At 40.2% G+C, this 409,056-nt stretch overlaps 11 protein-coding genes and 2 long non-coding RNA genes across 35 annotated transcripts in view; 8 read left to right on the forward strand and 5 right to left on the reverse strand.

Moving 5' to 3' along the window:
* LOC134205282 (uncharacterized) overlaps window positions 1-5,505 on the forward strand; it is a 29,546-nt gene extending 24,041 nt beyond the window's left edge. The window contains exons 2-4 of one of the 2 annotated variants that reach the window (XM_062680405.1): window positions 934-1,043; window positions 2,635-4,916; window positions 4,976-5,160. In XM_062680405.1, the coding sequence (XP_062536389.1) occupies window positions 934-1,043; window positions 2,635-4,916; window positions 4,976-5,016 (2,433 nt within the window). In that variant the 3' untranslated portion in view covers window positions 5,017-5,160. Of the gene's footprint in view, window positions 1-933; window positions 1,044-2,634 lie in introns of both variants that reach the window. The other variant, XM_062680404.1, reaches the window with a different exon arrangement.
* A 6,893-nt stretch (window positions 5,506-12,398) lies between these two features.
* On the reverse strand, window positions 12,399-30,686 carry LOC134205280 (structural maintenance of chromosomes protein 3). Its single transcript, XM_062680399.1, has 7 exons — window positions 30,530-30,686; window positions 30,355-30,469; window positions 16,801-16,940; window positions 15,007-16,738; window positions 13,577-14,231; window positions 13,278-13,509; window positions 12,399-13,183 (listed from the first exon to the last, which is right to left on the reverse strand). The coding sequence occupies exons 1-7, from the start codon at window positions 30,542-30,544 to the stop codon at window positions 12,467-12,469; spliced, it is 3,606 nt and encodes a 1,201-aa protein (XP_062536383.1). The 5' UTR covers window positions 30,545-30,686; the 3' UTR covers window positions 12,399-12,466.
* A 3,026-nt stretch (window positions 30,687-33,712) lies between these two features.
* On the forward strand, window positions 33,713-36,171 carry LOC134207448 (uncharacterized). The gene is made up of 2 exons (XM_062683169.1): window positions 33,713-34,239; window positions 34,335-36,171. The coding sequence occupies exon 2, from the start codon at window positions 34,405-34,407 to the stop codon at window positions 35,485-35,487; it is 1,083 nt and encodes a 360-aa protein (XP_062539153.1). The 5' UTR covers window positions 33,713-34,239; window positions 34,335-34,404; the 3' UTR covers window positions 35,488-36,171.
* Window positions 36,172-44,245: 8,074 nt separating this feature from the next.
* On the reverse strand, window positions 44,246-49,390 carry LOC134207456 (uncharacterized). Of its 2 annotated transcripts, none has more exons than XR_009978372.1 (3): window positions 48,709-49,390; window positions 48,357-48,507; window positions 44,246-44,332 (listed from the first exon to the last, which is right to left on the reverse strand). It is a non-coding gene; the product is annotated as an uncharacterized LOC134207456 (long non-coding RNA). The 2 variants fall into 2 exon arrangements; XR_009978370.1 differs by having other exon boundaries at window positions 48,723-49,363.
* A 2,965-nt stretch (window positions 49,391-52,355) lies between these two features.
* LOC134205277 (adhesion G protein-coupled receptor A2) lies at window positions 52,356-64,915 on the forward strand. Its single transcript, XM_062680381.1, has 4 exons — window positions 52,356-52,634; window positions 52,704-52,777; window positions 56,164-56,379; window positions 56,481-64,915. Exons 1-4 carry the CDS (start codon window positions 52,521-52,523, stop codon window positions 60,532-60,534), a joined length of 4,458 nt encoding a protein of 1,485 aa, XP_062536365.1. The 5' UTR covers window positions 52,356-52,520; the 3' UTR covers window positions 60,535-64,915.
* Window positions 62,935-246,049, reverse strand: LOC134205281 (integrator complex subunit 7). Of its 4 annotated transcripts, XM_062680401.1 has the most exons (14): window positions 245,999-246,049; window positions 146,464-146,560; window positions 146,257-146,386; window positions 144,501-144,785; window positions 143,861-144,433; window positions 143,593-143,801; window positions 138,511-138,847; window positions 138,161-138,416; window positions 137,505-137,803; window positions 133,700-134,076; window positions 131,344-131,450; window positions 131,086-131,285; window positions 123,061-123,139; window positions 62,935-64,882 (listed from the first exon to the last, which is right to left on the reverse strand). In XM_062680401.1, the coding sequence occupies exons 1-13, from the start codon at window positions 246,032-246,034 to the stop codon at window positions 123,064-123,066; spliced, it is 2,982 nt and encodes a 993-aa protein (XP_062536385.1). In that variant the 5' UTR covers window positions 246,035-246,049; the 3' UTR covers window positions 62,935-64,882; window positions 123,061-123,063. The 4 variants fall into 4 exon arrangements, with proteins under 4 accessions (XP_062536385.1, XP_062536384.1, XP_062536387.1 ...); XM_062680400.1 differs by lacking the exon at window positions 62,935-64,882 and having other exon boundaries at window positions 122,999-123,139; XM_062680403.1 differs by lacking the exons at window positions 62,935-64,882; window positions 245,999-246,049 and adding an exon at window positions 197,791-197,920 and having other exon boundaries at window positions 122,999-123,139.
* LOC134205278 (calpain-D) lies at window positions 76,930-117,113 on the forward strand. Of its 4 annotated transcripts, XM_062680382.1 has the most exons (12): window positions 76,931-77,283; window positions 80,727-81,902; window positions 89,509-89,651; window positions 95,862-96,017; window positions 103,801-104,034; window positions 108,971-110,155; window positions 111,672-111,780; window positions 111,845-112,000; window positions 116,074-116,185; window positions 116,263-116,529; window positions 116,595-116,741; window positions 116,807-117,113. In XM_062680382.1, the coding sequence occupies exons 1-12, from the start codon at window positions 77,114-77,116 to the stop codon at window positions 116,978-116,980; spliced, it is 4,029 nt and encodes a 1,342-aa protein (XP_062536366.1). In that variant the 5' UTR covers window positions 76,931-77,113; the 3' UTR covers window positions 116,981-117,113. The 4 variants fall into 4 exon arrangements, with proteins under 4 accessions (XP_062536367.1, XP_062536366.1, XP_062536368.1 ...); XM_062680383.1 differs by lacking the exon at window positions 103,801-104,034 and having other exon boundaries at window positions 76,930-77,283; XM_062680384.1 differs by lacking the exon at window positions 80,727-81,902 and having other exon boundaries at window positions 76,935-77,283.
* On the forward strand, window positions 177,914-178,512 carry LOC134205287 (uncharacterized). Its single transcript, XR_009978111.1, has 3 exons — window positions 177,914-178,008; window positions 178,256-178,317; window positions 178,379-178,512. It is a non-coding gene; the product is annotated as an uncharacterized LOC134205287 (long non-coding RNA).
* Window positions 178,483-213,163, reverse strand: LOC134205283 (cap-specific mRNA (nucleoside-2'-O-)-methyltransferase 1). Of its 3 annotated transcripts, none has more exons than XM_062680407.1 (4): window positions 213,051-213,163; window positions 212,561-212,961; window positions 197,239-199,437; window positions 178,483-178,500 (listed from the first exon to the last, which is right to left on the reverse strand). In XM_062680407.1, the coding sequence occupies exons 2-3, from the start codon at window positions 212,952-212,954 to the stop codon at window positions 197,243-197,245; spliced, it is 2,589 nt and encodes an 862-aa protein (XP_062536391.1). In that variant the 5' UTR covers window positions 212,955-212,961; window positions 213,051-213,163; the 3' UTR covers window positions 178,483-178,500; window positions 197,239-197,242. The 3 variants fall into 3 exon arrangements, with proteins under 3 accessions (XP_062536391.1, XP_062536392.1, XP_062536390.1); XM_062680408.1 differs by lacking the exon at window positions 178,483-178,500 and having other exon boundaries at window positions 197,216-197,991; window positions 198,058-199,437; XM_062680406.1 differs by lacking the exon at window positions 178,483-178,500 and having other exon boundaries at window positions 197,216-199,437.
* On the forward strand, window positions 190,318-196,406 carry LOC134207465 (DNL-type zinc finger protein-like). Of its 2 annotated transcripts, XR_009978373.1 has the most exons (3): window positions 190,318-190,839; window positions 191,907-192,055; window positions 192,125-192,305. XR_009978373.1 is itself a non-coding variant. In XM_062683182.1 (2 exons), exons 1-2 carry the CDS (start codon window positions 191,923-191,925, stop codon window positions 196,398-196,400), a joined length of 423 nt encoding a protein of 140 aa, XP_062539166.1. In that variant the 5' UTR covers window positions 191,907-191,922; the 3' UTR covers window positions 196,401-196,406. The 2 variants fall into 2 exon arrangements, 1 of the variants encoding a protein (XP_062539166.1); XM_062683182.1 differs by lacking the exons at window positions 190,318-190,839; window positions 192,125-192,305 and adding an exon at window positions 196,111-196,406.
* Window positions 214,245-289,861, forward strand: LOC134205279 (syntaxin-binding protein 5). 11 transcript variants are annotated; one of them, XM_062680392.1, is made up of 24 exons: window positions 214,245-214,367; window positions 215,015-215,314; window positions 240,717-240,814; window positions 240,966-241,154; window positions 241,233-241,367; window positions 241,606-241,669; window positions 251,629-251,836; window positions 252,555-252,630; window positions 252,690-252,850; window positions 253,028-253,490; window positions 255,409-255,487; window positions 255,553-255,669; window positions 255,737-255,879; window positions 255,950-256,136; window positions 258,990-259,335; window positions 271,296-271,412; window positions 271,485-271,607; window positions 278,196-278,321; window positions 278,381-278,575; window positions 278,635-278,743; window positions 279,250-279,336; window positions 284,650-284,745; window positions 288,392-288,516; window positions 289,135-289,861. In XM_062680392.1, the coding sequence occupies exons 2-24, from the start codon at window positions 215,171-215,173 to the stop codon at window positions 289,395-289,397; spliced, it is 3,651 nt and encodes a 1,216-aa protein (XP_062536376.1). In that variant the 5' UTR covers window positions 214,245-214,367; window positions 215,015-215,170; the 3' UTR covers window positions 289,398-289,861. The 11 variants fall into 11 exon arrangements, with proteins under 11 accessions (XP_062536376.1, XP_062536373.1, XP_062536374.1 ...); XM_062680389.1 differs by having other exon boundaries at window positions 214,288-214,513; XM_062680390.1 differs by having other exon boundaries at window positions 214,288-214,513; window positions 215,020-215,314.
* A 45,561-nt stretch (window positions 289,862-335,422) lies between these two features.
* On the reverse strand, window positions 335,423-349,547 carry LOC134205288 (protein phosphatase PTC7 homolog). Its single transcript, XM_062680412.1, has 6 exons — window positions 349,411-349,547; window positions 349,118-349,348; window positions 337,780-337,959; window positions 337,400-337,713; window positions 335,614-335,752; window positions 335,423-335,546 (listed from the first exon to the last, which is right to left on the reverse strand). Exons 2-6 carry the CDS (start codon window positions 349,317-349,319, stop codon window positions 335,497-335,499), a joined length of 885 nt encoding a protein of 294 aa, XP_062536396.1. The 5' UTR covers window positions 349,320-349,348; window positions 349,411-349,547; the 3' UTR covers window positions 335,423-335,496.
* A 3,665-nt stretch (window positions 349,548-353,212) lies between these two features.
* Window positions 353,213-384,622, forward strand: LOC134205289 (transcription elongation factor SPT6). 2 transcript variants are annotated; one of them, XM_062680413.1, is made up of 10 exons: window positions 353,213-353,370; window positions 353,454-353,535; window positions 356,439-356,641; window positions 356,735-356,854; window positions 357,023-357,195; window positions 357,259-358,922; window positions 362,932-365,286; window positions 365,352-365,485; window positions 373,266-373,630; window positions 384,352-384,622. In XM_062680413.1, exons 1-10 carry the CDS (start codon window positions 353,332-353,334, stop codon window positions 384,560-384,562), a joined length of 5,346 nt encoding a protein of 1,781 aa, XP_062536397.1. In that variant the 5' UTR covers window positions 353,213-353,331; the 3' UTR covers window positions 384,563-384,622. The 2 variants fall into 2 exon arrangements, with proteins under 2 accessions (XP_062536397.1, XP_062536398.1); XM_062680414.1 differs by having other exon boundaries at window positions 353,218-353,370; window positions 353,457-353,535.
* The last annotated feature ends 24,434 nt before the right edge of the window (window positions 384,623-409,056 follow it).

Consider the following 409,056-nt stretch of genomic DNA (forward strand, 5'->3'; position numbering starts at 1 on the left):
AAAAGGAATAAATATTATGCACAATTATGACTATCTTTTATTCACAAATCATCTTTTATGCATAAAAACAGGAAAAATGTGTAAAACGAATGATATGGACATGTTGACAGCCTAAAACGTGAAACAGCAAAAGTTGGACTGATGGTGAATACTTCGAAGCCACAATACTTGCTAGTGAGCTGAACCGAAAGCGACAGGACCCTTCTGGAATGTTGAGTTACAAAAGATGAGGCTAACTTGAAGCTGATCGAGGAATTTGTCTACTTTGGATCCTTGACTGGAAAGCTAAAAAAACGGGTGGTCCTCTACGGACATGAAACAAGAATAATGCTCGAAATCTGTGTTCTGAAGGTGACCAAAGCCGGACAGCAATCCTGCAAAGCTGGTGTTTGCTTCAAAGTCAGTCGAAACATAAAGGCGTAAAAAATAGTATTTTGGCCATAACTTATGAAGCCATAATCTAAACTGGCTAATTTTTAATAGAAAACAATAGGAAAAGACTCCCTGTCAAAGGCAACTTGGAAGTAAATCGGTCAGCTATTATAAGTGACGACAACAAGTTCATTTTTGGGGTGATCTTAAAGCGTTTACGTATACTTAGTGTATATATCCTAAAGCGATGGTTTACATCTAAGTAGATGTATATATAGTGTATGCATATATGTTATTAATTTTGTTGTATTTCAAAGCATTTCTTAAAAATGGCTGGGCTTCGTAGTGTGGGTTTGATGCCCGCCCTGGTAGGGAGGAAAAAAATGCGTAAAGCGAAGAATTATTCACTGGTTCACTGGGTGTGTATAAATGTCTTGTCTTTTGTCTAATGCTAGATGATAAATATTCAGTCGGTACAATCTCTGGTCGAAGACGGTCTTTTTTTGTTAATCAATAATATACATGGAGTGTTTTTTAATTATTTTCTTTTTATCATTTCAGATGCGGATGCTTTTGACCTTAATCCTATTACATTTAGCAACAAGTTTAAGTAAAGAAACAGCGCAAAATATAGTGCAAAGTAGTTCAAGTATTATACCTGCAAAACTTCCGTAAGTATTCATATTAAACCAATTAAAACATGACGATTCGAAGCAACAGATTAGCAAACATGATACTTATTATACTGTAAATATTAATAGGGCAGTAGGAGCAATATGAACATACGGGGCAATATGAGCCACCCTCAATTTGAGCTTATTGACAAGTTTTATCATGTTAAAGTTATATGATCTTTAAGACAATGCCTAAACGTGAAAAGCGCATTAAAATTCAATTCAAACATGAAAATAGATTTGAAAATGTTGATTTTCGTTGCATAGGCTGAATTCTTATACCTATGATTTGAAATTTTAAGGTTTTGAAAAAAGGTCAAAAATGCATCATAGTCAAAAGATCTATTATAATTGAATATTGAGCCCACATGTTTGTAATGATACAAATAACTTTACGATAAAACTTTTTTTTTCAAAACCTCTCTCTATGGGGCAATATAGTCATACCTGCACAGAGCAAGATAATAGGCCTCAATATGCGAACAAGTTCAAATTTCATTTACCGAATACAAAAATATTATCATCTATGTTAGAATCTCCACGGATAAATTACAATACCGCATAATGCTGCGATCGAAACAGAAAAAATAACCATTGTGTGGTTTATAAATCTAATTTTGTATGGAATACTCTAAATCGTTGTAGAAATATCATATTAATCCATATTACGACAATTTTCTCTCCCAAAAAAACGTTTTGGATATAGTGGCCGTATAGTCGGGAACACACATTAAAATCAATACATTTTCAAAAGTGCATTCCAACAATTTCCAAACGCATTTTGCATCATTCATCCACGTTAGGGTAACGGTACCAATATTGGAGGTATTAGTAGATCCACAAAAGAAACTATTGCTTAAAAATTGATAATTATGGGAAATTTACAGCTTTAATATCTTAGTCAATAGGTAAACTAATAAATTTGCTAACAAAAATGAGACAGATGTCATTTAACATCAACAATTACCAAATATTGCTTGCACCTGGGTACACTGTTCGTTTAGTGGCGGTAAAAAATAATTTTGGTTCCCATAGTGGTGCTATCCATTGGTTTCTTATGAGACTCGCCACTATTGGTACAGTTGCACCACTATAGGTGCAAGGGAGTCAATTTTGTTAAGGATCATTGTTTTTAATAGTTTTTAAAGCGAAATCCTAAGATAAGTTGCATTTAACAGGATATTTAAAGCACGACGCATCAACTGAAAACATCGTAAAGTGTATACATATGATAAATCTCATTAAAACCCCACTACCACCACTATTGGTGCTACCTCCACTAAGGGTACGGTTACCCTATATAAAAGGTAATATGTACTCCCTATTATTAGTCAACTGCATTTGAATGATTGTTTTGAGCTTTTCAGCCCTTTTTCGGAACGATTTCCTTAGTGGCCCATATTGCCCCCTATTAATGTAAATATAGGAAATTCTGCGAGTAAGATATTTTGCAAGTATCCAGTTAGCGAGGTATCAGTCATTATGACAGCCATCTTTTGTACAGAGTTTGAGTCAGAGTCCATGCAGTCTATTTCTAGTATACTTCAACCACAAATTTATACAAATGAGCATTATTCTCTAATTTCAGATCCAGAAGGAATCACGGCAGGACTATAGAGCGACTGATTGGTGGTCATGTGCTCTTCAATCGCGAAGTATATAGGAATTTAAGAAATATCAATATAAAAAAATCAAATAGCAGCTCGAATCTACATGCGTTTAACCGTGATAAGAACATACATTTAACGGATAATAATGACATTGATGATGAGTTACTACTTATCACGGCTAGCGCAGGAAATGGCAATGGCAAAGAGGCAACTAACAGTACCAAGAAAGAAGAAAGTAAGAAGACCCTGTCGGATCAGGTAGCCGAAGGGAAATATGGTCTTATTCATAAAGAACTATTTACTACAACACCCAAAAGGCCAGGGGTTTTAAGTTACAAGTCAAATTCAGAAGTACCTAAAGACGATGCGCGAAATTATGGAGGATTGGAAGATGAGGAAATTTGGCTTGCTGAAGATCATTTGTTGGTCCTCAAAGGGGGATCTGTCAACAAAAATAACAATAAGCCAAAATGGAGACCGATTGATGACTATGATGCTCCAACGAGACAGGTTAAACTTCCCTTGAATCCAAAAGTTCCGCCTCCATTTCCTGTCCAGCTCACCGACGATGGACCGATACAGTTTATCGGAAATAATCAACTTCCGGTATATAATCCGTTCACAAATCAGACAGTTTTTCTCTTCTCTAATGAAAGAGTCCCAGACATTAAAGCCGACGATCTCAATAAAAAGAATCCCCCTCCCTGGAATGGAAAGGACGGCCCTCCTTCGCAGTTTAACGGATACCAATACCCCCCGCCAGCCCCCCTCCCGCTCGGCAAGCCAAACCAGACGTTTTCGAATCCCTTCCTAAATTTGCCACCATTACCTCCTTTTCCACTCCCACCTCCCGGTTCATACGATGAGCGTAATACCACCGATATTGATGAAGACGACCCATCGCTTTACTACCCACCTCCATATAGTTTTGAATACAAGAGTAATTATAGCAATCCGGTGTCCCCAGGCCCGCTTGTTCCTGGTATTATATTACCACCTCCTCCTAACTTTTTTGCCCCACTTGACGAAGATAAAAAACCCATCAAGACACCACTAGACGTTTTGAATAAAATAAACGATATCAAACTCAGAGAACGACTGAAAAATACAACTTCATCACCAATAGTGACCACAACTATCAAAAATTTACTCACTACTTCTCCAACGAAGCCTATGAAAATTAAACCGCAAAGGGTAGAAACCCCTAGCTATAAAATTGAAATTGAAAAAGTGAATATTAGAAAGTTTCCAGAAAACAATGAAACGACGGTATTGAGAACTGTTCGACCGCCTAACATCATGTCAGCTACAACGACGATTGCACCACCAACAAAAAAACGGATTAAAGTAAAACCACCCTCACAAACGAGAACTCAGCTTCATAAAATCAATGCTCCTATTGCCCCTCCTCTTATTTCATTAAGTCCAGACAATATCAAGGGTAATCCTATTTATTTTGAATATTTTGATGCCCGTACTCCTACTTCGCATCCATTTGAAGATTTTTCGATTACAACTCCACTCCCATATTTGACTACATTGACTGACGTCAGCTACAATAACCACTATCAGCCAACAACCGTGAATCCCCTTATCAACCAACCTGTTGTAAAACCTAAACGGCCTCCTTCAAAAACGTATCTACCAACGAAAAGCAAGGATCTACCTTATAATACTCCTGATGCGGAGAACTATCGTTATAAGACTATGCAAGAATTCAACAGAGAAATCGAAACCATTCGACAAACGTTAAGGCTCTATGAACAATCGGTTCCAATAATCAACAATATACGAACTCCAAAGGCAAGGCCAATCTACGATTTCTCAATTGATTTGAGACCACCCATTACTTCTCCAGTCCAAACGTACCATAGCCCGATTAGTATAAATCCATTCAACCATCAAGCTGTGTCCACCCAACCATTGAAGAATGATTTCAGACCCACCGCACTACCATACAACTCAAATTTCTACAACCATCACCCCGCTAACTTTCAGCCTATTCAAACAAGACCTTTGCAACATTACGATAAACCGGATCTACAAAACAATTACAAATATAGGGATCATTCTGTCAATGTGGAAATAACTAGTGCAAGTCCACACTCCGGCTACACTCCATTTACAACTCCGAGACCTGTATATTACGATCAACAACCTAACTGGTACAGTATTGAAAAGGTCAGGGTTCACGAAATACCCAAGCCTCTAATCTACAACAATGGAGCGAGCGGATACAATCCTAAATTGTATCTCCCCGGTAAGTTCACCTATCAGACCAATGTCCCTTCGAAAACAATTCTAACTCAATCAAACCAGCAATACGACAACAATCCCACACGGCAGGCATCTTCCAGTGAGCGTCAAAAAGCAAAATATTCCCAACGCAATCAACAACAAAACAATGAAGGATATTTAGATAAAGATATTTTGATTAATTATAAACATCCGCTACCTGCTATCAATCCCGATAGTGAGCTGTTGCCATATAACGGTAGGAACGCAAAACCAATTATTCAATATCATTTACCCGGCGAGAAGGCCCACGTTTATTTCATCACTCCACAAGAACTGAAATATCCATAGTGTAGAGCTTTATACCGATAGTAATTGGAACGCTGTGCAATGAGTTAGGAAACAAAACACGAAATGTCATCGAAAACATCTGCTGATTGTGATAATGAATAACAAATAGAGTGTGGATATAATAAGTCATCTTATGAACTTGAAGAGATATTTATTTCACGAGCTAAATAAATTATTATTTACCGCTTCATTGCTCATGATCATAAATTTTGATTTTGAAAAGGTTTTGCCTGAATTCGCTATAATATATTAGTTAAATTGGATCCACAATAGTTTTATTTCACGTGTCCGAAAAATAGAAAGAAATGTCCATATATTATAAGGAGGTGAACACGTGCTCATTGCTGCAAAAAATCGGGAAAATGGAAAATAATTCCGTTCGTTATCTCGCCTCTGGTCGGATGAACATGGGAGCTACTTTATATTAGCGGTGATTTAATTGGAAAAATGAGTTACACATAGAACGTTGAGGTGCAATAACGATTGTCATCACAATTATTAGCACGATTTTTTTTATCGCTCATTCCAAAAAAACTGCAAAATTCGGTTGTGGGCACTCCTATGGGTTCGGTTGTTGGTACCCTTATTTTTTTGAGAATTAAATCAATATCGCTGTAGTTGTCCCCTAACTTATTTTTAATGGCTTTTTTATGCGGTTTTTATAATTATTTAGACATAATTGTAAGAAATATATTTTTGTTTTATTTTGAGCATGTCTAGTTATTGTACACACACTTTTTGGAACTTACCGTTGCCGATTTGCTTGCAATGAATTGCATTCAACGGCAATCCTGTACCATTGTTTTTGCCTTTCGCGTATACTAAGTATACGTAAAGGCTATAGGATCACTTCAAAACTGAACTTTGGATAGAAGGCTAGGAGACCCATAGTGTTATATACCAATCGACGAATTGAGGTGATGTCTGTGTGTGTATGTATGTATGTATGTATTAGAGTGGGGCGTCATGGTCATTTTTTCAAATCAATGGTTTTTCGAAGCCATTCTGGGTCCTGAACAACTGTGCAGAATTTGGGACCGATTGGTTGCTTCCTCGCTTTCCGCATCTCGTTTGAAGTTTGTATGAAAATTAGTATGGGAGAACGTATATTTTTGCATTTCTACTACTAGAGGCTTCAGTTAATCTTAAACCAAGTGCCACATTGCGTTAAAGTATAACCCAAAGAATGCCGAAAAACTTTGCTGAAGAAGGTACGTTGCTGGAATGTCCACGAAAAAAGCTATAACGCTTAGAACATTGAGTGTTCAAACCATATGCAAAAAATCGTTTATTCTGCCAGCACTGCCGTACTACGTAGACCAATAATTTAACCGAGTGTGATTTCGAAATAATTGATCTTATAGGGCTTGAGAGCTAATGGGAGCTATCAGGAATCATTTCACAAAGAAAAAAATCCGACGAGAAGGAAGATAGGTTTTGCCCTTCGATAGCCATAGGTTGTCCGGTAGTGCTGGCAGAAACAATGATTTCTTGCATATGGTTTACACAATCAATTTTCGAAACGTAATAACATTTTTTGTAGACATTCCAGCTACGTACCTTCCTCGGCAAAGTCTTTCGGCATCTTCCAGACTAGATGCTAATGTATTGAGTCACGTGATTGATGATAAATTGAAGGTGCTAAGAGCAAAAATGTAAAAAAGTACGTTTTCCCATACTGATCTCCATGTAAATTTAAAACGCGTTGCGGCATGCGAGGTTGCAACCAATCGAGTCCATATTTTGCACAGTTGATAGGGGTCCCAAAACGATTCAGAAAAACCTTGATCTCACTTGATCGGACGAAGTTTGCGTTTTCCCATACAACTGCGCCCCACTCTAGTATGTATGTATGTATGCGTGTGTGTACAAAAAAAATGTAAGACACACTTTTTTATACTTAGCTTTATCCGATTTGCTTGCAGCCAGTTGCATTCGATGCAAAATCCTTCCTTCCTATTGAAAATTGGCCCAATCGGCCATTGCGATCCAAAGGTATCAAAAAAACATATTTTTTCCCCATTTTTCCCGAGAGTCGAAAAAAATTTCGAAATAAAAAAAAATGTTTTTTTGCAGAAACTGCTGCAATGCATTGGAATGAACGCAAAGTGGATTATTCTGTTTTTTTTTAATGAAAATTGGTTAGTTCGGAATATGGGATAAAAATTGATGGCCAATTTTTTATTTTTAACGAGAAAAGCGCAATTATCACTAGCGCGATTCTTAAGGGTTTTTTCTGCGATGCGATGTAAATAAGGCCGGAACAAATTTTCAATTTTACTTTTGTCACCCCCCCCTTCAAAAATGACGAAAACTTGGAAGGGGGAAATAAATAAAATGTTTTTGTCAGTGTTGTTTTTTAGCGTTTTCCGTGTTTCGGCGAGTTATACAATTAAATTTCTTCAAAACCAGACATTACTGACCTTTGGTCTGCAATAAATTTAGGTAAAACGCCGAAAACTCAAGCTTTGAATAAACCTTTCTTCAAGAAGTTTTTCGAAAAACATGTTAAAACTACATCATACACATTTCAGATAATAGAAACGATGCACTTCAAGGACTGTTTTCTGCATATCTTGCTTTAATTTGTATTTGGAGGTAAAGAAATGCGAAGATGAATGCTATGGATATCATAAAGCAAAACATTTCGATAAAAGCATAAAAATTGATTGGCTGCCAACGCCAAAGCTTCAAGGCGATAAGTACAAGTCGTTCGAAGAAGAGTTTACGGTTCAGAACCAAATGATGAACATTAGCCGAGTCCCCAGATAGGTTGGTGGTACTCTTCCCGTCCCGAGCCACAAGTCCCTGGCCTATTGCACCGCAATATGGTTGCAGCCGAAATGGTGGCTCCGGTGACGAACGAAGAGTTACTCGCAGTGGCCAAATCCCTGATAACGAACAAAGCACCAGGGATGACGTTCTGGACACCACTGTCAAGGCAGTAATCATAGCGATCCCAAACATGTTCAGGCTAGCTATGCCTTGATAAGTGTAGATTCCCCGAAAGATGGAAAAGGCAGAAATTGGTGTTGCTGCCGAAGGCCGGGCGACCCATCCGCGTACAGACCGATCTGTCTTATACACACGACGGGTAAGTTCCCTCGCTAAAAAGGATTATCCTCAACAGACAGATCCTGTACTTAGAGGGTACGGACCTCCTGTCAAGCTATCAGTTCGATTTTTGCAAAACTAAGTACACCTTGGACGCTATTAAGGCTCAAGCCTCCATCACAAGGTTTTGAAAATTAATGACTGTATCACTTGTTTGTAATAGTGATGCAATTGGTACGGGAAAGTGCAGCAGCGATAAATAAATTTTGTTTACAACTGGGGTGGGTGGAAATGGGGTGGTAAAAATATGCCAGCTGATGCATAATGTTGCCAGACTTGACGAATTGTTTATTTCATAACATAAGACATGTTCATGGTGTATCAAATATATGGGTATTTATTGATTTAAAAAATTTTATACACCACTTGGCATGTAATAGAAGCTTACATAACATGTTTAAATATTTATTTTTGGGTTTATTGTTCAATCCGATAAACAGCAATGATTTTTTCCAATAAATAAAAGCAGTTTTCAACAGTTTTTGGGCGTGAAGTGAATTAATTGGTAGTCAACATTGAAGAAAAATGTGACAATGACAAAGAAGTTTATTTCATTTTTAAACACTGATTGCCCAGTACCGGCTTAGGCTGCAGGTGGGCCTGTACCGGATTTCTGAAAGCTACTTCCAGAACCGTGTACTATTATACGAGGCCGATGCCGGTCAGAGAAGCATTCCTATCACCTTGTAGATCTACGGGGAGTCAATTCCCGAAGTAGAACTGACCGCAGTACACGCGATAAGCGCGGTGGCGGATTTGATATCGTCAACAACCGCAAGTCGGTTCAACATACAGTGATTCATGTGGGTGAAGTCGCGATCGCATCAAAGCAGAGTTTGAAGCTCCTTGAGGTCGTTAAAGACAACAAGCTGACCTTCCGCAGCCATGTCGTCTACTTGGTGCCGCTTGGTGTGTCTCAGATGGCAATGCGAGTGGGATCCAAAGGTAGGTGGACCCACCGGCTGATACCTTGGGGAGACCCCTTGGGGAGGTCCATTTCCATCTGACACAATTTCTGTCAGGCCATGACTACTTCCGGCAGTACTTTCACATGATTGGGCACAGGGGCCCGTTCCCCTTCTGCCCTGACTTCCCAGATGTTGATGAAACTGCGTACTGTTCGTATGTCCTCGTTTCGACGTCGCTTGCGGTCGAGACACAACCCCTCTTATCCAGAGGATGTGCCAAGCGGTGGAGAAGTGGTATCGACTGCAACCAGCAACTGCAACCAGTAGCAGTCGAGAGAGAGAGAGAGAGAGAGAAAGAAAGAGAGAGAGAGAGAGAGAGAGAGAGAGAGAGAGAGAGAGAGAGAGAGAGAGAGAGAGAGAGAGAGAGAGAGAGAGAGAGAGAGAGAGAGAGAGAGAGAGAGAGAGAGAGAGAGAGAGAGAGAGAGAGAGAGAGAGAGAGAGAGAGAGAGAGAGAGAGAGAGAGAGGCGTCAAGCGACCCGTGCCGAGGGGATGCATGGCCAGGGGGGTGAAATAATAAGCTAGGCCTTTAACGGAACCTGTGGGGTACCTGGGCACCCTCCACGGTAATTGTCCCTTACTGCGTCATGCTGGGCTCTGGCGTGGTGGACCTCTTTTCCCGAGCAACTCATGGGACCAAAATGGAAAACCAAGTCAATTCTTCAATTAGTGGTAGTAGTGTAGGCGGCAACCCCTTCGCAAGAGGTGGGTTATTCAGGTCTCCGCCTAGGAGGCTAGAAAAACGCCGGTAGGGGTTATTGACGGCCCATGGCTTGTGGAGGCGATGGAACCGCAAACGCGATGGGCTTTCGGCCTTCGAGGTGGCGACGGAACAGCTGGACGCCATCATCGACTTTGCGTCATCGAAGCATAATATCAGCAAGGACCTCAAGAGGAGCTTGCAGAAACTTCGAAATTCGATGCTGGACGCCAAGCTGGAGAGGGCGGTCGGGACGGCCAAGTGTAAACCCGTGAAATCGGTGGAGTCGAGGTCTACCCAGACTGAGGCCCAAGGATTCGCGGACTCGGGCAAGGTCGAATCGACCGAAGGCGTGCCAGCGAAGACGGTGGTGCCAAAGTCTACCCAGACTGAGGCTCAACTATTTGCGGGTACGTCGGGGGTGACTGCTCCAACGGAGCAGACACAAAAACGGGGGAGACAGTCTCCAGGGGATGAGCTCCATGGGGGCCGCTCCAAAACGCGGAGGGTTACTACCCCGAACAAGGGTAGTGGGGCTGGGAAGCTGAACCCCGGTCAGGTACCTCCAAAACCGGGGGAAGAAGGACCTGGAAAGGTCCGTCCACTCAGGAAAGACGGTGGTAAGGGGTTACGGCAGGCTGAAAGTTCTCAGCCGCACCAGATCAGGAAAATAGAGGGGGATGACGCCTTCTGGACCCTGGTCAAGAACAAGAGGAAACTGAGGACGTCAAGGGCCGAAAAGAAGGCCCAGGCGAATGAGGGTAGCAAGAAGTCTAGGGTAGGCGCCAATCGCTCCAGGGGCGATGCCCTAGTCATCACGGCGGACGAGGCTAAGTACTCGGATGTTTTGAAGGCGATGAGGAGTGACGTCAAGCTCGGTGAACTCGGCGCCGACGTACGTCGAATAAGACGTACCCGGATGGGCGAGATGATACTCGAGCTGAAGCGGGGCGTCTCGCAAAAGGGCGCCGCCTACAAGAAGTTGGCGGAGGAGGTCCTAGGCGAGACGGTCAAGGTGAGGGCACTCACGACGGAGGTGAATCTAAGGGTTAAAGACCTGGACGAGATCACTGAAGTCGAAGAGTTCGTCACGGCACTGCGGCGACAGTGTGAAGTGGAGACGTCCACCGCAGCCGTTCGGCTACGGAAAGGTCCGGCAGGGACGCAGGTATCATTGGTTCGGCTATCTGCAGCGGACGCCTCCAAGGTAGTCAACTTAGGGAGCGTCAAGGTGGGATGGTCGGTATGCCCTGTGCGCATATACGAGCAACCCGAAGTTTGCTTCAAGTGCCTGGAACCGGGGCACAAGCAATGCGACTGCAAAGGCCCTGACAGAAGCAATCTCTGCCGACGCTGCGGATTGGAGGGACATAAGGCACAATGCTGCACGAACCCTCCCAATTGTTTGATTTGTTCCAGCAAAGCTGTGAACACCAAGCACCCCATGGATCGATGTGCCCGGCGTTTAAGCGTGCTGCAAAATCAAAGTGCAGGTAACGCAGCTGGCTTGCTCGGCCTCGCCCGAGTGTTTGGTGTGCGCAGGTTTAGAGGAAACGGCGGAACACGTGTTGTTCGTGTGCTCACGTTTTCGCGCAATGCGTGACCACATGTGGTCTGGACACTACCCCGGACAACCTAGTTCGGAGGATGTGTAAAGATGAAGTTGGCTGGAACGCCGTTTTATCGGCTATCGCCCAAATCGTCTCGGAGCTACACAGAAGGTGGCGCGTAGACTCAAGGATGGCTAGTTCAGGCGCAAATAAGAGGTGGTCCAAGGGATCGGAGTCGGCTTCATGGGTCATACCGGTGGTCATGCTCTGTTGTCGAACTCGATCCTTTTATCGAACAAGTGGCCGCGCGAAGAACAACATGGTATCGTCGCTTTCGCGGCGTCGGTCAACCGGGCGGGTCTCTAACCATCTTAAGAACCTTCTATAAGGTTCAGACAGACAGAAATTCATTTTTATGTATATAGATTGAGTTTTCTTTTCGGTTAACACCATTACCCACAATCCCCACTATACCTTAGTAAAAAACATTCTTATTAAATGTATTAACCGAGATCCGCACAGCACAGCACAGCTCGGTTCGTGAATTTCAGTGAGGCTCTCAAAAAAGCCAGCCTAATCATACGTCGATTCAGCCCATGTTTCAGCTAGATTTGCCCACCGTGATCGGTAGACAAATTTAAGTGAATGAAAACAATCAGCAATGTCACTAGTAACTACCTTTTGTATACCATTAGGACCCCATTTCCAGATTTAACCACTGATTCTTCCTCTACTTTGGTCGTGCACACTTGTATGTTTCAACAGTAAAGCAGCTAGTACAGAATTAGGAGATTGTGATATCGAATAAAATGCCTTTTCACGTGGGTAAAACTGAATTTCGATCAATGTTGTGAATCACAATGTATCTAATAGCAGTGGATAAAAGAATGAAATTTAACCATGTGTAGTGTCGTCTTCCACAAAGTCTCTAGCAATTTCGCGAGTTACACAATCGACATGACTCACCTTGTTACGGAACCGAACTCCGTAGAACTTGTGAGCATTTTCCAGCAGCTCAGGTCTAAAGGTCGTCGTGATGAATTGTGCTTTATCGCTCAGTTCATGAATCATGTCTGCCACTGCTTTTCGATGTTGGGCATCCAATGCCTGATCAATTTCGTCAAAAAGATAAAATGGTGCCGGATCGCACTTCTGGATGGCAAAAATTAGAGCCAGCGCTACCAGAGATTTCTGGCCACCGGAGAGTTGATTCATTTCACGCATTTCGGCATCTACGCCGGTGAAAGACACTCGAATTCCAATACCGGTAAACTCATCTGAGGTTTCCACTTCTTTTTCCATATCGTTGCCTTCGGTATCTTTCTGTGTTCTTAGAATCAAATGACCGGATCCTTGCGGCACTAGTTTTTTGAAGACCTCTGTGAAGTTGGCTGCTACTTGTCTGAATGTGAACTGTATGGCTTCAACCTTGCGCATCTCGAGATTCTGCATCAGTTCACGAATTTTCTCGCCACCGATATCGAGCTCTTCCTTTCGCTTATACAATTTTTCTTTCTGCTCAGAAAAGCTTAGAAATTGGTCCAGTGCTTTTTTGTTCACATGGTTGTACTTCTTCAAGTGATGATTGGCCTTTTCTAATTCCTTGAAAAGCTGAAGCGGAAAAAAAGCATTAAACACCGTTTGGTAAACTTGCATGCTAAAAATATTTGATGTATTAGTAAGACGTTTTATTTGTAATGCTCACCGTTTTCAACGACATTCTCTGGTAAGATGGATCGACCTGAGGCAGGGCTCCGAGACCTGCAATCTTTTCAGTGCATTCCTCAATCTTCTGATGCAACAAATTCTCCTTAGCAGCCCATTTCTCCATGCGCTTGGAATCCTCATCCATCTTATCTTGAGCTTCCTTTTCTTTCTGCATCCAAAGTTCTAGCTCCTTTTGAAGTGCTTTCTGTTGTTTCACAGCTTCGCTAACTCTGCAGTTAAAAAGATACATTTTAATATTATATGCGTACTAAGATTAGGTTGTAACACTGAACTTACTTTTTATCGATTTCATCAACATCGCTCAATACTTTCTTGATACGCTTCTCTGTCGACGAAAGCTCAGTACGACAATTTGTAAGCTGACGTTTACGATCTTCCACCGAAATTTCTTGCAACGCTTGGACCAATTCATCTTTGCGGCGGAACAGATTGTTGGTCAACAAATTTTCCAGCTTATTTTTGGTTACTTCCAAACTCATACGAGCAGTGAACGCCTCCTTGTTCTCCTGGTTAAGTTTCCGGATTTCATCATTCAATTGATCTACCTCATGCTGATCCTGCACCGAAAGCTGCGACATCAGCTCTTGGTGAAGTTCATTTTCCAATCCATCCTTGGTGCTGTTCATGGCTTCCAAGTTGGCTTTACATTGCGCCAAGGAACGCTCTTTCGGGTTGCGGAAGCGTTCTATACGCGTTAGCTCATCTTTCATCAGACGAATGTCCGCTTGGATTTTTTCAAACGCATCCTTTGACTTTCCTTGCTTTGTTTCAGTTTTTTGCATCTCGGAGACGACACTGTTGATGCTAGATTCTGTCTGCTTGAGCTCTGTTCGGAATTCTCCTAATTCTTTATCCAAATCATCAATCATTTGCAAATACTCGGATCGCTTCTTCTGCATTTCCAGTCGCGATCGAGACGTATTGAAGTAACCTAATCAAATAGTTGTTTTATATTAATCTGGATTTGTTACATGTTACTCAAAATTGGGGAATAGTGCTTTTTGCCATAACGAGTTGCACATTAAGGGCGCTTTTTACGCGGGTTGTTTTTGATTAGTTCTGGCCTTTGAATTGACTCCAAATCAAGTGGAAATTGAAATACATCGAGAAATTTATAAAATTTATCCGCGTAAAAAGCAACCCCAGTGCAATGTCTTAAGGCCAATTTACATAACGTTATACTTGGCATAATGTTAAAAAACAGAATGAGTGAATAACTTCTTTGGTAACGCACATTTTCCCAGAAAAGACAAATGTATATCATTGCATTTTTTTTTTTTAAATACGCATTTGCCAGGAATAAGGTAGAAAAGAAGATAATTATTTCTTTGAAAAAACGAGGGTAGCAAATGGGTGTGTAATTAAAAGCTTATCTGAAAAAAGTATTTGATCGGGAACGGCAAGTTAGATAAGTTAGATAATATATTATAAATATTTCCGCCCGGAATATGACAAATTAATAGAAGAATCCTTCGGACAAAGCATGAATTCTGCCGGACTAAGGCAAACAAGTAGATGATGATGGTGGTTTGTTTTTGAGGGATATTAACTCAGGCGGTCATTGATCCCTATCAAACAAGTAGAGCATTCTGCCTTTCTACATCCTTTTAAATTGCATGTGCTTCAATATGATTATATTTGTAGATTGGGTAGCACTCCCCTCCCCTTTCCCCCATTCCTCCGACTTTGACCTCCCAGAATCTTACCTCCAGTTAGGCAACCCTTCGACGAAACCTGATCTCCCTCCAACGTTACGCAATCTAGGCCGGTACTTTTAGCTAACTCTGTGGCGCGTTCCAGATTACGGCAGATGAGCGTCTTGCCGAAAATGTAGCGCAATGCTTTGTCGTACTGCTCTTCATACTTTAGCTTGGATATCATCGGAATTGAATCCGGGTCTTCCGGGTAATCGTGAATCCGAACTTGCAGCCGATTCAAGGGCATGAATGTAACCTCACCCGGAAGTTTCTGCTTATTCATTTCCTTGAGGATCTGAGTGCCGACACGATCCGATTCTACAATATGGTGAAACAATCTGTTTCCCGCTGTCACCTCTACCGCCGTGTAGATCGATTTATCGCAATTGAAATTTTCGATTACAGGACCATAATATGATCTGGCAATATCACCGAATTGGCCGCCCCTTTGAGAAAAGCTTTCCAGAACTTTACGCACAGAATCACGTCCATTCAAAATCGGTTTTCCGGCCATCGATCGCAATGCTTGATCAGCTTTGGCCAGTTCCTCCTTGTTACCGGAAAGAGTCTGAGTAACTTGGGTTTCCTTTTTCCAAATGTCGTTGCGAATGGTTTGGAAATGATCTTTTTTCTTCTTGAGTTCGTAGTAATTTTTATTATGTTCATCGATTTGAACCCGCAATCGCTCAAACGATTCTGTATGCTCTTCAATTTTTTTCTCCAAATCTTGTTGTTTAGCAGCGTCCCTTTTCAAATCTTCATGCAGTTTATTCTGATGTGCAATCTTATCCTTGATTTGTTTGTTTAATGATTTGAGTTCACCCTGAATCCATTTGTCACGCTCCTCACGAGATGAAAACTGTGAGCCACGACCTTGTTTTGCATATAGTTCTTTGCGTTTTTGTTCCTTCAAATTAAGCTCCCTTGAGCACTCTTCCTCTTTTCTACGCATGGCTTCGTAACGAGGGCGCACGGCCTCAAGTTCTTTCTCTTTTTCTGCGATAGTGATTTTCAAACGATTGAGTTCATATTCCGCACGTTCCTTCGACTTGTTATCGCCTTGTACTTCGTCAGTCAGATCCGAAATGGTCAAATCTAGCTTAGTTTTCTCACGCAGCAACTGCTGATGTTCCGTTGTAAGAACCGACTTTTCATCCTTGGTGGTGGTTACGTCTTTTTTCGCATCCTTCAATGACTTTTGTGCATTCTTTATCTTGTCTTGTGCGGTTTGGATCTCCTGAGTAAACAATTTCTGTTTGTCTCCCGAGCTCTTCCGCTGGTGCTCCAACTCATCTAAATGCTTCTTATTCTCCTTGAGTTCAGTCTCGTGAATAATGTACTCCAAGGTACGTCGAGCCTTGTCCCATTTCTGATACTCTTTCAGTTCCTCTTTTTCTTCTTCAAGTGTCTTCAATCTATCTTCTATAGTTTTCAGAAACTCGGTGATTTTTTCTACCTTTCCGTCAGTTTCTTTAAGGATATTCATAGACTCTTCCTTCCGCTCATCATACACACGGGTTCCAGCTACTTCCCTTAGTAGTTTTAGCCGATGCGAATCGGGAGCAGTTGCCATCTGGTTAATCTTACCCTGCTTGACGATATAGTATGGATTTGAGTTCGAAAATCCTGCCGACTCCAGTAGATTCACAACCTCTGACCGTGGAACCACCTTTTTGTTGAGAAAATACTGATCCTTCTTAGCGCCAATAACTCGACGCAGAAAAATTTCCTCTTTGTCGATCTAAAAACGAAAATTGTCACATTATTTACTAGATATTACTCTTTAAATTTCAATTGCATTACCGGTACACGGTTATCCGAGTTGTCAAAAATGATTTCTACATAGGCAGACATTGCACGTGCTCCAGTACCTTCGTGAAGAAGCGCTTGGCGCTGTTCTGGCCGTAGATGGGTGAACTCGTCGCTGAGAACAAACTGGATAGCTGTAATTCAAAAGTTGACATTATAATTAAGATGCAAAGTTCTGGGAAGCAGAATAAAAACAATATAATTCTATGCGCAGATAAGAAAATAATGAGTGCTTATAAGAAGTTGATCATCATTTTTTTTTAAGTTGAATAAACAATCTTGTTGTCTCATTCCAGTTTCCTGTGGCAGATGCCAAGAAGGTGCTAAACAAGGTCAATTAGCGATAGGTAGGTTGACCATAAACCAACAACCTTAAATGCTTAAATTACAGTCACAAGTGATATTGTATTTATATTTTTTTAACCATCATTGGGGCTGTATCAAGTCTGTTGATGTATAAAGTAATAAATAAATAAAAAGTCTTATGACTAAAGTTCGAAGTGACCATCCATAATCAAATTGATTTTTGTTTTTGTTGAAAGGTATATGTATAAGGCAAGTATAATAAACGATTTGTTAGCTCCACTTTAACCAGCATAAATGTGTTTCAGCGTTCGAACGAATTTCTATGAAACGCTAAATAACTTGGCATAATAATTAAACATCACTCCTTTTCTGTTAAGGTTGTGGACTTGACTAAAGGAAGTCTTACGAAAAACTACTTTTCTTTATTTTACTACTTTTCTTTATTTTTTCTGTGTTTGTTTTCGTTAATTGCTTAAATTTAAATAAACACGCATGGTGAAAATAAAGGTGACTCGGAGAGGCACAACGCACCGTGTTTTTTTTTCTATTTTTCGTATCTGTGAAAGATACAAATTTGACCCATCTATATACAGACCCCATTCGAATTTGGCAACACGTTCGGAACACTTATGTTGCCAAAATCGAATGGTTTTGTTTTCTCATGATACTTCAACACTTCTTCACTTTTTATGACGCTAAACAAACCGTGATTTTTTTTTTGCGAATTTTGAAATCTAAACGTTCACACTAAAACAAAATTTAAGCTTTTTTTTTAATTTTATTTTTTGTCGGTTTCGGGGTCCTTTTACAAAAATTTCAATATTTAGGCGCTTTTCTTAAAAAAAAATTACGCGATTTTGTCACCAAGAAAAAGACTGTAGAATATATTCCTGGCCGTCGCAGGACGACAACTATAAAGAGTCTACAAAAGTCTACCTATTCACGAAGAAAACAACCTGGAAAACGACGACGATGAATTTGGCACGGTCTCCCGGAGACTCGATGAGTACTTCGCACTGAAGAGGCATGAATACTTTGAATACTCATTCTGGACCCTGAAACCTTCAGCTGGACCGATTCCTGTTGAGAGCAAAAACTATGGCAAACAAGTGCCAATTCGGTTCCACGCAAGGTGAAAGCAGAGATGCAGCAGTGATTGATAAGATCGTAATGTTAGCTCCCCCAGAGCTCCGGCGGAAGATCCTGGAAAAATCAAATGTTAATCTGGACGATCTAACCAAGCTGGTTAATTCTCATCTTCCTATCTATCCAGCAACAAGTTCGTGAATGCCAATATGCCCACACATCAGGTAACATTCTGGAGGTCAGCCGAGAAAATGCATATGTAAATCAAATTGGGAACAAAGAAGATACCGGTCGAGTAACCAACTGGATGGCCAACCAGGCACGTCGGTCGAAGCCACTGATTATAGAATGTGGAAAGTGCGGTAATAAACCACATCGTTCAGAGAACATGTGCCCGGCGAAGAGTGAACAATGTCGTATTTGTAACCGTTTCGGCCATTTTGCCAAGAAATGTAGAACGGATCCGACGAAACGAAACTCTATCATGTCAGTGCCAGTAAAAAGGAAGTTCTAAAGGCCTCAAGATAAATGCGGTTACAATGCAGGAAAAAGTAGAAGATAATCAGAACACTACGAATACTTTCATTTCATATGCGCTATAAGTGATAATCATGAGGAAATGGTGTGGTGCAAAGTAGGACAGGTGTTAATCGCAGTGGCGTTTCCCTAACCTCAATCTACCTGTGCACTGAGTTTAAATTTAAAGAATTGGTGTGCGGAAATGCCTAGAATAACTAGATTTTGATTAGTATAAACGACTCTGATATTTTTTTTTCTCCATTTGAGCTGCCAAAATAGCAAAATTTTCACTTTTTGGGTCAGTGCACAGGTAAAAAGAGAGGTTACGCGACGCCACATCGAGATAATGATTGACTCTGGCTCCAAATTCAACATCGTCTATGAGTGTACCTACTTGCCCTCTATACAGAATATCAGACCATCTGAAACACGTTTGTCAGCATATGCTCAACAGAAATCGTTACAAATCATATGCACCTTTGACGCCGGAATCCGTGTTGTTGATCGAGCGGACATTATTCACAACGCCAAGTTCTATGTTAGAAAAGATGGCAACCTGAACATACTCAACTGGCTACTAAAATCGAGTATTATTGGAAGGGTTGAAAGGCCAAGTCCGTGGGTGTCCCCTATGGAAATAATGTCTATGTCTATGTTCCCCCTTGAAATAAGCAGAACAGATGCAAGAACTGTCATCTATTATTAGAACAACACCAATATCCCTCCACTCTTAAATCAATAGCCGTGAACCGGTGAATTCAATAGCATAGCACTTTCAATTCTAGTGGGGAAAATATTGGTGCTGATCGAAGTGCTAATCATTTCAACATCCAGTGAGTAGAACTTTGATCAACAGTGTTGATATTATGGAATTGTCTGCATTCAACACACTTGTGAAAGGTGTGACACCACTTCAAAATCAAAGGAATAGCATTTTCAATAATAGTGATTTTAAAGTTGATCATTCAACAGATGGAACAGTTAAATTGAGCGTGTTGATTTTTTACCGTGAACGCTAGATGACCTTCTTGCAAGGTTATATGGCGCACAGTGGTTCTCTCGTCTCGATATCAAAGATGCTTACCATCAAGTCGAGTTACACGAATCGAGTCGTTATATCACGATTTTTATTACCCACTTGGGCATGTTTCGATACACCAGACTGATGTTCGAAATTTCCAGTGCATCCGAATATTTCCAAAGAACCATCGAACAATTTTTGTGCAACTGTCCAACCGTTTTCAACTTCCAAGACGATATTTTCATCTATGGAAAACCAGAAAAGGAACACGACGATGCTCTCAACTGCACTCTGGAAACGTTAGAGGCCCATAACATTGTTCTCGACACGAAGAAATGTAAATTCAAGGTTACTCAAACAGAATTTCTAGGGCATCATATTTCTCGCGAATGGTTGCAGCCAACAGACGACAAAATTACAGCCATTATAAAGTTCAGATATCCAAAATATGCCGAAGAAGTGCGAAGTTTTCTGGGCCTGGTAGCACACGTCGGTAGATTCATTCCGATTCTTGCAACCAAGACATTCAACCGAGAAGGAGGCCTTAGCGATTATTTGTGGTGTCGAAAGATTTCGTCTTTATCTTATCGGAAGAGAATTTGAATTAGAAACATACCATCGACCACTAACAGCGATTTTCAAATCCACTTCTCAGCCGCCTGGCCGAATTGAAAGATGGGTGCTCAGACTGCCGCCGTTTAGATTTCGTATAATTTTTAAGCCAGGGAAAGAAAACATCGCCGATCCTCTTTCTCGCCTGTCTCTCTCGGATGATGTTACTGATGTGGACAACTCTGATGACGAACTATATATTAATGCGATTACGGAATTAGATAAGGACCCGGAGTTACTTATCGTCATGGAAGCTATATTAACAGGCGACTGGAATAACGAAATGATCAGAACCGGCGGGAAGGGGTATATTCCGTATATTCCCTTTCAAAAGGACTTGAGTTTGTTAGAAGGATATGTAATTCGGGGATGTCGTTTAGTAGTACCAAAGCAATTACGACCCTGAATGTTGCAGCTTGCCCATGAGGGACACCCAGGCGAAACACATATGATCACCCGTTTGCGCGACCGAGTTTGGTGGCCAGGCATGAACGAAGAAGCAAAGAAAATAGTAAAAGATTACGAGGTTGTCGTTTGGTGAGTAAACCGTCCGCTCCCGAACCAATGCAGCGTCGAATCATGCCTAATGAGCCATGGACGGACGTAGCGATAGATTTCTTAGGCCCATGGGAGTACTAGTAATAGTCAGTCTTCGCGAAAACGTGAGCGGCGCGCGCTGAGCTTGAGTGCAGTTTTTGACAGTGCATGTTCATCCCGAGCGCGCGTTCTCGTATTCACCATCAGCATTGAACATGTGTGCGAAAAATGAACGCGGTGCGGCTCAGCTCAGGCTCGAGCTCAAGTTCAAAACTTGGGCTGTGTGTTCAAGCTGTGTGCTCATGCCGCATGCTGTGAGCTCAGACTGTGTGCTTAGGATGAGAACTGAGCAATGGCAGGCATAGAAAAGCTTCAATTATAACTTCCTTTAATGGCTTATAGAGAATGCTTAGTTAAAAACAGGTCATAGTTGCAGTTGAAATGTAGACCCATTGAAGAAAAATAAAATGTTTCGGTATTGTAGACTATGTGTTAAGTTATTTTATTTTCCACAAACCCTCAACAAATTGTGTTGAACATATAGAATTGTTTTTTTATAGTAGGTAAATACATAGTAAAGTACGTGAGTTAAATACACCTGATTGTTGATTATTGCATTGCCAAAATACACACATTCCCATCCCAACCCAAGTAGAGAGATATCCCTCAGTGCCGGACAACTTAGTCACATTACGTAGAATCTTTTAATTTCGGCTTCTGCGACAGATAATCTGCATACACAAAATATACGATCCATATTTGATTATTTGAACATTTTTGACTACATCTCTTCCAAAAGGGTGCAAATTAGTATATGCTGACGATTTGAAATTGTACCTCTTAATTAGATCTATAGAAGATTGTCTACAATTGCAGAGATTGATTGATTTGTTTATATCGTGGTGCTCTAGAAATCGTTTGATTGTTAGTGTATCAAAATGTTATGTTATAAGTTTTAGTCGTAAAAAGAATGACATTGTGTACCCATACAGCATTGATAACTTTGAGTTGACAAGGGTGTCAGAAGTTAAGGATCTAGGAGTAATACTCGATAAGAAACTGACGTTTCATAGTCATTATGTGAGCATGATAGCTAGAGCAAGTAAAAATCTCGGATTTATTATGCGCATTGCTAAGGAATTTCGTGATCCATACTGTTTAAAAGCCTTGTATTACGCACTAGTGCGATCCGTACTAGAATCCAATTCTATTATATGGTGCCCACATACTGATAACTGGATTACAAGAATTGAATCTATCCAATCTAAGTTTATACGATACGCTTTGCGATTTCTTCCATGGTCAAACAGATTTGAATAGCCTCCTTATGCTGATCGCTGTCAACTTCTGAACATGGAACCACTGTTTAAAAGACGAATGGATTCGAAAGCAATCTTTGTAGCTAAATTGCTGATATCAAAAATTGATGCACCGAATATTTTATCAATGATTTGTCTAAACGCCATAGAAAGACCACTCAGAACTAGGAATTTTTTACGACTTCCTGCACGCGTATCGGTGTGACCGAAATCCTGAAAATAGTAGGAAATCTACTGGTGGCGGTGTCATCATTGCTGTACGGCGTGGTTTGAAGGCAAGGCTAATTGAAAATTCCACGTGGCAATGTTTGGAGCAAGTCTGGATATCCATCCAATTGAAGAAGAGCGCCATTTTCCTTTGTGCCGTGTACATACCTCCAGATAGAACACGTGACGTTGACTACTTAGATACCCACTGCCGTTCCGTCTTCACCGTAGTCGAGGGTATGGCAGCGGCGGATGAGCTTCTTGTCATTGGCGACTTTAATCTTTCCGGTGTTTCGTGGAGACCGTCTCACAATGGTTTCCTCTATCCCGATGGACATCGGTCAGTATTTCATTCAGGTGCTTTGCATCTTCTCGATGACTACAGCACGGCGATACTATCTCAAATCAATCATGTAGCGAATGAGAATCAACGTTGCTTGGACTTATGTTTTGTGAGCAAGCAAGATGTCGCCCCGTTCATCGCCGCAGCTCCAGCTCCCATGGTCAAGCTCATTCCTCATCATCCTCCTTCAGTTGTCCGAATTCCGGTGAGTCTGGCTAACGAGTGCGATATATTTCCCGCTTCCGTGTCATACAATTTTCAGAAGGCCGATCATCAAAGCATTGTCGACGTACTATCCGATTTGCCTTGGGACGCTATACTTGCCGATAATGTCGAAAATGCTGCGTCGACTTTCTCGCATATCTTGGCATACGTTATTGACCGACATGTTCCCAAAAAAGTATACAAGAATAGCTCTCATCCGTCCTGGTACACTCGGGAATTAAGAGAACTTAAAACTGCCAAGAGAGCCGCCTTAAGGAAATACACTAAATACCGCACGTTTTCCTTAAAGGATCACTACGTCAGACTCAACAACGCCTATAAACGGGTCAGTCGTATATGCTATTCCCGATATCAAAGTAAGATCCAAACCAATCTCAAAACGCATCCTAAACTGTTTTGGAATCATGTCAACAAGCAACGCGGGGAATCTGGCCTACCTTCCTCTATGACATTTAAGGGCGAAACTGTATCATCACTGCAGGAGATCTGCAGACTGTTTTCGCTAAAGTTTGCTGACGTTTTTACCGATGAACAGCTTACCGACAACGAAGTACATCACGCAGCAGACAATGTTCCCCTATATGGCCATGTACTAGGTGTTATCGACATCAGCGAAGAAATGATCTCCTCTGCTGCATCAAAACTAAAGTCATCGATCAAACCTGGTCCCGATGGTATTCCATCCAATTTCCTGAAAAGACACATTTCCAGTTTGCAGTATCCGTTGCTCCTCCTGTTTCGGCTTTCCTTATCCAGTGGCATCTTTCCTTCATGTTGGAAGATTGCACAAATGTTTCCTGTGCACAAGAAAGGGAACAAACGTGACGTGGACAATTATCGAGGAATAACTTCGCTGAGTGCAATATCAAAACTGTTCGAACTCGTTGTGATGGATCCTCTGCTTTCTCACAGCAAGCAGTATCTGTCCGAAACTCAGCATGGATTCATAGCCGGTCGCTCCACTAGTACTAATTTATTGTGCCTTACATCTTTCATCACGAACAGCATGACGAAAAGAGCTCAAACAGATGTCATCTACACAGATCTGTCAGCTGCTTTTGATAAGTTAAACCACTGCATCGCTATCGCCAAATTAGACAAGTTAGGAGTAAATGGCACTCTATTGGAATGGTTCCGATCATATCTATCCGGCCGCCAACTAACGGTTGCTATCGGCGACTGCAGGTCTGATTCCTTCGTGGCTACATCGGGAATACCCAAAGAAGTCATTTGGGTCCGTTAGTCTTCCTACTATATTTCAATGACGTGAATTTTGTACTCGAAGTTCCCCGCCTATCGTATGCTGATGACCTGAAAATGTTCTTGCAAATCCAATCCATCGAAGATTGCTATTTCCTTCAACGTCAGTTAGAATCCTTTGCCAATTGGTGTAACGTCAACCGTATGATAGTCAATCCGGCAAAATGCTCGATGATCACTTTTCTCGGATTAAAAATCCGTTAGATTCGACTACACGCTTTTTGAATACCAGCATAGAACGTCTGAGTCATGTCAAAGACTTGGGCGTAATTTTGGATTCCCAGCTGACGTACAAAATGCATATCTCATACGTTGTAGGTAAGGCTTCCAAAACCATGGGCTTCATCTTTCGGATGGGTAAAGAATTTTCTGACATTTACTGTCTAAAGTCTTTGTATTGCTCACTGGTGCGGTCGATACTGGAGTATTGCTCCGCCGTTTGGAATCCCAATTATACGAACGGTGCCGAACGAATTGAGTCCGTGCAACGACGCTTCCTACGATTTGCTCTGCGTAGACTACCGTGGAGAGATCCATTACGCCTGCCGTAATGAAAGCCGCTGTCAGCTTATCGATCTGGAGCCGCTAAGAGAACGCCGTAACACCGCTCGAGCTGTACTTGTTGTAGACGTTTTGCAAGGCCGAATAGATTGTAGTGACATTTTGGAACAGATTAATATTAACGTACAGCCGAGAACACTTCGCAATAACGCTATGTTAAGAGTGCCATTTCGTTGGACTAACTACAGTATGAACGGTAGTATTGAAGGATTACAGCGTATATTCAACAGGGTTTCTACAATATTCGACTTCAACCTGCCTCGTCAGACGCTGCGTCGAAGATTCAAAGAATTTTTCACTTCGCAATAGATAGCTGTTTTAGTGTTTGTGTCCATTTTTTTTAAAGCTTTTGACGATATGTATACTTATATCTTATATCTTTTTTTTTTATTACCATCATTAGGACATAAGTAGTCTGTTGATGTAGGCCTTAAATAAATAAATGATTGCCGTACACTTTACGGACTTAATGAACCAATTCGTTCTATGTGTGATGTATTTAATAATGTGTACTATATGTTTGATTTTGCGTGTTCCATTGATATTTTTAAAAATCGACTTCGAAATGTTCGGCAACACTGATTGTTATTATAGTTAAGAAAATTATTTTGAGCTTATTAGTTTTAGTTATTAGTTTTAATGAATCATGTAGACCACGATGTTCGATGATTGTTCCAAAAATAAAGAAATAAATAAATAAAATAAATAAAAAATTGAGGTCGACACAGTCTATCGCGGAGCTGTATTAACACAATCGAATTGCCCCAGAGGAGTGCGATGCAGAGAATTCATTGATTTCGAGAGTACAACTTGGCGTCCCTTTCGTGGTTAAAATCTTTCGCTTACAACATGCTTAAATATGTTTCGCTTATTAGACGACAATATTGTTATTTCTTATATGAATATGAATGATTTTTTTTAAATATCGTTGTTAATTCCTGTTAACTCTAAATTTCTGTGGTACTGTGGTAATTAATATTTGTTTTGTGCTTCAAATACTGTACTGTTTGTATCATTAAAATTAAGTCACATCATTGGAACAATTCTTGCCTGTTGATGTTTACTATAAATAAATTTACTTTGATAATGACTGAAGGTAAAAAAATCACGGATTACAAAACTGTAGATAGGTCAGTGCAAGTAGTTGGAATTTAAAAGTATATTACATAAAACTTAAAGTTCCCACCTTTTTCAAAGTCGGAGAAGAAGCGCAAAGACAGTATTTAAAAAAAATGCACAGGGAAGCACCGGAAGAATTTTTGAAACTCTTCTCAACAAGTCTAAAGCCTATTTAATTAAAAATGGTTAGAAGTATGGGGTTGGACTTTTCTTATTCTTATGTCTTTCGTAGAATGTCCTTTTACTCTGTCATTGAGGATATTTCAAATATCTACGCGCATAATAATATGATAAATAAGTTCTTTTCTACTTTTACGAACAATATCATCGAACCATTGAAATTCAATTTATATCAAAACTAGAGTTTTAACACCAAAATGCTAACTAAGCCAAGCCAACAGCATTGTCTGCTGATTGTAATCGTGAGCATCCAGCCTACGCTCGGGTTCATGTTCATTTTTACGAGTGCACGTTCGAGCCCTAAGCGAATGTTCATTCGAGTGCGGCAGCACGGATAAACATTTTCGCGGGGCTGCACCTTTAAGACTGGAGTAGACTACCTAAGGAGGTATGCACAATGAAAAAAACCACATCTGAAGAAACCATCAAACGTCTGGAACCTATTTTCGTACGACAGGGATATCCAAGAACCATTACATTGAATAATGGGCGTCAATCCATTAGCAAGGAGTTTGAGGAATACTGCTTTGCAAGGAATATAACGTTAAACCATACCGCTCCCTATTGGCCCCAAGCAAATGGAGAAGTGGAGCGGCAAAACAGTTCATTATTGAATCGCCAAATTCAGTCATGCGCTCAACCGTGATTGGAAATTGGATCTACCGCCATCGGGGGTGACAATGGGTCTGGGGGTGAGAATGAGTCATCGCTCTCACCAGCAGTCTGAAGGTCGTAAAGCCAAATCGTTCAAAAATATTTTAGTCTTCTTGCCCTCAGATACATTTAATCTATTCAGGGTGTCGACTCAAATTTGAGAATAAAATTCCCTGACTTTCCCTGACTTTCCAGACCCTTCCACAAAAAATTCCAGATATGATTTTTTTTTTTAAATTCCTAGAAACGTATGAAAATCTCTGCATGTGTGAATCATTGAAGTTCATATGAGTTCCTGAGCTACTGGAAACCTAATCACTTCTAGAAACAGAACATTAACCCGTATCGGCCTGAGTGAAGGAAAAAAATTCAAATCATTGCCATTTCGTCATTTTTTGTCGTATTGGCCTGGTTTTATCACTGTTCTGCTTGTACGGATCCCAGAATTCAGAATACATGTTGGGACTTGTGATGTGGTCCTGCTATCCGGAGTTATTCCGGTGGGTCACTGAGTCTAGGCAGTGATTTGATTTTTTTCCTTCACTCAGGCCGATACGGGTTAAGGATCTGTAGATTATCGTAGGTAATTCTGGTCGTTCACAAAGATTCAAGTAAATGCGCATAACTCCTGAAAGATTTTCATATTTCTAGACCAACATTTGAAAAGGGCGTAACAGCCCAAAATTAGAGTTTACAAGTTTCTTTAATTGGCTCTAATTAATGTTATAAGTTTTCTGGTGCCTTCATCCACCATTAGGAATTCTCTTGAACTCCCTGGACATCCAAGACAGCTGATGGACTTATTCAAATCGTTATCTTTCTGGAAATTTGTGTGAACCGTTGTATCTTTTGACACGACTTTTGAACTTCCAAACAGTCAGAGAAGCTTCTAGAAATCCTTCTAATGCCGTTAAAAAATCGTACGATAAAGGTATTTTCGAGAATATCGAGAAACTTCCATTGGCTCTCAAGTATGATTACGGAGTAAGCATTCTTATTCACTCCCTGTGGAGTTTATAGACTTCTAAAATTGGTTACGGATCAATCCCTACAAGCTCACATAAATCTATGCAGCACTTAGAGTAAGCCCAGCAAAACATTCTAACCACTGCAATACTTTAAATAATTTGGTTTAAATTATTTAATTGAACACCGTCTTCAATTTATAGATTCCTCCAAGAAGACGTTCAATTTAAATTTGAGTAAATACCATACAATCTACCAAGTTTTTGAAAAAGAGCTTTTGAAAAAAATCTACTGAACATCTATCAAGGAGTTCCAGGATAAAAACTATCGAGGCAGCTGTTTTTAAATCCAAGGGATTTCGTACTTATCAGTGAGAATTCTGAGGTAATTTCTGGACAAAATTATCATAGATCAACCAGAATATTTCCTGATTAAATTGTTTTATAAACATCGGCAGCGAATGTAAAACTGAAACATTACCATTGATAACAGCATTATCCGCCAACAACATTATAATTATGAGTGCTGTCCAATGAGCAGCTCGAAGTTGTTCCCGTCCTGCTCGTTCTTTTTTGTCAACAAATGGGCATGAGCAGGACAGGGAGAAACTTCGAGCTACTTCAAGCTCTCATTGGACAGCACTATGGAGTATCGAGTAACGTTTAATTGAGACCTTCGCCACCTACATATATGAGGTAGACCATATGATGCTTTTATCCACTGTCATTCTCTCTACAAGACCATTATTTTGACCACCTAAGGACGTGAGGATCGACCAATGACTGTATAACCCCATCATCAAATGGAAGTTCCCGAAATGTTTTTAAAACATTACCCACAGAATCTTGTTTAGAGATGATGCCGATGCTGTGGAGTGCCGTCACAGGTCCACAGAGATACTATTCGTCGTTTTCTTTTAACAAGCTTCCTAGTTGATTGTATGTTGAACGGTTCTGAACTATGGCCTTTTTCAGTAATTTGATTCAGTTTCGACTGCTTTCACGAGATAGTTTTCAAACATTTGGGCGTTAAATTTTCATCAGTAAGTAATATGATAAATTAGGTTTTCAATTAGAGTTGGTTACTAGTCAGCAATTTAAATTCATCAGGATAGACCGCATTATATGAACTTTTCCTATATCATAAGTACATCAACATAATTTTATAAGGAATGACTCTCGCGATTGATAATTAAGTATTTGAACCAATTTTCAGAACTTATTTTGCTTGATGGGAACATGACTCAAACGCTACTAATAAGGAAACTGCAAACAAGTCAAAACGACACCAACACAAAACCTCTCAAACTAAATAATCTTTTAAAAAATGGATCAGGTCTCAACAGTGACCATTTGAGCAACGTGGCTTTGAACCTCTGTTATCGCTTAGAGATTAATAGAAACAAACTCGATTACCATGGGGAACATGAAAAGGCCTCGTAGTAGACATTTAGTTTAGAAACTGCCAACAGGCACAAAAAAAGCTTTATAGCTTGATAGTGGAGATGATTGTCGAATATAACTGCCTCGGAGTATTGTTTATCGGCTATGCAGTCTTATGACCGGCTAAAGCGCAATATTAATTCTGATCCGACGTTTCAATACCTTTATTGGTCCCTTTTCAATGGAATAACATTGGTTCAGAGTTTTATTGTCATAAGTGTCCTTAGTTTAATATCTCGCTCGAAATAAAAAAAAATCACTATAAATTTTCAATATTTGGTTTGTGATTTTTTTTCCCTGACTGACTTTCCAGGTTTTTCCAGGTAGTCGACACCCTGCTATTCTAAAAGCATTCTAAGTAGTTGAACCAGTGACCCATTCTCACCCCCATTCGACCCATTGTCACCCCCGATGACGGTACTGCAATATCTGTTAATGTATAACACAACTCCTCACTCAGTGGCGGGAAAACCTCCCACGGAGTTGTTGCAAAACAGAATAATCCGATCAAAAATCCCCCTTTTGAAAGATATTGAAACAGCGATGCCGACCAATTCGGGCGTTCATGATAGAGACATTATACTGAAACATAAAGGAAAAGAGAGAGAAGACTCAAAAGACTCAAGATTCTATTACAAAACCTTCATTCAACTGGAAAGCTCACCCCTACATTCGACAAAACTGTCTACAAAGTAATGAACCGAATTGGAAATATGTAAGTTAAAAATATCAGACCCCATTTCAGGAAGGATGATTGAAAGAAATGTGGCTCACGTGAAAAAAATTCGGCTCAAAAGGATATGGCCCCGCAGTTAGTAGGGTGTCCCAACAGTAATGAACAACGACCACTCAACTCCAAAAACCAGAATCAAGTAACGTAGCTGGACCTTGTCGTCACATTGGTCAACCATCATGGCAACAGGACTAAATACGTTATTCATTCTATCGAGAATTAATAAGCGGGAATACCCCGGAAAAAGGAAGATTTGGTGATTATGTATGAATAATCATAGCATATCCCCCATATAAAATGATGCTGGGAAGTTAGTTAATTACGGTAGCTCCATCGTCCAAAATAATAATTATAGTTAGTGTGTTTAACGAACTCGGATAATACCACAATATGGTAAAACCACCATCAGGATATCTTAAATACATACTAAATATATTGCAAATTAATTAAATACGTACCGTAGAAGAAATTACTTTTTCCTGAACCATTTCTTCCGACCACAACATTATGCCTCTTGTCAAATGGCTCCACCACAGTTTGCTCACGGTAACTTTTGAAACCCTGTATAATAACCTGCAACAAAGATAAAACTTGAATCAAATACGTACTTTTATATACTAATGATAAACTCACCTGTTTTATATGCATTTTTCCAAAAACAGCTTGTTTTCATCACACAATAATGAAAAGTTGTTTAAGCAAAAGCTTCCGACGCCATCCAAGCAAAATATTTTTATCAAGAAGTGTAGCACAAAGGTTCAAACAGCGCCTGCCGAATATTGATTCGTTTTCGTACAACGTGTACACTGACATTAGGCTTTCAGCGATCGTGTACGTACACGCACGTTTCACTCACACTTTTACTCGGTTTGTTTGCAACCACGAGCAGCTGTCACGGCAAAATCAAATGGGATTGTTTGCAACCACGAACCTGCGTTCATGTTGGTGAGAAATGTCGGCGAGACCCTAATTAAATATTTTTATTGACATGCACTGAAATCAGAAATTATACACTCAAAAAATTTGCACGTTGTTTCCATGACGATAGCACGAGCCAAAAACTTCATATTAAAAAAAACGTAGACATTGCCCTCATGAAACTTCACTCGCCTTGAACACGGGTAACAAAAAATTGTTAATGACGTCATGATGCAATGGTTCATATGGCCCGTTTACATATTCGATAGTTCTAGCGGACAAATCACTATCCGACAATATGTACTAGCGCAAAATTAGCATAATGTAAACGATTATTAGCGAGGACAAATACCCGGATAAAAAAATACAATAGAGTTGCAATAAAATATTACCGAGCCTGGATTAAAAACAAAGAGACGCAATACTCCTACCTTTAACAACCTTGTGCTCGATTGGCACAACTGATTTGACAGCAAATGCGCTGTTCCAATTTTGACACTTCATCTCTTTGTTATGAGTGCAGCCTCTTTATAAAATATCATAAAAATACAATACATTTTATTGATGAACATTAAATTCAATTGTTTTTATATCATACCAATCAAAGTGTCACATTGTTGTTCCAATAGACGTACAACATAGACCAATGCAAGATCTTGACTTAACCTCAATTATTTGACAGTTCACAGAGCTTGTTTACTTGTTTAGCTTTTTGATATGGGATCATTCATTAAATGGCATAATGAAGAGTATAAGTATTTTCGAATGGTTTTTTGCCATAACATATAAGGTGCCCGCCAGAGTAAACGCGATGTGCGATGCGACGCGACGCGACAGTGCAATTTGACAGCCTGTTGATAATGATTGTTATTCTTTTACGTGAGTCGCGTCGCGTCGCATCGCTCGTCGCGTTCACTCTGGCTTGCCCCTAAGGTGCCCGCCAGAGTAGACGCGACGTGCGATGCGACGCGACGCGACTCACGTAAAAGAATAACAACACTACAAAAATTCCACACATTTTTATTGGCAAAAATCCATTAATTTAATTCATGATTCTAATTAGTGCACACATAACCACTCTCCACGCGAAGTACACTCAACTAAACTATCTTATAATCATCATAAGCCTCATCTTATGAAGCGTGGAAAAATAATCGAATTCTTGATTTATGATAACTACTTGGCTCTTATGAAGTTCATAAAATTTATCTATAGAAATAATGAAACATAAGAGTTGTCTTATGATTTTCATTTCTACCCTTGATGTGAAAAACTCATAAGACAAATCTTATGAAATGAGAAATCAAACATGGTAGAAAATGCAGTGGATGAATTAATTATTATCGCAATTTTATTCTTCGGTATACACTAACGAAGTGCGGGCATATATTTATTTCGACATGCTCGATTGTAAACTATATCTTATATCTATTTGCCATCAATCGTGATAATTTTGAATTCTATTATTGATCAGTTAAAGCAGTTGGATATGTGAATTGGAAGATCAGAAAAGTAAGTAAATTTTTCCTCTTTTTGAGGTTTTCTATCCTGTCATTCTATCCATCTAAAATCAAAATTTATATTTACAGGAGTCTGTCGATGCAAGACACCAGTTCAGGAAAAAGTACCATTCAACATTTCGCACTAGCAGAGGAGGGGAACACCGACGATGAGACTCTCGAGTTTCCCAACTGGTGCAATGATATATGATATACCATCTCGACGAAAAATAAATCAAACGAATAAGAAAGTGCATATGATTAGTTAGATTATTAAATAATCAGAAAAAATAGAATAAAATGTAATATATTCAAAATTATTTGTAGCATTATTTTTTTTTGATCTCGTGAGAAAGCACAATCGTGTTGAAAATATTATGTCCTTCATAGGCAAGAATGATTGATGTTCATAAGATTCAGTTATGAATTTCGTTATGGGCTCTGACAAATTTTGATATTTTCATAAGATAAACTTATGAAAATCATTCTCGGTCAAATAACACACGGTTCATAAGAAAATCGTACAAACTTTGTAAGTAATTCTTATAGCAAAAAAACATAAGATATTCGTACGATTATCACTAGTTTTTATACATTGTATACAAATATAATCTATAATCAAATAAAATGTATGTGTGGTCTCTAATATGCAGTTATTGAATTTATGTGTGGGTACAAATTGCATATATTTGGGTCGCCAAATTGCAAAAATTTATGTGTGCGACAAATATATTCAATATAAAGAATTTTCTCGGTGAATCATTATCAACAGGCTGTCAAATTGCACTGTCGCGTCGCGTCGCATCGCACGTCGCGTGTACTCTGGCTTCGCCCTAAGGTTATTTTTTTACGTGTATGGAACGTCAATCGTCATGGGAAATTTGAACTAATTCTAGAGAAATATTTCATATGGTCCTAACTAACAAAAGTAAACAAATTGAGTTGTTAGTTTATTAACATTACTTACACTAATAAAAATCCACACATTTTTATTGGCAAAAATCTAAAGAAATTCACAAATAAATTTTATGTGTTTCCGCTATAGGAAAATCCACATAAAGGTTATTAGTTAATAACGGTTATGTGTGTTTCCACATATATGCTATGCGAATTCAAATAGCCGTTATGTGGGAAATGCTATAGTCAAAATTTATGTGTGCCACACATAATGGATATGATTGGATTTTTGTCAGTGTACCTTTAAAATTTGATGTTAAATTTGAATCCGATCGATTTTTACTTTTTTTTTTACTAAAAATTTATAGTAGTGCAAAACGGCCAATCTGACTTTTCGAAAATATCGCACAGATCTGTCGACTGGCCGTTTTGCAATGTGACAGTCCAATCTGATATTTACCAAAACATTGTCAAATTATCAGATTGGAAATACGAATTTCGATAGGGCTGGTAAACAAGCTTGGCTGCAGTCGTCATTAAAAATATCAAATTTTCTGCTTAGTTTTTGCTAAATTATGAACTAAACCGGTGCGGGGTTTGTTAGAAAATTTGTGCGAGTTTCACTCAGAACGAGAAAGTTATTGATTCAAAAACATTGACCGAGAAACTAGCAAAAATCTTTTTTTTCGCTGCTTGGTACCCGAGGTCGCCGCGGTCGCCGAAAGTTTTAGTCGCGGAAATCGGTCGTACGCCGCGTGAAAAGTGAAATTTGGATCGTTTTCCGTCGGTTTTGCGTGTTTTTCGGCAGAAGAGTTGAGCGGGGGTAGAGTGCGATTGAGGAAAAAAGGAGAGTGTTTGAAAGAAGAAAAATCGGAAGAGGAAGTGGAAGGAGCCCGGAAAGCCAAATCAGGATAGGCAATATCTGCTGCAAGGAACAAGCGGGAGCTCTAAAAGCGTTTGTTTGCGCTGAAAGAAGCGCGAAACGGAAGAGAAGAAGCAGAGAGAACAAGAAGCTTTTAGTTGATTGAGGTTAGGAAATCAACAACGCAGCTACAAAAAGAAATCGGGAGATAGAAAAAGCAAGGAAGATATGCAGTGTTAAACCTAAGTTTTTTTTTATAAAGAAGAATAAAAAGTAAATTTAAGTGCTTAAGATAAGGGATAGAAAATTAAGTTAAACAGAAGAAAGAGAACATGACGAAGGACAGCAGAATACAACGAATAGTAGAGAGTAGGAAGACGAACGGACGGCTGACTAGGAAACAGTCAAGAAACGCGGAGCAAATACAACAGCTGACAGGAACCAATAGCACCAGCGGAGAAGATTTGGTGATCATTATGGAGCTGGTGGATCTAAACAAGCGATTTCCCACACACCCAGCACATGTCGGAAGGTTGCTGAAGGAAGCCGGAATAACAAATGTCGCAGATGTACAGAAGATCGGAATGTTTCGCTATAAAATACTAGCAGGTAGCAGAGTCGAGAAGGAAAGAATCAAACAACTGAAAATGACACACCAAAACCTGAAGATCTTCGAACCGAAAAGAAAAAATCAAACGATCTGCTTCATCAGAGACGTACCTTTCAGCTTTAAGGAAGAAGACATATTGGAGAACCTGGAGGCGGAAGTCGAAACGTTGAAAGTAGAACGTATCAAGAAACGGGGAAGAGATAATTCGCTGCAAGATACACCAAATATCAAGCTCTTCGTCGAAGGACCCAATCTCCCGGAGAAAATAAAAATCTACGGATGCTGCTTCAAACCGGAGCTCTATATTTTTCCCATCAGGCAATGCAGGCAGTGTTGGAGATTTGGGCACGGAATAAAGTATTGTAGAGCGGCACCGCGATGTAAACAATGTGGAGGAAGACACCAAGACGACGATTGTGGAGGACGGAAAAATTGTGTGAACTGCGGCAGAGACCATGACGCACAGGCAAAGGACTGCCCGGAGAGGACTAGAAGGTGGAACATCTTCGACAAAATGAAGAAAGGTGCAACATACGAAGAAGCAGAAAACAGCTACCCAAAACTAACAAATGGGTTCGCAGGATTGGAAGTTGACGAAGAGGATCAAGGAAATATCGACACTTTAAGGAATATGACCTGTAATCTCGGACAAAGGAATCAAAAGCAGATTTTGGAAAGAAGAATGAGGAATAGGGCAGTTTCTTGCACAGAGGTGGACAATGAGACACGGATTGACCAAACTGAGGCCAGTGACGTACAAAACAGTCAAATTTCCAGACCGTGCAACAATAGACCTTTCCCGTGAAAAAATATTATTTGCTCAAATAGTTCATTTTATTTTTCTGAGACACTTTTCCCAAGAAACCAGTATTTTTGTAGGCCTGGAACTATTGAAAAACAATCAAAAACTTTTTTTGGGTTTTTTCACCCCTGTTTCCTCTTTAATTTTTTTTCTCCACAAAATCCGTTGGGCCCCAGTCTACCCTTTTCCATCCTGTCATTTTGAGTGGTGAATTTAAATTTGTTTTTGTTTTGCTCTGGTTTTGCTTTTGTCCATTTTGTCAGTAAAAACAAAAACAACCGCTTTTTACGGAAAAAATATTGCAAGAAGTTTGCATCTTTATATTAGTTATTTATCGGCGTTATCTAGTCGCATGCCAGTGAACCCAGTGAACTATTCGCACTTTGTCGCAAGAAAACCACCCAAATTCCAGAAGAAGGTTTAATTAGCTCCCTGCAGCTGCGATGATCCAACGGAACCAACTTCCCTCTCCGTTCAGTGTCATTCTTCTGCTGAAGTCAACCAAATTTGCTGTGCCAAGTGGGGTCCTCGCTCGATCGGTCTCAGCACGGAACCTCGTCGATACTCTCCGTGATCTCAATACGAATTGGTCAAGAAATGACAAGGGAACACATCTTTGTTGCAACGTTTCTTCCTCATTTTTGGCAAAGCCTACGGTTATCAACATCGATCACCGCAAATCCGTGCATTTTTGGCCTTCTTGGAATTGATGAGGTGAGTGTTTTTGAAAAGCTGTTAATAAGAGTACACAGAATTCAGGTTTACACGATTTTCTACGTCAAATTTTTGATTGTGTGATTCCAATTTGCAACCAAAATCTTTGCACGAAGCTGCTAAGTCAATCATAGAAAAAGCAGGTGATAATTACGGTGAACATTTTAGACGCAGAAGTGAAAAAATATAAATTGTGTAAAAACAAAATCCTGTGTGCATACTAACTTATGCATTTTTTTGTTAAAAAAAAAAATTTCTGTTTCACCTTTGGGATCCGTTTGTAGGTGCCCAAATCGGTCAGTATACTCCCGTTTATATGGTGAAGACATTCCCGTCACCCGGCTGCCTGGTATTGTCCGGAATTTCCAACAGCTGCAGCCGCATGATTGATGCCCGTACCTTCAGCAACTGCAACGAATGGCGTGTTAACATTGCACCGGTAGGTACGGTAAGAACCAGTCTCCAGGCGTTGAAGCCCAGGGATAGTCGTCTGTGCCCTGCCGGGACAATCGATTGCAATTAACTTCATGATCAGCAGCATAATGCGGGCGGCATCGAACGGGCGACAGAGGATGACAGTGACCGGCCTTAGTTTTCGCCAATCTGCGTGGTGCAACTTCTCAGAAAGTTTCGACATGCGCTAGAGAAGGGTGTGTAGTTCCTCGAAGCCGTAGATAGTTCCCCAAACTGATACATTTTAATACATTCAAGCATCGTTTGTGACAAGTCGGAAATATTTCCACTGTTTTTGTTTTATTCCATATCTGACCACCTAAACCAAGAAGTGGGTGCAAATATCAGTTCACCGCCTTCGTTATCAACATTGGAACCTTCACCACAGGTTTGATCTTCGGTTTCTCGGCCGTTGTTATTCCGCAACTGCACGCTGATCCTAGTGGACGAAAGCCAAGCATCGTTGGTCGCATCTCTATCAACGATCGGAATACCTTTCAGGTGCCTTCTCTGTGGCTACGTAATAGACAACAAGAAAACTCTATGGAAATTCTCATGATTATCGGCTGGATCATAATAGCATGAGCCACCAACGTTGAAATGATTTATGCGGGACGTATTTCGACGGGGTTCGGTTCCGGCATGGTCTTCCACTTAACCGGATGCTGTTGGTCGGGGGCGATAATGGCACCATTAGTTTACTTTTCTAAACCACATTTCACCGTATGCGAATTTGTTCGAAGTAAATGTGCATTCCGAACTCCAATAAACCCATGCACTGCTGTTGCACTACCAGAGCAACTCTGAAAGCATTCCAAGGTAAGGAAAAAAATAACTGAACGCTGAACAAGGAATGTCCAACAAACGACCTGTTTCTGCTTTATTAGTAATACCTCAGGCGAATTCTAGTGATCCATTAGATCCTGATCTTTACTACTTTTTCCTGAATCCTTTTGATGCTAATATCTCCTATGCTGCAAATGGTCCTCATTGACAACGGCTTTTTGAATTAAGTTTTTAGACACAGCTCAATTAGTACAAAACCTTCACATGTGAAGGTTTATCTTTATAAACAGCAGGTCGGCATTTTCGTGGCTTAGCTTGTACCTGGTAGAAAGTTCTATTTTCGTTTCGCTACCGACAACTCGGATGTGAATATGTTTGGTTTATTGTACTGTATATAATGGAAAGCCCAGGATTGATGACAGTCTATTAAGACTTCCTTGACTTTTCATTGTAACAGTAATAGGGAATCAACAGCTAGCGACAATGAGAATTTGCTGCAGTTGTCTAATTCCTAGTGAGGTTGATATTCCGATGGAACTTGTTTTGAATCGCCATACGATGAAGAAAAAGATGTTTCGGAAATTGCGTAAATTCGTGATTCGGTGATTAAATTATTGAGTGATTACGCGATCACGTGATTTATTAAATGGCTATATGATTGACTGATTAGGTATTTGAGTTCATATTTGATTTTTTTCCTATATTTCCATCTGATTTTGATTTTAAATTTGTGTAATAAATTGGGTTACTGAGTTATTAAGTAACAGAGTAATTGACTGCCGTAATCTGAAAAAGTGACGTATACGCCATTTTCCATGTCACTACTCATCGAGCCCTTTAACAGAAAAATGGAAAACATGCATGTTATAAAATGGCTGTTACGTCACTTTTCCAGATTACGGCAGTTGAGATAATAACAGATTACTTGTTTGATTGATTGAGTGTTTGATTAATCGATTAAGAAGTTGAGCAAATTAAGGATTGAAAAAATCATTGAGTGATTGTGTTATGTAATGATTATGAAACTGATAAATGATTTACTGCCGGTATACGCATAGTTGTCCCATGTACATAGGAATGCCAGCAAACATGGGACAAATATGTGTATGAAGGCAGTTTAGGAGTTCATTGATTTTGTGACTATGGAATTATAGAAGTGAATGATGGATTATTTGAGTGATAGAGTGGTTAGATGATTGAATGGTTGAAGTATTTATTGATAATATGATTCCACAGACAAACAGACGTAACACTTCCCATTTCAACATCGTTCACGTGTTCAACGGTTGATTTGAAATACATCTGTGCTACGCGATTGTGCCAAGAGAGGCGCTAGTGCTCAATCGCTTTGACATTTGATTAGTGTACATGCTGCTGAATGTTTTCTGTGTTGATGACGATGATGATGATGATTGATATAGATGTATGCGTTAGGAGCAAACGTCAAATGGGAAATAATCAATGGGCCGACTCTGTTTCTCGCGATTCTGATAACAGATGGCAGTAGTGTTTTCTGAAAAGCGGATGACGATATTTTTTCGAACAGTTTGTATGAACAGTTACGTCTGTTTGTCTGTGATGATTCCTTGATAGGGGCTGTGCGGTAAGACACTTTTATTTTGTCCCATCTCCTTTTTCTCCTGGAATATTCCGGAAGGATTCACGAATGGCATTCATGTAACGATCGATATTGAAGCAGTTTGGGATGCAGTTTGACGATGTTCGGCACAGTTTTGAGCATGGCACCTTTGATAAATTTTGCAACTTGGTGGTGTATTTGATTAGCCGGATGTATTCGCCGAAAACGAGTCGCCAATTTTAGGGCTAACCCCCCGAGACGGACAGAGGCGAGCCCGGCGATCAGCGATTGTAAATAAATCCGCCAGTTGACTGGGATTCTTTTTTTAACATGACAGAGCTTCTACCAGTATTATTTGGTAGTCATTGAGCATTGTGGGTTATTCAATGGGGAATTAGCGATATTCCGTAAGGATAATGTGGAACAGTACATACTTGCATTAGGTTTATATTGGAGAGAATTAGCGATGGCAGAATCAAGCAGTACAGAATCAATCGAATGTCCATCAGAACTGAAGAGGGCTCCCAATGAAAATTCTTCAGCGAGTGTCATGCAACATGTAGGTAAAATTATAGCGCAAGTTGAAGCAAATGAAGATGTAGTATACGTGTATAGTACCAAGCCGTTAAGAAACCAACCACGCAATTGACCACCAACATGACGGATTGTGTGATAATCGATCTGTAAATTTGCTGGAGCCGCGATGGATTGTACTGGGTTCCGATCAAATATGTTTTAGTCAAGCATATGCTGCGCTCAATGACTGCACTGATTAACGGCAACCGCAATCCAACCGATCAAATGGAGCAAAATTTACCTACAGCAGGGAGCAGCACAAACTGAACCCCAATCAATACTGCCCACGATAGCATAGATGAAGCACTCTTCGCCGATTATCGACCTTCCAGCTCCCGCTATGGTACCGGACCGACGGCGGTGGCCATTCTTAATGCGTATATTTTCCAAAAGCAATGTCCAATCCGATAACAATCCGGCTTTCCAGGAACTACTGTAATACGCCTTCCACATAATGCTTTGTAGCAGTAGCGCCTTCGGAACACCTACAAGTTTTCATCACGTCCTTGAAATTTTCCTCCTGTTGCAGCTTCAGCTTTCTTGGTTCCGGCAAACCGTACACATCTTTGGAAGTCCGAGACCGAGGTAAACAGCTGCCGGCCTGGGTATGCTTGTCGATGACATTTGACATTTCAATCATAAATAAACATGGCACAGAGTTGCCAGAAAAAGTATTTTTACGATGTTCTCACCACTATTGAGTGTTGCCAAATATACTAAATCTCATAGGATCACCATCGTCTGGCAGGAATATTCACCTCATAAAACAGACGATGTTAATTTTTTGAAAAATTTGTAAGAAAACATCCGTTTCATATAACAAGCTTATTTTATGCGCAATGTTATCTAAACTCAAGGACGTTTTAAGGAAAAATAGAAAACATAGGTGTTTGGTCGGACGGGAAAGGTCTATTGTCTGTCGAATCCATACGGTACCACTGAATTCGAAAGGTTCATCTATAAACTGAAAAAGGATTTTCAAATGGAAGCAAAAGCTAGGATATGGATTGATCCTCTGAGAGCCATCCATGCGAGGATTGTCGTAGGAGTAAGCGAAGCCAACACCGCAATAGAAACCGATAGGTTGCTCATCGAAATAGCGCAGGCGATACAACACCTGATTGAAAGCCATATGACACAGCAAGGAGAAGACACGAATTCTAGAATGGATAAGGAAAGCCACAGTGTCGTGTAAGAAAATGAAAGTTCTTCAAAATAATATCCAAAGCATACGGCCGACAGAAACAAGAGAAGAGTTGCATTACTACCTTAAGCAAAACGAAATATCAATTGCGTTACTGCAGGAGATCTGGTTGAAGAAGGACGAGGATTTTAGGATAGCTAACTACAGGATGGAGTCGACGAGAAGGAACGCAGGATACGGGGGTGTTGCAGTATTAATTAGAGAAGACATTGATTATCAGCTAGTGGACGTAGGTAGCTTCTTGCCGGTCGAGGTTGTAGCAATTAGGGTAACGAAAGGCTTTGATCCAATCACTTTCGTATCAGTATATGTGCCCCCGGATCGAAATCTGATTCAGCAAGCGAAGGAAGAGATAAAAAATCTTTTTGAAGTTCTAGAAAGTCTGAGCGGGGAAATAATAGTGGGAGGTGACTGGAACGGACATCACGAGGCATGGGAACAGGGAGGAAAGGCATGTCCAAAAGGAGCCCTCATAAACACACTGATAGAAAACTCGAAATTTTCACTTCTGAACGACGGAACATACACATGCCTAACCACAACCGACAGAAGGAGTTCAACCGTAGACATTACGTTCGCTACAACAGGAATAGCAGTCAAATCAAGATGGGGAGTAGATGAGCAAGATTTTGGTAGTATACACCTCGCCATCATAATCGAAATAGGTAGCAATATCCCAGTTGTACATAGAACCATCAGAAAAATCAATCAGGAGAAGGCAACTGAACTCATCAACAATATGCAGCCCCAATACATGTATAATCCTTCCGAGATGCAGGCAATATTTGATGAATGCATAGAAAAATCTAGCTATGTAGTTAAAAATAAGAAAGCAAATTGGCTGAAGAAATGGTGGACAGCAGACATAAGCGAGGCGTATCAACAAAAAAGGGAAGCGCTTAGGAATCATAACCGTGAAAAAACTCAGCAGAACCATCTGAAGCTACAAAAAGCAAGAGCAGTGCTCAAACGGCTGATTAGAAAAGAGAAACGAAAGTACTGTCAACAAATAGCAGAAAAAGTGGACGAAAATACTCCAAGCAAGCAGCTGTGGAACATAATAAGAGGACTAGATACGGCGCTCGAAAATTCGGTCAGACTGAAACCTGAAATGAACCTGGAAGATGGACAGAAGTTTATGGACTACTACTACACAGAAAAACAAAAAGGGACGTACATGCCGGAAGCGTTCACAAAGCCTCATTTGGAAGCGTACGAAATGGCGATCTCGGAAGATGAGATCCTAAGAAACTTGAAGACAAAGAAGACACATTCATCGCCCGGGCCAGATGGAATGTCGTACGCGATACTGAAGCAGCTAAAGCCAAACATGCAAATCAAAATTTGCGAAATGCTGAACGAAGTCTTCGTTTCTGAGGACATCCCACCACAATGGCGGAAAACGGAAGTTAAAGCGATACCCAAACCCAACAAGGACCAAAACCTCCCTTCTTCCAAAAGACCGATCTGTCTACAGAATGTATGTATCAAACTGCTAAACGGAGCAGTGAAGGATAGGATAGCTGAAATCGCCGAAATCGAAAATCTAATACCCAAAAATTCTTTTGGTTTTAGGATAGGAATACCACAGAAACTGGTATCATGGCTACACACCTACCTCAAGGAAAGACAAATGATGTTTAGTACGAGCACGGACAACATAGAAACTACTATCAGTGAAGGACTACCACAAGGATGCCCGCTATCACCAACTCTGTTTAACTTATATACAGCGCAACTCCACTCGATAGAAGAAGAAGGATGTGAACTGATCCAATACGCTGACGACTTCACGCTGATTGTGTCAGGAGATACCTTAGAGGAAGTTGAAGCCAGATCGCACAGGTTTCTTGAAAAATTCGTTAAGAACCTCCAGGATTTACAGCTGAAGATCAACCCATCGAAGAGTGCAGCGATCCCATTCACCCTCAAACATACTAGCCACCTGCGTATAAAGATAGCAACGGAAAACATCGAGATAAACAACACGCACAAGCATCTAGGGATAATTCTGGATAGAACTCTCACTTTCCGAAAACATGTAGAGGCAATCAGGAAAAGAGGAGCTGACAAACTAAAAATAATGAAACTGTTAGGAAAGAAAAACACAAAAGCCAATTCTGAAACATTAGTTAAAATAGGAAATGCGATAATAAGGAGTAAGTTAGAATATGGAGCACAAGTATACGGTGGATCAGCGAGTACAAATATACAAAAGCTACAGACGGTACAGAACGCTTACCTGAGATGTGCCATGGGCTACCTTAAAACCACGCCAATACATGTCATCCATGCAGAAACGGGACAACTACCGATAGATAACAGGATAGAGTTACTCACTTTGAGGGACATAGTTAAAAGCTCTTACCACAGAAACCAGATCCAACCATTCATAGGAGAAGCTCTAAGGCTAGAAGCAAGTAACGGATCGTATCTAACAGCTATAGCAACAAAACACATGGATGTGGTACATCAAATATACCCAAAGGAAGAAAATATGGCATATCGATGTAGAAAACAGTATACGGATATCCACTTTAGCCTTCGGATTGAACCAAAGCTTGTGCCAGATCAACAAAGCAAGAATAATTGGAGCCCGATCATTTGGAAACAACACTTTCTACACATGAAGGAACTCAAATACAACGACTATGCTGAAATCTACACGGATGCGTCGAAAACTGAAGCAGGGATAGCAGTAGGCCTAATAGACAATACAGGAAGAATACGCAAGAAGGACAAAATTAGCAATAATTTCACCATTACCAACGCAGAATTGCTAGGGATACAAAAGGCCATTCAAACGATCAAGGACGAAGGATACAGGAAAGCAGTCATCTAAAGAGAAATGAGAAGACAGGTGCTGACTGGTTGACGGTCCAGATAGAAGTGAACGATGATTTATTCGTTTCCAACCTCGGAAGCACGAGGTTTTTCGGTTATCGTCTGTTTGACGTTTGTAACAAAGTATTATCATTTTACAGGTATATACATTTTTATACATTCATGGTGTGGGTGACACAACAGCTGTTCCCCTTTTAATTAATACATCAGTATTCGTATCCGTATCAGAACTTGAAATTATCAAATATAAACAAAATCATGTTTTTTCAAATTATCAAATTTACAAAATCGTTGAGAACTAAATTCATTTAAATAATTCACTTCACTGTAAAATTCACTTCGAACTTATTAACTACGAATAAATGAAATCTGGATCCTCGATTCGCTTACGGATCCGCTTCGATCGCCGTGGATACACGTTCGGCAAGTTCGCCAAAGTCGCGTTTCGCTTTCTGGCCTTTGCCGGAACCATAGGGAATCCCTGAATGGTTCATCATCAGAGCCGCTTCCAGCGTTGACTTCTTCGGTGTCCTCTTCGTGTCGTTCTTCAATTCCAGTTCGTTCTTCGACCGTAGCATCTCTACTACCCGTACCGACTCCCCAGCCACGTTTTGTCTCGGCTGCGGAGTTTGCCCCTTGTAGCACCTAAGCTGACTTCGGTGGGCCATGGTGAGAGCGCTTCCAATTGCTATCTGGAATGTGTTAATGGAAAAACGTTTGAAAAACGTTGCCTTAATCCATTTATTCGGTAAATGGTGATGAAAATTTCGATACCATACAGTATCTCCTTCGGTCAGTGTGTCTAAGCCGTCATTCAATTTTTTTGGTTTAATAGACACATTTCTATCATCATTTACATCATTTGGAGACTGCGGTACTTGTAAATAATTTCTATAAGCCTTTTTTGGATTCAAAAGGTCCAAAATCGTTTTTGGTTTAAAAAGAAATATTTTCTCCGAGGGAAGCTGCCCATCACTCGAAACAATATTATTTCTATAATTCATTAGAAATAAGTTTATCTGATCCTCCAAATCAACATCTTGCAAGTCTGGTTCTAATAAAAACTTTTTCAATACTGTTTTAACAGTTCTCACCAGCCGTTCCGCCTGCCCATTACTGGAGGGGTTATAGGCTGGACTTTTCAATACTTTTATCCCCTGCTTTTCAAGAAATGTTGTGAATGAATATGAATTGAATGGAGGACCGCCGTCTGATACCAGTACGTCTGGTAAACCAAATCTAGCAAAAAAAAGCTACCAATTTCTTCACCACTTTTGCACAATCCGTGCCCTTCTTCATCCATTCTACCTCCAACCACTTTGAGAAAGAATCAACAATCAGTAAAAAAGTGTGGTGAGAAAAATAAAAGAAGTCAATGTGAACTCGGCTGAAGGGTCTTGTTGTAGGTTTCCAGTTGGATAAAACTTTTGTTTTTGGTACTATTACCATACTTCCACATACATCACAATTCGATACATACTTTTCAATGTCTTTATTAATGCCAAACCAGTACACTTGCCTTCTTGCCAATTGTTTCATTTTAACTATTCCTGCGTGGTTGGCGTGTAAAAGCTTCAAAATTCCGTTTTGCATTTTATGTGGAATTACCACCCTGTTCTGGTACAAAACGCACCCTTCAACAATTTCCAAATCAGTTTGATTTGCAAAAACGTCCATAAGACATTTATCCAACTTTTTTGGCCATCCATCACGCAAATATTTCATAAGTTGTTGTAAAAACTCATCGTCCTTTGTCCATTTGGCAATCAAAGCAAAATCAATGGGTAATTCATCACCAAAGTTTATACTTTTTATAAACTCATGATCTAACTCAATAGGAACCTTCTGCTCTAATGGGAATCTCGAACAAAAATCCGCGTTTCCCATTTTTGCAGAAGGTCTGTACCGTATTTCATAATCATAAATCGAGAGTTCAAGAATGTATCGTTGCAGTCTTGTTACAAATATGGAATTTTCCCTTCTTTATCGAAAATCCCTATCAATGGTTTGTGATCAGTATAAGCAATGAACCTTTGCCCATATAAATATTTATGGAATTTTTAATAGTACAAACCAAGGCCAAAGCTTCCAGATGAAGAATTGGGTAACCTTTCTGCGCGTCATTTAACGTAAAAGAAGTAAAACTAATAGGCTTTTCGATGCCTTCTATCACATGTGCAATCACTCCTCCTAGGCCATAGCCTGAAGCGTCTGTTACTACTACAATGTCTTTTGATGGGTCATAAAATTCTAAAAATTGGTATTAACCAGTGCGTTTTTGCTTTTGGAAAGCTTTTTCACAATTATTATCCCAAACAAATTTAGTATTTTTCTTCAATAGTTTATACAAATGGAATAACTTGATAGACATATGGGGCACTGAAACGATTATAGAAGTTGATCAAGCCTAAATATGACTTTTAGCTCAGTCACATTTCCAGGAACCTTTGCTCTTTGAATTGTTGAAATTTTGTCTGGACTAGGCAGTAACCCGTTTTCGCTGAGAATATGACCCAAATATGGCAATTATGACACAAAAATTTACATTTTTCAACATTTACTTTAATATTTGCATTTGCGAGTCTTTCTAAAACAAGAAACAATTTCTCACGACAAACTTCCAAGTTTTCACCTGCTATGAGTACATCATCAAGATAAACATAAACATTCTCAATCCCGTCTAAAATTTGATCCATAACTTGTTGGAAGATCGATGCACTTGAGGAAGCCCCCTGGGGTAAACGATTATATGTGAACAATCCCTTGATTGTGTTAATCACCATAAATTTCTTAGAACGTTCAGTCAATGCTAGCTGTGTATAAGCTCCCTCTAGGTCTAGTGTACAAAAAACTTTACAATTTGCCAATTTAGCGAACAAGTTGGCTGCCAAAGGTAAAGGGTAAGTATTTGGTATTAAAACTTTATTTATTGAAACTTTACAATCAATTACGAGTCTTATTTCATTATTTTTTTCATAACTACAACCACTGGTGATGCCCATTCACTGGTCTTCACCGGTGTAATCACATTTTCTTTCTCTAGTTTTGTCAAATAATCCAGGACTTTTCCCCTCAACCGATAGGGTACATCATAGGCCCTTTTGAAAATAGGAACATCACTTTTTAATACCAAATCAGCTTCAAAATCTTTAATGGGCGTTGAAAATTTTTCACAAACACTTCCATAAATTTGCTTTTGATTTCTTGAATAATACACTCTTTGTCTGCTGAATCTACCCTGTTTACCATTTGTTTACTAAGAAAATTGCTCCTCCACTGAGGAAAGAAAACATCAAGCCAATTTCGGCCAAACAAGGAATAAATTTAAAGTCAGTATTTAAAATTAAAAGATTCAATTTAATTTTCAATCCATTTAGATTCACTAAAGCATTTGTTTCCCCTTCAATTTTAGTTTTGACCCATTGACGACTAGAAGTTGCTTCTCACTCATGGTTAAAGGGTTTTTGAATAATGAAAAATATTGAGATTTTCCCATAACGGTTACACTAGAACCACAATCAACCTCCATTTGTACCAAACGATCATCAATTGAGACATTTATAAGACATGGTTCACTTATTCTATTAAGAGACGCAACACACATACACTGCAAATCACCTGAATTCCATTCATCATCATCGCTGTCATCATCAGCCCCGGAATCGTCGACATTCTACCCATCAAGGTGCTCAGGTCTTTCTCAGCGCTCGTACCCGGTTTCGCAACATCCACGAACTTTACCGCATCCCTTTTCATGTTTTTAGCCTAAAGCATTTCCTTTTATGTGTCCCTTGACCCCACAAAAGTCGCACGTCATACTAGAATAGTCTGTCCTACGTCTGTCATTGTTTCGGTAATTGAATCTAGCTGTCTTTTGTGCATGATTGTTGTAATCTTGGGTACGTCTCATGTTATTGAATGGTTGTGTATTCCGGTTGTTTTGTCTGTAGGGCTGGAAACCTAATCTTTCCCTAACTGGTATCCGAACTTGAGTCGGCCGCTCCGGTGTTCCCACCGGACTATCCCTTGCTGTATTATAAACTTGAAGCAGTTGATTTATCCGAGAACCCTGAGGAAACCCCGTGTTAATCGTTTTCGCATTGTCTTTTGCTATATTCCAAGTTGTAATGAATTTGTCCATAGATTCAAGGGTTAAGTTTTCCTCATTCAGAAGCCTTTGCTTCAATGCCTCATCTCTAAGTCCATGCAGAATTCTATCTTGAATAGCAATGTTCTTAAATCCGCCAAAACCGCAGAATTCCGCTTGGAGTTTTACCGCCAAGACAGAAATCCTCGGCTGACTCATCTGGTTGTTGGACGCGATGACTAAAGCGGAATCGCTGAACTAAATCTGGTTCGGTTTTGTCGAACCTTTGTTTCAACTTATTTACAATTTCAGCGTAATCAACTGTCGCTAATGTTCCCTGCTGAAAAACTAACTTCAATTGGGAATAGACATAAGGTCCACACAAATTCATGAAATGCGACTTTTTGTACTTCTGACAATTCATTTGCCTCAAAAGAAAACTGCAGACAGTCAACCCAGTCTGAAAAGGAAGTTCCCTTGCGGTATGGCTCAATACTAGAAGCCATGCCACTTGGAATCTGATTTCCATACATGTTCAATTCTTTAGAATAGAAATAAAAAGAACAAAAGGTCCAGAAAAATCTTCAGTTGTAGGTTCGCAAAAGAATAAAAAGATCAAAACGACTTACCCGTACAGAAACGATTGGCTCTCGCCTAAGGCCTTTGCCCGTGTCGACAATTGTCGCAGTTACCCTATGTGGTCTTCCGGAAAACGACCCGAAGCCGTACTATTCGAACTACTTTAAAACCTTCCTAGGTGGCACAAACACTTCCTGAGATCTAAGGGATTAAAAGAAAACACTCTTAGAATTCTTTGAATAGAATTAATGCTCAATCCTGTGATAAAGGAGAACAAATGATATTATTCACTAAGGATTCTTTATCCTTTTGTTTTGCAAACAATAGACACTATGCAACCAAAAAAAAACCACTTGGAGTTTCCCACTCCGCAAAACGTTTTTTTTTACAACAATAATTTACCTGCGAATACCGACCTTTCGACGAAATTGCTGTTTTCCTCCGCAAATTAATGGTGATAACGAAATTCGCCACCTTCGTCTGGATTTTCCGGCGTTTGTAGCGGCCAATTAGGCGGATAGTTTATTACCACCGTCCTCGTTGTCCGACGTTTTAAATGCCGCCGCTGGCTGCGACTCGTAGCAAGAAAAAAAATGCTCGAACGCTATCTGCAAAGCTTCGCCGTATGCCTTTTCCCGTGGTTGTAGGCTGCTCCCGGCGTGCTGTTTCGTGGCCTTCGTTGTGGGAGAAAATTCCGCACACACCATACGCGCCAAAATGCAGTCCGTTTTTTTTTATCGATAGCAACCGTACTTGCTTCACTGGGCACTTGTCGTCGTAACCAAAACTTTTGCACTGCAAAACCGTTTATCTGTTGCCGTTGTAGCCGAAAAAAAACGTATCCGTCCCACTGCACAAGATTTGGGTTTTACTTTTGAAGGTTTCACTGTTCACACACTGTATAACTGTAAAAAGGTTTTTTCCTCGTCGCCAGTTAAAGAGAAATGAGAAGACAGGTGCTGACTGGTTGACGGTCCAGATAGAAGTGAACGATGATTTATTCGTTTCCAACCTCGGAAGCACGAGGTTTTTCGGTTATCGTCTGTTTGACGTTTGTAACAAAGTATTATCATTTTACAGGTATATACATTTTTATACATTCATGGTGTGGGTGACACAACAATCTTTACAGACTCCAAAAGCGCTTGTTCAATACTACAAAACAGATCTAAAATACAAGAAAATTTCATTGCCTGGAACATAACTAAAGAGCTGAGAAAAAAAGAAAATCCAATCATAAAAATACAATGGATTCCCAGCCATCAAGGGATAGAAGGTAACGAAAATGCCGATGAAATAGCAGTCTCAACAACATATGGACCTCAAACGGACTTCACCGCCTTGGTTCTATCAGACGTCTTAGCATTGGCAAAGGAAGAAGCATGGGAAACCTGGAAAACGAAATATAAAATTACATCTGCGGAGAAGGGCATAAAACACTTTAAAATAATGGAGGAACCTGGAAAAACTATTTGGTCAAAAGGACTAATACTGACGTCGGACGAAAAACGTATGCTGAACAGAATAAGAACAGGACATACGCTCACTAAAGAGAGAAGATACAAGTGGGGATGGGAAGACGAAGAAGAATGTGATTACTGCAATGAAAAAGAAGATTTGGAGCATATACTATATACCTGCCCGCGATACAACATTGAGAGAAGCGAATACCCAGCACTGGAATATTGCAAACCACTCGAAAGCATCCTGAAAAACAATGAAGAAGTCGAAATGAAACAGATAGTTCAGTTCCTGAAAACGATTAAAACACAGATATAGCCGAGGCACACCAGACGACGAAGAACAGTGCTGTCCAATGAGCAGCTCGAAGTAGTTCCCGTCCTGTTCGTTCTTTTTTGTCAACAAATGGGCATGAGTAGGACAGGGAGATACTTCGAGCTACTTCAAGCTCTCATTGGACAGCACTATCAACAACTCAAACTACAACAGAAGAATAACAGTGGCGAGATGGACCGTGAACGGTCTTAGCCGTCTGTCACTTCTATGACAGACAACACAAACAAAAAAAAAAAAATTATCAGATTGGACCTTCGGTTGTCCCGGATTAATTATTAATTTTAATTGATTTAAATTTATTTCTAAGATAAATATCCGATATCCGACACGAAAGACACGCTGTTAAGGTAAGTTTGTACCAGCATAATTTCAAGTTGCTATTGTATATTTAGCAAACAAATTACAGGACCCGATTCGAAAAAAGTATCCGTCGCCCCGAATGCTAATTAACAATCGGATCCCACCAAAGGGAAGCCTACGGAAGGGTGGCACCCCCGGGGGGACGGGTTTGGTGATACATAAGGGAATGATAACTCCGGGGAAAGATTGGACCCGTTCTGGAAGAAGAAAATGCTATCGCGGTACGTCATGATGCAGGATAGTTTGAAGAAACGTTATGAAGATCTGGATGAAGGGACGAGCGCACTGCGGGTGATCAATCCGGTGGCCCTGCTGGACAAGAAGCCAGCCAGCGGATCGGACTCCGGTTGAGGAACCTGCTGAAGCTTCCAAAGGTACACAAATTTGTCAGCTGCGAATGGTTTTACAGCAATATCGAGCGAGCGCTGCTCGAGGGCGAGAATGACTTCCAGCTGTGCCCGTCGGAAATGTAACCGGATTTAAAAACAAGGTACGAGGGATTATATTCGGGTTGAATGCTAGTTTATAAATACAAATCTATCTTTAAATTTCAGAGTTGAGTGGAACCGAATTCGAAGGACTATGGGACAACCGAGACGTTGTTCGGTAGCCTTTTTAGAGGAGGAACGTCGTGAGTTGGAACGCAAGCGGCGTAAGATTCAGCAGCTTTCGGTAGGCACTAAGGTGACGGCTCCTTTGCGTTCTCCTCAGGATGGCCTGTTCACGGGCACTGTTGAGGCGATTGATGTGATATCCAGTTCATATCGGGTGTGTTTCGATCGACCCGATTTGGATGCCCTTACGATTCCAGACTTCGAGGTTATAGCCAACGATAATCCGGAAAAGATAACTTTGAACTCTATCACGAAGAACTTCCGACCTAAGTATCAGAATTCTTCATTCTATGTCGCTTCACCTGTCGTAAAAAATCTCATCACCGGTATCAAAGGCAATCATTTGCTGGGAGATAACAGTTCCCGGTATGCCCGAGATCAATATGCTTATCCCGAAATATAATATTGGAGGATTCCCAGCTAAGTTACTTAGTTGTTGATTATTCGAACAAGGAAGGTATCCGTCGTCCCGAAATGCTACTGCTGGCGGGCGGAAAAGTCGGTAACCCCTGCTCGAGATTACTCCGGAATGTTCAGCACCGACATGTCTTCTTATCTCTAAGGATGTGGATTCAAAAATGGAAGGTATATACACAGTATTAACTGCTATAATGCAAAATGGGACTGCCCTGCAACAGACGGGATACTCTGTTAGATGTTGAACGTATGTATTCAAGTTTCAGATCCTAACAGCAAAGCTATCATTGTCCTGTACATGATTAGATTTGTTGTCGAAATACATACACCGATCCTATATTCAACAAGTTAATGTTGAAGAATATGAATATTCGCTTAATTATGCATGATTCTCTGAACTATCCACCTAAAACTAGCCTCCTTTTGCAAAGTTTGAGTAATTTTCATTCAAGGTCCTATGTGAATTTGATTTAAGTATAATGTCCAATATAACAGGTCCCATCTGATTTTTCAAATGCGAAAGGTCCAAAGTAGCAAAAGTATCTTAAAATCCAAGAAAAATGACCTAAACTGGAAAACCATTACTTTTATTCAGTTCTACGACTATTATTTTGGCGGACAACGATTTAAAAATCGTCGAACGAAGTTGGAATTTTAATTCAGATTTATTTTCTTCTGCCAATTATTGCATCCCATATTTCTCAGATTATGGCAGATGTTAGGTAGGCCCATTTGAAATGTTTGTCTAAAATTTTTCTCCATTCGAGCTCATTGCTACATTGGCCCTTATGAAACAACTGTGTCAGAGAATGCACGCATTTTGGGATGCGTTCATGAGTCTTCATGAATCACGACACGGTCGGCTCTGGTGCTTGCGACGGACGGAGACGAACCATCAGACCAACAGCTGTCATCCAATATCAATCACAAAAAGGACGCCTTCAAAAATGGTTTAGTTGCTCGTGATTAGTCCAAACGCTTTTTCCTTTTAAAAATTGCATTACTTTTACATTTGTGTCGATAAAAATGCCGAAAATACTTGTCCTCATAGCAGTTTTTATTTACCTGATACAAATAGTAACGTCTGAATTAAGATGTCCTGCTAAATGTGAATGCACCGAAGTTATAGATGGATTAAAGGTTTGTAAACAAAGCCAGCGGCTTCCAACTTGAAACAAAATAATTTTCCAAATTTATGGAACTTTTCAGGCACAATGTCAGGGTCAAATATACGATGTAAAAGAAGTCGATTTTACGGATATACATGAGCTGCTGACACACATGTAAGTTATCTAAATTTCTTGTTTGCCTTTCTCATACGTAAAAGTAGCCGCACAACTCGGGAAGTTTCCGTCAGATTTTGTTATTTTTTCATGGTAGAATCCCGTTTTTAAAATACATGCAAACTAAATCCGTGAGCAAGATTCTGGAAGCCTAGTTCTTCATTGCAGGCTATTCAATTCAAACTATGACCTCAACTCAACACTCGATATTAAACGTCATACATATCATTCCCAAAAAAGCAAATTGTAGGTACTTGAACGAAAATTATTGTAATTGTAATTTTATTGAATGCAATAACCAGTTAGTACAATACTTTTTATCGGGTCTATTTAAGCTTGTTTATTAATAATTCATAACGAGTTAGTACTATTCCAATTAATTCAACCACAGATACGTAGGTAGGTATTTTAACATCAACGTTTTTTTTTTCAACTTTAGTCAAGTCACTGAAGATGGTGGAATTAAATGGAACAGTATTATTTGGCATAGATAAGTTTCGAATTAATAACTGAGGAAATGCTCATACTAAGTTGAAATACTAAGAATAGTTGAAAAGCAAGCCAAGTTCCAGTTGGAATGTAGAACTAAGAAGAAGAAAGTTTGTAGTCTGAATATAAAGTTTATCAATCAAATCAGAGGTTTCATTACACTGGGAATGCTTTTTCTCTATTTTATTGGCATTAGGGGTCGTTCAAAAATGACGTCACAGATTTTAGGGGGAAAAGAGGATTTTGTAACAGTAGATATAGGGTAAAGTGCCCAATAGTGGACCCTCCAGCCATTTTTGCATGATTACAGCACAATGTAAACATCTATATAATAAAAATGAAATGGTCATTGTTCGTATCCGCATAACTCGAAAACGGCTGGATGGATTTTCTTCATTCCTTCAGTAGAAATATTCGTTATAGTTTCCGACGGGTTTGTACGATATTTCATCATGCAAAAATAAGTCGTAAGTCGAGTAAATCGTAAAAAACTAAAATTATGGTTCGCATGGAAATTTCGAATGGACGCATTCACAACGCGCATTTTCGCCTACTATGCAGGACAACGTCTGCCGGGTCGACTAGTTTTGCTATGAAATTCAATCGGAAGTACCTACCTTACAGTCCTATGATTTGGTTACATGCATTGGAAATGTTATGGAAAGTAAAATTAGATGATTTTTTACAATCTATCTTCTTATATATAAAAATGAAATGGTCTGTGTTCGTATCCGCATAACTCGAAAACGGCTGGATGGATTTTCTTCATTCCTTCAGCAGATATGTTCGTTACAGTTTCCGACGGGTTTATATGATATTTCCTCATGTACAAATTACGAGTAAGGATGAGAAAGCTGAAATTAAGATTTGTATAGGAATTTCGCTTGAGTAGTTCAGAACGCGCATTTTCGCCTACTATGCAGGACAACGTCTGCCGGGTCGACTAGTATATATATAAAAATGAAATGGTCTGTGTTCGTATCCGCATAACTCGAAAACGGCTGGATGGATTTTCTTCATTCCTTCAGTAGAAATATTCGTTATAGTTTCCGACGGGTTTATATGATATTTCCTAATGGGAAAATTACGAGTAAAGTTGAGCAAACCGTGAATAACTAAAATTGTGATTCCTTTGCGAACTTTGCATGGGTAGTTCGGAATGCACATTCTCGCCTACTATGCAGGACAACGTCTGCCGGGTCGACTAGTTTTGCTATGAAATTCAATCGAAAGTACCTACCTTACAGTCCTATGATTTGGTTACATGCATTGGAAATGTTATGGAAAGTAAAATTAGATGATTTTTTACAATCTATCTTCTTATATATAAAAATGAAATGGTCTGTGTTCGTATCCGCATAACTCGAAAACGGCTGGATGGATTTTCTTCATTCCTTCAGTAAAAACGTTCATCATAGTTTCCGACGGGTTTATATGATATTTATTCATGTGGAAACCACGAGTAAGGTTAAGTAAATCGTGGAAAACTAAAATTAAGAATCGTATTGAACTTTCGCATGGGCAGTTCACAACACGCATTTTCGCCTACTATGCAGGACAACGTCTGCCGGGCCGACTAGTATATATATAAAAATGAAATGGTCTGTGTTCGTATCCGCATAACTCGAAAACGGCTGGATGGATTTTCTTCATTACTTCAGCAGATATGTTCATTATCGTTTCCGACGGGTTTATATGATATTTCCTCACGCGAAAATTACGAATAAGGTTGAGTAAATCGTGAAATACTAAAATTAAAATTTGTATGGAAATTTCGCATGGGTATTCACGCCTACTATGCAGGACAACGTCTGCCGGGTCGACTAATTCTCTAGAAAATAAACACAAGAGTGTCCACTATAGGAATATTTTGGGGGGTCCATAATAGGGAAGAAGAACGTCCCGAAACGGGACATGAAAATCAAATGAAGTGTCGGTTATAGGGAAGCAATTTCCTATTATGGACCCCAGGGGGTCTACTATAGGGCCGATTCAGTTAGACTTTAAAATGTTAATTTCATCGAATAACGTCGTGTATTTGGGTGTTTTATGTATGTATCGTGAAGAGGAGATGCAGCGCATGTTGTTAGATATCAAGCAGAATTGATATGATGAAAATGTCTACTCCTAAAGACAGGAAGAACAAAATTCTGCTACTAGGGGGTCCCCTATTAGACATTTTATTCTACTAGGTATACAAAAAAACGTGACGGAGTTTAGGGTTTAAGAAATCTCAAAAAGTAGTGGACGTTATATTTGAATCGTCCTTACATGCCCCACTGGGACATTGCTGCCTCGCTACTTTGTGTTCATTCAGCTTTTCCTCAGTTATTAACCGCGAGGTTTCTAAGCCAAGAAACTTTTTTGCATTCGTATATCATGATACTAACACGATGATACTTCTATACCCCGGGAAGTCGACACAAATTCCAAACCGAAAATTGCCTAGACCGGCACCGGGAATCGAACCCAGCCATCCTCAGCATGGTCTTTCTTTATGGCCATCCCCATCTTACCGCTAGGTTAAGGAGGACTTTTTACGCAGTTTGATTCAAGCAATTCCTCGGTTTATCTCAATTTTGACAACTTTATAAATACCTCCTTATTTCTCTTCGATTTTTTGTGGATCTTTTGGTATGGGGTCAACACAATGTTTTTTTTTTAATTTCATGGCCAGAAATGACCAAAACCAAACCGCGTAAAAAACGACGATTTTTACTGTGATTTGTTTATAGACTCTAATTTTTACACTAATTTTAAATTGACTGCATTCTGATACTAAGGTCTTACTTACTTGACTCGGCTGTAACTTGATCTAAAGAAAAAAAAAAAAAAAAAAAGCACCCAGTGTGTAGTGAGGTAACGTTCTCTCATTCTATTTTATTTCGTCACAACAGAGACCTGAGCAGAAACAAGATTTCATCCCTGGATGGCAAAATATTTCACAACATGACCCGATTGAGATCTTTAGATCTATCAAACAATAACATCCGACGCATCGAATCCGGAGTGCTAAACCAGCTGCTAGGAGTAAAGAAACTGAATTTTTCGCAAAACCAGATAGTTTCAATAGAGCAAGGCTCGTTTGACAACATGCCAAATCTGAAAATATTGTAAGTACAACATGCAACGCATAGCAGTGCTTAATTATCCACTTGTATTTGTTTATTTTCAGTTCACTGACTCGTGACAACTAATATTTATCTATTTGCAGAGATCTCTCATCGAACCCTTTGGCGTGCAATTGTGACTTGCTCTGGTTAGTGCCATGGTCGTTGAACGCGTCCGTTAAACTGCAACCGGCTCCGAAGTGCGGCACTCCGTTTAAGAACATGCTTCTTAAAAAACTTCGTGTAGGAGTGGATTTACATTGTGCATCGGCGGGTGAAGCACCTATATTGCAGTTGATACCTGGCGTTGACCAGCTGCTGTTCCAGGGTGATCCTTTGCGGCTTCGGTGTAGAGCACCTCGTTTGGCTGTGGGGAGCGTCAGGGATTCAGAGGACATCCACATACGGTCGCACATATTCTGGGGTTGGTCAAATACGAAAAACACAGAAGACGCTTTCCAGGATATCGTATTCCACGATCCATTGAAGCTGTTTCCAACGGCTACGATCAGTACACGCCCGCTTTCCGATAGTGGCATATTGGATTCCACTCTGATTATACCGCAGGTAACAGCCAATCATACCGGAACTTGGGACTGCCGTCTGGTGACCAACTCGGCGTCTTTTTCAAAGAGAATCTCAGTTATAGTAATTTCTAACGAGACACATTTTTGCCCTGAAACATATAGTCACGATAGCAAAGGTTCATATTCTTGGCCAAAAACAATCACCGGCAGAACGGTCTATCTTCCATGTACTAACGATGCCAGTATTGGGGCTTCCTACGCTTATTTTACTTGTACGAGTAATGGAACTTGGGATAATTTGAACGCAACTGGCTGTGCGTATGTTTTGGAGAGCACTCGCGTTCTAGAGCAATTTTCTAAGACTAACCTGTCGGGGAACATTCTGGAAAGTGCGCGTTATTTAAGGAACTATTCTCATTCATTGTTGGCAAAAACGATGAATGCATTAGACTTAGTGTTCTTAACTCGAACTATGGAAAACTTTGCAAAAGAAACATATCACGATAAAGAATTGGGATTTGTAATGATGGACATTTACGTTCAACTATTAAAGTACAATTCGAACGCTGCTTCCTATGTTGAAGCGCAAAAGGAGGACCGATCCTGCCACAAACTATTTGAATCCTTCAAATCTGTAGTACTCAATTTACCAGTTGCTATGTTGAGTAAAGAGAATATACAAGTCGAATTGTTTGAAATCCCGTTCAAAGGAAGTACGAATGGTTTTTCATGTACTGGCAATAGTCTCAACTCTAAGATGGGCCCCTTAAAATGTAGTATCATTTCGAAGCTACCTCAATACACTTTCAACGAAAGAAACGTCGAAGTTTCACTATTCACGTCATTTTCGAAACCATTTGTGAACCAATACACATCTGCCCGCCTCATGATATCGATTCTCGACAGTAGTTTATTTTTCCCAAATTACGATCCGGCCTTTCGAATCACTTCGAAGGTGATATTGCTAGAACCGGTACAAAATGGTGTAGATTTCCTACAGAACACCACCGAAAATACCGACATAATCATTGTTTTGAAAACAGCTCTGTACCATGATGATATAAGCAAGCCCATACCCGTTATTTGGGATCCCGAAATGAACGATGGGCTTGGTGGATGGAGTCGGAAGTTTTGTTTTCAAAATCATTTGTTTAACCGAGCCCTTATATTCTCATGTAAAAAGTTTGGAGTATATGCCATCATGCAGAATGTGCGATATCTGAACGACTTTCTAGACAACGAAGATGCCGGAGCGAGTTTCAGATATAGTGAAATAGGCGTTTACATTGGCAGTATAGCATTGTTTGTAGCTTGCTTTTTCAACATCATACTCTACATAACATTCGCGTCCAATATCAGAATGAACGTGCGAAAAAGACATTGCCTTATCAATCTTTGGTTTAGCTTGTCGGCATTAGCATTCTTGTATGCTTTCGGAATCCATCTGACGGAAGATTTCAAACTATGTGAAATTGTGGGTTTGCTAATGCATTATTTCACATTGGCCTCATTACTGTGGTACACCACGCTTCTGTGTAGCTTTTATAAAACAATTTCAAGACGTAGAAGCATAAATCAGGAACTCGTAACGGTAGCCTCTTCTATAACAAGCACAAACGAAACAACGACGAAAAGCAAACCTCTGGTGGGATTATACTTGGTAGGATATGGAATATCTTTGCTTATTGGAACCATAGGAGCGGTAAACTTACAAGACTATTCGTCGTATAACATATGTTTTATAACAGAAACGCCCGCCTTAAATTCGGTTATATTTCCAACAATTATCCTGCTTGCTTTTCTTGTGGTATTGTTCCTTGCCGTAATGTGTACCATAAAAACAAAATACATCTATACGAACAATAGTTCTTTCTCGGAAGTAACTCGCGACTGTTTGCAGCAACAGAATAGACTAAATCCAGCAGCCACAGAAGGTAGCTTGTACATGGATAGCTGTTCATTTTCGACTTGTAGTACTCGTGCTCAACATAAAGAATACTTATCACAATTGAAAATAAAACTCGCTTTGCTTGTTTTAATTATTTTGACTTGGTTAGCAGCTGCCACGACCTCATACATGACTACCAAGAACAGGAAACAATATGAACAACTGTTCAGTATGGTTTACGGAATATTGGCGTCTATTCTGGCCTTATCAATACTGTACTTTTATTGTTTCACACGTAGTGACATCAAAGTGATGTGGTTGACCATCAGACAACCAGCGCTACCAAATCACAACGTCAATTCGGAAACCTTTTATAATTCATCGAAAGGAGGCCCTGCACGCGTGTACAGTGAACTTGCCGTTGTTCAACCTGTTGGAACCGCAATTCCTAGTACGGCAGCAGTGTACTATAAAAAAGAAAACAACTCTGCATCTATATACCATGCACCCTGCGTTGAGATTTTCTTTAATGCCAATCAAAGCAATGTGGCGCGTAAATTTTTCCGCAAACAGAAAAGACTAGCTCGCCAGCGAAAGTTTGATTTAGGCAAGACTGATTCGTTCGGACGGCCTGAACAATCCGATGATTCATCTCAGTTCTATTTTGTGCAGGCGACAGCTCAAAAAGAATGTTTACCACAAGAGACCAACCTGAATGAGCTAACTCTTTGCAATGAAATAAGAACTGTCAATAATAAACCCTGTTTCTATCCAAATTTGCTCTCGGATAGTTGCAATGAAAGTGATGCTCTTGTCGATATAAATAGCACATTGAATGTCCGGTTTATAAAATTGACTAATAATCCGGAAATACAACCCGATTCTAACTTGTACACTAACATAGTGAACAAAGAAGACGAAACAAATAAATTAGATGATACTCTTATAAACAATCTGAATGAATCCCAATCATGCCCAATATATGAAAATAATTTACCTTTCGCAACAGCAGGTATCAAAGTTGATGCCGAAGCAAGCGAGGAAGTAGTAGAAGAAAATCTAAAAGCGAAACAATTTAGAAGAAAAAAATGTAAATCTTTGGATTATCTTTCTCAATGCACAGTCGAAGTTTCCCCTAAAAGAGAAAATCCAAGATATGCATCGACTTACACATTTTGTCCGGTCAACGCAGCCAAAACTCTTCCTTCAAACTTTGGCAATCGTACTCATGGCAGTGGCCCATTTCTGCCGCCACTTAGTATGTGTGAATTGTCGGGATCACTACTATCGGCCGATTCCGAACAAAATTTGCCATACAATCCCGATAATACCCCAATCGCCGAACTGAAATCTACTGCAAACGAATCAAAAGATCTCTCGGATGAAACGGCGCAAGGTAGCACGCATAGGCATACCCTTTTTTGTAGTCCTACTATGTTCAGTGATTTCAAATACCAAAATTCGGAAGTAAGCCTTCGAAGTCAAGATTATTATGCCCCTCAACCGGAGAAAAATGATCTTAATTACAATTTTAGCGATATTGACGATGATAGTTCTGCTCAGGGCAGCCAAACATCAATCGACGAGTTGTACGAGTTGATAAATGGAAACTTTCCTAACATTAGACCGGCTATAGAGTCAGCTGTTACTGACGAGCAAGCAGAGCTGAGAATTTTAGATCATCAACATCAAACACAGTTCAGAAATCGCCACTTGTATGCAAATACAATACCTAAGTCATAGTACCTATTTGAAATTGAAGTTATGTTATCGTATACATAGGTTTAGGTTTGGTTATAGGTTTGGCTATAGGATCACTTCAAAACTGAAATTTTAATGGAAGGCTTCGAGATCCATAGCGTTATATACCAATCATCAATCGACTAAGCTCGACGAATCGAGGTGAGAAAGAGAAAGAGATTTCTCGCTTAACTTTTCAAAAGGACCTAAGTAACATTTTTTTCATGAATTAGTTTGAGTACTGCAATCAAAAGCCTTTCATGTTGTTCTGTTGATTGCGCTATTCAAATTAATTCATGAAAAAAATGTTACTTAGGTCCTTTTGAAAAGTTAAGCGAGATTTCACGGGTTCACGTCGTGCACTGGGTGCGTTGCGTCGCATCGAGCGGTCGCGTTGCGTCTACTCTCTGGCTTGCCATTCAGTAGCGTCTTACAAAGGCATTGTTGGTTTCTTCTTTGCTGCGCTTAGGTAAGCACAGGATATCTTCCGTTGCTGCATCTTTGAAATTTTGTACGGGTTGTCCGACATTTGCGGTAAAACATTCCGCGGTTTAAAATGTCGTACAACCTTTTGAACGGCTTCCTTAGAGCCTGGATTTTTCAAAGTATGTTATTTACTGTATATAGTAGGGTAAGACGAGGCAAAATGAGCACCCTAAGGGTGATCCTTAATACCTTCTCAACAAGCATGCCTTTCTAAATTACAATACAACAGTTCTTTTTTTGTTGCATCTTATCTTATATCAGAATCCGATTTTCAAAGAGAACGGCAATCCCAATCAATGTGACAGTGACTTAACTAAAACTCTGTTTTTGACTGATGCAAATAAACTACGGGACAAGATGAGCACTCCTGCACCCCTACGGGGCAGGAAGGGCACCCTACTAAAATTCGTTTTTTTACATAAATTGATCAGAGCACCAATATATAGGGGAAATGTTCCGATCTCCATCTCACTGTACATATATCAATCTCATTGCTAAACAAAAAAATACGGCACCAAATTCGTCGCTTCTTTTTGTCAACATGCGTGCCCACTGTTGAAAAAAATCACAAAAATAATAAACAAACTAAATTCCTTACCATTGCTTTGTTTTTGATGGGATGGAAATAGGAGCTATGAGATGAAGTGGCGAACCGCTCCCCTATATACAAAAAAGTAAAAGCTTTAAATGCGCATTGGTCATATAAAGAAAAATAAAACTATTTTTGTAGATCAATAAGTTATTATTTTTTATTGATACCGCTAAAATTAATTTTGTTAATTCTTCTTCTTCTTCTTTGGAATTACATTCCTCACTCGCAGCTTGTTATCAGTTATTATCCACAGTTATTAACAGCGAGGTTTCTAAGCCAAGTCACCATTTCCGCATTCGTATATCATGAGGCTAAACACGATGATACTTTTATGCCCAGGAAAGTCGAGACAATTTCCAATCCGAAAATTGTCTAGACCGGCACCGGGAATCGAACCCAGCCACCCTCAGCATGGTCTTGCTTTGTAGCCGTGTATTTTACCACACGGCTAAGGAGGGCCCCATTTTGTTAATTATTTATGTTAATAAAAGAGCTAAGATTTCAGTAAATTTCATAATGTACGTTACTCAACAGATACATCAAAAAGTAAATCTTAATTGTAGACTGTGCAAAATAATTTTACTATTTTGTGTACTAATTGTTTCAAAATGGGGTGCTCATCGAGATAAATTATTCAAATCTAATTAAGCATTTCAATTTTAATATTTTCAATGGCCTTAAAACATTTTCTAAATTTAATTAAAAAAATATTTATGTTTTTTACACTTTATGGGGTGCTCATCTTGCCCCGTCCTCCCCTAAAACAAATGTGAAAACTTCGTTGTACGAGAACGCCAAAAATAATAGCATGATACTATTAACAATTACATAAGATTTCACCGTTCCGAGGTGAATGGAGACCATATTTTACCACAGTCTGGCATATAGAAAGAAGTTTTCGTCATAAGAATGAAAAAAGGTTTTATTTTCATAATCGTGTATTGGATTCTAGCAATCTTTTCCTTAACAACTGTCGAGCGTTATAAATTTGAATAGATTGAATATTTTGATGTATTTATTAACAAATATTATTAGTACAAAACTTCTTAGGTATGTATTTAATACCAAGAGTCAATCTAAAATACGATTCTATGACACTGCCCCGAATTTGTCAAAAAATTAAAAGAAAACATGTATTCATTTTCTGGCTCACTTTATTACTTTATTAGATTGCGTTTCAATAATGAAGTTGAAAATAGAAACTAATCAGTCAAAAATAAAATATTTAGAATTATCAGTATGAGTCATTTACTCACCCGTCTTTTTTTTTTTATTAAAGTCTTTATTAAAATCTTTATTAAAGAGACTTTCAGCCCAAGGCTGGCTCGTCTCGCCACCCGTCTTATTCCGGGCTACCGCGTTGTTTAAAAGAAGGAAACATTTTCTTTTCCGCCGCGTCCCGGCCAAATGTGTTTCTTTAAAGAAGTTACCGTCGTGCGGGACTTCTTTTGACAAATCGGGGGCTACTTTGGACATTTTAAAACAAGAATTATAACGTAAATTACTATCAAATTTCCATTATCACCATTCAGGTGTATTGTTGATAGTTGGATGGCAGCTTTCTGTTTCAAATTTTGTATTTATTTCGTTTAATTTTTTCAGAAAATTTAAAATCCAAAGTAGCCCCTGTAATCAAAAGAAGCCCCGCACGACGGTATTTACTCTTCCACCTTATTCCGGGCAAATGCGTGCTTTAAAAGAAGGAGGCATTAACTCTTTCGCTTTATTCCGGGCAAGTGCGTGCTTCAAAAAGGTATCATTTACTCCCCCACTTTATTTCGGGCAGATGCGTGCTTTTAAAGAAGGAAGCATTAGTTTTAAATAAGGAAGCATTATTCCGGAGAAGCGGATGCTTTCAAAGAGGGTGTCATTTACTCTTTCGCATTAGTTCGGGCAAATGTGTGTTTTGAAAGGAGGAGGTGTTCACTGTTTCGCATTAAGAGCCTCGCACATAGGATTCGTTAGGTGTTGTGTTTGAGTTTTCCCATATGAAATGTGTCAAACGCAACGCAAACGTATCCTATGTGCAGGCCTCTTTATTCTGGGCAAGCACGTGTTCCAAAGGGTGTCATTTACTCTCCCATCTTATACCGGGCAGATGCGTGCTTTAAAAGAAGGAGAAATTCATTCTTTCGCATTATTCCAGGCAAGAGCGTGCTTTAAAAGAAGGTGTCATTCATTCTCCTTCCTTTTTCCGGACAGATGCGTGCTTCAAAAGAAGGAGGCATTCAATCCCTCGCATTATTCTGGGCAAGCACGCTTTACAAGAAGGTGACATTTACTCTCCCATCATATTCCGGGCAAGTGTAAAAAAGTAATTTACTCTCTCGCCTTGTCCCGGGTAAGTGCGTGTATTGTACTTAGCGCATTAACATTATTGCCTGATTTTCTCAAAATTGCACGCGGCGTACCCTTCAGGAAAGGTACCGCCGCGCTTTCTGCATCCCGTTTACTTGATTCTTATGGGTGAATTGCATTGCGGTGTATCGTTTGGCGCGCCCGCACCTTTCGACAGTCATTCGCCGCGTGAAGTTTTGTGCAAGTACCCATTTAGGAACATTACAAACGCCGCGCAGTGTATCATACCCAGAAGATCTGACAATAATTGTTGCTGAAGATATTAATATCCGTTCCATAGACAGGACATGTATTAAAGAAAAAGAAAAAATATCTTATACTGAAAGTCACATCACGTTTTCGCAAATTTCTCGTGAAGGTCGTGAAGCCAAGGTCGTGCTTTCATTCTCTTTGTTGGTCTCTGGCATTCGCTCTTTCGCATTATCCCGAGCATTCCCGGCTTAAATATTAGGATAATTGTTAGCATATACAAAAGTAATAATTAAAATTATTGTGTAATATATTTATATGATTTTCGGGGGCAGTGGGCAGCGACGTTCGGGTTAGTGTCATAGAATCCTAAAATACACAGGGTATGTCGTCCATTATTAATAATATGCTTAAATATTAGTCTACCGAACAGGTAATTCGGGCCTAATTCTTCATTTTTTCTAACGTTCAATTCAATGTAGGGTTCCATTTCTGTGTTTTAAAAAATGAGTACATTAGCTTCAATCCAGAAATAGTGATCTCATCAAATTTAAATGTAAAGCTATCAAAACTATATTTTACATAAAAGCAATTCGAATTGCTCAGAAGATGCAGCACTAATTACGGAAGGGTTTTTCCAATCCCTTACTCCTCCATCGAACAGCCGTTTCACCGTAAGCATTAACATAATTAGTATAAGGCTCATACATCTTCATGTGAATAAGACTGAAATAAAAATAAGTTGTAAATGTTTGTAAAGTTTTGTGCAGATTCATTTTCGAAAAAACTCCATTCATTATATGTAAGTTATATAAGGAACTTGAGGACAAGAAAAACTATTGAGAATACTCTTCGCTAACACACAATAAATGCAGTGATATTCTGGGTACAGTGACTATAATAACAGTGTCGTCAAGTGTCAGAATTGGAACAGAATCGTCTGTCAGATCCATGCAAATGCACGTTCCAAACGAGCACGAGACCTGTCAAACGTGGCATATGGCGTTACTCTTCTTATAGGACTCTAATTCTGGGTGGCTGCCTGAACCACCTGTCAACCGGAGAAAAGCATCCAGGCAACAACCACCGCGCATAAGCCGCCAGGGGCTTTATATGCTTATTGATTAGGCCTGATGCCCACGTAGCTTTCTTCAACGCTGCGTGCAAACGGCGTTAAAAAAAACGCAGGTTTGCATCGGGAAAAAGCGGTAACGCAGCGTAGCCGCGCCGATGAACACCTTCGTTGTTTTAACACTGCGTGCATGTGGCGTTGAAAAAACGCTACGCGGGCATCGAACTTATGCCGAAGCCCTCGTAGTCTACACGCCGTTCAGCTGGTCGTTTTTCTGCTTCGATTCTGCATCGTTCGCTAGAAGCTCGAATAATAAATCATTGATGCATTTGGTATTGTAACACATAAAAGAGTATGTTATGCCTGAAGTATTGTGCATATTATTTTTTGTATTATTTTTTGGTATTTTACCTGTTGTGTGAACCGGCCTGAAAAACTCACCCGACGTTCGTTCAAAATCGGGCCAATCTAAAAAAACAGCACGTTTTCGAATTTTGTTTTAAATTTTGAAAATACTTAGAGGCGTCAAAAACTATGGGTTCTTTGGGAAAGTTAATGTCACTTAAAAAAGCCAAAGAATTGATTGAGAGAATGTAATTTTTTGACGGGAAAGGTCAATTACGATTCTAGTGAGCTAACGGGCGAAGCAGAAGCACCGTCACAGCAACTCACCTGCTGGAGGATAGACTCTAGTTTGGCCACATTCAGGATCCCACAAATGGCACCAGAAACTCACAGAGAACTCACATTCCATAATCACAAAAGCACTTCGCTTACGGCAATTCTCTCACCGTTTGATTAATATTAAGTAACTTAATAGTTTAAAAAGTAGTATTTTACTGTATAATAGGGACATGGGGTATTCACTTAACCACGTAGGTTGTTGCGTATCTGTTTATAGAAAAATGCAGGAAAGTTGCTGTGACGTAGCTGCTTACGCTATTAAGATAATCCCCTAATAATTTGGATTAATTACATTCAATTTGCTTCTGAACAGATGAAGTTCTTGAAAAAAGTGTCGATTTTTCTCGAATTTCATGCATGGCTTAGTTTACTGGTTATTTGGCTTCCATGATGACATGTGGATGCAACTTTTATCTCCAATGCCTGTGACGTCAGAGATGTTCCCGCTGCTGCATTGTTGGAAACAGCTATTTATATCCAAGGTCCCATACTATAGACGGCTTTGAAAACCTTTTTAATAATATTCACTGTCTACCTGATACCTGTATAGGGGTCGTACACTAATTACGTAAGCACTTATGGGGGAGGCTGGGTTTGCGATTTTCTTTCGCTCCATATAAATAAAACAATATTTGTATGGAAAAAATCTTACATGGGGGAGGGGGGCTTGAAAAACCCAGAAAAATTGCTTACGTAATTACTGTACGGCCCCATACCTGGTTGGCTACATCGTCGATACATCTATGCCTGGCTTCATAAACAACGGTCTTGGTCGATGTTCCTTCAGTTTTCCCGAACGTTTAGGGTCCCCAGGTCTGATTCCACCACGTGCAGCCAGCGTGTTCGTGGCCTTCCACGAAGTCCCACCTCTATCCGGTTCTCTGTGGAAGATTGTTTTCGCTATTCTTTCTTCTGACATTCGCAATAGTTTTCCCTCCAAGTATTGTACGTAGCACTTTTCGCTCGAAAACCCCGAATACTCTCCAGTTCATTAGGATTAGAGCATTTAAAAATAGACTGATAAACAGCTTCGTGTGATCAAACGTGCGATCTTAAAACACATTTCTTTTTGTGAGAACTGTCATAAACAAACCGTCACGGACACGGCACCGACACACATTTTTTCCACTATGGACTTCGAGACTTTGTTAAATAGAGAAAGTGACGGTGCATCGGTGAACAGAATAAATATTAGCGATGATGGACAAGCTGTGGAGTCGCCTACACTAGATCTGATAAAACAATAAGGGCCGATGTCCACGTATCGTTCGTTCAAGCTGCGTCCACGCAAGGTACCCAGCATCAAATGTAGTCGTGCACACGTATACGTGTACATTAATCCATTTGATGCTGAGTACCTTGCGTGGAAGCGGCGTGCACGCAGCTTAAAAAACCGCTACGTGGACATCGGTCCTAAGGCTGCCTGGAAGGACCAGCTCCCGGCTGAACTTCTCAAACATGGCAGTTATGAAGTTCTGCACCATATTATGTCGAGAATATGGGAAGACCAGCCTGCTAGCTGGTTGGACGGCATCATTTTCCCTCTCTTTAAGAAACGGCACAGACTGGAGTGCGCCAATTACCAAGGAATAACCCTCCTTAATTCGGCGTACAGAATTATGTCCCGTATTCTGTTCCACTGATTGAGACCGCTTGAAGAGTCCTTTGTCGGCGAATACCAAGCAGGTTCAAACGACGGATCAAATGTTTACCGTGAGACAAATCCTTGATAAATTCCGGGAGTACAACTTGCAGACACATCATCTGTTTATTGATTTCAAGGCGGTGTACAATTCAGTGAAACGGAATGAATTATGGGGCAGCAGGGACTTTGTCCAAGGGCTTGACGACCCCTCCCCATGGCCACTGCGAGTTAGACCGGGACCATCGTCCCTAACCCCTAATCCCAAGGCGTCAAGCGACCCGTGCCGAGAGGATGCATGGCCAGGGGGGTGAAATAATAAGCTAGGCCTTTAACGGATCCTGTGGGGTACCTGGGCACCCTCCACAGTAATTGTCCCTTACCGTGTCATGCTGGGCTCTGGCGTGGTGGCGTGGTCCCGAGCAACTCGTGGGACCAAAATAGAAAACCAAGTCAATTCTTCAATTAGTGGTAGTAGTGTAGGCGACAACCCCTTCACAAGAGGTGGGTTGTTCAGGTCTCCGCCTAGGAGGCCAGAGGTAATAGTCGGCAGTTCAGTGCGCAGCGCCAGCGTGGGTCACTTAACCTTCCTCTCGGCTAAAAAAACGCCGGTAGGGGTTATTGACGGCCCATGGCTTATGGAAGCGATGAACCGCAAACGCGATGGGCTTTCGGCCTTCAACGGCGACGGAACAGCTGGACGCCTCCATCGACTTTGCGTCATCAAAGCATAATATCAGCAAGGACCTCAAGAGGAGCTTGCAGAAACTTCGAAAGTCGATGCTGGACGCCAAGCTGGAGAGGGCGGTCGGGACGGCCAAGCCAGTCGAGGTCTACCCAGACTGAGGCCCAAGGATTCGCGGACTCGGGCAAGGTCAAATCGACCGAAGGCGTGCCAGCGAATACGGTGGTACCAAAATCTACCCATACTGAGGCTCAAGTATTTGCGGGTACGTCCAACGGAGCAGACACAAAAACGGGGGAGACAGTCTCCAGGGGATGAGCTCCCTGGGGGCTGCTCCAAAACGCGGAGGGTTACTACCCCGAACAAGGGTAGTGGGGCTGGGAAGCTGAACCCGGCCAGGTACCTCCAAAACCGAGGGAGGAAGGACCTGGAAAGGTCCGTCCACTCAGGAAAGACGGTGGTAAGGGGTTACGGCAGGCTGAAAGTTCTCAGCCGCACCAGACCAGGGAAATAGAGGGGGATGACGCCTCCTGGACCCTGGTCAAGAACAAGAGGAAACCGAAGACGTCAAGAACCGAAACGAAGGCCCAGGCGAATGAGGGTAGCAAGAAGTTTAGGGTAGGCGCCAATCGCTCCAAGGGCGATGCCCTAGTCATCACGGCGGACGAGGCTAAGTACTCGGACGTTTTGAAGGCGATGAGGAGTGACGTCAAGCTCGGTGAACTCGGCGCCGACGTACGTCGAATAAGACGTACCCGGATGGGCGAGATGATACTCGAGCTGAAGCGGGGCGTCTCGCAAAAGGGCGCCGCCTACAAGAAGTTGGCGGAGGAGGTCCTAGGCGAGACGGCCAAGGTGAGGGCACTCACGACGGAGGTGAATCTAAGGGTTAAAGACCTGGACGAGATCACCGAAGTCGAAGAGCTCGTCACGGCACTGCGGCGACAGTGTGAAGTGGAGACGCCCACCGCAGCCGTTCGGTTACGGACAGGTCCGGCAGGGACGCAGGTAGCATTGGTTCGGCTATCTGCAGCGGACGCCTCCAAGGTAGTCAAGTTAGGGAGCGTCAAGGCGGGATGGTCGGTATGCCCTGTGGGCATATACGAGCAACCCGAAGTTTGCTTCAAGTGCCTGGAACCGGGGCACAAGCAATGGGACTGCAAAGGCCCTGACAGAAGCAATCTCTGCCGACGCTGCGGATTGGAGGGACATAAGGCACAATGTTGCACGAACCCTCCAAATTGTTTGATTTGTTCCAGCAAAGCTGTGAACAGCAAGCACCCCATGGGGGGTTCGATGTGCCCGGCGTTTAAGCGTGCTGCAAAATCACAGTGCAGGTAAAGCAGCTGGCTTGCTCGGCCTCGCCCGAGTGATTGGTGTGCGCAGGTTTAGAGGAAACGGCGGAAAACGTGTTCGTGTGCTCACGTTTTCGCGCAATGCGTGACCACATGCTTGCCACATGTGGTCTGGACACTACCCCGGACAACCTAGTTCGGAGGATGTGTAAAGATGAAATTGACTGGAACGCCGTTTTATCGGCTATCGCGCAAATCGTCTCGGAGCTACACAGAAAGTGGCGCGTGGACTCAAGGATGGCTAGTTCAGGCGCAAATAAGAGGTGGTCCAAGGGATCGGAGTCGGCTTCATGGGTCATACCGGTGGTCGAACTCCACCCTTTTATCGAACAACTGGCCACGCGAAGAACAACATGGTATCGTTGCTTTCGCGGCGTCGGTCAACCGGGCGGGTTCCGAGTTCGAGGACAGAAAGGGTCCTCGTCAAGGCTGGGGCAGGCATAGGTACCGTGTCGGCAAGTCCCTCTGTGTGCTGGCGAATAGGCCCTATCGCAGAAAGGTCAATTTGGGGTGCACGCGGCATCATCATTCTTGATACCAGTCGTGCAGAGCGAAGCAGGCGCGAAGTCGACCCCGCCCACCTTCCGAGGACATAGGGCGTGGTAAGGCCACCTGGAAAGCCGGCAACGCGCTGGCACGATACCATGGTGTTCTTCTAAAAAAGCGACTTACGATGTTCGGTGCTGCAATGACACGCAGCTAACCTCGAGGGTGCGTTGTGCACTGGTCCCCCTTTGAAGCATTACTTTCTGGTTGTACCGGAGGCACTATGGCCTTGGCGGCAATGGAAACGGTTTAGCGGGTAGGGGATGTAGTCCTGCCTCCCTCGGTGATCCCTAAACACGCACTTCCTGGTCAACCCAGGATGTCTGTTGAGCAGATTCTCCCTCCATTGCTTAGGAAAAAAAAAAAAAGAATTATGGAAAATTATGCTAGAGCATAGTTTTCCGGCGAAACTGATACGGCTGATTCGTATAACGTTGGACGGATCGAAATCAAGTGTAAGGGTGGCGGATGAAATATCGACTGCTCTTTATACACCTGATAAAACTCGTGATTCATGCGACGCCTCCAGATACCGTTCTCCTGTTTACCGCCGAGTATTCTCCGCAGCACCTTACGCTCAACCACTCCGAAAGCTCTCCAATCGGCCTTCTTTAACGTCCAGCGCGTATTTTGTCTTCGTTTGCAGACTACGGGACTTAAGTTGGTTACGAAGTCCGTAATAAGCCCTATTTGTAGCTGCAATACGCCTTTTCACCTCGCAGGTAACATCTTTATCGCACGTCACTAATGTTCCAAGATACACAAATTCTTCTACCACTTCAATTTTTTCCCCATCCAGCACCATTTCACTACCACCACCACTAATGAACCCACGTTGATTGTCAGCGTACTTCGTTTTGCTGGTATTGCCCGTGAGTCCAATTCTCACTGTCTCGTTCTTAAAAGACGCAAAAGCCTCTTCCACGGTACGGCGAAAAAATCCGATAATATCGATATCCCGATAATATGCGATCTTGTTATAATGGTACTGCTGCTTTGCACACCAGCTCTCCTAATCGCTCCCTCGAGCACTATATTGAACTATATTCGAGAGTGCATCACCCTGCTTCAATCCATTTAAGGTTTAATTTCAGTTTAATTAATTTAAGTTTAATTTCAGTTTAATTCTCCAAATGAGACAGACCTTAGGACCCAGAATGGCTTCAAAAAACCATTGATTTGAAAAAATACCAGATGATGCCCCAGTCTAATAACCGTGGTACTTGTACTACAAGTGTGTCTTTAGCATAAGCACAGACAAACAGACATAACACATTGAACATTCACTCATCAAATTCATCGTCAATTGAACACTAACGACATCTCTTGATTTCTGTTAGTTAGGCAAATCACGAACCAGATGGAGGTAGTGAGCAAATGTCAAACTCAATCAAATACGATGCGCACGCCACTAGTGACAGGTTGGCCAACTAATGATTTTTTGAATTGGCCAGTAAATCAATGAACGATGGAAATTTGACGAGTGTTATGTCTGTTTGTCTGTGGCATAAGTTTATAACGTTATAGGGACAAACCAGAGTAAACTATAGATAGTAGATATTCCACTATCTATAGAGTAAACGCGACGCGACAGTGCAATTTGACAGTGTTACGTCTGTTTGTCTGCGGTATGTCTATGCAGGCAAGATTCAGTTGAAAACCGAACTGATCTCTCGCGACAATTGCATTTTCTCCCATTTCCAAATGTCGCAACTGCATCGCGAGTGGCGCACGGCTATGACATACATGCGCACCACTCGCGATACAGTTGCGACATCCGGAAACGGGAGAAAATGCGATTGTCGCGAGAGCTCATTTCGGTTTTCAACTGGATCTACAATATTGATGCTCACGTTCAAAAGTTATCGAAAATGGAACGCGAGAGATGGGAACAAATTTTGCACACTCACGTTGGCAATCCAACATGGTCAGGAGGAATGACTTCAAAGTATTCAAAATTACCGAAATTGACTGTAAAAATTGTCAAACGTTGGTCTCGATAGAGAAACTCTATTGCTGGATCGCGTAGAACAAAACAACCTTAGAAATGGAACATACGACCAGAAACTACAAGTGAAAGTCTGCAGAGCAGTTCGGAACAATTCTGAGATTTCCTTGCGTGATTTAGCGAAAAGGTTGCCAAACATCGCGCAAGAATGCTGGTCGAGCAAGTTCTGACGAAATTTTGATCCGGGACACAAGTTTTACCAAGCCAAACGGTAGGGTAATAATGGTATGTCCACAGACAAACAGACGTAACAGCCTCATTTTTTTTTATTAAAAATCCATCGCTCAATTCCATCTTGCGAGCATGTTACACGAAACAATGTTTCGTATGACATTGTCACCAGAAGGCGCTGGAGTGAAATGTCAGACTCGAGGAATTACGACGCCAGCGCCTCTAGTTGTGAAACGCGCAATCAATCAAATTTAAATGGATTGTTGTCAAGTCAAGTCAATTGATCAAGTCATTGTCGATGGTAATTTCTCTAGTGTTACGTCTGTTTGTCTGCGGTATGTCTATGCAGGCAAGATTTCCCACAAATTGATGGTATGTCAAAGCATCTGCAGTTGTGGACCATAAATGGACAGATTGTAATGTTATAAAAACGAACGGTCTAATTTGTGAACGACTTCAACATATTTTCCTCGGCTATTTATTATACTCGATCTCCATTATTAATTCGAAAAGCAAAAAGCTTAACTTCAAAGCTCAGCACAGACAAGCACCAGTATTCGCTCTTCTTCGAAAGAGGGAAATTTTTGAGTGGTCGTGATAATAATTTAACTTTGAGCTCCGCTCTCGTTTCTCTTGAAAATCAAACTTTGAAACCCCACCTGAAAATTTAAATTGTGCAGTAATACGTGGCACAATGCAATACGTGCGATTTTGGGATGATCATTGTTCTTATTGTTAAACTACCGAGAATCTTTTGTTCTAGCGGTATTACGCAGTAATTTTAACAATATCTAAATTGCCAAACCAGATCTCATCACTTGAGTGCAGATTCTAGCTTAGTGCGGATGCATTATATCACCTAAAAGTTCGAAGTGATATCTAAAGATCTAGTAACTAGAAATTTCAAAAGTGCCTATTAATAAGTATTACCTTGAAGAAGTGGTAAGGATAAAATAATCCTATTCAGTAGATTCTGCTGGTATTATAATACTAGCTTTATGTACCCGGCCTTGCTCGGAATTGCCAGTTTGATTCGCAGTTTTTTTTTCACAATCGGAAAATGAATAAACCAATTGGTCAACAGGATAATTGCGTTATCTTATCGATACTTCATCATTTGATCAAAAGAAGGCAGATTTCATTTGAAAACATTGACTGATTTTGGAAAAGGGAGCGAACCCATAATCGCCATATTCCGGGCAAACGTCTATTTCTAAAGAAGGACAAACATCCACCGATGCCTTATTCCGAGCAAACGTCTATTTTAAAGAAGGGATCACATTCACCATCCAGAAGGAAACACATTAATCATTGCTTTTTACGTTGGGCAAACCATGATTTCGATAAATGGTTGAATTGATCGATAACTAAACAATACAATAATGGGTTCAGAAGTTAGGCTGGAGCACACACACAAACATACAAACATTGAGTTTTATATATCTCGGCAACTTATTCAAAACGACGTATGTGATTTTGTAAACAAAGATGCATACGTCGATTTGTCAAATATGATGACACTCCCACGCAAACCAATACAACGAACATGTAGCCGAAACCTCCCCTACCTGTATGTGGCGATAGTTTGCGTGGGAGTGCTATCAGATTGCAGAAATCAACGTTTAAATTTTTGTTTACAAAATCACATACGTCACATACGTTGAATAAGTATCCGAGATATATAGATAGCTAATAGCTATATGTATCCGGCTTTGCTAGGGACTGAAAAGTAAATTATAGAATTAAAATGTCCAATGCTGTAGCACGAAACCCACAGAGGTAGATCTACCGCTCATAGAATTGAACCTTTGTATCAATATATTTTTATATCTTTGTTTGGCCCTACCTTTTCAATAAACATCTTCCAAAAATAGAGAATAAGTGTACCAAATCTGGTTGGAATTTATCCTGGGAGTTACACTGAATTGCTCATTTTTAAAGACAACCCCTTCCCCATAACTTTCCCTTTTCCAAAATGACCCTCCCACCTTCTTTGTTATCTTCTCCTTAGAATAGAAAATGTGTGCACCAAATTTGGCTGAAATTGGTCCTGGGAGTTGGGTGTTACACTGAATTGCTCTTTTCTAAAGACAACCCTTCCCCTTACCCTCCCTTTTCCCAATGATCATCCCACCCCTTTGTTATTTTCTCCTTAGGATAGAGAATGTGTGTACCAAATTTGGATGAAAGCGGTCCAGGGTTCAAAAGAAACACTGAATTGCCTGTTTTCTGAACAATACCCCTCCCCCAGACCCCTCCCTCTTTCCCAAATTACACTTCCATGTGATCGACTTCTCTTAGTGAATATGTGTACAATATTTGGTTGATATGGGTACTGGAAGTTGGGAGTAACACTGAATTGCTCGTTTTATAAAGACAACCCTCCCCCATACCCTCCCTCTTTTTACAATGACCGCCCCACCCCATTTGTTATCTTTTCTTTAGGGTAGAGAATGTGTGTATCAAATTTGGTTGAAATCGGTGCAGGGGTTCAGAATTTACTCTAAATTACCCGTTTTCTGAACAATACCCCTCCTCCAGACCCTCCCCTTTCCCAAAATCTCTCATATGATTGTTTCCTTATAGTGAATATGTGTACAAAATTTGGTTGAAATCGGTCCTGGGAGATGAAAGTTACACATAATTGTTCGTTTTCTAAACAAAACCCCTCCCCCTTTCCTAAATGACCCTCCCCCCCCCCTTGTTAACTTCCCCTGAGGATAGAGAATGTGTGTACCAAATTTGGTTGAAATCGGCCAAGTGGTTCAGAAGTAGTTAGCGAACATACATACATAGATTGGTTTTTATATATATAGATTGTATTTTAAATTCAGTTACTGATAGGCCACCGATTTCGTACATTGTATTGTATACTAAGTGCGAATAACCATTGTAAATTACAAGGTAAGCAAATGTGACAACCAAATTGAAGCTTAAGTTCTAAAAGTTGCGTTGCAGGAACAGCCCTACAACGTAGGGTGTTTGTTTGGTTTCACACCCACGAGTATCAACGGCCCACATACAAACCACGTGCTACTGACTGCGTTGCAACTAACCACCCGGTCCGGAGAGATCCAGTGAGAGCCTCTCGTCACTGTGTACTCTCGCGGCTTTCGTTTTCTACGCTCGGAATCGAATCATACGCCTCAAAACTGCTCGAAAGCAATAACTGCAAATCTGCACAATCCTCGTTTCGGCACACTGCTGTCGCCGAGTAGATTTGGGCAGTCTTATTGGACGAAATTGCATTACCATTGGAAATTGCATTACTCTGTCACGATTGCTGGGATTCGACGAGCTCTAGAGTGGAAAAAGGTCGCAAAGCACGTTGGGATACAACACCGATCACGTGGGTTGAGATTGACACGCGCAAAGCAAACGCTTCAAAATTCTATCGCCGGGGCCCCGATCAACGCATCGTTGGAACGACGTCGCCGGCAAGTACCTTTTGGTGGGAAATAGGTTTAAGATAGAAAGAGAAGATCAGGCTAGCATTAGGAGATCGATGTGCACGAGAGATTGGACCAATAAAGATTTTTTGAATTTTAACTCGTGCAGTGGTCCTAAGAAAGGCACACGTTTTCGCATTGATTTCGAATCGTTACTTGAGTGGTTTTTGGTTAATGAATAATTGATCGCGGAATATTTGGATTTTCGAAATTATAGATAAAAGGGTTCTCTCGGTTTACAGGGAGGGTTTACAGGTAAGTTGGGTGATCGTTTGGGTTCAAGATTAACTGCGGTGTTTGAGCAAATAATAACTCGCCCTAGAAGAGGGTCTCTTAGCCGGGATCCCAACAGCAACAGCAGTCTTCCTTAGACTAGGAAGTGGCGCATAAGCTGCTGTTTGTGTGAGCTCAGAACGTACGTTACAAGATATACAAGGAGGAGTGTCTTCAGAAGCGACTTTTGCCATCCATTTAATCACACGACTGTCCGCGGTATTGCTTTGGCCTGACTTAACAAACTGCCATTACAGACGGGATGTAATGGAATGGTATGAACCGAATGATAATGACGTTATTGAAAAAAAACTATCAACCCACCAAAATGGCCAAATTTTCGTCCCAACGAAAAACATTAGTCAATTATCAGAGGGAAACTTAAGAAATAGTGCAAAACAATCAGAAAACCATCTTATATGTAGATGTGTGAAAAAATGGCAGATCAAGTTGACGAGTGGTATTCAGAGAAAAGTCCGAGAATTCATCCAAAATGCCAATGAATAATTTTTTGATATTTTTTGTTTCAAAGTTCACTAAATTCCTTGTATAATAAAAACTGAACCACCTTTTCATGTACTTTTTCGGCAAAGAAATATCTAATTTCGTGCGGCCAAATACTAAGTGGATCAAGCTTTATAATAATCGAAATATAAATAACCTGCATAGAGCTTGCTGACGTTTAATCACCTTTCTCTTTCAAGCGCATAAGCAGGATAGGATTTGTTTTCATCGGGACACGTTAGTACACGTCATTCCGTGATCTACCCAGTTTTTTTTGGGTTGATTTGACAGCAGTGAGTAGAATAATAGCATGGAAAATCTGAGTACAGACAGAGCGTAATACCTGATGATGTTTACACACGTTGAACGTAAACATCATGATTTGACAAGTGTGTTACTTTTAGATACTTGTCTGTCAAGTGTAATCGAAATCATCAGGAGAAAAACTCGCATTTGCTAGCAGATACTTCCAGTTAATCAAATTTTAAGAACAAAACCTGCTTACGTGATATGTAATTTATGACAAATGGATGTTGTAAAGGATAAACATATCCAACAATGAAAGAAAATGGGAACAATTGCATCAGTGCTACAATGGACCTGTGCCAATTGCAATTTGATAAATCCAACAGAGAGCACTCTTTGTCTTAATTGCAAAAAACCTCGGAAATTAGGCATAGTAAACAGAAAGGAGCTCCTCCCGGACGCAGACAGCAGTGAACTGAATGATGTACACAGGTAATTAAAAAAAAAAGTTTCATGTACGATACTAACTATTTTCTCCATTGACATAAAGTATACAGTAATCCATCGATTTTTAATACCTCTGTTATGCTATGTTTCGATACAGCAAGTAAAATGAGAAGGTCGCTTGAAATCAACGCGAATTGAACTTTTGTTGAACTTAAATAAAAATAAAGTTGAACATTTTCAATTGAATTCAATTTGGTTGATCAATTCTTTTGCCCTGGCAAAACGTAGCATGATAGTTTAGATTGGGCAAATTAATTTATCAAGTTGCTTGTTGAATGCACGTTGAACATCTAAATAGTTTAACACGATCGAAAAGAAATTTGTGCATATTCAACTTTCAACAAGTCACTTGAATTCAACTGAATTGATCAATAATTCCAGGGGTGTTATGAAAGTGTTGTAAAATCTCATAAAAGAAGATATCAATTCATGAGGTATGATGAAATAGCGCTTAAATGTGCCTACAACTTTGTATAACAAGACTTGCTGAAATATGTAATATGTGGCGTGGGAGGTAAAATATCATTCAACAATTGAGATCACAAACATGTTCCATGATTTGATGCAGAAACATAATTTTAATAATCAATTTTGACGAATTTCAACCGATATTTCCGGAAAAATCCACATGAACTTTCGTGATATTCCCAAATGGTTTTCCCCAGGAATTCATCAGATAATGTCTGCAGAAATTACAAAATCATTTTTCTCAGGAATTTGTGGAGCATTTTCCGCAGGTATTCCTGGAAGAATTTTTGCAATGATTCCCGTAGATATTTTTGTAAGAATTTACGTAGCTTTTACGCAGAAATTGCTGGAGCAATCGCGGCAGAAATTTCTGTAAATACCTATTTCCGCAGTAATTTTTAAAGTAATTTCGGAAAAGTTTTTTGACGTAATCTACGTCTAAAGGGGAGGCTTGGATACAGGGTGTAAAATGAAAATTTCAAAATTGATGTTAGATTTGTAACATTCATTAGGGCCAATTGTAGTCTGTTGATGAAATCACACAATAAACAATAAACATTAATAGGTCCAAGATTTATATATCAATCGATTCGCAAACTCTCCACCAATTTTCCCGTAGAATTGAAACTTTTGACTATCAACGCAAAACTATTGAAATTTTTAGTTCTTTCATGCATAATGCATGGGGTCTCCAAGAGCCCTGCGAGCAAAGGCGTAGGATTGCCAATCCGGACATGGCGAGTTCGATTCTCGGTCCGGTCTACAATCTTTCTTAAATGTATTAATGGTTACGATGTTGCTTACCTGCCGAGCCGTTGGCACATGTAGTACACGGGCCTGGGACAGCGCCTCTTGGATGGCATGCAGCTGCATGTCGATTTTCTTGTGTGTTGTCGGATGACGCTGGTAGTCAATGTCCACGCTCCTTTGGAAACGGCCCAAGTCAATTCGATGATAGTTTCGCTGGGACTGGGACGATATAGAGAAGCCCACATTTACCACCATCGGGTAATGATCTGAGCTGAGCTCTTTGTACACGGCCGATTGTGAGGTGTGGTCGTTCATGTTTGTTATGAGGTCGATGGTTGCATGGATTCCGGATCGACTCAGCCGAGTGGGGAATCCGGGCTCTGGATCGTGTAGTGGCCTTCCTCCATATCGTTGCTACATTGATGATCGTAAGATTTTCAAAATGAAAATGTTTCATAAGAATTAAACTATGGAAATCGTAAGATCATATTTCGGTCAAATGTATCTTTTTATTGGATATCCAACAACACAATTCCTTGCAGCGTCGGTGGGCGTGTGGTGTGATCATACGCCTCCTAATCAGGACGACCATGGTTCGAAGCTGGGTTACTTTCTTTTAGAGAATCGTATGAAAATCAATTTTATTGTAGCGAAATTTCAAAAAAGAATTGTATGATGGTCTTGAGTCCAGTATCCTCAGTGCGCCGTTTTGATTGCCGCGAGTGTTGCTTCAGTCTTGATGTTTCGCATTCAGGTCTCCGGCAATGATGTATTGAACTTTTCCCCGCGTTAGTTTGACGATGTCCCTACGAAAGGCGGCCGATGCTCCATTGCTGATTTTGGCTTGAGTTGTGCAGTACGCCGCGATGAGCGTGGTTGTGCCGACATGGGTGGTAACTTCGACACCAATGGCCTCGATGACACCCAGCTGGAGGCTTGGAAGCAGGTGAAAATTGAGGTTGTAGCGAAGAGCGATCGCCACACCAGGGTGTAGTTGATGACGCTGATTTGCTTCAGTCCCTTCCACGCGATAGGGCTATGCTCTAGGCGGATCAGGTAGAGATGATCCTGGCATTTTTTCGTCCGGTCATGACGAGCAATCTTGTAGACAGCGGTATGTTTGAGCCCACAGCCCTCTAGTTCGGTGATGAAGTCCTGCTCCTCCATGTCGTGCAGACCACGCAACAGTTCCTTTATTGATTTGGTACTTAAATTTTTGCACTTCAAGGAATTCGAGTGAGTGAAGCGAGGCGAGTGAATGAAAACACTTGGAAAAAAGCACGGCCGATCGTGCTACTGTTTCGAACTGGAATGAAGTTAGTTTTAAGGTATTAAACATATTCATTTTAGAACATTATGCCTACATAAGGCGTGTTACATGTTATTACTGAGCACTATATTGAGTTTCATTCAAATCAAGGATCGATTAAGTTATTCATGAATTTATTTAATATCAATGACTCTGAAAACATGTGGGTAATGTAGTAGTTTTTTTTTCTATTCGAATGCTGGTATGATCTGAAAATATTATTTTATATATCTATGATTAATGAAGGGCCATGGTCTCACTGTGAGTAGATTAATCCTGTTTAGACTGGGCCATAGCCCTTCAGGCACTGACTCTAACCCTTAAATGCGAAATGTTGTTTTCAATGGTTATTTACGTTAAAAATATTTCCAATGTTTTCTAAAAAAATCGCCTTACGCCTTTAAGGGCTAAAGACACCATGGGCGGGAAGCTGGTTTTCCGCAAATTTTGTTGATCACTGGCAAAGTTAAACAGGAACACGATGGGACAATTTGAATATTTTCCCTAAAATGCCTATACTAAAATCTTCTTATGCCTTCAGCGTATCCTGCATATAGTTATACAAAGTTGTAGATTCTGCAGTGATTGATTTCTTTCACAGATGGTCTACAGTTTCTGTTAGCGATCCCCTAAGTTGTTTATCTCACTTAAAAACCAAACGCTCATTGGTTCTAAGCTTTGATACTGAATATCCGGAGTTCTTTCGCCGACGACAGATGTCCGCTATGTGGACAATGGACCAACATTAATATTCGATCATATGAATCGAATTAGTGAGAATTATGTGTTCAAAAGTTAAAATATTTAAATCATTTTTTGCCTTTCTCGTGCTCATAAACATCACTTTTTTATGAATGTAGTCCAGAAAATAATTAATTTTCTTCTTATACTATTCATACAGGATCTCTCACAATGGTATACTTAAAGTTAAAGATAGTCTAGCAATTGCTCATAAGAATTTCAATAAGAAAAAAATTGAACAGCACGTGTTTCCAGTAATCCATAATAGTGATTGTAAAAATATCCGACGAAGTTTTTCTCAACCCAATCTATATAGAATTTGGAAATGCTACGGATGTAACTATGAGAATAATTCAATAACCTGGCATTGCATCAATTGCGATTCAATCAGTACGCTAGCACCAGTCTATAAAGGTAGTGTGAAGAAGCAATTGAATCAAAATGCAACTCAGAAACATCGCACGCCTAATGGGGGTAAACAGCACTACATCACAAGCCTAAGTAACAAAAAAGCTCTTAGTATGGAATATATCGATAGACGGAAATGCCAACTATGCTTATATAATCGCTTCAACCTTAAGAACACTGTTTGTGCGCACAGAAGTATTGATGCGTTTAATTCAAAACACCCCGAACTTCTACCTAATTCCAGCGATAGTGTCATTCCCGAGAAAAGTTATTCCAAATGGAAACAAAAAGTAAGCCCTAAGGATACCGCCGAGCATTCCAGATGTTTTACAGCTGTCCATACAAATGAAGACGGAAAAGTTTATAGCAGCTCAAATGAAAGCAAAGGTCTACAACAATTTACAATTACGACCTTATCAAAGAAAATACGTGTGGGTACAACGCAGAGTGCTAAAGGTGAGAACCATCGTGATTGTGGCATATTCGTTACAGTCAGAGATTGGATTGTCAAAGCAAATTCAAGTCAATCCCGCGAAACAAATATTGAGAAAGAATCCAACGAATTATCGCTATCGGACAATAGTAACAATAAATTGATTCCATCGACCAAAGATAACGTAACGGAGAATATGAAGGATGCAGAACCAATTTACGCTGTGATAAACAAGCAGAATAAGCAAAAGAATCAAAGATCGACGAATCAACAACAGACAAGTATTTCTATGAATTTTGACCGATACTACGAGAATGTCGATGGTATTAAAAGGCAAACAGAAGGCCAGCAACAACTGACTAATGACTCAGCAGGTTTGGAAGGTTATTTGGAGACTAGCGTATCACATAAAACGGATAATTTAAATAACAACTCATCGACGGGCGAAGAAGTACCCATCTACGCCGAAATACAGAAAAAGATGAAAACTAAGAAGTAAGCTTCGACAATGTTTGGCACAACTATTGTGCAAGTTATAATTTGGCATGTCGTTGTTTTGTGTTTCGTCTGTTATGCATTTTTTAATCTTATGTATTCTTACTTTCGTAGTCAGCTGTAGCGTCGCGTGCTTATTTCATCAACCTGTGCATTGCTCAAAATTTGATATTTCAAGTAGTCACATTTCTACAATGAGAGGAAACAAAAAAAATCCTATTTTGTTTTCAAATTAAAAAAAAAATTGTTACATATTTTGAATTCATTTTGCTGTAGGTTTCTAAATTGTATGAAATGACATCAAACTGATAACTTCTTTTGTTATTGGAAACCAACGATTTTTTTTTCTTTGATTTGCCCTCATCGAGAAAATAGTATAGTTTCATTTCACAATGAGGTTTGTTTGATATACTTTTTGTTATTTTAAACGTTAGAACAACCAAACAGATTTCAACATAAGTATTATAAGAAAATTATTGTGAGCTTTTAGTGGAATGTATTCACTTGTCTTAAGACGAGTTTGTATTATTCCATTTAATTCCACCACTTTATCATACCTTTAACTTAACAGATACGTATTTCGACCTCAACAGTAAGGCCGTCTTCAGTTTCTCATACTTGACTCGACTTAGTATTATTGTCAAAATCGACTATTTCAATCGACTATCAACAATCTATTTTTTTTTTTTTTTTTTTAACTAATTTTATTTGCTAATTATCTAATACATGCATTTATCTCTTAGACTAGGTGTTCCGTGTTTTCTTAACACTATCATCCTTATTTGCTATGTTACGCTTTTAGATATTATTAATACATTTCAATTGCCTCTGGCAGTTACGATATTTCCTCTGGTTGAATTAAACCATGTAGGAATTACAATGTTTTCTACTTAAACTAAACTTAACCTAATTTATACTAAGGGTACAAGGAGCTAATCGTTGCAATAGAAGATTGCAACGATTTTTGTCTAAAATTCGAAATTATTTTGTTGGACATTTGTTGCAATGTCTCAATATTAGAAATTCTATGAAGTTCATTGGTACTATACCACGGAGGTAACTTCAGAATCATTTTCAAAATTTTATTTTGAATCCTCTGAAGTGCCTTCTTTCTGGTATTGCAGCAACTAGTCCATATTGGCACAGCATACAACATGGCTGGTCTAAAATTTGTTTGTAAATCAAAAGTTTGTTCTTAAGACAAAGTTTTGATTTTCTGTTTATAAGTGGATATAGACACTTAATATATTTGTTACATTTGGCTTGAAGGCCTTCAATGTGTTTTTAAAACTAGCAGAAGTCCTAAATATTTGGCTTCGCTAGACCAATTAATTGGAACCCCATTCATAGTGACAATATGTCTGCTAGAAGGTTTCAAATAAGAAGCTCTCGGCTTATGTGGGAAAATTATAAGCTGAGTTTTGGAAGCATTCGGGGAAATTTTCCATTTTTGCAAGTAAGTGGAGAAAATATCCAAACTTTTTTGCAATCTACTACAAGGCTTCGCCCTTTGGCTGAGAGACCTGTGTCATCTGCAAACAAAGATTTTTGACACCCTGGTGGTAAATCAGGTAAGTCAGAAGTAAAAATGTTATACAATATGGGCCCCAGTATGCTGCCTTGGGGAACACCAGCTCTAACAGGTAATCTATCAGATTTAGAATTCTGATAGTTTACCTGCAGTGAGCGATCTGATAAATAATTTTGGATCAGTTTAATAATGTACAGAGGAAAATTAAAATTCATCAATTTTACAATCAAACCTTCATGCCAAACACTATCAAATGCTTTCTCTATATCAAGAAGAGCAACTCCAGTCGAATATCCTTCAGATTTGTTGAGCCGAATTAAGTTCGTAACTCTTAATAACTGATGAGTGGTTGAATGCCCATGGCGAAAACCAAATTGCTCATCAGCAAAAATAGAATTGTCATTAATATGAACCATCATTCTATTTAAAATAATCTTTTTCAAACAGTTTGCTTATTGAAGAAAGCAAACTGATTAAGCGATAACTAGAAGCCTCAGCTGGATTTTTGTCCGGCTTCAAAATTGGAACAACTTTGGCGTTTTTCCATTTATCTGGGAAGTATGCCAATTGAAAACATTTGTTAAATAAATTAACCAAAAAGGATAAAGAGCTCTCAGGAAGTTTTTTGATAAGTATGTAGAAAATACCATCATCACCCGGGGTTTTCATATTTTTAAATTTTCTAGTAATAGATCTCACTTCATCCAAATTAGTTCCCAACGAAGGGTCAAAAACATTATCTTGGTTGAGAATGTCTTCGAAGCTTCGTGTAACCTGATCCTCAATTGGACTAGTGAGACCTAGACTAAAATTATGGGCACTCTCGAACTGCTGAGCAAGTTTTTGAGCCTTTTCGCCATTTGTTAATAAAATTTTATTTCCCTCTTTAAGCGCTGGAATTGGCTTTTGAGGTTTTTAAGAATTTTCGTTAATTTCCAAAAGGGTTTCGAACTGGGCTCGAACTTCGTTACATTATTCTCAAAGTAGGTATTTGTCAGACTAGCGGAAAGTTTTTTGATTTCATATTGCAAATCTCGCCGAATAACTTCAAAAATAGCATCGCGAGTTCTTTGGTATTGCCTTCGGATCACATTTTAAGACGGATCAGTAGCTGAAGATCGTCGTCAATAATAATGGAGTTGAATTTAATTTCACATTTAGGAATTGCAATGCCTCTGGCTTCGACAATTAAATTTGTCAAAGATACGAGAGCATTATCAATATCACTTTTGGTATCGAGAGGAATATCAACATCAAAATTCCTATCGATATACGTTTTGATATAAATCCCAATCAGCTCTATGATAATTAAAAGTAGAGCTGATTGGATTATAAATGGCTTCTTGTGAGATTTCAAATGTCACAGGAAGGTGATCAGAGTCAAAGTCAGCATGAGTTACCAATTGGCCACACAGCTGACTTGAATCCGTTAAAACTAAATCAATTGTAGAAGGATTTCGACTGGAAGAAAAACAAGTTGGTCCATTGGGATATTGAATAGTATAATATCCCGCAGAACAATCTTCAAATAAAATTTTACCATTGGAATTGCTTTGAGCATTATTCCATGAACGGTGTTTGGCATTGAAGTCACCAATTACGAAGAATTTAGATTTGTTGCGAGTCAGAATTTGAAGATCAGCTTTCAACAAATTCTTTTGCTGCCCATTGCATTGAAAAGGCAAGTAAGCTGCAATGAAGGAAAATTTTCCAAAATTTGTTTCAACAGAAACTCCCAAGGTTTCAAAAACTTTGGTTTTGAATGAAGAAAATAATTTATGTTTGATACGTCTATTGATGACAATGGCGACCCCACCACAGGCGCTGTCAAGACGATCATTTCTGTAGATAAAATAATTTGGATCTCTTTTAATGGAGAGTCCTGGTTTTAAATAGGTTTCTGTTATAATGGCAATATGCACATTATGAACTGTTAGGAAGTTGAATAATTCATCTTCCTTACCCTTTAGAGAGCGGGCATTCCAATTTAGAACTTTCACACAATTATTTGGATCCATTGAAACGGAGTCCGATAACAATTTTTGTGTGTACTTTATACCAACCTGAACAGCTTCTGGAATGGTATTTGCTTTGAACATTGCATCAATCATGTGATGCAATTGTTCAGTTAAAAAATCAAAATCGGAAGCAGTCATGCTACCTGAATCGGCAACATGACCATTATTTCCCGTTGGGACATGGGTATAAACCTCATTTTGAGAAGAGAAATTTTGTCTACCAGCAGCGATGTTTGCATACGTAGGTACATTCGAAAAATTGGAATTTACTGAAGTGCTTGCTACCCGTTGACGAGCGGCAAAATTTGTTTGTGAATTGTGGTGGGTATGAATTGCTCGACCGGTAACTGGTTTCGAAATTTGAGCGTTTGAAAAATTTCTACCCGTCGAATCTGGGATCCGATTGGAATTTCCCGTCATCAATTTTGCACGGGAATTCAAAACTTTTTGCGTGAAGGGCATTCCCAGAAATTGGATTTATGATTACCCCCACAATTTGCACACTTAAATTTATTGGAATCTTCTCTCACAGGACAAGCGTCCTTGGCGTGAGAGGTTCCACCACAAATCATGCATTTAGCATCCATGTGGCAATGTTTGGTTCCGTGACCCCACTTTTGGCACTTACGGCACTGAGTGGGATTTTGGAAATTTCCCCAGGCCTGTGGAAATGTTCCCATGTAACACGGACATGGGACATAATACAGGCCTTTTCCAAACTTTTCATATTATTTAGTTCACTTTTGTTAAAATGAACTAAATAAAATTCTTGAGAAATGCCCCTTTGGGAAGTACCAGAGTGGGATTTCTTTTTCATCTTAATTACTTGGACTGGTGAAAATCCAAGTAATTCAGAAATTTCAATTTTAATCTCATCCAGTGATTTGTCATCACTGGGCAGACCTTTCAAGACGACTTTGAACAATCGCTCAGTTTTGTCGTCGTATGTGAAGAATTTACGACGACAAAACTGAGCGACAATCTATTAATTTGATCTTTGCTCAACCTCACATTCCCGGAAGGTGCACATATAAAGCAGATATAAAGCTAATCGTGTGAAAATTAATGCAAAGCACATAGAACAAAATATCTCGTGCAATAAAGATACACATTCAGCGTCAACCGTGTATCGCATGGTATTCTCAATCCAGTTGAAAACCGGAATTGGGGGATAGCGAAGTTGGATTTTTCTCATAATCCGTATGTTAAACCTAACTTCGGAAGTGGTGCGCTGTTTTCATTTGGTGATGTGCTATACAGCGCACTACTTCCGAAATTAGGTTTAACGTATGGATTGTGAGAAAAATCCAATTTTAATAGCGGCTTTAATTCGATTTTCTACTGAATTTATAATATCGCGAAGCTATTCAGCACACCACTTCCGAAGTTAGGTTTAACGTACGGATTGTGAGAAAAATCCAACTTCGCTGGCACCCAATTTCGGGTTTCAACTGGATTGAGTATATTCATCAGCATGAGCATCGTTCCCTTTGGTTGTCATGGACGCTCTTTGTGCAATGAGGGTTATCCACATAGAAAGAGTGTCATTTTAAGTCTTCTATCAATGTACAAAGAGCATCCTGATATTGCACAGTTCTGGGTACATTTGCAAAGCGTTCTCGGTTACTAGTGCCACTTTGATGAAACAACACCGGGCAATAAAAGTGATAAGTCCAATCGGCACTGTGGAGTAGAATGTGATGTACAACCCACTCATCAACATCCTTATCGTGTAGTATAGGAAATATATTTAACAATCGTCTATGTTCATTTGCGGGATGTGGAGTGTAGCTTCGAAAACGGTTTTTTCAAGCGGTTCATTCTGACCTTGTCCTTAGTCCATTGCATGTTGTGGAAAAGTCCTGTTCGTTGTCTAAAGCTAGGTGTTCAGAATTCAGTCTGCAAATCGTTGGTCGCAGACAGTGATACTGTTTTTTTTTCTTTAGATAAATATTGTTACCACATATTAATGCTGTCCAATGAGCAGCTCGAAGTTGTTCCCGTCCTGCTCGTTCTTTTTTGTCAACTAATGGGCATGAGCAGGACAGGAAGAAACTTCGAGCTACTTCGAGCTCTCATTGGACAGCACTATTGTGTTGTTACCAGGGAATAATTTTTTTTCCAATGCGCAAGCGAAACAAGTGACAAAAGAGAACCAACGAAAAAGCTTTGTTTTTGTCGGAGATAATAACGACCAAGATCCGAAAATTTTTGTCAGCAACAAAAAAGAAAACAATTTTGTTGCTTGCTTTTCATTTCGTTATTTTGTATTATCTCTACAGCTAATTTCGATTTTTTGCTATCATAGTTTCTGCTTTTAAGAAAATATTCGAGAATCTAACTATGATTACAAAATAAGCATCGTATTCTCGGAAATATCAGAGCATGCAAGGCAAATAATTCTTGTCATATTGTGTTTGGGTTCTGATAAAGGCTTGTTGCGAGGTGCGTTTGTCAGTAACAAACTCTGTTGATGACAAAGGGTATATTGTTAGGCGTTGCTCGAATATTGATTCCCTGTTGTTACTGATGAACTGCATTTTTTTTGTTGAGATTATACCCAGGATTCTGTTTTTACACGATTTTTTTTTCGCTCGTATTTTTGATCGTGTGACTTTAATTTGCCACCCAAATCTTTGCAACATATTTCAAAAAATCCTAAATAAGTTCAAAAGAGTACACAGGATTCTGTTTTGACACGATTTTTTTCGTTCGTAATTTTGATCGTGTGATTTCAATTGTTGGGTGTTGCAAATGTCACAATGGACTATTGGCAGCATCGCACTCTAGATCATTTTTTTTGCCTTTGTTTTGTTTTCAGCTGGCCCAAAATTGTATTCTAATGATTTTTTTACATTTCCCCGTTAAATTCATCAACTTTTTGTATATACAAACCTTGCGAATCTCAAAACGAGTCGATTAGGGAGAAAATCTTGCAAATCGCTCAACCCGTTCGCGAGTTAAATCGTCAGGAAAGAAATCTCAACTCATTTTTATTATAAAGAAAGATTATATAGATTTTTAACCCGAGGAATCTTGACTGATGACTTTTCTTGAGAAAGTGTGATGAATTTGGCGAACTAGGCATTTGTATTTCTGTGCAATCATCAAGGCACAAATAAAAAAATAATAATTCAGGAGATGTAACTAATTACGTAAGGGCTTATGGGAGGAGGAGAATCTTTTCCTTTAAGCTATTCCGTATGAGTAGCGTACTAGGCTTAAAACATAACATAACATTTCAATAGAAGAAACCCAGAAGAAACATAAGTAATAGAATGCCAAATTATGCTTCAACAAGCTCCAATTGGCCATAATATTTGTATCATGTTGTAGTGCATGTTCGGTTTGACACCGGTAGTACCGGTACTATGACTGTCAGGTCGAAGTAACATAGATGTCAGTGACGCGAACAGGAACGACATTAGCAATCTAAAACTTTTGAATAAGCTGTAAACCCCCGCTAATTTGGCACTCGACACTTTTTAATTCGTGCCCCGGTAATTCGACACTTTTCCAATTAGGTATCACGCTTAACCTTTACCAGCACATGCTCAGTTGTCACCTTTCGCGCTAAACGACCCAACACTTTCTTAAAGCCGTGACATAGTTGTAGAGTGTCCAGTTCGTCAAATTAAAACATTACCCCGTTTCATTGACAATAATCACTGTCGACTGAATGTGTGGACAAAAGCATGATAACTACTCTTGATCACGCTCATCTTTATCATAACTTAAAAGGGGGATGAACTGTGAAGGTAGTACAAAATCAACGCGAGGCCTTCGACTCAGTGACACCCTCACAAATACCACAGAGTTGGATACTTGGATTTGTCAGGATTTGGCAGCAGCAACCATCATGTGTCTGCGTTTCTATCATTGATTTTTTGCTCATTGTGTTCATTGATTTTTTTCTCTTTTATTTTTATTTATAATGCATGCATGTCATTGTTCTGTTTTATTATTTGAAAAATATCTTTAATAAACGAATCTATACTACACATAAATGATTCTTATCAACTGTTCTGGCATAATATGTATTATTTTCTTCATACAGACTACAACAATTACCAAAACGAATGTGGACTTGTGTAAAATGTTCCTACGCTTACAATTCCATGTTTGCTGAAGTATGTGACATCTGTTATTCATCAAAATCTAACCCGGTCACCGTTACAAAATGCGGTAAACATGTTTTTGGTGAGTTTAAACTTGTATTTTTTTGTAAAATGATTTTTTCAGTCTACTACTGTAGAGTAGAGTGGGGCAAGAGTACGCACTTAGTTTTCAATCGATCATGTGGCCCTTATGAAGCAAGCTTCTGCATATCAAATCAGTGTCGATGATTCATATACTCTTCCTTTATGTTACCCAGTGGAAAAAATATTGAAATTATTGGGATTCGTTTTAGTAGAACCCTTATTGCAAGACAAGTGAAAAACGCACTCTTACCCCACCGGTGGGGTAAAAGTGCGCATCGGGTGGGGTAAGAGTACGTATTTATCCAATCATGTGCTTTAAGTATATATTAACATAAATAAGAGTTAATAACATTTAATTGATATTTAATGAGCATATATTAGGGAATGTTTAAAGATTACGTAACTCTTAAAGGGGGAGGAGGTCCTAAAAATGTGCACTTTCATACGGAAAAACCATTGTTTTTTTTATATATACAAAAAACTACAGAGGTAAAAATATATATCAGGTTTCGCGTGTCGTATACAAAGGCATTTTCCTTAAAGAAAGTCCACCAATCACGTAACGTAAAATTTGGCTATTTCATCAGCCCTCCACCCCTATCTTACACTATTTGTATGAATCCTCTAAAAATTATATGGATCGTCACACATCTCACAACCCCTCCCAGCTAAACGTTGCGTAATTTATGAATGTTTCTTTTGATTAAATGAAATTATCATTTAAATGAAATTGTGTTTTCGTACTATGTTTAGGTGTACAACAAGTCCTAATACACTTTCATTATTTCGCTTCAGTGCTTTGTTCGCTAAGTCCTTTCTAACACCAAATTAATTCAACTTATCCTAAAAACTAGTGATAATTTCAAATTCTGCCCCTTTTTTCTTAGTTGTGGATCTTTACGCTTTGGAAGAAGTCTTATTTCGGCCGGAGATACGGGTTTGACATCATAACTTGAAGATTCATATGCGTACTCTTGCCCCACCGGTTCCTGCGTACTTTTACCCCACAGTCCCAAAAAATATTCAAGTAATGGTTTTGACTTCTTGGAAAACCAATCGGATTGGTGTTCTGTACCATAAAGTACTCTATACAATAGGTTATCGAAATGGTATAATGTTCACCTGATTGAACGTATATATGGTAATGAAATACTAGTTGCGGAAATCCAATTATTTTTAGCAAAATGGCCAAAAAGTTATCTAACTCCATAACTCCCTTGTTGTTTATTCAAATCGTTTACAATTACACATGATAATAGTTGGCCAGAATACCAGTCAAACTGATGCAGTGCTGCTAGTTTATCTTTTTTTATTACTTCAAAAAATCGAAAACGCCCCACTCTACTCTACTGCCCATGATTTCATGGTTGACGTAATAGCCATCGCATTTTCGCATGTATTTGGGAACATTTAAGGACGTACTTCGCAAATTTAAAACATGTCAACCCATATACCCTTAAATGAGATATGAAATATGCAATTTAACGATGTTCCTGTGGTTGAACTAAGTCAGTAAACGCGTCAAATCCACTGAAATTCCGAATGGTTGTTACGTCAACTATGAAATCATGGGAAGTTTAGTTGCATGGTAAAATAGCCTTATCAAGTGTTTCAAGAGGTCAAAAGCAGAGTAATGAACTACAACAACATAATGTTGTTGATCGTTTCACGTTTCATGATAATGATACCAAAACTTGACAATATAGCTAAGCAAGTCAAACGCTTGTGCTGTCGGTCTCATTTCCCGAATAAAACGCAAATTAAACTTAAAAGTGACAGTTCAATAATTATCGCAAAACCCTGCTCGCAGAGCAAGATTACTTTGGTCAGGTATCGAATCATTTTTTGTTACATATCCTGTTGGTTTTGCTGGGTAGCACCAGCCATTCTTATTACCGAGTGATTTTTCAATTTTCAACTTCACTTACAAAATCAATTCGCGAAATGAGACAGCCTTAGTTCAGCTTTGTTGACTGTATTGAAGTAATTCGAATTTTGACGTTTTTCGCTTCTTGCGCCTAAACGATCACATTTAACCATCCCTTTCTCATGGTAGCCGAAGAGCTCCATCAAAATTGCACATTTCAACTATAATCGAACTGTTTCAACAGCATAAGAGCATATATCTTTATGGTTTCGTTAATCTTCTAATGTAATTGTTGACGTTATAAGGGGCAGCAGGGACTATGTCCAAGGGCTTGGCGGCCCCTCCCCATGGCCACTGCGACTTAGGGGGCCTGCCTAGGATGTGATGGGGTTTGACAGTGGGCTCTGTTGAACCTCTGCAAAAAGCTGCATGTGTTTATAGGCAGGCCCTATCAAACCCAGTCAACACATGAAAGTATATCGTGTCGTGTAGGCTGTTGAAGTGGAGGCGATATAGGTGCTTCTCCATACAACATGTATGTATATCGTGTATCTATATCGTCTCCAATTTAGCATCTTGTATTGCACCATGTACGACTTTATATTGACTGAAAAGCGACCGTGTGCCGCTCAAAGCGCACAAGCCCAACACGAGTGCCAACCGGCACATCAGGATTAATACCAGTGAGATCCTGATTACGGTATATTGGTCACGGCAAGCGACAAACACACGCGTGAAAGTAATGCAAAATAAACGACATGTAAAATAAACGTAAATTAACAAAATATGTCTGGCTGAACATCTTTATTTAACGTCAAATAGAGATAACATAATTAGCTTTCCGATTACTATCAATTTGGTTGAACAGTCGTGGTTATTACTTTATTTTCAATTTAATTCCCGTTTCTTTTTTACTTTTCTTGCGTTGAAAAAATGATGCGGGCGCCTCATCCGAAATTCAAATGAACAATCGCTCTTTTTGAGCGATTGATTGTTTATTCTCGCGAAGGATAAACAATTGAACAAATCAAGGAAATGCTAATACTGTAGTATAGAAGTTTCATAGTCACATCACTTTCCATGGTGAATCCCGATCTATGTTACTGATTACCCCACCCAACTAACACAACTTCCTTCCCGTGGTAATTGTGGAGATGCAGAGGTATTATCGGTTTCTAGTAGCAACAATAACCACACACTAACATTCCCTCCCTTCCCCAACTGACTGTAAGGTCTTGGCCGGCGCCATTATTGATCAACATTTGAGAGCTGCTGAAACGTGCACTTTGAGAATAGATGGTAAACCCCAACCACTATTCACTTGGATCGTAGTGCAATTTGCACCAGTTCTGATCAATCACGGGGTAGCAACCATTGATATGTACAGTAAGTCTAAGCTAAGCTAAGCTAAGCTAATGTAATTGTTGACGTTATAATCGGGACAGGGTAACGACCGCAAGGTAGATGTTTTGCTAACATGGAGACGAGCCAGCCTCGGGCTGAAAGTCTCCTTAACAGACACAAAAAAATTTTTTTTTGCTAATTTGTGCGACATTTCGCGGGGTACCAGTTCGCAGTCGTTCAATAATGTGTTCTTTAGCTTTATAAAGCGACAAAACTGACACAATTATTAAAAGCAAACAATCATTGAGTAAACATAAGACTGATATGAATTCAATTCTCCACAAAAATTAAACATTTTGAAGCAAAACATACTGCCTGTAATCGCATAACTATCATCGTGTTAGCCTCATGATATACGAATGCAAAAATGGTAACTTAGAAACCTCGCAGTTAATAACTATGGAAGTGCTTAATGAACACTAAGCTGCGAGGCGGCTCTGTCCCAGTGATAAGAAGAAGAATCGCATAACTGTCCCATGTGAATAGGAAATCTAGCAAAGATGGGACAACTATGCAGTTACAGGCAGTATATTTTACCGGGCAAATACGAACATTTAAGGAAAGCAAAACAACACATTTTTCCTTATATCGGGCAAATGCGAACATACAACACATAAGAAGGCATCACATCACATTTTGCCTTATACCGAGCAAATGCCAACATTTAAGGAAAGAAAAACAACACACTTTGCCATATACCGTATAAAAATGGAAACATTTAAAGAAGGCGAAACAACACACTTCACCTTATATTTTTCAATGATGAATTCTGATTTCAATAAGAAAAATCACTTCAATAAAGATTAAAAAAAATCTTCACCTTCAGGCTAATGTGCAACATGCACGCGAGATGGTGATAAAGTAACTAGGCGATGCATTTTTCAGGAAATTTTTCTAACTGTTACGTCTGTTTATCTGTGGTTTACATTTCGGTTCATTCAAAGTTAATTGCCTCCAGTTAATTGCCACCCGGGGTGGTTATTAATTACTAATGCAATATGATGCTTGTAAAAAGAAGAAAAAATTAACACCTAAAGAATGAGATCAATATTAGTTATGGAACATTTTGTGCGCATCACGTCAGGCCTATGATCGCGTATTTGTAATAATCGGCATGGTTGGTATGGGAAAAATGGAAGAATAAAGTTTGTGATACTGCATAAGTATGGAAATCTGAGAAATTTTCTAATACTTCAAAACTTTAAAAAAATTTCAGTTAGATTCTTTGCTAGTAACATCAACATTACTTGTTCATGAGTACAAATTAACTGCGTAATCTGTTTTTCTAGACAAGGCATACCAGCGACTTTCCTCAGTCTTACAAAACAACTTGGTAGTTTTTTTTCAAGTTTTTCAGAACAACCTTCTGATTTCATCTGACCAATTCAAAGAACCAACCATTAAAAGATGATTCATCGGCTTAAGCCTAGTACGCTGCTGATACGGAATGGGTTTACGGAAAATTTGACAGCTGATTCAGTACGGCAGAAATGTCAATTTTCTGTAAGGAATAATGGTACGGTATATTTTCCATAAGAAAAAGTGACAGCTCCTACTCAGCAGGCGTTAAGAAATTTTCTTTACGTGTCAGCTCCGTACTGCTCAAACGACTTCGAATTGGCTGATGACTCAACGGCGCTCTGATATGCAGAGTAAGCTCAACGACCTTGCCGAGCGCTCGTCTTCGGCAGGCTTAGTCATCAACGTCAATAAAATCAAATTGTTGGATGTAAACACGGTGCCCCCTTTCCAGTTTCACAGTAGCCGGGCAACCGGTGGAAAATGTTGAAAGCTTGCAATATCTTGGTTGCCAAATGGCGTCAGACGGCGGTACCAAGTGGTAAGAAGTGGTAAGTGGTAAGAAGTGGCACTGCCAACGGAAGAGCAGCTAGGCCCAGTTATTTTTTAATATGGTTGAATGGATATTCGATCTACCATTGATAACATCGTAACCACCACAAGCTAGGTTGTAGCAACTACCGCGTGATTGCATTGCTGAACGCCGGATACAAGGATTTTAGCCGTCGACTAGGGATAGAGAGAGTTCAAGGGGCAGTAACAGGCGAAATTCATGGTCAAACGCTTTGGCAAAATTTTATTAAAATTCAAATCAGCATAACTTTGCTCAAAATAATCCGATTTTGATGAAACCGGGACCATCGGACGCAGAATCTTTTCTAGTTGTCTGCCTTTATTCTGAATCGATTCACGGGCACGAAGATTTATCGGGTTTTCCGAGGGCATGTTAAAAAGGCACTGTATCGCAGACGTTTATGGCTAGGTGATGGTCTTTCGTGTCTGCTATTTAACATGGCTTTGGCACGTAACTATGAGAAAATGGAGGGAGCCTACATTGGACTAAAAGAGGAAGCTAATGGATAATTCAAATATTGGACGTCATATATATACGTTTTGAGATTTTCAAACCTGTTTTTATCAGTGGTGTCGAGATCGAGGATGTTGAAGAATTCGGTATTTGGGCTCACATATGATCGCCGGAAACGATACCAGCATATACACCCAGATGAGCATCTTACGTACTTTGAACACTCCGATCGAATAGAGTTCGCGCCGTACCAAACTGACTATTAACAAAACGCGCATTAGACTGGTAGTCCTCTACGGAGTACGGACACGAGCCATAAGGTGATACAAACATACTGTCAAATATATTACACTTCTGCTTTCTAAGTAAGGTACAGATGGGCCAGTATTAGTACCGTGACCTGCCCGAGTTCCGCGCAAATCATAAAAAATCAGAACCTGGCTATCATGGACATCACATTATTTGGTGAAATTTTCAAACATTGGCGATGCGCGGAATTAGGGCAGGTCACGGTAATTCTAATACTTTTGCATTTGAACCCAAATACTTTGAACCAATCAATTATAGTCGTGAACATAATCTAATATCTATTTTCAATATTCCTGTTCTAGATTACAACAACGAGAACGATTTCCTGGGAATAAGAGATGGAGATTTTCCGCATTCGTCACTCAGATCTACTTCGGGGTTCAATGAAATTCCGGCTATAGTAAAAGTACCTATAGCAACCGTCGAACAAGATTTGGATGATGACTATACTGCCACATGTAAGTACTATGCTGTTATTATTAATGTATTCTAGGGCCGCAGCCAATCAGAATTTGCGTTTTCTGTATACTGGACAGTATGTTTACCATTTGTAACACCTAGTAAAATTGTATTCAAAACGGTGGTATCCGGATCAAGATCACAAGACACGTTTTCTGCACCCTCGCCTAACTCTTAAGGGATGCTTATCCACATGCTTAAACCAAGTGTAGCGGCTAAGATGATGTGAAGAAATTTTTCCTAAGGAATGAAATGAAAAATCTGAAGTTATTCACTTAGCAGTAGTTTTTGGGTCATAACGTTTGCCCACATAGTCTGTTCTGGCCTGGGACGAGATTCCCCGTCAAACGCAACGAATAGGATTCTTTGTCGAATACCAATTGTTGATAAATTATCGTCTAAGGATAAGTACGTGCTAAGATGCGTACGACGACTTTCGCAGCTTAGTAGGAAAAGCGCCTGTGTATCAGTGGGTTTAAGCCGTACTGAAGGAAGTAGTTTCATTTGTCAAACATTTTTAAACTAAATATTTCACATGCTGTGCATATTGCACAATGCACAAATAATGTCTGTATTGGGTGGTTAATACTCAGAAAATATGCAATTAACTTTGATTGAACTTAACTCGAAACTACGATCTCACGATATCAGTACAAAAGGCCGAATCACAAAAGGCCGAAAATGTTCTAGCATACCACAAAAGGCCGAAACCCCAAAAAGCCGAATCATGAAAGGCCGAATGATACAAGAGGCCGAATAACACAAAAGGCCGAATCATTACAAAAGTTACAATCTTTCAACCAAGAGAACTTAGAATACTCACAAATTTACATTTACTTTTATTATGGTGCCATTAAGAAAAACTTGTGTTTTGCAACTACTAGCAGCGATCTAATCAATATTATTCAGTTGAGGTATCTAACGTCAGTTCAACGTCGAAGCTTAATCTTTCAATTGAAAGAAGTTGTATGACGGTGTTTACAGAGTCAATTTGAATCCTTATTATATTCCATAATAGATAAATCTTCATTGCAGTAATGAAAGGATGAACATAACTGAACACTGTATACGTATAAATATTAGCACTTTAAAGTAACGGAGTAATCCAAGAGCTTTCTTTTTTCTTCCTTTGGTGATGTAGTAATCATTATCAGCAGTATTGGGAAAAGTTAAATTCCTAAATCTTATGCAAGAAAGAGCCCAAGTTGGATTCCACCGGATTCATGGCTCACAGAATCGAATTGCCGATTTGCATTAATGTAGGAGTTGTGCGCTTCATGACGCATTTGTGCTAATGATGCGCACTACTCATGGTCTAATTGCGACATCAGGAGCTAAACAAAATCAAAATTTCAAATTGTTATGCTTTTAACTAAAAGCTGTATAACTTACGGTAACGCGGTGTTCTTAAATGTATTTAATTTTCTCCCAATTTAAGAGAAACTGATTTCACAAGACTTTAGTGAGAAATCACAAAATAATCCGAATATTTTAAATTATATTAAGTATCTAAATAAAGAAAAAGTTTGAATTAAATCGGCAGACTAACAAAGTGGACCGGAGCGAGCGCGCGCTCGCTCCGGTCCACTTTGTTTGTCTGCCGGTTTCATTCGGCCTTTTGTGATTCGGCCTTATGTGATTTCGGCCTTTTGTGGTTTCGGCCTTTTGTGCATTCGGCCTTTTTTGCTTTCGGCCTTTTGTAATTCGGCCATTCGTGATTCGGCCTTTTGTGATTCGGCCTTTCGTAGTAGACCCGATCTCACACAATCTCTCTTATAATTTTGATTGAATCGAAAAAATATTATCAATTCAGTGCAAAGCCGAGTTATAGCCACTAACGAAGTTGGATTTTTCTCACAATCCATAGGTTAAACCTAACTTCGGAAGTGGTGCGCTGTTTTCATTTGGTGATGTGCTATACAGCGCACCACTTCCGAAATTAGGTTTAACGTATGGATTGTGAGATAAATCCAATTTCGATAGCGGCTATAATTCGGTTTTCTACTGAATTTATAATAGTGAAGTCGCACAAACCCCCATATATCAGAACCGTTCGATCACCTGCCGAGGTAAGACGTTTTCGCGAATCGCTGTTCAATTATTGCAATCGGTTTCGTATTTCAAGTGCAGTGACACAAACCGTAACCGTATCCATTCAGCAAAAATCTACACAAAACAAGTGCGTTCAATTGTGTCAAATTTACGATACTAAGAAGAAGTTTATCAAAATATTATACTTGAACTAGTGTAAACTAAGAAAATGCCGCCGACAGGCGGCATAAACAGCTTCCCCTCGTTGGGGGGGCACCAACCTCCGACAAATGGGAAATTTCTAGTGATAGCAAGTGCATCAGAATCGAAAAACCTGGAAAAGGTTTCCGCATTCTTAATTGAAAAAACAGTGTCTAGTTACTGTGGTGAAGTGGAAAAAATCAAAAAAACCCGCGACGGAAAGGTCATTGTACACACAAAAAATGAGAAACAAGCGAAAAACTTGATGAAGCTTACCAAGCTCGGTGACAATACACCCGTTGCTGTGACAGAACATCTCTCCCTGAATAAGTGTCGCGTAATCGTTTCGTGCCGTGAAGTTATTGATGAAGAAGAAACAGTAATCGAAGAAGAACTCAAATCACAGGGAGTAATTGGTGTACGTCGGCTTATGAAAAAAGTTAACGGAGATTTGAGAAAAACTGCCGCGCTATTGTTGACAATCAACAGTCCCAATGAGCCGGAAAGTATCAAAATTGCGTATATGAATGTTCCTACGAGGCCGTATTATCCCCGACCGCGAAGATGTTTTAAGTGCTTGAAATTCGGTCACATTGCCGTTTCATGTACCGCCGAACAAATCTGTTTCAGGTGCGGCGAGGCATACCACGACAACAATTGCGAAAAAACAGAAAAATGTGTCAACTGCAATACGAGCGACCATTGCTCAACAAGCAATAAATGCCCTCAATGGATCGACGAAACGAACATAATCAAAGTTAAAGTAGACCGGAAAATTTCGTTCGAAGAAGCACGGAAAATTGTCTTTGACAATAAAAAACAGAACTTTGTTGAAGCCATAACGAAAAGCCTAGAAGAAAAACACCAGCAAGACATCAAAATGCGAGATGATCGAATCAAAAACCTGGCAGATACACTAGAAGACAGCATTAAAAGAGAAAAGATAAGGAGGACGAAACAAAAAATCCACGAAAAATTTCATGCTCTGGAACTAAAATTTGAGAAATGTTACAAGCTTTACACTGAAGAGAAAGCAGCTCGGAAACGGGCCGAGCAAGAATACGAATCGCTGTTGAAGCAAGTTGAAACAGAGTGCTCACAAAAGCAGAAAAAGGAATCTCAGAAACATAGGCACATTCGAGAACAAGTTCCAAAACAAAATTCAACCGAGCAATCCCCAACAAGAAAAAAAGAACAGACCAGATCAACACCATGCAGAGATATGTGCTAATAGCACAACGAGACCCAACACAAGGAACTATACAGATAGACAAGGTAATTCACATCAAAATACACGCACAGTGCTCCTGGACTCCGATTGTGAATCCTCATAAAGTAATTTTCCCCACATCATTGCCAAATGACCCCAAATAAATATAACCTACACGATGAATCACTAATAACAGAAGTACTGCAGTGGAACTGCAACGGAATCGGAAGCCAATTTGAAGATCTTTTGTTATTAATCAGCAAATATAACCCAAACATCATTACGCTACAGGAAACCCGAACAAACCCAACACGAAACATTCACCTCACTGGGTATGAAATAATACACCGCCACCGACCGTCCGGTCAAGGCGGAGTAGCTATTGCAGTCAAGTCAGGGATCAATTACACAACAGTGCAACTAAACACAACTCTTGAAGCGGTAGCAGTGGAGGTCAATATACCGCGAAAGATGACTGTATGTAGCATATATCTTTCACCTAGCCAGCAAATCAACAAAAAGGAATTGGAAACTATTTTGGACACACTACCTAAACCATTCATACTATCAGGTGACTTCAATGCCCACCACAATCGATGGGGATCAGGAAAAGATGATGCCAGAGGAAAAATTGTCGAATCTACAGTAAACGATCGAAATCTAACAATCTTGAATGATGAAACCCCTACTTTCATACATTCAGCAAACTATAACAATAACACGAACCCAACTTCGTGCATTGATCTTACCATTTGCTCCACCGAAATAGCCGACAAACTAAATTGGACAACAGCAAACGACCTGCACGGTAGTGATCATTTTCCAATCATCATAGGTACCGAAAAACAAACCAGAAATCGCACAGCTAGATGGAAAATTGAAAATGCTGACTGGAGCAATTATGAAGCTGAAATTGAGAAACTCATTCTTCCAAACACAAACTACTCTATAGAACAAATAACAGAAGCGATACAAACAGCAGCCTCTAAATCTATACCCAAATCTTCTACGAAGGCCCACCCAAAGTCAGTACCCTGGTGGAACTCAACTGTTGCAGACGCGGTTAAGAAGAGGAGAAAAGCCTTAAGGAAGAAGCAAAAAATTAAACCAGATGATCCAACATACCAATTAATTCATGACGAATTTATACTGGCCAGAAATGAATGCAAAAAAATCATTAAAGATGAAAAACGGAAAACTTGGGAAAGATTTGCCTCGTCGATCAACGAAAACACACCAACTAAAGAGATTTGGAACCGCATCCGATCAATATCCAAGAAAGGCTCACCATCAAGAACATGGGCTATTGCTGCGGACAATAAAGTTCTTTCGAAGCCGCTTGACATCGCAAACCACATAGCTGACCACTTTTACAAAGAATCTTCCGATGAAACATACTCCGCAAAATTCATACAGAAAAAACAGAAAGAAGAGAAAAATCCAATTCACTTCAAAAGCAACCAGAATTCAAGCCTATGCATACCATACTCGATGAATGAGCTTCTCGTGCAGCTGGATAAACTTACAGGTACTTCACCAGGCCCGGACGAAATACACAACGCAATGTTAAAACAATTGCCATTTTACATTAAAAAGATTTTGCTCGCGGCATTCAACAACGTATGGACCTGTGGTATCTTTCCAGGATCATGGAGAAAATCGATTCTTATACCAATACCAAAGCCAGGAAAATGTCCAAACACAGCAAAGAATCTCAGACCAATATGTCTATCGAGTTGCATACTCAAATTATTCGAGCGAATGGTAAACAAACGTCTAATGGAACATCTAGAATCAATCAAAATATTTGGAAATTCACAATATGGATTTCGAAAAGGACACCAGACAACAGACGTTCTCACTCTCATCGATAACTTCGGAAAAGATTGCATATACAATAAAAAACATGCAGAAATCATATTCTTGGACTTATCCAAAGCATATGATAGAACCTGGCGACGTCTAATCCTGCAAAAGCTAGCAAAAGCAGGGATATCCGGTAACATGGCAAGATTCTGCAAACTTTTTTTAGAACGCAGAGAATTTCAAGTGAGATATGAAGATCAACTATCAGATATCAAAACTCAAATGAACGGCGTTCCACAAGGATCAGTACTGGCCGTAACCTTTTTCCTACTCGCCGTTGACAGCGTAAGAGACTTTCTACCAAAGGATACATTCATAAAATGTACGCAGACGACATAACAATAGCAGTTATCTCTAAATCAGCCAAATGGACTCGCGCAAAGTCCAAAAATCCTAGACTCCATACAAAACTGGATCGACGCTACTGGTTTTGAAATATCAGCCCCAAATCAGCTGTGATGCATACGGGAAGAAGAAGGAAAGTAGACAACCAACCCAGCCCAACTTTGAATAACGAAGAAATTCCACTCACTAATCATCAAAAGTTACTAGGTGTTTGTGTCGACAAAGATTGCGACTATATTCTTCACATTAAAACGACACTGGACGAGGTCAAAAACGACTTAATATAATGAGATGTCTCAGCAATACCAGTTTCGGGGCTGATAGAAAATGCCTTCTACATATTCTACAAATGGTTATTTTACCAAAATTATTATACGGAGCTACTATAACAACGCGTGCTAATAAAAACAACGTATGCAAAATGGAACCCCTATATCACCAAGGAATTCGCCTTGCTACCGGCGCCTTCCACTCCAGTCCTATAGACAGTATTCTTTCAGAAAGTGGTCTCCTCCCACTGCATCTCATAACGACTGAAAAAATCATCAACTATACAACAAGACAGCTAGCCAGAGGAATTTTAACTCCAGAGCTTCATATCGTAGAAGAAACAAGAAATATGATGACCAAATACTACATACCATACATTGAAATTGAGAGTGAAAATCCTTCAAACCTACTAGCCTGGAAAGAACAGCCAAAATTAGTTAACACAGGTATTCCAGACAAACTCCCGCCGAAAGCTAAACAAATTCAATTTAAGGAACTCTGTAACACTGAATATCAACACCACAACCACATATACACAGATGGATCAAAAACAACACAAGGCGTCGGATGCGGAATTCACTCCAACAACATAAACACATCCATATGTCTACCCTCACACCTATCAATTTTCAGCGCGGAAGCATTTGCCATTATAACAGCTTTAGATTACTGCAATATAGGACTGAACGTCATATTCAGCGATTCAAGAAGTGTTATAGAGGCCGTAGCAAATAAGAACACACATCATCCATGGATAGCTAAAATCACAAATATGTTACAAGAGAAGCATGGAAGCACAACGCTATGCTGGGTACCAGCTCATGTAAATATAACTGGAAATGAGAAAGCGGATCTGCTAGCCAAACAAGGAGCATCTCGAAATACTCCCATCGATATAAAAACCCCACTCGAAGATTTCAAACGACTAACAAGTGCACGCATAACAACTGCATGGTGCAATACATGGCACAACAACACCAGTAAACTAAGGCAGATCAAAAACATACCTTTTGAATGGCCTTCTTCCTACAATAGCGACAGATTCATCGGTAGAGTAATCACAAGGCTAAGAATTGGGCACACTAAACTCACGCACGGTCACTTAGCAAAGAAAGAAGATCCACCCATGTGTGCTTCTTGCGGCACCAGGATCACAGTTGAACACATTCTGATAGATTGCCGACTCTACGAACAAGAAAGACAAAAACACCAACTTGGATCCTCACTCCACGTTTTACTAGGAGACGACGCCAGAACGTTAGAAAAACCATCAACTTCTTAAAAGATGCAAAATTGCTGAAATTGCTCTAAGCAAACCTGCCACACCAGCTTTATAGAGAACTCTATACTAACCGCTGTATCCACATCAACGAACCAAAATAAACAACCGTGAATGAAGACCAGATTATCACCATTACCCAAACGCTAGAAGTTTACACCAGCATACCAACGGACCACACTCATTATCATTATAGTTAGGACGCAATTCTGGATCACCATGACGAAGCCAATCGAGAAACAGCCAATGCAGCAAGCAAAGAAAGCAGTGACAATGATAAAATGAATTATTAACTCTGTATTCCTCCTTCCTTATTTTAACGGACCCGAATAATCAATACGGTTAAAAGGTCTATAATAAAGAACCAAACCAAACCAAACCCCCATATATTGTTGATGGTTGGTGTTTAAGCTGGCGCTTCGGTCGTTCGTGTGTTAAATATATTGTTGGTACAATACATTCAAAACAAATCGAACTGTTTTCATTTCTTTGTTCTTAATACGATGAATATTAGGAGTTATGAGTTGAAGAATAGAAACAATTACCTCACATAGAATTTTTGATTTATTCTTAATTGCAGCAAAAACGATGCAGGACAAAGACTGGACATGTAAGAAATGTACCTTAGTTAATAGGCCGGCTATGTTAGCGTGTGCAGTTTGCGGTGGATCAAAACTGCGCAGTATTTCTAGTATAGAAGAAACGACGCTCAAGAAAGGGGAATTTTGGACCTGTGGAAAATGTACTTTGAAAAACTCCTTATCCAACAATATTTGCGGAGCGTGCAAAACTTCTAAAAGCATAACAAATCAAGGTGCGTATCAAGGCAAACATATTCACTGATTTTGTTTAACTCTATTATAGTTATTTTTTAAATAAGTTACATTTATCATTATTATTATTATTATTAAAATCTTTATTAAAGAGGTTTTTAGCCCAAGGCTAGTTCACCTCCGAACATTTATCATGTTCATTACACATCGGAAAGACATCTGAATCCACTGTGATTCTTGTACCATACGTTCGTACCACATTGGACTCGTACTGTGTGTCCTTAGGCTTTGGTCCGATTCGCGAATTAAAATCAAATTAAACTTAAAAATTACAGTTCAATAATTTTCAAATAACCTTGCCCGTAGAGCAAGATTACTTTTGACAGATATTACATCATTTCTGATAGATGTTTTGTTGGTCTTACAGGATAGCATCAGCCATTCTTATAACCGGTGGATTTCATGATTTCCGAACTGTCACTTTTTAGTTTAACTTGATTTTAATTCGCGAATCGGGCCAAAGCCTTAGGATCTGTCTCATTTGGAGAATTAAACTTAAAAGTGACATTTCAATAATTATCGAATAACCCTGCTCGCAGTGCAAGATTACTTTTGACAGGTATCATATAATTTTTCATCGATATCTTATTGGAGTTCCTGGGTAGCACAATCAGCCATTCTTATGACCCGGTGATTTTTTTAATTTTCGAACTGTTACTTTTTCCCCTCCCGCCCATGGTGTCTGATCAAATGTTGCACCTTCTATTCTTCATCAAATTATTTCTACAACAAAAAGCAAAATTTGGCACATTTTTATGGTTTCATTATACTGCAAATATAATCAATTTTAAGTAAAAATAGCTTTTTATTGAAAACAATCAATTACCCGGATAAAAATACAATAGAGTCGCAATAGAACATAATAAAAAAAAACAATATATTGAATTTTTGAACATAAAAGTCTATTTTTTTATATCATACCAATAATATTGCCATATTGCCGTTCCATTAGACGTATAAAAAATGCTATTTCCAGCAAAAAGTTGACAATAAAATTACACTAAATTTTATTGAAATGGCTAAATCTTGTTCGCAAAAAAGCGATTTTTTTTACTGTAAAGATACATAACAACCCCCATTTTCTATTGTAGAATTGTCATTTACAATAGGCTTTACGGTGGGAAACAATTTTCTTTAATGTTATTCTATTGTGAGCTTCAGTAGAACTTATCGTAATTACTATAAATTTCATCCTACTTCTTCTTCTTCCATGGCTCTACATTTCAACTGGAACTTGGCCTGCTTTTCAACTTAGTATTCTATTAGCATTTCCTCAGTTATTAATCGAAAGCTTTACTATGCCCGCCAATGCATGAGTATGTATCTTGTGTGGCAAGTACAAGGGATACACTATGCCCAGGGAGTCGAGAATGTTTTCCACCCGAAAACATCCTAGACCAAACCGAGAATCTTTGAATTGAGAACCTTTGCCTGCAAGGCTACTGGAGACCCCAATCATCCTACTGTTAAAAAAATTTCTATTGTAATTCTATGGGGATTTTTTATTAGGGTAACTAGTGATTTACAATCAAAAACTTTCTTTTGTTTTCCACTAAGGCCGTTACAATTATTTAATTTACTTTTTGTCCTACTGCTCTCCGAAAGGTCAAGAGGGGGGGGGGGGGGGGGCGGATAAAAACAAATATTAAAATGAAAAAACTCCTCGGATTTGTTAAAGAATGTTTTGAAAATCCTCAAAATTATTCGAATTTTATTTTGTTGCCCCCTCAAAATATTATTTCTTGGCAAAAAAATCCGAGGGGGGAGACAAAATAGATTTTAAAAATAGGTGTCGGCCTAACTAATTGTAGCTATGCCAAATAACTTTTGTTTTGGATTTTTTTCAAAGATGATTTCTTCCTATTGAACTCTATTGAACTTAGAAGAGTGTTTAAAATTTTGACTTTTACGCTCCCCTATGTTTGAACAATTACATTTGCTACTTTAATAATCCTCCTAAATTTTGCTAATTTGGATGTAATTTGCCTTATCTCAAGCAGTTTTAAGTTTGTATGAAAATTGCTATGAAAACAGCAACTTTTGTGGAAAACCATTATGCAACATTGCCAGGGAATCAATATTCGAGCAACGCCTAACATTGTTCCCTTTGTCGTCAACAGAGTTTGTTACTGACAAACGCACCTCGTAACAAGCCTTTGTCAGAACCCAAACACAATTTGGCAAGAATCATTTGGCTTACATGCGTTGATATTTCCGAGAATACGATGCTAATTTTGTAATCATAGTTTGATTCTCGAATATTTTCATAGAAGCAGAAACTTCTTCTTCTTCTTATTGGCATTACATCCCCTACTTGGACATTGCCACCTCGCTGCTTAGTGTTCATTCAGCACTTCCACAGTTATTGACCGCGAGGTTTCTAAGCCAAGTTACCATTTTTGCATTCGTATATCATGAGGCTAACACGATGATACTTTTATGCCCTGGGAAGTCTAGCTAATTTTCAAATCGAAAATTTCCTAGATCGGCACCGGGAATCGAACCCAGCCAGAAACTATGATAGCTTAAACGATTTTGGAAAGATAATGCAAAATAACGGGATGAAAAGTTAGCAACAAAATTGTCTTCTTTTTTTGTTGCTGACAAAAAATTTCGGATATTTGTCATTATTATCTCCGACAAAAACAAAGCTTAGTCGTTGGTTATCTTTTATCGATTGTTTCGCATGAGCATCCAAGAAAAAATGATTCCCTGAACATTTAGCATTAGCATTAGCATTGTTACGGTGTAATTCGTAGATTGGACACTAGTGATACTCATGTTTTACTATTGAGATCCTTATCTAGAATGCTATCAGAAATCAAGAAGGGAGTGGTCCTTGATTTCAGTCTTAAACAAAAATAACAAAAGCATGAGGATCACTAATCCTGGCCACGCCCATCTTCACCGTAACTAGGGAGAGGAAGGAAGTGTTGATGTAGTGCTTACTTAACGAGAGGCCACCGACTTAGCGACACCCTCATAAGTACCACGGGGTTGGATAATGAGGAAGGTAATCGTTGGGTCAGGATTTGCCTGTAGCTGGCAATGTAACCGTGGTAGATCTTACCCCGCAAGAAAAATTGATTCCCTGAACATTGCCCATTAAGCTATACAAATATGTGAAAATGTTGCCAACTTGGGAAATTTAGCAAGGTAATAGATTGTCTTTGTTGTGAAACGATTAATGCTGACAAGAAAAGATATTGAAGAAATATTGAACCGTTTTTTTTTTCAATTTAACGCGTAAAAGAATTACATTAATATCAATAATGAGCAGTTTTCACGGCGTATGTATGGGGGACCTTTATGACAAAAAAATGGGCAACGCCAAAATTTTCACTGCGTAAAAATATAGCTCTTCAGCTTTCATTTCGTGACTATTTGAAAAAAAATATACCGAGTGGTCTCGAACAACTTTTTTTTTCTCTCTAAAACGGAACTTTTTAGTTGGAAAACCATCGATTATTTATCGCATCCCCTGAGATTCTTGGATTTTTTTATTCCAAACATCTTATAAAAACTAAGGAGGATTCGAATATTATCAAAATATAACTTGTTAAACGGAGCTCAAGCATCAAAGTGCATAACGAAACCACGATAAATCCACGATTGATCATGTCAAACAAAAATTATCATAGTAATGTAAGAGTATTCCTTAGACGTGCGGTAAAATGGACGTCTTCAAAGCAAATCCATGCTGAAGGGGGTTGCTGGGTTCGATCTCCAGTTTGGTATCGACAATTTTCGGGTTGTCTCAATTTCTCTGGACATAAAGTATCATCGTGTTAGCCTCATGATACAGGAATGCAAAAATGGAGACTTGGCGTAGAAACCTCGCGGTTAATAACTGTGGAAGTGTTGATTGAACGCTATGAGGCGGCATTGTCACAGTGGGGGGGAGGGGGTATGTAATGCCATAATGAAGAAGGGGAAGCAATGTAGTTGCTTAGATTTCTGTCTTTACACATTTTTTCGATTGTATTTTTGATTTTTTGTTTTCAATTTATCACTATGCAATGTGCTCAGGGTTTAAATCCAAAGGAGAATGAGAAAATCTCTCACTTATCATGTCTGTATACACTCTCGATAGGTAGCATACCGTGAGAGACGTTTTTCGGTAGCTGTCACGATAAGGGGGCATCCACAAAGTATGTCACGCTCATAGGGGGGAGGGGGAGGGGTTCCGAGCAGCGTGACGACTCATACAAAAAATTTAGAGGTTTAATACAAAAAGTGTAACAAAAGAGGGAAGGGGGGTTGAAAATCTCCGATTTTTGCGTGACGTACTTTATGGATCTTCCCTAATGAACTGATTCGGGGGGCTACAACCCATGATAAATTTCTTATATATTATATTTTTATTATATTTTCATATTTTCAATGTCAAGTCTTTTGTTGGACTATACTTTAACAGTGTACGGTGGTATTTAAAGAGGTAATACCATAATAGCGATTAAATTATGGGCTGCTCTTCTTGCCCCGGGTGGCGATCTTGCCCCGTCCTCCCCTAGAGGCTTTGAACTTGGAATCTTATGGAAGTGGTATATCCAATTTCTGTAGGGGTGATTTAAATATGACGTCTACTACTTTTTTAGAAGAGTCTCTCTCATCCGTGACTTCCCGTGGTTAAAAATAAGGCTGGCGTTCCAAGTCAAATTCGACATCATAGTTCAAATGTAGTAGAAATGGTCTATATAATAAGTAAGATAACAATATTGGATTATGGAAATAGAAGAAGAGTAATTTTGGTTTTGTCAGAGTTTCATAGCGTAGCTGTCAACCCCATACAGATGCACCGAAGTAACGATCTACTCAACTTCATCACATTCAGAACCGCGTAACACTCCTCCAAACCGCTCATAGCAAGCAAATTCGTTTATAAAATTATAAATTATCTATTCGTTCTCTTCGCAGGTCAATCGCAAAATCATCTGGCAACTCCTAGTGTTAAAGTACTGTCTCGTTGTCCATCGCCCAAATCTGATAAGACAGTAAATTCAGGAGCTGTACCAAAACGACATAGCACTGGCAGTCTTATGGCTAAAACGTGTAACTACAATACAGATGCTGATAAAATCAGATCTAGCGAGAAGACTTGGCACTGCCCGGCTTGTACATTTGAAAACTCTTCGGCAAGTGTAGTTTGTGATATATGTTCTAGTCACCGATTAATCACCAAGGATATTGCGTGTTCAATCAATGTAAATAGTGATATTTTAAAGCATGAAAGTAAGCTAATGGAAAACCTAAGACAAATTGAGGAATCCGAAGCACTTAGCAAATGGATCAACATTATTCAGTATTGTAGAGAGAACAGCGAGCTGTTCGTGGACGATTCATTTCCACCGGCAACAAAAAGTCTGTATTATAATCCATCATCCAATATAGAAGCTAACCCGGTAGTACAATGGCTAAGACCTCATGAAATTAGCTGTGATGGGGGCAATTTCCCTCCTTGGGCAGTATTCCGAACACCCTTACCTTCGGATATATGTCAAGGTGTGTTGGGAAATTGCTGGCTACTTAGTGCACTAGCAGTGCTGGCAGAGAGGGAAGACCTGGTTCGAGAAGTCTTAGTTACAAAAGACATGTGCCCACAAGGAGCGTATCAAGTGCGACTTTGCAAGGATGGAAAATGGACAACGGTTTTGGTTGATGACCTGCTACCATGTGATAAGAAAGGACACTTAGTCTATTCCCAGGCAAAGCGAAAACAGCTGTGGGTGCCTATAATAGAGAAGGCAGTCGCCAAAATTCATGGATGTTACGAAGCGCTTGTCTCGGGCAGAGCAATTGAAGGTTTAGCAACCTTGACGGGTGCTCCATGTGAAAGTATACCACTTCAGCCTAGTTCCATTCCGCTACCTAGTGAAGATGATCTTGATAGGGACCTGATATGGGCCCAACTACTGAGTTCACGACTAGTAAAATTTTTAATGGGTGCCAGTTGTGGCGGCGGCAACATGAAAGTTGATGAAGATGAATACCAACGTAAAGGATTACGCCCACGCCATGCATACTCCGTGTTAGATGTTAGAGACATCCAAGGAAATAGATTATTGAAATTACGGAATCCGTGGGGACACTATTCATGGCAAGGTATTAAATACTATCATTTGTGTCGTTTTTTAGTATACCATTTTAGTCAATGGCAATTCAATTAGTTCTAGTTATTATTTTTTTTATAACGATTCATCTTTTTGATATTTCAAAAAAAAAAATCTGTTACAATACCACTTAGAATAATTACTTCTTAGAGTTATTACGTATCATAATATAATTTTGCCTACTCTAGTATTTACTATGTTGCTAAATAAAAGTACTTAAGATCCAATTATTAAATTGGCTGCAGACGCCGAACTTTCGAGCGAAAGTTTACGTACGAAGTTGCTTGTATATAGTGCACGATACATCGTATTCTACTGGTCAACACAATGATTTAAATTTTTATGTAGGTTTGTGAAGTTAAAATAATGTATCATACGCTTCATCACTTAACTATTACACTGAAACTTACAGTGACCTGCACAATACAAAGCACACTTGTCGTTTTTCATACAAAATGGTCAAATTTATTTATTTATTTATTTACATTTGGTTGGCCGCCAATGGTCAAATTTGGATCTCGATTACGTGGTAACCAATTTTGTTGAAAATTTAACCAGTGCTCAGATATACTTTGAATTTTATCATACCTAAGTTTTGAATATATTGATTCATAGGATAAACAATTATTGCGGTAATCTTTTTCTTCTTCTTCATTGGCATTACATCCCCCAGCACTTCCACAGTTATTAACTGCGAGGTTTCTAAGCCAAGTTATCAATTATGCATTCGTATATTATGAGGCTAAACAATTATTATTATTTTTATGCCCAGGGAAGTCGAGACAATTTCCAAACCGAAAATTGTCTAGACCGACACGGGGAATCGAACCCAGCCACCCTCAGCATGGTCTTGCTTTGTAGTCGCGCATCTTACCGCACGATTTAGGAGGGCGGTAATACCAAAACGATTTTTTTTGGCAAAAAACAGACTACAAGCATATTTGGCAAACTTTTATGTATTGCCAAAATACACGTTTTTGCTGAACAAATCAAAAGAATTCAAGATGTTAAAAAATCCAGTTTTTGCCACAAAAAAATCGTTTTGGTATTACCGCAATAATTTGTTACCCTATGAATCAATATGGTATAGGGTATAAATTTTCAGCAAAATTGATTCACACGCAACTGAGATCTAAGGTGCTAAGATCTCTAAGGTTGACCATTTTGTATGAAAAACCGGCAAGTGGGCTTTTTATTATGCCGATCACTGTACATGCACTTAAAGATAATTGAACTAATATGTACGTAAATTATGAATCTGTTAAACGAGTATTAGGTTCTCTTTTTAATTATGTACCCACTGGCACTTGCTATTATCTCCCATATATCGTAACTACATTTTGTTTACCTTAGTGATTCTTAGGGTTAGTTCAAGCGTTTTGGCACATAAAAAAACATACAAATTGTCTTACAAGGGAGAGGGGGGTCTAAAATTGTTCATTTTTGTTTCACGCACAATTTATAAATAGCCCATTATGAACTCTGATAATGTACATTTCCAATTCCAGGTGATTGGTCAGATGATTCTCCTTTGTGGACTGACGAATTGCGGGATGTTCTCATGCCCCACGGAGGATCGGAAGGAGTATTCTGGATATCATTCGAGGATGTGCTCAAGTAGGGTACCTCTTATTAGTTTAGAATACACAACACGACTATAATACAAAACTTTGTTTAACAGGTATTTTGACTGTATAGACATATGCAAGGTACGCAGTAACTGGAACGAAGTTAGACTACTCGGAACATTACAACCTCTTTGCGCATTATCATGTGTTCTACTGACGGTGCTTGAGCCAACTGAAGCTGAATTCACTCTGTTTCAAGAAGGACAAAGGTAAACTGTTCTAGTTATAATAGAGATTTTCTATGTTCTGATAAACATATACTGAGGATACATATCGTAAGATTTTCATACGATCAAACTTATTAGAATGTTCCATAAGAATAGAACTATGAAAATCTTTTTATGAGATATCCAATAAAACGATTCCTAGAAGAAGTCGGTTGACGTGTGGTGTGATCACACCTTCTAATCACAACATTCATGATTCGAAACCAGGTTACACTTTTTTTAAATGAACCTTAAATATTACATTAGATAATCGTACGAAATGCATTCGATTAGTGAATCATATGAAAATCAATACATTTTCTTGTGGTGAAATTTCAAAAGTTTCCTCGCACACAAAGACCAATGTTCAATCAAAAATGTATTTTCGAGAATCGGCTGTCATACACGTCTGACTCTAAATCAGATGGTCATGGATTCTATTCCCACTCACTCCACACCCTTTAATTATGAAGGGATCAATGTCTATACTGCCGTTATACGTATGACTGTCCCATTTACATAGGAATCTCAACAAATATGACATCAAAATGACTGCAGTGTATGACTGATTACAGTCGACACTCCAAATCTCGATATTGAATGTACCATCGAGATAAGGAGAGATTGACAAATGGAAGGAAAATTGACTGTCTAAAACGAATTTGGTACTGAAAATTGAAATGGGCACTAGATCGAAAAAAAACCCGTTGTTCTGAAAATAACAACTAAACAAATGTTATTTCTCGTTTCGTATGTGTTTGTTGTTGCCCAAAGATGGTCTAATAACCTAGAATTTTGAATTTATCTGAACAAAATATGATCAGAACACATCGAGATAGGTAGGTTTTCGAGATGTAGAAAGCAAAAATGTAGGTATGTGGATTGAAGGGACCGTGAAAACCATAGACATAGGGAGAGATATCGAGATATAGAACATCGACATGTAGAGAGTCGACTGTATATAGGAATATTAAAAGTTTGCGGACGTTGAAAAAGTAACAATAATTGTTGTGACTCTTCTGACAATTTTGACAGGTAAAATCGAGTACCGTGAAGTACCCTAATTTCGCGCACTTAAGATCTGACAAAATTGGAACGTTCATTAAAAAACATGTAGTGGCCATTTGGAAACATTTGCTACTGCATCACGTAGTAGAAGGATTCTAGGTTCTCAAAAAAATGTTACTTGCAAATTTTGCTGCTATTTAAAAAAAATTGTAGTATGAATCCGAGACCGTTGTATGCTCCTTATTTCGCACAAGAAAATAGGATAGTTCCTAATTTCGCGCAAAAGTGTTCCTAATTTCGCTCATGTTTGGAATTGAATATCGTTATTGGTTTGATGAAATATAATCAATTAACCAATAGAAGCATGCATCCATTGTTCAAAATATGCAGATAACGGTATCAGACAGCCGTCAGTGACCCATTCTTTAGTCGAAATGGTATGTGCCTATATTTCGATCCTGGAGCTTTGCTTAGGTTTTACTTCATGCATTTTATCGTAATCTAATTTTATCATACCTAAAATATCGTTTGCTTCGGAAATATAAACCATATTTTAAGAAAAAAAAAAGGCATTGTATGAGCAATGTTTAGCTGGTTTATAAATAAAGTTTAAATTTTCGAGACGTCATGAAAGAAAGTCTTAAATTCTGCTATCTCTTACATAGGACATCTCCAAATATGTGTTTTATTCAAGACATCTTCAATATTAAATACATTATCAAAAAAGCTGCTGTAGTTTTATCTTAAGTTTAGCATCATTTTACACGCCGCACATTTTAGCATCATTTTACACATCGGATTTGATAGCTATTGCAAGCACTGATCTATAAGATTTTTCAAGTCAACATTAGTCGATATCGGTGGTTATCCGCCTGAAAATTAGATAAAAAGCGTATGGGAATGAACTTTTCGGGTTCTATTCAGTGTAAAACTGTCCTGTGTATTATATTGCTTTTGTTTCATTAGAATGTTGCAAATGAAACTACGCAACAACCATAAACGAAATTAGGCACCATAATTACTCTCATATACCTAATTTCGCTCACAAAGCGAAAGTCTAAATAAACACAAAAACATAAAATTTTTACACTTTTCAATAGTAATGACGAATAAACATATCCAACAGAGCATAATGGATACAAATATTTCCAAAAAGTAGCCAGTTTTGTACAGTAAAATCATTTGTTTACTTGGGTTATGTTCTTCGTCGCTGTGCTAAGCACAAGCAAATATGGCGGTCGATGGGAGGATCAAATTGAAATAATTTTATTTGGTGTACTAAACCAAGTTTGTTTTTCAAATTTATTCGTGAAAAACATTCAACAACAATGATATTTTGTAATCCTCCAGATTTTTCAATTTTGACTGGTACCTAAAAATTGAAAAAAATAAATGATTTTATAATGCGCGAAGTTAGGGTGCGCGCGAAATTAGGGCACTTCACGGTATAAGGTACTATAACAGCTGTACATTTGCAAATTTCCATAAGATGCTTGCCAAAGTAAGCGTGACACGACGTGACTCGCGTAGAAAGGAATTATTATCAATAACCTGTCAAATTGCATTGTCGCAACGCGTGATCGCATTTACTGTAGATGGATAGCACGACGACATTTTTTTTGCAGCCAAAATAAAATTTTTGGTGCTATTTGTGTTTTGCAAACATCTGATTTGATTCTCATTGGATTCCAGAAATGTCGGTGGGGATTATTTGCTGCTTCTTCTTCTTACCAGAAAGTCGTGGGTTCTATCCCATGCCCGTTCCATTCTCCACCTTCGTATCTTTTCCTATATGCTTCTCGTGTTCCAGCAATCGAAAGAACTGAAAATGGAGTCCATTCCGTTTACATCTTCTATCCTATGTCTTCACCGTAACTACGTAATGCGAAATTAATAATGTAACTGTTTCATCGCGCGCTTTATTACGGAGTAACGCAGAGCCCGATGAAGAGTTGCGTGATTCTGTTTCCCCTGAACTACAAATGGAATTGATTGGATAAATTCAAAATGTTAATGTTTTTCATACGAGTGTATGAGGAGTAAGAACAAATTTGGAATCCAAACACATTATATTCTAATAATATTTTAGTTATCATATGATTGTTGGTTGATGTCTACACGATATTCGATAGACTGCCTGTTGACCTGATAAATTTATTATATTGAAAATAACATAATATGTACATAATATGTTTGAACATTTCACCAAATAATACGATGACCATGATAGCCAGGTTCTGGTTTTTGATGGAAACCACGGTATTAGGCGATGCGCGGAATTAGGGCAGGTCACGGTAACACCCAATGGACCAGCATTGTTCGATCAAGAAAAGTTTCCTCCTTACCGGGGCAGGAATCGTACTCACACTCCATAGCATATCCATCTAGACGATTGACGTCGCTAATCGCACGGCCACGAAGCCCACGGGGCCGATTTGTGTTTAGAAGTTAAGAACCAGGCAGAATGGCTACGTTTGCGTACTTTTTGACAGTTTTTCCATGAGAATGCAAAAATGATGACTAATGTTTTATTAAGACGAAAAAAAAAATCGAATATTTTATAGACCTTGCACGTCTTGCCCCGAGTGGAGAGCGAATATAAATACAGTAATGAACACATCGAGAAAACATAATTTTTAAAACCTATTTATGAAATGTTTGGATTTTTAGTGTTCCATCAGAGCCAGAGCTTAGGGTGGTTTTCTTGCTCCACTTTTCTCTACAGCTGAATGGTTACTTATAGTCCCGTTTGGCCTAAAGTTTTCCTAATTTTCTTCATTTATTCTATCTTCACTTCGAATTAAATTTGAACCAGGAAAATTAGTTTACATTATAATTTAAAAGTGTTTGCTCTGTTGAAGAGCATGTCTCATATTTTCAGTACTATTTTCTGCAAGTTATTTTTTTTTCCTTATCAAGAGCGCTTCTCCCATATAAATTTTAGAACCCTTCCAACGAAAAAACTTTACGAAGGGTGTGGTTAAAATGGTTATTTTTGGCGTTATATAATTTGCGAATGAACCCTTTGGTTATTCATATATATTTATATATATTCATATTCATTGCAGAAACTCTGAAAAATCTCAAAGATCCCAGCTCGATCTGTGTGTTGTGGTATTTAGAACTCGCAATCCAGCTAAACCTGAAGTGGGCAGACTAGTAGAACATAGCAAACGACAGGTGAGGTTATCATATTGATATTTCTACAATCACATAAAATTGACAAATTAATTTGTTTCAATTTCATTTCAACACAGGTTCGTGGTTTTGTAGGGTGTCATAAAATGCTAGAAAGGGATCTTTATCTCTTAGTGTGTCTTGCATTTAACCATTGGCATACGGGCATCGAAGATCCCTCATTATATCCACAATGCGTTCTAGCAATCCATAGCTCTAAAAAATTGTTAGTTGAGCAAATAACTCCTCCGCCGTATCTTCTGGCCGATGCCATAATCAGCCTTACGCTAACTAAAGGCCAACGACACGAAGGACGGGAAGGCATGACAGCTTATTATCTGACAAAGGTACGATTTTGTGAATGTTAATATGTATTTTTTTTTAATCAGTTGACCATTGTATTCGATTTTAGGGTTGGGCAGGCCTTGTTGTAATGGTAGAAAATAGGCACGAGAACAAATGGATTCATGTGAAATGTGACTGCCAAGAAAGCTACAATGTAGTTTCTACTAGAGGGGAGCTGAAAACGATCGACTCAGTACCTCCTTTGCAAAGACAAGTAAGTCACTCACTATAACATGTTGTGGTCAGTTATCATTAAATAAACCCTAATTTTTTGCTCAGGTAATAATAGTTCTCACACAGCTGGAAGGAAGTGGAGGTTTTAGCATCGCTCATCGTTTAACACACAGACTAGCAAACTCAAGTGGCTTGCATGACTGGGGCCCACCTTCGGCTACACATTGTCCTCCGATAGACAATGTGCACGATCTTCACTCTCCGCGTTTGATAACTTGAACACCGTTGGCCCCACTTCATTCTACATGACAGAAATCTCCTCGATGAATAATAAATATTTCATACAACTTGAAAAGCATTTCCCATTTTTTGTACGAACTAGCCTAATTAGAATAAAAATGATTGACATGATTGTGGGCATTGCATCATTATTAGGATCACAAGCGAAATGAACGCGTGTCGCAAACTAGAACTTTCATTAACCTTGGCAATTAGTGAAATCATAACATATATCTTTGTTATAAATTGAAATGCCTATTTGAAATTGATCATTACTATTGTTATCGCTCAACGTATAATCTTTGATCCTTTATGGTGGAACCCTATTATGCTTTGACCTTAATTCCTCTTTTTCTACGTCAGGATCGTCGCCAAAACAATATCAATGTAATATTGTTTTTTTGCGGTAAGGTATGCAGAATTCGCTCTCAATTGATGATAAGCGAAACAGAGTAGCATAAATCTCGCACAATCGTTGCAAAACAAATTTATAGTAACCGAATACAAGTGCGAAAAAATAGAATCGGTGAAGCAAATGAAATACTTAGTTCTCGTCCATTTGCCATTAGGCACTACAGTTTTTATGTTCGCACAGCTGTGTAAGGCTGATCAAGAAGTATAACAAAGGTATTGATGAAAATGTTTTCAAAACGCGCAAAGTGGATGTCTGTTTTCTTTAGGTATAGTTCCAGAAGAGAGTTCTGAATAACAAATGCCTGGCAGACAAGCGGATTAATAAAAATGAAGACACTCAAGAGAGCTGCTCTACAGCAATTTACTAAGTACTTAACACTATCACTACCTTTTCGATCGCAGATGATGCGCCTTTGTATTCCACGATTAACACTATTATCAGCCGTTGGCATGGATCCAAAGTAGACGAATAATTCCTCAACCTCAAGGTATCTCTGTTGAAACTTGCTAGCTCACAGGGTAGCATTAGCATTAGCATTTTTACGGTGTAATTCGTAGATTGGACACTAGTGATACTCATGTTTCACTTTTGAGATCCTTATCTAGAATGCTATCAGAAATCAAGAAGGGTAGTAGTCCTTGATTCCAGTCTTAAACAAAATTAACATGGCCACGACCATCTTCGCCTTAACTAGGGAGAGGAAGGAAGTGTTGATGTGGTACTTATTTAACGAGAGGCCATCGACTTAGCGACACCCTCATAAGTACCACGGAGTTGGATAATGAGGAAGGTATTCGTTGGGACAGAATTTGCCTGTAGCTGGCGATGTAACCGTGATAGATCTTATCCCGTAACAAACCACGTAAAGATGTCTACCCAGGTTTGAAACTTGCAATGATTATAGATAACAATTTGCAGTTTGTTTTATTTATTCTAGTGGATACACACTCTTAAACTTTTTAAAACGAAAAAGGAGCTGGAAGGCACGGTGCTGATTCCTAATATTTTTCATCATAACTTATTTTCATTGTTGTCGTAAATCATATTTACAGGTTCACAGCTTCAAACGTTTTTCTGCCGCTGCGTTATATTTTTAAGTGTGTAAATTATAACAGTTTATGTTCATGTGGACTGAAATATTTATTACATTTTTCTCACCATTTCAATTGAATAATCATTATTTTGTTTGAATTTAAAGCAAACCCATAAAAAACCACAAGCACTAATTGACTATTCCATAAGTTTAACAAAATCAACATCAACAAAAAAAGATATAAACTTAACTTAAGAACATTGAAATGCTCATTGTTTTCAAACACTGACAAGCAACCCTAATCACCCTGTACATAGGGGAACTGCTCCTTGAATTCCTACTATGTACCCAAATCAATACCATTCGAAAACAAAGAATTGGTGCGCAATTTGTTTTATTTCTCATTTTTGTGATTTTTTTTCAGCAGTAAACACGCCGGATAACAACAAAACACGACACATTGAGACTAAATTGCCTGTTTTGCGAATGTTATTGATATAGGAACATGTTATTAATAATGGAACAGATACATATGGTACTTCGTGCGGGTATGCATCTTTTTTGACTGCAGTTGCTTTTGAAGCCCATAGTAGTCCCGACTTCCACAGCTCACTGGGACCACTTATATTCCTGTTCTACAAAAGCCCTTGAATGCGAGCTTGACTGTCACGTGTAGATAATTTAGAAATGTTCCTTCAAGTAAGCTCCACTACCACCGCTCTCTGAATTTACGTTCTGATGTCCGTTCAACCATTTGAACTTACATTCTGTGGCACTAAATTCGAGGAACTACAAGTAGCGCGAATCTTTTTTCTCAAGCGCATAAAAAAATAAAACAGTTGTCAGTTTGTGATGAAAAAAGCAACTTGAAATAGCTTCGAGTATTTAAAAAAAATCGCAATAGCACTTCATGAAAATGTATTGCACCATGGAAATGTAATCACCAGAAATAAGCTCTATTTGTTAGTCTATAGTTAGTAAAGTAAACTCAAGTTTAAGAAAATAATAATTTGCTTTGAACGCATTTCTGGAATATATTCAAAGATCTAAAATGTCTGTCCCGCGCTGACACAAAATTTATCAATTTATATAAGCTTATACATATTTATACCTATCGAATCAGCTCAACGAATTGAGGTGATGTCTGTTTTGTGTACAAAACTGTAAGGCACTCTTTTTGCCTTTATAGTATAGGTATACTAAATATACGGTATACTCAATATATACTAAATATACTACGAGTGGAGTGACGGAAGTGAGATTGCTCGAATGACGTGAGACGAGTCGTATAGTCCTATTTGAATAACATGGTCACCTCACGTGAGAATTTCCAAAATCGACTCACCTCACGTTACTCGACTCGTAGAATAAGCCCAAGTGTTATACACCAATCAACTCAGCTCCACGAATTTAAGCGATGTCTGTGCAGGTATATGTTTGTGAGCCCAAAAAAATCTCACCCATTTTTCAGCCGATTTACTCGCTACAAGTTGCATTCTGTCTAATGCTATTGTCAAATTGGCCAGATCGGATTATGGGCTCTGTAGTTATGACCAAATTGATATTTACCAAGGCTTTTATATAACTATAGCATATCTACATTAATAATTTGAGGAGATTCACAGTATTTGCAATTTATAGGATATAAATCTTTCGACATACGTCGACTTAGGGCGGTATTGCCATCTGAATTAGGAACAAGGTCACCTCCAAGATTAAGAGTTGCCCAACCCTTAAATGCATATCAAAAATCTTCAAAATAGTTTCTGCCTGAATCCGAGATGATTTAAACAACGAATATGGCTTTAATCGTAAAAAATAGCTTTAGGTAAATTTAGATATTGTCATAGAGCCAGAGGTCATCAAATCAACATGGAATACGACATTTTCATGTGAAACATCATTTAAACATCGTCTCTAGAAATTCAAGGAATGTGACTCGTTCCAAATAAATTCAGCACACTTTTAATATGATTTTTGGTCCTCGCTCGTCTTGCCCCGAGGGGGTGGCCATATCGCCCCATATGATAAATAGAGGCATCATCAGGGTTTCAACTTTTCGTTTCAATGAGACCAAAGCAAGCGTTTCTCGGGCCAAGGGAGAATCTTTTTTCGTTGTTTATGTTGAGGACCATCTTTCACCCATCAATCTTTCTCTACAATTAGACTTGGATGACAAACGCAAATCTTGCCTATTAGATGAAAATCCTTTTTCGTTTCATTACTTCTACCCACTCACTCACTTTTCGCGAGAAATATCGCAGAACAATTACAAAAGTGTATGGCCGCGCCGGGATTCGAACCCAGAATAGTAACGATAATAGCCGTAGTGATGCGCTTACTCTAGCCACACCACCACGCTATCTGTATGAAAGCATTAAGTTATTTGTTCTACATAAGCTGCTACCATTTGCATTGAAGATGCCACGAAAAGACTCGAACATGAAAGAAAAAGAACAAACCAACGTTTGGCGGCAATCGAAGTGAGCGAAAAATGGTTATCACTCTTCTTACCCGAAAAGCGATTTCTCCCCGAAAATTTTCGTGAGGAAGCATCCTGAGATTGAGTGAGCGATACGAACCCTGGGCATCATAAAAACACCTTTTTTAAAACCAGTTCATAAGTTACTGAAGGTGGTTATACAACAAAGGCACAAATCGGCCATCTTGGAAACCACGTGCTTTTTCTAGTGATTTTCCAAGAGTACAAACTGAGAAAACCACAACGCTCATGGGGATGAAACATCCGTATATCGTTTGCTTACTTATGCTAAACAATCGACTTGTACGAACATTATCACGCTAGATATGAACTTTTGATAATAGGAGTAGAAAACCGTGTGACGAATTTAAAGTTCACCACTTGGCTTGTGTGTGTGCCATCCTCTATCCCTCACCCATCCGGGGGCGTTGATCAAGTTGCACTACGAATAATTTGATCAAATCTCATGCTCCGTAATGGTGCCCTTTTTATTATGAATACTAGTACTGTAAAAAAAGGAATCACTTCTGAAGCTAAAAAGTTGTCCTCATGAAGTGTAGGGAATGGGGATGTACTAGCTATTCACAACAGGTGCAGCAAAACATTACAAGGACGCCCTTATTCGTACTTACTACTCAGGGAATAGAAGGTCGAGAAGAGCCACCGTTGCTAACTAAAGTTCGAACCGGATACCAGGGACTCCCACAATATCCGCGGCAATAGTAGCAAACGATGCCCTGTACGTATTTAGTTTTCAATAATATCAATAATTAAGCATTGAAGTAGATAAATGGAACATTCTCACCGATGTTAACTGCCGTTTTGCCGTTCATATCCCATTCATATTCGGAAGTAATTATTGGACATCGCTATCATCTCACTAATTAAGGGCCGTTTATTTTGTTTCCCTAGATATTGTCAGTCCACGGACGCATTCGCATTCGACGGCGTTCCTGGAAGCCCAGATTTTGCAGCAGTCGAAATTTGCACCAATACCGGCCCATAGTTTGGGTCTCAAATTAAATCTTCTGCACCTTTTTTTCACTACCAACACCACAGTCACACTGCCAATTTGCTGAGGACAAGATATACTAACGTGCTAGCACTAAGACATGCTAAGATGTGCGAACTGAAGATCAAAGACCGTTTCTTTAGCTAAAGAACACCAAGAAATATAATAGTGTATACTTAATCTATTTGATAATTTTCAGCTGAACATCCGCGAAAAAATCAAGAGAAACGTCAAAAAACACAAACGATTGCTTTGGTTACTACGACCGAACTCCTGTAAAGTTCACCACTTGTCTTGATTGTATAATCACCACGTCATTAATCAATGTTTATTGATACTTATGCCAAAGACAGGTGGTCATAGTAGTGTTTCAAGGACAAATCAGCAGAATTCGAAGGAGTTTCACTATTCTACAGAGATTACCGCTTGGGGAGGCCATCTTGCACCACTTTCCCCTAGTGTTATTTTAGAATGTGCTTCTCAACTCTTTTTAACAAACGAGAAAGGCATCATCACCGCTTGGTGAATTATTTGGGGTTTTTAAACTAATATTTGTCCCTATTTTTTCGCAACAAGTCGCATTCGAAGCGGATTGCGACCTAGTTTGAACCTATAAAACATTAGCCCGATCGGCCATTACATCCCAGGTTTTTTGGAAAACAATTTTAAGTGGTAAATTTTGTTTTAGGAATTGTTGCAATACATTGCAATGAATGCAAATGAATGTGAATTGTCATAAATAGTGGAATCTACCTTCCTAAAATGTTATATTAACCATAAGGCATAGGACATCTGTTAGGTGGATTTATCTTTCATGATCATCACTATATTAAAGTTCATCATTGGGCCACATATAACTTGTAGATGCTGTTTGTTGGAAACAAACTGTAAGACAAAATTTGGTTATATGATCTTTTAAACGTCACGTTCATCAAAAACCACGAATTGTAAAAATGCTATTAAAAAATTAACAATAACAGCGATCATATGACAATTTGGTGGTATTTACTTAAACTAGTACAAACTACGCAAAATATCGAAATCAAGGCTTTCGAAGAAAATATTTACCAATGCGCTTGTGAATTGAACGATGTATTATTCAATTAGAATACTTTATATTTTAGAAACGACTACTTACTTTTTAGAAACGACGTGTTGTAGATTGAATAGTAATGCCCTGTTTTAGGTTGTCATCTGGAATACGCACGTGCAGTATGCTGAAATCGACAAAGAAAATATTTGAGATTTTCTTTCAAAATATGATTTAGACAGCAAGAACAAAATCAAATTCACTTGGTGCCGACAAAGCTCATTAGCCCATTTGATAATTTACCACAAAAGAACAGACGTCATCGTTGAGGCCATACGATGATTGTGATTCTTTGAAAACGTTTACTATCAGTCAATACAACACTTTTTCTGATGTAAAATGTTTAGCCCTGAAAAGGACCAATTTTCTTTTAATCATGCGCGGTTTGATTCACTAATCCAACAGTAGTGTACTCTATACTCCGAATATTACGGGGACATTTCACTTAAGTGCTGATGATGCTTGTTGACGAAGGTTGAATTCTCCGCAGTAACTATTTTGAAATATAGTGATTATACAGTATAAGAAAAGTCCACCCAGTACTGCTAACCGTTTTTATTTAAATTGCTTTTAGAATTTTTGAGAGTTTTAAAAACTTCTTCGTATGCTTTCCCGTGGAGATTTGTTCGATTATCATCTTTCTGCTTCGTCTTCATTCAACATCAAAGCGCTAATTCTCTCTGGAGGAATGTGGTGGTCGCATCAATCTGATTAACGAGGCAAAAAAAAGTACGCAGTGAACTATGACAAACCACGAATGAATAGACCTCGTCGTAGTCTACCCCCAGCGTACCTTTCACAATTAAACACGTTTTGTGGCTATTCATGTTGCCATTCGTGTGATTGATCTTTTAGACCAACCTGCATTTCATTGGATTTCGGCCAGTTATCAGCGCCTCATACTTGTCACGCTTTCATTTCTTCAATAGAGCTGCATCCTGTCAAGCATAGGCTTCCTGATGTGATGTCGGATCACCATTATTACTCGTTACAACAACATTCTATGTACCTAGTTGCAAATCCGCTGAATTGCGCTTGAACCTCAGACTACAGCAGCACATCATCGTGGTTGAGTGTCAAAATTGTTTAACTCGCCCTCGTCGTCCTCACTTGCGTTGACATAGTCCGTATAGAACTCATCGTATTCATCATCGCCTTCGTAGTCGTCCACTCGCACCTGCCTTCATAGTAACTAAATCGTAGTCAAGCACAATCATGTTCACACGGTTCGTGTTGACCATGTTTTTATTTGTCCTTCATCGATGAAGCAAACTTTTCGACTAGTGAACACCTTCTGCGACTGCGAGTCGTACAGCCGGTACCCTTTCGTATTGTCACCGTATACCACAAATACTGCCTTCAGCGGTTTATGATCCGATTTCATGCGTTTTTTTGTTTTGGTATTCGAACTATCACTTGCGTACCCAAAATCCGTAGGTGAGAGAGATCCGGCTTTTCCTCAGTCCAAGGTTGTTCCGGTATGCATTCGTGAGCTTGTGTTGGAATACGATTTAGGAGATACACGGAAGTAAGTATTGACAGCTTTTGCCCAAAACGCTTTCTTCATCCTAGCTTCAAACAAACGATTGGCTACATTCCAACTGGAACTTGGCCTGCTTTTCAGCTTAGTATACTATTGACATTTCCAAAAATATTAATTGAAAGCTTTTCTATGCCCGCCATTGCATGAGTATATATCTTGTATGGTAAGTACAATGGATACATTATGTCCAGGGTGTCAAGAAAGTTTCCAACCCGAAAACATTTTAGACCGGACCGAGAAACGATCTCGCTATCTCCGGATTTGCAATCCTACGCCTTTCCTCACAAGGCTACTGGTGACCCCTACATTCTTGAGCAATATGGCACTCCTATACATTCTTGAGCAATATGGCACTCCTACATTCCTGAGCAATATGGCACTTCTACACTGCCGTGAATCGCATATCTGTCCCATCTTTGCTGGGTTTCCTATTCATATGGGACAAATATTCGATTCACGGCAGTACATTCCTGAGGAATATGGCACGCTTTAATACACTTGCGGCATTTCGGTTTTTTAGGAGGATCGTTTGTTGTCTTCCATCTCTATTTTCTGCCTCTGTATGCTGCCATTCTGCAACTCACTTCAAAAGCTGAGTCATCATTTAAAACAGAGCCACCTGAAACAGCTTTATTTTGATGGCATCGCCGGTAATGGCTGGTGTGATGGCGAAAGTGAAGGAGCAGTAGAGAAGAATGTAGCATGCGCGAGATTACTGTACACTGAGGATACTGGCCGTAAGATTTTCATACGACCAAACTTATGAGAATGTTTCATACGAATTAAACTATGAAAATCGTGGGATCCTTTTTCGATCAATTCTAACTTTTTATTGGGTATCCAACAAAACAGTTTCTCGAAGCGTCGATGGGCGTGTGGTGTGAACGCACGCCTCCTAATCACGATGTCCATGGTTCGAACCCGGGTTACACTTTTTTTTAACAAACTGAAAATATTTCATAAGATTGTCGTATGAAATGCATTCCATAAGAGAATCGTATGAAAATCAATACATTTTCTTGTGGTGAAATTTCAAAAGAGAAACGTATGATGTTCTTACGACCAGTATCCTCAGTGTAACGATACAAACGGGCACGAAACAGACAACGCTCGATCGGAGGAAGAAGCGCCAGCAGGAAGATCGATACCATGCAGGGTGGAGCAACTGTACCACGCTAATAACACATCAAAGTTCTATGTACCACGTATAAACGGAAATCTTCTTACGGACGAGTGTGAGGTGCTTCAAAGGTGGCGGCTGCACTACGAAGAACTCCTGAATATGGTAGTAAACGAGGGTGGCATGGTGGCGAATCTGAGACCACGCGCCTAAGAGCTACGTTTTCCATTCTTGAGCACATTCTTGAATACATTCTTGAGCAATATGGCACTCCTACATTCCTGAGCAATATGGCACTTCTACATTCCTGAACAATATGGCACACTTTAAGACACTTGCGACATTTCGATTCTTTAGGAGGACAAGGACTTATTTATTTGCACTCTGTGGGTAACTCGTGAAGTCACTTGAAGGGTTGAACAAAATTGAAAGTTGCCAACATGATTATATGAGTATCATTCAGAATCAGTGTAAGCATATTCTCTACATGATATTTATAAATATTTATATTTATACTTTTACTTTTTTACGAGGAACACTTGCAAAAATGAAAATGATGATGGTATGCAGTTTTACCTTAACAAACCACCGTGCGTTCACTCAATGAATCGCCCACTTTGAGCGTGCTTACAGCGGCACACTAGGAGTTAGCTTTCTGAAATCAGTATTGCCTGATTTTCTCAAAATTGCACGCGGCGTACCCTTCAGGAAAGGTATAACCGCCGCGCTTTTTGCATCCCGTTTACTTGATTCTTATGGGTGAATGGCATTGCGGTGTATCGTTTGGCGCGGCCGTACCTTTCGACATTCATTCGCCGCGTGAAGTTTTGTGCAAGTACCCATTTAGGAACATTACAAACGCCGCGCAGTGTATCATACCCAGAAAATCTGACAATATGGCGAAAGGCATCTAAGGTTTGATTTTTCAACATTAAGCACCTTCATCGAAAAAATATTTGGTAGGCGTAGTAGCGGACCTTCCTACATAACCGGTATCAAATATTTTTGCATGAAAAGTTCCTCATTTTGAGAAAACCCGCGTTAGATGTCTTTCGCCATACAAATTTCTGGCGGTTAACTAATGCTGGCTAGCGCATATACGATAGCGACTGGATGCTGACAGCGGCGTATTGAAAACCAGCTTTTATACTTTATGGCCGGGTGTCCTACGAAAGGCTGAAACACATAAAGCTGAATACTCATAAGGCTGAACTCAAAAGGCTGAAATCCCGAAAGGCTGAAAGTCTCAAAAGGCTGAAAGATGGGATGAAATGAATTCCAACCATACGATATGTTGTACCAACTATGTTGACTAGTTGGATAGTGAATAATGAATAAACAATAGAGAATGATGAATAAATAATAAAGAATAAATAATAAAAAATACAAAATAAAGAATAAAGAATATGGAATAACGAATAAAGAATAAAGAATAAAAAATAAAGAATAAAGAATAAAATATAAAGAATGAAAATTGCACAGAGAAAAGGGAAGGAGGAAAGAAGAAGGAAGAAGAAAGAAAGAAGGCGGAAGAATGGAGATTGAAAAAAATTGAAGAAAAACATAGAAGAAAGAAGGAGGAAAAAGTAAAGGAAGAAGGAATAATGATGAAGCAAGAAGAAACAAGGACGAATGAAAAAGGAGGAAGATAATGAAAGAAGGGAGAGAGAAGACGGAAGAAGGAAAAATAAAGAAATATTGAAGAAAAAACATAGAAGAAAGAAGAAGGAAAAAGTAAAATAAAGATGGAAGAAGGAATAATGATGAAGCAAGAAGAAACAAGGAAGAAGGAAGGATGAAGATGGAAGAAGGAAGGATAAAGATGAAGAAGGAAGAAAGAATAAGGAGCAAGAATAAAGAAGAAAGAAAAGGGAGAAGGTAAAAGAAAAAAAAAAGGGGAAAGGAAGGAAAATGAAGGAAGAAAACGGAACGAAAGAAGAAAGAAAGAAAGATGAAGAAACAAGGAACAAGGAAAGAAAAAAAAAGAAAGAAGAAGAATGGACGAAATGACGACAGAAGGAAACTGAAAGAAGAAGAAAGAAGGTAGAATGAAGAATGAATAGAGAAAAAGAAATAAAGAAAAAGGAAGAAGAAACTTGGAAAAAGAAGAAAGTAGAGGAAAGAAGACAGAAAGGGAGGAAAAACATGGTAATGAAGAAGGAAGAAGGAAGACAAAGAAAAAAACAAGGAAAAGGAAGAAGGAAGAAATAAGAAAGCAAAAAGAATGATTGAATAAGGAAGAAGAAGAACAAAGAAAAATGAAGAAAGAAGAAACTTAGAAAAAAGGAAGAAGCAAGAAGGAACAAGGAAGGCAGAAGAAGGAAATAGGAACAAGGAAGGAGGAATTAAGAAGGAAGAACTATGGAGGAACAACTAAGAAGAAAGTTAGAACGAAGAAGCAAGAATGAAACAGAAAGAAGGAAATTAGAAGTGTTAAAGAAGAAAGAAGAAAAAAAGTGAAAAAAAATGAATAAAAAAGTAAGAAGAAGAAAGAAGAGAGAATAAAAAAGCAAAAGGAAGAAGGGAGAAGAGAAAAGAATAAAGAATAAAAAATAAGAAAGTAATTTTAGCAAGAATCAAAAACCAAATACAAGAACTAAGAACAATAAAGTCTTGTTCTTCTTATGTTACCTCAACATTTTTTGAGCTGTGTAGACTAAAAAATAAGAATTCCGTATAAAAATTGAAAGACAACAAGAAGTTGCAAGAAGGTTGCGGATCATTTTAGTTTGTGCCCCTATTAACGTCAAATGTGAATCCTTCCACAAAAATTGGTTTCTCACAATTTTTCAGCCTTTCGAGTTTCAGCCTTTTGTTATTTCATCCTTATGTGAGATTTTTCCTTTTTCAGCCTTTCGTGTTCAGCCTTATGAGTTTTCAGCCTTTCGTGGAAGACCCTTATGGCCACTTTTTGACTTTATGGCTTATAGTGCAAGATTGTCGCTGTGGTCCCCTTTGTTCTCGTTCCCAAACATATGGAAAGATGTTGGGTATATAGGGTATAATGTCCAATAGTGGAGCCTCCAGCCGTATTTGCATTATTACAGCATAATCATAATATAAACATTTTTCTATGAAATTCCATCGGGAGAACTTGCCTTACATTCTAATGATTTAATTACATGCATTGGAAATCAAAAATAGATGATTTTATACAATTTTGCAAAAAAAAATAAACACGAGAGTGTAAGCAATTACTCAAAGTCCTTACAACATTTCATCCATCAGCCAGGACCAAAAGACATCTCGCTTAACTTTTCAAAAGGACCTAAGTAACATTTTTTCATGAATTAATTTGAATAGCGCAATCAACAGAACAATATGAAAGCTTTTGAATGCAATACTCAAATTAATTCATGAAAAAATGTTACTTAGGTCCGTTTCAAAAGTTAAGCGAGACATCCATTCGTACGGATTTCTGTACAGAATTATGTGAACTTCCGAACGTAATCCTCCTGGGTTTACTAACTGAATCTCTTCAAATTTTCGAACGAAATTCTTTTGGGTTTACGAAAGGAATCTTCCAACGGAATTCTGATGGGATTCTAAACATAATCTTTCTTGAATCACGAATGGAATACTTTTGGTCTTCCGGACGGAATCCTTCTGGACTTTCCAAAGAAATACTTCTAGACTTTCGATTGGAGCGTTCTGGGCTTCTGAACGGAATCTTTTTCTGCTTTTGAACAAGGGATTCCCATTAGAATACTTGAGCGATTTCCTATCGAAGCCTTGAAAGGATTTAGCTCGGAACTGCAAAAGGAATCGCTTAAAAAAAACCCAGAAGAGCCAAGACGAGCTCCGTTAAGTTCTTCTTTAAGTGATGAACTTTGTACTGAACTTAAAAATCATTTTAATAAAGCTACGAAAAAAAGCTCTGTTCAGAAAACCAAAAAAAAATCTCGGTTGGTAAATCCAAATAAGTCCTTTCTCTGGGTTTCCGAACGAAATGATTTGGGATTCTGGAAGGAATTCTTCTATATTTCTGAACGAAATTCCTATAGGCTTCCAAAATAGAGTTCTTTTGGGTTTCCTACCGGAACCTTATTGGGCTGCTGAACGAAATTATTTTGGACTTTACTTTCGAACGGATTGCTTCTAGACTTTCAAGAGGCCGATCGACCACCTACAAAAAATTGAATCCACCGTTAAAAAGCTGAACGATGGAACATGTGTTGAGTGAGACGTCTGTTTCTCTGTGGTATTTTGTTCGAAAGCGCACTTAACTCGACTAAGTATTACAATGACTTTTTGATTATTGTAACTTCGATATTCTACGTTTTCAAAAGTGCACTGTTTTTCAATAATTGTCTCTATACAGACAAATACAGACATTTTGCTGAGATTGATACAGACTTATTAAAAATGTATCTGGCATCCCTGCAATATACGTCGTTCGCTTGAACAGTCCGGTCGTTTCATTCCACACGTGGAGCATTATTTAACATCCCGAAACGAAAAATGGAGATCAAATGAAGTGTTGACTATAGGGGAGCAATTTCCTATTATGGGCCCCCAGGGGTCTACTATAGGGCAAACGTGGGCAAAGTCAGTAAGAGTTTGAAATGATAATTTCAACGAATGACGACGTGTATTTGAATGTTTTATCTTTATGTATGTATCGCGAAGGGGATGCAGAACTTGATATAATGAATCACACAAATGGCAGGCAGGAAGGGTATAATTCCGCTACTAGCAGGTCCACTATTGGGCATTTTACCCTAACTGTCAAAATGTATTAATCACCCCTATTCGAATGCAGTTCGTTCGAATCGTTTCGCCATTTGATTCTGCTGGCGTAAACGAGAATGCGCATCAGCTTTTGTTCAAAAGCGCGTTCGTACGTAAACAAGAATAAGGGTGAATAATTTTGATATTCAGCGTTCTGCCTATCCTTGTTTGATATTTTGCAAGCGGCCCAGCGACAATTTTCCTCTATGGTTTATTACCTCTATTGATGCAGTTAAATTACATCTACATTTTTATATACATAAAAATGAATTTCTGTCTGTCTGAGCCGTATAGACTCGGAAACTACTGAACCGACCGGCGTGAAAATTTGTATGCAGAGATTTTTCGGGTCGGGGAAGGTTCTTAAGATGGTTCGAGACTCCTCCCCGCTTTGGAAAGGGGGGCTCCCATACAAATGAAATACCCATTTCTTCATAACTTGAGAATTAATCAAGCAAATGGAACCAAATTTGGCATGTGGAGATTTTGGAAGCGAAGATATGTTTTTGTGGTAGTTCGAAACCCCTCCCCCTTCTGGAGAGGGGGGCTTCCATACAAATGAAACAGAAATTTCTGCATAACTCGAGATCAATTTTGGGCGAAACGAAGTTCGTCGGGTCTGCTAGTAGTACATACAAATGAGAACGAGTGATAGACAGCTGAAAAAGGTATAACTTACCTCTTTGGCCCTGTAGCCCAAATAATACCATTTTGATCAATGACACACGCTTCCAATGTGACTTGCCATTGACCTCCAACCGAAACAGATGACCCAGGGTAAGGTTGTATGGTGTTTTGCAATGATAGTAAAAAGTTTCCGCTTAGGAAATCTCGATGTGGCTTGACAATTTGGGTTAACACGAGGTTGTCTGAACTAACCTAGATAGGAAAAATATCAAGTTAAAGTAAAAATAAAATAATGCGTCAAATAACCAACCTTCACATCATTCAATCTAGCCGTCATAAGCTGTGATGATAGAGTCAATTGAATGGAATCAATTGAACGGAACAGAGACGGTTTTTTGCCGTAATGTTGAATAACACCTGAAAGTAATTATGAAAACGTTATGGTAATGATGAGTTTTAATAATGTAAGTTTGAATCAAATAGAGGTACGCTTCTTTAAAACCCTAAAAAATTTACATCACATAACGCTGAATACACAACAGGCAAAACCGGGTTACATGTAAAGTCACTAGATATAAAGTCTGGCAAAGACACTGACATGTCACCAATAGAACTGTCATTTGTTGGATCCAATTGAACGTAGTATAAGAAAAGTCCAACCCCGTACTGCTTTACGTTTTTAATTAAATCTCTTCTAGAATTTTTGAGAAGAGTTTTAAAAAATTTCCGTATGCTTCCCCGTGCATTTTTTTTTCTAATATCATCCTTCGACTTCTTCTTCTTCATGCAACCTTTAATCGCCAATCCACACATACAAAATAATGCGTGTATGATGCATGACAAAGCGTTCTCGACTGAAAGTTCCGTTTTGATACACCATGTGGTGTCAGTGGGTCGATTCGGTATCGTAGAGAAAAATATAACGCGTCCCCATCACAGCATTTGGTTGCCTCACATCACATGCCGCCTATAAAAAATAGGCATATTTTCCGTTTATGTATCTAGTAGTCAAATTTGCATGAAATATCTATCAAGTGCACATAATTCAAATATATGCTTGGATTAGAAAGACAAGAAATCTATCTAGAGTTTGGGGATAAAATTGCCACATGTGCAGTGCACAGGTTGCACATGCGGACGCGACGCCTCTGGTTTGTATTGAATTTGAATGCGGTTTCCACGTTGAGCCATATGTGTATAGCATTCTCGTAAAGATCATATCTCGGGTACTTATTCAAAAGGACGTATGTGATTTTGTAAACAAAGATTCCAACGTCGATTTGTCCAATCTGATGGCTCTCCCACGCAAACCGACACCACTAACAGGTAGCCAAAGGCTTCCCCTACCTGTGTGTGGTGGTGGTTTGCGTGGGAGTACTATCAGATTGGACAAATCGACGTTTGAATCTTTGTTTACAAAATCACATACGTCCTTTTGAATAAGTACCCGAGATATAACTTTGACATGATAGAACTTGTAAATAAGCTCATATTGAGAGTGGCTCATATTTCCCCGTATGTTCGAGTTGCCCCTACGGAAATAACAGTAGAATCAAGTGCCAGTCTAAGGTATAATACATGATCGGGGTTGTGCCAAACCGCACCAAGCGGATTTTTGACTGACTTGTGATATTTTATTTCTACTTTTTTAGAGTGGATCATTCACCACCACAACCTTCTATTGTATTAAGTTAGTTATGGAAAAATATTAAACTACAAATATTTCATTCTTCAATGAGGCGCGGACAAAAACACCAAGGAACAAAAAATTCCTCATTTTTCAAAATATAAAAAAATGGTGGAATTTTGAAATTTTATTTTAATTCACTCTTCAACATGCATTAATGATTTTATTACTGATCAGAAACTTTTCCAATCCTGAACAATTGAAAATAAAAAATTGTTGAAAATATAGTCAAAGTACCATAATAAAACATAATTTTAAGAAAAAAAAAGTCAAAAGACAAATTCGAAAGAGCAGTAGGGTTGGACTATTGATTTCTTGTGCTAAAACCCTTTTTATGAATATAAGTGAGAGAAAATCTGCGGATAAGAATAACAAGAATCTCAACAAGGAAAGAACATTAATAAAATGTAATTTTAATTGTTTGCATAAATATGGTTGGCGTTGTGCATTGCTTCTAAAAAGGCGGGACTTATACAATAAAATAAATCCTGGCTAATTTGTAGGCTAGTTCACAGCTCGGACTCTCGGAGATTTCCGCCGGATAAGTCGGTTCGAAATTCTAATTTTCCACAACGGAATCCCATAGATCCCGTGCACACATGTGAAATTGGCCAACATTTTAATGCCTCCGGAATTTGAAAAGTCAGGGAGGCATTATAATTTGGCCAATTTCATCAGTGGATTGGATGGAACCGAGAACTTGATAGGGAAGTATATACTGAAAATCAGGTCACGCCTCAATGTCAACAAAATAAAGCGTAGGGACAGACATTCTAATTTCCAGATTAAGTTCATTTTTGATTTTTTTTATTTCTTGCGAAGTAGGTAATTCTATTTTTTTTTCAAATTCCGAAAGAAGCAGAACGAAATATTTATCCTAATTATTAATACAGTAGCACGAGTGTTCTACAGGAATATGATAATATTAGGGGTTGTCGCTTGTATGTTATACGCACATTAGGATAAAAACACAACTTACCTTCTACTTTGACGACTAGATTACTATTTGGTTGCACAAATATAGGCTCACCGGAGATGCGTGGTTGAGGGGTGAGCGCCAGCTTCACTGAAGTATTTTGTAAAACTTGAAAGAAGAATCTAGGGACACAAAGCGAAGATTTTATCACTATTTCAACCTGTTTAAGCAGCACGTCCATATGTTTGTTTGTAATCGATTTCGTTGACCCAATTTCATTCGGCAACGTTTGCAGCTGCTTGGACACTGTTTGGCAAATGTGGAGCAAATATTTTGTTTCCGGATATGTGCAGCTCGGAGGATGCTTGAACGTTTCAGTAGGTGTTGTAAAGGAAATTGTCTCAATTGATGACTGTAGTATAGAACATAAATATTGCAACCTACAAGAGAATAAGAATAACCACATGAATCGTAGTTTCAGTTTATTGAATTATTTTGTATTTTGAGTTTACTGCATAATTAGAAAAAAAAAAACAAAGTAATTCACCCAGTAGTTATACTGCTTTTCTCGCGATTAGCTAACACACCAACCTTATACAGTCTTCATCTTCTCCATCTTCTTCATTGGCATTACATCCCCCCACTGGGACATTTCCGCATCGCAGATAAGTGTTTATTAAGTACTTCCACAGTTATTAACTGCGAGCTTTCTAAGTCAAGTTACCATTTTCGCATTCGTATATCATGAGGCTAACACGATGATACTTTTATGCCCAGGGAAGTCGAGACAATTTCCAAACCGAAAATTGCCTAGTCCGGCACCGGGAATCGAACCCAGCCACCGTCAGCATGGTCTTGCTTTGTTGCCGCGAATCTTACCTTATATGGTACGATGCACTATTTTCCCCATAGCTTTTAAACGCAATGATGAATCGTAATTAAATGCAATAGTGATCAACTAGGAGGATTTTCCACCAAAGGTGTTGAAGTATGCGAGGGCCTTTCAAGCCATTTTCACACTTGTCGCAGCCTAGCGATAACTTTCGGATTCCGTTTCTTTCCCATCTGCTTTCACACCCACGCTGCTCGCTTCCTCTATACGAGCAGCATCGAGATTGATATGCCAATAAAATTGAATTCGAACTGATCACGGTCGTACTGCTTCTGTCTACCTAGTTTTTGTCTTATCTTTATCCGTATACCATTTGGCAGATTGCACTATGTTCGAAGGCTACCGAAGACTGTACGGGGCATTGCGACCTTCCAGTGCTGAGGTGATTCAGGCCGGGCTAAAAGGTGTTATGTACCTGATGTACCAAAAAGCTTTGAATCTAATGATTATGGACTGTTACTATTCCACACGTTCCTATACACAAACCTCGTAAATATGAACAGGCTGCCTAATTATTGTTCCATGGTTGGGTTTGCCAAGGTGTAACGAAAAGGCTATATGTTAACTCCAGAAAATAATTTCTGATAAGAGCTCTGCAGCTCTGCGGGGCCCTCCTTAGTCGTGCGGTAAGACGCGCGGCTACAAAGCAAGACCATGCTGAGGGTGGCTGGGTTCGATTCCCGGTGCCGGTCTAGACAATTTTCGGATTGGAAATTGTCTCGACTTCCCTGGGCATAAAAGTATCATCGTGTTAGCCTCATGATATACGAATGCAAAAATGGTAACTTGGCTTAGAAATCTCGCAGTTAATAACTTAATGCTTAATGAACACTAAGCTGCGAGGCGGCTCTGTCCCAGTGTGGGGATGTAATGCCAATAAGAAGAAGAAGAAGAAGGGCTGACTTTTATATACCAATCAACTCAACTCGATGAAATGAGATGATGTCTGTTTGTGTGTATGTATGTGCGTGTATATGTTCGTGTGTATGTATCTGTGCAAAAAAACTAACTCAATTTTAGGTACTAATCTTTAACCGATTAGTCGATGCTCGCATTCGACGGAGAATTCTATCCCATTGTTTCCTATTCAGTTTCCATTCGCCATTTAGGATAATAATTCTAATTCTATATACATAAAAATGAATTTCTGTCTGTCTGAACCTTATAGACTCCGAAACTACTGAACCGATTAGCGTGAAAATTTGTATGCAGAAGTTTTTTGGGCCTGGGAAGGCTCTTAAGATGGTTTGAGACCCCTCCCATACAAATGAAAAATAAATTTCTGCTTGATTCGAAAACTAAGCAGAGAATAAATCAATTTTAGGCGAAACGACCTTCGTCGGGTCTGCTATTGCCTGATTTTCTCAAAATTGCACGCGGCGTACCCTTCAGGAAAGGTACCGCCGTGCTTTCTGCATCCCGTTTACTTGATTCTTATGGGTGAATGGCATTGCGGTGTATCGTTTGGCGCGGCCGTACCTTTCGACAGTCATTCGCCGCGTGAAGTTTTGTGCAAGTACCCATTTAGGAACATTACAAACGCCGCGCAGTGTATCATACCCAGAAAATCTGACAATAGTATCATGATAATGAGTAACTTGATGCCAATCCCCAAACTACATTTTCTATCTAATATATGACATGATAATTTTCTTAATATATGGCGTAATCTAAAAGTGGTTAAAAAAAATTGCCTAATCTAAATGGCGTTGCATGATGTGCACATTAATAAAATCCAACAGTGAATTATCGTCTAATATATTACTGACGCTGACGGTTTATTGTATCCCAAAATAATAAACTGTATTATGCAGTAGGCTCAAAATAAAGGGTTAACAAATTGCATCACTTAGAACTACTCGCCAAAAATAAGTCTATCAATCGATTATCATGAAATTTTAAGGGACTGAAATACAATTTGTTAGCTTGGCTACGTATAACTGTTTTAATTCCTTAATACATTCAAATGCCTAAACTTTTATGGTTTTTGTTCAATGAAAAATAACCAAAAAAAACATATCGTTGTTTTTCATTCAAAAACCAGACTGAAACGTCAATCGAAAAGCAAGTCCTGACCCGACATTTTTCTGCTTTCAATCTTTCCCAACAAACAAATTAACATATTTTTTAAACTTAATTAACGTGTTTTTCAATTTAAAAATAAAGGTGCAACACTAAAACAAATTTGTATTATCTCAGACGATTATTTGACTTATTTTAGGTCTTTAGAGGTCTTTAGTGTTGAACTAAATCTAGAATAAAAAAACACGTTAATAAAGTAAAAAAAAATATTTAGGTCGATTTTGCCAAATAACCTATATTTTTGACGCCTTTATTACAAAAATCAAAAACAAAAAATCAATAAAGTGCTGCAGTGTGAACCGACCTAAACAGTAAGAATGATGCTCTCACAGAATGTGGTTAATATCAGTCCAAGTCCAGATTTCAGCACTGTTTTTATTTTGGTTTTTTACTATCGAAGCGACAAAACAGATGGGTTTTTTTGGATAACTGACTTTAAATTTGCCAAAGTATAACAGTTAGTGTTATTAGCCAATAAATAATGTTACCGTGCGAAGCCAATTTAGCATTTTTTGTTCCATAAAGCAAAATTGTAGATGCCTCCGAAGCTCGTGTTTTCATTCTAGCCCAGTATATCTGGATCGACCGCAGCTTCGGTGATTTCGGGCTCCTCATCGGAACAAAACTGCATAACTAGCATCTTTTCATTAGATGAAGATTGTTGAGGCCAGTGCACCAGATAATCTCGCGCACTTCCTGTCCCGTCGCACTTCCTGTATTTTTCAAACTACTGGAAATTTCGCAATGAAACTCACGCAGGATAAATTACACTTGCTGAAGCCGTCTTACATGATATTAATCAACCCAAAAGGCGATATCGACATTTAAAAATAATGCAATTTGATTCCCCTTTGGTTCTCAATATTTAGGCAAACTTTTAAATTATCTACATACGTATTAAGGTACTCCAGAGTACAGGGGTCTGCATCGAACGAACTTTTGTACAGCTTGGCGTAAGCTTCCTCGCATGATTTGAGGATCTTGATGTCTTTCCGCAAATGATTAGTCACATGACCAAATTTTTGTAGCGGATCCCTCAAATTTTGCGCCAATGTGCTGGAAATCGCCGATGGTGGTGTTATGCATAAGGTGTTCCTCGAAACAACGATACTATGCAACACTTGCAGAAACTGGCAACGTAGATTCACAACTTCAGACTGGAACGTCATAGGATGCTGAGGAGACGATGTTGCCTATAGTAAACACAAAAAGATAGAATAAATAAAAGTTTCAAATTTTTAAATAATTTCATATCAAGTATTTAATATATTCTGATAATCTCTAACCGGTAAAATGGCGAATGTCGCAAGAAAAAGGTTTTCTTTGTCGACTACTCCTTTTTCAAATAGAAGTAACAAGTTGAAGATTTGTTTATGATCTCATCATAATACACTTTTTCATTATTCGCTATCGCTCTGAAGTGGCAAAGACCAATCAAATCCTCGACTGTTCATTTCTATTTGAAAATAGGGGAAGTCAACGAAGAGTTCTTTCTCTTCTGAAAGTTACCCGAAGAACAGGAACCGAAATAAAATAGTTTTGAAAAATACCTTCAGTGTCGATAACGCCATACAATACAAGTTGATAGCCCTGTCAAGACGATCGAGCAGAGAAAGTTGCGGAACATCAATCTGGACATTTTCCGGAAAAGTTTGTATCAATTGCTCATAGAGCAATCCATGGTTTAAGACACATTCAGCTTTTGAAATTTGGCTCATTGCTATCAAATAGAAGTTAAGCTTTTCATGTGACACGTGCTTTGATAGTTTCAGATAAATGATCGCTGCGAGGAAGTGTTGTCCATATCTACAATGTGTGAAAACTTGTTATTTATTTGTATTGATTATATTTGTATTTTTATATTTGTCTAGTTATGCAATCAAACAATATCTGAACATACCTTGAGGCTGATCGGGCAATCCGATACTGGGTCCAATAGTTGCAAATTCTTAACAAATTGTTGAATGCTTTCATAAGTCGATACGGCATAAACGATCCTAATACCGCCTGCAGGCAGATGGACGCCAGCAGTTCAACAATGGTAGTTTCGTACCGATCTAGCGTTGACAATTCGGTGTATGATTCCAGTTTCTTCAGAATAGGCAATAAAATGGCTTGGAAAGGGTGCTTCGAATTGCTGACATTTTGCGGCTGGCTTGCTTCATAGTTGGTGGTAAAATTGGAACAAATTGCACCAAGCGCTTCGCATATAAGTTTAAGATGACAGGCCGAATAAGCTGGAATTAAAGGAAAATCCAGTGGCTATAAACATATATACCATCAAACAATTACCAACACAAACATTCTTTTTAGATTCTTTAAAGACAACATTTTAGTGTCTACAGCTATTATAGAGATAGTTAAAAAAAAACCAGTATGAGGTAGCGAAGTAAAGTCCAATATAAGAACTAAAATATTGATTTGTACCTGCTTCGGCCATGTCTAACTGGGTGCTTCTTTTAATGCTGAGTACTTTTTTACGGAATAAGATCTTTACTCTAGTTCTTACTATTATTGTTAATATTGATAAGCGGTGGTATGGAACTACAATTTTTCTTTCAGGGCCAATTTCTGCACCTCCACTTATCTCTTAGTCGGTGCTTACGCATACGCACACATGATTCAGAGACTAAGCGGGGGTGAAGAAATCGGCCATTAGTTGACCTATCTATTTTTTATTTGATTTTTTTATAGTGCAGGTCAATGGAGTAAATTATAACAACGCAATTCAATCAACTTTAGGTTGATTTTAGAGCTAATGACTTGAATTTTTAAGCTGCAAACAGTACTATCTTAATAAAGAATTAAGTACCTACATACGATTGCAGCTCAGTATAAAGGTTTGATTCCGAACATGCCAAATGCAATGAACTCAGATCTTTGAACAAAAACGAATCCGGATCTCATAATAAGAAACAAAAATATGTTTAAACTTTAGTACCGATACATACTTAAAAACATTATTAAAAACATTATTATGTTGAACCCCAAGCTTATTGAAGGGCACGCACACACGAGTCGGAATAAGTACAAGAATGGAGTACAAATCTGGGCTCTGTATCTTCCCATCTACATTGACCGCATCGAGAGAATAAAGAAATGCTTCATAAATAACGCTTTGCGCCGCTCACCATGGAACGATCCAGCCAACCTTTCTCTTCACCAAACTCGTTGTGCATTGATTGGCTTGCGACCTTAGACAGACCGTCGAGCAATGCTTCAATATTACTTATTCAGTCTACGGCCGGAATGGGGCCTGTGCAGTACATAACAGTCGTCTCCATTCAGTTCGATCCAAGGCTGTACGTCGCCAGCCACGCAGTTCGCGGAGGATCCGCAAATCGTCTTCCACCTGATTGATCCACCGTGTGATTGCAATCGAGAACCATTTTCACCGAGTTATTGTCCGACATTCTGGCTACGTGCCCGGGCCACCGAAGTCTTTCGATTTTTTGCGGTGTGAGTGTGAACGATGGATGGTTCTCCTAACAGCTGTTGAAACTCGTGGTTCATTCGCCTCTTCATTGTACCGTCTTCAATCTGCATCCCGCTGTAGATAGTACGCAACACTTTCCTTTTGAAACTTTCAAGTGCACGTTGGTCCTCCACGAGCATTGTTCAGGTCTCGTGTCCATAGAGGACCATGGAGAGCGTTTTGTAGATAGTCAGTTTGGTACGGCGACAAACTATTCGATCGGAGCGTTTTGCGGAGTTTAAACTAGGGGAACAGACCGAATTTTATGAAATTTGGCTACAATATTCTTTGATATGCAAAGAATGTTTGGACCAAATTTGAGCATAATCGGTCATAAAAAACCCCCCTGCCAATAATAGAACAAAACCTGCCAAAGCCGTCATTACCCCTATGTACGATTTCCTGCCATGATGCGCCTCCGAATTTTCTCTGATGGTATCGTTATCGGAGGTCACCAGTGAGACCAAGAAGTACACGAATTGTTCAACCACCTGGATTTCGTCACAACCGCGACAAACTCGAAGTTGGTGGCTTACATTGTCCTCTACCTATCGTGTACTTCGTCTTCGAAGAGCAAGGCTTCAAATGATGTTTTTTTTGACGTCATACCGTGCAACATCGACTGTTGTTACATCCTGGAAAATGTTCGATTTCACAGTCTCGTCAACTCGTAAATCGCCAACTGCTATGGATCCATGGGCACCAGGTCGATTAGCTGACATCGTGTTATCTAGTCGGTTAAGTGCATTCGATTGTTCCACGGTAAGTGCCGAAGAGCGAAACAGATGAATTGTTTTGAACTCGAATCACTTGGGTCGTATGGTACGGCAAATAGGGATAGCATATTCTAAAATACTCCTCACAAATGCACAGTAAAGAACTTGTGTAAGCATAAACATCGATGAAATGACTTCGTCGTTATTGCGGAATGTAGTATTAGAGTCCTTGTAACGCCTTAGTCACGAATTGACAAGCCACGCTTTAGTTCAGCATCGGCAAAAGCATAGCTATACCTTATAAGGGATTTGATTCGGTAGAAAGCGATTACCTGTCGCAACATTCACGCTCGTTCCGTTCTCATCGCACCAACGGCAGAGTACGTTAATATCAGTTTGTAGAGCAATACAATCCAGCAAAAAGTGAATTGCCCTGAAAATTTTGAAATCGTCAGCGTACAGGAGCTTCGCACGGGTAACGTACTTGGTCAAGGAATTAATACAGGATATAAAAGTAAAGCATTCCTGTAAGTCAGATATGCCAATCCCCAATCTACTATCCAATCAGGGAACCCAAGTGGCATAACTTTGTAACGGCATGTTGATAAGGTACGGTATCAAAAACTTCCGAGAAACCCACTTATATAGAGTCCACCTATCCACCACGCCGTTGTCCATAGTCCAGGGAACATTTTTTCACTTAACGATCGGTTGAAAAGTAGTGTTAGTGGAGCCGCTAGTGAAAGGTGTTAGGCCATCAAATCCGGCACCTTTAAAGCATCTAAATCGCGACATCCGCATAGAACAAATGGCAACCAGGAGGTAGAACTCGGGAGAGTTCGTTGATAAACAGCGTAAGCAAGAGAGGTCTCAGATTACTTCCTTGTATTGTATTGGAGAAGTATTCAGACTTCGAAGATACGATTTTCACAGGAAACAAACGATTTGTCAGATATCACTTAAACCAGTAACCCAGACGGCGAGAAACGCGAGAATCCGTACTGTGGCAACGGTTTGGCCCTACTTTGTTTTAGCATACGCAGATGACAGTTTGACTTCGGGCGACACAGGGGCACGTACTCCGCAATTATATGACAATTCGGCGACTGAAATAATTAACAACATCCGGAGGTGAGCCAGCCAAGGGCTGAAAGCCTTCTTAATAAAGATACAAAAAAAATTAAAAACATCATCTACAGATGTCAAGGTCGATGGATGGCCAGTTAAGTTAATACATGAGATAGCATCACGAATACTATCATAATCAGTTCTGCGTCAGGAGCATTGTCGTCCGGAATATTGACGAGTATGTCCAGTGCGGGATGATCAGCATCCGGAGCGATAAAAGGTTCGATAGCTTCGGAAAAAGTTCAAGTGGATTTAGCTGCATCGTAGGCGAAGACCTAATCTTGAAACCGATCTTTCTATTGAGAACTCTATTGAGTTGAGTTAAGGTGATTATAACACAATGCAAGGCATCGGCCATCTTGGTAATCACGTGCATTTAATAGTTTCAAGAGCACGAGTTGGAAGAACCGTTTGCTTCTTCTTCTTCTTCTTATTAGCGTTACATCCCCACACTGGCACAGAGCCGCCTAACAGCTTAGTGTTTATTAAGCACTTCCACAGTTATTAACTGTGAGGTTTCTAAACCAGGTTACCATTTTTGCATTCGTATATCATGAGGCTAGCACGATGATACTTTTATGCCCAAGGAAGGTCGAGACAATTTCCAATCTGAAAATCGCCTAGACCGGCACCGGGAATCGAACCCAGCCACCCTCAACATGGTCTTGCTTTTGGAGGGCCGATTGCTTACTTCTGCTGAACAATCGACTTCCAATACAGCACTGAACGAAAATTAAAAACACCAGATTTGGGCTTCTTGAAATTTGAGTAAAAAAACATGTGGTGAATTTGTAGAAAAACTATCAACCAAGCCAGACCTAATGGAGAACAAAACAGTTTGAGGGTTCACAGGCAGAAACTTTTCTTCAGATGCAACCAAGCTTGGTTGATTATAGTCTCTTAGGCCCAATTTCTTCACCTCCGCTTAACTCTTAAGCGGTGCTTACCCATACGATTAAACCTGGTTTGAGCACTAAGCGGAGGTGAAGAAATCGGCCCTTAGGGCCGATTTCTTCACGTCCGCTTAGTGCTTAAACCCGGTTTAAACGTATGGGTAAGCACCGCTTAAGAGTTAAGCGGAGGTGAAGAAAACGGCCCTTAGTTGCAAGACGAAGTCATTGAAGTCTAGGTTGGAACAAACAGATCTAACAGAGTTAGGAGATCCGGAAGCAATCGCGATATGTACGCCGGTCTGGAGGACGATATATTACTCCTAAACGGTTAGAAAAATTAATTTTAGGTACTTTTTTTTCTCTTGCATCTCCCTCCCTCTTCCCTTTGTTGTCATAAAATGAAGAGCAAAACCACTCAACAAGGGCATTAAAGTGTGGGAACCCAACATTGAGTAATCTCATGTTTACAAAAGTTGAGTAAAATTTATCTAACTTTTGGTTAGTTTCTATTCAAAATTAAATATATTTTACTAAATATTAGGTGAATTTTACTTAATTTCAAGGAAAAATTAATTAATTTTGGGTTCCCACACTGAACCCCCGATTTGAGTTGAAAGAACCTAATATTAGGTACTTTTTATCTAACCGTGTGTGCTAAATAATCGACCTGTCCTAGAAATTCCCATCCATAACTGCTCCCATGCTGTGCTTGTCAAAATAGAACTAGGAATAAAATTTGCCTACAAGTAAAAACATTTATACATATTTACCTGAATTTTCGACGAGAAGTTCAGCAATGGTTTCCGCAAAATTCTCGCCAAACGTCTGATTCACTTTCGAAAGCTGAATGCCGCATCTTAGATAAATACGAAAGTCCTTCAAAGGAGCTTTGTTGTGCAACGCCGAATGAATCAAGTATTCCAAGTTCATGTTAAGGTGCTCTATAAAACAAGTAGGTGGAGCGATGTTTTCCGTGCAGCTACAAATGCGTAATAATGATAAGAGATTTAAGTTGGAAATAGATTGGTTTTAGCTTACCAATATGACACCAATTTTGTTAAAATGGTTAGGGCTTTTCCACCAACGTTGTGCTCCAACAACAAACAACTTTTGCACATTTCTAATATTTGATTGCGCTCTTCGTTTAGCATTGTGTGGCAAGTTGCTGGGCAGCCAGTAAGTGTTATGACTACATTTAGTGCCATATTAGTGTAACTACATTGCATAGTTAAGGTCAACAGTTTATTGATGGCACTTTTAGGCCATAGATAAGCTCCTTTTCCAGCTAACTTGTTTAATGACTGCAGAACCGCTTGTTGTACCTTCTTGCGTGGATCTTTCAGATAAACTAAAAGTAGATCCACTTGATCAGGAATATCGACAGATGTTGCATAAGATAGATGCGACAAAGATTGTATAATAGCGATTACAAAATGTTCCGAAGGATACTTTGGTAGTAAATTGTGGCATAGGGTCCTCACGAGCGCTGCCGTGTTGGCATCATGGTGCATGTGACGCAGCACTGGTATTAATAATATCTTCATACTAACAGGAGTCTGCAGAGATTCAATCATAGATGCTACTTTCGAGCACATTCCAATGGCGAACGACCTATGAATAAAGGGAAATTATTTATTTAAAAAAACTATACATCAGAAATAACACTACTAATATTTACTTAGATTGGGCGGCAAATTGCACACTTGCATAGATGGCAGCTTCAACTTCAACGGTATCGTGGCTGTCCAGAGCGTTGCGTATGGCATGATGAACCTGTTGCTTTTCGGGAATAACACATGCCACTGCTCCGAGGGTTCTTAATGTGAGTGCCCGAGCCACAGGATCATTGGAATGGATTACCATAAATATGCGTTTGACGAACTCGTCGACATTCAATATTTTCTCCAGATGTTTTTCGCTCTGTTGGCAAACTCGCAATACCCATAACCGGGATAAATTGGAACTATAAATATGAAAAAGTAATGGACAAAAAAGATATCCAAAATTCAAAAATAATATAACTGATATTAGGGAAAAAAAATTAACGGTAACAAAGGCACTATCTTGAAAAGTGTACTAATCCTACATTCAAAATGTAAATTGTATGACATGCTGCAATTCATAACTAAATTAAAAATATTCATCAAAATGGCATGTTATAATTAACTAACGCTTCCTTGACCCGATAATAAGTGCGAACTAACCGGTTATTGTTCCCAATAAAAATTACAATTACAATTACAACTATTTCGAATCCTACTTCTGAAAAAAGAGGTCGATTCTCGGTCTGGTCTAGGATGTTTTCGGGTGGGAAACATTCTCGACACCCTGAGCATAGTGTATCCATTGTACTTGCCACACAAGATACATATACATGCAATGGCGGGCAATAGAAAAGCGTTCAATTAATAACTGAGGAAATACTAATAGAGTACTACGTTGGAAAGCAGGCCAAGTTCCAGTTGGAATGTAGAGCCATTGAAGAAAAAGAAGAAGGGACATGGGATTTACATTTCAATCTCAATCAATCTACAGTACACAGTACAAGAGTTCTAGAATTTTGAATAATCAATTACGTCCGAGAACATCTCTGCACTTATCACAGCTTCTACGGCAAAGGCTTTTTACCTCGATGATAGCCGCACACCTCGAGAAAATTTTCCGCGGAATTTCGGTCCCTATATATTTTGAACGGGGCCAATTTTTAATTTCGCCACTTTGAAAATACACGGGAACAAATCCGTGAACAAGATTTTCAAGGTGTAAGGCTACCTCTAGCGGATTGCCTATGTAATAGAATTGTTGAAATTTGCTTTTTGTTCATTTCGAGTTCTAACAATTACTGCTAAAATTGCCATATTAAAGGTGTAGGAAACGGTATGGAGTCCAATCTAGCGAATGCTAAACATAAAATCATTAGGATTACGAACAATCTATTGATGTACACCATGAATAAATAAATAAAATAAATATGAAAAATATATGGTAAAATACAAAGTAGGAGGAATGGAACGGGCCTAGGATTGAACCCATGACCGTCTGCGAACGTAACAGTAACTGCTCACAAACCGAACTATTTAAAACATAATTTATACCTAATAGTTTTCTGGCTTAACCTTTTAAAAGGTCCTAAGTAACATTTTTTCATGATTTGATTTGAGTACTGCAATCAAAAGCTCTCATATTGGTCTATAAGGGCACTGCACGGAAACATCGCTTTCTCTTTCGTTCCTCATATATTTTGACGTTTACTGGACTTGTTGTTTTCTAATTTCTTTGCAGCGAGAAAGAGACAAAGCAGTCCGTGCAGTGCCCTATTCAAATTAAATCACGAAAAAAATGTTACTTAGGTCCTTTTGAACAGCGAGTTTTTTTTGTGTATGAATTGAAATTTGATATGCATTAATGTAATTGTAATAATGATGATTTCTTACCCTATACGAAAGAACTCTGCAAGTTTCAAAAACGAAGAATTTATCAAAATGGGAAACGGATACTTTTCAAAAAGTTTTGGAAATCGGATGATCGCTTCGCATTGCTCACCGGTTTTAGTTGATCTTAAACCTGTGAATAAAGCAGAACATATTTAGGCCAATTACCTTAGCGGTGTTTACTTTGTTTATACGGAATAATGCGCTTACCTTTATCTAGTTCTATCAACACAGAATTCGCATCCTGATCCGTTTCGTTCAGAAAATTCTCATTGAATATATTTGTCCGCATTCCCATCATTTTGATCTGGAATTTGTGTGTTGGCAATAATAAATAAAATCCGTTAAGTTCAAGATATTTCAATATTTGAAACGTTTTTAACTTGAGTTAAGAGCAGAACGACCAGAACGACAATAGAGTATAAGAAAAATTTAAGAGCTGTCATTCACACACACACTGCTGTGCATGCACTGATGATGATTATCAACACGAACAACACGGAAATTTTCGTTTACCCATGGTCCAATGCACCGAGTTCATCATTGACGTTTGAGCGGTGCGCTGTTTACTTAGAATGAATACTTTTTCATTCATCGAGTTCATGCCAGTGTTCATTTTTAGTAAACAGCGCCCGTCTCAAACGTCATTGTGTTCATTCGGTGCATTGGACCATTAAAGGCTGATTTAAAGATCTCAGATTAAATTGGGAGTACCCATTAAAAGTGTTTCATTTACCCATTTTTCATATAAGTACCAAGTTGTCAAAAAATGGGTATTTTTTCTGAAACAAATAAAGGGTACTTTAACCCCAATGAAGATTATATGTTCTCGTTTTGAAAATGGGTAAACTACCCCCAATAAAACAAAACTGAAATCGTCGTCATTTTTCATGCACGTTCCTGTACACACAAAAAAAAAATCGTTGGTAAAATTAAAAAAACGTTGGTAAAGTTAAGAAAATTCGTTAGTGATTTTCAGTAGAAAGTATACGACTGTTAAATCTACAAGTGGAAGAATGTCACATCGGTAACAACTGTGACAGTAGTTGACTTTTCGAAATGACATTTTCCTCTCAAAACTAAATGTGTATTTTACTTTCGAATTTACAGTTTAGCTATCAAAACAACAAGTTATGAGCGCTCAATTTAAGTATAGTATGTCAGAATGAAATTTTTATTCAAAATAAAAATTCTGTTTCATTTATTATTTTTATTCAAGAATACTATACTATATTTATATACAATACAATACAATACAATAAGAAAAAACAATTTACAAATAATAATACATATAAAATAATCCAAACCAAACGTAAACAACGAAACTGATCGCAAACCTTTGCACTCCCAACTTAAACACACTGCATCCACCACCTTCTCGATAAACTCCGGATCCCCCACCATTGGCGGCCGTTTCACGACCTCCTCCCCTTCATCCCGCCTCTGAATCACGCTCATATCCAACCCGTACATCAACGTCATCTGCAGCGCCAGCTTCATATTGATCACTCCACCGCTCGATACCGTCGACTTGTACTTGGCCAAGTATCGGATCAATTTCACTGTTGTTCCCTGTGGAAGCCCGCACTGTGTCGCTCAGTTAAACAAAAACGTTGCCAACAGCACCCGAATCTCCTCGAACAAATCCAGCACCTGGCGATGATGCTTCGGCGGATCCAGCGCCCGATTCGTCGTCAGATCGTCCACAAACCCATCCGTGTACGCTGTTATCAGCTGTGTAATCTCGTGCGGCGCATCAGTGCACCAACTTACACCCGCCCGGGACTGGAACAGCTCCTTCAAGGTCGCAATCAGCGACTTTCTCCCATCGTAGTAAAGCAGTACTGCCACCAAGCCCCGCGGTAGCTCCGGATGATTCGGCATCTGCTGCTGCGTTGTGCAAAGCAATTCCGTTCAAATCGTATATAATCACACTCTCGTCCACCAGGTCTTTTGACAGAATAGTGTGCACAGACTCAGGTAGCGTTATTCCGTCCGTAGTCGCGACCCGGCATTCTTCGGCCGATTTCGCGGCAGGGTGGTGCAATTCTGCTTAATCTAGCGCATCAAGACTGGCCACATTTTGTTCCTGCTGTTGCCCAGCGCTACTGCCGGACGCCGACAGGAACGACTCGATACTATTGATGAGGTGCTGGAACGGGGTCCACGTATCGTCCGGAGTGGCTGAAATGGAATGTAACAACCATGAACTGTTACTCTACATAATGGGTTAGAAATTTCGGCGCGGAAATTCCGGCAAAATACCACAACAATCTACAAACCTTCAGTCAATAAATCCGAGTAAATCACTGAATAAATATTATAATTAAATATACGGTTCCGTAAACAGTCCTTTGGCAGTTTGCTCTTCACTTTTCAGCAGAATGGTTTTGTCGGTTTTGTTGTTGTCATGGTTGCCAGAAAGAATAAACATGAAAGTAACTTTGATTATTTTACTAATTTCGTTTTGATTGTTTTCACTGTGAAAACAACAATTTTACACTGGGATAAAAACAATCAAATCAAACATTTTACATTCAATTCAAATATTATAGCACTCAAAAATACCAAGATTCGCTTACTCTTGAAATGAAATGTAGAAAATGTAGAAATCCCAACTTTTTTTTGCTCTGTGTACTTGGCAGAGCTTTTTTTTTGGTTTTGCACAAATTTCATTGCAGTTGAAACATTGTGCTTTGTTGCGCGTGATATTAAGCTTAGTATGCAGTTCTCAAGGAAAATGCTCAAGGAAAATTTGATCAAATTACCAAAGTAATTTTGACAATTTGTAAATAAAATCATAAAAGTAGGCGAATGAATAATATTTGCATTCATTCGTCAGTCGATTTGGCAAAAATGTCATCATGCAGGTAAGTAATTTCAAATACTAGCACTTTTATTTGTTTTAAATACCTATTCTATTGTAGGAACATTAGGTTTTGTAGCCTGGCCTGGCAAGGCTTTTTAATAGCTATGTGAGCAAATAGCCAATGCATCATCTCCGTGGAGGAACACTTGTTTTCAGTGTTATGAAAGCTCAGGGAAATTTCAGTTATTCTGTTTTTCACGAATAGTAGATACCAAATATTTTCCAGGTACACCAGCTGGCCAATTAAAAATGGACTTGGAAATCTGGTTCTACTGATAGCACGTGGACGACCAATATCATCACATGTCAAGTTCTTGCCAACCGAAAATCCCGACACACTTCAGGACAGTAATGGACGGAGATTCCCAAGTAGTTCGACTTGGAGTAACAAGCCATGCAACGAAACTACAGGAAAAATATCGAATGAAACGTGAAAACCCTCACACAACTCATTTACGGCACTTACCGCTCTTCTGGGGTGCGGTAAAATGACGGCTTGTAGGAGCCCTTTGAAGCTGGCACGTGGGGTCAGGAGCGTGGCAAAGACGGAATGGGCGCCGCCACACCGTGCGGGAACAAAAAAAAACTGCCAAATAAAAAGCCGGCTTATAGAATTGTGTGAGTTTGATATGGGGTAGCGATCTAAATTATTATATTTTGTTTAATTTCGTATCACACACCGCACAGGACCGCAAAGATGGCTAATTAATTGCAATTGCCCCAGCCGCCTATCAGGAGGGAAAATTCTTAAAACTAGTACTGTAACACTGGTTCTAAACAATTCCCACATATTTATATCTCGCCAAACACACAGCAAAACTAACCATAAATGCCAACGCATGGTTTGTAATAAAAATACCGAACCGTAAAGTACCAAGGTTTGACCATCCATATCTCAGCCGTTTTTTCAACAGAAGAATCTGTGGTTATATATCAAAAATCGGCTACTGAAGGCAAATCCATTGCATAATTTTCGCAGTCTGTTTGTGGTCATCCAGCATGTGGCATTCCAGTCGTACCACACTGCATGTATGCAACATGATATGGAGTAGAAGAAATGTTTGGATGAGTATCATACATTTTATTCATGCAAATCTAATGACTATTTTGTGATTTTAAAGAATATTGAAGAAATTCGGAAAAGTTTCCCCGGTATGTCGATTTTAGAAGTTCAATGTGAAGATCGTGACGAAGAGAGGCGATGCGATGGTTTGAATATCGCACATTTTCGCGTGGATTACTCTATGATTTCTCTTTTAGCTGAACAGAACAATTATTGAAAAATAAACAAAATAATAGCAAACATCCGCCAAAAAGTATAAAACAAACTTTTATGGTGTTTGATGTTGTGGAACCGTAATATAAAAGTAGTCATCATATTGTTAGTTACAGAATCAGTAATCTTATAAATATTTAAAAATATTAGTCTATTCTATTAGTCAAAATTAGTTTAATTAGTAAGAAATAGTCTATTTACGTTGAAAAATCTAAAGCAATGTTCAAATACTGAGGATAACCAATCAGGTTCCAGGAGCCATGATAGCCTCAGTTGATCCAGGAGTTTATCCTAAAGATGTTCCTCTTGTAATTGCTCCGAATAATCGTCCTAAAGTTCTTCCAAGAATTCCTCTTGCAGTTCCTTGAGAAATTCATCCTGTAGTTGCATGAAAAAATTCCTCCTGGAATTAGACCAGAAATCTCTCAAGAAATTCCACCAGAAGTTCCTCCTGAAACTTCCACAGGACTTCCTCCAGGGACTAGACCTGAATTCCTCTGGGATTTTTTTCGTCAGGAATTCCTCTTGAAGTTTCTCCAGGAATTACTCGATTAATTTCTCCTGTAGTTCCTCCAAATGTTTCTCTTGGGGTTCCTCCCCATAATTTTCTTCTGGATATTCTCCAAAAATTTCACCTAGAATTAGCCCAGAAGATTCTACCGAAGCACCTCCAAAAAAATTCCTTATATGTTATAGAGATGTTCAGCCCTATGCTGACTCATCTTTCATGTATGTATGTATGTAGTTATCCACCATCCTGGCTTGAGTCTTGCTCTGCATGCCGTTCCACTCAATAGTACAGTGTAATTCAATGATCATTCTGCTATCAATGTACTGCTGTATGAAGGGCCAAAAATAGATAGTCCGCCAGCAGAGACACTTACGCGAAACCCGCGGGATAGAGAGAATCACCTTCCAACAGTGAAATCCAACCGACTAATAACTAGATTTGCAATACTTTATGAGCTTTTCGAGGGATGGCTTCTTTTGAGAAGGGCTGACTCATCTTTCATCTACAAAAATTCTTCCTGAGGTTTATCCTGGAGTTTTTCCAAAAATACATGCTGGACTTCTGGACTTCTTCCAAAAATTCTCCCAGAAGTAAGTCCACATATTCCTCATGAAGTCCCTCCAGGTATTGCTCTTGGAGTTCCTGCAGGAATTGTTCCTAGGAATTCTTTCAGCATTTTTTTTCTGGAATTCCTCCAGGAATTTAAACCGAAATTCCTTGAAGACTTCCTCCTGAAGATCCTCTAGGAATTCCACCAGGAATTCCTCCTAGAACTCCTGTAACTCTACCAGGAATTTCTCCAGGCGTTCCTTAGGAAATTTCTTCTATACTTCTTCCAGAAATTCATCCGGAAATTCCTGCAGTAACACTTCTTAGAGTTCGTCCAGGAGCTCGTCCAGAAATTTCTCTTGGAGTTCCTTCAAATATTTCTAATGTTCTTCTTTTAGGAGTTCCTCTGGTAATTCCTCCTAGAGCTCTCCTGCAAATTATCGTGGAGTTCCTCCAGAAATATCTCCTGAAACTCATCTTAAAGAAAGTCCAGGAATTCCTCCTGAAGTTCCTTCATGAATTCTTCCTGGAGATTCTCCAGAAATACCTAGTGGAAATCATCATGAAGTTTCTCCAGAAATTTATCCTTAAGTTAGTTTAGGAATTCCTCCCGAAGTTCCTAGAGGAAGTCCTCCTTGAGTTCATTCTGAAGTACATCTAGATTTTTTCTGAAGTTCCTATAAATATTTCTCTTAGGATTCCGTCAGCAGTTACTCCAGGAATTCATCCTCGACTTCTTTCAAGAATTTATCCTGATGTAAGTCCACGAATCCCTCACTGAGTTCCCCCAGGAATTGCTCCTGGATTTCCTGAATTTCCAGGATTTGTTCCTGAAAATACTCAAGGGATTCATTCCAAAATTGCTTAAGGGCTTCCTTCTGAAGAATCTCTAGGAATTCCTTCTGAAGTTCCACCAGGAATTCATCCTGGACCTCCTCCTGGAACTCTATCAATAATTTCTTTTAGCGTTCCTTCTCCTGGAGATTGCCCAGGAATTCCTGATGGAGTTTTTCCAGGAATTTCTTCTGAAGTTCCTCTAGAAATTGCTCAAGGAATTCCTCCAGGACTTTTGCTTACTCTAAATATTTCTCCTGTGATTTTTTTGGGATTTCCTACAGCAACTTATCCTGAAGTTCCTCCAGCAATATATTCCGGCGTTTCTCCAAGTGTTCCTTGTGAAATTCATCACGGAGTTCTTCTAGGAATTCATCTTGGAGTTTCTTCAGGAGCTCACCTTGGAGATTATCCAGGTACTCATACCAGAACTAGTTCAGGAGTTTTTCATGGAGTTGATTGAGGAATTTTTCTATGACTTCTCGACTTGCTCCAGGATTTTTTCTTGTGGTTCATCCAGGAGTTCCTCCAAGATGTTTTCTGGAGTTCTTCGAAACATTTATCTTTCAATTCTTTCAGGAGTTCCTCCAGGAATTCCTCATGGAGCTCCCCTAGTAATATATCTCCAGGAATCCAGGAATAACTTCTGGATCTCGCTCTGCAGCTCCTTAAGAAATTTATCCTGGAGTTCATCCCGGAGTTTCACCAACAATTATTCCCAAAGTTCCTCCTAGATTTCTTCCAGTTGCCATCTTGAAGTTACTCCAGGAGGAATTTCTTCAGGAACTCCGTGAGGAATCCTATTCATGAGAGATTCTTGGAGGAACTCCAAGGTAACTCCCTGAAAGAACTTCAGAAGGAACATCTGGACAAAATTTAGGAGAAATTTCTGAAAAAATCCTGGAAATTATTTAGAAAAAAATGCAAGTGGAATGCCCAGTGGATCTCAAAAATTCCTGGAGGAAACCTAGGGAAAATTTCTGAAGGAACTCCAGGAAAACTTCTCAGATAAACTCGGCCTTACTCAAGGAGGTGTTCCTGAAGACACTCCAGGATGAATTCCTGGAGGATTTCTAGGATGACATTATGGATGAATGAGTTCCTTAAGGAATTCCTCCAAAAGTTCTTTAAGGAATTCCTTAGCAAGTTCCCTTAGAAATTTCTCCGGTAGTTCCTTTAGGAATTCCTCCAGGAGTTCGTTTGTGAATTCCTCCGGAAGTTCCTTTGGGAATTCCTCCGGAAGTTCCTTTGGGAAGTCCTCCGGAAGTTCATTTGGGAATTCTTCCGGAAGTTCCTTTTGAAATTCCTCCGGAATTTCCTTAGGAATTCCTTCGAAAGTTCCTTTAGGAATTCCTCCGAAAGTTATTTTAGGAGTTTCTCCGGAAGTTGCTATAGGCACTTCAACGAAAGTTCCTTTACGAATTGCTCCCGAAGTTCTTCAGAAAGTCCTCTAGGAATTCCACCGGAAGCTTTTTGAGGGATTCTCCGAAAATTCTTTTAGGAATTCCTTCCGAAGTTCCTTCATAAATTCCTCTAGAAGTTCCTTTAGGAACTCCTCCGGAAGTTTTTCTAGGATTTTTTTCGGAAGTTCCTTTACGAATTCGTCTGGAAATTCCGTTACGAATTTCTCCAGAAGTTCCTCCGAAAGTTTCCCTTAGTATTCCTCCGGAAGTTCCTCTAGGAATTCCTTCAAAAGTTCATCTAGGAATTTCTTCGGATATTACTCTATGAATTGCTCTGGAAGTTCCGTTAGGAGTTCCTCCGAAGGTTTCTTTAGGGATTCTTCTGAAAGATCTTTTATGAATACTTACGGAAGTTCCTCAAGAAATTCCTCTTGAAGGTTCCGTTAGGAATCTTTACGAATTCCTCTGAAAGTTTCTCTTAGTATTTTTCCGGAAGTTCCTTCAGAAATTCCTCCGGAAGTTTCTTTAGAATTTCTGAGGATGTTTTTTTAGAAATTCATCCGGGAAATTGTTATGGGATCCCTCCGAAAGTTGCTTCAGGAATCTTGGGAAGTTTCATCCGGAAGATCTTTGAGGATTTCCTCTGGAAGTTGCTTGAGGATGTCCTCCGGAAGATCCTTCGGAGATTCTTCTGGAAATTCTTTTAGGAATTCCTTCGGAAGTTCCTTTAAGAATTCTTCCGAAAGTTCCTCCAGAATGTCTTTCGGTGGATCCTCTTGGGATTCCCTCGGAAGTTCTTGCTTCTCCAGGAATTCCTCCGGAAATTCCTACAGGTCGACTCCTCCAGGTATTCCATCGAAAGATACTCTAGAGGAATTCCTAAAGGAACTTCCGGAAAAATTCCTAAAGGAACTTCCGGAGGAATTCCTAGAGGAGCTTCCGGAGGAATTCCTAAAGGAACTTCCGGAGGAATTCCTAAAGGAACTTCCGGAGGAATTCCTAAAGGAACTTCCGGAGGAATTCCTAAAGGAACTTCCGGAGGAATTCCTAAAGGAACTTCCGGAAGAATTGCTAAAGGAACATCCGGAGGAATTCCTAAAGGAACATCCGGAGGAATTCCTAAACGAACTTCTAGAGGAATTCCTAAAGGAACTTCCGGAGGAATTCCTAAAGGAACATCCGGAGGAATTCCTAAAGGAACTTCCGGAGGAATTCCTAAAGGAACTTCCGGAGGAATTCCTAAAGGAACTTCCGGAGGAATTCCTAAAGGAACTTCCGGAGGAATTCCTAAAGGAACTTCCGGAGGAATTCCTAAAGGAACTTCCGGAGGAATTCTGTAAGGAACTTCCGGAGGAATTCCTAAAGGAACTTCCAGGAAGAATTGCTAAAGGAACATCCGGAGGAATTCCTAAAGGAACATCCGGAGGAATTCCTAAACGAACTTCTAGAGGAATTCCTAAAGGAACTTCCGGAGGAATTCCTAAAGGAACTTCCGGAGGAATTCTCAAAGGAACTTCCGGAGGAATTCCTAAAGGAACTTCCGGAGGAATTCCTAAAGGAACTTCCGGAGGAATTCCTAAAGGAACTTCCGGAGGAATTCCTAAAGGAACTTCGGAGGAATTCTAAAGGAACTTCGGAGGAATTCCTAAAGGAACTTCCGGAGGAATGCCTAAAGGAACGGAGGAACGGAGGAATTCCTAAAGGAACTTCCGGAGGAATTCCTAAAGGAACTTTCGGAGGAATTCCTAAAGGAACTTCCGGAGGAATTCCTAAAGGAACTTCCGGAGGAATTCCTAAAGGAACTTCCGGAGGAATTCCTAAAGGAACTTCCGGAGGAATTCCTAAAGGAACTTCCGGAGGAATTCCTAAAGGAACTTCCGGAGGAATTCCTTAAGGAACTTCCGGAGGAATTCCTAAATAAACTTCCGGAGGAATTCCTTAAGGAACTTCCGGAGAAATTCCCAAAGGAACTTCCGGAGGAATTCCTAAAGGAACTTCCGGAGGAATTCCTGAAGGGAACTTCCGGAGGAATTCCTGAAGGGAACTTCCGGAGGAATTCCTGAAGGGAACTTCCGGAGGAATTCCTGAAGGGAACTTCCGGAGGAATTCCTGAAGGGAACTTCCGGAGGAATTCCTGAAGGAACTTCCGGAGGAATTCCTGAAGGAACTTCCGGAGGAATTCCTGAAGGAACTTCCGGAGGAATTCCTGAAGGAACTTCCGGAGGAATTCCTAAAGGAACTTCCGGAGGAATTCCTAAAGGAACTTCCGGAGGAATTCCTAAAGGAACTTCCGGAGGAATTCCTAAAGGAACTTCCGGAGGAATTTCTAAAGGAACTTCCGGAGGAATTCCTAAAGGAACTTCGGAAGGAATTCCTAAAGGAACTTCCGAGGAATTCCTAAAGGAACTTCGGAGGAATTCCTAAAGGAACTTCCGGAGGAATTCCTAAAGGAACTTCGGAGGAATTCCTAAAGGAACTTCGGAGGAATTCCTAAAGGAACTTCGGAGGAATTCCTAAAGGAACTTCGGAGGAATTCCTAAAAGGAACTTCCGGAGGAATTCCTAAAGGAACTTCAGAGGAATTCTAAAGGAACTTCCGGAGGAATTCCTAAAGGAACTTCCGGAGGAATTCCTAAAGGAACTTCCGGAGGAATTCTTGAAGGAACTTCCGTAGGATTTCCTGAAGAAACTTCCGGAGGAATTCCTTAAGGAACTTCCGGAGAAATTCCCAAAGGAACTTCCGGAGGAATTCCTAAAGGAACTTCCGGAGGAATTCCTGAAGGAACTTCCGGAGGAATTCCTAAAGGAACTTCCGGAGGAATTCCTAAAGGAACTTCCGGAGGAATTCCTAAAGGAACTTCCGGAGGAATTCCTAAAGGAACTTCCGGATGAATTCCCAAAGGAACTTCCGGAGTATTATTCCTTAGAGAACTCACTATGTATTTTTTGAACATACTCGAGGAAAAACTTCTGGAGTAATTCCTCAAGAAACATACAAAGGATTTTTTTTTTAAACAGGGAAGAGTTCCTGAAGAAACTTCCAAAAAATTCAAACAATATTCCGAAGGAATTCCTGAAATAACTTCCAAAGAAATCTCTGGAGATTTTTTTCGAGGAATTCCAGGAAGAGCTTTTCGAAAAATCCGTGCAGCAGTTTTTGGAAGATTTCATGAAGGAACTTTTAGAGGAATTCTTGGAAAATATTCGATCTCCCAAGTTCCTTTATGAATTCCTCCGGAAGTTCCTTTAGGAATTCCTCTGGAAGTTTCTTTATAAATTCCTCTGGAAGTTACTTCAGAAATTCCTCCGGGAGTTCCTTTAGGTATTCCTCGGGAAGTTTCTTTAGGAATTTCTTCAAAAGTTCCTTTAGGAATTCCTCCGGAAGTTCCTTAAGGATTTCCTCCGGAAGTTCCTTTCGGATTTCCTCCGGAAGTTCCTTTCGGATTTCCTCCGGAAGTTCCTTTCGGATTTCCTCCGGAAGTTCCTTTCGGATTTCCTCCGGAAGTTCCGTTATCAATTCCTCCGGATGTTTCTTTAGGAATTCCTCCGGAAGTTTCTTTAGGAATTCCTCCGGAAGTTCCTTTAAAAATTCCTTCGGAAGTTTCTTTAGGAATTTCTGCGGAAGCTACTTTAGGAATTCTTTCGGAAGTTCCTCCAGGAATTCTTTCGGAAGTTCCTCCAGGAATTCCTTCGGAAGTTCCTCCAGGAATTCCTTCGGAAGTTCCTTTAGGAATTCCTTCGGAAGTTCCTTTAGGAATTCCTCCGGAAGTTCCTTTAGAAATTCCTCCGGAAGTTCTTTTAGGAAATCCTCCGGAAGTTCCTTTAGGAAATCCTAATCCTAGTTCCTTTAGGAATTCCTCCGGAAGTTTCTCCAGGAATTCGTTTGAAAGTTTCACCTAGAATTCCTCCAGAAATTCCCCCAGGAATGCCGATGTAATTCTCAGAGGAACTTTCGAAAGAATTCTTGGAATAACCACCGAAGGAATTCCTGGAGGAACTTCCGTAGGAATTCCTTGAGGAACTTCCGTAGGAATTCCTTGAGGAACTTCCGTAGGAATTCCTGGAGGAACTTCCGAAAGAATTCCTGGAGGAACTTCCGAAAGAATTCCTGGAGGAACTTCCGAAGGAATTCCTGGAGGAACTTCCGAAGGAATTCCTGGAGGAACTTCCGAAGGAATTCCTGGAGGAACTTCCGAAAGAATTCCTGGAGGAACTTCTGAAAGAATTCCTGGAGGAACTTTTGAAGGAATTCCTGGAGGAACTTCCGAAGGAATTCCTGGAGGAACTTCCGAAGGAATTCCTGGAGGAACTTCCGAAGGAATTCCTGGAGGAACTTCTGAAGGAATTCCTGGAGAAACTTCCGAGGGAATTTGAGGAGGAATTTCCGAAGGAATTCCTGGAGGAACTTTTGAAGGAATTCCTGGAGGAACTTCCGAAGGAATTCCTGGAGGAACTTCCGAAGGAATTCCTGGAGGAACTTCCGAAGGAATTCCTGGAGGAACTTCCGAAGGAATTCCTGGAGGAACTTCCGAAGGAATTCCTGGAGGAACTTCCAGCGGAATTCCTTGAGGAATTTCCGGAGGAACTTCTGGAGGAACTATCGAAGGAATTCCTGGAGGAACTTCTGAAGGAATTCCTGGAGGAACTTCCGAAGGAATTCCTGGAGGAACTTCCGAAGGAATTCCTGGAGGAACTTCCGAAGGAATTCCTGGAGGAACTTCCGAAGGAATTCCTGGAGGAACTTCCGAAGGAATTCCTGGAGGAACTTCCGAAGGAATTCCTGGAGGAACTTCCGAAGGAATTCCTGGAGGAACTTCCGAAGGAATTCCTGGAGGAACTTCCGAAGGAATTCCTGGAGGAACTTCCGAAGGAATTCCTGGAGAAATTCCTGAAGAAGCTGCCGGGGGAATTCCTGGAGGATTTCCGAAGAAATTCTTGGAGGAAATTTCGAAAAAAATCTTGGAATAACTTCCGTTGGAATTCCAGGATGAGCTTCTGGAGGAATTCCTGGAGGATTTTCGAAGGAGTTCTTGGAGGAACTTCTCAAGTCCATTCTTAAGGAGCTTGCGGAGGAATGCTTGTAGGAACTTCCCGAGGAATTCCTTGAGGAACTTCCGAAAGAATCTGAGAAATTCCTGGGGAAAGGCTCCCCCAGACAACAACAACACAACGGATAGCTTCCGGAGGAATTTCTGGAAGAATTTTTTGACGAACTTCTGAAAGAACTATTGAAAGAAATTGTGGAGAACCTTTTTGGAGAAATACCTGGAGGAGCTTTCGGATTTGCTTCATTTTTAAGTGTTTTTTAATCGAGAATCCAGAGGAATTTCTAAAGGAACTTCTGGACGGATCATGACATCAACTGACATTATCCCTATAGGGATATAACAGCATACTGTTCCGATATATTCAAAACAGTCAATACATCAACTAGTATTAAATTAAAATTTTATTTTAATGTCATTGAAATTAAAAATATTTAATTGAAATCTTTTTTAAAAACTTCAAACGTCAAATAAAACCTGTCCGGCAAATGCGTTTTGCAACAGCGGCAATGATGCTGATTTTTTTTAGTACAAATAGTCGACATACCACTTGCCGTTTCGTTGCCGCACTCCATTGTGTTTCCCCCTTAAAAAATTGTACCAATAATGCATTCTTAATTTATTCGTATATTTTATATTTGTTTTAATTTACCTACTATTTGACAACATTACAATCAAGCATAGCAAATTACTCTAAGTTTAGGCAATTGTATTTATTCTACGTCTCGTATGAGGTGAGGCGTTTTGAATGCAGCGAGAATTGTCGATACCTCCCATTTAAATTACACGGTTTTCTCACGTGAGACGTGTCGAAGTCGAAAATTCTCGACTCACTCGAGACGCAGAATAAGCACAAATGCACGCACTTGGATATTTATGATAATAATTGGGTAATACTAATTGAATTTATTTGGTATATTTGGCAGGGTAAATTCTGAACATGGCATACCATACATATTTCGTGTACCGTCATCGGCGGTGACAATGGGTCAAGGGGGTGAGAATGGGTCCTCGCTCTCACCGATAATCTGGAGGTCGGATAACAAAATCGTCCAAAAAGGTGTCTTATAATTTTGTTTTCATGCCCTCAGATACATTCGATCTATTCTACACGCATTCCAACTAGATAAAACAGTGACTCATTCTCACCCTCATTTGACCCATTGTCACCCTCGACGACAGTACTTGGAAGAATAAAATAGATCCTATTGAGCGGTCCATAACTTCCTGCCAAGCAACTTTCATCCTTACATCCTCATGGTGCCTTTGGGAACTTTTGTTGATAGGGAAGAGGGGTTCACTAACTCCGGAGGTGCAAATCTGATCGTGCTCATAGCAGCGTCTGTTAAGTCGGTCCTCTTGTTAGGTCGGCTGAACATCTTCCGATTGTCTGCGAAGGACCCTGCCAAACTGTGAACTATGGTTCTTCGAAAAATCAGCCGGTTGGTGTCATACCTTTCTAGCCAGCATTAAAAAACCAAGCAACGAATAATCAAGAGAGAATGCGGATCGGAACACAGCGAATATTAGGGTCTAGTGATTGAAGGCTCGATACGTGCAACTGCAAATCCCTCAACTTCATTAAGTGGAAAGCACATTTGACGATTTACTTAAAGATTTCGGATTCAACATCGTACTGCTGCAAGAAGTGTGTTGAAAGGGATCAATTGTGCGAACATTTAAAGGTAATCATAATCATACCATTTATCATAGCTGCGACAAAACACACAAGCTGGAAGCTTCCATTAGTGATAGTTGAAGCAACGGCATCAAAATCTTCATAACGCACTCAAACTTTCATGTTGGCCAGGAGGTGGAGCTTTGATCGACTGTTGAAAAATCCTGGGCCAACGGTTCACGAGCAAGGACTGCCTAATTGATATTAGCACTTTCATGGCCAGCACCTAAATTCAACATGGTACCGTACATCTGAAGATCATCACATCCTGAAAAATTAAAATTGCAATGAATCACAATAAAAAACAAAAGAAGTGTGAAAAAACTTGACAAAACGTCACTTTACTTGCGGAATAATGCATCAGTGCATTATTCCGCAAGGCAAGACGTCAGTCAGTGTTTTCTTCACTGCAATACGCCTGCTATTGCCGAATTATTCCGTTTCCTTGCCAGCTCCGTACTGCTCAAGGAATTTCAGTAGCGGAATCATTCCTTGACCATTCCTTGTCCTATCAATTTGCCCAGTACTTTTGAAGTCCATACCACCCTTTACCGAGGATTTTACCAATTGCCAAAGGATTAAGTTCTGAGCAACAGTCTGTAAATTGGAAGGTAAGCTACTCTACAAATTTTCCAAACTGATGCACCTCCGTTTGGGACTTTTCCGTCGTTCACTACCTTTTTACAATATATTCATACTTTACAACATCTCTCCTACAGGATTTCCTTGTCCTGTACCGGAATGCGGATTATAAAGATGCTGTCTTACAGAAGAATACTTTTCGTTTATCGTAAGCGAGTTGATCGAATTTCGAGAGTTCAGTGCAAGCATATCCACTACAAAAACTGCACGATCTGGTCGAGATCGCATGCTACAATGTTCGGAAGGATGGCACGATACGTTCCGTTAGCAGGCTGTGCGGGATGCTATTGGAGTCCTGCAAGGCGAAATAGGATTGATTGCGCTGAAATATTGCCTGCCGAGCCAACAAAACGTCACCCAGATACCCGTTGAAAGCTTCATAAACAATCATAAACCGTTGTTATCGCTTTAGATTTATATAATGTCGCCGACAGCAATAATGTAAGCAAAATAAATTGAAAAAAATAGCCTTTTTTATTTGTTCATTTTCAATGATTAATTCTGATAACCTAACCTCAATTCGTGTTAAAATACTAAACAAAAAGCGCTTTTTTTTACCCATTTTGTAAAACAATGTCGACTGTTAAAAATACCCATTATTTGAAGTTCTTTGCGTATACCCATTAATGAGTAAATCGCGTTTACCCATTTAATGAGTTATGCCGCTTTTGTTCAAAATGGGTACGAAAGTACCCATTAATGGGTACTTCCAAGCTTCCGTGTGTTGAGTGGTTTTGCTCATCATTTTATGACAACAAAGGGAAGAGGGACCCGGATAAAAAATACAATAGAGTAGCAATAAAATATCATAAAAATACAATACAACTTATTGATGAACATTAAATTCTATTGTTTTTATATCATACCAATTAAAGTTGCATATTGTTGTTCCAATAGACGTACAATAAATTCTATTGCCAGTAAAATATTGGCAATAAAATTACAGTAAAGTCAATTGTAATGGCAAAAATTTGTTCGAGAAAAAATCGATTTTTCTATTGTAAAGATACATAACCCCTATTTTCTATTGTAAAAGTGCCATTTACAATAGGCTTAATGGAGGAAAACAATATCCTTTAATGTTATTCTATTGTGAGCCACAATAGAGTTTACCGTAATTACTATTAATTTCAGCGTACTGTTACAATAATTTCTATTGCAATTCTTTTGGAATTTTTTATTAGGGGAGGGAGATGCCTCGGGAGATGCAAGAGAAAAAAAGTACCTAAAATTAGGTACTTTTTTCTAACCGTGTATAAGGCATTTTATGAGATAGAGTCCTATATTTTTCTTATATCTCGGGTACTTATTCAAAAGGACGTATGTGATTTTGTAAACAAAGATTCAAACGTCGATTTGTCCGATCTGATTGCACTCCCACGCAAATCAACACCACCAACAGGTAGCCGAAGCCTCCCCATATCTGTCTATGATGATGGTTTGCGTGGGAGGGCAATCAGATCGGACAAATCGACGTCTGAATCTTTGTTTACAAAATCACATACGTCCTTTTGAATAAGTACCCGAGATATGATGTTGAAATAAGATTCTAACAGGCATTCGGCTTCAATAAGAATGCATATTGGAATCATTGGATAAGCGCGAAACTAAATTCTATTGGACTTGTTGAACATTCAATGTAATTTAAGGTCACTCCTGACAGAATCCAAGTTTCAAAGTGCTCGCGTTTTCGGGGGCACACCACTCGATACGGAGGCGGCGGACAACTGTCATTTTTGTTCATTCAGCTTTGCTGCGTCCATTGGCGTAAATAAGGGGGGGCTAGGGGGGGCTTAGCCCTCCCTAGAAAAAAATTAGCCCCCCCTAGGATTTGATAAGTTAGTTAGCAGTGATATCAGTTTTCAACATATAGCATAATGAATTACCGAAAAAGTTTGAAGACTAAAGAGTTATCTCTCATATTCACTCTATCATACTTAATGAAATGAGTGGAAAAAAAATTAGCTTGTTTCTGAATTCTGAGAAAGATTCCCATCAGCATCCGAGAAGGATTCTCATCAGAATCCGAGAAGAATTCTCACTTCAATCTCTAAAGAATTCTTTTCGGATTCATCGATGTATTCTAATCGTAATCCAGAAGAATTCCTACTGGATTCTTTCCAGTATCGTTAAGCAATCCCCTTGGGAATCTGTGGAAAATACCCTTTAAAATCCATGGAGGATTTGCTTTAGAATCTCTCGTTGATTTGCTCCGGAATATCTCCAGATTCGTTTTAAGATTGGTTTAGGAATTTGTTGTCAAATCAGAATCCTTCAGCGATTTACTTCGTAATCCTTTGAATATCTAATTCGGAGTCTCTCGACGGTTTGCAAATGATCTGCGTTGGGATCTCTAGACGATAAGGAATCCGGCTGACGATTAGCTTCGGAATCCCGTGAAGAATTGCTTCAGAATCATTCGACGTTTCGTTTCGGAATACATCGACGGTTTGCTTCAGAACTTCTCATAGATTTTGTTCAGAGTCCCTTAACGAAATTTTTTTGGAACCATTCGACGATTTGCTTCGAAATCCTTTGATGATTTGCATCGGAATCCCTCAACGATTTGCTTCAACATCCTTGGAGGATTCCCTTCGGGATCGCTGGAGGATTCTTTTCGAAATAACTGAAAAATTAATTCGGAGTCGCTCGACGATTGCACTATTTCTTTTTCCATTTGAGATAGATAGAATATTTATGAAGTATGCAAATATATCCACTGCCTGACGCTAGTCGAGCGCAATTAAACATAGACTGTGAGTTGTTGCTCACACGTGCACACGTGCACGTGCTTGAGAAAAGAGAATAATATGAATGAGTGTGATGGATCCGCAATTGCCTTAGGTGGTTGGACTGCATTTGTCACATTACCGCTGATAACTAGATGAGATGTTAAAATGTTCGAGAATTTTCAAAAAGATGGTCAATTTCGAGAAAAAATATGAAGGGGCTATAGCCCCCCTAGGCATCGGAGGTAGTTACGCCAATGGCTGCGTCGCAGCATGCGTGAAAAAATAAAGTGGTGTGCTCCCGAAAACGCGAGCACTTTGAAACTTGGATTCTGTCAGGAGTGACCTTAACTACATTTAATAGGGCTTTGATAATTTATTGATATTTTTAGCTTTTTAGCCTTGAATGTTCCTAGATGTATAATACTGCTTCTGCTTCTAAGAATGGACATACTTACTAGGGAAACTGCTCCTTGAATTCATACCATGTATCCAAATCAATACCATTCGAATATTTGAAGAAGTGAAGTTTCTAGATAATTCAGATTAATCTAGGTAAGCATTGGTACGGTTTTATTAACGGCTAAAATGTTATAAATTTGGATAACTTTACGGACCAAATCAGAAGCTTTTCATATGATATTTGACGTAGATTTACGTCTTTCGTTAAGAAGGGGGGGGGGGGTCATTTCAAAGTTTCAAAATTGGGACCGTCACCAAAATAAGTCAGAAAGTAAGAGCCAATAACCAACAATCAATATGAAACTGGCGATTTTTTGTAGTTCCAGTTTCGTACGCTATAAACGATCCTCGGTACCCAGAAATGAAAGCGTCGCTACAGTACGTAATCTATTGATGCTCCATTAGAACAAATTTTAGCACTGCTGTCATAGCAACATTTTCGAAAGTTATTTTTTCCCAAACAAAAACAACCTTCAAAAATGGAAACTGGCAGAGGTTCGATTTCAAAAAAAATCAAGCCGGGTGCGACGTTTGTTCTCTATGTTCTTTGCACCAAGGAGTGGCAATAAAGGAATAATCGAGACGGTTTCAAGATTACTCATTTAACTAGTTTTTTATGATACAATCCGCCCTGATCCGTTTGCGTCAAGTTATTAATTCTCTCAGTTATATGGAAATCAGTCGAAGCTGATCGTTTCCACGTCCCCAGAACACAGCACGCCTAAACGGCCACCCGTCACACCCATTTCTTCTAGCACAACCTTCCCAGGAAAAGTAGCAAATCGGATCTGTCCTTCGGACGGTATCCAACAAATATGATTATTATAGAAATGGATGATTAGAACTCATATTTCTTGACTACATACACTAACATTCTGAACATTTTACAATTCAACCGCAAATAAGGCCCTTTCAATGCAAAAAAGGATTCATGGTTCATTTCTTTGGGCGTGTCCTAAATCCAGATCGATCTTTCAAAATGTCTAGTGTAGTCGTCACCTGTTCATATTCTGTCATCCGCTTAACGTCGCCCAAACAAAGTAGATATCACAATCCCAATTAGAGATTCAGTCCCGTAGTCCGTAAATGACACTGAATTTTAAAAATGGTTACTAATAACGCCTCACTAAAATTTAATGTAATGTACAATGGATTTAATAGAAGTGTTTTGCCTGTTTGTCTATATTAAAACTATCTTGCGACAAAAAGAAGTTAAATAGGAGACAGCAAAACGGTCAAATTAGTTAAAGATAGATATGTAAACTAATCGCGGAACATAATGACACATTGTGTTAATACTTATATACAACACTATACAATCATAAATAAAAACCTCGTTGATAACTGTGTTTCACAGGCATAGCTGGGCAACACAGGCTATCAATTGATGAACACTTCAGTCAACCTAGGAAAAGGAGGTTCTCCACCGGTTTCAACCTAATCCATGAGGCTTGATTCTGCCAGTACAGGTATAAATTTCGCCGAAACCTGGTTAACACAAGGGTAAGTTTCTAGAACAATGCTAGCCAAATAACAGGACTAGGCCAGTCTCTGTTTTCTTCAATCTGAAAAAGCTCTGAACAATAGTGTATAAAAGAGAGATCAAATGGTGAGTTAATATTTACTTAAGACTGGCGATTTGAAATCTTTTCTACGGTCTATGATAGGAACAAAATCTATAGACAAAATTCATGTGATATGAGACAACCTTTAGGAGAAAAAAAACAAGGATAACCTTTTTGGAGAAGTCACGACGATTTAAAAAATCATGAAAAAACTATTCTCATTTTCGTTTCTAATTAACTTGTTTTAGGATTTCCCAGGAGTAATGAAAGGACAATTTCGGTTCTAAGTCTCTGATCTTAAATCATCTGTCAGACAAAGGAGGTTTGAGTTGGCGGTTTTCGATACCGAAACTGGACGGATGTACGTCACGACCGTTGAGGAAATAGCCTTGAGATGCTAATATAGGATGAAGTATTAAAAACTATCGTTTTACGCTTTATTTTTGTATGACTACCGAACACGAACGAAGTGTGTCTAGAAGTCAGTTTAAGGCGTGTTAGTAAAAGTGGGACAAAGTAGTGGATTCTAGAATGTTAATTAATAGGTGAAATTGTACCTGTTTATCGAACACAATAACAAATTTAATCACATTTCTAAACTTTGGGAGTTACTCCAGGTCAACCCACGTGTGTTAGTTAAACGGCAAAAACTTTGGCTAATTCCTACAATTTCATCCTCCGAACGAAGCAATGCAATCCCAGAGACACACAATGAGAGGATTTAACTTTCCGCTTCCGTGGCGGGATAGGCTCTGACTTTGAGAAACCTGAAAAGAAAATCGGTCTACCCTTTAGTTGAGACGTTTTTCGATTGGTTGTTCCAGATCGTGGGTTTATAAGTTTTAACATGTATAATCTGTGGTTTCAATTTTAGGATTGGAGGTAAAAGGCAAGGGCTCGCTTCGAGGTCTCAACTGGGTACTGGATTTTGAGATAAAACCCAAATTAATTCATCGAGTGATGATATTGCCTTTCTCGCATTTAGCCAAGCCACCAACCTTATACGGTGCTAATATGGTTTAATGTACCATTTTCTTCATAACTTTTTAACGCAACGGTCGATCGTTATAAAATTCTACTAGGTCAACTAGGTTTTGTCCCCTGTCGAATGCAACTTGTTGCGAGAAAATCGGTTAAGAATTACTATATGATTACTATATTACACATACACACACAGATACACACATACATACACACGGACAGACAGACATTTGTTCAGCTCATCAAGCTGAGTCGATTGGTATATAATACTTTGGGTCTCCGAGGCGTCTATAAAAAGTTCGTTTTCGGAGTGAAATGATAGCCTTTCGGTACAACTTTGTTGTACGAGAAAGGCAAAAATATGCAGCTATTTATTAACCAGCATTCTTATAGTATTTTTCTGCATCTGCGCCGAAATTCGCCTCATTGGTACGCACCGTAGTGCGTTCCATTATCTCTTTTACGCGGCACTTGATTGCTGGTTCTATCTTTGAGACATCCAATAGGCCAATATTTCCGGTTGTGATAAATTCCTTCACAATGATTCTCTATCTCAAAAATCGATACAAATATGTAAAAGACGGTGTTGATACGGTTCGTGAAAATTTTCATCAGTTGCATACTCTAACCAAGATTATTTTTGGTAAATCATGTTAAAATAGATAAGACGGATTTAATCATACACCGGAAAAAATCTTGTTCGAGATCTCGAAAAAAAAATGGTTTTGTGGTATGCGTCATATCATAATTTTGTTCCCTGTGGTTGTTCAAAATCGCTTAAATGAATACAAAGCCGAAATAACTTTCGTAAAAATTCTTGTTGAAATTCCGAAGAAATTTTTGTTGGAGTATAGAAGAGATTTCTCTATGAATTCAGTGGATTTATCCGTAGTAATTCCGAAGAATTTCCCGTGGAAATAAGAAAGAATTTCCAGTGAAATTTTTCGTGAAAGTTTCGGAGAATTTATCGTGGTAATTCCAATGTATTCAACGAATTTCTGAAGAAGAAAAAAAACATTTTGTATTACCTTGACAATTCAGAATACTTTCACGTTGAAATTTGAAAACAATTTTCGTTAAAATATCTAAAACTGATCATTTAAACTCAGAATAATTGCTCATTAAAAACGTTACCTGGAAATTCCAAGGAAAATTTAAAAAAGTACACCGGGAAATTCAGGAAAAAAATGCCAGAATTGTTGAACGTTTTTTAGGGAAACTCTGAATATTTTGCCGGGGAAACTTAAAACAATTTTCAGAAATTTGTCTTCAGACATTTCCTATATTCATTGTTCGCAGGAGAAGAACACCGACTCACACCATCGTCAAGCGGAATCACGAAACGCTGCCCCCGCATACCGCATAGTCTTTTATTTATTCGAAAGTGTTTTAATGGGCATTTGTCCCGATTTTATAACCTGTTCTTGATATGAAACGACCTAAAAGAAAACAGAATTATTATAATGCGAAGAAAATATTAAATTTATCTCCAACATGTCTCCAAAATACTCAACCGCCATCGATCGGAAAACGATAAACAAACAACTTTGGTTAAACCCATGACAACGGTTGAAAATTAGAACAAATTCAAATTTAAGTTGTAGGATTGCTCAGTTTTACCAAATTTATTTTGAAGCGTTGCTTCATTTCACTGGGTACCGAAAACTTAGTACATGGAACCATAAAATGAGTACTAAATTGTTCTGACCCCAACATCTTGATTATTATATCTATGCAATAACTCAGCCTTTTGGTATGAATCGATCAGTTAACTCTCTAAGATTTTATACAACTATTGTAAACAATTCTTTCAATGCATTTAACTATACACATAACTATAACGACAGGTAGTGTTCAAATTTCACTTTTACAGTAAATTGGCTTCATTTCGGCTATATCCACCAGCAAATGATCTTGTCATTGATACAAAATTCAACTTTTTTGGAATGACAACATACACAAGTTTTTATTTCTGCAGCTCGGCAAAAATCCGCACAGCCGTGCGTCAGCAAAATAAAAAACTGATATTTCAGCAAAAATGACGTTTGTTAGCTGATTTTCGGCAAAATATTTGCTGATTTTTAGCAATTTTGACAAAAATTTCGGCAAAACCATGTTTGCTGGGGCACGGCTGTACGAATCTCGGTAGAAGTTCAACATCTCGCTGAGATCCCGGTAAAAAAAATTAAGTATGTATGATTAACAGCCACTTTCTTCATATCCGCATAACTCTTATGCAGTGCTCACCCATAAGCTTAAACCTAGTTTGCACTGTAAGCTGAGTTAAAGAAGTTGACGCCAAGTTATAATCGACCCCATAAATGACACAGACATTAACTGCCGTTAACCGCAAGTCGAGCACATCTGTATATGGACGCCCATATACAGATGTGCTCGACTTACGGTTAGCGGCAGTTAACCATTGCATGAATTTAATAACTCCGAGCAATAAATATGTTTACCCCTTTTAATATAAAAGGATTGACTCAAAAATAATCAATTGTTTTGGTGTACACCCAAAAAAAAAATCTGCACTTTGTTTCCACCTGAAAAACTACGTAGATTTTTCCACTTTAAATTCACGTAACTTTTACATGATTTTTCGATAGCATTTTCATTCTACGTGAAAATCAGGCAAGTTCTACTTGAGTTTAGGATAGAATTCACCGGATACGTAAGTTTCACCTGAATTTTCTGAAGCATTTGCAGTTACGTGTGCACGTAAAATGTACCTGTAAATTCAGGTGGAAACAACGTTTAGATTATTTGGAGTGTATGAATGCGTAATTGTATCTACGGATCAATCCACTTTGCCATTTCTGCGTCTTTCTTGACGGCCACAAAATGATTTCATTTATTTGAAAATTTGAAAAACATGAATGGAACACTGCTGGGGAAACCAGCTAGTTTGTTCTATTTTGCTCCAGATTTTAAATAGAAAAGTAGTCGAAGATTTGGAATGAAACTGAATCACTACTAATTTCACTATTAGTACTACTCATCAAGTTCAACCTATAGAATTAGGCCATCTTCGGTGTCTTGTTCTTAACTCTACTTGAAGAAATATGTATTTGTAAGGATTACGAAGTGCACACTTGAATTTTTCTACCGATCTCGGCGGTGCAAATCTCGGTTTAAGTTCGTTTGCTGATTTGACGGCTAAATAGATGTATAATTACGGCGGCTCCCTTGAGTGCCGCAGTAAACAAATTACTTTTTCAACTGAAATATCAGCGGAAAGTCTCGAACCGAGCGCTCGGCTGTGCGGATCTCGGCAAAAGAATGAAAAAATGCCGAGCTGAACTGAGTGTGTGGTACAATTTAAAAGCCTATAATTGAAAGCTCAAGATCGATATTATTTTGCAAATTAATTATATAGACAAGTTCAATCAAAACGTTGTAGATAAGTAATTATTTTAAAACTGGTGCGACTTTGGTCATCCGTTCCGAGGATGCGCAAGATCATGATTCTGCAGAATTAATGTGAAAACTTACATAGACCTTTTTGATTATGCATTATATTTTTCAAACGTAATGGATGCATTTTTTAAACACTTCAATGAGAATAGTTTGACCGCTTCGATTTACATAGTTTGTATGTCCATTGCAAGCAGCAGCAGCAGTATTATATCATAAAACCCTGATAAATCCACCTAGCGGTGTTGGTGCCTTTCTCGTGCAAAAAAAAACTAAAGAATATAAGTGAGTGCTTTTTAGCGTGCCTTCCCCCCCAAGGGGCTCGGATGCCCCCCCCCCCTTTCAAGGGGCATGGTAGGGGCTTGGTTCTCCCCCCTTTCAAGGGGCTTGGTTGCTCCCTTTTATAGGGGCATGGTGCCCCCTTTCAAGGGGCATGGATGTACCCTTTCAAGCCCCCCCTTTTCAAGAAACTCGGCTGCCCCCCCTCCCTTTCAAGGGGCATGGTAGCCCTCTCTTTTTGGGGCTCGGATGCCCCCCCTTTCAAGGGCCTCCTCCTCCTCAAGGGGCTTGGGTGCCCCCTCCCCTCAAGGGGCTCGGCTGCCTCTCTTTCGAGGGCCTCCCGCCCTCAAGGGGCTCGGCTGCCTCTCTTTCGAGGGCCTCCCGCCCTCAAGGGGCTTGGGTGCCCCCTCCCCTCAAGGGGCTTGGCTGCCTCCCGTTCAAGGGGCTCGGGTGCCCCCCTCAAAGGGCTTGAGTGCCCCCCTCAAATGTGCCCTCCTTTCAAGTAGCTCGGCTGCCCCCCTCAAGGGGCTTGGGTGCCTCCCCCTCAAAAAGATCGGGTGCCCCCCCTTAAGAGACTTGGGTGCCCCCTTTGAAGGGGCATGGTGCTCCCCTCAAGGGGTTTGGGTGCCCCCCTCTTAAAAGGCTCGGCAGCCCCCCTTTTAAGGGGCTCAGGTGCCCCCTTTTAAGAGACTTGGGTGCCCCTTTTCAAGGGGCATGGTGCCCCCTTTTTAGCGTGCCCTCCCCCCAAGGGGCTCTTGGGCCCCCCCCTTTCAAGGGGCATGGTAGGGGCTTGGTTGTCCCCCCTTTCAAGGGGCTTGGTTGCTCCCCCTTTCAAGGGGCATGGTGCCCCCTTTCAAGGGGCATGGATGCACCCTTTCAAGCCCCCACTCCCCTTTCAAGGGGCATGGTAGACCTCTCTTTTTGGGGCTCGGATGCCCCCCCTTTCAAGGGCTTCCCCCTCAAGGGGCTTGGGTGCCCCCTCCCCTCAAGGGGCTCGGATGCCCCCCTTCAAAGGGCTTGGGGCTCCCCTTTCAAGGGGCTTAGGTGCCCCCCTTTCAAGGGGCTCGAATGCCCCTCTTTCAAGGGATTCGAGTGCCCCCCCTCAAATGTGCCCTCCTTGAGTGCCCCCTTTCAAGGGGCTTGAGTGCCCCCTTTCAAGGGGCTTGGGTGCGCCCCTTTCAAGGGGCTCGGGTCCCCCCCCTTCTCAGGGGCTTGGGTGCCCCCTCTCAAGTAGCTCGGCTGCCCCCCTCAAGGGGCTTGGGTGCCTCCCCCTCAAAAAGATCGGGTGCCCCCCCCTTAAGAGACTTGGCTGCCCCCTTTCAAGGGGCATGGTGCTCCCTTTCAAGGGGCATGGTGCCCCCTTTCAAGGGGCTTGGGTGCCCCCTTTCAAGGGGCTTGGGTGCCCCCTTTCAAGGGGCTTGGGTGCCCCCTTTCAAGGGGCTTGGGTGCCCCCTTTCAAGGGGCTTGGGTGCCCCCTTTCAAGGGGCTTGGGTGCCCTCCTTTCAAGGGGCTTGGGTGCCCCCTTTTAGGGGCTTAGGTGCCCCTTTCAAGGGGCTTGGGTGCCCCCTTTCAAGGGCTTGGGTGCCCCCTTCAAGGGGCTTGGTAGCCCTCCCTTTCAAGGAGCTTGGCTGCCTCCCTTTCAAGGGGCTTGGGTGCCCTCCTTTCAAGCGGCTCGGTTGCCCCCCTCAAGGGGCTTAGGTACCCCCCCTCAAGGGGCTTGAGTGCCCTCCTTTCAAGGGGCTTGGGTGCCCCCCTTTCAAGGGGCTTGTGTGCCCCCCTTTCAAGGGGCATGGTGCCCCCTTTCAAGGGGCTTGGGTGCCCCCTTTCAAGGGGCTTGGGTGCCCCCTTTCAAGGGGCTTGGGTGCCCCCTTTCAAGGGGCTTGGGTGCCCCCTTTCAAGGGGCTTGGGTGCCCCCTTTCAAGGGGCTTGGGTGCCCGCTCTCAAGTAGCTCGGCTGCCCCCCTCAAGGGGCTTGGGTGCCTCCCCCTCAAAAAGATCGGGTGCCCCCCCCTTAAGAGACTTGGCTGCTCCCTTTCAAGGGGCTTGGGTGCCCCCTTTCAAGGGGCTTGGGTGCCCCCTTTCAAGGGGCTTGGGTGCCCCCTTTCAAGGGGCTTGGGTGCCCCCTTTCAAGGGGCTTGGGTGCCCCCTTTCAAGGGGCTTGGGTGCCCCCTTTCAAGGGGCTTGGGTGCCCCCTTTCAAGGGGCTTGGGTGCCCCCTTTCAAGGGGCTTGGGTGCCCCCTTTCAAGGGGCTTGGGTGCCCCCTTTCAAGGGGCTTGGGTGCCCCCTTTCAAGGGGCTTGGGTGCCCCCTTTCAAGGGGCTTGGGTGCACCCCCCCTTTCAAGGGGCTTGGGTGCACCCCCCCTTTCAAGGGGCTTGGGTGCACCTCCCCTTTCAAGGGGCTTGGGTGCACCTCCCCTTTCAAGGGGCTTGGGTGCACCTCCCCTTTCAAGGGGCTTGGGTGCACCCCCCCCTTTCAAGGGGCTTGGGTGCACCCCCCCCTTTCAAGGGGCTTGGGTGCACCCCCCCCCTTTCAAGGGGTTTGGGTGAACCCCCCATTTCAAGGGGCTTGGGTGCACCCCCCCTTTCAAGGGGCTTGGGTGCACCCCCCCCCTTTCAAGGGGCTTGGGTGCACCCCCCCTTTCAAGGGGCTTGGGTGCACCCCCCCTTTCAAGGGGCTTGGGTGCACCCCCCCCTTTCAAGGGGCTTGGGTGCACCCCCCCCTTTCAAGGGGCTTGAGTCTCCCCCCCCTTTCAAGGGGCTTGGGTGCCCCCCCCTTTCAAGAGGCTTGAGTCCCCCCCCCCTTTCAAGGGGCTTGGGTGCCCCCCCCCCCTTTCAAAGGGGCTTAGGTGCCCCCCCCCCCTTTCAAGGGGCTTAGGTGCCCCCCCTTTCAAGGGGCTTAGGTGCCCTCCCCCCTTTTAAGGGGCTTGGGTGCCCCCCCTTTCAAGGGGCTTGGGTGCCCCCCCCCCCTTTCAAGGGGTTAGGATGCCCCCTCAAGGGGCATGGATGTGTAAAGATGAAGATGAAGATAGCCGTTTTATCGGCTATCGTCCAAATCGTCTCGGAGCTACACAGAAGGTGGCGCGTGGATTATGGCTATTTTAGGCGCAAACAAGAGGTGGTCCAAGGGTTCGGAGTCGGCTTCATGGGTCATACCGGTGGTCATGCCCTGTGGTCGAACTCGATCCTTTTATCGAACAAGTGGCCGCGCGAAGAACAACATGGTATCGTCGCTTTCGGGCGTCGGTCAACCGGGCGGGTTCCGAGCCCGAGGACGGAAAGGGGTCCTCGTCAAGGCTGGGGTAGGCGTAGGCACCGCGTCGGCAAGTCCCTCTGTGTGTTGGCGAACTGACCCTATCGCAGAGAGGTCAATTTGGGGTGCACGCGGCATCATCATTCTCGATACCAGTCGTGCAGAGGGAAGCAGGCGCGTAGTCTACCCTTCCCACCTTCCGAGGACATAGGGCGTGGTAAGGCCACCTGGAAAGCCGGCAATGCGCTGGCACGATACCATGGTGTTCTTCTAAAAAAGCGAGTCACGATGTTCGATGCTGCAAGGACACGCAGTCCTGCCTCCCTCGTTTGCTGTTGGAGGTGGTCCCTAACCCCGCACTTCCTGGACAACCCAGGATGTCTGTTGAGCAGATTCCCCCTCCATTGCTTAGGAGAAAAAAAAACATACATACATACAAACACACAAACTGACATCACCTCAATTCGTCGAGCTGAGTCGATTGGTATATAAAACGATGGGTTTCCGAGCCTTCAATCAAAAGTTTGGTTTTGGAGTAATCATATAGCCTTTACGTATACTTAGTATACGAGAAAGGCAAAAATATCAATATCGTTATCAAAGCCCTATTCTGCCCCTATTCGCATAAGCGTCCCATGTCAGTTTTCTTCAACTTGAGTAATATATACCGTTGAATTATTTAAACTCGTTGTATATGGAGAAATACAAAAATTCTAAGAAATTTATAAAACCCGCAATCTTTCTGAAAATTTGGCATAATATTCTTCTCCTGTATACATTGCCATGGAACTATTGATTGGACCATAATTATGTTTATTTGTTGTGCAAAAGAGTATAAAAATCTAGAATGTGACTTTTATCCGAAGAAATAGTAAGATTGAACTACACAAGCGGGTTTTGATTTTCAAATTTCTAGAGCAAAGCCTATAATTTTATCAGTTTTTTCTTAAAGATGAGGTCATTTTAGACTTATTCCTGGAAGAAAATTAAAATCGCCAAAAAACGACATGAGACTCTTAAGCGAATCGCAGCTGTATATTCGTTTTCATTCGATGTTTTTACATTGTTATTGCTAATTTTGCGCCGTGTTCGACTCCCATGCAAAAAATATTGTCCCACCAAAATATGTTCCCACCAGTTTCTCCATATATGGATGACATCTCCACTGCAAGAAAGAGCTGTTTGGGGTGTGAGATAAGGTGCAAGAATGATGTTTTGGATTGTGCTTTCGCTAATTGCTATACAATTGGACGTGTGAGCATTTGTTTTGGTACTTCGACAAATTTGCACGGTAGTCTATTCTTCGGTGAGAACAGCAATAAATGTAGTTAAATTACATTAGATGTTCAACAACTCCAAAAGAATTTATTTTCGCGCTTCTCCAATGATTCCAATATGCATTCTTATTGAATCCCAACACCTGTTAAAATCTTATTTCAACATCATATAAGAAAAATGCCAATGTTTACAAACAAAGGCCCAGGTAAATGATAGAAATGTCATCTCATGTCGACCCAGGTGGTCGACATCCCCGCGTGCACAGGCTAATGCTGACTGTTGGATTCGACTTAGTGTGGTTAATGTATCCAAAGGTTAATTGCCTTCCTTTTCAAAGGAAAGAAAACGTCTTTGGGAAGCCCCACTCTTTTTCGTCCGCAACGTTTATTAATCGAAAGCGTTCCAACTACACAGTTAGAAAAAGTTGTTGAAATTTACACGACAGTAATGTATATAAAAGGAATGCCAAAAAGAGCATACATTTAAACGATATTGTCACCTGAATGTGTGCATACATTCAGGATGAATTTGTTGGAAAAGATTCTATGCCCAGAATAGTGTAATTTTCGGCGTCTTTATTTTTACGCGCTGATCAGTTTTCATTTTTTTTTGTATATACTAAATACCTTGATTTGATGTACATCACTAGCAAGTGTAGTAATATATAAATGGAAATAGTGGAGTATGATTATTAAATATGGAGAAATATTATTTTGAAACAAAAAACTCTATGATTGATATCGGTAGAAGAAATTCGGCTATTTTTTCGAGAGTGCTCATTGATGATGTCACATGATGTTCTTCTCAAGGTCCGGGGCCAATCCTTGAGTCGAGACAACTAGAGATCAATAAATGTTAGCCATCCCAAGCAGCACAAGTCTAATGAAACTGGTTCTGCTTCTTCTTCTTCTTTTCTTCTTGGCATTACATCCCCACACTGGGACAGAGCCGCCTCGCAGCTTAGTGTTCATTAAGCACTTCCACAGTTATTAACTGCGAGGTTTCTAAGCCAGATTACCATTTTTGCATTCGTATATCATGAGGCTAACACGATGATACTTTTATGCCCAGGGAAGTCGAGACAATTTCCAATCCGAAAATTGGCTAGACCGGCACCGGGAATCGAACCCAGCCACCCTCAGCATGGTCTTGCTTTGTAACCGCGCGTCTTACCGCACGGCTAAGGAGGGCCCTGAAACTGGTTACAGCAACCTAATTGTGACTAAATCGGGTCATACATAAGCTACTGTGATCTATGTACAACATGTGTGCTGCTCGAGATGTACCAAACACCAAGTGGGCCGGATTTATGGGGGGGCCGGGGGGGCCGTGGCCCCGGGCCCCCACAAATCTTATGTACCAAAACCAACCTTTTTTGTACATTTTGGGGCCCCCACAAGCTGTCGGCCCCGGGGCCCCCTTTCGGCTAAATCCGGCCCTGCAAGTCATTCGGCTGTGATTCGCCTGAGTAGTAAACGTTGCGGACGGGAAATGGGGGGGGGGGGGGTTGTGTTATTTTATTACAATATAACTCCAACTACTGTCCGAAAGTGGCATTATGGATACAATATTCGTGCTACCAGTTCATTAATATGATTGCAATAATCTTAGATCCGGGAGCTAGAAGGTGATAGATATATTGTAACTCCTACAGCCTGTCATACGCATATTTGTCCCATGTTTGCTGGGATTCCCCTTATACATGGGAAATTTCCCAAGTAACCAAAATTTCCTTTAAGAGTACGTTTTTTGCTTAATCAGCTTCACTGAGCTGCTGAAGCGAAAAACGTATTCTTAAAGGAACTTTTGGTTACTTGGGTTATGCGTATAATACTAAAGACACACTGGTGGTACAAGTACCACGGTTATATACCCTAGTACATATTGTACCATGGTTTTCCACGTTGTACCACCATGGTACAAGGTGACACACTAGTGGTACAACTTGTACCATGGTACGAATACCATCAGTGTGTCATTAGTATAACGATAGTATAAAAATATACAATAAACCCCGCATGATTGATACATATCATTCACACCTCCTGAATCAAGATTTTATCCTTTTGATTCTAGCGCATTTCCAGTTTATCGTAAAATGGCTTATCATTTTCATAAGTTATCCTTGAACCGAACATGTTTGTTCATTTACATTGCGATTATCGCATAATCACATTGCATTGCCCTTGCTTACAATCGATCATCCTATGCTTGCACAAACATGCGCGTGTATGTATATCACTTTTTATGCACTACATCTTCACTATACGTTACGCACTACGCATTTCTTTCGACCGCGGTCACTGCTCCGGTCTACTTTTTGTTCCAAACTGATGCGAAACACCGCACAAAAAGGAGAACCCATTAGCCAACCCCGCTGGACGACGTGACGGCCGTAATGAAACTCACGTTGCGGACGGGAATATGAGGTGCTGCCAAAATGTTCCGATACCCAATTTTAACGTTGATAATCAGAAGATCTAATACAACTGGCAGAGTTTCCGAGTCGATTGATATATAAATCTCAAAAATCCATCGAAGGATGAATGCGCTAGTATCGTTCAAAATCTTACATGATTTCGTGACGGTCCTCAATTTTGAAATTTTCATTTTACACCCTGTATCCGAGTCTTCCCCTTAGACGTAGTTTACGTCAAAAAGAGATGACAAAAAAATTGGGTTGTTTAGGGGTATATATGTATTTACATATTCTGAATCTGTATACCGCGAGCCCGGAGGTACACTATAAAAAAAATACACGAGAGGACCGTGTGTTCTACACATGAATTTGCGCATGTTGTCAAAGCAAATCAATATCACGTGTAAAACATATGACATCGCTCATTCGAAACTCTGCATTTGTTTATAAACAAATCACACGGTATTAACGTGTAAAACAAATAGAATTCTGTTGCTTGACTTGCCAGAGTCACTTGTTTGATATGTGATATCGAAATGTATTCGTGTTGAATTTCGTTTGTTATAACAAGTGAATTTCATGTTTTCTTTCATATTTAAATGATAATGATGATTGCATATCCGTCCGGAATCCGATTTCCGTCAGCGGATCGAAATCCATTTCGAAAAACAGTTTTCATAACTTCAACTATTGCTTGATTAGAAAAACCGTCTCTCGTTGGTTTTCGAAACCATGACGGAAATCGCATTCCGAACAGATAAAATAAAATTCTAACAAGTTTGATTAAAATGTAGGTGATTGTATTTATTATTTTTAGAAATGCTGAACCACACCAACCAGCATTAACGAACTGAGGCCGAAGAGTTTGTTCTAGGACAGGTAAGTGCTTTCATCTTCAGGAATCTGCAACCAATGAATAAGATTCTCACCATCTACACAGATCACCAAGAAATTCAAAGGATTGCAGCCGGAAAACGTGATTGGTTCGGTGCTGATGCCTACCAATAACAGGAAGCCGCCATGAAGTACGTACGTCGCAAAGGATATTCCGAGGAACCGATACTGAGGATTCGTCGTTGTTTTTATGAAAAACAAATGCAGCAGCAGCCGAGGCAGCAGCCGAGGCAGCAGCAGGAGGAGAACATGCAATAAATAAGAAAATGCACCAAGTTAGTATCCCGCATAATAAAAAACAACATGTTATATGGTCGGAATCATTATTACGATGTAAGATATAGCTTCACAGTTTATGTTGCGGTTATCGAATACTTTTCGATCGATTCAACCATAACTGCTCGACAACATCACTAAATGTCAACATATAACATGCTGTCTCTAAAATGTTCTTTATTTCCTGCATTATATGTCAACATTTTATCATACAGTTGAGCGAAAATTTTGCACGCGAAAACAGACGATTTTTTATGGTGACATAACTTAACAACCCATTCAACTTAATGTTATTTGTCAAATAACCGTACCACAAACTGTTAAAACTTTATATGAGATTGTTCATTTACAGTTGTCAACAGTAAAGGATACTGTTGTCGACCGCACGGGAAAATATCCATGTACAGTTTGTATTTATGCGGGATGTTCCGATTAGATTCAACACCAACGAGGAGCCACAGCAGGTCAGCCAGTTTTCCCAGAGCAAGAAATTCAATTTTGAAATATTTATATAAGTATATATTCAAATAAAATATTCAACTTACTTCTGTATTGTTTTTGTTTTTCAACCGTATAATAGAAATCGCATTCCGAATGGATCAAATGAAATAAAAACAAATTATTATTTAAAAAAAAAATCTACATTTTTACAGTTTTCAACTATATATAGAATAAAAAGATTTCGAGAACTTTATTGTACATAGATTTGTAGGCGTATACTCATATTTACCTAAGACAGCAGTTTAGTTTAATGTCGTTTTCGGTTATTGCTGGGTCGAACCTAGTTCTGCCCCGGATCCGCTCTAACAGCTGTCAAAACGTTCGGTTATTCGTTCAGGTTGGATCGCGATCCGCACCAGATCCGACCCAAAACGAATGAGGTTCGCTCTGCCGATTTATCGAGATCGAACCTAGGTTCACCAATACATTCGAACACAAACTGTCAAACAGGTGTTTATGTTTACGCTAAAGGAAAATGAAAACATGAAAGACACGGAAGGGTGCGGATGGGTATTTGACTTTTAATCGTTTTTGTTTCATTTGTTGAATTTATCAATTTTGTTGCTGTCTTCCACGTAAAAATGGATTATTTTAATTGTATGTTGTCTTCAACTTTCTCTGATAATGAAATGGATTCAGATACCGATATATTTTTTGCTGATTACTTCAGACGGTAGCTCCGTTATAAACAAAATGATGGTTAAAAATTTGGATGAAAATGTGATTGACAAATGCAGTGACGAGAAGGTAGCTGCAGCTGCTATTTATTCACTATTACGTTATGTATTCGATGATATGCTTAAGGTATAATTGCTCTCTCAATGGGAAAATAGCGTACCGGAGTATCGAATTATTATTTATACCATTTTATTTTATTCGTTATTGCAGCTCTGTGAATAATTTGTTTAAGGTTACGGATTTGAAGAATATAAACATAATATATTATCCCTTTATAAGGCACTGATAACTATATTGTCATTAACAACAAATGATACGTTTTTCTGATTATTTACAATAGTTTTATTAATTATTCACCTTGCAGAGGGTATATTTGCTACCTAGTAACACTCCAGATGATACTTAGCCAGAAAATAAATTCAAATGTAAATTTAGGAACAGTTTTATACGAATTGAGCATAATTTTAGACATAGAGACAAGACATATTTTACCCCGTTGATATTTATTATGTTGCTAATTATGTAGAGAAAAATTATTTGCCTTTCTTGTATATTTGGTTTTTGCAGTTTTGGCGAAATCGCGGTTTATCCCAAAGGTTCCTCTCTTGGGAGGAAAATACAAAAATGTTAGTCAACTCTTGTGCGATTTGATTCTTCTTTGTTTTAAAATAAAAGGCCCCAAATCTCAATAAATTTTCTATTGGCTTTTTTTACAAAGTGTTTCCATATTTTCTTGTTCTATTACATTTGAATGGCATAATTGATAATTCAAATGTAACACAATCACTGTTATCCAGAACGCCACTTAGAACCAGTATAACAGTTTATCGGGAAACACGGATTGGCATAATTACCGGAAATGTTCCAGAGCGCCAAAATTCCTTCACGGCAATCCACATTGCCGTCGCCATTCATAACAAGCTTCTAATCACATAAATTTATTGATGGATTAACTGTCATTTTTAAAATAAACAATTAATAGAAGAAAAATCAGACTTCCCCATTCAATTTATATAATAAGAAACAAAATAGCACTAATAACAAAATTCAAAAGATAAAATCTGTATAAAATCTGATAAAAATCTGATTATATTTCTGCCAGCTGATAAAAGTGCGAACTGAAAACAAAACAGATGATAGGGCTTGAGATCTCACTAACACCATCATACTGACTCGATCCCGATTCGTTTTTCGTTCGGTTATTCAGAGTCGGGGTCGGACCTGACCCAGGTCTAAAACCGAAAACGGCATAAATTTGATAAACTTCACTTCGTCTATTTATGTGCGAAGTTGTTTGTTCCACACATGCCGCAATGTATTCTGCCACTGAACAGTGAAATGCCTCTTCCTTCCACCACCGCTTTATAACCATAATGGAAACACGAATATATTTCTTCATAAATAATATTCAAACATAGTATTTTTCTTCTTTATTGAAGTGGTATTTAATATAAAACTATAGTTCACTATCACTGATAGCTGAAAATTGTTACAACCTTTTCGAAACATGCATGAACATGTGCGATTTTATTGGAATGATGACAATTGGAGTCTCATCAGAATCCATACCTAAATTCGTTTCAATTGATTCATAACATATTTAAGATAAACATATGACATCGTGGTGTATCAAGTATGATTTTTTTATAAACATTGTTGATCTGTAATCTCCAAACCAAGTTAGCCCCGCTGCCCCTTTATCAGTATCACAGTTAACTCTCTCTTTAATTTTAAACTCAATCAATGCATCGTGGATGATCGTTTCGACGCTAGAGCAATATGTGTAGGTACCGTAGGAAGATCGCTGGTCATACAGGGTCGGTAGCTCGAACAAATCAAAATAAAAATCAGTATTCTTTGAAACCCGGTCGAATAAACTGTTTGTTAGTCTCACCTAAACAAGTGCTTTTCTATTCGGTATCCGATAGTGCATGTCAAGTGAACAGGTCAGGTCGATGACCTTGAAGTGTAGCTCTGGACCTTAAAAACTCAAGCATACAGTCCACTCGTAGTATAGGTCCAGAACATGGTCCTTAGTTCCGGATTTAAATCGGTGCACATAATCGGACAAGCGTTGTGTGAACAGTTCGACTAACCGGTGAACATTCGCGTGTGCAATTTGGATTAATATCGAACAAAAATCTTCCCGCCATCGAAGATCATATCGGTGCCATTGTGTGGTAGCAGCGACATCGTGATTCCAGTTGTTCTGCCGGCGGCAGAGTGCTGCTGCTTGAAACCATCATTCCCGCTCTTTGTTTTTTTTTTTGATATGGTGCCGATCTGAAGCTGAGGAGCTATATTGCTGTTGGATGACTGTGATGCTGAGGATTAAAAAAGTACCAGCGGTTAATCAGATGCAGGCATATAGCACAGAATCAGGAAAGTAGTTGATTGCATGTTGTTGGTGGCGTGGTTGCATGTGGCGTCTCCATGTGTGGGTAATTGTGGGGTGAACAAAGGCTTGAATAAATTCTTAAATCTACTCGCATGGGAGTTTCATTCCGGAATTGTGGCCTGGTTCCAATCAATTGTGTCCCTGACTGTGGCTTTGGTTTATTGGTTCGATTGTTCGCTGCTAGTCCTCCTTGTCGGCTGTCTTTGGTCGTTAGTCAGTCAATACGAATCACGTCACTGTGGAACGTCGCGTCGAGTAAATCACCTAGCAGTGTTCCAGTTGATTGGCAGAGTAGTGAGTGATAAAAGTGATTAAAAGTGAATTCAAAATTCAGTTTATTGCACTGCTGCAATTAATTGCGAATGTAAATCACACGAACGTCAGTGAAAGTGCGACGAATGAACATTGAACTTTATAAGGTGTGAGCAGTGCTTTAAACTTTGAATTATAGCTAAGTGAAGTGCGAAATGGTTGACAATATCGGACTACGGGAGCTCGGAAAGCAGGAGAGGCAGCTGAAAAATTCCATCAAAGCCATTGCAAAGTTTGTCAGTGAGTTCCAGAGGTCAACTCAGGAAAATCAAATCGACGTGAGGTTGGAAACGTTGGAGAATGCCATGAAAAGCTTCTATAGTGTTCGTCGTAAGATCGAAATGGCAATCGATGAAACTGACGCAGAAGAAGATGTGAAAGAAACCACAGAGGAGCGGAAGAAGCGTTTGGACAAATTGGCAATAATACGCGTAGATCAGTATGAAGCAATCATCCGGGAAGTGGAAGAGCAGTATTTCGCTACTAAAGCCGACTTGATATCTCTGAGAGCACTGAAGGTGGAATCAAAATTAGCTACAACAACTTCTATTGCGGCAGGGCATGGGATGTCACGAGTGAAGCTGCCAGACATCAAACTGCCTTCCTTCAGTGGCAAGATAAAAGAGTGGGTGACTTTTAGAGACACGTTTCGCAGCTTAATCCACAATAATGTTCAGCTTACAGCCATTGATAAATTCACCTATTTGCGGTCATCTGTCTTCGGTGATGCACTGCAAGAGGTTAGTTCAGTAGATCTTTCCGGTGATAACTATGAGGTAGCATGGAAGGCTCTAGAGAAAAAATATGAAAATAAGAAGCTCATTGTCAAAGCACATTTGGACGCTATCTTTGCAGTGGAGCCTGTAAGGCGAGAAAATTTCGAAGCATTGAATCATCTGATCAATGAATTCGACAGGAATCTACAAATGTTGAATAAGATCGGAGAAAACACAGCGAATTGGTCAACGATTCTCGCGCATTCGCTATGCTCTCGTCTGGATGTGACCACTCTTCGACTGTGGGAATCGCACCACAATTCCAAGGACGTGCCTAGGTATGACGAGCTAATTGAGTTCCTTAGAGACCATTGCCTTGTGCTGCAGTCTATAGCGCCAAGTAAATCGACTGATTCCACTCAGAGACGAGAAAGGTCCACAGTTGCACACACATCCTCGGAGTCGTCAAAAAAGTGTTTGTTTTGTGCGGAACCGTATCATCTTCCGTTCAAGTGTTACAAATTCAAAGGCCTGTCAGTCGCTCAGCGTGTGGAAGAGACCAATCAGGAAGCGCTTGTGTCGCAATTGCTTGTCTGCGGGACATTATGCTGAAGGATGCTCCAGAGGTTCCTGTACAAAGTGCAGCAGAAAGCATCACACTATGCTGCATTTTGAGAACGCACCATCGAGTTTCCGTGCGTCTAAAACATCCGTTCCACAAACGCAAGATCAAACTCGGGTAGCAGGACAGTCACAGCCACACTTAAGCCAAGCTACATCAAAAAGTCAAACACAAACACCCATTCAACCAGCCACACAAACCACAAACTCGTATCCCGTGATCCAAGCAAGCTCTCAGCACATTCCCCCACACCCCACCACAAATTTACACGCCACTGTTACACTAAAAGCTGTAAAGCAATCAGAAACCATGCAATCTTCCCCTCGACAAGTGCTAATGTCAACCGCAATAGTTCGAGTACAAGACCGATTCGGCAATATTTCCTTTGCTCGTACACTCTTGGACTCCTGTTCGGAATTCTGCTACGTTACGTCAACCTTCTCGAAGAAGCTCAAGCTTCGGGAAACGCCAGTGTACCTGAAGGTACAAGGAATCGGGTGCGGTAGTGTCACATCGACAAGGTTGGTGGCAGCAAGAATCCAGCCAAGAGTTCCAGCAATCTCAGCGTTCGATGAAGATATGCAGTTCTACGTTTTGCCGAAGATCACCCGTGCGTTGCCGATTAGTCCAGTGAAAGTGAGCCGATTGAAGATCCCAACCGACATTGTGCTAGCAGACCCTAGTTTCGGCGAACCTGGCCCCATCGATATGATTATCGGAGCCGAGTTCTATCTGGACCTTCTTGCTGCGGGAAGTATGAAGCTCTCTGACGATGGTCCAACCTACAAGAAACAGTCTTTGGCTGGATCGTGTCCGGCCGTACATCTCCAATTCCTGAGAATATCCCAGAAACATCAACATTCGTTAGTACAATGGTAGATCTACAAGAACTTCTAGCGAGATTCTGGGAACTAGAGACATGTCACGTCAACAGCACATTGTCCATTGAGGAAACAGCGTGTGAAGAATTCTTCAACAAAACGACGTCTAGAAATAAAGACGGTAGATTTGTGGTAGCATTGCCTAGGAAGGAACACATCATGGAGAAACTGGGAGATTCCAAAAACATTGCCATCAAACGGTTCTTGAGTCTGGAGCGACGGCTGGATTGCAACCCACCGCTTAAGGCAATGTACACTGAATTCATCCATGAATATTTGTTGATGGGGCACATGAAGCAAGTTCCGGAGGAATGTTCCGAGAAACCAGTGTATTATATGCCACACCACGCAGTTCTTCGCCCGGATAGCACGACTACCAAACTTCGTGTAGTCTTCGATGCGTCATGTCGCACATCGACAGGGCTATCTCTGAACGATGCATTAATGGTGGGACCGGTTGTTCAGGACCCTCTTCTGGCTATGCTGGTCAGATTCCGCCTCCATCGAATTGCAGCAGTTGCCGACGTCGCAAAAATGTACCGAATGGTACTTACTCAGCCGGGAGACCATCCTCTCCACAAAATCGTGTGGAGGGATTCGAAGGAGGAGCCTATCAAAATCTTCGAACTCACCACAGTCACATACGGGACCGCCAGCGCGCCATACTTGGCAACAAGATGCCTGAAGAAGCTTGGTGAAGATTGTGCAACAACGCATCCAGTAGCATCTGACGTCATCCTGCACGATTTTTACGTTGATGATATGTTGTCGGGAGCAGATAACATCAAGGAAGCCAAGCTATTAGTGAAGCAAGTGGAAGAAGTGACCAATTCGGCAGGGTTCATTCTCCGAAAATGGAACTCAAACTCTCCGGAGCTGCTCCGCAGTATTCCGAAGAAAATGCGGGACGATCGTTCAGTGCTAGACCTCCAATCATCAAGTACGACGGTGAAGACTTTAGGATTGCAATGGAATGTGACGGCCGACGAATTTCAATTCAGCTTTCCCCAATGGAAGTCGGATGCTGCGAGTATCACCAAGCGAAGCATTCATTCCGATGCAGCTTGCCTTTTTGACCCTTTGGGATTAGTTGGCCCAGTCGTCGTGCAAGCAAAACTCTTCATCCAGCAGCTTTGGCGGCTGAAATGCGGCTGGGACGACCCTTTGGACGAATCGATGCAACAAATGTGGAAAGAATACCGGCAGAACCTCATGGCGCTCGAAACTCTAACAGTTCCTCGTTGGATAGGATTCAGCAACGATTGTGCTCTTGTCCAACTGCACGGATTCAGTGATGCGTCGTCTGTCGCATACGGAGCCTGTCTCTATCTTCGATGCCTTGCTTCAGACGGTACTGTCACTGTGCGGCTAATCACATCCAAGTCCCGGGTAGCTCCTTTAGAGTCTTCGGAACAGAAAAAGAAGAAACTGACTATCCCTCGTCTCGAGCTGTCAGGTGCGTTGCTACTGAGTCACCTCTACGAAAAATTCAGTCAAGTGAAACCTGTACCTGCTGCATTCTTTTGGACAGATTCCACAATTGTGAAGCACTGGCTAGGATCAGCTCCTTCTCGTTGGCAAATATTTGTTGCCAATCGTGTATCCGAGATACAGCATCTCACACAAGGTGGAATTTGGAATCACGTGGCTGGAATTGAAAATCCGGCCGACTTGATCTCTCGTGGGATGTCGCCAGCCCAACTCCAATACGAGAGGCGCTGGTTCGAAGGTCCTCAGTGGTTATCTCAGGACCAGGGTACTGGCCTCAATCAAATCAATCTTCTGCGGAGTCAGTTGATTCGACACTACTTGAAGAACGGTCCACACAAGCTCTATCTACCCACGGAACCACGTCGAGTGAAGTTTTCGGGCTACGATGGTCGTACCAGGAGCTTCTGCGCATGGTAGCACTCTTGTTACGCTTCAGGTACAACACTCAACCTTCAAATCGGAATTCGAGGAACACAGGTCCGCTGTCTCCGGAAGAACTAGAAGAAGCCATGATGACCTTAGTGCGTCAATCGCAGCAAGACAGTTTTTTTGAAGAACTTGCCAATCTCAACAAAAACGGAGAGGTCAAATCCTCGTCTAGAATCAAGTCACTCCGTCCAGTACTGCTATCTGGTGTAATGTGTGTGGGCGGTCGGCTTGCCAATGCACCTGTTTCCGAACATAGAAAACATCCGTTTATCCTGGACCACCGTCACCCGTTGGCGCTAGCTTTGGCAAGGCACTATCACCACAAGTTCTACCATGCTGGACAACAGCTACTCATCTCCATTCTGCGTGAAAGATTCTGGCCAACTAATGCCAGCAGTTTGGTAAGAAAGGTCATCCATGGATGCATTCCATGCTTTAAAAGCAAGCCGAAAGTCTTAGAGCAACTAATGGCAGATCTCCCAGCAGAGCGGGTCACGCCGTCAGCTCCATTCCTTAAGGTCGGCGTGGACTATTGCGGTCCCTTTTTTATTAGTTACCCGAACCGGAGAGCCAAGCCGGTGAAATGTTATGTCGCAGTGTTCGTCTGCCTATCAGTGAAGGCAATACATCTGGAACTTGTGGCGGATCTAACAACACAAGCATTCATTGCGGCACTCAGGCGCTTCGTTTCGCGACGTGGCAGACCGCAACTCATCATGTGCGATAATGTCACAACATTTGTTGGTGCAAACCGGGAGCTGAGGCAGCTCTACAAGCAGCTTAACGAAAGAGAATTCCAAGATCCAGTAATCAAAGAAGCTGCAAACGATGGCATTACTTTTAAATTCATCCCCCCGCGTACGCCCAACTTTGGCGGGCTGTGGGAGGCCAGGTAAAGTCTTTTAAAGCCCATCTCAAGAAATCAGTTGGGCTCGAACGCTAAAGAACGACGAAATGCTGACAGCTTTAGCACAAATTGAGGCGGTTTTGAACTCAAGACCAATGACAGCAATCAGCAGTGATCCATCCGACTACGAGGCCCTAACACCGGGGCATTTTTAGTTCAGCGTCCGTTAACAGCTGTAGCAGACCAGAATTTCAACGATGTGTCGATCAATCAACTGAAAATGTGGGATCAAGCACAAAGCCTCGTCCAGCAGTTTTGGAAAAAGTACCGGACGCAGTACCTGTCCGATCTACAGAATCGCGTGAAGTGGACGAAATTGAAGAACAATATCGCTATAGGGACGATGGTCCTTCTCAAAGAAGAAAACGTACCTCCACTGAGGTGGCCACTTGGAAGGGTGGTGAAGGTTTTCCCGGGACCGACGGCAACATCCGAGTCGTTACAGTCCGCACCCAAAATGGATGCTTCGACAGAGGCATAACGAAGGTCTGTCCTCTACCTATTGGGGACAACGAAAATTTGCCGCAAAATTCAATTAAAGGGCACTCTCCAGGTGCAACTCATTTTTGATCCACGTATCACCAACCTCGTGATTTTGATGAACCCGTCAGTCTGCAATTGGTAAAGGTCAAGTCTCGTCAAGTATCGTCTGTATGTGTCTGTCCAAGTCCCTTGTCTTGGTAACGGTAAGGCTGAAGCTCTTCAGTTCAGCTTAGGAGAACGCATCTACTCCTAATCTCGGTGCATACGGCACCCGCTTTGGCCACTTGGTCATTGCTCAGTTAAGCTCATCATTAATCCCTCCTGTGTATTCGGTAGCACTACAACCGCTATCACCCCATCGTCTGGAGACAACCATGGTTCTCCAATCTCCTCGTTTCCCAGTCGGTTGGCAATGGGCCCGGCCAGCTCTGCTAATCGCTTCGATCGAGGACAAGTCACATCCTGAAGACATCCGACGAACTTCTACCCACCAGGCGCTAGTTAAAGAAGGAGCATCAGGCACCCTAACTGCCTGTGTGAGGTAAGTTGTTCCAGTTTCGGAAAAACTACACAGTATACTACATCCATACTTTTTCGAGGATATCACCGTTTGCGACAACATCACACCACGGTGGCGACAAGCACTGCAACGTCGCCAAAGAAGGAAGACTATTCTATCGAAGTACGCATATCACCCAAAGCAACGAGACAAGACCATTTCATCAATGAACGACGACGGAACTCAGAAGCAAGCACTACAGCAACCAAGTCCATGTGCAACAGTAGCATCTTGTGAAGTTAAACATGTTACCTACGAGAAAATTTAAATTCAATCTAAGCAATTAGAAATAAGTTCTGATTGAAACCAGCTGCTTTCAAGGGGGGCGGTATGATCTGTAATCTCCAAACCAAGTTAGCCCCGCTGCCCCTTTATCAGTATCACAGTTGACTCTCTCTTTAATTTTAAACTCAATCAATGCATCGTGGATGATCGTTTCGACGCTAGAGCAATATGTGTAGGTACCGTAGGAAGATCGCTGGTCATACAGGGTCGGTAGCTCGAACAAATCAAAATAAAAATCAGTATTCTTTGAAACCCGGTCGAATAAACTGTTTGTTAGTCTCACCTAAACAAGTGCTTTTCTATTCGGTATCCGATAGTGCATGTCAAGTGAACAGGTCAGGTCGATGACCTTGAAGTGTAGCTCTGGACCTTAAAAACTCAAGCATACAGTCCACTCGTAGTATAGGTCCAGAACAATTGTCATTTGAACTGAGTTTGTAAAGAACATCGCAGTGATGTGAAATACATTAGACTTGATGGTGTAACTTGGAATGAAATATCATCATTTTGAAACATATGAGTGGAACGTGTATTTGTTATGGGTATGCATATCATATCGTGGTGTATCAATAATGAATTCGGATACTAACTTTGTCATTTGAAATAAGAATGTCAAGAACATCATAGTGATGTGGATTACACCAGAGTTCATGGTGTCAGCTGATTGAAAATATCCATATTCCGAAAAACATGAATCGAACGTGTATTTTTTTATCAGTGTAGATGTTTGTTCGTTTGTAGCCGGAAGGAAAATTAGATTGTTAGTGCTTTGTATAGTTTGTAAATGTTAATTGTAATACTGTAAATATATTTTTAGTTGAGTATTGTTTGAAGCAACATACTGTGAAATCGTTCTCATTCACTCCCGGAGAACGTGAACAATTCGCTTATGGGATTTTACTGTGGAGGAACAAGAAGGGGTGATTGGCGGCCATGTTTCACGCACAGTCTGACACTCTGCAGAGTGCCATGGCATTACCTTCGTATTCGTGAGGGAAGAGAAAAGATATTTTAGTTACCAGATAAAGATTGTCGCTTCGGTTCCCTTTGTTCTGCTGTCCGAAACATGTGTGGTACATACCTGTCAAATCGTATGTATTTTTCCTTCATTGACATTTAGATCCCCTATCCTCGCCAGCAAAAGATGATCCGGGCAGCGACGAAAGCGACAATCTTTATCTGGTAACTAAAATATCTTTTGGGAAGAGGCACTTCTAGCAGAAATGGGTGTTTTTCACCCATTGATGGGGCAAACAACCGTGTGAGTTATGCCTCCGAAAAATGGGTAAATTTTCCTGCAGAGAGAAAGAGATAGCGCATAAAAGCACCCATTAATGGGTAAACGAAATTCTCCGTGTAAGGTCAACGGGAGAGTAAAAAGAATGCACTAGTGGCACACAATAAGCCTCTGACGTTTTATAATCTGTCTCTTGCACGCGCACAGAAAGGAAAGGATTCGCGAAGTCGAAGCAAAATTCTTCACACAAACAATGACAGTTCTTTATGGGTTTTTACAGTAGAGCAACAGAGAGGAGGAGATGGCGGCCATGTTTCACTCAAACTCTGACAGATAGCAATGGGATTTCCCATAGGAGGGAAGAGCAGAATTTGCTTCGACTTCGCGAATTTTATTTTCATAAACGATTGCGCGAGCCAAAAACTCCATGGAGTTGCATATAAAAAAATGCCCTCATAATATCATATATAGGAAAATTTCCTATATTTAATATACGTTTCCCGATGAAAACATATCCTTTGTCCTTTCTGTGCGCGTGCAAGAGAAATAGAAGAAAGATGATTAAACGTCAGCAAGCTTTATTTGTATTTCTAGTTTGAACATCTCAGGTTTGAACAACCGATTTGTCAGCAAACGCGCTGTTCAAGTTTTAACACTTCGTCTTTTTAAATATTGTTATTAATCCATCAGCATCGGTAAATCTCCGGTACTTTCGATTTCTCTATTCTATAAGTAAGTATATTTATTTGTTATGACAGTCTACCAGTTAAAGGACTTTTACTTAGGTGAAGGAAGAAATATTAACATCGTCTCTGTTTCTGATAAAAGTGTCAATGTTTTTAATGACGAAATATAAAGGTTCCCAAAACACACGCGGCACGACTGTGTCTGTTGCCCCGGGCAACATCCGCCGCGACTCTATCGCTGGGCCGCAGCGGCCCCATGTTTTGTGCCAGGATCGGCCGACTTACGCAAAGGAATAACAATCATTATCAATGCACTGTCAAATTGCTTTGTCACATCACGCGGTTGATACACCTGAACCCATTGGGGAATAAGGGTTGCATGAAGAAGAAGAAGTCGAAGGATGATATTTGAAAAAAATCGCACGTGAAGGCATACAGATTTTTTTAAAACTTCTCAAAAATTCTAGAAGCAATTTAATTAAAAACGGTTAGCAGTAAGGGGTTGGACTTTACTTTTACATACTATGTAGGGGGAATTACGGCGTTGACAAGTTTTGTTCTATTATTGTCATGGGGGTTTTTTCATGACTGATTATGCTCAAATTTGGCCTAAACATTCTTTGCATATCAAAGAATATTGTGGCCAAATTTCATAAAATTCGGTCGACAAAAACCCCCCTGCCAATATTAGAACAAAACCTACCAAAGCCGTCTTTTCCCCTATGTATAAAGTACAATACATATCACAAAATAAAATTCCAAATCGAAATAATGTTATTATACAATATGAGAAAAGTCCAACCCCGTTATTCGCCAATAGTAGACGCGACACCGCGATGCGACGCGGCGCGACGATGCAGTTCATTGATAATAATTGTTATTTATTTACGTGAGTCGCGTCGCAGCCATTGATACTGGATGCTGCCATCGCAGTTGCGTCGCATGTATTTGGGGAACCTAAAGCCACCTAAAGTTATTGGTTTGGGACGTTAGAATCTTTGTTTTCAAAACCATATAAGTCGTTTTGCAAATTTGTGAAAGTTTTCTCAGCTAGATACCACGATACCACAAACATAGATACCACGATTGAACGTTTTTTCGGTTTTTTTCTAGGGTTCTGATATTCCCAATGACAATGCATAAACTGCGTTTTGCGTGCAACCTATCTTGGAAGTATTGGCGTACTTTACCGCTTCCACATACGAGTGCTCCCAACATTAACATCAATCAACGAATTACATCATCGCAGACTCAAATAAATAGTAAGTTTCGGCGAATATAAATTGTCCCTTCCATGCGATCATAAGACAAACTAGTCGATTTCATTACAGAACCAGAGACGTTGTTATGTAACCGACATGTAAACAGAATGAAAGCAATTCTGACTGCTCGCAGAGCAAGATGACTTTTGACAGATATCGACTCATTTTACATCGATGTCTTATTGGAATTTTTGGGTAGCACCAGCCATTCTTATGACCGGGCGATTTTTATAATTTTCGAACTTTCACTTTTAAGGGTCTGTCTCATTTGGAGAATTAAACTTAAAAGTGACAGTTCGAAAATTAACAAATAACCCCGCCATAAGAATGGCTGGTGCTACCCAGCAATTCCAATAAGACATCAATGAAAAATGATTCGATATCTGTCAAAAGTAATCTTGCTCTGCCAGCAGGGTTATTCGATAATTATTGAAACGTCACTTTTGAGTTTAATTTCAGTTTAATTCTCCAAATGAGACAGACCCTAAGTTTAATTCTCCAAATGAGACAGACCTAGAAGTGGCATTTCAATAATAAACGAATATCCCTGCTCGCAGAGCAAGATTACTTTTGACAGATATTGAATCATTTTTCATCAATGTCTTAATGGAAATGCTGGGTAGCACCAGCCATTCTTTTGCTAAGGTTAGACAGGGCAAGTGAATTGAACACGTCGCTTGAATTGAACGTCTAAACACCGTCATTCAACTCACATGAACGAAAAGAAAGTTGAACAAGTTCAACTTTTGGCAAGTCAATTGAATTCAATTGAGTTGTTCAATTCACTTATTATTATTATTAATATTATTATTTATTCGGACTAAGGCCGAAGTGGCCTGTGCGGTATATAAGAGTCTTCTCCATTCGGCTCGGTCCATGGCTACACGTCGCCAAACACGCAGTCTACGGATGGATCGCAAGTAATCTTCCACCTGATCGATCCACCTTGCCCGCTGCGCACCTCGCCTTCTTGTGCTCGTCGGATCGTTGTCGAGAACCATTTTACCCGGGTTACTGTCCGACATTCTGGCTACGGTCATCCGATTTTCGCGGTGTGAATGATGGATGGTTCTCCCAGCAGCTCACACAACTCGTGGTTCATTCGCCTCCTCCACGTACCGTCCGCCATAGATGGTACGCAGCACTTTCCTTTCGAAAACTTCAAGTGCGCGTTGGTCCTCCACGAGCATCGTCCAGGTCTCGTGTTTGTAGAGGACTACCGGTCTAATGAGCGTTTTGTAGATTGTGCAGTTTGATACGGCGGCGAACTCTATTCGGAGTCCAAAGTACGAACGATTTCCAGCCACTATGCGTCTCCGAATTACTCTACTGGTGTCATTTTCGGCAGTCACCAGTGAGCCTAAGTACACAAATTCTTCTACCACCTCGATTTCGTCACCACCGATGCAAACTCGCGGTGGGTGGCCCACATTGTCTTCTCTAGAACCTCTTCCTATAATGTTCTTCGTCTTTGACGTGTTGATGACTAGTCCGATCCGCTTAGCTTCCCTCTTCAGTCTGATGTATCCTCCATCTTCTCAAAGTTACGTGCCATAATATTTATGTCGTCGGCGAAGCCAAATAGCTGGACGGACTTATTGAAAATTGTACCACTCGTGTTAATGCCTGCTCTTTGTATTACCCCTTCCAAAGCGATGTTGAATAGCAGACACGGAAGACCATCACCTTGCCGTAACCCTCTGCGCGTTTCGAAGGGACTCGAGAATGCCCCTGAAACTCGAACTACGCACATCACCCGATCCATCGTCGCTTTGATCAACCTTGTCAGTTTATCCAGAAATCCGTGTTCGTGCATTAGCTGCCATAGCTGGTCCCGATCGATTGTATCATATGCGGCTTTGAAGTCGATGATTAGATGATGTGTGGGCACGTTGTATACGCGGTGTTTCTGCAGTACTTGGCGAATGGCGAACACCTGGTCCGTGGTACCCGCCTGGTACTGCCCCACGAACTCTCTTGCAATTGGTGCTAGTCGACGGCATAACATTTGGGAGAGTATCTTGTAGGCGGCGTTCAACAATGTGATTGTGCGGTAGTTGCTACAATCCAGCTTATCGCCATTTTTGTAGATGGAACACACGACACCTTCCATCCACTCCTGCGGCAAAACTTCTTCCTCCCAAATCTTGGTAATGACCCAGTGCAGCGCTCCAGCCAGTGCTTCACCACCGTGTTTAAAAAGCTCTCCTGATAGTTGGTCAACCCCAGGGGCTTTGTTGTTCTTCGGCCGGCCAATCTCCTCCTGGATTTCCTGGAGATCCGGAGCCGGTAAAATTATGTCCTGCACGCGTTCTCCCAGGTCCATCACCATACCGCCATCTTCGTCTGCCACATCGCCATTCAGGTGTGCTTCGTAGTGCTGCCGCCACCTTTGGATCACCTCATCTCACGCGATACAGTTGCTCCGTCTCTTCACAGTCTCGACCTTCCTGCTGGCGCTTTTTCCTCCGGAAAATCGAGTTTTGTCTGTTCCGCGCCCGTTTATATCGTGCCTCGTTCGCCCTCGTGCGGTGTTGCAGTAATCCCATGCTGCATTCTTCTCTTCCACTTACTGCTCACACTCGCCGTCATACCAGTCGTTTCTCTGATCCGGGGGCACCGTGCCAAGTGTCTAGCTGCTCTTCCGTTGGGAGTTCCACTTCCAGCTGCTGCGCGTATCCTTGGGCTAGTCTACCGTGTTGTAGCCGCCCAATGTTAAGCCGGAGCGGACGACTTCGACGCGTTTTGTACACCGTCGAGAGTTTTGAGCCCAAACATACTGCAACGAGGTAGTGGTCGGATTCAATATTCGCACTGCGGTAAGTGCGGACGTTCGTGATGTCGGAGAAGAATTTGGCTTCGATTAGAACGTGGTCGATTTGGTTCTCCGTTTCTTGGTTAGGTGATCTCCATGTGGCCTTGTGGATATTTTTGCGGGGAAAGAAGGTGCTTTGGACTACCATTCCGCGGGAGGCTGCGAATTTAATGCATCGTTGGCCGTTTTAGTTCGATACGGTGTGCAGACTATCCGGTCCGATGACCGTTCTATACATTTCCTCCCTTCCTACCTCTGCGTTCATGTTCAATTCACTTGCCCTGTCTAAACTAAGGGTCTGTCTCAATTGGAGAATTAAAATTAAAAGTGAAAGTTCGAAAATTATTAAATCTCCCGGTCATAAGAACGGCTGGTGCTACCCAGCAATTCCAATAAGACATCGATGAAAAATGATTTGATATCTGTCAAAAGTAGGGTTGCGAGTAGGGTTATTCAATAATTATTGAAATGTGACTTTTAAGTTCAATTTCAGTTTAATTCTCCAAATGAGACAGACCCTTAGCATTATGATCGAGTGATTTTTTTATTTTTGGACTATCACTTTTAAGTTTAATTCTTCAAATGAGACAGACCCTTCAGTGACATTTCAATAATTATCGAATAACCCTCCAGAGCAAGATTACTTTTGACATACATCTGATCAATTTTCATCAATGTTGATTGGAATCAAGGACGGAAATCTTCGTTTTACTATCAGTTGCATCGACGCCCAGTAGGCAGCTTCGTCATTGATACGTATTTGTTTTGATCAGACGCTCGGCAAGGCAGGTACGAACATCTCACAGCATGCTGTCAAATTTCCATATCTTTTTACCGCCCGATCCTCAATAGCCGATTGATAATCGAGCGTAAAAAATGAATATCTAACCGGGGCTAAAATGAATATATATCTGAACATGTTCAAGTTTTGGCAAGTCAATTGAATTCATCCACTTGCCCTGTCAAAACGTAGCATTCCTGCCAATTTTGTGTGTTTAATCGACTCTTTTAACTTATTCAAATATGCACAACTTTTCAGAAGGAATCGTTATTTCCGCGCTCCTAACTATATAGTATAGTCTATAGACTTCCGAAATTTAACTGCAGAGCTTTTTAACTGTAATGCGATAGTTGCTACAAGCTTGCAGTTATCGGACCACTAAACTCCAAAACGATGTTAAAGTCAATAAAATCCGATAAAATCTATGACTTGTTCATCTATCTGTGACTATGTTTTCAGGATGGTACACGTCGTCAGAAACTCTTGTATGTCGTGGACAACATCTTGGCACGATTGAAAACAACCGTCTTCAGCTCTCGTATACATGCAAGCGGTGCACGACCAGGAACACTAACTTCATATCGAAGCAAGCCTACGAAAAAGGTGTGGTCATAGTCACGTGTGAAGGTTGCAACAATCACCATATCATTGCCGACAACCTAAAATGGTTCACTGATCTCAACGGAAAGAAAAACATCGAAGAAATTTTAGCTGAGAAGGGTGAAACAGTAAAACGCAATCATAACTGAAAGAAACTTGATTGTTATTATTTATATTGAATTTGAGAAAGAAAGTTCCAAGCAAGATTGTTGTCGGCGTAGCACCAAATTTGAATTCGGAAGTCAAGACTTCCGAACCTAGGTCTGAGGAGTGCATACACACGCGCCCACACCTGAGTTATTTTTTTAATATAAATTATGTTCCAACGACCTTTCTATCAAACACTGTGTTTTGGAGTAAAATTATAAGTTTTTTTTACTGTGTTGTAAGAAAGACAAAAATTGAATAACTTCTTCTCCTTCAATGGCTCTACATTCCAACTGGAACAACAGCCAAAATTTAAACATCCTATTTTTTGTCTATATGTATCTATTATACACAAGAAGAAGTTTTATAATATGAAAATGCTTTCAAGTTTTGACCTACGCCAAATATGGTGCTTCCATGGTATACCGTGACCTGTCCTAATTCCGTGCATCGCCTAATACCGTGGTTTTCATCAAAACTCAGAATCTGGTTATCATGGACATCGTATTATTTGGTGAAATGTTCAAACATATTATGTTTGAACATTTCACCAAATAATGTGATGTCTATGATAGCCAGGTTCTGATTTTTTATGAAAACCACGGTATTAGGCGATGCGCGGAATTAGGGCAAGTCACGGTATACAACAATAATGAATAACATACACAGTTTCCTGTTTTAAATTGAATATTTTTCTAAAATGAAGTTATAATGTGTAAATGATTTATCCATTGAACGGTAACATGAAAATAATAATGAAATAACAAGAAAATCGAAGAAATTCTAGCCCATAGATAGACTGAAACCACAACTAAGATACATTTGATTGTTTTTACTTACATTATCAGTGGCTAATCTTACGGATTATGAAATCCTTGATATCAATGCGACATGCTATTTCGTTGTCTCCTGCAACTTTTCCATTTTCGGAAACTTGCTGTTCATCACACCATTCCCAAATAACGCGATTAATAAAAGTGTTTTTGAAAGAAGCCTTCGTCACGTCAATGGACGGCATCTGGTCGGGAAATGTTGACGAATTAGATTTTTTATGGAAATAGTAGAATTTGTTTTGCGTTTTTGAAAACATTTTCAAATAATCATCACGTATTTCGTTGAGAAACAGCAATCCTTTTGGAACGTAAAAACGTTCCGGGTCGATGGTGTTGCGCAGCTGGTATCCCAGGCGTGATCTCCTGTTTCCCTTAAGTTTGTAGCTTTCCAGTCGGTTAAAAAATGAGTCCCACTCCATTAGAGGGAACAGCTTCTTACAGCGAATAGGCATGGACGATACGCAAGGAGTGTCAGCCTTAGTTATGACCCTGTATGGTTTGTTTAATGCTTTCGCGTACTTTTCGCACATTTTGAGCCGTTCAGGCAAAGAATACTTACGGATGTCCTCGCCTCCAAGTGAAATTCCATCAATTATGTGAAAGGCATAGATCGTTATCTGCGAATTGCCTTGGCCTTGCAATTCTGTGGCAATTTCACCGTATACGAGCGTGGACGGCGCCAGTTCCAACTGCTTATCCTTTAAGTGCTGCCATGAACTTCCTTTCGGTTTGAAGTAATAAACGTCTTTGCCTCCTTTTCCTAAGAAAAAAGTGCGAAGATACTTGCTAGGGTCGTTATTGTTATCTAATGGTACAAAATAGCAACCGTGGATTGAAGGAAAGTACTTCTCTAGAAGAGATGTATGCAACTTATGTTCAGTGGCATTAAGGAAATTCTTCTCACTGTTCCATTCTTTTATAAGATCACCAACATATTCATCCGTTGTGGACTTGGAGGGTACCTTCCTAAGGCCGTTTTCCAATTTCCACAATTCCAAACATTGCCGTTTAATTTCGTCCTGTTTACTTTCGTTAAGCGTTTGATCGGCACAAAAAGCGGCAATTTTCAGTAATCCGACAATCTGGTTTTCCCCAATTTCATTATTGCTATCGTAGATGTATTGGAAAAAGGGTCTATTTCCAGCTATCTCGTTGTGCGACACTAGCTCCAAAATATCAAGATTATCCTCGTTATTGTCAAACAATTTGTTCACTTGGAATAAATGACGCTGAATGGTTTCGGTGCCAGGTTTTTTCCATTTGCATACAAGATACCGTTCCGAATTAGCCGGACGACTAGTATTTGGCTTGCAAATACAGATCTTCTTGAAGCACTTATATACCAAGTAAACCAAACCGACACTGAACGGCGTAAATAGATCAAATAGCTTTACAACGAAATGGCCACCGGTGCGTACGACATTCAGTGCCATGATAATCTGGCATAGATAAAGTCGTTTGGATAAGATTTCCTGTATGTTTTCCTGATTTTCAACAGAGAATCCACCGTCTGCCATCATGACATGTACCCCAAGCTCGGTTTGCTTCATAACATAATCTGTAAATCCTTCGATATTATCCGGATTGAACACATCGCCGTCGTCGTTTGGCCCGTAATAAGGATCGAATGTCTCCGATGTTCCAGCAATAAAATCCGATAATTTGAAATCGTTTTCACCTCGGAGAGTAAACCCAAATCCCTTTGCTTGCCATTTTTTACGCCACAGAAAATACTCGGAAAATCCTCCTGGGCCTGCACAGACATCGGCAAAATATACCAAATCATCATCCTGCACTTGCGAGTTACCTTCCTCATCAACGGGATACGTGAACATATAGTCAAACATTGCGTCCATGTTAGCCATCTTGACGGCTGCTCTGTTCATGAAAATATTAGATTTTATAGTTTCAAACGGGTTGGACCTGGCTCGAGCTTTTCTCATGTCGGCGCCACCAAGATTGTCGAAGGCGGATTTGCACTCCAAAACTTTCTGCAGAACAATGCTACTACAAAATTTGTCTTCGTCGTCGATTATTTGCTTTCGTGGACCTCGTCTCATCCACGATTCCAGTACATCTCCGGTGAGTTCAGTCAAATCGTCTTCGTCATTATTGTCCAACCATACAGTTTTTTCTGGTATATTCAGAGTTTCCATAGACTCGTTCCATGTCGAGGCAGCTAGATCCAATCCTTCCAATTTCATACCTGGAATTCCAAATCAAATATAACAAAAATATAGTATCGTTATATATATTATATTTTACATGCATTTAATTTATGTTTTAATTTAATTTATTTAACATGCGATACATGGTATGGGAAACACATTTTGACTATATCTAGCTGAGATGGTATGTTTGGTCAGCTTTAGAGAACTTTCCCTGAAAATTGTTTCAGAAAACTGATGAGTTTTATGACTTTGCCAATTCATTCATTTATTTATTCTCCACCCACTTTAGACCTTCCGGACATTTACATAAAAACAGAGAAAACAAGAACAAGAAAACATTCTAGACGGTATTAATGTGATTATTTTACTAGTTGTATATATACTCGACCTTACACTTATTGCGTAGGTAGAAACTTGAACAGCTAGGAGCTATCAGAAGGGTTTATAAAATTAATTGTTCACAGTGTGATAAAGTATATGTAGATTAAACAAAAAGATCTTCAGATGCAAGTACATATTGCAGACGTAAGTAAGGCAAAGAAGGTAAAGCTGAGAATGTAAATCAGGGAAATCCTTCAATAACTAAGAAATGTCTTTTTCCCGTAGAAACTTGATGTATCTGTGAGCTTATTTTTTTTCATCTGGTACAAAGGCGGCTGTTGTGCAAAGATCAAGGAAATTGTAGTTCCAGGTTCTTCAAGTTTATACCTAACAATAAGTGTAACAAGCGAGTAGATGTAAGCACGGCAGTAGAATAAGACATTGTACCTATAATAGGCCTATTATTAGGCTTACTCAAATATTATAAGCAGCGATCATTTTCTTCAAGTCGAGTCAAGTACGAGACAATGAAGATAGCCTTACTGTTAAGGTGGAAATACGTATCTGTAAAGTTACAAATAAGTGGTGGACTCAGACTCTATATGGTGAACTCTATATCAAAATACCATCCAAACGAAGTACATTTAAACATTTGAAGAGGAGGATAGCTAATATTAATAAGGGCTTGAAAGGCCAAAAGGAGAGGGTGACTTCTGTTAGCCATAGGATTATGATGGGATCTTACAGATTTCACGAAAATCTCCATCCTGAGAAACAACGCCAAACTAGAGAGGTTGAGCTTGGAGTGCTGGGAAAAGAAAAGCCCGGAATCGTTTGATTTATTTCTAAAGAAAGTAATGTGGACACAAGAGCGTGAAGCGGACAAAATTTCAAATTCAAGGAAATTCAAGGACTGAAGGTAGAACCACCACCAAGTGATGCCAAGGCGGAAGAAAGTGAAAAAAAAATAGTTGGGTCGTTGAGTGTTAAGCTTTGAATATATTTTTCTAATTTTCTAAGGGCCGATTTCTTCACCTCTGCTTAGTGCTTAAGCCAAGTTTAACCTTCTTCGGATATTAGAAAAAACTTACGAATAAGATGTTGGGGTCATATTGACCCAGAAATGTAAATGCTTATAAAACAGTCAAATTATAACCGAATTGCAAAGTTTATATACCGTTCGAAAGATAAACTCATCAATTTTGTGGCTATGTGGTGATATGCTGGTTCTGGAGACAATGGCCACCGGGAAACGACTTCCACGGGGACCTTGTCGGTCATATAAGGGGAACTTAAAAATCGCTCCATATATGCCATTCGATCGCTAATTCTTCATAGATTCTCTTAAAACGGTAATGTATGGTCCATGAGAGGGCTTCCGATGAAAGTGGCCACTCCTGGTACATGCAAGGTGCCCACGGGGAACCCGCAGGAGGGGATATTTCCGTTTTAGCACCAAAATATGCCGTGCGACGGCTCTGTCGTCATGATTTTCCACCAAACAGATGGTTATGCGCTTGAAATCGATAAGTGACCACATTGGCCACTCCTGGTACATGCAAGGTTCCCCCGGGGAACCCGCAGGAAGGGACATTTCCGTTTTAGCACCAAAATATACCGTGCGGCGGCTCTGTCGTCATGATTTTCCACGAAATATATGATAATGCGTTTGAAATCGATAAGTGACCACATTGGCCACCCTTGGAGCCTATGAGGTGCCCCCGTGGAACCCGTAAAAGGGGACATTTCCGTTTTAACACCAAAATATGTCGTGCGATAGCTCTTTCGTCATGGTTTTCCACAAAATAGACGATTATGCGCTCGAAATCGATAATTGGCCACATTGGCCACTCTTGGAGCCTATGAGGTTGCCTCAGGAAACCCGTAAAAGGGGACATTTCCGTTTTAACACCAAAATATGTCGTGTGGCGGCTCTTTTATCATGATTTTCCACCAAACAGATGGTCATGCGCTTGAAATCGATAAATGATCACATTGGCCACTCCTTGTATATGCAAGGTGCCCCCGGGGAACCCGTAGGAGAGGACATTTCCGTTCTGGCACCAAAATGTGCGGTGCTGCGGCTCTTTCATCATGATTTTCCACAAAATAGATGATTATGCGCTTGAAATCGAAAAGTGACCACATTGGCCACTCTTGGATTCTACCAGGGGCCCCCAGGGAACCCGTATAATGGGATATTTCCGTTTTAAGACCGAAATATGCCGAGCGGCGACTCTTTCGGTGTGTTTTCCCACCAAAGAGATGGTTATTCGCTCGAAATCAATAAGTGATCACATTGGCCCCTCTTGAACCACATTGGCTACATTTGAAACCTATGAGGTACCCTCGGGGAATCCTTAAAAAGGACATTTCCGTTTTAGCACCAAAATATGCTGTGCGGCAGCTCTTTCGTCATGATTTTCCATAAAATAGATGATTATGCGCTTGAAATCGATAATTGACCACATTGGCCGCTCTTGGAGTCCACCAGGGGCCCCCAGGGAACCCGTATAATGGGATATTTCCGTTTTAAGACCGAAATATGCCGAGCGGCGACTCTTTCGGTGTGTTTACCCACCAAAGAGATGGTTATTCGCTCGAAATCAATAAGTGATCACATTGGCCCCTCTTGAACCACATTGGCTACAATTGAAACCTATGAGGCTCCCTCGGAGAACACGTAGAAGATGACATTTCCGTTTAACACCGAAATATGTCGTGCGGCGGCTCTTTCGTCATGATTTTCCACAAAATAGATGATTATGCGCTTGAAATCGATAAGTGACCACATTGGCCACTCTTGGAACCAATGAGATGCCCACGGGGAACCCGTAGATGGTGACATTTCCGTTTTTATACCGAAATGAATAAGTGACCACATTTTCCATTTTGGAACCTATGAAGTACCGCCGTGGAACTCATAGGAGAGGACATTTCCGTTCTTACTCTTACTCTTACTTAGGGCCGATGCCCACGTAGCGTGTTTTCAAGCTGCGTGCACGCCGCGTCCACGCAAGGTATCCGGCATCAAATGTAGTCGTGCACACGTTTACTCCATTTGATGCTGGGTACCTTGCGTGAACGCGGCGTGCAAGCAGCGTGAAAAAACTTTACGTGGACATCGGCCGTTAAAGACATGCCGTGCAGCGGCTCTTTCACTATAATTTTCCATCAAATAGTTGGTAATGCTCTTGAAATCTAATATCAACCCGGGGGAACCCCAGGCCCAATTTCGGTAATTGTGGAGTGCCTTGAAGAATTCATTGAAAGTGTCTGAGCACACAAAATCTAACTCACTTTTGAGGAACTTTTCCTCAACCGAATTGCTCGCAGTAAATAGCATTCGACGAAAATCCTGCCCTATTGTTTCCTATTGAAAATTGGCCAGATCGGACTATGGGCTCCGAAGTTATGGCCAAAATACTAATTCCAGCAGCTACATGGGAAAATCACTTTTCTGGCACTTATGCTCATCCGATTGGCTTACAATCAGCAGGAAGTTTTAGAATGCAAATAAACAAATATGAAAAATAAGAGCTATCTACCTATTAGTGTTATATTAGACTTTTCTTATATATTTCTCAACCCTTTTGAACGAACGATAAAGGCACCATCACCACTAGGTAGATTAATGTTGTTTTTTTTTTCTATCAAATAGGTCATTCATTCTGAACTTAATATCTACAACCTACAAGGTACCCGCAGGAGTCTCACAGAAAGAGGGATTTTTTTTATATCAAAATGTTGCGTTTTCATATAATTGTCCACGGCGATCGGTGAAAACCTCAAACTTCTATGAGTCGATATTGAAGGGACCATCGACTAATGGTAATATCGAGATGCGGAATAGAAAATCCTTGGAGAGCTGTTCGAAGGAATCATCACAGTAGCCCAGAAACTATTTTTTAATTTGACTCAGTATACTCAATTTCAAATGAAGAACAATTTCAAGCGTATAACCAACTTTTTGAAGACTTGTGGCCAGGGTAGACAATGATAGACGGCACAGTACATTTGAAATAACCATGAAAATGACCTCTCCTACGGGTTCGCAGGGCATCTCAAAGGTTCCGAGAGTAGACAATATCACTAATCAACTCCATGCACATGACCATCTGTTTGGTAGAAAATAACAAAGACAGAGCCACCGCACGGCATATTTTGGTGTTAAAATGGAAATGTACTCTTCTACGGGCTCCCGGGGGCACCTCATAGGTTCTAAGGGTGGACAATATGTCCATAATCGATTTCGAGGGCACCTATTTGGAGGAAAATCACGACGAAAGAGCCGCCGCATGACATCTTCTTCTTCTTATTGGCATTACATCCCCACACTGGGACAGAGCCGCTCGCAGCTTAGTGTTCATTAAGCACTTCCAGTTATTTACTGCGAGGTTTCTAAGCCAAGTTACCATTTTTGCATTCGTATATCATGAGGCTAACACGATTATACTTTTATGCCCAGGGAAGTCGAGACAATTTCCAATCCGAAAATTGCCTAGACTGGCACCGGGAATCGAACCCAGCCACCCTCAGCATGGTCTTGCTTTGTAGCCGCGCATCTTACCGCACGGCTAAGGAGGGCCCCTGCCGCATGACATATGTTGGTGTAAAAATGGAAATGCCATCTTCTACGTGTTCTCCAAGGGAGCCTCATAGGTTTCAAATGTAGCCAATGTGGTCACTTATCGATTTCGAGCGCACGTCCATCTGTTCGATGGGAAAACACCAAAAGAGCCACCGCACGGCTTATATTGGTGTAAAAATGGAAATGTCCCCTTCTACGGGTTCCCTGGGGCCCCTCATAGGTTCCAGGCGTTGCCAATGTGGTCACTTATCGATTTCAAGCGCATTATTATCTATTTTGTGGAAAATCATGACGACAGAGCCGCCGCACGGTATATTTTGGTGCTAAAACGGAAATGTCCCCTCCTGCGGGTTCCCCGGGGGTACCTTACATGTACCAGGAGTGGCCATTGTGGTCTTTTATCGATTTCAAACGCATTATCATCTATTTTGTGGAAAATCATGACGACAGAGCTGCCGCACGGTATATTTTGGTGCTACAACGGAAATGTCCCCTCCTGCGGATTCCCCGGGGGCACCTTGCATGTACCAGGAGTGGCCAATGTGGTCATTTATCGATTTAAAGCGCATAACCAGCTGTTTAGTGGAAACTCATGACAAAAGAGCCGCCGCACGGCTTATTTTGGTGCTAAAACGGAAATATCCGCTCATGCGGGTTCCCCGGGGGCACCTTGTATATACCAGGAGTGGCCAATGTGGTCTTTTATCGATTTCAAGCGCATTATCATCTATTTTGTGGAAAATCATGACGACAGAGCTGCTGCACGGCATATTTTGGTGTTAAAACGGGAATGTCCCCTCCTGCGGGTTCCCCGGGGGCACCTTGCATGTACCAGGAGTGGCCAATGTGGTCTTTTATCGATTTCAAGCGAATTATTATCTATTTTGTGGAAAATCATGACGACAGAGCCGCCGCACGGTATATTTTGGTGCTAAAACGGAAATGTCCCCTCCTGCGGGTTCCCCGGGGGCACCTTGCATGTACCAGGAGTGGCCACTTTCGTCGGAAGCCCTCTCATGGACCATACATCACCGTTTTAAGAGAATATATGAAGACCGACAAGGTCCCCGTGGAAGTCGTTTCCCGGTGGCCATTGTTTCCAGAACCAGCATATCACCACATAGCCACAAAATTGATGAGTTTATCTTTAGAACGGTATATAAATTTTGTAATTCGGTTATAATTTGACTGTTTTATAAGCATTTACATTTCTGGGTCAATATGACCCTAACATCTTATTTGTAACTTTTTTTGTGGGGTCGTTCCTGTTGCACCTTAAAATACTTTTTTCATGTCAGATGCTTCATTTCCACAAAATATTAAAAGTCAAGAAATTTCAGAACGATCGGATTATCAGGTAAAAAGTTATTCTACTTTGAAGTTTCGTTTTGGGTCATATTGACCCCAACATCTTACTAAGGTTAAGCGTATGGGTAAGCACTGCTTAAGAGTTAAGCGGAGGTGAAGAAATTGGCCCTAAGGGCCAATTTCTCAACTCTTAAGCGGCGCTTACCCATACGTTAAAACCTGGTTTAAGTAGTGTCCTACGAAAGGCTGGATCACATTAGGACGAAAACTCATAAAGCTGAACTCAAAAAGCTGAAATCCCATCCCAAACATACGAGTTGTTGTACCAACCATGTTGAGTGGTTAAATAATGAATGAAGAATGAGGACAAAAGAATAAAGAATAATAAAGAATAAAAATGGCACAGAGAAAAAGGACGAAAAAAGTAGAAGAAAAAAGGATGTTGAAAGAAGGAAGAAAGAAGAAGGTGGAATGAAGAAAGAATAGAGAAAAATGAAAGAGGAAAAATGAAGAGGAAATTAGGAAAAGGAAGAAGGTAGAAGAAAGCAGGCAGAAAGGAAAAAAAAAACAAAGAAAAGAAAGAAGAAAAACAAGGAAAAGGAAGAGGAAAGAAATAAGAAAGCAAAAAGAAGAATGAAGAAGAAAGAAGAACATAAAAAAATGATGGAAGAAGAAAGCAGAAAAAATAAGTAGGAAGAAGAAAGAAGGAACAAGGAAGGCAGAAGATAGAAGAAGTAAATAGAAACAAGGAAGGAGGAATTAAGAAGGAAGAACTAAGAAGAAAGAAGGTAGAACGAAGAAGAAACAGGAAGAAGAAATTAGGATGGGTTGATGAAGAAACAAAGAAAAAGGAAGAAAAAAAGAGAATAAAAAAGAAGGAAGATGAAAAAGGGAGAAGGAAGTGGGAATAAAGAAGGAAGAATAAAGAGGTAAAAAGAAGAAAGAAGAATAAAGAATAAAAAAATAAGAAAGTAATCTTGTCAAGAATAAAAAACCAAATATAAGAACCAAGAACAATAAAGTCTTCTTCCTTTCTATGTTATCTCCAATTTTTGAGTTGTACAGACTAAAAAATGAGAATTCCATATAAAATTGAAAGGCAACAAGAAGTCGTAAAAAGGTTCCGGATCATTTTGTGTTTGTGTCCCTATTAACGTCAAATGCGAATTCGTCGACTAAAATCGGTTTCTCGCGATTTGCCAGCCCTTCGAGTTTACGCCATTTGTTATTTCAACCTTATGTAAGATTTTTACTTTTTTGCAGCCTTATGTGGAAGTCCCAGTTTAAGGCTTAAGTGGAGGTGAAGAAATTGGCCCTAAGACATTTGAAATGTGTTTCCTCAAAGTTTCATGAAGATTGGATGAAAATTGAACCTAGTGCATCATGCCACTCCAATAGAAAATCAAAGTTGGTTTTTCAATTTGTTTGCAAAGTATGTGGCGAGAACATAATGCTGTTCAACCTGATTTTTCACTATGAACACGCAATCTAACTCATAAGTATGAAAACGGACCTGAAGTTGTCTAAAATGTTCACTATTTCATGAAGCATTCCATTTCAAATTAAGGTTATACACACTTTGAAAACTTTTGGAAGCTTTCCCAGTCACTTGAAAATGGTATTCCGCGGCTCTTCTTGAAAAGATGCCTTTTTAAAGAAGGTTTCGATGCTCTGAGAATTTTGCAAGGATGGCCTGAACCTCTTGAAAGAAGACTTGCGATCCACTCGAAAGGAGGCTTCCGAGCCTCTTGAAATGAAGCTTCCTTCTTCTTATTGGCATTATATCCCCCACTGTTCGTTCAGCACTTCCACAGTTATTAACCGCGAGGTTTTTAAGCCAAGTTACGCATATCATGAGGCTAACACGATGATACCTTTATGCCCAGGGAAGTCGAGACAATTTCCAAACTGAAAATAGACCGGCGCCAGGAATCGAACTCGGCCACCCTCAGCATGATCTTGCTACAGATCCGTCTTTTCCAGGAGAAGAAACGCCGCCTGGAAGTAGCGGAGTGCAAGGAGATGGAACAGCTGTGCCATTTTCAACAAACACGCAAGTTCTATCAGAAGCTCAATGCATCCCACAAAGGCTTCGCGCCGCGAGTCGAGATGTGCAGGGATAGGGATTTTTTTTTGTTGGGGCGTAGAACCACTGCGTCCATTGAGTTGAACTTTTATGGTATACCCCTGATTACTCTTAACTATGTATTCGCATCTTGTAGGTTGATCACCATTTGTCAAGTAAACAACCTAAGACGCGTCTTTTCCCAGTCCGGTATAATTGAGTTAATAAAACCCACTACCTTTCCAGGATTTGCAGTCCAAATATCTCCTGGTTGCATAAAGCCACTATTTAGAAATTTAGATCCACCCTTGTACAATGCATCACAACAGCATTAAGCAGATGTTCCGAGGTTTCATGTTCCATGTTACAGAAACGACAGATATTATTCTGAATCTGGCCAATATTTTTCAAGTGATATCTGCTCGGGCAGTGTCCGGTTATTAGGCCAGTGAAGGTGCAAAGAGCTCTCTTGCTGAGGTCCAAGAGCTTTTCGGTTACTTTAACATTGGGAATTATAAATCTCTTTGATTGAGCACACTTTTCGGCAACCAACCAGTTGGTCATCAACCTTTGTGCTTCCCAGGATTTCAATTCCAATTCCATGGTTTGGTTGATAATAATACAAAGTACAAATGATTTTTTTTAACTTTTCTACCACAGGCAATGCAAAAATAGTAACTTTAGTGACCATTTTCCGAAAAATAGTGACTTTTGGATGCAAATAGTGACTTTTTAGTGACTAGACTCAAAATAGTGACCAAGTCACTAAAAAGTGACTCGCTACCATGCCTGCAGGGTGGTATCGGAGCTGTGCTCATCAAGATGGGCCTAGAAAAGCTAGCCAACTGCCTTCACAAACTTATTGTCAAAATCTGGGAAACTGAACAGTTACCGGAGGAGTGGAAGGAAGGGGTCATATGCCCCATCTACAAGAAAGGCGAAGAGCTGGAGTATGAGAACTTTCGAGCGATCACCATTCTTAAAGCCGCCTACAAAGTGATATCCCAGATCATCATTTTCCGTCGTCTGTCACCAATAGTGAATGAGTTCGTGGGAAGTTATCAAGTCGGCTTCGTTGACGGCCGCCCGACAACGGACCAGATCTTTACTGTACGGCCAACCCTACAAAAAATGCCTTGAGTATCAGGTCCCAACGCACCATCTGTTCATCGATTTCAAAGCAGCATACGACAGTATAGACGCGTAGAGCTATGTAAAATTATGGACGAGAACCGCTTTCCTGGGAAGCTTATCAGACTGATCAAAGCAACGGTGGATGGTGTGCAAAACTGTTTGAAGATCCCGGGCGAACTCTCCAGTTCGTTTGGAAAGCGCCGGGTAGTAAGACAAGGTGATGGTATTTCGTGCCTGTTGTTCGACATTGCGCTTGAAGGTGTCATGCGGAGCGCCGGGGTACGATTTTTAATAATCCAGTTAGTTTATTTGATTCGCGGATGACATGGACATTGTCGGCCGAACATTTGCAAAGCTGGCAGAACTGTACTGAACCAGAACCAGAACCAGAAGAAACTGCGATCAAAAAAGAGGTCTACTACGAAAGGCCGAATCACGAATGGCCAAATTACAAAAGGCCGAAAGTAAAAAAGGGCGAATGCACAAAAGGCCGCAACCATAAAAGGCCGAAATCACATAAGGCCGAAACCACAAAAGGCCGAATAAAATCGGCAGACCAACAAAGTGGACCGGAACGAGCGCGCGAGTGGTCTGCCGATTTTATTCAAACTTTTTTTATTCAAATACTTAATATAATTTAGAATATTCGGATTATTTTGTGATTTCTCAGTGAAGTCTTGTGAAGTTAGTTTCTCTTAAATTGGGAGAAAATGATATACATTTAAGAACACCGCGTTACCGTACTGTTGCCGCCGGCCGCAAAGGGCTACCTAAGCGAACACATTCGATAGGAGCAGCGAACGCGCTCCACTTTGTTGTGTTGTTGCTTTCGTATAACAGCAACACATAGCAGCAAGCGATACGATGTATGCGGGAGAGACGAGCAAATGGAGCAAATGAATCGCCTGCTTTGAGCGTGCTTACAGCGGCACACTAGGAGTTAACTTTCTGAAATCAGTATGGCGAAAGGCATCTAAGGTTCGATTTCTCAAAATTAAGCACTTTCATCAAAAAAATATTTGGTAGGCATGGTTTTTCATGAAAAGTTTCTTATTTTGAGAAAACCCGCGTTAGATGACTTTCGCCATACAAATTTCTGGCGGTTAACTTTTGCCTGCTATTTTGCGCATATACTATAGCGCCTGGATGTGACGGCGGCGAGTAGAAAATCAGCCACTGCCAATAATTCATTGAATGTTTATTGTGCACTGCCGAGGCAGAAGGTGGTGTTTCGTCCATCGTTATTTGTTCGTGATCGAAAGTTGTAATATTGTAATTTGATAATTGTTTGATTTGTAAAATTATATTAATTGTTTATTTGTGTTAAAGATTTCCTGTTTGCCGTTAATCGTCCGTCTCCCGCACAGTAGGTGTGTTTGTTCCACTACTGTTGCTAACTGTGAGTTTAAGTTTGAATCGTATCAGTATGAACGTTTGTGATAATTTGTTGAATGTAATTAGTCAATTAGGTCGCCGGGCCAGGAGGTAGATGTTTGTCCGATTGTAGCCGGAAGGAAAACTAGATTGTAAGTGGATTTGTATAGTTTGTAAATGTTAATTTTAATACTGTAAATATATTTTAAGTTGAGTATCGTTTGGAACAACATACTGTGAAATCGTTTTTCATTCACTCCCGGAGGGCGTGAACACCGTACGTTATACAGCTTTTACTCAAAAGCATAATAATGAATCGACTGCTTTGAGCGTGCTTACAGCGGCACACTAGGAGTTAACTTTCTGAAATCAGTATGGCGAAAGGCATCTAAGGTTCGATTTCTCAAAATTAAGCACTTTAATCGAAAAAATATTTGGTAGGCGTAGTAGCGGACACCATCCCTCATAACCGATACCAAATAGTTTTTCATGAAAAGTTCCTAATTTTGAGAAAACCAGCGTTAGATGTCTTTCGCCATACAAATTTCTGTCGGTTAACTCTTGCTGGCTATTTTGTACATATACTATAGCGCCTGGATGTGGCTGCGGCGAGTAGAAAATCAGCCACTGCCAATAATTCATTGAAAAAGTCTATTTTGTTTAGCTTCTGATATCGCAATTAGAGTAATCATTAGCACAATGCACAACCATGCATCATGAAGCGCACAACTCTTACATTGATGCAAATCGGCAATTCGATTCTGTGAGCCATGAATCCGGTGGAATTTAACTCGGGCTCTTGCATTAGATTTAGGAATTTAACTTTTCCCAATACTACTGATAATGATTACTACGTCAGCAAAGGAAGAAAAAAGGGAGCTCTTGGATTACTCCGTTACTTTAAAGTGATAATATTTATTCGTATGTTCATCTTTTCATTACTGCTATGAAGATTGATCTATTATGCAATATATAAGGAATCAAATTGAATCTGTAAACACCGTCATACAACTTCTTTCAATTGAAAGATTGGGCTTCGACGTTGAACTGACGTTAAATACCAAACTGAATAAGATTGATTAGATCGCTGCTAGTAGTTGCAAAACACGTGGACAAGTTTTTCTTAATGGGGCAGCATAATAAAAGTAAACGTAAATTTGTGAATATTACAAGTTCTCTTAATTGAAAGATTGAAACTTTTGTAATGATTCGGCCTTTCGTGGTTCGACCTTCTGGGTTTTCGGCCTTTTGTGGTATGCTAGAATATTTTCGGCCTTTTGTGGTTGGGCCTTTTGTGCTGATCCCCAAAAAAGATTCACACCTGCACCAAATGTGTCTTGTACAAAACGCCAGGTGTCGCCGGTAGTCTCTACGCCGGTAGTTCTCTACGGACATGAAACTTGGACCACGCTAGAGGAGTACTTGCAAGCACTCGGAGTATTCGAGAGACGGGTGTTTTGGACCATCTTTGGCGGTGTATGGCGGCCAAGGATGAACAATGAGCTCGGTATGTTGCAAGAATTCCGGACAGCCACCCTGCGAAGATGGTGTTTGCTTCCGATTCGGCAGGTACAAGATGGCGTGGAGTGCAGCGAGCGAGGTGGGCGGATCAGGTGCAGAAAGACGCGAGCGTGCGGCGCATTGTGGCGTCAAATCGTTTTAAACTACCAGGGGACATAAAACTACAGATGCAATCTCCCTGTTCTCTTGGTACATAAATATTGAGCCTTGGCGGACACTTTAAGTTTAAAGAACTTCTCCTTTTTCATCATTTTCTTGTTGGAATTACACATCCCCCACTGGAACATTGCCGCCTGGCAGCTTAGTGTTCATTAAGTTCCATATTTTGTCTGAAACTCGATTATGCATTTGCACAACATGCGATAGATTTAGTTTGGAAAAGGTATTGGTGGGTAACTCCACCGAAGGAGGAGTAGTTTCATAGGGGCGTAACTGTATTGATCGATAGCGAGAAATGCATAATCGAGTTTCAGACATAGTAGGAGTTTCAGACATAGTAACTAATTTCCACTCCGGGTGGCTTAATACCCGGAACATAGGCAATTAAATTTGAATGTACCAAGTTCCATACCTATTTGTTAACTGCAAGGTTTCTAATCCAAGTTACCATTTTTGCATTCGTATATCATGAGGCTAACAAACACGATGATACTTTTATGCCCAGGGAAGTCAAAAAAATTTCCTAGATTGGACCGGGAATCGAATCCAGCCACCTTCAGCATGGTCTTACTTTGCAGCCGCGCATCTTACCGCACGGCTAAGGAAGGCGCTCGATCTATATTTACCATATATGTACCATCAAGCCAAACAATCTCCAAACAACAGACAGAAAATAAGTACTTACCTAATCCTCGCCGTCCTTTCTGGGGTGCAATCTCGATAATGTCCAACCGACCCTGGCCGCTTTTACCAAGACCCTTATTCTTATCATAGTTCATCCGATTCATCATTCGCTGGGATTGTGCCGAATATAGTGGATTGGAATCTGATGCTGTTCCGATGGAATATGACGTGGAGTTCATTATTTTTGCCCTTTTCGAATATTGACCATTATCGGTGCTAAAGCTACCGGAACTACGTTTCCCTTGGTTTTGCTGCTGCTCGCTATCATTGTCACTCGAGGCATCCCCTTCGTCTTCGCTGGAACTGGACTTCGGGTCGTCATATTGCGATCCGGAATTAAACTTGTCATAAAGCGGGGTAGACGAGCTTTCCGATTCCGAATCTTGCGAAGACATTTCTCACCTGTAAAGTTTGCAATAACTTGTTAACGTAACTGTAATCGTAAATCACGAATATAGTGGGTATGTAATATAAATTAATACGCTACATACTTCTATATTTTTGTAACTAGTTTTTACTAAAATTGTTTTGTTTACGATGTTGTTGGGAATAAAGACGATGTCTGTTGCAAATTATTTTCTTTTCGCTGCTAGTTCGATATCACACAATATTGCATGCAAAAATAGGCTGGCTGCGTACTTTTCTGATGTATTCACAAGCGCATATGAAAACAGATGAAACAGCATATGAAAACAGATGAACTTTAAGCAATTATAACCTACTCAAAATTGCGTCGACTCCTATACTCATTTTTTCCTAAAAATGAGACAATCTAAAAAAAAATAAGTAAAAGATATACATACTTTAAGAAAATTGTGATTTCGACAAAAAAAATCATTTTTTTATACGACTGGTGAGAAAAGAGTATATTATAGTTATAGTTATATATAGTAATGTTGAATGGAGTTGGAGTTAGAGTGGTTAAGTTAAAGGTCTATCGTGCTATATAGTATTTTCCTATAGCTTTATAGTATTATAATGACTAGGGATCCTATAATGAGAGATATGCAAATACTTTTCCAGACGATTTAGCAACGCTGTTACTTTTGTTAGCAAACGCTTCCAGCACTTGCCGCAGCGCAAAGGAATGGTTATTAACGCACATATCAAATTTATTTTTAAATTTCTGTAGACGTTTGCCAATAATAATGTGTGGATTTTTATTAGTAAAGTATACTCTCTCACCACTTAGAGCAATATTAACAGGCACGAGTTAGTCATTTGGCAGCGCAGTATCATTACTTGACACTTTACGCGCTGCTATAACAGTAGTGCAACAACACATTAATAAAGTTTAAAAAAAAGTAGTGCAACTGACAGGTTACTTAATTTGGTAGCGAGGTGATACCGCTGCTATTTTAATAATCGCCAAACGTCACCGGTACGAAATACCGAAACCAAATGGATAGTCGAAAAGACAGAGCTGCGGAGGTGAACAAAATACTCGCGCACTGCTCTTAGAGCGTTATGTATAGTTTGTGCATGGACTCTTAACAGGAAACCAGAAAACTCGAATGTTGCAATTTGGCGTATACGTCACTATTTCAGATAACGGCAGATAATGCGAACATGGTATGAAGAAATTGAAAAAAATTATAATCGCCCCTAGATGGCACTAACTGTTATTTCAATCATGACACTTGAATATACTGTGACTCGATGTGATGTTATGATGTGCACATCTGGCGATATCGGAGGATGATGCAGTTTGGTATATATTTTGTTCGTAAAAGAGTGTTATGTTTAGTGTCAAAACCGTGTTTTCCAGATTTTTTATCTGCGAAAAAAACAAAATAGGACAACAAACGGTGTGATCAGCAATCTAGTTATTATTTTGATACTTGAATTAACGTGCCAAAAAAAGGTTCGATAACCTGATGCTTGGGAGTGAAGTTATTCAATGCTTCAAAACTATGAGGTGGATTTATGCGCCGACATCGGGAGGTGTGAAACGGTGAAAATTTTCTTTGTTTTTGATAAGAACCGCTTTGCGCACACGTCATACTTGGAATTTTGTTCCATTAAAAGTGGTTTTTCGCAATTCGGAGGGGAAAACGGATTCTCTTCACGGTGGTCGGTGCACATTTCCAGTTGAACCTCGCACGGTACAAAACAGGCAGCAGGCGACGACGACCTTGACGACGAGAAAATGTACCTGTACTTGGCTTGCTTTAATCAGAGAAAAATTTGCAGAAGCCATTGTCGGGATCACGCAAATTTCGCCCGTAGTCCGCTGAAATGTGTTCGAATAGTTTCCCCATGTTATTAAGGCATTCGATTTACTAGAAAAAAAAACATGCTCATTATTCGTACCCGTACTTGTGATATTCGTAGTTGCTGGAATGTGCATCGCCGTCTTGGATGATGAAAAATTATGTGCGTTGCGAGTTGTGCCAGAATTGTCATTTATCGTGTTCATAATGTAAATATTATTTGTTGAATCATTCGTTATTAGAGCAGTGAGAAAATTTACTATTAATAGTGTGATAGTTTAAAAGCGTTGACAAGAGTTTTGTACACGTCGACTGAGGTCTATATACATCTATATCTAATAAGAAAAAGTGAAGAAGCACAGAAACAGTGAATTTATTGAGCTAGTTTTACTAGTAAGATGAAAAAATTCACTTTCAAAGGCGTTTTGGATGGTTTTCGAAGTTCTTCAGTGAATCAGCCCTCTTCTCTTGGACCAACAAGGATCTGCACGGAGCAAGAAATACAAGAAACATTACGACCAGAACATTTTCAACTGCGCAAGGTAACTTTTTTTTATCAAACACCCCCTAATGAAAGGGTGTGGTCTTCTATTGTCCTATTTTTTTATCATTTCTGAATAACCGACTTGAACTATTTCCTTTTTGATGCATCAACTCGATACAAAATCTTAGTTAGTACTCTGATCGTAATTTGTGGAGTTGCTTTGGTTTTACAAGTAATAAATATGATGGTCATTTGACTCTTGGTTACCCCGGTTAAGGTCAGGTATCGTGTCTATTTGGATTGATTTTACCAAACTTGTTCTATAAACAGTAGCTATATTTGGCGAGTTGTTGCTTGGGATAATAGAGTTTGCAAATTCAATATCCACAGCTGAAGCTGATTGTAGCACCGCACGCAAGCAGATTGATAAAATGGACATCGTTTTCTCTGTAGAGTTCGGTTCATTCCTTGTGTCCTTACACTCGCGAATAAAATACGTAGTTTCCTAAGGGGTTGTTACTTGTTAGCTCCAAAATTGGCATTTTTCTGGGGTGTTTAATGGGTTAACCCTTTACTCGAGGATCGTATCGTATCGACTTATGAAGAGCTAACACGATGTATAATATGAAATTTTTAACAATAATTACAAATTTCCGGGTTCTTTATTCAACCAATTAATATCTTGACATAAAATATTATTAGGTATTCATTTCCAATTAAATGAAATCCTAGAAACCTAATAGATTATAATAATAAGAGCGTTGCATGTTTGCTTGTTGCATTAAAAGCTGTGAAAGCTACGAAATAGACATGTCACGAAAAAATATTACCCAACTTTTCACATAGCAATCGTCAATCCAAGATTTTCTCTCAAGTTGCATTCGACAGGGGACAAAGCCTAGCTGACCACTTTTGACTTTGATAACGACTGTTCAAAAGTTATGAGGGTTACATTTAGTTACGTTTACGAACCGTTTGTAAACGCCGAAAGGTACGCAATTATTGATGGTATGTAAATGACAATGGTATGGTATGGCAAAACGTAACAATTATAACTAGAGAGGTATGGATCAGCTAGTTTTTTGTCTTTCTCACCCCCGGAAATAATTATAAGGCATTCGCTGATTTTCATACAAAATGGTCTTGCTTCAGGATCAAAATCTCGATCTCTAGCGATTAGATTGAGGGCATATTTGAGGCATAATGACATAATGACTAAAATTTCCAATTAATGATGGTTTTGACGTAGGACTTACGTCTTTCTTCACTATACTGGGTGTCATTTAGATTTTTGAAAATCGAGAGCGTTACGCTGAAAGGGAAGATTTTGAATGTTACTAGCGCCTTTATCTTTCGATGGATTTTAAAGTTTTATATACCAATCGACTCGGACACTTTCCAGCAATTTGCCTATTGCCCTCATTGAAACTTAAGATTATTAACGATAAGCTATTGAAAATTTTAATTCTTGTCAAAGCCAGCAAAAATTTCATATGTAACCAATCCCGTGCATTGCTAACACGGACATCAAAATGCGGTATGTCACGGGCCTTCGGGTCCACCGCAAGATTTTCTTTGTGTATAAAAGAAGCAGTACCTGCCGTGTGCAAGTCGTTCGTTCGTTCGCTGTGTCGTCGCCAGCGGTAGGCAGTGGGTATGCGAATATACATGAAAGAAGTGGGCGCATTTTTTTGTCATTCGGTGCTTGATCATGGTCGGATGCAGTGGTGTCGGTTGCGATGGATGCAATCACCCATCGCATCGCTCGTAGTTCACGGCTAAAGGTCAATGATGGCTGAGGCAGCGAGGGCAGCGGTGGTTGATGGAGACGAATAAAATAAGAGAGATTTGGTCTGCTCATCCGTCATCCACGAACAGTGATTGGTTTCATAATCCACATGATCCCGGGATGGGTACAAGTCATGGCATATGACTAACCATATGTTAAGTTGTGCTTGGTACTAAACGACACGAATAATAAAACATGTTTGCTTGTTTCATTAAAAGCTGTGAAAGCTACGAAGTAGACATGTCACGAAAAAATATTACCCAACTTTTCACATAGCAATCGTCAATCCAAGATTTTCTCACAAGTTGCATTCGACAGGGGACAAAGCCTAGCTGACCACTATTGACTTTGATAAGGACTGTTCAAAAGTTATGAGGGTTACACTTAGTTACGTCTACGAACCGTTTGTAAACGCCGAAAGGTACGCAATTATTGATGGTATGTATCACACTAAGGCGAAGCGGAACAATTATAACTAGAGAGGCGTAGGACTTACGTATTTCTTCACTATACTGGGTGTCATTTAGATTTTTGAAAATCAAGAGCGTTACGCTGAAAGGGAAGATTTTGAATGTTACCAGCGCCTTTATCTTTCGATGGATTTTAAAGTTTTATATATCAATCGACTCGGACACTTTCCAGCAATTTGCCTATTTTATTGAAACTTAAGATTATTAACGATAAGCTATTGAAAATTTTAATTCTTGTCAAAGCCAGCAAAAATTCCATATGTAACCAATCCCGTGCATTCCTAACACGGACATCAAAATGCGGTATGTCACGGGCCTTCGGGTCCACGTCGTAAAATCCCGATTAATCGATTAGTTACTAATCGATTACTCTTGATTCTTGTCGATTATTGAATCGATTAATCATTGTATAGTAATCGATTCAAAATTAATGGATTATCACAACGATGAATCGATTAATCGAAATAATCAATTAATTTTCGACATCCTTATGATGTCGTGAAATTCTGATTAATCGATTAGTAACTAATCGATTACTCACGATTCCTCTCGATTATTGAATCGATTAATCGTTGGGTAATAATCGATTCAACATTAATCGATTATTACAACGATGAATCGATTAATCGAAGTAATCGATTAATTTGCGACATCTCTAGGTCCACCGCAAGATTTTCTTTGTGTATAAAAGAAGCAGTGCCTGCCGTGTGCGAGTCATTACAATTTGTGACAGCAGCGCGTACTGATGTGCTTTATGCACGCGCATTTTTCGTCTCGTTCGTTTGTTCGCTGTGTCGTCGCTGTGCAGTCGCCAGTGGTAGGCAGTGGGTTAGTGGGTATGCGAATATACATGAAAGAAGTGGGCGCATTTTTCTGTCATTCGGTGCTTGATCATGTTCGGATGCAGTTGTGTCGGTTGCGATGGATGCAATCACCCATCGCATCGCTCCGAGCGATTCGCTCAGGCTGATGACATACTGGGAGCGAAGAGAAGCGAAGCGAAGAGGTTGGTGATAAGCAAAGCGAAGTGAAGCGGCGATCAAAGCGAGCTATGACATACTGAAAGCGTTTTTCGGAGTGTTGATCTCGCAACAAATACAAGTGTAAAAGCATGGATTTCCTCAGATGTAGAATATTTTGCTTCTCCAAGCATATTTAGCACAAAGAGAAGAGTGTTGAGGAGATTTATAGAATGTCACAATTGAAAACCGATTTTATGATGTGAGCGATAGATTATCACCACATACAAACAGACGTAGGGCGTAGCTATGGTAAAACTTTTTGGGCCATGTTTTATTCCTATTTTACATTTGCTCCTATGGAATATCCATTAATTACGTAACGGGAAATTTTCAACCAGACCCCCCCCCTTTGGTATGAAACTTCTGAAAATTTTGCATGGATCGTCACACTTCGCCGACAACACCCCTCCCCCTTCAAGCGTTACGTAATTTATAGATGTTCTTCTTACAACATTTCTCTACACTGAAGTTGATTTCTCGGGAGATACGCACATCAAGAAAACAACTTCCACAAAAATCGTTTTGTCTCGGCAACCTTTTTGAAAAACGGCGTAAACAAACGCAAATCCCAAAAATCCACTGAAAAAAGGGAAACCACCCAAGTAACCGTAAGCATTAAATTACTGCATGTTAATAGCCTTATAATGGCATGTGAGCTGCTTGAAAGTTGGATAATAGCATTTTTGCAGCATACTTGTCCTATATGAGCATTGCTAATGCATTGAAGCTCTGATAAATGTGGCATTATTTTTAGCATTTTATTAGTTTATAATAGTGCTTGTTCAATGCATTAAAACACCATTGTGGCATTAAATTAACATTATATTAGCACATAATGCTTCTTGGTTTTAAAAGATTGTTTTAGAAATGGATATAAAGCTATTTTAAAGCAACTTTATGATGCTTATGGTTACTTGGGCATTTCCCACCAATGGCCGGCAGATTGTTCCCGAAGTTTTAATATGCGGACATAAGCAAAAATTTCGCAAACCCGATTTTCGTTGAAATTGAAGGGCTTTTCAAGATACACGGAACGCGTAAAAATCGACTCCAGTGTAAAATCAAATATCAAAGCGATTGAACACAACAATTTCATTCGGTTCAAACGCGCATTACAGATGCGTGAAAAATCTATCATTTGAAACTAATCCTAAATACGAGAACGATATTAAATAACAAGTTCAACATCCATTTGTCTGTGGTAACAGCAAAATACGTGTTTTTTTGTTTCAAAGTGTTTCTAAATGTATGGACTGCACCAGAATATTCCCAATGTTAATGAGTACCGCTACTATGAAATACATCATATACATGTAGTTAAAAACCATACATATTTTAATGTTTTCATTAACCAAATTAACAAAATAAACAATGTTGCTTTCCTCTCCCGCAATACTATTCACCCACAGCCATTTTACACAACTGCGAACGAGGGTAAACTCAAATCAACAAACATACAGAAGTGATCCTTTACGATCTCGCGCGGCAAAGCACTCTACGAACTGCTTCGCCTCTTTGGCTACCGCTTCTCGCCTCTTCTCAGCGCTTTCACTATGACAGGTATAAGCGATTTCCATATATCGCTCATTGAGGTAGCTTTCACGCGGACGCTTCGCTTCCCTCTCAACTCTTCTAATCGCTTCTCTTCTCTCCCAGTATGGCATCAGCCTCAGAGTTCACGGCTAGAGGTCGATGATGGCTGAGGCAGAGAGGGCAGCGGTGGTAGATGAAGACGAATAAAATTAGAGAGATTTGGTCTGCTCATCCACGAACAGTGATTGGTTTCATAATCCACATGATCCCGGTACAAGTCATGGCATGTGATTGACCATATGTTAAGTTGTGCTTGGTACTGAACGACACGAATATTAAAACATGGTTATACTATAACAGTTCTGATTCCCCAGCAAAAAAATCAACTACGCTGACGAAAATAAAAATTTGATTAAAATAATTACTGTAATTTATTCGCAGAAGACATTAGCAATTAAAGATACACAATCAGAAACAGAGTTAATATCCATTTTAGATTAGAAAATTTCGCTGTATTACATGTAAAGTCCGCAAAAAGTAATTTCAAGAAGAATATTTAAATAAACGTTATCTTATTCTTTGTTTTTCATTTTCTGAGAAATTATATTAATAAACTTGCCGTAGACTCAGAATCAAAACATTCAATATTTTTTCGTTGACGTATTAGCAGTACCTCCTCTATTTTAGTAAGGTTACTGATCCTTGACTTGTTTCTTATTGTTGTGATTTTTCAGCAGTAAGCACGCATGTTAGCAAAGAGAAGCAATGAAATTGGTGTTGTATTTCTTTGTTTGGAAAACGGGACAGTTCCTTAAAATAGCAAATTTTGCCCAAGTCTGAAAATGTTATTAATAGAATTTTCAAACTTCAAATACTATCATCAATAAGAAATCTATAAATGCCCTACATTTGCTTGAGTAAACAAAGCAATTCTAATTATGTATTTAATTATTAGTTCTATTTCCAGAAGTTTTGAATAAACAAATTGCTAATAATTCTATACAGCATGGAAGTTGTCGTTTCCAATATCAATACCTATAAATATACCAATACCAATACCAGTCCAAAACATTTTTTCAGCTATGTGAACACTAAATAAAAATCTGTTCTAATCTGGTCTACAAAATTGATTGACGACAATAAATAAATAAATAAATAAATAAAACTCCATAGATCCAAAAGTTAGAAAATAAATGTAAATATGTTACGTTTATACAAGTCCTACGTCTACTCGCGGTTATGTTAAAAACATTACCCATTGCTCGTTTTTTGTATGCGCTTTTACTTAAAAGGCACGTTTTAGTTGGAAATAATTATAAAATCACCAATTTTGTATGGAGCTTCATACAAGTGGAGTGGCTTTATAATTAATTCCAACTGAAACGTGCTTTCTCAGTAAAAATGTATACTGAATCGTGGAAAATTCAATTTAAAACGTAAAGGAAAAACATAAATATCAGTAACGGGCATTTCTTACTCTATATCTACAGGAAGTAGATATAAATCAACTCGAGTTAAACAGTTTATACATAACTATATACATAGACCATGAAACAGAAAAAAAATCTATCCTGCTCTCGTGGCGGTTCTTCTTCTTCTTATTGACATTTATTTATTTATTTATTTATTATTATTATACATCAAGATCAACAGGCTTGTTGCTGCCCCAATGATGTTATGGATGAAGTACAATATAATACAATATTCATAATAAAAACATACAGATAGTCAAGTCATGGCAACACACATTAATATAGCTAATAAGCTTGGTCATTAAAAAAACAAAATTTACGCCGGAGAACCTCTCGGGACAAATGAAAATCAAACACTTGGGAAACTTGATTGAATATCCGCTGCAAACCGCCTAAAGCTCCTTCCTGACCATAATTTGTTCGATGGAGCCTTGGCCTCAACATTACATAGTTACGAATAGCTCTCGGACAGGCGTTCAGGTTGATAAGCTCAAGAAGAACCTTTGACTCAACCCTGCCTTGTACGACGTCAGCAATTGGTCAATGCTCTGGTGACGTTTCTTCTAACTTGCAAAGTGTCAAGGTTGATCAGGCGACAGCGGCTCTCATAGCTTGGTAACTGGAAAGGGTCACTCCACGGCAGCCTTCGAAGTGCGAACCGAAGAAAACGACGCTGAACGGATTCCAATCGTTCCACACCATTGTTGTAGTATGGGCTCCAAACGGCTGAACAATACTCTAGAGTGGGGCGCACTAAAGAGCAATATAGCGATTTCAAGCAATATATGTCAGAGAAAGTTTTAGCGATTCGAAACACAACTGCAAGAGCTCTTGAAGTCTTATCGGCGACGTATGCGATGTGCTGCTTGTAAGTCAGTTGTGAATCCAGGATTACCCCGAGATCCTTCACGTGATTCACGCGCTCTATTGTCGTTCCTCTCAATTCATAGTTATGCATGATCGGCTCTTTCTTTCGAGAAAAAGTAATAACGGAGCACTTTGCCGGGTTGATCACCATTCGATTCAATGAACACCAATTTGCGACGGCGTCGAGTTGGCGTTGCAGGTCTACGCAATCTGCATATGAGTAGATCTTCAGATAAATTTTGAGGTCGTCTGCATAGGACAACCGTGGGCCTTCGATAACAGAATTCACATCGTTGACAGAAATAGAGCAGAAAGATCAATGGTCCCAGGTGACTGCCCTGCGGAATGCCAGATGTGGCACTAAACATAGGTGAATAACAGTCTTCTGAAGTAACCGTTAGTTTCCGATCCGTAAGATAGGAACGGAACCAGCTAAGAAGATTTCCGTTGATTCCAATTCTCTCGAGCTTAGCGATTGCAATCTCATGGTTCACCTTATCGAAAGCGGCAGATAGATCCTGGGGCCGTCCAGAAACCACGTGGTCATATATGGGGGGAGGGGGGGGTTTGGAAAATGACCACGATAAGCCACATGGGGGGAGGGGGGTGTTGCCCTCGAACCACGTGGTTTTTTTACACGAAAAACTTTTGGTGAATAACAATAGCGGTGTAAAAAATACAAATCATTAAAATTTAATGATTTAATCAATAAACGCAAAGCGCATCTTAGGGCCGATGTCACGTAGCACCTTTTCAACTCAGCGTTAAAAGGACGTAGGTGTGCATCGAAAAAAACCGGTAGCGCAGCGTCGGTCGCAACGCCGATGCATATCTGCGTTATTTGACCATCTTAGCCGTAGATCCTATTTCCATGAAAAATAAACGTAAAAATATGTTGCAATTCAGTCTCAATTTCCACAAAAAAAAAATCGCCGCAGATAGTTTTTGGCATCACGCCGCCGACACTTTTGCATCAGCGGACTGCAACTACAATTTTGAAAAATGTTCATGTTTTTACAATAATCCAAGAAAAAATCTTAAGAAAAAAACTTCAAAAGAATTTCTTGTGGATATTCAGGAAAAATCCAGTAAAGAAATTTCCTGTAAAAACTTTGACATTACTTCATACAATTCTGATAAAGTGCTGGCATTCAGAATGAACAATTTTGCTACAAATTGTTAATGAAAAAAAAAACAAAACATCTCCAGTGTAAGTTCCGAAAAATTTTCCTTAAAACTCCGATAAAAATTCCATGTGAATTCTGTCTGTCTATCACATTTTTTTTTTAAATTTTCCAAGTATTTTTTTTTAGGCATTATTTGAAATTTCAACAGAAGAGTCTATGGATTATCTCCAAAAAAATCTTTGGGTTTTCAAAAAATAAATCTTGCCCAGGATTTTGAAATTTTGTTTAGAGATTCTTTAAAAACAAGTGAGCTGGAATTTTTTTTCTAATTTATACTGGAAATTCTTCGGAATTTGATGTTTATTGCAATTCTCATCGTAAATATGCATTTACGATCCTTCTACGGATTCTTCTAGTTCTTCAAAACTTCTATCGACATTTTTCGGAACTCTTCCACAGAATTTCGGAAAAAAATTTCGTTGAAATTCTAAAGATTTTTCCGTGGAGACTCCGAAGAGTTTCTCGTCAATATTCCGAAGGGTTTCCCTTGCAACTTCAGAATAATTATTATTGAAAATTCAGAAGATATTGGAATTTAAAATTAATCCTAGCAATAAATGTAGGCAATAATTTAGGCTTAAGAAGCCTAGTTTTTTATGATATTGAACAATTGGGATAACTGATCGATTATGCACCTAAATTTTCTAAATGCACGAAATTCTAGTAGTGCGTATGAAAAAGGTTATGACATAGAGAAGCTTGCATTTGAAAAATCAACATGAAATTCTTAATAAAATGCTTTTTAAATTCATAAAAGGGTCTTAGAACTAAGGAGATTCCTGCGATATGAAAAAAGTGGCAATGTTCTAGAAAAAAACACTCTAATTCCTAAAACAATGTAGGTTAAAAAATAGTGTTATAATAACGATTGAAATTGAATTCCAAAACAAATCTCAACCCTTCCAGGACGGATGGGTCATATATGCCCAGCGTTTTTGATTGTCTATAAAATCCCAAAAGAGAGCTAGGCCACCATTTTCTTCAGCAAAATTATTCATCTAGATATTTGCTTTACAGAAAAATATAGGAGCTCAAATTTGACTGACCCTGAAAACTCAGATATCTGAAACCTTGGGAAGATTTCGATTCTAAGAGCATGCAAATGAAGTTGAAATGTTTGAATCATTCTGAGCACTGAGATAATATGGGTCATCCTGAACGTTAAGGCAGTGATGAATATTCAGGCATACGAGATGCTCAAGGTACTCCAAAACGTTCTCAAGTTCAGCCCACGATATCTACCAGATCAATCAAGACATTTGCAATGTCCTCATCATCGGTATATACCCAATCCGATGCAATAAGCATATGATCCTAGTTTCTATTTACATGAGATCCAAGAGACAAGGTACCCAAAATTATCTTGAGTCAACATCAAGTTGCACAATGACAATGAGGTTTGTTCGCAAACTTTTTTGTAGGGCCTTATAAGCACTGGATTCACGGACTTGAATGATTAAGTAGTTCAAACATTACGACTTCCTGGACGTTTTGTATAGCCTAAAGTGTCTATAGTAGTCGATACCAAAATAAAATTTCAATGAAGAATTATAAATTTTGAGAGATGAGCCAGCTCTGGACTGAAAATCTCTTTAATAAAGAAAAAAATAGAAATTTTCCATAACAAAATAGGAAATTGCCAATATGAAATCAGGGTATGAGTATTAAATAAATATAAAATTCCATAAATAGTTGAAAAATTTCCACAAAACAATAATAAACTAGCAAGCAAAAATTGCAATTATGAAATAAGAATTTTCCATAAAGAAATCAATATGTTTCACGAATAAAATCCCAATTTTCCACTAATAAATCAATATTAGCAATCAAGAATTACAAAATTTTACACAAAATAAATATTTTTTCAACAAAAAAATATTTTTTCCACAAAATCTCTATATAATAAAAATTAGATTTCCTTCCTTACGATTTAACTCATGAACGGGTTGACTGATTTGTAAGATTTTCCAGTAATCGATTCGTTTTGGGATCCGCAAGGTTTGTTTATACAAAACGTTGATGAATTTAACGGGAAATGTAAAAAAGTAATTTAAATACAATTTTGGGTCAGCTGTTGAGGAAAACAAAACAAACGCACGGAAATTGATCTAGAGTGCGGTGCTGCAAATAGTTCATTGTGACAATTGCAACACTTGAGCAATGCTGGATTTCTTTCACATCAATGAAGAGCAATGAAAATTAAGAAAATTAAAAAATACTACAAAGCAATTAAATTTATAAAAATTCTCCATGAACTTCAAACGCTTTTAAAGAAGGGTAATCTATGGAAAAATGCTCAATTTTATTGCTTTTTTATATTCTTTAATCAAAAATTTCCTTTAGTTTTCAATGCTATTCATTGATTTCTTCGTGGAAAGGTTTTAATTATTTAATAAAATTTAATAATTTAATAAAAAAATTAATAAAAAAATATTTATTTTGTGGAAAATTTTGTAATTATTTATTTCTAATATTGATTTATTTATGGAATGTTTGTATTTTCCGTGGAACATTTTGATTTCTTTATGGAAAATTCTTCTTTTATGTTTGCAATTTTTGGTTTTAAAAGTGTTAATTTATTTTTGTTTTGTGAAAAAATTTTTATTGTTTATTGTAATTTTGCATTATTTGTAGAAAATTTAATATTTTTTTATTTCTCATACCATGATTTCTTTATTGGAAATTTCCTAATTGTCATGGAATTTTTTTAAATTTTTTTAGGCTGAGTAATAAATGAAATCGCATCGGCTCAATGGACCTGCTTGGATGCTTAGCGATGCACGGATACATCGTTCAGGACTTGGTTGATCGGGTCGTTCTAAAACTCCGTAATACCATGTCTTAGGACATTTTGTTTCTTGACATGATTTTTGATACTTTCGAGGATATGTACTTCAGAGAAGTTTGGCCTATGACACCCGAAAAAAGTACGACTTTTCAGTTCTTTTTATACTTTTTATACTATAGGGATAATCAGTGATGAACTTCATAATTACCTATTTTAAAAATATCACCAAAAACAAATAAAAAAAAAATTATATATGGGGATATTTTGGAAAATTTCTAAACCATTACAAATTACATTGCGAGTTATAGTATAGATATCCTAATACCTGATACACATTACAACATGATATCATCATCAAAATGTTCGAATTCATGAAAATTTATAATTTCCATAATGGGTTTAGTTTGATTTTGAATCAGTTGAAATCGTCTATCTTAAAAATTGATCGGATTAACCATATGTTTTAGTTAATTGCGTTTTTTTTAATTTTTTGTACTTGAAAAAAACCACGTGGTCAAAGGGGGGGGAGAGGGGGGGTCTGCCAAATGACCACGATAGACCACATGGGGGGAGGGGGGGGTTGAAAATCTTAAAAAATATGACCACGTGGTTTCTGGATGGCCCCCCTTGTAAATAACATCCGTTTGAGCTCGTTCTAGTAAGCTGTCGGTAACATACGAAGTTAGGCACAGTAGATTTGTTGTGGTGGATCGACCGACAATGAACCCATGTTGATCATCGCTCAGGTACTGCTTACAATAGAATAGCATTAGATCCATGACAACCAACTCAAATAATTTTGAAACAGCGCTCAATGAAGTAACGCCCCGGTAGTTATTGACGTCACGCTTGCTGCCTTTTTTGTAGACTGGAAACATTTGCGCCTTTTTCCAACATGACGGGAACAAACCGGTTGACAGAGAAAGCTGGAAAATGCATCGAAGTGGAGAAAGCAGGGAAACGATGTGTTTCTTGAGTAATGAGGACGGAATCCCATCGGGGCCTGGATGGAATGAGGATTTCAGTCTGGTTGCGGCATTGGAAATCGTCGTGTCTGAAACATCCACTTTGCTTAGCGTCTGATTTGTGACCGGAACATTCTCTGCGGCAAGTGAGATGTGATCGGCAGGGAGCTCTTCATTTGAGAAAACGCTGGCAAACTTAGCAGAGAATATGCTACAGATATCTTGTTGCGTCGAGGCCGATACGTCGTCCAATACCATAGATGAAGGCAATCACATGTTGCATCACAGTACCGTTAATCAATCATTTCAAACTTAATACACATTCAAATTTAAAATAATAAACATTGTATCACTATTTCATGATTTTTTTCACCCTTGGCAGGCGGAGCTAATTTCGAAATTTGCTCATTTGATGGGGTTTTCATATGGTCGAAAAACAATCGGTATCCAGCGCTGAAAAACGCATGGCAACTAAACCATATTCAGAGCAGTTCCGCAGCGTCTCGAGGCGCATTACAGGTATAGGGGCAGTAGGGGCAATATGAACAGATGAGGCTATGTGAGCCATCCTCAATTTGAGCTTATTGACAAGTAGTTTTATCATGTCAAAGTTATATGATCAATGTGAAAAGCATTGCAATTCAATTCAAACATGAAAATACACTTGAAAATGTGAATTTTTGCTGCATAAGCAGAATTGTTACAAAATTTGAAGTTTATAAATTTGGTTTTGACACAAAACTGATAAAAATACAGGTCCAAAATGCATCACAATCAAAAGATCTATTATAATTGAATATTGTGCATACATGTTTGTACTAATTCTTCTTCTTATTGGCATTGCATCCCCCACTGGAACATTGCCACCTCGCTGCTTAGTGTTCATTCAGCTCTTCCACAGTTATTAACCGTGAGATTTCTAAGCCAAGTAACCATTCGTTCGTTACTTTGCATTCGTATATCATGAGGCTAACACGATGATACTTTTATGCCCAGGGAAGTCGAGACAATTTCCAATCCGAAAACTGCCAAGACCGGCACCGGGAATCAAACCCAGCCACCCTCAGCATGGTCTTGCTTTGTAGCCGCGCGTCTTACCGCCCGGCTAAGGAGGGTAGAACAGAATTAGGTATTGTTGAGCCAATTTCTCCTGCTCGGGATTTTACCGCTAGGCTAAGAGAGACTAATACAAATATGATTTTTTCATATTTTTTTCCAAAGCTACCTACTCTCTATGGTGCAATATGATCAAACCACCACAGAGCAACACATTAGGCCTTAATATATGAACAAGTTCAAATTTAAGTTGCCGAATACAAAAATATTATCATCTATGTTAGATTCATTACGAATAAATTACAATACCGCATTATTGCGATCGTAACAGAAAAAATGAACATAGACCAATTGAAATGTGTCTGTGCAAACGGTGAAGAGAGACAAATCGATTCGGTCCGCTTTTGTGCGATTTATTAATCTCATTTTATATAGAAAACTCTAAACCGTTGTAGGAAAATCATATTCATTCATATTATGACACTTTTCTCTAAGAAAACGTTTTGGATGGGTGACCCATACTGCCCCGTATAGTGGGGAACACATATTAATATAAATACATTTTCAAAAGTGCATTCCAACAATTTGTATTGTTGTTGTGTTATTCATCATTCATCGACGTAATTTGAAAGTTAGCATTTTTTGAGCTTATCAGCGCTTTGCGGAACAATTTCCTTAGGTGACCTACATTGCCCCGATCACCCCTATACTACACATTTACAACGATCGCACGACGTTTGGTGATTCGCGCTGTTTACTTTTTGAGGTTCATGAATTTTGATGTCGCTGTTTCAAATGAGTTCCTCAAAGTTTTTTTTTGTATGAATCATCACCCCTCCCCCTCAAAGCGTTACGTAGTTTATGGATGTTTTCTAAGGAAGATTTTTTTGTATGAGCCCTGCCTGATCCCTCTTTAAGCGTAACGTAATTTGTGAACAGCACCTAATAGTGATGATCCTTACAAAATGTTCTATAGCTCCATGTAAATCCATAGAAAGAGGTAAACGAAAGTTGAAAATGACGAAGATATATAAAAAAGGGCCAATGTAGATAATTTGCATAATTCCTCTAAAAATACTGATACACAATTTTATATGAAATTAAATATGTATTTATTCACATTACATCTCGAATCAATTGTGTTCTTGAATAGGACTTTATTTGACCCAATGTCACTCTTTCTGGGGGCTAAGAATTGGTCAATTTTGAACTATGTATGATTTTTTAAGAGTGATATACTTTTAAAACGCGCTTGGCAAGAATAGTTAGTACTGTAACATTTTGGCCCATTGTAACTCACATTGACGGAACCCTCATTTTATTATTATAATTAACTTGAAATTTCTAATAGAAAGATCATCTCATCGCAGTTTAATTTACAGCACCATTATAGCAGTTATGCGACTTTCATAGGTAGCTTGCGTATGTCTTAGCTGGTATTGAATGTGATAGGTATCATAAGACACACGCGGCTATTTTTGAGAGTACCAGTCATCTCGTTATAGAAATAATTATTGCATCACGCAACTTTAATTAGGAAATTAAATTTGTTTACGTGATTTGCTTCCATAACGTCATCGCGCTTGGCAAGAATAGTTAGTAGTGGGCCATGGTCATTTTTTTTTCAAATCAATGGTTTTTCAAAACCATTCTGAGTCCAGAACAACTGTGCAGAATTTGGGCCCGATTGATTGCTTCCTCGCTTTCCGCATCGCGTTAGAAGTTTGTATGGAAATTAATATGGCAAAACGTATATATATTTTTTTTTTTTTGTGGTGGTTACAATGGCAGCTGTCCCTTGCTATTAATCTACACTGTACCCCGCCCATATTGGCTTCTATGAGCCTCCCGTTTTTCATCATCACACAGACGTTCCTAAGCGATGATGCTCATGTGGTCACTGTTATGGGCCGTGTTGATGAAAACAAGGATTTGTATAACAGCCCACCCCCATCATTATAAGCACTTAGTATTGTCAAACTACCATCACTAATATCAACATCACTCTTTTCTTCTTCTTTATCTTTACAAAAGTATATAAGTTTTTCTGCCACTACGAATCATTTCACTCAGTATAAGCAATGAAATCACGCATCATATTCACCTACTATCATTACGTTAATTTTAACATAGTCATCATGATCACCGAACATTATTGCGGTCACTATCACCGTATCGTTCTTTCTTCACATTCACAATTTCTCCACTATCCTAACTCCCTTAAGCAGGAAACCAGCCTCAGAAACGAGTCACCGAAAAATCACCAAACGGTCAAAACCAAATTACTAAATCGTCGGCACCATCTTTGTTCATAATTCCGTTCAATCTTGCCAAATTCACGTCACGACTTATACTATGTTCACACTAGGGCCTTGTAACATGTTATTCGGCTATCTTGATGAGCTTTCTTTTGTCGATAATTTGAATAACATGTTATTCAGGCCGTAGTGCAAACATAGACTTATATACTTATAAGTCACTGCTTACGATTTTGTTGAACATATATTGCAGTCGTGTGTTTAATGATGAGTCGATTCACTTAATTCACTTCACCCATGACTGCCAACACCGTTACATCAATTTTTACATCAACTATATTTTGCACTTCTCAGTAACCATCCTAAACAACACTTCAGCATAATTTTCCACCTATTTCGTAAATCAATTTTTAGATTATTGTTTTCATATAATATACACACACACACACACTCACAGAAACATATATACTTTTTTCACAAATGTGCATATATATATATATGTATATATATATATATATATATGTATATATATATATATATGTATATATATATATATATATATATATATATATATATATATATATATATATATATATATATATATATATATATATATATATATATATATATATATATATATATATATATATGTATATATATATATATATATATATATAATCAAAGTACGGTTATCATTTACAAAGTAAACACATATGATATATACATTTACGCAATGGAATAAAATATGATAAATTTATAAGTTATTTGCACTTACCATGTATGTATTCTTTCTATCTACTTACCACTTATTAGCTTTAATAAGTGTTTACCAGATTTCAGATTCTTCCGATTCCTGACGGTATTAGTAGGATCATGCTGCATTTGGTGTTGGCTCGAGTCTTCTCAATTTCGAAGCTCCATCATAATTTATTATAGTTGAGATCGGGTTAGATAGTGAGGAAAATAATGAAAAGAATGGATATTAGTAAATGTCATTTTATTATTTATGAGGTTCTTTTAAATGGGATTCTCAAATTTGTGTAGTGTTATATTTAATATCAGTCGGATTTAATTAAGTAGCTTGTTTTTTCTAATTTCAGTTAGAGATTTATATAATAAGTGATTAATTTGGTTACAGCATAGCTGGGCCTTTCGACGATAATATCGATTTATTGAATAATTTTTCCTCAATGTGGTCCACGTTGTCTTGTAACTGATCTAGCAGGAAATAATGAGCACTCCATTTTATAACTTATTTTTAATATAAACGTTGACTACGATAAAATTATGAGAAGTCTCTTCTAAAGTAACTCTCTAGTACAGGATGCTAGACTTGGATCAGCTAAATAGTATCTTCAAAACTATGTCGCATAGGACATTAAGCTACGGAGCCAATGTTGAATACATTCAAATGAATTATAGATTGTTGTGAAAGGAGGTGTCTGTATCGATTATCTATTTTGACATTATTCAGTTACAACACAATAGGAGGCTAAGCACAATTGACTGACTATTAAAAGGCTCTTTATTCAATAAATTCAGTCGAATTATACCACACCTCCCTTAGCTTCTATCCGCGACATGTAGCACGCACCCTGTCGGTCATTGAGGAAACCGAATAGGAGTATACGAACTTACAATTCAATTCCCATAATCTACACCACTTTCTTCATGTGTATTCAAATAGATTCCAACCCCAGTTCGTAGACTCCTACCAGCACAGATTACAATTCTCCTAGAATATATCAATATTTGTGGGGAATTATAATCCAAAGCCCAGGGAATATGGCAAAACGTATATTTTTGCATTTTTACTTCTAGAGGTTTCAGTTCATAGTAAAACAAGTGGCACATTGCGTTAAAGTGTAACCCATAAAGGATGCTGAAAAACTTTGCTGAAGAAGGTACGTTGCTGGAATGTCCACGAAAAAAATTATAAAAAGTTGAAGGTTGTATCAAACAAGATGAATACACGGCTAGGTGTTTCAATCTGCTCAATTTATGGACGAGAAGAAGGCGGGGGTGAAAAATTCATTTTCGGTGCAAAACATAAACAAACCGGCTGGCTCTCCCATACTAAAATCCAAGATGGCTGAATCGTGAATTTGGCAGTTTGGAACACCTAGTGGTGTATTCATCTTGGTATCAAAGACACGACCGCAAATTGACGTATAATGCGATAGTGGATACGAAATTCGATCATGAATATTTTGTGCATATTCATGCCGGATGAGTAATAGCAGAAATGTAGGCAATTTACTAAAAAACTGTAATTTCAACACTTACTGTCGAAATTGATTTTTTTCAATAGTGAAATCCATTGAATCGGTGGTTTACAATAGTTGTCATACAATCATAGTTTTACTTCCTTTTACTTCCTAACCACTTTTCGTGACGGTCCCAAATTTGAAACTTTGAAATGACCCAAGTGTTATTTCAAAATTATTGCCACTTGAATGATTGTTAGAATCTTACAGGTACCCTGCAGGGGGTACCCCATCCCGGGCAGAAGCCATGAACAGAATAACAAAACATGATATGGACTTGATTGATATAAGAGATAAAAGAACAGGCAACAATATCAAAAATTTGCACCGGAATATCATTTAAATATCAAGATATGCTATGGATAAGAACAAACTAATGACACATGATATTGATCACTTATTACAAATAGCATAACTTGATCTTCTGATGATATTTTAGTGCAAAATTTTGATATTATCGTCTGATCTTTTATCTCTTATATCAATCATGTCCATATCTCATTTTGCTATTTTATCAACATTTGATATTATTGAGCTATTTTCGTCTACTCGGGATGCCGCCATCTCACAACATAAACAGTCCTCATTCAGTATGGTGTTCACCCCGGCCTGCAACAGGGTGGCACCACTTGTCTACCAAGCCGGAGGCGACTCTAGGTTGGTGGCTCCTATGCCGCTCCTACCTCAGCTACGAGGCAGACCGTTTCATGTCTCCTATTTCTGAGGTGCCGCAGACACTCCTGCCAGTCATAGCGAGACTTTCGTGACCCCTACTTCTGAGGTGCCGCAGAGGTATCTGCCACGTACGATCTTGCCAGGCCTAGTGAGACTGCACTCAATCCGTCCCTGGCAGCCGGATCACACTACTGCATAAGCAGTCACTCTGACCACACGTACCATGCGAGTCTAACTTGTGTGCTCGCTCATACATTCAGTCCCTATCGCTTGCACCACTTGAGCACCACTCTCTTGACATTCAGTCACCCACTCAGTGGGGGTTGTAATACCCCCATCGCCCATTTGTATCCACTATGTGCACCTCCTGTGCATCGTTTGGGCGTGGAACACCCGGCAGGTCACGCGTGCCTAACACTCACCTATCCGGGCTTTGATGCTGTCAATAGGTATCGGACAGGTACTTTGCAGGCAGCACCCACCTATTGATATTTCGAAGCCAGGTATTTTTGTGTGTGTCTTTATTAGGGAGACTTTCAGCCCGAAGCTGGCTCGTCTCCGTTAAGCCCAGGTAGTCCTCAGTCAGTGTGGTGGTTTTCCCATCCTGCAACGGAGTGGCACCACTCACCATACATGTCTCCAATTTCTGAGGTGCCGCAGAAGCATCAACCCCCCGACACTCCTGCCAGGCACAGCGAGACTTTCGTGTCCCCTAATACGGAGGTGCCGCAGAGGTATCTGCCCCCCGACACTCCTGCCAGGCCTCACCAGACTTCAGTCATTCTAACACTACCGAGCATGCGTACCATGCGAGTCTTACTTGTGTGCTCACCCATACACTCGGTCCTTCACTCTGTGGGGGTATTACGAGTAATACCCCCAACTCCCATTCGCTTGCACCACATGTGCACCACTTGGGGGTGTGTGGGTACCACCCACTGCCACCCGCTTGCCGCCGAAGCAGCCCTCACTCTGTGGAACCTCCACAGGCTCCGTTAACGACCTGGCTAATTGTTTCACCCCCAGGTCATTCATCCCCTCGGCACGGGTCGCCTGACACCTTGGGATTCGGGGTTAGGGACGCCATATTGTCAGCTTCGGTGTTTTACTGAGCCTGACGATATGGCCGGATTTACACCGTTACGCACTACTACCAAGTATCCATATCCCAACGTAACGGGAAGTGACTGGGTAGTTGAAAGTAAGAGTGTAGGTCAATCGCTTCCAGCCGCCCTGAACGCTTAGTGTCCTCAGGTTCTTTTCAACTGCAAAATGCCATCGGGTACACGACCTTATCTCAACTGCAAAAGGCCATCGCGCCAACAGCCTCTTTTGGGTTCTCTACTGGATATCATTAGGCTCACACGATGATACTTTGTGCACCTTACCGCACGGCTAAGGAACGCCCCTTAACAGCGCTCAAAGTCTGCGCCCTGTTAGGCATGTCTCACTTTCATGAGGTCGCGCTCAGTCTAACTATGACAATTCAAAACATAACATTTATGTGGGCATTTTTGTGTCGAAAAACTAGGCCTGATTAATCTAACCTGGATCTGCGGCTGGTGCAGCGATGATTTGAAAGCGCAATGATCGATATTGCGTGATGCATTTAGTAATCTGCCTTCGATCATTTAGTAATTTTTCAATAACTCCTTCCAGAGGCTAAAAACTCGATTTGTTCAAGGAACATTGTTTTATTTGAAATCTAGAAATAGATGGAAAATGCTTCCTCGACATTTTTGGTCTTGATCTGTTCTTAGTTACAACTTGAAAAGATGTAAGAGATGAGCCAGCCTAGGGCTGAAAATCTCTTTAATGAAGATATAAAAAAAAACTTGAAAAGACATTTTTCTGAATTGGTTGATTGCATTTACAATTCCTTTCGCTGTACCCTGTTCAACAATGTCGAAGTAGCATGATGTTGAACAAAGTCTACGTTTTTCATGAAATTTAGGTAGGGTGGGTGTACCAATTGTCGCCATACATAAGAACAACTGTTTTTTTTTTAAAATAAGTAAAAGGCAGGCGGGTCGACTTTATATATCAAGCGTTTACTTCCTGCTCCTTAGAACAGCTGTGAAAACTACAATAAAATTTGTTATAATCCTCAAAATTGATTAATCCATAATAGGAACGCATGCACCAGTTGTGGCACTATTCTTAATTTTGGTTTCTTATTTGGCAAATCCCATTGTTTTCTTATGGGACTGGCCAAATAGGGACCACTAGTGCGACAACTGGTGCAAATAACGTCAAAAAATAAGCAAAATCAATTTTTACAATTATGCTTTGCTTGTTTTGGAGGAGATCAAAGGTGTTATAGTATCAAATGAATATACTTTATCGATCTGAACTTGTTTTGTTATGATTTGATGGGCCATTTCGCATATAAAGCACTAGTGCGACAACTGGTGCTATAGCCACAACTGGTACATCTAGCCTACTTGTGTCTTACTGAGATATTCATTGTACGGTAGTTGTAGGTAAAATCTCAAATTCTCAAATCTCATCGGCGATTCAAGTTTTGCGTGAGTCAAATCCCAAGTCATCCCAAGCTAGTTAGCTCATGCATGAAGTCTTGATGATTGAGATATGAGTATGATTTTACCAACACTGGGTACTAGCGGCAGTTTTAAATGTGCTCGTTAACTTGTTAGTTTGTTCCTTGAGGACTCTAATTTTCTGTAACATTATGCAGTGTTTGCACATTTCTGATTCTGACATACCTGCATTTTTTTGTCTTCCTAAGCAATGGAGGGGGAATCTGCTCAACAGACATCCTGGGTTGTCCAGGAAGTGCGGGGTTAGGGACCACCTCCAACAGCAAACAAGGGAGGCAGGACTACATCCTAGACCCGCTAAACCGTTTCCATTGCCGCCAAGCCCATAGTCCGGTAAAACCAGAAAGTAATGCTTCAAAGGGGGACCAGTGCACAACGCACCCTCGAGGTTAGCTGCGTGTCCTTGCAGCATCGAACATCGTGACTCGCTTTTTTAGAAGAACACCATGGTATCGTATAACCGTACGCCGGACCGTCTTCCCCTTTTTAGGTACTTAAGTACGATGGTTTATGCGCCACTCCCGTAGGAGACCATCGACCGTGTTCAAATGTGCCCGACCGTTGGACGAAGGTTCCTTTTCTCCTAATTCTAGATGGAAGACAGGTGGATAACTTAAATTGCGCCTGTGAAGGACGCTACTAGTAACGACTTAATAAATTAATTGCCAGTTACCCAACTACAACGGTCGGCCAGTGATGAAACAGTGTGGAGGGGGTTTATCATCACAGGTAAAGCGACCAAAATTTCCCTCAGCGCTGTCGAATTAGTGAGTTGCCCGGTTGGTTTCGGAGCCCTCCCCAGTAGAAAAATACTACAAAAAAAACTACAACGAAAACGAACTACATTAAATACTCTCAACCAGTTTCACTTCATTCGGGACCTCAAATAACAAGTAATTTACAAATGCGTTTAGTCGGCAGTGTTTATTGAAATAATTCACGACATTGAAAGAACAGCGGAGCTTTTATCCCAACTTACTCGAGCTTTATTTTACTAACACTAGTGTTCTCCTCATTTCCACTGTTTGCCTATCTCCTCGCCTCTACAGTTCTACACCTTTCCCATTGATTGCTATTTGGTCTGTCCCTAGCCTCCTATCGTGTGTGCTCTCCTGGTGTGGTTCACTCAACAGAAACGTGCAACGTTCTCGTTTGCTACGCAAACGCCTCAACTAATGTGCGTAATCGGTTCTCAACATATTTCTTCGCCTAGCAACGGAATATGAGCTATGTTGCGGCGGAAAATCACATGCGCATGGATTAAAGAAAGGAGTACTCACTTTGAAAATGGACGCGACGAATAGTACAACGGCGCGTCCATGTGATGGTTATACTTGCGGACGATGGCGGTAAAGTTACACGCTGTTCGCCGGCGGACCGGCTATCTGATGATGCTGCTACTGCGCTTGTCACCTACGGATGGCTTTGCTCCGGATAGAAAACTTACGGTCTCATACGATTGGTTTGGCGCGACGCGGCACGTGCGTCCATGTCCGTCGGTCGTCACCAACGGAGGGAAAACGGTTGCCTTACTTCTTCTTCTCTTCTTCGGTGATGCCCTGCCTAGGGCGCGTTGTTTGGCGATCGCGTCCCTCTTCCGGCGTGCCTCAGGAAAACCTCGCAGCCTGATGGTGGGGTCAGAAAATCTTGGGCGTCGTAGCGGCGTGGTCGCGAATCTAAATACATAAGATGACCGTTGCACATTGCACGTGTCAGCACTAAATTTCCACATCTAAATTGCACAAATTACCTTTTAAAAACCACCAGCACACACGATAAAACACCAATATTAACTTCGCACACACGACTAGCTACGATAACTATCTAAGGGAAAGGGTTTAAAGTTTTAAATGCTTTGGGAAAGGGTTTTGCTAAAGATTCACTGATTGAAAACATTTAATGGCTTTTACCTTAAAGAAACTACCACGGCGCGAGAACACTTGGGCCACTCCTGCCTCTTCCACGGATCAGTTCGAAGTGAATCTGATCACTTCAATAATCCTCAGATTAACCGCCGAATTAATTTCGTCACCGGAAATCACGAAGGTAAATTCGCGATACCGACGGTACTCTCATGCTCATGACAATCATTTTCGCGCATGTTCGCGTCTCTTCACACGAATAGCCTAAGCTAGCCACCTTTCTGTCCATGTGAGAGGGACTTCGAAAAAGGTCAATAAATCTTCAAAAGAATCCCAACAGGTCGATGCACGCCGAAGCGAATATGCAAATTTTGCGGGATCAAGCAATCTTGGGTGGCTTACGCAATTTAATCCCACGATATCTCACCACCTGGCTTAGATCTCATTAACCATTTTATTGAGGGGAAATACAGAAAATGAACCCAGTGAACTGTACCGCGGTAAATTTCCGTTCTTCAAATTAGACTGGTACAACCTTTTATAATTTAACTATCTTTTCATTTTATTTTATTTAACCTTAACTCATTAACAGAATGAACATTTAACAAGAATGAAACAATTAAGTAACAATTAGAATATTTACAATAATTGTAACGACCCGAAGGCTCGTTACAATCGTGCCAGCGCATTGCCGGCTTTCCAGGTGGCCTTACCACGCCCTATGTCCTCGGAAGGTGGGAAGGGTCGACTTCGCGCCTGCTTCCCTTTGCACGACTGGTATCAAGAATGATGATGCCGCGTGCACCCCAAATTGACCTCTCTGCGACAGGGCCTATTCGCCAACACACAGAGGGACTTGCCGACGCGGTGCCTACGGCTGCCCCAGCCTTGACGAGACCCCTTTCCGTCCTCGGGCTCGGAACCCGCCCGGTTGACCGACGCCGCGAAAGCGACGATACCATGTTGTTCTTCGCGCGGCCACTTGTTCGATAAAAGGATCGAGTTCGGCCGCAGAGCATGACCACCGGTATGACCCATGAAACCGACTCCGATCCCTTGGACCACCTCTTATTTGCGCCTGAACTAGCCATCCTTGAGTCCACGCGCCACCTTCTGTGTAGCTTCGAGATGATTTGGGCGATAGCCGATAGAACGGCGTTCCAGCCAACTTCATCTTTACACATCCTCCGAACTAGGTTGTCCGGGGTAGTGTCCAGACCATATGTGACAAGCATGTGGTCACGCATTGCGCGAAAACGTGGGCACACGAACAACACGTGTTCCGCCGTTTTCTCTAAACCTGCATACAGCGACGTACGGGTGAAAACCGACAGCTCATTTGTTCAAAAATGGCGTTTGGCCGAACGGGTCGACGTTTTTCGCCATATAATCCGATCAGCCGAATAAAATTTTCGGCCAAATTGCCCTTCCTGCCAAACTACCGTTTCGGTCAAATGGAATTTTCGACGACAAGGCCTATTCGACCAAACGACCTGTTAGATCATACGGCTTTTCCAGCCAAATGACTAGTTTGGTCGTACCGTTTTCCACATAATAACCGTGGCGAACAAATGGAATTCGGCTAGATAGCTTTCGGCTTAATGTATTATTGCCCGTGATATTCGACTTTCCACCAGATGATTTTCAACCAAACAACCCTTCGTCTTTTGAAAATTTTCTCGTAAAATTTCCGTAGAATTACTAATGGACAACATAAAAAATTGCACGTCGAAATCCAAAGAAATTCCGAAAAAAGTATAGTTGAAATTCCGTTGGAAACATTTTTTTTGAAACGAGAAAAAAATCGTAGCATGCATGCCCGGTAGCATAGGTAAACTTCTAAAAAATTTCCCGTGAAAATTTCATAGAAATTCCGGTGAAAACTTTAGATCATTTCGAGTTGAAAGTTCGAAAAACTTCTGGGACAGATTTTTCCAGCGAAATTAAAGATTCTCCCGTTAATGTCTTAAAAATATCCTGGAAAAAAACTTTACGTTACGAATGTAATAAATAAATCGCCAAGCCTTCGCCGATCAAAATTATGACAAACGCCGCCGCTGATGATTATCGGATCGGCGCTGACCTCTAACGGTAGTCAGAACCCATGAACGGATTAACGGGATATTTTATTAGATTTTATATAACTAGAATAAAGATTATTTGAGCAAATAATTGAGTTAAATTTTCAGTGACAACAAAAAATGGCTCGATTATCCGGAGGGTTCGATTATCCGGAGTGAATTTTTTTTCAACACTCCGGATAATCGAGTCCGGCCTGTACATGTGCATTTTGTTCCAACAAACTTGAAATTCGTCAAGAAACTTCGCATATTTGCCATTACTACCTTCATGCTTTATTACTACCTACTACAGTTGAGATGCAGAAAAATGCTAATTTGAATTTTATTTTCGAAGTTTTTGGAAAAATGCGTCTCATGTAAAATTTACTCAATGTAACATGTACTACTTTCGCTGGCACCGGTTCATATATATTTGTTTGTAAATCCGCGTTTGTTGCCCTTTTTCCTTGAAATTTTATAGTAAATTCCATTATACTTTGCTAGTAGACGTCCGTCACTTTTGAGACCCCAAGTTTTTTTTGTAATTTTTTTGGTTCGATCTCTAGGATATATCCACTGCTGAACAGTATAGTAATATTAATTGAAACATGTCTTCCATTTCTTGCAGACCTTTCGACATGGATTTCCCTACTCTCCAACAGCATTGGCCTACGATCCAGTACAGAAATTGCTAGCGATAGGTGATAAATCTGGTACAGTAAGAATGTATCCTTTTGATTGAATATAATCATCTATATATGTTTTACCATGTGCCGTAATCTTATTATTCACTCAGTTTTTTTTGTTGATTGACATAAAGGCAAGGGTAGAGTGTGAACTTGTTTAGATAAATATTTCCTTAACTGTTGCTTGATAGATTAGGAAGGTTTGGTGTTGACGCTCACGTTAGACACGAAGGAGAATCCGCATGTGCTGTGAACCTAATCGAATTTCTTGTGAACGAAGGTAGCCTTGTAACAGCTACTGCCGATGACACTTTACATTTATGGAATTTTCACACAAAAATACCAAAAGTAGTACAAAGTCTGAAATTTCAAAGAGAAAGGTATACTCTTGTTTTTCTCAGTGTACATTAATTTGTAAATAGTGTGTGGTGTAAATAAAATAAAGAATATATTTTTAGGATCACACAATTGCACCTACCAGTAGGCACTAAATGGTTGTACGTAGGGACAGAAAAAGGGAACACGCACATAGTTCATGCTGACTCCTTTTCCTTAAGCGGATACATCATCAATTGGAATAAGGCAATTGATCCGTAAGTATAGACAAAACTTATGAAAGGCACTTTTTATCTAGCTTATCATGTATACCAACCAATTAGTTAAAATCACACAATGTAACATTCTATGGATTTGTTTTTTAAAGGGTGCCAACAATTTGCACATCGATCATAGCTTACAAGGAGCACATTCTTGCACTTTAGACATGTTTATTTTAAAAGATTTTTCAGTTTATTTTTTGGTAATTATAATTAAAACTTTATTTGTTTTCAGGATAAGAAAAACACATCCTGGTGCTGTCGTACATTTGTCTGATAACCCATTAGATCCTAATAAGGTGAGTAGATCATAAACAATGTTTTCCCATACAAAGTTACATAATAACAGACAGGGCCGGATTTAGGGGCCCACAAAACCTTATGTTCTAAAACAAACCTTTTTTTTTATCATTTTGGGGTCTCAGCAAACTATCGGCGCCGAGGCCCCCTTCCGGCTAAATCCGACCCTGATAACAGACCAACTCACTCATACTTAAATTATTTCACCGACCTTAGCTAAAATTTAGCCAAGAGCTGGGATTCGGGTTAATAAAATACTGACAGTCTGTTTCTGTAAGTTTCTGTAAAATTCCGTATTTTAATTTAAGTATATATGCCATTCCAAAGTGAACTTTTTATTACTATGTAGGCAAAGACATTTGTAAGCGCAAAAATCCATTTTGTTAATAGAGGTAATACACCATAGAGGACGACTGTCTCTGTGGTTCCCTTTGTTCTCGTTCCCAAACATGTTAGGTACCGCGTGGACGCGGCGTACACGCAGCTTTTAAAACCGCTACGTGGACATCGGCCCTTAACCTACTTCTTATCATCTCGGACGCTATATGTGTGTGTGTGTATGCGTCATCCTCTATCCCTCACCCAGCTGGGGGTGGTGATCAATTAGTACTACGAATAATTTGATCAAATCTCATGCTCCGTAATGGTGCCCTTTTTGTTACGAATACCAGAGTTTTGCATTTTCTATCCTACCGTGGAAGCACCATATTTGACGCAGGTCCAAACTTGACGCACTCTCAAATCAAATGATGCAGAAAACCTATTTTCGCCAAAAATATATCAACGAATCAAGCTAGATGGCTTTATTTGCTCTTCTTCTTTGCATATATGGCATAAACAGCATATTATTGATGAAGCATCAACGTACCCGAATAAAATATATGGAAGTCATACTCATAATGCGTCAATTTTTTTTTTCTTAGCCACAATGCTAAGGGTCGAATGATCATTTTTTCACGCAAAATAACTTTTGTGAGAATCTTTTACCCCTACCTACAAACAGCTGAGCATTATGAGTAAGCTTTACCTTTTACGTTGAACATTGCAACATTCGAACGCATTTTTCAACCCAAAATGTTCTGCGTCAAATTTGGCTCACAATGCATTGTTATGTTCCTAATTAATCTTATCATACGAATAGACAAGGCAGGGCTAATAAACCTCAATAATAGTCTGAGGAAAAGCAATATGTATTCATTAAATTTTAACTAACTCTCAACTACTTTAAATATTAGTCAACATTGGATCATTCCACTATGTGTCCAGCCCATGATAGTATGCCTTATGCTGCCTTCGATTTTGATGCGTTTCTTACAGGTATTTGGTAATTATGCTGTTTTATATGCTAGTTTTAGAATTCTTGCGAGCAAACAATATTTTATAATAAATTAGTATCATATAATTCAATTTACTTTCTTTGCACGAAATTCCAACAAACCAAAACAATGAACACATTTTCAATTTGTTACTCTGTCGATTTCCTGTCGCTACTAGTCGTACAACCCTGAATATGAAGTCAAACAAAACTATGGCTGCCTTTATCATATAAGCTTCAGTTTATGTTAATAGTTTATTGAACAAATGTATATAGATGGGCAGCTCATATTTTTTTAGATATATCTGCCGGTCACGTAACACTTGCAGATTGGTAGCTTCAATGTGGTTCTAAAAACGTTCATATACAAGTTGCGTTTTCAGATTAGACAGAAGCTGTACGCTTCTCAGTTTAGACAGAAGCTATACAAACTTCTCAGTTTATAGATTCAAAATTGCAGATTACCAAAGAAAGTTATGTTTTTATTACAAATACAACAGACCATGGTAGGCTGGTTATGTAATGAAATGTAAAGTTAATCCTCCTGTAACACATGATTCTTACACCTAAATGAAAAGCATTTTGAATGATGTGCAGGGTTCATGAAACTAACAAAGCACTTACATGTTACAGAGCATATAACTTGCAGAAAAACTGAACAAAAAAAATACCTCTTTGTATAATTAATTAACTTGTTATTTTATATCGCACCAAGTTCTATTGCACTGTCTTTATATAAAGGCTGATTGAGTTTTAACATAGTTTTAAAGTGCGTCAAATTAGGAACAACTTTGCGTCAAATAAGGAACATAGTAAAATTAGTGCGTCAAGTTGTGCACCTCAAGTACTACGTAAAAACTGATTGAAAAACTAAGAAATAAACTTATATTTCGAAGTTTCATTATTTCTACATATTCTATAATAGTAGTAAGCTCGTTATGCAGAATATTAAGCGAATCCGTATTGGAATTATTTTTTAAATAATGATTCTTTTTAAAATTTTCTTAACTGCGTCAAATATGGTGCCTCCACGGTACTTTGCTTCCATTGAAAACGTGATCACATCACAATGCCCAACTATGGCCGATTTGGAGGCTGCGTTTTTTCACGCTGCTGTGGAAGTTCTGGTAGCTGATAGTGTCATGCTGCTGCCTTCAAATAGGATCAACTGCGTCCATGGTATTGAAATTGAATTGAATTGAATTCTTGATCTCTGAAAATATTTGTTCAAAAGTAGGGAGGCAGTATCAAACATTAAAACATAATAACATGAGTGTTATTAATTGGAAATCATACACAGTTTTAATACATGGAATTACGTAATTTCATGAAAAAAGCTGTCGTTTCACAGGAAAGTAGTGATGAAGAATCAAGCATAATTAAAATAGATCATTTCCTGCACTTAATTTACACTCATTACACCTAGTTCTTTTTTTACATGGGTGGGGTTTAGTCGATTAAGACCTTCAGTGCAGGGTTTGCAGAAATCGCTCTCAACAGATAACGAACAACGATAAAAGAGAGGCAAAAACTGTTCCGAATTATATTGTTATAATGATAACAAATTTATCAAACTTGTATACAAGTGCGAAAAAACATAATCGGATAGGCAGCCCCCACAGAAAAATGGTGATTCTCGCTTTGGTTTCGCTCCTTTCGTGTTGATTACTGCACAGCTGTGTAGAACAAGTTGAAATGCATCATCAGAGCCAGTGTTCCCCACATTTGGAGCTTTCTACAAGAAATTTATCATGGGGTATAACATCCCGAATCAGTTCTTTATCATGACAGCTTGTGAAAAAAGTTTCTTGCGGTATGCTATATAGCGTATATGTATACAGAGATGATAAGTGAGAGACTTGCTCTTTCTCTTTAGGATTCAATCCCTGCTTCAGCGTGAATGAAACTATGAATTAACCCCATGAAAAAAATCACAAAAAATCAAAAAAATAAATCAGGTGGTATTCAAAAAGCTGTGAAAGATTAGGTTAACCGGGAAATTAAAGATTACCAACCGTTTAAAAAAAATATTGGGTATAGTGCATTAAGCTGGAGATCCTTTACCTTGGCCCTATGTACTGCCTGCAACCGCATATTTGTCCCATCTTTACTGAGTTTTCTATTCATATGGGACAGATATGCGAATACAGGCAGTGCTCAAGAAACATGAATTAATTACTGATTTTATAGTAATAGAATTTTGATGGATTTCACCAGTTACACTAACGTCAATTCTTGCACGCTTAATTTTAACTGTAGTCATGTACGCCGCTACGCCACGCCTGCGAGGATATTTACATCCGCTACCGATAATTTGTGCGTCGGCGAGCCACCTACATTGCTTTGCTACGAATCACTACGCTATTACAAGAATTATACTTTTGTAATCGTCGTTGTCACCAGAGGCCGATAGCAACAGAAATTCAGGATCGGAAGTGGGGCTGGGTCGGCCACACTCTACGTAAGGGCGGAAACGAAATCTGTAAACAAGCATTAGACTGGAACCCAGCGGGACATCGCAGCAGAGGCAGACCCAGAGGCTCATGGCGGCGAAGCCTCAATAAAGAAATAAAAGAAGTCGACCAAAATCTAACCTGGCAACAGGTTAAAGCGATAGCCGGGCAACGATCAGGATGGAGATCTTTCAAGTCGGCCCTTTGCACCACCGGGAGGTGTACAGGATCCATAAGTAAAAAAATACTTTTGTAATGGATTATCTCCCTTGAGCAGATATACCATCTAAAACAATTAGTTTGCGTTCCAAAACATAATTTAGTAAATCCTTTTTCTCTGCCAAAATGCCTTACTTATGATGAAAATTGGAATTGGTTAATACAAAAAATATTTCGCATCATACAAACCATAAAATTTCGTACCAACAAGAGATATCATAATTCGATTCGTAGTTTTACCAATTACTAATTATTTTCTGAATGATTGGCCCATACATATAGAAACGAAAAATTATAAAATTATACTTAATCCTCTGTTATACTCCGACTGGAAAGCTTACGAATTTCAAAACCTTGAGCAGCAATTTTGTTGCCATCCTTCCAAAAATTCGTAAATTTCCAGTGGGCTTCACTCCAAATCTTGTATGTTGGTCAAAGGTTTTCACCTCCTTCATAGAACTTTATTGCGGTGCGCCTGGTTTTGGCTGGCAAGAAGAACTTCTTTTGGATTATGGCTTGACGATGGCGAAATTGGTTGTATGATGTTTTTGAATTTGGATAGTTTTTTCTCGAGATATTTTTTTTAGTTTGAAACTGGAAAATGACGTGACGGAAAAATTTCCTGCGTCTTTACTCATGGCACACTTGATTCAAAATTGGGCTGTTTGTAGAACAATAATATTCAAATATTTCTTTGCTGCAAAGATTGGAAAAGTTTCAGTTAAAGCGATATTCAAAAATAATAATTAAAAATTGAATTGTTGTCCGAAATTAACGGTAGCAATTTTTTTCTTCGACGTTAATAAATAAACAATATGAAAAATAATTATCATCTCGGACGCTATATCTATAGAAAAATGCTTTATAAATGGTCAAAGCCTCGCATAAATCGAATCACAAGTTCGTGCATTAGGTAGTTACGATTCCGTAGTGTTAAGTAGAGTTAAAATCTCCGTTGGGTGGCGTAAATTAGTCTCGTTCTGGTTCAGCTGATTTTTTTTTCTCGAAGGTGTCGACTCTCAAGTCTCAGTACGACCTTTCATGATATTAGTAAAGAACACAATATCTACTACGCTACTTTGTAACTCGGAATATCATATCCAGATTGACCAAACCACAAAGGTCTTGATAGCATTAGACTTCCTCTCCTATCAACGGATGATTGCAAAGAGCGAACCTTTCAAACTTTTTTGAACACCTTACCTTCCAGTCGCTAAATTTGGCCAGCGTATTGCGGTCTCCAGGCATATTATAATTTTGAACTCACGAGTCCAACGTACACAGCCAGTATTGCATGCGCATCAACCAGATCTCGATCAAACCTTCTCAATAAAGGAAACAGGTGCAGACCTTCCTGTACAATCCGTTTAATATAATCGTTGAAAGTGAGAGTACGCTCAAGAGTCTCTCCAAGACAGACCTTGCAGCTCACCAACACAATCTTACAATTACCCGCCTTTTCACTCCGATTAGCATCAAGCAATCGATTTTTGATATAAAAACCACATCTGACCACACCAGCCTTTTCTAGAAAAAGTATCAGAACTAAGGTTTAATCTTAATTTATATATTGATTAATTATCGAAACATAATATACATAGCACTCATTTAGCGCCGATTCATAAAGAATAAAACTAAGTGCAAATTTTACCTGCTCCCAACGTTTTGTTTGTTCGTCATTTTTTTTTATATATTGTTACCGCTCCTTCAATTCATACTATGCACCCAAATTAATACCATTCGAAAACAAATAATTGGTCCCCAAATTGTTTTTTTTTCATGTTTGTGATTTTTTAGGCAGTGAGTACGCCGGATAACAACAAAACACGAATTGAGCCTAAACAGGCAAAACAGGCGTTTAGGGAATGTTATTGATATATGAGCATGTTATAATAATAGAACAGATACGCTATTTTCAAAATAATCAATGTTATTTCTCATTTTCCGGCATAGCCAAAACATCTTCAGGGAAAAACTAAATACGATTGAACAGGTGTAACAGGTCTTTTGGTCGAAAATTTAATAAGAAACATGAAACTGTTGCCTTTACTTTTGGTTCCTGTACACCTCCGGTGGTGAAAAGGGCCGACTTGAAAGATCTCCATCCTGAGCGATGTCCAGCTATCATCGATCTTCACCTGTTTCCGGGATATAGGATTACTTTGCGTAGAACTTTGAGAACGGTACACAGCAATATAATGCCTCGCCAGTTATCGCAAACAGTTCGGTCACCTTTTTTGGGCAACTTCACTAAGATATACCTTGCATCCAGTCGACCGGGAAAGTTGCGATGTCCCAGACCAAATAAACGATACAGTAGTTGAGCGGATGTCATGGGGTCAGCTTTGAGCACCACTGGAACTTTATCGTCCTCAAGATCCAAATGGTTTGATAAGGGCACCAGACATTTACAGCAAACTAGAGTATTGATCGTAGAAGCGCACAATAAAGCGATCGCAGGCAATATGGGTCACGAAATCCTTTGGCGATTTTCATTATAAAGCCAAGTTGTCGGTTTGCCTTAGAAATCACGTTATCGTATTGAAAACGGTAGGTTAGTGCGTCGTCTAGCTCATAAATCCCTGATGTGTTGCACTCGCTCAAGAACTGTCTCAGACAGCATGTAATTATAGATAATAGGTTTTTTTTATAACAGCCTAATATCAACCTTTTGGGAAGGAAATTAAGTGGAACGTTTGGATTGTCGTCTGAACGCCGAAAAAGCTGGGTTACCTCACAAGATGTAGGGGAAAATGTGATGTTCACTTCTTCTTTCCAAATCCTCTTACAGCATAAATTCAGGGCAGTTCAAATTTAAAAAATGTCCGAAAATTCCAACTCCCATATGTCTATTAGCATCATTTTGATAATATGAAACGGAGTGGAAATGTCCCGAGCGGATTATTAAGACGCTTCTACCACGATATATGAAGCGTTCTACGATGTGTTAAGCGTTCTAAGCCGACGGCGCGGCACTGGGCTTTCAGTTTTCAAGTTCAAACACTCAATTACGATTGGAATAAGACCTTTTTATTTATGTAACACTATTTAGTTCTTACAATTATACTTTTCTTCTACTATGTAACACTTGTTTCTTATAATTACACTTTTTCCCTAGAAATTAAACTCAAATATTATCCATTTCAACGGATTTCGCACTATTTTCCGTATGAAGTTTTCACAAGTTTCTAACACTTTTTTTCGATACTTATCAAGAGGACTCTAACACCGGTTTTCGATTTTATTACCGCGACGGACTATTTTAACTGTTCACTTTTATCTTTTTCAAGAAGTTAATTAATTTAAACTTAGATCTCGATTCGTGCACTAGTCACGAGTGTCGAGGTGTCTAAGGGACAACCCTGATTCAATTGGAGTATTCGGTAGGCCGGCTAGGGAAACCTAGAAAGCGCCGAATTCCAATAAAGGTGCTGCTGAATATTTGGGACTGACCCCGAGCTCAATTGGAGTATTCGGTAGGCCGGCTAGGGAAACCTAGAAAGCGCCGAATTCCAATAAAGGTGCTGCTGAATATTTGGGACTGACCCCGAGCTTGGAAAAGCGCACGGTATTTATAGTCAATCCGAGTTCTGAATTTCATAATGATTTCATGAATTGCATCAGACTGGACTTTGGACCCCACGAAAGGTCCAAGAATCCTTAAGTAACGTAACCATTTTCCTCATCCCACATTTATCGATTCAGACTAAGTGGTTTTAATTTTAACTTCGTAAATATCCTCGATTTTGAGGTTCCATTCATTACTCAACTTTGCATTCTTTATGGATGCTCCCTAAAGCTCTTTTGCACGAAATGCTTCATCAGCTTATTTGAAAAAATCCATAAATTCCGAAACAACTCCCTTTTATTCCAAATTTTACAATAGTTATTTAATTTCTTGTCATAAGTTAGCTAATTCAGCCTTAATATTGGACTTCCATACTTTACGAAACTTTGCCCCTTTTTAGGATGTCCCTTTGAAATTCTCTTGGAAAAATTCTGTTCTCTTTCCACTCTCTAAAACTCTCTTATTTCGAGCACACATTCAAGTGGCTACTTCAATTTACTAATATATCTTTTGTATAAAATGAGTATCTCTAAGTCCTGCCCTTTCTTTACACCTAAACTTGACCATTGCTATCTCACAGAGTAATGTTCAACAAGTCCCAAATGTTTCATAATGCATGATACTACTAAACCAACGGAGTTGTGAAAACCTTCACTTAAACATTTTGTATTCGAACCCAGCATGGGTTCTTTTGTAAAACAGCGCACCATACCGCTGAGCTATTAACAGCTACCGCTTGTATTACTCTTTGATTTTAAGTATACTCTTAAAATCAATCAATCAATATTTTTCTTTCTTTCAACTGGGCTTTAAATTAAATTCCCTTTCCCAAAAGAATCATTACCCCTTCGGGTCGGCTCTTCCTTTTCCGAAGCACTCAGACCCTAATATCAATATTTCCTTTCAAGTTTATATTGGTAAGATCAAAATCATGTTCTCTCTGTTTTTCATACGGGGCAACAAACCCCTTTATATCAATACACCTGTATACGTGTATGTAGATTCAATGAAGACTCTTATTGTCTCTATCATTTTGGCTAAGTTATTATTCCGCGCTCCTCACCCAAACAAATTCTTTCCTTAGTGTCCTATACATTGCGCCAATGCATCATCATCAATGACGATCGCGGCTATGTACCGCTATATCGTACACTGTCCAATATGTGAGCACGTTTGAACATGTCAATCCACCGCGCTCCAGTTAAGTAAATCTGACTAAGCTGTTTTCGACGGTTTCGCCAAACCGTGATAAGGGTATGCGATATTTCACATAACTTTTAAATTGATGAAAAGTAAATTAACCCAAAAATTCCTACATGCAACATTTTAAATTTATGTTGATTGCCTAAATTATTTTGCGTTGAGTAATTGAATATATTCCGCCTTATTTTTACAATATCTCACTGCCATCAGTATTTAAAATTGTTTTAGGAAGGTGTCGGCACATAAGGCTGTGCAAATATAGGAGTCCTGGCGAAATTTCAGGCAATTCGGTGGCCATTTAGGGGTGGCGCGAAGTCCATTTATGTTTATATGGAAATTTTTATTGGAAAAAATCTAAAATTTATTCAAGTATCCCTACATCTGTCAAATCGTGATGAATTCAAATAAACATCCCCAACCTCCATTTTTGGGATCTATTTGAGCTCAACCAGTGGGTAACTCATCAATTTTGATTTATATTTCCACTGCTACGTTGAGGCTAATTACACCATTTTAGCAATTTTTCCCATATTCACACTGTCAATAGAACCGTTCAATCAACTCATAACTAATGTGTTATCCGGAGGTCTCATTTATATAGATTCCCAAAAGGTAGGTTGGGGATGTTTATTTGAATTCATCACGATTTGACAGATGTAGGGATACTTGAATAAATTTTACGTTTTTCCCATACAAATTTCCATATAAACATAAATTGACTTCGCGCCACCCCTAAATGGCCACCGAATTGCCTGAAATTTTGCCAGGACTCCTATATTATCAAAATGATGCTAATAGACTTATGGGAGTTGTTATTTTCGAACATTTTTGAAATTTGAACTGCTTGAAATTTGAATAACTCACTTAACGACTTTGTTAACTTTTTTATTTCCAACTGTATATGAAAAACGGACTGCTGTGCAGATGTTTTTTATTAAATCATTCAGATTTATTTTGGTTCGATTACTCGATTTTATTAATCTTAAGCCTTGTTTAATCTTAATGGAGCTTCAATATTGAATAATCAAAAGTTCACGGAATTAATTCTTTCGCCTTTTTCATTTTAGTGCTATCGGATTTTAGTTTTTTTATATTTAAGCTTATTTGATTTAATATTATGTAAAACAGTATTTCACAAAACATATCACACTCTATTACTTTAATAAGGCAAAAAATAGTTTTCATGTTTATTTTTTTCAGCTACTAATAGGATTTGAAACAGGTCAATTAGTACTGTGGGATATGAGAGGAAAATGCGCAGAACTACGATGGATATCACAGGAGCCTCTTTTATCGTGTTCCTGGCATCACGAAGGAAAACATTTCATCACATCTCATTCTGATGGATCTTTGTGTACGTGGCCTTTAAAACTTTCACCTAAACCTCTAGTGCATGGTTTTCCACATGGTGAGTACGTCGCAAATTCGTAATATGACAATGAATAATGCCTGGTAGAAATTTAAGTACAACCAAGATAATAAACTGTTATAAGAATCTTAATTTTATTTGTTATGTTTTTGGGTAGTGTTTTAAAAATAGTTTTTTTTTTATTTTGCTATCAGTTATTCTTTAATTCATGCTTACAGTGGCACGCTAGGAGTTAACTTGCTGAAAACAGTATGACGAAAGGCATCTAAGGTTTAATTTCTCGAAATTAAACACATGTATGAAAAAAATATTTGGTAAGTGTAGGAATGGCAGGTACCTTGCTACATAACTGATACCAAATATGTTTTCGAAACAAGTTCCTACTTCCGAAAAAATCCACGTTAGATGTATTTCGCCATACAAATTGTTGGTGGTTAACTCATGCTGGCTATTCGCGCATATACGTTAGCGCCTAGATTTTGGCAGCGGCGGGCATGGCATTGAAGCATTAATTATTATTGTTATGTGTCCTACATATAGCACATCCAGGTCGCTGTTTGAGTGATTTCGATATGTATGTGTAATAAAGTTACTACAAGAAGCAAGCTTCAAAATTACGATGAGATGTTATAAAAAATTGCATATTTTTGTTGTTACTCACACATATACAGACATCATTCATTTTTATACAAGAAAAGTAAAAACTATTTTCATCAACAGTTTGCTTGATATTTGTCCTTATAATTATATTTTTCAGCTAAGACAAATAAAGATGGAAAAATAGAAGCATGCAATGCAATTCAAAAAGTGGAAGTTAAAACAAATAGACTTGGGTAAGCTTTGTTCAGTTCAGTTTTTTTGCTCACAATTCATATTACTATTTTTTTTACAGTGAACAATTTACAATATTCTCTGGTGGCCTACCGACCGAAAAATGTAGTAGTAAGTCTCATTGCATAACAGTATTAGTTCAGGGCAAATCAACCACAGTATTAGAAATGGAACATCCGGTTATTGACTTTTTCACGGTTTGTGAGAGTCCATGGAGTAGTGGTAAGTTACTACACTACGATCAAGGCATGTTCATATGTTACGTAACGCAATAGCTGGTGAGGGTTGGTTGGTTTTGAAGGGGCGGGGATCTTGAAACCACCTTTTTTTTGCGCTTCGTAATAGTTGAACAATCCCTAATATGATTTTCATATTGTAACAACTGTTTCTTTTTCGTAGATTTACAGGAACCATATGCTGTTGCGGTCCTACTGCAAAATGATTTAGTATTGATAGATTTGTTAACAACTGGTTATCCAACGTTTGAATCGCCTTATTCTATGGATATACATGAGTCACAAGTTACTTGTTGTACATATTTAGCGGATTGTCCATCTGATTTAGTTCCAGCCTTTTATTCAGTGGGGAGAAGTGCGTCGAATCGCCGGTCAGGGTACTCGGAAAGAGAATGGCCCATCAACGGAGGAGAATGGCAGCCAACGTCTTGTAGTTATTCGGAAATAGTGCTGACTGGCCACCAGGATGGGTCAATCAAGTTTTGGGACTCAAGTGCTGGAACGTTACAAGTGCTTTATAAATTAAAAACGTCAAAAATATTCGAAAAATTTAGAGTGAGATCGATGGACGTCAGCGACGACGATCCGTTATCCATATCGGCAATAGCATTATGTGCAGAGTCGAGGTAATTATCAATACAAGAAATTAACTATAGAAAGTACAGTTTTCTATCAAGGGGTTTGACACAATCTGCTCAATTCATTCATCAAAAATCTCGATGCGTTTTGTTTTGCATCATATTCTATTTTTGTATAGCAATTTTGAGTGCTGACTACTAACTTGAAACAATTTATATAATTATAATTAAATATATAATAATTATATAATATATTTATTATAATATATATTAATTATATAAATATAATAATTTATATAATTATAAATAATTTATTCTGATTTTAATTGATACACCACCTTTTAGTTCGAATTTATTTCTAGCGCAGAGGCATTTGGTCCGGGTTTTGCAAAACCGTAGGACTAGGCCCATTTTAGATAAGAAACAATGAGACAAATTTCTCCGTTGAATGCATTTTTTGCGAGGCAACAGGTTAAGGGCAATTGCACAAAAATGAGGGGCGTGTTTGCGCACTTACTGACAGAACCTCAATTCGCCGAAAAGGCCTCATATAAAAAGTTAGTTTTTATAGTAAGGGCAGTAGGGGCAATATGAGCCACCCTCATTTTGAGCTTATTGACAAGTTTTATCATGTAAAAGTTATATGATCTTTTAGAGGATGCTCCACATATACCTCAACGTGAAAACCGCATTAAAATTCAATTCAAACATGAAAATACACTTGAAAATGTAAATTTTCGCTGCATTGGCAAAATTATTATAAGATTTGAAGTTTATAAATAAAATTTTGACACAAAACTGATTAAAATACAGGTCAAAAAATACACCACAATCAAAAGGTATATTAAAATTGAATATTGTGCACACATGTTTGTATTGATACCAATCTAAATTTATCATAAAACTTTTTTTTTCAAACCAGTCTCTATGGGGCAATATGGGCATACCTGCACAGATCAAGGTATCAGGCCTAAAAATGCGAAAAAGTTAAAATTTCGGTAGTCAAATAGAAAAATATTATCATATATGTAAGATTCATTACGGAAAAATTACAACAGCGCATTACTGCGAAACAGAAAAAATGACCATTGACCAATTGAAATGTGGCTGTTCCAACGGTGACGAGTGACACATCGGTTCAGTCTGCTGTTGAGCGGTTTATTTATTTTATTTGGTATGGAATACTCCAAACTGTTGTAGGAATATCATATTCTTCCTTATTACGATACTTTTTTCGCCTAAATAAACGTTTTGGATGGGTGACCCATACTGCCCCAAATGTTGGATCATATTGCCCAGTATAGTCGGAAACACACATTGAAATCAATACCTTTTCAAAAGTGCATTCCAACAATTTCCAAACGCATTTTTCGTCATTCATCGATGTAATATAAAAGGTAACATACTCTAGTATAAGTCAACTACATTTGAATGATGTTTTTTGAGATTTTCAGCGCTTTTCGGCACGATTTCCTTAGGTGGCCCATATTGCCCCGATCACCCCTAAAGTATAACCTTTTCGTAAACATTCGTAAATAATTTCCCATCATTGCATACGCAGATTTGTTGTCGGATATACTCAATTATAATGCAAATTTCGATCTAGAAAAATATGCTAATGGAAAGCTTGGGCAGAAAAATGGGTAATTTTGCGTTGGTGCTTGGTGAATAGATTACGAAAATAAATTTCGTTTAATGGATTCTATTGTTATATGATGTTAGCACATTAAATAGCGGTATATGGAAGCTTTTACCTAGATAAATCAGATGAACTAAAAAATTAAAATTTTCTTCCCTTTCATGTGCTGTTGTTACATAAAATTACAAAGTTACATATTCTATCCGTTCGCACAATTGTTTTCATATTCTATCCGCGTTTCCTTGTGTCCATCCTCTACTGAAAACTATGTGAAAACACCAACATAGCCAGCCCCACATTAAAAAATCAATTTTATTATCTTTACAGAAAACTATGTATATCCACAAATAGTGGGCACGTAGCGTTATTTAAATTTAAACGAGCGGAAAGCACAGGAGATATTGCCGTAAGCTTTTTTTTTCAATTCATCATGCTTTTATAGCGCTAAATTATAACTTCTTGTATTTCAAGGTGCTCGAAATTCCTATTTCTTATGAAAATGCGGTGGATAACGATGGCAGTTCCGAATGTGAATTTATTCCAAAGACACTGCCAAAGCAAACCGATTCCGTGGAATGCGAAAAGAAGGTAGGACACTGAGTGCACGTTACAAATATTAAAAGCGAAAAGTAGCAAAAGCTTTCATATGTTGTAGTACAACGGAATGCTGAAAGTGAAAAGTGGACCACAAAGGAAACCTCCAGGTTTTCAAGCTCAATTAGTATGCATAACCCCTTGGACACATGGCACTCATCCTGGTCAAATTACCGCACTTACCATCAATTCAAGTTATGGGTTGTAAGTATTAGATCTAAATACATTTAAATAAAATCATATGACCCAAAATTGTCGTTTTTTATATTTTCAGAATGGCATATGGCAATGAATATGGTTTGGCTGTGGTAGATATTGTCCAAAAAAGGTGCTTACTGAATCTCTCCACGCAAGAGATATACGGTTCGTTAGATATGTATATAAAAACGCCACGAAGTCCCAAGCGGTTAGAAAGCGTCCAATCTAAAGAAGACCAACTGAGATCGCCAAGCATAGACCAGGTGAGCTTTTGTTTTGAATATAATTGCTAGAAGTCTTATAAAAAATCCTGTAATGCTGTGCCTCAAATGATCATAATAGCTGTAACAAAAACTATGTTATAATATCGCCTTAATAGTATAGCCTATTCAGATACAAACTTTATCGCTTGATTAATAGAATCTTGATGTCAAGGATCACATATCTAATTTTAACTTCGAATAAACTGTATCACGTAGCTTCGAGATACTCTTAATCAAGCGGTATAATAGCACGTAGTCTGAATAGGCTATCCATAAAATGGTATATTTTCTCTACTATTCCTCTCTATCTGCTGGAAATTTTATCGATGTCAGGAGAAAAAGTGGGAACAATGAAAAATGATTAGTTCCTTCCCTCGGATATGGCATCTGGTCGCGATTGGTCGGTGAGCCTAAGCCATTAGCACTGATACATACTCTGTCGTGGTGGTATCACATGTTGACTATTTTCTGTTTAGTGCCGCGTCACATGTAGGGGAAAATGGAGTAACATCGGCACCCTAAGCACTGGCTCTTGTGTACATTGAAAATCCACCGCATACTGCGGATTTGTCTCCTAGCCATCTATTTTGGGTATATTCTTTAATATTAACATGCAAGAATTGATTATTAAAGTTTAAACATATTATAAATTGGTTTAAAAAAAAAAGTTTTTTCGAAGCGTTTATTTACGGGGCGAGTTTGCCACCCCCTCGGGGCAAGACGGGCAAGGTCCATTATGGTCAACTTTATATCCGTTGTTTTGAATCAACTCTAATTTAAATTTAAATTATTCTGCTTTTTTTGTAAACACTTGAGGATGCATTTAGGATTCTGATATTACTCATTGGCTTTAAAATACCTATTGTTTTTAACACAACTGGCAGTATTACCCAAGCCGATAAATTTTCTAAGTTTCCTTCTATCGAGTATATTTTCTACAAATCTCATCCAATTATTAATGTTGGTAAACTATTAGGCACAAACAAAATGTGAAAATAATGCTTACTGATGCTACAAACGTTGTTGGCGATCTTGCCCTGTATGGTGGTATTGGCCCACTTTCCCCTAATCTGGCATTGACGGATTGTGGTTCAATCGACATCGATTCTTGCAGCCTAGTGCAGTCAAATAGGGATCTTCCGGGAGATGATGAGTTGTTGCTACGCTAGATTGACATAATATGTTTGAACATGTCACCAAATAATACAATGTCTATGATAGCCAGGTTCTGATTTTTGATGAAAACCACGGTATTAGGCGATGCTCGGAATTAGGGCAGGTCACGGTATAGTCATTTGAAAATTTAGTTATAACGATTGTCTGCACATATGTTTCCGCGTAACTTGTTTGTAGCTCTATTTAATGTTGGGCCTTCCAATAACAAAAAGCAATACTTAGCACATGTTTATGGTTTCATTGAACAGCTTATATAATATTTGTGTAAAAATGATGAAACTATTAAAAACAATCAAGTAACTATTGAATTATAATTAAAATTCTTTTATTTCGTTTTCCTATGTCAAAAAAGCTGGCCTTTTTCTCAAAGCTGATTCCTTCCTATTGAAATACATACATGCAAAAAAATGTGTTTCTTATGTATATCCACTTTCAGTCTGTTGCACTACTGGTTCGCAATATCTGTGAAAAGCTACCACCATTGAGGTTTTGATCGTAGCAGAAGTGGTAATACACATAATTCAATTTAGATTCTAAAGGCTGGTCATTGGTCACACAATTGTATTGGGAATGAAGGATGATCTCATCCACTAGTAAATAAAAAGAACCTGTCTTTTGGACACACGACGTTTAAAAAATCAGGCTATACCTATATGTTTGCTCTTAACACAATATTTTTATAGAAAGCCTAGAGACACGTAGTCTTATACATATATCAAATATCAATCAACTCATATCGACGAATTGAAGTAATGTCCGTGTGTTTGCTCAGAAAACATTGCCATTTTTAGCACTTATTCTTCACCGATTTTATAGCAACCAACTGCATTCGACGGGGAATTCTGTTCTATTATTTGTTATTGAAAATAAAACGATTGGTTAGAAAGAAATGTTGAAAATACGTTTTGCCTTAGAAACTGAGAAACTTGAATACTATGAAACTTAGCCGATTTTCAACAAGTTGCATTCTACATGTGGTAAAGCTATGTAGATTACTACTGAAATTGATTACGATAAGTCTCTGTGTGAAATTTACAGAGGAAAGATACATTAATTACGCAACGCACAAAATTACCATTTTAGAATTCCACTCCCACTATGTCAAACTTTTTGTATGAATCGTTCAAAAATTGTGTATGGATTGTCACAATTCGGACAAAACAACCCCTCCGCCCCTAAGCATTACGTAATTTATGGATGCTCCCAAAGAGAATAGCGTATCAAATCAAAAAGTTTGATGACTTTACTACTGGTAGCGAAAAAGGCAGTATCAAGGTACAAGGTAAACAAATGTGGATTTTTTAAATTCAAAATAAAAAAGCTTTAAAAATTGTGGTCATTTTTTTCTTATCCTTGCTTGCAACAAGTAACGATCTACGAGGATTCTCTGAATAATTTTAATAAACGGAGATAGTTAAATCTATCCATCTATTAGTGTTTTTCGAATTTTCTTGTATTTTTTTACCTTGTTAACTTTTCTAATGCATGATAAAAGCAAACAAAGTTAGGTAGATTAAGAAAGCTTTTTATTATATTTGTTACTTTAGCATAAAAAAAACACATAATGAAATATACGTTTTAAACTAATCTTACCTAAAATCATTTTTTCAAGTGTTGTTTCTGATTAAAATTTCATGTTCAACTTATATGCTATTTTAAATCTTTGTGGACAAACAGCAATCAAATTTTCCCCAACCTGGAGACAACTGTACTCAAAGTATGGATATGATTGATATTGATAGACCAGAAATCGGAGAGGAGGCAACTGAATGCCAACTGGTCCTTGACAACGATTCTTTAAGGTCTCAGCGTGCAAGCAACCCAAGCCCGACTCAGGAGAGAAGTACACAGGGTGATACCTCGGGTGTCATACATATCTTAGAAGAATCTAATGTAACTGAACCTCCCGTGCCGCCAGTGCGCACAAAAAAACTAGCTAGAGAAAAATCGAAAGGAAACACTATAGTTACAAAAAAGACACTTTTAGAATCATTCAGCATATCAGATTGGGTGCGAAAATTTAGTAAGTACCTTGAAATGTAACTATTCTTTGTAACTAACATTACTAATCACGGTGCAGGTGAATTTATAGGAACATAAGAATCTGCTCATAATGTTCAACATCATATTCAGATTGTGTGTTGAAAAAAATCGTAAGCAATGGGAAAAGGCGCAGCTCATCGACCATAGCTTTGAGTAAATTATACATTCCCTTTAGTATTGGTCCAACTTTTTTCCCTATTGTTTCTCATTAGATCTTCAACCATGTACAACTACATCACAACACATTCATGTGGAACACATACTGTCACTTTAAGCATAAGACACAGGGCCGTAGACCCCGCAGTTTCCTTTACATTATTTCGATGTGCTTCAGTAAAGGTGTGGGCCAAAATCCTCTATGTCTGTTACAGTAGTAGTCGAAAAAATAACGTAAACATTGCCTCCCACAGTGGGTGGGCGAAATAAAACGGCACGTCTGTTATAAAAATTGTACTGCGTATGCCAGACGTGACGTCACATTCGGCCATCTTCGGCAACCCAGTTGAGAGTTTCTCTCTCAAAAGAGCGAATTTTCGTTCAACAAATACTACTTTGGGGTTTGGCCCACACCTGTAGTAAAGCACATCGGCATTATTTCTTTTCCATTGGCTGCCATGTGTGTGGAACAGCTTTTCAGTTATCGACAGTACATGACAAATGAACATTTTGAAATTAGTTGTAATGACCGTCCTATGTTTTCACTAACATTCTTTAAGCAAGTCGTAATGGATATTTTATCATTAGGGTAGATGTGCCAGCTGTGGTTATAGCACCAGTTCATAAGACATGTTCAGATCAGTGAACCATTTTCATATGATACGATAACACCTTTAATCTCCTCCAAAACAAACAAAACATAATTGTAAAAAAATAGCTTAATTTGTAACGCCCTTTGCATCAGTTGTTGCACTAGTGGTCCCATTATGGCCAAAACAATGGGGTTTGCCATAATATGAACCAAAAAGTATTGCAACGACTGGTACATCCACCTTATGTGTAAATTATCAGATATTCTACTCTTTTTTTTACGAATCAAAAGTAGTGCGTGGTTTCCTACCTATTGTATAGTCACTTTATTCTTCATTTATTAATAATGTTAAGTGTAGCAGGGTTGGTTTTGGTAAATGATATGCTGGGTGTACAGTGTTGTATGTGTATGACCAAGGTTAAATGAAAACACAATTGAACGCGCACTAATTAATTACCGACTTACCAACCGCATAAATCAGAACAAAGTATTCCGATGATCGCGCGATCTTTCTGCGTTATCAATGAAACGCGATAGAACGCGCACTGATTTTGCTAAGTAATTAACTCACCCGTACAAAGCCGAACAAAGTACTCCGATGATTGCGCGGTTACTCTGCGTTTTCAATGAAACACAATAGGACGTGCACGGATTTTTATTCGCTAGTTAATTAACTCACCCGCACAAAGCAGAACAAAATACTCCGACGACCGCGCCGTAATAAATCCACGAATCCAGCTTGGAAACAAAATCTCTAGCGATATGCTACATATTGTGATGATAAGTGAATATGTCTTCCATTTTTTTTCGATTCGATACCTTTGGCATCAGAAAAATACTATTTTATCCCTATGTTGCTCCTATTACGAAGAAGGCTAAGAAAGTCACGTTTCCCATGCATTGGAATATGCAGCAGTGAAGGAAGCGATTGCGGGATCCAAACATTAGGTATGATTCCCACGTAGCGTTTTTTTTTCAAGCCGCGTCCACGCAAGGTACCCAGCTTCAAATGTAGTCGTGCACACGTAATACGTGTACATTAAGGGAAGATCCATTATTTACGTAACGCAAAAATTAGCAATTTCAACCCCCATCCCCCTTACTTCACACTTTTCGTATGAAACATCTGAAATCAACCTCCCCCTAAGCGTTTCGTACTTTGTGAACGCTCCCTTACTTCATTTGATAAAGGGTACCTTGCGTGGACGCAGAGATGTCCTACACAGTTGACAAAAAATCTGCTATTCTATTTTTCAAAATTGGGCCGATACAAATATTTAAAATCTATTTTGTCTACCCCCCCCCCCTCGGATTGCCAGAAAATAATATTTTGAGGGGACAACAAAATAAAATTCGGATAATTTCGAGGATTTTCAAAACATTCTTTAACAAATCCGAGGAGTGTTTTGATTTTTTTCATTTTAATATTTATTTTTTATCACCCCCCCCCCCCCTTGGCTTTTCGGAGACCAGTAGAACAAAAAGGACAAAAGTTTTACACATTTTTCCTGTTTTTATGCATAAAAGTTAATCATTTGTAAATAAAAGATAGCCATAATTGTGCATAATATTTTTTTCCTTTTTGTGTGTACTCCCATTCTCTCACAAAAGAGCGTACTTCAAAGTTTTTTGTGTGTAAACTTTTTGAGCAGTGTATGGTTTCTCTATTCCATCCATCTACCGTATATTGGCGAACAAACGTTACACGAAGAAGAAGAAACATAAAGATGATATTTGAAAAAAATGCACGGGGAAGCATACGAAGAAAATTTTGAAACTCTTTTTACAAATTTTAGAAGCTATTTAATTAAAAACGGTTTGTAGTGCGGAAATTATTAGTCGGAAATTTCTTATACTGTGTATAAAGTGCAATATCACTAAATACAATTTTGAATCGAAATAATGTTGTTATTATAGAATATAAGAAATTTCCGACCCCGTACTGCTAACCGTTTTTATTTAAATTACTTCTGGAACTATTAAAAAGAGGTTCAAAATGTTCTACGTATGCTTCCCCGAGCAAATTTTTTCGAATATCATCTTTTCTGTTTCTTCTTCTTCATGCAACATTAGACTGCCAATATTTGCGTTATGCTGCGTTTTGACAGGGCAAGTGAATTGAATAACTCAGTTGAATTCAAGTGACTTCAAAAAAATTGAACTTGTTCGTCTTTCTTTTTGTTCAAGTGAATTGAATTAAGGTGTTTACACGTTCAGTTCGCGTTCGATTCAAGCGACTTGCTCAATTCACTTGCCTTGTCTAAACGTAGCATAAGAACTGCGGAAATGTTAATAGAGCACTATGTAAATTGAAAATCAGAACAAGTTCCAGCTGAAATGTAGAAGTTGCCCCATTTGCGAGTTCATTTTAAAATGTCTAATTTTCGCTCAAATTTATTTATTTTAAAGCAGTTAGTACAACATCCCTAAAAATGTTTACATTTCACATTGCTGGGCGAGATTACACGTTTTATAGGAAGAGGAAGTAAATATGTTTCGCATAAGAAACATGGCGAAAAAATATTTTACCTTGCCATACTCTACCAAAATGAAATTTTATCCTCCACGCGAGAGACAACAAAAATAAACTAAATTATTCTTCTTAGTGATGCATAATATGTGCGTTAAATTGTATACGCTGCTCAAAAACAGCACTGATCCATATTGCCCCGTGGCCGTGACCCATTTAGCCCCACATCAACCTACCATCAATTTGGCTCTATGCTTACAAAGAGTTCTCACCAGTGCTTCAGACTACAACTATCGTATTTCTGATTGAGGGAAAAAGCGATTTGCTTTCACGTGTTTCAAAATCAAAAGACTGTATTTTTCAAATTTCCTTAAAGTTTTTATACATGATTTTGAAAGTTCGTAACCTATACATATCAATCATATCATCTTCACATACCATCATCTTATACCAATTGATATTTTTATTCTTGTTCTTCTTCTTCTTCTTCTTCTTCTTCTATGGCTCTACATTCCAACTGAAACCTTTCCTGCTTTTCAGCTTGTATTCTATAAGCGTTTCCTCAGTTATTAATTGAAAGCCTTTATATGCCCGCCATTGCATGAGTATGTATCTTGTGTGACAAGTACAATGGATACACTATGCCCAGGCTGACGAGAAAGTTTCCAACCTAAAAACATCTTAGACCGGACCTAGCATCGAACTCGCCATTCTGGATTGGAAATCTTACGCCTTTGCTCGCAAGGCTACTGAAGACCCCTTTTATTTCTTATTAAGGGAAAATTTGCGATAGATGACTCTTTCGTCATTTGTGGCGGTCCCTAACGGTCCATAGCTTAAGGACATTTAAATCTAATTAGAAAATAATCCATTACCGATAAATATTGAACGCAATTTCTAATTACCACGACACCTATCGATCAAAGAGAATATTAATTAGGACAAATTGTATGCCACAATACAAGCTTATAAGTAAGGACAAGTTAATTGCAAAGCATATTGTATGCCACCATACAAGTTTAGGTAAGAACAAACTAAGCCGAATTTTCCTTCGTGAGGTTCAAAAAGGCAAGGCAAACTGAAATTCATTGACTGGAGTCTATCTTGCAGATGCAAGCTGTTTAATTTCGTGGAACCATTTTCTTCCCGAGATAAGAGAAAATCTATCTCAAATAAACATAAACTACAGAAAACGTCTCAAGTTTAACGACTTGTGAACTAAACAGCTTTGTTAAACATTTGTTTCACATGTTTCAGCTAATAGAAATTTGGATGATTAAAAATTGAAAATATTTTTTACCACTCAATTATTAATTCTTCTTCTTCTTCTTATTGGCATTACATCCCCACACTGGGACAGAGCCGCCTCGCAGCTTAGTATTTCTTAAGCACTTCCACAGTTATTAACTGCGAGGTTTCTAAGCCAAGTTACCATTTCTGCATTCGTATATCATGAGGCTTACATAATGATACTTTTATGCCCAGGGAAGACGAGACAATTTCCAACCCGAAAATTGCCTAGACCGGCACCGGGAATCGAACCCAGCCACCCTCAGCATGCTCTTGCTTTGTAGCCGCGCGTCATTTATTAATTAACCTAATTGAAAAAAAAAACCATACCAATGAAACAAAGATAAAGGTACTAAAGCAACAAACGTGATTAAACCGACATCCTAAAAATCTGAAAAACAAAAAACATAAAGCACATAAACTATACAAAAAAGAAACCCCCAGCAAATGAAGACACAAACTTTTGTGAAGCAATTGACCGAATCGCCATACAAGCAGATATTGGCCCGTATGAATAAAAAGAAGTGAAATCTACAATATGTAGTTAGGTACTACTTTGTAGTAAAGGTCCACAAGTAGTATAGTTGCATCGGTATGAATAAAGTCAATACTGCCGGCTGGTTGGATGGCCTCATATGCCCATGCCCAATCTATAAGAAAGGGCACAGACTAGAGTGTGCCAAGTACAGAGGGATCACCCTTCTGAACTCGGCGTACAAAATCCTGTCGCGTATCGTAGGGAAGAAGATCGAAGAGGTAGACGGCGAGGATAGGCGTAACCATTAACTCTACCAAGACAAAGTACATGGTGGCAGGTAGAGATAGGGGAAAAACTAGTGGTGTTGGTGCAGAGGTAGTGCTTGATGGGAATGTGTTTGAAGTTGTTGAAGAATTTGTTTACCTTGGATCGCTTGTGACATGTGACAATGACGTTTCCCGTGAAGTGAAAAGACATATTGCTGCTGCGAATAGGGCCTTTTACGGATTACGTAACCAGCTTAGGTCCCGCAACATGCAAACGGAAACGAAATTTGCTCTATACAAAACTCTGATTCTATCAGTGGCCCTTTATGGACATGAAGCATGGACATTAAAAGAGGCGGACCGGAGAGCTTTCGGGGTTTTCGAGCGAAAAGTGCTGCGTACAATACTCGGAGGGAAACTAGAAAATGGTGTGTGGCGCAGACGCATGAATCATGAGCTGTATCAAGTATACAAAGAAGAAAATATTGTGAATCGTATAAAATACGGCAGACTTCAGTGGGCTGGTCACTTAGTGCGAATGTCGGAAGAAAGAATAGCGAAAACAATATTCAACAGAGAACCAGATAGGGGCCGGCGACTTCGTGGAAGGCCACGAACACGCTGGCTGCACGCGGTGGAATCGGACCTGGGGACCCTGAACGTTCAGGGAAACTGGAGGAACATCGCCCAAGACCGACGATTATGGAGCTCTACAATACGCCAGGCATAGGTGTATCGACGCAGTAGCCAACCAGGAATCCAAGTAGGTATATTCAAAAATAGTAGAGTATATTTTGTTTTGCTTTCTAGTACAATAAAGTTGTGCCGGAAAACTATCATTTCACTCAAAAAAACGGACTTTTTATAGAAGGCTCGGAGACCCATAGTGTTGTATAATTGATCAAATATCTGTAAGTCCGTGTGTATGTTTGAGTGCGTATGTGTTTGTCTTCGAAAGTTATGAAAAAAATGGTGTATTGCACAATTGAATGTTGGTTGGTTGATTTGCTATGATGCGTTTGCGTTTGATCTTCCGAGCATTTCCAGCAACCACGTAAAATAAACTTCGAAAAAAACGCGTAAATCCCGAGGTTGCAAAAAACGGCGCAAAGAAACGACCATCGTAAAAATAACCGCGTAAAAAGCGATCCATAAACCAAAAACAAGTAAACTGTACTTCTTCACACATATGTAATGCCAAATCTAAAATACTGTGAACTCGTATGGAATCCCTAAGCTTCTAAACACGAAAAACGCATAGAAACAGGCCAAAAAATCCCTCTCTACGCTCTTCGTAAATTAAAATGAAATTTACCATCATATCAAGCTCGCTGCATGCTTATTAACCTGCAACACCTTGAAGAACGTAGCAAATTTTCAATGATTTTCTTCATCAATGACATTTCTTCTCATATCAATTTAATAAATAAATCAATCAATGGAATGATGCGCCAGTATAATCTAAGCTACGAATTCATTGAAATCACTACAGCGACCCAAAGTGCCCAAAAGCCATTTTTTATACAAAATGGTCAACTTTGAAGATCAAGTTTTCGATTGTCCGTGAACCGCCTTTACTGAGTTTTAACCAGAGTTCAGTCATAACTTGGATGTTACCTAAGTTTCCACCATATTGATTCAAGCATAGGTCATTATAAAAAATAGCTTTTCTCGAATGCAAAATTATCGCTTCGTAAAATCTTGACATTGTTGTTTGTTTGATGGGCTACAGCTCTTCGATGAAACTACGCCGAATAGAGAATCCTTCCTCACTGGACTCGATCCTGGGCCAATCGCTTCCAGTCGCCCTGAAGCCCTCAGGTCCTCTTCAACTGCAAAAAGTCACCGTGTACGCGGCCTTCCACGAAGCCTGCGGCCTCTTTCGGGTTCTCTACTAAATATTATCTTCGCTTGACGTTCTTCCGGCATACGAACAACGTGTACAGCTCACCGTAGTCTGCCGTGATGTATAAGCTTAATAATATCCTGCCCTTATACACCTGGTACAATTCGATACGGTTCTCATCTTTACCGCCGAGTATTGTCCGCAGCACCTTACGCTCAAACAAAGCTCTCCGATCAGCCTCTTTTTACGTCCATGTTTCATCGCACGTCACTAATGTTCCAAGATACACAAATTCTTCTACCACTTCAAACTTTTTACCATCCAGCACCATTTCACTACCACCACCACTAATAAACCCACCAAGCTCTGGTCCCCACAAGTTCCTATCTCACGCTTCCACGGGTCGTCCGATGACAAAAGACCACCGGCTAAGGGTTGTGTATTTAGCTGTTAGTGCAGCCTGGGCACTGTTGTCCTTCTGACATCTGCTACAGAGAGAAGGTACGCCTCGAGCGCCTGTTCACCAGGAGGTGCGGCTCAAACAGCTTCTGCCTGGTACCCAGCGGCTGATTAACGAAATGCTGTATCGCGTCAGCTATACATAAGGTGGCAGCCCCACCAGCGCGATGTAGGTAACGCGACCCCGGTAAGGTAGCTTACTGAAGCCTCTCAATTATCACGAAAAATGGAGATAGAAAATCTTGACATATAAATCAGGAAATAAGACATTTTTAGGACAACATGTAATAGCCTGTGTGGAAGAACACTAATCTTATTTTCATTAGAACGGGCTATTATATCACATAGAACAAACATGAACGGTGGAACAAAATGTCTTTAAAACGTTTGTAAAGATTTAAATCGCACCGGAACGCCTCCAACGCAGACTGCCCGACATACATGCAAACTTATATCACTAAGCGATAGCGCTGGTTGTATGTATATTTTTATATAAATATGTGTATATATCTATAAATATATGTACATATATCTATAAACGTCTATGGCATAGCTTCGCAAAGTTGGTGGGTCGCGACCCTCTTTCATAATATTGGTCTATGGTCTTCGTAAACAAAGTGACACTTTGTGGAAAAGATATTTTAGTTACTAGTAACTAAAATATCTTTTCTTTGTGGCTATTTGGAATCAACACTAGCGTTAAAAAAGTATAGAATACCATCATTCTCAGCACTCTGGCATCGCATAACGGGGGCATAACGACATACTTCAAAATGACCAGGACAATATTTTACACAACCTTAAAAATTAAGATGAACGTCTGTTCTCTGATTACATTTTGACTAGCCTAGCCTATTTAGACTACGCTGTTTATTATGACAAAGAGTAACTTGTTGCCGATGTTCATGCATTAAATTTTCTTTCTTCAACATAATACATACTCTAGCTATGAGAGTGATGTCGAGTAGTTATGGTTGAATCAACCAAAAATTGTTCGTTAACCGTCACGTGAAATGTCACACTATATCGCTATATTTTACATCGTAAAAATGATTCTGACTGTATAAAATGCTGTTATTCTTTATGCGGGTAGGTTTTAAAAAACTCCTGATTATTTAAAACCTGAAAAAATGTTTCCCTTAATAATAAATTATCATAAATATTCGATTTTTGTTGGGATGGTTCAGTCTGAAATTTCACTCAGAAACTGTATACTTTGTATTAGACTACAAGATTTAAAAATGCGGACTACCAAAACAAACACATTTCATTTTTGTATGTGCACAGATAAACGGTTTATGCGGCTCTAGTACAGTAGTAACTGGTGGTAGCAACGGTGGAACTAGTTGTGCCACTACTCCAAACTCCGGTAACTCTTCAATGCCATCTTCGTTGCAAGAACGAGGGATGAGCATAACTAGTGCCGGAAGTCCTAGTAAAAAAGCAGGAACGGGAAGTTCTTCGACAATAACTGGTGCAACGGACACCGTTAGGAAATCTAGATCCCAAGGTATGGTATTTTATACGTTCTTCGGTTAAATATAATACCCATGTTCTTCATTGTCCATTTTTCTTTCTATAAATTATTTCTAATTTTTTTATACGTTCTTCAAGAAAATATAATATCCAAGTTTTATCATTGTTCCTTATTTATTTATACTAAATTGTATTATTGAAAATAATTAGATTGATAATGTAACAACGAATTAAAAACTAATTTTGTTTCCATATGTATTCAAAGAGGCAGTATTAATGGAAATACAGGGTGTCTGCAAATTATCCGTACAACAAGACAGGTTTTTAAATACTTTTTGGAATAAATTAAAGAAACAGCATGCATTGCATGTTATTATAATAGAACTACATAAACCAAGCTGAATTTGTTCACATTAAAATGACCCCTGTATCCTGAGTTGTACGCCTTCGATCGTGTTGGAAAAAATCACGATGGCCGCACGTTTCTATACAGATACTTTTCACACATTTTTGACGATTGTGACATGATTTCAATTGTCTCAATAATATGTTCGGTGTTTTGATGGCTGTTGATTTCAAGGTAGACCATACCGAATGATAAATTCAATCCAAATCGGGTGAGTAGGAAGGAAATTCCTTTTTGTTCGGAAATCCGAAAAAAAACATTCACAAAGATTTTTTTTTATACATGAAATGATGCTCAGTGTTCTCAGAATATACATCTGTTACAGCCTGCTGAGTTGTTATGCCCATATGGCTACCGATCCTGTGATGATTTACGCTCAGCTTGTCGATGAAACGGATCACGAGACGTCTTTCTTTCCATGCAGGTCTTAAGCATTTTCCGCAATCCTTTACTAGTACATTGTCAACTAGATTCTCCTTTTGAATTTTGCTCAGAACCGCCGGGTCTCTGTGGCCAAATTTACGGTTTCACTGATGTTGGCAGTACTCGTTATGATACATGCTCTCGACAGATGAAGTTTGAGACTAATATCATCTTCAATGCGTAAGAACTGATGATCTAAAAATAAGCAATACCAGCGCCGGAATGCACTTCAATTAACTTAAAGATTATTGCCGTATCATATGTGTGATTTTTTTGCGGTGGAAGTTTTTGATAGTGTGAACAGAAACAGGTTTATGTTTTTTATATTTCAGGTGATAAAAACTATAGAAATTGCAGATTCCATAGACGAACTACGGCGAAGGCGAGTGTGATGAGTGAAAAGTAGCATGATTCCAAGATTGCTATCCAAGCAACGACGACGTAAAATTCATGAGGTACACTGTAAAAAAACGGAAAAACACACTAAATCGAAATTACTCAACCATGTCTCCACTCGTCTATGGAACCCAGGGGGAGAAAGCAGAACAGTGAAGCCCTACACTCTGAGGAAAATCTATGCTAACTGCGTTTTTCCTGGTGCTTACGTGCTGGTGTTTACGTGCAATTTATACTCAATTAGTATAACCTCCGTATCCTCGCCGTGTAACGATTTAATCTTGCATAGATTACTTTTTTACTCTAGCTTAATATATACTTTGATAATACGAAAAATGTGGTGTTTGTATGTTATTACAGGTTTGGTTTGGTCTATTTTTGAGTGTACCCCGACAGTAGGGTGGCTCAATCAACACTTTTTCAAATTTGTTGATGGACTGCAGTCTTATTCGGTTCTATTTGATGCCTTGATGCTCTGAACAAAATTTCAGCTCAATCGGTCAATGTTTGAGCGGTGCTTAACTCGTTGGAAGTTTATACGGAAAAGTGTATGCAGAAACATCCAAAAACAGTGATTTGCAGTTGAACGGCACAATTTACGATCAGGAACCTTGATACTAATTCAGTTCTTGCAGAATTAAATGCAGAATGTTATGCTGAAAACCGCGAGAAGATTAGTGTTTATTAGGTAAAGACATTAGCATCTTACGGGAGTGTGGTAGGGGTGCATTCTCGCATAACTTTCCAAAAGGGCCTAAGTAACATGTTTTTCATTCATTAAGTTGAGTACTGCAATCAACAGCTTTCATGTTGTTCTGTTGATTGCGCTATTCAAATTAATTCATGAAAAAATGTTACTTAGGTCCTTTTGAAAATTTAAGCGAGAATTCATTTCTTTTCAAAGGTAAAAGAAACGAAATTTGCTCAAACCCCACTTCAGAGGAAGGCTAATAACTTAGCCGGGCAAACTTTAATATTCTCGCGGTTTTCTGCATAACATTCTGTATTAAATTCTTCAAGATCTGAATGAGTTTCATAGTTCTCTATCGTAAGTTGTGCCGTCCGACTGCAATTCACTGTTTTTGGATGTTTCTGCATACATTTTTGTATATGAACTTCCAACGAGTTTAGCACCGCCCAAACGTTGACCGATTTGGCTGAAATTTTGTCCAGAGCATCAAGGCACCAAATAGAACCGAATAAGAGGGCGGCCCTTCAAAAAATTGAAAAAAGTTTTTCCCATATTTGGGCCACCCTACCCTAAATCGGGATTTGGTTCTAATTATAAACAATCAAACACCCAGTCATGTAACAATATGTAACGATATGGTATGCTTGAAATACCTGCTTGATTATAGCGACTCGAAAAAGAATTTATTTGTAGTAACTAACCGAATATAAATATGTTCGCATCAACGATTACTCCCTAATACCGGTTCTAAACTTCGATGCAGACTATACGAACTTTGTTCGCCAATGACATGGAACCGTCTAAGTGTCTATAATTAAAACTAATGTATTTACTCAATGTTTTTTCTTGAAATAGATCAATTTTCATTCGCATAAACTCATCCTCTTTTTCGTCCATTATTGGTTGCTTTAATAATATACCCATAGGATTTATTTCCCTTCTAAATGTTAGAATAAAATTTAAAATAAGTTCTTTTTTTATTCTCTTACAGACAAATTGGACAACTCTTTTTCTAGATCGAGATCGTCGTCCATGTCAAGTTTAGAAAACGCTAGCACGGAGGCTGTGACTTGTTTAGCATTTGCCGATAGTTATATTAAAAAAAGTGGTTAGTATTATGAGTGCGACTTTATCCTGTATTTTCTTATTCTAATCATATAAATTTTATATTTTAATTCAGACCCATCACTAGCACTTCCAACGATGTGGCTTGGTACTAGTTTAGGAGCAGTTTTAACAGTGTCGTTGAGTATACCAGACCAGGATGCTAGGAAATCAGAAGCCGTTCAAGCAGCTTTGGCTGGTAACTATTTCAACCATTTCATTTTAACAAATTGAACGATGTTTGGTATATCTTATTAATTAAAGTTATAAGGCAGGAACACATTTTATTATATGCTTCTTAGCCTAGCGGTAAGATGCGCGGCTATGAAGCAATGTTTATGTTTATGATTATTGTATTGATTCATCTGACATTTGGTAGTCTTAATGAATATAGTAAATTTAAACAAATATACATTAAACGATTACAATCTTCTTAAAAAAGTGGTCAATGGTAAGTTAAAATCAAATAGCCTATAAATGTTGTTAAAAGCAGCCGCAGCAGCACGGAAAGGTTCATTCATGCCATACATTCGATTACGCGGAGAAAGGTGCAGGAAATCTCGTTGACGCATTGTTCGTTCCGGAGCATAAAGATTTAACCTCATGAGAAGTTCCGGAGAGTCAATTTCACCAGTCACGACTTTGGCCACGAAGGCAACCTGCGATCTATTCCTTCTCATTTGAAGAGTGTCAATACCAAGTAGTCTACATCGATCCTCATATGCGGGAAGATGAACGGGATCCCTCCATGGAAGGTGCCGAAGTGCATAACGCACGAATCTACGCTGCACGGTTTCTAGCCTTGAGATCCAGACGCTATGATAAGGGCTCCAAACTACAGCACAAAATTCAAGGATAGAACGAACTAAAGAGCAGTACAGAGATTTTAGGCAATGAGGATCCCGGAAGTCTTCAGATAGTTTGAAAATGAATCCGAGTTGCCGATTAGCTTTTGCGATGATGTCGTTATAGTGCGGCTTGAATGTCATGTCTTGATCCAGTGTGACTCCTAAATCCTTAATCCTATTCACTCTTTCGAGGGTAGTACCAGAGATACAATAGTCAAAAACTATCGGCTTGTGTTTCCGATAATAGGAAATGGCATTACATTTTTGAATACTGAGCGTCAGGAGATTAGCAGAACACCAGTTCGCCATTCTATCCACATGCGATTGCAGTTCTTCACAATCCTCGATGCTGTTGATAATCTTAAACATTTTAACATCATCCGCATAAAACAAACGACAACCAGGAGGTAGAAGTCAGGAAAGTTCGTTGATAAACAGCGTGAACAAGAGAGGCCCCAGATTACTTCCTTGTGGTACACCAGAAGTATTGGAGAAGTATTCAGACTGTGAAGAACCGATTTTCACAGAAAGCAATCGGTTCGACAGATATGATTTGAACCAGCACACTAGATGGCGACTAACTCCAAGTTGTTCTAACTTTGCAAGCAATATTCCATGGTCGACGCGGTCGAACGCTGCTTTCAAATCCGTATAAACTGCATCAACTTGACCACCGGAGTCCATGGTGCGAACACACAGCGACACAAACTCTATTAAATTCGTTTCTACAGATCGCTTTGGATAGAAGCCGTGCTGTGCAGTAGAGATGTACGCTTTACTGGCACTGAATAAAACGTCATTCATGATTATCTCGAATACTTTGGAGCAAGAACATAAGGATGTGATGCCTCGGTAATTTTGTACATTCCTTTTGTCGCCCTGGTGGTAAACGGGAAACATGTGCGACATCTTCCATTCATCAGGAAACTTTCCCTCCTGGAGCGACAGTGTGAAAATCCTAGCTAAGTGGGTAGCCAGCGAGTTCGAACAATTCTTGAGCACAGAAGACGGAATACCATCCGGGCCGGCAGTGTACGAGTTTTTCAATTTTCTGATGGCTGACAGAACGGTCTGCTCATCGATTATAAACGCATGTAAATCTAAAACATTTCTAGGCGTGAATTGATTTGCAACAGCTATTTGATCGGCGGTGGCCCTGGTGGCATTGAATGTACTTAGGAAGTGTCGAACGAATAAATTACATTTTCCAGCTCAGAACTGGCGATTTCTTCACCCAGATGCAAGCACGAAGGCAGACCAACTTCCTTTCGTTTGGAGTTAACAAACGACCAAAAACGTTTGGGGTTTCTACGGAGTGATGATTGTGTTCGAAGCACGTAACGACGATAAAGGAATCGATTGTATACACGATATGCAGTACTGGAACGGTTGAACTCCTGCTTCGTAATCAGGGTGCGATTCTTGCAGTACTGTCGCAATGCTTTTGCCCTACTTCGCTTTAGCTGACGCAGACGACTGTTCGACCAGGGAGGTTTAGGCTTCGGGCGACACAGGGGCACGTGCTCCGCAATTATACGATGAATTTGGCGAGTGAAATAATTGACAGCATCATCTACACATACGTCAATCTCGATGGGTGACCAGTCAATACATGAGATAGCATCACAAATACTATCATAATCAGCTCGGCGGTAGTCGTACATTTGGTGCACGTCAGAAGCATCGTCAAACGTAAACAGGCCCGGAAGGTTGACGACTATGTCCAGAGCGGGATGGTCAGCATCCAGGTAGATGAGAGGTTCGATGGCTTCGGAAACGGTGCAAGTAGATTTAGCTGCATCGTTGGCGAGGACGAGATCCAGAAACCGACCATTTCTGTTAGCCACTCCATTAAGCTGAGTCAAGCAATTGAACGAAAAACCATCGACCAATGCGGAGCTACTGGTGGACAAAACAGATTGAGGGTTCACATGCATAAACCCGTCTTCCGATGCAACCCATTCCAAGTTCGGTTGATTATAGTCTCCTAGTTGCAAGACGAAGTCATTGAAGTCCAGGTTGGAACTAATAGAGCTAAAAGAGTTCATGTGATCCCGAATACAATTTATGTCGCTACGCCGGTCTGGAGGTAGATATAATACTCCTATGCTAACCAATCGATCGGCCGTAGAAATTCTAATCCATAACTGCTCCAATGCAATGCTTGTCAATGTAGAGTCAACGTAGCTATTCCAGCGTGTTGAGACTGCTATCAAGACTCCTCCTCCGCGAGACTTAGTACTGTTAGCTGAATTACGATCTGTACGGTAAACAGCAAACTTAGGACCGAATAGCTGTATGCCGAGGATGTGTTCGTCTAGCCAAGTTTCCGTCAAAACAATTACGTCGTAGTCACATTCACTAGCAGCCAGAAAGAAAGAGTCCACCTTAGTACGGAGGCCGCGCACATTCTGGTAGTAGATGCGCAAGGCATGAGCAGGTAATTCACCAGACGAAATGGATCCTCTGACCGGCAGGCAATTGTTAGATACGTTGGATGATATGGCAGGCTGCTCGGGGTTGGAATCAGCGTCTACTGGCTGGATACTGGAAGTAACATATGTTACCGGAAGAGAATTGTTCTGGACGATATTGTACTTGCCTGCAATAACGGTTTGGAAGCCCTCCGTGCCAGACTCAATTACAGGACCGGGATGACTGCGGAGCGCTGGCTGGAGTGGCTCGACTGCAATGAGCGGATTGAGGGCTTCCATTGAGCTAGCAGGCGTGCATCCCGGTGAACGGTTGATTATTTGGATCCTAGATGTGTAGTTAAACGGCAGTTCGGACGGGAGAGTGGAATCATCCATGGCTTCACTAAAAACCGGAGAACTTTCAGACAGAAAAGCGTTCATTGATACCGAATACCGTGCTGAGGGTGGCTGGGTTCGAGACCCGGTCCGATCTAGGCAATTTTCGGTTCGGAAATTGTCTCGATTTCCCTGGGCATAAAAGTATCATCATGTTGGCCTCATGATATATGAATTCAAAAATGGTAACTTGGCTTAGAAACGTCGCAGTTAATAACTGTGGAAATGCTGAATGAACACTAAGCAGCGAGGCGGCAATGTCCCAGTGGGGAATGTTATGCCAATAAGAAGAAGACAAAGAATATGAAATTTTCAATGGGCAGATCACAACGCGTATTCTGCTATGCAGTACAACGTTTGACGGGTCAACTAGTTATATGATAAATAGTAACTAGGTGCCAATGCTCATGCATTCAATATTCTTTCCTAAATGTACATCTTTATACATAAAAATGATTTTTTTTATTGAACGGCTACTCATTCTTGCAATTACAACGAGTTTTTTTTATTTACCCGACGTTTCGACACGGGGGTTGTGTCGAAACGTCGGGTAAATAAAAAAACTCGTTGTAATAATTGCCGTTTAATAAATAAAATTAAAACGTATAACAGTCGATCCATAATCAGTAAACTATAAAAATGAATTTCTGTCTGTCTGAACCTTATAATAGATGCCGGAACTACTGAACCGATCGGCGTGCAAATTTGTATGAAGAGGTTTTTGGGGCCGAGGAAGGTTCTTAAGATGGTTCTAGACCCCTCCCCTTTGGAAAGGTGGGCCCCATACAAATGAAATAGCAATTTCTGCATAACTCGAAAGCTAATCAGAGAATACATCAATTTTAGCCGGAACGAAGTAGTCGGTTCTGCAAGTGATGCATAAATTGACCTTTTCCGTCAAAAATTGTATCTCATTTTATTGTCTCAGTTGAATCTTTGGCTTATTTAGGATCAACTTTCTCAAAGAACCCATATTTTTTGAAGCCTCTAACTATTTTTGAAATCGAAAACAAAAATCAAAAAAGTGCTGTTTTTTTACGATTGGTCCGATTTTGATCAAACATCGGGTGATTTTTTTAGGCCGGTTCACACGTGCAACACTTTTTTGGTTTTTCTTTTTGATTCTAAAAATAGTAAGAGGCTTCAACAAATATGGGTTCTTTAGGAAAGTTGACCTGAAATAAGTCAAAGAATCGATTGAGCGAATAAAAACTTGACGGGAAAGGTCAATTATGGCCAATTGAAGCTTGCTGAAGCATAATTTGGCCAAATAATTAAAATGACTATAGCGCCACTAGCGTTCTAGTACGTATGCTTCTACTGTTTCAACTATGTGTCCGGGTTCGTTCAATAGCTGCTAAGTTTTGAAAGCCAATGAAGGTCCTTCTTAGCTTAGTGGGTAAAAGCATGTTGTGAGTTCTCCGGTAGCGGTAGAGCGTAATTGCTAAAGCGGACAAAATTCACACAAACTGGAGGACATGTGCTCAACCATGAAATAAAGTTCAAGAATCTCACGAATGTTCATTCATCACATATATTCGACTGTCATTTCCTTTTCTTCTACTGCTCCTGCTATCTACTCTCTCCTTTCTCTAATCATTCTGCTTACAGACTAACAGTTTGTTTGTGTACTCACGAATCTTCTTCTTGGGTGCACCCTGGCCTACCAACTTTCTGACGGCTCACTTGCCGCCGGGATTATCCGCCTCATGCACCCTGCCATCGCACCACTCGCACGACGAACGTGCTCCGCTGGAGACCCCTCGGGCCGTCCAGTACGACCGCGTTCGGTTCCTTCACGTACCAACGATCTGATTGGGCTGGAACAACTCCGAAGTCCGAGGAAAACGGACACCGTACTCCACGATGACCCGGCAAAACCGATCCGCAACCCGACGAAGACTGCTAAGCGATCCGGCCTATCTACCCGTCCGGTGGAGATGCTTACGTTATCTGCCAAGAACAACGGTCCTCCAAGCTCACGGTCTGGCAAAATAGTAGTCCAAGAGAACGCCAGTCCTCAAAAACACCCCAATGGATGGGGTATTTTGAACTGTTGAGACTCTGGCCGACTTTAGAGACCGTTCTGTGATCAGCTTCGGACAATTGTGGCCAATTTTAGCCTTTGCTCGACCTTGTTCGATGTTTTCTCGATCAGCACAAAGTTTTCGTCGCTATTTTTTCCTCGGTTGGAAATCCGGACCATCTGAGAGATGCAAATTGCCTTAACTTCGCCCACTACTTTTGTGTTTGCCTGCGATGTAGGCCGTCTCGGGTTTTACTTCCTCCCGCTGAAGTTAAAACACCTCCACAATTGTACGCACAGCACGAATCAGTTTAACGGCACTGAATATATTGTCCCTCGTGTGTGGACAAAAGTTTAACTTTTTATGAATGCCTGATGATGGCGACGGCGATGCTTCTCACAGAGGCGACCCGGAAACAGTGTCGTACGTTTCTGCTATCAATGCGACATACGTTGTGGTCGTTCGAAGTGTGCGTGTGTTTCAGTCACGTCAAATTGACACGACAGCGTACGGAAGGGCTTTTTGTTTCCCGCAGGGATGCATTTCTGGTTTGTATTCGAATTGGCGGTTGGTACGTTATGCGGGCATGCGAGGCGATATTTGCGATCCATATTCTGACAAATCTTTACGAATTTTAATGAATGAACATACTAAATGACGTAAACGTAACAAGCACTAGTCTATCATTTTGAATGCCGTAGATTTTATCTTTATCGAAAGAAAGTGATTACCATCAATACATTTTTCGTACTACATCTTTCAAATACTGTGCATAGGAACATCAAGTTTTCAAGCATTGTAATTGATGCTTCTATTAGGTGATCAATACCCGGAAAATAAGCAATTAGTTTTGAGTGAACATGATCTTTACGATATTTGCCATTTGTACTAGAGTCGAATCGAATCATCATCATAATGATGAATTTTGTATAGTATTCGCATGTTTGCGCTACAATATTGCCCACTTCGCATAAACACGTAAGAAGATGTGTAATATTGTAATTGAGAAAACTGTAGATAAATCGACCAAACATCATTTGAGACAGAATGTGTTGAAGCAATGGAGGTTATATCTACATTTTACTTGTTTATATTTATATAGGTCCGGTGTTTCGATTGAAAGGATCCGTTTTGTCTATGTCGCTGTTGGACTGCAATGGCGCACTAATACCTTATGCATTTGAATCTTGGAAAGACGAAAGCAGAGAAGGCAAAGATAAACGTGATAGTATACCACTTTATTGAGACCTATTACTAGTATATTAACTTTTACATATTATATTGCAGAAACTCCTACTAAACAAACCGCCAACAAGATGAGTCCTACAAACCCGGATAGTACGTTATGTGACCGTCAATTTATAGTGATTGCCAGTGAAAAACAGGCAGGTGTGTTCGCTCTTCCAAGCCAAAATTGCGTGTACAAGAAAAACATCGTGGAAACCGATTATGTGGTAAAAGCCGAGATTATAAGCATGAAAGGTATAGTCGAAAGTTTCTTTAGCAATACATCTATCAGACAGTTTTGCTTTTATCCACAGATAGTGTTTGTTTAATTTGCTACGCGTCAAATGGTCGCTTGCTTGTGTTTACTCTGCCAAGTCTAAAGCCATTGCTCGACATAGATTTCCTTCCGTTATCCGAATTGAGGTGAGTCCACACTAAATACTCTAATGGCTATTGAGTTCTACTATTTCGCAAAATGAAAGTCTAGTGCATCCACTATAAAGCACATTTTGACCTTTCCTAACTCAATCAATACAATCAAATCAATTGAACTGAACGTTTAAACGTAGTCATAAAATAGTGGTTTGAACCAAGGGATTTTTTAAGCACAGCATAGAAAATGTAACTAATCTGAATCTATGTTCATGCCTTAGCATTGACCTTTCCTGTCGGAAATTTTCTTTTATTATCTTAGTTGATTCTTTAACTTATTCAAGGTCTACTTATCAGCAGAAGAATCCATATTTTCTAAAGACTCTGAATATTCAAAAAATCAAAAACAAAAATAACTTTTCGAGTTTCTGTTTTAAATTTTAATGATATGGTGTAGGCGTAACAAATATGGGTTCTTCAGGAAAGTAAAACTTGAATAATAAGTTTTGACGGGAAAGATCAATTGACAACTTCTATACGTATCTACTTCTCTACAGTTTTCAAACCAAATGTAAACAGGGAATAATCGATCCTATGCTGTCTATCTGGGGGCAGCAATTGATTGTCAATGAAGACACAAATCTGTAAGTGTGTGTGTTTTTTTTTATTAATTCAGAACTTCGCGAAATTGTTTCTATAGACGGTTTTGAAAATACATCGCATTATAATATATATTTTTACTATCAATGCTGATCATGAATTCTGTAGAGGAAGTATTAATTTAGAAATTTATGTCTGTTACATTATTAATCATAAAGATTCTTTAAGTTGCATTATAACAACCTATTCCCACCATATATGAACCATCTTGTATTCATTCATAGAGAACTAGCAGTATCACTTGTATCCGACTAGACGTGCGTTACATTACTCTCCATACATACGGTCAAGTATATTTGCCAAACATTTGAGCCGTCTCCAGGAATTAAGACAAGTTGACGATATGTGTGAGAGTGTGTAGAACGAACCGGGTTGACCAATTTGGTTCATCAAACAGCTCTGTATATATACACACGGTAAAATGTTTATCCAACTGGTCTATTTTTATGGGGGGCGAATACAATGTTTGACGAACATGTTCGATCGTGTATTGACTTCTCCAATAAATGAAAGTGATTTCGCTGTATTCATCTGAAAGTGTTTGTGGTAGTTTTGCTGCAATTGGATTACCAGCCACTTTTATTTCATGTTTAGGATCATACACGTTAACATTAGTGTTGGTGATTCTGACTTTAGAGAACTCAATATGAGGGTAACACAGCCAACTCTTGAAACCATCGGGGATATTGACGATTTCAACATAATTGTATGTTGACTTTTGCCTACTTTCTAATATCTTCTCGAGGTTCCTCGAACAACTCCTCCATTCAATAACAGTTTTGTTGGAAGCTTTAAGTGGTCCCAAATAAGGGAACTTCGTGTTTTGGTATAGGGTTAAGGACAATCCTCACGAAATCCAAAACTAAATGTACTCGCGTTTTCTACGGCACAACATTCAATGCGGAAGTAACGCACAACTGTCATTTTCATTATTCCAGTTTTGCTGCGTCGTGCATGCGTGGAATAATAAAAATTATCATTGTCTTTATTTGAGAGGCTTCCAGAAATGAGCATGCTTGGAATAATAACAATCGCAAATGCTTGGAATAACAACAATCACAATTACAAAATAGCAAAATCTGATGTTAGTTTGTTTGATAAGTTGCTTAGACAAGCGAGCCAATCAAAAATATGTTTTTCCAATACGAGCAAGATATTCAGCGTAGGCTACGCTCTCATCCAAAACGTTTTTGGAAATATGTCAATGAACAACGAAAGGAGTCTGGGTTTCCGGCTTCGATGCACCTGAATGACGAAATACCCACTTCCACCCAAGAAGCATGTCGTCTACTCGCAGAAAAATTCTCCAGCGTATTTAACAATGAAACTGTAAGTGGTAACCAAGCCATCCTCGCTGCTAGGAACGTACCATTGGTTGGACAAACGCTTAGTACATTCGATGTGAATGCGGATGCAATTTCCAAGGAAATCATCGAACAGTCCCGGTCCAGATGGGATTCCAGCATTTTTCTTGAAGAAACATATCTCCTGCTTATTAGTACCGCTTCAGCACTTGCTTCGTTCGTCTTTTTCCAGCGGCGCATTTCCATCCTATGCCCACATATTTCCTGTACACAAAAAAGGCAGTAAGCGTGACGTTAACAATTACCGAGGCATAATTTTGCTGAGTGCGTTGTCGAAGTTCTTCGAGCTGATTATCATGGAACCATTGCTCTCGCATTGCAAACAACACCTCTGCTCAGATCAGCACGGTTTTACTGCTGAACGGTCAGCAACCACCAACCTTTTGTGCCTTATATCGTTTATCATTGATAGCATGATTGAACGGGCTCAGACAGGTCACTTACACCGACCTATCCGCCGCATTTGATAAGATAGACCATGTCGTCGTGATAGAAAAACTCGACAGATTCGGTATTTGCGGCAACCTTCTTCGCTGGTTTCGATCGTACATGTCCGACCGACATTTGACAGTGGCGATTGGAGACTTCAGATCTGATTGCTTCTATGCAACATCCGGTCTACCACAAGGAAGTCATCTAGGTCCACTGATTTTTCTACTCTACTTCAACGATGCGCACTTGATCATAAAGAGCCCGTGGTTATCGAACGCAGACGACCTTAAAATCTTCCTTTTGACCCAGTCAATCGCCGACTGCTACTATCTGCAAGACCAACTAGATCTCTTCGCCAGTTGGCACCTGCTAAACCGCTTGACACTGAATCTTACCAAGTGTTCCGTCATCACCTTTTCGCGAAAGAGGCAACCGATCATATTCGCCTACAACCTGCACGATTCAACAATCGGCCGCGTGAATCAAGTGAAGGATCTGGGAGTTATTTTAGACTCGCAATTAACATATATATCGTCGAGAAAGCTTCAAAGACGCTGGGATTTATTTTCACCGATATACCGATACATATTGTCTAAAGTCCCTGTATTATGCCTTCGTTCGCTCCACACTGGAATATTGTGCAGCAGTTTGGAGCCCGGCCTACAACAATGGATCTGATAGTGTAGAATCCGTCCAGCGTCGCTTCCTTCAATTCGCGCTTCGAAAGTTCCAGTCGCCGAGCTACGGGAGCAGATGTCGTTGAATTGAATGGATGAATAACATAAGAATAACAAAATCTGGTATCACAGCAAAATTTGTTATTATTATGTTATTTGTTTGTTATTCACTTCTACCTGGGTTAGATGAGCAAGAGTTACACAGATACAAAATGGCTGGTGTAATGTTAATGAAGCTTGGATCTCAATATTTTCAACAGCATTACAATCAACCGTCTAAGACGAGTTTAGTACTCTCCATTTAATTCCACCAATTATTTCGATATCTTTGCAGATACGTATTTCGACTACAACTGTGTGGTCGAAATACGTATCTGCAAAGATATCGAAATAATTGGTGGAATTAAATGGAGAGTACTAAACTCGTCTTAGACGGTTGAATACATTCCACTAAAAAGAGCTTAAAATAAGTTTTCTGAGCATTACAATGCCTCATAAGACTAGGGATCTGTACATACGTTTACATGATAAAAAGGACCATTAGCACGATCGTACGAAGCATTTTTATGTGTGTGTAACTTTCGCTCATCTAAGTGTTGTTCTTTAAGAGGCCCGTGCTGTGTGAATGGAACATGTGTTAATCGTTTCAAGCGTGTGGTTTTTATTATGTCACGCATTCTGCGATGCAGCAAAGCTGCCGTTTTGAATGGTGTGCTCTTGAAAACGCTCATGCATCGGATTCCGGGAGGCTTGTCCCTAAATACTGGAGTCTGAAAACATTTCCATGTGATGAAGGATGGGTCACCGTAGGTGGATTAATCTGGGTTTTGTGTCAGAGTTGTTGGAATATGTAATTCGCTCCCAAATGATCTAACCAATGAAACATTAATTATACGATTCAGAAAAAAATGTTTTGAGCACTTAAATAATCAATAATTACTACAGGTTTGATACAAGGGGTGGTTGATCTGGTAAACCAATTGTTCTATACTCCAGAACAATTTGCAGAATCTAGAACATCTGCATTAAACTTATTTGAACTGCATTTAATACGCAAGGGCTCTTCTCATTTCTCACGAATGCAAATAGCATGTTCGTCATTGATCCAAGTACACGAGGGCCTCTTTTTTGTGCGCTCCACTGTATTGCATTGAAAGCAACGAAAAATATGATGAAACTACGAACAAAATTAACACCTCGTGAATCGATTATCCACCGTGCCCGGATTTCGAATCATAGGATCATAATCCGTACGGCTATTTTCTATACTAAATATTTAAACAATGTAACACGGGAACAAAATGACTGGCAAACAAAATGAATGAATTATGTTATTTTAATTAAAGTACCTAAAAATATATTCTGTCCATTTTATGATGATTAAGGACAAGATTGGGCAGTATCCAAAATGACCGCTAATATTGATCGGTCACGGAACTTTCTTGGCGAATTTATTCTATATAAACAATTGTATGCATCTTATCTATACATTGAAGAAAAGATGTCTTTCAGTAGATTCAAATTCCAAACAAGATATAAACATCAACGAGTGACGTTCAAGTGGTCCAATTCTAACATTTTCTACGTTTTTCAGTATGGGAGAGGAGATTAAGGATAAACTATATTATAAAACTATGAACTGAATCATGTAATTTGAGTCATTAACCAAAAGGTGGCAAAATACTTCTTAGCATACAAGTAAAACACATTAAAATACTTCATATAATTAGGACAACGATGGTTTTAAATTTGTGAATGGTTTAGTAGCTTTATCTCACGTAATAAAATAAAACAAAAGCATTTTTGTTAAGTGTACCTATTAAGACACCATTTTTTCTCATATTTATTTTTAAAATAAATAGACAAATGTAGTAGGCTGGCCTAACCTCACTAAACATTGTTAAATCAACCACTGAAGCTACATAGAAAAAAAAAATGGAAAAGATTGGTACAACTGAAAAAAGTTTTTAAAAAATGGGATGTACCTATACTGCCCCTATTCGCATAAGCGTCCCATGTCAGTTTTATTCAACTTGAGTAATATGGCGTTGACCTTTTCAAACTTTTACATGGAAAAATGCAAAAAAAAATCTAATAAATTCATTATACCTGCATTTTTACTGAAAATTTGGCGTAATAATCTTAATCTGTATACATTGCTATGGAGCTATTAAATAGACCATAATAATTATAGTTATTTCTTGTGCAAAAGTATATCAAAATCTGGAACGTGACTGTTATGCGAATAAATAGCAAGATGGGACAACACAAGTGGGATTTGTTTTTCAAATTTCAGGAACAAAGCCTATTATTTTATCAAGTTTTCTTAAAGATGAAGTAATTTTATGCATATTTCTGGAAGAAAATAAAAATCGTCAAAAAGCGACATGGGACTCTTATGCGAATCGCGGCAGTATAAATGTGAAACACTGTGCAGTTGAGAAAACATTCCAGATGTTTGCAGGCTGTTTTCTCGTTTTCACTTTTTCACAAATGGAATTGACTTGCGATGCACGGCAGTTTAGCTTATGTGACTGAATTTCGCTGTCTATCGCCGCTTTCCACAAATCTCGCTCTTGACGGTCCTGGAATTATTCCTACAGCTCTACGTTCGTTATACCGGAAATAGGGTAGGAAACCCTATGTATTTGCGATGCACTTTTTATAACTTAATCATCATGATTGATTTTTACATCTACATTTGATCCTAGGAGTTAATAATTAAAAAGGAATTATTGAGTGCTCTAGATGTATGACTAAATCGTTAACCTTTTGTGATGTGTATATACAATAATATTATTTATATTATCCCACTTTTATTTAGCATATCAAAGACTTTCAGCTTTAGTAACAAAGGGCATGGATTGTATTTGGTAACACCCACCGAATTACAGAAGTTCACGGTCTGCCAGGAGTTTTGGTAAGAACTATACTTCATCTCTGCCGTTTTTCTAGTCTATACAATTAATTAAACCGGATTATTAGTAACGCACTGTTTATGGAAAATCATAACTCACGAACGAAGTATTGTAAAACAAAAAGGTTGTTCGGTGAAAACGCAAGAAATTTTTTTTAGCAACCTGAAAATCTCGCGCTTAGTTTCATAGGGGCGTAACTGTATTGATCGATTTCTCTTAATCGATTTTATATTTTGTTAATAACTCAATTGTTTCAAAAGCTGCAACCGTGATTATTGATTCCGGTGCAAGATGTAATCATCATTTATCACACCAAACCATTAAATCATCGACAAACTAGCGCAATTCGGTACAATAATAATAAGAAAACATCGACGAAGAGAAATCGATCAATGCAGTTACGCCCCTATGAAACTAAGCGCGAGAAATAAATATGATCTGGAGAAAGATTTCTTTAAAGTTGACTTTTTAAAATAATCAGACTTTGTATGCCTCTAGTTATTTTGAGTACCTTGCTGGGTAGACATCTTCACATGATGTGTTGCGCAGTAAGATCACATTTGTAGCTTCAGGCAAATCTTGAATTAAAGAAACAAAAATTCTTTTTTTTTTGTCTGTACAGCTCAAGAAATTTGGAGGTAGTATAGAAAGGAACAAGACTTTATTTATTGTTCTTGGTTCTTGCATTTGGTTTTTGATTCTTGTCAAGATTACTTGTATATTATTTACTCTATATTCTTCCTTCTTCCTAAAACAAAGAAGAAGAAAGGAAGAGAAATAAAGGAATATCTTTCTTCCTTATTTCTTCCGTAATCCTTCTACTTTATACTTCTTTATATTTCCTTCTTCTTTGATCGTTTTTTTATCCTTCTTCCTGGTTTCTTTTGCTACCTACTTCTCTCTTCCTTCTTTCTTTTTTCATCCTTTTTCTTTTTTCGTTCTATCATCTTTTTTCTTAGTTCTCCTTCTTCCTTCTTCTTTCTCTTTTTTCCTTTTTCCTCATTACTTTTTCCTTCTTCTATGTACATTCTTCCTTCGTCTGTCTTCCTTCTATCTTCTTCCTTGTTCCTTCTTCGCTCCTGTTTTCTTCTTCCTTCTTTCTTTGTTCTTTCTTCTCCATTCTTCTTTTTGTCTTCTTCCTTGTCTCTTCTTCCTTTTTCTTCAATCCTTCTCCTTTCTACCTTTTCCATATTTGTACGTCCTTTTTTCTTCTTCCTTCCTTCTTTTTCTTTCTTACTTCTTTCTTCTTCCTTCTCCCTTGTCACTTGTTCATTCATTCTTCTTCTTTCTTCATGTCTTCTCCTTTCTTTTTGTTTTTTCTTCCCTTTCCTTCTTCTTTCTACCTTTTTCCATCTACTTTTTTCCTGGTTTCTTCTTCTTTCTGCCTTCTCAATTCTTTCATCTTTCTTTTTTCTTCTTCTGTCTTCCTTCTACCTTTTTCGCTCTTCCTTGTTCCTACTTACTTCTTCCTTTTTCTTTTTTACTTATTCTATCTTCCGTCTTCCTTATTCTTCTTTATTCCTTCTTCCTTCTTCATTCCTTTCTTCCTCTTTCTTCCTCTTTCTTCCTTTTTTTTCGTCTTATTTCTTCCTTCTTTCTTCTTCTTTTTTCTCTTGTTCTTTCTTTCTTATTCCTTTTTCTATCTTCCTTCTTTCCTCTTTCCTTTTTCTTTATTCTTTCTTTTTTTGTCTTCTTTCTTTCTTTCTTCTTCTTTCTTTTTCCTTCTTCTCTTATTTTTTTTTATTTATTCTTTATTCTTTATGATTTATTATATACTCCTTACTCTTTTTTCTTTGTTTTTCTTCATTATTCACTATTCAAACACTCAACTTGTATTCCATTATATACTGTTGAGTTTCATTTCATCCTGCGAATTCCACCCTTTTGATGCATTTCAAGCTTCTGATACTTTCAATATTTCATCCTTTTGAGTTCAGCCTTTCGCCTTTCACTAAGCTACGAAGGACCTTCTTAGTAGAGAAAGGAAGTGGTAAGCCACCAATACATTTTTTCGGATACATTGCATAAATCGAGTTTTTAAACTTATTCATTATTTTCCAATACTGACCACCTGGATACCCGGAAAGTAGGCAGTTACTTTTGATTGAACTAAATTTATTGCAACTATTACGCCCACCTGTATTGAATTATACATGCTATAATTCCAAAATAAATTAACGTCAAAGTTATTACAAGGATAATTTTTATTACAAGCCCAGCTAAGATAAAAAAGTATTACATATGTATTAAATTAAATTCATTATGTTTATAAGAAGAGATTTCATAGAAACACATTCGGTGTATTCTAGGGTGGCCCATCTTTATTAACATTTTTGTTCTTTTCTACTTGATGCCCTGATGCTCTGAACAAAATTTTAGACTAATCGGTGCCAAACTCACTAAAAGTCAATATGAAAAAATGTATGAAGAAACAAAGAAAAACGGTAATTTGGAGCTAGATGGCACCATCTATGATGAAGAACTATGATATTCATTCTTGCCGAATTAAATACATACAGAATGTTATGCTTAAAACCGCGAGAAGATTAAAACAACTTTTGTGAACAAAATTTACTACTTCATAAAAAGTTGGATTTATTTCTTTAAACGATATCAAATTATTTTTCCATCAGTAGTTAATTACATAACTAAGGTCTCAAGCTTTTCATTAATATGTATTTGTCTATTACATACATACTGATTCCAAAAAAAAGTTATGGCTAAAATCGCTAAAATAGCTTACCGGGATACTTCCCCTACACTAATAAAAATCACCACATTTTTATTGACAAAAATCTAAAGAAATTTAAGCTATAGGAGAATCCTCATAAAGGTTATTAGTCAGGTTTATGCATGTTAACAAAATATATTTTAGTTACTAGATAAAGATTGTCGCTGTCGTCGTTGTCCGGAACATCTTTTGCTGGCGAGGATAGGGGATCTAAATGTCACTGAAGGAAAAATACATACGATTTGACAGTTTGATATCACACATGTTTCGGACAGCAGAACAAAGGGAACCGAAGCGACAATGTTTATCTAGTAACTAAAATAATTTTTATGTTAACATATATATACCATGCGAATTTATTACCCTTTATAAGGGAAATGCTATATAGTCAAAATTTACGTTTGCCACACGTAAATAACATGATTAGATTTTTGTCATTGTCCACTTTTTTTTGTTCGAATACTCTCCATTGGTGCTTATGTCCCTATGCAAAATTTCAGCTCAATCGGACTTGTGTTTGACCAAAGAGGTCAAAGTTATCAAAAAAGTTCGGGGATATTTTCTCCGATTTCGAACTTTCCTGGACAACTTATTCTAGTTAACTTATTTTCAGAATGTTATAAAAATTGCTTGCATTCACACAAAAAAAAACTGGTTCTACTATGTTTTGTTCTTGAGTTACGATTTTTCAAAGCTTGTAGAGTCTGGGAAAAACTAAAGTTTTGCCCTTAAGTTTTCGGGAACATCGGCAACTCATATATGGTTCTACAAAAAACTAGGGCGATAATAAAAAAAAACGCATACATTCAATAATCCGGTAAATATATGTGTATCGTTCATGTTCATGAAAACGTCGGTAATACTTAATTGACATGTTGTATCTATGAATTGTGTTTGGTTTAATTTGTCAAATATAGCAACCAATACAATGAAATGCTCGGAGAGTTGTACGTGGCACATGAAATGCCGGAAGCACCGAAAGAAAGCTTTTTCAAGGGACTATTCGGTGGCGGTATGCGTAATTTGGATCGAGAAGAACTTTGTAAGTATAATTCAGTACTTTGAACGACGAGATATAGAAATACCGTAAAGCGGGGCGAATAGAAACGGAAAGGGAAAACCAGGAAAGGAAACGCAGACCATCTACATTAGACCTGATGGGCATTAAGAAAAAGCAGACGACAGGGGGAGTTCTTGAATTCAACCTTCCGAATTAGAACCATCGAACGATTTGTTCTTACGCACACATAAGCCACCATTACCGAGCGTAGAAAACTAAATACTCTTCGGATTTACAAGCAATAAGCTAAGAGAGCCGGGATTGTTGCAATGAAGTCTTATTTGGGGGTGAATAGAAACAAGCAGTTGTTTTCAAATAATAATAGCACCCAGAAAAACATCAATATTATTGAAGGGTACATATTAGTTATTGATATTGATGCTAGTAAGTGTTTCTATTCGCCCTTACAATAACTAAGGTTTTATTTTTATGATGTGAAATTTTCTAAACTAAGTAAATAAAAATAAATAAAAATTCTCTATATATACATACATATATTTTTCAAATATTTGGTATGACCTTTTCAAAATTGATAACTTTAAGATCCCTCCTGTAACTTGAAAACAGACTCTATACTAAAACGCTTTTGTTTTACTTTAGTTGGGGAATCGAGCGGAAAGGCTAACAAGTCGGTGGCCAGGCACATACCGGGTCCCAATGCAAACTTGCAGGACCTGGACCGACGGGCAACTTCGGCATCGTCGGAAGTGAACAGAGCTCATCAACTTATGCTGGAACGAGGCGACAAACTTAGTCAACTAGAGGAAAGAACTGAACGCATGGCTAGTGAAGCGCAACAATTTTCCAGTTCAGCGCATCTATTAATGAACAAATACAAGGATAAAAAGTGGTACCAACTGTAATTGTCGTAATATCTATGGCAAAAGTCTATAAAATGGTCTTTTAGGTCCTACGTGCGTCAGTTTAGCTTTAGTCTAAATTGTTTCAATGTTATTTACTGTTATGTTATTGAATAAAAAGAAATAAACAATAATAAATTGTAAAAAATCTTCCATGGCAATAAAAATTATTGCCGCCAATATAATATAATTCACTATTTTGCTATTGGAATGATGCAGTGAACCTAATTTGTAAGTTTTTGCAACACCGCAAAATTCCAATATTAAAGAATGATCATGCTGCTGCTATTATTAAGAAATTGTTATCATGACCTTTTTGGAAGATCATCAAGTTAAAAGAATTGATCCAAATAAGTGTGACATTATTATAATGACAGACGATGTAAATAATCCATTTTGTCGATAAGTACTTGTAAATATGTTACATACAGTAGGAATAAAAAAAAACATTTGAATTTTTTATAAAACATTTCTTTTTTAATTTTTATCACACCTCAACCCTGGTTTCCGCTTCTTAAAAGAAAGAATCGTCGTCATCGACAAAGTGAACAGCATTGGACAACGAACAATTATATAATACATTAATTTTACACAACACGCAGTGAATCGATAGTGAACTTTTCGCTTTAACGAAAAGATTTACCTCTACTAGGGTGGGAATCGAACCCACATGCTCCAATGCATGTAATACGCCCAGACAACTGACGTCGCTAATTGTGCGGCTGTGGAACCCACAACCATCCTCCATTTCATAGTAGAAAGGGAAGGATATTCCCTCCCAAATACAAATTATACTTACACGTTTACTCCACTCCAAGGCAGCAATAGAAGTGAAACTTAGAGGTAATTACGGGGGGATCAGGGGATCAGAATAGAGGGTAACTCAAGTCAAGTAACTCAACTTAGTGAAAAAGCTTGCGAATATATGTATAAAACGTTTAAAAGAGTTGGCTCTAAAAATAGATTGCGAGAGTTCGGTTATGTGCCTGTTGTTGGTCTAATCTTCCGCTGAGCTGCGAAGGACGACGGAGGTCATCGGACCGGATGGCCTGCATACCGCATCGAACGACAACGACCAACGATGCATAAACTTTGCAGCCTCCCGCGGAATGGTAGTCCGAAGCACTTTCTTCCCCTGCAAGAATATCCACAAGGCCACACGGAAATCACCTAACCAAGAAACGGAAAACCAAATCGACCACGTTCTAATTGACGGTAAATTCTTATCCGACATCACGAACGTCCGCACTTACTGCAGTGCGAATATTGAGTTCGACCACTACCTCGTTGCAGTCGAACGCCGCGGTTTAACATTGGGCGGTTACAAGACAGTAGACTAGCCCAAGGATACGCGCAGCAGCTGGTAGTGGCACTCCCAACGGAAGAGTCTCTTGAAGATGGCTGGAGAGATATTCGATCCACCATTGGTAGCACCGCAACCGCTGCACTTGGCACGGTGCCCCCGGATCAAGCATGGGAGAGAAGAATGCAACATGGGCGAGATTGCTGCAACACAGCACGAGGGCGAACGAGGCACGACATAAACGGGCTCGGAACAGATAAAACTCGATTTTCCGGAGGAAAAAGCGTCAGCGGAAGATCGGGAACGTGAAGAGACGGAGCAACTGTACCGCGCTAATAACACACAAAAGTTCTATGAGAAGTTGAACCGTTCACGTAAGTGCCACGTGCCACCGCCTGATATGTGTAAGGACATAAATGGGAACCTTCTTACGAATGAGCGTGAGGTGATCCAAAGGTGGCGGCAATACTACGAAGAACACCTGAATGGCGATGTGGCAGACGAAGATGGTGGTATGGTGATGAATCTGGGAGAACTGCACTGCACTGGGTAATTACCAATATTTGGGAGGAGGCAGTTTTGCCGTAGGAGTGGATGGAAGGTGTCGTGTGTCCCATATACAAAAATGGTGATAAGCTGGTTTGTAGCAACTATCGCGCAATCACATTGCGCCTACAAGGTACTCTCCCAAATTTAGTCATCAACACGTCGAAGAGGAAGTACATGATAGGAAAAGGTTCAAGAGAAGACAATGTTAGCCACCCACCGCGAGTTTGCATCGGTGGTGACGAAATCGAGGTGGTAGAAGAATTTGTGTACTTGAGTTCACTGATGACTGCCGAAAATGATACCAGCAGAGAAATTCGGAGACGCATAGTGGCTGGAAACCGTTCCGCAAGACGCTCCGATCGAATAGAGTTCGCCGCCGTACAAAACTGACAATCTACAAAACGCTCAGACCGGTATTCTTCTACGGACATGAGGCCTGGACGATGCTCGTGGAGGACCAACGCGCACTTGAAGTTTTTGAAAGAAAGTGCTGCGTACCATCTATAGAGGGGTGCAGATGGCGGACGGTACGTGGAGGAGGCGAATGAATGACGAGTTGCATGAGCTGCTGGGAGAACCATTCGTCGTTCACACCGCGAAAATCGGACGACTGCGATGGGCTGGGCACGTAGCCAGAATGTCGGACAGTAACCCGGTGAAAATGGTTATCGACAACGATCCGACGGGCACAAGAAGGCGAGGTGCGCAGCGTGCAAGGTGGGCGATCAGGTTGAAGATGACTTACGGACCCTCCGTAGACTGCGTGGTTGGCGACGTTTAGCCATGGACCGAGCCGAATGGAGAAGACTCTTATATACCGCACAGGCCTTCACCCTAAAGGTGCGGCCAGAGTAGATGCGAAATGCGAAGCGAAGCGTCCATACGATTTGACAGCTCCTTATTATTGACTGTTATTCATTTGCGTGCAGTTTTCGCGCGGCGTCGCGAAGACGCGTCTACTCTGGCAGGCACCTAAGGGTGAAGCCAGAGTAAACGCGACGCGACTCACGTAAAAGAATAACAATCATTATCAACAGGATGTCGAATTGCACTGTCGCGTCGTCGCGTTTTCTCTGGCGGGCACCATAGTCTGAATGAATAATAATAATGCATACGGTACCGCGTGTGCGTTGCATCAAGCAACGAGGTGTTTGGTACAGCTCATCAAGGATGATGGCGCTGATTTTCCTATCGGAGCTCCATTATGAGTGAAGACTTCTACGTCGATGATGCCCTGTCTGGTGCAAATACCATAGAAGAATCCATCGAGTGTCAATGTCAATTTAAATCTTTTTTTGCTCGAGGTGGATTTCATATTCGCAAATGGTGCTCAAATTCGAAAAAATTCACCGAGCATATTATCAGTCGATCGTGAAAAGAGGGTTCCATTAAACGATAATGGATCGAACTTGGTGATTATTGCTAAGCTATTGGTACAACGGTGGAGAACATCAGCAGGATGGGATGATCCAATCAACGGGGCATGTCAAGAAAAATGGTCTACTCTTCAAGTGTCGCTACCAGAACTTCAACTTATCCAGGTTCCAAGATGTATCGCCTAATAGTGTCGCTTATGAACTGCATTTCTTCGCTGATGCATCGAATGTGGCTTATGGTGCGTGCATCTATTTGCGAACCATTTTCGTTGATGGTTCTGCACGATTGCTTCTTTCATGCAGCAAGTCTAAGGTAGCTCCATTACATGATCTTTCCGTTTCACGGAAGGAACTTTTGTTTACTTACTTACTTATGGATCCTGTACACCTCCGGTGGTGCAAAGGGCCGACTTGAAAGATCTCCATCCTGAGCGATGCCCGGCTATCGCTTTAACCTGTTGCCAGGTTAGATTTCGGTCGACTTCTTTTATTTCTTTATTGAGGCTTCGCCGCCATGAGCCTCTGGGTCTGCCTCTGCTGCGATGTCCCGCTGGGTTCCAGTCTAATGCTTGCTTACAGATTTCGTTTCCGCCCCTACGTAGAGTGTGGCCGACCCAGCCCCACTTCCAATCCGGAATTTCTGTTGCTATCGGCCTCTGGTGACAACGACGATGGAGCTCGTTGTTTGAGATCTAGTTGTTAGGCCACCAGGCCTGAATTGTATACCGTAGGCATCTGTTAATGAACACCTGCAGTCGTTGAGTGTTCTCCACTGATACACACCATGTTTCGCTAGCGTATAACAGCACAGATTTCACGTTAGAGTTGAAAATTCGTATTTTGGTGCGTTCACTTATCTGCCTGTTTTTCCAGATATTTCTTAAACTCGCAAAGGCAGCCCTTGCTTTCTTGATCCGTGCGCCTATGTCGATCTTGGTACCGCCGTCTGACGCCATTTGGCTACCAAGATATTGGAAGCTTTCAACATTCTCCACTGGTTGCCCGGCTACTGTGAAACTGGAAGGAGTCACCGTGTTTACATCCAACGATTTGGTTTTGTTGACGTTGATGTCTAAACCTGCCGAGGAGGAGCGATCGGCAAGGTCGTTGAGCTTACTCTGCATCAGAGCGCCGTTGCGCGAAGTAGTGCAACGTCATCCGCCAATTCAGAAGTCGTTTAGGTGCTCCATGGTTATAGGCTGCCATAACAGCCCGCGGTTTAGTTCACGGTCAATCGCATCTACCAGAATCTCATCGATTACGATGAGGAACAGTAACAGTGATGATGAATACATCCTTGCCTCACACCAGCTACGACCCGGATAGGGTCGGACAGGACCATTGTGCAGCACTCTACACGAAAAGGCCTCGTACTGTGCTTCGATGAGGCCGATGATTTTCTCAGGAACTCCCTTGCGTCTCAGGGCGCCCCACATATTCTCGTGATTGAGACGGTCGAAAGCTTTTTCGTAGTCAATGAATACCAAGTAAAGGGACTCTTGGAATTCGTTGACCTGCTCCAAAATGATGCGGAGCGTGACAATATATGGTCCACACAGGATCTTCGGCACGGAATCCGGCCTGCTGCCGCCGGAGAGTCGCATCGATCTTCTCCTGAATCCGGGCTAGGATAATTTTGCACAGAACTTTGAGAACGGTACACAGCAACATAATGCCTCGCCAGGTTTCGCATACAGTCAGGTCACCCTTTTTGGGCACCTTCATTTGCATCCATTCGACCGGGAAAGTTGCGGTGTCCCAGATATTACGAAATAAACGATGCAGTAGTTGAGCGGATGTCATGGGGTCAGATTTGAGCATCTCGGCTGATATGCGGTCGACCCCTGGGGCTTTATTCGATTTCATGCTTTGGATGGCTGTTCTCTAGCAGGTGATGGAGCTTCGGTATTGACACGTGTTATACGTCGGATCTAGGCAGATCATGCCGAGGTGGTGATGGCCTGGTTGGCACGAAAAGTTGTTCGAAGTGCTCGAACCAGCGTTTCAGCTGGTCAGTTGGGTCGGTCAATAACTGATCATTCGCGTCTTTCACAGGCATCGTTGCATTCATCTTCGCCCCTTAAGCGTCGTGAGATATCGTGCAGAGGAGGCGGAATGTCCCCGGTTGCGGCGGCTCTCTCTCCTTCGTCGGAGAGTCTGCCCACGCTCGCTTGTCAACATGTCGACATGAGCGTTTTACACTTCCTTCTCAAGAGCCGCGTATCGTTGACGGGCTAGACTTTGGCTCCTCTGGTTTCGATCGCTCTATCGCGGCTTTGGCTTCTCTTCGCTCCTCTATCTTCCTCCAGGTCTCATCGGTGATCCATTGTTTTCTCTGGGTGCGTAGTTCACCCAGATTGATCTCTCGCTGGTGGCGATGAAGGCATTCTTGATGGCGGTCCATTGGTCTTCCACGCTGCCACCTTCCGGAATATCTGCAGCATGCGTCTCCAGTTCTTCAACGAAGGACCGTTTCACCTTGGCATCTTCCAGTCGGCGTGTGTTGAATCGTCTTGCCGACGAATCCGCGCAATGCACAGGCGTATTTCGCCGATGAGGAGGTGATGATCAGACGCGATATCGGCATTACGTTTATTTCGTACATCAAGAAGGCTCGTTTCCATTTTCGGCTGATACAGATGTGGTCGATTTGATTTTCTGTAAAGCCGTCACGGAAGAGACCCACGTGACCTTGTGAACCAGTCGATGAGGAAGAGCGATCCCCGATCACCATGTCGTTATTACCACAAATTCTGCGAACAGCTCTCCGTTTTCGCTCATTTCTCGAGACCATGGCGTCCCATAATGCGCTCATGGTTCGAGTTGTCGGATCCAATCTTCGCATTGAAGTCGCCCAAACAGATCTTGATATCACCCTTCGGAATTCCATCTACGATGGCATTGAGTTGACTGTAGAAGTTCTCTTTGGCAGCATCGGTTGGCGCATAACATTGCATTTGATTATAGTAAGGTTTCGGACCCGTGTTCTAAATCTGGCAACGATTATCCTTTCACTTATAGGTTCCCACTTCATAAGCGCAGAGTGTGCCTGAGCGCTTAGCAGGAAACCAACTCCGCGATGCCGGGAGCGTGTTCACCTCGTAAAACAGAGTATAGCAGAACTTGTCCAGACGGCGCACATAGGAGTACGCAGTGTAAAAGCATGGCCAAAACTATGCTAATCATTTTGTCGGCTGTAAATGCATTCAATTAACAGCAAAGCGTATTTTTTTGTTTTTGTGCTCTTTGTATTAAACTAGTAGTGAAGTATGACCACCGGCGGCGTCAGTTGTTGTTATTAGGTAGAGCACCACTTGGCGTAAGAACGCTGCCTTTGAGAACTGCAGCGTGCTTGCGACGAGTGGTGTCCTCCTCTGTTTCTGTCATTGAGTATGATTTTTATGTTAATTTTCATTCTTTAATTATTACTTACTAAGATTTCTGAAGATGTGCTTTGTTTGTTCACTTCGACTATATAAATTTGTCGTCGGATAATGTTAAAGTCCCTGGATAATGTATTGATATTACAATAAATGGAGCAGATCAGATAAATTCGTTGCACTTCAACCGCTTTATTTCTTAACAACCTTTTACATCCGAAAAATGCGTATGCTTTTCATATCAAAGTCCAGCTCTTCTTTGAAAGCGAACCATTTTATGAGCTTTGTCGCTAAAATCATAAATATTTATTTTTTCGCATAACTTTTCTTAGAAAACATCACTATATTCAAATAAAAACAACTCATGATTGCGTGAGGATGCGTGAAATGTTTTTCATGGAGCTTATTGAGGAAACTCCAATCTTTCCAACGCTGACAATTTGTTGTGATCGAGTTTGGAACCTTATCAAAAGTTTAATTTTGTAAAACATATTATTGTAAAAAGGTAAAAAGCTAGCACTTAATATCATCTTTATGGATCACCCAAAAACAATTTTAGATCGAATAACGCTTGGAAAGGATTTTACATACCCTCATTATTGGTACCTATATTGATTTTCATCTTAAAATCAATAAAACCCAGAAAAAACACGATAAAATATGAACATTTTCATTGACAATTGCGATAAAACTAGCATGTAAATTATGGTGAAGTTTTGGCAGCCAGCATGGCTCACAAGTAATCGGTATTGATCCAAAATCCCAGGGTAAGTTAGTATTACTATTTGAGAGTACAAAACGAAAAATAATATGGAGATATCTAAAATATTGTTATTGACTTTTGGCCAAGATTTGGGCTGAAATACTCCTTAGTGCGGCGTTCTGTGTTCTCCAAAGTTTGGCCAATTGACTTCACTCAGTCCCAGGATCTCAAGCTTCATGCGGCGTGCCTCATTGCGCAAGTTGTACTTGAATTTACCCTGCTGAGCTAGGGGTTAAAACGTTCCATGTTCCTATTCGTGTCCGTTGTTTCGCGCTAAGAGTCGTCGCCGTAAAATCAGTCCGTATTCTTTCATTATCGGATTCTCGAACAAATTGATGTTTCGGGAACATTAGGTTGTTGGCCCAAGGTTCCTATCCACCGGGATGGGTCTGCCATCTTAGGTATAGCTTCCGAGAATAGCATTTCATACTCAGCCGCTGGATGCCAGAACAGACGCTGTTGAGCCGCACCTCCTTGGTGGACAGACGCTCGATCAGTCGGGTCAAATTTGTTTAAAGTCCCACCCAACACCAGGACTAGGCTAGTGCGCTTTGAGCGCACACGGTCGCTTTGATAGGGCCTGCTTGGGACACATGCAGCTTTTATAGAAGTTCAACAGAGCCCACTGTCGAACCCCACCACATCCTAGGCAGACCCCACAGTACGCACCCTCTCATTAGCTGATGTCAGAAGGACAACAGTGCCCAGGCTTGCACCTACCAGCTAAGTACGCAACCCCTTAGGGCTGGCGGTCAATTGTCATCGGAAGACCCGTGGAAGCGTGAGTATTGGAACTTGTGAGGACCAGAGCTATGTTAGGCGCCCCTTCCCGGATGTCAACTCACCATTTCGCAGCCCAAGGAACTTTTGTGCTGCCCTTCTATTGTCGCAATTAATCAGCCAAATGATTCCTGCGCTCCAGATGTCCTTTCGAAGGGTTGTCTTTTGGTCGAACTTTGGTTGGGCTCAAGAAGCTTCGAACGTTCGTGAGGAATCGGAATGCGATTACTCGAATAAGGCAAACTTTATATATAAGGATAAGATTGAACTGTACTTCTTTGTAGTTTTCTTCCCGAGTCATTCTTTTCATTCCTACTATTCAGTGGCCACCCGTTATGAATTGTAATGCATGCCATTCAATAAGAGATTGGTTATTTCCAAAAAATCATGTTAATAGTCTTCAAATGTAAGTTTGTAAGTAAGCTTTGGATCGCTAATCGTTTTTCTAGGATCCTGAAACGTCGTTCCGCCATTGGTCGACTATCTGTGAACTCTACATAATCATGCTTCCATAGCAAGCCCGTCTCTTACTCACTTCACTTGAAGCTTTTTGAGATGTGGGAATCGAGAAGTAAGTTCCGCATAGTCCGTAGTCTACTGCAGTAGACCCAGATTATCAACTGTGTACACTTCTGAAAGCTTACAAGAGTTTCTAGACGATCAGGTTTCGGGGGAGATGTTGCCCAAACCTTAGCAATCATATTGTTGACAATCTGTTTCGGACAGCCATACAGTTGCTGCAAAGTAGACATGACTTGGGGCACTGCACTATGGTCCAGGATACAGATTTACGCGGAAAGATGAATTTTACGCCAAAACTATATTTTTTAGAAAAAACTGTTGTTCTACAAAATTGTTCGAAATAGTAAGGCCATCATTATGGTTCTACCAAAAAATAGGGTGGCCCATCATATAAAAAAATTAGAAAATATTTTTTTTTATTCCTCGGAATATTGACATGTTATGTTCTACAAAGTTGTAGCGTAGCTTATTCTAATTAATTTTGCTAAATATTTTTTTCTGTAGCTCTTAAGTTGGCTGATTTAGAGCAATTTTACCTTATTGGATTAGGGTTTACCTCAAAAAAACAGTATTTTTGATCTACTTTTTTTGTTTTACATTTCTCGAAAAAGTCGTCTTTAGGTGACTTTTAGAGCTCAAAAAAATGCAACTTTTGATGGGTAAATATGCTCAATATCTTTTTCCGATCAAAAGTTATAATCGTTTTTCTGTCAAAATTACATTTTTTTCATAAGTTGATATCTCCGGTTAGGGCAGACCAAAAAAATATATTTACACGGCATTTGAAAGAGAAATTAATATTCTTTATTGTGTCAAAAAATTTGGGATATGTTATTTTTTTATCTCAAGTTTTATCAGTTTTACTAAATGCATGTTTTTTTAATAAATTGATATAACTCGACAACGGAAGAAGATACAGACGATATTCTTATAGCAAAACACGCGTTTTAAAAGGCCACCCTATTTTTTGATAGAACCATCATGATGGCCTTACTATTTCGAACAATTTTGTAGAACAACAGTTTTTTCTAAAAAATATAGTTTTGGCGTAAAATGCATCTTTCCGCGTAAATCTGTATCCTGGACCATAGTGCACTGTCGACAGGTGAAGCAAGAAACTACTGACGGCTTCCTTAGCACTACCTCGTGGACACCTTCGAAGGCGCAGAAGGTTTTCGTTTTCAGAGTTGGTGTACCCGCAGGTATCCGTAGAGTGCTGGTAACTGCTTATAAGCAGTGACCAATCAACCTGATCTCCAGAGAATGTCGGTAACAACCTGTCTATCAGCTAACTGTTTAGGTGATGGCCCAAATTGGGTTGCCACAAGCAACTGAGCACACCATCATCAGCCGAAGTCAGTAGACGGGGCGGAGGAATCGAAGAAACTCTTTCTTTATTAAATGAATTAGAGGATTCTAACAATAATGCAGGTGGAGGAGGTAATGAAGGAGAGATACCGCGATCTGTAGACCGATCTCGATTGCGGTTAATAAGCCGTTGCACCTCGTCGTGTAAGTCCCAATACTCTGTAACTTCTTCTTTTTGCAGAAGTTCCGCCTCATACTCGCGACCCTCCGCGATACTCACTCCGCTTCATACTGGCGACCCGCCGCTATCTGGGATTGTAGTTGCTGCTCCGTTCCGCGCAGACACTGAATTTCGTTCTCCAATTCTGCCAGTTGAAGAAGAACCGATGTGAGTTCCCAGTTAGTTCGGTTGAGTTGATCCCGCAAATCTTCCTCCAAAGTGCGTCTACGATTCTTCTCTTCAATGAGCAGTTTCTCTAGGGTTTCAACCTGGACGTGCAGTGCTGCTCGTTCACGATCTCATTGATTGAGCTCAGTACGTAAACCGGTTTCCGATTCACGTACTAGCTTCAACTCAGTTGCGTACTGCCGTTGTAAACTATTGATCCTGTTTACAAGCTCGATTTCACGCTTCCATCTTATGTTGATATCCACCTGGTGCTTTGCCACTAACTCCTGGATGGATCTATGTTCCGCTTCCGCTTGTAGTTGAAGGGCATTCTGCTTACGGAGCTCGCTTGTTTTGAAATTCCAACGTTTGTAGCAATGGGCTCTAATGTGATTAATTTCAGGCACTGCACCAACACTTGGCGCAGTTTCTTTAACCTTTAGAAGATCGGCGTAGGGCTGAAGATTAACGAATGGCAAATCACTCAAATCCTTGTTAGCTTGCTTTTCCTTGTCTCCTCCGACGCCACCTTCAAGGGAATCTGCTGGTGCTTTCCAAGGTCGTTGGGATTGACTTCACCTCTGATCCCGCAGATACTCTATCATCATCTACGAGTTGAGAAATGACGGACGAAACGCGCAGCGGAGTTGAGGAAAGATGCAGGTACTACCTGCTGAATCGCGGAGAGTGCATTTTCTGACAGATCAGCATTCACAGATGACGACACAGATATCTGTCCTACGATTACCTGACCGGAACTCTCGGCTGCTTTCGTCTGTCGTAGCCAATCTTCAGTGCGTTTCGCACTCCTCTGACTATTCCGCATACTGTTCCCTTCATCACTATCCTTTTGATTACGCAGTTCCTGCGTGCGTACGATAAACTGCTTACATTGTTCCAGCTTCTCCCGAAGTTCCTTCTCATTTAAAGCTCGTTCCCCTAATAAAAATCCCAATAGAAAAACAATATAAATAATTGTAAAAGTACGATGAAATGAATGGTAATTACGACACTCTATTGTCACTCACAATAGAATACCATCAGAAAATATTGTTTTCTACCATACAGCCTATTGTAAATGGCAGTTTTACAATAGAAAATGGGGGTTGTTATGTATCTTTACAATACAAAAAAATTATTTTTTCTCGAACAAAATTATGCCATTACAATTAAATTTATTGTAATTCTATTGCCCAAATTTTGCCGGTGATAGAACCTATTGCACATCTAATGGAACAACAATATGGCATCTTAATTGGGAATACAATAAAAACAATAAAGTTTATTGTTCATCAATAAAATTTATTGTATTTTTATAATATTTTATTGTAAACCTATTGTATTTTTTACAGGGATTGAATCCTAAAGAGAAAGAGCAAGTCTTATCATCTCTGTATACATATACGATATGTAGCATACAGCGAGAAACTTTTTTGATGTTGGATGTTATACCCCATGAAAAATTTCTTTTAGAAAGCTCCAAATGCGGGGAGAGAATCACCATTTTTCTGTGGGGGCTGCCTATCCGATTCTGTTTTTTTGCACTTGTATACAAGTTTGATAAATTTGTTATCATGGTTTGTTATGATTCGGAACAGTTTTTGCCTCTCTTTTATCGTTGTTCGTTATCTATTGAGAGCGATTTCTGCAAACCCTTATTTTTAATCCGGGTCCCTAGCTATCCGCTCTCGACTCAGGTCCGCAAGCATCTTCTGCTTTTCTTCTAGACGTTGCAATTCATGTTCTACTCTGGATCTACGAGTACTCGACGAATTTGAAGCCCCGCTTATCTGACTACGTGCTGGTTCAGATACACCGGGCATACATACCGCGTAAACGTAGCTAATCGAGCGTACCGTGGACATGTTCACGTTTGCACACGTAAAATGGTATTAATGCTCACAATTTTGGCACTGGGACATCGGTCCGCGTTATTCGGCTGATCGCAGCCAGCACAGTCGTACAACTCACCTCCGTCTTCATCAGACTGGCCCAGGAAACAAAAGGTTGTTGAATTATACGGGGCACCCGCCAGGATTGTGTCTTTGTATGAGAAAATTAATCTCTGAAATTTTCAGCTCAATCGCATAAGCAGGAGCATTTGATTTGAAGTTCATATGGTGGTTTCGGCCAAAATGTATAGGGAAATACACCTCCGTCACTCTTTCGTTCAGGAAATTGATTAGGTATGCCCGATTGAGCTCTAAATTGCAACAAAGGCAACCATAATCGAATGTATGGGTAAAATCTTGTGTGTCGCATGAAACATGGTTTATGTTGCATGTAACAAGCTTTATGTTGAATGTTATATGTCTCATGTTGCATGTGACATGTTTTATGTTTGGTGTAACATGTCTTATGTTGCATGAAACATATTTTATGTTGCATTTGACATGCTTCATCAAAACATCACAAACAAAACCAGGTGTTCTAGATTCTCCGAACTGTTTTGGAATGAGGATCAATTAGACTACCAGGTCTGTCACGACCCCTCGGTCGGCGCGTCGCTTTATCTTTATCAAACACCGGGCTCTCGGACGGGATGACGTGACCACTTTTCGTTCACAATAATTTGGATGGTAAACAGAGGAATTGGTATGCTGAAAACTATGAAATTTGCCTGCAAACGAATGTGTAAAATTTAAAATTCAGTTTAAAACTTGTTTTTCTTTTCTTTATTTAAATAGTGTATAAGTAAATTATAATTCTTCTTGCCATTCTAATATATTAGGGTTGGGAGAAGTATATTATGAATATTGAATATGTGGCCAAATTACCTAAATATATTTCCATTCGTAGAAATTAACCTATACAGTAGCCGTTCGATAACTGCAAAATGTTTACTTTTCAGTTATCGAATGCCGTTAGATAACTGCAACGCATTCTAGACGTCAAACGGTTGTCAACCGACGTCAGATGCAATAAAAGTGCATCTACATGTGCAGCGCAATGCAACTGTCATTGAGTCTGATATCGGTTTGAAGTTTAGCGGTCCGATAACTGCAAAACTGTTGCAACTATCGAATTGCAGTTAAATGACTTGCAGTTATCGAACGTCTACTGTACTATACCTATACTTACACTATACTGCTAAAAATCGGATAAAAGTTCGATATTAGGATGCACGCTGAGCCGAGTTGATCATGCGTTAAATATTTATTTATAATTCTATTCATTCAGACTAAGGCCGAAGTGGCCTGTGCGGTATATAAGAGTCTTCTCCATTCGGCTCGGTCCATGGCTACACGTCGCCAAACACGCAGTCTACGGAGGGTCCGCAAGTCATTTTCCACCTGATCGCCCACCTTGCCCGCTGCGTACCTCGCCTTCTTGTGCCCGTCGGATCGTTGTCGAGAACTATTTTCACCGGGTTACTGTCCGACATTCTGGCTACGTACGCGGCCCACCGCAGTCGTCCGATTTTCGCGGTGTGAACGATAGATGGTTCTCCCAGTAGCTCATGCAACTCGTGATTCATTTGCCTTCTCCACGTGCCGTCCGCCATCTGCACCCCACCATAGATGGTACGCAGCACTTTCTTTTCGAAAACTTCAAGAGCGCGTTGGTCCTCCACGAGCATCGTCCAGATCTCGTGTCCGTAGAGGATTACCGGTCTAATGAGCGTTTTGTAGATTGTCAGTTTGGTACGGCGGCGAACTCTATTCGATCGGAGCGTCTTGCGGATTCCAAAGTACGTACGATTTCCAGCCTCTATGAGTCTCCGAGGAGGTGCAAATCTTATTGAGCGTTTGTTCTCCATGTCAGGATCGGCTCACAACAGCGTCTGTTCTCCATGTTAGGGGCGGCTGATCATCGTCCGAGTGCCAGCGAGGGACTCTTAGTGAAACTGTGCACCATGGTCCTCCGGAAATTTAGGGGGTTTGGTGTCAGGCCCTGCAAGCCAGCCTTTAAAAAATCATAAGCAACGAACAATCAACAAGAGAGTACGGACCGGAACCATCGGCGAAGACCACTGCGACGAAAAGGGACTAGCGATTGGAAACTCGATTCGTGGAACTGTAAATCTCTCAACTTCATCGGGAGTACACGCATACTCGCCGATGTGCTCAAGGACCGTGGATTCGGCATCGTAGCGCTGCAGGAGGTTTGTTGGAAGGGATCAATGGTGCGAACGTTTAGAGGTAATCATACCATCTACCAGAGCTGCAGCAACACACACGAGCTGGGAACAGCTTTCATAGTGATGGGCGATATGTAAAGGCGCGTGATCGGGTGGTGGCCGATCAATGAAAGAATGTGCAGGTTGAGGATCAAAGGCCGGTTCTTCAACTTCAGCATAATCAACGTCCATAGCCCACACTCCGGAAGCACTGATGATGATAATGACGCATTCTACGCGCAGCTGGAACGTGAGTACGACAGCTGCCCAAGCCACGACGTCAAAATCATCATAGGAGATTTGAACGCTCAGGCTGGCCAAGAGGAGGAGTTTAGACCGACTATTGGAAAGTTCAGCGCTCACCGGCTGACGAACGAAAACGGCCTACGACTAATTGATTTCGCCGCCTCCAAGAATATGGCCATTCGCAGCACCTACTTCCAACACAGCCTTCCGTATCGGTACACCTGGAGATCACCACTGCAGACTGAATCACAAATCGACCACGTTCAACAATGTTCGGTACCGACGACCGCCGCGGTACGACCTAGAGCGACTGAAGCAACCTGATGTCGCCACTGCATACGCGCAGCATCTCGAGGCAGCGTTGCCGGAAGAGGGTGAGCTCGATGGGGCCCCTCTTGAGGACTGCTGGAATACAGTCAAAGCAGCCATTAGGAGAAGAAACGCCGCCTGGAAGAAGCGGAGTGCGAGGAGATGGAACAGCTGTGCCGTTCTCAAGATACACGTAAGTTCTACCAGAAGCTCAACGCATCCCGCAAAGGCTTCGTGCCGCGAGCCGAAATGTGCCGGGATAAGGATGGGAGCATCTTGACGGACGATCGAAAGGTGGAAGCAGCACTACGAGGAACATCTGAATGGGGCTGAGAGTACAGGCAGTGAAAGTCAAGGCAGCGGAGGAGATGACTACGTCAGTTCAGCGGACGATGAAAGCCAACCAGCCCCCACCTTGAGGGAAGTTAAGGATACCATTCAACAGCTAAAGACCAATAAAGCAGCTGGTAAGGATGGTATCGGAGCTGAGCTCATCAAGATGGGCCCGGAAAATGGGAAACCGAACAGCTACCGGAGGAGTGGAAGGAAAGGGTTATATGCCCCATCTACAAGAAAGGCGACAAACTGGAGTGTGAGAACTTTCGAGCGATCACCATCCTTAATGCCGCCTACAAAGTGATATCCCGTCGTCTGTCACCATTAGTGAACGAGTTCGTGGGAAGTTATCAAGCCGGCTTCGTTGACGGCCGCTCGACAACGGACTAGATCTTTACTGTACGGCAAATCCTTCAAAAATGCCGTGAATACCAGGTCCCAACGCACCATCTGTTCGTTGATTTCAAGGCGGCATACGACAGTATAGACCGCGTAGAGCTATGGAAAATTATGGACGAGAACAGCTTCCCTGGGAAGCTTACCAGACTGATCAAAGCAACGGTGGATGGTGTGCAAAACTGTGTGAAGATTTCGGGCGAACACTCCAGTTCGTTCGAATCGCGCCGGGGACTAAGACAAGGTGATGGACTTTCGTGCCTGTTGTTCAACATTGCGCTAGAAGGTGTCATGCGGAGATCCGGGTGTAACAGCCGGGGTACGATTTTCAACAGATCCAGTAAATTTATTTGCTTCGCGGATGACATGGACATTGTCGGCCGAATATTTGCAAAGGTGGCAGAACTGTACACCCGCCTGAAACATGAAGCAACAAAAGTTGGACTGGTGGTGAATGCGTCAAAGACAAAGTACATGCTTGTGGGCGGAACCGAGCGCGACAGGGCCCGCCTGGGAAGCAGTGTTACGATAGACGGGGATACCTTCGAGGTGGTCGATGAATTCGTCTACCTCGGATCCTTGCTAACGGCTGACAACAACGTTAGTCGTGAAATACGAAGGCGCATCATCTGTGGAAGTCGGGCCTACTACGGGCTCCAGAAGAAACTGCGGTCGAAAAAGATGCGCCACCGCACCAAATGTGTCATGTACAAGACGCTTATAAGACCGGTTGTCCTCTACGGACATGAAACATGGACAATGCTCGAGGAGGACTTGCAAGCACTCGGAGTATTCGAGAGACGGGTGCTTAGGACCATCTTTGGCGGTGTGCAAGAAGACGGTGTGTGGCGGCGAAGAATGAACCATGAGCTCGCCCAACTCTACGGCGAACCCAGCATCCAGAAGGTAGCTAAAGCCGGAAGGGTACGATGGGCAGGACATGTTGCAAGAATGCCGGACAGCAACCCTGCAAAGATGGTGTTCCCTTCGATCCGGCAGGTACGAGACGGCGTGGAGCGCAGCGAGCGAGATGGGCAGACCAGGTGCAAAACGACTTGGCGAGCGTGGGGCGTATCCGAGGATGGAGAGATGCGGCCTCGAACAGTGCATTGTGGCGTCAAATTGTTGATTCAGTGTTATCTGTTTAGATGTTAACTAAATAAATGAAATGAATGAATGAGTCTCCGAATTTCTCTGCTGGTATCATTTTCGGCAGTCATCAGTGAGCCCAAGTACACAAATTCTTCTACCACCTCGATTTCGTCACCACCGATGCAAACTCGCGGCTCACATTGTCTTCTCTTGAACCTATCATGTACTTCGTCTTCGACGTGTTGATGACTAGACCGATCCGCCTGGCTTCCCTCTTCAGTCTGATGTAGGCTTCCTCCATCTTCTCAAAGTTACGTGCCATAATATCTATGCCGTCGGCGAAGCCAAATAGCCGGACGGACTTTTTGAAAATTTTACCACTCGTGTTAATCCCTGCTCTTCGTATTAAACCTTCCAAAGCGATGTTGAATAGCAGACACGAAAGACCATCACCTTGCCGTAACCCTCTGTGGGTTTCGAAGGGACTCGAGAATGCCCCTGAAACTCGAACTACGCACATGACCCGATCCATCGTCGCTTTGATCAACCGTGTCAGTTCATCCGGAAATCCGTGTTCGTGCATTAGCTGCCATAGCTGGTCCCGATCGATTGTATCATATGCGACTTTGAAGTCGATGAATAGATGATGTGTGGGCACGTTGTATTCGCGGCATTTCTGCAGTACTTGGCGAATGGCGAACACCTGGTCCGTGGTGGAGCGTTCGCCCATAAAACCCGCCTGGTACTGTTCCACGAACTCCCTTGCAGTTGGTGCTAGTCGACGGCATAAAATTTGGGAGAGTACATTGTAGGCGGCGTTCAGCAATGTGATTGCGCGGTAGTTGCTACAATCCAGCTTATCACCCTCTTTGTAGATGGGACACACGACACCTTCCATCCACTCCTGCAGCAAAACTTCCTCCTCCCAAATCTTGGTAATGACCCAGTGCAGCGCTCTAGCCAGTGCCTCACCATCGTGTTTAAATATTTCTCCTGGTAGTTGGTCAACCCCAGGGGCTTTGTTGTCCTTCAGCCGGCCAACATCCTCCTGGACTTCCTGGAGATCCGGAGCCGGTAGAATTATGTCCTGCGCGCGTTCCGCCAGGTCCATCACCATACCGCCATCTTCGTCTACCACATCGCCATTCAGGTGCTCTTCGTAGTGCTGCCGCCACCTCTGGATCACCTCACGTTCGTTCGTAAGAAGGTTTCCGTTTATGTCCTTACACATATCAGGCTGTGGCACGTGGCCCTTACGTGAACGGTTGAACTTCTCATAGAACTTTCGTGTGCTATTAGCGCGGTACAGTTGCTCCGTCTCTTCACGGTCTCGATCTTCCTGCTGACGCTTTTTCCTCCGGAAAATCGAGTTTTGTCTGTTCCGCGCCTGTTTATATCGTGCCTCGTTCGCCCTCGTGCGGTGTTGCAGCAATCTCGCCCATGTTGCATTTTTCTCTTCTACTAACTGCTCACATTCGCCGTCATACCAGTCGTTTCTCTGATCCGGGGGCACCGTGCCAAGTGCAGCGGTTGCGGTGCTACCAATGGCGGATCGAATATCTCTCCAGCCATCTTCAAGAGATGGTGCGCCTAGCTGCTCTTCCGTTTGGAGTGCCATTTCCAGCTGCTGCGCGTATTCTTGGGCTAGTCTACCGTATTGTAGCCGCCCAATGTTAAGCCGCGGCGTCCGACTTCGACGCGTGTTGAACACCGTCGAGAGTTTTGAGCGCAGGCATACTGCAACGAGGTAGTGGTCGGATTCAATATTCGCACTGCGGTAATTGCGGACGTTCATGATGTCAGAGAAGAATTTACCGTCGATTAGAACGTGGTCGATTTGGTTTTCCGTTTCTTGGTTAGGTGATCTCCATGTGGCCTTGTGGATATTTTTGCGGGGAAAGAAGGTGCTTGGACTACCATTCCGCGGGAGGCTGCGAAGTTTATGCATCGTTAACCGTTGTCATTCGATATGGTGTGCAGACTATCCGGTCCGATGACCGGTCTATACATTTCCTCCCTTCCTACCTGTGCGTTCATGTCACCGATGACGATTTTTACGTCCCGCAGTGGGCATCCATCGTATGTCTGCTCCAGCTGTGCATAGAACGCTTCTTTCTCGTCGTCGGGTCTCCCTTCGTGTGGGCAGTGCACGTTGATGATGCTATAGTTGAAGAAACGGCCTTTAATCCTCAGCTTGCACATCCTTGCGTTGATTGGCTGCCACCCAATCACACGATGGCGCATCTTACCCAGCACTATGAAGCCGGTTCCCAGCTCGTTGGTGGTGCCACAGCTTTGGTAGAAGGTAGCCGCTCGATGCCCGCTTTTCCACACTTTCTGTCCTGTCCAGCAAATCTCCTGCAGCGCCACGACGTCGAAGTTGCGGGAATGTAATTCATCGTAGATCATCCTGTCGCAACCTGCGAAACTTAGCGACTTGCAGTTCAATGTTCCAAGCTTCCAATCGTGATCCTTTATTCGTCGCCTAAGCCTTTGCTGATTATATCGAGTCGCATTATTTCTTATATTGTTCGTAATTATTGGTTTTCCAGGCGGCTTATTGGACCTGCGCAAACCTCCTGTTTCGTCGGAGGGCCGTCGTTTCAGGGCTGTTTAGCGTCGCACCTAGCATCAGGACTTGGGCTTGTGCACTTTGAGCGGCACACGGTCGCTTTGGTGGGGCCTACTTGCGGATACATGCAGCTTTTTATAGGAATTTAACAGGGCCCACTGTCAAACCCCAACACATCCTAGGCAAGCCCCACAACTCGCAGATGGCCTGGGGAGGGATCGTCAAGCCCTTGGACATAGTCCCTGCTGCTCATAAAGTATGTAACATGCAACATAAAAATTATACATGTTACATGCGACATAAAACATGTCTCATACAACATAGAATATATTTTATGCAACATAATATATATTTTATGCAACATAGAATATGTTTCAAGCAACATAAAACATGCTACATGCATATCATACATGTTCCGTGCAACATAAAATGTATACATGTCACATGCAACATAAAACATAACACATGCAACATAAAACTTGTTACATGCAACATAAAAAAAACATTAAACATGTTTCATGCAACATCAAACATATTCCGTGTAACATAAAAATTATACATGTCACACGCGACCATACAACATGAAACGCAACATAAAACATAAAACATGCAATATAAGACAATAAGACATGTCCCGTGCAACATAATACATGTTTCAGGCAACATAAAACATGTGTCATGCAACATAAAACATGGTATGTAACACATGTTTAAAGCGACATAAAATATGTTACATGCAACATGAAATAAAACATTAAACATGTTTCATGCAACATAAAATATATTCCGTGCAACATAAAAATTATACATGTCACACGCGACATGAAACATGTTACAGGCAACAAACAATTTGTTCTTCTCCTTCTTCTTCATTGGCATTACATCCCCCACTGGGACATTGCCGCCTCGCAGCTTAGTGTTCATTGAGCACTTCCACAGTTATTAACTGCGCGGTTTCTAAGCCAAGTTACCATTTTAACATTCGTATATTATGAGGCTAACACGATGATACTTTTATGCCCAGGGAAGTCGAGACAATTTCCAATCCGAAAATTATCTATACTGGCACCGGGAATCGAACCCAGCCACCCTCAGCATGGTGTCGCTTTGTAGCCGCGCATCTTACCGCACGGCTAAGGAGGGCCCCAACAATTTGTTCATGCAACATAAAGCATGTAACATGCAATATGAAACATGTAACGTGTTTCATAGAACATGTTTTAAGCAACATAAAATATGTTACATGCAACATAAAATGTGTCATAAGACATGTTGCATGCAACATATAATATGTTAAACGTAACATGTTTTATGTTGCACGTAACATGTCTTATGTTGCATTAAACAAGCTTTATGTTGAATGAAGAATGTCTTATATTTCATTCTACATTAAACATGTTTTAAGCAACATAAAATATGTAACATGCAGCATAAAACATTTTCAGTCAACATAAAAATAAAAACATGTCATATGCGCCATGAAACATGTTAGATAAAACATTTTATTACAACATAAATCATGTTATATGCAACATAAACATGTTACATGCAACTTAAACATGTTACACGCAACATAAACATGTTACATGCAACATAAACATGTTACATGCATCATAAGCATGTCACAAGACACATAAAAAGTTACATGTAATATGTTTAATGTTTATGTTGCATGTAACATGTTTATGCTAGTACATACTAGCGAAAGGCGCATTTTGTGCATAATTCGTTCGTGCACCTCTTAAGCAGCACTGGAATAAGTCGTGATCGTCATAAGACAGAGAGCAAAGCGTCTTTTTCTATTTCAGGCGACCAAAGGAAAGAATCGTGAGTTCTTTGATCAATTTCGCATGAAAGGCAGTCATGGAAGGATGTTGCGCTTTATTTTAAAATTTTATTTTCTAAGTTATTTTAATCGATATATGCAGAGAATAGTGACTAGTCGATAAATTAATCATATTCCTTTAATTCACCGAGTTGAAAGTGGTAATAAACCCAAAAATAAAGCAGATATTGCACAATTTCATGCCCTGTCACGGGACAAATATTTTTTGAGATTTTTGTAGCATGCCATTCATCCTTCGCGTTTCTATAGATATTGAAAGGGGCCAATATGTAAACATCGCGTGATATCTCTCATTGAAAATGAGAAATTCCAGTAATGTATTTAAGTAAATAAAGGGAGTAGATCGAAGTTGGCGAAAGGGGATATTAACGTTCAACTGCGAGAGCAAAGCCGGGCAATCAATTCTTGATTGCAATAGATCCGAGATGAAAAAGGCTTTTGAAACGTCTCGACGATCACTAAGCAGATCTAAACTAATAAGCTGACAGCGTGATTCATAGCTAGGTAAATTATTTGGGTCATTTCAGGGAAGACGGCGCAGGGCGAAAGGGACGAATTTGCGCTGTACTGCTTCAATTCGCATTATGCTGTTTCGGTTGAAAGGAGCCCAGACAACAGATGAATATTCCAATAATGACGTCACCAACGCGCAGTATAATGATTTAAGACATTGAACATTATCAAAGTGTTTTGCTATGCGAATAATAAATCCAAGTGTTTTAGACGGTTTTGAGGTAATGAAGTCGATGTGATCCTTGAAGGTTAATTTAGTGTCTAATAAAACCCCCAGATCTTTAACAACAGATTCTCTTCTAATAATTCATTATCGAGCATTTTTCAGCATTAAGGGCCATGCGATTTATCTCGCACCATTTGACGAAAACGTCCAGTTGACTTTGTAGGAAGAGTGCATCTTGAGTATCGTTGATAGTCCAGTACAATTTAAAATCTCCAGTCGAATATCCTTCAGATTTGTTGAGCCGAATTAAGTTCATAACTCTTAATAACTGATGAGTGGTTGAATGCCCATGGCGAAAACCAAATTGCTCAACAGCAAAAATAGAATTGTCATTAATATGAACCATCATTCTATTTAAAATAATCTTTTCAAACAGTTTGCTTATTGAAGAAAGCAAACTGATTGGGCGATAACTAGAAGCCTCAGCTGGATTTTTGTCCGGCTTCAAAATTTGAACTACTTTGGCGTTTTTCCATTTATCTGGAAAGTATGCCAATTGAAAACATTTGTTAAATAAATTAACCAAAAAGGATAAAGAGCTCTCAGGAAGTTTTTTGATAAGTATGTAGAAAATACCATCATCATCCGGGGCTTTTATATTTTTAAATTTTCTAGTAATAGATCTCACTTCATCCAAATTAGTTCCCAACGAAGGGTCAAAAACATTATCTTGATTGAGAATGTCTTCGAAGCTCTGTGTAGCCTGATCCTCAATTGGACTAGTGAGACTTAGACTAAAATTATGGGCACTCTCGAACTGCTGAGCAAGTTTTTGAGCCTTTTCGCCATCTGTTAATAAAATTTTATTTCCCTCTTTAAGCGCTGGAATTGGCTTTTGAGGTTTTTCAAGAATTTTCATTAATTTCCAAAAGGGTTCAGTTGCTCGGCAGCTGTCGTACACGACGCATACGACTACAGATGTGCTCTGCCGGATTTATTAGTTTTGCGTTTCAGTTGTTTGCCGATAGCTTTGTTCTGCACCAGTGCACATCGTCGGGTTATTTTCTTTTCTGCTTTACATGAGCAAAAACAAACGTATCGTCATGAGTGAGGTATTTATTAATACGGTCGAATTCCGTTTTACAATCGACTCACCTCGGCCGTCGTGGCTAGAGATTGCTGAATTCGTGAAGTGTTTGGACTGTCATGTGTCGGATGTGGAAGCAGTATACAAACTGACGGAAAATAGAAGCATTTGCATCAAATTTATTTCCGAGGCAGTTATGATAGAATCGCTTCGAAGAAATGCGGAACCAAGGAAGTTTAAATACGCTAATGGGAAAACTGTGGATGTGTGCATGATGGAAGCGGGCCGCAATTCTCGTTACGTTCGGGTATTTGATCTGCCACAGGAGATAACAGACAACGAACTGACAGTGGTTCTCAACCAGTTCGGCATATTATGCCGGCTTACCCTATGTGGAATAAATGTATACAATATGTAGTATTTAACACTAGGATTGATTCGCTAAAAAAAACTTACGCGGATACATTCGTGCAGAAAATCGTTATAACTAAATTTTCAAATGACTGCCAAAGCCGTCATTCCCCCTACTTATATTTCATTACCAAAAATGATATCTATTCATATAGTGATGATGAAAATGATAAAATAACGCATAAAAGACATCACCTGGAACATAAGAACACATTTTGAGCATCCCTACTATGCATACGATGATAATTCGGTGCCTTTAGGAACCACATTATACTACAGGATGTATGAAGCTTCAGAAAATGTTTTCAAGCATGTTGTCTACTGTGAATGTGTTAAAATAAATGTAAACTATATACGAAACATGTGTGATAATAAATTATGATGTTCTAGGATCTCCAAACTGTACTGGAATTTGAATCAAATGGTCTACCGAATCAACCAAGGCTTCCATGATGCCCCCAGCCGCAGTATCAACCCAATTATGTCCTCCGAGTATTTGTCTTTCACTTGCTTCTCAAATCCAAACATATGAGATGTTGTAAGATCTCCAAATTGTCCAGGAGTTTGAATCAAATGGTCTACCGAATCAACCAAGGCTTCCATGATGCCCCCAGCCACGGTATCAACCCATTTATGTCCTCCGAGTATTTATCTTTCTCTTGCGTCTCAAATCCAGGCATTTGAGATGTTTCAAGATCTCCGAATTGTCCTGGATTTTGAGTAAAATGGTCTATCGAATCAACCAAGGCTTCCACGATGTCCTCAGTCGCAGTATAAACCCTATCATGTCCTCCGAATAATTGTCTTCCACCTGCGTCTCAAATCCAGGCATTTGAGATGTTGTAAGATCTCCAAGTTGCCCTGGAGTTTGAGCAAAATGGTCTATCGAATCAACCAAGACTTTCATGATGTCCTTAGCCGCAGTATTAACCCAAATATGTTCCTCCCTCATTTATTTTTCACTTGCGTCTCAAATCCAGGCATTTGGGATGTTTCAAGATCTCCGAATTGTCCTGGATTTTGAGTAAAATGGTCTATCGAATCAACCAAGGCTTCCACGATGTTCTCAGTCGCAATATAAACCCTAACATGTCCTCCGAATAATTGTCTTCCACCTGCGTCTCAAATCCAGGCATTTGAGATGTTGTAAGATCTCCAAATTGCCCTAGAGTTTGAGCAAAATGGTCTATCGAATCAACCAAGACTTCCATGATGTCCTTAGCCGCAGTATTAACCCAAATATGTTCCTCCCTTATTTATTTTTCACTTGCGTCTCAAATCCAGGCATTTGAGATGTTTCAAGATTTCCGAATTGTCCTGGATTTTGAGTAAAATGGTCTATCGAATCAACCAAGGCTTCCACGATGTCCTCAGTCGCAGTATAAACCCTATCATGTCCTCCGAATAATTGTCTTCCACCTGCGTCTCAAATCCAGGCATAGGAGATGTTGTAAGATCTTCAAATAGTCCTGGAGTATGAGTAGAATAGTCTATTGAATCTACCAAGGCTTTCGTGATTCCCCAAGCCGCGGTATCAACCCAATTATGCCCTCCGAGTATTTATCTTTCACTTGCGTCTCAAATCTAGGGATTTGAGTTGTTGTAAGATCTCCAAATTGTCCTGAAGTTTGAGTAAAATGGTCTATTGAATCTACCAAGACTTTCATGATGCCCCCATCCGCGGTATCAACCCAATTATGTCCTCCAAGTATTTCTCTTTCTCTTGCGTCTCAAATCCAGCCATTTGAGTTGTTGTAAGATCTTCAAATTGTCCTGGAATTTGATTAAAATGGTCTACCGAATCAACCAAGGGTTCCATGATGTCCGTGTATTGCATTTCGTCCGAGTATTTGCATTTCATTTCTGCCTCAAATCTAGGCATATGAGATGTTGTAAGATCTCCAAATTGTCCTGGAGTATGAATAAAATGGTCTATCGAATTAACCAAGGCTTCCATGAAGTCTCTAGTAACGCTTTACGATGCCTCTCTGAAATGTTTTCGATTCCCTCATTTTCTCGATTCAAAGAGAAAAACCGAAATAAACCAGGTAGTAAGTGATCCTTCCTTTCTTGCGTTTAACCAAAACACCAACCTTTTTGGGTTGTTTCACTATTCTCTTCATAACTTTTGAAAGCAATGACCGTCGACTAGAGTGTGCCAATTACAAAGGGATCACCCTTCTGAACTCGGCGTACACAATTATGTCGCGTATTCTGTTTAACAGACTGAGACCGCTAGAAGAGTCCTTTGTCAGCGAATACCAGGTTTTCGTGAGGGTCGATCAACGACGGATCAGATGTTTAGCCTGCGGATGATCATTGATGAATTCTACAACTTGCAGACTTACCAAAGTTCTTGTTGTTGTATCGGGTAACCACCCCCTCCCCCTATTTTTTGGCGATAATGGACATCAATGTGCTTGCCTATACGTTCCATTCTAGCGTCTTCTTCCGTTTACCTTGAGGACACCATTACTAGGACCTGCTTGTACCGATTTAATCAATGATGATCGGATTTAACGAGACGTGCCCGAAATTCGACTTCGACTGACGCGATGTAGCGATGTTCTTAAAATTGAGGTTTTTAGAATAAAGTTTCATTGAGACAAACATACACTGTCGGATGATTCTTCTTCTTCTTATTGGCATTACATCCCCACACTGGGACAGAGCCGCCTCGCAGCTTAGTATTCATTAATCACTTCCACAGTTATTAACTGCGAGGTTTCTAAGCCAGGTTACCATTTTGTATTCGTATATCATGAGGCTAACACGATGATACTTTTATGCCCAATCCGAAAATTGTCTAGACCGGCACCGGGAATCGAACCCAGCCACCCTCAGCATGGTCTTGCTTTGCAGCCGCGCGGCTTACCGCACGGCTAAGGAGGGCCCATTATAATAATAATAAACAATAAACATCATAAATAAAGTACAACATCTCATATGCCTGGATTTGTAATGCAAGTAAAAGACAAATACTCGGAGGTCATAATTGAGTTGGTAGCGCGGCTGGGGACATCATGAAAGCTTTGGTTGATTCGATAGACCATTTGATTAAAACTCAAGGGCAATTTGGAGATCTTACAACATCTCAATTGCCTGAAACTGCGACGCAAGTGAAAGACAAATATTCAGAGGACATAATTGCGTTGATGCCGCGACTGGGGACTTCATGGAAGCCCTAGTTGATTCGTTAGACCATTTGATTCAAACTTCAAGACAATTTGGAAATTTTACAACATCTCATATGCCTGGATTTGAGATGCAGGTAAAAGACAAATACCCGGAGTACATAATTGGTTTGATACCGCGGCAGAGGACATCATTGAAGCCTTGGTTGAGTGGGTAGACCATTTTACTCAAACTCCAGGAAAATTTGGAGATCTTACAACAACTCAAATTCCTGGATTTGAGGCGCAAGTGAAAGATAAATACTCGGAGGACATAATTGGGTTCATACTGCGGCTGGGGGCATCGTGAAAGTTTTGGTAGATTCAATAGACCATTTTACTCATACTCCAGGACCATTTGGAGATCTTACAACATTGCCTATGCCTGGATTTGAGACGCAGATGAAAGATAATTACTCGGAGGACATAATAGGGTTTATACTGCGACTGAGGACATCATGGAAGCCTTGGTTGATTCGATAGACCATGGCTCAAACTCTAGGGCAATTTGGAGATCTTACAACATCTCGAATGTCTGGACGTGAGACGCAAGAGAAAGATAAATACTCGGAGGACATAAATGGGTTGATACCACAATATAAGACATCATGGAAGCCTTGGTTGATTCGGTAGACCATTTGATTCATACTCCAGGACAATTTAGAGATCTTACAACATCTCATATGTTTTGATTTGAGACGCAAGTGAAAGACAAATACTCGAAGGACATAATTGGGTTGATATTGCGGCTGGTAGTATAAAGTTGTTCCTAAAGGCACCGAATTATCATCGTATGCATAGTAAATGCTTAAAATGTGTTCTTATGTTCTAGGTGATGTCTTTCATGTGTTATTTTATCATTTCCATCATCACTATATGAATAGATATCATTTTTGGTAATGAAATATAAGTATATCTCCAAAATCGCATTTTTCTAAACCCGTTGCTTTACTCCCACAACTCTAGTGAAAAATTGAACACCCCTAGATACAATATTTTGCCATGCACTGAAACTAGAAGAGATGGCTAAGAGGTTGGTGAAAAAACTGAGAAAATCGGTTGAAAAACCACAGAGATAGGGTAAAACGACCTATTATGGAGGTCGTGTCAAAACAAAATTGATTTAAAAAATTCTTTAAAAATGACCTGTTGGTCTTTTTCCACATTGCAATAGTTCAATAGGTTGCTCGTTAACTATAGATTCGTAAATATTACGTCAATTGTGCTAAATTTATGTTGTTTTGTTATTATCACAATAAAAACAAACTACCGCAATAATAGGACGCTGTTCCCTATCGTTGCGACATTTTTTCAAGGTCAGTCCTATTGTTGCGGTATTGCATGCAATTCTTATGGAAATCGATACCACAACAATAGGACCTTAGCACTAAAAGGCTTAAAGGATTCAAATTTTTAATGAAAAATGTAGATTTTTCATTATTTTGAACGGAATTTTGTCTTGTCTTGTCTTAGCACATGCATAGCCAGTATTGAAAAGCATCCTGGAAATGTCGGCTGTATTTCCGAGCATTTTCTTGTCAGCATTGACATTTGCAGCATATCATAAATATGACACAAATATTAAAACGGCCAGGCCCACCATGCAGGCTTGGAATTGGAAGATAATTCATAACTCGACGGCAATCAGATTATTCTGTAATGAATAACATGATCAACGAAGAGTTTTGAATCCACTAAAGGAAGAAACGGGGACAGCCGTACCAACCGTTCCACATTCAGGGGGTATATGACGTGTCGTTGGGAGTGACATTGCTAAGAAGATTAGTGTCACTCCTTGCTGATATAACTTCCAGGGATGGGACACAGGTATTCCTCCCACATGTCTTGGCTGTTATGCCTACACTGAGAAAAATTTCATAGTAGAAACTACCATTTTAGGGGTAATATTAAGAACAGTACCGACGTTTTTCAACCGAAGTGCCAATCGTCTTAAAATAACTAACATATGGTCTATCTTACGATAAAATTAGTATATTCAACCGCTTACATGATTATTCTTACTGAAAACATAGTAAAATTGTGTGGTAAAATCAACTATTTCGTTTGAGTCTATGCTAAATAACAATTTTTGTGGTAAAATTGAAAATAATATCAATCAAATTCACTACATTTATAGTAAAATTAAGCGAATTGTCCCTTCGGTTGAAAAACGTCGATACTGTTCTTAATTTTACTACAAAATTGTAATTTCTACTACAAAGTTTTTTTCAGTGTAGGCTTATACTAAAGACACACTGGTGGTACAAGGACCGTGGTATACCACGGTTATATACCCTAGTACATATTGTACCATGGTTTTCCACGTTGTACCAGCATGGTACAAGGCGACACACCTGTGGTACAACTTGTACCATGGTACGAATACCATCAGTGTGTCATTAGTATTAAGCGCCATTACTCGCTCTCTGAAACGAGATAAAATAGAATAAAATTAAATTTTTTAATTCAATCAATAAGTTTAATAAATTCATAAAACAATATTTACATACCTTGATCACGTTTAATTATTAAATCATCAATAAAAGTAGGTGGTTACACCATACAACTAGTGTTGAAATTACGAAACGCATCTGGATGAAGAAATTGGAACATGTCATCTTGTCTGACACACTATCACTTATCAATTACAATCAATACACAGCACTTATAGAATCTTTATTATCACTAACAATTTTCCTAAATATTGCTGACAGTTGACATCCAATTGAACCACGCCTACGTCAATTTGGACTCATTCAAACCTCAGTTTCACAAACAAAAAGTCAACTACGGAGAAGAAAGATAGTCTGTGAACAACATGATCTCTCTCGTGGTCAATCAACTAATAACTGAAAAATTGATTTTCAGTTTTGTATTCATGCATTACTTCCCATACTTGCTTGATTTCTGAGAAGTGTAGTCTATACTCAATAGCAACTTAAACAATTATTATAAAACAATATTAGACATATAAAACTTTGGATCTTTACTAACATGAATAAACTAACTCCTTCATAACTTTCGTTTTTCATCGTTGCTGACTTCGTTTTCGTCTAACGTAAGATAAAAGTGGAGTGTCGCTTACCTTTACTCGGCTGGCTAGTAGGAATAAAATGACATTATTTTGAACGGGATTTTGTCAAACAAAAGCTGTTCTAGTCGTTAATTCGCGTATCGACAATTGTTTTTAATGCTCTTATATCCAGAATGGACTATTTTAACACTACCGCAACATTAGGACATACCACAACGATAGGACGTTTTACCCTATAGCCATTTGAAGATTTAGTTACAACGATTTTCTGAATGAATGAATCCTAGTGTTAATGTAACATAAGTGTTCCATGTAACAAATGTGTTGGAAATACCCAAAAACTATACTGTGATTGAGAAAGGGAAGAGTAAGCTGCGACATCGACTCCCTCCCCCTACTATATGCTCGATTTTGGGGCTTGGGTGAAGGAAGCTCCTCGACACTAGGTGTGAACAATATGCTTCTTCTGGACATCCCTAGCGACTTCAAAATGACCTCTATGACTGATGAAAGATGATATGCAAATTTTGCCGATGAAAACTACGGAAACCCATGCCAATGGAATCCCGTCATGTTCATGTCAGTTCGTAAAGGCCATATGTACGATATTCCACTCAGTTTTGCCCAAACCAGATGTTTTAGGTTCTCCAAACTGTTCTGGTGTTTGGATCAATTGGCCTACCCGGTCAACTGCGCTCGATAGCTATCTGAAATTGACCAGTCATGTCTATACAAGTCTTTAGAGCCCACACATATGATTTGCAACTCAAATATACCCAAATCGAATATTCTCCTAACTGATCTGGAGTTTTGATCCATTGGTCTACCAGGTTAACTGCACTCGATAGTTATCTGAGATCAACCAGTCATGACCATACAAGGCCTTAGAACCCATGCGTATGTTATTCCACTCAGTTTTTCTCAAACCAGATATTCTCGGTTCTCAAAACTATTCTGGACTTTGAATCAATTGATCTACCAGGTCAACTGCGCTCGATGCTTATCTTACAGCAACCAATCATATCCATACAAATACTGAAAGCACACACGTATGATTTGAAGCTCAGTAATACTCGAGCCAAATTTTCTAGGTTTTGCAAACTGTTCTGAAGTTTGAATCAATTGGTCGGAAGTTCCTTCAGGAATTCCTCTGAGAGTTTTTCCAAGAGTTCTTCCTGAAGGTCCTGCGGGGAGTGCCTCCAGGGATTCCTCCTGGAATTCCTCCAGAAACTTCTCCGGAAGTCGCTTCAGGAATACCTCCAGAAAGTCCTCCGGAAGTTGCTCCAAGAATTCCCCCAAAGCTTGAAAATCCTCCAGGAATTTCTCCGGAAGTTCCTCCACGAATTTCTCCGGAAATTTCTCCAGGCTCCTCCAGGAATTCCTCCAGAAATTTCTCCGGAATTCCTTCTCAAGTTCCTCCAAGAATTTCTCTCAAAGCTCTTCCAGGAATTCCTCCGGAAGTTCCTCCAGGAATTCCTCTGAAAGTTCCTCCAGGAATTCCTCCGGAAAATCCTCCAGAAGTTCCTCCAAGAATTCCTCCAGGAATTCCTTCGGCAGTTCCTCCAGGAATTTCTCCTGAAATTCCTCCAGGAATACCTCCAGAAAGTCCTCCAGGAATTTCTCCTGAAGTTGTTCCAGGAATTCCTCCAAAAGTTCCTTCACGAATTCCTCCGGAAAATCGTCCAATAATTCCTCCGGAAATTGCTACAGGAAGTTCCTTGTAGATTTCAACAAGAACTTCCTCCGAAAGTTGTTCCAAGCAGTCCTTCAGAAAGTTGTTCCTATAATTCCTCCTGGAATTCCTTGGAAAAATCTACAAAAAAAAACGGCGGCATAAGAAAATCATCGGCGGACTACTACGGAATTGTATGAAAATGACTAGTCTATGTCAGATTTGTATCGAGCGTAGTGACCTGGTAGTCCAACTGATCATCATTCCAAAACAGTTCGGAGAATCTAGAACACCTGGTTTTTTGTGATGTTTTGATGAAGCATGTCAAATGCAACATAAAACATGTTTCATGCAACATAAAACATGCCACATGCAACATGAGACATATAACATGCAACATAAAACTTGTTACATGCGACACACAAGATTTGACCCATACATTCGATTATGTGCAAAAAGGTGCAGGAAATTTCGTTGATATGTCTTATGTTGCATGTAACATGTTTAAAGTTGCATGTATAATTTTAATGTTGCACTGAAAATGTTTTATGTTGAATGAAAATTGATGATGAAAATGAACCAATGAAAAATTATTGGAACAACTGCAGGAGGAATTCTGGGAATAACTTCCTTGAGGACTGCTTGAAACAACTTTCGGAGGAAGTTCATGTTGAAATCCAGAAGGAACTTCCGGGGAAATTCCTGGAGGAATTATTGGACGATTTTCCAGAGGAATTCTTGGAGAAACTTTCAGAGGAATTGCTGGAAGAACTTCCGCAGGAATTCCTGGAGCAACTTCCTGCGGAATTCCTTGAGGAGTTTTTGGTGGTATTTCTGAAGGAAAGTAACATGCTTTATGATGCATGAGACATGTTTTATAGTACATGTAACATGTCTTATGCTGCATGTAACATGTCTTATATTGCATGAGACATAATTCCATGCAGTGGCGTAGCCACGGGGGTGGTTTTGGACATAAACCCCCCCCCCCAGAGACAACATTTTTAGAAGGAATTTTTTTTTCCTAAGAAAAATAATGTTCAGAAACCCCTCCCCCCCCGACCAATTTTCTGACTACGCCACTGGTTGTAAGTATTATGTTTTTCGTTGCATGTAACATGTTTTATGTTGCGTCTTGTTGCATTAAAATATTGTATGTTGCATGAAACATGTTTCATGTATAAATTTCTTGTTGCACGGAACATGTTTTATGTTGCTTGTAACATGTTTTATGTTGAATGTGACATGTTTTAGGTTGCATGTGACATGTTTTATGTTGCCTGTGACATGTATAAATTTTATTTTGCACGGTACATGCTATATTTTGCATGTAACAAGATTTATGTTGCATGTAACATGATTTATGTTGCATGTAACATGATTTATGTCGCATGTAACATGTTTAATGTTGCATGTTACATGATTTATGTTGTAAAAACATGTTTTATGTAGTATGACATTAAATGACATTAACATGCACCAAGCCATGTTGCATGCAACATAAAACATGTTCCGTGCAACATGTTTCAATCAACATAAAACATTTTCAGTCAACATAAAAATTATACATGTCTTGCAACATGTTACATAAAACATGTTTATTACAACATAAATCATGTAACATGCAACATTAAACATGTTGCATGTAACATAGACATGTTACATGCAACATAAATATGTTACATGCAACATACACATGTTACATGCAACATAAACATGTTACATGCAACATAAACATGTTACATGCAACATAAACATGTTACATGCAACTTATACATGTTACATGCAACATAAACATGTTACATGCAACATAAACATGTTACATGCAACATAAACATTTTACATGCAACATAAACATTTTACATGCAACAGAAATCATGTTTCTGTCAACTGCCACATTAATCATGTTACATGCAACAGAAATCATGTTTCTGTCAACTGCCCCGTGTCAACAACGAATGTCACTGCCCCGATTGTCACATGTTTCATTCAACATGAAGCATGTTTAATGCAACATAAGACATGTTACATGCAACATGTTGAATGACATTAACATGTTTCAGTCAACATAAAAATTATACATGCCATGCAACGTGTTACATAAAACATGTTTATTACAACTTAAGTCATGTAACATGCAAGATAAACATGTTACATGCAACATAAACATAACAACATAAACATAAAATTATACATGTCTTGCAACATGTTACATAAAACATGTTTATTACAAAATATATCATGTTGCATGCAACATTAAACATGTTGCATGCAACATAAACATGTTACATGCAACATTAATATGTTACATGCAACATAAATATGTTACATGCAACATTAATATGTTGCATGCAACTTATACGTGTTACATGCAACATAAACATGTTACATGCAACATAAACATTTTACATGCCACATAAACTTGTTACATGCAACTTATACATGTTACATGCAACTTATACATGTTACATGCAACATAAACATGTTACATGCAACATAAACATGTTACATGCAACATAAACATGTTACATGCAATAGAAATCATGTATCTGTCAACTGCCACATTAATCATGTTACATGCAACAGAAATCATGTTTCTGTCAACTGCCCCGTGTTGTTATGTTACATGCAACATGTTGAATGACATTAACATGTTTCAGTCAACATAAAAATTATACATGCCATGCAACGTGTTACATAAAACATGTTTATTACAACATAAGTCATGTAACATGCAACACAAACATGTTACATACAACATAAACATGTTACATGCAACATAAACATAACAACATAAACATAAAATTATACATGTCTTGCAACATGTTACATAAAACATATTTATTACAACATAAATCATGTAACATGCAACATACACATGTTACATGCAACTTATACGTGTTACATGCAACATAAACATGTTACATGCAACATAAACATGTTACATGCAACATAAACATGTTACATGCAACAGAAATCATGTTTCTGTCAACTGCCCCGTGTCAACAACGAATGTCACTGCCCCGAATGTCACATGTTTCATTCAACATGAAGCATGTTTAATGCAACATAAGACATGTTACATGCAACATGTTGAATGACATTAACATGTTTAATTCAACATAAAACATTTTCAGTCAACATAAAAATTATACATACCATGCAACGTGTTACATAAAACATGTTTATTACAACATAAGTCATGTAACATAAACATGTTACATGCAACATAAACATGTTACATGCAATATGTTTAATGTTTATATTGTATGTAACATGTTTATGTTGCATGTAACATGTTTATGTGATTCTATGACACTGCCCCGGATGTCACTAACCCGAACGCCAGTACCCCGAAAGGCTATTGCCCCGAATAACCCGTTACCCCGAATGATCACTACCCCGAATGACCATTACCCCGAATATGTCAAAAATTTAAAAAAAAATTACCCGCTTTCTTGCTCACTTTATTACTTTATTAGATTGCGTTTAATTATGAAACTGAAAATAAATTCAAAATAATTTAAGTATGAGTCATTTACTCACCCGTCTTATTCCGGGCTACCGCGTTGTTTAAAAAAAGGAACCATTTGCTTTTTCGCCGCATCCCGGTTAAATGCGTTCCTTTAAAGAAGTTATTTACTCTTCCACCTTATTCCGGGCAAATGCGTGCTTTAAAAGAAGGAGGCATTCACTCTTTTGCATTATTCCGGGCAAGTGCGTTCTTTAAAAGAAGGTGTCATTTACTCCCCCACTTTATTCCGGGCAGATGCGTGCCTTTAAAGAAGGAAGCATTAGTTTTAATGAAGGAAGCGGAGAAGCGGATGCTTTAAAAGAAGGTATCATTTACTCTTTCACATTAGTTCGGGCAAATGCGTGTTTTAAAAGGAGGAGGCGTTCACTGTTTGTGCAGGCCTCTTTATTTTGGGCAAGCACGTGTTTCAAATGGTGTCTTTTACTCTCCCACTGATGCGTGCTTTAAAAGAAGGAGAAATTCATTCTTTCGCATGATTCCAGGAAAGCACGTGCTTTAAAAGAAGGTGTCATTTATTCTCCCTTTTTTCTGGACAGATGCGTGCTTTAAAAGAAGTAGGCATTCACTCCCTCGCATTATTTTGGGCAAGCACGCTTTACAAGAAGGAGACATTCACTCTCCTATCTCATTCCGGGAAAGTGCATAATTTGAAAGAAAAAAGTAATTTAATCTCTCGCCATGCCCCGGGTAAGGGCGTTTATTGTACTAAACGCATTAACATTAATTGTTGCTGAAGATATTAATATCCGTTCCATAGACAGGACATGTATTAAAGAAAAAGAAATAATTGCATATACTGAAAGTCACATCACAAATTTCTCGTGAAGGTCGTGAAGCCAGATTTGCTTTCATTCTCTTTGTTGGTCTCTATATAAGCACCGTCTGTGGCAAGGTCTCTGGCATTCGCTCTTTCGCATTATCCCGAGCGTTCCCGGCTCAAATATTAGGATAATTGTTAGCATATGCAAAAGTAATAATTAAAATTATTGCGTAATATATTTATACGATTTTCGGGGTAATGGCCTTTCTGGGTAGTGGGGTACTCGGGGTAATGGTCATTTGGGGTAGTGGAATATTCGGAATAGTGACCTTTCGGGGTACTGGCGTTCGGGGTAGTGACATTCGGGTTAGTGTCATAGAACCGTTTATGTATTATGTAACATGTTTGTTTATGTTGCATGTTACATTATTTATGTTGCATTTAACATGATTTATGTTGCATGCAACATGTTTAATGTTTCATGTTTATGTAACATGTTGCATGGCATGTATAAATTTTATGTTGACTGAAAATGTTTTGTGTTGAATGAAATATGTTGCACAGAACATGCTTTATGTTGCATGCAACATGTCAATTTATACATGTCACATGCAACATAAAACATGTCACATACAACATAAAACTTGTCACACACAACATAAAACATGTCACATGCAACATAAAACGTGTCACATGCAACATAAAACATGTTCTGTGCAACGCAACTAGACGCAACATAAAACATGTTTCATGCCACATAAAATATTTTAATGCAACAAGACGCAACATAAAACATGTTACATGCAACGTAAAACTTTTTCAGTTCGACATAAAAATTATACATGCATAAAAAACCATATTACATGCAACATCAATTATGTCTCATGCAACCTAAGACATGTTACATGCAGCATAAGACATGTTACTTGTACTATAAAACATATCTCATGCATCATAAAGCATGTTACTTTCCTCCAGAAATACCACCAAAAACTCCTCAAGGAATTCCGCAGGAAGTTGCTCCAGAAATTCCTGCGGAAGTTCTTCCAGGAATTCCTCTGAAAGTTCCTCCAGGAATTCCTCTGGAAAATCGTCCAATAATTCCTCCAGGAATTCCCCCGGAAGTTCCTTCTGGATTTCAACATGAACTTCCTCCGAAAGTTGTTTCAAGCAGTCCTCAAGGAAGTTATTCCCAGATTTCCTCCTGCAGTTGTTCCAATAAATTTTCATTGGTTCATTTTCATCATCAATTTTCATTCAACATAAAACATTTTCAGTGAAACATTAAAATTATACATGCAACTTTAAACATGTTACATGCAACATAAGACATGTCAACGAAATTTCTTGCACCTTTTTGCACATAATCGAATGTATGGGTAAAATCTTGTGTGTCGCATGTAACAAGTTTTATGTTGCATGTTATATGTCTCAGTTGCATGTGGCATGTTTTATGTTGCATTAAACATGTTTTATGATGCATTTGACATGCTTCATCAAAACATCACAAACAAAACCAGGTGTTCTAGATTCTCCGAACTGTTTTGGAATGATGATCAGCTGGACTACCAGGTCACTATGCTCGATACAAATCTTACAGAGAATAGTCATTTTCATACAATTCCGTAGTAGTCCGCCGATGATTTTCTTATGCCGCTGTTTCTGGTAGATTTTTCCTAGGAATTCCAGGAGGAATTATTGGAACAACTTCCTGGAGGACTGCTTGGAACAACTTTCGGAGGAAGTTCTTGTTGAAATCCACAAGGAACTTCCTGTAGGAATTTCCGGAGGAATTATTGGACGATTTTCCGGAGGAATTCGTGAAGGAACTTTTGGAGGAATTCCTAGAACAACTTCAGGAGAACTTCCTGGAGGTATTCCTGGAGGAATTTCAGGAGAAATTCCTGGCGGAACTTCCGAAGGAATTCCAGGAGGAACTCCTGGAGAAACTTCCGAAGGAATTCTAGGATAAACTTCGGAAGGAATTCCTGGAAGAATTTCCGGAGGAATTCTTGGAGGAACTTCCGGAGGAATTCCTGGAGGATTTTCCGGAGGAATTCCTGGAGGAACTTCCAGAGGAATTAATGGAGGAACTTCCGGAGGAATTTCTGGAGGAGCTTTGGGAGAAATTCCTGGATGAATTTCCGGAGAAATTCGTGGAGGAACTTTCGGAGGAACTTCCGGAGGAATTCCTGGAGAAACTTCCGGAGAAATTTCTGGAGGATTTTCGAGCTTTGGAGGAATTCTTGGAGCAGCTTCCGGAGGATTTCCTGGAGGACTTTCTGGAGGTATTCCTGAAGGAACTTCCGGAGAAGTTCCTGGAGGAATTCCAGGAGGAACTTTTAGAGGAATCCCTGAAGGGACTTTCGCAGGACCTTCGGGAAGAACTCATAGAAAAACTCTCAGAGGAATTCCTGGAGGAACTTCCGACCAATTTATTCAAACTTCAGAACAGTTTGCAATACCTAGAATATTTGGCTCGGGTATTACTGAGCTTCAAATCATACGTGTGTACTTTCAATATTTGTATGGATATTATTGATTGCTGTTAGATTAGCATCAAGCGCAGTTGACCTGGTAGATCAATTGATGCAAAGTCCTCAAAATAGTTTTGAGAACCGAGATAACCGGTTTGAGAAAAACTGATTGGAATGACATACGCATGGGTTCTAAGGACTTGTATGGTCATGACTGGTTGATCTCACATATCTATCGAGTACAGTTGACCTGGTAGACCAATTGATCAAAACTCCAGATCAGTTTGGAGAATATCTGGTTTGGGTATATTTGAGTTGCAAATCATATGTGTGGGCTCTAAAGACTTGTATAGACATGACTGGTCAATTTCAGATAGCTATCGAGCGCAGTTGACCGGGTAGGCCAATTGATCCAAACACCAGAACAGTTTGGAGAACCTAAAACATCTGGTTTGGGCAAAACTGAGTGGAATATCGTACATATGGCCTTTACGAAAAGACATGAACATGACGGGATTCCATTGGCATGGGTTTCCGTAGTTTTCATCGGCGAAATTTGCATATCATCTTTCATCAGTCATAGAGGTCATTTTGGAGTCGCTAGGGATGTCCAGAAGAAGCATATTGTTCACACCTAGTGTCGGGGAGCTTCCTTCACCCATGCCCCAAAATCGAGCATATTGACGTGGAAATGGAAGGTGTATGGGGAGGAAGTCGATGTCGCGGCGTACTCTTTTCTTTCTAAATCACAGTATAGTTTTTGGGTATTTCCAACACATTTGTTACATGGAACACTTATGTTACATTAAATACTACATATTGTACACATTTAAGTAAGCCGGCATAATATGCCCCCCCCCCTAAGGCAATACCTTGATAACTGGTCAATCCTTATGTACTTGACACAAAACAAACATAAGTCCATTTAATAAGGTTTGAAATACATTTCAATAGTTTCCATATAATTTGGAAGCAACTGCTGCAAGCTCACCACGCTTGTGTCCAGTTTGTAAGGGCATATCGTCCTGCCTACACTGGGGGGTTTTGACCAGTGAAACATATTTTCGAAAAACGTTACATTTTTAAAGATGGAAGCAATTTTATATCATATTAACCATTGAGAAAAGTTATTTTGTTGCCCAACTGAGTGTTCCAGTGCAAATTTTGCGGACAGTATGCTAGCGTCGCTCAAGAATATTAAGCAAACAAACAATGAAAGTTATATCAAAACTGTAACTTTTTGTATTTTGCTATTATTTTCATTATGTAATACAAAAATACTTCCACATTCACATAGTATGATGGTTTTACAAATATTTAAAGCATTTAAAGGTACCAACTAATTTTGACCCTTAGTTAGTTATAGTTTTCTAGAAATCAAAGTGGGGCGTTTTGGCCAGGTGGGGCGCATTATTTTTTTTTTCTTCCTAAACAATGGAGGGGGAATCTGCTCAACAGACCAGGAAGGGGTTGACCAGGAAGTGCGGGATTAGGGATCACCGAGGGAGGCAGGACTACATTCCCGACCCGCTAAACCGTTTCCATTGCCGCCAAGCCCATAGTCCCTTCGGTACAACCAGAAAGTAATGCTTCAAACGGGGGCCAGTGCACAACGCACCCTCGAGGTTAGCTGCGTGTCCTTGCAGCACCGAACATCGTAACTCGCTTTTCTAGAAGAACACCATGGTATCATGCCAGCGCGTTGCCGGCTTTCCAGGTGGCCTTACCACGCCCTATGTCCTCGGAAGGTGGGAAGGGTCGACTTCGCGCCTGCTTCCCTCTGCACGTCTGGTATCAAGAATGATGATGCCGCGTGCACCCCAAATTGACCTTTCTGCGATAGGGCCTATTCGCCAGCACACAGAGGGACTTGCCGACGCGAGGCCTACGCCTGCCCCAGCCTTGACGAGGACCCCTTTCCGTCCTCGGGCTCGGAACCCGCCCGGTTGACCGACGCCGCGAAAGCGACGATACCATGTTGTTCTTCGCGCGGCCACTTGTTCGATAAAAGGATCGAGTTCGACCACAGAGCATGACCACCGGTATGACCCATGAAGCCAACTCCGATCCCTTGGACCACCTCTTATTTGCGCCTGAACTAGCCATCCTTGAGTCCACGCGCCACCTTCTGTGTAGCTCCGAGACGATTTGGGCGATAGCCGATAAAGCGGCGTTCCAGCCAACTTCATCTTTACACATCCTCCGAACTAGGTTGTCCGGGGTAGTGTCCAGACCACATGTGGCAAGCATGTGGTCACGCATTGCGCGAAAACGTGAGCACACGAACAACACGTGTTCCGCCGTTTCCTCTAAACCTGCGCACACCAAACACTCGGGCGAGGCCGAGCAAGCCAGCTGCGTTACCTGCACTTTGATTTTGCAGCACGCTTAAACGCCGGGCACATCGAGACCCCCATGGGGTGCTTGCTGTTCACAGCTTTGCTGGAACAAATCAAACAATTGGGAGGGTTTGTGCAGCATTGTGCCTTATGTCCCTCCAATCCGCAGCGTCGGCAGAGATTGCTTCTGTCAGGGCCTTTGCAGTCCCATTGCTTGTGCCCCGGTTCCAGGCACTTGAAGCAAACTTCGGGTTGCTCGTATATGCGCACAGGGCATACCGACCATCCCACCTTGACGCTCCCTAACTTGACTACCTTGGAGGCGTCCGCTGCAGATAGCCGAACCAATGCTACCTGCGTCCCTGCCGGACCTTTCCGTAGCCGAACGGCTGCGGTGGTCGTCTCCACTTCACACTGTCGCCGCAATGCCGTGACGAGCTCTTCGACTTCAGTGATCTCGTCCAGGTCTTTAACCCTTAGATTCACCTCCGTCGTGAGTGCCCTCACCTTGCCCGTCTCGCCTAGGACCTCCTCCGTCAACTTCTTGTAGGCGGCGCCCCTTTGCGAGACGCCCCGCTTCAGCTCGAGTATCATCTCGTCCATCCGGGTACGTCGGCGCCGAGTTCACCGAGCTTGACGTCACTCCTCATCGCCTTCAAAACATCCGAGTACTTAGCCTCGTCCGCCGTGATGACTAGGGCATCGCCCCTGGAGCGATTGGCGCCTTTTTTTTTTATTTTACAAGGGAGAATGCATTTACACACTAACCCAGTACACGTGCATTGTAGTTGCCAAACTACCACACGGAAGTGTACTGGAGTGTCGGACTCGACCATACCGGTAATACCGACTAAACTCCCTTGGGCTCCACCATCGTTTCCCCCAGGAACTACCTCGCAGTACTACTTCTGGGGGGACGGCAGTACTAAGCGTACTCACTCATTATCGCTCACACAGGCACTCGTCCCACGCGAGACTGACTTGGGTGCTCGCACACCATTCACTCCATTTGAGTCTTACTTGGATGCTCTCCCGGACGCTCCGCTGCCATGCCTCGAGGTGTCAATAGCGGTAACTGCCTGGGCCTACAGATATTGCGCTACGACACTCTGCCTCAGCACGAGCAGATCAATCACACCACTGCCGAAGCAGACCACACGCTGAGCGATTGGCGCCTACCCTAGACTTCTTGCTACCCTCATTCGCCTGGGCCTTCTTTTCGGCCCTTGACGTCTTCGGTTTCCTCTTGTTCTTGACCAGGGTCCAGGAGGCGTCACCCCCCTCTATTTCCCTGGTCTGGTGCGGCTGAGAACTTTCAGCCTGCCGTAACCCCTTATCACCGTCTTTCCTGAGTGGACGGACCTTTCCAGGTCCTTCCTCCCCCGGTTTTGGAGGTACCTGACCGGGGTTCAGCTTCCCAGCCCCACTACCCTTGTTCGGGGTAGTAACCCTCCGCGTTTTGGAGCGGCCCCCAGGGAGCTCATCCCCTGGAGACTGTCTCCCCCGTTTTTGTGTCTGCTCCGTTGGAGCAGTCACCCCCGACGTACCCGCACATACTTGAGGCTCAGTCTGGGTAGACTTTGGCACCACCGTCTTCGCTGGCACGCCTTCGGTCGATTCGACCTTGCCCGAGTCCGCGAATCCATGGGCCTCAGTTTGTTCCGTCGCCACCTCGAAGGCCGAAAGCCCATCGCGTTTGCGGTTCATCGCCTCCACAAGCCATGGGCCGTCAATAACCCCTACCGGCGTTTTTATAGCCGAGAGGAAGGTTGAGTGACCCACGCTGGCGCTGCGCACTGAGCTGCCGACTATTGCCTCTGGCCTCCTAGGCGGAGACCTGAACAACCCACCTCTTGCGAAGGGGTTGTCGCCTACACTACTACCACTAATTGAAGAATTGACTTGGTTTTCCATTTTGGTCCCACGAGTTGCTCGGGAAAAGAGGTCCACCACGCCAGAGCCCAGCATGACGCGGTAAGGGACAATTGCTGTGGAGGGTGCCCAGGTACCCCACACTCAGGAAAATCGACACATACTTTATGGCAAAAATCCATGTATTTTTAAATATGCATATCATGCGTCGGCACATACTTAATTGCATACATATTCACACATGTATACGATGACCCACATGGATAGTATGTATGAACGCTCATGTAATGCATGCGGGCGCATGAAATATGTGTCGAAAATATGGAATGCATTTGGCAACCCCCATTGCAAAAATCCATGTGTAAACTCATGAATATAATGCGAGGTTTTTTGTGAGTGCACAGGCTCCGTTAAAGGCCTAGCTTATTATTTCACCCCCTGGCCATGCATCCCCTCGGCACGGGTCGCTTGACGCCTTGGGATTAGGGGTTAGGGACGATGGTCCCGGTCTAACTCGCAGTGACCATGGGGAGGGGTCGTCAAGCCCTTGGACAAAGTCCCTGCAGGGCGCATTATACCGTCTTACCCTATATTTACAGTTGGTCAAGTTACATAAAATACAAATATGGGCTGCATGGATCTTCCTTCACTCCATGTTCCAACGGGCTGAACCGTATTAAATTTGGTGGTCGAATTTTAGATTACAGGTCTACTCTCTATGCAAGTAACAAGCAAAAAAAATGAGAATGAAAAGCCTCTCTCATTTCATTACATCTATGATAGCCACAGCAAGATTGGGCAGGTGACTATCAAACACATAGTATAGTTGGAATAGGAACAATGAATGCATGCTGATTCAATGTTGATTGACTACATTTTTGTTTTGTTTTTGTTCGGGATGAACCACTGCGTCCATTTTATTGAACTTTTGTAGTATACCCGTGTCATTTTTTAGTGCACGTTTTTTTGCTCCATTTCTATTGAGAGGAAATGAAGTAGTCATTTTTTATTCATATATTTCTCAAGCTTAATGTAAGGCCTCTTTAGATTAAGCACAGAGAACAGACATGGATGCTCGAACAAAATTTCGTTAAAAACGTGTGTAAAGATTTAAATCACACCTCGGCGCCGCGAACGCAGGCTGCCCGACATAAAAACTCAATTTCACTAAGTGATACACTACATAAACAATGTAGTGCTGCCACCTAGGAGCGAGCCTAGGAGCAATTCGGAATGAACACTAGCGCTAAAAAGTAAAACACGGCAAATTTTAACCATATTTATCAACACACTAGCACCGCGCAACGGGGGCATAACGACATACTTTAAAATGACCAGTACAAACTTTTACACAAGCACGCGAATGAAGATGAACGTCTGTTCTCTGTGGATTAAGGTACCGCTATTTATACCCTTCGAAAAATGGCTTATACCAACTCTCAAAGGCGCGCCCCTCAATCAGTTTCGGCTCAACAATAAGTGGGATAATACTGATTTTGACCATGCATCGGTACTGAAGTTCAAACATATTTTTGCTTCTTCTTATGAGTTCCGAATTCGTCATTTCCGAATCTCACCTTTACACAGAGCTCTAATCAGGCAGAGAGTTCAGCAGATCTACCAAATTCGTATCCGCTTCTTTCCTAATTAATCAGCGCTCTGGAACTTGGAGATTCATGTCATCGGCTTTGAAAACCAGCCTAAGGTTGAATTACGTTTTTACAATTTACTCCATCCAAAAGGAGCAAAAAATGGGTCATCTAAAAGCAAATTATAGTCGTTCCATACTCTTCCGACCGTCACTCATAAGTATTAACAAGAATAGTAAGAACTAGAGCACAGTGTGGTAGATCTTACTCTATAATGCAACACGAAGAGTGTCTACCCAGCATTACAGGCTCCGTTAACTGCCTGGCTAATTGTTTCACCCCCCAGGTCATTCATCCCCTCAGCACGGGTTGCCTGACACCTTGGGATTCGGGGTTAGGGACGTCATATTGTCAGCTTCAGTGTTGTACCGAGCCTGGCGATATGACCGGATTTACACCGTTACGTACTACTTCAGAGTATCCATATCCCAGCGTAACGGGACATGATTGACTACATAATAAGAGTAACAAAATAAAACAACAAACACAATCGGTATCTGAGATTTTTAGCGGAAGAAGAAAATTCAAGTTAAATATTAAACTGCTTATATGGATTTGATGTTGAGACAATACTAAATTGAGACAATACTAAATATCACTTTAAGATTATTTTGATAGCGGACTCTGCTCGGGTGGCAATTCAAAATTTTCGGAAAATAATGACAAAATCCTTAAATAAATCTGCAGAAAGAATTGTGTTCAATATGTGTTGTATACAGTCATTTAATTTGTATGTATTTATGTATGCAATGAGACAACAATTTATGAGACAATACTAAATTTCGTAAAAATTATTTAAGATTCACAGAGACACAGAATGTTTAGGTTACCGAAAAATTTCTAACAAATCTTAAGTTTTCCATGGGTTTCCTCAGCAAGTAATGAATCCTTTAAGATTTTTCAATCCCATTGTCGTTAGTAATTTACACCTCTTACTTTCCAAAAGATGAATAGTATTGTTGCAAGATTTACCAATGGATTACTTTCGGAAATATGCATACATAAATACATACAAATTAAATGACTGTATACAACACATATTGAACACAATTCTTTCTGCAGATTTATTTAAGGATTTTGTCATTATTTTCCGAAAATTTTGAATTGCCACCCGAGCAGAGTCCGCTATCAAAATAATCTTAAAGTGATAACAAATTGAGTTTTTGACTTCATAACTAACACATATTTTGATATAGAATTGCAGAGTACTCTAGCAAATATCATATTTTGATATTATTTTGATAACTGAAAATAATAAATAGTCACGGAGTCTTTATTGGGAAATATTATTTTTTTTTTAAATCAGTATCTCTGAAACACCCACCACGCGAAAATTTGGAAGATATAGTTAACCGAGTTGATAGATGGCAGCATCTTCAACTAGGTAATGCGTGAGCATTTCTGGCGAGCGTGGTCTAGGGACTACCTCAATACTTTTTAGCCACGTAAGAAAAATCTACAAGCGACCTGGAATGGTAATCCTTCTCCAAGATAAGAATCAACTACCGCTCAGTTGATCCGACCCGTTAACGTATTCAGCAATGGAACACCCTACCGCCGGCCCATCAACAAAATTTCAGTTCTTCCTATCGAGGACAACATCGTCTCTTCTTCTGTGCCTAGTTCTGTTGATACGATGTCTCAACCGGGGGGACAATGTTTCGTTCGTCACAGCTGCGACCCCCAATGTTGACCCAGCAACGACTTTAAAAAACAGCGACCCGCAATACTATCAAGCCGGCCGGCGAGCGGAAAAATTCAAATAAAGTACTAACAGTCTTGTATGAGAACTCGAAGAGTGTAGAGCGTTTTACAAATAAAATAGATTTAAGTATTAACGTGTTAAATAATTCGAACCGTTTAATAAGTACCACTTCCGAAAATCCGGTGATTTTTTCCCACAGACATCATGTATAACAGTTTTGGCGCAAATATTTTCGTCTTGCTTGATTCAGCTTTGGGATCATTCTGCTATTTTGTGGCAGAGATTACAGTTTTACTCAAATGCACTCCTTAAGATAGTCGATTTCGGATTGATTGATATTTAGACGAAATTTCCACTAGGTATATATTTATTTGAAAGAACGACGCGATGAAGGTTTTTATTATCTATCTATAACGTTATGGTTTATATCACAACAGATGCTAAAACGACCGTAATGTCGTCCGGTTTTCCACCTAAAAATACAGAATTAAAAAACAATCAGATATTCACATGTTCTTGTAAAATGTATATCAATCTCACCCATAGTATTAATGTTGTTACGCCGTGCATTTATAGAAAATGGTGACATGAAATCGCTATCGAAAGATAACGATCGGGCAATCAACGCGATTGAGTTTGCACACATTTGAAGTTTTACTGGGTCATGTTCACCTTCGACCTGCGAGAATATATAAATAGGCATAAAAATAGATTTTTTTAATTTGTTTTTGCCTTTCTTGTACAACAAAGTTGTACCGAAAGGCTATCCTTCACTCAAAATCGAACTTTTATAGAAGTCTCGGAGACCCATGATGTTATATACCAATCGACTCAGCTCGTCGAACTGAACAAATGTCTGTCTGTCCGTGTGTATGTGTGTGTGTGTGTGCACACGAAAACCGAAAAACATTAGCCAATTTTTCATATAGTAATTCTTAACCGATTTTCTCGCAACAAGTTGCATTCGACAGGGGACAAAGCCTTGTTGATCACTATTGAATTTGATAACGATCGACCATTACGTTTAAAAGTTATTAAGAAAATGGAATCGAACTATATAAGCGCCATATAAGGTTGGTGTCTTGGCTAAATGCGAGAAAGGCAGTATCACCACTCGGTGAATTAAGTTGGGTTTTTTTTTGTCAAATAGAGAGAAGGGCCATTTGAGCAGTACCCCCTATTACAGTCCGCAGCTTTTATAACTCTGCCGCATTTTTTTTGGTGTTCAGTTGGAGCTACCTGATAGCTTAGTTTGGCAAGTCTGAACCCACCCCTACGTTTTCCCTACTAGACCGACAATGGACTAGGCTACGATGGCCAATTGAACATCGTGTGCAGTAGTTATTTCTTGTGCAGGAGTAGTTTTTTTTTTTAAATGTGCAACTTCCCATTAATAGCGTTTGGATCATATTACCAATTACCATAAATCAAAAGAAGCTCCAAAAGATCTTTTTTTTTTTAATTTAATTAGGTCGCGAAAAAGTGCATTTTACTGGAGTGTTGTATGGGTGAATTCATTGCTTTTCAAAGGTAAAAGAAACGAACTTTGCTTCAGAGAAATGCTAATAACTTCGCCGGGCAAACACTAATCTTTTCGCGGTTTTCAGCATAACATTCTGTATTGAATTCTTCAAGATCTGAATGAGTATCATAGTTGTTTTTCCTAAATGATGCCGTCTAACTGCAAATAATTGGATGTTTCTGCATACATTTTTGCATATAAACTTCCAACGAGTTTAGTACCGCCCAAAGGTTGACCGATTTGGCTGAAATTTTGTCCAGAGCATCAGGTCATAAAATAGAACCGAATAAGAGGGCGGCCCATCAAAAAATTTAAAAAAGTTTTTTTGAGCCACCTTAATGAACAGTTTTCACTTTTTACAAGACATAACTTATGTTGAGTTTGATAGTATTGACACAGAACAAAAACCTTGAAGAATCAGTAACTTAGGCAATGTAAAACTTGAGTGAAACAGATGCGCGCACCACGAGTGATCGCTTGATCAACTAATGATTATTTAAATTGACCGATGGAAAACTTTCAAATGTTATGTATGTTTGTCTGTGGTTCAATTGTACGGTGGTTTCCCTAGAATTTTTGTTTTAGATAAGAAAAAACTCTCGAAAAATGTCCGCTTAATCGGTCGGTGCATGAGTAGGCGAATTTAATTTGATGTATGGGTATAGGATTTTCTTCCAACATAAATAGAAAATTATACCACCATTATTGCGCCCAGAATCGAAAAAAAAGTAATAGAGGTAACTTGGGTAAGTCTATCGAAAAAGATAATATTGCATCATTACTTCATGTGGGAATAAACAATACCTCGCTCAATGTATCCACTAACAGCTTCATAGGAACGTTATCGAATACTCCATCTGTTGCAACCAGAATAATGTCTCCCCTTTCCACCGGGAAGTTCATTGTATCTGCCGATTCTGGTCTATCGCTGAGTACATTATCTAAGCCAGGAGGTGGCAGCGAAAGCTGAAATGGCGTATTGAAATAGTGTTGCTGCTCTTCGCTGCGATGGACAATCTGGCCACCACGAACTACTATGAAACCACTGTCTCCAATGTTCGCCGTATACAACGTGCTGTTTTCACGATTCAAGATTAGTACGCAAGCTGTGCTGCTACCTGTTGGGGAGAGACTTTATTTCATGAGATGGTTAAGGAGCATAGAAGTGTAAAAAGGATACACACCCGAAATTGACCTCTTATTTTCTAATAGTTCACAATAGCTATGAGACAGCAGACTAACTGGACTTGTAGGGTTGAAGTTTGCGCATAGTACCAATCGCTCGCAAGTCTTCATTAAAAACGAAGCAAATTCGCCGGGATCTATACCGTAACTGCGCCATCCTCCTACGCCGTCAGCAACACCTGAACAAAAGTAGAAAACATATACAGTGTTATAGTGACCATTTCCATAATGATTATTTTGCAGTATCTCTAGATTAGACTGGCCCAACTTAGTCTGGGGATAAAAAAATGTTGTCGAATACCACGGGGCACCCCCCAAGATTTTGTCTTTGAGTGAGAAAATCAATCTCTCAAAATTTCAGCTCAATCGCTTGTTGCATAAGCTGGCGCATTTGATTTGAAGTTTGTATGGGGATTTCATCCAAAATATATAGGAAAATACACCTCCGTCACTCATTTGATCTGGAAATTGACATTCTACCCTCTTAGTAGAGCCGGGTGACACTGACTCGAAACGGCGAGTGGGCTAATGGCTAGGCTGTCTTCCGTCTCCTAAAACCGTGGCGAGCCTTGTAGCACGCTGCCCAATCCTGCCACCTTTGCCACCAAGCATTCCCTGCTGGGTAGTAGGCTTAGATGCCCTTTCCTGACTTGCGCTGATCTGGCTCTGAACACGAAAGTGTCAACCCTTGCATGGCCTCCCTGCATGCCGTAAGGCATGTAAAGATAACCATGGGATCATTAAAGGCGACAACTCCAGTAGGATTTGACGGCAGCCACAAGGGGGACCCATTTACAATGAGTGAAGCAAAACCAAATAACTCTTTTGATGATGCGTCCCTTTGCCAAGGGGGGTTTGGCGAGGTCTCCTTCCAGGGAGGCGGAGAGCGGAGTGACGGAGGCTGCAACTACCAGCACCGGAGTCTCCCCAGCTGTGACAGGGTATAGCCCTATCAGCACGCACGGCGGGCCACTACCCGGGATGCGGCTCGACGATATGGGATGCGTTTATCAGGCGGGTGGTGGGAAGAGAGAAGGCCGACAAAGGTGCTCAAACCGATGCCTCCTCCTTCCTTGGAGGAGCAACCATGGCCCAAGAGGCGATTGATTTCGCCTTGACGGCCGAAACGGCTCAGGCAGAAATTCGGCGAAGGCGCTCAGAGCAAAGCCCAACGACGTGCAACCATAAAGGCCAAACGTCGTCTGGGCGGAGCAGATCGGGGTGCAGAGGAGCCCGAAGGGCGTCCCCGGGTAGAAGAAAACAGCAAAATAATATCAAATTTTACTATTAATATATGAATAACTGAATAGCAAAATCTGCTATTAGTTTGTTTGATATAGTTGTTAAAATAGCAAAAATAATAACAGACATTGCTCTAGCAAATAACTCATAAATAACTCATTTTGCTATTATAATAACAAACCAATAGCAAAATATTTGAAGAAAAGAAAATATCAAAATCAGTTATTATTGGTATGTTGAAAATGCAAATGATAAATGAATAACAAACTTTGCTATGATTGCAAAATGTGTTCTTCATTTGTTGTTCTGCTCCTTCTTACAATAACATATAAATAACTTATTTTACTATTATAACAAAACGGTCCCCGGGCGGCCGGAAAGCTTTCGGCGCTGGATCAGGACGTGCGAAGCGTCAGACGCACCTAGACCGGTGGAATGATCTTGGTTCTGAAACGCGGTGCGCAGGCTAGTGAGACTGACTACAGGAAGCTGGCCCAAGAAGTTTTGGGTGACGACGCCGTGGTGAGGTCGTTGGGGGCGGAAGTGACCTTCCAGTGCAAGCAACTGGGCGAGGTCACGAATGCGGACAACGTCGTCTCTGTCGTCAGAGACCAGTGCGGTACAGAGGTCGACGGGACGGTACCCGATGCAAGAGGTGGTACACTTCTCTGCTGAGGGTGTCGCGACAGCTAAGATCAATGGTGTGTTCTATTGTAGCTGCTATACCCTACCAAGGAGGCCAATATAACTATTCAACCAGATGATAGATAGGCTATCGTCTGACCTAGTGGGTCGTAAGCCGATCGTCATAGCACGAGATTTTAACGCTTGGGCAGTGGAGTGGGGCAGCCGCTGCACCAATCGAAGGGTTCAAACGTTACTAGAGGCGCTAGCGAAGCTCGACGCAGTGCTAGTCAATGATGGTTCCGCTAGCACGTTCAGAAGGAACGGGGTCGAGTCATGGATTGACGTAACGTTTGTCAGTCCTGGTCTGGCACCAGACTTGGACTGGAGGGTGGACGAGGGTTACACCCATAGTGATCATCTAGCAATCCGCTTTAAGATCAACTATGGCGTGCAACATCCGAGGTCCGGGGATCTCTGACAGGTCCGAGGGTGGAGAACCAATCACTTCGACAGTGAAGTTTTCACCGCGGCCCTGGGAAGCCAACACTGAAGGTCTAAGCGGGGATGCGTTGGTAGCTGTCCAATCACGCGCGTGTGACGCCACCATGCCGAGGAAAGCCGAAGTGGAGTCCCGAGATTGCGGCCCTTCGATCAACCTGCCTCAAGGCTAGACTAAGGATGAAACGTGCCCGCACCGAGGATGAAAGAGTGGACCGCCGTGAAGTGTTTCGAGCTGCGAAACTGGCCTTTAACAAGTTTATCAAGAGCAGTAAGAGTGCGTTTTTCGACAACCTATGCGAAGGAGCCAACGCGAATCCGTGGGGTGACGCCTACAGGATAGTGATAGCCAAGACCAAAGGGAGCTCTTCACTCCCCGAACGGTCCCCGGATAGGTTGGTGAGGATTATCGAGGTACTATTCTATTTCCACAAGTCCCTGGCCTCCTGCACCACAAGGTAATATGGGTGCGGCCGAAATGGTGGCTTTGGTGACGAACGAAGAGTGTCTCGCGGTGGCCATATCCCTGGTAACGAACAAAACTCGCTCAACTTTTCAAAAGGACCTAAGTAACATTTTTTTTTTCATGAAATAATTTGAATAGCGCAATCAATAGAACAACATGAAAGCTATTGATTACAGTATTCAAATTAATTCACGAAAAAAATGTTACATAGGTCCTTTTGGAAAGTTAAGCGAGAAAACTCCAGGACCTGATGGAGTTCCGAACAGCGCTCTCAAGGCAGCAATCATAGCGAACCCGAACATGTTCAGGCTAGACATGCAAAGATGCCTAGATGAGTGTAGATTCCCCGAAAGATGGAAAAGACAGTGTTGTCAACACAGACTGGTGTTGTTGCCGGAGGCCGGGAAGCCGCCGGGCGACCCATCGGCACATAGACCAATCTACCTAATAGACACGACGTGCGAGTTACTAGAGAGGATCGTCCTCAACAGGCTGACCCCGTACTCAGTGGGAACGAATGGCCTGTCTAGCAACCAGTTCGGTTTTCGCAAGGGTAAGGCGAGGTATTCGATACTGTGCGTTAGTGACACTTGATGTGAAGAACGCTTTCAACAGCGCAAGCTGGGATGCCATTGTGCTTTCGTTACACCGGCTAAGCCTGCCGGTGACCTGTACCGGATTTTGGAAAGCTATTTCCAGAACCGTGTACTATTATACGAGACCGATGCCGGTCAGAGAAGCGTACCTATTACCGCAGGAGTTCCGCAAGGTTCAATACTGGGCCCGGTACAATGGAACCTTATGTATGGCGGGGTTCTGAAGCTAAAGTTACCTCCTGGTGTTAAGATCGTCGGTTTCGCAGATGACGTAACCTTGGAGGTCTACGCTGCCGTAATCTGAAAAAGTGACGTAACAGCCATTTTACAACATGCATGTTTTCCATTTTTCTGTTAAAGAGCTCGATGAGTAGTACTCGTGAACACCATTTTTTGGAAAATGGCGTATACGTCACTTTTTCAGATTACGGCAGTACGGGGAGTATATTCCCGAGGTAGAACTGACCGCAGCACACGCGATCAGCACGGTGGAGGATTGGATGAGCGCTAGAGGCCTGCAGCTCGCAGCCCGTCGATTCAACATGCAGTGATTCACGTGGGTGTAGTCGCGATCGCATCAAAGCGGAGTTTGAAGCTTCTTGGGGTCGTAATAGACGACAAGCTGACCTTCGCCAGCCATGTCGACTATGCGTGCAAGAGGGCTTCGACTGCTGTTGCGGCATTATCGAGGATGATGTCCAACAGTTCCAAGGTGTGTGCCAGTAGACGTAGGCTACTGGCAGGCGTTGCCGTATCTATTCTTAGGTACGGCGGCCCGTCCTGGGCGAGAGCTCTGGGGGTAACCAGTTACCTGCGGAAGCTGGAGAGCACGTACCGCTTGATGTGTCTCAGAGTGATATCTGCCTACCGCACGATATCACACGATGCAGCCTGCGTGATTGCGAGCATGATGCCAGTCGGGCTGGTCATCCGGGAAGACGAGGAGTGTTTCGAGCTACGTGGCACCAGAGGAGCCCGCGAACGCATCAGGGTGACTTCGGTTGCCAGATGGCAGCGCGAGTGGGATAACTCTTCTAAAGGTAGGTGGACCCACCGGCTGATACCTAACATATCGAGCTGGGTGGAGAGACCCCATAGGGAAGTTCACTTCCATCTGATACAATTCCTGTCAGGCCATGGCTGCTTCCGGCAGTACCTCCACAGGTTTAAGCATGCGAAGAGCCCCGTCTGCTCTGACTGCCCAGGTGTTGCCGAAAATGCAGAGCACATACTGTTTGTATGTCCTCGTTTCGACGTCGAAAGAAGAGCTATACTAGACAGTCGACAAGCATGACTAACTTGTGATTGGTTAGTTAGAGCAAAAAAAGACTGAGCGCGGGGAAGTGAATGAGAGGTTTGCACATGTAGAGGTAAGAGTGTCGCAGCGGGTGGCAACCGCAGTCGCCACCACGAGGCATGGCAGAAGAGTGAGCGCATAGGTGTTAGTATGGACTGCATATGCCGAGGTAGGAGGGTCATAGCGTAGAACTGTTGGTACCTATCGCTATCGACACCTCGAGGCATGACAGAGGTGCGTAGAGTGAGCATCCAAGTCAGCCTCGCGTGGCATGTCAGAGGTGAGTACCCAAGTCAGACTCACATGGTATGTTAAGAGCGAGCACCCAAGTCAGACTCGCATGGCATGTCAGAAGTGAGAACCTAAGTTAGTCTCACATGGTGTGTCAGAGCGTGTGTCAGGAGGAGTGGCAGAGTGTGCTAGAGTGAGCACCCAAATAGGTATCAGATTTGTGTGCTAGAGCGTGAATCAGGTGGTAGGGTGAGCATCCAAGTTAGTCTCACATGGTGCGTAAAGGATGAGCACCCAAGTTAGACTCACATGGTATGTCAGTGGTGAGCATCCAAGTAAGACTCATCTGGTGCGTCAGAAAGAGCGTCAGGGTGTGTCAGAGGGTGTGTTAGAGAGAGCACCCAAGTAAGACTCATACGGGATGAGTGCCTGTGTGTGCGTGAATGAGCGAATACATTAAGTACTGCCTATCCCCCAGAAGTAATGCTGGGAGGCAGTTCCTGGGGGAACCAGGGTATTAGTAGAGAGGGTAACTCAAGTAACCTTCTGTTGCTAGGGTGGGTTTAGTGGGTCCGGCGGGCTGGCCTTCTGCCTTTCGCGCCAACCCCACTCCCTGAGTGATAATTTCAGGTGTCTGTATGCAGATTTGCCTTCATCCCTCTATATATAAAAAAAACACATACAGACAGACATCATCTCAATTCATCGAGCTGAGTCGATTGATATATAACACTAAGGGTCTCCGGACCTTCTATCACAAAATCGTCTTGGAAGTGAATACATAACCTTTTCGTTGCACCTTGGTGTACGAGAAAGGCAAAAAGGAGAACAGAATTATCTCGTCGGTCACAGCCAACACAGCGAAATCACGTCGTTTCCGTCCGTTGGACCGCCAGCTGTCACAAAATAGCAGAGAAGACAGAGTGAGTTCGTCTGCCACGCTCGCCGCACCGAAGGCGTATCCCGTGAAGTGCCTGGAGTATCTTGACGTGCTAAGTCCAATGCAAAAACATAAGGAAGGCCAACGTGTTCGTAACTACGAAGTGATGCATTATATAACCGGCAAAAAACGATTGATCCCGGAATAAGACCCCTTCAAATCAGCAGAAACGCTGTTAGCTACGAGAAAACGCACGAAGGAACAACATAAGTCGAGGCAAAGGGTTAACCGTCCGGATCTGCGCAATCAGATAAGCCAGGCCAAGGCAAAAGCAGCGAACTCGGGTAGGGCAACAGCACCGAACGAAAGACAGCAGGCTTCGTATAGCCAAGAGAACGAATCAAGGCAGGAAACGCAGGCAGCAAAGCGAATAATCCGGAAAGAAAATGAATTGAATCTGAGCGTGCTGTTTGTCCCAATATTCAACGGAAGAATTCCAACCAATAGAGCCTCCACGAGAAGGCTCTTTTTTCTGGTTTTGTCTTCGTTGGAATTTGAATTGCTTCTCATATTCATGTTTTTTTCAGCAGTAAGCTCGAATGTTAACAAATAGAAGCGACAATGTTGGTGCTGCATTTAATAATTTATTGTAGGAGAGCTCAATATTTACTTAATTTATTTGAGGGAAGGTCATCTTCAGGGCTTCAATTGCTAGAAGTGCCCTTTCATCAAAAATTACCAAGACACTATTTACCAAAAGTTTCGTTTTATGATATACCTGCTATTTTGGCTTTCTTTACGTACTGATGGGGATAATCTTAAACATTGTGTGCAGTAATTAGGTCTTAAGGCTGGTTTACATTTCGGAACACGGTGTCACGGGATTTGGTCCCCCATGCATTTTGAAGGGGCGGCTTTTAAGGGATTTGGGCACAAATTTCCGGAAAACAAAATTTCCGCCCCTTTGAAAATAGATGGGAGACCCATGCCCGTTATACCCTGTTCCGAACTGTAAACCCTTAGAATATAGCAACATATAGCTATATATGTAGACGAGGAATCAGAAGGAATAAATTTTGCCTGTTACGCCCTTTTCAAATGGCACGGCAAATGCTGGGTAAAGCGTACCATTGGTACTTCGCTTACCTGAAGGAATTAGACAGACCCCATCTCGCGGTCCTTAGCCTCTTACCCAGCAACTCCTATCCCTACCTCCCCGCGGTGCTGGCCGGGATACGAGCAACCTCAGGGAAGATCGGGTAACCAACCCCGGTGGGAACTATGGTCGTATGCTGACAGGGAATGGGGGTTTGCTCCTCTCTGGAGGTGCAAATCTTATTGAGCGTCTGTTCTCCTTGTCAGGATCGGCTCACAACAGCGTCTGTTCTCCATGTTAGGGGCGGCTGATCATCGTCCGAGTGCCAGCGAGGGACTCTAAGAGAAACTGTGCACCATGGTCCACCGGGAATAAGGAGGAATGGTCCTCCGGAAATTTAGGGGGTTTGGTGTCAGGCCCTGCAAGCCAGCCTTTAAAAAAACATACGCAACGAAAAATCAACAAGAGAGTACGGACCGGAACCATCGGCGAAGACCACTGCGACGAAAAGGGACTAGCGATTGGAAACTCGGTTCGTGGAACTGCAAATCTCTCAACTTCATCGGGAGCACACGCATACTCGCCGATGTGCTCAAGGACCGTGGATTCGGCATCGTAGCGCTGCAGGAGGTTTGTTGGGAGGGATCAATGGTGCGAACGTTTAGAGGTAATCATACCATCTACCAGAGCGGCGGCAACACACACGAGCTGGGAACAGCTTTCATAGTGATGGGCGACATGCAAAGGCGCGTGATCGGGTGGTGGCCGATCAACGAGAGAATGTGCAGGTTGAGGATCAAAGGCCGGATCTTCAACTTCAGCATAATCAACGTCCATAGCCCACACTCCGGAAGCACTGATGATGAAAAGGACGCATTCTACGCGCAGCTGGAACGTGATAACGATAGCTGCGCAAGCCACGACGTCAAAATCATCATAGGAGATTTGAAAGCTCAGGTTGGCCAAGAGGAGGAGTTTAGACCGACTATTGGGAAGTTCAGCACACACCGGCTGACGAACGAAAACGGCCTACGACTAATTGATTTCGCTGCCTCCAAGAATATGGCCATTCGCAGCACCTACTTCCAACACAGCCTTCCGTATCGATAAACCTGGAGATCACCACTGCAGACAGAATCACAAATCGACCACGTTCTGATTGATGGACGGCACTTCTCCGACATTATCGTCGTCAGGACATATCGCGGCGCTAACATCGACTCTGACCACTATCTGGTGATGGTTAAACTGCGCCCAAAACTATCCGTCATCAACAATGTTCGGTACCGACGACCGCAACGGTACGACCTAGAGCGACTGAAGCAACCTGATGTCGCCACTGCATACGCGCAGCATCTCTAGGCAGCGTTGCCGGAAGAGGGTGAGCTCGATGGGGCCGTTAAAGTTAAAGCAGCCATTAACGACGCAGCGGAGAACAACGTCGGGTATATGGGACGAAGTCGACGGAACGATTGGTTCGACGAAGAGTGCAGACAGATTCTGGAGGAGAAGGACACAGCGCGGGCGGTCGCGGTGCAGCAAGGTACCCGGCAGAACGTGGAACGTTATAGACGGAAGCGGAGACAGCAGACCCGCCTTTTTCAGGAGAAGAAACGCCGCCTGGTAGAAGCGGAGTGCGAGGAGATGGAACAGCTGTGCCGTTCTCAAGAAACACGCAAGTTCTACCAGAAGCTCAACGCATCCCGCAAAGGCTTCGTGCCGCGAGCCGAAATGTGCCGGGATAAGTATGGGAGCATCTTGACGGACGAACGTGTGGTGATCGAAAGGTGGAAGCAGCACTACGAGGAACATTTGAATGGCGCTGAGAGTACAGGCAGTGAAAGTCAAGGCAGCGGTGGCCAACCAGCCCCCACCTTGAGGGAAGTTAAGGATGCCATCCAACAGCTAAAGACCAATAAAGCAGCTGGTAAGGATGGCATCGGAGCTGAGCTCATCAAGATGGGCTCGGAAAAGCTAGCCACTTGCCTGCATAAATTGATAGTCAGAATCTGGGAAATCGAACAGCTACCGGAGGAGTGGAAGGAAGGGGTTATATACCCCATCTACAACAAAGGCGACAAGCTGGAGTGTAAGAACTTTCGAGCGATCACCATCCTTAATGCCGCCTACAAAGTGATATCTCAGATCATCTTCCGTCGTCTGTCACCATTAGTGAATGAGTTCGTGGGAAGTTATCAAGCCGGCTTCGTTGACGGCCGCTCGACAACGGACCAGATCTTTACTGTACGGCAAATCCTTCAAAAATGCCGTGAATACCAGGTCAAAAGGCATCATCTGTTCGTTGATTTCCAGGCGGCATACGACAGTATAGACCGCGTAGAGCTATGGAAAATTATGGACGAGAACAGCTTCCCTGGGAAGCTTACCAGACTGATCAAAGCAACGGTGGATCTTCTTCTTCTTCTTCTTATTGGCATTACATCCCCATACTGGGACAGAGCCGCCTCGCAGCTTAGTGTTCGTTAAGCACTTCCACAGTTATTACCTAACTGTGAGGTTTCTAACCCAAGTTACCATTTTTGCATTCGTATATCATGAGGCTAGCACGATGATACTTTTATGCCCAGGGAAGTCAAGACAATTTCCAATCCGAAAATTGCCTAGACCGGCACCGGGAATCGAACCCAGCCACCCTCATCAAGGTCTTGCTTTGTAGCCGCGCGTCTTACCGCACGGCAACGGTGGATGGTGTGCAAAACTGTGTGAAGATTTCGGGCGAACACTCCGGTTCGTTCGAATCGCGCCGGGGACTAAGACAAGGTGATGGACTTTCGTGCCTGTTGTTCAACATTGCGCTAGAAGGTGTCATGCGGAGAGCCGGGTGTAACAGCCGGGGTACGATTTTCAACAGATCCAGTCAATTTATTTGTTTCGCGGATGACATGGATATTGTCGGCCGAACATTTGCACAATTGCAGAACTGTACACCCGCCTGAAACGTGAAGCAACAAAAGTTGGACTGGTGGTGAATGCCTCAAAGACAAAGTACATGCTTGTGGGCGGAACAGAGCGCGACAGGGCCCGCTTGGGAAGCAGTGTTACGATAGACGGGGATACCTTCGAGGTGGTCGAGGAATTCGTCTACCTCGGATCCTTGCTAACGGCTGATAACAATGTCAGTCGTAAAATACGAAGGCGCATCATCTGTGGAAGTCGGGCCTAGTACGGGCTCCAGAAGAAACTGCGGTCAAAAAAGATTCGCCACCGCACCAAATGTGTCATGTACAAGACGCTAATAAGACCGGTTGTCCTATACGGACATGAAACATGGGCAATGCTCGAGGAGGACTTGCAAGCACTCGGAGTTGAGTGCTACACAGTAGTTAGAGTATACATATCCACACAGTATTCGAGAGACGGGTGCTTAGGACCATCTTTGGCGGTGTGCAAGAAGACGGTGTGTGGCGGCGAAGAATGAACCATGAGCTCGCCCAGCTCTGCGGTGAACCCAGTATCCAGAAGGTAGCTAAAGCCGGAAGGGTACGATGGGCAGGGCATGTTGCAAGAATGCCGGACAGCAACCCTGCAAATATGGTGTTCGCTTCCGATCCGGCAGGTACGAGACGACGTGGAGCGCAGCGAGCGAGATGGGCAGACCAGGTGCAGAACGACTTGGCGAACGTGGGGCGTATTCGAGGATGGAGAGATGCGGCCTCGAACCGTATATTGTGGCGTCAAATTGTTGATTCAGTGTTATCTGTTTAGATGTAGACTAAATAAATGAATGAAATGAATGCCCTTTTCAAATGTTGGTCTCGAGTTATTATTTACATGGTTCCTTGTGCTATGTAGAGACGAATCCGTTTCGAGGAATAAGAAAGAAAATAAGCGTTTCGTAACTGTGGGGAAAGTGTACTAATAGCGAAGATTTTTCTGTTTTCAATTCAAAGGGCATGTTTCGTGTATAGCATATGGAAATATGGGACTTTTATTTCTTATTGAAGTGTAGTACCACTTTAGCTTCAAAATTACAACATTCATCCAACTAGTCAATTGTTATTGCTTTGTGTTGCCGAAAAAATGATCATGTGACATTACGTCCTCATAATTGAATACTCTCACACGCCCTCACCTAAGTATTTAATGTAAACGATTCACGTGATTATTTTCACTAAACTAATGAACTAAAATGCCAAAAAACTTAAGTGTAAACAAAAAGCGAGAACCATTAAAAAATATAGAAATGTGACGATATGCAGAAAGCAGTATTTTCTGCCATATTTATAGATTTATATAAGAATACAATATTAAATTACGTCAATTTGATGATCTAATTTAAAATGGTTTTGACTTTAACATACTAGGCAGTGTGAGGTGATGAATGGTGTCCCCTTTTGTCTTTCGGATTATTCCTTTCACAAAGGCAGGCGATTTGTTACTTACCGATTATATCTGCCTTATTTGTAGCCGTTATGAACCAAGCATCATCGCCAAACTTGCCAAGTTTGTATTTGGAACGCAAAATATTTTTTGGGAATCCACACGCGACGGACACCAGATGACAGGGCTTTTCGATGCTTGCTTCGATCAGGGTGGAAAAACTATTACGCAGAGTTCTGCTCCACAATCGGGCCGCCCAATTCATAACTCCCGAGTGTCTGGATGAGAATTACGCTGCAATTTAAAAATGCTAAAAAATGAAAATGAATTTATGCGTAGAAAATGAATTAAATTACCTGCGTATTTATTTTTAAATCCTTATTTTTAGTTTTTTTTTCATGCGCGATAAATTTGTCACCAAAACTCGCAGTCTTTCGTTGTTTACTTCAAAAGTATAGCAACCCATAAATCAGAGTCCGGCGGAGTGAAAAAATGTCGGAATATACACAGAAATCAAAATCTACCCAAAAGTGGGATGTTTTCACTCAAAACCGTACACCCAAAAACTCCACTCCAAATCAAGGGGGACGACACAAGACAATTTCTAGATTGCTTTGAGAATAGGTCGTATGTGCAAAAAAGAGATTCTCTTTGATCGCGCTCTCTTTCGCTAAAATTTCGGCTAGTTTTGCATGTTTTGCTACATTTCCACTTCAGCATGATAGACAAAGCTATCGTCTTTGGATATCTGCCAAGAAATTCGAAGTAAACTTTTGTATAGTTTCGTAATAATCGAAAGAGAATAGATCCAAAGAGAGACTCTCTTTTGCACATACGACCTATTCTCAAAGCAATCTAGATTTATTCTCAAAAAAATGTTCATACTTTTCATCGGATTTTTGGAAATATTTGTTCCACAACATTACTTTCAGTGTCTTAAGACGAAAATAGCGCATGAGTTGGCTTGTCTTTCAAAAGATTAGAAATCTCGGGTACTTATTCAAAAGGACGTATGTGATTTTGTAAACAAAGATTGGGACGTCGATTTATCCAATCTGATGGGACTCCCACGCAAACCAACACCACCAACAGGTAGCCGAAGGCTTCGAATAAAAAATATAATACAAAAACTATTTAACGTAATGTAACATTAGTATTGAAAACAATAGGTTTCCATTAAATTTTGATGTTGGCATAACTGTAGAATCACAATACGATTTATTGTAATGAACCATTCAATGAATCGTAATCGAAGTTTTCGTAATAGAATATACGGGTGGTTAAGCATCGTAACAATACAAAATTTAGCATTTTTCCATGCATTTTATTTGAAAACTATAGACTATAATGTTTTTCTATTGTATGAAATATTACAAGCTGGAAAAAATGTGTGACATAATTCACATTTTTCTTCCAGTTTGGATGCGAGGTCGGTAAAGCAGAACTAAAAGTTGATTCCGCCAAAATAATATTTTGACATGTTTACATTCTTTATTTTTTTGCATTTATTTAAATTTTGCGTTTCGAACCAATGATGGTTTGTAGTGTTGTGTGTGTCCCTGTGTCTTTCCTCACTGGTCCATGAGAGATCGTTAGAGGGGATTGAGTTGGCAGCGAAGATGTTTCTCAGGTATGTAATGTTTTAGAATGGGCAAGTGATTTGAATAGTTCTGTTGAATTAAATTGAGTAGCCAAGTTGAACGTTTTTAATATTGGTTCAATTGAAGTGAATTATAGAGTTTTTCAGATGTTTAATTCACGTACCAGTCAAATAACTTGTTCAATTCACTTGCCCAATCTAGCGTCAGAGATAAAAATATTAAATTATGCTTAATCGATTGTAGGATGTTAATTCCATCACTATTTCCCTGATGGCCAAATGATGAAGAACCGTCAGGTGGATTTACGATTCCGAAAATTCTACTGTAAAGGTGTGTTTTTTTATTATCTGTATTATGAGTAAAAACTCTAAGGATGACGGCAAAGATAACGACATAGTTATTCCATCATATAATACTTTGAGAATAGGTACCACTACCGAATGATAACGATTGGAAATTCCCGGCAGGGACTCTTATTCTCGGCATAAAACCAATTATTGCAATGCTATTTCGAAGAAAACTTCATCATTGCGCTTGCACAAAGCTAATCAATAATGTTCTGTAGAAGGATTTGAAGAGCCTGAAGGGAATGCATGTCGTTTTTACAAATGTTAGGTACAATAATAACATGATAATATTCACGCTATTCAGTGGCGTAGCCAGAAAATTGGTCTGGGGGGGGGGGGGGGGTTCCGAACATTTTTTTTTTCAAAAAAAAAATTCTACTGAAAATTTTTTCTCTGGGGGGGGTTTTTTGCCCAAAACCACCCCCTGGCTACGCCACTGACGCTATTACTTTGGATCTTGTAAAATAATTATGAGTTGGGTGGGATATTATTATTTCAAAAAGAGATAACAACTGTGTGAAATTTTCTAAAGCACATATTAGCCAAAACGAGTATGCGCTTACATGTTAAGATACTGAAAATATTCCTATGAACTTTCAATGCGCGGGGAGGGAGGAAGGATGATTATGAATATCTCTTATTTAAAATACACCAAAATTCGACAGAAAGATCAAACGTCACCGGTACGGAATACAGCAACCAAATTGAGAGCCGAAAATAGTAACCGATACGGAAACGAGTGACGAAACTAAAATGAAAGCGCTGCGCGGGTGAGTACATGCTCGCGACCGATAATGATGCTCAGAAACGGATATTTAAGGATATTTCCGTGTGGCATATTGTCAAGATGCTTTCAGAATGACAATCAAAAAGGAAATAAAAATGACGAATGTCAAACAAACAGGAAATAATATCGATAATATCCTTTATTTCATTTTGATATTATTCTATATAGGGTAAAGTGCCCAATAGTGGACCCCCAACCAATAGTGGACCCTCAAGCCATTTTTGCATTATTACAGCACAATGTAAACATTTTGCTATGAAATTCCATCGGAAGAACCCGGGGACCGTTCGGGAGTGAAGAGCTCCCTTTGGTCTTGGCTATCACTATCCTGTAGGCGTCACCCCACGGATTCGCGTTGGCTCCTTCGCATAGTTTGTCGAAAAACGCACTGTTACTGCTCTTGATAAACTTGTTAAAGGCCAGTTTCGCAGCTCTAAACACTTCACGGCGGTCAACTCTTTCATCCTCGGTGCGGGCACCGTGAAAAATTCACCCATTTTCTTGAAAAAGCGCCAAATAATAATGGAATAATATCAACAATAACATAGTACCCATTAATGGGTAAAGTCATCTAACCGTGTAATGGGTTCACGTTTAGAAAAAGTACCTAATTTTAGGTACTTTTTTTCTCTTGCCTCTCCCTCCCTCTTCCCTTTGTTGTCATAAAATGAAGAGCAAAACCATACCCAACAAGCGCATTAAAGTGTGGGAACCCAACGTTGGGTAAAACCCATGTTTAAAAAAGTTGAGTGAAATTTACCTAACTTTTGGTTAGCTTATATTTAAAATTAAGTATATTTTACTTAATATTAAGTGAAATTTACATAATTTCAAGAGAAAATTACATAATTTTGGGTTCCTACACTAAACCCCCGATTTGAGTGAAAAGTATCTAATATTAGGTACTTTTTTCTAACAGTGTTGATTTATCTGTAAATAATATACACTGAAAACCAAAACTACCCAAAAGTGGGTTGTTTGCACTCAAAACCGTGGTTTGGGCCAATAACCCAAATTTGAGTAAAATGACTTTTCTGGCACTAGGTAGTTTGCCTTTAATCCCATGTAAACAATTTACCCAAAGCTGAGTTTAATTTATCCAAAGCGGACCTTGATCAACCCAAAATAGAGAATAATGAATTTACTCAAATTTGGGTTATTGGGCTGAGCAACCTCGGTGAGGTGTTTGCATCTTGCTCTAGTTTTGATAGCAATCATGGGAAAGAAAGGGAAAACTACCCAAATTTGGGTAAATTTTTTCTGCGATATTCTCAATAGTGCGTATATTGAACTCAAAGTTTGGGTTGATTTATCTGTCCGTGTATATTTTGAACTTAAATTTTGGGTTAATTTATTTGTCCGTGTATGTCTACTTTTTCTGACACTTTTTTTCTCAGTGTGTGACAGAGTGACGAAAAACGTCACTCATCTGTCATCTCAAACGTCGCATAAATCAGTTCTGCGTATAGTTTTGAACCTTTTGAGCCGTGTGAATCGTGTAAATTGTCCTTGTCCGTTCATCAGCTTCTTCCGATAACAAAAATGGCCGATTTTCTGGATTCCGAAGCCGAGGAAAGTGAGGTAAGAATCCGATTTATTATTTTTAAATGTACTATGTTTAGATGTATGTATACTAAACTTTGGAAACTACATTTCCGCAATAGCAGGAGGAAGAGGACGTGGAACCGCATGAGCGGAAAAAGCTGAAAAAGTTGGCCGTCAGCGACAGCGAAGAGGAAGAGGAAGGTGAGTGTTTTGGTTAATGGAAATCTGGGTTTGATAAATTTGCAATTTTACTTCTTGATATTCGCGATAATCTAGTTTATGTGCTGTCCAGACTTTGAGCTATATCACTTGGTATACAGAATCTTGGCATGAAAAGTCATATGCATTGTTTCCAGTGAAAGCTATAGATGTACGAACAGTGAAATAAAGTCACTATAACAAGGTGATATTGCTCGTAGTCTGGACAGCACATTACACTGTGTATGGAATGTACATTCATGTCGTTTTCGGTTTTAAACCTGGGTCAGATCCAACCTCGACTCTGAATAACCGACCGAAAATGGGTCCGGGATCGACTGTCTAATGACTCAGCTCGAACTTGAAGTAGCTTGGACTTACTCGAGAATTTTAAACAGCAAAGAGCTGTCAAGCTACTTCGAGTCAGGTTCTCAATGGACGCTCACAAAACACAAGAAAAAATATTTCGGTATTTTGTTATGTTTCTTGGGATCAACGCAAGAAAAAAATAACTTTATTTTCATTGGTGAGCCACGGCTTCTGTTTTGATAATTTTGATTCATTTGACAACAGTAAAAATGTGAAATGAATACAAATACAAAATCCCAAGTTACCTTGAGTTGCTTGGACTGCAGCTTCTAATCTAGTCCTGTCTAATGAGAGCTCGAAGTAGCTTGCAATCGCTTTCGAGCTAATTTTTGGCGTCCATTTTAGCTACTTCAACCAATTTGATGTTGGTTCTGATGGCGTCCATTCAGCCGACTCCAAGCTGTAGTCCGAGCAAGTTTGAGCAACTCGAGGTAGCGATTTTGACATTTTGACTGTTGTCAAATGAATCAAAATTATCAAAACAGAAGCCGCAACTCCACAAAGGAAGTAGAGTTAGTTCTTGCATTGATCACAAGAAACGAGAAAAAACTCAGATTAATTCACCTAGCGTTGGTGGAGCCTTTCTCGCGCATTATAAAAAAGATTTTACTATTTTTATCTATTTATGTCTATTTGCGTTCATTTGAATCATATCTAGATAAATAAATAATGCATATCTAGAATTTTTTCCAATGTTTTTCAATAACTCCGGAGCGCGATGGACCAATGGACCAATTGGACCAATTTTCAATAGCGAAAAATTAGACAGGATTCCGCGTCTAATGCAACCTGTTGCAAGCAAAATCGGATTAAGTTGAGTACAAAAAAGTGTGTCTCACATTTTTTTTTGTGCACACACACATACAGACATCACCTAAATTTGTCGAGCTGAGTCGATTGATATATAGCACTATGGGTCTCCGAGCCTTCTGTCAAAAGTTCGGTTTTGGATTGATCCTATAGCCTTTACGTATAGTTAGTACTTAGTTAATACGAGAAATGCAAAAAACAAATTAATTTTCTTGTGTTTGGGTAGCGTCCTAACCCGAAGTAGCTTGACAGTTTTTTTTGCTAAAAATTCTCGAGTAAGTCCGAGCTACTTCAAGTAACTTCGAGCTAAGTCATTAGACAGCACTTCTTTTGTTTCAAGCGATTCGAAGTAGGTTAGAGTTGGCTGAAGGGACGCCAACACAACCAACTTCAAGTTATTTGAAGTAGCTGAATATGACGCTAAATATGAGCTCGGAAGCGATTGCAATTTATTTCGAGCTCGCATTAGACGGAACTACTGTGATGGTGTTAGTTCCGACAAACAGACAAAACACATTGAACATTCTCTCATCAAGTTCATCGTCGTTCAAACACTAACGACATCTGCTGATTTCAGTTAGTTGGGCATATCACGAACCAGATGATAGTAGTGAGCAAACGTCAAACTAGAGCAAATCGAGCAAATCCGATGCGCCCGCCACGAGTGATCGATTGGCCAACTAATGTTTATTCGAAAAATAAAATATTGAACTATCCCAGATTTTTTTTTATTGAATGATGAGTCTTTCTATTGCGTTTTACATTTTTATTAAATTTTCACTCCATTTGTTTCGACAAAAAATCAATCAAAGTTGATTGCATATTTCCGGGGATTTCCACCCGACTTGGACATTAATTTACAATCTTGTGAAAACTCATATGTGAATATGTACTGTAGGGTCATGGGTTCGAGTCCCATCGAAGGGAAAGTGGTTACCTCCAATACATTTTCCAAATCAATATCTTCCGCATAACGTACATATTCACATACGAGTTTTCACAACATTGTAAAAAAGTAGGAATTCATATTCGTTCTGATCTATTTTCATTGATCGAAGTAGAAGCTCTGAATTTGGTATCGTTGACAGATAAACATACTTTACCATTAAATATTTATTATTGAATATTTAACATTTCTGTCAAAAACGCTATTGAAGGTATTCAAGTGCTATTGACAAATATCTATACAAATACAACATATATTAATAACATACCTGAATGAGCTATCTATTTGGTATTCAATACCTCCCGAATACCTCATGTTGTTATTATTTGCGTTGAGATGGTTTAAGGTGTAGCAGTGAAAGTAGCGACACTTTAATTGCTTTTATTTTCCGTCGGCTTATTTCCCAATGACAATCACCGACGCCAGGAAGACGACTTCTCCTGGACCTTGCATATCGTACCCATCAACACATGCACCACACATTCGTCTAAGAAAATCCCTACGGCGCGCACTGGGATTGATCCCAAGCCCGTTGGGGTGAGAGGCAGTCACGCTTACCACTCAACCATTGTAAATGACCCCCTCTGGCGCAGCAAAGCGTGCCGGGAAAAAGCTAATAACTAATACTCATAAGAATTCTACATAGTTAGTAGATACCCTGAGTTAAAAGGAAAATAACGGTATGCCGAAACCGTTTTTTTTTTCAGGATGCTGTGAGATTAGATAATAATCCTACCCGACTGAAATATTGACTTTTATTCATTTTTTGTTACGCTCACAGATGACGAAGAAAGGCTTCGAGAAGAACTTAAGGATCTTATTGATGATAATCCGATTGAGGAGGACGACGACAGTGGCGGGGAGGACTCGGATGGTGGTCACCAAAAGCGCAAAAAAAGTGACGACGAAGACGAGCTTGATGATCGTCTGGAAGATGAAGATTACGATCTGATAGAAGAAAATTTGGGTGTTAAAGTAGAGCGGGTTAGTTGACCACATATTTGATACAAAGCTCACTATTATGAGCATCGCAACACTTTTATCTGTCTGAATAATTTTATATTTTATATCTTTTAGAAACGATTCAAACGGTTGAAAAAAATTACTGACGAGGGTAGCGACGACGACGACGTTGTGGATGATGGACTGAATAGAGAAGTAATCGCTGAACAACTCTTTGAAGGATCCGGCGATGAGGCTAGTAAAATTATATATTCATCAAAACAAGATTTCAATTTAGGGTCAGGCAGTCCAACTCATTGCAAACTGTCCTGTAACCATACCACTTTTCAGTTATTTCAACTACAACTTGAGATATTTTATTTAGAAATGATGGTCTACATGTGTATTTATATTTATCTACAGGATGAAGAACATCATTCGGAACGGGAAAGTCACCGTGAACTCCAACTGACCGCGGAGGAAAATCCTGAAGAGGAAGAAGATGACGAATCCGATGCTGATGATTTTATTGTCGATGATGACGGTGTTCCGATAAGCGATAAGCGTAAAAAGAAGAAACATATTTTCACAGATGCGTAAGTGATACAATTGAATGAAAATTACGTATAACATAAATAAGTATTGTATTTTTTATCAAGCTCGTTGCAAGAAGGTCAAGATATTTTTGGAGTTGATTTTGATTATGAGGAATTTGAAAAATATGACGACGACGAATACGAAGACGACTCGGAAGGAGACGATGAATACGAGGAAGAAGGCGGGGAGGAACGTGAAAAACGACCGAAAAAAGCAGCTCGCAAGAAAACATCGAAGAAAACTATATTTGATATATTCGAACCGAGTGAGCTAAAGAGAGGCCACTTCACTGATTTGGACAATGAAATACGTAAAATAGACATACCAGAACGAATGCAGCTGCGGGACGTCCCAATCTCGCCAATTGCTGAAGGTTCCAACGAACTGGAAGATGAAGCAGAGTGGATTTACAAGCAAGCTTTCTGTAGACCCCCTGTGTCCAATCAGGAAACTTATTCGCGAAAGTCATCATCTGCTATTCCGAAAATAAAACAAGCACTAGATTTTATGCGAAACCAACATCTGGAAGTACCGTTCATTGCGTTCTACAGAAAAGAGTACGTACAGCCCGATTTGAACATCAATGATTTGTGGAAGGTGTACAAATATGACGCAAAATGGTGTCAGCTAACCGCAAGGAGAAACAACTTGCTGAAGCTATTCGAAAATATGCGAAACCATCAGCTGGAGCAAATAATGGAGAATCCAGATGCCGCAATTCCAGAGGAAACTCGCGTAATGAAGGATGATGATTTTGATCGGTTGAGGGCAGCTCAAACACCGGAGGAGCTGAGAGACGTTCACAATCATTTCCTACTGTACTATGCTCAGGAAATTCCTGCCATGCAGGAGAAAATGAAAGTCAAAGAACGAGAACGTAGGCGTCAGGAAAAGTTGGAAGCTCGTCGAAAAGCTCTTGAGTCAAGTGAAGAAGGTGTGGAAAACATCGACCTAGAAAATTTGGAATTAGAAGACGATGAGCCTTACGCAGAGGAACATGTTAAACTAAACGTAGATTCTGGCCCTTACGCTATGTGTCGAAAAGGTGGCCTGAGTGGATTAGCAAAACGGTTCGGCTTGACACCAGAAAAGTTCGCGGAAAACGCTAGAGATAGCTACCAGCGTCATGAGGTTGATCAGGAAGCTTGTGACCCCATAGATATTGCAAAAGAGTACGTGAACAACAGATTCGTTACGACCGAGGATGTTCTTCACGCAGCGAAATTCATGGTGGCCAGACAGTTGGCTCGAGAACCTTTACTGAGAAAATGCGTCCGCGAATTTTACTACGAACGTGCCAAGCTTAGCGTGCGGCCAACCAAAAAAGGAATAAAAGAAATCGACGAGAACCATCAGTGCTATCCTATGAAATACATCAAGGACAAGCATGTGCGCGATCTGACCGGAGATCAATTCTTGAAGCTGCATATGGGTCAGGAGGATCAATTATTGACCATTACTATCTCGGAGCGCATCGAAGGTTCAACGTCAGCGGACATCATTGATGAAATGAAGGCCCTTTACCAGCGAGACGAGTTCGCTAAAAATGTTCAGGAATGGAACACATTGCGCTCTGAGTGTGTCGAGTTGGCTTTTACGAAGATGATTCTACCGGACTTGCGCCGCGAGTTGCAAGCCATTCTATTGGAAGAAGCCAAGGAATCGGTGCTTAAAATATGCTGCAGAAAGCTGTACAATTGGATAAAAGTGGCGCCTTTCAACCCAGGTTAGTAGATTATATCCATACAGATGAAGATGTTCAATATTTGTGAACTGGTTATCATACAGTTATGTCTCATGGGAAAAATAATTCAAGCTTGTTGCCAGTTGATTTTTATTTATTTATTTATCATCAGACTAAGGCCGGAGTGGCCTGTGCTGCACATAAAAGACTTCTCCATTCAGCTCGGTTCAAGGCTGCACTTCGCCAACCACGCAGTCTGCGGAGGGTCCGCAAGTCGTCCTCCACCTGATCGATCCACCTTGCCCGCTGTGCACCTCGCCTTCTTGTTCCCGTCGGATCGTTGTCGAGAACCATTTTCACCGGATTACTGTCCGACATTCTGGCTACGTGCCCGGCCCACCGCAGTCTTCCGATTTTCGCGGTGTGAACGATGGATGGTTCTCCCAACAGCTGATGCAATTCGTGGTTCATTCGCCTCCTCCACGTACCGTCCGCCATCTGCACCCCACCATAGATGGTACGCAACACTTTCCTTTCGAAAACTCCCAGTGCGCGTTGGTCCTCCACGAGCATCGTCCAGGTCTCGTGTCCGTAGAGAACTACCGGTCTTATAAGCGTTTTGTAGATAGTCAGTTTGGTACGGCGGCGAACTCTATTCGATCGAAGCGTCTTGCGGAGTCAAAGTACGTACGATTTCCAGCCACTATGCGTCTCCGAATTTCTCTGCTGGTATCGTTATCGGCGGTCACCAGTGAGCCCAAGTACACGAATTCTTCAACCACCTCGATTTCGTCACCACCGATAGAAACTCGTGGTGGGTGGCTCCACATTGACCTCTCTTGAGCCTCTTCCTATCATGTACTTCGTCTTCGACGTGTTGATGACTAGTCCAATCCGTTTAGCTTCGCTTTTCAGTCTGATGTAGGCTTCCTCCATCCTCTCAAAGTTACGTGCCATGATATCAATGTCGTCAGCGAAACCAAATAACTGGACGGACTTCGTGAAAATCGTACCACTCGTGTCAATCCCTGCCCTTCGTATTACTCCCTCCAAAGCGATGTTGAATAGCAGACACGAAAGACCATCACCTTGCCGTAACCCTCTACGGGTTTCGAAGGGACTCGAGAATGCCCCTGAAACTCGAACTACGCACATCACCCGATCCATCGTCGCCTTGATCAACCGTATCAGTTTATCCGGAAATCCGTTTTCGTGCATTAGCTGCCATAGCTGGTCCCGATCGATTGTATCATATGCGGCTTTGAAGTCGATAAATAGATGATGTGTGGGCACGTTGTATTCGCGGCATTTCTGCAATACCTGACGTATGGCGAACACCTGGTCTGTGGTAGAGCGTTCACCCATAAATCCCGCCTGGTACTGCCCCACGAACTCCCTTGCAATTGGTGTTAGTCGACGGCATAAAATTTGGGAGAGTACCTTGTAGGCGGCGTTCAGCAATGTGATTGCGCGGTAGTTGCTACAATCCAGCTTATCGCCCTTTTGTAGATGGGACACACGACACCTTCCATCCACTCCTGCGGCAGAACCTCATCCTCCCAAACCTTGGTAATCACCCAGTGCAGAGCTTTAGCCAGTGCTTCACCACCGTGTTTAAACAGCTCTCCTGGTAGTTGGTCAGCTCCAGGGGCTTTGTTGTTTTTCAGCCGGCCGATCTCCTCCTGGATTTCCTGGAACCGGAAGTCGCATGTCCTGCGCGCGTGCTCCTAGGTTCATTACCATACCGCCACCGTTGTCTGCCATATCGCCATTCAGGTGCTCTTCGTAGTGCTGCCGCCACCTTTGGATCACCTCACGCTCGTTCGTAAGAAGGTTCCCGTTTATGTCCTTACACATATCGGGCTGTGGCACGTGGCCCTTACGTGAACGGTTCAACTTCTCATAGAACTTTCGTGCGTTATTAGCGCGGTACAGTTCCTCCGTCTCTTCACGGTCTCGATCTTCCTGCTGGCGCTTTTTCCTCCGGAAAATCGAGTTTTGTCTGTTCCGCGCCCGTTTGTATCGTGCCTCGTTCGCCCTCGTGCGGTGTTGCAGCAATCTCGCCCATGCTGCATTCTTCTCCTCAACTAACTGCTCACATTCGCCGTCATACCAGTCGTTTCTCTGATCCGGAGCCACCGTGCCTAGTGCAGCGGTTGCGGTGCTTCCAATGGCGGATCGAATATCTCTCCAGCCATCTTCAAGAGATGCTGCGCCTAGCTGCTCTTCCGTTGGGAGTGCCACTTCCAGCTGCTGCGCGTAGTCTTGGGCTAGTCTACCGTCTTGTAGCCGCCCAATGTTAAGCCGCGGCGGACGACTCCGACGCGTGTTGATCACCGTCGAGAGTTTTGAGCGCAGACATACTGCGACGAGGTAGTGGTCGGATTCAATATTCGCACTGCGGTAAGTGCGTACGTTCGTGATGTCGGAGAATAATTTACCGTCGATTAGAACGTGGTCGATTTGGTTTTCCGTTACTTGATTAGGTGATTTCCATGTGGCCTTGTGGATATTCTTACGGTGGAAGAAAGTACTTCGGACTACCATTCCGCGGGAGGCTGCAAAGTTTATGCATCGTTGGCCGTTGTCGTTCGATACGGTATGCAGACTATCCGGTCCGATGACCGGTCTATACATTTCTTCCCTTCCTACCTGAGCGTTCATGTCACCGATGACGATTTTGACGTCCTGCAGTGGGCATCCATCGTATGTCTGCTCCAGCTGTGCGCAGAACGCTTCTTTCTCGTCGTCGGATCTCCCTTCGTGTGGGCAGTGCACGTTGATGATGCTATAGTTGAAGAAACGGCCTTTTATCCTCAGCTTGCACATCCTTGCGTTGATTGGCTGCCACCCAATCACGCGTTGGCGCATCTTTCTCAGCACTATGAAGCCGGTTCCCAGCTCGTTGGTGGTGCCACAGCTTTGGTAGAAGGTAGCCGCTCGATGCCCGCTTTTCCACACTTTCTGTCCTGTCCAGCAGATTTCCTGCAGCGCTACGACATCGAAGTTGCGGGGATGTAATTCATCGTAGATTATCCTGTCGCAACCTGCGAAGCCTAGCGACTTGCAGTTCCATGTTCCAAGCTTCCAATCGTGAGCCTTTATTCGTCGCCTAGGTCGTTGCCGATTGTATCGAGTCGTATTATCTTCTATGTTGTTCGTAATGGTTGTTTTTAAAGGCGGCTTATTGGGCCTGCGCAAACCTCCTGTCTCGTCGGAGGGCCGTCGTGTCAGGGCTGTTTAGCGTCCCACCTAACACCAGGACTTGGGCTTGTGCGCTTTGAGCGGCACACGGTCGCTTTGGCGGAGCCTACTTGCGGATTCATGCAGCTTTTTTTAATAGTGCCGGTACTTGGGTACGCTTTTCTGAAAGGTGAAAGTTTCCACCAAAATTCATTATTAAAATACATCGTTGCAAAACGTGTTCAAATGTACCGTGAAGTACCCTAATGTCGCGCTTTTAAGATCTGACAAGGTTAAAACGTTCATTGAGAAACATGTAGTGGCAATTTGGGAACAATTGCTACTGCATCACGTAGTAGAAGGATTCTTGGTTCTCAAAAAAATGTTACTTGCAAATTTCGCTGCTATTTAAAAAAAATGCCGTATGAATCGATCTCATTGTATGCTCCTTATTTCGCGCATGAAAACAGGATAGTTCCTAATTTCGCGCAAAAGTGTTCCTAACTTCGTTTATGTTTGGAATTGGATATCGTTATTGCTTCGATGAAATATAATCAATTGACCAATAGAAGCATGCAGAAATTAATCAATGGAAAGTGCGAGAAAAATGCAAAACTATATTTTGAATGCATCACATGAATTGTAGATTTCATTTTTCTCGCACTTTCCATTGATTAGTTTTTAATTAGAATTTGTTTTAAATTGTTTACGGGCATTTTAAAATCACCGCCGTATACCTTGCCATGAACGATTTTGTTGTTTCTCACCATCGCATGTCTTCTTCTTTTTGTCTCTCTAATTCGCCAATTACGTTAAAGATTTTGATGTGCATTACTGAACATTACTTTTGTTTACATTCATTTCACAGCTTTCGAAGTGGACGACGATGACTACGACTGGGAAACCTCACGAGGAATTCGAGTTATGGGCGTGGGCTACGTTCCTGATTACTCGCAATCGGCGTTCGCAGCCATTACTGCTCCTGATGGTGAAATAACGGATTATCTGCGAATTCCACATTTGATGAAACGAAAGAATACTTTCCGAGAAGAGGAGAAAGAGCTCAAGGAGGGTGATCTGCAGGCAATTACGGACTTTATCCGGAATAAAAAACCTCACGTGATCGTTATTGGCGGTGAATCTAGAGAGGCATTGATGGTGCAGAAAGATTTTCAGGAGTGCGTAAAAACGCTAGTCGACGAGGAACAATTTCCGGACATTCAAGTTGAAATAATGGACAATGAACTAGCGAAAATTTACGCCAATTCCAACAAAGGAACTAGTGACTTCCGAGAATATCCTTTTGTTCTTCGTCAAGCAATTTCGTTGGCACGACGAATGCAAGATCCTTTGGTTGAATTTTCCCAGCTCTGTAATGCTGACGAAGAAATCTTGTGTTTGAGATACCACATGCTGCAAGAGCAATTGAGTAAAGAAGATCTGTTAGACAATTTGTACCTCGAGTTCATCAACCGAACAAATGAAGTAGGTGTGGATATCAATCTGACGGTTCAAAATTCAATCACCATGAATTTGGTTCAGTTTATTTGTGGTTTGGGTCCGAGAAAAGGGCAAGCTCTTATCAAGGTGATGAAGCAAACCAATCAAAGACTGGAAAATCGAACGCAACTAGTTACCGCCTGTCATATGGGTCCAAAAGTATTTATTAACTGTTCCGGTTTTATAAAGATTGATACAAATTCCCTAGGTGACAGTACGGAGGCTTACGTGGAAGTTCTTGATGGATCGCGCGTTCATCCTGAAACCTATGAATGGGCTCGTAAAATGGCGGTAGATGCTTTGGAGTATGACGATGAAGACGCCAACCCTGCTGGAGCATTGGAAGAAATTCTGGAGTCACCAGAACGGCTAAAAGATCTCGATCTTGATGCATTTGCAGTGGAGCTAGAACGACAAGGGTTTGGTAACAAGAGCATAACACTATACGACATTCGTGCAGAATTGAACTCTCGGTATAAAGATCTTCGTACTCCATATCGCTCTTGTACACCGGAAGAGCTGTTCGATTATTTGACAAAAGAAACACCCGAATCCTTATACGTTGGTAAAATGATGTTGGCCACAGTCTCTGGTATCAGTCATCGCAAACCACAAGGCGATCAACTAGATCAGGCAAATCCGGTGCGAAATGATGAAACTGGTCTTTGGCAGTGTCCGTTCTGTATGCAGAACGAGTTTCCAGAGCTATCGGAGGTGTGGAACCATTTTGACGCTGGCGAATGTCCAGGACAAGCTACTGGTGTTCGAGTAAGATTCGATAACGGCCTTACAGGATTTATCCATATAAAGAATATTTCCGATAAACACGTGAAGAACCCTGAGGAACGAGTACAGATGGGACAAACCATCCATGTGCGAATAACAAAGATTGATGTCGAGCGTTTCACGTTGGATTGTTCTTCAAAAAGCTCTGATTTGGCAGATAAAAATAACGAATGGAGACCTAGAAAGGATGTTAATTATGATCAAGACGCCGAAGACAAGGACAACAAAAAAGAAAGTGATACCAAGAAACAAAAACAAAGACAACAATACATAAAAAGGGTAATTGTACACCCTTCTTTCCATAATATATCGTACCCGGAAGCTTTGAAGCTACTAGACAAGCTAGATCAGGGTGAAGTCATTGTAAGGCCATCCAGTAAAGGTTCAGATCATCTGACTGCAACGTGGAAGGTCACAAAAGACATTTACCAGCACATCGACGTACGCGAAGAAGGTAAAGAGAATGTTTTCAGTTTAGGCCAGTCGTTATGGATAGGTAACGAGGAGTTCGAAGATTTGGATGAGATTATCGCCCGGTATATAAATCCAATGGCCGCATATGCTCGTGATTTACTAAATTATAAATATTACAAGGACACTGATGGTGGCATGAAGGATAGAGCAGAAGAAATTCTCAAGGAGGAGAAGAAGAGAAATCCTAATAAAATCCACTATGTTGTTTCCGTGGCGAAAAACTATCCAGGAAAATTTCTTCTATCGTACTTACCACGCAACAAATTCAAGCACGAATATATAACTATTACTCCGGAAGGCTACCGCTTTCGCAGCCAAAACTTTGATTCCGTGAACTCATTGTTGAAGTGGTTCAAGGAGCACTTCAGTGATCCCATTCCGATGACCACTCCAGCCACCACACCACGGGGCAGTTCATCCACCTCCCGAACGCCTTATACTTCAGCATCACCTAAGTACAACAGTAAGTATATTCGCTCATTTTGTTTGCAAAGCACAGTTGTGATAACATAATACCTCGATCAACAGGCGATACAATCACAAAACTAGCTCAAAACATGCCAACGCACATGCTGAATTCGTTATCTCAGGCGACAAGCCACACACCGCGGTATGACTACACTCCCGGTGATTTTGGAAGTACCAGCAACTATGTGACAACAGTAAGTTTCATTTATTGGTTTCATAATGCCCTTTTCTGTTATACCTACCTAAGTCAGGGCGAACGCCGATTCTGAATAACCGAACAAAAAAAGATCTGGGTCGAGTCAATATGATGGCGTTAGAGCGGTTTGTCCCTCATTTCGCGGTAAACCATTTCCCAGTCCGAGGCAAAACGTGATATTTTGGCTTCTTTAACCCTTCCCATGGTAGCTGTAGAGCTCCACCAAATTTTGCAGCTTCCAACTTTCATCAAATTGTTTCAACAACAAAAAGAATTATTTAACACATCTTTATGGTCGCATTGGATAGCTTATATAATCAAGTTTTCGTAAAAATAACGAAACTATTGAAACAATCATGTAACTATTGATTTACAATCATTTTTTTTTCTTTTTGTACTAATTTTTGTTCTACAATTTTCTCAAAATCTTTGAGATATGTCGTGGGAAGGAACGGGTTAAGGTGAATCGCGTTGAATAGTTTTGTAATTCTACATAGGGACGATCCATTAATTACGTAACGCAAAAATTGGACATTTTCAACCCCCCTCCCCCCTATGTCACACTTTTTGTATGAAGCATCTAGAAATTTTTGTATGGATCGTCACGCTTCACTCAGGCTGCAGGGACTACATCCAAGCACTTGACGACCTCTCCCCAGGTCAGTGGATCTTGACAGTGGGCTCTTTAAAATATCTATAAAAGCTTCATGGACAAGGGCAAGCAGGCTTTACCAAAGCGACCGCTAAAAGCGCACTTGCTCAATCCCAACCCTCCGAGCGCCTTTTCCCCAAGTAGGCACGGCTCACAACAGCGTCTGTGCCCCGGTTCTATGACACTAACCCGAACGTCACTGCCCCGAATGTCACTACCCCGAACGTCAGTACCCCGAAAGGTCACTACCCCGAATATTCCACTATCCCGAATGACCACAACCCCGCATACCCCACTACCCTGAAAGACCATGACCCCGAAAATCATATACATATACCCGGTAAAAATCGTTTACTCATTAATGGGTACTTTTTCTCTGCTATCTCTTTCTCTCTGCTGAAAAATTCACCCATTTTGGAAGAATAAGTGGATTTACTCATTTAAATGAGTAGATCCACTTATTCTCCCAAAATGGGTAAATGTTTCAGCAGAAGCTGAAGATAACAAAGAAAAGTACCCATTAATGAGTAAACGTCATTCTCCGTGTATTACGCTCAGGTAGGAAGGGAGGAAATGTATAGACCGGTCATCGGACCGGATAGTCTGCATACCGTATCGAACGACAACGGCCAACGATGCATAAACTTTGCAGACTCCCGCGGAATGGTAGTCCGAAGCAATTTCTTCCCCCGTAAGAATATTCACAAGGCCACATGGAAATCACCTAATCAAGTAACGGAAAACCAAATCGACCACGTTCTAATCGACGGTAAATTCTTCTCCGACATCACGAACGTACGCACTTACCGCAGTGCGAATATTGAATCAAACCACTACCTCGTCGAAGCATGTCTGCGCTCAAAACCCTCGATGGTGATCAACACGCGTCGGAGTCGTTCGCCGCGGCTTAACATTGGGCGGCTACAAGACGGTAGACTAGCCCAAGACTACGCGCAGCAGCTGGAAGTGGCACTCCCAACGGAAGAGCAGCTAGGCGCAGCATCTCTTGAAGATGGCTGGAGAGATATTCGAACCGTTCACGTAAGGGCCACGTGCCACAGCCCGATATGTGTAAGGACATAAACGGGAACCTTCTTACGAACGAGCGTGAGGTGATCCAAAGGTGGCGGCAGCACTACGAAGAGCACCTGAATGGCGATATGGCAGACAACGGTGGCGGTATGGTAATGAACCTAGGAGCACGCGCGCAGGACATGCGACTTCTGGCTCCGAATCTCCAGGAAATCCAGGAGGAGATCGGCCGGCTGAAAAACAACAAAGCCCCTGGAGTTGACCAACTACCAGGAGAGCTGTTTAAACACGGTGGTGAAGCACTGGCTAGAGCGCTGCATTGGGTGATTACCAAGGTTTGGGAGGATGAGGTTCTGCCGCAGGAGTGGATGGAAGGTGTCGTGTGTCCCATCTACAAAAAGGGCGATAAGCTGGATTGTAGCAGCTACCGCGCAATCACATTGCTGAACACCGCCACCACAAGGTACTCTTCCAAATTTTATGCCACCGACTAACACCAATTGCAAGAGAGTTCGTGGGACAGTACCAGGCGGGATTTATGGGTGAACACACTACCACAGACCAGGTGTTCGCCATACGTCAGGTATTGCAGAAATGCCGCGAATACAACGTGCCCACACATCATCTATTTATCGACTTCAAAGCCGCATATGATACAATCGACCTGTTATAGCAGCTAATGCACGAAAACGGATTTCCGGATAAACTGATACGGTTGATCAAGGCGACGACGGATCGGGTGATGTGCGTAGTTCGAGTTTCAAGGGCATTCTCGAGTCCCTTCGAAACCCGTAGAGGGTTACGGCAAGGTGATGGTCTTTCGTGTCTGCTATTCAACATCGCTTTGAAGGGAGTAATACGAAGGGCAGGGATTGACACGAGTGGTACGATTTTCACGAAGTCCGTCCAGTTATTTGGTTTCGCCGACGACATTGATATCATGGCACGTAACTTTGAGAGGATGGAGGAAGCCAGACTGAAAAGCGAAGCTAAACGGATTGGACTAGTCATCAACACGTCGAAGACGAAGTACATGATAGGAAGAGGCTCAAGAGAGGTCAATGTGAGCCACCCACCACGAGTTTCTATCGGTGGTGACGAAATCGAGGTGGTTGAAGAATTCGTGTACTTGGGCTCACTGGTGACCGCCGATAACGATACCAGCAGAGAAATTCGGAGACGCATAGTGGCTGGAAATCGTACGTACTTTGGACTCCGCAAGACGCTTCGATCGGAGCCGCCGTACCAAACTGACTATCTACAAAACGCTTATAAGACCGGTAGTTCTCTACGGACACGAGACCTGGACGATGCTCGTGGAGGACCAACGCGCACTGGGAGTTTTCGAAAGGAAAGTGTTGCGTACCATCTATGGTGGGTTGCAGATGGCGGACGGTACGTGGAGGAGGCGAATGAACCACGAGTTGCATCAGCTGTTGGGAGAACCATCCATCGTTCACACCGCGAAAATCGGAAGACTGCGGTGGGCCGGGCACGTAGCCAGAATGTCGGACAGTAATCCGGTGAAAATGGTTCTCGACAACGATCCGACAGGTACAATAAGGCGAGTCGCGCAGCAGGTAAGGTGGATCGATCAGGTGGAGGACGACTTGCGGACCCTCCGCAGACTGCGTGGTTGGCGAAGTGCAGCCATGAACCGAGCTGAATGGAGAAGTCTTTTATGTGCAGCACAGGCCACTCCGGCCTTAGTCTGATGATAAATAAATATTACGCAATAATTTTAATTATTCTTGCGAATGCCAGAGACCTGGCTTCACGACCTTCACGAGAAATTTGTGAAAATGTGATGTGACTTTCAGTATAAGCAATTATTTCTTTTTCTTTAATATATGTACTGTGTATAGAACGGAAATAAATATCTTTAGCAACAAATAATGTTAATGCGCTAAATACAATAAACGCACTTACCCGGGACAAGGCGAGAGAGTAAATTACTTTTTTCTTTCAAATTATGCACTTGCCCGGAATAAGATCGGAGAGTAGTGGGCCAAACGTGTTGTGTTGTGTTTGGCCCATAAGTGTCACCTTCTTGTAAAGCGTGCTTGCCCAGAATAATGCGAGGAAGTGAATGCCTCCTTCTTTTAAAGCTCGCATCTGCCCGGAAAAAGGAAGGAGAATGAATGACACCTTTTTTGAAAGCACGCGCTTGCCTGGAATAATGTGAAAGAGTGAATTTCTCCTTCTTTTAAAGCACGCATCTACCCGGGATAAAATGGGAGAGTAAATGACACCCTTTAAAACGATTGTATGTCATACCCCAGAAACCCATTGCCCAGAAAGTGATTCCCCAGAAATTAATTCCCCTGAATGCACTACTCCTCAGAAAACCATTCCCCAGAATACCACAATCCCCAGAAAGACATTCCCCAGAATGCCCCTATCCCCCGAAAGACATTTCCCAGAATGCCTCCATCCCCCGAAAGACATTCCCCAGAATGTCCTAATCCCCAGAATACTATACCCCAGAATGCACCATTTCCTAGCTTAGACTAAATACTTCGTAATTGCTTCATCCCGGGCAAATGCGTACTTTTGAAGAATGAGTCATCTACTCTTTTGCTTCATCCCGGGCAAATGCGTACTTTGAAAAAAAGGATTCATTTACTCTTCTGCCTTTTTTCCTGGCAAATGCATACTTGTGAAGAAGTAGTTATCTACTCGTTTGCCTTTTTCCGGGCAAACGCATACTTTTAAAGAAGAAGTCATCTGCTCTTTTGCATTATCCCGGGCAAATGCGTACTTTTAAAGAAGGAGTCATCTCCTTTTTTGCATTATCCCGGGCAAATGCGTACTTTAAAACAATGAGTGATTTCTCGCTTAACTTTTCAAAAGGGCCTAAGTAACATTTTTTTCATGAATTAATTTGAATAGCGCAATCAACAGAACAACATAAAAGCTTTTGATTTCAGTAATCAAATTAATTCATAAAAAAGTTATAGGTCACTGAAAAATTAAACAGATTTACTCTTTACCTTTTCCGGGCAAATGCATACTTTTGAAGAAGTAGTTATCTACTCGTTTGCCTTTTCCGGGCAAACGCATACTTTTAAAGAAGAGTCATCTACTCTTTTGTATTCTTCCAGAGTAAATACATACTTCTAAAAATGGAAATCATATATTCTTACGACCCATTGCATTTCATACTCTTTGCAACGATTATGCCAAATGGTCATTATGCCAAACGGCTTTATGCCAAATGGCATTATGCCATATGGGCTTCCCCAATATGAACAACAGAGTATAATGGATTATATGCTCCTTCGTATTGTATGTGACCCCTAACAAACATATCAAATGGGCTCCATTCCGGGCAAATGCGTGCTTTAAAATAAGGCAGCATGTCGTTTTGCCTTATTCCGGGCAAATGCGTACTTCAATATAAGTATTTTTGCATAGAAATATAGTATCTAGTATTTTTAATTTATAGAAATGACAGCGAAAAACATAGTTTCTTAGACTGATACCTTTTTCTGGGGAACAGGTCATTCTGGGTTTTTGGTTTCTGGGGAATGGATCATTCGGGTTTTTTTTCTGGGGAATGGATCATTCTGGGGATTTCTTTTCGGGAAATGGTGCATTCTGGGGAATATCATTCTGGAGAATTGGTCGTTCTGGGAAATGGAATTCTGGGAAATACCATTCTGGGGAACTGATTCTGGGGATTGGTATTCTGGGCATTGACATACAACCTGTAAAACACGTGCTTGCCCAGAATAAAAAGGCCCGCATAGGATACGTTTGCGATGCGTTTGGCACATTGCCCATGGGAAAACTGTCAAACGCAACGCAAACGAATCCTATGTGCGGGGCTCTTAATGCGAAACAGTGAACGCGTCCTCCTTTTAAAGCACGCATTTGCCCGAACTAATGCGAAAGAGTTAATGACACCTTCTTTTAAAGCATCCGCTTCTTCGAAATAATGCTTCCTTCTTTAAAAGCACGCATATGCCCGGAATAAAGGGGGGGAAGTAAGTGACACCTTCTTATAAAGCACGTACTTGCGGAATAATGCGAAAAAGTGAATGCCTCCTTCTTTAAAGCACGCATTTGCCCGGAATAACGTGGAAGAGTAAATAACTTCATTTAAAGCACGCATTTGGGCGGGATGAGGCGAAAAAGTAAATATTCCCGAGCAGGAGATATTGGCTAAATAATACCTAATTCTGTTATTGATACCATACTCTGTTATGAACTAGCCCTGCATAGAAGGTAAAATACCAAAGGAATAATACCAAAAACTAATATGCACAATACTTGAGCCATAACATACTCAGCTATCAAATTGAATGTCAATACCAAATACATAATTAATTATTATTCGTTTGGTATTGAAATACCTGAGCATGTTATGCCTCAAGTATTCTGCATATAAGTTTTTGGTATTATTTTTTTGGTATTTTACCTCACATGGAAGGCTAGTTCATACCAATTTCTGTTATCGAGGTCGTCGCTTCTGCTCGTGTTTCCTTTTTTTAAACAACGCGATAGCCCGGAATAAGACGGGGGAGTAAATAACTCATACTTTAATTATTTTGAATATGTTATTTTTGACTGATTAGTTTCTATTTTTAGCTTCATTATTGAAACGAAATCTAATGAAGTAATAAAGTGAGTACATGTTTTTTTAATTTTTGACAAATTCTGGGTAATGGTCTTTCGGGGTAGTGACCATTCGGGGTAACGGGTTATTCGGGGAAATAGCCTTTCGGGGTATAGGCGTTCGGGTTAGTGACATTTGGGGCAGTATCACAGAATCATGTGCCCCATGTACTCATGTACTCTTCTTGTACCTGCCGGGTCGGAAGCGAACACCATCTTTGCAAGGTTGCTGTCCGGCAGTCCATCATCTTGTCTTAGGCCCCGGCGGAATTCGAATGAATTTAAGTGTTTGTCCGAAATCTTCACATAGTTTTGCACTCCATCCGCCGTTGCTTTGATCAGTCTAGTCCTAGGAAAGTTGTTCTCGTCCATAATTTTGCGTGTCTCTACGCGGTCTGTTTCGTTTCCCAGATTCTTACTATCAGTTTGTACAGACAATCCGGAGTTAATCCTGACCCAAATTTCTCAGAGCGAACTCCGCTGAGGTTTAATTCATCTTTGGATTTTATCATTGTGGATTGTTGACAAGTTTACTCCATCCTAGTGATGATTTCTGATGAAGTGGAGTTAATTTGTTACCACCTCCAGCCAAGGATGTTATCGATCATTTAGTAATCTGCCTTCTATCATTTAGTAGTTTGTCAATAACTCATTCCAGAGGCTAAATTTCAAATTGTGTTGTATGGTGGACTTTTGGTGCGAAGGTTTTTCGACAACTCTCTTCAACAGGTCGATGTTCGATTTCCTCTGCTAAAGGAGTTACGGTGCTAGTTGCTATACTTATACTAAATGATAACAAAATATGCAATCATTTAGTCTACGTTACTGTTACTAACGCTATAGCTCCGTTATTAGTGAAATTCAAACAGCGAACTGTCAGGCAGAGTTGTAGATAAACCTTTGCACTAGAAGTCCACCATACGGCACATTTTAAAATTTAGCCTCTGGAAAGAGTTTTTAAAAAACTATTAAATGATCGAAGGTAGATTACTAAGGGTCTGTCTCATTTGGATAATTAAACTGAAATTAAACTTAAAGTGACATTTCAATAATTATCGAATAACCCTACTCATGAGCAAGATTACTGACAGATATCGAATCATTTTGCATCGATGTCTTATTGGAATTGCTTGGTAGCACCAGCCATTCTTATGACCGGGATATTTGCTTATTTTCGAACTGTCACTTTTAAGTTTAATTCTCCAAATGAGACAGACCCTAAATGATCGATAACATCCTTGCCTCCAGCACAGTGCAAACGGTGTCTTTTTTGCGATAACTGTGAATGGGATATGGGGTAACCATGCTTAGCACGAAAGTGTTTTCCACGGGAAAATACCTTTTTTATGGCTTTCCTTACATGAAATTAAGATTCAGTTCTTCACTTGGCTAAGTTTGTTTGGATAAGAATTGGATTTATCCGTGTGTTTCAGGGAGCAATAACTTATTTATATCCGATTTTTTCTCTTTTTAGCCGTATACACCTAGTGGTCAAACGCCGTACATGACCCCTTATCATCAGACGCCGCACTCTTCTCAAACGCCCAGATATGGCGTGTCTACTCCTTCGCAACAGTCCAACGGATCTTTCGTTCATCCTGGATCAGTTGGAATGCCATCGAGGCAAGGCAATCGGAGTGGACACAACGATCGCTCTGGCAGCTCCCCGTTCAATAATACTGGATCAGTGTCACCGTACTCCAACGAGAGTTCAAATTTTGGCCGATTAGCTTCTATGCAGCAGGAGAAACGGAATTGGGAAACGGCGACAGATTCGTGGATGTCGAAAGGACGAGGAGGAAATCATTCCCGAGATGGCGGCAGAAATACACCCAGAGGGTAAGTTGACTGTTCAAGAACATCCATAAATAACGTTGCGTCTTTATAACATGGCACAATGGTCGGGCTCGGGCGATTTTGAGTCTTGTTTTATTTTATTGATTTTATTATAAAGTTATTAAACTACACCCAGGTTTTTTTTTACACGGTTGGAATTCATTATTTTTTCGGTTAACCTGAACTTTTACAGCTTTTTAAATACCCCCTGAATTTTCTTTAATTTTTTTTGTGAATTTTTTGGTGGGGTTAACTCATTTCTTCATTGTCACTGAAGGTCTTAAACGACCAAAACCAAACCGTGTAAAAAAAAACCTGGGTGTATATTTTCCCTCGGATATGTGATCTTGCTGCGATGGGTGGGATTACCCCATTAGCACTGAGATGGCAACCAAAGACATATACTGTCGTGGTGGTATCACATGTTGACTATTTTGTTTGCCGCGTTACAAATCTGGTATTACGCATGTGATCCAACGGACATCGTGTTCTGGAGCCTTGAAATGTAATGCAGTCAGGCAGAGGCCTTTTTCATTCTTGATAATGGGGCGAGTTTTCTTCTTTTTGGCAATACTTTTCTGATACGTTCCCAACAACGTCAAATCTAGCTTGGAGAGACATATATTAGTAGAAAATAAGATAAAATTTATTGACTGTGTACGGGTTATTCTTCAGATTTCTGGGAATAAAAACGGACTGTATATTAAAAAAGATTCGAAACGTGTTTTATTCTTCGCGTCGGTCCACAAACTCATTCAGTACACCGTCAAAAAAATAATAATTGAAAAACAATAAAGTATAGGGTTACCAATTTAAGGATATACATTCCAAGTGACCGTTTACACCTGAACATTCTCCCTCGCCTTGCAGTTTCCGTAGAAACTCAATCCTCGATTGGAAGCAACGACAGTTTGGCAGTTGTCCTCTTGAAAGAACCGCTCGACGTCCGTACAGTTACCACTCTGGTAACCTTATCTGCTCCAGTATGTATCTGATCCACTCTACCCAACTTCCACTGCAGAGGCGGGAGATTATCCTCCCGTAATACGACCAGATCTCCGATCTTTAACTCCTTATGATGACGATTGTGCTTCGGACGTTGCTGTAACTCTTGCAGATAGTCGGATGACCATCTTTTCCAGAAGGTATCTTTTATCCGTTGAATTTCCTGATACTTCGACAATGTATTTAGTTTTAGATGCTCCAGCGACGGCTCCGGAATTGCAGTCAAATCACGACCTATCAGAAGATGAGCTGGACTGATAGCCTTGAGATCGCTGGGATCAGACGACGTTGGTACGAGTGGCCTTGAGTTTAAGATGGCTTCAATCTGAATTATGAGAGTGTTCCATTGGTCGTATGTGTACTTCGATTCGCCAACTACTCGTCTGATGTGGTGTTTCGCAGACTTTACTCCTGCTTCCCATACGCCGCCGAATTCAGGGGAACGAGCAGGAATGAATTTCCAATTAATTTCCAGCGGCAGGCAATAGTTTCTGACCGCGTCGATTGTAGCTTCATTCCGGAACAACTGATACAGTTTGTGAAGCTCAGAATTGGCACCTCTAAAGTTAGTACCATTGTCTGACAGAATTGTGGTGGGTACTCCTCTTCTTGAAACGAAACGCTTCAGGACGTTGATGAATGCTTGACTGGAGAGATCAACCGCCAACTCCATATGAATAGCCTTAGATGATAAACACACAAACAGTGCTATGTATCCCTTCATGATGGTCGGCTTACGTGGATTGCCAGTCTTGATACAGAATGGTCCTGCATAGTCAACTCCGACTCGTGAAAAAACATCAGCTCGAGTAACGCGATAAGAAGGAAGATCGCCCATGAATCGTGAAAGCTTGGAAGGATTAGCCCTGAAGCAACGTACGCATTTCCTCAAATGTTGTTGTACTCGATTCCGACCATCAAGTATCCAAAATCTTTGGCGAAGAAGAGATAACAACCCATTTGCACCAATGTGCAGATACCTATGATGTAGGTCGTCAATGATCATTCTCGTCACTGGTGATTTGAAGGTAGAATAGCAGGATGGCGTTGTTCAAATGTAAGATTAGCGTGTTTGATCCGCCCTCCAACTCTCAGGATACCGGATTCCAATGTAGGGTTGAGATTCCGCAGCTTACCGACGTATTTATGTTTAGGTTCGCCGGTTAGATGAAATTTCTCGATTTGGTTTATTTCTTCTGGAAAGCATGATGCCTGAACCGCCTTCACTATCAAATCCAACCTCACCTGATATTCTTCAACAGTAGGGAACGTTTGATGATCGTTGGCAATGCGAATTTTCCTTGTCTTTCTGATGAATCGAGCCACAAATGCCATGACTCGTCGCAAACGATTGAATGAACTAAACCTTGTAAGAACATGTAGCTCCTGCGGCCTTTCGTATGCGACACAAACAAGTTTCTTTATATCTGGAATTTCAATCACTTCTGTCGTTTCAAATTCGATGTATGGTGAATTTCTTATGTCGTTTTGCTTTTTGAGGTGTAGCGACACTGTTTAGTGCAGCATTTTGCACGGCAAAAACGAACGTTTTGAGTGCAGTTAGGTTTGTTTGTTATGGATACCTGTTGGATACCATAAAAGAAAACAATAACAACGGGAGAAACTTGACAACAAACTACAATACACGGCACAATCTGATTTTTTCTGGTGCTACACTGCTGCTTGTTTCAGTGGAAGAAAAATGCTACACTTGTGTAGCACGAAAATCAAAAACGAACATTTTCGGTTCAAAGTGTATCACGAGTGTATCTACACCACAAAAACGAAAACGACATTAGAAAAGTAGGCCCATGCCACCAAACGTTACTATTCTTCAAATCTTCAGGGTAAACACCGCGCGACAGCATATCAGCCGGATTCGATTTTGATTCGACGTACTTGCGTTCAAATTCCGTAGTTGACCGGTTGATTTCCGCAACACGATTAGACACAAAAGTGTTAAGGTCGTGGGGGGATTTATGTAGCCAGCATAATACGATGGTGGAATCCGTCCATGAAACCACCTTGTCGAAATTCAGCTTCAGCGCCGAAATAACAACAGTAATCAATCGAGTCATCAACAAAAATCCGCATAACTCGAAACGTGGGATCGTTTGCTTCGGAGCAACTCTTGATTTGCTTGTCAGCAGATGAAGTTCGGCGTTACCATCAGGGAGAATTGACCTTATATATACACACGCCCCGTATGCAGAGAAAGATGCATCCGAAAAGGCAGCTCGATACTAACACGGTTTGCTGAGAGAACGCATCGGCTAATTTTCAGTCCCTCTGATCTTTTCAAACTGGCCAAATACTTCATCCAGGAATTGATTTGGTCGGGAGGAACTTCTTCGTCCCAAGCAACTCCCAACCTCCACAAATCACGAATTAACAGTTTGCAAAGTACGATAGATGGTGCCAACAGACCCAGTGGATCAAAAGTTTTCGAAACTTCGGAAAGAATATGGCGTTTTGTAATTACAGCCTGCTCCACAACAGGGTTAATCCGGAAACAGAATTCATCTGTTTGAGGATTCCATAATAATCCCAGTGTCTGATTACATCGTTTGCTCCACAGATTTCTAATGACGTTCGTTTTTCTTGTAGTTCATCCGGAATCGCTTGCAAAAACTCCTCAGAGTTGGAACACCATTTATGTAGATGGAATCCACCACGCTTCAGTAGATGCACTAGCTGATCCGCTGCCGTTTTGATAAAGTCTATCGTGTCACCACCGGTCAATGTATCGTCAATGTAGAAATCATGCAGAATAATTTCGGCGGCTATGGGAAACTGATTGCCTTCATCCTGTACGAGTTGCTGCAAAAGGGGCAGATGCCGTTCCGTATGTTACTGTGGTCAATTCAAATGTGCGAACCGGCTTTGTTGATTGCTGACGATGAAAAACCCGCAAAAATTTAGTATCATCTGCTGACATTGTAATTTGCCTGTACATCTTAGGGATATCACAAGTAAACACGTACTGGTGAATCCGGAATCGCATCGTGATGTCTAATAGCGAATCCTGAACGATCGGACCTGTCATCAACACGTCGTTCAGTGAGAGTCCCGAAGAAGATTTCGCTGACGCATCAAACACTGTGCGTAACTTCGTTGATGATGACGTCGGCTTGAAAACCGCATGGTGCGGCAAGAAGCAGTTTGGTTTACTGCTTGCCTCTGGTTCAAATATCTCTCGGCAATGATTGAGTCCAATGTACTCGTCGATGAAACAATCGTATTCGCCTTTCAATCTTTCGTTACTGTTCAACCGCTTTTCTAACTGCTGGAATCGATGTAGCGCATGTTGTCTCGTTTCACCAAGCTTGCTTACGTTTTCACGAAACGGGAGTCTGACCACATACCTTCCAGATGAATCTCTTGTTGTAGTCTGAGCATAATGCTGCTCACACAATTCCTCCTCAGGTGACAACTTAGCAGCCATTGGTACATCCTCAAGAGACCAAAACCGTTGAACCAGCTCGTCCAGTCGACTTTCCGTTGCGATTGAAACCGTGTTGCAATGTTGTGGTTGTATACATGACGAGCGACCATTGATTGGTCCAGCAACAACCCATCCAAAAAATGTTTCCTGGAGGATTTTACGCCCGGGCCCCAGTTCGACACGGTTGGTCATTATGATACTGTAGAAAAGCTCGGAACCAATCAAAAGATCGATTCGTTGAGGCTTATAGAATTCCGGATCTGCCAGACGAATGTGATCGGGAATCGCTATTTCCGAAGTGTTGAGTTTCTGAGCCGGAAGTATGCCTGTGATCCTCGGCACAACTAACCATTCGATGGTGGTACGGTAACTTGTAGATCTAGATTGAAGCACCACCGTCACTTGGTGCTTGATTTGGGTCTCCTTGCCGTTGACTCCGACTAAGCTGGTTGCACACTTCTCGCGTTGAATCCCAAGGAGTGCTGCCATTGCTTCTGTAATAAGATGGAGTTGTGAACCGGAGTCAAGTAGAATACGACACAGCTTTGCGTTGCCATGTTCGTCAAGAATATTCACAACCGCAGTAGACAACAGCACATCCTTGTATCCTTTCGTAGCAGTTTCGCAATTAAGGGTTACCACGTTGCTCATTGTTGGCACAACATTATCGTTTTCGACAGGTTTCACTGTATCTGTACCAGTGTTATCATTCGGTTTTGTCGAATCGATATGGAGAACTGTATGATGCCGCTTGTTACACTCACGGCAAGAATGCTTAGACGAACATTTTACCGTGAGGTGCCCTTTTCTCAGACAGTTATAACAAACACCAGCTTTCTTGGCTCTGGCGTTTCTTTCACTGGGTGAAAGCTTCAGGAATTCGTCGCATTGGTGATTGGGATGTTCTTTCCCACAAAACACGCACTTGGTTTCGGAGATCGTTAAAGCGCATGGAAAAGATTTCGAAAATGGCGTCTTGGATGATAGAGTAGGTATGGTCTTCTGCTTTGCCTTTGTATTGGCCAGAAGCCTCCACTCGTTCTAGAACTGTTGCGTGCTTCTCCAGGAACTCAATTGTCTTCTTGTATGTCGGAATGACACCGTGTCTATTGCTAGCTTCCCACAGTTTCTTCGTCTCGTAGTCTAGCTTAGATGCAAGAACATTCACCAATACGACGTCTGAGAGGCCTAGTACATCGTACCCGTGGTATCTGAGCGATTCAACGTGTCTTTTACACTCCTCGATCAACTCCCTTAGTTGTCTTCCGCTCTCCTGTGTCATAGGTTTTAGCTGCAACAACTTACTGGCATGAATATCCACCACCTTTCGCTTGTCTTCATATCGCTGCACTAAAAAGTCCCAAGCTGCATCGTAGTTGTTATCGTTGATGAATTGTTGGTTGATGGCACCAGCTGCTTCTCCAACCAGACACTTATCCAGATGATATAATTTCGTAGCATCGTCTTCCGTGGCACATTTATTCATGATGTCCGTGAACATGGACTTGAACCTAAACCAGTGTTCAGGCTTTCCTTCAAACGTTGGAAGGGGGGTATGAGGCAGAATCGATTGCTGTACTCGGATCGGTTGAGGGACACCGGATATAGTGTGTAAGGCAGTAGAGTGTTGTACATTTTTCTGCTCCTTCAGAAGCCTGCACACCACAGCCCTTACCTCGGTGAAAAGGTTCTTGAATTCGACGTAATCTTGTTCCTCCTCCTCCTGCTTTGTAGGATCAGCCGCGCACAGCTTGGTTTGACAATCATTCATTTCGTGATATGCCGCATCAATCGTCCTTATGTATGTTTCCAGCACAAACTCGTCCACCGGAACCTGTTCGTCATCCGCGTTTTGAAGACTCGATTTGATGCGAGCAACTTTTGAGGTTATGAAAGTTCGTTGTCGCTGTAAAGCTGCTAATGTTTCCGCCATCTTCTTTTTGCGTTCACGTTCTGCTTTGGCTGCCTTCTGCTGCGCAACCGGCACTAGAGCAGGAATTTTCGATGCTCTCCTAGTTGAAATTGGCATTTAACCGCGCGCGAGAACCAGTACGACACATCCGTGATCGAATGGACCAAAATGTACGAGTTATTCTTCAGATTTCTGGGAATAAAAACGGACTGTATATTAAAAAAGATTCGAAACGTGTTTTATTCTTCGCGTCGGTCCACAAACTCATTCAGTACACCGTCAAAAAAATAATAAGTAAAAAACAATAAAGTATAGGGTTACCAATTTAAGGATATACATTGCAAATGACCGTTTACACCTTTACATCAATAAACTTGGCAATAAACCGAAACTTGATCCTGGATCCTAGTTGTCAGGTTTGCGTATAACTTGATAAGTGAGGATCAGATAGTTTTTTTTTACAATTTGCCAATCACATTTACATATAAATATTTTGTCTTACATACTAAACTTGTTAGTTTAAAGGCTAAAGCATGTATTTCGCTTCAGGGTACAAACACATAACAATGCGATCGGTATATTATTGATTTACAATGACTCAACAAAACAAGTTTTGAAGGATTCAATCCAAGATTTTTTTTTTCTGATTGCTCAATTGAGCTCAGAATTGCAAAAAGGGTAGTTGGCTTGTCACAGAACAATTTCACAGAACATTGTACGATGATTAAATGAACTTTTATATAGTTTTCGGCTGATTCGATTCGATCAATAAATCCAAAAATACACAATCCAGCTCCTAATACATCAGCCAAAAGCTGAGGAAAAAATACATTGGAGTCGCTTTACACGTTTCTACGCAACTGTTTTGAATTTGGGTTTTTTTACGCGGATCAGGGGCACGTGAAAACTGCAAACAATCGATTAAGTCTTGTTTTACACGGAATTAACGCTGTTTTGTTACGCGAATGTTGGGATTTACAGCGGGGGAATGTTTGCATTTGCCGTTTCATCAAACATTCTAGGGTAGGATGAGGCAAGATGGGTCGCCTAAGGTCAACCCTGAATGTCTCAAAACAGAAACATTTTAATTCAACTTTTCAATTTGGATATATAAAAATAGCTCATAATCTGTAAGCCAGGGTCATGAAATAACAAAAATTCTATTTTTCTGTCAATCAAAAAATGCCAGGGTAAACCAAAATGCAATTTTATCGTCAAATCGAGTAACAATAAGGTAGAACCAAATTATTCCTCCTACAAAGTCATAATCTACATATTAAAATGTATTCGCTCAAAACGAGCGATTGGTCATTTAAATTTCGGATTATGCATCCTCGTCATCATTTCTTTAACGTACGGAAAGTAAAAAAGAATCGGGATTTAAATTGAAAATAAAGTAATATTCACGTCTGTTGAACCACATTAGTAATCGGAAAGCTAATGTCAATCAGCAACCCTTATTTTATCTCTGTTGAGGTTAAATGAGAATATTCAGTCAGACATATTTTGTTAATTTACTTTTATTTTACATGTCGTTTATTTTGCATTACTCGTGTTGGGCTTGTGCGCTTTGAGCGGCACACGGTCGCTTCCCAGTCAACATAAAATCGTACAAGGTGCAATTGGCACTTTGATGTTGCATGTAGAAGAAGAAGCAGAAAGATGATAATAGAAAAAATCTCCACGGAAAGATATACGGAGAAGTTTTAAATCTTCTTCCTAAAGCAATTTAATTAAAAACGGTAATCAGTACGGGGTTGGACTTTTCTTATACTGTGTTTTAAGTGTAATATTAGAAAATAAAATTTCGAATAGAAATATTGTATTTATTATACAGTAAAAGAAAAGTCCAACCCCGTACTGCTAACCGTTTTTAATAGAATTGCTTTTAGAATTTTTGAAAAAAGTTTTACAAACTTCTCCGTATGGTTTCCCGTGGAGATTTTTTCGATTATCATCTTTCTGCTTCTTCTTCTTCGTGCAACATCAAAGCGCCAATACAATATGCTATATTGGAGAATACATGTACATGTTGCATGGAGAAGTACCTCTATCGCCTTCACTTCAGCATTCTATACGACACCATATACGCTCATGTGTTGACTGGGTTTGATAGGGGGCCTGCTTATACACACATGCAGCTTTTCGTAGAGGTTTAACAGAGCCCACTGTCAAACTCCACCACATTCTAGGTAGGCTCCCTAACTCGCATTGGCCATGGGAAGGCGTCGTCAAGCCCTTGGATATAGTTAATGCTCGAAGTCCCTGATATATGGGAAAAATTGGAAAATTACCAATTTTTATAGACGATCGGCGATAGTATCGAGTCAATACTCAATTATTGACGTTATCGTGTTTTGAAACATCGGTTATCGTATCGATAACTTCAACCCGATATTTGTTCCTCCCCTCGGATAAGCTATCTTGCCACGATAAGTATTAAGTGGGCTTACGCATTAGCACTGATATCTCGAGCAAATCGATAACATGTTTTGATGTTGTGAAATCGCCGAATATGATTACTCTATTTGATATCTTTTTAGTCGTTTTAACGGTTAAAATAACAAAATCAACAGCAAAACGAGATCAAAATATGTAATCAGTCATGATGATTCATATTTGAAAACAACATATGATTTCAATTTGATATCAGTATCAAAACATGTTTTCTATATGCTTTGCTATTGACTTTGCACGGGATGGATACCAAAGACATATCATGTCGTGATGATATCACATGTTGACTATTTTTGTTTAGGGTCTGTCTCATTTGGAGAATTAAACTTAAAAGTGGCAGGTCAAAAATTAGAAAATCGGCCATAAGAATGGCTGGTGCTACCCAGCAATTCCAATAAGACATCGATGGAAAATGATTCGATATTTGTCTTGCTCTGCGAGCAGGGTTATTCGATAATTATCGAAATATCACTTTTAAGTCTAATTTCAGTTTAATTCTCCAAATGAGACAGACCCTTAGTGCCGCGTCACATGTAATCGGGCATTGGTGCACTGATTTTACGCATGTGATCCAACGGACATCGTGTCTTGGAGCTTTGAATGGTAGTGCAGACAAGTAGAGGCCTTTTCATCAGTGATGATGATGTGAGATCTCTCCTTTTAAGCAATATTTTTCTGAGGCGTTCCCTGATGATGATGAGTCGTAGCTTAAATCTAGCTAGGTAGGAATTAATCTGTAGAACATATGATCAAGTTTTTCGACATTAGGATTTACTGAGTAGAAGTTTTAACAAAACTAGGAACGTGTCATCTTTTTATTTTGTTATGCTTCACTTTGAAGAGCACTTGCATTAGCTTCATTCTCATGACGCCCCACTCTAGTGTATATTGTTATGCCAGTTGTGATTTTTTCTAGCATTGTGACCAGAAAATTATTTTATCTCGTAGGGTAAAGTGCCCTATAGTGGACCCCCAACCAATAGTGGACCCTCAAGCCATTTTTGCATTATTACAGCACAATATAAACATTTTGCTATGAAATTCCATCGGGAGAACCTACCTTACAGTCCTATGATTTGATTACATGCATTGGATATGCTATGGAAAGTAAACTTAAATGATGTTTCACAATTCTATAAAAAATAAACACGAGAGTGTCCATTATAGGAATATTTGGGGGGGTCCATAATAGGGAAGAAGAACGTCCCGAAACAGAACATAAAAATCAAATGAAGTGTCGACTATAGGGAAGCAAATTCTTATTATGGACCCCCAGGGGGTCTACTATAGGGCGAATTCAGTCAGACTTTAAAATGTTAATTTCAACGAATAACGTCGTGTATTTGAGTGTTTTATGTATGTATCGTGAAGAGGAGATGCATAACTTGGTATTAGATGTCAAATAGAATTAATATGTTGAAAATTTCTACTCCTTATGACAAAAAGAGCAACATTTCGCTACTAGGGGGTCCACTATTGGGTATTTTTCCCTAGGTATCTCTGCTGCTGGTAATTCAATTCGTTAACAATCACACATGACAATAGTTGGTCAGAATAGCTGTCAAACTGATGCAGTGCTGTTCGTTTATCAAGCAAACATTGGACTGTTATGAATTTATGGGCAGTACATTTTCATGTACATACCTACGTCGATAAAAGAAAATAATTTAGAAACGTGAATCGATGTTTTTAAGGTCGTCAATGACAGAAAAAATCGAACGGGATGAAGTTTTGAATACAAAGGGGTTTTTTTATGAATGACGTGTAAAATGATTGCCTTGTTGTAGTAAGACGTACCCCTTTCCCCTTTATCTGAATTTATCTCGTCCGTTCCCCACAACCATTTCTTGGAAGTGCAGGATGGGCCAAAGTTGATCATATTTTAACTAATATTATTCTTTCTAGCGGAGCCCAATTCGGCCGAGGAGATTTTAGGCCTCGTAACAGATTCAGCAACGAGTCCTCTGACTCTTCAAATGCGCAGCATAACAAAGGTAACTATGCGGCAGCAAGCCCTCGGATTATGCCCAACGCTTCGCAAAAGGCCAACAACTCTCCACCGCAAGGAGGTACTTTAGCGAGTCTGGGTGATTCTACACCATTGTGGGATGAATAAGCACCGCCTAATTACAATGTATTACAGAATACATAAAAATATATAAGACAAGCATAATAATTTTCGTGGTCATTGATTTTTATATTCTTTTTCTGGAGCGCTATTTGGATGACATTTCTTGCAAAAAATCTCGAAAACAAAAAAAAATCCGAAAAAAACTGATAAGAAAATTATTTTGAGCTTTTTAGTGGAATGTCTTCACTTGTCATAATGCCACCACTTAAGTGGTGGAATTCAATGGGATTGTACAAACTCGTCTTATGACAAGCGAAAAAAACTGTTTTGTAGACTATTGCACTGCCTCCACTCGCATAACAGCCCCATTTGACTGTTCATCACTTTTATTTGTTTATTTATGGTGTACATCAACAGATTGTTTGTAATCCTACCTAGATTTTTTAAAGTTTTATATGGAAAATGAGATTTGAAACTTCAATGGCCATTATCTCAGTACGCGAGAAAACAGCATGGGACTGATATGCGAGTGGGGGCAGTGCAGTCATTTACTAAAGTGGTACAACATTATTGGTCATTTTTATAGGAGACGTTTTTTTTCTCAAATAGGTAGCTCGAATAATAAATTCAAATTTTAAATTTCTTTTTGTCTCAATTGTACCAACACGTTATGTGTAATGTAGTTGAAGATAGCTGTATATTTCTAATATATCCCTTTACCAGAAAGTCAATGACAAAACGAGAACTCGTAGAATCGGACCTAACTTCAGCAAAAAAAAAAACAATCAGATTTCATCGGTCTTTAAACATGAACTGACTTTAATTTCACTTCTGTTCTACATCTCTTTTTTCAAATTTTTCAAAAATTCCCCTTATCACTTTGGACATCCAATTATTCCACTACGGCATCAAATATCGAAGTTTCATGCATCTAAAGGACATTTGGGACCAAAAACAAAATTTCGATTTTTTTCGAAATTCGATGTATCCCTATACGGGGAGATTTGCATCCCCCAGGACACTAAAATAATCAAAATTTCATTTTTTTCAAAAGTTCCCCTTGTCACTTAGGACATCCAATTATTGCACTACGGCATCAAATATCGAAGTTTTATGCATCTAAAGGACATTTGGGACCAAAAACAAAACTTCGATTTTTTTCGAAATTTGATGTATCCCTATACGGGGAGATTTGCATCCCCCAGGACACTAAAATCATCAAAATTTCGTCACTTTGGACATCCAATTATTGCACTACGGCATCAAATATCGAAGTTTCATGCATCTAAAGGACATTTGGGACCAAAAACAAAATTTCGATTTTTTTCGAAATTTGATGTATCCCTATACGGGGAGATTTGCATCCCCCAGGACACTAAAATCATCAAAATTTCATTTTTTTCAAAAATTCCCCTTGTCACTTTGGACATCTAATTATTGCACTACGGCATCAAATATCGAAGTTTCATGCATCTAAAGGACATTTGGGACCAAAAACAAAATTTCGATTTTTTTTCGAAATTTGATGTATCCCTATACAGGGAGATTTGCATCCCCCAGGACACTAAAATCATCAAAATTTCATTTTTTTCAAAAATTCCCCTTGTCACTTTGGACATCTAATTATTGCACTACGGCATCAAATATCGAAGTTTCATGCATCTAAAGGACATTTGGGACCAAAAACAAAATTTCGATTTTTTTCGAAATTTGATGTATCCCTATACGGGGAGATTTGCATCCCCCAGGACACTAAAATCATCAAAATTTCATTTTTTTCAAAAATTCCCCTTGTCACTTTGGACATCTAATTATTGCACTACGGCATCAAATATCGAAGTTTCATGCATCTAAAGGACATTTGGGACCAAAAACAAAATTTCGATTTTTTTCGAAATTTGATGTATCCCTATACGGGGAGATTTGCATCCCCCAGGACACTAAAATCATCAAAATTTCATTTTTTTCAAAAATTCCCCTTGTCACTTAGGACATCCAATTATTGCACTACGGCATCAAATATCGAAGTTTCATGCATCTAAAGGACATTTGGGACCAAAAACAAAATTTCGATTTTTTTTCGAAATTTGATGTATCCCCATAAGGGGAGATTTTTTTTTGTGGTTTAAAATTCAGTTTATTTTGTCAAATTCATGTTAGTTTTTATAATGTTGTTTCGAATTCAAAAATCTACAGTTAGTTCAAACTCTAAAGCGTTTACATCAATTCTCCCATTATAAAGATTAACGTAGCAGATGTAATTAATTAGAAGTTTTAGAATTTGTACACGAGATGCTCTTCGTATGCCTGGCAAAGCGGGCTTCGCGAGGTCTTCAAACGAAAGTCGTCTCCATCCATCCGTTACTTCCGCCAGCTTCTGCTGCAGGACCGTCCATGCCGGGCCGACACGAGCACAGGAAGAAAACTTGTGTTGAAGTGTTTCTGGGGTAGCCACAGTGCTGGCAGTTCTCGTCAGCTGCTAATTGCATCACGTGTAACAGTTGCGGTGTAGCGGTGCTCAATTTTCCCGTTCACGAAAAGATAGAGTTGTGTACGTTGTGCTGATGATAGCTCTTTCATGCGTATATTGCGCCACGCGCGTGGCCAGCCAACTGCCGGACTGTTGCGTTCCACCTTTGGTAGCTCAGTTTGCAGTACGAAATGCTGGTGGATTTGATCGGCGGAGGGGTTTTGTAAGATTTGGCGAGGAATGTGGGATAAGTTTGAAAGGATTGATTTGATGTCGGGATTGTCTATTGGAGTTGCTGGGCGAGGATTTGCGTGGAGAATAAATGATTTATAGTGAGGAATGGAATCGATCTCTGTTATGTGTCTATTTATTGCAAGACTCTTTGCTTTCAGTGCTGGGACTTGTAAGCCTAAGCCACCGTGGTCCTTCTTCCGAACAAGTTGCATAATGGGAACGCGGGCGACTATTCCTCTCCATAGGAAAGATCCCATCGTCGATGTGATTTTTGCTGTATGCACGCCAAGCGGAGGCAGCACCGAAGAGAGGTACCACAATTTCGACGTGCCGAACGTATTCAGCGTGATTACCTTCTGGTGCAGTGTAAGCTTACGCAAGGATTGTAGCCACATTTGTTGCGCAAACTTTCCCACCATCGCGTTCCAATTCATCGATGTCATCAAGCGTATTGAGTTTGCGAAGGAAATACCCAAAATTTTGACTACATGAGTAGTTTGTAGCCACTGGGTTTTCAAACATATTCCCTTCTGCAAAACCCAACATTTACCGCAACTGTTTTGCGCAAATTCAGTCTCGCGCCGGCGGCAAGACCAAATGACGAAAAACTTCCCTCATCGCCTCGATCTGCCACGGTGACGTTACGATGACGCTGATGTCGTCGGCGTAGGCAACGAGCAGATCATCCCCACACACTTGCTCAAGCCTACACACCAGTGGATGGAGATAGAGCACGAACAGATGCATGGACAACGGGTCGCCTTGCCGCACCGACCGTGTGATCTCAAACGATCGAGAGAGGTGCCCATTGATAAGCAGCCGGGATGTGGACCGACTGGCTATGTTCGAGAGAAGAGAGATGAGTTCCTCGTTGAACCCGAGTGACCGCATGGTTTCGAAAAGGAACGAGTGCCGCACCCGATCGAAGGCGTTCTCCAGATCGAAGCTGATGAGCTTACCAGCGCGACGGTGATGACGGAGACTGGCGATCCGATCTTTCAAAGCGAGAGTGGCCTGGAAGATGTTTCATGTTTCGCTCTGCGTTTGAGCATTTCTGCCCGTTGCTTAGCACGCGGTGGGCCTGCATTATGCGTTCAGTCCTGTTTTTCTGGATGCGGGAGAGCAATTTATAATCGCTGTTGAGCAGCGATATGGGCCGGTACGCTCGCGCTGTGTTGTCGCCTCCCTTCTTCTTCACTAACACGATGACGCCCTCCAGGAAGGCATGGGGGAGATTTCCGTTGAGTGCTTCATTCATAAGCATGTTCAACTCACGGTGGATGACATCGAACATCCGGAGATAAAATTCTCGTGGGATCCTGTCGGCCCTCGGGATCGTTTGGGTGCGCTCGCCCTGATAGCAGCCAGAATTTCTGCTGTTTGTATCTCCTCCATGCACGCTTCTGTTCAGTGGATCGTTCGGTGGGATAACACGTTCGCAAGCAAAATCGCCCCGTTGATCGCATTGCCGTCGTTTTCTGCTGTTTCTTCTGAGTACAGGCTCGAGAAAACCAAACAGATTTGCCTCGATCGCTTGAGGCTCGACGATGATTTCGTCTTCTCCCGTCTGTAGCTGCGAGATCGTTGTTTTCTTCCGTCGTCTTTCCCCAGCTGGAAGATCGACATTGGCTCGCCGGCCACGTGCGTCTCGTTGATGCGCATAAACATGTGGGAGAAATTACGCTGCAGTTGATGGTGGTGATCATTTGTGGCTGCTGATAATAGCCGTCGTACGCTAGCCGTAGTTGCGCATAGAGGTGCTGATGCGTATCGTGGAACTCCTCGTAGACGACACGAGATTTCCACTTGAAAAATGATTTGATTTTTGGCTTAGCGTACGACAGCCACCATTGCATACACGACGCGTAGTTTCTGCGCTGACGAGTCCAATATTGCCACTTATACTGAAACTCGGCAACGTTTTCTTCGGTAAGAAGATGCGGTCGAAGGGCCCAGAAACCGCGCCCGGGCTCGTGTCCCAGTGGGGGAAGACAAAGTCTGAGCGTTAGCGCCTTGTGATCCGTGAAACAGCAGACGTGCGTGTAGGCCGACTGCAGTTTGTCGCGAAGACCACGGCTGACATAGATCCGATCGAGTCGAGATCGCGCGTTTCGACAGACATAGGTAAAACCTGCATCACGTGGACACAACTTCTCCCATACATCATGTAGCTGCAGCTGCTGTACAGCTGTTTTGAGGGACGGACGGAGGTGCTCGCTGGACGAATCGCACGCCCGCAGCTCGCAATTGAAATCGCCAGCTACGATGACGTTCTCGGTGTGGTGGCGGAGATAATAGGCAAGCGTGCCATTGAAGAACTCCTCTCTAGCAGCGCGTTGAGCAGTGCCGGAGGGAGCGTAGACGTTGCAAATCGTTGTGTCGTGCACTCGCAGCGCGATTAGTCGGCTGTCCAGGCTCTTCTCCACGTGAGTGACATGGATGTGCTCCTTCACCGCAACAGCTGTGCCTCTCCTCGTGTGGTCCACATTCGCGAAAACGACAAAGCCAGGCAAGGAAAGCTGTTCGTTCTCGACTTCCTGCAGACACACGATATCGAGGTTTTGGCTGCTTATGAAGGTTCGGAGTGCGTTCAGTTTTGTGGGGTTCGTGATCGTGCCGATGTTGATGGATGCGAGATTGTAAGACGTTAGAGCCATTTATGGAAGAAAGTCCACATCCTGCTCGTCGTCACCGTCGTTGCATCGCTGTTTCTTGCCGGGCGGGCGTCCTCGGCTTCGGCTGCTTCTCGTCGATGTGGATGAATCGTCCGTGTCGTTGCCGGCGGTTCGGTCTTTCGTTCGCAACGCGTTTGCTGGCTTTTTGAATATGTCAACCAAGACCACTTCAGCGGTCTGTGGTTGTGTGCGCAACGACGACGATGTGCTGCGCGCGATTTGTGTTTGCAGCGGGTTGGGAGACACCGTTCGTGCAATGGGCGCAGTCGGCTGGCTTGTAGTTGGGTTTATTGACCCAGATGGTTCGGTCTGACTCCGAGGTGTGGCAGATCGAGGAACGCCTCCAGCGATGCTGGGAGTGGAGCGACAGAACGCTGACCGACCGGTTTGGCGCTCGGGTGTTTTGCACCGTTCGCCTTCTTCGGTGGTTGTCGTAGCCCAGTTTACTTCGCCACGTTTGCATAGCTCTTCTGGACTAGCAGCTTTTTGTTCTGGACACACGATATGCCAGTATGCGCTTACTCTTTGCAGTATTTACAAGAGACGAACTGCCCCTTATAAACAATGTAGGTCTGCTGTCCATCGATCGTTACCCACGAATCGATGTTTCGATGGACCAGCATTCGGGCCGACCAAATGCCGAGCGGTATCCCACCGAACTCGAACCCTTCTCCCCATGTTAGCTCTCGCAGCGAAAACACTTCACCGAACGCACTCAAGAATTCCACGATTTTTTCTTCGGGGACGTTTTCTGGCAGGTCGTGGACTTTAACCTCTACACATCCATCTTCCATGGTGATGCGAAGCTTGTATTTTTTCCCCGCGTGCTCCACTTCATGCTTCTCGTCATGTTCTTGCACTATTCGTTGTGCGAGCGCCAGGTTGTCAACCTTGACGAACGCACATTGTTCACCTCTGTGGCACTGTAGTCTCAACACTTCTTCTTTCTTCAGGCCGAGTACCGTGCGGCAAAAGCCGTGAACCTTTTCGAATGACGGCTTCACAGGGAAACTCGAATAGTCAATACGAAAAGTATTTTCTCGCCTCATCGCGGATCACTTAAACGCGCGACGCGGCACAGACGGAATCGAACTTTAACCACTGTAATCGATCACTTGACTTTCCAAGAGCGCAATCGGAAACACGTCTGCACGTCTCAGAAGCTGAGCGGTAACTGTACTTTGGACATCCAATTATTGCACTACGGCATCAAATATCGAAGTTTCATGCATCTAAAGGACATTTGGGACCAAAAACAAAATTTCGATTTTTTTCGAAATTTGATGTATCCCTATACGGGGAGATTTGCATCCCCCAGGACACTAAAATCATCAAAATTTCATTTTTTTTTTAAATTCCCCTTGTCACTTTGGACATCCAATTATTGCACTACGGCATCAAATATCGAAGTTTCATGCATCTAAAGGACATTTGGGACCAAAAACAAAATTTCGATTTTTTTCGAAATTTGATGTATCCCTATACGGGGAGATTTGCATCCCCCAGGACACTAAAATCATCAAAATTTCATTTTTTTCAAAAATTCCCCTTGTCACTTTGGACATCCAATTATTGCACTACGGCATCAAATATCGAAGTTTCATGCATCTAAAGGACATTTGGGACCAAAAACAAAATTTCGATTTTTTCGAAATTTGATGTATCCCTATACGGGGAGATTTGCATCCCCCAGGACACTAAAATCATCAAAATTTCATTTTTTTCAAAAATTCCCTTGTCACTTTGGACATCCAATTATTGCACTACGGCATCAAATATCGAAGTTTCATGCATCTAAAGGACATTTGGGACCAAAAACAAAACTTCGATTTTTTCGAAATTTGATGTATCCCTATACGGGGAGATTTGCATCCCCCAGGACACTAAAATCATCAAAATTTACATTTTTTCAATACTTGCCCTTGTCACTTTGGACATCCAATTATTGCACTACGGCATCAAATATCGAAGTTTCATGCATCTAAAGGACATTTGGGACCAAAACAAAATTTCGATTTTTTCGAAATTTGATGTATCCCTATACGGGGAGATTTGCATTTTTAAGGATACGGAGATCATCGAGATCTACATTTTTTCACTAATTGCCGTTGTTACGTTGGACATCCAATTATTGCACTACGGCATCAAATATCGAAGTTTCATGCATCTAAAGGACATTTGGGACCAAAAACAAAAATTCGATTTTTTTCGCGATTTGATGTATCCCTATACGGGGCGATTTGCATCACCCAGGACACTAAAATCATCAAAAGTGCAATTTTTCCAAATATTTCCCTTGTCACTTAGGACATCCAATTATTGCACTACGGCATCAAATATCGAAGTTTCATGCATCTAAAGGACATTTGGGACCAAAAACAAAATTTCGATTTTTTTCGAAATTTGATGTATCCCTATACGGGGAGATTTGCATCCCCCAGGACACTAAAATCATCAAAATTTCATTTTTTTCAAAAATTCCCCCTGTCACTTAGGACATCCAATTATTGCACTACGGCATCAAATATCGAAGTTTCATGCATCTAAAGGACACAAAATTTCGATTTTTTTCGAAATTTGATGTATCCCTATACGGGGAGATTTGCATCCCCCAGGACACTAAAATCATCAAAATTTCATTTTTTTTTCAAAAATTCCCCTTGTCACTTAGGACATCCAATTATTGCACTACGGCATCAAATATCGAAGTTTCATGCATCTAAAGGACATTTGGGACCAAAAACAAAATTTCGATTTTTTTCGAAATTTGATGTATCCCTATACGGGGAGATTTGCATCCCCCAGGACACTAAAATCATCAAAATTTCAATTTTTTCAAAAATTCCCCTTGTCACTTAGGACATCCAATTATTGCACTACGGCATCAAATATCGAAGTTTCATGCATCTAAAGGACATTTGGGACCAAAAACAAAACTTCGATTTTTTTCGAAATTTGATGTATCCCTATACGGGGAGATTTGCATCCCCCAGGACACTAAAATCATCAAAATTTCCGTTGTGTTGAAAAAGTGCGCATGTCACTTAGGACATCCAATTATTGCACTACGGCATCAAATATCGAAGTTTCATGCATCTAAAGGACATTTGGGACCAAAAACAAAATTTCGATTTTTTTCGAAATTTGATGTATCCCTATACGGGGAGATTTGCATCCCCCAGGACACTAAAATCATCAAAATTTCATTTTTTCAAAAATTCCCCTTGTCACTTAGGACATCCAATTATTGCACTACGGCATCAAATATCGAAGTTTCATGCATCTAAAGGACATTTGGGACCAAAAACAAAATTTCGATTTTTTCGAAATTTGATGTATCCTTATACAGGGAGATTTGCATCCCCCAGGACACTAAAATCATCAAAATTTCATTTTTTTGAGACATGCCCGGTGTCACTTTGGACATCCAATTATTGCACTACGGCATCAAATATCGAAGTTTCATGCATCTAAAGGACATTTGGGACCAAAAACAAAACTTCGATTTTTTTCGAAATTTGATGTATCCCTATACGGGGAGATTTGCATCCCCCAGGACACTAAAATCATCAAAATTTCAATTTTTTTCAAAAATTCCCCTTGTCACTTAGGACATCCAATTATTGCACTACGGCATCAAATATCGAAGTTTCATGCATCTAAAGGACATTTGGGACCAAAAACAAAACTTCGATTTTTTTCGAAATTTGATGTATCCCTATACGGGGAGATTTGCATCCCCCAGGACACTAAAATCATCAAAATTTCAACTTTCCCAACAATTCCCCCTTCCACTTTGGACATCCAATTATTGCACTACGGCATCAAATATCGAAGTTTCATGCATCTAAAGGACATTTGGGACCGAAAACAAAACTTCGATGTTTTTCGAAATTTGATGTATCCCTATACGGGGAGATTTGCATCCCACAGGACACTAAAATCATCAAAATTTACATTTTTTCAAAAATTCAACTAATCACTTAGGACATCCAATTATTGCACTACGGCATCAAATATCGAAGTTTCATGCATCTAAAGGACATTTGGGACCAAAAACAAAATTTCGATTTTTTCGAAATTTGATGTATCCCTATACGGGGAGATTTGCATCCCCCAGGACACTAAAATCATCAAAATTTCATTTTTTTCAAAAATTCCCCTTGTCACTTAGGACATCCAATTATTGCACTACGGCATCAAATATCGAAGTTTCATGCATCTAAAGGACATTTGGGACCAAAAACAAAATTTCGATTTTTTTCGAAATTTGATGTATCCCTATACGGGGAGATTTGCATCCCCCAGGACACTAAAATCATCAAAATTTCATTTTTTTCAAAAATTCCCCTTGTCACTTAGGACATCCAATTATTGCACTACGGCATCAAATATCGAAGTTTCATGCATCTAAAGGACACAAAATTTCGATTTTTTTCGAAATTTGATGTATCTTTTTACGGGGAGAGTTGCATACCCCAGGCCACTAAATTCATCTAAATTTCAATTTTTTCCAAAATTCCCCTTGTCACTTAGGACATCCAATTATTGCACTACGGCATCAAATATCGAAGTTTCATGCATCTAAAGGACATTTGGGACCGAAAACACAACGTCGAGTGTTTTCGAAATTTGATGTATCCCTATACGGGGAGATTTGCATCCCCCAGGACACTAAAATCATCAAAATTTCATTTTTTTCAAAAATTTCCCTTGTCACTTAGGACATCCAATTATTGCACTACGGCATCAAATATCGAAGTTTCATGCATCTAAAGGACATTTGGGACCAAAAACAAAATTTCGATTTTTTCGAAATTTGATGTATCCCTATACGGGGAGATTTGCATCCCCCAGGACACTAAAATCATCAAAATTTCAATTTTTTCAAAAATTCCCCTTGTCACTTAGGACATCCAATTATTGCACTACGGCATCAAATATCGAAGTTTCATGCATCTAAAGGACACAAAATTTCGATTTTTTTCGAAATTTGATGTATCCCTATACGGGGAGATTTGCATCCCCCAGGACACTAAAATCATCAAAATTTCATTTTTTTTCAAAAATTCCCCTTGTCACTTAGGACATCCAATTATTGCACTACGGCATCAAATATCGAAGTTTCATGCATCTAAAGGACATTTGGGACCAAAAACAAAATTTCGATTTTTTTCGAAATTTGATGTATCCCTATACGGGGAGATTTGCATCCCCAGGACACTAAAATCATCAAAATTTCAATTTTTTCAAACATCCCATTTGTCACTTAGGACATCCAATTATTGCACTACGGCATCAAATATCGAAGTTTCATGCATCTAAAGGACATTTGGGACCAAAACAAAACTTCGATTTTTTCGAAATTTGATGTATCCCTATACGGGGAGATTTGCATCCCCAGGACACTAAAATCATCAAAATTTCATTTTTTCAAAATTACCCTTGTAACTTAGGACATCCAATTATTGCACTACGGCATCAAATATCGAAGTTTCATGCATCTAAAGGACATTTTTTTTCGAAATTTGATGTATCCCTATACGGGGAGATTTGCATCCCCCAGGACACTAAAATCATCAAAATTTCAATTTTTTCAAAAATTCCCCTTGTCACTTAGGACATCCAATTATTGCACTACGGCATCAAATATCGAAGTTTCATGCATCTAAAGGACATTTGGGACCAAAAACAAAATTTCGATTTTTTTCGAAATTTGATGTATCCCTATACGGGGAGATTTGCATCCCCCAGGACACTAAAATCATCAAAATTTCATTTTTTTTCAAAAATTCCCCTTGTCACTTAGGACATCCAATTATTGCACTACGGCATCAAATATCGAAGTTTCATGCATCTAAAGGACATTTGGGACCAAAAACAAAATTTCGATTTTTTTCGAAATTTGATGTATCCCTATACGGGGAGATTTGCATCCCCCAGGACACTAAAATCATCAAAATTTCATTTTTTTTCAAAAATTCCCCTTGTCACTTAGGACATCCAATTATTGCACTACGGCATCAAATATCGAAGTTTCATGCATCTAAAGGACATTTGGGACCAAAAACAAAATTTCGATTTTTTTCGAAATTTGATGTATCCCTATACGGGGAGATTTGCATCCCCCAGGACACTAAAATCATCAAAATTTCATTATTTTCAAACATTTCCCTTGTCACTTAGGACATCCAATTATTGCACTACGGCATCAAATATCGAAGTTTCATGCATCTAAAGGACATTTGGGACCAAAAACAAAATTTCGATTTTTTTCGAAATTTGATGTATCCCTATACGGGGAGATTTGCATCCCCCAGGACACTAAAATCATCAAAATTTCATTTTTTTCAAAAATTCCCTTGTCACTTAGGACATCCAATTATTGCACTACGGCATCAAATATCGAAGTTTCATGCATCTAAAGGACATTTGGGACCAAAAAAAATTTTTGATTTTTTTCGAAATTTGATGTATCCCTAGACGGGGAGATGTGCATCTTCCAGGACACTGAAAGCATCAAAATATCAACCTCTGAAGAAATCTCCCTTGTCACTGAGGACATCCAATTATTGCACTACGGCATCAAATATCGAAGTTTCATGCATCTAAAGGACATTTCAAAATTTCGATTTTTTTCGAAATTTGATGTATCCCTATACGGGGAGATTTGCATCCCCCAGGACACTAAAATCTTCGAAAATTACATTTCTTCAAAACTTTCCCTTGTCACTTAGGACATCCAATTATTGCACTACGGCATCAAATATCGAAGTTTCATGCATCTAAAGGACATTTGGGACCAAAACAAAATTTCGATTTTTTCGAAATTTGATGTATCCTCATACGGGGAGATTTGCATCCCCAGGACACTAAAATCATCAAAATTTCAATTTTTCAAAAATTCCCTTGTCACTTAGGACATCCAATTATTGCACTACGGCATCAAATATCGAAGTTTCATGCATCTAAAGGACATTTGGGACCAAAAACAAAATTTCGATTTTTTTCGAAATTTGATGTATCCCTATACGGGGAGATTTGCATCCCCAGGACACTAAAATCATCAAAATTTCAATTTTTTCACTTATCCCCCTTGTCACTTAGGACATCCAATTATTGCACTACGGCATCAAATATCGAAGTTTCATGCATCTAAAGGACATTTGGGACCAAAAACAAAACTTCGATTTTTTCCGAAATTTGATGTATCCCTATACGGGGAGATTTGCATCCCCCAGGACATCAAAATTTAAATTTTTTCAAAAATTCCCCTTGTCACTTAGGACATCCAATTATTGCACTACGGCATCAAATATCGAAGTTTCATGCATCTAAAGGACATTTGGGACCAAACACAAAACTTCGATTTTTTTCGAAATTTGATGTATCCCTATACGGGGAGATTTGCATCCCCCAGGACACTAAAATCATCAAAATTTCATTTTTTTCAAAAATTCTTGTCACTTAGGACATCCAATTATTGCACTACGGCATCAAATATCGAAGTTTCATGCATCTAAAGGACATTTGGGACCAAAAACAAAATTTCGATTTTTTTCGAAATTTGATGTATCCCTATACGGGGAGATTTGCATCCCCCAGGACACTAAAATCATCAAAATTTCAATTTTTCAAAAATTCCCTTGTCACTTAGGACATCCAATTATTGCACTACGGCATCAAATATCGAAGTTTCATGCATCTAAAGGACATTTGGGACCAAAAAAAAATTTCGATTTTTTTCGAAATTTGATGTATCCCTATACGGGGAGATTTGCATCCCCCAGGACACTAAAATCATCAAAATTTCAATTTTTTCGAAAGTTCCCCTTGTCACTTAGGACATCCAATTATTGCACTACGGCATCAAATATCGAAGTTTCATGCATCTAAAGGACATTTGGGACCAAAAACAAAATTTCGATTTTTTTCGAAATTTGATGTATCCCTATACGGGGAGATTTGCATCCCCCAGGACACTAAAATCATCAAAATTTCAATTTTTTCAAAAATTCCCCTTGTCACTTAGGACATCCAATTATTGCACTACGGCATCAAATATCGAAGTTTCATGCATCTAAAGGACATTTGGGACCGATTTTTTTCGAAATTTGATGTATCCCTATACGGGGAGATTTGCATCCCCCAGGACACTAAAATCATCAAAATTTCAATTTTTTCAAAAATTCCCCCTGTCACTTAGGACATCCAATTATTGCACTACGGCATCAAATATCGAAGTTTCATGCATCTAAAGGACACAAAATTTCGATTTTTTTCGAAATTTGATGTATCCCTATACGGGGAGATTTGCATCCCCCAGGACACTAAAATCATCAAAATTTCAATTTTTTCAAAACTTCCCCTTGTCACTTAGGACATCCAATTATTGCACTACGGCATCAAATATCGAAGTTTCATGCATCTAAAGGACATTTGGGACCAAAAACAAAATTTCGATTTTTTTCGAAATTTGATGTATCCCTATACGGGGAGATTTGCATCCCCCAGGACACTAAAATCATCAAAATTTCAATTTTTTCAAAAATTCCCCTTGTCACTTAGGACATCCAATTATTGCACTACGGCATCAAATATCGAAGTTTCATGCATCTAAAGGACATTTGGGACCAAAAACAAAATTTCGATTTTTTTCGAAATTTGATGTATCCCTATACGGGGAGATTTGCATCCCCCAGGACACTAAAATCATCAAAATTTCAATTTTTTCAAAAATTCCCCTTGTCACTTAGGACATCCAATTATTGCACTACGGCATCAAATATCGAAGTTTCATGCATCTAAAGGACATTTGGGACCGAAAACAAAATTTCGATTTTTTCGAAATTTGATGTATCCCTATACGGGGAGATTTGCATCCCCCAGGACACTAAAATCATCAAAATTTCAATTTTTTCAAAAATTCCCCTTGTCACTTAGGACATCCAATTATTGCACTACGGCATCAAATATCGAAGTTTCATGCATCTAAAGGACATTTGGGACCAAAAACAAAATTTCGATTTTTTTCGAAATTTGATGTATCCCTATACGGGGAGATTTGCATCCCCCAGGACACTAAAATCATCAAAATTTCAATTTTTTCAAAAATTCCCCTTGTCACTTAGGACATCCAATTATTGCACTACGGCATCAAATATCGAAGTTTCATGCATCTAAAGGACATTTGGGACCAAAAACAAAATTTCGATTTTTTTCGAAATTTGATGTATCCCTATACGGGGAGATTTGCATCCCCCAGGACACTAAAATCATCAAAATTTCAATTTTTTCAAAAATTCCCCTTGTCACTTAGGACATCCAATTATTGCACTACGGCATCAAATATCGAAGTTTCATGCATCTAAAGGACATTTGGGACCAAAACCAAATTTCGATTTTTTTGAAATTTGATGTATCCCTATACGGGGAGATTTGCATCCCCCAGGACACTAAAATCATCAAAATTTCAATTTTTTCAAAGTCACTTAGGACATCCAATTATTGCACTACGGCATCAAATATCGAAGTTTCATGCATCTAAAGGACATTTGGGACCAAAAGCAAAACTGCGATTTTTTCGAAATTTGATGTATCCCTATACGGGGAGATTTGCATCCCCCAGGACACTAAAATCATCAAAATTTCAATTTTTTCAAAAATTCCCTTGTCACTTAGGACATCCAATTATTGCACTACGGCATCAAATATCGAAGTTTCATGCATCTAAAGGACATTTGGGACCAAAACAAAATTTCGATTTTTTCGAAATTTGATGTATCCTCATACGGGGAGATTTGCATCCCCAGGACACTAAAATCATCAAAATTTCAATTTTTCAAAAATTCCCTTGTCACTTAGGACATCCAATTATTGCACTACGGCATCAAATATCGAAGTTTCATGCATCTAAAGGACATTTGGGACCAAAACAAAATTTCGATTTTTTCGAAATTTGATGTATCCCTATACGGGGAGATTTGCATCCCCCAGGACACTAAAATCATCAAAATTTCAATTTTTTCAAAAATTCCCTTGTCACTTAGGACATCCAATTATTGCACTACGGCATCAAATATCGAAGTTTCATGCATCTAAAGGACATTTGGGACCAAAAACAAAATTTCGATTTTTTTTCGAAATTTGATGTATCCCTATACGGGGAGATTTGCATCCCCCAGGACACTAAAATCATAAAAATTTCAATTTGTGAAAAATTGCACTTGTCACTTAGGACATCCAATTATTGCACTACGGCATCAAATATCGAAGTTTCATGCATCTAAAGGACATTTGGGACCAAAACCAAAATTTCGATTTTTTTCGAAATTTGATGTATCCCTATACGGGGAGATTTGCATCCCCCAGGACACTAAAATCATCAAAATTTCAATTTTTTCAAAAATTCCCCTTGTCACTTAGGACATCCAATTATTGCACTACGGCATCAAATATCGAAGTTTCATGCATCTAAAGGACATTTGGGACCAAAAACAAAATTTCGATTTTTTTCGAAATTTGATGTATCCCCATACGGGGAGATTTGCATCCCCCAGGACACTAAAATCATCAAAATTTCAATTTTTTCAAAAATTCCCCTTGTCACTTAGGACATCCAATTATTGCACTACGGCATCAAATATCGAAGTTTCATGCATCTAAAGGACATTTGGGACCAAAAACAAAATTTCGATTTTTTTCGAAATTTGATGTATCCCTATACGGGGAGATTTGCATCCCCCAGGACACTAAAATCATCAAAATTTCAATTTTTTCAAAAATTCCCCTTGTCACTTAGGACATCCAATTATTGCACTACGGCATCAAATATCGAAGTTTCATGCATCTAAAGGACATTTGGGACCAAAACAAAATTTCGATTTTTTTCGAAATTTGATGTATCCCTATACGGGGAGATTTGCATCCCCCAGGACACTAAAATCATCAAAATTTCAATTTTTTCAAAAAATTCCCCTTGTCACTTAGGACATCCAATTATTGCACTACGGCATCAAATATCGAAGTTTCATGCATCTAAAGGACATTTGGGACCAAACACACACCGACGTCTACTCTCGAAATCTGCTGTATCCCCATCCGGGGAGATTTGCATCCCCCAGGACACTAAAATCATCAAAATTTCAATTTTTTCAAAAATTCCCCTTGTCACTTAGGACATCCAATTATTGCACTACGGCATCAAATATCGAAGTTTCATGCATCTAAAGGACATTTGGGACCAAAAACAAAATTTCGATTTTTTCGAAATTTGATGTATCCCTATACGGGGAGATTTGCATCCCCCAGGACACTAAAATCATCAAAATTTCAATTTTTTCAAAAATTCCCCTTGTCACTTAGGACATCCAATTATTGCACTACGGCATCAAATATCGAAGTTTCATGCATCTAAAGGACATTTGGGACCAAAACAAAATTTCGATTTTTTTCGAAATTTGATGTATCCCTATACGGGGAGATTTGCATCCCCCAGGACACTAAAATCATCAAAATTTCAATTTTTTCAAAAATTCCCCTTGTCACTTAGGACATCCAATTATTGCACTACGGCATCAAATATCGAAGTTTCATGCATCTAAAGGACATTTGGGACCAAAAACAAAACTTCGATTTTTTTCGAAATTTGATGTATCCCTATACGGGGAGATTTGCATCCCCCAGGACACTAAAATCATCAAAATTTCAATTTTTTCAAAATTTCAATTTTTTCAAAAATTCCCCTTGTCACTTAGGACATCCAATTATTGCACTACGGCATCAAATATCGAAGTTTCATGCATCTAAAGGACATTTGGGACCAAAACAAAATTTCGATTTTTTTCGAAATTTGATGTATCCCTATACGGGGAGATTTGCATCCCCCAGGACACTAAAATCATCAAAATTTCAATTTTTTCAAAAATTCCCCTTGTCACTTAGGACATCCAATTATTGCACTACGGCATCAAATATCGAAGTTTCATGCATCTAAAGGACATTTGGGACCAAAACAAAATTTCGATTTTTTTCGAAATTTGATGTATCCCTATACGGGGAGATTTGCATCCCCCAGGACACTAAAATCATCAAAATTTCAATTTTTTCAAAAGATCCCCTTGTCACTTAGGACATCCAATTATTGCACTACGGCATCAAATATCGAAGTTTCATGCATCTAAAGGACATTTGGGACCAAAAACAAAATTTCGATTTTTTTCGAAATTTGATGTATCCCTATACGGGGAGATTTGCATCCCCCAGGACACTAAAATCATCAAAATTTCAATTTTTTCAAAAATTCCCCTTGTCACTTAGGACATCCAATTATTGCACTACGGCATCAAATATCGAAGTTTCATGCATCTAAAGGACATTTGGGACCAAAAACAAAATTTCGATTTTTTTCGAAATTTGATGTATCCCTATACGGGGAGATTTGCATCCCCCAGGACACTAAAATCATCAAAATTTCAATTTTTTCAAAAATTCCCCTTGTCACTTAGGACATCCAATTATTGCACTACGGCATCAAATATCGAAGTTTCATGCATCTAAAGGACATTTGGGACCAAACTCATTTCTTCGAAATTTGATGTATCCCTATACGGGGAGATTTGCATCCCCCAGGACACTAAAATCATCAAAATTTCAATTTTTTCAAAATTCCCTTGTCACTTAGGACATCCAATTATTGCACTACGGCATCAAATATCGAAGTTTCATGCATCTAAAGGACATTTGGGACCAAAACAAAATTTCGATTTTTTTCGAAATTTGATGTATCCTCATACGGGGAGATTTGCATCCCCCAGGACACTAAAATCATCAGAATTTCAACTTTTTCAAAAATTCCCCTTGTCACTTAGGACATCCAATCATTGCACTACGGCATCAAATATCGAAGTTTCATGCATCTAAAGGACATTTGGGACCAAAACAAAATTTCGATTTTTTCGAAATTTGATGTATCCCTATACGGGGAGATTTGCATCCCCAGGACACTAAAATCATCAAAATTTCAATTTTTTCAAAATTCCCCTTGTCACTTAGGACATCCAATTATTGCACTACGGCATCAAATATCGAAGTTTCATGCATCTAAAGGACATTTGGGACCAAAAAAAAATTTTTTCGAAATTTGATGTATCCCTATACGGGGAGATTTGCATCCCCCAGGACACTAAAATCATCAAAATTTCAATTTTTTCAAAAATTCCCCTTGTCACTTAGGACATCCAATTATTGCACTACGGCATCAAATATCGAAGTTTCATGCATCTAAAGGACATTTGGGACCAAAAACAAAATTTCGATTTTTTTCGAAATTTGATGTATCTCTATACGGGGAGATTTGCATCCCCCAGGACACTAAAATCATCAAAATTTCAATTTTTTCAAAAATTCCCTTGTCACTTAGGACATCCAATTATTGCACTACGGCATCAAATATCGAAGTTTCATGCATCTAAAGGACATTTGGGACCAAAAACAAAATTTCGATTTTTTTCGAAATTTGATGTATCCCTATACGGGGAGATTTGCATCCCCCAGGACACTAAAATCATCAAAATTTCAATTTTTTCAAAACTTCCCCTTGTCACTTAGGACATCCAATTATTGCACTACGGCATCAAATATCGAAGTTTCATGCATCTAAAGGACATTTGGGACCAAAAACAAAATTTCGATTTTTTTCGAAATTTGATGTATCCCTATACGGGGAGATTTGCATCCCCCAGGACACTAAAATCATCAAAATTTCAATTTTTTCAAAAATTCCCCTTGTCACTTAGGACATCCAATTATTGCACTACGGCATCAAATATCGAAGTTTCATGCATCTAAAGGACATTTGGGACCAAAAACAAAATTTCGATTTTTTCGAAATTTGATGTATCCCTATACGGGGAGATTTGCATCCCCCAGGACACTAAAATCATCAAAATTTCAATTTTTTCAAAAATTCCTCTTGTCACTTAGGACATCCAATTATTGCACTACGGCATCAAATATCGAAGTTTCATGCATCTAAAGGACATTTGGGACCAAAAACAAAATTTCGATTTTTTTCGAAATTTGATGTATCCCTATACGGGGAGATTTGCATCCCCCAGGACACTAAAATCATCAAAATTTCAATTTTTTCAAAAATTCCCCTTGTCACTTAGGACATCCAATTATTGCACTACGGCATCAAATATCGAAGTTTCATGCATCTAAAGGACATTTGGGACCAAAAACAAAATTTCGACTTTTTTCGAAATTTGATGTATCCCTATACGGGGAGATTTGCATCCCCCAGGACACTAAAATCATCAAAATTTCAATTTTTTCAAAAATTCCCCTTGTCACTTAGGACATCCAATTATTGCACTACGGCATCAAATATCGAAGTTTCATGCATCTAAAGGACATTTGGGACGAAAACTAAATTTCGATTTTTTTTTAATTTGATGTATCCCTATACGGGGAGATTTGCATCCCCCAGGACACTAAAATCATCAAAATTTCAATTTTTTCAAAAATTCCCCTTGTCACTTAGGACATCCAATTATTGCACTACGGCATCAAATATCGAAGTTTCATGCATCTAAAGGACATTTGGGACCAAACACAAACCTTCGATTTTCCTTCGAAATTTGATGTATCCTCATACGGGGAGATTTGCATCCCCCAGGACACTAAAATCATCAAAATTTCAATTTTTTCAAAAATTCCCTTGTCACTTAGGACATCCAATTATTGCACTACGGCATCAAATATCGAAGTTTCATGCATCTAAAGGACATTTGGGACCAAAAACAAAATTTCGATTTTTTCGAAATTTGATGTATCCCTATACGGGGAGATTTGCATCCCCCAGGACACTAAAATCATCAAAATTTCAATTTTTTCAAAAATTCCCCTTGTCACTTAGGACATCCAATTATTGCACTACGGCATCAAATATCGAAGTTTCATGCATCTAAAGGACATTTGGGACCAAAAACAAAATTTCGATTTTTTTCGAAATTTGATGTATCCCTATACGGGGAGATTTGCATCCCCCAGGACACTAAAATCATCAAAATTTCAATTTTTTCAAAAATTCCCCTTGTCACTTAGGACATCCAATTATTGCACTACGGCATCAAATATCGAAGTTTCATGCATCTAAAGGACATTTGGGACTTTTTTCGAAATTTGATGTATCCCTATACGGGGAGATTTGCATCCCCAGGACACTAAAATCATCAAAATTTCAATTTTTTCAAAAATTCCCCTTGTCACTTAGGACATCCAATTATTGCACTACGGCATCAAATATCGAAGTTTCATGCATCTAAAGGACATTTGGGCCCAAAATAAAATTTCGATTTTTTTCGAAATTTGATGTATCCCTATACGGGGAGATTTGCATCCCCCAGGACACTAAAATCATCAAAATTTCAATTTTTTCAAAAATGCCCCTTGTCACTTAGGACATCCAATTATTGCACTACGGCATCAAATATCGAAGTTTCATGCATCTAAAGGACATTTGGGACCAAAAATAAAATTTCGATTTTTTCGAAATTTGATGTATCCCTATACGGGGAGATTTGCATCCCCCAGGACACTAAAATCATCAAAATTTCAATTTTTTCAAAAATTCCCCTTGTCACTTAGGACATCCAATTATTGCACTACGGCATCAAATATCGAAGTTTCATGCATCTAAAGGACATTTGCGACCACAACCCGACCCTCGTCTTTTTTCGAAATTTGATGTATCCCTATACGGGGAGATTTGCATCCCCCAGGACACTAAAATCATCAAAATTTCAATTTTTTCAAAAATTCCCTTGTCACTTAGGACATCCAATTATTGCACTACGGCATCAAATATCGAAGTTTCATGCATCTAAAGGACATTTGGGACTTTGATTTTTTCGAAATTTGATGTATCCCTATACGGGGAGATTTGCATCCCCCAGGACACTAAAATCATCAAAATTTCAATTTTTTCAAAAATTCCCCTTGTCACTTAGGACATCCAATTATTGCACTACGGCATCAAATATCGAAGTTTCATGCATCTAAAGGACATTTGGGACCAAAACAAAATTTCGATTTTTTTCGAAATTTGATGTATCCCTATACGGGGAGATTTGCATCCCCCAGGACACTAAAATCATCAAAATTTCAATTTTTTCAAAAATTCCCTTGTCACTTAGGACATCCAATTATTGCACTACGGCATCAAATATCGAAGTTTCATGCATCTAAAGGACATTTGGGACCAAAACAAAATTTCGATTTTTTTTCGAAATTTGATGTATCCCTATACGGGGAGATTTGCATCCCCCAGGACACTAAAATCATCAAAATTTCAATTTTTCAAAAATTCCCCTTGTCACTTAGGACATCCAATTATTGCACTACGGCATCAAATATCGAAGTTTCATGCATCTAAAGGACATTTGGGACCAAAAACAAAATTTCGATTTTTTTCGAAATTTGATGTATCCCTATACGGGGAGATTTGCATCCCCCAGGACACTAAAATCATCAAAATTTCAATTTTTTCAAAAATTCCCCTTGTCACTTAGGACATCCAATTATTGCACTACGGCATCAAATATCGAAGTTTCATGCATCTAAAGGACATTTGGGACCAAAAACAAAATTTCGATTTTTTTCGAAATTTGATGTATCCCTATACGGGGAGATTTGCATCCCCCAGGACACTAAAATCATCAAAATTTCAATTTTTTCAAAAAATTCCCCTTGTCACTTAGGACATCCAATTATTGCACTACGGCATCAAATATCGAAGTTTCATGCATCTAAAGGACATTTGGGACCAAAACAAAATTTCGATTTTTTTCGAAATTTGATGTATCCCTATACGGGGAGATTTGCATCCCCCAGGACACTAAAATCATCAAAATTTCAATTTTTTCAAAAATTCCCCTTGTCACTTAGGACATCCAATTATTGCACTACGGCATCAAATATCGAAGTTTCATGCATCTAAAGGACATTTGGGACCAAAACAAAATTTCGATTTTTTTCGAAATTTGATGTATCCTTATACGGGGAGATTTGCATCCCCCAGGACACTAAAATCATCAAAATTTCAATTTTTTCGAAATTCCCTCGTCACTTAGGACATCCAATTATTGCACTACGGCATCAAATATCGAAGTTTCATGCATCTAAAGGACATTTGGGACCAAAACAAAATTTCGATTTTTTCGAAATTTGATGTATCCCTATACGGGGAGATTTGCATCCCCAGGACACTAAAATCATCAAAATTTCAATTTTTTCAAAATTCCCTTGTCACTTAGGACATCCAATTATTGCACTACGGCATCAAATATCGAAGTTTCATGCATCTAAAGGACATTTGGGACCAAAACAAAACTTCGATTTTTTCGAAATTTGATGTATCCCTATACGGGGAGATTTGCATCCCCCAGGACACTAAAATCATCAAAATTTCAATTTTTTCAAAAATTCCCTTTGTCACTTAGGACATCCAATTATTGCACTACGGCATCAAATATCGAAGTTTCATGCATCTAAAGGACATTTGGGACCAAAAACAAAATTTCGATTTTTTTTTTTTGAAATTTGATGTATCCCTATACGGGGAGATTTGCATCCCCCAGGACACTAAAATCATCAAAATTTCAATTTTTTCCAAAATTCCCCTTGTCACTTAGGACATCCAATTATTGCACTACGGCATCAAATATCGAAGTTTCATGCATCTAAAGGACATTTGGGACCAAAAACAAAATTTCGATTTTTTTCGAAATTTGATGTATCCCCATACGGGGAGATTTGCATCCCCCAGGACACTAAAATCATCAAAATTTCAATTTTTTCAAAAATTCCCCTTGTCACTTAGGACATCCAATTATTGCACTACGGCATCAAATATCGAAGTTTCATGCATCTAAAGGACATTTGGGACCAAAACAAAATTTCGATTTTTTTCGAAATTTGATGTATCCCTATACGGGGAGATTTGCATCCCCCAGGACACTAAAATCATCAAAATTTCAATTTTTTCAAAAATTCCCCTTGTCACTTAGGACATCCAATTATTGCACTACGGCATCAAATATCGAAGTTTCATGCATCTAAAGGACATTTGGGACCAAAAACAAAATTTCGATTTTTTCGAAATTTGATGTATCCCTATACGGGGAGATTTGCATCCCCCAGGACACTAAAATCATCAAAATTTCAATTTTTTCAAAAATTTCCCTTGTCACTTAGGACATCCAATTATTGCACTACGGCATCAAATATCGAAGTTTCATGCATCTAAAGGACATTTGGGACCAAAAACAAAATTTCGATTTTTTCGAAATTTGATGTATCCCTATACGGGGAGATTTGCATCCCCCAGGACACTAAAATCATCAAAATTTCAATTTTTTCAAAAATTCCCTTGTCACTTAGGACATCCAATTATTGCACTACGGCATCAAATATCGAAGTTTCATGCATCTAAAGGACATTTGGGACCAAAACAAAATTTCGATTTTTTTCGAAATTTGATGTATCCCTATACGGGGAGATTTGCATCCCCAGGACACTAAAATCATCAAAATTTCAATTTATCATTGTCTTCGTTCAGTTACGCTATTCGATGGCGACCTTTGCAGTGTCAACCACCGTTTAATGGCACCAGAGTGACCTTCCTCTCCAAGCCGATTGCTCGCTCGATAATCCTCCTACCTCCTCGACGTACGGCGACAGTCTGTTCAGGATCAACTTCTCCAGTAGCTTCCCTACCGTGTCTAAAGACAGATGGTCTGTACGCTGAGGGGTCTCCTGGTGCCCAGGTTTCGTAACAGGACCAAACGCTGTCTCTTCCATATATCGGAATGTCCTCTCGTCGAACACTTCTGCATGCCAACCTAAACATGTTCGGTTAGCCGTTATGGCTGCCTTCAATGCCATATTCGGATCCCGTCCGGACCATCTTTACTCGGGTCGAGGGACTTTGCCACCGTCAATATCTCTTCTACCGTCCCCTCTCCACCGCTTCATCATTCTACCCTCGCTGCTGGCGGCCAGTGGGTTGGGTCGTGGTGGCGGAATAGTGCCTCGATTATAGTCTTCAGCCTCGTTGGACATCGCTCGGGAGGAGCCATGCTCCTCTTGTTTGGCCA

Source organism: Armigeres subalbatus, chromosome 1 (assembly GCF_024139115.2).
Source record: "Armigeres subalbatus isolate Guangzhou_Male chromosome 1, GZ_Asu_2, whole genome shotgun sequence".
NCBI classification, from domain to species: domain Eukaryota; kingdom Metazoa; phylum Arthropoda; class Insecta; order Diptera; family Culicidae; genus Armigeres; species Armigeres subalbatus.

What these genes read in the sequence shown, in the direction of transcription:
- LOC134205280 (XM_062680399.1), bottom strand. An exon ending in GTTGATGAAATCGATAAAAA is followed by an intron (nt 13,510 to 13,576) that starts GTAAGTTCAGTG and finishes TTTTAACTGCAG; the next exon opens with AGTTAGCGAAGCTGTGAAAC. An exon ending in AGAGAATGTCGTTGAAAACG is followed by an intron (nt 13,184 to 13,277) that starts GTGAGCATTACA and finishes TTTCCGCTTCAG; the next exon opens with CTTTTCAAGGAATTAGAAAA.
- LOC134207448 (XM_062683169.1), top strand. Translation starts at nt 34,405, where the DNA reads ATGACGAAGGACAGCAGAATACAACGAATAGTAGAGAGTAGGAAGACG.
- LOC134205277 (XM_062680381.1), top strand. Translation starts at nt 52,521, where the DNA reads ATGCCGAAAATACTTGTCCTCATAGCAGTTTTTATTTACCTGATACAA. An exon ending in AAGTTATAGATGGATTAAAG is followed by an intron (nt 52,635 to 52,703) that starts GTTTGTAAACAA and finishes GGAACTTTTCAG; the next exon opens with GCACAATGTCAGGGTCAAAT. An exon ending in CATGAGCTGCTGACACACAT is followed by an intron (nt 52,778 to 56,163) that starts GTAAGTTATCTA and finishes TCGTCACAACAG; the next exon opens with AGACCTGAGCAGAAACAAGA.
- LOC134205278 (XM_062680382.1), top strand. Translation starts at nt 77,114, where the DNA reads ATGGGAACAATTGCATCAGTGCTACAATGGACCTGTGCCAATTGCAAT. An exon ending in ATGCGGTAAACATGTTTTTG is followed by an intron (nt 89,652 to 95,861) that starts GTGAGTTTAAAC and finishes TTCCTGTTCTAG; the next exon opens with ATTACAACAACGAGAACGAT. An exon ending in CAGCTTATTATCTGACAAAG is followed by an intron (nt 116,530 to 116,594) that starts GTACGATTTTGT and finishes ATTCGATTTTAG; the next exon opens with GGTTGGGCAGGCCTTGTTGT.
- LOC134207465 (XM_062683182.1), top strand. Translation starts at nt 191,923, where the DNA reads ATGACAATGCATAAACTGCGTTTTGCGTGCAACCTATCTTGGAAGTAT. An exon ending in ATCGCAGACTCAAATAAATA is followed by an intron (nt 192,056 to 196,110) that starts GTAAGTTTCGGC and finishes CTATGTTTTCAG; the next exon opens with GATGGTACACGTCGTCAGAA.
- LOC134205283 (XM_062680407.1), bottom strand. Translation starts at nt 212,954, where the DNA reads ATGTCTTCGCAAGATTCGGAATCGGAAAGCTCGTCTACCCCGCTTTAT. An exon ending in GAAAGGACGGCGAGGATTAG is followed by an intron (nt 199,438 to 212,560) that starts GTAAGTACTTAT and finishes TTGGAATTCCAG; the next exon opens with GTATGAAATTGGAAGGATTG.
- LOC134205279 (XM_062680392.1), top strand. Translation starts at nt 215,171, where the DNA reads ATGAAAAAATTCACTTTCAAAGGCGTTTTGGATGGTTTTCGAAGTTCT. An exon ending in GCATTATGTGCAGAGTCGAG is followed by an intron (nt 253,491 to 255,408) that starts GTAATTATCAAT and finishes TTATCTTTACAG; the next exon opens with AAAACTATGTATATCCACAA. An exon ending in TTTGGATCGAGAAGAACTTT is followed by an intron (nt 288,517 to 289,134) that starts GTAAGTATAATT and finishes GTTTTACTTTAG; the next exon opens with TTGGGGAATCGAGCGGAAAG.
- LOC134205281 (XM_062680401.1), bottom strand. Translation starts at nt 246,034, where the DNA reads ATGGCAACAAAATTGCTGCTCAAGGTTTTGAAATTC. An exon ending in ACTTCTCGTCGAAAATTCAG is followed by an intron (nt 138,848 to 143,592) that starts GTAAATATGTAT and finishes CTTTAATTCCAG; the next exon opens with CTTATTCGGCCTGTCATCTT. An exon ending in TGGCGTTATCGACACTGAAG is followed by an intron (nt 137,804 to 138,160) that starts GTATTTTTCAAA and finishes TGTTTACTATAG; the next exon opens with GCAACATCGTCTCCTCAGCA.
- LOC134205288 (XM_062680412.1), bottom strand. Translation starts at nt 349,319, where the DNA reads ATGAATTGGGCGGCCCGATTGTGGAGCAGAACTCTGCGTAATAGTTTT. An exon ending in AAATAAGGCAGATATAATCG is followed by an intron (nt 337,960 to 349,117) that starts GTAAGTAACAAA and finishes ACTTTTGTTCAG; the next exon opens with GTGTTGCTGACGGCGTAGGA. An exon ending in AAATAAGAGGTCAATTTCGG is followed by an intron (nt 337,714 to 337,779) that starts GTGTGTATCCTT and finishes TCTCCCCAACAG; the next exon opens with GTAGCAGCACAGCTTGCGTA.
- LOC134205289 (XM_062680413.1), top strand. Translation starts at nt 353,332, where the DNA reads ATGGCCGATTTTCTGGATTCCGAAGCCGAGGAAAGTGAG. An exon ending in CAGCGAAGAGGAAGAGGAAG is followed by an intron (nt 353,536 to 356,438) that starts GTGAGTGTTTTG and finishes TTACGCTCACAG; the next exon opens with ATGACGAAGAAAGGCTTCGA. An exon ending in AAACATATTTTCACAGATGC is followed by an intron (nt 357,196 to 357,258) that starts GTAAGTGATACA and finishes TTTTTTATCAAG; the next exon opens with CTCGTTGCAAGAAGGTCAAG.